Here is a 521878-nt window from a genome sequence, read left to right as displayed (position 1 = left end):
TGGATGACCAGTTACCCTGAAGTGCATGGAGCCACTCGCCATGTGAGGGGAAGGGTGGTGGTGGGCGGGGCTGGGGACTGTTGAGTGGCGGTGGTGGTGGTGGGCTGCTTCGTGGGGCGACAGCAAGCTTAGCAGAGCAGTCACGGGTGGCAGCGAGTTTCGCAGAGTAGTTGGGTGGTGGAGTTTCGCAGAGCAGTCACAGTGAGTGGGGAGCTACATGGACCAGTCACCTGGCGGCAGTGAGTTTCATGGAGCAGTCGTGGGTTGGGGGGGGAGTTTCGCAAAGCAGTCGCGGGGTGTGGGGAGCCTCACAGAGCAGTGGTGGGGTGGGGGGATTTTCGCAGAGCATCCAGCAGCGAGCTTTGTGGGGTGGCAGCAAGCTTTACGGAGCAGTCAAGGGGCAGGGGGAGCCTCATGGAGCAGTCGCAGGGTGGGGGGAATTTTGCAAAGCAGTCGAGGGGCAGGGGGAGCATCGCGGAGCAGTTGCGGGGTGGGTGGAGTTTCACAGAGCAGTCGGGCGGGGGGATCCTTGCGGAACAGTGGCAGGGTGGGGGGTTTCGCGGAGCAGTCGTGGGGCAGGAGGAGTTTTGTAGAGCAGTGGCGGGGTGGGGGAGCCTCACAGAGCAGTTGAGGGGCCGTGAGCATCGTGGAGCGTCCTGGGGGGAGCTTCATGTAGTGTTGCAGGGTGGCAGAGGCCAGCGACAGAGGCCAGGCTAGGCCTAGGGACCTTAACCATGCACGATTTCATGCACGCTGGGCCTCTAGTAATAATAAAAGGGTAATATGCTAATTAAACCAGAAGTCTTCCAGATGCTCTTGGGCGGCCTGAGGGAAGCCAGCCCAGGTCCCAGGTGCCTGTGGGCAGCTGGAAGGAAGCAGCCTGGGTCCCAGGTGCCTGCAGGCGGCTGGAGGAGGGAAGTAGCCCGGGTCCCGGGTGCTGGAGGGAAGCCAGTGCCGGCAGCTGGGGGAAGGAAGGCCTACTCTTGAATGAATTTTCATGCATCAGGCCTCTAGTCCTTACATAAAAAATGAGGACAAGTATCATATCAATAACTTAAGTTCTTACCTTACAAAACTAGAACATCAAGCCAAAGGAATCTATCATAATAATAAAAGGCTAATATGCAAATGGTTGTCACACCGTGACGCCATAACGACCGATCAGCAGGGACCTGAGGCTGCATGGTGCCTGGCGGGGATGGGGGACCTCAGGCCACACTCCCCGCCCTGTGGGGCTTGACGGGAGACCTCAGGCCGCACTCCCTGCTCTGTGGGGCTTGACGGGTGATCTCAGGCCGCACCCCCCGCCCAGTGGGGCTTGACGGGGACCTCAGGCTGCACCCCCCGCCCTGTGGGGCTTGACGGGGGATCTCAGGCCACGCCCCCCCGCCCAGAGGGGCTTGACGGGACCTCAGGCTGCACCCCCTGCCCAGCGGGGCTTGACGGGGGTGGGGCCGGCTGGGTCTGGGTCTCGCCCAATGGGGGTGGGGCCAGCTGGGTCTGGGTCTCTTGCGATTTCGAGGTGTGCACAGGTGGGCAGGGACTTGACTCTGGGTCCCGCGGCATGCCCCAGACTCTGACAGGAGGGAGATTTTCATGTACATTTTACTAATTTTCTTTCATCTCTGACACTTCTATTATAGAGAAAGGGCAAATAGCAATATTAAAATATTTCCTCCAATTCCCTTTTAATGTGCATGAATTCTGTGTACCGGTGGGGGTCCCTCGGCTTTGCCAGCACCCTCTTGCAATCTGGGAGCCCTCGGGATGTTTTGGCCCAATCCCCACAGTTTTGGACTGCCAGTTTTGGCCCAATCCCCGCAGGCCAGGTCGAGAGACCCCCACTGGTGCACAAATCCGTGCACCGGGCCTCTAGTGTGTGTGTGTGTGTGTATATATTAGAGAAGTATGCTAATTAACTGGGACACCATAATGGGTCGACTGGATAGGAGGAGGTTGCGCATGCAGTGTCGGGTGGGGCGGCAGGGGCCTCCGTGTGTCTGCACTAGGGGAGGGCCTGATCAGCAGCAGCTACGGCTGCTTCTCGGGCTGGAGAGGGAGGCAGGGCTGGACCAGTAGCGGCCATGGCTGCTGTGGGGCCCAGAGAGCGAGGCAGGGCTGGACCGGCGACTCAAGGGTGGGCAGTGGGCTTCTAGTGAAATAATAAAGATAAGAGCATAAAATAATATTGGAAATAGAAAAACAAAAAAAAACAAAAATAAAGGAAACAAGAAACTGGTTCTTCAAAATATCTATAAAATTGATAAACTTCTAGTAAGACTGACAAAAATAGAACACAAATCACCAATATTAGGAATGAAATAGGCGCTATCATTCCAGATACTGCAGACATTAAAAAAAAAAAAGGGGGAGGGAGTGTTGGAGAGTGGGAATTTTTGAGCATGCTTACTACTTCCATTTCAGAGAGGCCGTGGACTATGCCCCATAGAGTTGTCAGTGCTGACACCAGGCCAGGCCTTGAGATACGGTCTCATGGCCCCTTCCCAGTACGTAGGCCTTCTTTCACAGAACACTGTCAGCTTTCTGAAGAACAGGATGACCCTGTAAATAACATGGTCGTCAATGGCATGATCCTGACGTTGCTTAGGAAAAACTGTTTTGTCTTGGGTTACTTGCTCTGCAAGAACAGGATGTGGATAATGTGCTTAAAAGTGGTCCTGCACAAAGGGTCGGGGCTGCTCTCTGGACTCCCTGCGTGGAGAAAGGCAGAGCAGTTGCTGGCTGGCCGGCCAGCCGGCCGGCTAATAAAGGCTCCCTAAATTTTAATTTGGTCTGGACTCCAGTGGTCATTCACTCGTGTTCGCTCCACAACAGGAGTGCTACTACAAATAACTTTATGCAGATAAATATTACAACTTAGAAGAAAGAGAACAATTCCTTAAGTACCAGAAACTGCCAAATTTTAACTAAATTAGATAATCTGAATAGTCCTATAATCATTAAGGGAATGGAATTTTTAATTGAAAAACTCTCCAAAATGAAATTTCAAGGCCCATATAATCTCACTAGAGAGATCTAGCAACTCTCTAAAGGGTAATTAACACTAACTTGACATAATCTGTTCCATACAATAGAAGAGGAAGAAATACTTCCCAACTCATTCAGGAAGCCAGCACAGAGCCAAAGACATTACAAGAAAACAAAACTATAAACATCCCTCCTGAACTTAGATGCAAAAATCCTTAACAGAATACTACCAATATTTTAATATATAAAAATAATTATACACCAAAAATAAGTAGGATTTATTTCAGGTATGCCAGGCTAGTCCTCAGAATAGTCAAAACAATCTTGAAAAATTAAATTGGAGGACTCATACCTTCCAATTTTAAAAATGTACTATAGAGCTACAGTACTTAAGATAGTGTGGTACTGACATAAAAATAGACATATTGATCAATGGAACAGAGTTAAGACTCCAGAAATAAGTCCTTATATTTATGGTAAATAGATTTTTGACAAAGGTGTTTACATTTCAATGAGGGAAAGATATTTTTTTTCACAAATGATGCTGAGTCATTTTATCCATATGCAAAAAGATGGATTTAGACCCTTCCTACCATTTATAAACAATTTAAAATGGATAATAGGTCTAAATGTAAGAGCTAAAACTATAAAACGTGTAGAGAAAAGCATGTCCTTGGATTAGGTAGAGTTACCAATAGCATTATCTTTAAGAGAAAAAAAATTATAAATTGGACTTCATAAAAATGCAAACCTTTTGCACTTCAAAAGGCACCATTAAGGAAATGAAAACACCATTAAGGAAATTATGAAATACTTATAACCAGAATATATAAGAAAATCTTACAACTCAATAAGACAACTCAATTTTTAAAAATAGACAAGATTTGAATAGAGATGTCACCAAAGTAAACAAAGATGACTAATAAGAACATGAAAAAATGCCTTTTATCATATCATTAGTTATTAGAAAAATACAAATTAAAATCACAATAAGATATCACTTTACACCGGCTAGAAATGAAAATAAAAGAGACAAAAAATAATAACTGATAGCATAGATGCGGATAAATGAGAATCCTCATAATTGTTGATGAAAATGTAAAAATGATGTAGCCACTTTGAAAAGCCTTTCGGCAATTAAAAACAAACACCCACATTAAACATAAATTTACCATATGACATAGGAATTTTACTCCCTTGTTACCTACCCAAGAAGAATAATATATGCACATAAAAGATTTGTACATGAATGTTCATAGTAGCCTTATCCTATCTAATAAAAGAGTAATATGCTAATTGATGGTACCTCTGCTACGTCCACAGCCAATCAGGGGTACTATGCAAATTAACCCAGCAAAGATGGCGGGTAAATTTGCATACGCAGGCAGCAGGGTGGCAGCGCCTGATGCCGCAGCCGCCAGCCGGGTCCAAGCCATGATCGCACTGCCTGCCTGGGTCCAAGCCGCGATGGGGAACTGGGCAAGCAGCGTGGGGCAGTGCCCGATGCAGCCGGCAGGATCCAAGCCGAGATGGGGGGCCAGGCAGGCGGTGGGGGGCAGCGCCCAATGCCGCCGGCTGGATCCAAGATTGCGGACCGGGGCAGGTGGCGTGGGGCAGCGCCTGATGCCGCCGGGCTAGATCCAAGCTGCGATGGGGGACCAGGCAGGCTGCGGGGGGCAGCGCCCTATGCCACCAGCTGGATCCAAGCCGCGATCGTGGACCTGGACAGGTGGCGTGGGGCAGCACCCAATGCCGCTGGCCAGATCCAAGCCAAGATGGGGGACCGGGCAAGCAGTGGGGGGCAGCGCCATATGCCGCTGGCTGGATCCAAGCCACGATGGGGGACCAGGCAGGTGGCAGGGGGGTGGGGGGAGGTGGGCAGCTCCCTACGCTGCCAGCTGGATCCAAGCTGCGGTTGCAGACCCGGGCAGGCGGCATGGGGCAGCGCCCCACACTGCCAGCAGGGTCCAAGCTGCGGGGACCTGGGCAGCCCCTGCCAAGGCCCGCCTGTGGGGTCAAGCAGAGGGAGAAAGCTGGTGGCTTAGAGGGCATTGCTCCCTCTGGAGCCCCAGCTTCCTCATCCCAGCTGTGGAAACTGACAACAGGTAGGAGGAAGTCCCACCCCCACAGAATCAGCCAGAATCAGCCGTTGGTCACACAGCTCAAAGGCCTGACAGTCAAGACTCTCATTCACCTGTATCTCAGACCGTGGCAGTAGAGAGGTGGGACTATGTCCAAAGAAAAACTGTTGATACAACGTAGCTCTGCAGCAGAAACATGCCAACGTTATCAACAGAAAATGTCTGAAGAGCAATGTGCATCTGATCTTGAAAGAAGGCGACGCCTGTGACAGAATGTATCTGAAGAGCAGCTATTGGAAAAACGTCGCTCTGAAACCGAAAAACACCGGCATCATCGGCAGAAAATGTCTAAAGACCAACGTGCCTTTGAAGTTGAAAGAAGGCGGTGGCGAAGACAGAATATGTCTAGAGAACAGTCATCAACAAGTACTAGCAATACTGGTAGGAACTGTCTGCTCATCGAAAATGGAGTACATGAGGATGCAATTCTCGAACATAGTTGTGGTGGAATGACTGTTAGATATGAATTTTGCCTATCACTAAATTTCTCTGATGAAAAACCATCCGATGGAAAATTTACTCGATGTTGTAGCAAAGGGAAAGTCTGTCCAAATGATACACATTTTCCAGATTACCCGTCATATTTTAAAAGATTAATGACAAAGATTCTGACAGTAAAAATTTCATGGAAAATATTTGTTCCATAAATAGTTGTTTTGCTTTTGCTTCCATGGGTGCAAATATTGCATTGCCAGCAGGGTATGGGCCATACTGTTTTAGAATACACGGACAAGTTTATCACCGTACTGGAACTTTACATCCTTCAGATGGTGTTTCTCGGAAGTTTGCTCAACTCTATATTTTAGATACGGCTGAAGCAACGAGTAAAAGATTAGCAATGCCAGAAAACCAGGGCTGCTCAGAAAGACTCATGATCTACATCAACAACCTCATGCATGAAATAAATGAATTAACAAAATTGTACAAGATGCTACATGAGGCAGAAAAGGAAGCCCAATCTGAAGCAGCAGCAGCAAAAGGTATAGCTCCCACAGAAGTAACTATGGCAATTAAATATGATCATCACAGTGACCCAGGGAGATATAATTCTCCCCGTGTAACCAAGGTTGCTGTCATATTCAGATATGAAGATGGAGATCCTCCTTTTGAAAGGGACTTGTTCATTCATTGTAAACCAGATCCCAATAATCCAAGTGCCACTAAAATGAAACAAATCAGTATCCTGTTTCCTACATTAGATGCAATGACGTATCCTATTCTTTTTCCACATGGTGAAAAAGGTTGGGGAACAGATATTGCATTAAGACTCAGAGACAACAGTGTACTCAACAATAATACTAGACAAAATGTAAGGACACTAGTCACACAAATGCAGTATTATGGATTTCATCTCTCTGTGAGGGACACGTTCAATCCTATTTTAAATGCAGGAAAATTAACTCAACAGTTTATTGTGGATTCATATTCAAAAATGGAGGCCAATCGGATAAATTTCATTAAGGCAAACCAATCTAAGTTGAGAGTTGAAAAATATCGTGGTTTGATGGATTATCTCAAATCTAGATCTGAAAATGACAATGTACCGATTGGTAAAATGATAATACTTCCAACATCTTTTGAGGCTAGTCCCAGAAATATGCAGCAGCGATATCAGGATGCTATGGCAATTGTAACGAAGTATGGCAAGCCCGATTTATTTATAACCATGACATGCAACCCCAAAGGGGCAGATATTACAAACAATTTACAACACTGGCAAAATGACTTGGTAGCCAGAGTTTTTAATATTAAGCTGAACGCTCTTTTAAATGATGTATGTAAATTCCATTTATTTGGCAAAGTAATAGCTAAGATTCATGTCATTGAATTTCAGAAACGCGGACTGCCTCACGCTCACATATTATTGATATTAGATAGTGAGTCCAAATTACATTCAGAAGATGACATTGACGGTATAGTTAAGGCAGAAATTCCAGATGAGGACCAGTGTCCTCAACTTTTTCAAACTGTAAAATCAAATATGGTACATGGACCATGTGGAATACAAAATCCAAATAGTCCATGTATGGAAAATGGAAAATGTTCAAAGGGACATCCAAAAGAATTTCAAAATGTGACCATTGGAAATATTGATGGATATCCCAAATACAAACGAAGATCTGGTAGTACCATTTCTATTGGAAATAAAATTGTTGATAATACTTGGATTGTCCCTTATAACCCGTATTTGTGTTTCAAATATAAGTGTCATATAAATGTTGAAGTCTGTGCATCAATTAGAAGTGTCAAATATATATTTAAATACATCTATAAAGGTCATGATTGTGCAAATACTCAAATTTCTGAAAAAAATATTATCATGACGAAGTACAGGACTTCATTGACTCCAGGTATGTGAGTGCTCCTGAGGCTATTTGGAGACTTTTTGGAATGCGAATGCATGACCAATCTCATGCAATCATAATATTAGCTATTCATTTGCCAAATGATCAAAATTTGTATTTTCATGCCGATGATTTTGCTGAAGTTTTAGATAGGGCTAAAAGACATAACTCAACTTTGATGGCTTGGTTCTTATTGAATAGAGAAGACTCTGATGCATGTAATTATTATTATTGGGAGATTCCACAGCATTTTGTGTTTAATAATTCTTTGTGGACAAAACGCCGAAAGGGTGGGAATAAAATATTAGGTAGACTGTTCACTGTGAGCTTTAGAGAACCAGAACGATATTACCTTAGACTTTTGCTTCTGCATGTAAAAGGTGCGATAAGTTTTGAGGATCTGCGAACTGTAGGAGGTGTAACTTATGATACATTTCATGAAGTTGCTAAACACAGAGGATTATTACTTGACAACACTATCTGGAAAGATACGATTGACGATGCAATCATCCTTAATATGCCCAAACAACTACGGAAACTTCTTGCATACATATGTGTGTTTGGATGTCTTTCTGCTGCAGACACATTATGGGATGAGAATAAATCTCATTTTATTGAAGATTTCTGTTGGAAATTGCACCGAAGAGAAGGTGCCTGTGTGAACTGTGAAATGCATGCCCTTAACGAAATTCAGGAGGTATTCACATTGCATGGAATGAAATGTTCACATTTCAAACTCCAGACTATCCTTTATTAATGAATGCAAATACATGTGATGAATTGTATGAGCAACAACAGGCAGAGGTTTTGATCAATTCTCTGAATGATGAACAGTTGGCAGCCTTTCAGACTATAACTTCAGCCATCGAAGTCAAACTGTATACCCCAAATGCTTTTTCTTGGATGGTCCAGGTGGTAGTGGAAAAACATATCTGTATAAAGTTTTAATACATTATATTAGAGGTCGTGGTGGTACTGTTTTACCCACAGCATCTACAGGAATTGCTGCAAATTTACTTCTTGGTAGAAGAACCTTTCATTCCCAATATAAATTACCAATTCCATTAAAAGAAACTTCAATTTCTAGACTCGATATAAAGAGTGAAGTTGCTAAAACCATTAAAAAGGCCCAACTTCTTATTATTGATGAATGCACCATGGCATCCAGTCATGCTATAAACGCCATAGACAGATTACTAAGAGAAATTATGAATTTGAATGTTGCATTTGGTGGAAAAGTTCTCCTTCTCGGAGGGGATTTTCGACAATGTCTCAGTATTGTGCCACATGCTATGTGATAGGCCATAGTACAAACGAGTTTAAAGTACTGTGATGTTTGGGGATGTTTCAGAAAGTTGTCTCTTAAAACAAATATGAGATCAGAGGATTCTGATTATAGCAAATGGTTAGTAAAACTTGGAGATGGCAAACTTGATAGCAGTTTTCATTTAGGAATGGATATTATTGAAATTACCCATGAAATGATTTGTAATGGATCTATTATTGAAGCCACCTTTGGAAATAGTGTATCTATAGATAATATTAAAAATATATCTAAATGTGCAATTCTTTGTCCAAAAAAATGAGCATGTTCAAAAATTAAAGAAATTTTGGATATACTTGATGGAGATTTTCACACCTATTTGAATGATGATTCCATTGACTCAACAGATGATGCTGAAAAGGAAAATTTTCCCATTGAATTTCTTAATAGTATTACTCCTTCAGGAATGCCGTGTCATATATTAAAATTGAAAGTGGGTGCAATCATCATGCTATTGAGAAATCTTAATAGTAAATGGGGTCTTTGTAATGGTACCAGATTTATTATCAAAAGACCACAACCTAACATTATCAAAGCTGAAGTATTAACAGGATCTGCAGAGGGAGAGGTTGTTCTGATTCCAAGATTTGATTTGTCCCCATCTGACACTGGCCTCCCATTTAAATTAATTTGACAACAGTTTCCCGTGATGCCAGCATTTGCAATGACTATTAATAAATTACAAGGACAAACTCTAGACAGAGTAGAAATATTTCTACCTGAACCCGTTTTCACACATGGTCAGTTATATGTTGCTTTCTCTCAAGTTCAAAGAGCATGTGACGTTAAAGTTAAAGTTGTAAAACTTTATCCCAAGGGAAATTAGTCAAGCACTCTGAAAGTGTTTTCACTCTTAATGTGGTATACAGGGAGATATTAGAATAAGTTTAATCACTTTATCAGTCATTATTTGCATCAATGTTGTTTTTATATCATGAGTTTGTTATTGTTATATCATTGTTATTGTTTATTAATAAAATTATGTATTATTTTCATATACATTATACTCATTTCCTTTTATCTCTTACACTTTTATTATAGAGAAAGGGCAAATAGCAATATTAAAATATTTCCTCTACTTAATTCCCTTTCAATGTGCATGAATTTTGTGCACCGGGCCACTAGTTTATAATAACTTTAAAAAATAGGGAAGAAATCTCAATTTCCATCAATTGGTGAATGGATGAACAAAATGTGATATATCTATAATAGAAAAGAACAAATAACTGATACATGCTACATGTGGATGAACTTCAAGAACATTATGCAAAGTGAAAGAAGCCAGATGTAAAAGACCACATATTGTGTGATTCTATTTATATGAAATGTCCAGAAAAGACAAATCTATAGAGACAGTAGATTAGTGGTGGCCTTGGACTGGGGCAGGAAGAAATTAATTGCAAATGGGTAAGAGGTGATGGACATTTTCTAAAATTGAATATGACGATTATCGCACAACTTTGTAAATTTACTAAAAATCATTAAGTTGTAAATTTATGGGTGTAATCTATGATACATCTATACCTCAATAAAAATCTAAAGTATACCAGCTGAACATCATCTCCAAGTGTATTTTGTGCATACATATATAATGAGTGATTGAAATCCTTTCAAAATGTGTTCAAATGAATCCTAGTTTTAATTAAAATGCCTTTTTCTACTTGACTTTAACATGAGAAAGGAAATTAAAATGAAAGTAAAGGTTTTGTTAAACTTCAAATCTTTCATTTCAAGAGATTTTGTCTTATAAAAGAGCCCTCCCAGATTATCAAAAAAGACAAAGAAGCTGGAGTTACTGTGTTTTAAAACCCCAGGTTTCAAATGGACTTCCTGGAGAGAGAGAGCGAGAGGAGAAAGTGTTAGAAACTCTCATATTTCCTCCAATCTCTCTGCTTCTTACCTCCCACCTCAGTCTTGTTGTCAAAGTAAACAAATTTCTCAGTATATTTATTTTAGAAAACCTGAAAAAGGTATTTTTTATTCAAGATTATTTTCCAACATTTAAAGAAGGGATACAAAGACTTCTGATAGTCATCTTAAAAATCAAAAGCTGTTCTCGTCTTTTATACTTCTGTAGAGTAAAATGTGCTTTTCTTGGGGTAGAGTTCATGGAGAATAGAGTTTCATGGAAGATAGTGTTTATAGAGTTCATTTTAAGTTCAGCTACATCAAGATGCGAACTAGCCAGGCCTTGGACTTCCTTTCATTATCTCAAACGTATTTCACAATTTTTGACAAACAAAAAGATTTACATTTCAGGTAAGTCATTAGACTGACAGCACAAGTTTTAATTTCTTTACCTTGAATAGCAGGAAACTATAGCAAAGAAATTGTAGGTAAGATAGAACGTAGATGAGTTTTGTATTACTGGAGACCTCATCTGAACCTGAATTAGTAAATACAAACTTTAGTCACTCTGATCAAGAATATACTGTACTCTCTAGATTTTATTATCAGAAAAAAAAATGATTTTCAGAATAGTGTCCAAATAAAAAAGGACTTTTAGGACCCGTTACTAATTTTGTTCAGTTTCTTTTTAAGTTAAAGTTGGTGCCCTTATTAAAGAGAGGCTCAAATTTCAGTTTACATATTTTATTCTTTATAGATGAGATATATTATTCTGTTTCTGTGTACATAAGTATTAGTTTTATCAAACTTTCTATTTATAAGGTGCTTTATAATCACATTCTCATACTTAGTATTGGTTTATATCTAACGCAACCTATTCATTCCCAAGTTCTTTATTTTTATTCATCACTTCATTATCACAAAGCTTTTGCAATAAGTTCTCATAAAGGCAATCTTCCTTGAGTTTGTTTATGTTTATGAAAGCTGTCAGTGGCCCTAAAATTTTGCCCACATTTTGGTATAATTTTTGTTCCATTATCTTTCAGTATTAAATGTTACTGTGGAAAAGACTGAATACAATCTGTGGGGATTTTCTTTCTTCACTTCTCTATAGATCAGTGGTTCTTAAAGTATAGTCCCTGCATCAGCAGCATCAGTATCACCTGGGAATTTGTTATGATGCAAATTCTTAGGCCCCATTTTACAGCTACTAAGTTAGAAATGTTGGGTATAGAATCCAGTAATACTTTAACAAGTCAACTCAGAGTTTCTCATGCACACTGAAGTTCAATAACTGGTTAAATATTTAAATATTCTTTTATTCTGCCTGAATACTTGAAGATTTCTTACTTTGAAATTCAGTGACCTGGTCAAGAGCCAATAAAGTAGTGTAGGTAAACATGGCACTCACTGCCTCCTACAACCACATCAAAATTACAACTAAAGCCCAGCCAGTGTGGCTCAGTGGTTGAATATTGACCTATGAACCAGAAGGTCATGGTTCAATTCCCAGTCAGGGCATATGCCTGGATTGTAGGCTTGATTCCCAATCAGGGTTGTGCAGGAGGCAGCCCGTGAATGATTCTCTCTCATCATTAATGTTTCTATCTCTCCTTCCTTCCTCTCTGAAATCAATAAAAATTTATTTTTTTAAATACATATACAACTAAAATACAGAACAACCATCAACCAGGACCACCTGAAATATGGCTGAATGGAAGCATTACAACTAGAGAATTAAAGAAGAAAGCACATTAAGACTGGTAGGAGGGATGGAGGCATAGAATGGACTGGTTCGACACCCACATGTGGTGTGTTCTTAATCAGGAGAGATATCTAGGATACAGAGGCCTCCCATGAGGAGCAAGGAGTCTCAACCCAAACCAGACCCCTAAGCCCAGGTTTCCAGTGCTGGGAAGAGAAGCCCCCGTAACTTTGGGCTGTAAAAACCAGTGGGATTATGGCTTAATGACACAGTTCTTAGAAACTCTAGCAGTTCCTCTTAAAGGGCCAACACATGGACTTCCTTGGACTAGCTTCCTCTGAACTCCAGTGCTGGGGCAGTGACTTGGGGAGATCCAGGGACATATGGGGAGGAACTGGATTGACTGGCATCAGAGCAAGAACTCAGGGGTGGCTTTCTCCAGAAAAAGGGTGCTTGCAGAGGTCATTGTTCCTAGGCTGAGACCTCCCTCATCATCACAGAGCTCACTGGAAGGTGCCATATCTGAGTCTCCATCAACCTGACTCACACTGTTTGCACTGCCTGGGTGATTCCCTGAGACCCCACCCATCTAATTTGCAGCCCCACCCAAGCTGTTTGCAGTGTCTTTTCCATATGAATGGCATGTCCTGGTCAAGGCTTTAGACTTTCCTAAAATCAAACAAGCAGCAGCTGGCATCAGCATGCCCAATACCACTTAACAAGAGGCCCCAGGCTCAGCACTAGCAGCAGCCTGCCTTGCTTCACAGCTTGGCCTCTCCTGAGCACTTCCAAGCCCAACACAAGTAGCAGCCATCTGCAGATCACTCTGTAGCTCCTGATGGGTGGCCCTAAGCAAGGCACAGGTAGGGAAAGACTTGCACCCCCAGGGGGGCCCAGAGCCAGTGCATCTGGTAGACAGCTTCAGACCATGCCAGATTACAACTCTACACATCCACAAGTGACACAACTGAAGGGACAGATTCAGTGAGCACCAAAGCCCCACTGAAGCAAGTCTTGCTCCATAGGGGTGTCTCCTGCATAGCAGCTCTTCCACTGTAGTCACAACTGGTCCTCAGAGCCAATTGGCCTGGGGGATCAATTCCTCCCAGTGATGCCAACAGCAATCACAGATCAATTACAAGATAGCGCACACAGCCGAAACTGGTTTGGCTCAGTGGATAAGAGCGTCGGCCTGCGGACTGAAGGGTCCTGGGTTCGATTCCGGTCAAGGGCATGTACCTTGGTTGTGGGCACATCCCCAGTGGGAGGTGTGCAGGAGGCAGCTGATTGATGTTTCTCTCTCATCGATGTTTCTAGCTCTCTATCCCTCTCCCTTCCTCTCTGTAAAAAATCATTAAAATATATTTAAAAAAAAAAAAAAAAAGCACACACAGCCCACACAGGGGTGCACATGAGGCCCAGCTCAGGTGACTGGGGAGGCTGAGCCACTGGGCCCTACAGGACACCTACTACACAAGGCCACTCTACCAATTCCAGGAGACATAGCAATTCTACCTAATACGTAGAAACAAACACAGGGAAATGCCAAAATGTGCAAAGAAATGTCACAAATGAAAGAATAGAAGAAATTCTCCAGAAAAAGAACTAAATGAAATGGAAGCAAGCAAACTACTATGTACAGAGTTCAAAACAATGGTTATAAGAATGCTCAAGGATCTTAATGAGAGCTTCAAGGGAATTAGTGAGAATTTCAAGGGAATTAGTGAGAACATAAAAGACATGAAAAAGGAGCAATCAGAAATGAAGGATACACTAACTGAAATAAAGAATAATTTACAGGGAATCAATCAACAGTAGACTGGAGGGAGCCAAGAATCTCAATGATTTGGAATATGAGAAAGCAAAAAAACAACCAGAAGAGCAAAAAGAAAAAAAATCAAAATATATGAAGATAGCGTAAGAAGCCTCTGGGACAACTTCAAGTGTACCTACATTTCCATCATGATAGTGCCTTAGCACTGCTGTGGAGGCAGGAGAGGTTCCTGCCACTGCTGCTGTGCTCTCCAGCTATGAGTTGGCTTCTGGCTGAGTGGCGCTCCTGCTGTGAGAGCGCATTGACCACCAGGGGGCAGCTTCTACGTTGAGCGTCTGCCCCCTGGTGGTCAGTGCATGTCATGGTGACTGGTTGTTCTGCCAGTGATTCTGTCGTTTGGTCGATTTGCATATTAGGGTTTTATATAGATAGTGCAGCTTCGAGCTACAAGTGTGACAGGGAAAAGGAAGTGGAGGGTCTACAGTCCGGCTTTCAGGAGCTCTAAGTCCAATAACAAGGTAGCTAATCATCTATGATGTTACAAATAGCTCAGCCTGTTCCTGGGACCAGAAAAAGGTCAGCATTCCTGAGGCAAACTCTTGGGGGGAAGGGAGGTGTCAGCATCCTGGCATAGCAACCAAATCAAAGCGTGTCCTGTCCTTGGTCAGTTCTCAAAATGCATTTCTTTTCTGAGTAATGGACCCATAGAGGCATCTTATCTTTTTACAGCCTTGTTTCATCCTCCAGTTTCCCAGGGTCTGTTAGAAAACTTATTATCTATAGTTAGTGAGGTGAATACTTATTAAACAATTGTGTCTCTATTCTTTTTTTTTTTTTAATATATTTTATTGATATTTCACAGAGAGGAAGGGAGAGGGATAGAGAGTTAGAAACATCGATGAGAGAGAAACATCGATCAGCTGCCTCCTGCACACCTCCTACTGGGGATGTGCCCGCAACCAAGGTACATGCCCTTGACCGGAATCGAACCCAGGACCCTTCAGTCCGCAGGCCGACGCTCTATCCACTGAGCCAAACCGGTTTTGGCTGTGTCTCTATTCTTATTACATGCCCTTCCCCACTATCATTATGACAAGCATGTCCTTGGGGCAGGGATGGCTCAGTAGGTAATACATAACAAATCCACTGTGACATTCTCATCTCCCTAAATCTTTCTGTTCCTTCCTCTGCAAGTAAGAGGGTCATTATGTTTATCTGGATAAAGAAAACTTTCTGTGAAGCAAAGGCCCTTCGGTGAGCATTTACATAGGACACAAATATTCTGACACTATGAGTTCATGCTGAGAGATCCCTTCACATAACTCTTTGTCCAGAACAACCTGTTACCAATCCTCATCTTATCCCTTTCACGTCCCTGACTGTCCTGCCAAATCATTAGCCCAGATCTATGTCTTATAATAGAGCTGCTCCACAGGCATCTCAACTCAGCATAGGCCAGAAGTGAATCCAATTTTCAGTCTACTAACAACAAAAAGAGAAAATAAGTAGAACTCTACCAACTGCATGTGATAGCACATTGAGTCCAGAATCTCTGTTAAGTGCACCTACACAATAATAAACTGACGTTTATTTTCTTCCATCTCCGGTCTAGTACACTCATAATTCAGTTCCATGTATATTCCTCAGGTTCTTGCTGATAAACATTAGTGCAATTTTGTAATTCTTGCCATGCAGCCCTCTTGCTCCCCAATTAGACTTGGCAATTGGCCCCATGGATGTTTTAGGATTTGTCTACAGTTATAGATATGGAGGCAATGAAGGAGAGTGGAGCAGGGCATGAGGAGAATTGGTACTCACTTGCCAGGAAAGCACCTCAAATGGCATCAATACAGGGTCTTTCAGCAAGGCAGGATCATGCTCAGTCACGGAGGGTAAAAGGCTTCTTTTGCTGTAACAGAGGCTCTGTGGTGTTTGAGTTAGCAGATACTTGGAGTCATCTGAATCCTTCCAGGGTGCCCATCCCAATTCTTGAGTCTCATTCTTTCCCATTTGATATCCTGTCCCCTTATCTTCCTCACTTTTCCCTGAATGTCTGTCCTCTTGTCTGTTTTTGTCTCTTTCTATTGCTCTTTTTTTTTTTTTGTCTTTCTTTTAAGCAGTTCCGCTTTTCTCTCTGTATATGCTTATCTGTCTTTTCTGCTGACCACCTTGTGTTACAGGATTCTAATTTTGATCCATCATGGTAGTGCCTTAGCACTGCTGTGGAGGCAGGAGAGGTTCCTGCCACTGCTGCTGTGCTCTCCAGCTTATACAAAGTTGCCATGATGCCAACACCCCTACCCCCAACAACCTACACACCTTTCAGTTAAAGTACCCTAACTCTCTGAACCTTTGTCTCAATTCTAAATTCTTGAGGGACTCTGATGGACCCACTTTGCCAAAGTCCACCCTTGGTCCAAACTCTAAGGATGACAGGATTACTTAGTAACTAGGACTTCCCCTTTTCTGGGTTGGGGCTGGAGATTTTCTCTAAGAGAAGGATTTGAGTAGGGAGGATCCAGTCCTATCATAGTGTGCTTCTTGCTCTTCCTCAATATGCCATTACTTCTTCACGGCCTTTGCACTCTCTACAGTCTTGACAGTCAGGCAAGGTAAGTGAGGTAAGTTTGCACACAGGTAAGGTAGATTATTCATCTTTGTTTTTCCAGTACCTAACTTAGTAAATGGCATATAGTAGAACTCAAACGTGCATTTGGATAAACAACAGCTCTCTTAAAAAAACTGGAGATGTTAGCCAACCACATGGTTAGAATATAAGCCTTCATTGTGATGTAGTTGCCCCAAACATCTAATGTTACCTGTATTAACAGATGTGTATTGTTTGGAGAAAGGCTGATCCTAGTTCTTCTGGTCAGACCACTTCTGGAATGTTGTATTTGGCTCTAGATAACACATATGAAGAGGGATTCTGATCTACTGGTGCATTTCAGACAAAAGGTATTTTTCAGAAGAGGAAACACAGGGTAGTGCAAGGAGAGACTGCGGCCTGTGAGGAGCCGCTGAAGAAACTGAGAATCTTTAGCCTGATGAATACTTACTTGATGACTGAGGAGGAGAGGTGAAAGCTCTCCACAAATAGCAAACAGTCTGCAACATGAAAGAGGGGGTTACACTTATTCTTGTTAGCTAGAAAGAAAACCAAGGTGGTAGGAGGTTTCAGAGAAGAAGCTATAGTTGGGTACACATAGGAATTCCCTAAACTAGTGTTCTGCAGAACACTACACCATGTTAGGCTATACAAAGTGTTTTTGCTGCAGGATTTCTCAGAATCTTTAATATACAAATGTTAAGAAAAAGATATAATGTGCCCCTTTCCCCAAATATATTTGTCCATACAACCTTTTATTCACCGAGCACTGTTAACATCTCTTCAAACAATATTTCATTGACCAGATTGAGTTAAAGCTGCTCTGGTTCACATCAAGATACAGCATCTGGGGAAACTGGATGGTGCTGCTGTCACTTCAGCACTTCTGAAACCTTGGTCACTAAAACTAAAGTATATGACGTTTGGGAAACTGGAGCAACTTCTCTTGTTATGTTTACAGTGTGAGATGCAACATAGTTCTAAATGAGAATAATGGAGCAAAACCAACAAAAATAAGGCTCTCTCGTACAGTGGTTCTGAACTTTTTTCCTAGCAATATATTGTAATGACATTCCCATTTCTGTCCAAGGATTCGTTTATTGTGTGCAAGGTAGTATTTCTCACCTTTTCATTAGCACAGAAACAAACAAACAAAAAACCCTCATGTTCTACACTCCTGCCTTCCCCAACCTCCCCGTCAGATTGTGCTAGGATCCTCATGTGGAACCATTCCCCTCCATTGAGCATCACCGTTTTAGAAGCTCGAACCTATAGTATTAATATAACTTTTTAATAAGAAAGAAATTCCCAGGCCTAAGCGAAAAAATGATATTTAAAAATTGTGAGGAAAGTAAGACAAGAAAAATTATCAAAATGAAACCACTTATTTGAGGCTGAAGGGAATAAAATAAAAAAGGAAGATGAATTCATAAAAATATTGCTGTTATTAAATATTTGTTGCAATAAGCAAGACATGATGTAATAATGAGAAAAAGCTGACCCAACAACATGGAAAGGACAGGGTTTCAAAATTATAATTAGTGTCTATACAACTGTCCACAGGACATAAGCCAGAGCTGAAGCATTGTAGTCACTAAGAAGAATGTGCACTGCAGAAGAGGGATTCATCAGGATTTCCACAATTTATACCCATTCAATATATCCAAATTATTCCCAGAACCAGATTTACCAATGTGTACTATCTTTAATTTGATTTCCAAAGATCTATCAGTGCTGAGAAAGAGATGTTTGGGTTGGTAGATAAAATAGTGTAATTATAAGAAAGATGTATCTTCTCCTGTGTTAATAAAATGTCAGTCTGTTATTCTGTACTGAAAATTTACTAAGGTTTTATCAAACTTGGATAGTTGATAAGCCGGACCCTAGAGCAGATTACACCAGATATACCAATTCTTGAGGTCCTTGTGAATAATTCAATTGCATTGCTTATGAAGAAACTTGAAATACCATCTCTCTCTTATTCTGCAATTTTGTCCCTAAATCAGCACCTCACAAAGTGGGGTCTTCCGTTCTAAACAGCAGGTAAAGGAATTCCCACATAATTGTGCGTACTCACAGAGACTAATCTCAATTATACATTTGTGTTTTCTTGGCCATTTGGAGACACCAGGCTAGCTTCACCAACACAACACACAGTTTACTGAGTTCACTGATAGATGGGAAGACATGGAGTCTCAGGGGCCTCGCTCTTTAATGGACTGGAAAATACAGAACTGCCTCTATCATAGGAGAAAAGTGGAAGAGACCAGCTCATATGTGATGCCACCTCACTCCCCTAACCAAATGAGAGAAAAAAATGCTTGAAGTTCAGTGATGACCAAGACCAGAGTCAGGAATCTGGAACTGGGCAGAGTCCCAGGAGTCATTAGAGCTTTGTGTTCTTGGTCTCCAGGTTTATTGTGTTCTCTTGGATATGGGGAATCTTCTTAGCTGCTGGCTCCTGAATATCCTCTGACTTTAGAGGAACATAGTAGTAGCCCATGACGGAGAAGATCAGGCAGACCAGCAGCAGGAGACAGGAAAACAAAGTGAATTCGACCCACTGCAGGAAGAAATAGATATAAGAAAAAAAATATGGGGAAAAACCTAAAACTAAAGGGATCTTCAAAGGGCGAGAACTGAGGAGCAGATTGACCCAGGCTCGCCATTTAGACAGAGGTTTGCTAGAAGAAGACTGGGCTCACTGACCTTTCCTCACATGGGTATGTGGTGGATATTACTGATATTTACATATGTCTATTTTTCTAGCAAAGTCTGTGTGCATCCAACTCATCTATCATGGGGAAGGTGGAAGACAGAGGGGTGGATGGAGGAGGAGGAAAAAAAGGAATTTGAAGGGGAAAACTTGGATAGGTACAAGCTCCTCTTTCTCTTGGATCCATACCTGTACCAGGTCGCTGAACTGTGCCACAGTAAGCACAATGAAATTGCCAACTCCAATTGTCAACAACCAGGCTGCCTGGAGTACAGATTTCATGCTAGAGGGAGCCTAGAGAGGATACAAATTTGTCAGTAAACGAAATCCCTACACCGCCTTCATGCCCCATGCATCTATCCAGAAAACTTCTTCCACAAAAGTTTCCAGATTCAACTCTTCCCACTGAGTTCATCTATCACATTGATTCAAGGGGTATTAATTATGTTAATAGTAATAACAGAATGGAGCTCTTATTAATCAAATATTTTAACTCATATTATATAATCTTCATTACAACCCTAAGAGGTAAGTTCTATTAATATTCTTATTTTATACATAAAAAATAACACTAGAGAAATGATTATTCACTTGCTCAAGATTATACAAAGGGTTGTGCGGCCAAAATTTGAACATAAGCAGTTTGATTCCACATCCCTTATTCTTAATTTTTAAGTATCTTTTCCTAGATATCAAATACCATAGACTACTATGCTGCACTTCCATGATCTTGGGAATCAAGGTAACTCTCTGTTTAGGATCATGTATAAGGAATCTAAAGCCAAAATATATGAAGGTCTTGGCCAAGTCACATACCTACTTAAGGTAGTGCCAGGAAAATAATGCACCATCTTCTAAGCCCTGTCTCCACCTCCATTTCCCACTTGCAAAAACCTACCTGAGAATAAGAAAATTCAAGTCCTGTGACAGAGAACATGACCTCCCCAGCCGTCACCAGCACATATTGTGGTAGCTGCCATGCAATGGATATTTTGTTGGCTGGAATGTCTTCTGTCTTCCAAGCGTGGGGACCCTGATGGGTACTCTTAGTGAGGGAAAGAAGAAATTGGTTTGTCAGTAGTCTCAAGTAAATATTCCTTATCTACAGCATTCTATGATCTTATATGCATCCCATCTTCATATTTTCATCCTTTTGCTACCTTCAAGAGATTGAGCAATTTCTACAGTTTCAGGGTTTTTTTTGAAATTTCTTTTGGTAACACTGTACTCACTTGCCTGACTTCGGATACCGACATTAATATAGTCCTTAAATGGCAAAATATTTTGTTATTGTATGTCAAAATGACAAATAATCTTTGTTTTCTTAGGGCCATAATGAGACTGAAGGAGACCATGTCACCACATAGCAATGACTCAAGATAAATTAGTTCTTCCATTTTCCCAGACCCTGTGCCTGCTGCCAATGCTATCTCTTTTTATGTCCCATATGGAGACCTCAGTCATAAAGTCACTTGAATCTATCATCTTACATTAGAAATAAGTATGTTATCCTATCTTGCTACAAAATCTTCTTCTTTGGATTCCAGGATAGACACAGACATAGATACAGCTCCATGGTAGGAGAGTACAGGGGTAGCCATGAGCTACTTACATTAGTAATAACAAACAGATAAGCTGCACCGAAATTTAGTAGACCCAAATTCAGCGAAAAGTCATCATCTTCTGTTTTACAATGCACCGCAGGGTATCTGGAACAGGAGGAGTTTAGGTTAGAATAAACATCACAGCTTAGAAAAGCACCCCATTATCACAGGAAAGAGTGATCTCATCTCTTTATTGATAGTGAATCGAGCAGCGAAACCACCCATTTCTCTTAAAGGGAGAATTCTCAAGGAGTAAATTATTTTCATGCCAGATTTTTCTACCCCTGGTCTGAGCCCCTTATTGTCTGTCTGGTATCTTTTTTTAACTTAAACCTGAAAAAAGAAGGCACAAATCATCTTCTTTCGTGGACACCAGGCTCTTAAGTCTTATTAATTTTTCTCAGCATAAAATGGTGAACCCAAAAGGATAAGCCTGAAATACTGATGTGCCAATAGGCAATACCAAAGAATAGAAGTGGGAGTCCATAATAAACTTTGCAAACCTCCCAGAGATGGGCCTTATTAACTCTACAGTATGACCTTCATAGCAATCATGATCTCAATATACCTGTGTAGAGAAAGGTGAGACTAAGGGAAGGAGGCAAGGGTCAAAAAAAGAGCTGGAGTCTGTGTATACTCAAGATTAGCCAAGATATACCTACTATCTTGATATACCGCCACCTATATGCAAAGAACGCATTTTAAAATTTGTTGATAAAAGTAAAATGTCCCAAGGGTAATGAATGTACTTACTCTCCTATCTGTACAGTTCTGTAAGCAGACACACCATAGTCTTCACTAACATTAAGTGAGATATCTGTACCCAGGTTGATGTTGACCTCTTTATGCAAAGTGTTAAGGAACCTAAGGGTAGAGACATGGTTACAGATCAGACAAACCTTCCCAAGTAACAACACGTGATAAAAGGGTAGGGGCCTTTTCTTTTGTTTGCCATTATATCCCAGTGCCTGATACATAAAGGGTACATCATGTGTATTGTTAACTGAATGAATGAATCAACTCAAATGTAAAAAGTATCAGTAGTCTTAGCTGTCTGTAATGTTCTCATTCCTAAGGGAATAGCTTTCTATCTGCCATTCCCTCACCTGATCTCTAGCTGGATGGACACTATCATGATCACCCATGGCAGTCTGAGTTTCCTCACTAATCCAGCTTAGGTGCATCCAATATCTTTCCCTCTTATAATGGTGGGATTCACCAACTGATACTCCATTAAGAAAAATGATTATGTACATATAAATATATACCAGTATGCTCAAACCTCAGCGGGAAGGTAGGGGAGGGTGGGGGTAAGGAGGAGAGTTCAACCAAAGGACTTGTATGCATGCATATAAGCATAACCAATGGACACAGACACCAGGAGAGTGGGGGGGGGGGGGGGGTGGCAATGCGGGGATAAGGACACATATGTAATACCTTAATCAATAAAGGAAAAAAAAACCTGATTCTTTGTCTTCTTATAAACGATTTGACTTATGCAAACTCAGACTCCCAGCCCATAATAGGTCATTATTGTTTTGGAGTCTTCAGACAATCCTGGACTCTTCTAGAATGATCTTTTTAGTCATCTGAACCTAGGTTTCTAAGTATGGGTTTTAGATACATTTCTATTTTGATAGCTTGTGCTTTTGTCTTTGGCCCATGGGATAAAAAGATAAATTCTCTCTAGAATCCTTAATGTTGACTCCTGGACTTTTTAAATAATCCTGCACTAATCTAGAAATTTCCCCTTCCATCCCTTCTGAAAGTTCCTGTGGCTCTCCAACCCAGGAAAGTCCTATCAACTCTTAACAGCAACCGCCTAATGTTAATGGCCATAGGCATGTGCATCTGTCCATTTCATGTCAGATTCCTGCCACAGAAAGCAGGTGACCTCTTCAGTGCCCCACCTCTCTAACTGTCCCAAGCTGTCTGACAAGACCTTCAGACTTTTCTGAATTCACAACCAAGTCTTTTTGACTCCAAATGTATCACCTTTAATTATACCAAGATGCCTCTATAAGTTTAAAATAAAAACTATACTTTCCTTTAAAAACACAGTAAAAAGAGATGCTCAACTACCAACAATGAAGCATTATTTGCTTACATCTAAATTTCTCTCTGGTCATCAGAAAGAGGAAAGTACTGAGTTACTTTCCTGAGAACAAGGTAAGTGGATAAAATTCAGTATAGGAAATGTGTGCATCAGAGCACAGGAGACATACACAGATACACAGTCATCTTTGAATGCCACATGGGAAAGCAAGCCTATCTGTTCTGTGTCCTGGAAAATGCCTTCTGACACCTATGCCCCTGACATTCCAGGAGAGAATCCCTGCGCAAGACAAGTAGAATGTTAGGACTCGTTATCTGAAGCCCCTCAGATCAGAAGAGGCCCAAGATTCATGAGAACAGAGTGGCCTGGGATTTCCTTGACTTCCAAACCTCACGGCTGTCATCCCATTGGTTATGTTTTCCGCATCCTTCACCTTAAATAGAGGAAAGTAAAAATCAGTTACAGGTGACAACAGGGGACCAATAATCAGAAAATTTTATCATTAGGCATATCCTTGGTAAGCTATTGATGAGCCAATCATCACACTCTAAGATAACAATTTGGAACCAAGACCACTCCTCAACTTACCATCATGCTGGAAACACTTTCCCCATCTTCTCGAATGATCAGACTGTACCATTTCTTCTCCTCCACGGAATGCTCAGTGTAGACAGACAAATTGTGATATTTCAAGTGGAAGTGAAAATCCTGGCTTTTTGTCTTCAGGTGAAGTTTGGAATAGTGTGGCATTTTCTGTAGAATGAAAAACCTGTCACACTCACCTTCTACCCCATTTTGGACATCATAACCTCATAGCTTCCCATGTGGGACCTCAACATTATCTGTTAAGCTAGTAATTCCATTTTTAGGAATATACCATAGGACTAATTAGAGGGATGTATAAATATTCATGAGTAAGGATATTAATCATAGGATTTACATATTATAATACTTATCATTACAATAACTTCTGATTTTAAAATTGTTGCCATTTCACAGATGCTTAAACTGAAGTTTAGAGATACAATAACTTGTTCAGGGTCTTGTAACTAGGGAGTGACAGAACTGGAATTGGACGGGGGCTGTTTGACTCCACAAATGCATGCTCCACAAATGCATAATATAGTTAACCACTATATTATGCTGCTGCTTTGGTGCATAATCAGAATGTGTTTCTAATTCTTTCAAGTCCATATCTCACCTGAAAAGATTTGATGGACTCTGGCAACAAAGAATTTTTGTCATCTCCTACCACTGTCACTTTCACCTCATCATCGGCCAGATTCAAGACTTGTAGGAAAATCTCTCGGGGACCTGGCTGGGGTGGAGCCATTTCCTTAGGACAGAGAACACATGTCAGAATCACTAACAAACAACCCTGTGGATACAAAGAGAACAGACATTTCAGTCCTATCTCTGATAGCCTAGTCCACTGGTTGGCAAACTCATTAGTCAACAGAGCCAAATATCAACAGTACAACGATTGAAATTTCTTTTGAGAGCCAAATTTTTTAAACTTAAACTTCTTCTAACTCCACTTCTTCAAAATAGACTTGCCCAGGCTATGGTATTTTGTGGAAGAGCCACACTCAAGGGGCCAAAGAGCCACATGTGGCTCGCAAGCCGCAGTTTGCCGACCACTGGCCTAGTCCATCTAAGTCAGGATAACATAGTTTTCTCCCACTAAAGACCATTTGGCTTAGGAAACTCTGAAGTCAGTTTGGAGGGGGAAACACCAGCTCAATGCAGCAAGCACAGATGTCAGGTAACAAACTTCATACTTTCTGACTTAGCTGTGGCCTCATACATCATTTCCCAATAGTGGCCATTCAATCTGCCAAAGGGTATTTGTGTAAGTATCTGGTAAGGTATCAGATAAACTAGTGTTTCCAAAGAGATGGTTGGATACCTTGATATAAGTGTTTGGAAATTCCTTGACAATATATTCTGAATCACTCAGGTGGGAGCTGAGCCTCCTTTTCATTGCTGCTCTACCTCTGTACCTACTCATTTATCACAAATACTAGAGGCCCGGTGCACAAACTTCATGCATGGGGCGGGGGAGAAGAGAGCTGTCCTTCAATCCGGCCTGCACCCTCTCCAATCTGGGACCCCTTGGGGGATATCTGACTGCTGGTTTAGGCCCGATCGCTGTGGGATTGGGCCTAAACTGGCAATCGGACATCCCTCTCACAATCCAGGACTGCTGGCTCTTAACCGCTCGCCTGCTTGCCTGCCTGATTACCCCTAACCGTTTCTGCCTGCCAGCCTGATCGCCCCCTAATCGCTCCCCTGCCAGCCTGATTGACACCTAACTGCTCCCCTGCTGGCCTGATCATCCCCAACTGCCCTCCCCTGCCAGACTGATTGCCCACAACTGCCCTCCCCTGCCACAACCCGCCTCCTCTACCAGGACCCGCCTCCTCTGCGTGAGGTGGCGGAGATGCCGGGACCGGCCTCCGCCATGCCCTGCAGAGCTTCGGGACCCCCAGGCCTCATCGTGCAGAGCAGCCACCGGGCCCGCCTCAGCTGTGCGCACGACCATCTTTTGGTGGCCATCTTGTGATGACGTCGTGTGAGGGCATGACCCTACCTAGGCTTTTATTATATAGGATGAGTTATGCACCTTCTTTCAAACAGGTACTATGCTAGGTCTTGGGGAATCAGAAGAGTGAACAAGATAGATAAGGTCCTGTACTCATGGAGCTTAAGATTTATTGAACTCACATTAATTTTTGTCTCTACAACTGCCACAACTGCAAATGCCAGGCATGCTAGGATCATACCAACAGCCATTTTCCTAAGCGATCTGCAGAAGAGAGGGAGAGACATTTATATCTAAACTTTAGAGTTTAAAGTATAAAATTCAACCCCCCTAGGCCTACCATTAAAGACCTTTCCTGATTTGGCCCCAATTACTTTCCAAAGTATTTCCTAGAACTCCCCTTCACACATCTTTTCTTCTCCCTTTACTTGAGTCGCACTGAATGGTTCTTTGTAATGCACCACATTCCCCACATCTATCTTTCTTCATGTTTTTTCTATCCATCATGTCATAATAACAAAAACAATAGTATGCAGTAAGATTAATTGAACATTCACCATATGCCAGGCACTATATATTATTACTTCATTTTCCTCTTGTTCAGAAGTTTTTCTTGACCCCGGCAGCAGACTTCTCTAACACTTCCCTGGCACTTTGCTCCATTATTAGGGCACCTAACATATTTTACCTCATGTAATAATTATATGGCACACATTCCACCTCCTTATTAAACAGTAAACCTCTTGAGGGCAAGATTTGTGCTTTTACATTTGCATGGCTTGGTGCTGAACCCACTTCAATGAATGAGTAAATGATAAAAGGCCATTTGAATATGGTAAAGTGGTCATTAAATGGAAATTGCTATTAAATCGGGAATTAGAAGAGGCTTAAAACACTCCTCTGTCAAACTGAACAACGAATAATAAACACTTCTATGGGAGAAAGCAGTAAACAGGGACCATTCTATGCCCACTCTTAACCAGGTCCCCTTACTTGTTTTATAGGGACAATGGGAGATTTAAAGGGATTCATTGTCATCAAAGGCTTTAAACTTCTTTGAAGAGGCAACATTCAAGAACAAAGCAAAATGTTGGTTTAGGAGACCACTCTCATATACACTTTAGTTTCCATGAAACTTACACATACCCCTTCAACATTGCACAGTTCAGTCGGCAGTAATGGCTTAGACTCCCTACAATAAGAATTAATTCGTTCTAATTCCCATCCTCTGGTATTAATGGTGTGTAGTTTAAAGTGGGTAAATAGAACCAGAAAAAAATATAAACCAAAACAAGTCATCACTAAGTAGAAAACTACTGACATTGAATCTTTATCAAATGGGGCAAAGATTGAGTCAGTCTGGAGGAATACAGGCATAATGAGCACTTACGAGAAGTTAATTCCACACTTGGAGATCAGAGGATAAATGACAAGGTCAAACAATGGGATGAAGATAAGAACCAGAAGGGGATTTAGTACCTGTAATACCATGGTAAAAAAAGATTAGTTACAAGTGTTCTCCTATCGTAAGTGTGAGCATGTGCTCTTACTTGCTTTTGTGCATCCTTTCTCACATCCAAAGACACTTTTCTCATACAAAGTACAAAATGATTCCATATCTATTAGTCTCTCTACACCTAAGACTCTATTTCCCTTGCATAGCACCTTAGTTTCCAGATATCCCAAGGAACCAGTTTCACTCTGAACCTGTTTTTCTGTCCATCAATTGGGTGTTCCCATTTTCATTTGTCATCTCCATTTCCACAGCCCAAAGGAAAATGTCATGGCCAGAAGAAACAGAAGGAACAATTGGGGATTATTGAACAAAGGGTTAAAAAAAAGAACTAAGAGTTACCAAAGAACAGAGATTCTGACTTTGTTGCTCATACGACAAAGTCTTCTACTTTCTTTGACAACATTTCCATTATACTGTGCCAGGAAAAAAAGTCCAATGCTTATACTTTTCCTGTGGGCTCAAAACTTACTCTCCCTGGAGTTGAGCAGAAGCTGCTTACTTAACAGAAGATGTAAAAGAGAAGTGTGGAGCTTAAGGAGAATATTTTCACCCCTGTGCTTAGCACTCTTCAGCATACAAGGAAAAATAACATCAAATTATGGTTGGCAATCCTAACACTACAGGTAGAGGTATAAATGAGGAAAGAAGTAAGTTCCCATGACTACAAAGAAGTGTCCTACCTGCATCTGGTCCGGCTGAAGCACAATAAAACCCTGAAATATTATAATAAATTAAATTTAGAGGTGGCTAAAGATAAGAAAAGCCTAAATCTTGGTAATTAACAGGCAATAAACATACTAGTAAGTTAAAATTCACCAGGTCTTTCGTTCAGCCACTATCATGCTTGTAAGGATATGTGGGCTGAACAGAGTGTTAATGGATTCAGGTTATTTACTAGTACATTCTATGTACTATACTTTCCTTAACCTAGGAGAGAATAGTCAGTGTGTTTTTATTCATCTCAGTAACTGCAGTTGTGGGTAGTAATTATGTGAAGGACAAGCTATCTGGTTTAGGGTAAAGATTTCCATTGATACACAGAGTTCTCCAGGGGGTCAACAGGAGGGCAATCATGGTAAATCCTGGACAACCAGAGGAAGGAAAAGGTAAAATTATATTTGACAGGCTGCAAAGAGGCTGGCTAATAAGACCCTACCCTCTTCACAACTGTGATGGCAGAAAAATAAGACAATAATCTAGAAAGTGGAATAATTGAGAGCAGGGATGGAACTTTATATGAGTTTGCCAAATAATGGAGGTTGGAAAAAGAGATAAAATGCTTACAACTTTTCCAATTTTTCCATATCCATGTACAAAATATTCCATATGCAGGTCCCCTGCTGTGAATCTTGACTGTGATGGGGCCAGTCGTGTACTAGCACCATAAAATCTGCCTCTGCTGTGCGGGACAGGCTTAGATGGAAGAAAACCATCACTATCCCAGGTCTGTATCCCTTTGCTATCCTCTCCATACTTCCTTGTACACATTTAAACCTTTCCCAGCCGTCTGTTCCTGATTTCTAAAGGTAAGATTCTGGTTTTTATTTCTAGACTAGATTTCTTTATTTTGCCTACTCAGAGTTTGCATGCTAAAGGCACCTGTCTTAGGACCTTAAGTCCATATTCAGGCAAAACCACAAAGAAATTAATTTTTCCCAAATATGGACTATAAAGAAAATAACAGACTTCTCTGGAAAATCTCTTCAACTCACCAAATTCCTGTTCATCCTGGTGGCTTGCAAGGTCCATCGTGAACCCTGGGGCAGACGGATGCCGTTAGGAGAAATCCCTTTTCTGTGAGAGGGTAGGGGCTGGGAGAGGGGGGGCTTTCAAAAAAAGTATTCTTACCTGCTGTTCCAAAAGGGCCCAGAACATGGGCAATGGGATATAGAGGAATAGTATCCTGGTCAGTGCCTTCACATCCATAATGAGCTGCTTCTGCAACACAAGGGAAAGGAGGAACAGGCTAACTTGGTAGACATGGTTTTCATGCTTGGAGCAGAGGTAGTCCAGAACAGTAAGAGAAGAAGTTAAATGCCACAGGAGGGAATCAGTTTGATATCGGGAGAGATGTTACAGAGGTATTTATAAGATACTTCTGAAACTCCAACTTACTGGGTATTTCTCAGCTGCCCAGTCCAGCCAGTGCTGTCGCTTTGGAATGTCCCCAGAACGGTTCTTGAAACGGTTGGAAATAGCAAACTAGGGCAGAGCATAGACCTCAGAGGAGAGACAAAAAGAAACCATCCCCTACCTTTTTCAATTCATCATCCCTTCTCTGAAACAAACATACTTCAAGTGACGTATTCCAATGCTTTGATTTAATCAGACATTGAATTTCAAAATATTTCAGATATAATTTTATTTATTCTTATGTCTTTTAAAAATTTAATTTCCATCATCATTTATTCTCCCTATACCCTTTTCCACCTCCACCCTCCTCCACCCCACAGCCACCACACTGTTGTTCGTGTCAATGAGTTCTTTCTCTCATTTTCTCTTTTTTGCTCAATCTCTCCACCCCACCCCCACTCTCCCCTACTGCCAACAGCTATCATCCTGCTCTGATTGCTATTTCACTTAGCATAACGTTCTCCAGGTCCATCCATACTGTCACAAAGGGTAACATTTTCTTCTTTTTTACGGCTGAGAAGTGTTACATTTTGTAAATGTACCATTGCTATTTTATCCACTCATCTACTGATGGACACTTATAACTACATTTCAGAAGATTTTTTTCCAAATTAAAAAATGATTACATTTTTTTTTTTTACTTAGTAGTTAAGGGGGCATAGAGGAAGACTGAGTAATCTTAGTTTTCCAAAACGCACAGATGTAGAACAGAGGTCATTGAAAAAAATGTATGTCTATGTTTGAAGGTATCTGTGCTCAGCATAGCATCTCTTTGTCTTTGATTGAAAAAGGCAGGTAGGAGAAACCAAGATGGCGGCATAGGTGAACACCTAAACTGCTGCCTCGCACAACAATTTCAAAACTACAGCTAAAAGACAGAACGGACAGCATCCAGAACCACAGGAAAGTTGGCTGAATGGAAATTCTACAACTAGAAGGAAAGAGGGGGCACACGGAGACTCAGAGGAGCTGTAAAAGGCTGAGGTATGGAGACACGCGCGTGGAGAGGACGGGCGGCTGAGTGCCTGGCTAGCTTTCTCTAGCGGGAGAGAGACGACAGCTCCCGACTGCACTGAACCCCAGTTCCGACTGCACTGAACCCCAGTTCCGGGTAAAACCCTGGGGTCCCAGACTCATACAAGGGAAGTCTGGACTGTCGGGAGAAAAGAGGAGCGCACGGAAACTCAGGGGAGAGGCGAAAGGCAGAGGTCTGGAGGTGCGCGCACAAGTGCGCACAGAGAGGACTGACTGCTGAGTGTGCCACTGGCTTTCTCTAGCGGGAGGAAGGCGGAAGCTCCCGACTGTGCTGAACTCCAGTTCCAGGAGAGAATCTGGGAATCCAGATTCATTGGGGGAGAAACTGGACTGTCTGGCAGTGGGCGAAACTCGAGAGCGGCTTTCTCTCAGAGGTGCTTGTGGTGATTACCGAGGGACACTGAGACCCAGGGGCCTCATAGGGCAGGGCTGACAGGAAGCCAAGGCTGTCTGTTCAGCCCTGAGACTCCGCCGCATCCAAGCTGAGTACAGAGGCTTTTGCAATTTTGCAAGTCTTGTCTCATAAGGCTCTCTCCAGCACAGAAGTTCTCCTGGTGCAGACACAGCTGATTCTCACAGCCAATTGGCTGGAGGTCAATTCCTCCCAGTGATACCAACAACAATCAAGACTTACCTACAACAAGGCTGTACACACAGTCCACAAAGGGGTGCACCAAGAGTGTCTACCTCAGGTAACTGGGGAGGCTGAGCCACTAGGCCATACAGGACACCTAGCACACAAAGCTACTCTACCAACTCAGGGAAGCAGTGAAAATGCAGAGACAAAGAAATAGATCACAAACCAAAGAAATGGAGGAACGCAAACGACTGGATATAGAGTTCAAAACCACGGTTATAAGGTTTTTCAAGAATTTCCTAGAAAAGGCCAATAAATTTAGTGAGACCCTTGAGGATATGAAAAAGGACCAACTAGAAATTAAATATACACTGACTGAAATAAAAAATATTATACAGAGACCTAACAGCAGACTAGAGGAACGCAAGAATCAAGTCAAAGATTTGAAATACAAAGAAGCAAAAAACACCCAACCGGAAAAGCAAAAAGAAAAAAGAATCCAAAAATATGAAGATAGTGTAAGGAGCCTCTGGGACAACTTCAAGCGTACCAACATCAGAATTATGGGGGTGCCAGAAGAAGAGAGAGAGCAAGATACTGAAAACCTATTTGAAGAAATGATGACTGAAAACTTACCCCACCTGGTGAAAGAAATAGACTTACAAGTCCAGGAAGTGCACAGAACCCCAAACAAGAGGAATCCAAAGAGGACCACACCAAGACACATCATAATTAAAATGCCAAGAGCAAAAGACAAAGAGAGAATATTAAAAGCAGTAAGAGAAAAACAGTTAATTACCTACAAGGGAGCACCCATACGATTGTCAGCTGATTTCTCAACAGAAACTATGCAGGCCAGATTGGAGTGGCAAGAAATATTCAAAGTGATGAATAGCAAGAACCTACAACCAAGATTACACTACCCAGCAAAACTATCATTCAGAATTGAAGGGCAGATAAAGAGCTTCACAGATAAGAAAAAGCTGAAGGAGTTCATCAACACAAAACCAGTATTATATGAAAGGCTGAAAGGTACTCTTTAAGAAGAGGAAGAAGAAGAAAAAGGTAAAGATAAAAAATTATGAACAACAAATACATATCAATCAACAAGTGAATCTAAAAATCAAGTGAATAAAAAATCTGATGAACAGAATAAACTGGTGAATATAATAGAATCAGGAGCATAGAAAGAGAGTGGACTGATAATTCTCAGGGGGAAAGGGGTGTGGGGGGTACAGGAAGAGACTGGACAAAAATCGTACACCTATGGATGAGGACAGCAGGGGGGCAGTAAGGGCAGAGGGTGGGGTGGGAACTGGGTAGAGGGCAGCTATGGGGGTAAAAAAGAGGAACAATTGTAATAATCTGAACAATAAAGATTTATTAAATTTAAAAATAAAATAAAATAAAAAGAAAAAGGCAGGTAAACAATTCATGGACTTACCCAGATACATTTGATAACTTGAGTCACTATGTTTCCTTCTGGAGGTGTTTTTTTGTACATTTTGCTTCCCATTGCAAACACAACTGCAGTTGATACACAAACAAGGTTCTTAGCTTCTCATTCAGCACATTCAGTACCCAAGGCTAAGGACAGACTGCTGATGTGTAGGAGTGACTGGCAGATCATCTCATCAAGGGAGGAACCTCACTTAATACTTCCTGACTTGAGAGTTATAAAAGTTACACAAAGAATTAAATGGTCAATTGTTAAAAGAGATATCTGTTGAGACTTTTCTGTAATCACAGAAATGGAGGTCATCTTTGAGTTCCACTTTTCTTTCTCCATCTCCACAAAAATCTGATATGTTACCAGCTTTCATTGATCCTCTTGCTTCAGTCGGCCGCCTCTTTTCCATTGCTACAACTCTTATTTGACCTCACAGCTTCTACTCTGGGTTATTAAAATGGCCATCATCTAGTTCCTCAGTCCCTGGTCTATTCTTCCCTTATCTGATGCCAAATTAAAACTTTCTTTTCAGGGCCTACCTAATAAACCCAAGCCTCTGGCATGAAATATCATCCCAAATTAATTATTGTCTTGATGGTTATTATTATTGCTAACTATCTATTGAAGGTTTATTCTTATATGTAAAGTATTAAGCATTTTACATATATAAACTGATATAAGCTGGCAAAATATGTACTACTCTCTCCACTTTACACATAAAGAAATAGAAGATTAAAGAAATTAAGCACCAGGTACAAGGTTACAAAGCTAGAAGTTGCTAGAAACTGCAATTTAGACCTGAGGCCTGTCTGATTCAAAAATCCATGCTCTTAAACATCAGAAAGCTTCTCATTCACTCATTCTTGTATTAAACCTTGTGCTAGATCAGCTGTGGGCAAACTACGGCCCACTGGCCGGATCCAGCCCGTTCGACTGTTCTATCTGGCCCGCGGAGCCAAAAGAGCAGAGGGTTCTCTTGCTCTCCCCTCCGCTCCTTCACCAGCAGCAGTGTTAACATGGCAACTTCGGGAAACACGGCTGTAGCTCCTTCTTCTGAGTGGGCGGATTTATATCCGCCCATTCAGTAGAAGGAACAACCTCTCAATCTTCCAGAGGCTCCTTGTAATGCTCGTGGACGCGTCCCCTGACATCACCCTGGGAATGCGTAGACACGTTATCGTGGTGATGTAGGGAGACACGCCCCTGGAGAGCACAGTATCAGAGCATTAGCTAAAAAGGAGACCAACAACACTGTTCCCACTGAAGTTGATGTTTTAAAGACCAAAAACCTTTCAACCCAGTCTACATTGCCATCTACATCTACGTCCCGGGCATAATTTGGAAGTTGCACTAAAGAAAATGTTTAATTTACTGTTTACACATTTTGTTCTTTTCTATTTGTTTTAGTTTTAAATTATTTTATTATATTTAAGTTTAATTTGAAAGGCTTTTGTACCTTTCCTTTGTTAGGCAATTTTATTTTGCCTTTGCCATCTTCAATATAAGGTATGTTATTGTGCTATGATTCCTCCATTTTTTGAAGTTTCAAATTATAATAATGAGTGTTTACATTCTTCTTGTTAAAATGTTTGAAATGAATAAAACTATTGAAATTAAAAAAAAAAAAAGACCGTACCCTTTTATGTAATGATGTTTACTTTGAATTTATATTAGTTCACACAAACACTCCATCCATGCTTTTGTTCCGGCCCTCCGGTCCAGTTTAAGAACCCATTGTGGCCCTCGAGTCAAAAAGTTTGCCCACCCCTGTGCTAGATACTACTAGAAATAAAGTTAAAAAAAAAAGACGTGGCCTCTGTCCACAATGTAGCTCACCTCAGCTTACCATTTCCCACTTTATGTTTCATTACAGAGAGTAATGCTCTAACTGCTATTCATCATTCCTACAAAAAATTCTCTTCTGTACTATTTCTGTTCTTAAGCTTATTCTTTTCCCTTAATCTACATTTTTATTCTTTAGGCACATCTCCTCAGCTAATTGTAGACACATTTTATTATCATACTTTTACTTATACTTTTCAAATAATCAGCGATGAGCTGATAATACTTTTATAATTACAAAGTGCTTTTGATTCAAGTTTATTAAATTTAGCTAAAATCAGTGGGGAGACTGCAGCTTAGATGTACTTTCCTCCTCAAGGGATTTTCTGCTCCAGCAAGATGCCCCTCTAGCTGATCATTTACCAAAGATGCCTTGTCAGTAGCATTTTCCAATATCCTTACACACGAGAATGCCTAAATCACCTTAATTTTACTGACCTTAACTTTTTGATTTCTCCATTCCTCTCTGTCAGATTCACGCTACTACCTTTTCTTTATTCAGCCTCCGTTTCCCCCATGCTCCTCCAAATAGCACTCTTTACCAACTATAACCTTCTTATTGTTGATAGGAAAAAAAACGGTTCGGGAAAAGAATGCTAATTCTGGGAGACAAATGGGCAAATAAAGAGGAAGATTTGGGATAGGGAATAAACTGCCCCTGAGGCTGAGAATGATCCTAGAAAGAGGCTGGGAATCTCAGGAATTCTGATCTCAATAGTGACATTGGAATGATGAAAGGAAGGCCAGGTAATCAACTCAAAAAGGTCACATTTAAATTTCAAGGCTACTTCTAAAGAAGATGAGTAGGGACCTTGAGTTTCTAGTATCTTCTCCTTGTGGATGTAAGAAATGTGCAAATCTGTAGGGAATGGTATAAGTTCATTTGAGCCAAACTGATGACAATGCCAGGAAGCAAGATTTCAAATGCTCTGGAGAATGACAGTCATGTAGTTTCTTATATCCATTTGGAATTAAGAAGGGGACATAAAGAATCTTACATAAAGATGGAGAAAGCAAGGCGGGGATTGGATTACAAGATAGTTAGCAAGATTATGTGCTCCTCCGAGGGGTCTGGGAAAGAGGCATTTCAAAGTTGTGTTAACCCAGATGCACAAAAACAATGGACAGGGCTTGTGGAAGGCAAAGATAACATTTTTACTAAAGCAGTTATATGCCTGGCCAGTTAGGAATTTATGACCAGATAATTCTGGGAGGTTACTTTCAGTCACTGAACATGTCAGATTTATTATCGAACCCCTTTTCATCATATCCCTCTTATGTCTTGAAAATGGAAGTTCCCCCATCTTCCTGCCATCAAACCTATTAATTCCTGTATCCACACTCATCTTCTCCTTCCTCCAGTTACGTGAAAGTCATGTTCTTCCTCCTGTACAAAGGTAATTCTGTCATGTGTGCTTTCATACTCATTTTATTATCTTCAACCTCTTTCTCTAATGGAGTCTTCCCAATAATATTCAAGCATGCTTCATACCCTCTCTTGACTCCATGTCACCTTTCAGCTATAAATACTGTTTTCCCTTTCCTACTTAAAATTTAGTATATATATATATATATATATATATATATATATATATATATTTCAGAGAGGAATGGAGGAGGAGAGAGAGAGATAGAAACATCAATGATGAGAAAAAAATCATTGATCAGCTGTCTCCTGCATGCCCCCCACTGGGGATCCAGCCTGCAACCCAGGCATGTGCCCTGGCTAGGAATTGAACCATGACCTCCTGGTTCATAGGTCAATGCTCAACCACTGATCCATGCCAGCCAGGCCTCCCTTTCCTACTTCTTATTCACTTCCCAATCTTTTCCAATTAATTTAAAATCTCCACCAATATACCATAACTGATGTCATCAAATCAATGACCTTGTTGCTATATTTAATGGACATTTTTTACCTTAACTCAATGTCTCACTCAGTGACATTTGTCACAGAATGATTTCCTTTCTTCTTAAAATCTCCTTGGTATCCAAGAGAGCACTGCTGCCACTTTGGCCATTCCTTTTGTCTCATTTGTGAGCCTTTCCATCTTTTAAATGCTGGTGTTCCTCGGGGTTTTATCCTAGCCTTCTTTTTGCCTTATTCTTATTATCTCTTAGTTATTTTCATTATTTTCATGGCTTAATCGCTATCCTTTTACTCATAGCTCCAGATATTTCTCTACAACCCAACATTTATTCTGAGCTCTAAACCTGTACTTACAAATAACTGCTTGGAACTCTATATGTTCCAAGATCTAAAATGTAACATATTCAAAACTAAATTCATTGGTATTGCCCCAAACCTGTTCTCCCTCATTATTATCTTAGTTAATAACCCCACTCTCTACCCAGCTGCTCAAAGTCAGAACCTTCACTTCACATATTGAATCAATTCAAGTTTTATCAATTCTACCAAGTGAGACAAGGTGAGCTGGCCAGTTAGGAATTTATGACCAGATAATTCTGGGAGGTTACTTTCAGTCACTGAACATGTCAGATTTATTATCGAACCCCTTTTCATCATATCCCTCTAGTAGATGAGGCATTCACCTTGAGCACAAAATTTAATGAAGTGCCAAAACTTCAGTAATCAAGATAAACAGTATTCTTCACTCACCTTTAACCCACCCTTTGCCCACATTATAGTTACTGAGAAATAATAATCTAACAATCATTCCCTTGCTCAAAATCTTTTTGTAGCTCTCCACTTTTCTCTCCTGACAAAGTTCTAATTCTTTCATTGCTTAAAGGCCTCTCATTAACTGATTTCTATTTCTCTTCTTTATTTTTTTCTCATTTATGCTCCAGGCTATCTGAATTCTTTTAATATCTTTGAATATGTCATACTAACTCTCACTTCCTTGTCTTACAGATACCATGTCCTATTTCTGTTTCACTTCCAATCTCTTCTTTGATTATTTGCTGTTAATTCTTTAGTTCTCCCCTTAGATGTCATTTCTTTAGGAAAACTTTTTTTGACCCTCAAAGTCTTAGTCAGACATCCTTCTTCTGTGTTCCTATAGCTTTTTATATACTTCCCCAGTTGTGACACTGACCATACTATTTTGTCTGCTTGTTTGTTCTTCTTCCTGCTAGACTATATAAGTTTTTTGAAAGCCTGAACTGCAGTTGTCTCATGCACCAATGTGACCCCAGTATCTAGCACAGAATCTGACACATAATAGGTGCATTAAAGAAATGTTTGTTGAATGGATAAATTTTCAAAAATTGATTAATTAAATTATAGTGAAAGGCTAGAGGATTAAGTTATTTATTAGTACCAAGAAAAGTGAAGCAGCTGACTAATAATGATAGCTATACTTGTTTAGCATTTCATAATTTATTTTTAAAATTTCCCTTGCAGCATCTCTTTTGGTCTCATAATTACTGTATGTAAATATCATTATTATATAATAATCCAGAGAAGGAGACATAGTCCTAATCACTGGAAAACCAGGAAACTATTTGGGAAAATGTTTGGCTTCAAAAGGAGAAGGAAACAGTATTATCATAGCTCTCCTGAAGAACACATGCATTTCGTTGGAATTGGAATTGGAATCTGAGTGTTACTATTAGCCACCTCCTGATAGAAAACAATCACACTGAACATTGTGAGTCTCTGGGCTCTTTTCCCTCTATTGAGTTCTTTATGTGTTTTGACTGGTCATCTTCCAAGGGGGTGTTACCCAAAGGCTCAGAGTGAGAACAGGTTTCCAGGTCAGTGATTAGAAACAATCATGTCCAAAATTCTCACTAGATTGCATAAACTAAGCAACCCCTTTCCTCTTCCATTACTGGGTTCTTGATGGTAAAGAGAATGTCACTTGATCTAAGTTGCATGAGTCACCACCTACTTATCCAACTCCTCTTATTCTCTTTGCTCCTCATAGTCTCAGTGCTCCTTGGGAGAACTGCAGAGCAGGGCAGAAACAGCTAAACCTAGAAGTGACTTTGTAAGTCCCAAAGAATTAAATGTATCTTTCAATTACCAGATGAAATAAACTAGTTTGAGACAAAGGGTTATCTTCCTTGCTTCCCCACATATTGTAGTGTAGAGACGACAGATAAGAATTACCTAGAGCCCTGACCGGTTTGGCTCAGTGGATAGAGCATCGGCCTGCAGACTGAGGGGTCCCGGGTTCGATTCCGGTCAAGGGCATGTACCTTGGTTGCGGGCACATCCCCAGTAGGGGGCGTGCAGGAGGCAGCTGATCGATGTTTCTCTCTCATCAATGTTTCTAACTCTCTATCCCTCTCCCTTCCTCTCTGTAAAAAATCAATAAAATATATTTAAAAAAAAAAAAAGAATTACCTAGATATTTTAAAAAGTATAGATGCGCCGAAGCCGGTTTGGCTCAGTGGATGGAGCGTCAGCCTGCGGACTGGGGGGTCCCGGGTTCGATTCCGGTCAGGGGCATGTGCCTGGGTTGCGGGCACATCCCCAGTGGGGGGTGTGCAGGAGGCAGCTGATCGATGTTTCTCTCTCATCGATGTTTCTAGCTCTCTATCCCTCTCCCTTCCTCTCTGTAGAATATCAATAAAATATGTTTAAAAAAAAAAAAGTATAGATGCTCAGGCCCTATTCCACAGAGAAACTAATTTAACTGGACCTATATCAAGCCCATGGCTCAGTTATTTTTTTTTTTTAAAGCTCTCTAGGAATCTTCTTATTAGTTGTGCAACCTTGAGCACTTTTTTACTTCAGTGAATTTATCTCCAATGTTTAGGGGAAACCCCTATAATAACACCTACCTAAAAGAGTTAGTCTGAGGAATGGGTAAAATCATTTGTGTAAAGTGCTTACCCGATGCCTTACATTGGCAGGCATCAGTGGTTATTAGTTTCCTCAGCCCCACTGGACTTACCAAGAGCTATCAGCATAAGCAATCCTGGAACTCCAAAAGCCAGTGCATAGCAGTCTTCCCCGAAACACTGCACATCTCCTAAAGAAAGAAGTAATCCTGAATCTTGAGTCCTTCAGGTTCTGCAAGCTCAAGTTTTTCAGGTTGTAGATGTAGACAGCCACAATCTTTTTTGGGGGTCAGACAAATCAAGATTGAAAGAGATTATCTCAGGTTTTCAAGCCCTTATAAAAGGATGAACAACAAGAAGTCTTGGACAGATTTTTGTCTGGCCGAGTAAAGCTTTATCGAGGGCCCCTCTGAAAAGATTCTAACCTCTTAGCATGGGTGTGACAAATGTAGAAATCAAGCTCCCTGCATTGATGGAGAGGTAGAAGACTGAGAAGTATCTAGTCCGTTCCTCTTCCTGAAACAAATAGGAAACATTATCAGTTCAATGTAACTCTTAGCTGCACTCTACCCAATGTTCATATTCAGCTGGAGGTACATATACTTAGACTTGAGGCCTGTCTGACCATATACAAACATTTACCCATCTTTCAAACATATACCTGGCTCACCACATACAAACATTTACCCATCTTTCAAACATATACCTGGCTCACCACATACAAACATTTACCCATCTTTCAAACCCTAGTTTAAACACTCATCTTTAACATTCTTTTACCCCTTTACCAGACCAAAAATAATCATCTTGTACACTATGCCACTACTGTGATCTATATACTAGATATATAATAGTATACCTATTATAATATTATTTTTTATTAAATGTCTGTTTCTTTCAGTAGGTGGTGAGTTCCTTTAGGACAGAAATGTGTTACTCATTTCTGTAATCCCCACTGTCTTCCATAATACCTGCATATATTACAGACTAAATAGATATTTATTGACCAAATTAAGCAAATGATTGATTGAGTTAAAGAAAATATTTTGTGGAATGTGTGGCAGGACTAGCATTAGAACATAGGACAGCGAAGTAAACTGCTGATCAAGTAATTTACCTAGTGCTTATGGAAAGTCTGCCAGAGAGTATAAAAGGAAGCCCATGGCTGATGAAAACTTGGAGATGGGTTTATCCTATGATTAAATATCTTTGTGGAACAGTTACCAAATGAAGCAATTTTCAAATAAAGTTGCTAATGCTTTATTCATTGCGTACTGCTCTGCTTCATTTTGGCACCCCACATCTTTTTCTGACACAGAACAATCTGTCCTTCCCATTTTCTATTTTACAGTGTATTTCACTTCTTCTTCTGCTCCCTACTTAAACCTCATTTCACACACATATTTGTATAGTTCATAATGTACAGAATCCCACTTGCCAAAGTTTTGTTATTTCTCCAAATTCAGTAAGCAATTATGAACTCTGGACCCCCAGACATATAAAGAATACCAAATGATGGCTAAAATGGTCTGAAGGATAGAAGACTATTTGAGTGAAGACCACAGGAAGACAAGACACAGAGAGACAACAGAGAGAGAAAAACTAGAAGCATGATAAATAGCTATAGAAGAGGGAATATATACATGAAGACAGACCAAAAAAGAAAACTGAGAGCAAAAAACAAAGCCAGAAAATTCGGCTGACCTAAGAATAGACAGTTCCCCTTGCTTAGTTCTCACTACTTCCTTATACAAGCTCAATTTTACTTCTTTTATACTGTTTCCCCCCCATTGACAATGTAAAGTATTTAGGAAAAGAGAGAATGATCATCCATACCAGTGATTTTCAAACTTTTTCATCTCATGGGACACATAAACTGCTAAAATTACTAAAATTCTGCAGCATACCAAAAAATGTATTTTTTACCAATCTGACACACACACATAAAATAAATATAATTTTGATTCATTGATACCAGATGACTATTGTTGTGTTGGCTGTTGTCATTTTTTTATTTGACAGTCTAAAGGAAAGAGGTCAGTACTCCTGACTAAATAGTCAGGTATTGCATGTTTATAAAATTATTGTGGCACACTGGTTGAAAATCCCTGATCTAGACAAGTTTATCTAAAGAAACTCATTCTGCTTGGTCATTTTGCCCTTTCATAGAATCTCAAAGTTAGAGATACTTAAATCATCTTTATACTATGCATCCCCTCCCATTCCCAAAGTGCTTACGACATTTTTTCCTAAATACTTCAAGTGAGAGTAAATTCACTACTTCAAACTCTATTTGAAGTTTTTCTTTCTTTCAAGCAAAAAGCTAGTTTCCTATAGCTTTCACTCATTGGTCTCAGGCTTAATTCCTGACATCTGTCCAAAATCTGTAGAAAGCTATAATATTTTTCATTCTTATTGAGGCTAAATATCTCCATTTCCCTCAACTTTACTTCATAAGATGTGTCTTTTTTAGTACATCTACCACCCTGGTCACTTTCTTTTGAACATTTTTCAATTTTTCTCTCTATTAATGACCCATGCCCAGAATGGAACATAACTCCTCAGATATCATCTCACCAATGTTGGCAAATGGCTACCTGCCAGGTATCTCTTTTAACATCTGCTCTGCGTTCTTGGAAATACAGGATTAACAGGATTCTTACATGTGTTTCTTCAAACTGGTCTCCACCAAAAGCTGCCACACAGGGTTTGATACCTCCTGTTCCCAAAGCTATTAGACTCAGGCCGACCAATGAAAGGACTCTGAAATGGAGAGGTGAGGACACTAACCATATTGATATTAAACACAACAGTAGAAACTGAATATAGAGCTACAGGAGGAAAAAAGAAAGTATACAAGGATAAAGATCCCTTTACATTTCTAACCTGTGAGCACTTTCCATCTGTCTTCACTCCTAGGAAAGACTTGGGGGTACTTAAGACTTTGTGAACCTTGAGCCTCTGCCGGGAAGTATTTATTGCATGGGAGGATTTTGTCCCTGACATTTCCATTTATCCCTTGTGTACAACAAATAAAAGTAGATACTGAAGCAACTTCAGAATTAAAGCTCTGGTTATCAATTTTGTCTTAGTCAAAGAGACACTTCAATAGAAAGACCTTATGAACCCTTATCCCACATACCATTACTGAATACAAAACAAAATGTTAAAATTCATGATAATTATTAGAAGTGTCATTGATTTTTGATGGGACACCAATAAGGAGGTATCTAATATTTATTAAATTTCAAACAAAATTCTTAACTCACTAGATGAATACATGTGTAGGCACATTATAAACATGAACACATGTGACCTGGTTCTTCAACAACTGTAATCCTCTTTGTTGACTGAACCAACAGACATCAAAAGCTATCAAATATTTCTTGCCCCATAAACATCAGTAGCTTTAGTAAAAATGGCTAGAGCAACTGCGATATATGCAACTACATACAAATGGGAAATATCCAAGCTTGAATATGACTTCTACAATGAATTATAAGGAAATGTTACAGAAAATTTTTTTACCCCTGATAAAGTACAGATGCATGAATGGATGTATAGGTGAGGGAATATGGAGGACATAACGGTTTTAATGATTGCTTTCAAGCATACGATGAGTTTTTATGAAGAGGATACCAGCTAGGCATTCAAAAAGTCCCCAAATATTTAATAAAAACAAATGAATTCAGATAAAGTATGAAAGAGTTCAACTGGTAAATAACTTTTTCTTAATGAATTTGGTAATAAAACAACAGTAGGCTGTAAAATAAAGGGATATCTCTGGTAAGAAAATATAAAATAATCTGTAATAAAAGCATAAGAGGTTTACCTAATGGAAGAAAAATGGATCAGTTTATCCCATGATTTTACTCACGTGTGTACCATGTGTCCCCCCAGTATTGGTAAGGCTCCCAAGGACTTGATCACATGGCCAAGTACATACACCAAGGATAGATACATAATTGTCCTGTTGAGAGAGTTAAATTAGTCATTCCAAACAGAATTCAGAGACTTAAGTAATTCAGACTCAGAGTTCATACTATTCTCAGTGCCAGAATAAATAAAGTGAAAAGAGAAAGGGGTGGAGGAGGAAAAAGTTTCCTGAGAAATGCAAATAGAAATAATGGTAAATGAAATAAATAGACTAGAAAAAGAGAGAGGAACTCTTTGCCTTGAGTGTTAGAGGTAATGGACATTCCCTTCAAGCTCCTTTCTCGTATATTACCTCTCTTTCCCCCCTTACTCTACTCACACACAGAGCATTCCTGCTCTGGTACAGATATGTCGAGGCCAGAATAAATTCGTAGTGAGTGATGATGTTTTAAAGTCAGAGAACCAGAAGAAGAGGATAATTTGAGATGTTTATCTCAAGGAATATCTTTGGATCCAGAAATAGACAAGGGTCAAGGAAAAACTCCAATTAAACAGAAAAAAGGAATGGCTAATACAAACTTTCTCTAAACCAACCATTAAGATATAGAGAGAGGTAAAGGGCTCTCAGGTTCAGCTTAGTCACTTGAACACTTGGTTTAATTGTAATATCTGCCACAGTTGCTTCATGGGCAATTTAACCAAGACTGAAAAAAAGGAGCCACGGACTCTGAATAGACTTGCCAGTGATAAAGATCATGCAGCTGGTAAGAACCGCCTGTTGTGTTGTTTCCCCTAGAAATCTGAATGGCAATTAGAAAGTAGAAGAGTGAGGAGTTCTGGTAAGAACATATGTAGAACTATAAACATTGAAATAAGGCAGACAGCCACATATATAATACACTTCTTAGGTATATCGCCATACTAGCAATCTCTTTATACATAAGTAGAATGTAAGTTCTAGAAGGAACCTTGGAAATTATATACTAGTAGTTTACATCTGTGATTTTAAAGTATTACATGCTAATGTGGAATATAAAGAATGGAATGAAGGTATCAGAGAGAGGCTGAAGTTACCAGAAACTTAGGATGTGGATTTCTTATTTTAAATATCTAATCTTCCTAGATTGGCTTTCCAGGGAAGGAATCTTAGAAGGTTTATAATGGCAAGTAGGGGATAAAAAGTTGGGTGACTAATTAATATCAGAAGAAGGGGCCAGGGTTTCGCAAAACATTTTGTAGGGCCTTCTAGAGAAAAGTTCTCTTTGTTGGAATAAAAGGAAAAAATAGAAAAAATTGGAATGAAAAAGGACTGAAAAAAGGCCAGCTCTCATGAGCCCAAAAGAGATGATCTATGTTAGATCATCAGACAGAAAAATCAAAAGGAGTCTGAGCTGGAGTAATAGTGTCTGAGTAGGGAGATCAGAGCAATATCAAATTATTGGACTAAATAAATAAGAGAAGTGTAAGTGGTGTAGAAGGAAAATAGGCAACTTTCTAGGTAAAAGACTCAGGGAATTAGTCTAGGATATGAAGAACATAAGAGAGGACTCTAATGGCAGGAAATTAACAGAAGGAGAAAGAAGTCAAGAGACACATGGAAAGCCCACATTTGAAATGAGATCACTGGAATCATTGTAATTCAAACCATATAACACAGAACTGTTTTAAATAGACTTGACCTAGCTTCCATTTGCAAATGAGGAAAATGAAATCCAGAGAGATCAAAGGGCAGTCCTAAAGTGATATTCCAATTAGTATTTGCATTAGGTCTAGAACTTCTACTTTCTAACTTATAGTCCAGTGTTCCTTCAGGTTTATCGTGAACAGGTTAATGTGGAAAAAGAAAAGGAAATAGAAGATCTTTTAAATTTTATTTTACCACCAGAAGTAATTTTAATTAGAGCTTAGGAATTGAGGGGTATGTGTAATGATGGCAAAGGAAGAGACCTAGTGTGAAGAGAGTAATTTCTGACCAGACAAAAAAGATAGGAGAGGGGAGGAAATGCTATAGACCCACTAAGGAGAAAGAGATAGGAGAGTGTAGAGAGGACATCCAAAAGCATATTTGACAATAAACACATTTAAGAGAGTGGTTGTTATTGCCAAGGTTGAGCCCAGACTGATAGGCAGGGGCACAGGGTATAAAAAACCAATACTAGGGATAAAAGTCATCTTCATTCTTGCCCACAACTATCCTCAGTCTTGTGCCTACATTTGAGTATCTGAGGATGAATAAATTTATTAGTTGAAACATTTATCAGGCACTCTTCTAGGTGCTGTGGATAAAAATATATATGAGACTTTATTTTCTCTTCAGAAGAAAATATTAGACTTATACACAAATAATTGTAATAAGATAGAATTTTATAAATGTCATATGAGGGTAAAAATTAAAGTTCAGAGAAGATTAGGTTACTTCTGACTAGTAGTAAGAGTGAGGGGCAGAGAATAATCCATAACATAGGTGGCCTTTGAAATGAGCCTTACAGGATTTGGACAAAGGAGGATGGGGAGGAAGGAAATTCCATGAAGTAGAAACAGTGCAAACAGACATCAAAAAGATATGCACTGACTATTGTTAGGGGAACATTAGTAGTATTCAGTTTTTCTTTAGTAAACAGTCTTGAAAGGGAGTGTGACAATAAGAACAGGAAGGTCAGTGGGGATGAGATTCGTAAACAATGAGTGAGTCAGCAGAAATTTCTGAGCAGAGTAGCAATGTGAACAGAAATTTCTTTCAGGAAGATTAATTTGGCAGTCATGTATAGACTCAATTGTAAGGAAAGGATATGGAAGGCAGTGATGACATTGTAGGTGTCCAGTTCAATAGCCCAATTTAGAGATAATGAAGACCAAAACTCGAGTTGTGGCAATTAATGGCAGTGTGATTCACTGCTGAAGAGGGATAAATGTGAGAGATATTATAGAAATAGAATTGGTAGAATTTGATAACTGATTGAATTTGAGCGTATAGGTTTGGGAAGTGAGGATAAGTTGGAACATCCAGGAGATGAATGGCACTATGCAGTTGTAAGATTATAGAGTTGGAGGAGCTATCTGCATATTGCTAATATTGACACCATAGGATCTGCTAAAAGAGAATTTGGGGAAATAGAACACAGTAAAAAATATACCCTGGGGAATAGCCTACATTCAGGAAAGAGTGAAGTAAACAAAAGGCAAAAAAAGTCAAATAAGGAAAAATCCAAAAAAGTATGAGGAAAAAAAATCAGAAAATGCAGTGTTAGAGAAGCCCAGGAAGTTTCAAGAATATAGGAGTAATAAACAGACTGAAATGTTAAAATAAGTTCAAAGTGAATAAGAATCTAGAAAAGACTGCTGGAATTTGTCAACAAAAAGATCACTATCACCCTAGCTGGTTTTGCTCAGTGGTTAGAGCATTGGCTCGAGGACCAAAGGGTCTTGGGTTCGATTTCCAGTCAAGAGTACGTATCTTGCAGGAGCCAACCAATCAGTATGTCCCTCTCACATCAATGTTTCTCTCTCTCTCCCTCCCTTCCACTCTCTCTAAATATCAATGAAAAAATATCTTCTGGTGAGGATTTTAAAAAAAGAGAGTGATCACTATCAATGACCTTAGAGAGAGGAATTTCAATAGGATAAAGAGATGATTTATGCTATATTTTATTGTACTTACCACAATCCGCTGCTCTTCATTAATGGCAGTTGAATATGAACAGTATGAAACAGGTATTTGTGTCTTACTCATCTCCTTACTCCCCATGCTTATTTGAACAAATAGACGTTTGATAAACATTTATTGGATTAAATTCTATCAGATTAAATTGAATTGATTTGAATTCTATTGCATTACATCATATTACTCTGCCCTCAGGAGTGATAATGAAGAGTGATAAAGGAAGGCAACAAATATAAATGATTCTTTTTAAAATTTGGAGATAATGGTAATAAGACAAAGAAGACAGTTTGAAAGGAGGGTTAACAATAGTCTTGTTTGTTTAAAGGTCTCAGAGATTTGAACAGGCTTCTAGGTACAGGAAAAGACTATCTCTATAGGAGAATTTGAAGGCGAGAGAGAGGAACATTGAGAGTACAAAAACTCTAGGGAAAGTAAGCTAGGTAATGGTGACAAATATATGAAAATTCATCAAGGTTTACACTAAGACTTTTGGATTTTTGTACTTTATTTTAATTATACCTCAATAAAAATAATTAAAAAAATAAAGAATACTTCAAAAATGTTTGATATTGAGGCCTAAGTAGAGGTATTATATTTCCTCTGAAATAGACAGGAAGCTATTGTTCACCATATCCCAGAAGTATACTTCAACTTTAAAGGAAGTCATTTTAAAAAATCAATGGAAGTACTGGTTATGTATGTGAGTCTTTTATTCTATAACTGACTAGAGACCATGGCTTTTTATTCTGCACATAGTGCCAACCCCTTATTTGGATGGATTGGTAACTAAAACTATAGAAGGAGCAAATATAGTGGATCTCAGCTACCTACGTACCGTCCCCCTCTCAAGTAAAAAAACAACAACAACTGTTTAGTAAGTTACAAATAGGTTGTAGCTATTATAAAGCACTTATTAAATACTTTAAAACAATGAATACATAGAGGCCAAAGTGAGATATAAACCAGTGTTTCCTAAGAGAATTCCTTGAACACTAGGCCCACAAGATACCCTGAAAAAAATATCCTTTGGTCAAACAAGTTTGGGAAACACTATGTGCCATAACCTTCTCTTTGAGATTTTCCAGTGCATATTAGCATGTTAAAGGCTATAAGAAGTAATGCAGTAAAGAAACATTTTAAGCTAAGTTCAGCCTAGCATTTTTCAAACTTATTTCGCCATGAGATCTTTATCTTCCTATATAACATTCATTATTATCCTATACAGCAGTTTTTCAACAGAATGTACTTTGAGAAATGCTAATTCAGATAAACCCATAGATGACAAGTGCACAGAAAATAACTGGGTGATGGATATCTAAGCTCCATCTCCAGCCTATGAGGATAATGTTACAGAGGACAATGATAGCATTATCCTATAAATGTCTCTTGGTGCTATTTTCAGGAACTTAAAAGATACTGAACTGAACAGACCATTAGTCTAACTCATAAAAATGTTTAAACTCTTAAGAAGAAAACTACAGAAAGAGGTTAGAGAAGAGAATAAGAGTTGGTATAAGAACTGAAAAAAGGGACTCATGGATACTAAAGGAATTGGGATGATTCAATATGGAGAAGAGATGGCAAGTATATCAAATAACTACACTGACATCTCTAAAATTACAAATTTTCTGGTGGTTAGCAATCTTTATTTCACCTTAGATCAGAATAAGAATTAGTCTTAGACTACAGGATAGAAGATTAAAATTAGATTTAAGAAAAACAACAACTCCTGATTGAAAAGGATGTAAAAATATTGGAAAAACTGATAATGAAGAGAAATAGCCTTTCTATGTGTCTGTCTTAGAGAGATTCTATTTGTCATGGATGACATGGCTTGGGAAAGAGGCTCTAAGTGGTAACTTCTGCACAATTAATCTGTGAACTTCTGGGGGTGTGATCTTCCATCTTCCTTACTTGAATTTTCCCAACCAGGCGTCAGCAATGGCGGCTCCCAGAATGGGAGTGAAATAACAGAGGCTGCTGAAGGCATGGTATACAGATGTGGAGGTGTCTTCATTCCAGTGCAGGAAATACAGGAAATACAGGGTCAGCACAGCTGAGGTGAAAAAAAAAATGGAGGCAAAATAAGATAGGTACATTAAAGTTACTTATGGAAGAGAAGTACATTAGATCTATGGTCTTTGAAGGTGATCTTAACCTTCAACACTCCTAGCAGTGAAGTGACGGAGGAGTGACTACCAGGCAGTAGAAGCAGTGCCCATGGGAGTTGTGAATGGGATGATGCTTAGTGTACAAATGCAATACTCCTCCCTTCAGTCTATGTTCACACAGAGCATCATTTAGGCCAATCATAAAGATAATATGATGCTTCTAATATACCTTCCATCTCCTTTTCAGCAACGATACATTCATAAAACCGAGGAACAGATACGAGGACTGGAACTCAGATGGTGAGTGTTTTCCCATTTATATTCTCACAGATTGTTATTAGGCCTTTCTATGCTTGGCCTGTATCCGTTACTAGGTGGAATCCCATGAGGCATTTATTGGAAGTCCTGGCCAAAGGAAAGGACCAATTTGGATGAAGACAGAAAGAGTGCATAAGGGAAATAAATGCATACAAGAAAACCAGACATTACAAACATGGAGTGAGGGTGCATGGAGAAGACTAAGACTTTGGGACACAAAATTACCTTTCATTCCATAATAGGAAAAGCGCTCACAGAATTCATTCACCACAATGAAGACAATGCTCAGTGGATAGTTGGAGCCACAGATTTTCTATGAAGCAGAAAGACAACGGTTCAAACATGAGCTTCTCACCCACCCCTATTTAAATCTCTAGACTGTTCCACAGCAGAAAAATGCTTCTTTTAAGTCACCATGATAGGTAATGTGAAGCAATGATGCCTACTCTTCAAGAAACAGCTATTATCTACTAAAAGTGCTTGCACTGATTGCTGGTTTAGGAGTGATAGAAGCTACTATGAACATTATTTGTTCTTCATTCATTTAATATGGAACTACTCAGACATTCCTTGATCCAAGACCCAGGATCTGGTTATCTTCCCATCACTACTAACTGAAAAGCCTGGGACTATGGGCAGAATACTTGTATCTAGGAACATAATGAAGAGGTGGCTATGGATAGATAAAAACAACCCTCTTAAATATTAATATACTAGAGGCCCAGTGCACAAATTCATGCATCAATGGGGTTCCTTGGCCTGGCCTGACGGATCAGGCTGAAACCAGCTCTCCAACATCCCCTGAGGGATCCTGGATTGCGAGAGGGTGTAGGCTGAGGGACCTGCTGGTGCATGATCGGGCTGGGAAGGGATGCTGGAGGTTGGCCAGCCAGGAAGGGATCGCAGGAGGGCTCCAGGGCATGCCTGGCCTGTCTTGCTCCATCCCAATCAGCCAGACCCCAGCAGCAAGCTAACCTGCTGGTCGGAGCATCTGTCCCCTGGTGGTCAGTGCGCATATCATAGTGAGTGGTTGAGTGGCCTTAGCATATCATTAGCATATTATGCTTTGATTGGTTGAATGGCTGACTGGACGACCAGACACTTAGCATATTAGGCTTTTACTATATAGGACTAGAGGCCCCCTACATGAAATTTGTGTCCGGGGGGGAGGGAGGGGGTTGTCCCTCAGCCCGACCTGCACCCTCTCCAATCTGGGACCCCTCTCACAATCTGGAACCTCTGGCTTCTAACTGCTCATCTGCCTGCCTGCCTGATCACCTCTAACCGCCTCTGCCTGCTGGCCTGATTGCTCCCTAACCGCACCCCTGCCAGCCTGATCACCCTCAACTGCCCTCCCCTGCCAGCCTGATCGCCTGCAGCTGCCCTCCCCTGCCAGCCTGATCACCCCCAACTGCCCTCCGCTGCCAGCCTGATCGCCTCCTAACTGCTTGCTCCCCTGCCAGCCTGATCACCCCTAACTGCTTGTTCCCCTACCGGCCTGATTGCCCCAACCGCCTCTGCCTCGGCCCCCACCACCATGGCTTTGTCAGGAAGGAAGCCGGACGTCCGGAAGATATCCAGTCAACTCGGTCTAATAGCATATTACCCTCTTATTAGTATAGATGTTAATGTATGATAATAACTTGCTTGAAAGACACAATGAATTGACTTATTACCTTATCAGCTCACAGCTTGAGAATTCTGCAAGCTGAAGTTTTGTTAATACACTTTCACTAGCTATGTAACATTGTCACTGGCTAGGGGAATGTATTGACCCTGGCCATGTCACTACACCTGTCTTTATGCTTCAGGCCTGTTATTTCAATGAAATGAGAATATTACCACCTCTTGGCCCATATTAAGAACTTAGTAAATATTGTCCATTATTACTGTATCCTCTTCATTATAGGATTTTGATGTGAGAATTGAATGAGATAATGAATATGGAAGTGTTTTAATAAGTATATAATGCAAAATACCATTACTTCTTTGTTTTCCTATTCTGCCTCCTACTGTAAACTGGAACACATCGTAAGATACTGAATCTATTCTCAAACTTCTCTTGGTGTCCAGCTTAAGACTCTGGACACGGGGAACTAAGGGCTACATTTTTATATTGGTAAAGAAAGAACAATCACACACAGTTCTCTAGGACAGGAGTGCTTGCCAAGTTTCCCTGGACTTCCCCATTCTTTTTCTTTTCTTCACCCCAGAGAAATTCAGAACATACATACAATGAAACACAGCAAAGTCCTGGGTCTCAAATGAAAAATTTTGACTATCTCTTCCTACTGCTTCCCTCCCAAGTAAAAGAAACCTGTTTAGGTTTTCATGTTAATTCTAACCCCAAGAAAGAGGGTTTTTAATCCCTAATACATCTCAGCCTGAAGCTCCAAGAAGCCAAGGAAGAGAACCAAAAGAGCAAGCTTGTTCCTGTCAAAGGCAGAAATGAATCTGGGGACTCACCGGAGGTGGCTTCTTTGGAAGGCTTGGAGGTGGAGGTGGTACCTCTTCAGTGGAGACAGGTGAAAAAAAAGTTTCCTTGGAATCATTTTTCTGGAAGGGATTCATAGCTGGCTCCTTACTCTCTCTCTCTCTTCAAGCATTTGGCTTCGGTAAGCACTTGGGACAGCTGCCAGCCTACTGTGAAAAGTGGGACTGATTGGGAGGGGAAAGAGGGTGGCTTCAGCAACTAGGTTTAACCCTGTAGGTGTTGGCTTCAGCAACTGCCTGACCCAGAGCAAAGCATAAATCTATAGGAAAAGAAAGTGTTGGTTGGGTCTTAGGGATTGGTTCAAAAAATAATTATGTAAAAGGAGAATTGTGAACAATACATCATAAGATGGGAAAGACAATGCTGGAGAATTGCAAAATAATGCATAATGGTTAAGATTACAATCCTTCAAACATAGATTTAAGGATTGATTTACAGATAACACCAGTTGCCACTTACTGAACACCTATTATAAACAAGGTTAATATACATATAATTACACTAGAAGTCCAGTGCATGAAATTCGTGCATGGGGGGGATGTCGCTCAGCCCAGCCTGCACCCTCTCCAATCTAGGACCCCTCAAGGGATGTCTGACTGCCAGTTTAGGCCCAATCTCTCTCACAATCCAGGATTGCTGGCTCCCAACTGCTCACCTGCTTGCCTTCCTGATTGCCCCTTACTGCTTCTGCCTGCCAGCTTGATCACCCCCTAACCACTCCCCTGCCAGCCTGATTGATGCCTAACTGCTCCCCTGACAGCCTGTTTGCTCCTAACTGCCTTCCCCTGCAGGCCTGGTCACCCCTAACTGCCCTCCCCTGCAGGCCTGGTACCCCCCAACTGCTCTCCCCTGCAGGCCTGGGTCCCCCCAACTGCTCTTCCCTGCAGACCCAGTCTCCCCCAACTTCCCTCCTCTGCCAGCCAGGTCACCCCTAACTGCCCTCCCCAGCAGGCTTGATCGCCCCCAACTGCCCTCCCTTGCGGGACTGGTCCCTCCCAACTGCCCTCCCCTGCTGGCCTGATAGCCCACAACTGCCCTCCCTTGCAGGCCTGGTTCCTCCCAACTGCCCTCCCCTGCTGGCCATCTTGTGGCAGCCATTTTGTGTCCACATTGGGGCAGGATCTTTGACCACATGGGGGCAGCCATCTTGTGTGTTGGAGTGATGGTCAATCTGCATATTACTCTTTTATTAGATAGGATAGAGGCCTGGTGCATGGGTGGGGACCAGCTGGTTTGCCCTGAAGGGTGTCCCGGATCAGGGTGGGGGTTCCCTTGGGGTGTGGGGCGGCCTGGGCGAGGGGCCTGTGGTGGATTGCAGGCCGGCCACACCCTCCAGCGACCCAAGCGGAGGCCCTGGGATCTGGGATTTATTTATCTTCTACAATTGAAACTTTGTAGCCTTGAGTGGAGTCCTGGGCCAGCAAGGGCAGGCGGAAAGCTTGGCTTCCTCCATTGCCAGGGAAACCCAAGCCTCCCTCCTGCTCTCTGTGGCTGCAGCCATCTTGGTTGGGTTTATTTGCATATTCCCTCCTGATTGGCTGGTGGGTGTGGCTGGTGGGCGTGGCTGGTGGGCGTAGCAGAGGTATGGTCAATTTGCATATTACTCTTTTATTATATAGGATATAGGTATGGCAAAAGTAGGTTTACAGTTGTTTGTATGGAAAATAATATACTAATCCTATATAATAAAAACCTAATATACAAATTGTTTTATCGGGAGTTTGACCACTTGTTATGATGTGCGCTGACCACCATGGGGCAGCGCGGAACATGGTGGGCATCAGCGATGTGGTGCTGACAGTTAGCTACAGTGGAGGCACTGCTGGCCTGATGGACCTGGACAAGAGCAGGACTGCGGCGGGATGGTGGAGCAGGTGAGCAGGCAGCGCCAGGCCATAGTGGGTGCGAGTGGGGGCCTGATCACCCCACAGATGGCAACCAGTGGCTGGCAGGCCCTGATCACCTGATCGGGGCCAGGCCCCAGGCTGGGATAGAGAACTGGGGGTGGGTGGTGGTGACCAACCTCCTACTGCGCCCGGGTGGGGGACTGTGACCTCTCACCAGCTACCTGGGGGCAGGGATGACAGGGACAGAGATGTGGTGAGAATGCTAGGTGTCCGCCGAGCTTGCTCTCACTCCCCCTGATACCCTCCTCCAGGATGCCAGGGCTCGTGCGCCAGGTGCTGGGTGCCTGTGAGGAGCCCACCCTGCACCTACGTGGCCTCTTCTGGGTGAGCCAGGCCATAGCCGCCAGGACTGCAGGGGCCAGTTGGGCTCCCCGTGGGTTCACACAGGAGCCAGTCTGCAAGGCCAGCCGGGAGAGAGTATGCTGCCCACACAACTTCCATGCGGCACCACTGGGTGGCCCAGAGGCTCATGCTGTGCTTTGTCCCATGGTGTCTGGCCGCACTCACCACATCTCTGTGTGTGGGACTCGGGCGCCTCGACTCGTGGAGGTGGGCGCATGGGGGCCCGGGGGCCCAGGTGCTGCCCAGGGCCCAGAGGTCAACTGGGACCTGCCCTTCCACGCCAGATGCTCGTGCTTCTATCACTGGCCAGGCCTAGGGACCACACCTGTGCAGGAATTTTGTGCACCGGGCCTCTAGTCCTATATAATAAAAGGCTAATATGCAAATTGTCCCCTTGGGAGTTCGATCGACCAGGAGTTCAACCATTCACTATGATATGCACTGACCGCCAGGGTGCAGCACGGAACAAAGAAAGGCCCTGGCCAGCAGCCGGCAGTTGGGGGAAGGAAGGCCCTGGTCAGCAGTTGAAAGGCCCCTATTGGCCCTGATCACCAGCCAGGCCTAGAGACCCTACCTGTGCAGGAATTTTGTGCACCAGGCCTCTAGTAAATAATGATACAAAAATAAACAACATTTCATGTACTCACAACTGTAAAGCTACTTCTGCCCCACCCTGTATATATTATCTATCTACTATTCTGGAATTCTAGAACTGGAATTTCACCATGACAAAAAAAGATTGGTTTTAGTAAATCGAAATTCATTTAAGAGGGGGAGTCAATACAAAATTGAATGTAGAGAGGTAGAAAAGATGTTAATTGTTAGTTTTCAACATAATAAAGTTCAAATAGAAATATCCTATAAGCAATTAAAGGGGTGGGGCTAAAGAAAATGAGAGAAAAGGGTGGTGATGTACATTTGGAAATCACTCTTCTCCTTTGCTAAATTCATCCCCTGTGCTTTCATCACTTCAAGATGAGTACATCATTTCATGAATAAATATTTAATTTGAGCAAAAGTTATGAACCAGTTACTTTCTAGGTACTATTGAAAATATCATTTTCATTATATTTTAGTGGATGAACTCCCAAATACTCCAGAATATATTTAGTCTTTATCAGAAGAGGAATAAGAACAGGGATGGTGATAATAGATGAATTTTATACATACTGTATTATTTTCACTAATTCAAAGAAGTAAAAAAAGAACAAAAGGAGTAGGGTGCCCTTCTAATTTTCAGTTAAAAGAAAAAGGAAAAGAATGGTCAGAAAGCAACAAGAAAATCAGGAAACCAACAAGAAGGTCGGGAAACAGGAGAATGAATTATTTTATCTGAGACTATGAGAGAGAACCTATGACTCTATCCCTTGCAAAATTCTTACATTACCTATTTGAGTAATTTATTGACAAAACCAGGAAAAGTCTGGCCTTTCTTCCATAAACAACTTCAGACTTCGACCGTGTCCTCCCAACTTTTTTACACGCATCCCCCCTCTGTCCCACAAACCTTTACCTAAAGAGTCCAGCTCCATTTCTGAATGTAGCATTAATAATTAAGCTGTAGTTATTCTTTCAGGAAATATTTCTCTTTCTGGGTTGGTTAATGACCCTACATGTAAAACAAATGAAATTACTAGTCAAGTTAACCACTAGAGGCATAGATGCCTTGAAGGGCTAATTATGTCAATGGCAGCCCTGTTCTAGCCTTATACTTCTAGAACAGCATTTGACCTAGCAGAGCAGATGAAATAGTACTTGTATGCAATGCACCATTTCATTTGTGCTTATAGGTACCCCAAATACCAAACTTTATTGCATTGGTTCTCTGATGCTCCTTTGTAGATAAAATTCTTCTTTTGATTATGGCAATATAATGCTAGTATTCATAGAATCAAATAATATCAGAGATGGAAGAAATCTTAATCTTGTCCTATGTCAAATAAACTTCCCTGATGATCATCATTTATGTTAACTTATATATGTACTAGAACAGGGGTGGGCAAACTTTTTGACTTGAGGGCCACAATGGGTTCTTAAACTGGACCGGAGGGCCAGAACAAAAGCATGGATGGAGTGTTTGTGTGAACTAATATAAATTCAAAGTAAAGGAGCGGAGGGGAGAGCAAGAGAACCGGATAGAACAGCCGGATCCGGCCCGAGGGCCGTAGTTTGCCCAAGGCTGTACTAGAGGCTCAGTGCACGAATTTGTGCATGGGTGGGGTCCGGCAGCCTGGCACCAATTGGGGCAGATTGGGGCCAGGCCTGTTGGGAGAAGGAGATGGTGGGAGGTTGTCCAGCCGGCCCACCCTGATCAGGGCCCAATCAGGGCCAAGCCGGCTGGGGGGAGGGGCCGCGGGCAGTTGGCCAGTGGGCTCCGCCCCTAATTGGGGTAAGGGGGGCTGATTGGGGGCAGGGCAGGCCGTGGGGAGGGACTGTGGGTGGTGGTCTGGCCGGCCCCACCCCCAATTGGTGTGTGTGTGTGGACGATTGGGGCCAGAGCTGGCTGGGGGGTTGGGGCCACGGGCCAATTGGTGTGGTGGGGACCCATCAGGGGCAGGGCTGGCCAGGGAGAGGGGCCGCAGGTGGTTGGCTGGCTGGCCCTACCCCTGATCGGGGTAGGGGGACTGATCTGGGGTGGGGCTGGGTTGGGGGAGGGGCTGCTGGAGGTTGGCTGGCCAGCCCTGGCCCCTAGTGGGCTAGGGGGGTGATGAGGGGCAGGGCCAGCCTGGGGGAGGGGCTGTGGGCCTATCAGGGTGGTTGGCGCCCATCAAGGGCGGGGTCAGCCCAGGGGGAGGGGCTGCAGGCGATCGGGGTGGGGCGGGCAATCGGGAGTGGGGACAGCCAGGGGAGGGGCCGCAAAAGGTTGGCTGGCCCCACCCCCCAATCGGCCAGTTCACTGGCTGCAGTGGGCATCATAGCGACTGGTCATTCTGGCCATTATGGCTTTCTAGTTGCTGGCTTTTTATATATATATAGAATAGAGGCCTGGTGCACAAATTCGTGCATGGGTGGGGTCCAGCTGGCCGCCCCCAATTGGGGTTGGGGGGCCAATCAGGGGTGGGGCCAGCAAGGGGAAGAGGCCACAGGTAGTTGACTAGCTGGCCCCACACCCTGGTCAAACTCCTGGTTGAGGGGACAATTTGCATATTAGCCTTTTATTATATAGGACTAGAGGCCCAGTGCATGAAATTCATGCATGGGTAGGGTCCCCTAGGCCTGGCAAGCAATCAGGGCCGATAGGGGCCTTCTGGCTGCCAGCCGGGGCCTTCCTTCGTTTCGTTCCGCCCCTTGGTGGTCAGCACACGTCATAGCGAGGAATCAAACTCCTGGTCTCCCAGTCAAACTCTTGAGGGGACACTTTGTATATTAGCCTTTTATATATATAGATTTCTATACACATACACAAACAAAAATATACAGGTCTTACCCTTGAAAATTTATCTAAGAATCTGTTTTTTTTAATTAAATTTATCAAGTTAACATCCTATATAATAAAAGGGTAATATGCAAATAGACCGAACAGCAGAACAACCAACCAACCAATCAAAGTATAATATGCTAATGATATGCTAAGGCTGCTCAACCACTCGCTATGACATGCACTGATCACTAGGGGGCAGACAGTCAACTGGTCGACCAGTCGCTATGTCATGCACTGACCACCAGGAGGCAGATGCTCCAACCAGTAGGTTAGCTTGCTGCTGGGGTCCAGCCAATTGGGACTGAGCGAGATGGGCCGGACATGCCCTGGAACCCTTCCACATTCCCTCCCCGGCCTGATCATGCACCAGCGGGGTCCCTCAGCCTACCCTGCACCCTCTCGCAATCTGGGACCCCTCGGGGGATGTCGAGGAGCTGATTTCAGTCTGATCCCACAGGCCACTCCCCTTGGGACAGCACCAGACGCAGGGCTCACGGCTGGCGAGTGCTGCTATGGCAGAGCAAGCCTCTCCCGATCAGGACTGATTGGGCGTGAGCCCGTGAAAGGCACAGTGGGGCCGGGATGGGCGGGAGCTGCAGGTAAGAGCTGCAGGCAGTGTTGGACTGCGGGTCTCGGCCCAATCCCTGCAGGCCACCCAGAGGGACCCCACCCGTGCATGAATTCGTGCACTGGCCTCTAGTTGGTTAATGACATTATATAAATTTAAGATGTAAATTTTGTAATATAATATCTGTATAACCTATTGTGTTTTCACCATCAGAAGTCTAGTCTCCTGTCACCTTATATTTGACCTCCCCAGTCCCCTTCTCCCTCTGGCAACCACAATTCTGTTGTCTATACTTATGATTTTTTTGTTTTGTTTTGCTGATTCATTTATTGCTTTTTGTTTTATATCCCACATATTAGTGAAATCATACAGTTCTTTTCTGCTTTTTTCATTTAACATAATAATCTCAAGATCCATCCATGTTTTCACAAATGGCAATATTTCATCTTTTACATGACAGTGTAGTATACCATTGTCTATATGTAATCTTCTGTATCCAATCATCCACCTAAGGACACTTAGGTTGTCTCCACATTTTGGCTATTATAAATAACGCTGCAATGAATATTGGGGACATATATCTTTATGAGTGTTTTCAATTTTTTTCAGGCAGATACCCAGAAGTGGGATTTGTGGGTTGTATAGTAGCTCTATTCTTAATTTTTTGAGGGACATCCATTCTGTTTTCCATAGTGGCTTCACCGATTTACATTCTCACCAGCAGTGTACTAGGGTTCCATTTTTTCCTCTCCAACACTTGTTATTTTTTGACTTATTGATAATGGTCATTCTAACAAGTGTGAGTTCATATCTCAGTGTGGTTTTGATTTTCATTTCCCTGATATAATTGGTGACATTGAACATTTTTTCATATATATGCTGGCCATCTGTATGTCTTCTTGAGAAAAATGTCTATTCAGGTTCTCTGCCCATTTTTGTAATTTTTTTCCTATATGTGGTTATTGAGTTGTATGAGTTCTTTATATATTTTGGATATTAGCCCCTTATTGGAAGTATCATTAGCAAATATCTTCTCCCATTAGGTTGGCTGCCTTTTTATTTGGTTGATGGTTTCTTTTTCTGTGCAAAAGCTCTTTAGTTTGATGTAGTCCCATTCACTTATTTTTTGCTTTTACTTCCCTTGCCTTTAGGGTCAATATCACAAAAAACCCTTTAAGACCAAAGTCCGTAAGTTTAGTGCCGATGTTTTCGTCTATGCATTTTATTGTTTCAGGTGTCATATTCAATTCTTTAATTCACTTTGAGTTAATTTTTGTGTATGGTGTCAGATGGCAGTCTAGTTTCATTCTTTTGCAAGTAGCTTACCAGTTTTCCCATTTATTGAAGAGACTTTCATTTCTCCCTTGTATATTCTTGGCCCCTTTGTTGAAAATTAGTTGTCATATATGTGTGAGTTTATTTCTGAGGTCTCAGTTCTATTCCATTACTCTGTATACCTGTTTTTCTGCCAATACCATACTGTTTTGATTACTATAGATTTGGAGAATAGTTTGAAGTCAGGGAGTGTGATACCTTCGGCTTTGAGAACCCATGTTTTTTAACAAGCTCCTTTAATGATTTTTATGACAGGGATTTAGAGAACCTGGTTTGAAATCCCTCTCCTAGTCTAACTTGAAGAATGTTATAGAAGAGCTCAGAAGGGACAGAGCAACGATCAAAACTCCAGCCTTCCAAGGCCTATTCTAGAGCCCTATCAGATCAATATGACTCTAATATCCTATCATTTTTGCTAAGCTGAAAACAGATTTAAGGACAAAAGGAAATAGATCTGAGCACAAACTCTTCAGAGACAAGAAAAAAGATAATAAAAATGGAAAATTCTAAAATATCTGTGATAATGCCGAAACCGGTTTGGCTCAGTGGATAGAGCGTCGGCCTGCGGACTGAAGGGTCCCGGGTTCGATTCCGGTCAAGGGCATGTACCTTGGTTGCGGGCACATCCCCAGTGGGAGGTGTGCAGGAGGCAGCCGATCGATGTTTCTCTCTCATCGATGTTTCTAGCTCTCTATCCCTCTCCCTTCCTCTCTGTAAAAATATCAATAAAATATATTTTAAAAATAAAATATCTGTGATAAGAGTAAAAACATTTATGTCCTCATTGCTTGACATCAGAGTGATATTTTATAGTCATCTATAGAAAGGAGACTGGTGCTCTAAAATGATAGATACTAATATATTCAGAGAGAAAAGGCAAATATTGAAATAAAAGAAAACATGTTTAGCAGGCATATAAATATAAAATCAGCACACAAAAATAAATTGTATTTAAATTCAGCAAAAGCAAATAGAAAGGGGGATTTAAAAAAATAATATCAGCATAAAAAAGATACCTGAAGGAAATCTAACAAAAGATGTTCAAGACCTCGAAAATCACATGATCTTACTTACATGTGGAATCTAATGAACAAAATAACAAACAAAACAGGTCCAGAGACATGGAACCATGGAAGAGACCAACAGATCTCAGAGGGAAGGGGAGAGGGGCACAGAAAGAGATTAACCAAAGAAGTTATATGCACACTAGAGGCCTGGTGCATAAATTTGTGCATGGGTGGGGTCCCTTGGGGTGGCCTGCAGGAATCAGGCTCCAGCTTGCGCCCCCAGCCTTGCAGCCCCACAGCCACGCCTGACACCTTGCCTTGGCCTGGTGCTGCCCGCTCACCTGCTCCACCATCCCGCTGCAATCTGGCTCATTGAGGCCTATCGGGGCCGGCAGTACCTCCCCTGTCACCCGCTGCCAGCGCAGCATCGCTGACACCTGCCATGTTCCGCGCCACCCCCTGGTGGTCAGCGCATGTCACTGTGAACGGTTGAACTCCCAGTCAAACGACCGCCCGAGGAGGCTATTTGCCTATTAGGCTTTTATTATATAGGACTAGAGGCCTCGGCAGGGGAGTTGGGGGGGAGTTCCCTTAGTCCAGCTTGTGCCCTCTCGCAGTCTGGGAGCCCAGTGATCAATTGCCCTGCAGAGGGAGGCCCCGCCCACCCACCACAGTGCCGCCACTGGGGTGATCTATCGAAGGGCTCCACAATGGATCACCCCAAAGAGGGAGGACCTGCCCACCTGGCCAGGGCTCCGCCCACCTGCCACAGCCTGCCTGGGCCTCCCTCTTTGGGGCAATTGCAGAGCCCCACCCCCAATTGATTGCCCCACTGGCTGGTGGCCTGGGCTGCCCTCTACGGGGCGATCATGGGGCGATGGCAGGGGCCCCAAGCCAATCGCATCACACTTGCCTTGGAGGGCCTGGCGCCAGTGGGTGTCATAGCGTGGTCGTCTGGATGGTCCTTCCGCTCTTCGGCTGTTCAGTCGATTTGCATATTACGCTTTTATTATTATAGATATACATAGTCCATGGATACAGACAATAGTGTGGTGAAGGCCTGGGGTAGGGTGGGAACCAGGTGGAGGGGTACAGAGGGGAGGAAGTGGGGGACATCTGTAAAACTCTCAACAATGAAAATAAATTTTAAAAAGAACTTGCTACTAGTCAGTGGCTTTCAACTATAAACTAATATTTATTTTTTCATCCAAATAAAAAAATGTTAGAGATGTAAATATTAATTATATCATTACTTAACAGTTTATTTTTCTCTCAAAAGCAAAATAAGAAAATGATGAAAAATATTGAGATGTTATTTCATTAAAATAATTATTTATCTTGACCTTACCCTAAATTATAATTTTGTCAAGGATTAATAGATTTTCAACAAAAATTTAAGGAATACGAGATAGAAAAGGCTCAGAGATATAATTAAAATCATAGAATTTATTATAAATCCATAGTTTTGACATTTCACAATTGGAGACAGCAATCTGGTTAAACAGAGCACTGAACTTGAACACTACAACAACTGATCTGCCACTTGTTAACTAATAATATGTGGGCAAGTTACTAACCTCTGAGTCTTTTTTTCTCATCTTTAAAACTTCAAAAAAGTGCCCAGCCGGGTGTGGCTCAGCGGTTGAGCATTGATCTAGGAACCAAGAGGTCACCGGTTTGATTCCCGGTCAGGGCATATGCCCGGGTTGCAGGCTCAATCCCCAGTGTGGGTGTGCAGGAGGCAGCCAATCAATGATTCTCTCTCATCATTGATGTTTCTATCTCTCTCTCCCTCTCCCTTCCTCTCTGAAATCAATAAAAATATATATATATATATTTTTTTTTAAAAAAGAGCAACTGGACTTAAAAGAAAATTCTTTAAAAAAAACTTCAAAAAAGTTTTAAGATTACATGAAAACACATGGAAATGCTGGTTCTCATAAAAGGTTAAAAAATATAACATCAACTGAAAATTCTGAATCAAATTTAATTTCCTTTATCATTTAAAGTTAAAATACATTTTCCTCAGTCTTAGGAATTTTTTTTTCTTAGTATAAAATACATTATCACATATCTTGTAAATTTTATATTTATAGCTGAATGTTTCTTCAGTCATCAGTATCACTTCCTGAATCACTCAGCTGCAAATCATTTCCTAAAATAAAAAAATAGCAAAACTGTAGTAATGAAATATTTATATTTAAATATTTAATATATTTATTTTTTTATAACAAATATTATACAAAAAGTAATCCAAGTGGTCCTATTTAGGCAACATTTTGTCATTAATAATCAGATTGTTGATCCTACAATTTAGTCATATCATTACTAATTTAAATAATTAATACTATCTGTAAAGAAAAAATACACCATCAATCTTCAGCATAGTTTTAGTATCATCTGGCTTCTATATTAGTCTTCTTTCACATACCAACATCACACTTCTTTTTATATCACTGATTTAATTACATCAGGAAATTAGAGAAAATACAGTTTAGAAGATCAGACTATATCATTTGGAAGAGTGAAAAAATTATATAATTTTTTACTCAAAATGTCAAAATATTTACATAGTGTTTGTTAAGGGTAACTCATCATTGATTCCTTTTGTAATTCATCCATGTGGTTATAGTCATGAAACTTACATTCCAGTGGAGGAAACAGTAAAAAATATAAACAAATATCTACACTAATAAAAGAGAAAGATGCAAATTGACCGTACCTTCACAATGCCCACCAGCCAATCAGGAGTGTGTATGCAAATTAACCCAACAAAAATAGTGGGTTAATTTGCATATGCAGGTGCCCAGCAGCCAGGGGCGTTCCACACCACCCCAGCAGCTCTGGGACTTTGGGCAGTGTGGGAAGGCAGAAAGGCAGCTCCAGGCTGGAGCGAAGGCGGTGCCAGCAGCCAGAGGAAGGAAGGCCCATTCTTGCACGAATCTTCATACATCAGGCCTCTAGTATAATATAATGCCAGGTAGGTATAAATACTATGAAAATATAAATATGGGTATGGAGCCTGGCCAGCATGGCTCAGTGGTTGAGTGTCGACCTATGAACCAGGAGGTCATGGTTGGATTCCTGGTCAGGGCATATGCCTGGGTTGCCAACTCTATCCCCAGTGTGGGGAATGCAGGAAGCAGCCAATCAATGATCCTCTCTCATCATTGGTATTTCTATCTCTCTCTCCCTCTCCCTTCCTCTCTGAAATATATATATAATAAATAAAGATGAGTATGGAGAGAGAGATGAGAGGTGCTACTTTATATAGGGTAGTTGGGGAAGCCTCCTTGAAGAATGATATTTGAATGGAGATCAAAATTTAAAAATAAAGTCAGGAAAATATGGAGATGGGTAACTGCCCAGGCTCAGGGAACAGCATATACAAATGCCCCAAGGCAGAAGCATGCGTGTTGTGTTCTCTGACTATGAAAAGGCCACTGTGGCTGGAGTGAAATGAACGAGGAGAATGATAAGAAATGAGGCCAAAAAGATATCAGTTGTTTTTTAGGTAATGGTAAAAACTTTGAATTTTGTTTAAAATGGGAATTCATTGGAATAAAGATCTGGGAGTCACTGATTGCAGGGGTTTATCTGAAATTGTGGGATTGGACAAAATCATTTGGGTAGTAAGTTAAAATGGTTAAAAATATTCTCATATTTTTAACTCCTGCACAATCAACAAAAGCTGGCATATTTTGAAGTTAATACACAGTTTAAGAGTAGATTTTATGAGGAGATTAAAAATGGAGGCAGAGTAGGAGGATGCTGCACGGACATGCTCCCAAGAAAAAGCTGGAATTACAACTGAAATATGGAAAGGCTTCCTGAATAATCAATGGAAAACTCACAGGAGAGAAACTGATACCCAAGGACCAAAGGTGGAGACGGCATAGAGACTGGGAGGAGAGGCAGAAGTGCGAAAGGGCTGACCAGGCACCCACAGATAGCAACTGAAGTCCCGGAGAGATATCTCAGCTGTGTGTGTGTGTGTGTGTCGGGTCGGGGGGGTGGGGGGGGGAGGTTGGGCCACTGAGAACTCTGGGATCTAATCCCAAAGCTGGGCTCCCCAGCAGAGAGCACCAAACTGAGGAGGGTATCCACATAAACATCTAGCTGTGAAAAGCAATGGGGTGCTGTCTGCCAGGGAGTGGCAGCTGAAAGTTCAGGCACCCTCTTAAAGGGCCAATGCAAAAATTCCCTGTGGAGCCACCCACCTTGTGCTCTGGCAGAGGGAGGGTGAAGTGGAATGGAGCTGTGAGAGCAGAACCTAGGACTAGGGACTCGGGGGATAGAGCTCAGAAGGCAGACACTGCAAGTTTCCTGGGCTGAGTCATTCCCTCACACAGCGGAGGACATCCTTCCCACATAGACATCTGCCTTGCCTGGGGGGAAGACACAGTATTGGAAAACACCTTGCCCTGAGGCCACTTAGGAGATTAAAAGTAACAATTAGCCGAAACCGGTTTGGCTCAGTGGATAGAGCGTCGGCCTGCGGACTGAAGGGTCCCGGGTTCGATTCCGGTCAAGGGCATGTACCTTGGTTGCGGGCACATCCCCAGTGGGAGGTGTGCAGGAGGCAGCTGATCGATGTTTCTCTCTCATCGATGTTTCTGGCTCTCTATCCCTCTCCCTTCCTCTCTCTGTAAAATATCAATAAAATATATTAAAAAAAAAAAAAAGTAACAATTAGCCTCCAGGCAGAAGCAACTGCCCCACACTGTTGAAAAAACTTTCACCTCACCTGAGGATGATTGCCTAGGGCTATTCATGTTGGAATCCTATTAGTATGTAGACAGAGAAGGTTTCTGGAGGCTTTGAGTCTTTGCCTGACCTAACTAGTCAGAAACAGCCTTTAACACTGTCCTGCACTAGAGATTGAGAGGTATAGAGGATCTACCTAAAACATAGTCACAAACCCAAACAGACAACCAAAATGAGGAAACAAAGTAACAACCCTCAAATGAAAGAACTAGGGAATTCTCCAGAAGAAGATATGAAGCAGAGATAAGAAATTTATCTGAAACAGAGTTCAGAGTAATGATGGTAATAATGCTCAACAGTATGAAAAAAAAAAAACATAGGAACTATGAAAAAAGAACAGTCTGAGATAAAGAATTTACATAACACAAATAAAGAACACATTGGAAGGAATACATAGCAGATTAGGGGAAGCTGAGGACTGAATCAGTGAATTAGAAGACAGAGTTGAAAATATCATTCAATTAGGGAACCAAAAAGAAAAAACAATTACAAAACAGGAGGACATTTTAAGAGAGCTGTGAGACAATGTGAAAGGCAACAATATTAGAATAGCAGGTGTGCCAGAAGAGGCAGAAAGGAATAGAGAAGGTGTCTGAAGAAATAATGGTAGAAAACTTCCCTAACCTGGTAAAGGAAAAAGTCACACAAGTTCAGGAGGCACAGAGAACCCCAAAGAAGAAGAACCCAAACAGACCCACGCCCTGACACATCATAATGAATCTTAAAGGCAGCAAGAGAAAAGAACTGTTACCTACAAAGGAGTTCCCATAAGGCTGACCCCTGATTTCTCATCAGAAACTCTACAGGCCAGAAGGAAATGGCATGAAGTACTCAAGGTAATGGAAAGCAAGGATCTGAGACCAAGATTACTATATCCAGCAAGGCTATCATTCAATATAGACGGTCAAATAAAGAGCTTCCCAGACAAAAAAAAAAAAAAGCCTAAAGGACTTAATCACCACCAAGCCAGCATTACAAGAAATGCTAAAGGCCGAAATCGGTTTGGCTCAGTGGATAGAGCGTCGGCCTGCGGACTGAAGGGTCCCGGGTTCGAGTCCGGTCAAGGGCATGTACCTTGGTTGCGGGCACATCCCCAGTGGGGGGTGTGCAGGAGGCAGCTGATCGATGTTTCTCTCTCATTGATGTTTCTAACTCTCTATCCCTCTCCCTTCCTCTCTGTAAAAAATCAATAAAATATATTTAAAAAAAAAAAAAAAAGAAATGCTAAAGGGATAGCTATAAGGGATTGCTGAGAAGAAGAAACAGAGAAACCTAGCCATAAAGAATTAAAATGGCTATAAATAAGTACCTCTCAATAATAACCCTAAATGTAAATGGATTAAATGTTCCAATTAAAAGGTGTAGAGTAGCTGAATGGATACAAAAACATGACCCAACTATATGCTATCTACAAGAGACCCACCTCAAAAGAAAAGACACACACAGGATGAAAGTGAAGCGATGGAAAAAAATTTTCCATGCAAATTGAAAAGAAAAAAAAGCTGGAGTAACAATACTCATATCTGACAAAATAGACTTTAAAAGCATCATACTAAGCAAAATAAGCAAGTCGAAGAAAGATAATTATCATATGACCTCACTCATTTGTGGAATATAATGAACAACATCAACTGATGAACAAAAATAGAAACGGGGGGGGGGAGGATATTCTAGAATATCATAGAAGTAATCCTATTATTTGCAGATTTTTAATATTTCCTACAACTTTTGTGATATCATACTATGTTAGTACTGTTTTGGTAATATTATTTTACTTAAAATCCTTTTATTCTTGAAATATTAATGTTTATTGCATGTAACATTATTATAGGTAAGATCATTTTCTTGAATAATTGGTGTTTATGGCATGTAACATTATCATATTTAAAATAGTTTTTCTTGAGATATTAATGTTTATTGCATGTAACATTATTATATTTAAAATCATTTTTCTTGAAATAAAAAAACAACTGAAAAAAAGAGTAGTTTTTATGCAATATACAAGTTGTTGTAAGGCATCTCAGTCCATTACCTGAACTCCAGAACTGATTACATCATTTGATAAAGAAATCTGCTAAAGCTTTTTTGTGTATCTGGTTCCCATGACCATTTTCTTATTTTCATTACTTAAACTTCCACTTATTGCCTTAGCTAGTTTGGCTCAGTGGATAGAGCATCAGCCCATGGACCAAGGATCCTGGGTTTGATTCTGGTCAAGGGCATGTACCTCAGTTGCATGCTCAATCCCAAGCCCTGGTCAGAGCAAGTGGGGGAGGCAACCAATCGATGTGTCTCTCTCACCTCGATGTTTCTCTCTCTGTCTCTCCCTCTCCCTTCCACTCTCTCTAAAAAGCAGTGGAAAAATATCATCGGGTGAGGATTAGCAACAACAAAAAATTTTTCCACTAATTACACAACTATTGAATGGCATAAGAATGTTAAACTTGATATGATACCTGTAATAGGAGTTTCTCAAGTGACACAAACCCAAACATCCCGAATTCTACTTTTCTTACTAAACTTTATGCCATAGATGTTATATTACCTACCATGCTGTAAAAATGGTCAGACAGTTTTGAAGATATGAGATTAGCCTTTGAATATGGGATGTTTAGTACAGGCAATATTTTTAATCAAAATGGTAATTATGACTTGGGGAAAAAATAGTTTCCCATAGCAAATGCATTCAGACACCTAAACCAATGCTTTTTAATGAAACCAATACTGCCCCCTAGGAGATGTTACAGAAATTTGCATGAGGGGTTGCTTATGCAGGTGATTTGCAAATTGCTAGTAGCATTCAGTGGGAGAATAATTTAGGGATGTTAAATGTTTTGCAATGCTGGGGCCAGTCTTGTACAATAAAGATCTCTTCCACATTATGTAACACTTGTAAGTCCAGTGGGATATTCATGTACTAGGAAGAAATGTTTATAATTTTAAGGCCATAACCAAATTACATTTTTATAAACTAAAAGTATTCTTTTACACAGATTTAAAATTCACTTACAAGGATGTAGCTATCATGTAAACTGAAAGAACACTTTACTTTTGTTTTTCTTAGAAGCATACAAAGATTTTTTTTTAATAATTTGGGAAAACACATAAGTGATCTCAATGCTGCCCATTGTATTTGGGTCAGCAATACAGCACCTCAATAGAAAAAAAATCTATAATAATAAAAGCATAATATGCAAATCGACTGAACAACCGAACAGCAGACTGTCCGGACAACCAGCCAAGGTGGGTGCGATGCGATTGGTCTGGGGGCCCCACCATCGCCCCACGATCACCCCACAGGGGTAGGTCCAGGCCACCAGCTGGCGGGGCGATCAATCTGGGGGGGACTCTGCGATCGCCCCAGGAGGCCCAGGCTACCTTCTGTGCGATTGCACAGCCCCGGCTGGGTGGGCGGGGCCTCCCTCTGCTGGGCAATTGATCTGGGGACCCCGCGATCGATTGCCCCAAAGAGGGAAGCCCAGGCTACCTGGCTGGTGGCGCTGTGGTGGGTGGGCAGGGCCTCCCTCTGTAGGACCATTGATCTGGGGGTCCCATGATCTGGGGCCAGCGACACTGTGGCGGGTGTGCAGGGCCAGCCAGAGATCGTCCCCCAGAGGGAGGCCCAGGCTAGCCAAGCAATCGCACCCCACGCCTGTCGCCTGCAGAGGGAGGGCGGGGGAGGGAGGGGGCAGAACCACACAGATGGCAAGCAGTGGCAGCAGTGGGGGTGGGGCCAGCTGCCGGCAGCCGGGGAAGGAAAGCCCCGATAGGCCCTTATCACCGGCCAGACCTAGGGACCCTACCCAAGGGATCCCAAATTGCAAGAGGGTGCAGGCCGGGCTGAGGAACATCCCCCTCCCCGCCACTGCCATGTACAAATTTCATGCACTGGGCCTCTAGTTACATATATATATATATATATATATATATATATATATATATATATATATATTTTTTTTATTTGTAAATAATTCTTTATTGTTTAAAGTATTACATATGTCCATCCCTTTTTTCCCCCCAGTGACTCTCTCCAGCCTACCCCTGCACCTCCCCAGGTTCTCACCACCCCATTGTCTGTGTCCATGGACCATGCATATATGCATACAAGATCGTTGGTTGATTACCTCCCACCCACCCAGCCTCCCCCACCTTCCCTCCAAGATTCCGCACTCTGTTCCATGCTTCTGTGTCTCGGGACCCACTCCGTTCCTCAGTTTATTTTGTTACTTAGATTCCACATATGAGTGAGATCATATTATACTTGTCTTTCTCTGATTGACTTATTTCACTTGGCATGATACTCTCCAGGTCCCTCCATGCTGTCTCAAAAGGTAAGAGATTCTTCTTTTTTACTGCTACATAGTATTCCATAGTGTAAATGTACCACAGCTTTTTTGAGTGGATATATATTAATTTATATAAATTATTTTCATTTTGTTTTAATATTATATTAAATTAATAATTTTAAGACAGTAAGGGGGATTAAAAAACATCTGTTATAAAAGAGTGTACTGGGTTTGATAAGGTTGAAAAATGAGATGATTGCAGTAACAGTAGAGAGAGCTTATTTTCTCTTATTAGGAAACCTCCAGTTTGAATAAAATATATTGAGAAAAGAAATCCCAAGTGGTTACTACTGATATAACAAATCACCACTGACTTTTGCATGTAATTTTTGTATTCACAATCTTTCCAATTCTTTTATTATTTCTATAGTTTGCTGATTCTCTTGGATTTTCTATGTAGAAAATTATACTGTCTATAAATAAGGAGAATTTTATTTCTTATTTCCAATTCTTATAACTCATTTCATTTTTTTATTGCATTTGCTAGAACTTTCAGTACAATGTTGAACAGAAATCATAATATTAGTCCTCCTTGTCTTCTCCTGACTTTAGTGAACGAGAATGCTTCTAGTTTTTATTACCATAACTAAAGGCCCAGTGCATGAAAATTCGTGCGGGGGGGGGGGGGGGGATCCCTCAGCCCGGCCTGCCCCCTCTCACAGTCTGGGAGCCCTCAGGGGATGTCCTACTGATGGCTTAGGCATGCTCCCCGCAGGGAGCGGGCCTAAGCCACAGTCTGGCCTTCCTCTGCGGGAGTCAACCGGGCCAATCAGGGGAAGGCGGTGCCCCCATCACCACGCCGCCGCTGCTGCTGCCACCGGCCACAGTGGCTGCCTGCCCTCGGCCCTCGCAGCTACCATGGCTGCCTGCCCTCAGCCCTCACAGCTGTTGCGGGTTTGTCCGGAAGGACGCCGGAAGGATGTTCAGCTATCCGGTCTAATTAGCATATTATGCTTTTACTAGAGGCCCAGTGCATGAAATTCGTGCATGGGAGTGGTCCCTCAGCCCGGCCTGCACCCTCTCCAATCCAGGACCCCTCGGGAGATGTCCGACTGCTGGCAGTCGGACATCCCTCTCGCAATCCAGGACCGCTGGCTCCTAACCACTCTGTCTGCCTGCCTGATTGCTTCTAACCCCTCTGCTGCCTGATCGCCCCTAACCACTCTCCCCTGCCAGCCTGATCACTCCGAAACACTCTGCCTGCCTGCCTGATTGCCCCTAACTGCCTCTGCCTCAGCCCCCACCACTATGGCTTTGTCCAGAAGGACATCTGGAAGGACTTCTGGAAGACGTCGGTCTATCTAGTCTAATTAGCATATTACCCTTTTATTAGTATAGAATATTATAGATGTGTAGTAGGGTTTTTTTAAATAGTTCATTTTTTATGAAGTTAAAGAAATTCCTTTATATTCAACATTTGGTAAAAGTTTTTAAATTTATAAATATTGAATTTTGTTAAATTCATATTTGCTGAAATGAGCATATGGCTTTACTCCTATAACCTCTTAATGTGGTGAATTATATTGATACTATTTCAGATACTGAACACTTCTTACATTTCTGTGATAATCTTCATTTGGTCATGATTTAGCTTCGCTTGTTTTAAGTACAACGGTCATTCAATTTGCTAATATCTTATTTAGTAATTTTGCATCCATGTTATTAAGCGAAAGTGATCCACATTGCTTTTTGTTTGTACAGTTTTGATATTGAAATTATTCTAGAATTATAAAAGAATTGGATCACTTTCCCTACTTTTCCATACTCTGAAACAGTTTGTAAAAGAATTATTTGTGAAACTATCTTTAGTTTTCCAGTATCTTGGGGATTTGGAAATAAGCTGGAAGATAAAGACACATTAGTTTCTTCAGGCTTTCCATTTCTCTTTGAGTCAGATTTGGTAAATTATACTTTTTCTAGAAAATAATCTACTTCTATGCCAAATTTACTGGGATATATTTTTTACATAATTCTCATAACTCAAAATAAAAGCATAGTATAGCTATAATTTTAACCACTTTTTCATTACTAATATTGTTTATTTTGTGCCTTTCTCTTTTTCTTCATAAGCCCTTGTTAGAGGTTGGTCTTTTTTATTAGTTTTCAAATAAATTACTTCTGGTTTTGTTTATCCTCTGTTGCTTTTTTTTCCATTATACTACTTTAAAATCTAATCTACATTACTTCCTTCTGCTTTCTTTAAGATGTTATAATTTTTCTAGTTCCTCAAAGTGAAACTTTTACTCATTTATTTCCAATTAAAAAAATTTTGTGAGGCTATACAACATTTCCTTGTAAGTACCATGTTGGCTGCATTCCAAAATTGCTGAGATATACTATTTTTGATTCTGCTTAATTATAAATATTTTATAATTTCATGTAGGTTCCATTTAACATGTAAGTTATTAGGCATGTGCTTTGAAGTTTCTAAGCATGTATTTAAAATTAATTTTTATTATTTATGTTTATTGTAGTATAATCATATAAAATAATCAATAAAATATGAGTTCTTCAAAATGTGTTATTTCCTTAAATCTAGTAGGAATTAGTTTCTATAAATGTTTTACATATATCTAAAACAAATCCCACTTCACAGTTTTGGATTGTAGGATTCTATATTTACTATTAGAATAGGTATGGTAATTATGTTGTTGAAAGATTTTGTATGTCTTCACTAAATTTTGTCTGCTTGATTACAGATGCATTAATATTCTACTATGATAAAGACTTATCTATTTCTCTTACTTATGTCAATTTTTGTTTTATATATGTATATATATATATACATATATATATATACACACACACATATATAACTACATATTTTAATATATATGAACATATGTGGTAAAGATGTATTATTATGGGTATACCAATTAATAATTGTTTATCCTCCTAGTGAATTAAACCCTTGTCATTATTTGACCATTCAAGAAATCAGATGCTCCAATTTACCTCTCAAGTTAGGAGTAATAGCTTTAAAGACATAAATAACTGGAAGTTCAAAAGACCTTTCCTGGTCCCTAATTAACGCATAGTCTTACTCTCTCCGCCACCCAGTTTGGCTCTTTTCTTGTTTAATGCTGTTATTAGGCTAGAGCTAGTCAGTTTTTCCTAGATACTTACTTTATCATTATTAATTTACACAATGAGAGTAGTTTTAAACATAAAGTCCCATTCTCCCCCAGAGAGTATCAACCTGCATGCCTCTCCCGGGCATCTACTATGTATCAGGTACTGTGCTAGGTGCTAGCATTCAATGATAAGCAAAAATAAAGAAGATTGCTGTCCTCCTGGAGCTTATACTTTGGAATAGAGAAAATCACATAAATAAATATAAATTGATAAATGTGAAATCTGACATGAAAAAGATATTACTCTGAAGGTCTATTAAAAGAGGGATCTGACCTTATCAGGAAGGTCAAGGAAGGCTTTCTTGATAAAGAAAACTTTGAATTTTAACCCAGAGGAGAAAAAGTTAACTACATGAAAAGCAAGAAATATTTCTGGATGAATGGACAGCATTTAAAGGGTCCTGATGTGGTCAAAGGGTTTAAGTATAATGACAAAAGAAGGCAAATGTTGCTATAACACAAAGAGAAAGATCATTATGTTAAAGTGTTTTGTTGCTATCCTAAAAGAATTACAAGCTATTAAAAAGTTTAAAGCAGAAGAGGTGATAAATCATAGTTTAATTATGAAAAGTCAATATAGCTGCAATGTCACTGCATAGTTAAAGCAGGAAACGATGGTATATTTAACTAAAGTGATAGTGGTGGTGTAAGGACAAAAAGAGGTCTCTCCTTTTATTTGCTGCAGCCTTTCCTAATTTATGAGAAGCACCTAGTAATTAAACCCCTAGATTGGTGGCTCCTTTGATTCAAACAGCTCCTCTGTTCAAGCTGAGGGTCAAGATAAGCTACTCTCAAGGCTTCATTCTTGCATCCCCCTCTCCTCCCTGCTGTTTTCATAACTCAGGGATAATTCGAATCAAGGAGTCTCTAGTTAGTAGAAAGTGCCTTTCCTCCTCCCTTTCAAACCCAAGCTTCCCCCTTTCGAACTTTTTGTAAATTTTGCTCTAAGCATGTTTTACAGGCTTGGTAAAAATATTGATAAGACTCCTTAGAACATTTACCAGACTGTCTCCTGGAAAGCAAACAAACTACAACTTTTCAAGACAACCCCTGGTATCTGCTTAACTTCAACCCAAACCCTCTTCCTTCCTATGTTGGATCACTATGTTGGACACCATTTAAGATTAGCAACAGCCACTGCTTAAAAGAGCAAGCCACCCTTTCTTCCCTGCCTGTACTGACTAGCAATACTTGGCCTCTCTTGGAAAGTAAAATAAACTTCCTCTCTGCATCTCTTCTTTTAGTTGTGAATTTTTTCACAGCCCGTGTCACCAGCCAAACCCTAACAGGTAAAGATGCAGAGAAGTAAATGAATTGGAGAAATATTAAGGAGGTAAAATAAACAGGACTTGGTGAAGGACTGACTACACTGCAAAGAAAGAGAACAATCAATTCCGGTCAAGGGCACATGCCCAGGTTGCAGGCTCGATCCCCAGTAGGGGATGTGCAGGAGGCAGCCAATCAATGATTCTCTCTACTCATTGATGTTTCTAGCTCTCTCTCCCTTTCCCTTCCTTTCTGAAATCAATAAAAATATATAGAAATAATAATAAAGTAAAATTGTTTTTAAGAAAAAAGAGAGGAAATCAAGCCTTGAATACAATCAGGCTTCTGGTATGCATAATTGGAGGAATCCTGTCTTTTATTTGGCTGAGCTTGTTTAGGAAACTAGCTCAGCTAAATATTGTAAGTTGGTTTTGGACAAAGTGATGTTGGATTTATGCATCTAGAGCTCAGAGGTCTGGGTCAGAGATGCAAATTTAGAAGTTATCCACTGACTGCAACACAAATATAGAGATTATGCAGGGAAAGAGTATAGAAAAAGGAAGAAGGACCTAGGATTAAGTCTTGAACTCTAGCTCTAATGACTGAGTAGAAGATTATAAACCAGCAAAGGAGAGAGAGAAAAGTATCTAGAAAGGTAGGAGAAAAGCCAATAAGACATTATGTCACAGAGTCAAAAGAAAATGAGTAATTCAGTAAGAAGGTAATGATTAATAGCATCAACTGAATAAAATAGGAGTCTTTCTCCTTATACAAATTTTACATCATAATTGGTATGGCTTCACTGTGAATTTTTACTTTTCTAATTACTCATGCTTATGTATACTTACTTAAAGTATTCATCAGAAGGCCACTGTTGTTATGATATCTATTATGACCGGCATCTGTATCAGGAATCCTGCATTGTGGCATAGCAGACCTGGCAGGATCTCCAGAGATATAATTCCCTGGATCAGATGGAGAGGATCTGTCCTCTTCATCTTCTGAGTCACTGGAACTACTCTCACTGCTTGAAGATGATGAACTTTTAGAATCTGATGAACTATCACAACTACTCATCTGGTCCATCAGACTAGCTTCTGCCTTCAGTTCTGAAAATGTAACAGAAGTTAATAGACAGGTTAAGTAAATAATATTAAATATAAATATTAAATACACATAATAAATTTTGAATCAATTAGTTTCTAAGAAAGTGTTAACAAGAAATAAGACTAAACATACATTTACAGCTTTTTACTTTAAAGGCTTCTTTACTAATACAAAATGAAAAGTAACATCCTTCTCCTAACCTTCTTTAAGTTCCTTTAAGCCTACTCCCCTACCAGGAAAAATCACTTTCTTGTGACCATATATGTTTTTAAATTCTGCTTGGAAACTGGTATTTTAGATTTTGACACCCAACTCACATATTGTTAGAGCCTGAGTTTACTCTTTGTCACTACCCAAATAAGAGTTAAAAAAGAAAAAGAAAGGAGCAATTCAAATTTTCCTGTAAAAGCTGCATCCGTGGACCCAAACTTTTCCTTTCCTGCTCTTCTCTGTAGTACCTCTTTCTCTCATTTCTGGACAACATATATTTCTGGACAACATACATACAGAGTTCAAAAAATTCCCCAATTAAAAAAAATCTTCTCTATCATCAAGCCAAGCCTTACTTCAATGTTGAAATTACAAAAATTAGAAGACATAGGCAGTGTCTAAATCTAAAAACTACATTTATTTATACTATTATACTGAAATATACATGTAATTCAAATAAAGTATATTAAAAATGTGAAAGATTAAAACTATAAAAATTAAAACTTATTTAGGCAGCAACCATCCTCCAATTCTTTTTCTTATTTCCCCAATACATATAATACAATGCAATACATACAGATGAATTCCTTTTTTTGGTCAGCTCTATAGAGGTATAATTGACAAAATTAAAGTGTACAACCAGTTAGTTTTTGTCATGAAAGTATATTACATTTTTGTCAAATGCTTTTTTACATCTATTGAGATGATCAAAAGTTTTAGTCTTCATTCTGTTAACATGGTGTATTGTGTTTATTGATTTACATACATAAACATTCTTGCATCCCAGGCAAAAAAACCCCACACACATTTAATCATGGTATATAATTCTTTTAATGGGCTAGTTGTTTTTTTTTTGTTGAGAATTTTTCCTATGTTCAATAGATATTGGCTTGTAATTTGCTTTTCTAATAGTGTCCTTGTCTGGCTCTCGTATGAGGGTAATGCTGGCCTCATAAAATGAATTTTAAAGTGTTCCCTTATCTTCAATTTTCTGAAATAGTTTGAGAATAATTGGCATTAATTCTTCTTTAAGAAGACATTTAGTAGAATTCATCAGTAAAGCTGAAAAAAAATTTTTTTAATTAAGAATGATAGTTGAGCCCTAGCTGGTTTGGTTCAGTGGACAGAGTGTTGGCCTGCAGACGGAAGGGTCCCGGGTTTGATTCCGATCAAGGGCACATGCCCAGATTTCTGGGCTCAATCCCCAGTAGGGGGCATGCAGGAGGCAGCCGATCAATGATTTTCTCTCAACATTGATGTTTCTATTTCTATCTCCCTCTCCCTTCCTCTCTGAAAGCATGTTTAGCAGCATCCCTAGCTTCTATCCACTAGATGAAAAAAATAAAAATATATTTTTTAAAAAAAGAATGATAGTTGAAGTCACAGGGATGTAAAGGACAGCACAGGGAATATAGTCAATAATATTGTAATAACTACATATGGTGTTAGATGATTACTAGACTTATCAGAGTCATCACTTCAGAAGTTATATATAAATACCTAAATACTATGTTGGACACCAGAAACTAATATAATATTGCATGTTGACTGTAATTGAAAAAAATATTTAAAAAAAGAATGAATTGAAATGTGTCAAATGTTCTTTCTACTGGTTTTTTTTTCTTTCTTTTTTAAAATTTGTTTTTTTATTGATTTCAGAGAGAGGAAGAGAGAGGAATAGAAACATCAATGATGAGAGAGAGAATCATTGATCAGCTGCCTCCTTCACACCCCACACTGGGGATTGATGTGCCCTGATTGGAATGGAACCATGATCTCCTAGTTCAGGAGTCAAAACTCAATCACTGAGCCACACCCACTGGGCTTTTTCTACTGTTTGTTTTTGAGATGGCTTTTGTTTTTTATTTTTATTTATTTATTTTTTTTATATATTTTTTATTGATTTTTTACAGAGAGGAAGGAAGAGTGATAGATAGTCAGAAACATCGATGAGAGAGAAACATCGATCAGCTGCCTCTTGCACACCTCCTACTGGGGATGTGCCCGCAACCAAGTTACATGCCCTTGACCGGAATTGAACCTGGGACCTTTCAGTCCGCAGGCTGACGCTCTATCCACTGAGCCAAACCGGTTTTGGCTGTTTTTTATTTTTAAATCTGATGAATATTGATTGACTTTCGAAAATGTGTATTCCTGGGAAAACTCCACTTAGTCATGATGTACTGTCCTTTTAATATATTAGCATTTCTCCACCTCAGCAATATTGGCATTTGGGGTTATATAATTCTTTGTTGCTGTTCTGTGCACTGCAGCATGTTTAGCAACATCCCTAGCTTCTATCCACTAGATGCCAGTAGCACTACTGCTCACCAGCTGTGACAACCAAAAATGTCTGCACACATTGCCAGATGTCCCCCTAGGGGACAAAAATCATACCTAGTTGAAAACCATTGTCATATAATTGTTAAATTCAATTTGCTAAAATTTTGTTTAAAAATTTTGCATCTATATTCATAAGATATCGGTTTGTAGTTTGTTTGTTTTTTCCTTGTACTGTCTTTGTTGGGTTTTGGCAGTAATAATTCCGATCTTGAGGAATGAGTTATAAAGTATTCCCTCCTTATTTAATGATTTATTTTAGACTAGAGGCCCGGTGCACAAAATTCATGCATGGGTGGTGGGTGTCCCTCAGCCTAGCCTTCACCCTCTCCAATCTGGGACCCATCAAGGGATGTCTGACTGCCTGTTTAGGCCGAATCCCACCGGGCAGTCAGACATCCCTCTTACAATCCAGGACTGCTAGCTCCCAACTGCTCGCCTGCCTGCCTTCCTGATTGCCCCTAACCACTTATGCCTACCAGCCTGATCACCCCTAAACACTCCCCTGCCAGCCTGATTGACACCTAACTGCCCTCCCCTGCCAGCCTGCTTTCCCCTAACTGCCCTCCCCTGCCAGCCTGTTTTCCCCTAACTGCCCTTCCCTGCAGGCCTGGTCCCCCCGCAACTGCTCTCCCCTGCAGGCCTGGGTCCCCCCCAACTGCCCTCCCCTGCAGGCCTGGTCACCCCTAACTGCCCTCCCCTGCAGGCCTGGGTCCCTCCCAACTGCCTTTCCCTGCAGGCCTGGTCATCCCTAACTTCCCTCCTCTGCTGGCTTGGTCACCCCTAACTGCCCTCCCCTGCAGGCTTGATCACCCCCAACTGCCCTCCCTTGCAGGCCTGGTCCCTCCCAACTGCCCTCCCCTGCTGGCCATCTTGTGTCCACATGGGGGCAGGATCTTTGACCACATGGGGACAGCCATCTTGTGTGTTGGAGTGATGGTCAATCTGCATATTACTCATTTATTAGATAGGATAGAGGCCTGGTGCATGGGTGGGGGCCAGCTGGTTTGCCCTGAAGGGTGTCCCGGATCAGGGTGGGGGTTTCCTTGGGGCATGGGGCGGCCTGGAAAAGGGGCCTGTGGTGGTTTGCAGGCCGGCCACGCCCCCTGGCGACGCAAGTGGAGGCCCTGGTATCTGGGGTTTATTTATCTTCTATAATTGAAACTTTGTAGCCTGGAGCGGAGCCAAGCCTTCTGCTTGCTCCGTGGCAGCAGCCATTTTTTTTTTTGGATTTATGTATTTTCTATAATTGAAACTTTGTAGCCTTAAACAGAGGCCTGGGCCGGCCAGGGTGTGCGGAAAGCTTGGCTTCCTCCATCGCCAGGGGAAACCCTAGCCTCCTGTTCTTTCCAGCTCCTGGCTGCCGCCATTTCAGTTTGGGTTTATGTATCTTCTATCATTGAAACTTTGTAGCCTTGAGTGGAGGCCTAGGCAAGGGCAGGCGGAAAGCTTGGCTTCCTCCATTGCTGGGGAAACCCAAGCCTCCCTCCTGCTCTCTGTGGCTGTAGCCATCTTGGTTGGGTTTATTTGCATATTTGCTCCTGATTGGCTGGTGGGCATGGCTGGTGGGTGTAGCAGAGTGATGGTTAATTTGCATATTACTCTTTTATTATATAGGATTTATTTATCTTTATTGTTGAGGGTATTACAAATGTCCCCCCTTTCTCCCCTATTGCTCCTCTCCACCCAATTCCTGCCCCACCCCAGGTCTTTACCACGCTATTGTCTGTGTCCATGGATTATGCATATGTACATGTAAGTTCTTTGGTTATTCCTCGCTGGTCCCCATCTCCCCTTAACTCTGAGATCCATCAGTCTGTGCCATGCTTCCATGCCTCTGGGCTTATTTTATTTGTTGATTTATTTTGTTCACTAGATTCCACATATAAGTGAGGACATGTGATACTTGTTTTTCTCTGACTGGCTTATTTCACTTAGCATAATACAGGGTTTGTATCAAATTGATATTATTTCTTCCTTAAATGACTAGTAAAATTCTCCAGTGAAGCCACCTGTGGCTGGAAATTTGTGTGTTTATGGGGGTAGTGTTTTATTTTATTGTTTTTTTTTAATTGTTTAAAGTACTACATGTAGTATTACATACATTTCCTTTTTCCCCCATTGACCTCGCCCCACCCCCTGGCATATGCCTTCACCCCCCTAGTGTCTGTGTCCATTGTTTATGCTTATATGCATGTATACAAGTCCTTTGCTTGATCTCTTACTCCCCCCACCCTCAGGGGTAGGGTTTTAAATACAACTCAATATTTTTAGAGGATTTAGGAATATTCACGTTATCTGTTTCTTCTTGAGTCAATTTTGTACCCTTTAAGGAACTGGTCCATTTCATCAAATTTATGGGCACACACAGAGAGAATAAGAGTTTAAGTAACTTTCCCTAGGCCACACAACTGGTACATGATACAGCTGAGATTTAAGTGCAAGTAGTCTGACTCCAAAGATGACATTCTTAGTTACCACATATACTATCTCTAACAGAGACCAGAAGCTGGTTTTTGAAGATCGAAATATATCAAATTCTAGCAATATTGATCAAGAAAATGAGAAAGACATGGCACAAATAATCAGTGTTAGGAATATAAAGGGCCATAACTATGAATATTGTAGGGCTTTGTATGGATAAATTAAGCTAACTGTTTGAAAATGTGAATTAAACTGACAAGTTTCAAGACAAAATTAAATAAAGAATAAAAAAAAATGAGTAAATCTAAAGTCAGTAAAGAAATTTACCCACACTATCAATCAGAAAAACCTATTATATACAAACTGTTTCAATGAATATAAAAGTATCTTGTATATAAATCCTTTAGAGTACATTCAGACATGTGCACAGATAGACAGGAAAAGGAGAAGAATGTGTTGGAAAGTAAAGACACGTATAATTTTTTTAAAAAAACCTAAAGCCAAAGTGGCAAAATGTTAAATCTAAGTTATAGATGTATGATTTGTTATATTATTACCTGTATTTTCTGTATGTTTGAAATATTCATTAAGAAAAGTTTTAAAGGTTAGTTGAAATCATGTATGGGAAGACTTGGCACATAGTATTTACCTACAAAAACATAACGTAAAAATTTTACAGTATGGATAGAAATTGACAGTTGCATTATGGTGGTGAGATTGAGTGATTTTTATATTAACATTATTCTTCAACATTATATTATCTTCCAAATAAATAATAATTGTCTAAAAATAACAAGTTCATTATAAAAATTCAAATAATTTGCACATAAAAAATGAAAGGTTCCTATAATCCAAACTCCTAAAGATAATGCTTACATTTTAGTATTATCTAAATGTAAGTTCCAAGTTCTTCTATGCATCTACAAACTTATACAAATTTTGTTTTAAAAAATTATTCATACAACACATATATTACATGTAAAATTTTCTTTTTTGCTTAATAAAATATCTGGATATCCTTCTTTGTTACTAAAAATGTGGTCTCCTTTAAAAAAATTGATGTGCAGTATTTGATGAGCACTTGGGATTTTTCCATTTTTTCCCTAATATGAAAAATGCTGCATGGGACATTCTTATGTGACTGATATAGATATATCTATGTATATATCTAATATATCTATCTGCACAAGTTTTGCTTTAAGAGAAATTTCTAGATAAGGGATATGCACTTTTTATTTTAATAGTTATTAGCAAATAAGGATGATGATAATAACAAATCCTCATATAGTACTTACTATGTACTAGACACTGTTCCAAGTGCTTTGCAGAAAAAAATTGCTCTACAAAAATTAATATGTGCCAATTTATAATTTCTTTAAAAATGTATGAACTACTTGTTTCCCTTTATGTTCTTTCCACTACTGAATGTTGAAAAATGTTTTAGCTACTTCCAATCTCATAAATGAAAAACTATCTGTTAATCTTAAAATTTGCATTTTAAAAGCATTAGTGAGTTTCACCAATCTATCTATATAAAAGCCTTAGCAACCATTAGGACAGAATGACTGGAACAACTGGTCAACCAGTCGCTATGATGCGCATTGATCACCAGGGGGCCGGCGCTCAACGCAGGAGCTGCTCCCTGGTGCTTAGTGTGCTCCCACAGAGGGAGCGCCACTCAGCCAGAAGCTGGGCTCACGGCTGGTGAGCACAGCTGTAGCAACGGGCGTCTCTCAGGAATCCACAGCAGCACTACTGAATGGGGAGCGACAGCAGCAGGCACAGTGGGCTGGGATGAGCATGAGTGGCGTGGTGCTGGCCCTGGTTCAGGCCCCTCCCTGGCCGCCTGCTGCTTGGTGCACTGCTACATCCCTCAGCAGTTGGACATCCCCCAAGGGGTCCTGGATTGCGAGTGACTATGTCATAGCTTATAAACTGCTACATCCCACACACAGTTAAACAAGGAAGATGGCTTCTGTAGTATTTGAAAAAGAGATCTGTGGCTGCTTAATTCTAATTCATCAGAAGACTCTCCAAACTATCCACATCCTGTTTATTCTACATGGGGATGAACATGCATTCCTCTGTATTGGGAACAGTCTCTGAGATTTAAAAATTAAAACCTGGCAAGACTACTCTAACACTGAAAAAACAGGATGATGCAGCAATGACATGCATGGACTCTGGCTTGCACGTTTTGCAGTCAGCCCTGATTCTGACACTTATAACTGTGTGACAAAGCCAATTACTTAACTTCTCTCTGCTTCAGTTTTTCCACCCGTAAGATGGGGAGAATGGTACTACTGCCTCAGAAGGATCATGTTATGTACTACTTTTTATAATCAGGGCAAAAAAATGTAGCTGCCCATACACAGCAAGATGCCTTTCACCTGTATGAAAAGTATGGTTACTGGTGCATGCAGCGTCTTGGATTGCAAAAGGGATTTCCGACTAAGCTGGCCTAAGCTGGCAGGCAGACATCCCCTGAGGGGTTCCAGACTGCAAGAGGGCGCAGGCTGAGCTGAAGGACACCCCCCCCCCCGCAACCAGGGATGTCGTGCACTGGGCCTCTAGTTAATAAATAATATTGACCACCACTAAACTCTGTTTTACATACAAATGTAAACCTACTTTTGCCCCACCCAGTATTTATTTAGCTAATGTATATTTTATGTTGTGAGACAGATCTAAGCCCATACAAAAATTCTGCATGTGATAAAAATGGCTCTTCATATCAGCAAAAGAAATGATGGCTTATTCAATAAATGGATATTGATATATAATACTGTTTATCAATACAATATGTTGATTATCAATACTATTTATTGATACTGTTGGGGCAGAGGAAAATTTGGATTCTTATTACTTAAACTAAAATTCCAGATAGCTCAAAGATATAAATGTAAACATTAAACCATAGAAACACTAATACAAGTGCCAGGCATCTAGATATAAATCTGAAAACATGATTCAACTATTGCAGGAGGCACTGGCAGAGTAGGGTCAAGAAAATATTTAAAAGAAGGCTGTCTGCCCTAGCTGGTTTGGCTCAGTGGATAGAGTGTCGGTCTGTGGACTGAAGGGTCCCAGGTTCAATTCGGGTCAAGGGCACATGCCCAGGTTGCGGGCTCAATCCCCAGAAGGGGGTGTTCAGGAGGCAGCCAAACAATGATTCTCTTTCATCATTGATGTTTCTAGCTCTCTCTCCCTCTCCCTTCCTCTCTGAAATCAACAAAAATGTGTTTAAAAAAAAAAAAGACTTAGGAACAGGCTATCCTACTATATACATCTCAACGTAAATTCTTATACAAAGTTAGATCTTATGCTTGGATCATGTTGACTTACTCTCTACTATACAACGCTTCAATACAATGCTTTTATTAAGGTCTCTGCTACAAAAACTGATACAGAGAGGAACTTCTTGTATTGTAAAATTATCATTGACGATACTATATCATTTAATACTCCCTAGAATGGGTTCCATATGATGAACTTCTTTTAGAATTTAGTAACAGGGAAGTCTAATTCTTTAGAACCTGTCTCTTAGATAATCCAAAATATGCTATTGCGGTCTTTATTTTTGTTTTAGTGTCTAAGAAGCTCAGATCTAAATTTAATGTTTTATTTATTAACAAATTTGCTTCCTCTTCCCCTTTAATACCATGATTTTCTTTTCCAGTATTTTTCTTTATATATGTAGATTGATGACATCATGATTCGAATCCATTTTGGAAGCAGATATGATATAATAATAAAATTCAAAACCCCTTTTACCAAAAAGGGCTCTGAGCTTGTATCTTCTTTATTGTTAGTAAAGGGGCCACTAATATATTAGGGGACTAATACTATACTGGGCCTAGAAGAGGGCAAGTGGAATTGGATTGCTACCTGTAAGTTACATAGGAAAAGTGCAGAGGCAAATATACTTTGGTGACTAGGGTCTTAGTACTACCACAATTACTATAACACTAACACCGAAACTGCAGCTAGAAAAAAATGGAGATTTAAATGTTCTTACTTTCAAAAGGACTGTGCCTCCCTAGAAACACTTTCTGCTCAGAAGTGAGCAGCAATTCAGGGGAACTTGCCTGCTGCTTCCGCTTACTATATCTCCTCACTTCACTATTGTTTTGGTGACATCTTAGACATCTATAGTCTGGCTATGCATAAAGAACTTCGACAGGAAGATGCTGTGAAGAACTGAATTTGAATCATCACAACTGTCAAAAAGAAGAAAACTCCAGTTACATATATCTAAACACTTTCCCCCCTGAATAATAAAAAAGATACATAATTATAGATACCCTAAATACCTTATATAGATACATAATTACAGAATACCCTAAATCTATACTCTTCCTCCCCAAAATCCATAATAAAAAAATATTATGCTCTCAATAAAACTTTAGTTAATTCTCTTGTTAATTAAAATGAAAAATTTCACTTATTCCTAATAATTTCTTGTAAAGGAACATTATATATGCTTAGATTTTACCTCTTTCAATATCATCCATTGGAGATGTTGGGGACATCTTGTCTTCGGATGGAGAATCTTTTACAAGGTTGGGAGTCCTAGTTAAATTCCACATTTGCTGCTGCTGATGCTCTACACGAGACTGGATTTTACTGCTTCCTTCAACTCTGCAATTACAAATATCAAAGGTCAAAAAAGATATGATGGCAATATAACAACAATTTCAATTTACAAAGTTACTAACACTGACCACTGATTCTTTTCCCTAGACATCTGTAAATGGTACTCAAGAATTAAAACATTAATTTAATTCATTATTTAACAAATATTTCTGGATCCCTGCTATATATGCAGGGCATATATACAGTTCCATTGAGGGATACAAGTGTGAATATAAACAAAACCACTGCTCAAAATTGAAGAGTTAAGATATACACAAATGCCTAAAATAAAATATACCTAAGTGTATATTGGTACTATATATTCCCTATATTCTAAAATTATTATTTCTGTTAAAATTAAGTCACTTCCACATTTTAACAGAGGCATGCTACTAAAGCAGAGTCATTTCCTTTATTTCCTTTCAATACTTTTAAGAAGAGTTTATAACACAATTATATTTGACTTTTCTGCCTCTCCTTTTTCCAGTCACCAAATTCTGTCAGTTCTTCCTTGTATGCATTTTCCTGTTTCCCACATAGTTTCACTTTACTCAGTTTGTTTGGTGTATTAATGTTTCAAAACAAAACTATTTTTAATTAAAAATTTAATCCTTAGTTTAAAAAATTTAATACATAATCACTGCCAATGGAGCCGTTAAGACGTCCTAATTTCATAGTTAATATTGAAGGTATTAGCTTCAACCTACCTTTATGACCTTACTTTTAATCCACTATCAACCTCACTCCTCACTTTCCAATACTTATTTATATGTAGGCACAGAGACAAATCTTTGCCTTATTCAAACAGGTCTTATTCATTGGCCCCAAATAAGTCAGATATATTCCTGCCTTCAAAAATCCTCATGTTCTCTCTGATCAATTAAATCAGTCATTTTCAAACTTTCCTACCAATAAAAAATCACCTGGGAACTCATATATTTAATAAGCATGAAAGGTAATTCTTATCACCAAGTATGTTTGGGGTGGAAAAAGCCCTAAATCTTAACCTCCTCTCAAATTACATCAGTAAGGACTCCCTGAATGCCCAAGCAACCATAATCTTTCTCTTCCTTTAATTCCTAAAGCAATTTTTATCTATACTATTTGCATAGCTTTGAGAACAAATCCCTTATATTATACTAGACGCCCAGTGCACACAATTCAAACACAGAGGGAGGGTCCCTCAGCCTGGCCTGCACCCTCTCACAATCTGGGACCCCCTGGGGGGATGTCTTACTGCAGGATTAGGCCCTATTCCCCTCAGGTCTAAACCTGCAGTCGGACATCCCTTGGGCCTAAACCTGCAGTCGGACATCCCTCAGGCCTAAACCTGCACTCGGACATCCCTTGGGCCTAAACTTGCAGTCGGACATCCCTTGGGCCTACACCTGCAGTTGGAAACCCCTCGGGCCTAAACCTATAGTCGGACATCCCTCTCACAATCTGGGACTGCTGGCTCCTAACCACTTGCCTGCCTGCCTGATCACCCCTAATCACTCTGCCTGCCTGCCTCATTGCCCCTAACCACTCTGCCTGCCTGCCTGATGCCCCTAATTGCTCCCTGCCTGTCTGATCACCCATAACTGCTCACCTGCCTGCCTGATCACCCCTAACCACCTCTGCCTCCCTGCCTGATAGCCTCTAACTGCTCACCTGCTTACCTAATCACCCCTAACTGCTTGCCTGCCTGCCTGATCACCCCTAACCACCTTTGCCTTCACGGCTTCATCCAGAAGGATGTCCAGAAGGTCGTTCGGCTGTCCGGTCTAATTAGCCTATTATGCTTTTATTATTATAGATAGCAATTAATGCACCTGCCTAATTCCAAAAAAAGATATGAGATGGCTATATTCTCTTATTGACTTTCCTAATAGAATTATATGTTAACCCAATTAAAATGCAGAAATTTCGAGGTTAGTACTTATATAGAAAACTTTCCTTCTCCAAGTGCCTTACATATTCTAGGTGTTCAAGACACTTTTACTAATGAAGATGAAATCATGTTGAAGAGTACATAATGGCTCCTTTCAGTCTAGTTCTATATAGAAGAAATTATATCTATACATGTAGAAAATATTCAGAAACAAAACAAGTTTTTATGTATCACAGAGAGAAATAGTACAAGCTTGTGGCTAAGGCTCTCGACAAAATTTAAACTTGAAAAAAGGTTAAAACATTTTTGTATCACACAGAAATAACCCTTATATAATAATGTGGCTTAATCAAATAATTTTTTTCACTGACATTTCCTAAGCAATTATGTGCTGATAAAGGAATTTATTTTGTTAACCACATACCTTGTTTTTTTTACAGTGATGTTGCTGCAGAGTTTTTCTAGTCGACATTCTCCAGTATCATGGTTAATTATCAAAATGCATTCTTTTAAGTAAGGTTTCTTTGAACCTTTAAAAACAGTTACTGGTGAAGTTGATCCCTGTTTAAAAAGTTAATTATCAGTACTTGAAATTTATCATATAAATTCAGTTGGGAGGGACTTTGAGATCTTCTGTTTCTCAATCTATACTTCAAGTCACCTACCTAAGTTTAGTAAAAGTCAAAGATGAAGAGAGGCTGAGATCTTAAAGTTGCTATCCTTGAGGAAAGGGAATAGAGAAAGTACTTTCTCCGAGTCAGTAAAGATTTGTTTAATTCGCCTACAACAGGTAATTGGGATTCAATTCTTATACAACCAATATATTTTACAGATAAGGGAGCAGAAGCCCTGAATCATATTTTCTATCCCCTTTCTTCCTTTATAAGTTTAGTTTTACAAATCTTGTATTTTCTTCAAATGGTGCTTCCCTATGCAGATTAAGAAAAATTAATGTATCAAGAAACACCTGTTTGAGTAAACCCACGGATTAAATTTACCATTATGAAAGGTGGGACAACCAAACATTATATACTTCATGATGTGATATAAAAGAAAGTATGCAGCATCATCCAAAAACAAACAAAACAAAAAACCCACAAATAATCTAACTCTCAACAAGTCTTTAAATACTATAACTACCAGTTTACAGGAAATATGAAGAATAAAGGAACAAGTTAATATCAGACAGAAGTAATTTGAAACCCAGAACAAGGGTATATTCTCTAAGACAAATAACCTGGTTTCTCTAACAAACTAATTGTATAAAGGGGAAGGGACATTTACAAAATAAAAGATACTTAAAAAACATAGTCAAAATATTATAGAAACTCTAATTTGAATTCCTAGGGGGAAAACTGTAAAAAGACATTTCTGAGAGCATCAAGAAAATGTGACTATGGATCCAGTATTATAATTAATTCTGCTACATGTAACAACAGCATGTTACTTAGGTAAAAAAAGAAAAATCCTTGTCAGTTAGAGATGCATACATAAGCATTTATGAAATGGCATAATATCTAGGATTGCTTTAAAATATACCAGGAAAAAAAAGTGGTAGGAGAATATATTAAAAAAATTAGCAAAATGCTGATAATTATCATTTTTTGAAGCTCAGTGATGAGTACATGGGGGTTCATTATACTCTACTATCTTCCATAATAAAAAGTTAAAGAAACCTAGATCATTGCTCACAACCTATGTGTTCTCACGACCTATGTGTTCCTCCTCCCTCCTTTATGTGCATCCCTCAGTCTTTAAGAAATTTTGTTTATCATCTTTTAACTTTATTCCATACATATGTATCCTTAAACAATGAAGTGTTATATTTGCTTGTTTTTTACTTTATAAAAATGCATTAAAATGTTAAAGCATTCATTATAATAATTTTGTCAAACAGACAGTAATATTAGATCAGGTTAGAAAAGGGTGACTTCTAAAAAGACTGAACCCCAGTTCTGACTGCACTGAACCCCAGTTCCGGGCGAAAGCCCATGGACCCAGGCTCATACAGGGGGAGTCTGAACTGTCAGGTAGAGAGAAAGGCACCCGGAGACTCGGAGACCTGGGGGAGACCCAGGGGAGCCCCAGCGGGCAGGGGTCTGGAGGCGCGCACACCAGTGCGCACAAAGGCTGCGGAGGTTGCCACAGGCTTTCCCTAGCAGAAGGGAGTCGGAAGCTCCTGACTGCACTGAACCCCAGTTCTGACTGCACTGAACCCCAGTTCCAGGCGAGCCCCTGGGGACCCACACTCCTGTGGGGGGAATCTGGACACTCAGGCGGAGTCTCGGGAGCCGGGGAAGGCAGAGGTCTGGAGGTGCACGTGCGCAAGGGCAAGGTAGATGGGAAGCCAAGACTGTCTGCTCCGCCCTGAGACTCCACCCCATCTAAGCTGAGCACAGAGGCTTTTGCAATTTGGAAAGTCTAATCCTATAAGGCTGTCTCCAGCACCGAACTTCTCCCAGTGTAGACACAGCTGATCCTTACAGCCAACTGGCCTGGAGGTCAATTCCTCCCAGTGATACCAACAACAATCAAGACTTAACTACAACAAGGCTGTACACACAGTCCACAAAGGGGTGCACCAAGAGTGTCCACCTCAGGTTAACTGGGGAGGCCGACCCACTGGGCCATATAGGAAACCTAGCACACAAATCTACCCCACCAACTCAAGGAATCAGTGAAAATGCGGCGTCAAAGAAACAGATCACAAACGAAAGAAATGGAGGAAAACAAACGACTGGATATAGAATTCAAAACCACGGTTATAAGCTTTTCAAGAATATCCTAGAAAAGGCCGATAAATAAAACGAGACCCTCGAAGATATGAAAAAGGACCAACTAGAAATTAAACATACACTGACTGAAATAAAAAATATTATACAGAGACCCAACAACAGACTAGAGGAACACAAGAATCAAGTCAAAGAATTGAAATACAAAGAAGCAAAAAACACTCAACCGAAAAAGCAAAAAGAAAAAAATATATAAAAAGTTGAAGATAGTGTAAGAAGACTCTGGGACAACTTCAAGCGTACCAACATCAGAATTATGGGGGTGCCAGAAGAAGAGAGAAAGCAAGATACTGAAAACCAATTTGAAGAAATAATGACCGAAAACTTCCCCCACTCGGTGAAAGAAATAGACTTACAAGTCCAGGAAGTGCACAGAACCCCAAACAAAAGGAATCCAAAAAGGACCACACCAAGACACATCATAATTAAAATGAGCAAAAGACAAAGAGAGAATATTAAAAGCAGCAAGAGAAAAACAATTAGTTACCTACAAGGGAGCACCCATACGACTGTCAGCGGATTTCTCAACATAAATTATGCAGACCAGATGGGAGTGGCAAGAAATATTCAAAGTGATGAATAGCAAGAACCTACAACCAAGATTACTCTACCCAGCAAAGCTATCATTCAGAATTGAAGGGCAGATAAAGAGCTTCACAGATAAGAAAAAGCTAAAGGAGTTCATCACCACCAAACCAGTATTATATGAAATGCTGAAAGGTATTCTTAAAGAAGAGGAAGAAGAAAAAAGTAAAGATAAAAATTATGAACAACAAATACATATCTATCAACAAGTGAACCTAAAAATCAAGTGAATTAAAAACCTGAGGAACGGAATAATCTGGTGAATATAATAGAATCAGGGGCATAGAAAGGGAGTGGACTGATAATTCTCAGGGGGAAAGGGGTATGGGGGGTTCAGGAAGAGACTGGACAAAAATCATACACCTATGGATGAGGACAGTGTGGGGGAGGTAAGGGGAGAAGGTGGGGTGGGAACTGGGTGGAGGGGAGCTATGGGGGGAAAAAGGAGAAACAATTGTAATAATCTGAATAAAGATTTATTAAATAAATAAATAAATAAAAAGAAAAAGGCTAAAGGGTATATCATATTTTAAAAGTTAACAATCATTCGAGATTTAACATGTAACACAAGAAGTAATATGAGATAAATTTGGTAATTAAAGATACCATAAATGGGAGTTAGATTAGAGACTTCTGAAAGGTAGGGAGAGAAAATGATGAAACCAAAAGAAAAGAACAGGTTTTTCACCTCACATCTAAGACTTAAAAAAATCTATAGGAAATGAAGCATACAAGGTACACAGACAAGAATGCCTGGAGTGGCCTTAGAAGAGTGAGATGTGGAGCACTTAGGTGAAGCACAGGTAATGTGAAGAGCCAGAAACATGATCATGACAAAACAAATCAGGCTACTTGGCTGGTAAGTATATTTTTCAAATGTCCTGGCTGAAAACAAGTAACTATGATACCCTAAAATAGCAAGGACTCCAAATTACAGTTGATAGAGATTCATGCAATATATTCTTATTAAAGATATTTGTATTATTACCTAAAATAGAACACATCTTAAAATTATAATACATTATTGTACTCCTGAGTTACCAAGGAATAAGGATTAGATCATAAATTTTTGAATTGCTCCTAGCAACTAAACTACCAAGCCCTTCACAGATACTTAATGAATGTCTTTGATACCAACAAAATGAACATTTTTACTGTAATTAACAAGTTAAATAAGACTTTCATAGTCTCTATACCTGTCTTTCACACTTTGAACAAGTTTTAAAAAATTAAACTTTTGTCCTCATGAAATTGAGCACCATTATTATTTTATTTATATTTTTGTAAGTCATTGATATATTTCATTATCTTGGGAAAATTAAAAAAGGGACAAAATACAGGTGACTACATTTTGGTGGTGATTAAGATATAATTTTCATCTTACTATTTTTTATTGAATTTATTGGTACAATATTAATAAAATTGTATGTTTCAGGTATACAATTCTATAATACAACATCTGTATATTGTATTGTGCATTTACCATCCCAAGTCAAGTCTCCTTCCAGCACCATTTATCCCTCCTTTACCCTGTTCTATCTCTACCCATCCCCACTTCCCTCTGGTAATCACCATACTATTATTATGTGTCCATGAGTCTTTCTTTTTTTTTTTTTTTCCTTTGCTAATCCTTTCATACTTTTCACCTAGCCCCCAACCCTTCTCCTCTGACAGCTGTCAGTCTGTTCCCTGTATCCAAAGTCTATCTCTACTTTGTTCCTTTATTTTGTTCATTGATTCCATGCTGAAGGCTAATTCCAGCATGTCATAATAAATACAATAAGTCCTCAAAAGGTTGATGGGCTTCTATATTCAGCAGGGCTGAATACATGTTATTGCCTACTGGAATGGCTGAAAGCATTTCCCCAAACTTGAAGATCTGCATATATTATTGCCTCTTACCAGACAGCAAAGGGCATTTCAATTTACATGTTATTGCCTCCTGCCTGGCCAAACAGTTGAACAGCCAAGAGCATTTCCCCCAACCTGACAATGCCTACTGTATACTAAACCTTACCTTTGATATGTATATCTGCTTTGCTATAGGGAAAAATGTGGGAATAAAAATAGCCCTGGGTCCGGAGACTCAGAGAACTTAGCTATTACAGCTAAGCTTCCTCTGGCTCCCCAATGGATTACAAATTTATATTATATTTCTAGTCTCTTTATTAATTTACACGCAGCCTTTCTCCAGATTCCTGAACCCTTCTAGATGCTGGATATCACCCCGGCATTAATTCCACATATAACTGAAATAGTATGGTACTTGTCTTTCTCTGACTGGCTTATTTCACTTAGCATAACACTCTCCAACTCCCTCCATGCTGTTGCAAAAGGTAAGATTTCCTTCTTTTTTATGACTCAGTAGTATTCCATTGCATAAATGTACCACAGCTTTTTTATCCACTCATCTACTGATGGGCACTTGGCCTACTTCCAAATGTTGGCTATTGTAAATAAAGCTACAATAAACATAGAGGTGTTTATTTTGAATTAGTGTTTGGAGTTTCTTTGGATATATTCCCAGAAGTGAAATTGCTGGGTCATAAGGTAGTTCCATTTCTAATTTTTTTGAGGTAATTCCATACTGCTTCCTGCATTTCCACAAACAGTGCACGAGGATTCTCCTTTCTCCACATCCTCACCAAAACTTCCTGTTTGTCGATTTATAGATAGCCATTCTGACAGGTGTGAGGTGATCTCATTGTGGTTTTAATCTGCTTTTCTCTGATGATTAGTGACATTAAGCATCCTTTCATATGTCTATTGGTATTTATTTATTTATTTATTATTGAATTTACTGGGGTGACATAGGTTCACAAAACCATACAGGTTTCAAGTGTAACAACCCTTATTTTAAACTTTAATTATTCCCAGTATCTTATACCATACCCCAAGAAAGGGGTATTAAAGTACCAAGAGACTCCTAAGCATATGAACCATCCTTGCCTCTAAATAATGTGTGTTTTTTAAATTGATCTGAGAGAGAGAGAGAGATCGGTTGCCTCCCATACGTGTCTCGACTGGGGATAGAACAGGCAGCCTGGTTATATGCCCTTACTGGGAATCAAACCTGCCACCTCTTGGTGTGTGGGATGATGCTCCAACCAAATAACCAACTGAGGCACACCGGCCACGCAGGTTGCCTCTAAATAACTATTGAATACATCCTATCATCTCCTGCTGTTTACGGCTGTTACCCAACTCAGAACATTTTGGTGGTGTTTAAGATATAATTTTCATTGTACTATTTTTTATTTAATTTATTGGTACAATATTGATTAAAAAATTACTAAGTTTCAAGTATACAATCATCATCTCACCTAGATTACTGTTATTTTCCTCCATACTCTCCTTCCAGTTTTGTTTCTTATCTGCTGACAGGCAAATTGATCATGCCCGATTATGAATACCAGAAAAGGAAAGTAATCAGTAATGAAATGGAAATAAATGTACAATAGTATTCCTAAAGTAACATGGGGGTGGGGGGGAGAGAGGGAAGGGAGAAAAAGAAAGAAGAGATTCCTGAAACTAAGAACAAAAATGAGGAACTAAATTAAAATAACTAATAAAGATACAAAATGATAATAAACATACAAAATAAAAATACAAAATGATAGAAGTAAAAATTAAGTATGTCAACTTTGAATTAAATGTGGATATAATTCTCTTAGTAAAAACAGAATGTGTCAAACTGGGTTTAAAAATGAAACAATATTCTGTTAACAAAAGATATACTTAAAACAAAATGTCAGCTAAATAAAAGGAAAAGAACTAAGATTTCATGAATATGCAAACAGAAAGCAAAGGTGGCAATATTAATATCAGATAAGGTAGCATTTAAGCTTAAAAATCACCAAAAGAGGATAAAAAGGGTTGATTATGTAATGACAAAAGATACAATTAATTTAAAAATATAACTACAACAAGCTGTTAAAATAGGACTCTGGTATGAAATTAGGCTGAAGTCTCCAGAATGTGGTGGGCTATTTTCCCATGTGAGCTAAGTAAACTTAATGAAAGGAATCAGACTGGGTTCATTATATAGAATGGCATAATAGTCCACCAGACATACTAGTATAGAACTCTCACAAGTCCAAGGTTTGAGGGATAAAGTCATAAGCAACCAGTAAAGATGTATTTCCTACATAACAGGAATGTAGTTGGAAGTTTCCAGTGGGCTATTTCATTGAGGCCTACGAAAGTACCCCATAAGATAGTCAGCACTAAAAATATGCCAAACTTGGACTGCACCAATGACAAATTATAAGTCTTTTCCTTTCAAAATTCAACATTTTGAAATTTTATAGCAGTCAATCATATAGAACTGTTTATAAAGAAAAGAGATTTGCAATGCCCAATATTAACCAACTAAATTGTCTTTATTTTTTATTAGTTTCTTCTATTTGATATTATCAAAACACCTAGAGAAATGAGAATTAGAAAATCTACCTTATTGAAGAACCATCAGAGCCTTCTTAAAAGTATCTATAATAATAAAAGCGTAATATGGTAATTAGACCGGACATCCTTCCAGACGAAGCTGGGGCTGCAAAGGCTAAGCCCCTTGCACGAATTTCATGCATCGGGCCTTTAGTAGTATAATAAAAGTTCTATTTTATGGGATGACTCCAAGCTTCTAGGTATTTTTACCAGAAATGAATTCTTAAAGAAAATAGGAGAATCTAAATGCCTCAAACTAATAATCATTACAGTTCCATAAAATACCTACAAAATTAAGAACTCTGAAGAGTAAACCTACTTGTTTTTAAGAAGTTCTTTAATTAAGAAGGAAAAATTCACAAAGTTCAGTTGAAATTGTAATTTCTATTCTTTTATTTTATTTTTTTTTATTAAGGTATTATATGTGTACATATCTTACCATTGCCCCCCCCACCCCACTCCCATACATGCCCTCACCCCCCAATGTTTTGCATCCATTGGTTACTCTTATATGCATGCATATAAGTCCTTCAGTTGATTTCTATTCTTATTCATAATTATTTAAGGACTGCAAGCAGAAAAAATATTTGCTCTTCACAGGTGGTAATTTTAACAATTCTCTTTCATTCTAGCTGTCTAAAAGAGTTACAGGATAAGTTCAAACACTTATGCATTACACAAAAGTCCTTTACTACCTGATTATTAAATACCTTTCCAACTCTCAGTATGTCCCCAAATGCACCCCTTCTCACCTAGCCAAAGTAGCTTATATATAATTCTTCAAATGTAACAGACTCTTCAGTTGCTTTGTCTTAGCCCATTATCTTTTGCTTTTCTTCACCTAGGCAACTTCAAAATAGTATATCCTCTTGTCTCATTTTCCTCTCCTGGCTGAGTTACCTCACTTTTGTACTCCCATAATACTCTGTATATACCCTTATGATAGTCCTTATAATTATTAATTATTATAATCCATTATTTCCTGTCTTCCTCATTAAATAACACTTTTTAGGACACTGACCGTGTCTAATATATCTCTGTATTACCAATAGCTACCTAATGCATGAATTGTGTAATTATTTCATTTAAATTCAGTGGAAATCTTACAAAAATATCCCTTTAGTCTAAATAAATAGAAATTGGTCAGCTGGTATGGCTCAGTGGATTGAGCGTCGTCCCCTGAACTACAAGGTTGCTGGTTGGATTCCTGGTCAAGCATATGCCTGGGTTGTGGCTTCGATCCCCAGTAGGGGGCATGCAGGAGGCAGCCCATTGATGTTTCTCTATCATGGATGTTTCTATCTTCTCTCCCTCTCTCTTCCCCTCTCTCTAAAAAAATCAGTAAAATAAAAAAAATAAGTAAAATAAATACATATATAGAAACTAGAGGCCTGATGGACAAAATTCGTGCAAGGCACTCGGCCCTCGCAGCTCCAGCAGCCCATACAGCCCCTCACAGCCTCAGCTGGCCCTTGCACCCTGGCTTCGTCCAGAAGGTTGTCCAGAAGGATGTCCAGAAGGCCCTTCGGCTGTTCTGTCTAATTAGCATATTAGCTCATTATTATATAGGATACTGCCTGGCCAGCATGGCTCAGTGGTTGAGTGTTGATCTATGAACCAGGAGGTCACGATTCGATTCCCGGTCAGGGCACATGGCAAATGCCCGGATTGCAGGCTCAATCCCCAGTGTGGGCCATGAAGGAGGCAGCTGATCAATGATTCTCTCACCATTGATGTTTCTGTCTCTCTCCCTCTCCCTTCCTCTCTGAAATCAATAAAAATATATTTTAAATAAATATATATATACTCACTTCTATATTTGGCAGAGTTATTGTCACCTGTTCACCTTTGCCAACCTCAAGTTCTCCTTCACAAGAAGTGTCAACAGAAGCAGGTTTGAAGTCATCTAAAAATAGATACGGATACAGATTTTTATAAGATGAAACAATACCCTATTACTTAGATATGAGCATGTGTCAGAGTGATAAAACATTTTTCAACAACCAATAATTAAAATGGTTTAAAGGAGTTTTTATGTTACAAATAAATAAACAAAATACAGTCCAGTTTAATTCTGTATGTATAATAAGGAACCACAAAATTCAGCTAGAATAAAAAGATGAAAGGTTGGCCAACAACCTCTGACATCAGTTTCACTGATACCAACATCAGTGGGGAGAGAAGACAACGATATCTTCTTTTATAATATCTTTTCAGAGACATCTCCTTCCATTCTTGCCTCATTCAAACTAGCTTCCAATCAACAAAAGGCTAAACTATCAACGTACCTAGAGCTTGCCCTTCCTCTTTTCTCTGTGCTTTTGCTCTCTTAGAATTTGAATCCTATTTCAAAGTTCCCTCTTCTATGAAGGGGTCTCTGTGTTTAGCCCTTTCCCTACTCTCCAAAATCTCAACTCTTATCCATTTCTGTAGCATTTAACATTCTATATAATCCTATATAATAAAGAAGTAATATGCAAATTGACCATCACTCCAACACAGAAGATGGCCACCCCCAGGTGGACACAAGATGGCCGCCACAAGATGGCCGGCAGGGGAGGGCAGTTGTGGGCAATCAGGCCAGCAGGGGAGGGCAGTTGGGAAGGACCAGGCCTGCAAGGGAGGGCAGTTGGGGGCAATCAGGCCTGCAGGGGAGGGCAGTTAGGGGTGACCAGGCCGGCAGGGGCGGGCAGTTAGGGGCAATCGGGATGGCAGGCAGGCAAGCGGTTGGGAGCCAGCAGTCCTGGATTGTGAGAGGGATCCCAGATTGGAGAGGGTGCAGGCTGGGCTGAGGGACACCCCGCCCCTGTGCACAAATTTCGTGCACCAGGCCTCTAGTATCACTTGTGAAAATCTAACATATATTACCTAAAATTATTTAACTCTTTGTGTCCTATTGGACTGTAATATTTATTTAGTTATTTTTAATTTATTGGGTGACACTGTTAATAAAATTATACAGGTTTTAAGTGCACAATTCTATAACACATCATCTGTACACTGTATTATGTGGTCACCACCTCAAATCAAGTCTCCATAACATTTATTTATTTATTTTTATTATTATTTTTTTAATCCTCACCCGAGGATATTTTTCCTTGATTTTTAGAGAGAGTGGAAGAGAGAGGGAAAGATAGAGAGAAATATCGATGTAAGAGAAACACATCAATTGGTTGCCTCCTGCTCTTGACTGGAATCCAAACTGTTTTTAAAAAATAATTTTTTATTGTTGAAAGTATTACATATGTCCCCTTTTTACCCTCACTGATCCCCCTCCAGCCTGCCCCTGTCCCCCCAAGTCTCCATAACTTTTAAAGCACAATGCCTCATACTTGAATTCCTCCAGAACTGTGGCTCCTAGAACAATGTCTTTAATATATTGGGTTCCTAAGAGATCTTCATAACTGACTCCAATTCATATTCCTTCTCTGAACCACCTCCAAACTTATTTAAAAAAAATATTTTTATTAAATTTTAGAGAGAGAAGAAGAGAGAGGGGGGAATAGAAACATCAATGTGAGAACAAAACATCGATCAGCTGCCTCCTGTATGCCCCCTATTGGGGGATCCAGTCCAGAACTCTTTTGATACATGAGTTGATGCCCAACCAACGGAACCACACCAAACATTTTTATTGTGTTCAGACAGGAAGGGAGAGGGAGAGAGAGATAGAAACATCAATGATGAGAGAGAATCATTAATGGGCTGCCTCCTGCACACCCCCTACAGGGGATGGAGCCTGTAACCCATGTGCCCTTGACCAGATTTGAACCTGGGACCCTTCAGTCCTCAGGCCTATACCCTATCCACTGAGCCAAACCAGCTAGGGCACCAAATTTATTTTTAATTACCAGCTTATCTTAAAAAAAATAAAATCAGAAGATAACCTGGCAATACCTAGCCCATATTCCTTTTGGCAGTGGTTGGCTGGACCCGAGTTGTAATTGTCCTCTTGAGATTGGGCTTAGTCATTCTCTGGGTCACTAGGGTTCCCACCGGTCAGGCAGGCAGATGCAGTTAGGGGCGATCAGGCCAGCAGGGGAGACCAGTTAGGGGAGAGATCAGGTCTGCAGGGGAAGGCTGTTGGGGGCGAGATCAGGCCAGCAGGGGACGGCTGTTGGGGGTGAGATCAGGCCAGCAGGGGACGGCAGTTAGGGGTGATCAGGCAGGCAGAGGCAGTTTGGGGCAAGATCAGGGCGGCAGCGGAGAGCAGCTGGGGACGAGATTGGGCAGGCAGGGGAGGGCCATTGGGGGCGAGATCAGCCTGCAGGGGAGGGCAGTTGGGGGCGAGATCAGGCCAGCAGGGGAGGGCAGTTAGGGGTGATCAGGCCCGCAGGAGAGGTCCGTTGGGGGCGAGATTAGGCCAGCAGGGGAGGGCAGTTGGGAGCGATCAAGCAGGCAGGCAGAGAGGTTAGGGGCGATCAGGCAGGCAGGCAGAGGGGTTAGGGGCAATCAGACAGGCAGGCAGAGGCATTTAGGGGCGATCAGGCTGGCAGGCAGGTGAGTGGTTAGGAGCCAGCAGTCCCAGATTGCATGAGAGATGTCCGACTGCCGGTTTAGGCCTGATCCCACAGGGTGTCCCTCAGCCCAGCCTGCACCCTCTCCAATCTGGTACCGCTCTCACAATCAGGGACTGTTGGCTCCTAACCACTCGCCTGTCTGCCTGCCTGATTGCCCCTAACCACTCTGCCTGCCAGCCTAATAGCCCCCTAACCGCTCCCCTGGTGGCCTGATTGAAGCTTAACTGCTTCCCTGCTGGCATGATCGTCCCCAACTGCCCTCCCCTGCAGGCCCGATTGCCTCCAAGTGCCTTCCCCTGCCGGCCCAATCGCCTACAACTGCCCTCCCCTGCCTGCCCGATCACTCCCAACTGCCTTCCCCTGAGGGGCTGAGGGAACTGGGGGACTGAGGCTGGATGCTGCGGGGACTGGGTGAGGCGGGGCTGAGGGAACTGGGGGACTCCGGCTGGATGAGGCGTGGTTGAGGGGACTGGGAGCCGCCATCTTGTGAGGGTGTGATGGTCAATTAGCATATTCCCTCTTTATTAGATAGGATAATAAAAGCCTAATATGCTAAGTGTCCGGTCATCCAGTCGTCAGTTCAACCAATCAAAGCATAATATGCTAATGATATGCTAAGGCTGCTCAACTGCTCGCTATGATGTGCACTGACCACCAGGGGGAAGACGCTCTGATCAGTAAGTTAGCTTGCTGCTGGGGTCCAGCCAATTGGGACTGAGCAAGACAGGTTGGACACACCCTCCCACGTCCCTCCCTGGCCCCGATCGTGCACTGGTGTGGTCTCTCAGCCTGGCCTGAACCCTCTCACAGTCTAGGACCCCTCAGTGGATGTCGGAGAGCCGGTTTCAGCCTGATCCCACTCAACGCAGGAGCTGCCCCCTGGTGGTGAATGCACTCCCACAGGGGTAGCACCACTCAGTCAGAAGCCAGGCTCACAGCTGGCAAGCGCAGTGGCAGTGGCGGGAGCCTCTTCTGCCTCCGCAGCAGCGTTAAGGATGTCCGACTAATGGCTGGGAGTGGGCCTAGGCCGTCAGTCGGACATCCCTCAAGGGCTCGCAGACTGCAAGAGGGTGCAGGCCGGACTGAGGGACCCCTCCCCCCCAGTGCACAAATTTTGTGCACGGGGTCTCTAGTTTACAAATAAAATAAAATAAATAAGTCTATCAAAACTATTCTGAACCTATTTGCATTTCTATTATTCTATTAAGATAAATAAATTTCACTTTTTATTATGTTATTTAAGTAATGTCTTTTATTTACCTTCAAACAAAAAGGTTTTTTGAAAAATGTTTGGTTTTTATTTATCTTAGAGAGAGAGGGGAAGAGAGAGAGAGGAAGGGAGAGGGAGAGAGAGAGAAAAGCATCCAAGAGAAAAATGGATCAGCTGCCTCCTCCTGCATGCCCCCTACTGGGGATGGAGTCAGCAACCAGGGTATATGCCCTGACCAAGGAATCCAACCTGTGACCTTTTGGTGTATGGGACTAAGCTCAACCAACTGAGCCACACTGGCCAAGGCAAAACAAGTTTTTTAAAAAGTAGACAACTTTTCAGTTTCAAGGGTTAAATATATAGCTCTAGAATTTTAGAATTTGTTGAATAATCTAATCTTCATGCTTTCCATATGCTTCCAAATGTCAAATGCATTCTCTTGTAAATTGCTGATTCCAAACTAAATAGTTTATTTCTTTTGATTCTCCTTGGTTTGGAAATTTCACCACCAATTTTACCGTTATTTCTTCCATCTGGATTTCCTCCATCTATGTTATTTTCTTCAGCTTTACAATACAATTACTTATCCTATATAAATAAAAGGCTAATATGTAAATCGACCAAACAGCGGAAGGACCAGTTGCTATGATGAGCACTGACAACCAGGGTGCAGATGCTCCACACAGGAGCTTCCCCTTCGTGGTCAGTGCATTCCCACAGGAGGAGTGCCTCTCAGCCAGAAGCCAGGCTCACGCTGGCGAGCGCAGCCGCAGTGGCAGGAGCCTCTCCCGCCTCCGCGGCAGCACTAAGGACTCCTCAGGGAATGTCCACCTGCTGGTTTAGGCCTGCTCCCCGAGAGGGCACAGGCCAGCCTGAGGGACCCCACCCCCAGTGCACAAATGTTGTGCACCAGGCCTCTAATATTACATAAAGAATAGAAAAACATATCCTACTTTGTACTTAATACTTTTCTGTTAATGTTAATCACTTTTCTGACTATTTTGCCTGTAACATCACATAATCTCAATATCTTCATAAAAGATTCCACAATTACTATTATAAATTTACTTTCTTGGATTTGAACTAATTCAACTAACTCCAAAACCCACACTCTTGCCAATATACCGCATTGATCAGCGAACATATAATTATAATTTTAATCTTTTTCATTACTGTACTTTCTAATAGTTTCTCACATAAAAGTTTAATAATTACTTCATTGGGAGTGGCTCCACTTGACACCTCAGACAATCTCCCTGTAGTCAATGCGCATGAGCTCTTCATTTTGTGACAACAAAAAGTGGTATCATTTACACACTTAGAAATTTCAATGATTATTCCCTTATCTGAATATATATTGTAAAACTAGTACTATTCCATATCCAAAATGTATTCTAGTGAGTCCTATTACTTAAACTCTTCTACCCAGTGAAACATCTGCTGCTTAGCATTTAGCTTATCATTTGTAGAACATCCCATGTCTGCCCTACCACATGCCAGACTATCTTTTTGATAGTTTTATTGCCAAGCCCTGATAAATGCTTTTGAAAGTCTAAGTAAATTACATTCATTGACATTCCTCATACACATAAATGTAACCCTTCAAGAAAAATGGTGACTACTATTTATTCTTTACCATGCACCAAATATTGTGCTAAGTTGTTTCTGCTATCTTATTATTCTTTAAAAACGCTATAATTTAGATATTATTACTGCCATTTTGCATAACATATATGTGCTGGAGGCCAAAATTCACATATAGATTTTCCAAAGCCTCAGCATATTGGACAGGCATAATTACTCCTTTACATAAAGAAAGTATGTTACTTTCTCCCAGACTACATTGACTTGAGTGTTTGTTATAAGTTAGGTTCACCTGCTCTGTATGAAAATCAGACCTATTCAGTAGTTTCCTTCCTTCACTATGAGTCCTTAGGAGTGAGGATCATAAGGAAAATGAATCTATCCTCAAGAATAATGATTGGTTTTCCTGTGGTTCAGTTGGTTGTCCATTCAAACAATCAAAGCATAATATGCTAATGATATGCTAAGGCACTCAACAGCTCACTATGACGTGCACTGACCACCAGGGGGCAGACAGTTGACTGGTCGACCAGTCACTATGACATGCACTGACCAACAGGGGGCAGATGCTCAATGCAGGAGCTGCCCCCTGGTGGTCAGTATGCTTCCACAGGGGGAGCACTACTCAGCCAGAAGTCAGGCTCACGATGACAAATTAGTGCTAAGGATGTCCGACTGACGGCTTAGACCCCCCCCTCCCCCACTGCATGAATTTCGTGCACCTAGTATTTAAATAAATATAGAAATATTCTGCCTCCTTCAACAACAAGAATAAAACCAAAGGGCTGAAACCCTTTCTAATGTCTTCCACAGGACAAAGAGTGTATTCACACATCAGGGTTTATTGTGGTTGTTTGTTAGTTTATTTTCATTCTTGTAGGTGGATCATCTAACTCTCAGACTCTTAAGACACAATTTCAGCATTTTGAGAACTTTTACAAATGAAAGGCTTTGAAACCCCTGCAAAGTACTTTTCAAAGGCTATTTTTATTCATTTAATTTGGGGTTCACACCCTTAAAAAGAGAATATACACCCAAGTTATATGAAAATATATTCTTGAGCAAATTTTTATTATCGTAAATTCTGTAATTTGGAGAAATTAAACTGTATAACTGAGAAAGAAGAGAGGCAGTATTAGTTGAGAGAAAGTCATGGGGAAACAAGATAATAACTACAATACACTTTTGTAAAATGGGACTGAAGAAGGCAAGAAACTTGACAGCCAGCACTTACTGTCTCACTGTGGGGAGCTTAGACAACAGAGTATGGAGAAGAACTCAAGGGACATTGTTTAAGATCTTCTGTTTACAGGAGAAACCAAGATGGCGGCATAGGTAAGCACCTAAACTGCTGCCTCACACAACAATTTCAAAACTACAACTAAAACACAGAACGGACACCATCCAGAACCACAGGAAAGCTGGCTGAGTGAAAATTCTACAACTAGAAGGAAAGAGAAAAGCTCACAGAGAATTGGAGGTACGGCAAAGGGTCTTTGTGCGCGCATAGAGGAAGGGCGGCTGAGAGCCTGGCTGACTTTCTCTGGCGGAAGGGGGAAGGAAGCCCCCGACCGCACTAAACCCCAGTTCTGACTGCACTGACACCCAGTTCCGGGCGAGCCCCTGGGGACCCACACTCTTACGGGGGGAGTCTGGACTCTCGGGCGGAGACTCGGGAGCCGGAGAAGGCAGAGGTCTGAAGGCGCGCGCATGCCAGTGCGCACAAAGGCTGCGGAGGTTGCCACAGGCTTTCCCTAGTGGAAGGGAGTCGGAGGCTCCTGACTGCACTGAGCCCCAGTTCTAACTGCACTGGACCCCAGTTCCAGGCGAGCCCCTGGGGACCCACGCTCTTGTGGGGGGAATCTGGACTCTCGGGGGGAGACTCGGGAGCCAGGGAAGGCGGAGGTCTGAAGGCGCGCGAGCCAGTGCGCGCAAAGGCTGCGGAGGTTGCCACAGGCTTTCCCTAGTGGAAGGGAGTCGGAGGCTCCTGACTGCACTGGCCCCAGTTCTGACTGCACTGAACCCCGGTTCCAGGCGAGCCCCTGGAGACCCACGCTCTTGTGGGGGGAATCTGGACTCTCGGGGGGAGAATCGGGAGCCGGGGAAGGCAGAGGTCTGAAGGCGCGTGCGTGTGCGCAAGGGCAAGGCCGATGGGAAGCCAAGACTGTCTGCTCCGCCCTGAGACTCCACCCCATCCAAGCTGAGCACACAGGCTATTGCAATTTGGCAAGTCTAATCCTATAAGGCTGTCTCCAGCACCGAACTTCTCCCAGCATAGATGCAGATGATCCTTACAGCCAACTGGCCTGGAGGTCAATTCCTCCCAGTGATACCAACAACAATCAAGACTTAATTACAACAAGGCTGTACACACAGTCCACAAAGGGGTGCACCAAGAGTATCTACCTCAGGTTAACTGGGGAGGCCGACCCACTGGGCCATATAGGAAACCTAGCACACAAATCTACCTTACCAACTCAGGGAAGCAGTGAAAATTCGGCGTCAAAGAAACAGATCACAAACGAAAGAAATGGAGGAAAACAAACGACTGGATATAGAATTCAAAACCACGGTTATAAGGCTTTTCAAGAATATCCTAGAAAAGGCCGATAAATATAAAGAGACCCTCGAAGATATGAAAAAGGACCAACTAAAAATTAAATATACACTGACTGAAATAAAAAATATTATACAGAGACCCCAAAACAGACTAGAGGAACACAAGAATCAAGTCAAAGAATTGAAATACAAAGAAGCAAAAAACACTCAACCAAAAAAGCAAAAAGCAAAAAAAAAAATCCAAAAAGTTGAAGATAGTGTAAGAAGCCTCTGGGACAACTTCAAGCATACCAACATCAGAATTATGGGGGTGGCGGGCTTGGACGCGGAGTCGCCGCCTTCTGGAACCGGAAAGTGGAGCTTATCGGAAGCCTGAGAATCCACAACTGCGGCACCCACGAAACAGCTGCGAGCCCCAGAACAACGCTCCCCAATTGGCGCAAACACACGGGTTCAGAGGAGCTCTACACTCCACCACGGAAAGGTCAGATTTCGCCTAGGATAAGGTGAGGTCTCTGGTCCCAGCGCAAGAGAGGAACGCGCGTTTTGCGGGAGCTGGAGGACCAGGGAAGTCTGTGCCTAGAAAAATCGGTGGCTGCTGGGGCTGGCGTGATCTGTGAATGTGGAAGGGGGTCCTCAGAGCTGCTAACAGAAGGGCTCTCTAAAAAGCAACCCATTTTGATGTGAAGTGCAGGGACACCCTAAGAATTTCAGGGGTGTGCTAGACTTACGCGCAGCCACGGAGTGCGCACACTTGGGCTTTTTCCTCTTGAAATTCTTGCTTCTGATTACTAAGCCCAATTCATAGGTTCACCCAGTTGGGGACACCCTGGGAGACTGCAGGGGAAAGTTGTTTTTCTGGAACCTGGGGATCGGAGCGGGGAGTGACCATCGGAGAGCCAGCTCTGAGGCAGCCCACTCCCACAAACCGGTAGTGAGTGCCACAGGGAAAGAAGGCTCTAACACTCCCTAGAGAGGCCATAGATAAACCCGGAAGTCAATCCAGAAACACTGCCACCCAGGGGCTGAATCACAAATTGACTCTTGTGTAATCAAAAATAAAGGAATACGAATTAAGACACACCGCCTGCTTAAAATCAGGACTGGCTTACATCACTGAAGAGCAGTGGAACGCAGGGAACTGCAATACTGTCCGGACTGAAAAACAGGCGTGCCAAACAGAACAACAGAGGAAGTGAATGACCTTCACTACTCCACATTTTATTTTTATTTTTTATTTTTTTATTTTTTTATTTTCATTTTTTGCATCTTTTACTCAAGAAACTAATTTTTTTCTTTTTTCCTCACTTGATTTTACCTTTTTAATTATTACATTTTTATTTTCAATCCGTATTACTACTACTGCTATTTTATCTTTTTTTTTTTTTTTAAGTGTCATTTTATTTTCTCTTCATTTTGTTTTGGGATTAATGTTCTACATTCTATTTTTATCTTTCCTTTAGCATCATTTTACTCTATCTCAAATCTACCTTTATGCCATCACTCTCTTCCTCACTTTTCCCTTTTCAGTGTCCTGTTTATCTTACCCCTTTCCTGCTTTAGATTTTCCCTATTCTTTCTGTTTACACCTGTTAAAATTTCACCCTACTTATATATCTAATCTCCAACCCCCTGCTCCAAGTCCATACACACCTCTCTCTTCGCTGTCTTAACTATCCAAAAAATTGTTTTTCTCTCTGTCCTTTTGTTGTTGTTCGTTTGAATGTAGATTATATCGAATTTTTATGCTTTTTGTGTGAGATTGTTTTGCTTATTCTTCTTTTGTTTATTTTTTTGTTTGTTTAGTGCCTCTGTTTTCCCTTGCCTCACTCAATATTAGTTGGTGTTGTAGTTTGTATTAATCCCCAGGTACTTGTTGCTGGCATTTGCTGGGATAAGTGATTGTTCTATTGGAGTTTTATCCCCAATATATATAGTCTGTTTCCCTTTCTCTCTTAGTCTCTTTCTTGTCTCTCTTACTTTTTTTCTTCTTTTTTTTTCCCTTTTCCCAATTTCATTTTGACACCCCTTTTTTTTTTCTCTTCTTCTTTCTTTATTTTTCCTCTTCTTCTTTCTCTACTATCCCCTAATTTGCCTTTCTCTGGTGGTCACCTTTATTGGAGGTTATTAATATCGTGAATACATTTCTGTTCAGTGCCTTGTGTGTTGTACCTGGTAGTGCTGTATTTTGTGCCTTTAAATCGACGCAGGAGAGAGAGAACTACATAACCAGACACCCAGAGAAGAGAGACCATGGGGAGACAAAGAAACAGCCCGCATATGAAAGAAAAGCAGGCATCACCAGAAAAGGAAGTAAACGAAATGGAAGCAAGCAACCTTCCAGAAAAAGAATTCAGAGAAATGGTCATAAGGTGGCTGAAAAGAATGGAAGACAAATTCGACAATATGAGCAAGAACCAAGAGGAAATGAAGAAGAACCAAGAAGAAATGAAAAATGACCTCGCTGCTGTAAAGAACTCAATAGAAAGCATCAAAAGTAGACTAGAAGAAGCAGAGGACCGCATCAGTGAGCTAGAAGACAAGATGGGAAAAAATACCCAAGTAGAGCAACTTCTAGAAAAAAAAATTAAAAGGCAGGAGGAGAGCCTAAGGGAACTTTGGGACAACACGAAACAAAACAACATCCGCATAATAGGGGTTCCAGAAGGAAAGGAAACTGAGCAAGGAATAGAAAACCTGTTTGAAGAAATAATGACAGAAAACTTCCCTGATATAGAGAAGAAAAAACCCACACAAATCCAAGAAGCTCACAGAGTCCCAAGCAAAATGAACCCCAAAAGACCGACGCCAAGGCACATTATAATTAAATTGGCAAACACCAACGACAAAGTAAGAATCTTAAAAGCGGCCAGAGAGAGACAGAAAGTTACATACAAAGGAACCCCCATCAGACTAGCAACTGATTTCTCAACAGAAACTCATCAGGCCATAAGGGAATGGAATGAAATATACAAAGTCATGCAAAGGAAGGGTCTGAATCCAAGAATACTGTACCCAGCAAGGCTATCAATCAAAATTGAAGGTGAAATCAGGAGCTTCACAGACAAAAAAGGACTAAGGGAATTTATTACCACCAAACCAGCAATGCAAGAAATGCTAAAGGGTCTGCTGTAAAAAAAAAAAAGAAATAGGAAGCGAAGAAGGAACACAGGTGTAAAGAATAGGAATGGCGACAAATAAGTACCTATCAATAATAACTGTAAATGTAAACGGATTTAAATGGCCCAATCAAAAGACATAGGGTAATGGATTGGATAAGAAAACATGACCATATATCTGCTGTCTACAAGAAACCAACCTCAGAAAAAAAGACGCACACAGACTGAGGGTGAAGGGATGGAAAAAGGTTTTCCAGGCAAATGGAACTGAAAAAAAAGCTGGGGTAGCAATACTTATATCTGACAAATTAGATCTCAAACTGAAGGACATAACAAGAGATAAGGAAGGCCACTTCATAATACTAAAGGGAGAAATCCAACAAGAAGAAATAACTCTGGTAAACATATATGCACCCAATACAGGAGCACCCAAATACATAAAAAAACTCCTGGAGGATATCAAGGGAGAGATTGACAGCAATACAATCATAGTAGGAGACTTTAATACCCCACTATCACCATTGGACAAATCCTCTAAACAAAAAATCAGCAAAGAAACATCAATCCTAAATGACTCACTAGACCAGATGGAATTAATTGACATCTTCAGAACATTTCACCCCAAAGCCACAGAATATACATTCTTCTCAAGTGCACATGGGTCATTTTCAAAGATAGACCATATGTTGGGACATAGGCAAAGTCTCTTCAAATTCAAGAAGATAGAAATCATATCAAGCATCTTCTCAGACCACAGTGGAATAAAACTGGAAATCAACTACAATAAAAACAACCCAAAGAAATCAAACACATGGAGACTAAACAGCGTGCTATTAAACCATGACTGGGTTACCAGAGAGATCAAAGAAGAAATAAAAAACATCATGACAACAAATGACAATGAAAACACTACAATCCAAAATCTATGGGACACAGCGAAAGCAGTCTTGAGAGGGAAGTTCATAGCTCTACAAGCCTACTGCAAAAAACAAGAAACAGGGGTAATAAATTACCTAACCCAACAACTCAAAGAGTTAGAAAAAGAGCAACAAGAAAAGCCCAGTGTAAGCAGAAGGAAGGAAATAATAAAGATCAGAGCACAGATAAACGACATAGAGACCAAAGAAACAATACAAAAGATCAACAAAACCAAGAGCTGGTTCTTTGAAAGGATAAACAAGATTGATGAACCTCTAGCCAGGCTCACCAAGAAGCAAAGAGAGAGGACCCAAATAAACAAAATCAGAAATGAAAGAGGTGAAATAACAACAGATCCCGCCGAAATACAAAGGATTGTTAAAAAATACTACGAACAACTCTATTCCAACAAACTGGACAACCTGGAGGAAATGGACATATTCCTAGAAAAATATAACCTTCCAAAACTCAATCAGGAAGAATCTAAACAGCTCAATATGCCAGTAACTATGGAAGAAATTGAAGCAGTCATCAAAGAGCTTCCGGCAAACAAAAGCCCGGGGCCAGACGGCTTCACAGGAGAGTTTTACCAAACATTCAAGGAAGAACTAAAACCTATCCTCCTCAGACTATTCCAAAAAATTCAAGAGGAAGGAACACTTCCAAGCTCCTTCTATGATGCCAGCATCACCCTAATACCAAAACCAGATAAAGACAACACAATGAAAGAGAATTACAGGCCAATATCCCTCATGAATGTAGATGCCAAAATCCTCAACAAAATTCTAGCAAATCAGATCCAGCAGTACATCAGAAAGATCATACACCATGACCAAGTAGGGTTTATCCCAGGAATGCAAGGATGGTTCAATATCCGCAAATCAATAAATGTGATACATCACATAAACAAATTGAGAGATAAAAATCACATAGTCATATCAATTGATGCAGAAAAAGCATTTGACAAAATCCAACACCCTTTCTTGATAAAAACTCTCAACAAGGTGGGAATAGAAGAATCATACCTCAACATAATAAAAGCTATATATGATAAACCCACAGCTAACATCATACTCAATGGGCAAAAACTAAAACCATTTCCCCTAAGAACAGGAACAAGACAAGGATGCCCACTCTCACCACTCCTGTTTGACATAGTACTGGAAGTATTAGCCATTGCAATTAGACAAGAAGAAGAAATAAAAGGCATCCAAATTGGAAAAGAAGAAGTAAAGCTGTCCTTATTTGCAGATGACATGATATTGTACATAAAAAACCCAAAAGACTCTATCAAAAAACTAACAGACTTAATAAATGAATTCGGCAAGGTAGCAGGATACAAAATTAACGCCAAGAAATCTATGGCATTTCTATACACCAACAGTGAACTTACAGAAAGAGAGACTAAAAAAGCAATCCCATTTTCCATCGCACCAAAAAAATTAAGATACTTAGGAATAAACCTAACCAAGGAGGTAAAAGACCTATACGCGGAAAACTACAGGACACTGAAAAAAGAGATAGAGGAAGATGTAAACAGATGGAAGAACATACCATGTTCATGGATTGGTAGAATCAACATCATCAAAATGTCCATACTACCCAAAGCAATCTATAGGTTCAACGCACTCCCCATTAAAATACCAACAGCATATTTCACAGACCTAGAAAGAACTCTCCAAAAATTCATCTGGAATAAAAAAAGACCCCGAATAGCCACAGCAATCCTGAAAAGAAGAATAAAGTAGGTGGGATCTCAATACCAGATTTCAAGCTGTATTACAAAGCCACTGTCCTCAAAACAGCCTGGTACTGGCACAAGAACAGACATATAGATCAATGGAATAGAATAGAGAATCCAGATATCGACCCAAACCAATATGTGCAATTAATATTTGACAAAGGAGGCATGAGCATACAATGGAGTCAAGACAGTCTCTTCAATAAATGGTGTTGGGAAAATTGGACAGATACATGCAAAAAAATGAAACTAGATCACCAACTTACACCATACACAAAAATAAACTCAAAATGGATACAGGACTTAAATATAAGACGGGAAACCATAAAAATACTAGAGGAATCCACAGGCAGCAAAATCTCAGACATATGCCAAAAGAACTTTTTCAATGATACTGCCCCTAGGGCAATGGAAGCCAAAGAGAAAATAAACAAATGGGACTACATCAAAATAAAAAGCTTTTGCACAGCAAAAGAAACCATCAACAAAACAACAAGAAACCCCACTGTATGGGAGAACATATTTGCAAATGGTATCACTGATAAAGGTTTAATTTCCAACATCTACAGGCAGCTTATACAACTTAATAAAAGGAAGATAAATGATCCAATAAAAAAATGGGCAACGGACCTAAATAGAATCTTTTCGAAAGAAGACAGAAGGAAGGCCAAGAGACACATGAAAACATGCTCAAAGTCACTTATTATCCGAGAGATGCAAATCAAAACGACAATGCGATACCATCTCACACCTGTCAGAATGGCTATCATCAACAAATCAACAAACGACAAGTGTTGGCGAGGATGCGGAGAAAAAGGAACCCTCGTGCACTGCTGGTGGGAATGCAGACTGGTGCAGCCACTGTGGAGAACAGTATGGAGTTTCCTCAAAAAACTGAAAATGGAACTCCCATTTGACCCAGTAATCCCACTCCTAGGAATATATCCTAAGAAACCAGAAACACCAATCAGAAAGGATATATGCACCCCTATGTTCATAGCAGCACAATTTACAATAGCTAAGATTTGGAAACAGCCTAGGTGCCCGTCAGCAGATGACTGGATCAGAAAACTATGGTACATCTACACAATGGAATACTATGCTGCCATAAAAAAGAAGGAATTACTACCATTTGTAGACACCTGGATGGAATTAGAGAACATTATGCTAAGTGAAATAAGCCAGTCAATGAAAGAAAAATACCACATGATCTCACTCATTTAGGGATAATGAAAAACATTATAAACTGATGAACCAAAAGATAGTTACAGAGGCAGTAAAGCATCAAACAGAGTGTCTAATTACAGTGGTAAGGTTAGGGAGAGGTGGGGGAAATAAGAGATCAACTGAAGGACTTGTATGCATGCTTATAAGAGTAACTAACGGATGCAAAACATTGGGGGGTGAGGGCAGGTATGGGAGTGGGGTGGGGGGGGCAATGGTAAGATATGTACACATATAATACCTTAATAAAAATTTGAAAAAAAAAAAAAAAGAATTATGGGGGTGCCAGAAGAAGAGAGAGAGCAAGATACTGAAAACCTATTTGAAGAAATAATGACCGAAAACTTCCCCCACCTGGTGAAAGAAATAGACTTACAAGTCCAGGAAGCGCACAGAACCCCAAACAAAAGGAATCCAAAGAGGACCACACCAAGACACATCATAATTAAAATGCCAAGAGCAAAAGACAAAGAGAGAATATTAAAAGCAGCAAGAGAAAAACAGTTAATTATCTACAAGGGAGCACCCATACAATTGTCAGCTGATTTCTCAACAGAAACTATGCAGGTCAGACGGGAGTGGCAAGAAATTTTCAATGTGATGAATAGCAAGAACCTACAACCAAGATTACTCTACCCAGCAAAGCTATCATTCAGAATTGAAGGGAAGATAAAAAGCTTCACAGATAAGAAAAAGCTAAAGGAGTTCATCACCACCAAACCAGTATTATATGAAATGCTGAAAGGTATTCTTAAAGAAGAGGAAGAAGAAAAAAGTAAAGAGAAAAATTATGAACAACAAATACATATCCATCAACAAGTGAACCTAAAAATCAAGTGAATTAAAAACCTGAGGAACAGAATAATCTGGTGAATATAATAGAATCAGGGGCATAGAAAGGGAGTGGACTGATAATTCTCAGGGTGAAAGGGGTATGGGGGGTTCATGAAGAGACTGGACAAAAATCATACACCTATGGATGAGGACAGTGGGGGGGAGGTAAGGGCAGAAGGTGGGGTGGGAACTGGGTGGAGGGGAGCTATGGGGGGAAAAAGGAGAAACAATTGTAATAATCTGAATAAAGATTTATTTAAAAAAAATACAAAAAGAAAGAAAAAAAAAGATCCTCTGTTTACAAATATCTCCCCCATTTATTCCATCAATTGGATATTGATTTTCTTAACAAAACCCTTTATAAAATGTAAGTATATGCTTGGAAAATTAGAAGCCTATTGGTTCTTCATATCTTTACTATGAGTCAATATAATTAGATTGTCTAAAACTTACTAAACATTTGGGGAATGTAAGTTTTAATTCGGTGTTTTGGTTGAAGCCTGGGTCACCTCAGAGTAAAAATCATAAAGACCTCTGGATGGTCTAGGACAGCTGTGGGCAAACTACGGCCCGCGGGCCGGATCCAGCCCATTCGGCTGTTCTATCCGGCCCGCGGAGCCGAAAGAGCAGAGGGTTCTCTTGCTCTCCCCTCTGCTCCTTCACCAGCAGCAGTGTTAACATGCCAACTTCGGGAAACACGGCTGCAGCTCCTTCTTCTGAGTGGGTGGATTTATATCCACCCATTCAGTAGAAGGAACAACCTCTCAGTCTTCCAGAGGCTCCTTGTAATGCCCGCGGACGCGTCCCCTGACATCACCCTGGGAATGCATAGACACGTTATCGTGGTGATGTAGGGAGACACGCCCCTGGAGAGCACAGTATCAGAGCATTAGCTAAAAAGGAGACCAACAACACTGTTCCCGCTGAAGTTGATGTTTTAAAGACCAAAAACCTTTCAACCCAGTCTACATTGCCATCTACATCTACGTCCTGGGCATAATTTGGAAGTTGCACTAAAGAAAATGTTTAATTCATTATGCTAAGTGAAATAAGCCAGTCAATGAAAGAAAAATACCACATGATCTCACTCATTTGGGGATAATGAAAAACATTATAAACTGATGAAGAAAAAGATAGATACAGAGGCAGTAAAGCATCAAACAGACTGTCAAATTACAGCAGTAAGTTTAGGGAGAGGTGGGGGAAATAAGAGATCAACTGAAGGACTTATATGCATGTATATAAGAGTAACCAACGGATGCAAAACATTGGGGGGTGAGGCTTGTATGGGAGTGGGGTGGGGGGGGGCAATGGTAAGATATGTACACATATAATACCTTAATAAAAAAAAAAAAGAAAATGTTTAATTTACTGTTTACATATTTTGTTCTTTTCTATTTGTTTTAGTTTTAAATTATTTTATTGTATTTAAGTTTAATTTGAAAGGCTTTTGTACCTTTCCTTTGTTAGGCAATTTTATTTTGCCTTTGCCATCTTCAATATAAGGTATGTTATTGTGCTATGATTCCTCCATTTTTTGAAGTTTCCAATTATAATAATTAGTGTTTACATTCTTCTTGTTAAAATGTTTGAAATGAATAAAACTATTGAAATTAAAAAAAAAAGACTGTACCCTTTTATGTAATGATGTTTACTTTGAATTTATATTAGTTCACACAAACACTCCATCCATGCTTTTGTTCCGGCCCTCCAGTCCAGTTTAAGAACCCATTGTGGCCCTCGAGTCAAAAAGTTTGCCCACCCCTGGTCTAGGAGCAGGAAGACTGAGAAAAATGTAAAACTGAGACGCTAGACACCAAGGAAGGGCAGAGCTGGGGAAAGGAAGTGAAAAAATACCTACTTGACAATTTTGGCACAGAAAAATAAGAGGTTATGACTCAATGATCTCAAAGTTTCCTTTCCGCTCTATAATTTTATGAGGGCTATTATGCAAAGAATGAATGTTTTACATACCAAATCATAATATGCTATATTTCCCTTTCTGTAATCTATATCATCCAACTATTAAAGCAAAAGAGCTCCCTTTTCTACCTCAACATAAAAAAGGATAATTTATGAAAACTAGTTCCAGAAGACAACCAAAAGGAAATCAAAAGGAGACATCACAGGGAGGTAAATATCTTTCCAATAAAGAATAACACACCCTCCAATACTTTGATGATCAGTATTTGATAATCAGGAATCCAAAAGAGATGCAGATTATTAGAATGGTTCAGAATCTCTCCCCAGGAACACACTAAATAAGAACCCTAATTAGCCAAACAGAAAAAGTGAAGAAAAAAAAAGGATTATTTGTCCACCAGCCTCAAGGCATTCCCTTCCCTCTGTCTAAATTGGATCCTTTGCTCCCTTCCATTTGTCACCTTACTGTTTTCCTTTCCACCTTTGTGTCATCCAGCAGTCATGTCCGTCTCCAGTCACTCCTGCAGACCCTCTTCACAAAGTTTCCCTTTCGCCTGTTGGTTTTACTAAAATCTCTCTGTCCAGGCTTTATCCACACCTGCTGAACTCTGGCCCCTTCCACCGACCCCCTCTAGGACTCCTGACAGGGCGGTGGATCGCGCAGGGCACCCCGTTCTCCAGCAAAATAAGGGAGTCTGTGGGAACACAACTCGGAGACGTTTGTGCCTCCAAACTCCCGTCCCCAGAGCGCCCCCCTTTTCCCAGGATTGTCCTCACTCACAGCGCACAGTGTGAAAGGCGCATCGCGGCTGCTTCTCAAAACTATCGCCCAACTTGAGAATCCGCTCGCGACTGTCGATGTACCAGGGTCCATTCATTATTCTCCTTCGGCTCCGACTTCGCCTTTGCCACGGACGCGCCTCTAAACCATCTGCCACCTCAGCCTGAAGAGCAGCATCTGCTGCCGCAGGAGCAGCCAACCCAGATTCCGCCCCGCGCTCAACGCGCGCGCCTCCTGGGAGCATCTCGAGTGCTGATTGGCTGCCTGGAGAAAGGCACCCCGCCCCTTGGCTCCAGAATCCCGGTCCCGCCTCCAGGCCTTTTCCCGCGTTGCGACGCACGCCGCTCCGGGAACGCCGTGCCACGGAGGTGCGCGGTAGGAGTGGGGTCTTTGGTGGAGGAACGCGAAGCGGCATGAGGTAACGGGCCTGAGGTGGTGGCTGGGGAAGGAGCGGGCCCCGAGGTACCAAGAGGCTGGGGCTCCAGACTTCTGGAGCTAGTGACCCGGAATGTAGGAGCTCTTAACGGGAAAATGGGCCTGCTGCTCGCCCTTTCTGTGGGACTTAGCATGGAAACTGAGGCCCGGGGAGGGGCGGACTCGGGGCCCAAGGCCTGGTGGCGCCAAAGTGGGATCTAGAATCAGGGGAAAAAGAGCCCGAGGCCTCAGAGCCTCGGTCCTGGGACCTGACTGGAAGGCGACGCCGTTACCTAGGCAATCATTTTCTGACCTGTTCCAGAGGAAGTTCTCCACACGTACGATTAGGACTCACAGGGTCAAGTCGCGTGAAGCGAGGGGGGGAAAAGATTCGGAGTTCGAAACTGCAGATGTTTAGGATCATTTGCAACTACATTGCACTGGGTTGTCTTATTTATTTCCTTACCAATGATCCGTGGAGGCAGTAACTGCACAGCCAAGAAGACCAGATTCCTGAAAGATCAAGGCCAGAGCTTGTGCTCTGGCAACAGGGTAATAGCATTTATAATAGAAAATCTTTTTTCTTACTGTCAAAAAGTTCATGAGTTTAGTAGTGATAAAGATGAGAGAAGTGTTGTATTAGAGGAGAAGCACTTGCAAAAAGGTTAATAATCTAATGAAACTCTACTCCCTTACTTAACTAATACCTTAGCCAGACTTGTCAATTTATTGTTCCAGGCAGGTAGATTAATGCCTCCCATAATCTATCTGCTTATCTAAATGCGACTCTTTTAAGGTGTACTGAGACTTTGTTGTGTGGTGAAGTCAAGCCCAGAATCTTTGGGTTTGAACTTCATACTTGACAGTGTGACTTTGTGCAAACAGAAGTTAAGTGTGCTCATTGTAAAAATTGGGGGAGAAAATAATAGTTCTTACACCTTAGAGTTGTTGAGGGAATTAAATGAGTTAATACATGAAAGCATTTAAAACTCAACATAATAAAAGCTCTCCAAGTGGTTATTATTATCGAGACTTTACTGTCATGCAACATTTTAGGGCCATCCTTGGTGACTGCCTTCTCTTCTAAACCTTGAATTATTCTAGGAAGTGGGAATTGCTGCTTTGGTTATTTTACAAATAAAAAAACTGGTTCAGAGAAGCCCAGTCCTTTGACTCTATGATCTGTATTATCTTCTGTGTCATCTTTTTGGCACTTAACATTTTATATAATTATTTTTATTTTACATATATGAATTTGTGTGTGTATGTGTATGTATACTTTTCCTTCCCAATCAGCACATTGGGAGGGAATATGTCCTAAATAAAATCTTTGTGACCCTTGCATCTAATATAGTGTCCCCCCACATGTTGGGTGATAATAATAATGTTTCAGTGATGTTTTATTATGTTAGCCAGAGAGCAAGAACAGTGTTTTAAGCCTATTTTACTTAAAAAAGGCTTCCAACCAGAAATCTGAGGTTTCCAATTTGTAACAAGGAGAAAAGCATAGGGTCAAGAAATTGAGTTTTAGAATGCCCAAAGTTGGTGCCTTTATTTGTTCTCTCAAGATATATTCATTAAGTTTCTACCATATGCCAAGCTTTAGTCTAGCCAGCCGTGGGCAAACTACGGCCCGCGGGCCGGATCCGGCTGTTCTATCCGGTTCTCTTGCTCTCCCCTCCGCTCCTTTACTTTGAATTTATATTAGTTCACACAAACACTCCATCCATGCTTTTGTTCTGGCCCTCCGGTCCAGTTTAAGAACCCATTGTGGCCCTCGAGTCAAAAAGTTTGCCCACCCCTGGTAGCCTCTTGGGTATATAGCAATGTACCAGAGAGAAGCAGGCAGCTATCAAGGGTGGTCTGAGTTTTGCCCTCATAAAGCTTACATTGTAGTGTGAATTTTCTCCAAATTATGTTGTACTAGCCTAGGAATGAGCAAATAGATTAATGAACTACATAGAATCCAAAAATATGCTCAAGTGGAATTTCAGATCGCTTCTGTTTTATCTGTCCATGACTAATTATCTCAGGAATTTGACAGCCATGTGCTTTTATTCTTATTTCACCAATCAGTAACCTCATCTAACTTTAAAAATGTAGTTAGATACCCATTTACACCATTCAGAAAAATAATTTACATATGTACTAGAGATATAAATAAATATTTAAGTTAAATGAAAATAAAATACAACAAAACCACAAAAACACTAGAAAAAAAGGAGAATAGATATTTAGCTCTTAGGATAGGGAGCATGACACCAATGGCAGGAGCCATAGAGGAAAAAATTATTATACTTGACTACATAAAAATTGTAAAACTGATAAATCCAACTTCAAGGAAAATTCATCTTACAAAGTACCAGATGAGTGCATAAAGACATGTACATTGGTATTCATTACTGCGTTACTTATTGTAGCATAACTCTGAATGACTTCCAATAGAGGAGATCTATAATAATAAAAGGGTAATATGGTAATTAGACCAGACGTCATTCCGGATGCCCTTCTTGACCGAGCTGGGGCCGGAAGGAAGCCAGTCCGGGTCCGGGGTGCCTGTGGGTGGAGGGAAGCTGGTGCCGACAGCCAAGGGAAGGAAGGCCTACACTTATACAAATTTTCATGCATCGGGCCTCTAGTGTTTAAATATACAGCCCCCTTCTCACCCTCAATGGATGCCTATAACCACAGGTGCACCAAACCATACATATACTATATATTTTTTCTATGTACACATACTAATGATGAAGTTTATAAATTAGGCACAGTAAGAGATTACTAACAATAACTAATCATAATATAGAACAATTATAACATTAAACTATTAAAAGTTATGTGTATGTGGTCTCTCAAAATATTTTATTATACTGTAATCACCTTTTTACTTAAAGGAAACACTTTACAGCTCTCTTTGACATATCCATATTGGCCAGCATTACTACTCTTGGCGCTTTGGGGCCATTATTTAGTAAAATAAAGGTTACTTGAATACAAGCACTGCAATACCAGAACAGTCCTATATCATCACCAAGAAGGCTACTAAGTGACTAATTGGCAGAAAGAGTGTGGAGACACTGGACAAAGGGATGATTCACATCTAAGGCAGAAGGGAGTGAGATGGTACAAGATTTCATCATACTACTCAGAATGGTCTGCAACTTAAAAATAATGACTTATTTCTGGAATTTTCCATTTAATATTTCTGGGCCTCTGTTACCACGGGTAATTGAAACTAGAAAGCAAAACCATGGATAAAGGGGGGACTGCTGTATTTTGATTCACTCTGATAGAGGAAGCATAGCTTAATGTTGCCATTGGAAAGAATGAGGTATCTATACCCACATTCTTGGAAAGTTGTATGACTGCTATGTGCTGGAAGTTGTGCTGGACTTTCTTTAAAATAGTTCCTGAAAATTTGTTTTTTTAAATGATTCATATTTTACCTAATAAGGAATGATTTGGGATGCATGTATTATGGCCAACTCTTAAATATAAAGGATGGACAAGTATGGTGAAGAATAGCTAAAAAAGTGAGTTAGAATAGATGATTACATGTTTTGTGTTTTTTACTGTTTTATATGGGAAGGAATATTATAAACATTATAATTAAAACCATAGACTTTGGAGTCAGACTGATTTGTATTTGAATGCATGCTGGTGGAACCATGACAAGTTTTTTAAGTTCTTCAAGCTTTATTTTTCTTATCTGTAAAATGGAGATGATTATGGCTTATAGTCTTGTTATGAAGATTAAATAGGGTATGAATATAGTGATATCTTTGAGATTTGAATGCTTTAAATTAAATTATTTTTATAAAGAAAAGTTTTAGCAACAAATTGAATTGGGATGTGGATTTAAAAAATGTTTAAGATAATTGATTTTATTCAGTCTGTTTTTATAAACAAGCTTTGGTTATTTTATAATTACACAGCATTTCTGAGTTGTGTGTTGGGGATCCCCAAGACTAACCCCAGGTTCAGTGATTTGCTAGGAGGGCACATAGTTCTCAGGATATTGCCATATTCATGACTGTGATTTATTTATTTATAATATATTTTTATTGATGTCAGAGAGGAAGGGAGAGGGAGGGACAGATAGAAACATCAATGATGAGAGAGAATCATCAATTGGCTGCCTCCTGCACGCCCCCTACTGGGTATCGAGCCTGCAACCCGGGCATGTGCCCTGACCAGGAATCCAACTGTGAACTCCTGGTTCATAGGTCAACGCTCAACCACTGAGCCATGATGGCTGGGCTGTGATTTATTACAGTGATGAAAAGATACAAAACAAAATCAGCAAAAGGAAAAGTCCCATGGGGCAAAATCTAGAGGAAAACAAGTACAAATTTCCAAAATTCCTCTTCCAGTAGAGTAACATAGGACATTCTTAATTTCTCCTGCAATGAGTTGTGACAACATATTGAAGTGTTGTCTATCAGGGAAGCTCACTAGAGATTCAGTGACCAGAGTCTTTATTGGAGGATGGTTGTGTAGACATTCTCTGTTGCCATGAATCAGATTCCAAACTTCAGGAAAGAAAGTAGGCATTCAGCATAAATCACATGGTTTAGGCACAGTAAGCCATTCTTATTAGGAATGGTATAAACCTCCTGAAATCCAAGTTCCTAGACACCAGCCAAGGACTAGCCTTATAAAGAGACCTTTGAAAAAATAGCAGTCTTGCCCTGGCCGGTTTGGCTCAGTGGATAGAGCGTCGGCCTGCGGACTGAAGGGTCCCAGGTTCGATTCCGGTCGGGGGCATGTACCTTGATTGCAGGCACATTCCCCAGAGTGATGTGTGCAGGAGGCAGCTGATTGATGTTTCTCTCTCATCAATGTTTCTAACTCTCTATCCTCCTCCCTTCCTCTCTGTAAAAAATTAATAAAATATATTTAAAAAAAAGAAAAAATAGCAGTTTTAGGATAATATTAGCTCTTTTATACATATGCGATTTTTCTTTTATGATAAAAGAAAATTCCTATCCTAGGATTTTTGTTTAGATTAGAAAAAGTGAATGTGAAGCCCCAGTCACAGTTCCTGACTGTTAGTGAGTACACAATAAATAATACCTACTGTAGCTGTTACAGTAAAGTATAGGGGTCTCTAGCTCTTTTAGAGGTACACTAGTTAGAAAAAGCAGTTTTCTATAAGGGAGAAATGAAAAACAAAACCTACCTTTCACTTCTTTAACAAAGCAAGCAGCGTTAAGTTTTCATTTACATTGATACTATATTTTAAAATTTTAGGGAGTAAATATTTTAGGGTATTTGACCTTTCTTTTCCTGATTCTGTTAAAATACAGGTGATATGAGAAATGAAGCCAACAGGTACAGACCCAAGGATTTTATCTCTAGCTGCTGAAGTTGCAAAAAGTCCTGAGCAGAATGTCCCTGTTATACTGTTGAAGTTAAAAGGTAAGAAAATCTTTTTGTGATTGGCTAACACTGTTTAAGGAATAAAACAATTTTATCATGGGTACAATTTTAGCATTTGTTTCTACAGTAAAATCTCGCTATAATGGACTAATTCCAGCAAGGGGGAATCTGTTAAAGCCGAAAGTCTATTATATAATAAAGTAGGTTTTCCGAATGCATATGTTAAAAAATTGACAAATTGGTTTACCTGTTTTACTTATGTAGACACCTTTGTGTAATTAAGCATATATGAAAAGTTTAATTTAATAGAAAAGTTTTCTGTATGTATTACTATAATTTTAAATTTATACTGAGTAGGTCTAGTAAATGTTTGCGTTCACCAGTCACCAGTAAATGTTTGCATTCACCAGTCACCACAAGTAAACAAAATGCACACGGCTGGGGTGTAGCTTAGCGCACATTGGAACATTGGCTGGCATCCCTTAAAACTGCTGCAGAAAGTCACTCCATGCAACAACAGAACCAGTTACCACTAGCGATGGGGTGTGATCACATGCTAATTATTCGAGGAACATTGTTTATGAGCGGTGGATCTTGGATTTAAATATGTAGACTATAGTTGTAATATTTATTTATGTTGGCAAAATTACTAGTATTTATTCAATATATGGCCTATTTGCTAAAATTTATTAAAAATAACTGAATTCATAACAAAAAATAACTTGTTAATTTAATTATAAGCAAATATTGGTTAAAGCCATTTTAAAATTAACAGGTGTTAATTTTCACATATGACATAAGGACTGGAAATTTTGTCCATTAAATCCTAAGCCTGGCCTTACCCGGTCTGGCTCAGTGGATAGCATGTCGGCCTGCAGACTGAAGGGTCCCGGGTTTGATCCCAGTCAAGGGCATGAACCTCAATTGCAGGCTTGATCCCGAGCTCTGGTCGGGGCTCGTGGGGGAGGCAACCAGTTGATGGGTCTCTCTCACACTGATGTTTCTCTGTGTCTCTCCCCCTCCCTTCTACTCTCTCTAAAAATCAATGGAAAAATGTCCTCGGGTGAGGATTAACAAAAAACAAACAAAAAATCCCAAGTCCCTTAAATGGAGATCCTCAAAATAAAGGGTTCACTGTAATTTTTTCAGAGAAACCTTAACATCATGATAAAGCAGTGCTTTTTCTTTTATTTTTTTTTTAATTTCTTTATTGATTAAGGTGTAACATATGTGTCCTTATTCCCCTATTACCCCCCTATCCCCCCCACTCATGCAGTGCTTTTTCTTTTAAATTATTTTTAGTTACTAGTCAACCTATAAAAAATAGTTTTTGAATTTATTAAGTAAAAGTAAGTATATCTTATTTTCTTTTGCCTTAGAAATAATAAACAACACACCTTTAGGAAGCTCAGAGTTGAAGAAAATCAAACAGGATATATATTGTTATGACCTCATTCGATATTGCCTCTTGGTGCTCAGTCAAGATTGTTCTCGAATCCAGGGTGGTTGGACTACAATTTCCCAGCTTACACAGATATTAAGGTAAAATGAAGCAATAAGTCAGTGTGTTCTTGGGAGATATGTTGGTAGATTCTTTTTTTCAGCTTTTGCTCCTTTTTATTCATTTGCCTAACAAGCATTGACAACCTCCTGTCGTAGGTATGGTTGTACTTTTCTTTCACACTATGTGTTGTTTTTCATCATCATAAATATATATATGTGAATATTTCAGTGTCTACAATTTTGCTCCATAAGGTCTATGAAGATGGTGATCATGTCTTTTGCTCACCATTGAATTCCAAGTGCCAGTAGACTCTTTATTGACTAAGAATCATAGGAAGAAATGAAAATAATAAGGCACTGGCTCTACACTGGAAAAACTTACCATAGAGATGGGGTCACAGTCATGTGAATTTATTGTACAAGGCAGAATGAAACAGGTGCTGAAATGAAAGGCATAAGCAAAGGTAGTATAGGAGAACAGAAACTGTTCATTTCACTTTGTGTTGATTTAGCTATCTCAACTGTATATTTCATGAGGTCACTCTAATCCTGTCAATAAAATTTAGAAGCAGTATTTACTGATCTACTGCCATACTAGAAATTTAGAGAAAAGAGATCACAATCTTTTATTTTGCAAGAGTTGATAAAATAAACCAGATGTTCTCAGTGTCTAAGTCACCTCCAAATTAACTAACAAAGTGTGCATTACTAAGTGGATTTTAGCTTTTGCACCTGCTTACTCCTACTTTGTTATTAGGTGAGAGACAGATTCAAGGTATACTTTTAGGAAAAAAAAACAGTTAGCAGTGTACTTAGTACTTTTTTTATACTTTGATTTTCAAGATTGTTTACTTAAGTAAATAAAGCTTTATGTCTTTGTTTTGAGTAGATGTGTAATCTCATGAAAATATTGGTTGATCTGGGCCAGTGATTGGCTTTGGCCCCTTGAGTGTGGCTCTTCCACAAAATACCACAGCCTGGGCGAGTCTATTTTGAAGTGGCGTTAGAAGAAGTTTAAGTTTAAAAAATTGGGCTCTCAAAAGAAATTTCAATCGTGTACTGTTTGTTGACTAATGAATTTGCCGACCACTGATCTGGGCTCTCTTGAGTGGAATCCAATGTTTGTGAATATATAAAAAACATAATTTTATTTGTTAATGTTCTCAGTAAAAATAGGTACTCTTAAATAAGTAATTTTAGGAGCCAAACAGAAACTGATACATATGAGCATTAGTCCATTAACTTTAGGACTTGATTTGCAATCCAAAAACAAAACAGATACATTGAGCTAGCCAGTTAAGTTTTTAGCATACTCTGCATATCGTCTCTATTGCTCATCAGTGTCTGCACATTTTGTGGAAAAGCCTCAGATAGCAGTACTTACTCATGAGACGTATAGAGACCATGCTTGAGTTTCCCCTTCTAATGTAAGGAATATGCAGTCAGATATTTTGCAGCTTTTAGGAAATTAGATCTTTTAGAAAGTTGAATTGATATAAAATTAGAGTGTTTGATATTCTGATCTGTCCCTTGCAGACTAATCTCACCCTGGGTATTTTTTCAGCTCTTTGATGTCTAAAATGTATCCGTTAACACAAATGATATTAACGAATTAGACTATCAAGGTATCCTATTACTTTTAGAGCGTTTATGGCCCATTCCCTGAAAACTCACCTCATTTCTCTTTATTGTGAGTCAAGTGTATTTTGTTTCCTGAAGAGTTGACAAATAGGTTTTTAGGACACATGAGTCCTGGCTCTTAGTATAGGCAAAGTCCGCATGACTTTTCTAGAAAGTTGTTAAATAATTTTCCAGAAAAAGTTCATTATTGGCTTGAGAAGTAAAGGAAGATACTAAAAATTCTTATTAAGGCACAGTGTCTATAGAAGCTTTAGCATTCAATTAAAATTTATAATTAACCCAACCTGAGTCACAAACTTGTGCTCTTATTTCAGCCATTGCTGTGTGGGCTTAGAGCCAGGAGAAGATGCAGAGGAATTTTACAATGAATTACTTCCATCAGCTGCAGAAAATTTTCTGATTTTGGGGAGGCAATTGCAAACATGTTTCATCAATGCAGCTAAGGTATATGTGTTTATTTAGTGCTTTGTGTTTTATAGCCAAAACAGTTTAATTCTTGAGAAGATGTTCCACGTTATTTTTCAAATGTACAATATTTGGCTGAAAGTACAATTAGAATAGTCAATTCAAATATTTTTAAAGTAACAACCAAAAAAAATGTCTACATTAAAAATTTTTTAAATGCTGGCTGAAGCATACTGTTTGACTTTTTGAAGGATCTGCCTTGCTATGCAACTTTGAACAGCACCTGTAGACATTTATTTCCATAGCATTTTCCTAAAACATACCTTCTACTTAAATTAACAGTAGAGGAAAGTGTTGTTCTCTAGCCCCAAGGCTTTTCTCAATAACTCCAATGGTGAAGCAAAATAAAAGTGAACCTTCTATTAGATCTTTCAAATCTTCTCTAGTCAAAATATTTCAACCTCAACATAGGGTCAGATCAATCCAACAAGTATTTCTTGGGTGTATTGTACTAGATGCTATGTGTACTTTTTTTCTGACCTATGGAATTAAGAATTTGGAATTAAGCCCTGGCTCATGTGGCCCAGTTGGTTGGAGCGTTTTTCAGTACACCAAAAGGTCTTGGGTTCGATCCCCAGTCGGGGTACATGCGGGAGGCTACTGTTCGATGATTCTCACATCAATGTTTCTGTCTCTCTCTAAAATCAATTAAAAAAAAAAAAAGATATCCTTGGGCAAGGATTACAATAATAATAAAAGAATTTAGAATTAATTTTAATAAATTTAGAAGTATATTGCTTAATTTCCAGATATTTGAGGATTTTCTTAATGTTTTATAACTGTTATCCATTTCTTAATTCTGACATGGTCAAATAACATACACTGTACCTTTAAATCCTTTGAAATATTTTCAGACTTGTTTTATGGCCTCCATATGTTTTTATGGTGAATATTCCTTTAAAAGCAGTCCTTACTTTGCACATTGCTATCTCAACTGAAACGCACATATCAGAGCCATGTAAAAGTTTAAATATATACAAGTTTCATTTAACATGATACCATGCAAGAGCAAGCACTCCCTGCATACTTGAATATGAGTTCTGCAGTTGTTTGTGTAATGTTTCAATGTCAATTAGATCAATTTGGTTGTAGAATATATAAGGAATCATAGGTGTGTAACGCTGTAACTCCTTTATGGTGGAAGAGTTCTTCGTTATATGGACATTTGAGCCTACTGCTACATTAGAGATTGAGCAGATTCACAACTTTTGTGAATTATGAAGATAAATAAGTCATCATGAGATACTAAGTTTTATTTGAGATGCTTTGAGAATATAAGGAATTAGATATTGTCTTGCACTTGAAAAAAACTCTCAGGCTAGTAAAATAGTCAAGCTTTTTAGCTATTTCTTGTAGAAAACCTAAGACAAATATATTATTAATTTAAAAACAAGAAATAAAAAGTTATATAAGTGAAATTAAATGATATGGACAACATATTGTGGTTTGAGTGTAAGACTCATTGTTGGCATAGAATTTAACTTAGTAGTGGAGTATATGCTTTCTATGTAATAGGTTACAAATTCCACTTGTAGAATTTCCACTGCCATTTTTGAGGGATGCTAGCACTAAATCAGTATTTGCAAATTTGCTAGATTTCATTTTATTCAGGTCAATTAAAGTGGCATGAACTGTGGAAATTTTGTTGGACTTGATTTCTTTTTCTGGCTATGCCACAGACTAATTCTGGGTTTTTATCACTTGATTTCACTGTACTTCAGTTTCTCCTTTGTAAAATGATTTCTATCTCATGACTAACTCAGACTATTATGAAACTTTGTCTTCTTCAAAGCACTTTAATATTCACCCTTTAAGGGCAGTAATAATTATAGTCTTTCATATATATAGTCCATTAATACTTTTCATTATACTTGCATATAATTTGTTATGGTATTTGTATAGAGATAAAAAAAATCCTAAACACTATTAGCTAAAGGACTTACAGATATTAATTAAAAACAAACAAACCACCCTATCTGGTTTGGTTCAGTGGATAGAGCATCGGCCTGCGGACTAAAAGATCCCGGGTTCGATTCTAGTCAAGGGCACATGCCCGGGTTGCAGGCTCAATCTCCAATAGGAGGCGTTCAGGAAGCAGCCAATCAATGATTTTCTCTCATCATTGATGTTTCTATCTCCCTTTCCCTTCCTCTCTGAAATCAATGAAAATATATTAAAAAAAAAAAAAAAAACCACCTACAAAATCACTAGAGTTCAAATAGAAAACATCAATGGGATGGATGATGTTTTGCTGGAACTAAATTGCTGATATTGGATTTTAAAAAAAAAGTATTTGCATGTTTTATGCTAAAAATGAAGCCTGACAGATGTTGACATGTGCAGTTTTTCTGTGCACTCTATAAGCACATTTATATATTTCAGAATAATTGTCTCAAGTGGTCCTATTTTTAATGGTGGGAGAAGAATGGTGTATCTGAAGCTTATTTTAATACTAAAGTATTGGATTTTTTTTAAATAAAAAAACACATGATATTGTATGAGAGAAAAATTTATTTAGCACATACATCAAAGGGAGTAAATCAGCTACAGAAAAAGAGGATGATTTGACCACGGGGCAAAATTAAGAAGGAGGATTAAGCCCTAACCGGTTTGGCTCAGTGGATAGAGCGTCGGCCTGCAGACTCAAGGGTCCCAGGTTCGATTCCGGTCAAGGACATGAGAGATTTAGTTGGGGACCCATCCCCAATAGGGGTGTGCAGGAGGCAGCTGATTGATGTTTCTCTCTCATGGATGTTTCTCTCTCTCCCTTTCCCTTCCTCTCTAAAAAAATCAATAAAATATATATTTTTTTTTTAAAAAAAGGAGGATTAAAGGAAGTAATAAGAAAACAATTTTATTTATTAGTGCTATCTACCTAGGTTTTTCCTAATCAGGTAAAGGTTACATGGCACGATATACACAGGAAATTCTTTGTATATATAAGAATATAAATAAGTATATGATATATACGAGTAGAAAACACCTATGGGAGAATTTTGAAGTGATTTAAGGGTAAATTGTGTTAACCAGTTTCAGAAGCCATAAATTTATGGGTGACATTATTTAATGGGTTTTTAAAGAAAATAGGAAGTCTAGGAGCCCAGCACTATCATTTGTGATTGACAACAGTAAGGATTACCTGCTGTGTGTTTAGTGAAACTAACAAAGGCAGTTTATTAGACTAAAGAAATTTTTGATCTAATGTAGCATTTCTTTTTTAAATCTAATATTTAAGTTAGTGCATGTCTATTTAAGCACCTATCTAATTCTGTGCTAGAATAACAGGAAGAAAATACTTTCATTATTATGAAGAATAAACATAGCAGTCATAATGTTTTTGCTGTTGTCATCATTACTTTAGTGCTGCAGTACAAACATTCATGACATGGCCAGTAAGTGACAGAATTGTGAATGGAACTTATGTCTTATTTCCCATAGTGACACATACTCTAATCTAGAATAATTTTCACCCTATATTCCAGAAAAGAAGCTAGGAAAATTGTCATTTATCTATTGAATAAATGTTGATTGAACATTTGCTAATTGTAAGAATTGTTTTTAGATATTGAGTGTATAGTGGAGAGCTAAATAACATGGTCTCTACCCTCATGGAGTCAAAGAATAGACGCTGCAACTGAAATACACTATTAATGCTTTACATGCTGATACCTACATTTGCATATTGTGATTTTCAGTGTTGGGTGTATAACCAAGTGATCCACCTAACTTTGTAAAAATACAATGTCCAGACTTTACCTTTGGAAATTCAGAATCACTATGTTTGCACTAATGCCTGCCTGTGCATGGTATATTTAAAAAGCTCCAGAGGTGTTGAGAAATCCTAGTGTGACCACTTCCAGTTTTTATACTACTTTCATTGTCTTATTTAATCTTGGGGTAACAACCATTTCTAGTAAGTAGAGTAGCCTATAAGCTACTCTTTTTTATAAATTAAAAAAGTAAAGGCTTCAAGATCACATATCTCATAAATACCTATTAGATCCAGACACCAGGTCCCCTAACTCCTCAGAAGTCAATTTTCTCTCTCTCTCTCTCTTTCTCTCTCTTTCTCTCTCTCTCTAATAAAGCTATTACAGAAAAGTAACTTGGTTTTTTTTGGTGTGTGTGTGTGTATTAAGGGTGAAGAAAAAGATGAATTACTACACTTTTTCCAAATTGTGACTGATTCTCTCTTCTGGCTTGTGGGAGGCCATGTTCAACTTATCCAAAATGGTAAGAGAAAAGATATTTAATGTAACTGATAGTCATTATAAAGTCATATGCTAACAGTTTGATCTTTTTTTTCTAAAAATACATGTCTCATTAACTATAAGCATAACCATGATTAAAGGAAACCATGTTGAAATAACCCCACATATAAGAAAATAAAGGTCCATTTGAACATTCCAGCCTTAAAGAGCCAACATTGACAATGTGAATATTTTATTAAGGGGAAAATTGCTAAAATATAACTTTCTCCTTAGCTTTCTCTATTTAGCAAATCCAAGATAAGAATTAATAATAATTTTAATAATTTAGTCTAGAAAGGAAACTTTTTTAAGTTTCAATGATTACAGTTGTATTTGAGATTTAGTATGAGAGAAATCCCTAGGTACATAAATAGATTATTTATGTAAGGGTAAGCTTTTATGTAATGACATTTTATTGAACTTGGAAGTTATTTTATAGACTATTTCTACACTTACATTGAGAAATATAAATATATGTTAGTGTTATATTATGTTTTCTTATGACTGAGAAAGTAATCCTTAATTATAATTATGGGATCATTTCTATTTTGAAAGATAAATGGAACAATATAAGAACATTGATTTATTGTAGAAATTAAAATTTGAATGAATTTTTATTTTTTCTCTTAGAATTATTAGCATATAATTTAAGGAGTCAAATAGTTTTATAAGGATTGTTAAACAAAAAATACCATCCTGGTTCTCATGCTTCACTCCATGTCTCATTTTCCCAAGGCAGCTACGTTCAGTTTATATAACTAACTAGAGGCCTGGTGCATGAAATTCATGCACGGAGTGGGGGTGGGGGGTCCCTTAGCCCGGCCTGTGCCCTCTTGCAATACGGGACCCATTCGGGTGGAGTCCCTATGGCCTATGGGGTCTTTCCTTCCCCTGGCTGCCAGCAGCTGGTCCCACTCTTGCCGCTGCCACTGCTTGCCATCTGTGAGGCGCTGCCCCCCTCTCCCCTGCCACCGATTGCCTCCCTCTGCGGTCGACAGGCATGGGGTGCGATCACTTGGCTGGCCTGGGCCTCCCTTTGCAGGGCGATTGCTGGCCGGCCCCACACACCCGCTGCAGTGCTGCCAGCTGGGTGGCCTGGGTCTCCCTCTGTGGGGCGATCGTGGGGCAATGGCGGGGCCCCTGACCAATTAAATCACACCTGCCTTGGCTGACAGCATGGTTGTCCGGAAGGTCGTTTGGACGGTTCTGCTGTTTGGTCATTCGGTTGATTTGCATATTATGCTTTTATTATTATAGATATTCTTGGTAGTTATATTTCTATAAACCTAAGGAATATGCTTAGATACTTCCTTTTAAAAAAACAAAACACATTATTCATTTCCCATTATGGAACAAATACTATTATAAAGTTCCCAATTTAAAGAACTATTTTACAAAAAATATAAAGTACTTAGTTTCATTATAGTGGGATATAAAATACCTCATAAAAAGAGAGACAAGACAGCAAGAGAGAAAATACTTGCATAATTTAAAACATATGCCATATTTCCTTTAAAAATAATAACTATAACAAAAATGACAATATTCTTCAGATCATCTGTAAATTTAATATATCAATAGAGTAGATATTAAAACTAAATTAAGCAATTGTGAAATCTATATGTAAAAAACAAGTGGGTTCAAAATTGGAGTCTCCAATAACCTTTTCTCTCTAAAAAGAATCAGCTGCTTCGAGAAATGGCTGACTACAGGTCCAAAATAGAAAATATGCAAAGTAAACCTGAAATATCTGGAATACCAGATAGGAAAGATGCAATCAAAATGTATTTGGGATTCTGTGAAAAGGACTCAGGAGCCAACATAAGGAGGCTTATATTAGTCAAAAATAGTAAATTTGAATGGTAATCTGAATAACTACAGTAGATTGAAACAGCAAATACTATGAGACTATTTTTAAAAATTACCATTACAGTCCATTAGGAAACCAGTTTGCTTTGGTAAATGGAGACTCCAGCATTTATCCTGCCTTTTCTCACATATTGATGAGAAATTTCTCTCTGTAAAAGTATTCTCACCAATAAGTGAAAAAGAAATAATAGAATAGCTCTATTTTGCAACCCTTGGTGGATTAATAGATTTAGAAATTAATCATCCATCACTGTCAACATCTTAAAAGGAGAGATATACTGAGTGCCTCCTAATGGCTCATTATAACCTCTCATATGAAATATATATGCCAAAAATTCAAACCTGTATCCTTTTGATCCTCTAGCTCCAACTGCTAATTTATAGATGGTCAGAGAAACATTAAATTATACCCCAGGAATGCAGTTAGCAAAAATAGACTGCGGAAAGCTCATAGGACAATTGACATAGTTTCATAAACAAAAACATTTCAAGGGAAATAAAAGGAGAAATCCATAGATTAAAAGAAATTGAAATATCAGTTGTGGATCTTATTTAGATCTTAATTCAAACAAACTTAAAAATTCACAAAACAATTTTAAATTGGACCTCTAAATGGATTTTGATGAAATTAAGAAATCATACCCTGGCCAGGTAGCTCAGTTGGTTAGAGAATCCTCCAGATACGCCAAGGTTGCTGGTTTGATCCCGGTCAGGGCAAATATAAGAATCAACAAATGAATGCATAACATAAATAAGAACAACAAGTCGATGTTTCTCTTTCCCGCCCTCCCTATTTTCCTCCTTCCTTCCCTCTTTCCTTTCCTCCCCCTTCCCTTCTCTCCCTTCTTCTCTCTCTCTAAAATTAATTTTTTAAAAGATCACTTAAAAATATCATGAATGCTTAGGTTAGACAGTTGTGTTTTATTGTGTACTAATTCATATCTTTTGTGAATATATATTGAAATATTTGTAGATAAAATGAATCAATGTCTTGGATTTAATTAAAAATAAAATAGGATGTAGGAAGTGGATGGTAGGTGAAGCAAGTTTGGCCAATGAAACAAGATCATTGTTAAAATGGAATGACTGTACATGTAAGACCATTATACTGTTTTTTCGACTCTTATGTATGTTTGAAACTTTCATTATAAAATTTTTAATTAAGTAGCCCTGGCTCGTCTGGCTCAGTTTGTTGGAGCATCATCCTGTGCATCAAAAGGTGACAGGTTCCATTCGCAGTCAGGGCACATACTCAGGTTTCGGGTTCAATGCCCAGGTGAGGGGCATATAAGAGGCAACCAATCAGTGTTTTGTTCTCTCTCTCTCTCCCTCTCTCCTTTCATTAAAAAGAAAAAAGCAATAAAATATTTTTTTAAGTTTAATTAAAATAAAGAAATAGGCAAAAGTACTAGTTTTTGTTTGGGGGACTAAATAGTTACCATGAAAAATAGAATAGGGGCTTCATAGTAATATAAGATAATCTAAAAAATAAAATGGGCCCTGGCCAGGTCCAGTTGTTTGAAGCGTCATCTGGACATCAGAAGGTTTCGGGTTCTATCCTGGTCAGGACATATTCCTGGGTTGTAGGTTCAATCTCTGGTCGGTCTGGGCGCATGCTGCAGACTGATCTCTCTCCTTTCTCTGTCTGTCTCTCTCTCTGTGTTCCCCGTCCCCCCTCTCCCTCCCTCCTTCCCGTTCTTCCTTTCTAAAATCAGTAATCATATCCTTGGGTGAGAATGAAAATCAATCAATCAATCAATCAATCCTATATAACAAAAGTGTAATACACAATTCAACCAAACGGCCAAACAGTGGAACGACCATCTGGACAACCACCCGGGACCACGCTATGACACTCACTGACGCCAGGTCAGCCAAGATAGGTGTGACATGATTGGTCAGGGGCCTGGCCATTGCCCTATGATCACCCTCCAGAGGGAGGCCCAGGCCACCGACCGGGGGAATTTGGCGGGTGGGCAGGGCCTCCCTCTGCGAAGGAAGCCTGGGTCCTGAGTGCCAGCGGATGGAGGGAAGCCTGAGTGCTGGAGGGAAGCTAGTGCTGGCAGCTGGGGGAAGGAAGGCCTACTCTTGCACAAATTTCGTGCATCTGGCCTCTAGTAAATAAGTAAATAAATAAATAAAATGGAATGACTAATTACTTTAGCATAATTTTTTCCAATATAGAAAAAAGATAAACTAATACACAAATATATACTACATGATTTTAATGAATTCAAAGTTAATTAAAAAGTTAATAAAACATCTTTACGTAGGTAAAAATGGAATGTTATACTTATCCCAGCTACTTAGAAAAATATTTTTACTATGAAAGTAATGGAATATAAGAAGTCATAGAAATATTTTATAGTAGTGGACCTGTTTTTTGAAGTTGTTAAACATTTTAAAAATTGCTGTGTAGTGAAATACTGAAATATTAAACTATATAAATAGACATGAAGAACAGTAGTCAGCATGTGAAAGAAATCAAATATGTTCCTTCAGGAAATGGAGAAAAGGAGTAAGTTGTTTTGTAGAAACTAGGGGAGTGTTCACAGAACTTACTTGCCATATACCTGATCCCACTTAAGTTACAATTCTGATTGTAACATTTACTCGGAAACCACCCTGTTCTCCAACATTCTACAGCAGCCTCTGAGACAACTGTTATTTCTGGTTTTATAGGTGAAGAAATGAATGTTCCAAGAGGTTAAACAATTTGCAGTAAGCATCCACTGCCAAGTCTCCATAACTGGCTGCTGAGAGCCTAAAAATTATCTATACTAATAAAAGGCTAATTTGCTAATTAGACCGGACATCTTCCGGACATCCTTCCAGACAAAGCCACGGTGGCAGGGGCCAAGGCAGAGGCAGTTAGGGGCGATCAGGCTGGCAGGCAGGCGAGTGGTTAGGAGCCAGTGGTTCCGGATTGCGAGAGGGATGTCCGACTCGGGATTGGGCCTAAACCAGCAGTTGGACATCCCCCGAGGGGTCCCAGATTGGAGAGGGTGCAGGCCGGGCTGAGGGACACCCCCCACCTGTGCACCAATTTTGTGCACCAGGCCTCAATCAATAAAAGCAAATATTGTTTTGTAGTTAATGATATTTATTATTTAAAACAAAATGTTAGCAAATTTGAAACATTTTATAACAGAATTAAATTTTTTAAGGATGTGATTATAGTTGTCTGTGCCATTTCCATGTTCTCCCTTCATAAGAAATTTGATTTTATTTGCTGAAATTCACTATTAGAAAAGAGATTCAAATTTAGGATATATTTTATTTTTCATTTAAGGGGAGCTAAGAGATTCTTAGGTTGGTATTGATGGATGCCCTCTGACTCTTTATAATTACTGTCCATAAAAATTGAATGACTTATTTATGGTTATTAAAGCTGCCTATGTTAAAATCTTTATTTTTAGGTATTCATAGACAGGAAGTTTGATTTGGTTTTGAAAGGACCAAATTGTATCATCATAGAATCTTTGTTTTAATTTTTCTTTTTTCCCTCTTACTTTAGTACTACAAAGTGATCATTTCTTGCACTTACTGCAAACTGATAATGTTCAAATAGGATCTACAGTCATGAATATGGTACAGAACATACTACAGATCAACAGGTGACTTGGTTTTACAAAATACTTATAATTTTTTATTTTTAATTAGCAGCAATACCAATTTTATTCCAATTTTACTGAAATCAATTGCAAATGGAGTGTACATGTCACTTATTACCATTGTCTTCCAGAAAAAAAAAGAATATAAAATACCTTAAGATACTGGATATTTATTATTGAACTGATATCTGAGATCTTAAGATTTTATACCAAATCTCACACTTAGTGAAGAAAAATTACTGTCATTTCTGAAGAAAAGTTTTGATATTATAAAAATGCTTAATCATAGATTTGTTTAGCAAACTGCAAGCTCAGTATTGTGCCAGGTGCTATAGAAGGGCATAAAAGGAATAAGCCAGTCATAGAAAGACAAATACCATATGATCTCACTTATACAGAAGCTAATGAACCAAATAGAAACAGAGGCATGGATATATAGATCAGACTGACAGCTGTCACAGGGAGAGGGGTTTGGGAGTAGATGAAAGGAGGTGAAGGGATTAGCAAAAAAAAAAAAAGAAAAGAAAAAAACCCCATACACACACACACACACACACACACACACACACACACATATATATATATGACATATAAACACAGACAACAGTGTGGTGATAGCCAGAAGGAAAGGGGAGGGGGCTGAGTGGAGGTGGACAAAGTTAGGGGAAAATGGTGATGGAAAAGACTTTGCTTGGGACATTGGGCACAGGATGCATTGTGCAGATGATAATTTATTGAAACCTGTATTTAAAAAAAGTAATAGATAGTTTCTCCAAGTTAAAATGGAAAAGCAGAATATACATAGTTGAAATAATTTATTTTTTAAGTTCAATATGGATTTATTAAGCATCTACTATGTGCCCAGTATGTGTCTGTTGTTGGGTTTACAGAATTGATAAATATATAAACCTTGTCTTCAAATAGCTTACAATATAGTGGAAGAGAACAATACATGAACATAATTATATTATAGTGTATTAAGTTACTATGTTAAAGGTGTATACCAGTGTTAGAGGAGATCCTAACCCAAACTGAGGGAGGATGCTTTCTGGAGAAGGTAACACCTGAGATGAAACATTAAGAAGGAGAAATTAGGGAGGAAGAAGAGAAAACAGTATTTTTAGGCAGAGGTAACAACATAAGCAAATGCACAACATGCTGAGGGTGAAGAGTAGGTACAGTTCATTGTTGCCGGCATTTAAAGTTTGGTATGTGGAGGCTAGCAAGTTCTGCAGAGACTTAAGTCATGAAGACCTTATATGCTATGTTAAGGAAACTTAATGTTATTCTGTAGGAAATGGAAACCATTGACTGATTTTTAAAGTGTGTAAAATAATTGGATTACATTTCACTTATGTCACCCTGGTGGTCACTGTGGAGGAAAACTTTAAGGGTGAATAAAACTCTAGACAAAGACACAATAAGAGGAAGAAACCATAGTAATCTAAGTGAAAGTAATAAAATTTTGGCTTTGGGCACTGGTACCATGGGAATGGATTTTAAAAACTAATGAATAAAAATCATGAGGACTTCACTTCCACTTGGGATCAAGATGGAATAATAAAAATGGATTTACCCTACCACCTAAAAAAAGCAAAAACAAAACACCAGGCAAAATAAGAAACAACAGTTTTCAAGAAACTGGACTTCAGTCAATGAAAGGAAGTGAGCCCTGAGAAAAAGGAATGAACAAAGTGAACAATGTTCCTAACTTACAGCTATGATGCACAGATGTATCCCAGTCAGGCTGAGTTGCAGAGATAGAGCTGAGAGTCTGGGGAAAACAAAACTGCTAGAGTTCATAAGAGAGAGCCACATAGAGACAATCCTAGACATCTGCAGAGAGTTCCCTTCAGATATTCAGTAGAGTACTGATCAGCACATATGTGCTAGGAAACTACCTAATGTCAGGGAAAACAGTAATCCAAAAGGATTAAAAGGAGCGTTATCAGAAGGTCACACAGAGCCAAAATATTGCTTGATTCTAACAGCCAAACTGAAAAATGGAGCATTGTGTAGAATACTCAGGAAGTTTTCACCTCATTAATGGGGGATAATTCGTACTAGGCTGAGCACTATTCTGGATCATTCAAACAAAATAAAAGCAGAACCCAACGGATCAAATTATTTTCAAGAAATTTAACTGCATCTGGTTATTGAAATTGCCTACTTCTTAAAAATCTTTATTGTGAAGTACACAAAGGGCAGGAAATTTAGCAGAAATGGTTATGCTTTGATTTGACTTTGAAAATAAGAAAGTCCCACTTGTGCCATCATAGAATCTTTGCTTTGACCTTTTTTCTCTTCCTTTAGTAATACAAAGTGATCAATTCTTGCAGTCACTACAAACTGATGATGTATAAATAGAATCTGCAGTTATAACTATGCTATAAAAACAGTACAGATCAGCAAGTGACTTGGTCTTATGAAATGTTACTAATTTTTTTTTTCGTCAGAAGCATTAGCAATTTTGCTAAATGATTTGTTGCGTATGATTTTTTACATGGCTCTTGAAAATCTCTTAACCAAAAGAAAACATGAAAATATTTTTAGGAATACAAAAATATCTAGCACCCAACAAGGTAAAATTTATACAAGTACCAGGCATGCAAACAAACAGGAAAATAGAACCCATAATGAGGAGAATCAGCTGTTATAATTAATAGACAAGGACACCAGACCATTTATATTATATTATAGCTATGTTCCATACGTTCAAGATGTTAGAGATATATATGACCCAAACTTCACTTCTAGACATGAAAACTACAATGTCTGAGATGAAAATACACTGGATTGGATTAGTAGCAGATTAACACTGCAAACAGTTTTATATGGTACTAGAGCAGTGGTGGGCAAACTTTTTGACTCGAGGGCCACAATGGGTTCTTAAACTGGACCGGAGGGCCGTAACAAAAGCATGGATGGAGTGTTTGTGTGAACTAATATAAATTCAAAGTAAAGGAGCGGAGGGGAGAGCAAAAGAACCCTCCGCTCTTTCGGCTCCGTGGGCCGGATAGAACAGCCAAACGGGCCGGATCCGGCCCGCGGGCCGTAGTTTGCCCACGGCTGTACTAGAGGCACAGTGCACAAAATTCGTGCATGTGAGGTGGGGGCTCAGCCAAGCCTGCGCCATTTCGCAGATCAGGGGATGGCCAACTACATTTTAAAAAAATCATCCTGTTCTTAATTTTCTTACTAACTCCTTTTAAACTCAGCTCACTCTCACATTCTGTTTCTTCTTTTTATTTAACTATTTTTCTGGCCACACCTCATTTTAGCATCCTTCTCTTTCCTGCTTTCTTTCCCTCCCTCCCTTTGAACCTCCCACAGCCTCTCTCCCTAATTCTCTCCTCCCTTCTCTCCCTTCATTCCCCACGTCTGTCTCCTTCTTACTCCTCCCCCCTCCCCCCCATTCACCTTTCCCTTGTGAGCCTGAACCCTGCCTCCCTTCCTCCTTCCCTATTATTACTGCCCCCGCACCATGTTCACTGGTTTCTCTTTTAAACCTTCCCCTTTCCTTTCTGGGACCTGCTTCCAGCCCCGCCTGAGCGCACTTTGATATTAAAGCTTCCATTTGGGGGGCATTAACCCACAGCCCAGGGCCTAGCCCTGGTCAGGCCTTTGCCACCCCCCCTTCCCCAGCCTCCCCACCGCCATCCTCCTCCCATTCCCTGCCCAGGATGCCCCAACTTCTACTCAACAAAGTACACTTAACGCACCACCAACCTAACCCTGGCCAGTGTCTTTGGGATCCAGCCCTCGGGGACGAAAGCGGTACCCTCCTTAGTGTCCGACTCCACCCCAGCTAAGCTGTGCCTCCCCTCCCAGCACGGGGCACCTAACCCAGCAAGGGTGGCTGAGGCCTGCACGGCCTGGGCGCTGCTACCGTGGAGCAGGAGCACTTCCGCCTGGAAGGCCTCTGACTGTCCACCCAACGGCCCACACCAGGGGCCACCGCCCTTCTCCCATGTCTGGGCGGGGCTCCCCACTCTGCGCCGCCTGTGCCCCGCCCCTCGCCAGGCGCAGCTGCTCCACCCCTCACGGTCGCCACCCCCCTCCCCTGTGCAGCCCCGCATTTCCTTCCCTTTTCCATTCCTGCATCTTTTTCTTGTTCCCTTTCTGTATTTCTGTTTCTCCTCTCAACCTATCTGCATGCAGGCCTGCCTTCCTCTCCCTCTCCTTTCTTATCCCCTCCTATCGTATCCTATCCTACCTACCCCAGGTCTCGCAGCTGCCTGAGCAGGGGGTGGGGACGCAGCCTCCTGAACGAACAGTCATTGTGTGATGGCATCCCGGACAATTTGCATATTCCTCTGTTATTAGTATAGATAATTAGAATACCTAAAGGAGGTAGTAGAATCAGAAGAAATAGTTGCTGAAAATTTTCCAAATTTGATGAAAACCCTCCTCTTGCAGACTGAAAAATCTCATCAAACCCCAAGGACAAATAAATATGAAGAAAAACACCAAGGCACATTGTAACCAAAGTGCTTAAACCAGTGATAAAGAGAAAATATTAAAAGTAGCCAGAGGGAATAACTATCATATAGGAATGAAGATGAGGATGACAGCAACTTTCTTATCAGAAACAATGCAAGCAAAAAGATAGCAACATTTTCATATCTTTTAAAAAAAAATTTTATTATGGTTGTGCAATATCATTAATTTCAGGTGTACAACATAGTGATTGGACACATGTACCTTCCGATGTGGTCACCATGATCAGTCTAGTAACCATCTGTCATTGTGCAAAGTTAGTATATCAACATATTCCCTGTATTGTACACTACATCCCTATGGCTTATTATAACTGAAAGTTTGTAGAACAACATTTTTAAAATACTGAAAGAAAACAGTGTTGCCCCAGCCAGTTTGGCTCAGTGGATAGAGTTCCGGCCTCCCAGGTTCGATTCCGGTTATAGGCACATAACTCAGTTGCAGGTCCCATCCCAGGCCCTACTCATGTGTGAGAGGCAACCAATCAATGTGTCTCTCTCACATCGATGTTTCTCTCTATCTCTGACCCTCCCTTCTACTCTCTCTGAAAAATAAATTAATGGAAAAAATATCCTCAGGTGAGTATTAACAACAAAAAAGAAGACAGTGTCAAACTAAAATTTTATACTCAGTGAAAATATGTTTTAAATAAAAGGCAAAATATTTCTTCAGAAATCTCCAGCAGATCCACACTCTGAGAAGTGTTTAAGGAAGTCCTTCAGCCAGAAGGAAAACAGATTTACACAAAATGAAGAATATAAAAAATGTTAATTATAGTAACTGGTTAAAAATATTTTTCTTATGATAACATAATATAACATTTTTGCTCATAAAAGATAACAGTATATTTGGGGAGTTATAACAATTATTAGTAAAATGTATACAACAATAGCATAAATGCTGGGAAGAGAGGAATAGAAGCATATAGTTGATTGTATACTTAAAAGTAAAAGGATGAAAAAAGATATACTATGCTGACATTAGTCAAAAGACAGCTGAATGCTTACATTAATATCAGAAAAGGTAAGTTTAAGAGTAAAGAATATAAGTGATAACGTTATTTCATAATAAGTCAGTTTATCAAAAAAAAACACTTATTGATCTAATAGCAGAGCTTGACAATACACAGAACAAATTGATAGAACTGCAAGGAGAAATATGCAATTAAAAGGAAAGATGTCAGATACCCCTTTTGATAGTTAGTAGAATAAATAGATAAAAAATTACTATGACTACAGAAGATTTGAACAATATTGATTAACTTGACCTGATTGACACTTTTTAATCCTCACCTAAGGATATGTTTTTATTGATTTTTACAGAGAAAGGAAGAAAGAGAGAGAGAAACATTGATGTGAGAAAGAAACATTGATTGCCTCTGGTATGCCCTCTGACCAGAGATTGAACCTGTAAGCTAAGTATGTGTCCTGACCAGGAATCGAGCTCCCAACCTTTTAGTATATAGGAGGATGCTCCCAAGCCACCTGGCAAGGCTGATTGACATTTTTATAAACTACCAAAGAACAGCAAAATGCCCATTCTTTTTAAATAGAAGTAAACATTTACAAAGATAGACAATTTTAGAGGCCATGAAACAAGTCTCAATAAACATAAAAGGATTTACTAGTAATTCCTACAAAGTATGTCCTCTGCCCTAATTAGAATTAAATTGGAAATTAATATGAAAAATATCTTTGTGCCCTGACCGGTTTTGCTCAGTGGATAGAGCGTCGGCCTGCGGACTGAAGGGTCCCGGGTTCAATTCCGGACAAGGGCATGTACCTGGGTTGCAGGCACATCCCCAGTGGGAGTTGTGCAGGAGGCAGCTGATCGATGTTTCTCTCTCATTGATGTTTCTAACTATCCTCTCCCTTTCCTCTCTGTAAGAAATCAATAAAATATATTTAAAAGAAAAAAGAACATCTTTGAAAAAAGTACTGGAATAGTATGTGGGAAATAATGCAAATAACCCAAAGGACAAAGAAGGAAAAAATTAAGTCAGAAATTATTTTTAAATGAAAATACACCCAAATTTGGGCGATGCATTTAAATTAAAGGAGTACTTTATTCCAGGAATTTAATGCTACTGTGATTGTCTGAAGTCAGTGGGAAGATTTGAATCACTAAATGCTTCTGTTGGAAAAGAAGAAAGTCTCAAATCATTGACCTCAGCTTTTACTTAAGTAAACTAAGAAAAGAGGGAGTTAAACTCAAAGTAAGCAGAAGAAAGAAAGTTATAAAAATCAAGGCAGAAACAAAATGGTAAACAAAAACAATGGAAAAAAATCAATGGAACCATAAGGTGGTTCTTTGAGAGGATCTATGAAATTAATAAACCTGTAACAAGACTGATCAGGGGGTAAAAAAGAGAATACAAATTGCCAATAGGAATTAGAGAAAAGACAAGACAATAGAGTCTATAGATATTAAAAGTATAAGGGAATAATGTGAATAACTTTATGGGTGACTATATAAAATGGACAAGTTATTTGAAAACACAAACTACCAAAACTTAAGCAATAGATAACCTGAATGTCCCTATAACTGTAAAAAAAAATTGAATTTGTACCTGAAATACTTCCAACAAAGAAAACTCCAGGACTAACCAGTTTCTTCATTGATAAATTATACTAGACATTTAAGGAAGAAATAATCTTAAACTCTTCAAGAAAATTGAAGAAGAGGAAATACTTCCTAACATATATAAAGTCAGCACTCCCTTGATACCAAAACCAGGCAAAGAAATAAGAAAACTACTCATCAATATATTCATGAACAGAGATGCAAAAAATTCTAAACAAAAATTTAACAGGTTGACTCCAACAATATTTTTAAAAATTAGTACATCTTGAATAAGTTGCGTTCATCCCAGAAATTCAGGCTAGTGTAATATTCTAAAGTAAATCAATATAATTCATATTAGCAAACAAAAAAGACATATCATATTACTAGATGCAGGAAAAATTTGATAAAATGCAACATCTATTGCTGTTTTTTTTTTTTAAAGGAAAACTTTGTAGAACCAGCTCTTGGTTTCATTGATCTTTTGTATTGTTTTTTTTAGACTCTATTTTATTTATTTCTGCTCTTATTTTTATTTCCTTTTTTTCTACTAACTTGGGGATTTGTTTGTTGTTCTTTATCCAGTTCCTTTGAGTGTAAAGTTAGATTGTTTATTTGAGATTTTTCTTTTTTCTTGAGATAGGCCTGTAATGCTATGAATTTCCCTCCTAGGACTATTTTCATTATGTCCTGTTGATTTTTGGTTGTTGTGTTCTCATTTTCATTGGTTTCACGGTATCTTGATTGCTTCCTTAATCTCATTGTTAATCCATACATTGTATAGTAAGATGCTATTTAGCCTCCACTTGTGCATTTCCCAGAGGTTTTTAATGTGTGATTGATTTCTAGTTTCATACCATTATAATCAGAGAAGATGCTTATTATGATTTCAACGTTCTTCAATTTACTGAGATTTGTTTGGTTCTCTGATATGTGGCCTATCCTAGAAAATGCTCTACGTGCACTTGAAAAGAATGTACAGTATCTTCTGCTGCTTTGGAGATACCAATTAAATCCATCTAATCTAGTGTGTCATTTAAGACCTCTGTTTCCGTGTTGATTTTCTATCTGGAACGTTTATCCATTGAGGTCGGTGGGGTGTTAAAATTCCCTACTATAGCCCTGGCTGGTATTGTTCAGTGGTTAGAGAATCAGCCTGCTCACTAAAGAGTTATGGGTTCAATTCCCCTGTCAAGGGCATATACCTGGGTTGCAGGTTCCATCCCTAGACCCAGTTGGGACACGGGCGGGAGAAAATCAATCCACGTGGTCTTTCTCACATTGATGTTTCTCCCTCCCTCTTTTCCACTCTCTAAAAATCAGTAGGAAAAATATCCTTGGATGAGTATTAACAAAAATTCCATACTATGACTGTATTACTGTCAAAGATTGGCAAACCTCTCACCAGACTCATTAAAAAAAAAAAGTAAAAGGAAGGACCCAAATAAAAAAATCAGAAATGAAAGAGCAGAAGTAACAACTGATATCCAAGAAATACAAAGGATTGTAAGAAAATATGAACAACTATATGCCAACAAATTGGACAATCTGGACGAAATGGATACATTCTTAGAAACATACAATCTTCCAAAACTGGATTAGGAGGAATTAGAAAATCTGAATTGACAGTTTACAACTAATGAAATTGAAGCAGTAGTAAAAAAAAAAAAAAAAAAAAAAAAAAAAACTCTCAACAAACAAAAGTCTTGGACCAGATGGCTTCACAGGTGAATTTTACCAAACATTCAAAGAAAACTAACACCTATGCTTCTCAAAATATTCCAAGCAATTCAAGAGGAGGGAAGACTCGCAAGCTCATTTTATAAGGTCAGCATTATCCTAATTCCAAAACCAGATAAAGGCACTACAGAGAAAGAAAACTATAGGCCAATATCCCTCATAAATGCTAAAGTCCTCAACAAAATATTAGCAACCTGGATCCAGCAATACATTAAAAAGATCATATACCATGATCAAGTGGGATTTATTCCAGAGATGCAAAATTGGTACAATATCCACAAATCAATCAATGTGAAACACCGCATAAACAAAATGAAGGATAAAAAAATATACAAATATGTCATTGGAACAGTGGAACCGAGAAATGGAATCATTTGATTTTCAAAAGAAGTATGTATAGAGGTCATTCATTGGGGAAAGCACAGTCTTTTTAAGGGTGATGGAACAATTTGCTATCAGTATGTAAAGAAAAGAATTTTGATCTATACCTCTTGTCATATACAAAAATTAGTTCAAAATGGATAATAGGGATGTGAGGGCAATCTGGCTGCAACATCTATCACCCCATTGATTGCCAGGGTTGATTCAGCTGATCGGGCTGGCTAGGCTGGTGTCCCCACTTCCCTCACCAGTCCATGTGTGTCCCTCCCAAAGCTCGGTCAAAGACGATGACCTGCCCCCCAGAGGAGAGGACTGGTCTTTGGTCAATGGTATATGAATAGCTGCACTCCCCTGCTAGAACCTCCAAACAAGCTCTCTAGTTTTACACAGAAGTTTTATAGTTTAAGGTTTATATTTAGTTCTATTACCTTAAACTATAAAACTTCTTGTGTAAAACTAGTAGAAAATTATTATGACCTTGGGTTGCACAAAATTTCTTTTTATACCAAAAGTAAAATTTATAAAAGAAGAAATTGATAAATTAGACTTCAAAATCTTAAGTATGCTCTTCAACAGACATTGCTTAACAAAATGAAAAAGACAAGAAGACTGGCAGAAAATAATTGCAAACCTTCTATCGTAAGTACTTGTATCCAGAATATATAAAGAATTCTCAAAATTAATTGTAAAAATAGTTTGAAAATGGGCAAAAGATTGAACAGATACTTCATCGAAGAAGATATACCAGTATATGTATGAATGTATATGGCAAATGAGCATGTGAAAAGATGGTTAGCAACATTTGTAATTAGGAAGATGCCACTACACACTTGTTAAGTGACTAAAATTTAAAACATTGACTTATCCAAGTGTTAAAGATATGGAAGAACTCATTCACTGTTGGTCGGAGTGGTAAAATATGCATTCACTTTGGAAAATGGTATGGCAGTTTTTTTTAACAAACGTACACATCCATATTATCTATTCACTGTCTAAGAAAAATGAAGCATATGTCATACAAAGACTTGCACACAAATGTTCATAGCAGCTTTATCTGTAATAGCCAAAGACTAGAAACATCCGAAATGTCCACTACAGGTGAATAAACGTGTATCCATACAATTGATTACTATTCAGCAATAAACAAATGAACTTTTCATGCATGTGGTAACACAGATGAATATCAAAATAATTGTGCTCAGCGAAAAAAAAAACAGGCCAAAATACATTCTGTATGTTTTCATTTGTATAAAATTCTAGAAAATGTAAACTAATTTTTAGTGACAAAATACATCAGTGATTGCACACCCCTAGAAAATCACATACTCCTGAATGAGGTGAGTATAAAGACACACAGTAATCCCCTTTTTGACTATTGCTAAGTTGCAGATAATTTTCATGACATCTGTAAGATAAGGTTGTTAGTGTAATGAAGGAAATACCAAAGGATAGATAAAGTTCCTTTTGTATTAAGTATGTGATAATTGAATTCCTATAGCATTTTTGTCTTTATGTCCAGGGAGGGTAAAGAGAGAAGGACTACAGTGGAACATAGGGAAACTTTGGGGGGAGAGTTGATAATGTTCATTAGATAGATTGATAGATTGATTTTTTTTTTAATCCTCATTAGAGGATTTTTTTTTCCCATTGATTTTAGAAAGAGTGGAAGGAAGAGGGGAGGGTGAGAGAGGAGAGAGAGAGCTACATTGATTGGTTGCCTCTGGCATATGCCTCAACCAGGGTGGGGAACCTGCTACCCAGGTATGTGCCCTTGACCAAAATCGGACCCACAACCTTTTGATTCGCAGGCTGATGCTTTAACCACTGAGCCATGCCATCCAGGGCCATGTTCATTATCTTTATTATGATGGTGAAACAAGTCAAAATTTATCAAATTATACACTTTAAATATTTGCAGTTTGTTGTATATCAATTAAACTTTACTGAAGCTGTTAAATCACCAGGATTTGGTGACGTTTTGATATGGGACACAATAAAAGATGCATTCAGGCATGACACCAAAGTTTTGATGTCATACTGGGTAATTAGACAGTGGTATAACCTAAACAAAGAATATAAGGAGTTGGTGTGGGGAGACTGATGACAGATTCAGTATGGGTTATGTTAAACACAAGATAGATGTATTCATCAGGCAGTGAAATGAGAGTCCATGTAAAGACTTGTACACAAAGTGTGTTTTTTTTTATTTTCAAGATGTTTATTTTCTGTTAATTTTTTATTTGAATAAAGAATTTCCATTTATTCCTCAAGTTTATAAAAGTCAGAGAAAAATACTACATACTAATAAAACCATGTCTTTCTTTTAGCTATCATTGTATTTAAATATTGTATTCTAAGTACAAGATTCCAATATCATATTATAATAACTAGCATAGACTCAATTATTCTTAACTCATTCAGATTTCTTTTCCATTTAGTGGCGTTTCACGTAGTCAGGGTGGCAAACTTGTTTTTCAGGGTTGTTTTTTCAATTACACTTTACATTCAATATTATTCTGTATTAGTTTCAGATGTATAGCATAGTGGTTCAGGGGTGGGCAAACTTTTTGACTCGAGGGCCACAATGGGTTCTTAAACTGGACCGGAGGGCCGGAACAAAAGCATGGATGGAGTGTTTGTGTGAACTAATATAAATTCAAAGTAAAGGAGCGGAGGGGAGAGCAAGAGAACCCTCCGCTCTTTCGGCTCTGCGGGCCGGATAGAACAGCCGAACGGGCTGGATCTGGCCCGCAGGCCGTAGTTTGCCCACGGCTGGTTAGATAATAATGTACTTTACAGAGTGGTCTACCCAATATTTCAAATACTTACCAGGCTCCATAGTTATTATGATATTATTATTATTTTTTAATATATTTTATTGATTTTTTTACAGAGAGGAAGGGAGAGGGATAGAGAGTTAGAAACATCAATGAGAGAGAAGCATTGATCAGCTGCCTCCTGCACACCCCCTACTGGGGATGTGCCCGCAACCAAGGTACGTGCCCTTGACCGGAATCAAACCCGGGACCCTTCAGTCCTCAGGCTGACACTCTATCCACTGAGCCAAACCAGTTAGGGCTATTATGATATTATTGACTATATTTCCTATGTTGTACTTTACATCTCTGTGACTGTTTTGTAACTGCCAATTTGTACTTCTTAATCCCTTCACCTTTTTCTCCCAGTCCCCCATCAACCATCAGTCTGTTCTCTGTATCTATGAGTCTGTTTCAATTTTGTTTATTATTTTGTTCTTTAGAGTCCACATATAAGCAAAATCATATGATATTTGTCTTTATCTGGCTTGTTTCACTTAGCATAATACCTTCTGGTTTCATCCATGCTCTCGTAAAAGGTAGGATTTCATTCTTTTTTATGGCCAAGTAGTATTCCATTGTGTACCCAAATGTTTATAGCAGCTTTATTTGTAATGGCCAAAAACAAGATGACTCAAATGTCCATTGACAGGTAAATAGATAAGCTGTGACCTCTGGAAGAGATCTGGTACATTTATGAGTAATCAACCTACAAATGACGTTAAAAGCATGAGAGAAGATAAATAAGCTCAGTGGGAATATGAATAGAGTGAGAAAGGAAATTGGCTGAAAAAAAAAGTCCTGGGGAATAACCTTTATACTGGGGAAGGAGGTCCAATAAAGAAAACTGAGAAAGAATGATCAGAAATCTCTGGATGGAGCATGGATGGGAACCAGAAGAAAATTGTATCACAGAAGTTGAACCAGTAGAGAGTACCAGGTACAACCTTCACTTTTTCTACTACACAGAAGTCATTTATGGTGTTGTTGAATAAGAATCTTTTGCTCTCAGGTAAGCAAAAGATTTGTCCATTATTTTCTACAAAGCAACTTCTACTTTTAAGAATTACAAAATATCCTAATCAATAGTGCGTAGATAGCCAAACAAAGGTGCACATCCCTAGAAAATAATATACTCCTTAGTGAGGTGAGTAAAAGGATCCCCAGTAATCCCTTTAGACTATTTCTAAGTTTCAGATAATTTTTCATGACATCAGTACTGCAAGATTAAGTTGTTAGTGTAATGAAATTCCAAAAGAACAATAAAGTTATTTCTATAGAAAGTGATAATTGAATTCATATAGCATTTTTGTCTTCATGCATCACTAAGCTGCTTTCTCCTATTGTAGCCTTGAAGCTTTTGAATCATCTGTTTAATATATCGCACATTTATCTTCACTACACAAGTTGATTGTATGTTTTTCTGAGGAGGGGTCTTTGGCTACTTTGTATTACCTATTTTTACATAGCATGGTGCCTTATACACAGTATGAATTCAATAAATATTAATTGATTTGTTGTGCTGCATTCTTGGGACTAAGGTACACATTTTTTTTATATACATTTTTTTTAAAATGGTTACCTTCTGCTCCACCAGCATGGCTCAGTGGTTGAGCATCAACCTATGAACCAAGAGGTCACGGTTCATTTCCCGGTCAGGGCACATGCCTGGGCTGTGGGCTCAGTCCCCAGTGGGGGCATGCAGGAGTCAGCAGATCAGTGATTCTCTCTCATCGATGTTTCTGTCTCTCTCTCTCCCTCTCTCTTTTTCTCTGAAATCAATAAAAATATATGTATTTTTTAAATGGTTACTTTCTTGGATCAGGCCACAGCCAGGCATCAAGTTGCTGAACATTTTATGTTTAATTTGTTGTGATATCTATGTATCAATTAGTAATGGTACATTTCTATTTTTCATTTGTTCTGTTAGCGGTGATTTACTCAGAATAGAAGCAAAAACCCTGCATTCAATTTTAGATGAAGTTATTTTCAAGCTTTTATCAACTCCTAGTCCAGTCCTAAGAAGTACTGCTACAAAGCTCCTACTGTTGATGGCAGAATCCCATCAGGAAATTTTGATTTTACTAAGACTAAGTGCCTGCTACAAAGGTAGTACATATGTTCTTTCTTTTCTTGAGTTTTGAAAAATAACATTGATGGTTTATGGAAAACAATTCCTGTGTTTTGAAAAAGTCTGTAACTGAAATATGCAGATAAAACCCTATCACAACAGGTAAGCAGTTCAGGAAAAAGTCTTTATATAATCAAGCTATCTTCATGTCTTAACAGACAGCATATGGTACATTGTTGATGAGTTTACAATGAATATTTATTCCCTTCTGACAAAAAGGTTGTGTATACAATATACCATATAGTGATAAAAAATTATGCCCAAAAAGATGGGTGACCTTTTACTAACTTTACTGGAGAAAGTAAATCTATGCCTGAGAGATTGACAGCCCTTTTGATATTTATGTCAATTAATAATTACACTTCAACTCCCTCACTGTCTTTCCTCAAAAACAAAACATCTCCCTCTCTTTTAATCAAACGTATATATGAATCAAAAGTCAGAAAAATTAAGGCGGAAAGGGCTCAGTATATTACCCTTCCCAGATAGTAGCTTTCACTTAATTGAACTTTATTATGTGTCAGATACTATTCTACATTATATACTTTAAAATATGTAATCCTCATAACAGCCCTATGAGATATTTACTCTTATCCTTATTTTATAGCAATGGGAATACAGACATGGAAAAATTAGGTAATTTATTTAAGATCACACAGTTGTTTTTTTCAATTGCCAAATGAAGTTATATGTTAGTTATTGTTTATTTCTTTGCTAGCCAGAGCCATTAATTTATTACAATATATTTTTCTTATTTAACATAGTATGGAAATGGGTTCTAGTTTACTAAATATACCTGTTTATACAGGGTTATATTATGTGGAAATTTAAAAATATTAGAATACAATGTGATGGATTTAATACCAAAACTAATACAATGGCCTTTTATAATTCTTGATGGCACTTTAGTAACTTGTCTTGCACCAGTCATTACTGTGAACATTGTAATTATTTTGTGTTAAAGGGACAGAGAGGGAAAGAAATTGCCAGTAATAAAACCTTCTAGTTGATATTGTGCTAGGTGTATGTACATTTTTAAAATCTGTAATTAGATTTCTTCTGTAGAAATGTGACTGTTACAACAGTTTATTATAAAGGAATTTCACCTTAACAATCCTCCTCTCTTTCTTTTCTCAGTAGTAGAACTTATCCAGTTTCTTCAAAATATTTTACAATTATTAATATTGCTGAGAATATCACTCTTAAAGAGAATATAAATCATGAAAAGATCCATATAGTGGCTTCCCCAATTTTGCACTCCAAAGCCATTGTAGCTTAGTTACTTATTTTGAATTCATACGTTATAATACATCATCTCAACATGCCTTGGAAATTATACTTCCTTTTACCTCATACTACTACTCTGTTTTATTTTGGATGGAAATGCAGTATTATACTGTTATAGTACTTCTATAATATTTTCTCAGGAAGCTACTGATTTGCCCCAAGTTATTTGTATTACTGTATACTGTATTACTTAGTAATAACTTTAATAATGACAAATAGGTCAGCCAGCATGGCTCAGTGATTGAGTGTAGACCCATGAACCACGAGGTCATGGTTCGATTCCTGGTCAGGGCACTTGCCCGGTTGCAGGCTCAATCCCCAGTGGGGGCGGGGGCATGCAGGAGGCAGCCAATCAATGATTCTCTCTCATCATTGATGTTTCTATCTGTCTCTCCCTCTCCTTTCCTCTCTGAAATTAATAAAAATATATATACAGATATGTATTTTTAAATAGGTAAAAAATAATAATGACAAATAGCCTGCTTAAGTGTTTCCACTGGGTAGGCATTACAAAGTATGTATTCATTATCTTTTAAAAAATGTTTTAGTCTAAGGTATTTATGTTAAAACAAAATAAATTGTCTATCACTACTCTTTGACTTACCACAATGATTCCAGTCCCCCTTTTTGATTAAAGAAATTGACTAGACAGATTTTGGATCAGATTGGACAAGAACTCTTAGGACACAGAGCACATAACTCTTAGGACAGAGGAGTATCCTAAATATCTCAATCTAGAAATCTTTGAGAGAAGAAAAAGGAAAAATCATGTGATTAATCTTGTGTTCATTTGTTTCTAAATTAACCTTTTTAACCTTAAATTAATGCTGATTAGATAACAAAATCATGGATTATTAATAGTTGTATCTTTGTTATTCCATTTCAGGACTAAGAAGTCTACTAAATAAACAAAAGCCTGGGACAGATTTTCGTCATGAATTTAGACAGCTCATTAGCCTTTTAAGCCCGAAGGTCTATCAGGAAGTAGAAGAGCAGGTATTAAATTATAAAAAATGTGCAATTATAAAAATTATTTGCTAACATTTTAATAAACACTTTAGTTTCAAAATATTGGAGTGATAGCCTCTTAAATCTTTGCTCTCTCTCCCCCTTTTTAAAGTTATTTCCCTTTAAGATCCAGAGCAGCCATAGTTTGATGGGAAAAGGGGTTATTTATGGGTTGATTTTAGTACCTTGAATCTTTGAATAAGTTGTCAAGCAAAGAGGTTAAAGCGGTTAAATAAGCAGAACTATGAAATACTTGAAGCTCATCAGACTATATCTTGAATACATTCTAGATATTGCCTGTGTGAGCCTAACATACCTCCTTTGGGAGCTGAGGTTTAATATTCTTAGGTCTTCCCTGCATGGGCCTATGAAAATGTTGCCTCCTGCCCAACTTATTAGAGATGGGATTAATACTTCCCCAGGCCTGATAATTCTCTAAAAGAGTCTTTTTTAGAGATGTCTCTAAATTAATTCTGGCATTTAATTTCAGAAACTACATCAAGCAGCATGCTTGATTCAAGCTTATTGGAAGGGTTTCCAAACTAGAAAGAGATTAAAGAAGCTTCCGTCTGCTGTGATTACTTTGCAGAGGAATTTCAGGTAAAAATTTTTGGTGAGAGGAATGGTGACCTGAGAAGGCTACATATATCTTATTAGAGTACAGCTGAGTGAAAACAGGAATTTTGGGTTTTGGGCTTTTCTTCAATTTCCTAATCTGTTTCTTTTATTCTTACTTTTCATTGTTATGTAAATTTATGAGTTACAGCACTCCAGTAACCAGATGTGCTTTCAAAGCAAAGGGCATAAAGTAAGACAAGAATATAATGTAATAGATACACAGTCTTACTTACTTAAGAAGTGTTTTGGGGCCAGGTTTACAGAAGGAGCCAGTGATAGTCATTTACCTTTTCAAACCCTTAAAACCAAAAATTGCTGTAATTGTTTATATGTAATTATGATTAAAACATGTATGTGTATTTTAAGTATGTTAACCTGATCTTCCTAAGTAAAGAGGGCATAGATAGACATGATTATTGCGATATGACATCGTCTGTCATTTATCTCTATTTCAAGTGGACTAAAAATGTAATACTGAAGACATAGCCCAGTTTTTCATGTGACTAACCCATCCAGATTCTTAGAGGCAACGAAAAGAGCACAAACACACAAATTACTTAGCTCCCAGGTCATTTATGATACAGTCAAGCCTTCTCAGAGTGATTTCTCAGGCAGCCTAACTTAAAGCTGAATTTTAGTTTACTAAAGTGAAACTTGCATGTTCCAGAAATCAATGTATTTTAAAAAAAAAACAAAAAACAAAAAAAAACCTGAAACTATTCTTTGAATAACTGCAGCTGCATTTCTCAGTTTTAAAAATATTTTAAAACAGTGATCTAAAATTTAGCTTTAAGTTAGACTGCATGACAAACGCATTCTTTATCATAACTTTTTCATAAGATGATCTAAGGCTAATGTGTGCACAAGTGTGCACACTTTTCATTTCCTGTAACAATCTGGATAACTTAGTGGCAGGTATTGAAGCTCTTGTGGCTAACTGTATCCTTTAGTAGACATTCTTTTTATTGATGAAAGTTTCCTTCAAAGAAAAGTTAAAGATAGGATATTAATATTGGGCATGAGTTTTGTTGGCAGCAAAAAAAAAAAAAAAAAAAAAAGCATTCTTTAAAACATATTTAAATTGCCACATATATGCCAGAGGCTGTACTAGATACTGGAGAGCTAACCAGACTTGAGTTTGAATCTCACCTCAGCAATTTATGGGCTGAAGACCTTAGACAAATTGCCTCACTTCTCTCAGCCTGAAATTTCCCATCTATAAAATGGGGATAATTATCTGTGTACTTCACATGATTAATATAAAGTGGGTTTTTTTAGTATAGTACCTGACATTTAGAAAATGGTAGGGATAATACATATGGCACATTTTTTTGCCCTTGAAGATTTGCAAATCTAGTTAATTAAATAGTCCTCATGAAAGGCAAGTATAATCCATTCCAGCATTGCTCAAAGTTTATTGTCTATCCTAAAAGCTCCTTTCGAATTTTTAAAAAGGATTTCTTTGCTCATATAAATTAGGGAAATGATGAATGCTTCAAGAGACACTGTGTATATATTCTTCTGTTCAGGAGCTGAGATTTCTTAGTATAGCCTTCCTCCTGTAGTATATTCATTACTTACGGATTCTACCTGCTATTAACCTCAGCTATTATCCCCTTACATTTAAAGGTACTCTAGCCCTGGCTGGTTTGGCTCAGTGGATAGAGCGTCAGCCTGCGGACTGAAGGGTCGCAGGTTCGATTCCGGTCAAGGGCACATGCCTGGGTTGCGGGCTCAGTCCAACATGCAGGAGGCAGCCAATCAATGATTCCTTCTCATCATTGATATTTCTATCTCTCTCTTCCTCTCCCTTCCTCTCTGAAATCAGTAAAAATATATTAAAAATAAATAAATAAAGGTACTCTATACATGGATTCAGATATTTAATGTTTACTCTCATAGTAGTTGCCAAATATGCCAGATTACTTTCTCTTACATTATTAAAGAACAGAAGTATGTCTATGGAATCTAATTCATAATACATTATTTTAAAATAGAAATTCTATTGCTTTATGTTACCAAACCAGATTGGTTATAAATATTTTCATTAAAAGAATTTAGCTTTTAAACCAAAATTATTTAAATCTCACATTATAATGAATTTGTTTCCAGTATTTTGGATTTGAAGTTTTAGGATGGACTGCAGTATAGTTTTAACCTTTAGGTTCTATTTAATTTTTTATTTTTTTATTTTATTTTTTTTAATATATTTTATTGATTTTTTACAGAGAGGAAGGGAGAGGGATAGAGAGTTAGAAACATTGATGAGAGAGAAACATCATCGATCAGCTGCCTCCTGCACACTCGCCACTGGGGATGTGCTCGCAACCAAGGTACATGCCCTTGACCGGAATCGAACCTGGGACCCTTCAGTCCCCAGGCCAACGCTCTATCCCAGGGGTGGGCAAACTTTTTGACTCGAGGGCCACAATGGGTTCTTAAACTGGACCGGAGGGCTGGAACAAAAGCATGGATGGAGTGTTTGTGTGAACTAATATAAATTCAAAGTAAACATCATTACATAAAAGGGTACGGTCTTTTTTTTTTTTTTATTTCAATAGTTTTATTCATTTCAAACATTTTAACGAGAAGAATGTAAACACTAATTATTATAATTGGAAACTTCAAAAAATGGAGGAGTCATAGCACAATAACATACCTTATATTGAAGATGGCAAAGGCAAAATAAAATTGCCTAATAAAGGAAAGGTACAAAAGCCTTTCAAATTAAACTTAAATATAATAAAATAATTTAAAACTAAAACAAATAGAAAAGAACAAAATGTGTAAACAGTAAATTAAACATTTTCTGTAGTGCAACTTCCAAATTATGCCCGGGACGTAGATGTAGATGGCAATGTAGACTGGGTTGAAAGGTTTTTGGTCTTTAAAACATCAACTTCAGTGGGAACAGTGTTGTTGGTCTCCTTTTTAGCTAATGCTCTGATACTGTGCTCTCCAGGGGCGTGTCTCCCTCCATCACCATGATAAGGTGTCTACGCATTCCCAGGGTGATGTCGGGGGATGCGTCCGCGGGCGGGCATTACAAGGAGCCTCTGGAAGACTGAGAGGTTGTTCCTTCTACTGAATGAGCGGATATAAATCCGCCTACTCAGAAGAAGGAGATGCAGCCGTGTTTCCTGACGTTGCCATGTTAACACTGCTGCTGGTGAAGGAGCGGAGGGGAGAGCAAGAGAACCCTCCGCTCTTTTCGGCTCAGCCAAATGGGCTGGATCCGACCCGGGGGCCGTAGTTTGCCCACGGCTGCTCTACCCACTGAGCCAAACCGGTTAGGGCTCTATTTAATTTTTTAATTTCAAGTTTGCTTCAGGCTTCAGCAGCTTTCCTCCTCTTTCAGTTGTAACAGTTTATGCAAACTTCTCTTGCTTCCTTTATATCTGGGCTTTCTACAAAGGTTATTTCTGTCTCTTTGTGGTTAGGTCATTATCTCATATTCATTTCCCGCTTTCATGTTTTTTTGGGGGGAGGGATTGTCCACCACTCACAGTTACGGAATTATGGGCCCTGATGCATCAGAGCTCTCTAGATTCAGCAGAAGGCACTTTTTGTTAGTCACCCTTGCTAAAGCACTTTCTTGGAGGATTTTTTGTTGTTGTTTTTACTTAATGATTTTTGAAAGAGAGAGAGAGAAACATTGATTTGTTGTTCCACTTATTTATGCATTCATTGGTTGATTCTTGTATGTGCTCTAACTGGGGATCAAATCCACAGCCGTGGCATATTAGGCAGATGCTCTAACCAACTGAACTACCCAGCCAGGGCTATTTGTTTTATTTAATCATTTTTCATGGTCAGAAACTTCATTTTCTGTTAAGTACTCTTTTCCTCAGCATTGTTTTCTGTAGCAGCTAATAGCTGCTCCAGTTAACTTCATGAAACTTCACAATTTACCTACTTCTATTATGGAGTTGCTGATATTTATGTGTTTTAATTATATATCTTTGACTTTGTAGGAAAAGAAAACAATTTTTTCCTCTATCCATCTTAGGTTCATTGGCTGGGGCCCTGAAAATTAGACTAACAGAAAAAAACAAAGCACATTAACAGGAGAAAAGAGTTTATTTACTTGTGCAGTGCATATCACACAGAAGAAACCTCACATGATAAATAACTCAAAGAATTGGTTAGAACTTGGGCTAATATACATTCTAACAAAGATTAGTAAATTTTAAGAGAAATGGTGGGTGCAAAGAAAGATATAGGCTTCTAAGGGCAGCAAACTCTCGGAAGGTAAACATATTGGAGAAATGAATGGAAGATAGGGGTTATTTGTGCAGGTCCATCTTATTCATGGCCATAAAACTTATTTGGGATAGAGGGATTTGTGGCACTCTTCATTTCTCAGACCTTTTTGCTTTTAGTTGGATAAGGAAAGCTCTGGGAAGTCTTTTTTGCATTTGTTGATTCTCATTTGCTTCCAACTCAATCTTCATACCAAAGTGGCATATTCTGCTACCTTTTTTTTTTTTTTATTGTTGACACTATTACAAATGTTCCCCATTTCCTCCCTCCTTTGTCCACCTCCACCCAGCTACCCCCTCTCCCCACCTCCCCTGGCCTTCATTACACTCTTGTCTATGTCCATGGGCTATGCATATATGTTCTTTGGCTAATCTCTTCACCTTCTTTTATCCAGCATCTCCCACTCCACTGCCCGCTAACATATGCTGCTACCTTTTAACTAACCCTTGAAACTGAGCTCCTTAAGGGAATAATTGTTTCTCTTCTCTGTTAGGATAGTAGTACCAAGCAGGTAGCAATTACTCAGAAAAAAATGTTTGTTGAGTAAAGGAAGAGGGCCCATCAACTGCTTTGCCCATTAATTCATATGGTACTCCTCAGGTTCATACTATTTCACAACAAAGGAATTCCTAGAGAATTTCTGATGTCTTGTCAGCAGGTAGTTTGGTTAATTCCCTTTTTTTTTTTTTTAAATATATTTTATTGATATTTAAAGAGAGGAAAGGAGAGGGATAGAAAGCTAGAAACATCGATGAGAGAGAAACATCGATCAGCTGCCTCCTGCACACCTCCCACTGGGGTTGTGCCCGCAACCAAGGTACATGCCCTTGACCGGAATCGAACCCGGGACCCTTCAGTCCGCAGGCCAACGCTCTATCCACTGAGCCAAACCGGTTTCGGCGGTTAATTCCCTTTTCATGGTAAAGATTCATGTTCATTAAATATATATCATGGAATGCATTTACATAAATTAGTTAGAGAATATGATATCTAATCAGTCATTTCATTTTCAGAAGTGCTATACAAATGCCAGATGGTCATATGCCTACTAAACCAGTTAGTAATGTTTTAATATTTGAGTGATAAGTGATTATAGACACTCTTACCCACTAAAATGTTACTAAGGGGGGAAACATTCAAAATCTTAATAAATATTTTTAAACATGAAATTAAAGGATATGAATCCAGAAACACATATTTACAATCTGTATTCATTATTTCAACCACTGAACCTCACTTTTCTACTGTCTTTCTGGTTTATATTTTACTTTCACTTGCATGCTTCATAGTCTTCCAGGTTTGCCATATTTCATAGCCTGTATGCCTAAGCTCTTTATCAAACTCAGTTTTTTTGACATATCAAATGTCCTAGTGATGCAGTTTTAATGATTACTATGTTTAGTATATTAAAGATAATAGTAATGCATACCAGGTGTTTATAATCAGTTCAGTTAGAAACAAGTGGTTTTTTGTTTTGTTCATCAATTTGAAAGGAGATGCTGTATAGAGCCTGTTCTCTTTTATCCTCTATAAGCAGGTAAGGGGGAAACACCCTTATCTACATGTACAAGGCACACCTTTTGGAGGGGGGGTCCATAGGAGAGGCATGCTTCCATCAGCTAGTGGGAAGGAAAGGGAAAGGTTTTTACTTGATCTGAGTATCAGGAGGAGCAAAAGATATGTACTTAGAACTATTCAATTCACCCTACAACCTCTCTAGAACACCTTCTCTTTTGGCACACATGTACTTGAGGTCTTTTCTACCTTTGATAATAAGGATAAGAAAGACTTTATGTTTTGTTTCTTAATTTTTTAAAAAACTGTTTATTGTTGAAAGTATTACATATGTCTCATTTCCCCCCATGTACCTCTCCCAGCCCTCTCCCGCCTCCCAGCACAGGTCCTCACCCCTCTACTGTCTGAGTCCATTGGTTATGCTTATATGCATACAAGTCTTTTGGTTGATCTCTTACCCTCTCCCACCCTTCCTTGCCTTCCCTCATGAATTTATTGGAGTGATAATAGTTAATAAGATTATATAGGTTTCAAGTGTACAATTCTATAATACATCAACTGTGTATTGTATTGTGTGTTCACCACCCAAACTCAAATCTTCTTTTATCACCATTTATTCCCTCTTTACCCTCTTTTATCTCCCTTCACCCCCCTTTCCCTCTGGTTACACAGTACTGTTGTCTGTGTCTGCGAGTTTTTGTTTCCTTTTATTTTGTTTATTTTTCTTAATTATTTTACCTTTTTCACCCAGCTCCCCTCTGACAGCTGTTTGTTTTCTGTATCTATGAGTCTCTTTCTATATTGTTAGTTTATTTTGCTCATTTGATTCCACATATAAGTGAAATCATATGGTATTTGTCTTTCTCTGACTGGCTTACTTCACCAAGCATATACTCTCCAGGCCCATCCATGCTGTAGCAAAAGGTAAAATTTTATTCTTTTTTTATAGCCTAGTAGTAGTCCATTGTGTAAGTGTACCACAGTTTTTTTATTCACTCATCTACTAATGGGGACTTCGGCTGCTTCCAAATCTTGGCTATTGTAAATGAACATAGGAGTGTATATATTCTTTCAAATTAGTGTTTTGTGTTTCTTTGGATATATTCCCAGAAGTGGAATTGCTGAGTCATTAAGCAGTTCTATTTTTAATTTTTTTTAATTACTGCCACAGTGCATTCCACAGTGGCTGCACCAATCTGCATTCCCACCAACAATTAAATCTATCTGGTCTAGTGTGTCATTTAAGCTACTGTTCTTGTTTTTTTGTCTGGAATATCTATTCATTGATGTCAGTGAGGTGTTAAAATCCCCTACTATGATTGTGTTTTTGTCAGTCTCTTTATGTCCATCAAGATTTGCTTTATATATTTAGGCGCTTCTATATTGGGTGCATATATGTTTACAAGTGTTACATTCTCTTATTGAATGGATCTCTTTAATATTTAATGTCCTCTTTGTCTCTTGTTATATCCTTTGTTTTGAAGTCTGTTTTGTCTGATATAAGTATTGCTACCCCAGCTTTTCTTTTGTTTCCATTTGCATGAAATATCTATTTCCATCTTTTTACTTTCAGTCTGTGAGTTTGAGGTACCATACTCTTCAGGGGGGACTTTTGCAACTAAGATATTCTGAACCACTGCACATGGGCATGGGGGCCAGCCCTTTTCCATGTCTCTGCTCATCTTACTGGTTTCTACATGACTTCTGTAAATCCTTGGTTATAATACTTATGTTCAGCTAATCTTCAGTTGGATATTCAGATCGATTGTTCTAAAATTTAGCTGTAAATCTGGTTTGGTGTAGGGAGGATGTGATTGTAGCTTCCAACTACTCTGCAGGAATCTTGGAATTATAAGAAAGACATTTTGAAACAAACTCTCAACTTTGGCCTAAGTGTAAAACCAAAGAGAACAAATTGTAATAAGTAGCAGTTAACCCTTTGTACACCATAAGCGTCTATAGACGCAGTGGGGATGGTTTTCGTTTTTAGACTCGTGGAAGTTAACTGGTTAAGAAGAAACTGATCAGTGATTCTCTCTCATCATTGATGTTTCTTTCTCTCTGCCCCTCTCCCTTCTTCTCTGAAATCAATAAAAATATATATTAAAAAAGAAATAAATGGAAAGAAAACAAAACAACATGTTGCATGAAATGTTATCAAAATTATTTCCTGAGTTTTTCTTGTCTACTTTAAAATACTTTCTTTTAAAGTTGTCTTACACTTATTTGTTTTTCAGAAGAAATTGAGTTAAAAATCATTATAACTGTCTCTACAGCATTATGAATCTGCCTTTTAATACTACTGAGCTATGGCCAAGTTGACTACATTTGTTGGCAATTTAATTATAAGAATACTAGAGGCCTGGTGCATGAATTTGTGCACAGGTGGGGTCCAGCCAGCCTGCCCCGATCAGGGCTGATAGAGCCAGATCAAGCCGGGCTGGCCAGGAGGAATGGGGAGAGGGGATGCGGGAGGTTGACCGGCCGGCCCTATGGGCGATTGGGAGGCCAGCCCCGCCCCCTGGTTGAACTCCTGGTCAGTCGAATTTCCGCCTGAGGGGACAATTTGTATATTAGCCTTTTATTATATAGGATAAGAGAAAGCAAATGCTCTTGAATGAGATACATGCAAATTAAGTCTATAGAGATAAAATAAATAATGAATTCTGCTTCTCTTTTTTTACCTTTGGTTTCTTTATCATTATCTGAAGGAATTTTGAGTATAGTATATTTACTAGAGACTGACACATGTGATCTCCTTACATAGTAATTTAGGAAGCATTCAAAACTGGCTAGAAATGACTAAGGAGAAATTTTGTTGAGTAAAAGCAAATAATACAAAAATCCTAATTAAATAAATTTTTGTGGCCACATATTATAAAAATAATATTAATAATTGAGAAATATGTAAACATCTAAAGAAAATTAAAGTCATCCATAATCACACCATGAATGTGTTGAAAGTTTTGTTTTTAATCATTTGTTTTTCTATATAAGTAAATACACACACATCCTATCTAATACAAAGGGACTATGCTAATTGACCCTCACGCCATCACAAAGATGGCGTCCACAGCCAATAAGGAGGGAATATGCTAATTGCCCCGCCCTCAAAGATGGTGGCGCCCAGTCCCCTCAGCCCTGCTGGGGCGACAAGCGGGCCTGGCCACTCCGCGCGCCTGCCTCCGGAGTCCCCCAGTCCCCTCAGCCCCCCAGATGCCCAGAGCCAGCTCAAGTAGGTAACCAGGGCCGGCTGAGGCTTGCACTGCTGGCAGTGGCAGCAGCAGAGGTGTGATGGGGTCCCCTCCCGCCCCTGAGAGCTCCCGGACTGTGAGAGGGGGCAGGCCAGGCTGAGGGACCCCCCCCCCTCTCCAGTGCATGAATTTTCATGCACCAGGTCTCTAGTATATATATATTTTTAAACAATTTGGATCTCTTCTCTATCCTGATTTTATTTTCACTTGACTTAGATTGTTGGTGTCTTCCCATGTTACTGAATATTCTTAGAAAAAAAATTTTCTTATAGTACCCATCCATTGAATGAACCAGTATTTATTTATCCAACTCACTATTGTGAGCATATTTTTGTTTTAAACTTGTTACTGTTGTAATGCTATGGAGAATAATATATAACACATTTTTCCTTAAGAAAATTGTTAGAAATGTAATGAATTGGTTAACATTTTTTAAGGCTTTTGATATATATTTTTTTCTTTTTACTGATTTTAGAGAAAAGAAGGGGGAGAGAGAGACACACACGTTGACTGTTGTTCCATTTACTTATTCATTTGTTGGTTGTTTCTTGTATGTGCACTAACCAGAGACCTTGGCACACTGGGATGATGCTCCAAGCAACTGAGCTACCCAGCCAGGGCGATATGTATTTTAAATATTTCTCCAGAAGGTTGTATAGCAGCAGCACATGAAAATTTATTTCATCATTCTCTAACACTAGGAATTATGTTTAAAATTTTTTAACAATATTTATATGATTACTAATGAGTTTAAGCATTTTTTCATATACTTCTGAGTGGACATACGATTTATGAAAATTGTACGTATGGTATTTAATGTTTCCATCACAGATCCAAACGAGCAAAGATATTACTAAAACTAAAAAGGCAGAAGGAAGAAGAGGACAACAGATTACAACTGCAACTTGAAAGGCAGAGAGCCATGAGACTTTCCCGAGAAATACGGCTGAATATGCTTGAAATTGTTCATCCAGGTGGGTGGCAGTATCAATTTTATAAATGTAAGAATGTTTAGGATATCATTTAATAAGCCAGATTTCCTAGCTACCTGATGACTTCTTTTTTAAAATTTGTACCTTTTCTTTGTTGCTCCATTTTCAGATAACTCTTATTAAATCTCTTGACTTGAAAGAAAAGTTACTATTTTTCTGATTAAGGCCTCTTAGTTAATGATGAGCTATCTCTCCACTAATTTTTTTTATTCTTATTGTTCAGATAAATTAGTGAAATAGGTAAACATATTCTTAAAGATAGTTGTCAGTGAATTGAAGTAAGGAGTTAGAATATGACCATTCTACCACCAGAACTTTACTCATGCCTCAATACAAATTTTCTGACACCTTCTTGCCACCTTTGACACACTAGCCTGAAATTTTTTTAATTTAATTTTTCCCATCACTATTTATCCCCTCTATGCCCTCTTCCACTCCCCTCCCTCCTATCCCCCAAAAATCTACACACTGTCATCCATGTCCATGAGTTCTCTCTTTTTTTTTCTTTTTTGCTCAATCATTCCACCCTTCAACGACCACCACACTCCTCCACCAGAGCTATCTGCCTGCTCTCTATCTATGAGTCTGTTTCTGTTTTGCTTGGCAGTTCAGTTTATTCATTAAATTCTACACTTGAGTGAAATCATATGGTATTTATCCTTTCCTGACTGGCTTATTTCACTTAGCATAATGTTCTCCAGGTCCATCCATGCTGTTGCAAAGGGTAAAATTTTCTTCCTTTTTACTGCAGAGTAGTATTCCATTGTGTAAAATGTAACACAGTTTTTTTATCCCCTTCCCTGCTGATGGACACTCGGGCTGCTTCCAAATCTTGACTATCCTCTATAATAAAAGCCTAATATGCTAAGTGTTCGGTTGTCCGTTCAACCAATCAAAGCGTAACATGCTAATGATATTGCTAAGGCTGCTCAACCGCTCACTATGATGTGGGCAGACAGTCGACTGGTGGACCAGTTGCTATGACGTGCACTGACCACCAGGGGGCAGACACTCCAGCCTGTAGGTTAGCTTGCTGCTGGGGTCCGGCCGATCGAGACTGATGTGAGCCGGACATGCCCTGGAGCCCTCCCGCAGTCCCTCCCCGGCTGGCGAACCTCCCGCGACTCTCCCCAGCCCCGATCGTGCACAGTGGGGTCCCTCAGCCTGGCCTGTGCCCTCTCACAATCCGGGATCTCTCGGGGATGTCAGAGAGCTGGTTTTAGAATCATGATAAAATAATAGAATTGGGAAAATAAGTAAATAGTATTAAAAAAACAAAACTGCAGGATTTTTGTTACTATCATTGTCCTGGTTCCAGAATTTGAGAAAGCATAGAAATGAGTAGGTTGTAATCATGTCTGTCCTCCTTTTAGGTCAGGTGGAAAAACATAATCGGGAAATAGAAGAGAAATCAGCATTGATTATCCAGAAACATTGGAGAGGGTACAGGGAAAGGAAAAATTTTCACCAACAGAAGCCATCTCTCGTGGAGTATAAAGCAGCTGTCACACTTCAGAGAGCAGTGAGTCTGATGTAGTAAAAGGAGTACTAGATTAGAAGCCAAAAACATGGGTTCAAATGTGACTTTGCTATTTACCTGCTGTAAATCTTGGTCTAATCATTTAGCTCTCCTGAGCCTTAGTATTCTCTTCTATAAAATAAGAACCTTCTTACAACTTACCAACTAATTCAGTCCTTAGTACTTTCTTAGATCGTTAGACACATTTACCATAAAACAGTGTTTATTTGTTAAATTTTTTCTTTCTTACTTGAGTTATGAACTTCTCAAGGATAAGGACCTAAGTGTTAATTTATTGTTGTCAGCTCTCAGCACATGTCTGATGTTTAAAAGGATGTCTACCCTACCATTTTCATTGAGGTTTTATTTGAGTCAGATGACCTAATTTATGGGAAAGTGTTTTGTAAAACTCAAAGTTCTATGCAAGTGCAGTATATCATATTTGATGTTTTTAATGCACAGATAATCTATTAAATATAATTTGATCATTATAATTTTTGAGTTACAGAAAGGTGTTCTTAAATTATTTTCCTGTGGTTTATCTGGAACATAGTAATATATATATATATTACTTCCCAGAGAAAGGCTAGAACTGTTGTTTACTTCCTGTTTTTCCCTTACCTGGCAAAAGCAGAGTCATTGTTTATTAGGTAGCTAAAAATTGAGAAAGTCCTATGTAAAGTTGATTATATATATATATATATATATATATATATATATATATATATATATGCATGCCTTGGGAAAATACCGCACAAAAGTATTTATTTCATTTAATTACCAGTTTTCCTAATACCTGGTTAACTTTTATACTAGTATTAGTACTAGAGGCCCGTTGCACAAAATTCGTGCAAGGGGGACGTTGGGGGGGTCCCTCAGCCCGGCCTGCACCCTCTCCAATCCGGAATCCCTCTCATAATTTGGGACCACTGGCTCTTAACTGCTCTCCTGCCTGATTCCCCTAACTGCTCTCCCCTGACGACCTGATCCCCCTAACTGCTCTCCCCTGCCGGCCTGATCCCCCTAACTGCTCTCCCCTGCTGGCCTGATATCCCTAACTGCTCTCCCCTGCTGGCTTGATCGCCCCTAACTGCCTCTGCCTTGGCCCCGCCACTGTGGCTTTGTCTGGAAGGATGTCCGGAAGATGTCTGATCTAATTAGCATATTACCCTTTTTATTAGTATAGATTTCAGGTCCTATAGCATTTTACAATCCCTTATTGTTGAATGTTAGGTCAATTTGTTTTTTCACAGTGATAGGTTTTGAAAAATCTGCTGAATTCTCTGATTAACCTTTTACAAAGATTTTTTTTTTTTAAAACCATTAAAAAAATAATAGAGTAAGTGCTGGGGAAATTGGAAGAGGTCTCTGCCATCTCCTTCCTCAGGCTCTTAATCTTAGGCTGTATCTGCATTAAATAGTCCTGCACCACCACTGGATCACATCCACACCTGATAGCTCTGCTAAATAAGATCATTAAGGATTAACGCACAGATGTCAGTGCTGGAGACATTTTCTTTAGAGGAACCCTGGGTCCTTTCTAATACTTTTACCTCCTGGCAACCTCCTTGTTAAAACTCTTTCCTGTCAAAGAATCAACTGGGCCCTGACCGGTTTGGCTCAGTGGATAGAGCGTCAGCCTGAGGACTGAAGGGTCCTAGGTTCGATTCCAGTCAAGGGCATGTACCTTGGTTGCGGGCACATCCCCAGTGGGGAGTGTGCAGGAGGCAGCTGATCGATGTTTCTAACTCTCTATCCTTCTCCCTTCCTCTCTGTAAAAAAGTCAATAAAAAAATATATTTAAAAAAAAAAAAAAAAAGAATCAACTGGGTCTTTATTAAGTTGATTCGCTACCTTACCTGGAGATACGCCCAATACATTGTAAAAGGGTCCTCTACCCTAAAGTGAGATACCCCCAATTTGTCCACCATTCCTTTGACAGAAAAGCAGGGGTCATTATAGGAGAATATCTGAGGAAAATGAAGGCAGAGTTATTTGGTTTTTACACTTTCTTTTGGCATAAGAGATCTGCCTTATATCTTAACCACCCCAAAAGAGGAATATTGGTTCCACTGAAGTAAGATCAAAAGGGATTTTTTATGAAAAAAATCATTTTTATAGTCTTTGCAGGTCACTACTAAACATAACAGTTAAGCTCTGGCTGGTGTGGCTCAGTTGGTTGGAGTGTTGCCCCATACATCAAAAGGTGGCGGGTTTAATTCTGGGTAAGGGCACATACCCAGGTTGTGTGTTCAGTCCCTTTTTGGGTCTTGTGCAGGAGGCAATCAGTTGATGTTTCTCTCTCACAGCAATGTTTCTTTCTCTTTCTCTTCCTCTCTTTAAAAAAACAAAATAAAATAACAGTGAAGCCAAAGAAAAGCTAGTCAAATATAGAAAAGTAAAGAAGAGGATTACTTTCAAAGAGGGAAAGAAAGAAAAATGGAGGTATAGACAGGGAAGAAAAAGAAAAGTAGTAGAGAAAAATCAGAACAGGCAATGGTTAGTAAAAGATATACTTGCCACATCTTTGAAGCATCCATTTCTAAGACATACACTTAATTGGACTTGTATTGCTCAATATAGTAGCCACTAACCACATGTGGCTATTGAGTACTTACATGTAGTTAGTCTAAGTTGAAACGTGTTGTAAGTGTAAAATACCCACCAGATTTTGAAGACTTACTATGGAATAAAAAAGAGTAAAATATCTCATTAATAATTTTTATATTGATTTTATGTTGAAATGCTAATATTTTACATGTATGTGCAAAATGTTAACTTTACATGTTTCTTTTTACTTTTTTAATATATCTACTAGATAATTTAAAATTGCATGTGTAACTTGCATTATACAGGGTGAATCAAAAGTGGGTTTACAGTTCAAATGGAAAAATAATACAATAATTAATAAATAATAATACAAGAGTAAACTGTGTTTCGTGTACTCACAACTGTAAACCTACCTTTGCCCCACCCTGTATTTCTGTTGCCACTCTAGTTGACCTTGGTAAGAAAGAAAACAATCATTCATCAGTTTCACACGTAAATGTAGGGTTTATCATTTCATTGAATTCATCCCTCAGGAAACTGTTTATTAGTGTCCTTCACAGAGAAAGGCTAGAACTGTTGTTTACTTTCTGTTCCTCCCTTACCTGGCAAAAGCAGAGTCATTGTTTTGTAGGTAGCTAAAAATTGAGAAAGTCCTATGTAAAGTTGATCATTTCAAATTATACATCCTTACTTGCATAGATAAGTTGGAATTTTCTGTAGTGGTGTAGTGTTGGAATTCAATTTGGTTTTTTGATATTTTTTTTAATTGATTTTGAGAGAGAGGAAAGGAGAGAGAGAAAAAAAAACATCAATCTGAGAGAGAAACATTGATTGCCTCCCCTTCCCAAGCCCCAACCAGGATTAAACCCACCACCTTTTAGTGTATGGGATGATGCTCCAACCAACCGAGCTACACCGGCCAGGTTGGAATTCAGCTTGAAGTTAGCTACATTTTTCTTTTGATGCTGCAGAACTTTTTTTTTTTTTTTTTTGCCTTCTCGTCTCTTAGGAAGTTTAGAAGGAAGGGTGATGGTTGCTGTTCCTTGATTCTAGAACCAGAATGATGGCTAATTCTTGCTACTTGATTATAGCAGAAAAATACTATAGTGCCATTACAGATATCCATCACAGACCATCCACAAAAGCACTTAGTGAAACAAACCATTGGAAGTTGATAAAATAAATAAAAATTGGTGAGTAAATACAATTTCAGAAAGTCCTGAAATGACATAGAATGAGGAAAAGAGACAGAAAAGTCAAGGTGGGTCCGTAGCCGGTTTAGCTCAGTGGATAGAGCATCGGCCTGCACACTGAAAGGTCCCAGGTTCGATTTCCGTCAAGGGCACATGCCCAGGTTGTGGGCTCGATTTCCAGTAGGGGGTGTGCAGGAGGCAGCCGATCAGTGGTTTTCTCTCATCATTGATGTTTCTATCTCTCTCTCCATCTCCCTTCTTCTCCAAAATCAATAAAGAAAATAAAAAATAAAAAGGTAAGGTGGGCTTTTTCTTATCTAAGGGCAGATTTTCCTGTTTTGGAACATTTACTTTGAAGTTCCCAGCATAGCATCATAAGCCTAGGGTGGTACTGAAAGCCAGAGGTGGAGGAAATATAGGAGAAGCAAGGAAGAAAAAAAATCAAGAAAAGGGAAGAATAGAAGGAAAGGAGAGGATCTCTCAAAAGGAGGGTGCAAGTACAGTTTAAGGCTTGGTTTCTATACTAAAAACACAGGAGTATTAGGGAAATTATATATACTGAATGTGAAGACCGCCAGTCCTTTTCCTCATCTCAGCTCTCAGGGTGCTATCAGCCAGATTTATATCCTACACACAGTAGATTGAATGTGTTTCTTTGGGAAATCTGATTTGCCCAAGGGAAAATTCATAAGTATACACACAATGAGGTAACCCAATGAAACCACCCAGTTCAGTAGCCCTATATTGAAGTATATAGTAGATACACCCTACCCACCTACTGCTCAGAATTTCTAAACAACTCATAAATTATCAGCTGAAAGTATCACAGGACATCTGAAGAAAACTAAAGTTGAATAAAACTACTTGGTAAAAATAGAGATATTACAGGGTAAGAAAACTTTTTAAAAATCTATTATTTCCTCAGACAGTAAAATAAAATAATACATGAAACAAAACCAGGATACTTATAAGGAGAAAAAATAGATTAAAATTTAATAGGAAAAGAAAAGACATAATAAAAGTGCTAGGAAAACAGGTTTGGGAAATCTAGAAAGCAGGGCAAAAAGAAAAGATAACCAGTTCAGGAAGTCAAACACCACAACATTTGAATCAAACAACAAGCAAAAAAACCTGAGGAGTGGAAATCAAATAATTTAAGATTTCCTAGAACTAAATGTCATGAGTTTTAGATTAAGAGCTCTGACTCGTGTAATATAATGACAGAAACACCTACATTTATTTCACATTACTGTGAAATACACTGGGAACAAAACTACTTCTCAACAGCATCATTAGAAGCAAAAAGGTATTGGAGAAAGACTGTGACATGCCTAAGCAAAAATTATTTCCAACTAGAATTCTATACCCATCTAAACCATCTGTTGAAGGTAAACATAGACTAAAGACATTTTTATGCATCACAAAGTCTCTAAAAGTAATAACCCAAGAAAGAAAACAACATAGAATCCAGCAAACACAAAGGAAAGATGAAAAGAGTCCCCAGGATAATAGTGAATGAGAGCTCAGGATGATAGCTATGCATCAGTCACAGAGAACAATCAATCCAAATTGGAGCATGTGAGAACACTCCAGAAAACGTGTATCCAACAAAATGAATTTGATAAAATGCCTGATGTGTTTTAATGTATTGAAAATTAGGGCAGAATTTCTGATATATAATCAGTGATAAGTACATAGAAAACTAAGCACAAGAAAACAAAATTATTAATTCTAATGAAAATAAAAGATATACAAGGAAGGAAAAGTAACCATATGGTTCAAAAATTATGTAGTAACTAGAAGCCCAGCGTGCAAAATCGTGTGGCCCTGCCCATCCGCGCAGCCTTGTCGTGCTCGCAGCCCCGCCCACCTGTGCACGCTGCAGCTAGCAGCCCCATACACCCGCACCGGTCTTTGGTCCGTATGGCGTTAGAGCCACAGGCCTTTTGTAATAAAGATAATGATGTAAACATGAACATTGACTTAACTGAAATTATGATATATTTTTTTCATTTTATTTATCATTTACACAATAGACTATCGCTATAATTTTATTTTTCAATTGCAGTTTACATTCTATTATTTTTTATTAGTTTCAGGTATACAGCATTTAGGCAGTCATATGCTTTACAAAGTGATCCCCCAATATTTCTAATACCAACCAGGCATCATACATAGTTATTACAAGATCTTCCCTATGCTGTACTTTACATCACCGTAACTATTTTGTAATTAATACTTGGTGTTTGGTGATATGGAAAGTATGTGGGACTACAAGCAGTGAAAGAGCTAAATCACTACCTTCCATGCAAGAAAGTAAATGGATAATACCTATATCTGAAAAATCACAGAGAAGTAGATGGAGATAAGAAAAACGTAGAAGAGTTAAAGTTGTCTTTGTGGGGCAGGAACATGGTAAACCAGCAGAGAAAGAGGTTTTTTTTGTTAATAACTCTTGTAAAAATGACACTTTAAAAAATAGGATTACATAAACTTTTTCTGGGTAACATCAAACAGTAAAATATTTTAGGCTTTGCAGGCCATGAAGTCTGTTGCAACTATTCAGTTCTATAATTGGAAGCTAAAGACAATACATAAACGAGTGTGACTGCGTTTCAGTAAAACTTTATAGACACTGAATTGTGAATTTCATGTCACAAAATATTTTTTTTAAACTTTGTAACTAGATAAAAGGTTAAAAAAAACCTACTCTTAACTCGAAAACTATTCAAAAATAGGCAGCAAGCTAGACTTGGCCTGTGGGCCATAATTTGCCAGCCTTTGCCTTAAACCAGCGATTTTCAACCAGTGTGCCATCACACACTGCTGTGCTGCAGGAATTTTAAAACATGCAGTATCTGACTATTTAGACAGGGGCACTGACCTCTTTTCCCTTAGATCGTCAAATAAAAAAATGACAACAGCCAGCACAATAGCTATCTGGTGTAAATGGATGAAAATTATACCTATTTTTTTGTCAGATCGGCAAAATATTTATTTTTTTGGTGTGCCACAGAATTTTAGCAATTTGTTTATGTGTGTCATGAGATGAAAATCATTGCCTTACCAGGGGTCCTCAAACTTTTTAAACAGGGGTCCAGTTCACTGTCCCTCAGACCATTGGAGGCCCGGACTATAGTTTAAAAAAAAAAACTATGGCCGAAACCGGTTTGGCTCAGTGGATAGAGCATCGGCCTGCGGACTCAAGGGTCCCAGGTTCGATTCCGGTCAAGGGCATGTACCTGGGTTGCGGGCACATCCCCAGTAGGGGGCGTGCAGGAGGCAGCTGATCGATGTCTCTCTCTCATCGATGTTTCTAACTCTCTATCCCTCTCTCTTCCTCTCTGTAAAAAAATCAATAAAATATATTAAAAAAAAAAAAAAAAAAACTATGAACAAATTCCTATGCGCACTGCGGGCCCTGGACGAGTCGCTGCTAAGCAGGACAGGCAGCGACACCCGGCGGGCCAGATAAATGTCCTCAGCGGGCCGCATGTGGCCCGCAGGCCATAGTTTGAAGACCCCTGCGGCTTAAACAATGTGAACTTCAATGGAAAAAAAAGAAAACTGCAAAGAAGGGAGACGAGTGAAAAAAAATTGGGCAGAATAATTTCGAATTTGTCTCCAAATCTTGCATTTTAACAAGATTTTCTGTTTTACCAGAATTCCATTCTAAAGTAAATGAGGAAGAACATTAATTTACAAGGCTTTTACTTATAGATTGTCTCTTTGATCTTTGCAATCCTGTAGGCTAAGTAGAATTAGGGTCACTGTTTCTGTCCTATAGAGATAAGGCACTAGAATGGAAACTAGAACTCAGTGCTTATTTCCTGTTTTTCCTCTTTATTGCTTATGCACAAATAATACATGAATATATCCTTGTAAAATATTAAAATACTACAGAATAATGTAATTAAAAAGTAATTATTGCCCTAGCCAGTTTGGCTCAGTGGATAGAGCGTCGGCCTGCAGACTGAAGGGTCCCGGGTTCGATTCCGGTCAAGGGCATGTACCTTGGTTGCAGGCACATCCCCAGTGGGGAGTGTGCAGGAGGCAGCTGATTGATGCTTCTCTCTCGTCGATGTTTCTATCTCTCTATCCCTCTCCCTTCCTCTCTGTAAAAAATCAATAAAATATATATATTTTTAAAAAGTAATTATTTTCTCCCGTGCCTGTCACAGCCCCATCCCTCTCCTCATACACACTCAGAGTTAACAGCTATTGCAGGATTGTTGCTTACATATTTTGTTGTAGGAAGAAATTAGTTCTATTAGGGAAGAAAAATCATAAATCTTTTTTTTTTTTCCAGACTCTTAAATTCCTAGCAAAGTGCCGTATGAAAAAGAAACTATTTGCTCCTTGGCAAGGACTCAGAGAACTCACTGATGCACAGAGAGTTGAACTGAAGCAGCGTGTTGATGACTATGTTAGAAGACATCCAGTATGTAGCCTTCTATGCTATATCAGTGTTTCATTATTTTAGTACATGATATTTGCCAACAAAGCGGTGTCTCAGACGGATATGTACATATATTGATGGTATAAGGCAAAGCAGTTACTTTACCATATAGTTAATTTGGAGTCTTCTGTATAATTTTATGGACCAGAGATGTATAGTCAGTAGTGCAGGAGGAGACTTTGCTTCCAGTCAGTTATTTTCCATACTGCATTAGCAAGACTGTCTCCACATTCACACCAACATTTGTTATTTTTACATCCTAATGGGTGAAGTGGTATTGTAATTTGGATTTGCATTTCCCTAATGATTAGTGATTTTAAGCATCTTTTCATGTTTTTATTGGCCATTTTTTTATCTTTTTGGAGAAATGTCTATTTATGTTCTTTGTCTATGTTATAATTAGGTTGTTTTGTTGTTGAGTTTTAGGAGTTCTATATTTTGGATATTAATCCCTTATCAGAAATGATTTGCAAATACTTTCTCCCATTCATTGGTCTTCCTTTTTAATCTATTGATAGTATAAAACTTTGCACAAAAGTTTTAATTTTGGTGAAGACTAGTTTGTCTATTTTTTCTTTTGTAGTCTGTGCCTTCAGTTTCATATCTAAGAAATCATTGCAAAATCCAATTTCATGAAGTTTTCCCTCCATTTTTTCCTAAGACTTTAATAGTTTTAGTTCTCACGTTTAGATCTTTAATGTCCTTTTTTTTTTTTTAATGTACTATGTGTGATTCTGATGCATACACCTGTTTAAAAAATAAGCCCTAGCTTGTTCGGCTCAGTGGATAGAGCATTGCCCTAGGGACTGAAGGGTCCCAGGTTCAATTCTGGGCAAGGGCACATGCCTTGATTTTGGGCTTGATCCCCAGTGGGGGATATGCGGGAGGCAGCTGATCATTGATTCTCTCTCATCATTGATGTTTCTATCTCTCCCTTTCCCTTCCTCCCTGAAATCAATAAAATTATTTTTTTTGATGTTCTGCTTTAGCCACATTGTAGTGCACCTGTTTAAAATTCCACAGATGGTCCTAACCGGTTTGGCTCGGTTGATAGAGCATCGGCCTGCGGACTGAGGGGTCCCGGGTTCGATTTCACTCAAGGGCGTGTACCTTGGATGCGGGCACATCCCCAGTGGGGGGTGTGCAGGGGGCGGCTGATCGATGTGTCTCTCTCATCGATGTTTCTGACTCTCTATCCCTCTTCCTCTCCCTTCCGCTCTGTAAAAAAAATCAAAAAATATATTAAAAAAAAAATAAAATTCCATGGATGAAAAGTGAGATGTTAACTGGAACAGAGCTCTATCCAAGATCCAGGAATTGGAATTTTTGTGGTGTTGGAAGCTTTATCAGCTTTAAAGTTAAATTTCATTCTTCTCCAAATTAATTAGTTAAGTTCCCTTTAAAGTAGCTGACTAGCCGAAACCGGTTTGGCTCAGTGGATAGAGCGTCAGCCTGCGGACTGAAAGGTCCCAGGTTCGATTCCGGTCAAGGGCATGTACCTGGGTTGCGGGCACATCCCCAGTAGGGGGTATGCAGGAGGCAGCTGATCGATGTTTCTCTCCCATCGATGTTTCTAACTCTCTATCCCTCTTCCTTCCTCTCTGTAAAAATATCAATAAAATATATTAAAAAAATTAAAAAATAAAAAATAAATAAAGTAGCTGACTAGCCAAAAGAACATGATCCTTTAGCTGATTTTGTCCCTTGTTCTATGAAATCAGAAGCAGTTATAACATGGCTTAGATAAGTTTGGGAATTGTAATATAACTAAGATAGTCTTATCAGGTGGGTCTAGAACGGAAGGGTTGGCCTTGTTACTTCTCTTCCAGGCCATGTCTTCACCAAACCATTTATAATTTTCACTATAATTTCTGGGTCTTCTCTATTCTCCCAGAATGCCACACTCTGTGAGGAAGTGAGGCGTAGGAGCATACCAAAAAGAAACTTCCCCACCTGTATTTTCATCTAAAGCTGCTTTTAAGAGTCTATTTAAATGCTTCCCCAGCTGTAGGCAGCTGTCTAGGTTGCCTTATACCTAGGCAAGTGTTACACTGCTGGAAGAACAGCAGCCCATAGCTGGTTGGCATTCTGGGCCTGGTTCATGCCAACTCGGTTGTTAACTATACCAGGATGCCAGCATATGTGAAAAAAAAAAATGCTTGTACAAGAGTAGAAGGTAGACATCAGTCATAACAATCTATAATAATAAAAGCGTAATATGCTCGAAGCCGGGGCCAAAGGGAAGCCTGTGTCCCGGGTGCCAGAAGGAAGCCGGTGCCAGCAGCCGGGGGAAGGAAGGCCTACTTTTGCACGAATTTCGTGTATTGGGCCTCTAGTCAATTGATAAGATGAGAGACAATTAAGCATTTTGGAACCTCTGCTAAGTGGTTGAGTAAAACATACTTTGGTATATATGTCCTTCCTGTGACAATTTTTTATGTCCTCTGTTTCAAGAGCTCTCAGATGTCAGATGTGGCCAGCAGAGAGCTCCATTCCCAAGCACAAGAACGACTACAACACTACTTCATGGGCAGAGCCCTAGAAGATAGAGCCGAACAGCACAGAGAGGCTCTGAAGGCGCAGATCAGTACCAACATCGAGCAGTTAATGAGTATGTGCTCATTCCATTTTTATTTTCTAAAAGGAACCTTTACAAGATTTTGTGACATTCAAGATCTTCAGAAGGAAAACACCATTTAGTGGTCTTTTAGTCCATCTCCTATCCTTAGAAATTTCTACTTCTAGGTCATACCAACACCCAATGTTTCCAAATGATGCAGATCCCATAACCTCCCTCTTGACTACTTCCTCCAGCCTTTCTATCATTCATGTGCATCAACTCAGACAAAGTTATTCATTTTAAAGATACTAAGACCAGCTGAAGCTGGTTTGACTCAGTAGATAAAGCATCGGCCTGTGGACTGAAGGGTCCCAGGTTTGATTGCGGCCAGGGCACGTGTCCAGGTTGCAGGCTTGATCCTTGATCCCCAGGAAGGGCGGGGGGGGGGGGCTGAACGGAGGCAGCCAATTAATGAATCTCTCTCATCGATGTTTCTCTCCCTCTCCCTTCTTTGAAATCAATTTAAAAAAAAAAAGATACCAAAGACCTACTAGCCAGATTCTATTACGTAGTCTCAAAAGCTCTTGATCATATTTTAGAAGTAGATGACACCAGTGGTTACAGTGCCATTTTATAATTTTTAATGAAAGGCTTTCACAAAGTTGAATTCATCTAGTCATCACTGGTGCATTTAATGAGATATCCCATCCATGAAGCCATAGTGTTTCAGTCAGCCTCTAAAACACTTGAAGTATATGTGGAGCAGAGGGGCTGGGGTCCTCTATTTAATGACATTACTTGAAAATGTTGTATTTTTGAATGGATAGAGGGCTATAACAGGCTCTCATCTGTAGGATAGAGTTCTGCTATTATTTTAAATATTCCTGCTTATAAATAAATCTGCATCTTATTTTATTCTTTTAAACATAGAATGGAGTGGGTGCAGTTCCTGCCAGCCACAGTTACAACTTGTGAATAGTTACATGCCATCTAGACCTAGCAATGATGATAGATTCAGAGTTGGAACCCTGTCCCTGCCTGCTATTGCAGAAGTCTGACTCTGTATTTTCCAAATTCCTACTTGTTTGTACAGAACTCTTCCACTTACCTGTTTATTTTCTGTTTACTACAGAGGCACCAAGTCTGAAGGAGGCAGAAGGGAAAGAACCTGAGCTCTTCCTAAGTAGATCCAGACCTGTAGCGGCCAAGGCCAAGCAGGCCCACCTCACCACTCTGAAGCATATACAAGCGCCCTGGTGGAAAAAGCTCGGGGAAGAAGCAGAAGATGAGATTGATGTCCCAAAGGATGAGCTTAGTATAGAATTAGGAACTTTATTCATTGGTGGAACCAAACCCCCTTAAGGAGTTACCCTGAGAAATGATATAAATTCTACATTTTAGGAGATTATATTGGTCTGCCTCTGGCATGCTTTGACAAAACTTATGGTTTTTCAGAGGTTCTAAGTAAAGAGTTACCTTCTACCTCTATCTCAATTCTGTTTGTTTGTTGTTTTTTTTCCACTCCTCCACCCTGGCCACACACACAAATTGGTGTGGCTTTTATTGTGGAATTAAACTCAGCATGTCATTCTACTGCTTTTATAAAATGTGATATTTCTCTTTTTGTTTCTGCTGTTTTCCAACTAAAGGTGTTTTCAAAATAAATGTCTTCAACAGTTCTGAAAAACTTGTCAGGATTACTTCAACTTTTCACATTTATTACTAAAATTCCTATTCTATTAATATAGGAAGTGTACTCTTGGCCTTTATTGAGGTAAGGGAAAGGCCAACTGATAGACATTTAATTATTTTCTACAAAATATTGTTTGAACACAATTTCTATCTTGTTATTTCTAGAAGGAACTACATTTAAAAAATCCTAGGATTCAGTGCAAGAAAAAATGTCTCCATATAAACACTTCATTCTTTCTATAAGAAATATAAAGCCCTTGCCGAAACCGGTTTGGCTCAGTGGATAGAGCGTCGGCTTGTGGACTGAAGGGTCCCGGGTTCGATTCCGGTCAAGGGCATGTACCTTGGTTGCGGGCACATCCCCAGTGGGAGGTGTGTAGGAAGCAGCTGATCGATGTTTCTCTCTCATCGATGTTTCTAGCTCTCTATCCCTCTCCCTTCCTCTCTGTAAAATATCAATAAAATATATTTTAAAAAAAAAAAAGAAATATAAAGCCCACCATTTCCTTATTTGTCTCATCTCCTAGGAAGCTCAGAGCTAAATAAAATGCTTAGTTTCTGTTATGTTCCTAGGTACCTATATGATTATTTTGTTCCAACCTAATAATTTCTGATAATCCATATTTATCTTTGTGTTTTAATAGCAGAAGCCACCACTATTTATGTTTGTTAACAATATGGAATTTAAGTTAAAATCAATTAGCAAATCATGGACTCCATATAAGGAACATGGAGAGTGTGTTTTGTATAAATGAGTGGTAATACCAGTATTTCTGGATGGGCAGACCAAATAGGATAATGTCCATTCCCAAAGTTGAGTTTAGTAAAATTCTAGTCAAAATCCTAAAATAATTTTTATTAATAATTGGAAAATAAATGTATAAAAATTCATCTGTGAATAAGCAAATGGTTTCACTTAGAATGTAGAAAGCTACATGAGAATGTTGTTCCTACCTTAAAAGAAATGCCAGGTAATCTACAAAAATAACTTTCTTTTAGCCTATCAGTTAGTAAAGCCTCAAGAAAACTAAGTAAATTGAGATAGGGCTCAGTATCTGTAAAATGAACTATTTCATAGTAGAGCATTGGAGACAAAGGTGACAGAATAAGAAATTACAGTAACTAAAATTCTAGCAAATTCTTAAAGGCCAAGTATGGGGTAGCACAGTGGTTGGCAAACTCATTAGTCAACAGAGCCAAATATCAACAGTACAACGATTGGAATTTCTTTTGAGAGCCAAATTTTTTAAACTTCTAACACCACTTCTTCAAAATAGACTTGCCCAGGCTGTGGTATTTGTGGAAGAGCCACACTCAAGGGGCCAAAGAGCCGCATGTGGCTTGTGAGCCACAGTTTGCTGACCACGGGGGTAGCATGTCATTTAGAATATCAGGAGTTTCAGACAGAAGGGGAATTTGGACCTCTACTAAATACAAAAAAACTTTGGGAGCAGGTAGGAGGCCTGAAGAGATGCCCTTAGTGGTGCAGGCAAACATGAAGTAACTAGTGGCCTAGTGCACGAAATTCGTGCACATTAAAAGGGGATTAATTAGAGGAAATAATTTAATATTGCTATTTGCCCTTTCTCTATAATAGAAGTGTCAGAGATGAAAGAAAATTAGTAAAATGTATATGAAAACCTTCCTCCTATCAGAGTCTGGGCCGCACCACGGGACCCAGAGTCAAGTCCCCGCCCACCCACATGCCCCTCAAAATCGCGTGAGATCCATACCCGACCACCCACCCCCCCGTTGGACTAGATCCAGATCCGGCCAGTCCCATCCTTGTTAAGCCCCGCTGGGCAGGGGACGTAGCCTCAGGTCCCCTGGCCCGGCACCAGGACAGGGGATGTGGCCTGAGCTCCCCCATCAAGCCTGCCAGGCGGGGTGGGGGGTGAAGCCTCAGGTCCCCTGTCAAGGCCCACCAGCAGGGGGGTGCAGCCTCAGTCCCCCGTCAAGCCCCGCTGGGTGGAGAGCACAGCCTGAGGTCCCCTGTCAAGCCCCACCAGGCAGGAGGGCACAGCCTCAGGTCCCCTGGCCCGGTGCTGGAGCGGGGTGTGTGGCCTGAGGTCCCCCAGCCTGGCGCCAAGGCAGGAGGCGCACCCTGAGGTCCCCTGTCAAGTCCTGCCAGGCAGGGGGTGCAGTCTGAGGTCCCCTGGCCTGGCGCTGGGGCTGGGGGAGCAGCCTGAGGTCCCCGTCAAGCCCGACCAGGTGGGGGGCATGGCCTGAGGTCCCCCAGCCTGGTGCCAAGGTGGGAGGCGTGGCCTGAGGTCCCCTGTCAAGTCCTGCTAGGTGGGGGCTGTGGTCTGAGGTCCCCCAGCCTGGTGCTGGGGCCAGGGGAGCAGCCTGAGGTCCCTTAGCTCAGCACAAGGACAGAAAGTGTACCTTGAGGTCCCCTGTGAAGCCCTGCTGAGTTGGGGACACAGCCTGAGGTCATAGCCTCAGGTCCCTGCTGGTTGCTTGTTAAGGCTCCTTATGGGAACTTGGCCTCGGCTGTGGGTGCAGCCATCTTTGTGATGGAGTGATGGTTAATTAGCATATTCCCTCTTTATTAGATAGGATAGGCTGCTACTTCCTGGTTGATTGACATGCCCAAAGCATCACCCACTTTCCCAAACCCTTGCCTTAAAGCTGCAATTGCAGGGGCAGCAAGCCCTCTAACCTCCAAGGCTCAGACAAAATTCCATTGCACGTAGGGAAGGACTAGAAATAAAATCTGTCTCTGGGGGCGGGATAGGAAACACTAGACCCAGACACAAGTAGAAATCCAGGGATAGAAACAAAACCCTCCTGGGAGGGGCAGGAAATCATCTTGGACTCAGAAATCCTACACCAATAGAAACCAGAGGTCTGCTAATACTGGGGAGGAAACTTTCCTACTAAAGACCAGCCACAGCAATTTGCCATGGGGTAGAATGGTAGGAACCCTGAGGAATCCCCACCCCAACCCCAGGAAGAAGAGACCCGGCCTAAAATTTAGGCTGGATCAGGACAACAGACCACCCATGTCTCAAAGATTAGCCTAGCACCAAGTAATAAGCAATAGTTTACTGCGAGGATAGGGAAAAGGTACATGGAGAGAGATCCCCTCTTTGGCAAAAACATACAAGGATGACTAAAAGTAGAGGGTGGAGCAGAAACACTGAGAACAGCTTTCAAGACCCTACTCTAAGCACAAGGTAACAGCAGCTAAAAAATAAAACAACTTGAAGCTGGTGCATTGAAGTTAAAACCAAACCCAGCTAAACTGACTAGTTTAACTCAAACGCCCCCTGCAATACTGAAATACAATCTTTACTTTTAATTTTGACAATGCTGTCATACTTTCTGACTGATAATGGTATTATGTTTACTACTAGAGGCCCGGTGCATGAAATTCGTTGCCGGAGGAGGGGGTTGTCTCTCAACCCAGCCTGCACCCTCTCCAATCTGGGACCTTTCAAGGGATGTCCGACTGCCCGTTTAGGCCCGATCCTACAGCAGGATCGGGCCTAAACGGGCAGTCGGACATCCCTTTCACAATCCAGGACTGCTGGCTCCCAACTGCTCGCCTGCATGCCTTCCTGATTGCCCCTAACCGCTTCTGCCTGCCAGCCTGATCACCCCCTAACCACTCCCCTGCCAGCCTGATTGATACCTAACTGCTCCCCTGCCAGCCTGATTGCCCCTAACTGCCCTCCCCTGCAGGCCTGGTCACCCCTAACTGCCCTCCCCTGCAGGCCTGGTTCCCCCCAACTGCTCTCCCCTACAGGCCTGGGTCCCCCAACTGCCCTTCCCTGCAGGCCCGGTCACCCCCAACTTCTTTCCTATGCTGGCCTGCTCAGCCCTAACTGCCCTCCCCTGCAGGCTTGATTGCCCCCAACTGCCCTCCCTTGCAGGCCTGGTCCCTCCATACTGCCCTCCCCTGCTGGCTTGATCCCTCCATACTGCCCTCCCCTGCTGGCCATCTTGTGGTGGCCATCTTGTGTCCACATGGAGACAGCCATCTTTGACCACATGGGGGCAGCCATCTTGTGTGTTGGAGTGATGGTCAATTTGCATATTACTCTTTTATTAGCTAGGATAGAGGCCTGGTACATGGGTGAGGGCCAGCTGGTTTGCCCTGAAGGGTGTCCTGGATCAGGGTGGGGGTTCCCTTGGGGCATGGGGCAGCCTGGGCAAGGGGCCTGTGGTGGTTTGCAGGCCGGCCATGCCCTCTGGCGACCCAAGCGGAGGCCCTGGTATCTGGGATTTTTTTATGTTCTATAATTGAGACTTTGTAGCCTTGAGCGGAGGCCTGGGCCGGCCAGGGTGTGCAGGAAGCTTGGCTTCCTCCATTGCCAGGGAAACCCAAGCCTCCTGCTGCTCCATGGCTGCAGCCATCTTGGTTGGGTTAATTTGCATACTTGCTCCTGATTGGCTGGTGGGCGTGGCTTGTGGGCATATCGGCGGTATGGTCAATTTGCATATTACTCTTTTATTATATAGGATATTAAGTAACAAAATAATTCTGCATTACTCAGATAAGAGTGAAAAAATCTAAGACACATGAAAAAGTGATTTTATCAATAATTCTTTAATCAACAATTAGAATTTAATTTTGTTGGATTACTTGCTCACATCAGAACTCACTATATAGAAGAAAGTGCATTTATATGTACTTTTAAATACAAATAATATATGAAACATACATATAAGTATGAAAAATACAAATTCTAAACATTTTTAAATACATTTTAGAGAGGAAGGAAGAGGGAGAGAGACAGAGAGAAACATCCATTGGCTGCCTCCTGCACTCCCCATGCTGGGAATCAAGCCTTCAACCCGGGCATGTGTCCTGACCAGGAATTGAACCAGCACCCTCTCTGTACATGGGATCCTGCTCAACTGAGTCACACCGGCCAGTGCTTTTCTCTCTTTCTTTTTTTTAAACATTTAGGAACCTATAGAGTACCTAAAAATAGAAGTAGAAAATTCTGTAGTTAATACAAATTCTGTAGAAAAGCCACTCTGCACCATGTTCTTCATTTCAGTAATATCCATATCTATTGAGGTCAATTTCATATCATGACAAAAGGGAATCCAAATGCATGATTGCTGAACTGAACTTTAAAGATTAAATTTTGAAGACCCACCCCAGATTTACTGAGGTATAATTGATAAAATTGTATATATTTAAAGTAATATGATTGTTTCATATATATATGCACTGTGAAATGATTAGTACAATTTGGTTAATACATCTGTCATATAGTTACCTCTTTTGTGTGTGTGGTGAGAATGCGTAGGATCTATTCTTACCAAATTTCAAATATATAATGTGGTATTATTAACTGTTTTCACCATGTTGTATACTGTATTAAATCCCCAGGACTTAATCTTATAACTGAAAGTTTGTACTCTTTAACCAGTATCACCTGATTTCCTCCACCTCCCAGCCCCTGGTAACCACCATCACCATTCTACTCCCTGTTTCTATGAATTTGACTTTTTTTTTTTTTAGATTCCACATATGAGTGAGATCATACAGTGGTTTTCTGTCTAGCTTATTTCACTTAGCATGATGTCCTCCAGGTTCATCCACATTGTCACAAATGGCAGAATTTCCTTCTTTCTTGTGGCTGAATAATATTCTATTATATATTTCATGTTCTTCAGATATATACCCAGAAGGAGAAATTGCTGGGTCATATGGTAATTTGATTTTTAATTTTTTGAGGAGCTCCATACTGTTTTCCATAATGGCTGTGTCAATTTACATTCTCACCAACAGTGTACAAGGGTCCCCTTTTCTCCACCTCCTCATCAACACTTGCTTTCTCTTGTCTTTTTTATAAAAGTTTAAGAACTGCTGATCAAAGATGATATTTTCAGCATTAGTCTTTAACAGTTGGTTCCTTACCTAGTCTAGTTGAGAATTTAAGGAAATGGTATTTATAGACCCTTCATCAAATCATCCCACCTTACTCCAGGAACCTAATGATACTTCCTACTACTACTACTGCTACTAAGTAATAGTTAACATTTATTGTGTGATAAGTGCTGGTCTCTGCTAATTATTTTATGGTCCTTATTTTACTTAATCCTTAAAACAACCCTATAGGATAGGAACATTTATAATTTGTATTTTGCAAATGTGAAAACAACATAGGAGACATTGACTAACTTGTCCAAGTTTAAATTCAGGTCTATATAACTCAAAAATGAACCACTTACTCATTTCAGTTAACCTTTCCCTCACTCTCTTCATACTTGGGATTTATGTAGGTATTTAATTGGTTGCATGAAAATGGCCCATTCGCCTTATGGAAGCCCTCATGAGCACTGGGATGGTGCATTATATACACTTAATAATTGCTAAATGACTTAGTTATCAATATTTGACCAAGTGTCTATAATGTAAAAGATATTGTGCTAGATGTAGAAGACTGTTCTGCTAATGGAGCTAACATTCCAGTAAAAGAGATAAATATTAACAAGAGGAAGATTTACAGTGTTGCTACTGTTATTTTTCAGGGAGTGATGTGGACATGAGAGTCACTAACTTAGTCTGGGAGTTGGACAGAAGAAGCCTCTCAAGGAAGTGAACTTAAGTATAAACTGACCAGTGGAGGGAGAAGGAGGAGTGTTCTAGGCAGAGGGAATGAAAATATATCTATTCAACCAATTTATCATGAAGAGGTACTTAGTAACTATTTGTTGAGTGTGGATTCGTCTAGCACACATGGAAAAGTGGGCTTGCCCTACTATTAAGAGATCCAAGCAATTTTAGTGCTCTGTATTTTCATGTAATGGTCACAAGAATAATAAGCAGCATAGAAAGATTAATAAAAATAAAATGAATATGGATTGACTTCATGGAGTTCCCATAAGATATAGAGAAGACAAGGGAGATAAGGCAAAGTCCTAAAATGGCCTTCTCTAGAATGTGCAGCCCTTAGCATTACATAGGCTTAAAAAGGAAGTCATAGCTTAATAGAAAAGACTATGCCAGGGAGTAGACTCAACACCTGTGTCTGTACAGAACTCCTATAAGGTATTTTATTACTGGGTTATAAATTATGCAGCTAAATCATTCATATTAATTAGTCTGTATTTCTTGTGCCTGTCAGCCTAATTAAAATGTGTGCAAGAAAAGCGAATGAGAAGGTTGATAATCTTGAGGGCTGAGAAGAATAAGTCAGGAGACAAAAGGTAGGATTGCATTTACTTCAAGAATCAGAAGGAAGGCTGCTAACTGATTCTGGTTATACAAAATCCATAAATAACTTGGTTTTGTCTCTAGGTTAAACACACCTTCCTAAATAGCATGCTTAGTACTCAAGTTATAAATGAAGAAGATATGTTAAAATTTTCTGATAAAAATCAAAGGGAGTTTATTGAGCAGGACACACCTAGGACAATTTAAGACAATTAGGAAGTCCATAGACTTTCACACAGTATGTGCTTTATATGCAAATATTCAAATTTATTAGTTATATCAGCAATGGTTGGGTGACGTTGTTAATCTTGGTGATGCTTTTTTTTTGCTAGGAATATTAATAAGGGTAGGCTTTAGTGATATAGTGCTTGAAAGTTCCTATGAAGTATATCAGAGATGTCAGTTTGATGTATAACTTGAGTTCTAGTGTTCTCATTGTGTTAGTATATTAACATATTAAATATGGCTGTATCCTGAGGAACATTTATAGTACTTGGGAGTTCTCCAAAAGAGGGGCCTGCCACATCTCCTAAGGTACATAAGAACATTCTTCAATTTGATGGGCTAGATAAGTCCCCATCACAAAGCTTACTTAGAGGCCTGGGATTTGTTCTTAGCTCCTAAACAAAAAATTAGCCACACCAGAGCTTGGCACAGTCTGTGCTTATAAGTATTTGTGAATAAGAGCTTTTAAGTTTTCTTCTGTTTGGTTTCAGATTCTTCATGCCCTTGCCTTTGGGTGCCTTAGAAGAAGAAAGTCACAATTGCTCCCCATATAACTTCCTCATGCTAATATATAAAGAGCCAGGATCCGTAATGTCCAAAATGACAGAACAGACGACTGAACATCAGGCTGCGCATGCAGCAGGCTTGGGTGGGTGGGTACTGGCAAGCAGGCTGAACTGCTGACCTCTCAGTCCCTCCTGGGTTGCCGCGGCGACCCAGCACTACCGCCAAGGTGGGTGTGATGCGATTGGTTGGGGGGGGGCCGCCATTGCCCCACGATCACCCTGCAGAGGAAGGCCCAGGCCACCAGTTGTGGGGGGCCCAAGATTGCCCTAAAGAGGGAGGCCCAGGCTACCTGGCTGGTGGCAGTGGGTGGGGCCTCCCTCTGTGGGGTGATCAATCACGGGGCTCCCAGACTGCGAGGGGGTGCAGGCCAAGCTGAAGGACCCCCCCCCCCCAAGTGCATCAATTTCGTGCACCAGGCCTCTAGTCTATAATAATAAAAGCGTGGATATGCTAATTAAACCAGATGACCTTCCGGAAGAAGCCAGGACTGTGAGGGAAGCCCAGGTTCCGGGTGCCAGAGGGAAGCTGGTGCTGGCAGCCAGGGAAGGAAGGCCTACTCTTGCACGAATTTCGTGCATCGGGCCTCTAGTACACTATAAATGCTCAATAATGATTCATATAGAAGTAGTACCTGAGTTATTGTGGCATGATTGCTGCTTCTCTACAAAACGCTATGGCTTCATCCCCTATGGAGAACAACCCACTTGTTGAGCTATTCCCCACCCTTTGCTTACAATGGCTTCCAAGGTTTTCTGCCTGACTCCACATGCTCCATGTAGTACCCAGAGCCTGATGATTCTGTGGGAAAGACTTGAAGTTAAAAGAGGCCTCAATCAATTTTGGAGAATAGCCTATTCCAGGCCTTTGAGTCAAACAACTCTAACATTTCTAGCCTCAGAAGATACGTTGCAAGTTTTAACAGTGATCTATGGCTGGGAGACAACCCTTGTCATCCCTTAGGCAAGGATACCTAGCTTCTATAGCTCTCCTATGTGCCAGGGTTCCTGCTTAGCCCTTTCCACCTTTGTGCAAACTGCTGCTGCTTGAGGATGCTTAGCCAGAACTGAAAGACAGGCAATAGGTTCTTAATATCAAAGTAGGAGAAAACAGCAAGCTTCTGCATCCCTCAGGCATCTCTGATGCCTCTGAGAAGAATGAAACAAGGACATATGCTCATTCTACACAGCCCTCCTAAGATCCAACCTAACACCTACCCTCCCCATCCCAAAGCTTATCCCAGCAGAAGGCAAGCTGATAACTGCAGACAGAATAGATCCCTGAATTTCAATTTCTTCCATCCTCAAAGAGACTATATACAGAGACCTGTGGAGACCAGAAGCCTGGAGCTGGGCACGAAAATTCACATCAAGGGCTGCTGTACATTGTAAGTTTTAAGGAGTATAAGAGGATGAAACAAAGTCGTCAGGCCTGGTCTTAGTTATCCTAAAGCCAGTCAGTCTCTTCATGGGTCTAATGCCTAATCAGGAGTGCCAACATTCCTAAGAGGGAAATCAGGAGAACAGAAGTCCCAATTCCTATAGGAGGCTTCCTCTGACATCTGTTTCTAGGAGTCAATTGGTATGAAGGATGACTATCAACTGCTACATGGAGACAAATAGTCTGAAATCTATCCCATGTCATATTGGCCTCCTAGGGACACCAGAACAGAGCCCAAACAATTTAGAGCAGCAATCCCTCTGTACTCTGCATAGGTGTGACACAAGTTCCCATCTGCTACAACAGTATTCTGCAGGCAGGCCCTAGTCAAGAAATGAGCACCAAAATATGAACAAGTATCTCTGCAATTCCAGAGAAAATACCCATGACTCATTACCTATGAGCGCTAGGGATTTCAGAAGAAGCATATTTCCTTAGGCTTTGAGTATGGGGTGTTTGGTACATTCTGGATTCTTCTGGGATTTTTGTTGATGTAGGGGAATATAACCAATTAAGAAGTCAGAGCTCTGTAGGACACGTATGTAGATGTTTTCATACAAAATCCAAATCTCATAGACTTTTCTTCACCCCTAGAGGAACCCTGATTAATGAGGATTATATTTAATGACTATTTAAATATAACACTGAGAGACTAGCACATGAGATGTATATACATCGTCAGGGAGCAGTTTCAGCTGTTGATGCAGTCAGCTGGATGTCTCAGCCCTAAACAGCTGCAGTTCATATTCAGCAACATTCCTTTGTTTACTGTCCTCAACTAGAAGCTCTTGGAGAGCCTACAGAAGACCTTCCAAGCCTTGGCTCATGTCAGGCTCTGGAAGGGCAGCCCTGTACACTCCAAGTTTTGAGTACAAGAGGATGAAACAGAAGTTACTGGGCTGCTCTGTTTTTCTAAAATTGCAGTTCCCTGGAAAAAAAAAATTGCAGTCCCCTGCATGCACTATACCCCTTCTCTGCTTATTTTTCCCCCTAAGCCTTTTGCCATCTACCATATTATTTACTTATCTTCATTTTCTCTCTCCTCACTAAACTGAGTTCCCGAAAAGCAGGAATTTTTGCCTCTTGATCACAGCTATATCTCCAACAATATACAGTATACAGTAAATGCAGGGGACTGCAATTTCAGATGGGTTGCCAGTAAAGACCTTACTGAGCATTAGGGTGAAGATGCATTTAGTGGACTAGCTCAGTGCCTGGCACACAGTAGCCTCACTAAATTCAAATTAATACTCACTGTCAAGAGAGTGCCTTAGGGGCTAAAGGAGATCATGCATGATTTCGGTGCCTTTATACTGGAGCTCCTCACTGACTCCCATTCCAGGACCTGAATCCTCAAATTTCACCTTTGGCCCAGTTTAAGCGCCGCTTCCTATGAGGCACTTAACTAGTATTCACTATTCTCTCACTCATGTCCTTAAGAGACATCTCTGATCTTTTATATAGACGCCAGGTTTTAGTCCAGGTTCTGTTACTAAGTCGCTATTTGTCTGTGGGCGAGTCACTTTAATCTGGTTCTCATTTTTCACCAGTAAAATGAAAAGGTCATGTTAGACGACTTTCTTTCCGGCTCTAATACTTTATTACTTTAAAAGCAAAACCCACATTCCCCACTCTTTTCTCAGAGGTCATACAACCACCCTGATGGCAGTGGAAGCCTGGGTCAGTCGAGGCCAATGCCGCGGAGTAATTGGAGGAATCCGACCGACACAACAGAGGCAGAAAACACCTGATGTTTCCCCGAACGCCCGCCCTCCCGATATTTCCGGTTCGAACCCAGATCTTCTTCCGGAACACTAGCTCGCGCTAGACTCCGCCCCTCCACGAATCTTTAGAGTCCATTGGTTGTTCCTTTGAGGAAGCGGAGCATTTCCTGACGTTGATTGGTTTCTGTCATTGTTGATGGGTTAGTTAGAAACAAGGCGTGCCTGGTCTCCCTGGTAACGCTGTGCCGATAGCCCTGATTGGTCTATGTCATAATCCCATCTTCCGTCCCAACAGCGAGTGGTAGAGTCCCCTGGCGGGGCGCGGCGGTGGTAGGTGTTGCCAGTCGGGATTCCCGAGTTGACGTGGCTTAAATTTGGGAGGGGGGCAGCTGGAGCCACTGGCGGCAGCCTCTTTCAGGTGAGTGGGGGACGCTCCTCAACTCCTCCTCTCCGTGAGTCTTTTAACGGTAACCCACCCCCGCCGCAGGCCCGCAGAGCTGCCGAAGCAGCCACACTGTGGTCCCCTCCCCGCCCGTCCTCTCCCTGATTCAGTCTGAGATCCGGCCCTTCACTCGCCTCCCTTCACCTACCAGGCCTAGCTCTAGTCGCCCACACGCATGCTGGCCTCACGGGAGGGCTTCCGGTCGTCTTTATGCAGCCGTGGGCACTTATGCGCGGTCTGCCCCCTCCCCAGGACGGTTCTCCGCCCGGAGCAACTGAGAAAGGCTTTTGGGTCAGTCCTGCCTGGTGCCTTGCTCCCTGAGCCGCCAGCCTGGGCCTGCCTGGGTACACAGCTGCTGACGTCGGAGAGAACCTGCTCTGCTCAGGCCCTAAACAAACTTAGTGTCCGGAAGGGGAGGCAGGACCCAAATAAATCAAAGGTCTTGAGGGCGGAGATCACAAAAATGTTGGAGAGATAAACGCATACGAGGGTCTTTGGAATGATCCTGATAAAGAGTTATTGGAGAGATTAGGAGAGAGGGATGATTCTTGCAATCCCAGCAACACTAAAATCCCAGTAATCAGAGGTGGGCAGACTGTTAGAGGAAAGGGATTCCTGAAGAGAGTACTGGAGGGAAAAGAAATTGGTTTGGTGTGGAGGATGTTTATTCTGCATAACTCGAGTGGTGTGTAGGAGTGTGAAGGGAAGGATGAGCCCTTGACAAATGAGGAATATATTTGTCTGACTTATTTAAAGAGTTCCAGTTCGTCTATGGGGAGAGGACATTTTAAGAGTGGGACAGATATTTAAAATCACTGGATAAGGCCTTTCACTTTTGGAAATAGTTGGAAACTCTCTGAGCTTTTAAAGATTCCTACAGCTCTGCAAGATGACAGTGCAGAACTCTGTACAGAGAGGCTGGAGGCTTTTTCTGAAGCACGAAGTAATTAAATTTGGATGGTCCGATGATTGTGAATGGTCAACACCAGGAAATATTCTTTTGGAAAAAGGCAGGATTTGGTCATGGACTAGATACAGGGAAAAGTTGATAATTGTGGCTAATGGATAAATAGCACTTTAAGTATATCATAAAATTTGCAAAAGCATATTTTCTAACGGATGAAAAACAAATCTTGCCCACTCCCTGGGATGCTCTCAGACTAATTTGGAGTTCATATAAAGGTGTTCATTTTTTTTCAAGAAGGCTGTTTGCATTTCTGAGGACTTCCAGACTGAGGGGATCTCCTTTTTAAAAATTTTTTAAGGGCCTGCATTCTTCTGGATTCAGATTCTCCTAAAAATAATCATCTATAGGAGACAATTTTTTTTCTTCTGCTTGACTCTTAAAAGCCTCCCCCCCTTTCCATTAATGAATTAATTAGAAGAATGTTGGTTTTACTCTTGTTTATAAGAAATAAATCATTAATGAACTTCTTTAGGTTAACCACTGTTAGGAATAGCATAGTTGGGAAATGTCTCACCATTGATCATTACATACCACTCTATTTAAGAACTGCTATATAAGTGGAGCTTAGGCTGTATAATACTCTATTTTTAATAAAATATCAACAATATTTGTGTTTGGTAAAATGACATTTAATGCAAAAGAATATATTAAAAAAAAATCTCTCTACTGATCCTTTTTCCCATTCCCCACCTTCCAGAAGTAGCATTGTAAGTAACTTGTTTTTTCCTAAGAAACTTTTCTGATCATATTCAAGCACATATATATTTCCCCCTCCTTTTCCTCTCCCACAAGTGGAATCATAAAACACATGCTATTTTACAACTTTCTTTTGCCACTAAGTATTAAATATTAGGTATTTTTTTCCATATCTATAAGTATAAAGCCACCTCATTTTTTTTAAAGGCTACATAGCATTCCCTTGTAGAAATATGAAAGTGTATTTAGCCTGCCCTCTCTTGATGGACATTTAGATTGTTTCCAGTTATTGGCCATCACAAACACTGCTATAGTGAACTTCCATGTACATATATCCTAAGCCCTTGTGTAAGCCTGTCTGTGATGTAAACTATGGAATTCTTTGGGACTATACTATTCTGAATCATTTCGTTTTAGTCTATGTAGTCCTCAAAAAAAAGTGCTTATGGAACTATAAGTATATGATTATTTTCATGCCTCCCAGCCTTATTTTCAGCACCAGTGACAAATGGTGGGTGATGAGATTACTCGGAAAATAGATTCTTTTCTGTTTCCCCACCGGACAAGAAGCTTTGTTGAGCTATGTGACTAAGCATATTATTTAACCTTGCTATATTTTTGTTTACTCATCTTAAAACTTAGGGTATTGATATACCTCCTCTTTGAGGTTGTTTTAATAATAAAGTGAGTAAAATAATTATGGTATATAAATTATATGTAAAGCAATTAGAGCAGTACTTAGTACATAGTACTGTGTATATAATTATAGCTAACATTTACTCTAAATTTATTTAATGAAAATTGTAGTTTTTTTGTATCATGAAAAATAGTTTTTATTTTCTAATTATAAAATTATAATATTGCATATGCTTTTTCCAGCTATATGGCAATATTTCCTATCAGCTCCTCAAACTGGTTGAGAATCACTTTGAGAATTAAGGAAAACTACTGAGGCTCAAACAAATATACATTAAATAAGTTTGAGGAGGGACCTGGAAATCTCACCATTTTCTGTTGTTGTTTCTATGGGAAAATATGATTTAAATTCCAAAGCAAATGGATGTACATAGGCATGTGCTATCTTTAGTTATTTTCTTGATTTTCTTGTACTAAGTTCTCTGTGTTTAGGAACATGCATTATATTTCTTTTTATATTTCTTGTGACTCCTGGCATTATGCTCTACACCAAGTAGGTATTTTGAAAATAATTATAGCAGTGGAGACTTAGAGAATGTGAGACTTAATGAATTTTAAGTGCCACCTCAACACACAGGTGTTGAGATCCTGTACAGGGTGTGTGGAAGGTGTGGCCAGCACTGACATGGAGGGATTGTTTTATTTGCCTAAGTGTTTTTATTGAAGCCTGACCTCGGCATGTTGCTCTTTATTTTTTTCTCTTTTCAAGTTGCTACTCATCATTCTGGTGCTTTATAAAACAGTAGTAAGAAAATTGTTAGTCCACTGGCCACACATACTCCCTACATGAATTTATCATTATGAACATAAATATTTTCCCCTTTACTAATTTTTATATATGCATTTGCCCATTTCTGTCCTATAGTTAATCTAACAGAGAGGGAGGTCCAGCTTTCTTCATTTAGCTTAATCATTCTACTTAGTGGTTCTCTTACCCTCAAATTCCCAACCTTTAAGCTACCTAAAGCACTTAACTGTGTCTGAGATGCCCTTTCAACTTCCATTTCCATATTATTCCTTTAATATCAACAGCTATAGAAATCATCTTGAATCACAGAGTCATAATACTGGACATTAGAATACACCCTGTCCGTCTTCATTTTAAGATGAGGAAACTGTAATGTGAATTACTCAGAACAATACAACTGAAAAGTCAGTTCCTGACTCCCAATTTGGTGCTCTTTCCATTATGCCATCTCTTTTTCATAGCTCTCTGAGATTACTGAATCACTCTACGAGCAACCCTTTTTACTTCTGCCTGAAATGGTACATCCCTGATACCGATCTCTCCTTTCTTCAATTATACATGTTTTTAAATGGTTATGTGGAAAAGTAACCTATTTTCCATTTAAAGAGCATCCTATCTAATAAAAGAGTAATGTGCAAATCAACCATCACTCCGCTACACCCACAAGCAATGCCCACAAGCCACGCCCACCAGCCAATCAGGAGCAAATATGCAAATAAACCCAACCAAGATGGCTACGGCCACAGAGAGCAGGAGGGAGGCTTGGGTTTCCCCAGCAATGGAGGAAGCCAAGCTTTCCGCCTGCCCTTGCTGGCCTAGGCTTCCACTGAAGGCTACGAAGTTTCAATGATAGAAGATACATAAATCCAAACAGAAATGGCGGCAGCCATGGAGCTGGAAAGAGCAGGAGGCTAGGGTTGCCCCTGGCGATGGAGGAAGCCAAGCTTTCCACACACCCTGGCGGGCCCAGGCCTCCACTTAAGGCTACAAAGTTTCAATTATAGAAGATACATAAATCCCAAAAGAAATGGCTGCTGCCACAGAGCAAGCAGAAGGCTTGGCTCTGCTCCAGGCACAAAGTTTCAATAGTAGAAGATAAATAAACCCCAGATACCAGGGCCTCCACTTGGGTCACCGGGGGGGGGGGGAGGGGGGGACCGTGGCCAGCCTGCAAACCACCACAGGCCCCTCGCCCAGGCCACCCCACGCCCCAAGGGAACCCCCACCCTGAACCCCGGACACCCTTCAGGGCAAACCAGCTGGCCCCCACCTGTGCAGCAGGCCTCTATCCTATCTAATAAAAGAGTAATATGCAGATTGACCATCACTCCAACACAGAAGATGGCTGCCCCCATGTGGTCAAAGATCTTGCCCCCATGTGGACACAAGATGGCCAGCAGGGGAGGACAGTTGGGAGGGACCAGGCCTGCAAGGGAGGGCAGTTGGGGGCAATCAAGCCTGCAGGGGAGGGCAGTGAGAGGTGACCAAGCTGGCAGAGGAGGGAAGTTGGGGTGACCAGAACTGCAGGGAAAGGCAGTTGAGAGGGACCCAGGCCTGCAGGGGAGGGCAGTTAGGGGTGACCAGGCCTGCAGGGGAGGGCAGTTAGGGGTGACCAGGCCTGCAGGTGAGGGCAGTTAGGGGTGACCAGGCCTGCAGGGGAGGGCAGCTAGGGGTGACCAGGCCTGCAGGGGAGGACAGTTAGGGGTGACCAGGCCTGCAGGGGAGGGCAGTTAGGGGTGACCAGGCCTGCAGGGGAGGGCAGTTAGGGGAAAACAGGCTGGCAAGGGAGTGGTTAGGGGGTGATCAGGCTGGCAGGCAGAAGCAGTTAGGGGCAGTCAGGAAGGCTGGCAGGCTAGCAGTTGGGAGCCAGCAGTCCTGGATTGTGAGAGGGATGTCTGGCTGCCCGTTTAGGCCCGATCCTACTGTAGGATCGGGCCTAAACGGGCAGCCAGACATCCCTCGAGGGGTCCCAGATTGGAGAGGGTGCAGGCTGGGCTGAGGGACAACCCCCCCAATGCACAAATTTTGTGCACCAGGCCTCTAGTACCTAATAATAAACAAACATGTAAATTGACTGTACCTCCGCTACGCCCACCAGCCAATCAGGAGTGACATGCAAATTAACCCAACAAAGATGGCGGTTAATTTGCATACACAGGTGCTGAGCGGCCATGGCAACAACGCAGGTGTTCTGCCCCACCCCTGGTCTCTCTGGGCAGCGTGGGAAAGCGGGACCCCAGGGAAAGGAAGGCCCATTCCATTACGAATCTTCATGCATCGGGCTTCTATATAATAAAAGCCCAGCAACCAAATGGTGGAAGGATCAGAACGACCGGTCGACCAGTTGCTATGATGTGCACTGACCACCAGGGGGCAGATGCTCAACACAGGAACTTCCCCCTGGTGGTCAGTGCACTTCCACAGTGGGAGCGCTGTTTGGCTGACCCGGATGAGTGGTGATCCCACAGCAGGCCAATCCCCACAGGCCACGCCCTCCATCAGTGCACAAATCCCGTGCACTGGGCCTCTAGTTGTAAATAATGATAGGGGTGCATATAATCTTTCTAATTAGTGTTTTGAGTTTTTTCAGATATATTCCCAGAAGTGGAATCACTGGGTCTTAAGGCAATTCCATCTTTAATTTTTTGAGATAACTCTATACTGCTTTCCACAGTGGCTTTGCCAATCTGCATTCCCACCAACAGTGCAAGAGAGTTCCTTTTTCTCCACATCCTCTCCTCCACTTTGTTGATTTGTTGATGATAGCCATTCTGACAGGTGTGAGGTGATATTTCATTGTAGTTTTAATTTGCATTTCTTTGATGATTAGTGATGTTGAGAGCATCTTTTCATATGTCTATTGGCTACCTATCTGTATGTCCTCTTTGGAGAAGTGTCTGTTCAGATCTTTTGCCTGTTTACTAATTTGATTGTTTATTTTTGGTAAGTGCTTTATAAACTTTAGATACTAACTCCTTATTAGATGTATCATTGGTGAATATGTTCTTCCATTAGGTGGGTTGTCTCTTCATTTGTTGATGGTTTTCTTTGCTGTGCAAAAACATTTTGGTTTGATGTAGTCCCTTTGTTTATTTTTTTCTTGTTCCCCTTACCCATGGCAATATAGCAGAAAAAATACTGCTACGAGTTATGTCCGAGATTTTACTGCCTATATTTTCTTCTAGGATTTTTATGGTTTTGAGTCTTACACTTAAGTTTTTCATCCATTTTGAGTTTATTCTTGTATATGTGTAAGAAGGTGGTCTAGTTTCATTTTATTGCACATATCTGTTCATTTTTCCCCAGCACCATTTATTGAATAGATTGTGTTTACCCCATTTGTATGTTCTTGCCTCTTTTGCCAAATATTAATTGACCATGAAGGCTTGGTCTTATTTCTGGGTTCTCTATTTTGTTTTATTGATCTATATGTCTGTTTTTATGCCAGTACAACCAATCCTTATAATGATGGGTTTTGGTCATTTTGGTTGTCTCAGCTTTCTAATAGAGCCTTAGTGATGTTGAGCATTTTTTAATTTGAATGTCTTCTTTTGAAAAATGTATATCCAAGAGCATCAGCCCAAGGACTGAAGGGTCCCGGGTTCGATTCTGATTAAGGGCATGTATCTCAGTTGCAGGCTCAATCCCTGGCCCTGGTCAGGGCATGTGTGGGAGGCAACCAATGGATGTTTCTCTCTCACATCACTGTTTCTCCTTCTCTGCCTCTCCCCCTCCCTTCCAGTCTCTCTAAAAATCAATAGTAAAATATCCCTGGGTGAGGATTAACAAAAAAACAAAAACAAAGATGTCTATCCACATTCTTTGTCCATTTTTTTAAAGGCATCTTCTCTTGTTTGCTTGATTGCTTGCTTGCTTGCTTTTAGAGAGAGAGGAAGGGAGAGAAAGAGAGAGAAACATCAAAGTGAGAAACATTGATTGACTGCTTCCCACATGTGCTCCAACCGGGAATAGAACCCACAACCTGGGTATGTGTCCTGACCAGAAATCAAACCCACGACGCTCTGGTGCACAGGACAATGCTCCAACCAACTGAGCCACACTGGCCAGGGATCTTTGTTCATTAAAAATTAAAAAAAAAAATGTTTTTACTGATTTTTTAGAGAGAGAGAAAGGGAGAGGGATAGAGAGATAAAAACATCAATGAGAGAGAAACATCATTGATTGGCTGCCTCCTGCCTGTCCACTATTGGAAATCCAGCCTGCAACCCGGGCATGTGCCCTGAATCAAACCCTGACCTCCTGGTTCAAAGGTCGACACCCTCAACCACTGAGTGACACTGGCTGGGCACTTTTTATGTCTGTTTTGATGACATTGTGATACTGTTGTTTTTTAATCCTCACCGGAGGATATTTTTTTTGTTTTTTTTAAGAGAGAGAGAGAAAGAAATAAAGGGAGGACAAACATTTATCTGTTGCCCTCCAGTATGCACCCAAACTGGGGACTGAACCCATAACCTATACTTTGAAATCATATAGTGCAATGCCTCCAGTTTTATTCGTGCTCAAGGTTGCTTTGGCCATTTGGAATCTTTTGTGGCCCTATATGATTTTAGGATTTTTTTTTATTTCTGTGAAAAAAGGTATTGGAATTTTGATACAGGTGCACTAAATTTGTAGATTGCTTTGAGAGGTATGTATGTTGTAATAATATTAGTTCTTCCAATCCATGAACATGGGATACCGCTTGTGTCTTCTTCAATTTTTTTAATCAGTGTTTTCTATTTTTCAGTGTACAGATCTTTTACCTTCTTGGTTAAATTTAATCCTAGGTATTTTATTTTTTGATGCTATTATGAGATTGTTTTCTTAATTGTTTAATTATTTTGTTAATATATAGAAATAGTAATTTTTGTATATTGATTTTGTACTCTGCAACTTTACTGAATTTATTAGTACTAACAGTTTTTGGTGGAGAGTTTTCAGTATGTAAGATTATGTCACTGGCAGGCAAAGGCAATTTTATTTTTTCCTTTCTGATTTGGATGCCTTTTATTTATTTTCCTTGCCTAATTGCTCTGGTGAGGATATCCAGTACTATATATTGAATAGAAATGGCAAGAACTGTGAGCTTAGAGGAAAATCTTTCAGCTGTTCACTATTGAGTATGATGTTAATTGTGGGCTTGTATATGACCATTTTTATGTTGAGGTACTTTCCTTCTGAAGCTATTTTTTTTTAGTTTTTATCATGAAAGGATGTCCATTGCCTTTTCTGCATCTATTGAGATGATTACATGATATTTATCCTTCATTCTGTTAATATGATGTATCACATTGATTGATGTTGAACTGTCCTTGCATTCCAAGAGTAAATCCTACTTGATTGTGGTGTATGATCCTTGCAGGCGTCCTCAAATTATGGCCCGCCGAGGACATTTATACAGCCCGCCGGGTGCCGCTGCCTGTCCTGCTTAGCAGCCGACTTGTCCCGGGCCCGCAGTGTGCATAGGAATTTGTTCATAGTTTTTTTTTTTTAAACTATAGTCTGGCCCTCCAACGGTCTGAGGGACAGTGAACTGGCCCCCTGTTTAAAAAGTTTGAGGACCCCTGTTGAGTGAGTTTAATGTCTTGTTAAATTTGGTTTGCTAGTATATTGTTGAGGAATTTTGCATCTGTGTTCATCTGGGATATTGGCTTATAATTTTCTTTTCCTTTAGAGTTCTTGCCTGGATTTTGTATCAGGGTAATGCTGGCCTTATAAAACAAATTGGAAAGCATTCCCTCCTCTTTAGTTTTTTGGAAGATTTTGAGAAGGATTAAATTAAAGGATTTTCTTTAAATGTTTGCTAGCATTTACCAGTGAAGCCATCAGGTTCTGGGCATTTTTTTTTTTTTTTGAGAGTTTTTTGATTCGTGATTTAATCTCCTTGTCATTGGTTATATTTTCGAGTACTTTATAATTCAGTCTTGGTAAGTTGTGTGTTTTTAGGGATTCATCTGTTCCTTCCAGGTTATAATTTGTTGGCATATAATTGTTCATCATACTCTCTTATGGTTCTTTGGGTTTCTGTGGTATCAGTTGTAATGTCTCCTCTTTCACTTAAAATTTATTTGAATCTCTTTTTTCCTTAATCTAGCTAAAGGCTTGTCAATTTTATCTTTTCAAAAAATCTTTTTCATTGAAAGACAGTTTTGATCATTTCTGTTGTTTTTATAGTCTTTGTTTATTTCTATTTTGAACTTGGTTATTTCCTTCCTTCTGCTGACTTTCAGCTTTATTGTTCTTTTTTTAGTCTTTGAGGTATAAAGTTAGGTTGTTTATTTGAATTGCTTCTTTTTTCTTAATGTGGTAGTTTATTGCGGTAGTTCCCTCTTAGAACTGCTTTTGCTATATCCCATAGGTCTTAGTATGTTATGTTTCCATTTTCATTTGTCACAAGATAATTTTTGCTTTCTCTTTTGATTTTTTTTTTCTTTGACCCATTGGTTGGTCAGAAGTGTGTTGTTTAATTTCTACATATATTTGAATTTTTCAGTTTTCCACTTGTTATTGATTTTTTCCATATAATAAAGCCAAGTATATTTAATGAAAAATTTGAATTAATAAAAATTAGCAAATACACAAACACACAAATAAACACACACCAGCAGCACTATTATTGACTCAAAAAGGGGAAAAAGCAAGACCACTCAATATGGCTTTTCAGTTGTTAAAGGAAAAACCACCCCATGCCCTTCCACACACTCACACATGCATGCATACTCATGCAAAAACAAAACAAGACCCCAGTATTTTTCAATAGTATGCTTAATCTACAACAAACACAAATTCAGAATTATTTATAATGCTTCCTTTCTTACATATATATGTATATATATATATATCAGTGGTTTACTGTTGACTTATTTTTAAATATGTTAGTACATGTGACTGTTTCCTGTATTTAACAGCCTTATCTTTTATTTACCTTTATGTCACTACCTTCCACTTAACCAAAAGTTTCAGATTGGCAGGCAGAAGGGTTCCTCTTCTCTGTGAAATTGAATGCAATGGTTTTAAACACTGTCCAGAAAATGTTTGAGGGCCATTTCAACACATGGAAATAGTTACATTGATGCCTAAATTACCACTTTCTGCAAAAAAACTGCAATGCCAGTGTCAAAGATTAGACAGTCACTATTTATAATGACTTTTGCATTTCCCTTATGTATAGATTGAGGAGTGGCTTGCCAAGTCAATTCTGCCAACGACCATTTAGCTCAAGTCATAGCAAAATTTTCAGCTTGCTTGTATGTTCCTATGAGCTGTATAATTGCAAAGAACTGGTGGTGCCCATCATACTACTGTTTCTCCAAGACTAACATGAAGTGACAGCCGAAACAGGACTATATCATCACCCAGTCCACAGCACCCGGAAGGTTGATGTTTGTAGCAAGAAACACTATATCTTCTCCTTGCGGGGTTGTAATGGACTTGTGTTGATGCATCAGATGAGGCATGACAGCATCCAAAGGGCCTGATCACTTACATGAAGCATTGGGGCACTGGCAGGAATAAGGCTGAAACTTAGAGTTCTTTGTGGTCTGCTTTATCTGTGTGTAGAAGTTATTTCACATCTAAAAGAGGCATATTCACAAGGGAACTGAATTGGCCACTTTCTCCATAGCCAAGTTGCAAATGGATTCCAAGAGGCCAGCAGGTTGGACAACATATGAGCTGCTTTGGGTGACAGTTTTGTAGACAAGATGGCCACTGTAATACTCAAGAATAGGTAGTAACCCATAGTCAAAGCAGACCAGACACTCAGAAAGACTGGCCAAGTCATTGTTGGACACTGGTGACCGTCATGGCGGGCACCCTCTGGGAGGGTGTGCACTTGGAGGTCACAGTGGTAATTGTTGCAGTCTCGTGGCTCATTTGGGTGGGTGAAGAGTGCTTCGGACCCAGCCCCAACTCTCATGTACTCTGTCACTGCTGCCAATCCTGCCATAGTGGGCAGTGTCACCACCTCCTCCCAGTGCTGGCACTGAAGGACACCTTGGGCCTGGCTGCTGCCTCTCCATAGTGCACCACTGGGCTAATGCTCTACATTTTGAACAAGGATTATATTTAAATTTAAGCAAAACCACATTGTTTATCTGGAAAACTTCCTGAAAGAATGGGGTTCATGGGCACATAAAAAGAAAATATTTGCCAGGCCATTGTGGCTCAGTGGTTGAACCAGGAGGTCACAGTTTGATTCCCCTTCAGGGCACATGCCCAGGTTGGGGCTCGATCCCCAGGAGGGGGCATGCAGGAGGTAGCTGATGGATGATTCTCTCTCTCATAATTGATGTTTCTATCTCTCGTTCCTTCTCACTTCCTCTCTGAAATCAATAAAAAAATATTTTTAATAAAGAAAAAATTTGCTGAATCACGGGGTTTATTTGACAGAATAGGAGAGAACAACAGTCTGGGAGGGGCAGGAATCGTTAGAAGTTCATGTTTGTAAGTTAAGTTCTGATGAAAGAAATGGCATTGACGATAATCTGTAAGGTGCATTATTTCCCACTAAACAATTACGTATTATTTAAAAAATATTAGTGATGGTGATTAAAATCTCTGCAATTGTCATTGAAAAGAAAGGTGAGTGACTGCACTATACATACTCAAATGCCTTTTTAATTTATTTTTTTAATCCTCACCAAAGTATATGTTTTTATTGATTAAATTTTTAAAATTTTTTTAGAGAGAGGAAGGGAGAGAGAGAGAGAGGAAAAAAAAAACAAAACCCATCAATGTCAGAGAGAAACATCAATTGGTTGACTCCTGTATGCGCCCTGACTGGTGATCAAACCTGCAGCCTAAGTATGTGCCCTGATTAGGAATCGAACCCGCAACCTTTTGGTGTATGGGAAATGCCTTTTTAAATGATACCATCATGCTTCAGTCTATTTCTAATATATATCACCTACACAGATTTTTTTTTTATTTCACTTAGAGATGATATTGTTACCAATATAGGAAAAGACTATATTCTATGTTTTATTGATTCTTATGTTTTCTTTTCCTGTAGAAATGCTGAGTCGTTTGTCAGGATTAGCAAATGTTGTTTTACATGAATTATCAGGAGATGACACTGATCCAAATATGAGGGCTTCCTTAGATCCTGTAAGTAGCTCTGTTCTGAATTAAACAGATGAGGCATGTGTTCCATGTTCTTCTGAGGAAAATAATTTAAGAGTGTGAACAGTCTCCCTTGTGCCAGGTAGAGGATTAAGAAAAATATTGGGACTTTATAGATGGTCCATCTACTGTAGTTTGTAGCCTAAGAGCCACAGAGATAGGAATCAAGTCCTGGATGAGATTCTTAAGATCTTTTTCATCCCCCCATCCCAAGATTTGTTTAGCATTAGATTGTTTTAACTCCTATTTGGATATATATTCCTTTTCCATAGGAAAGATTTGAGTGACAAATGGTAGAATTGGAACACCTTTCTGGTTTGAGAATATCTGTTTGCTATCGTTAATTTATCCATCACTTCTCTTAGGGTTTGCATTGTATTTTCTGAGGTCCACATAAGAACAAAAGAAGTCCTTTAGTTTTCTGGAAAGACAAGAAGTATTGTCTAGTGGTTAAGAGAATTTTATTCAACTACTCTCTTAATTTAAAATTTTGAGCTCCCCCATTTAATGGTTTGTGATATTTGCTTCCCTTTATTTTTCTCTTTGGTAAAATTAGAATAATAAGACTGTAAGTGAGATAATGTTTGTAAAATGCTTAACGTTTACAAAATACTCAACATATTATAATGGCTGTGGTAATAATTATTATTGGATTAGAGTTGGAAAGATTTCCTAAATAAGAATATGAGTTGTGATAAGATTAAGTTGGAATGAAGGAACTCATGTTTAAAAACTGATACCTTTTCCTTGGTGTATTGGCAACTTTTTGTCTAAATACTAGGAATTACCACAAGAATTGGACATGGAATTTAATGATAAAACCCAAGAGGATGTTCTGGAACGCCTGGCTTACACAGAGCAGTTGGTGGTGGAGCTAAAAGAACTCATTAGACAGAAGGATACTGAACTGCAGCAGAAGGATGAAGTTCTGCAGGTACCATTGTTTTGGCTCTTTCTTGCTGACTATATACTAAAAGATTCTTATTGAATCTGATTCTTATTTCCCACCATCAACAAAAGATGCCTACTTTTGTAATGTCTAGATAAGTGATGAAGTGATGAGTAAACATTTATGTATTTATCATCATTGTTCTCTGACAGGAAGAAAGAAAAGCTGCTGATAACAAAATAAAAAAACTGAAACTTCATGCTAAGGCCAAATTAACTTCTTTGAATAAACACATAGAAGAATTGAAGGCACAAGGAGGGATTGATTTGCCAACAGGATCTCAGTCAGAGGAGCAACTCTCCAAGGTATGGTGCCTGGATATAACACATATTTTCTAAGTGAAAAAAGCCTTCTTAATATAGCAGATTTTCACTAATCACAAATATTTATGAAGCTAAAGTAATACAGCTCTAAATGCTATCCTTATTGAACTTGCAATCTAGCTGGGCTATGGGCCACACACAGTGCAAACAAAAGGTCAGCAGAAAACATGGAAATGAAATGCCAGTTGTGACTTAGACTTTCAGAAAATTAAAAAGGCTATTATTATGCTAAGTGAAATAAGCCAGTCAGAGAATGACCAATATCACATGATCTCACTTATCTGTGGAATCTAATGAACAAAATAAATTGACCAACAAAGTAACTCCCAAGGCATGGAACAGAGTGACATATTGGGGTGGGATGGGGACAAGAAGAGAAAAACCAAAGAACGTATATACTTATATGCATAGCCCATGGACATAGACAATAGTGTGGTGAAGGTTTAAGGTGGGGAGTAGGGGCTGGGCAGAAGGGAGAGAAATGGGAAACATTTGTAATATTGTCAACAATAAAAATATATATTTTTTAAAAATCTCATAATCCAAAAAAAAAAAAAAAAGGCTAATGAGAAGAAGTAAATACTGAAGTGAAGTTTTTAGGTAGGAGACACATTGCTTTTGGAGAAGTTTCATTATTGGTTAGAACAGTGGTCGGCAAACTCATTAGTCAACAGACCCAAATATCAACAGTACAATGATTGAAATTTCTTTTGAGAGCCAAATTTTTAAAACTTAAACTTCTTCTAACTCCACTTCTTCAAAATAGACTCGCCCAGGCCGTGGTATTTTGTGGAAGAGCCACACTCAAGGGGCCAAAGAGCCGCATGTGGCTTACGAGCCGCAGTTTGCCGACCACTGGGTTAGAAGATAAGCTAGATGGTCTGTAGGTTTCTTCTACATCTGAAATTCTTTAATTCAGTAAGTTGATATAGAATCCTCCTATATAATAAAGAGGTAATATGCAAATTGACCCTCACACCCTCACACAAGATGGCTGCCCCCATGTGGTCAAAGATGGCCACCACGAGATGGCTGGCAGGGGAGGGTAGTTGTGGGCGATCAGGCCAGCAGGAGAGGGCAGTTAGAGGCGACCAGGCCTGCAGGGGACGGTAGTTGGGGGCGACCAGGCCTGTAAGGGAGGGAAGTTGGGAGCGATCGAGCCTGCAGAGGAGGGCAGTTGGGGGTGACCGGGCCGGCAGGGAAGGGTAGTTGGGGGTTACCGGGCCAGCAGGGGAGGCAGTTGGGGGTTACTGGGCCAGCAGGGGAGGGCAGTTGGGGGCAATTGGGCTGGCAGGGGAGCAGTTAGGTGTCAATCAGGTTGGCAGGGGAGTTGTTAGGGGGTGATCAGGCTGGCAGGCAGGTGAGTGGTTGGGAGCCAGCAGTCCTGAGTCCACAGGGATCTGGCCTAAACCAGCAGTCGGACATCCCCCAAGGGGTCCCATATTGGAGAGGGTGCAGGCTGGGCTGAGAGACACCCCCCACAGTGCACGAATTTCGTGCACCAGGCCTCTAGTATTTTATTCCCTTATATGGCCCTATAAGGGTTAAAGTTTCATTCATTGTAGGCTCAGTTAGTTTGCCTTGGCCTCCCTATAAGTCATGTTCTCTAGACTGATAGCCACAACCGATAAAACAGTTTGAGGTTGGAGATAGAAGAATAAAGAAAGTGGTGCCTTTTGAGGAATAGAGCATTGTTTAAAAACTTGTCTTTGTTACCTTTCTGAGTTTGGTATAGAATATGTGGAGGCTAATATATCACATGTGCATATCATAGTTGGCCTAGACTTCACTCTGCATAAGAAGTCTTTTGATTTTCTTAATTTCATCCTGTCTCACCCTTTGACCCACTAGTGTTCTTATTTTCAATACTTTTAGTTCTTGGGAAATTTAATTGATTCTCTAGGCACAAACCTTGGGGTAATTAGTTAGCTTCCTAGTTAGTCTTTCTTTTTGGGTCTAATGCTCTGAAGACATTACTTCTCCTGCATTGATTTCCTTATTTAACTTCTCAAAAGCTTGTTTTAGAAGCTGTTGTCTTTCTTCTCATATAATTTCTTCAACTCGTTTCTTCTTCTCTTCCTTCTTGGTTTCTCCTCTGGTAATTCTTTCTTCCCCTAGCTACAGTAGTAGCAACTTTGCCCATGTGGCTTTGTTTCTTCTAACTTTCCTTTCCTCTGCTATGTTGTTAGATTTTTAAATTATCCATTTCAGGAGACTGAAAAATTATCCATTTTATAATCTGTCTTTTTTAAAAGTTCTGAGACCTTACCAGGCGTCCTCAAACTACGGCCCGTGGGCCACATGCGGCCCGCCGAGGACATTTATCCGGCCCGTTGGGTGCCGCTGTCTGTCCTGCTTAGCAGCCGACTCATCCCGGGCCTGCAGTGCGCATAGGAATTTGTTCATAGTTTTTTTTTTTAAACTATAGTCCGGCCCTCCAACGGTCTGAGGGACAGTGAACTGGCCCCCTGTTTAAAAAGTTTGAGGACCCCTGCGTGAAATCAACATTTTATAGCATCAGTTACTTCCTCTGTTAAATAAAAGGGCTGGATTAAATGATTTCTAAGTTCCAGCAGCCCTTTAATTGTTGTATACCTATTAAAGAGCTAGATATTCTGTGGAAAGTAGTTGAAGAAGTGATAGTAATCTTCAGATGCTTGAACAACTAATATGTGGAAGAAAGTATAAAATTATTCTGTGTAACTCCAATAAGGAGACTAGGTTCATTTGGGGGAGGGGGTGTGTAGTCAATAGCGAGGCATAATCTGGTTGAGTTTAAGGAGCTTTTGGGGAGGGAAATATACTATTGAAAGATTTTGATTTCCTTTCACCGGTTCTTTTATGATCTTTTGCCCCTTAGGAGTTTTGGCCTCTGGCTCTTCAAGGTAGGGAAACTGAGTTTTCTGTTGAGTCATGCCCTCAAACTAAAAACCATAAACATGGGAAACTCGGTGCCATTTTTCCCAACTATCAACATCCTTCCAGTAGATTTTTGGTTGCTCTCCTCATTTTCAGATAGCTGCTTTTATTTCTTATCCAGATTTATAGCTGTTACCTGAGGGAGAATGGGTCTAGTACAGCCGTGGGCAAACTACGGCTGGCGGGCCAGATCCGGCCCATTCGGCTGTTCTATCTGGCCCGCGGAGCCGAAAGAGCGGAGGGTTCTCTTGCTCTCCCCTCCACTCCTTCACCAGCAGCAGTGTTAACATGGCAACGTCGGGAAACACGGCCGCAGCTCCTTCTGAGTAGGCGGATTTATATCCGCCCATTCAGTAGAAGGAACAACCTCTCAATCTTCCAGAGGCTCCTTGTAATGCCCGCGGACGCGTCCCCCGACATCACCCTGGGAATGCGTAGACACGTAGACACATTATCGTGGTGATGTAGGGAGACACGCCCCTGGAGAGCACAGTATCAGAGCATTAGCTAAAAAGGAGACCAACAGCACTGTTCCCACTGAAGTTGATGTTTTAAAGACCAAAAACCTTTCAACCCAGTCTACATTGCCATCTACATCTACGTCCTGGGCATAATTTGGAAGTTGCACTAAAGAAAATGTTTAATTTACTGTTTACACATTTTGTTCTTTTCTATTTGTTTTAGTTTTAAATTATTTTATTATATTTAAGTTTAATTTGAAAGGCTTTTATACCTTTCCTTTGTTAGGCAATTTTATTTTGCCTTTGCCATCTTCAATATAAGGTATGTTATTGTGCTATGATTCCTCCATTTTTTGAAGTTTCAAATTATAATAATTAGTGTTTACATTCTTCTTGTTAAAATGTTTGAAATGAATAAAACTATTGAAATAAAAAAAAAAGACCGTACCCTTTTATGTAATGATGTTTACTTTGAATTTATATTAGTTCACACAAACACTCCATCCATGCTTTTGTTCTGGCCCTCCGGTCCAGTTTAAGAACCCATTGTGGCCCTCGAGTCAAAAAGTTTGCCCACCCCTGGTCTAGTAGGAGCTACTTGGTGCTACTAAAACTGGAAAATTCTAAAGTTTCTTACTGGTTCAGGCGGGTGTTATTATTTCTTGCTCCCATCAGTTTGATAAAATGAATGAAATGGTTTTATAGGGAAAATGAGAGCAAAAGATCAAATATATATTAATTGTAATATTTTTAAATAAATGACTTTGTCTCCTGCATTTTCAGCATGACAAGAGTTCTGCGGAGGAGGAGATGGAAGTAGAAAAGATAAAGTGTAAACTCCAGGAGAAGGAGGCACTAATTAGCAGTTTGCAAGCCCAGCTGACACAGGCACAGGCAGAGCAAGCTGCACAGGTATGTAGTTCGCCACTTCATGTCATTAAGCTAACAATTCACCAAAGCCCATGGATTATTATATGACAAATATTTTTAGGTGCCCAGTGGATATTTATCCATGTTATCTATCAATTTCCTTCCTTCTTCTTGCCTTTCTTTCCTTCCCTTCCTTCTTTCCTAAGTATGATAATTTTATTAGACTATACACTAGTATTTGTCATTTTTGGTTGATATTTATAGATACCAAGTATGCTTTTTGATATATAGTTTCACATTTTTATTTCAGAAGACTTTTCTTGAATTATATAGCTTATTGTATTTGGTCTGTTTTCTTCATTAGGAACTTCTTTTAGCTATATGTTTCATCTTTTGATTTATCTTTAATATTTATTAGTCACTTTGTCTAATTTTCTTTTTATCTCTTTTTTTCATTTTATGTTTCTTCTTTCACTTAAGGCATTCTATTTTGTTGTTGTTAATCCTCACCTGAGGATATTTTTTCCAGTTATTTTTAGAGAGTGGAAGGGAGAGGGGGAGAGAGAGAAACTTCAGTGTGAGAGAGACACATCAATTGATTGCCTCCCACATGAACCCCAACCAAGCCTGCAACCAAGGTACATGCCCTTGACTGGAATTGAACCCGCGAACCTTCAGTCCAAGAGCTGACGCTCTAACCACTGAACAAACTGGCCAGAGCTGTCTTTATTTACTTTTGTGTTCCTTCTTGTTTTGTCTTCTTTTTCTGAAATTATTATTTTCTTTTATTTTTATTTTTTTAAAGATGTCTTCTTTTTTTTTTTTTAATATATCTTATTGATTTTTTACAGAGAGGAAGGGAGAGGGATAGAGAGTTAGAAACATCGATCAGCTGCCTCCTGCACACCCCCTGCTGGGGATGTGCCCGCAACCCAGGTACATGCCCTTGACCAGAATCGAACCTGGGACCTTTCAGTTCGCAGGGGGATGCTCTATCCACTGAGCCAAACCAGTCAGGGCTGGTTATTTTCTTTTATATCAAGCTCTTCTTGAGTTCTGTCACCTTATTTCTGAGTTTTTCAATTCTGATTTATGTTGTTCTTTCGTGTCTCGTATAATTTTCATAATTTTTAACATCTTTTGAAAGACTGTAATTTTGATTTTTTTAACATAACAAATTCTGTTATGTTTTTATAACCTGTAAATATATTATTCTGCTCCTTAGTTATTTTTTATTTTTATATTTTTTATTAAATTTATTGGGGTGACATTGGTCAACATGAAAATATAGGTTTCGGGTGTGGGTTTCTATGTTACAAGATCTGTGTATTGCACCATGTGCTCACCACCCAAAGTCAAATTTTCTCCTGTCACCATATATTAGGATCCTTTCTCCCCACACGCTGGCAGCCAACACACTGCTGTTTGTGTTCACAAATTTCAGTTTTATATCCCACACTAGAGGCCTAGTGCATCCGTGCACCAGTGGGGTCCCTTGGCCTGGCCGCGAGGATCGGGCAGAAACCAGCTCTCCGACATCCCCCGAGGGGACCTGGATTGCGAGAGGACGGTTCTCGGGTGACGCACCCCGGAATCGGGGTTCCCTTCTCTCTGGTTCCAGGTGTATCACCTGAGAACTGCAGCTGCCAAGTTACCACAGCTCGGCAACTCCTGCTTTGAGTGTCTTCCCCCTGGTGGTCATTGCACGTCATAGCTACTGGTCGGATGGTCAAATGGTTAGACAATTGCTTAGGCTTTTATATATATATAGATAGATATGAGTGAAATCATATGGTCCTTAGTTTTTTCTGACTGACTTATTTCACTTAGCATAATGTTCTCAAAGTCCTCCCATGTTGTTGCAAATGGTGCTGTTTCATTCTTTCTTATGGCTGAGTAGTATTCCATTGTGTATATGTACCACATCTTTATCAAGTCCTCTATCGCAGGACATTTTGGTTGTTTCCATGTCTGGGCCAACCTGAATAATGAACATAGGAGTGCATATATCTTTGCAAATACGTTATTTTGAAGTTTTCAGGTATGTTCCAAAGAGAGGAATTGTTGGGTCGTATGGTAGCTCTATTCTCAATTTTTTGAGGAATCACCAAACTGCTTTCCATAGTGGTTGTACCAGTCTACATTCCCACCAGCAGTGGATGAGTGTTCCCTTTTTCCACAACCTCTCCAACACTTGCTATTGCTTGTCTTGTTGATAATGGCCACTCTAACAGGTGTGAGGTGGTATCTCATTGTAGTTTTGATTTGCATTTCCCTAATTGCCAGTGAAGTTGAACATCTTTTCATATATCTATTGGCTGTTCGTATGTCTTCTTGGGAGAAGTGTATTTTTGGGTCCTCTGCTCACTTTTTTTTAAAATATATTTTATTGATTTTTTACAGAGAGGAAGGGAGAGGGATAGAGAGTTAGAAACATCGATGAGAGAGAAACATCGATCAGCTGCCTCCTGCACACCCCCTACTGGGGACGTGCCCGCAACCAAGGTACATGCCTTTGACCGGAATCGAACCTGGGACCTTTCAGTTCGCAGGCTGACGCTCTATCCATTGAGCCAAACCGGTTTTGGCCTCTGCCCACTTTTTGATTGAGTTGTTTGTTTGGTGTTGAGTTTTATGAGTTCTTTATCTGTTTTGGAAATTAAACCTTTGTCAGAGCAACTGTTTTCAAATATCATCTCCCATCTGGTTGGCTGCCTCTTTGTTTTGTTGTCAATTTCTTTTGCTGTGTAGAAGCATTTTAGTTTGATATAGTCCCATTCATATATTTTTGCTTTGGGGTCAAGTTCATAAAATGTTCTTGACTAATATCCATAAGTTTGGTACCTATATATTTTTCTATGTAACTTATTGTTTTGGGTCTTATATTTATGTCTTGATCCATTTTGAATTAATTTTTGCACATGGGGACAAACTGTAATCCAATTTCATTTGTTTGCATGTGGCTTTCCAGTTTTCCCAGCACGATTTATTAAAGAGACTATCCTTACTCTATTGTGTGTTTCTGGCTTCTTTGTCGAAATTTATCAGTCCATACACATGTGGTTTTATAGCTGGGCTCTCCATTCTGTTGCACTGATCTGTATGTCTGTTTCTCTGCCAATACCATGCTGTTTTGATTATGATAGTTCTGTAGTATAATTTGAAGTCAGGTATTGTGATACTTGCAGCTTTGTTCTTTTTTCTCAGGATTGCTTTGGCTATTTGGGGTCTTTTGAGGGTCCAGACAAATCTGATGATTTCTTATTCTATTTCTTTAAAAAATGGCATTGGGATTTTGATGGGGGTTGCATTAAATTTGTATATTGCTTTGGATAATATGGCCATTTTAACTATGTTGATTCTTCCAATTCATGAACACGGGTTATTTTTTAATTTTGTTTTGTCTTTTTCAATCTTTTTTAATAATGCTTTGTAATTTTCTATATATTGGTCTTTCACGTTCTTTGTTAAGTTATTTCTATGTGTTTTATTCTTTTGGTTGCAATTGCAAAAGGAATTGTTTTTGGGTGTTTTTTTTCTCTCATTTCTTTTCTGAAGTTTTATTGTTAGTATACAGGAAGGCATTGGATTTTTGCACATTGGTTTTGTATCCTGCAACTTGACTGTATTAGTTTATTGTTTCTAATAATTTTATGGTGGAGTCTTTAGGGTTTTCTGTATACAGAACCATGTCATCCGCAAAAAGTGATAGTTTTAATTCTTCCTTCCCTATTTGGATGCCTTTTATTTATTTCTCTTTCCTCATTGCTCTGGCTAGGACTTCCAGCACTATGTTGAATAAGAGTGTTGAGAGTGAACATCTTTGCCTTGTTCCTGATCTTAGAGGAAAAGCTTTCAGTTTTTTACCACTGAGTATGATATTAGCTGAGGGTTTATCATATATGGCCTTTATTATGTTGAGGTACTTTCCTTCTATTCCTATTTTATTGAGTGTTTTAATCATGAATGGATGCTGTATCTTATCAGATGCTCTTTTTGCATCTATTGATAAGGTCATATGATTTTTATCCTTTCTTTTGTTAATGTGGTGTCTTAAATGGACTGATTTGCGTATGTTGAAACATCCTGTGCCCCTTGAATGAACCCCATTTGATGGTGATGTATTATTTTTTGGATGTATTGCTGTATTTGATTTGCTAGTATTTGTTTAGGATTTTTGCATCTGTATCCATCAAAGATATTGGTCTGTAGTTTTCTTCCTTTGTGTTATCTTTGCCAGGTTTGGTCTCAGGGTTATATTGGCCTCATAGAATGTGTTAGGAAGTATTGCCTCTTCTTCAATTTTTTTAAAGAATTTGAAAAGGATAGGTTTTAAATCTTTGAACATTTGCTAGAGTTCAGTGGTGAAGTCATCTGTTCCTGGACTTTTACTTTTGGGAGTTTTTTTATTTTATTTATTTATTTTTTAATAAGGGCCAGGCCATTCATATGCAAAAGCCTCTGTGCACAGCTTTTTTTGGGAGGTTTTTGATGGTTGTTTTAATTTCCTCACTACTGATCGGTATATTTAGGTTTCCCAATTTTTTATTTAGACTAGGCAGGTTACATAATTCTAGGAACTTACCCATTCCTTCTAGGTTATTGAATTTGGTGGCATATAGTCCTTCATAATATTCTAGTATGATCCTTTGTATATCTATGATGTCCGTGGTGACTTCTTTCTCATTTCTGATTTTGTTTATATGGGTCTTTTCCCTTTTTTCCTTGGTGAGTCTAGCCAGGGGTTTGTCAGTGTTGTTAATCTTGTCAAAGAACCAGCTCTTTGTTTTATTAATTTTTTGTAGTCTTTTCTCTATTTAATTCAATTCTGCTCTAAATTTTATTCCTTTCTTCTGCTGACTTTGGATTGCTTTTGTTCTTCTTTCTCTAGTTCTTAAGATGATATTGGGTTGTTTACTTAAGATTTCTCATTTCTTGAGATAGACCTGTAATGATTTAAACTTCCCTCTTATTACTGATTTCACTGCATCCCAGAAGTTTTTATGTGTTGTATTGTCATTTTTATTTACCTCTATATATCTTTTGATCTCATCTTTTATTTATTCTTTGACCCAGTCATTTTTAGTAGTATGTTGTTTAATTTCCATGTATTTGTGGTTTCTTTATTTCCTTTTTACAGTTCTAATTTCAAGGCATCTTGGTCCAAGAATATGCTTGGTATAATTTCAGTCTTCTTGAATTTATTGATGCTAGTTCTGGGACCCCAACATATGGTCTGTCCTTGAGAATGTTCCATGTGCACTGGAGAAGAATATATAATCTAGTATTCTGGGATGAAAGGTTCTGTAAATGTTAGTTATACTCACTTGGTCTAGTGTTTCATTTAAGGCTGATATTTATTGATTTTCTGTTTGGTTTATCTGTATAGAGCTGTCAATGGAGCACTAAGGTCCCCAAGTATGATTGTGTTTTGATCTTTTTCTCTCTTTAATTCTGTGTGTAGCTATTTTATATTTTTCAGTGCTCCTTGGCTGGGTGCATATATATTAAGAAGTGTAGGTCCCCTTTATCATTATAAAGTGTCCTTCTTTGTCTCTTGTTATTTTGAAATCTATTTTGTCAGATATAATTATGGCTATCCCTGCTTTTCTGTGGATGTTATTTGCTTGGAGAATAATTTTCCACCCTTTTACTTTGAGTCTGCCTTTGTCCTTGCAGCTTAGATGTGCCTCTTTTAGAAAGCATATGGTTGGGTTTTGTTTTTTGATCCATTTTGCAATCCTGTGCCTCTTTATTGGTGAATTCAGACCATTTGCATATAGAGTAATTATTGATGTATGAGAATGTCCTAGCCATTTTGTCTTTTGTTTTCTGGTAGCTCTATGCCTCTATTGGTTCTTTTCCTTTGTGTTTCTGTCTGTTGTTTTTGTTTGCTGGTATTCCATATTTTCTTCCTCTGTTTCCTCTTTTTTTAAGCTACGTGTCCTGATTTGTGGGTTTTTATGTGTTGTTACCATTAGGTTTATAAAAAATAAACTTGCATATATACCAAAGCTTTTTTCTTTTGAATGCATCTGATCTTCAACTCCTTTGCCAGTTCAGACCTTTACCCCCTCTCCTTTTATGATTTTTGTTGTCACAAATTAACCCTGTAATTTGTTTATGCTGTAACTTTTTTTGGCGATCTTACTTATAGTGCTATGACCTTATTTTCTTTGTTTCAGGTAAAATAACTCCCTTGAGTATTTCCTGCAATTGAGGTTTCCTGGTGATAAATCCCTCAGCTTCTGTATGTCTGTGAACGTCTTTATTTCCCCTTTGTATTTAAAGGATAATATTGCGGGATGTTATTCGTCGCTGGTAATTTTTCTCTTTCAGATGTTTGAATATTTGGTTCTACTCTCTTTTGGTTTATAAAGTTTCTGCTGAGAAGTCGGATGAAATTCTGAGGGGTTTTCCTTCTTTTCCCTGGCTACTTTGAGAATTTTTTCTTTGTCATTAATTTTTGACAGTGCCTTGGAGAGGGCCTCTGTGGATTAAGGTAACTAGGTGTTCTGTTTGTTTCTTGGATTTGAGGATCTAGTTCTTTTCATAGGTTTGGGAAGTTCTCAAACTTCCACTATTTGTTTGAATAGACTCTGTTCTATGCTCCCTCTACTCCTCCTCTGGAATGCCTATAATTCTAAACTTGCTTTTTCTGATGGAGTCAGATAATTCTCATGGAGCTCTTTAATTTTTCTTTATGCTCAAGTCTCTTTCCCCTCTGTCATTTCTATTTTTTTTAATATTTTATTTTTTAAAATTTTTTTATTAAGGTATTATATGTGTACATATCTTACCATTGCCCCCCCCCCACCCCACTCCCATACATGCCCTCACCCCCCAATGTTTTGCATCTGTTGGTTATTCTTATATGCATGCATATAAATCCTTAAGTTGATCTCTTATTTCCCCCACATCTCCATAACCTTCCCGCTGTAATTTGACAGTCTGTTTGATGCTTTACTGCTTCTGTATCTATCTTTTAGTTCATCAGTTTATAATGTTTTTATTATCCACAAATGAGTGAGATCATGTGGTATTTTTCTTTCATTGCCTGGCTTATTTCACTTAGCATAATGTTCTCCAATTCCATCCAGGTTGCTATAAATGGTAAGAATTCCTTCTTTTTTATGTCAGCATAGTATCCCATTATGTAGATGTACCATAGTTTTCTGATCCAGTCATCTGCTGACGGGCACCTAGGCTGTTTCCAAATCTTAGCTGTGGTGAATTGTGCTTCTATGAACATAGGGGTGCATATATCCTTTCTGATTGGTGTTTCTAGTTTCTTGGGATATATTCCTAGAAGTGGGATCACTGGGTCAAATGGGAGTTCCATTTTCAGTTTTTTGAGGAAACTCCATACTGTTCTCCACAGCGGCTGCACCAGTCTGCATTCCCACCAGCAGTGCATGAGGGTTCCTTTTTCTCCGCATCCTCTCCAGCACTTGTCGTTTGTTGATTTGTTGATGATAGCCATTCTGACATGTGTGAGATGGTATCGCATTGTCGTTTTGATTTGCATCTCTCAGATAATTAGTGACTTTGAGCATGTTTTCATGTGTCTCTTGGCCTTCCTTCTGTCTTCTTTCGAAAAGATTCTATTTAGGTCCGTTGCCCATTTTTTTATTGGATCATTTATCTTCCTTTTATTAAGTTGTATAAGCTGCCTGTAGATGTTGGAGATTAAACCTTTATCAGTGATAACATTAGCAAATATGTTCTCCCATACAGTGGGCTTTCTGGTTGTTTTGTTGATGGTTTCTTTTGCTGTAAAAAAGCTTTTTATTTTGATGTAGTCCCATTTGTTTATTTTCTTTATGGCTTCCATTGCCCTAGGGGTAGTATCAGTGAAGAAGTTCTTTCGGCATATCTGAGATTTTGCTGCCTGTGGATTCCTCTAGTATTTTTATGGTTTCCTGTCTTATGTTTAAGTCCTTGATCCATTTTGAGTTTATTTTTGTGTATGGTGTAAGTTGGTGATCTAGTTTCATTTTTTTGCATGTATCTGTCCAATTTTCCCAACACCATTTATTGAAGAGACTGTCTTGACTCCATTGTATGCTCATGCCTCCTTTGTCAAATATTAATTGCGCATAGTGGTTTGGGTCGATATCTGGATTCTCTATTCTATTCCATAGATCGATATGTCTGTTCTTGTGCCAGTACCAGGCTGTTTTAAGAACAGTGGCTTTGTAATACAGCTTGAAATCTGGTATTGAGATCCCACCTACTTTGTTCTTCTTGCTCAGGATTGCTGTGGCTATTCGGGATCTTTTTTTATTCCAGATGAATTTTTGAAGAGTTCTTTCTAGGTATGTGAAATATGCCGTTGGTATTTTAATGGGGAGTGCATTGAACCTATAGATTGCTTTGGGTACTATGGACATTTTAATGATGTTGATTCTACCAATCTATGAACATGGTTTGTTCTTCCATCTGTTTACGTCTTCCTCTATCTCTTTTTTTAGTGTCCTGTAGTTTTCTGTGTATAGGTCTTTTACCTCCTTGGTTAAGTTTATTCCTAGGTATCTTAATTTTTTTGGTGTGATGGTAAATGGGATTGCTTTTTTAGTCTCTCTTTCTGTAAGTTTACTGTTGGTGTATAGAAATGCCATAGATTTCTTGGCGTTAATTTTGTATCCTGCTACATTGCCGAATTCACTTATTAAGTGTGTTAGTTTTTTGATGGAGTCTTTCAGTTTTTTTTATGTACAATATCATGTCATCTGCAAATAGGACAGCTTTACTACTTCTATTCCAATTTGGATGCCTTTTATTTCCTTTTCTTGTCTAATTGCAATGGCTAATACTTCCAGTACTATGTCAAACAGGAGTGGTGAGAGTGGGCATCCCTGTCTTGTTCCTGTTCTTAGGGGAAATGGTTTTAGTTTTTGTACATTGAGTATGATGTTAGCTGTGGCTTTATCATATATAGCTTTTATTATGTTGAGGTATGATCCTTCTATTCCCACCTTGTTGAGAGTTTTTATCAAGAAAGGGTGTTGGATTTTGTCAAATTCTTTTTCTGCATCAATTGATTTGACTATGTGATTTTTATCTCTCAACTTGTTTTTGCGATGTATCACGTTTATTGATTTGCAGATATTGTACCATCCTTGCATTTCTGGGATAAATCCTACTTGGTCATGGTGTAAGATCTTTCTGATGTAGTGCTGGATCTGATTTGCTAGAATTTTGTTGAGGATTTTGGCATCTACGTTCATGAGGGATATTGGCCCGTAATTCTCTTTCATTGTGTTGTCTTTATCTGGTTTTGGTATTAGTGTGATGCTGGCTTCATGGAAGGAGGTTGGAAGTGTTCCTTCCTCTTGAATTTTTTGGAATAGTCTGAGGAGGATAGGTTTTAGTTCTTCCTTGAATGTTTGGTAAAACTCTCCTGTGAAGCTGTCTGGCCACGGGCTTTTGTTTGCCGGAAGCTTTTTGATGACTGCTTCAGTTTCTTCCATAGTTACTGGCATATTGAGCTGTTTAGATTCTTCTTTTTTTGTTTTTAAATATATTTTATTGATATTTTACGGAGAGGAAGGGAGAGGGATAGAGAGCTAGAAACATAGATGAGAGAGAAACATCGATCAGCTGCCTCCTACACACCTCCCACTGGGGATGTGCCTGCAACTACGGTACATGCCCTTGACCGGAATCGAACCCGGGACCCCTCAGTCCGCAGGCCGATGCTCTAACCACTGAGCCAAACCGGTTTTGGCTGTTTAGATTCTCTTGATTGAGTTTTGGAAGGTTATATTTTTCTAGGAATGTGTCCATTTCCTCTAGGTTGTCCAGTTTGTTGGAATAGAGTTGTTCGTAGTATTTTTTTAAAAAAATATATTTTATTGCTTTTTTACAGAGAGGAAGGGAGAGGGATAGAGAGTTAGAAACATCGATGGGAGAGAAACATCGATCAGCTGCCTCTTGCACACCTCCTACTGGGGATGTGCCCGCAACCAAGGTACATGCCCTTGACCGGAATCGAACCTGGGACCCTTCAGTCCGCAAGCCGACGCTCTATCCACTGAGCCAAACCGATCAGGGCTGTTCGTAGTATTTTTTAACAATCCTTTGTATTTCTTCAGGATCTGTTCTTATTTCACCTCTTTCATTTCTGATTTTGTTTATTTGGGTCCTCTCTCTTTGCCTCTTGGTGAGCCTGGCTAGAGGTTCATCAATCTTGTTTATCCTTTCAAAGAACCAGCTCTTGGTTTTGTTGATCTTTTGTATTGTTTCTTTGGTCTCTATGTCGTTTATCTCCACTCTGAACTTTATTATTTCCTTCCTTCTGCTTACACTGGACTTTACTTGTTGATGTCTTTCTAACTCTTTGAGTTGTAGGGTTAGTTAATTTATTACCATTGTTTCTTGTTTTTTGCAGTATGCTTGTAGAGCTATGAACTTTCCTCTCAAGACTGCTTTTGCTGTGTCCCATAGATTTTGGATTGTTGTGTTTTCATTGTCATTTCTTGCCATGATGTTTTTTATTTCTTCTTTGATCTCTCTGGTAACCCAGTCATTGTTTAATAGCATGCTGTTTAGTCTCCATGTGTTTGATTTCTTTGGATTGTTTTTATTGTAGTTGATTTCCAGTTTTATGCCACTGTGGTCTAAGAAGATGCTTGATATGATTTCTATCTTCTTGAATTTGAAGAGACTTTACCTATGTCCCAACATATGGTCTATCTTTGAAAATGACCCATGTGCACTTGAGAAGAATGTATATTCTGTGGCTTTGGGGTGAAATGTTCTGAAGATGTCAATTAATTCCATCTGGTCTAGTGAGTCATTTAGGATTGATGTTTCTTTGCTGATATTTTGTTTAGAGGATTTGTCCATTGGTGATAGTGGGGTATTAAAGTCTCCTACTATGATTGTATTGCTGTCAATCTTTCCCTTGATATCCTCCAGGAGATTATTTATGTATTTGTGTGCTCCTGTATTGGGTGTGTATATGTTTACCAGAGTTATTTCTTCTTGTTGGATCGCTCCCTTTAGTATTATGAAGTGGCCTTCCTTATCTCTTGTTATGTCCTTCACTTTGAGGTCTAATTTGTCAGATATAAGTATTGCTACCCCAGCTTTTTTTTCCATTTTCAATCACCTGGAAAACCTTTTTTCCATCCCTTCACCCTCAGTATGTGTGCGTGTTTTTTTCTGAGGTCGGTTTCTTGTAGACAATAGATATATGGGTCTTGTTTTCTTATCCAATCCGTTACCCTATGTCTTTTGACTGGGGCATTTAATCCATTTACATTTAAAGTTATTATTGATAGGTACTTATTTGTCGCCATTTTTATTCTTTACCCCTGTGTTCCTTCTTCGCTTCCTATTTCTTTTTTTTTTTTTACAGCAGACCCTTTAGCATTTCTTGCATTGCTGGTTTGGTGGTAATACATTCCCTTAGTCCTTTTTTGTCTGTGAAGCTCCTGATTTCACCTTCAATTTTGATTGATAGCCTTGCTGGGTACAGTATTCTTGGATTCAGACCCTTCCTTTGCATGACTTTGTACATTTCATTCCATTTCCTTCTGGCCTGATGAGTTTCTGTTGAGAAATCAGTTGCTAGTCTGATGGGGGTTCCTTTGTATGTAACTTTCTGTCTCTCTCTGGCCGCTTTTAAGATTCTTACTTTGTCGTTGGTGTTTGCCAATTTAATTATAATGTGCCTTGGCATTGGTCTTTTGGGGTTCATTTTGCTTGTGACTCTGTGAGCTTCTTGGATTTGTGTGGGTTTTTTCTTCCCTATATCAGGGAAGTTTTCTGTCATTATTTCTTCAAACAGGTTTTCTATTCCTTGCTCAGTTTCCTCTCCTTCTGGCACCCTTATTATGCGGATGTTGTTTTGTTTCGTGTTGTCCCAAAGTTCCCTTAGGCTCTCCTCCTGCTTTTTAATTTTTTTTTCTAGAAGCTGCTCTACTTGGGTATTTTTTCCTACCTTGTCTTCTAGCTCACTGATGCGGTCCTCTGCTTCTTCTAGTCTACTCTTGATGCTTTCTATTGAGTTCTTTACAGCAGCGATGTAATTTTTCATTTCTTCTTGGTTCTTCATTTCCTCTTGGTTCTTACTCATATTGTCGAATTTGTCTTCCATTCTTTTCAGCCACCTTATGACCATTTCCCTGAATTCTTTCTCTGGAATGTTGCTTGCCTCCATTTTGTTTACTTCCTTTTCTGGTGATACCTGCCTTTCTTTTTTTTTTTTTAATTTTATTTAATTTTATTTTTTTTTCAAATTTTTATTAAGGTATTATATGTGTACATATCTTACCATTGCCCCCCACCCCCACCCCACTCCCATACATGCCCTCACCCCCCAATGTTTTGCATCCGTTGGTTACTCTTATATACATGCATATAAGTCCTTCAGTTGATCTCTTATTTCCCCCACCTCTCCCTAACCTTACCACTGTAATTTGACAGTCTGTTTGATGCTTTCCTGCCTCTGTAACTATCTTTTTGTTCATCAGTTTATAATGTTTTTCATTATCCCCAAATGAGTGGGATCATGTGGTATTTTTCTTTCATTGACTGGCTTATTTCACTTAGCATAATGTTCTCTAATTCCATCCAAGTGCCTACAAATGGTAGTAATTCCTTCTTTTTTACGGCAGCATAGTATTCCATTGTGTAGATGTACCATAGTTTTCTGATCCAGTCATCTGCTGATGGGCACCTAGGCTGTTTCCAAATCTTAGCTATTGTAAATTGTGCTGCTATGAACATAGGGGTGCATATATCCTTTCTGATTGGTGTTTCTTGGTTTCTTAGGATATATTCCTAGGAGTGGGATTACTGGGTCAAATGGGAGTTCCATTTTCAGTTTTTTGAGGAAACTCCATACTGTTCTCCACAGTGGCTGCACCAGTCTGCATTCCCACCAGCAGTGCATGAGGGTTCCTTTTTCTCCGCATCCTCGCCAACACTTGTCGTTTGTTGATTTGTTGATGATAGCCATTCTGACAGGTGTGAGATGGTATCGCATTGTTGTTTTGATTTGCATCTCTCGGATAATTAGTGACTTTGAGCATGTTTTCATGTGTCTCTTGGCCTTCCTTCTGTCTTCTTTCGAAAAGCTTCTATTTAGGTCCATTGCCCATTTTTTTATTGGGTCATTTATCTTCCTTTTATTAAGTTGTATAAGCTGCCTGTAGATGTTGGAAATTAAACCTTTATCAGTGATACCATTTGCAAATATGTTCTCCCATACAGTGGGGTTTCTTGTTGTTTTGTTGATGGTTTCTTTTGCTGTGCAAAAGCTTTTTATTTTGATGTAGTCCCATTTGTTTATTTTCTGTTTGGCTTCCATTGCCCTAGGGGCAGTATCACTGAAAAAGTTCTTTTGGCATATGTCTGAGATTTTGCTGCCTGTGGATGCCTCTAGTATTTTTATGGTTTCCCGTCTTATATTTAAGTCCTGTACCCATTTTGAGTTTATTTTTGTGTATGGTGTAAGTTGGTGATCTAGTTTCATTTTTTTGCATGTATCTGTCCAATTTTCCCAACACCATTTATTAAAGAGACTGTCTTGACTCCATTGTATGCTCATGCCTCCTTTGTCAAATATTAAATGCGCATATTGGTTTGGGTCGATATCTGGATTCTCTATTCTGTTCCATTGATCTATATGTCTGTTCTTGTGCCAGTACCAGGCTGTTTTGATGACAGTGGCTTTGTAATACAGCTTGAAATCTGGTATTGAGATCCCTCCTACTTTATTTTTCTTTCTCAGGATTGCTGTGGCTATTCGGGGTCTTTTTTTATTCCAGATGAATTTTTGGAGAGTTCTTTCTAGGTCTGTGAAATACGCCGTTGGTATTTTAATGGGGAGTGCATTGAATCTATAGATTGCTTTGGGTAGTATGGACATTTTGATGATGTTGATTCTACCAATCCATGAACATGGTATGTTCTTCCATCTGTTTACATCTTCCTCTATCTCTTTTTTCAGTGTCCTGTAGTTTTCCGCATATAGGTCTTTTACCTCCTTGGTTAGGTTTATTCCTAAGTATCTTAATTTTTTTGGTGCGATGGAAAATGGGATTGCTTTTTTAGTCTCTCTTTCTGTAAGTTCATTGTTGGTGTATAGAAATGCCATAGATTTCTTGGTGTTAATTTTGTATCCTGCTACATTGCCGAATTCATTTATTAAGTCTGTTAGTTTTTTGATGGAGTCTTTCGGGTTTTTTATGTACAATATCATGTCATCTGCAAATAAGGACAGCTTTACTTCTTCTTTTCCAATTTGGATGCCTTTTATTTCTTCTTCTTGTCTAATTGCAGTGGCTAATACTTCCAGTACTATGTCAAACAGGAGTGGTGAGAGTGGGCATCCCTGTCTTGTTCCTGTTCTTAGGGGAAATGGTTTTAGTTTTTGCCCATTGAGTATGATGTTAGCTGTGGGTTTATCATATATAGCTTTTATGATGTTGAGGTATGATCCTTCTATTCCCACCTTGTTGAGAGTTTTTATCAAGAAAGGGTGTTGGATTTTGTCAAATGCTTTTTCTGCATCAATTGATATGACTATGTGATTTTTATCTCTCAATTTGTTTATGTGATGTATCACATTTATTGATTTGCGGATATTGAACCATCCTTGCATTCCTGGGATAAACCCTACTTGGTCATGGTGTATGATCTTTCTGATGTACTGCTGGATCCTATTTGCTAAAATTTTGTTGAGGATTTTGGCATCTACATTCATGAGGGATATTGGCCTGTAATTCTCTTTCATTGTGTTGTCTTTATCTGGTTTTGGTATTAGGGTGATGCTGGCTTCATAGAAGGAGCTTGGAAGTGTTCCTTCCTCTTGAATTTTTTGGAATAGTCTGAGGAGGATAGGTTTTAGTTCTTCCTTGAATGTTTGGTAGAACTCTCCTGTGAAGCCGTCTGGCCCCGGGCTTTTGTTTGCCGGAAGCTCTTTGATGACTGCTTCAATTTCTTCCATAGTTACTGGCATGTTGAGCTGTTTAGATTCTTCCTGATTGAGTTTTGGAAGGTTATATTTTTCTAGGAATATGTCCATTTCCTCCAGGTTGTCCAGTTTGTTGGAATAGAGTTGTTCGTAGTATTTTTTAACAATCCTTTGTATTTCAGCGGGATCTGTTGTTATTTCACCTCTTTCATTTCTGATCTTGTTTATTTGGGTCCTCTCCCTTTGCTTCTTGGTGAGCCTGGCTAGAGGTTCATCAATCTTGTTTATCCTTTCAAAGAACCAGCTCTTGGTTTTGTTGATCTTTTGTATTGTTTCTTTGGTCTCTATGTCGTTTATCTGTGCTCTGATCTTTATTATTTCCTTCCTTCTGCTTACACTGGGCTTTTCTTGTTGCTCTTTTTCTAACTCTTTGAGTTGTTGGGTTAGGTAATTTATTATCCCTGTTTCTTGTTTTTTGCAGTAGGCTTGTAGAGCTATGAACTTCCCTCTCAAGACTGCTTTCGCTGTGTCCCATAGATTTTGGATTGTAGTGTTTTCATTGTCATTTGTTGTCATGATGTTTTTTATTTCTTCTTTGATCTCTCTGGTAACCCAGTCATGGTTTAATAGCATGCTGTTTAGTCTCCATGTGTTTGATTTCTTTGGGTTGTTTTTATTGTAGTTGATTTCCAGTTTTATGCCACTGTGGTCTGAGAAGATGCTTGATATGATTTCTATCTTCTTGAATTTGAAGAGACTTTGCCTATGTCCCAACATATGGTCTATCTTTGAAAATGACCCATGTGCGCTTGAGAAGAATGTATATTCTGTGGCTTTGGGGTGAAATGTTCTGAAGATGTCAATTAATTCCATCTGGTCTAGTGAGTCATTTAGGATTGATGTTTCTTTGCTGATGTTTTGTTTAGAGGATTTGTCCAATGGTGATAGTGGGGTATTAAAGTCTCCTACTATGATTGTATTGCTGTCAATGTCTCCCTTGATATCTTCCAGGAGTTTTTTTATGTATTTGGGTGCTCCTGTATTGGGTGCATATATGTTTACCAGAGTTATTTCTTCTTGTTGGATTGCTCCCTTTAGTATTATGAAATGGCCTTCCTTATCTCTTGTTATGTCCTTCAGTTTGAGATCTAATTTGTCAGAAATAAGTATTGCTACCCCAGCTTTTTTTTCAGTTCCATTTGCCTGGAAAACCTTTTTCCATCCCTTCACCCTCAGTCTGTGTGCGTCTTTTTTTCTGAGGTGGGTTTCTTGTAGACAGCAGATATATGGGTCGTGTTTTCTTATCCAATCTGTTACCCTATGTCTTTTGATTGGGGCATTTAATCCATTTACATTTAAAGTTATTATTGATAGGTACTTATTTGTCGCCATTCCTATTCTTTACCCCTGTGTTACTTCTTCGCTTCCTGTTTCTTTCTTTCTTTCTTTCTTTCTTTCTTTCTTTTTTTTTTTTTTACAGTAGACCCTTTAGCATTTCTTGCATTGCTGGTTTGGTGGTAATAAATTCCCTTAGTCCTTTTTTGTCTGTGAAGCTCCTGATTTCACCTTCAATTTTGATTGACAGCCTTGCTGGGTACAGTATTCTTGGATTCAGCCCCTTCCTTTGCATGACTTTGTATATTTCATTCCATTCCCTTCTGGCCTGATGAGTTTCTGTTGAGAAATCAGTTGCTAGTCTGATGGGGGTTCCTTTGTATGTAACTTTCTGTCTCTCTCTTGCCGCTTTTAAGATTCTTACTTTGTCGTTGGTGTTTGCCAATTTAATTATAATGTGCCTTGGCGTCGGTCTTTTGGGGTTCATTTTGCTTGTGACTCTGTGAGCTTCTTGGATTTGTGTGGGTTTTTTCTTCCCTATATCAGGGAAATTTTCTGTCATTATTTCTTCAAAGAGGTTTTCTATTCCTTGCTCAGCTTCCTTTCCTTCTGGAACCCCTATTATGCGGATGTTGTTTTGTTTCGTGTTGTCCCAAAGTTCCCTTAGACTCTCCTCCTGCCTTTTAATTTTTTTTTCTAGAAGTTGCTTTTCTTGGGTATTTTTTTCCATCTTGTCTTCTAGCTCACTGATGCGGTCCTCTGCTTCTTCTAGTCTACTCTTGATGCTTTCTATTGAGTTCTTTACAGCAGCGATGTCATTTTTCATTTCTTCTTGGTTCTTCTTCATTTCCTCTTGGTTCTTGCTCATATTGTCGAATTTGTCTTCCATTCTTTTCAGCCACCTTGTGACCATTTCTCTGAATTCTTTTTCTGGAAGGTTGCTTGCCTCCATTTCGTTTACTTCCTTTTCTGGTGATGCCTGCTTTTCTTTCATATGCGGGCTGCTTCTTTGTCTCCCCATGGTCTCTCTTCTCTGGGTGTCTGGTTATGTAGTTCTCTCTCTCCTGGGTTGATTTAAAGGCACAAAATACAGCACTACCAGGTACAACTCACAAGGCACTGAACAGGAATGTATTCACGATATTAATAACCTCCAATAAAGGTGACCACCAGAGAAAGGCAAATTAGGTGATAGAAGAGAAAGAAGAAGAGGAAAAAAGAAAGAAAGAAAGAAAGAAAGAAAAAAGGAGTGTGAAAATGAAATTGGGAAAAGGGAAAGTAAAGAGAAAAAAAAAAAGTAAGAGAGACAAGAAATTGACTAAGAGAGAAAGGGGAACAGACTATATATATTGGGGATAAAACTCCAATAGAACAATCACTAATCCCAGCAAATGCCAGCAACAAGTGCCTGGGGATTAGTACAAACTACAACACCAACTAATATGGAGTGAGGCAAGGGAAAGCTGGAGCACAAAACAAACAAAAAAATAAATAAAAGAAGAATAAGCAAAACAATCTCACAAAAAAAGCATAAAAATTGGATATAATCTACATTCAAGCAAACAACAACAAAAGGACAGAGATAAGGACAAGTTTATGGATAACTCAGACAGCGAAGGGAAAGGTGTATGTGGACTTGGAGCAGGGGATTGGAGATTAGATATGTAAGTAGGGTGAAATTTTAACAAGGGGTAAACAGAAAGAATAGGGAAAATCTAAAGCAGTAAAAGGGTAAGACAAACAGGACACTGAAAAGGGGGAGGTTAGGAAGAGAGTGATGGCCTAAAGGTAGAGTTGAGATAGAGTAAAACGATGCTAAAGGAAAGATAAAAAATAGAATGTAGAACCCTAATCCCAAAATAAAATGAAGAGAAAATAAAATGACACTTTAAAAAAAAAAAAAAAAAGATAAAATAGCAGTAGTAATAATACGGATTGAAAATAAAAATGTAATCATTAAAAAGGTAAAATCAAGTGATGAAAAAAGAAAAAAAAGTTTCTTGATTAAAAGATGCAAAAAATGAAAATTTTAAAAAAATAAAAAAATAAAAAAAAATAAAAGGTAAAAATAAAATGTGGAGTAGTGAAGGTCATTCACTTCCTCTGTTTTTCTGTTTGGCACGCCTGTTTCTCAGTCCAGACAGTATTGCAGTTCCCTGCGTTCCACTGCTCTTCGGTGTTGTAAGCCAGTCCTGATTTTAAGCAGGCGGTGTGTCTTAATTTCTCGTATTCCTTTATTTTTGATTACACAAGAGTCAATTTGTGATTCAGCCCCTGGGTGGCAGTGTTTCTGGATTGACTTCCGGGTCTATCTATGGCCTCTCTAGGCAGTGTTAGAGCCTTCTTTCCCTGTGGCACTCGCCACGGGCCTGTGGGAGTGGGCTGCCTCAGAGCTGGCTCTCTGATGGTCACTCCCCGCTCCGATCCCCAGGTTCCAGAAAAACAACCTTCCCCTGCAGTCTCCCAGGGTGTCCCCAACTGGGTGATCCTATGTATTGGGCTTAGTAATCAGATGCAAGGATTTGAGGAGGAAAAAGCCCAAGTGTGCGAATTCCGGGACTGCGAGTAAGCCCAGGCACCCAGGGAGCGCACGGGCTGCGCGTAAGTCTGGACTGCCTGAAATTCTTAGGGTGTCCCTGCACTTCAGATCAAAATGGGTTGCTTTTTAGAGTGCCCTTCTCTTAGCAGCTCTGAGGACCCCTTTCCACAGTCACAGATCACGCCAGCCCCTACAGCCACGGATTTTTCTAGGCACAGACTTCCCTGGTCCTCCAGCTCCCGCAAAACGCGCGTTCCTCTCTCCCGCCGGGACCAGAGACCTCACCTTATCCCAGGCGAAATCTGACCTTTCCGTGGTGTTGTGTAGAGCTTCTCTGAACCCGTGTGCTTGCGCCAGTTGGGGATCGTTGTTCTGGGGCTCGCAGCTGTTCCTGGGGTGCCGCAGTTGTGGATTCTCAGGCTTCAGATAAGCTCCACTTTCCGGATCAAGATGGCGCAGACTCCGCGTCCCTGATGCCTGCCTTTCTTTCACATGCGGGCTGTTTCTTTTTCATCCCCATGGTCTCTCTTCTCTGGATGTCTGGTTACGTAGTTCTCTCTCTCCTTATCCCAGGCAAAATCTGATCTTTCCTTGGTGGAGTGTAGGGCTCCTCTGAATCCGCATGTTTGCGACAATTGGGGACCAGTGTTCTGGGGCTCTTAGCTGTTTGGTGGGTGCCGCAGTTCCCTCTGTCATTTCTAGATTGTAATCTTTAATATCACTTAATCTTTACTCTATTTGGTTGGCTCTGTTTTCTGTTCTCAGTAGTTCCCTCTTAATCTCCTTAATTGCATGTCTCATTTCCAGGATTTTTGATTGGTTCTTTTTTAAAGTTCCAATTTCTTTGGTAAAGTATACGTCTTAGTCATTGATTTGTTTTCTGAGTGCATTGAATTGCCTGTCTGTATTTTCTCACATCTCATTGAATATTTTCAGAACTTCAATCTTGAAATTTCTGTCATTTATATCACATATTTCCATGTGTTCCAGCTTGCTTTCTGGAGATTTTTCATTTTCTTTCTGGTCATCCTCATTACTGTGGTTATTCTTAGTATATGCTGTCCTTTGCCTATACATTTATCTCTAAAGTGATAATTCTATTTTCCAGTAGATAGTTCTGAATTGCAAGATTTTTTTTTTTTTTTACCTCTGTGATTTCCCAGTCTTGAACCTCAACAGGTTCCATAAGACAGTACAGTCATGCTGCTTGGGGGTGAAGTTTGTTTTGCCCTCGCCATAATGGCGGCCCCTGACCTCTATGGGGTTCTGCCCCAAGTCCCTTTCCTGGGTATGTCACAGAGGGAAACAGCAGTTCTACTGCAATAGCTCTTGGTTTACAGATAATATTCTCCTGGACCCAACTCCAAGGGCAGTGGGAGGCGAGTTTTGGAGTCCAAGAGACAGCAGGACTCTGTGGTTCCATTTCTTTGTCTGAAACACCACTGCTGGCTCAACAGTCCACATGATAGAACCCCATGCTTTGTCAGGCATCTGCTGACTCAGACAGTGTTTCCTCTTTTGCTGCTAGCCTTGCTGGGCTGTCTGCTCCCCCACCACCCACTATCCCCCCAATAGCTCTCTGTTCTGGCCAAAGGAAGCGCCTGCTACTGGTGGCTTTCTTGCCTCTCCTGGCAGGCCATATGTGCTTTCTTCACTTTCTTCACCTATTTATTCCTGGTTGTCCACCTTTAGATGTTTCAATGTGTGGATCTCTCAGTTATGTGTCTGTGTTGAGAAGGAATTTCTTTGTTGAATTATAGTTGGTTAACTTGTTGAAATTTCAGGGGTAGAGGATAAGAGGCTATCTCATGCCGCCATTCCTCTAATGTCACTTCCTTAGTTGTTTTGTAATTGTGACTTAGTGGCGTTGACCTTGATCCTTTCTGCTCCTTATTTTTTTGTGTGAAATCAACTTTCCTCAATGTTTGAAAGGAATCTTAGTTCAGGAAAGCTTTTTTGACTTGTCTCTTCCGTTGTTTTTTGTGTTGTGTTCAAAGATATGACTGTTGGATTTCTAAGATTTTCTTGGTTGTACCAAAACATAGTTGTGTTTAGTGGAAAATTATATTCAGTTTGTAAATTAAAATTAAATAATGTTAGTAATGAAATTCCTTATTCATATTAGGCATATTTCAAGCCCTTTGTAGCCATATATGGCTAGTTGAGAATGAATTATGTAGCACATGTATAGACCTTTTTCTTCTATTTTGGTTATCACTACTCTGCTTAATTTTCATTTCATTTCTAGACATTCTTAGTATAGGTCTGTGCATTGTAAGGCAGCCCTACTAAGTCAGTTTTGAGAGTTCAGAGGAACTAGGTTGTTCTAGCCTGTTAGTCCTTCTTACCATTGACCCCTTGCATTTACCCAATATTAGAAAATGGGCAAGTCCTGCCAATTTAAGCTGCTGTTAAGATTGGACAACTGTGTTTTCCAGTAAGTGCTTATTGGCTCTTTGGGGGTTTTCCTGTTCTCAAGGCCATCAGATGTTGCTCTATCGCTTCCTCTCGTAGACTCTAACACCAGGTCTTGTGCCTTTTGGTGGATTGTCCCTAATTGCTTATATTTTGGAGTTTGTGGGACTATCTTCCTAGTTTTATTATAAATATTATCTGAGGGTTTGGTTTTGCTATCTAGTTGTACTGTCCCTTTCTATGTGACAGACATTTTCATTTATTCATTTATGTTTTTGTGAGAGACATTTTAAAAATGCTATTATTGCTTTTATCTTCCTGAAAAATAGTTTGATAATCATTCTTTAAAAGCTGCAATATATGCAGTTCCTTTTTTGTGTTAAGAGGAAGTTGGATATTGGTAGGTATTTAGGTTGAATAAAAAAGGGAGGTGAAAGAATTAAGAGTGCTAGTTTGATTAAATAATCTTTTTTCCTTCTGTGTCTTCAGTTTGATAAAAGTTCAACAGAGATGGAAGAATTTTCAGTAATGAAGCAACAGCTCCAAGAGAAGGAGGAACTCATTAGCACTTTGCAAGGCCAACTCAGCCAGACACAGGCAGAGCAAGCTGCTCAGGTAGGGTGGAAGGTACCTCATAATCATTAGAATAAAGAATCACAAAAATCTAATGGGTTATTACATGACAAGTCAACTCAGACACCCACTTGTAAAACTGTAGTAGATGAAAGTATAAAGCTAGAGTGTTACACTAGAAATTAGAAGGTTGTGGTAGAAGAAGAATTAGAAGTGTTACTTACCTTGATGAATTTGCCATAACCTAATTGATATCTGTTTCTTAGTTTTACAGGCCCAGATATTTGATTTTAATAGCACCCAGAGATTCAGTCTCTTAGGAATTGGTTCATGTTAAGTTCAAAAGAGACTGATAGATAAACTAAAAGAAATACAAATGATAAGGTCCATTCTTTCCTTTTAATAAAATCTTAGTGGGAAGTTAAATTATAATCTATAATCAGAAGATTACTTAGTGAGTATTTAATGAGAAAGTGGTATAGTTTATGTGGTTTAATATTAAATGGAACTCTAGTATCCAGTGACATTCTTCATATTTTTTTCTTCTACCAGGACCAGAATGTTTGGACTGGTGTCCTCAACTCTTTCTCTCTGATTATTGTTCTATATTTCCAGTTTTACCACTTACCCCTATATTTTTTATTTGGGAATGCTTTTGACTCATGACACATTTCTTTTTTTCCTGAAGTGCCTTTCAGCAGATATTTACTTTATTGATAACTTGCAGTATTAGTGGTGCCTTCTCTCTGTAGATGGTCTACTGCTGTATATAGAGTTAAAACTGCATGTTCTGAAATCCTTACTTTTACCTATTAGCTTTTATTGTGTCCTTTTCATATATAAGCACTATATGCCATTTAGGATGAAAAATACAAAATATAAATTTACCAACAAGTGGCTTAAAACATGGAAAGCCAAGATATATAAACATATTAACAGATCCATCATAATGCAAGTCATTCCAAATAAGTGCATAACAACAGCAACACAGACTGAAAGTATTTTGGAGAGGTGAAAGTATTTTGGAAGGTGAGTGTGACAAGAGTTCAACAGAAACTTAGGCAAAATTGTGATGGATAGATAATGTAATATTCTTGACAAGGTAGAGGAAGGTATTCCATTTGTAGAGAATGGTATGAGTAAAGTCTCAGAGAGGAAACAGACTTTGGTACATTTATGGGAAAGGATGTGTATATGTGTTTGGCTAATGAGGGGACTTCAGTGCCTATACACTTGAAACATAGGATTCCAAGTTCATAGTGATGTCAGAATTCAGATAATCACAAAAATTTTGAAGATCTTTTCTTACCTGAAAGGAAAGCCAAGGTCAAGTCAAGGTGTCACGAATTGAGAAATCAGCAATAGTTAAGGACCAATGCAAAATGGATGCCTAAAAGCTGGTGGGCATGCTCAACCAGAGATTTTAATGAAATGAATAAGCAGGCACACACACGTGTGTGTGCAAACACATGCGTGCACACACACACAAAACCTCAAAACAGCACTGATACTGAGCAGCTCACAGTCAGTCAATATATTTTTATTTCATTGTATTAAGAACCAGTTACAAGTGAGGATGATCTAGAACTCTTCAAATAATGACAACTAAAAAGAGCTATTTGGGGAGGTGGTGTGGGTTTGGAAATACACAAAGTTCTTTGGTAGAAGCAATTCTTTGAAAATAAGTCTAGAAAGAAAGATTCAAATTTTCTGTTGCAGAGAACCCTGAATAAAATATCCATTAGTTTGAAGTTTGACTTATGAGAATTTCATTGAAACTTTTCGAGCATGAATATAACATTGAAAGAAGTATCTAGGGCTTAACAGAAATCTAACTTCACTTTGTATGTTTAATATTCTAACCTCCTTGAAACTTTAAAAAATATATAACTATTGAATACTTAAACATTTCTAGCAACCATGCAAATATAATTTTCTATCAGAATTTATATTTAGGGTGACTTCTGACTTTGATAATAGGCTTTCTGTCACATTTGGAAGTTACTGTCAGGCCTGCCTCTCTTCCAACATTATCAACTTTGACATTCAAACTTTAATTAGAAGAACCTATTGTTTATCAGTTCTCAGTGTCAATCTTTGGAGAATAGTGTGTGAGTTTTGTTTGTGATATTTGGGGAGTGTAACTTGTATAGTTTCTCTGGTGTGTGTCTTTAGTTGAGTTCCATGCAGCAGGTGGTCCGAGAGAAAGATGCCCGCTTTGAAACACAAGTTCGTCTTCATGAAGATGAGCTTCTTCAGTTAGTAACCCAGGCAGATGTGGAAACAGAGATGCAACAGGTGTGTTGCTAAAACTTAGTAGAATGACTGTCATTTTGGTTAACATTTAATTAAATTGTCACAGCCATTTTTCACCATTACCCACTGCTCTTCACATGATCTTAGCGTGCTCCTTAATTGGCTTCTTTTTGGTGTCCTTGTCTTCTGTTGCATATTGATTATTTTTTTCTTATCCTTACCTTTAACCAGGTTGTTGGTACTCAAAAGCTGAGTTTAATTGGCAAATGTATGTGGTAGTCAGAAATTGGTTTCCCTTCGGTTTGCTGAACATAAGCTATTACCTATGTGCATTAAAAACCTGATCCAAAGCTTCAAATCAATGAAGCCAGTTTTAAATGTTCAAAAATTAAATTCAAATAGGATTGATTTTGAAACCATGAAGTCTTTCATCAAGTCAGTATTTTTAAAAAATTTTATTTAATCTCTTTTGAGAATTGGCTTCATTGATTTTGAGCTTTTCAACTACTAACTCAAAGGTATTTGTTTCTGTTTAGTGTGTAGTGCAGTGTGGTACCTAAAGGGACTCCAGTGGCCTTTCATGATTGATCCATTTAATTATTTTGAGTGAAAACTTTTTCCAAGTTCTAAGCAGTCCTTCAGAATACACCAGGTTTCAGAAATCGACACTTTTTAAAGTAGAATATTAATGTATACAAGTATCATAGATTTATTCATTCAGCAAATGTTTATTGAGTGCATGTCCCGTGCATGACACTAGAAGAAAAATGGTTCTTGCCTGCAGAGAATGTTTTCTTTGTTGAGTGAGATATATATGTACCTGTATTACTTAGGTACAGGACATTGACTATATATAATTTTAAACAGTGGATGTGTATCATTTTCTTTAATTATTAGAAAGGCTCCCTAATTCAGGTACTTGCTTGCGTCTCAGTTTGTTGGTTGTCAGTGCTCTGGAAGAGACCTTTTTCGAGATTCTTTCTTGCTGCTGGTTGGGGAGCATGGCATGCTGGTGTCCCACTCTTTAATCTGTCATCCTCAATGTCCAAAAATCTTAAGTGCACAAATATTCATGACATTTTGAAAGGTAAGCAGATAATAGTGCTCATGTGTTAGCACATTATGTCTAAAATGTTTTCTTCTCAGAAACTGCGGGTACTACAGAGGAAGCTTGAAGAGCATGAAGAAGCCTTGTTGGGCCGTGCTCAGGTTGTGGACCTGCTGCAACAGGAGCTGACTGCTGCCGAACAGAGAAACCAGGTACTGCCTTCTGATCTCTACTGCCTGCCTCGGCACTACTACACATTTCTACTTTAGTTTGCCAGGCAGCAGGTATAAGGTTTTGTTACAAGTTTTCAGAGAATTGATGGCATTTATTCATTCTTTCAACAAATTCCCTGTGGTGGTGATTCATAGTAAGCAAAACAGATACAGTACAGTTTTTTCCCTCGTGAAGCTTACATTTAACGTATTTTTAAATTTAATATTTCCTGTAATTTGTTTCTTTTTTTACTTTATTTTTATTGTTGACAGATATGCCCATTTACTCCCCACCTTTGCCCACCTCCAGCCAGCTCCCTCCTCCCTCTTCTCTTTGCCCATCACTACACTGTTGTCTGTGAGCTATGTATATGTGTTCTTTGGCTAATCCCTTCACCTTCTTTCATCCAGTCCCCTCCTCCCCTCTGCCCTATGAACTTACATTTCATATGTTTCTTTGCTGTTCTTTTCCTTTGTGATTTTAGACCTAGGGTCTTATTTTCTCTAGAATGTCATATGTTCCTCTGGTGATTCTTTTCTATCAGTGTACCTCTTCTCTGCCTTGAATGATTCTTGTGCTTTATGTACTGTCCCTTCTTTGTTTTTGCTGGTTGACTTTCTGTTGGATTGAATTAATCCCACCATTTTGTAATATTCCCTTGAATCTAAAGGTGATAAAGGATGCTGATGTTCTAAGATCTTAAACTCAAGTATTCCATTCCATGACTGTAACCCACCTTATTGTTCTCTTTCTTAGACTTTCCTAACCTTTCTTCTCATTGAGGTTCCTTGATCCTTTCAGTTTGTTTCCTTAATATTAGTTCTTTTTGGCCTCTATTTTTTGCCTGTCCAGTATAGACCCATGTTCAACTATTTTGGCTATTCTTCTACCAGCCCTTGGATTCCTTGTGTCTCTGCCCTATCACATTTAAAAAGCCACATTGTAATGTAGAATTGGTGTCACAGTTCACATTCTCTGCTTGTTCACCTGAGTGCAGACGCTGCTGGAGAAAGTCAGGCATCTCCTTTTTTCTTAATTTTCAACTCTTTTTAAGAAGGACTTTCTTGCATAGAAACATGTTCCCTTATCTCCAATCCTAACAAAAGCCATACCCTGACACTGAGGCCCCTCTCTGGCTGTCATCAGATAATCAGGTTCAAATCCCAGTTATGTCACTTACTAGATTGGTACTCTATAGATGATTGCATATATGTGACTTTTGGTAAATTTCCCTCCTTCTCTGCTCCTTTTAATACCTTTTAAGTATCTCTTTCGTGGTGTCTATAATTTTGCATTATAATGATCTAAGTGTGACTCTCCCACTGAACTCTGAGTTCCTTGAAGGCTGGGACTGGATTCATTCATTCATTCATTCATTCATTTTTTTTTAAAATATATTTTATTGATATTTTACAGAGAGGAAGAGAGAGGGATAGAGAGTTAGAAACATCGATGAGAGAGAAACATCGATCAGCTGCCTCCTGCACACCTCCCACTGGGGATGTGCCCGCAACCAAGGTACATGCCCTTGACCGGAATCGAACCCGGGACCCTTCAGTCCGCAGGCCGACGCTCTATCCACTGAGCCAAACCGGTTTTGGCTCATTCATTTATTCATTGTTTTTTTGAGTACCATGTACTCAAAATACCATATACTGTGCTATGTGCTAGAGAGCAATGTTGATAAAACAGATACAGTCTCTTTCTCTTATTGATTTTATTTTGTATTGGGAGAGACAGAAATTAAAAGATAATGACTCAAATAAATATATACAGTTAATGGCACAAATAAATACAAACTGTCAAAAGTATCAAGAAGCAAACATTGAGGGTCTTACACAGTTGTAGGTTTGGTGCTGAGTGTCTAGCCCATGCTTCACCTAGAAGAGGCACTTCCCTTTGCTTATTGAGATGAAAGAATGAATTTATGGTTCAGGAGACTTTGTCTTTTTTTCTTAGGTTCTCTCTCAGCAGTTACAGCAGATAGAAGCTGAGCATAATACTTTAAGAAACACTGTGGAAACAGAAAGACAGGAGTCCAAGATTCTGATGGAAAAGATGGACCTTGAAGTGGCAGAGAGAAAATTATCCTTTCATAACCTGCAGGAAGAAATGCGTCATCTACTGGAACAGCTTGAGCAAGCAGGTCAAGCGCAGGCTGAACTTCAGTCCCGGTACAGTGCTTTGGAGCAGAAGCACAAAACAGAAATGGAAGAGAAGACCTCTCACATTTTGAGTCTTCAGAAGATTGAGCAAGAACTACACTCTGCCTGTGATGCTCTAAAGGATGAAAATTCAAAGCTTCTCCAAGAGAAGAGTGAGCAGGCACTTCATTCAGCCCAGGCCATTCAGCAGCTGGAAGGTCAGTGTTTGATTGCTTTTGAAGCTCACTTGTCCAGAACTTGAGTGCTCCTACTTCAGAATTTTAGGGTTAATGGCATCATTTACTCAAACCAATTGAATCAGTAGAATAATTTTCTCCTGTCTCTGAGGAAAATTATAATCTTGCTTAATACTATAATTATCATTACAGTACTAAAAACTACTGATAATGATATGTCAGATATTTAAAGAAATGCTATGTGAAATATGACTGGGGTCTGAAGGATTCAGTGACTGAATTGAGTAGGATTTGAATTAATTTGTGGATAACTTAGGCCAGATCTAGGTGCATAGATAAGGGGACATGGATCTGAATGCTTTTCTTATAATTGAAAATTTCTTTTTAAAGAAAACTTTTATCCTTTATGAAGGTTTAAGAAAACATTTTTTGAAAAAAATGTTGTTATAATAAGAGACGCCTCCAATTTAGTTTAATTCTAATAGATTGGCACATTCGTAAAGAAAAGAATTAAGTTGAAGGTCTGTATTGAAGAACTGAACATTAACTAAAAAGCCTTGAGGCGCATAACATGGGAACGGTGTGTTACAAGCACACTGCCCTCTTAAGTGAACCACGTTCATGTTTAAAACTGCTATAAAATCTCCATGGGCTTTATAACACTTCAGTGAAGAGTAAAGAAATAAAACAAAAAATGCCATGTAGGCCTGTTTTATTTTACCTTTGAAGCAAGGGCCTTACTGGGGATGCCTTTTGGTCCTTGAGATCATTTAAACAGTTTAAAAAAATGTTGTCATTGGTGGCATAATTGTAATTAAGAAAACTAAACAGCATATAATGTATCCCTAGAAAATAATAACTCACTAAGTTTCAGACTTGAGGCAGAGATTATTTCTATTTATTTTCTTTTCCTTAGATCAACTCGAGCAAAAATCCAAGGAAATTAGCCAATTTCTAAATAAACCAACTTTGCAGAATGATGAAACGGCAACTCAGACTTCTTTCCCAGATATTTATAATGAAGGTGCACAGGTAATTAAATGTACATTTTTTATGAATATGGTCTATTTGTGGTTGGGTGTTCTAATGAGAATTTATTCCAGAAGGCAGTATAATAAACCTTCTGTCCTTTAGGCCTGATAAAATGCTTTTTTGGAAGGAATCAGGAAAGACATTAATTTAGTGTCTCAGCAACAAATAATGAGAAAAAAGTAGATAACAAGCACCATGATCTCAGGAGCCCTTCTGATTCTAAGATCTTAAAAGTCTCTATTGGAGAGTAATCATTTCTTTTTTAATCTATAATCAGTTTTCTCAGTTGAGAAGGCAATTTCATTTTTGGTAGGTTGAGATTTGATCAGGTTTAATGCATGCATTTTAGCCTAACCAAATTTATTAGTGTATTATAGAAATCATAATGTTCTCATTAATTAACAGTAAAACATTTAATTACCAAGTGGCTGTTGATTGGCCAGTATTTTCTTTCTACCTTCTATAAAAATTTTTTGTGGGAAATTAGCTTATAATCACAAGAAGGCTGCTAATTGAGCATGAATATTAGAACAAAGGGAGTTAGCTTGATGATCTTAATTAGCTAGTGTCAAACTAGGATACTTGGATTCATTCATCTCCATGTATAAAGATAAGAATATATCTTTCCAAACTGACAGACATATTGTCTAGCAGATTCCCATGTTCCCTGGGCAGTACTGTGCACTGCTTAAAACTTTTGCTTCCTGGTTTCTAGCATCTAGGCTTTTCAATCTCTTCTATTCTTTTATTCTCAACTTTTTCCTCCAATGTTTTGTTAAGACATTTTAAACAATTCAAAAAAATTGAAAGGACATGAGTATACCCAACATCAAGATTCTGTCACTAACATCTTACTGTATTTGCTTTACCAAATTTCCATTTATCAATCCAGTGATTCATCTTATTTTTTTACACATTTTATGGTAAGTTCTGTATACTTTTCTCTAAATATCTCAGCATGCATATCATTGACTAGATTTTAATATTTGTTTATAGTTCTTTTGAGGATTTATAAAACATGAAATGTAAAAATATTAAGTATACCATTCATTGAGTTTTGGTAAATGCATAACATGTGTTATCCAAATCCTTAACAAGATATATTATTACGATAGTATCCTCATACCCTTTTTTTTTTAATTGGGGTTACATTGGTTAATAAAATTAAATAGGTTTCAACTCATATCATTTTGCAGTCAATCCTACCCTTCCTCTCCAGAGACAATGAGTGTTCAGTTTTTCATATAGAATGATTATGCCTGTTTTACAACATCATATTAATGTAACCATATATATGTGCTTTTTTGTGTAAAGCTTCTTTCTTTCACTTAGCATATTTTGAGATTCATCCATATTGTTCCATTTGTTATAATTTATTCTTTTATATTGCTGAAAAGTATTCCATTTTATGAATATACTGTATTTTCCTTTTGCATGATTGGACTATAATTTCCTTGATAATTTGATGTTTTTTGCATTTTATTTTCATTTATCTATTGATTTTCCTTTTAAACAGCTTGAATAGAGGTGTAATTTACATACAGTAATATGCACACTTTTAAAGTATACAATTTGATAAATTTTGGCATATGCATTAAACCATCACCACTATAAACAGCATGAACATACTCATTACCAGGTCCCCCTGTTAATTTCTTCTTCACATCTCTCCCTACCCAGGCAACCTCTGATCTTCTTTCTGTCATATAGCTTAGTTTGTGTTTTTTAGGATTTTACATAAATTGTATATTCTTTTTACTTTTTTCTGGTTCCTTTTGTTCAGCATACTTATTTTTTTAAAAAATATATTTTATTGATTTTTTACAGAGAGAAAGGGAGAGGGAGAGAGAGTTAGAAATATCGATGAGAGAGAAACATTGATCAGCTGCCTCCTGCACACCCCCTACTGGGGATATGCCTGCAACCAAGGTACATGCCCTTGACTGGAATCGAACCTGGGACTCTTGAGTCCGCAGGCTGACGCTCTATCCACTGAGCCAAACCAGTCAGGGCGTTCAGCATACTTATTTTGAGACTCATCCTATTATGTGTGTAGCAATAATTCATTCCTTTGTATAATTGAGGATATTATACATACATACCACAATTTATCCATTTATTGTTGGACAAATTTGGATGGTTGACAGCTTTTGACAATTATGAATAAAGCTTCTGTGTATGTTCTTTTGTAAATCTTTGTTTGAACCTATGCTTGCTTTATTCTTGGTAAATAACTAGAAGTGGAATGCCTAGATCAATGGGAAATATTTGGAAGGTTTTAAGACACTGTCAGACTGTTTTCCAAAGTGGTTGTACCATTTTACATTCCCACCAGCAGTGAGTGAGAGTTGCAAGATAAACTTCACTTTGTAATAATACATTATCCTTCTATTTTGTTGGATTCAATTTACTAAAACTTTGTTTTAAAATTTTGCATTTATGTTCATGAGGAATATTAGGGTTTTGTTGTGTGTTTTTTTTCTTTAATCTTGTTGAAAGTACTCCTCTTTCCCCCCCCCCCATAGAATCCCTCCAGCCCTTCCCTATCCCCCGCCCCAGCTCTTCACTACCCTAGTGTCCGTGTCCATGGGCTATGCATATATGCATACAAGTTCTTTGGATGATTACCCCACCCCACACCTTCCCTCTGAGATTCCACACTCTGTTCCATGCTTCCATGTCTCTGGATCCACTCTGTTCATCAGTTTATTTTGTTAATAAGATTCCACATATGAGTGAGATCATGTGATACTTGTCTTTCTCTGACTGACTTATTTCACTTAGCATAATACTCTCCAGGTCCCTCCATGCTGTCTCAAAGGATAAGAGATTCTGCTGCATAGTATTCCATGGTATAAATGTACCACAGCTACTTTTTTTAAAATATATTTTTATTGATTTCAGAGAGGGAGAGAGAGAAACATCAATGGTGAGAGAGAATCATTGATTGATTGCCTCCTGCACACCCCCCACTTGGGATCAGCCCGCAACCCAGGCACATGCCCTTGACCAGAATTGAACCCAGGACTCGTCATTCCGCAGGCCCATGCTCCATCCACTGAGCCAAACCAACCAGGGCTGTACCACAGCTTTTTTATCCACTCGTCTAGTGATGGGCAATTGGGCTGTTTCCAGATCTTAGCTATTGCACATTATGCTGCTATGAACATAGGGATGCATACATTCTTTCTGATTGGTGTTTTTGGTTTCTTAGGACATAAGGAATATTAGTTTGCCTATAGTTTTCTTAATATCTTTTTCTGGTGTTGCTGAATGAGTAATGCTGGCCTTTTGGAATGAATTGGGAAGTTGTCCTTTCTCTTTCGTTTTTTTTAAAGTTTTGTGAATAGTTAGTATTATTTCTTTCTTAAATTTTTGGTGAAAATTCACCAGTGAAACCAACTAGTCCTGAAGTTTTCTTTGCAGGAGCATATTTCTGTACAAATTATATTTGTTCTATATCTTGTAGAAAAATTGTTCATTTTATCTAAAATCTCATTTATTAGGCATAAAGTTATTCAGATAGTTCCTAATTATCCTTTTGATGTCAGTAGAATCTGTAGTGATGTCGGCTCTCCCATTCTTGATATTGGTAATTTGTGTTTTCTTTCTTATTACAGGTTAGACTGCTCAGAGGTTTAACTACTTTACTGATCTAAAAAACAGCTTTGGCTTTATTGATTCTCTGTTTTTTCTATTTTTATTTTATTGGTTTATACTTTGATCTTTGTTATTTCCTTCTTCTGTTTACTTTGGATTTGTTTTCTTCTTAGCTTCTTAAGGTGTTATCTGAGACCATTAGTTTGAGGCCTTTCTTATTTCTAATACTAGAGGCCTGGTGCCTGAATTCATGCACCAATGGGGTCCCTTGGCCTGGCCTGCAGGATCAGGACAAAACCAGCTCTCTTGACATCCCCTGAGGGGTCCCAGATTGCGAGAGGGTGCAGGCCAGGCCAAGGGACCCCACTGTTGCACGATCAGGGCTGGGGAGGGACGTGGGAGGTTGGCCAGCCAGGGAGGGACCGCGGGAGGGCTCCAGGGTATGTCCAGCCCATCTCGCTCAGTCCCAATTGGCCGGACCCCAGCAGCAAGCTCACCTACCGGTTGGAGCATCTTCCCCCTGGTGGTTAGTACACGTCATAGCGAGCAGTTGAGCAACCTTAGCATATCATTAGCATATTACGCTTTGATTGGTTAAACGGCCGACTAGACACTTAGCATATTAGGCTTTTATTATATAGGACTAGAGGCCCAGTGCACAAAATTCGTGCACGGGGAGGGGGGGTCCCTCAGCCCAGCCTGTACCCTCTTGCAGTCCAGGACTGCTGGCTCCTAACCGCTTGCCTGCCTGCCTGATTGCCTGATCGCCCCTAACCACCTCTGCCTGCTGGCCTGATGACCCCCTAACCTCCTCTGCCTGCCAGCCTGATGACCCCTGACTGTTCCCCTGCCAGCCTGATCACCCCCAACTGCTCCCCTACCGGCCTGATCGCCCCCTAACTGCTCCCCAGCCGGCCTGATCGCCCCTAACTGCTCTCCCCTGCTGGCCTGATTGCCCCCTAACTGCTCTCCCCTAACCGCCTCTCTCTCGGCCCCCGCCACCGTGGCTTTGTCCGGAAGGATGCCCAGAAGATGTCCAGTCTAATTAGCATATTACCCTTTTATTAATATAGATAGCATTTTGTACTATCAGTGTCCCCCTGAACTCTGCTTTAGCAGCATCCCTCAAATTTATTTTCACTCAGTTTGCAATACAAATATACCTTTTTATTTCTTTTTTGCCCTCTGGGTTATTAAGTTTTCAAATATTTGTAGGTGATATGTTTAGAGGTCTTTCTGATTTTTAATTTAATTCCAGAGTACCTATTTTATATGACTTGAATCTTTTAGAATTGTTTGAGACTTGTCTCATGGTCCTGAATATTGTCTATTTTAAATGTCCCAGGTATACTTGAAAATAATGTATAGGCTTGTTGGCTGAGTGTTCTATAAATCTCAGTCATGTTGGTTGATAGTGTTGTTCAAGTGTACTATATCCTTGTTGCTTTTTTGCCTACTTGTTCTCTCAATTATTAAGATGATTATTGAAATCTCAGACTATAGTTGTGGATTTATCTATGTCTCCTTTATAGTTCTATCAGTTTTGTATTATGTATTTTCAATCTGTGTTATTAGGGATATAAACATTTAGGATTTTTATGTCTGTGTGTGTGTGTGTGTGTGTGTGTGTGTGTGTTTTAATTACAGTTGACATTCAATGTTTTCTTGGTTTCAGATGTGCAGCATAGTGGTTAGACATTTGTATAAGTTGCGAACTGACAACAATCTCCCCATGCACAACCCTCCCCCTACCCTTTAAGTCTAGCACTTACCTGGCACCATACATAGTTATTACAGTATTATTAACTATATTCCCTATGCTGTACTTTATATCTCTGTGACTATATTGTAACTGCCAATTTGTACTTCTTAATCTCTTCATATTTTCCACCCAGCTCCCCAAGCTCCCCTCCATCTATTTGTTCTCTGTATCTATTATTTTTATGTCTTTTTTATTGTGACCCATTTATCGTTATGAAATTACCTTCTTTATCTCTGGTGACATTCTTTGCTATGAGATGTACTTTTGTCTGATATTAATTTAGCTACTCTATTTTTCCTTTGATTACTGTTAATGTGATGCATCTTTTTAACAATATACATCCTTAACCATTCAGTCTTCTTAGAGTTAATACTGTTCCACTCCCCTTAAAATGTAGAAATCTTAGCCGAAACCGGTTTGGCTCAATGGATAGAGCGTCAGCCTGCGGACTGAAAGGTCCCAGGTTCGATTCCGGTCAAGGGCACGTACCTTGGTTGCGGGCACATCCCCAGTAGGAGGTGTGCAGGAGGCAGCTGATCGATGTTTCTCTTTCATCGATGTTTCTAACTCTCTATCCCTCTCCCTTCCTCTCTGTAAAATATCAATAAAATATATTTTAAAAAAAATGTAGAAATCTTATAATCATAAACCCTTGTGCTATTTTTTTTCTTTATTGATTAAGATATTACATGTGTCCTTATCCCCTTGTGCTATTCTTTATGCTATAGGTGCTGTATGTATTATATTAACAAAAGTTAGAAATCCCAGATCATAATTTCAACATTAAGACTTTTCTTTCTGCCCTAACCGGTTTCGCTGAATGGATAGAGCGTTGGCCTGTGAACTGAAGGGATCCTAGGTTCAATTCCAGTCAAGGGCATGTACCTTGGTTGCGGGCACAGCTGATTGATGTTTCTTTCTCATCGATGTTTCTAACTCTCTATCCTTCTCCCTTCCTCTCTGTAAAAAAATCAATAAAATATGTATTTTTTTAAAAAAGGACTTTTCTTTCTATCCTTGTTTCATGTACTTAGTCATGGTTTTCTTTGTAATTTTATTCCCCAGCTTTTATTAAGTTTCTTACATGTATAAATTTATGTTTGGGGACATTTTGGCCATTATTTTTTCCAATAATTTTCGTGCCCATTTTGCCCTTTGTCTTTCTATGGAAATCTTTACTAAGACTTCTGATTTTTTCATTCATTATAATGATATCTTTCTTTATGTCCTGAGATACTTATAATCATAGATCTTTAAAAATCATTGTCTGCTAATTCCAAAATCTGTATCATTTTGTACTTGGTCTCTGTTGATTATATTTGTTTGCTTGTTCTGAGAATTGGTCACATTTCCCATTTCTTTGTTTGATAAGTGATTTTGTATTGAATATTATGAGTGCTTTTTTCACAAGACTCTCCTGTTATTTCTAAAATCTGAGGAGTTTTGATTACTTTTTATCAGCCAGTAATTTGGACTCAAACCACAAACTCTGGCCTATGGTAGGCAGCCACTCAAAACTTGATTGTATTATTTTTGTCTTAGCTGTTTCAAGTCAGCCCTGCAAATGCGCAGGTCATTGTTCATACTTGATATATAGAATTTAGGGCTCCCATAAATTTGTCCCAAAGTCTGTTGCCTCATTCCTCAAGCCAGAAACACCTATGGCTTTTCTGTGTTTCACCTGCCCTATATAAAGCAAATTGGGAACTTCCCTCAGGATAAAAGCCATAAAATCCTTACACTCATCTCTTGTCATTTCTTTAAGCATGAAATGAAGGTTTAGGGCTAAGTGAGCTATAAAGACACTCAAGGCTCAAAAATTCTACAATTTTCTGAACAATATATAGAATAATCCCCTTGGAGAAGAAAAATATATAAAAAGACATAAAACTAAAGGTGTGGCATAATTTGATATTTGTCTGTCATTAGAAAAAGCAAACAATGCATATGCATAAATGAAACACTAGCGAAAAACAATTGTGGCTCTTCTTCCTTTCCTAAGGGGTACATATTACTTTGCCGATGTTCTTCCTTGAGAGCTTCTCTTTATGTTCAGTCTCCTGGAGAGTGACCTTGTTATCAGGTGGCATTAGTCTAATTTTGTGATGTTATGTATTTGTGGGCCTGAAAATGTTCTTTTCTATGCAATAGACTTGGGATTTCTGTCTTTGTAATCCAGGCTTCAGTTTTACATTCAAAAACCAATGAACTAGAAGCTTGTGTGAAATATTTTTCTCCCTAGAAAAAATATTCTTTAATAATTACTTAAGCAATAAGTAGATGCTCTTTTTTTTAAATGTATTTTTTTTTTTTTTATTGATTTCAGAGAGGAAGGGAGAGGAAGAGAGAGATAGAAACATCAATGATGAGAGAGAATCATTGATCGGCTGCCTCCTACATGCCCTCTACTGGGGATTGAGCCCACAATCCGGGCATGTGCTGTGACAGGGAATCGAACCATGACCTTCTAGTAAGTTCATAGCTTTATGTTCAACCACTGAGCCATGCCGTCTGGGCAGTAATGCTACTTTTAACATGTTTTCATGGCTGAAGAACTTTTAGAAGACAAAAATGCTTGAGGCTATCTGGCACTAGTATGAGAGTTTTTCACTGGAGATAAATTTGTTGTTTTTCTACAATTTAGGTGATCACTGAGGAGAATATTGCCTTTTTGCAGAAGAGAGTGGCAGAACTAGAGAAGGAAAAGGGAGCCTTGCTCCTTAGTTCCATAGAACTGGAGGAACTGAAAGCTGAGAATGGTATGTATAAATGAAAACCATAATTCTATCTTCTTAACCCACAAGTGCTTCTACTTTTACCATGATATGTATATAATATATAGATTCTCTGATTATTCGATAATAAAGATCTTACTTAGATATCTGAGCAGGTGGTTATTGAAGATAGGATTAACATACATTTAAATAATTTAAACACAAAGCCAATGTTTACTATAACTTCTTTTTTACGATTTCCTTTTTTTATAATTTTTTTATTGTTTAAAGTATTACATGTAATAGTACATATATCTCCTTTTTTTCCCCATTGACCTTCCCCTAGCCTCCCCTCCCTACTGTCGCATGCCCTCATCCCACCCCCCCAAGTATCTTGTGTCCATTTGTTGTGCTTATATGCATGCATACAAGTCCTTTGGTTGATCTCTTTCCCCCCCTCCCCAGCACTCCTCTGCTTTCCCACTGTAAATTGACAGTCTGTTTGGTGCTTTACTGCCTCTGTATCTATCCTTTTGTTCATCAGGTTATAATCTTTATTTTCCATAAATGAGTGAGATCGTTTGGTATTTTTCTTTCATTGCCTGGCTTATTTCAGTTAACATAATGCTCCCCAGGTCCATCCATGCTGCTGCAAATGGTAAGAATTCCTTCTTTTTTATAGCAGCGTAGTATTCCATTGTGTAGATGTACCATAGTTTTCTAATCCACTCAGCTGCTGATGAGCATTTGGGCTGTTTCCAAATCTTAGCTGTGGTGAATTGTGCTGCTATGAACATAGGGGTGCATATGTGCTTTCTAACTGGTGTTTCTAGTTTCTTGGGATATATTCCTAGAAGTGGGATCACTGGGTCAAATGGGAGTTCCATTTTTAGTTTTTTGAGGAAACTCCGTACTGTTCTCCACAGCGGCTGCACCAGTCTGCATTCCCACCAGCAGTGCACGAGGGTTCCTTTTTCTCCGCATCCTCGCCAGTACTTGTCGTTTGTTGATTTGTTGATGGTTGCCATTCTCACAGGTGTAAGATGGTACCGCATTGTTGTTTTGATTTGCATCTCTCGGATGATTAGTGACTTTGAGCATGTTTTCATATGTCTCCTGGCCTTCCTTCTGTCTTCTTTCGAAAAGATTCTATTTAGGTCCGTTGCCCATTTTTTTTATTGGATCATTTATCTTCCTTTTATTAAGTTGTATAAGTTCCCTGTAGATGTTGGAGATTAAACCTTTATCAGTGATAACATTAGCGAATATGTTCTGCCATACAGTGGGCTTTCTTGTTGTTTTGTTGATTGTTTCTTTTGCTGTGCAAAAGCTTTTTATTTTGATGTAGTCCCATTTGTTTATTTTCTCTTTAGCTTCCATTGCCCTAGGAGCAGTATCAGTGAAGAAATTGCTTCGGCATATGTCTGAGATTTCACTGCCTGTGGATTCCTCTAGTATTTTTATGGTTTCCTGTCTTATGTTTAAGTCCTTGATCCATTTTGAGTTTATTTTTGTGTATGGTGTAAGTTGGTGGTCTAGTTTCATTTTTTTGCATGTATCTGTCCAATTTTCCCAATACCATTTATTGAAGACACTGTCTTGACTCCATTGTATGTTAATGCCTCCTTTGTCAAATATTAATTGGGAATAGTGGTTTAGGTCGATATTTGGATTCTCTATTCTATTCCATTGGTCTATATGTCTGTTCTTGTGTCAGTATTAGGCTGTTTTGAGAACAGTGGCTTTGTAATACAGCTTGAAATCTGGTATTGAGATCCCACCTACTTTGTTCTTCTCTCTCAGGATTGCTGCAGCGATTTGGGGTCTTTTTTTATTCCAGATGAATTTTTGGAGAGTTCTTTCTAGGTCTGTGAAATATGCTGTTGGTATTTTAATGGGGAGTGCATTGAATCTATAGATTGCTTTGGGTAGTATAGACATTTTAATGATGTTGATTCTCCCAATCCATGAACATGGTACGTTCTTCCATCTGTTAACGTCTTCCTCTATCTCTTTTTTCAGTGTCCTGCAGTTTTCTGCGTATAGGTCTTTCACCTCCTTGGTTAAGTTTATTCCTAGGTATCTTAATTTTTTTGGTGCGATAGTAAATGGGATTGCTTTTTTAGTCTCTCTTTCTGTAAGTTCACTATTGGTGTATAGAGATGCCATAGATTTCTTGGCGTTAATTTTGTATCCTACATTGCCGAATTCATATATTAAGTCTGTTTATTGTACATATAAAAAAACGAAAGACTCCATCAAAAAACTAACAGACTTAATAAATGGAGTTTTTTGATGGAGTCTTTCGTTTTTTTTTTTATGTACAATATCATGTCATCTGCAAATAAGGACAGCTTTACTTCTTCTTTTCCAATTTGGATGCCTTTTATTTCTTCTTCTTGTCTGATAGCAATGGTTAATACTTACAGTACTATGTCGTACAGGAGTGGTGTGAGTGGGCATCCCTGTCTTGTTCCTGTTCTTAGGGGAAATGGTTTTAGTTATTGCCCATTGAATATGATGTTAGCTGTTGGTTTATCATATATGGCTTTTATTATGTTGAGGTATGATCCTTCTATTCCCACCTTGTTGAGAGTTTTTATCAAGAAAGGGTGTTGGATTTTGTCAAATGCTTTTTCTGCATCAATTGATATGACTATGTTATTTTTATCTCTCAATTTGTTTATGTGATGTATCACGTTTATTGATTTGCAGATATTGTACCATCCTTGCATCCCTGGAATAAATCCTACTTGGTCATGGGGTATGATCTTTCTGATGTACTGCTGGATCCGATTTGCTAGAATTTTGTTGAGGATTTTGGCATCTACATATGTGAGGGATATTGGCCCGTAATTCTCTTTCATTGTGTTGTCTTTATCTGGTTTTGGTATTAGTGTGATGCTGGCTTCATAGAAGGAGGTTGGGAGTGTTCCTTCCTCTTGAATTTTTTGGAATAGTCTGAGGAGGATAGGTTTTAGTTCTTCCTTGAATGTTTGGTACAACTCCCCTGTGAAGCCATCTGGCCCCGGTCTTTTGTTTGCTGGAAGCTTTTTGATGACTGCTTCAATTTCTTCCATAGTTGTTGGCCTCTTGAAATGTTTAGATTCTTTCTGATTGAGTTTTGGAAGGTTGTATTTTTCTAGGAATATGTCCATTTCCTCCAGGTTGTCCAGTTTGTTGGAAGAGAGTTGTTCATAGTATTTTTTAACAATTCTTTGTATTTCTCTGGGGTCTGTTGTTATTTCTCCTCTTTCATTTCTGATTTTCTTTATTTGGGTCCTCTCTCTTTGCTTCTTGGTGAGCCTGGCTAGAGGTTCATCAATCTTGTTTATCCTTTCAAAGAACCAGCTCTTGGTTTTGTTGATCTTTTGCAATTTTTTTTTTTTTTTTGGCCTCTATGTCGTTTATCTCCACTCTGATCTTTCTTATTTCCTTCCTTCTGCTTACACTGGGCTTTTCTTGTTGCCCTCTTTCTAACTCTTTGAGTTGTAGAGTTTGGTAATTTATTACCATTGTTTCTTTTTATTTATTTATTTTTTTTGCAGTAGGCTTGTAGAGCTATGAACTTCCCTCTCAAGATTGCTTTCGCTGTGTCCCATAGATTTTGGATTGTTGTGTTTTCATTGTCATTGGTTGCCATGATGCTTTTTTATTTCTTCCTTTATCTTTCTGGTAACCCAGTCATTGTTTAATAGCATGCTGTTTAGTCTCCATGTGTTTGATTTCTTTGGATTGTTTTTATTGTAGTTGATTTCCAGTTTTATGCCACTGTGGTCTGAGAAGATGCTTGATATGATTTCTGTCTTCTTGAATTTGAAGAGACTTTGCCTGTGACCCAATATATGGTCTATCTTTGAAAATGACCCATGTGCACTTGAGAAGAATGTATATTCTGTGGCTTTGGGGTGAAATGTTCTGAAGATGTCAATTAATTCCATCTGGTCTAGTGAGTCATTTAGGATTGATGTTTCTTTGCTGATATTTTGTTTAGAGGATTTGTCCAATGGTGATAGTGGGGTGTTAAAGTCTCCTACTATGATTGTATTGCTGTCAATCTCTCCCTTGATATCCTCCAGGAGTTTTTTTTATGTATTTGGGTGCTCCTGTATTGGGTGTGTATATGTTTACCAGAGTTATTTCTTCTTGTTGGATTGCTCCCTTTAGTATTATGAAGTGGCCTTCCTTATCTCTTGTTATGTCCTTCACTTTGAGGTCTAATTTGTCAGATATAAATATTGGTACCCAGCTTTTTATTCATTTCCATTCGCCTGAAATACCTTTTCCCATCCCTTCACCCTCAGTCTGTGTGCGTCTTTTTTTTCTGAGGTGGGTTTCTTGTAGACAGCAGATATATGGGTCTTGTTTTCTTATCCAATCCGTTACCCTATGTCTTCTGATTGGGGCATTTAATCCATTTACAATTAAAGTTATTATTGATAGGTACTTATTTGTCACCATTTTTATTCTTTACCCCTGTGTTCCTTCGTCACTTCCTATTTCTTTTTTTTTTTTTTTTAACCTCAGACCCTTTAGCATTTCTTGAATTGCTAGTTTGGGGGTAATAAACTTCCTTAGTCCTTTGTTGTCTGTGAAGCTCCTGATTTCACCTTCAATTTTGATTGATAGCCTTGCTGGGTACAGTATTCTTGGATTCAGACCATTCCTTTGCATGACTTTGTATATATCATTCCATTTCCTTCTGGCCTGATGAGTTTCTGTTGAGAAATCAGTTGCTAGTCTGATGGGAGTTCCTTTGTAGGTAACTTTCTGTCTCTGGCCGCTTTTAGGATTCTTACTTTGTCATTGGTGTTTGCCAATTTAATTATAATGTGCCTTGGCGTTGGTCTTTTGGGGTTCATTTTGCTTGTGACTCTGTGAGCTTCTTGGATTTGTGTGGGTTTTTTCTTCCCTATATCAGGGAAGTTTTCTGTCATTATTTCTTCAAACAGGTTTTCTATTCCTTGCTCAGTTTCCTCTCCTTCTGGCACCCTTATTATGCGGATGTTGTTTTGTTTCGTGTTGTCCCAAAGTTCCCTTAGGCTCTCCTCCTGCTTTTTAATTTTTTTTTTTCTAGAAGCTGCTCTACTTGGGTATTTTTTCCTACCTTGTCTTCTAGCTCACTGATGCGGTCCTCTGCTTCTCCTTGTGTACTCTTGATGCTTTCTATTGAGTTCTTTATAGCAGCGATGTAATTTTTCATTTCTTCTTGGTTCTTCATTTCCTCTTGGTTCTTACTCATATTGTCGAATTTGTCTTCCATTCTTTTCAGCCACTTTATGACCATTTCCCTGAATTCTTTCTCTGGAATGTTGCTTGCCTCCATTTTGTTTACTTCCTTTTCTGGTGATGCCTGCTTTTCTTTCGTATGCAGGCTGTTTCTTTTTCATCCCCATGGTTTCTCTTCTCTGGTTGTCTGGTTATGTAGTTCTCTCTCTCCTTTCCGTGGTGTGGTGTAGAGCACCTCTGAATCCACGTGCTTGCGCCAATTGGGGACCGGTGTTCTCAGGTTCACAGCTCTTCGGTGGGTGTCGTATTTGTAGATTCCCCAGGCTTTGCAGGTGTCCGATAACATCCACTTTTCCTTCAAGATCGCACTTTCTCCGTATCCGAGCCGGTCGCTCCAGGAGGGAACCCAGCAGCAGTGGGGGCTGTGCAGTCAGGGGATCCCTGTCCAGCAGTCCCCCACAGTCTCCTGGAGTATAGCTGTCCCTCAACTCACCAACAAACACTCCCCGTGCGACCACACACTCTCCCTTTGTTTTCTCACTCACACACTATCTTGCAGTCTGCCTTCCCATCAGCAGCCATCTTCTGTTCTCTGTTTGCTCTTATTTTTTGCAGCATAGGTTATAAATGCTGCAGGATGTCTGTATTATATTCATTTTGCAGTACTCAAGGACTGTTAGAGGGAGAATGGCCTAAATAGGACTTTAATAAAACGATGAATTTTTAAATAGGAAAAATGAAAAAAAAACACACAGAAATGCCTGGTAATAAATTTGTGAGATGAGGTAATAGAGATCAGTATAAATAAAGGTTCAAATGTAGAAACCATTTTGGGTTTTATTCATCCTATACTCAACTGAGAACCCTATACTTTTTTTTTTAATATATTTTATTAATTTTTTACAGAGAGGAAGGGAGAAGGGTAGAGAGTTAGAAACATCGATGAGAGAGAAGCATTGATCAGCTGCCTCCTGCACACTCCCTACTGGGTATGTGCCCGCAACCAAGGTACATGCCCTTGACTGGAATCGAACCTGGGATCCTTGAGTCCACAGGTCAACGCTCTATCCACTGATCCAAACTGGTTAGGGCAGAACTCTATACTTATCTTTAAGACCTCAGCTAGTGTGTTATCTTTTTCAGGTAGTCGACTTTGATCCCCCAAAGTTGGATTAAATGCATTTTTGTGCTTTTGTAACATCCTTGCATTCCTTTAACATTATATTAAAATAATATGTTTATATTTTACACTATTTGCTCTTCAGAGATGAAGTTAAGCTATTTCAGGACAGGAGCCATTTTTGTTGTTCTTTGCTTTACCTTTTATCAACAACTAGAATAGTATCGGTCAATTAGTAGCTGCCGAATAAAGTTTTGTTGGATTGAACTAAATTTAGTATTTTATTCTTTGGGAATGTGTGTGAATAGTTATTAAGGATGTAGACATACCTTCTCCCATTTATCACCCGCTTCCCAAGGACTTCCTTATTTTAGTAGCATTTAATTAATGCTTTACTGATCTGTTTTATACTGGATTAACTAATATGCCATGTCTTGAGTGAAAATGAATACCAAGTAAAGTTTGTCTCATTTCTTAAATGCTAAAGCCAGTATTTCCACCTTAATCATGTTACAGTTCCACTTAGCTCTAAACGGGGAGTTATTCCTTTATTAGACTACTCAGGGCCTGGTGCACGACATTTGTGCATGGGGGTGGGGAGTCCCCTCAGCCCGGCCTTCACCCTCTTGCAGTCCGGGACCCTTCGGGGGATGTGCACCTGCCACCTGTCTGCGGGAAGCGGGCCTAAGCCAGCAGTTGGACATCCCCTGAGGGGTGCTTAGCACTGCCATGGAGGCAGGAGAGGTTCCCGCCACCACTGTTGTGCTTGCCAGCTGTGAGCCAGACTTCTGGCTGAGTGGCGCTCCCCTTGGGAGCGCACTGACCACCAGGGGACAGTTCCAGTGTTGAGCGTCTGCCCTCTGGTGGTCAGTGTGCATCATAGCAACCAGTCCTTCTGCTGTTCAGTCAATTTGCATATTAGGGTTTTCTTATATAGGATTCCCACTATTGTTCCCACCACAAATTCAGCTCATTGTTCAACCCACTCAAAGCACTTTATTCATCCTATCCATGATGCTTATTTTGCAGTTTTACAAACAATACCTATCATTGTCATGCAGCTCATTATGATTTAGAGGTGTTACATGCATTCTATTCTCCTTGCTCTTTCCTGCAGAGACCACTAATACAAAAAAGAAAAAAAAAAGGATTTTTTGTATTAGTTTTCCCATCTGGTCTTATAGGTTACTTTTGCTTTATGCATCATGTTCCGCTCATCTCACCCTTTGCACTCTTCTCAAATAATCTTGTGAAGTGTCTGAATATATTGTATGACTTAAATTTATTTGTTTCATGAATGTTCATTCATTCAGCAAATTTTTATGTGTCAGGCACTAATCTAGTTGCTAGGGATGCTCTGAACATATTAGAAGGGAAGACAGGCCATAAGTATGTATGTAAATAAGAACATTTCAGAGAGTGATAAATCTCTCTCTCTCTCTCTCTCTCTCTCTCTATATATATATATATATATATATAGATATATATATATATAGGACCCCACCTGTGCACGAATTTGTGCACCAGGCCTCTAGTTGCATTATAATAGAACAGGGCTCCTCAAACTTTTTAAACAGGGGGCCAGTTCACTGTCCCTCAGACCGTTGGAGGGCCGGACTATAGTTTAAAAAAAAAAACTATGAACAAATTCCTATGCGCACTGCGGGCCCGGGACAAGTCGGCTGCTAAGCAGGACAGGCAGCGGCACCCGGCGGGCTGGATAAATGTCCTTGGCGGGCCGCATGTGGCCTGCGGGCCGTAGTTTGAGGATGCCTGTAATAGAACATGGGATAGAACTCAGAAGACTGGATTCTGATTTCAGCTCTCTATGAACCTGCTGTATATAGGTCATGACATTTCTTTGTTTCCTCATACGGTCATTGAAGAGATTTGGACAGCTCCCTTCTAGTGCTAAAATTTGATGTCTTTATGAACACATGTAAAAGAACATTGAGGACATTATAAGTGCTATATTAATACAAGATGTTTATGAATACAGTAGGGTTATGGAGAAATTAAGGCAAATTTATTGCCCTAGAAGTCCCAACTTATTTTACAGAAATTGCTGCGTCTTGTCACATGTCCGAATGTCCTTTTACTTTAAAGCCTCCACTTTCTATAATAATAAAAGCATAATATGCTAATTAGACTGGACGACCTTCTGGACTAAGCCGTGGGGGCCGAGGCAGAGGCAGCCACCACAGCGGTGAGGGCCGAGCCCCTTGCATGAATTTCGTGCATTAGGCCTCTAGTTTATTATATTTCACCTAGTAGTAGATGATAATAGCTGCTATTTTCTTGCCATTTCTATCTTATACCTGCTCTTTTCTTGCCATTTCTTTTTAGTAAGCCTTTTCTCTCCCAAACTACTTTTATCTGTTTCTTTCCTCTTGTTTATTTCATGCATCTCACATAGCCTCACACATAAAATCATGCCTCTGGGTTTCTAAACACTTTACCTATATCTTCTAAGGATATTTATTTTGTGACTTTCAGAAAAACTATCTTCTCTGATTACTCTCCTGGATGCTCAGAATAGAACTGGAGAGGCAGATAGAGAAGTCAGTGAGGTAAGTGATGCATTCTTAAAATAACCAGAATGTGAACTAGATCAAAAGGATTAGTTTTAAACCTAAACATTTCTGCAATTTTCTAGTGTTGACAGAGCATTACATTACCTAGAAAGTTAGATCTGTTTAAGAAATTCAGTGGTTATTATTTCCCATATACTCTCATTTGTTTGTGAATATTTGGATTTTTTAATTTGTTCTGAACAAATAAAAACAGATTTGATAACCCATTTCTCATAATGGGTTATCATTTATCTCAACTTCTTTGCCCATCTCAAAACAGTTTCTCAGTAAGTGCTCAGATAAACTCTCTAGTTCATCCCGCTCCCCCCCCACACCCCAATCAGTCGGCACAGTTTCACTTAGGATTATATTAAAAAGGTATTTTTGGATGATGTTGCTTTTTATAATCTGAAAATTACTATAATAAATGTGTGATTCCTTAATATTCTGTTGATATAAGTTTATTGTTAGCAGGTGTTTCATTAGCTATGTTTTTCCAATCAATAAGTCAATGATAGAGTCGTAAAAGGCCTTGAGAAATAATGTAACTTCTTAACAGAAGTGTCTGCTTGCTTATTGTATTAGAGTTCTCCAGAGAAATAGAACTAATAGGAAGTGTATATATATGTGTGTATGTGTGTATATATATATATATATATATATATATATATATATATAGAGAGAGAGAGAGAGAGAGAGAGAGAGAGAGAGAGAGAGATTTATTTTAAGGAATTAACGCATGCAGTTGTGGAGGATGGAAAATTCAGAATATACAGGTTAGGACAGCAGGCTGGAGACCCAGAGAAAAGTTGCAGTTCAAATCCAAAGGCAATCTGCTGACAGAATTCCCACCTTGGAGGAGAACAAACTTTTTTTTTTTTTTTGAGGGGGTGGGTTTTAAGGCCTTTAACAGATTGGGTGAGACCCACCCACATTATAGAGGATAGTATGCTTTAATCAAAGTCTACTGATTTAAATGTTAATCTCACCCAAAAATACCTTCACAGAAACATCTAGAGTAATATTTGACCAAGTGTGACCTAGCCAAGATGGCAATAAAATTAACCACCACAATTATAGTCAATGCCTTTTCATGGGACCAGTGGTGCTCTGTTCACAAAACTGTCAAAAGGAATTAAATTTTGAAAATTGTAGCATTATATGAATACTGACAGAGTAAAAATAGATTTTGTTTGGCCAGGGTATGCTTAATGTTTTAAGATGTTTAGTAGTGGTAGTGAGAACAAGATAATTTAGCTCAAAAAAGAACAGATAAGAAAGATGGGAATCTGTTAAGAAGAAAAAGAAAAACAAAACAACCCGAATGGAGAACAAATAGGGAACAACAGAAAAGAAAGATAAAATGGCACACAGAAATTGCAAAAGAAAGGGTGAATAAGATAATCCCTTGGGATAAGAGAGGATGAGTAGGAAAGTGTAAGCTTGGGTGAAAGAGGCAGACTAGTATTATGAGAAAAAGTGAGAGTGGCTAGAAACAGTTAAATTCTCTGGTTCTCTGCCCTCTCCATATGGGATGACACTGATTTTTTGCTGGAGCCAAAAAGTTAATTAAACTGTAGATATAGGGAGCAGCAGATAACATGACAGATAGATCGAAAAGAGGAAATAAGAATACTTAGGGTAAGAGAGAGAACAAAAAAGGAGTTTGTTTTATTAAAGTTTTTTGGCAGGCGTGATGCCTTGACCATATCAGATCTTTAATGTATATATGGATGGAAAAATAGGAATGTGACATGAAGAAATTATAAAGGAACATTTTTCCTGTCCCAAATACTGCTTCTGGTTTGGGTCTCTAGAAATGTGACTGTGAATAATACAGAAAGTGAAGAGTTTTAAATGATTAAAAATAATGCTTATGAAAACTGATGAGATAACTTTTCTTAGAATAATAAATAATTCTAAAATAATGAATTTTTTTCTTAGTGGCTGAGAATGATACCAAGATAATAGCTAATATTCACTGAATACTTGCTATGTGCCAGTTTCTGCTAGTAGGTGGCAGAACTAAGATATGAACTTGGACAGTCAGGCTGCAGAGCTTGTACTCTTGACTTCTTCATTGTTTGACAATTTTCTATCAAATTGGAATTTTTTGCTGGAAGGAAAAGGAGTTATTGACAAAGGTGGAGCTTTTATTATACACTAGAGGTCTGGTGCACAAAATTTGTTCACTCGAGGTGGGGGGGTGTCCCTCAGTCGGGCCTGTGCCCTCTCGCAGTCTGGGAGCCCTCAGGAGCTGTCCAACTGATGGCTTAGGCCCGCTCCCTGCAGGGAGCGGGCCTAAGCCAGCAGTTGGACATTCTTAGCGCTACTGTGGAGGCGGGAGAGGCTCCCACCACTGCTGCTGTGCTCACCAGCTGTGAGCCTGGCTTCTTCCTGCAGTGAGCATCTACCCCCTGGTGGTCAATGCACGTCATAGCGATTGGTCGTTCTGCCTCCAGGCTGAAACTGGCTCTCTTGACATCCCTCGAGGGGTCCTGGATTGCAAGAGGGCACAGGCCAGGCCAAGGGACCCCACCGGTGCACAGTCGGGGTTGGGGAGGGACGCGGGAGGTTGGCCAGCCATTGAGGGACCGTGGGAGGGCTCCAGGGCGTGTCTGGCCCATCTCGCTCAGTCCCGATCAACTGGACCCCAGCAGCAAGCTAACCTACCGGTCAGAGCATCTGCCCCCTGGTGATCAGTGCACGTCATAGCGACTGGTCAACCGGTCAACTGTCTGCCCCCTGGTGGTCAGTGCACATCATAGTGACTGGTCGACCAGTCTACTGTCTGCCCCCTGGTGGTCAGTGCATGTCAGAGTGAGCGGTTGAGTGGCCTTAGCATATCATTAGCATATTATGCTTTGATTGGTTGAACGGACAACCGGACACTTAGCATATTAGGCTTTTATTATATAGGATACTGTCCCCAAACTCACTTAATAAAAATACTAATTAAATTTACTATGAGATTTCACTGATTTTGTTTTCCTAAAAAACAATTATATGGATTGAGCAGTTTAACACAATAATCTATATATATAAAAGCCTAAGCAACTGGCCAACCAGCCGACTGGCTGGTAGCTATGACGCGCAATGACCACCAGGGGGCAGATGCTCTGAACTATAGCTGTGATGCACACTGACCACCAGGGGGCACACGCTCCATGCAGGAGCTGCCAAGCTGCGGTGACTTGGCAGCTGCGGTTCTTGGGTGACACACCCGGAACCAGAGATGAGGGAGCCTGATTCCAGGGTGTGTCACCCGAGAACCACCATCTCGCAATCTGGGACCCCTTGGGGGATGCTAGAGAGCTGTTTTCGGCCTGATCGCCGCAGGCCAGGCTGAGGGACTCTAGTCTTTATAATAATAATGATCCCTATTTTGCCAAACAAGTCCATAATTTCATAGGTAAGTTCCAGCAAGACTCATTTTTGATTAATTGATCCTGATTATTTATCTCAATCTATAGCAAGCCCTCAAATAATGTCATTTCATTCAAAGTTGCTTCATTATAATGTTGATAAGATGCCACAGGAACTTAACTCTTATTTATATCAATTAATCTATGGTAAAATTGGTTTCATTATACATAGTTTTGCCACAGTTCCAAGAATCTATCACTATCACGAGGACTTACTGTACTTGGTTGAAAATACACCTGTCTATTAATAGCTCATTTCAAGTTTAGAAAATGAATTCCATAACTTCCTCCTTGGTATAGGATGAAACAAAAATTTTATATAGTTCCTGCTTCCCTTTTAATGTTTAAGCACTTCTTGGGGGAAACAAGTAGGTATTTTAATTTGAACAAATAGTTTCCCAAGTAAGAAATATCTAGAAAATAAGTTCCAGCTTTTCTTAGGCCTTATGAATATTGCTTCACCTCAGTGAAGAAATGAGAGGGTGCCTCAGAGGTCCAACTTGGAAAATAAATACTGATTTCAAAAGTATTTAGCAGTTTAATGATAGGAAGAAGGTTTGGACTAAAAGGTTTCAGGTTTTGGAAAATGCACAAAATGCCATTTATTAATTAAACTATTTCTTATAAACCATTTGATTGAAGCTTTTTCTCTCTCTCTTTTTTTTTTTTTTTTTTTTTTTTTTTTTGTATTTTAAAAACAGGTCAGCATGGCTGATATTACCAGGCTCAACAAGAGCAACTCTTCTGCTGAGGAAAGTGGACAAGATGTCCTAGAGAACACATTTTTTCAGAAACATAAAGAACTGTCAGTTTTACTGTTGGAAATGAAAGAAGCTCAAGAGGAGATTGCATTTCTTAAGTTGCAGCTCCAGGGCAAAAGGGCTGAGGGGGACCCTGAGGTCCTTGACCAGAAAGAATTGAAACAGATAGAAAGTGAAGGAAAGCCTTCAGTTGCAATGAAAATATTACTTGAAGATACAGGGCAACATTTTCCCCCAATGTCAAATGAAGAGAGCACTCTTCCAGCAATTGGAAAAGAGGAGATGAGCTCTGAACATCAAAATAGAATATCTGAGGAAATATCTTTAAATGACACTGGAATAGAATTGAAATCAACAAAAAAGTATGATGTTGATAATTCCCCTTGTGCTGTACCAGGCATTTGTCAGTGTCACCAGGATGAATTGGAAACACTAAAAAGTCAAATTTTGGAACTCAATATTAGCTTTCATAAAGCAGAAGAAACATATGGGAAAAATTTAGATGAGAAAGCTAAGGAAATAAGCAATTTAACTCAGTTGGTTGAGGAGTTTAAGAAAAATGCTGAAGACTCCAACAGTGCACTCACTGCTTTGTCTGAAGAAAGAGACCAGCTTCTCTCTCAGGTGAAGGAACTGAGTGTAGTAACAGAGCTGAGGGCTCAGGTAAAACAACTGGAAGTGAACCTTGCAGAAGCAGAAAGGCAAAGAAGACTTGACTATGAAAGTCTAACTCATCACAACTTGCTTACTGAACAGATCCACAGTCTCAGCATAGAAGCCAAATCTAAAGATGTGAAAATTGAAGTTTTACAGAGTGAACTGGATGGTGTACAGCTTCAGTTTTCTGAGCAGAGTACACTGATAAAAAGCCTACAGAGCCAGCTACAGAAGAAGGAATGTGAGGTGCTTGAGGGGGCAGAACGTCTGAGGGATATCACAAATAAGATGGAAGAACTTTCACAAGCTCTTTCACAGAAGGAACTTGAAATAGCAAAAATGGATCAACTCTTACTGGAGAAAAAGAGAGATGTGGAAACCCTCCAACAAACCATTGAAGAGAAGGACCAGCAAGTGACAGAAATCAGCTTTAGTATGACTGAGAAAATGGTTCAGCTTAACGAAGAGAAATTTTCTCTTGGGGTTGAAATTAAGACTCTTAAAGAACAGCTGAATTTATTATCTAGAGCTGAAGAGTCAAAAAAAGAGCAGGTAGAAGAAGATAAAGAAGTTGTTTCTGGTCTTAAGCAGACTTTTGATGAGTTGAGCCCAGCAGGGCTAATAAGTAAAGAAGAACTTCAGCATGAGTTAGACTTTGTAAAGAAAGAAAGTGAGCAGAGAAAGAGAAAGCTCCAAGCAGCTCTTATTAACAGAAAGGAACTTCTACAAAGAGTCAGTAGATTAGAAGAGGAATTGGCCAAAGTGAAAGATGAATCTAGGAAAGAGGTCCCATTCAGTGAGGAGAGGAAAGAAATAGAGAAAGATAAAGAAAATAAAGAAGACTCAGAAAAATGTGTTACTTCTAAGTGCCAAGAAATAGAAGTTTCTTTAAAACAGACAATATCTGATAAAGAATTAGAACTAGAGCATTTAAGGAAGGATTTGGAAGAAAAGGCAGCAGTTGAAGAAGAGTTACAGGCTCTGATCAAACAGATGAATCAGAACTTGCAAGATAAGGTAAACCAAATAGATTTGCTCCAAGCAGAAATCATTGAAAACCAAGCAATTATCCAAAAGTTAACCACAGGTAACAAGGATGCAGGTGATGGAGGCTCAGCAGAACCTGTAAAAGAAACAGTTGTGAGCAGTCCACCTGGTGCAGGTGGTGGAGAACACTGGAAACCAGAACTGGAAGAAAAGATATTGGACCTTGAAAAAGAAAAGGAACAACTTCAAAAGAAGCTACAGGAAGTGTTAACCTCTCGCAAGGTGATTCTTAAAAAGGCACAGGAGAAAGAAAGACATCTTAGGGAGGAGCTAAAGCAACAGAAAGATGACTATAATTGCTTGCAAGAACAGTTTGATGAGCAAAGTAAAGAAAATGAGAACATTGGAGACCAGCTAAAGCAACTCCAGATTCAAATAAGGGAATCTGTAGACAGAAAACTCCCAGGCACTGACCAGCAGGAACCAGGCTCTCCCGCTCAAGGTTTAGAAGAACATTTATCCAAAGCTATTGAGCAGCAACCTGCTGAACCTATTTTAAAATCTGACTTGTGCCCAGACTGGCCTCATTCCGGAGATGCAAATGCTCTGCAGGACAATACTTCTGTTGCCCAGATTAAGACCCAGCTCAAAGAAATAGAGGCTGAGAAAGAGGAGTTAGAATTGAGAGTTAGTTCTACAACAAGTGAACTTAGTAAAAAATCAGAAGAGGTATTTCAATTACAAGAGCAGATAAATAAACAGAGTTTTGAAATCCAAAGTCTGAAAGCAGCATCCCATGAAGCTGAAGCCCAAACCGAAAGCCTGAAGCAGAAATTAGAAAGCAGTCAACTAGAAATTGCTGGATTAGAACATTTAAGAGAATTACAGCCTCAACTAGATGAATTGCAAGAACTCATAAGCAAAAAGGAAGAAGAAGTTAGATACCTTTCTGGACAGCTTAATGAGAAAGAAGCAGCTCTAACTAAAGTACAGAAAGAGATAATAGAACAAGAGGATTTAATTAAGGCTCTGCATACACAGCTGGAAATGCAAGCCAAAGAACATGATGAAAAGATAAAGCATTTACACATGGAACTTTGTGAAATGAAGCAAAAACCAGAAGAGACTGGAGAAGAAAGTAAAGCAAAACAACAAATACATAGGAAACTGCAAGCTGCCCTCATTTCCCGAAAAGAAGCACTAAAAGAAAACAAAGGTCTCCAAGAGGAGTTGTCTTTGGCCAAAGATACCATTGAACATCTCACTAAGTCTCTGGCAGATTTGGAAAACCAAGTTTCTGCTCAAAACCAAGAAAAAGATACATTCTTAGGGAAGTTAGCTCTTCTTCAGGAAGAAAGAGACAAACTTATTACTGAAATGGACAGATCTTTAATGGAAAATCAAAGTCTCAATGGTTCTTGTGAAAGTCTAAAATTAGCTTTGGAGGGTCTTTCTGAAGACAAAGAAAACCTAATGAAGGAAATTGAATCTTTGAAATGTTCTAAGATTGCAGAAAGCACTGAGTGGCAAGAGAAACACAAAGAGTTACAAAAAGAATATGAAATTCTTCTGCAGTCCTATGAGAATGTTAGTAATGAGGCAGAAAGGATTCAGCATGTGGTAGAAACTGTGAGGCAAGAGAAACAAGAACTATATGGCAGGCTAAGAAGCACAGAAACAAACAAGAAAGAGCTGGAAAAGCAGTTGCAGGAAGCTCAACAAGAAATGGAAGAAATGAAAGAAAAGATGAGAAAGTTTGCTAAATCTAAACAGCAAAAGATCCTAGAGTTGGAAGAAGAGAATGACCGACTTCGAGCAGAGGCACACCCTGCAGGAGGTACATCTAAAGATTGTATGGAAGCACTTCTTTCTTCCAATTCCAACATGAAAGAGGAACTAGAAAGGGTCAAAACAGACTATAAAACCCTTTCCAAGGAGTTTGAGGCTTTAATGACTGAGAAAGACTCTCTAAATGAAGAGATTCAAGATTTAAAGCACAAGATAGAAGATAATGTATCCAAACAAGTTATTCTAGAGGCCCCTGAGAAACCTGATAACCAGATGCCTATCATTGAAGAGGCAAGCCAGTCTGTCCCAGGTGAGGCTAATGAGGAAAACTCTTCAAGTAGGAGTACAAGGCCTGAATATTCAGAATCCGTTCTACCAGACACCAGTGCCAATCCTGGTACAAGTGAGAATGTTAGCTCACATGATGAAATTAATAACTACCTACAGCAGATTGATCAGCTCAAAGAAAGAATTGCTGAATTGGAGGAGGAACAAAAAGAAAAGGAATTTAACCAGACTTTAGAAAATGAGAGAAATGCTTTACTGAGTCAAATATCAGCAAAGGATGGTGAACTAAAAGTGCTTCAGGAAGAAGTAACCAAAATAAACCTTTTAAATCAGCAAATTCAAGAACAACTTGCCAGAGTTACCAAGCTCAAAGAGATAGCAGAAGAAGAGAAAGATGATTTAGAAGAGAGGCTTATGAATCAATTAGCAGAACTTAATGGAAGCATTGGGAATTATTATCAGGATGTTACAGATGCCCAAATGAAAAATGAGCAACTAGAATCTGAAATGCAGAACCTTAAAAAGTGTGTGAGTGAATTGGAAGAAGAAAAGCAGCAGTTAGTCAAGGAGAAAACTCAGGTGGAATCAGAAATCCGAAAAGAATATTTGGAGAAAATACAAGGTGCTCAGAAAGGACCTAGCAATAAAAGCCATGCAAAGGAACTTCAGGAACTGTTAAAAGAAAAACAACAAGAAGTAAAGCAGCTGCAGAAGGACTGCATTAGGTACCAGGAGAAAATTAGTGCTCTGGAGCGAACTGTTAAGGCCCTAGAATTTGTTCAAACTGAGTCCCAAAAAGATTTGGAAATAACCAAAGAAAATTTGGCTCAAGCCAAGGAACACCGCAAGAAGGCAGAAACAGAATTAGCTAGCTTCAGAGTACTGCTAGATGACACTCAAAGTGAAGCAGCAAGGGTCCTAGCAGACAATCTCAAGTTGAAAAAGGAACTTCAGTCAAATAAAGAATCACTTAAAAGCCAAATGAAACAAAAGGATGAAGATCTTGAGAGAAGACTGGAACAGGTAGAAGAGAAACATCTGAAAGAGAAGAAGAATATGCAAGAGAAACTGGATGCTTTGAGTAGAGAAAAGGGCCACTTGGAAGAGACATTTGGAGAGATTCAGATTACTTTGAACAAGAAAGACAAGGAAGTAAAACAACTTCAGGAAAACTTGGATAGTACTGTGGCCCAACTTGCAGCTTTCACTAAGAGCATGTCTTCCCTCCAGGATGATCGTGACAGGGTAATAGATGAAGCTAAGAAATGGGAGATGAGGTTTAGTGATGCTATTCAAACTAAAGAAGAAGAAATTAGACTCAAAGAGGAGAATTGCAGTGTTCTAAAGGATCAACTTAGGCAGATGTCCATCCATATGGAGGAATTGAAGATCAACATTTCCAGGTAAATTATTATTTTTTCTCTTCCAAAGGTAATTAAAGGCTAAAAAAGTGTATTTAATATGGGACTGATTTTGGCTTAAATTCCTCTCTCTCTCTCTCTCTCTCTCTTTCTTGAAAATGCTTTTGTGCTACAGCTGAATTAATATGAAAAATTCATATCTGTCTGCTTCTCTTCCCATCTTTTTATTGAGAGATCCCCTATATATCTCCCTTTCATTCATATCCATTTCCACTACTCTGGATTTATACCACAGTACTCCCAAATCATTGCCTTAGCCTCCCAATCATATGATACTCTCTTTTCTCTTCCTCATATTCCACATCAGTTCATACTGCATATGCTTGTTACAGTCATTTTCTTCAAACTGATTTTATATCACCTTTCAAATTCAAGAACTAACAATATCCCCCACTCTTTATACTCCTCCACTTTTAATAGTATCCTTCTTTTGTCTCTCACACAAAGAGTATTTTTTAAGGGGCCAGCCATTAGCTTTTCTAGAGCAAAGTAAACCAAAATAGTAGAAAGTATTACTTTCTAGAGTGTCTAAAACAATGTCACTAAATAAGCAACATACTTTGGAGTTTATAATTTAAATGTATTGATTTCAGAGAGGAAGGGAAAGGGAGAGAGAGAAACATCAATGATGAGAGAGAATCATTGATTGGCTGCCTCCTGCATGCCCCCCACTGGGGATTGAACCCATAACCTGGGCATGTGCCCTGACTGGGAATCAGACTTTGACCTGCTTTGTAGGTCAATGCTCAACCATTGAATCATGCCAGCCAGGCTGGAGTTTATCATTTAAACTAGAGACCCGATGCATGAAGATTCGTGCAAGAATGGGCCTTCCTTCTCCTGGCTGCTGGCACCGCCTTTGCTCCGGCTCAGAGCCACCTTTCTGCCTTTGCTCCAGCCCAGAGCTGCCTTTCCGCTTTCCCATGCTGCCCAGAGGCCCGGAGTGGCTGGGGTGGTGCAGAATGCCTGTGTCCCTCCCTGCCCCAGGCCACTCGGTGCCTATGTATAAAAATTAACCCGCCATCTTTATTGGGTTAATTTGCATACTCACTCCTGATTGGCTGTTGGGCGTTGTGAAGGTATGGTCAATTTGCATCTTTCTCTTTTATTAGTGTAGATACCTGAATCATGCGGTACAATATACCTTTAATACAGTAATACAGAACACTTGGTAGAACTAATATCTCTTCATTAAAATGATGAACACCTTCAATTATGAATACTCATTTATAGATCTGAGTATATGTTGTCATATGTGTTTTTTAGTCATTAAGTAGTTCCTCCTTTAAATCTTTAATTTATGACCTTTTCTCTTTTTCTTCTAGACTTGAACATGACAGGCAGATTTGGGAGTCCAAGGCCCAGACAGAGATTCAACTTCAACAGAAGGTCCGGGACACTCTGCAGGGGGAAAACAAAGAACTTCTGTCCCAGTTGGAAGAGACTCGGCATCTATACCACAATTCTCAGAATGAATTAGCTAAATTAGAATCAGAACTTAAGATTCTCAGAGACCAGTGGACTGATTTAAATAATACTTTAGAAAACTGTAAGGAAAATAAAGAAAATTTGGAAGGGATCATAAAGCAGCAAGAGGCTGATATCCAAAATTTTAAGTTCAGTTATGAACAGCTAGGGACTGATCTTCAGGCCTCCAGACAACTGACCAGTAGGCTGCATGAAGAAATAAACATGAAAGAGCAGAAGATTATAAGCCTGCTTTCTGCCAAGGAACAGGCAATCCAAGAAGCTGTTGCTGAACTGCATCAGCAGTATGATAAAGAAATTAAAGAATTGGAAAAGCTGCTGACCCAGGAGGAAGAGGAGAATATTGTCTTAGAAGAAGAAAACCAAAAAGCTGTTGTCAAAACCAATCAGCTGATTGAAACACTGAAGACTATCAGGAAGGAAAACACACAGCGGAAGGCTCAGTTGAATTCCTTCGTTAAATCTATGTCTTCTCTCCAGGACGACCGAGACCGCATAGTATGTGACTACCAAAAGCTGGAAGAGCGACATCTCTCTGTAATCTTAGAAAAAGACCAGCTCATCCAAGAGGCTGCTGCTGAGAATAATAAGCTTAAGGAAGAAATGCGATGCTTGAGAAGTCATATGGATGATCTTAATTCTGAAAATGCCAAGCTAGATGCAGAACTGATCCAATACAGAGAAGACCTGAACCAAGTGATATCAAGAAAGGACTACCAGCAAAAGCAACTCATTGAAGCTCAAGTTCAGCAGAATAAGGAGCTGAAAAATGAGTATGCTAAATTAGAAGAAAAACTGAAGGAGTCTGAGAAAGCAAAGGAGGAACTGCAGAGGTCCTCTGTTGCCCTACAGGAGGAGAAACAAGGTTTATCTAAAGAGGTTGAGAGCTTGAAAGTATCTATAGCCCAACTAAATAGAGAATTGACAGGCTTGCAAGAAGAAGGCACTTTAGGACTATTTCAGGCCCAATTAAAAGTAAAAGAAGAAGAGGTACAGAGGTTAAGTACTACTCTTTCCTCCTGTCAAAATAGAATTACAGAACTGGAAGAGGAATTGGTTCATGTTCAGATGGAAGCTGCCAAGAAAGTAGGTGAAATTGAAGATAAAATGAAGAAGAAATTAAAGCATCTTCATCATGATGCAGGAATAATGCGGAATGAGACGGAAACAGCAGAAGAGAGGGTGGCAGAGCTAGCAAGAGATCTGGTGGAGATGGAACAGAAATTACTCATGGTCACCAAAGAAAATAAAGATCTCACAGCACAAATCCAGTCTTTTGGAAGGTCTATGAGTTCCCTACAAAATAGTAGAGACCATGCCAATGAAGAGCTTGATGAACTGAAAAGGAAATATGATGCCAGTCTGAAGGAATTGGAACAGATGAAAGAACAGGGACACTTAAGCAGAGAGAGAGATGTACTTGTTTCTAAAGCTGCCTTTCCAGTGAATTCCACTGAGGATGACAACTTGCCTCACCTTGAGAAACTTAACCAACAGCTTCTATCCAAAGATGAGCAACTGCTTCACTTGTCCTCACAACTAGAAGTTTCTTACAACCAAGTGCAGTCCTTTTCCAAGGCTGTAGTCAGTCTACAGAATGAGAGAGATCACTTGTTGAATGAATTGGAAAAATTCCGCAAGACAGAGGAAGGGAAGCAGAGGTCTGCAGCCCAGTCTGCAACCAGCCCAGCTGAAGTGCAGAGCTTAAAAAAGGCTATGTCATCACTCCAGAATGACAGAGACCGACTAGTGAGTGTACAGTTTTCTCTTTCTGATCCTTGAGATTTTTGAATCTTTCTTTAAATTTAAATTTCTAAAGAAAAAAATACAATTATTTTACATATTTGGGCACTGAGGGGCAGTATTATATATCCCACAGGTTTTGTTTGGTCTTACTTAGAGAAACACAGAAACATTATTTAAATTAGTTTAAATCTGTCATTACCATTTTTTTTAAATTACAAATTTCCTTTGCATAAAACTCTCCATGGTTTATAAAAAGTCTAAGAAATGGAGAGCTATTTTATATCTTTTATACACACAACACACATGTAAATGTTTCTAGAATTTGTCATAGTATGTTTAAATGACTGTTTAGTAAAGTTTTATTTACTCACTTTCCTGTCATACCTAACCTTTTTCAATCAGAGTGAAAGTAAGGAGGATTTCTAATCCTAAATTCTGCTGCTGTTATTAAAAGCCAGTAGTTATTCTATTATTCTGAAAAATTACAGGTTATCAAGATTCAGAGGCAAAACTGGAACTGTATGAGCCAAGCCAGGTTGTCCAGGGGATTTTACTTCGTGGCATTACTATCTTCACTTTCTTGACCGTTTCTTAACTCTGTCAAGCCCATGTACTTAGGCCAAATAGGAAGTAAAAGCTTCAAAAAAGGCTAGATATTTCCATTTTAAAAAGTGACCCATGACAGAATCTGAAAATTCTAGTTTTTAAGATTAGCCTTAGTGAAAAGATCATCCTCTTAACTGTAAAGTCTTATACAAAGTTTTCTTTTTCTTTGTAGGCAACATGTTCATTCATATTGCACTTAAGATCCAGTATTTATAGACAGTTTTTTGCTTTTTGTTCTCTGAACAAAGCCTCCCACCCTTCAGCAGTGGCTTTGACATCAACACAATTTATGTATATTTGTTTATATTTTTAAAATAGTTTGAGTTCAGCTGACTTTATCCTAAGAGCTTTATCTTTTAGGATAAGCAGGCGTGGTACCCCCCAACTGCTCTCCTTTTATTAGATAGGATGTTGATGGTGGAAAGGAAAAAGAAAAATTTAAGTAATATCCTATCTAATAAAAGAGTAATATGCAAATTGACCGTACCTCTGCTACACCCACCAGCCACACCCACCAGCCACGCCCACCAGCCATTCAGGAGGGAATATGCAAATAAACCCAACCAAGATAGCTGCGGCCACAGAGAGTAGGAGGGAGGCTTGGGTTTCCCTGGCAATGGAGGAAGGCAAGCTTTTCACCTGCCCTGTCCGGCCCAGGCCTCCACTCAATCCTACAAAGTTTCAATTATAGAAGATAAATAAATCTCAACAGAAATGGCGGCAGCCATGGAGCTGGAGAGAGCAGGAGGCTAGGGTTGCCCGCGGCGATGGAGGAAGCCAAGCTTCTGCAGCCCTGGCCTGCCTTGACCTCCACTTAAGGCTACAAAGTTTCAATTATAGAAGATACATAAATCACAAAAGAAATGGCTGCTGCCATGGAGCGAGCAGAAGGCTTGGCTCCACTCCAGGCTACAAAGTTTCAATTGTAGAAGATAAATAAATCTCAGATCCCAGGGCCTCCGCTTGGGTCGCTGGGGGGCATGGCCAGCCTGCAAACTACCACAGGCCCCTCGCCCAGGCTGCCCCATGCCCCAAAGGAACCCCCACCCTGATCCGGGACACCCTTCAGGGCAAACCAGCTGGCCCCCACCAGGCCTCTATTCTATCTAATGAAAGAGTAATATGCAGATTGACCATCACTCCAACACACAAGATGGTTCCGCCCATGTGGTCAAAGATCCTGCCCCTATGTGGACACAAGATGGCCACCACAAGATGGCCAGCAGGGGAGGGCAGTTGGGAGGAACCAGGCCTGCAAGGGAGGGCAGTTGTGGGCTATCAGGCCAGCAGGTGAGGGCAGTTGGGAAGGACCAGGCCTGCAAGGGAGGGCAGTTGGGGGCAATCAAGCCTGCTGGGGAGGGCAGTTAGGGGTGACCCGGCCGGCAGAGGAGGGAAGTTGGGGGTGACTGGGTCTGCAGGGAAGGGCAGTTGGGGGGGACCCAGGCCTGCAGGGGAGAGCAGTTGGGGGGTACCAGGCCTGCAGGGGAGGGCAGTTAGGGGTGACCAGGCCTGCAGGGGAGGGCAGTTAGGGGTGACCAGGCCTGCAGGGGAAGGCAGTTAGGGGCAAACAGGCTGGCAGGGGAGTGGTTAGGGGTGATCAGGCTGGCATGCAGAAGCAGTTTGGGGCAATCAGGAAGGCAAGCAGGCGAGCAGTTGGGAGGCAGCAGTCCTGGATTGTGAGAGGGATGTCCGACTGCCCGTTTAGGCCCGATCCCACTGGGATCAAGCCTATACGGGCAGTCGAACATCCCTCTAGGGGTCCCAGATTGGAGAGGGTGCAGGCTGGGCTGAGGGACACCACCCCCCCCCCCCCTGCACAGATTTCGTGCACCAGGCCTCTAGTGTTAGGATAAGTCCTTAACACCTTATCCTTAAACTGTTGTAACATTGCTGCTCCAAATTTTTCACCTCTTGAGTATATTGTATATATACCATTGCTGACGAAATATTTCTGAAACTACTTTGTTGTTACTGCCCTACTCAAAAACCTGTAAAAGTTGTGCTCTTTCTAGATGAGGTTTATAATTCAAATCTCTTAGTCTGACACTTACGACCCTATAGTTTGTCCTTTGCTTTCTTTCAGTCTTCCCTTTTATTGTTTCCCTACGTATATTTATCATTCCAGCCAAACTGATGTACTCATTATGCAGTAATCATATCTAGTACTTCCTACTTACCTATATTACCATTCTTTCAACTAAAATGTTCTCTCCATTTTCTTTATTTGGGAAAATATTACCCATTCTTTAAAAGTCACCCCATAGCTCAAATCCTCTTTGGTTACATTTCCAGATCATTTGATTGTTTATTACCTTCTGTTTTTACTTCCATAGCACTTTTCTTTTCATTTGTCCCATAATGCCTTGATTGTGTGTGTTGTGTGTCTATGTGTGTTTAATGTCTGCACACTTATTTTTTATTTCCCTGATTAGATTGCAACCTCCTAGTGATAAGTGTCACATCTAAACTTGTTTATATATCCCATGGCCTTTAGCATAGGGGTAATTAATTAATTATATGATAGATAATCAGCAGTTGGTGATCATTCCCTATATTTGTGGTTGTTCCTATAAACACTGTTTTCTCCATTTTGTAAAACTATCATGTTAGGGGAGTTATGGGAGCTTTTGAGACTGAGACTTACATCTGCCATGAAAGAATCATAAAGCCTAGGCAGGTTATAAATCAAATGACAGTGTGACTCAGTGGGTAACAGTACATACGTGGTTCACTGACTTGCTGAGGCCCTTCTGCATATTTTGTGAATATATTATATGCCCCATCAACTCTTCCTTTCCACATATCTTATTCTCATTCTGTTTCAGGGGCATTGAAGTTTCTAGTTTCTCAATTATTTGGCTGCATGTGTGATAAATATGGGAGATAACATATTTCAACCCCTGTCCGTTGAAACTTTCAGTCTAAGCCAGCATTTTATCACCTCTGCTCACCCTGTTCTCCCTTCCCCTCAGGACCAACCCAGAAATGACTTAGGTCTGAAAGGGACTTCGACTACTTTAGTTCTCTTCTTTACTTAGTCAAGAGGAAGTTTCCGCCCTGGCTGGTTTGCTCAGTGGATAGAGCGTCAGCCTGCGGACTGAAAGGTCCCAGGTTCGATTCCGGTCAAGGGCATGTACCTTGGTTGCGGCACATCCCCAGTAGGGGGTGTGCAGGAGGCAGCTGATCGATGTTTCCTTCATCGATGTTTCTAACTCTGTCCCTCTCCCTTCCTCTCTGTAAAACATAAAAAATCAATAAAATATATCTTAAAAAAAGAAAAAAAAAAACAAGAGGAAGTTTCCCAAAATAAAGTCTGAGAGTCCAAGTGGCAAGAATTAGCCCACGGGATTCTACTAGGACATAACAAACAACTCTGAAAACATTCTGAAGTTTTTATATCTGTCTAAACTTCCTTAGGACTTTTCCCTAAGCAAACAAAGCACTTACACAATTCCTGCCTAAATAGTAGAGAGCATATCTCTAGAGGTACCTATATATTTATCTATACTCACTTCATTCTAAAAATGACTTGAGGTAGCATATAAAGATATGAACAGTGATTCAAGATAATGTAATACAATAACTGGGAAGGAAGAAAATGAGGGTAGAAGGAAAAAGATTAAACCAGGAGTAAGTATAGTCCTCCAAGGAGATGTCACACTGTCCCATACTCTTTCTTAGAACTATGGGCCACTAATTGCTCTGAGCTTTCTGGACTACTTGTTCAAGATAAGAATAAGAATATTTATTCTTTAAGTATTGAGGCGTGTAAAAAATGTCTTATCTGTTTCCAGAGAAAGGACATTGAACTTTTGAAGTATTTTTTACTTCTCTACAGTAAATATAGTAATGTGTTCTACTGTGAAAAATGTTTTATATTTTCTGATGATCTGGTCTATTCCAAGGATAACATTTAGAGTATCTGGATCACAGGAGTGAGTGGATTGCAATAAAGAATATATTTTCCCTTTAAAATAAAACAAAAACATGTTTTTATTTTAGTCTTTGGGTTAAAAAAGTTATATACACATATTTAATAAGTCACTGAATTCTACAGTTTGATCAGATAAACCAACAGTAGCACTCCTGTTTCTCTTTCTTCCAAGGCAATTTGCTGTTAGCTAATTATTTTGTGTTTCCTCGGTATCTAAATATGCTTATAATGTATCTTGGCTTTTTATCCTTAGATTAGGTATCAACTTTTTTTAGTTCTCTTTACTCCCTCTGCTTCCACTATACATACACTTTAAATATATAAGTCCTACCCCATTCTCCTGATGTAATTTAATTTTAAGTTTGGTTAAATCAACATTCACAATATATATTTTTATGATTATAAATGGTGTTAGAGCTGAGATATGTTTTTCCTAGAGTTAATAACTGTTTTGTTAACTTACTTTTCCTTATACTTATCAGTGTAATTTAAACCAAGACTTACTGCTACTTATTCACATTTTTTCTCAAGATGTTTATTACTATCAATTTAATCTTCATGAGAAAATTCTCCAAGAGTCTCTGACTTGCTCTTATATTAACTGGTTGCCTTGTACTCCTAGGACACAGTTTTCATCCTAAAATATCTCCTTTCACCTTTCTCCTCTATTAGATCTTCTGTTTCTTGCATTACATGTCTCTCTTGTCTTGATTTTGTGCCATTATTTTGATGTAATAAATCATCCTGTAGCTCCCTAAAAAAAGATATGTATTGAAAATGTCTTTTGGTCTCTCATTCATGATTGATAGTTTGGCTGTGTATAGAAATCTAGGCTAAAAATAATTTCCCTTCAAAATTGTAAAGACATTGGTCTAATTCCTTTTAGCTTATATTGTATTCAGAAGTCTAAAGCTATTGATTTCTGATCCTTTGTATGTGAGCTGTCTCTCACTCTCTCTCTCTCATACACAAACATCTCATCTCTCATCTCCCTCTCTGGAAATATATAGAATCTTTTAGTCTATGTTCTGAAATACCATGGTAATGTACTTGGTTTTAGTCTGTTTTAATTCATCATTCTGTCTAGTCTAATTCATACTTAACAAATTACCAAATTTGGGAAATCTTTTGATTTATGTCTTACCAACACCTCTCCCCCCAATCCTTTTTATTGGTTATCTTTTCCCCCCTGAAAATCCAGTTATTTAGATGTAGGACCTTCTAGATTAGCTCTATAATTTTCTTACTTTTTAAATTCTTTTTGCTCTATTTTGGGAAGATTTTCTCACCATCATCTTTTGAACCCTATAATGAGATTTTCATTTTTGCTATCATGTTTCTAATTTCTAAGGATTTCTTTTTTCCCCCTTGTCTCAGGGATATATGTATGTCCATTCCTCTCCAAGAATAGTGGTGGTAGTTTTGTTTTGTGATGTTTCTCAGACTGCGTTTTTCTTTATTATTTTTATTTCTTTTTTCTTTTAGAAGTGAAAATTTATTTTTTTCCCAAGGAAAATACTTTTAAATATAAAAATGTTACATGCAATAGATATTAATATTTCAAGAAAAAAAGGATTTTAGGTATAATATCAAAACAGTACTAACATAGTACGATATCACAAATGTTGTAGGTAAAATTAAAAATCTGCAAATAACAGGATTACTTCTATTATTTACCCCCCCACTGGCTCTATTTTTGTTCATCAGTTTATGTTGTTTATTCTATTCCACAAATGAATGAGATCATGTGATATTTATCTTTCTCCAACTGGCTTATTTCACTTAGCATGATGCTCTCCAGTTCCATCCATGCTGTTGCAAATGGTAAGAGTTCCTTCTTTTTTATAGCAGCGTAGTATTCCATTGTGTAGCTGTACCACAGTTTTTTAATCCACTAATCAGCTGATGTGCACTTAGGCTGTTTACAAATCTTAGCTATTGTAAATACTGCTGCTATGAACATAGGGATGCATATATTCTTTCTGATTGGTGTTTCTGATTTCTTGGGATATATTCCTAGAAATGGGATTACTGGGTCAAATGGGAGTTCCATTTTTAATTTTTTGAGGAAAGTCCATACTGTTCTTCACAGTGGCTGCACCAGTATGCATTCCCACCAGTGGTGCATGAGGGTTCCTTTTTCTCTGCATCCACTCCAGCACTTGTGGTTTGTTGATTTGTTGATGATAGCCATTCTGACAGGTGTGAGGTAGTACTTCTTTGACATTTTGATTTGCATCTCTTGGGTGATTAGTGACTTGAGCATGTTTTCATATATCTCTTGGTCTTCTTTATGTCCTCTTTAGAAAAGTGCCTATTTAGGTCCGCTGCCCATTTTTTTTTTATTGGATTGTTTACCTTTCTTTTGTTAAGTTTTATGAGTTCCTGTAGATGTTGGATATTAGACCCTTATCGAAGATAATATTGACAAATACGTTCTCCCATGCAGTGGGCTTTCTTGCTGTTTTGTTGATGGTTTCTTTCGCTGTGCAAAAGCTTTTTATTTTGATGTAGTCCCATTTGTTTATTTTCTCTTTAGTTTCCATTGTCCTAGGAGCTGTATCAGTAAAGATATTGCTACGACATATGTCTGATATTTTGGATCCTTCTAAGATTTTTATGAATTCCCATCTTATGTTTGAGTCTTTTATCCATTTTGAGTTTATTTTTGTGTATGGTGTAAGTTGGTGATCTAGTTTCATGTTTTTTGCATGTGTCTGTCCAATTTTTCCAACATCATTTATTGAAGAGATTATGTTGACTCCATTGTATGCTCTTGCCTCCTTTGTCAAATATTAATTGAGCATAATGGTTTGGGTCGATTTCTGGGTTCTCTGTTCTATTCCACTGGTCTATATGTCTGTTCTTGTGCCAATACCAGGCAGTTTTGAGAACAGTGGCTTTGTAATATAGCTTGATATCTGGTACTGTGATCCCTCCAACTTTGTTCTTTCTCAGGATTGCTGCAGCTATTTGGGGTCTTCTTTTATTCCAGATGAATTTTTGGAAAGTTTGTTGTAGGTCTGTGAAATATTCTGTTGATATCTTAATGGGGATTGCATTGAATTTGTAGATTGCTTTGAGTAGTGTGGACATTTTAATGATGTTGATTCTACCAATCCATGAACACGGTATATTCTTCCATTTGTTTATGTCTTCCTCTATCTCTTTTTTCAACGTGCTTTAGTTTTCCGAGTCGAGTATAGGTCTTTTACCTCCTTAGTTAAGTTTATTCGTAGGTATCTTAATTTTTTTGTTGTAATGTAAGTGGGATTTTTTTTTTTAGTTTCTCTTTCTGTGAGTTCGTTATTCATGTATAAAAAAGCCATAGATTTCTGGGTGTAAATTTTGTATCCTACTATCTTTCTGAATTCATTTATTAAATCTGTTAGTTTTTTGATGGAGTCTTTGGGGTTTTCTATGTACAATATCATGTCATCTACAAATAATGACAGTTTGACTTCTTATTTTCCAATTTGGATGCCTTTTATTTCTTCTTATTGTCTAATTGCCATGGCTTGCACTTCTAGTACTATGTCAAACAGGTGTGGAGAAAGTGGGCATCCCTCTTGTTCCTATTCTTAAGAGAAATGGTTTTAATTTTTTCCCACTGAATATGATGTTGGCTGTAGGTTTGTCATATATGGCCTTTATCATGGTGAGATATGCTCCCTCTATTCCAACGTTGCTGAGAGTTTTTATAAAAAATGGGTGTTGGATTTTGTCAAATGCTTTTTCTGCATCTATTGATATAATCATGTGATTTTTGTCTTTCAATTTATGTAATGTATCACATTTATTTTTTAAATTTCTTTATTGATTACGGTGTTACATATGTGTCCTTATTCCCCCATTACCCCCTACACCCCCCCCTCATTCCCTCACCCCCCTGTTGTCTGTGTCCATTGGTTAGGCTTATATGCATGCATACACGTACTTTGGTTGCTCTCTCGCTCTTATCCCAACCCTCCCCTACCTTCCCTCTGAGGTTTAATGGTATGATCGATGTTTCTCTGTCTCTGGATCTATTTTTGTTCATCAGTTTATGTTGTTCATTATACTCCATAAATGAGTGAGATCATGTGATATTTATCTTTCTCTGCCTGGGTTATTTCACTTAGCATAATGCTCTCCAGTTCCATCCATGCTTTGCAAATGGTAAGAACTCCTTTTTTACCGCAGAATAGTATTCCATTGTGTAGATGTACCACAGTTTTTTAATCCACTCATCTGCTGATGGGCACTTAGGCTGTTTCCAAATCTTAGCTATTGTAAACTGTGCTGCTATGAACATAGGGGTGCATATGTGCTTTCTAACTGGTGTTTCTAGTTTCTTGGGATATATTCCTAGAAGTGGGATTACTGGGTCAAATGGGAGTTTCATTTTAGTTTTTTGAGGAAACTCCATACTGTTCTCCACAGTGGCTGCACCAGTCTGCATTCCCACCAGCAGTGCACAAAGGTTCCTTTTTCTCCACATCCTCGCCAATACTTGTCATTTGTTGATTTGTTGATGATAGCCATTCTGACAGGTGTGAGATGGTACCGCATTGTTGTTTTGATTTGCATCTCTCGGATGATTAGTGACTTTGAGCATGTTTTCATATGTCTCCTGGCCTTCCTTCTGTCTTCTTTCGAAAAGATTCTATTTAGGTCCGTTGCCCATTTTTTTTATTGGATCATTTATCTTCCTTTTATTAAGTTGTATAAGTTCCCTGTAGATGTTGGAGATTAAACCTTTATCAGTGATAACATTAGCGAATATGTTCTCCCATGTAGTGGACTTTCTTATTGTTTTGTTGATGGTTTCTTTTGCTGTGCAAAAGCTTTTTATTTTGATGTAGTCCCATTTGTTTATTTTCTCTTTAGTTTCCACTGCCCTAGGAGCAGTATCAGTGAAGAAATTGCTTTGGCATATATCTGAGATTTTGCTGCCTATGGATTCCACTAGTATTTTTATGGTTTCCTGTCTTATGTTTAAGTCCTTGATCCATTTTGAGTTTATTTTTGTGTATGGTGTAAGTTGGTGGTCTAGTTGCATTTTTTTTTTTGCACGTATCTGTCCAATTTTCCCAACACCATTTATTGAAGAGACTGTCTTGACTCCATTGTATGTTAATGCCTCCTTTGTCGAATATTAACTGAGCATAGTGGCTTGGGTCGATTTCTGTGTTCTCTATTCTATTCCATTGATCTATATGTCTGTTCTTGTGCCAGTACCAGGCAGTTTTGAGAACAGTGGCTTTGTAATATAGCTTTATATCTGGTATTGAGATCCCCCCTACTTTGTTCTTCTTTCTCAGGATTGCTGTGGCTATTCGGGGTCTTTTTTTATTCCAGATGAATTTTTGGAGAGTTCTTTCTAGGTCTGCGAAATATGCCATTGGTGTTTTAATGGGGAGTGCATTGAATCTATAGATTACTTTGGGTAGTATGGACATTTTAATGATGTTGATTCTCCCAATCCATGAACATGGTTTGTTCTTCCATCTGTTTATATCTTTCTCTATCTCTTTTTTCAGTGTCCTATAGTTTTCTGTGTATAGGTCTTTTACCGCCTTAGTTAAGTTCATTCCTAGGTATCTTAATTTTTTTGGTGCAATGGTAAATGGGATTGCTTTTTTAGACTCTCTTTCTGTAAGTTCATTATTGGTGTATAGAAATGCCATAGATTTCTTGGCTATCACGTTTATTAATTTGTGAATATTGTTCCAGTCTTGCATCCCTGGAATAAATCCCACTTGGTCATGGTGTATGACCTTTTTAATATATTGCTGGGTGCGATTTGCTAATATTTTGTTGAGGATTTTAGCACCTGTGTTCATCAGGCATATTGGCATGTAATTCACTTTCTTTGTAGTGTCTTTATGTGGTTTTGGAATTAGGATAATGCTGGCATCATAAAAAGAGTTTGGAAGTGTTCTTTCCTCTTGGACTTTTCTGAAATAGCTTGAGGAGTGTAGGTTTTAGTTCTTTTTTGAATGCTAGGAAAAACTCCCCTGTGAAGCTGTCCAGACCTGGGCTTTTGTTTGGTGGGTGTTTTTGGTTACCGCTTCTATTTCATTGGTTGTTATTGGCCTATTCAGGTTTTTTTATTCTTCCTGAGTCAGTTTTGGTTGATTGTGTTTTTCTAGGAATTTGCCTATTTCAGTGGTCGCCAATCTTTTGGACCTCACGGACCACCAGTGGTCTGCAGACCACCAATTGGTGACAGCTGGTCTATTTCATTCACATTGTCCAGCTTGTTGGCATATAGTTGTTCATAGTATTTTCTTACAACCCTTTGTATTTCTGAGGTGTTTGTGGTTACTTCTCCACTTTTGTTTCTTATTTTATTTATTTGCGCCTCTCTCTTTGTTTCTTGATGAGTCTGGCTAATGGTTTATCAATTTTGTTTATCCTTTCAAACAACCAACTCTTGGTTTCATTGATTTTTTGTACTTTTTTTTTTTAGTCTCTATGTTATTTATTTCTGCGCTAATCTTTTTTATTTTCTTCCTTCTACTTACTTTGGGCTTTTCTTGTTGTTCTCTTTCTAGTTCTTTAAGTTGTAGGGTTAAATAATTCATTGCTGATTTTTCTTATTTTTTGAGGTATGCCTGTAGTGCTATGAACTTTCCTCTGAGGACTGCTTTTGCTGTGTCCCATAGATTTTGGGTTGTTCTGTGTTCATTTTCATTTATTTCCATGATTTTTAAAATTTCTTTCTTGATCTTGTTGGTAACCCATTCATTTATACATATAAAAGCCCAACAACCGGAACAGCAGAAGGACCAGAACGACTGGAACAACCCGTGGCTATGACATGCACTATGGCAGCCAACCAGCCTGATCTGGCCCCGATCAGCGCCAACACCCTGATCAGGGGTGGGGTTGGCCCACCAACGGCTCGTGGTCCCTTCAGCAATGGGTCCCCATCGGGGCAGTCCACCAGACCCCACCTGTGCACGAATTCATGCAATGGGCCTCTAGTTGTTTAATAACATGCTATTTAGCCATGTGTTTAAATACTTTTGGGTGTTTTTACTATGGTTGATTTCCAATTTTTTACACTGTGGTCTAAGAAGGTGCTTGATATGATTTGAATCTTCTTGAACTTATAGAGACTTGTTTTGTGTCCTATCATGTGGTCTATCTTTGTGAATGAATCCATGTACACTTGAGAAGAATGTATATTTTGCTGCGTTGAGGTGAGGTGTTCTATAAATGTCTATTAGATCCATCTTATCCATTGTCCTTTAGAGTCTCTGTTTCTTTGTTAAGTTTTTGTCTGGAAGATCTGTCCAGTGAAGTCAGAGGGGTGTTAAAAGTCCCTTACTATGACTGTATTGTTGTCAGTCTCTCCATTAAAGTCCTCTAGAAGTTTTTGTATATATTTAGGTGCACCTATATTGGGTGTATATATGTTTACTAGGGTATATCCTCTTGTTGGATCAATCCCTTTAGGATTATGTAGTGACCTTTGTGTCTCTTGTGATGGCCTTCATTTTAAAGTCTATTTTGTCGGATATGAGTATTGCTACTCTAGCTTTTTTTTTTTTTTCGTTTCCATTTGCATGGAAATTTTTTTCCCATCCCTTCACTTTCATCATGTGTTGTGTCTTTTTTTTTGAGCTGGGTCTCTGGTAGACAGCATATAGTTGGGTCATGTTTTTGTATCCATTCAATTACCCTTCGCCTTTTGATTGGAGCATTTAATACATTTACAATTAGGGTTATTATTGAGAGGAAATTATTCATAGCCATTTTAATTCTGTATGGCTAGGTTTCTCTCTGTGTTTCCTCTTCTTGGCAGTCCCTTACAGCTATCCCTTTAGCATTTCTTGTAATGCCGGTTTGGTTGGTGGTGATGAACTCCTTTAGGCTTTTTTTGTCTGGGAAGCTCTTTGTTTGATCGTCTATTTTGAATGATAGCGTTGCTAAATATAGTAATCTTGGTCTCAGATCCTTGCTTTCCATTACCTTGAGTACTTCATGCCATTCCCTTCTGGCCTGTAGAGTTTCTGATGAGAAATCAGGGGTCAGCCTTATGGGAACTCCTTTGTAGGTAACAGTTTTCTTTTCTCTTGCTGTCTTTAAGATTCTCTCTTTGTCTTTAAGTTTTGACATTTTAATTATGATATGTCTGAGCGTGGGTCTGTTTGGGTTGTTCTTGTTTGGAGTTCCCTGTGCCTCCTGAACTTGGGACTTTTTCCTTTACCAGGTTAGGGAAGTTTTCTGCCATTATTTCTTCAAACACCTTCTCTATTCTTTTCTCCCTTTCTGCCTCTTCTGGCACACCTGCTATTCTAATATGTTGTGTTTCACGTTGTCCCACAGCTTCTTTAAGCTTTGCTCCTTTTTTTAATTGCTTTTTCTTTTTGGTTCTCTGATTGAGTGATATTTTCAACTCTGTCTTCTAATTCACTGATTCGATCCTCAGCTTCCCCTAATCTGCTGTGTATTCCTTCCAATGTGTCCTTTATTTGTGTTATGTCATTCTTTATCTCAGACTGTTCCTTTTTCATAGTTCCTATATCTTTTTTCATACTGTTGAGCATTTTACCATTATTACTCTGAACTCTGTTTCAGATAAATTTCTTATCTCTGCTTCATTTACCTCTTCTTCTAGAGAATTCTCTAGTTCTTTCATTTGGGGGTTTATTTCTTTGTCTCCTCATTTTGGTTGTCTGTTTGGTTTTGTGACTATGTTTTAGGTAGATCCTCTACACCAGGGGTCCTCAAACTTTTTAAACAGGGGGCCAGTTCACTATCCCTCAGACCATTGGAGGGCTGGACGATAGTTTAAAAAAAAAACAAAACTATGAACAAATTCCTATGCGCACTGCGGGCCCGGGACGAGTTGGCTGCTAAGCAGGACAGGCAGTGGCACCCGGCAGGCCGGATAAATGTCCTTGGCGGGCCGCATGTGGCCCGCGGGCTGTAGTTTGAAGACCCCTGCTCTACACCTTTCAATCTCTAGTGCAGGACATTGTTAAAGGCTGTTTTTGACTAATTGGATCAGGCAAAGACTCAAAGCCTCCAGAGACTGCCTCTGTCTACAGACTAATAGGATTCTGACTTGAATAGCCCCTGGCAATCGTCCTCAGGTGTGGTGAGAGTTTTTTCAACTTTGTGGGGCAGTTGTTTCTGCCTGGAGGCTAATTGTTACTTTTAACTGCTTAAGTGGCCTTAGGACAAGGTGTTTTCCAATAGTGTGTGTCTGACCATCGTCCCCCCAGGCAAGGCATATGTCTATGTGGGAAAGATGTCCTCCACTGTGTGAGGGAATGACTCAGCCCAGGAAACTTGTAGTGTCTGCCTTCTGAGCTCTAGCCCCAGTCCTGAGTTTTGCTCTCTCAGCTCCAGTCCATTTCACCCTCCCTCTGCCAGAGCAAAAGGTGGGTAGCTCCACAGGGAGTTTTTATGTCTTGGCCCTTCAAGAGGGTGTCCGAACTTCCAGCTGCCACTCCCTGGCAGACAGTACCCCATTTCTTTTCAAGCTAGATGGGTTGTGTGGGTACCCTCCTCAGATTTGGTGCTCTCTCCTGGGGAGCCCAGCTTTGGGATTAGATCTCAGAGTTCCCAGTGGCACCTTTCCTCCCCAATCCCCCAGCTGAGGTATCTCTTCCGGACTTCAGTTCCTGTCTGTGGGCACCCGGCCAGCCCTTTTGCACCTCCACCCCTCCTACCAGTTTCTATAAAGTCTCCATCTTCGGTCTTTGGGTATCAGTTTCTCTCCTGTGAGTTTTCCATTGATTATTCAGGAAACCTTTCTGTATTTCAGTTGTAATTCCAGCTTGTTCCTGGGAGCATGTCCGTGCAGCATCCTCCTACTCTGCCACCATTTTGAATCCCCATTTTTTATTTCTGCTCTAATGTTTCTAATTTCTATATTCTCTCTTAAATCTCTGAGTATATAACATTTCCCCCTGATAATCTCCTTCAATTACTCTTCTAGTTTCTTTTCATCTTTATCTTAATATTAGCCATTCTTCAGGTGAGGGTTAATCCTTGTTTTACTCTTTATGTTTAAGGGCAGAGTCGCAAAAGCTTATGAGAGGGGCTTACCAATTCCAAGTTTCATTGCAGGGCAATCATGCTGAGCTTTTTGTGGGTAGTCCCTATTTTGGTGTCTTTAGTTCCTCTTGGGACAGTCATATTTTCTAGAGAAGAACTTATCATTTTCTGCATGGAAGGTAAAGGCCTATATGCCAGCACTCTCCAAGCTGAGTAGGGGAAAGGCTTCATGCATTCAGAAAGAATACATTCGCCCTGGCCGGTGTCGCTCAGTTTATTGATGATGTCCCATTTAAGGAGAGGTCCTTAGTTTGATTCCTGGTCTGGGCACATTCCCGGGTTTCGGGCTTAATCCCTGGTAGGTGATGTGCAGGAGGCAGCTGATCGATGTTCCATACCTGCATTGATGATTTTCTCTCTCTCTCCCTCTTACTTCCTCTATCTCTAAAAAATCAACTTTAATTTTTTTTAAAGAAAGAATATATTCACTTGATCACCGTTGCTTTAGAGCAGTATCCTTACCTTTAGCTGTGCCTGATATTTCATAGTCCAGACACTTCTTTTCAGAGAATAAGACTCTAGTTATCTGTCATTGTGGAGCTGAGGAGAGTACTTAGGGATGCAATTGTTTCTTAAGCAGCTTTCATCTAATCCTCCTTATTTCAGCCACCTCCTCCCTATTCCTGTCACCATCTTTTCCAGAGGTACCTGGTGCTGTTAATTCCTGAGCCTTTTGAAGATTCTGCAGAGTAAGTTCTATTGGTTCTTGGCTTTCCCTACTGCTAGCTTAAGATATGGCTTTTCCAGATCTGTTAAGTCATTTACCACTTATGCATCTGCTTTTCAGCTTCCAAAATTAATTCTGTTGCTGCTGACCTCTCTCTTGTTCTTTCTGTTCTTGCGTTTTCTGCTTTAAAAAATAATGCCTTTATTGTAGCATTAGTGATTTTCCGAAGTGGGTGAAACAGATGTGTGTTCAAGACTCCCCCTTTGCCCAGATGTCCTGACATTTTTTCTTACTATCAAGCTTTTAATGAGTTGGGGATAAAGAGTTTAAAGATATATCTGGAATGTAGATAGGCAGTTCCGTTAATTAGAGTCAAGTCCATCATTACTGTATCATCATCATCATCACCACTAACTGTGTAACACATTAATTTTTTTGTTTCTCATAATCTTATGAGAGGTACTGTAATTATCTTCATTTTATAGGTGATGGAAATTAAGGCTTTAGAGGATGTGAGGAACATGTGTGTACAGGATAACTGATTCCAAAGCCTAACCACTGGGCATGGGCATCACTGCCTTCTTCATATCATAGTCATCAGCTAAGCTAGAGGAAAGGTTGACATCCATAACCCAGGCACATGGATAAATAAAAAAGTAGTCTGTGTTTATACTTTTTATTCTAGGGAGTTACCATTCACAAAGAAGCTATCGGTCCCTTATGTCTATCCCACATCAGAGTTGTAGATCGAGTCAACTTAGGACCTTGGGAGCCGGGGGGAAGGGATAGAAGTTGCAGGAATACTCAGGCCCTGCAGCCTTGATGGCAGCTTCATGGGGTGATTCCCACAAGCTTGGCCACATGTATTTCACCATTTTAGGGATTCATGCTGCAGTGATATGTCAATGAACTGTTAGGTGCTGATAGTCTGTGTGGTGTCTGACTGACTTAGTAGGGACCTGCTGATGACTTATAGCTGGGTGAATGAGATGTGATGAATCACCCTTTACTTTCCTTTTGGTTAAAGCTGAAGGAATTGAAGAATCTGCAGCAGCAATACTTACAGATTAACCAGGAGATCACTGAGTTACGTCCAGTGAAGGCTCAACTTCAGGAGTATCAAGATAAGACAAAATCATTTCAGATTATGCAAGAAGAGCTCAGGCAGGAGAACCTCTCCTGGCAGCATGAACTGCATCAGCTCAGGTATGATAATCTCTGCGTTTATACCCTTTTAGTTTTCTTATTTTTTTAAACTTTTTATTATAAATAATTATAGATGTATATAGGAAGTTACAAAAATAGCACAGAGAATTCTCATGTACCCTCCACGCAGTTTCCTCTAACGGTCACATCTTAACTCTAATATAATATCAACACCAGTAAATTGGCATTGATATGATTCAAAGACCTTATTCATATTTCACCAATTTTACATTCATTGGAGTATATGTATGTGTATAGTTCTGTGCAGTTTTACCATATGTGTAGATTCATGTAACTACCACCACAACCCACATATATAACTATTCCATCAACAAAATTTGTCCCCTGTGCCACTAGTTTATAGTTACATTCTTCCCTCTCCCTGCTTCCCACCCTCTCATCCCTAATCTCTGGTCACCAGTAATCTGTTCTCCATCTCTATAATTTTGTTATTCTGAGATTGTTTTACAAGTGGAATTATACAGTATGTAACCTTTTGAAATTAGCTTTTTTCATGCATCATAATGCCCTTGAGCTCCATCAACTTTGTTGAGTGTATCAATAGTTTATTCTTTTACCAACAAATTGTATTTCATGGTATGAATGTATTGCTTTTAGCCATTTACCCGTTGAAGGACATGAGTGTTGTTTCTAAATTTTAGCTATTGTAAACAAAGTATGTAGATTTTTATGTGGACAATAAGTTTTCATTTCTCTGAGATAATTGCCCAGGAGTGCAAATGCTAGATTGTATGGTAAATGTAATGTTTAGTGTTTTAAAAAGCTACAAAACTATATTCCAGAATGACTGTACAATTTTATATTCCTACCAGCAATACAAGAGTGATCCAGCTTCAATATTAAATGCTGCATCCTTGTCAGCATTTGATATTAACAGATATGTAATGTTATTTTAATTTGCATAATAGCTAATAATGCTGAACATCTTATTATGTGCTTATTTGACAGTCATTTGTCTATTTTGATGAAATGTATATTCATGTATTTTGTCTATTTTTCTATTTAAGTTGTTGATTTTTTACTGTGTAGTTTTGAGAGTTCTTTATATATTCTAGATACAAGTTCTTTGTCAGACATGTGGTTTGCAAATATTGTTCCCAGTCTACAGCTTCCCTTTCATCCTTCTCAATAAGGTCTTTTTAATTTGGATTAATATAATTCATTGATTATTTTTCTCTTTATTCAGATTCAGCAATTTCTATTGTTCTTAATTTCACTGATATCTTTCATCCATCACCTCTATTCTGCTATTGAGTCCTTTGAGTTTGCTTTTTATTTTGCATATGGTATTTTTCAGCTCTAAAATTCGGTTCTTCTTTATATGTTCTATTTCTTTGCTGATGCTTCCTTTATTTTTATTTGTTTCCAGTGTATTAGTAATTGCTTGTTGAAATATTTCTATAATGACTGCTTTAAAATCCTTGTCACATAATTCCAACACTGTCATCTCACTATTGTAATCTGATGATTTTTTTTTTTTTGTCAATCAAGTTGGGATTTCCCTGCTTCTTACAATGTGACATCCTTGATTCTTTTTTTTTTTTTTAAGGAAACTGATGGATTTAAAAATATATATATTTCTTTATTGATTTCAGAGAGGAAGGGAGAAAGAGAGATAGAAACATCAATGATGAGAGAGAATCATTGATCGGCTGCCTCCTGCATGCCCCCCACTGGGGATCGAGCCCGCAACCCAGGCATGTGCCCTTGGCCGGAATCAAACCCGGGACTCTTCAGTCTGCAGGCTGACGCTTTATCCACTGAGCCAAGCCGACTAGGGCGACATCCTTAATTCTTTTTATGATAAGTTCAATTTTGGAAATTATGATTTGAAGTCTTATTTAAGTCTGCTTCAGTGGACTTCCACTGATACCACACCAGCAGGGGAAGGGGAACATTGCCACTTGACTGCCAGATGGAGGGTGAAGGCCAGTGGGCTCCCCACTCAGCCTCTATTGATAGCTCTAGAGAGAAGGGGTGCCCTGATATTGCCAGGAAGAGGTGGAAGTCTCATCTCCCTACTTGTACTCCACTGACAGCACAATTAGTTGGAAGGGTTGCCTCATTACTGTTAGGTGAGAGTAGGAATCCGGGCTCCACACAAGGCCTCCATTGATATCACTATGGGGTGTGGAGAAGGTCACTTTCATTACTGGGCAGTTTCGAAAGTCCAGGTTCCTCACTCAGTCTCCCCTGACACTGCAGAAAGCGGATTGGGGGAGTGGCACACTGTTACCATTGGGTAGTGCCCGAAGTCCAAACTTTCCTCTTGGCCTCTTCTGATACTGCCTCTGCAGGGACAGGGAGGAGCACTTCATTACCTTTTCATGGGAGGAGATGGATGTCCAGTTCTCACTTGTTTTTTCCACTGACACTGCAGTATGAGTGAGGTCAGTCAGAGAGAGGCACCTCTTTACCACTAGGTGATGGTGATAGTTCAGGGTACATATGGAATTATCTTTCTCTCACAGGTATATTTTTGCTGTGATTATTTCATGTTTTTCTAGGATGGAAAAGAATTCCTGGGAAACTCATGAGAGGAGAATGAAAGAACAGTACCTTATGGCTATTTCAGATAAAGATCAGCAGATCAGTCATCTGCAAAATCTTATGAGGGAATTGAGATCTGCCTCCCAGACTGAGACCCTCAAAGTACAGTACCAAAGTCAGGTGAGTAATTCCAATGCAGATTGCAACTCAGAGGTAACCATTACCCAGGAAGCCTCAGCTTCATGCAAGCTAAGTGCCTGCTGGTCTGTATTTGGCAAGCTATTTCATGACTTCCTCTGGGGTGGACAGGGTTTCTGGAGGGAAGGAATTGTGAACAAGCTTCATCACTGTTTGCATCCTGGCAGGCATCCCCAGAGACATCAGCTTCCCTAGATGGGCCACAAAACCTAGTTTATGAGACAGAACTTCTTAGGACTCAGCTCAATGACAGCTTAAAGGAAATTCACCAGAAGGAATTAAGAATTCAGCAACTGAACAGCAGGGTAAGTCTTTCCTGCTAGACTGGAATTCAGTTTCTTATTTCCATGACTGGAAGTAATAAGGTAAGTAGGTGATGATTAAACCTAGGCTCCAGGTATAGCATACCCTAGGGTACAGAAGTTTTACTTTTCTCAGAGTAACTTGCATAAGGTGTTAGGATGAGGTTGGTCTGAGATAAATATAATGTACATAGAAAAGCAAGGTGCCTGCCTTATGTAGAAGGTACTTTTAAAATATTGTTAAATTCAACTAATTGACATGGAAGAGACTGATAATACTAATTACTTTGGCATAGAAATATACATTTAAAAAATACTTTTGTTGAGCCCTAGCTGGTTTGGCTCAGTGGATAGAACATTGCCTCATGGACTGAAGGGTCCTGGGTTCAATTCCAGTGAAGGGCACGTACATCCATTGCAGGCTCTATCCTGGCCCAGGGCCTTGGGGAAGGCAACCAATCTGTGTGTCTTTCTCACATTGGTATTTATCTCTCTGTGTCTCTTCTCTCCCTTCCACTCTCTCTACAAATCAATGGGAAAATATCCTCAGGTGAGGATTAACAAAACAAAAAAAAACTTTTGTTGATCCAAATGAATTGGTAAAATTGCAGACCCTTTGTTGGAATTGTCTCGGAGTTTTTAGAGTGGCTCCAGAGAAGCTCCTACCCAGTTCCCCTACCAGTTAGTTATTTCCAGAAAGTTCTGACCTTCATAGCTCTGTAACACTTTTTTCCCCCATAAACTAGACCCCGCCTCAACCCTGTTGTATTTGCTCTCCTGAACATTAGACTGTGACTCTCTCTCTGGGCATTTACCTTTCTAGGACAATATTTTAAACTGCGGGGCTTGATGGGGGACCTGAGGCTGTGCCCCCCGCCCGGCGCCGGGCCAGGGGACCAGAGGCTGCACCCCCGACCCTGCGGGGCTTGGGTGGGGGCAGCCAGGTCTGGGTATCACGCGATTTCGAGGCATGTGCGGGTGGATGGGGACTTGACTTTGGGTCCCACGGCGCACCCCAGACTCTGACAGGAGGGAGATTTCATATACATTTTACTAATTTTCTTTCATCTCTGACACTTCTATTATAGAGAAAGGGCAAATAGCAATATTAAAATATTCCCTCTAATTAATCCCCTTTTAATGTGCATGAATTTCATGCACTGGGCCACTTATAAATAATTAGACTTCTTCAGTTAGGGGGTTTGTACTCTTCTAGATATGTCAAAGAAAAGAGTTTTAGGATTTTTTTCAACGCTGAGGGATTTTGTTTGTTTCTGTTTTGAAGTTTTTTGTTTTATTTTGTTTTGGTATGGTTTGTCTCTTGTGTTACGAGAAAGTTACTCCTTGCCTCAGAACCCTGTAGTTGTCATTATACCAAGCTATTTCTGTCTTCAAATTAGTTTGTACTTTCCTGTACTAACTGTCCCTTCTCCTAAGAAAAACCCATAACTTGTTTAACTTCCTTGCTGAACTCTCAGTTGGGGCACCATCAGGTAGCAGATAAAGCTCTAGACTTGGAATCAAGAACATACTTCAGTCCTGGTCTGCCATCTACCAGCCACATGATGTTAGGCAAGTCACCGCTCATCTCTTTGTTTGTCATTTGTAAATGTCTCTCTCAAATAAGAGAATACTTTTCAAAGTGCTTTGTAAACTGAACATTGCTCTTCAAAGGTAAGGTTATTATGTTTTTCACTAGTGACCCGGTGCACGAAATTTGTGCACATTAAAAGGGGATTAATTAGAGGAAATAATTTAATATTGCTATTTGTCCTTTCTCTATAATAGAAGTGTCAGAGATGAAAGAAAATTAGTAAAATGTATATGAAAACCTTCCTCCTGTCAGAGTCTGGGACCCAGAGTCAAGTCCCCGCCCACCCACATGCACCTCAAAATCGAGTGAGACCCAGACCCGGCCCACCTCCCCAACATTGGGCTAGATCCAGACCTGGCCAGTCCCACCCTTGTCAAGCCCTGCCGGGCAGGGGGCATAGCCTCAGGTCCCCTGGCCTGGCGCCAGGATGGGGGGCGTGGCCTGAGGTCCCCCAGCCCAGACTGGGGTGGGGGGGCATGCCTTGAGGTCCTCCATCAAGCCCCGCCAGGTGGGGGACACGGCCTGAGATCCCCTGTCAAGCCCCGCTGGGTGGGGGGCATGGCCTGAGGTCCCCAATCAAGCCCCGCCAGGTGGGGAGGCACAGCCTCAGGTCCCCCGTCCCAGCACCAGGTGCGGGGCGCAGCCTCAGGTTCCCCGTCAAGCACCGCTGGGCAGGGGTGCAGCCTGAGTTCCCCCAACCCAGCACTGGGGGTACACCTTGAGGTCCCCTGTCAAGCCCCACTGGGTGGGAGGCACGGCTTGAGGTCCCCTGTCAAGCCCAGCCCGGCAGGGGGGCGCAGCCTCGGGTCCCCTGGCCCGGTGCTGGGGCGGGGGGGCGTGGCCTGAGGTCCCCTGTCAAGTCCCACGGTGGAGGGGGAGGACGTAGCCTCAGGTCCCTGCTGATTGCTCATTAAGGCTCCTTATGGGAACTTGGCCTCAACTGTGGGTGCCGCCATCTTTGTGACGGAGTGATGGTCAATTAGCATATTCCCTCTTTATTAGATAGGATTCTGGCTATGCAGATGTTTTTATTATGCCATGTGGATTTGTTCTAATTTTCCATATGCATCAAAAGTCCTTACCAGTCATCATGGTATCTCTAGAAAAGTATTATATTCTTTTCTCTGAACATTGATTCAACTATTTTACTTAAACATTAACCCAGAATACTTACAAAAAGAAATACTCAGGAAGAGATTGAACACAAAGCTAGGCACACCAGTCTCCTTTCATGTGGTAGACAGTCCTACAGTGGGTACTTCGGAGAGACATCTCTGTGGTTATTAATGTATCTGGATGATAATTATTACTAAACTTAAAACTTGACACCTACAAGTGAGGACTTAGAATTAGAGTTCCAGGAGACCAAATTCAAATCAATAGGTAGAAGCTTCAAAGAGAAGATTTTTTACTCAATATCCTATATAATAAAAGGCTATTATGCAAATCAACCAAATGGCAGAACCACCGGTCACTATGATGTGCACTGACCAGCAGGGGGCAGACACTCAACACAGGAGCTGCCCTCTGGTAGTCAGTGCACTTCCACAGGGGGAGCGCTGCTCAGCCAGAAGCCAGGCTAATGGCTGGCAAGTGCAGCAGTGGTGGCAGGATCCTCTCCCACCTCCACAGCAGCGCTAAGGATGTCCAACTGACCGAGTTGGCCTGCTCCCGCGGGGCCAAAGCCATCAGTCGGACATCCCCCGAGGGCTCCCAGACTGTGAGAGGGTGCAGGCCGGGCTGAGCACCCCCCCCCCCGAGTGCACGAATTTCATGCACCGGGCCTCTAGTTAAAAATAATTTTCTGTATTTGACATAGTGGAAAAGGGATTGGGCTGCTTTGTCAGGTAGTGAGTGCCCCTGATACTGGATGTGTTCAAGGAAAGACTGAATAATTACCTGTCACTCATGTAGCAGAGAAGAGTCCTGCTTTGAGTGACTGAAATTTTTATATCTGTGAGAGTCTGTATTCCCAGTATAGTTTCTTACATGTATATCAGCATATTAAGATCTATTCTGTTTCCCCCTCCTACCACATATTGTAATTTTTTATTCTATGTTCTTGGTAACTTGGAACTTTCTACAGCATTGAAAAATCTACCCAGAAAGATTATTGTATGAGTTTTTTAATGACAGCTGTATCTCTAGCCATATAGAACTCTAGGGGTTATAGTCATTTGTTAGTAACTTCATCTTGGACCCAAGCTACTGCCCTTCTCTTATATACCTGGGATAGCCTCTCTTATTAGGTTGCTTGTAGTTTCTGCTTTCTGGTTCTTCAGTTAATGTACTGGGCACCATAAATAAAGTTTCTTGCTACTTCCTGCAACTTGTTTTCCTTTCTCAGTAAAAAAATTATGAGTTTTCTCACTCTGAAGGAACACACAGTGCTATTGTTGCTGCTATTATTGAAATAAAGGCCTTGCACTTAAAAAAAATTAAATCCTTTAAACTCAGGACAGCTAGCCTGAGTACTGTTTATAGTGAAACAGCCCTGTGGGATGGTGCTTATCCTGTCCTTTGTTTCAGTTTTCTCAACTACTTGAAGAGAAGAATACCCTTTCGATTCAGCTGTGCAATACCAGTCAGAGTCTTCGTGAGAACCAGCAGCACTACAGTGACCTTTTCAATCACTGCGCGGTCTTGGAGAAGCAGGTCCAAGAGCTGCAGGCGGTGAGTAAGGAGCAGTTGAGAGGCTGGGAAAAGTGTTATGAAACAGTGTCAATGAGAAAGTAAATGGGCAGCATTAACGAGGCTGCTGCGTGCAGGATGAAGGTTAATTAGGTGTGATGGGAGAAAAAAGAAGGGAATTATTAAATGGGAATAAGTTGTAGGAAAAAATTAAAGAAGGGATTAAAAGAAAAAAGATGAGTGAGGTGGTGGGAGATAAATCAAAAAGGCGAGCAGAAAACAGTGATGATTGAGGCTTTTATAATTCTGAAACTAGGAAAGTTTTTATTTTGCTTCAAGAAATAAGAAAGCTGTAGGGAGATTTGGACCTGAGGAGCAAAATAGGCAGAGCTGCCGGCCAGAGTGGCTCAGTGGTTGAGCGTTGACCTGTGAACCAGAAGGTCACGGTTCGATTCCTGGTCAGGGCACATGCCCGGGTAACAGGTTTGATCCCAGTATGGGGTGGGCAGGAGGCAGCTGATCAATGATTCTCTTTCATCATTGATGTTTCTATCTCTCTCTTCCTTTCCCTTCCTCTCTGAAATCAATACAAATATATGTTTTTAAAAAATAGGCAGAGCTGTTGGGGGCAGTGGACAGCAGTTCATTATTGAAGTTGGAGGAGATTGAAAATAAATAGGGCATGGCAGGAGGAGAACAGGTTTGGGAGGGATTGTTGAGCAAGGGAAGGATCAGAGTAGCTTCTGGAAAATCCGTGAGCCTCCACTGGAAGAAAGCAGATTCAGTGTTAAACCTTTAAAGGTTGAAGAGGAGAGATTCAAGAATGGGAATCTGGAATAAAATTAATGAGAGTTTATGTAGGAGATTAATGTATTAGAGTTGAAGATTCTCACTTCTAAATCTGTACTTGAAGAGAATTATAAACAGAGGTATTCCTCTCCAACATTTCTTATTCTCTTTGATGTCAAGTGAGTTCTCCTTTTGCCCAACTACAGTTTCTTAAGCACTTTCATCACTGAATTGCTAAACTTATTCTTCTTCTAGGGGCCATCGAGTTTGGATGTTGCTCCAGGAGCTCCCCAGGAAAAGAATGGGGCTCACAGGAAGAGTGATCCTGAAGAACTGAGGCAGCCACAGCTAAGGTAGGGAGGCAGCTCTCACCCCTGCAGCATGTATTACATACACAGAAATTGGACAGCCGTCTAGATTGAACTGGAGTCCATTGTATGGATCTGATATATCGTCCTATCTTATTGGCCTCACAGAATTGATGTGAGGATTAAATAATAATAATTCTTTTTTTTTTCAGCGTGTGCAATTTTCATGCTTTTATTTATTTATTTATTTATTTTTATGTTTTTATTATATAGGATTTTTATTTATTTATTTTTTTATTAAGGTATTATATGTGTACATATCTTACCGTTGCCCCCGCCACCCCACTCCCATACATGCCCTCACCCCCCAATGTCCTGCATCCATTGGTTATTCTTATATGCATGCCTGCAAGTCCTTTGGTAGATCTCTTATTTCCCCCACCTCTCCCTAACCTTCCTGCTGTAATTTGACAGTCTGTTTGATGCTTTACTGCCTCTGTATCTATATTTTTGTTCATCAGTTTATAATGTTTTTTATTAGCCACAAATGAGTGAGATCATGTGGTATTTTTCATTGACTGACTTATTCACTTAGCATAATGTTCTCTAATTCCATCCAGGTGCTTACAAATGGTAATAATTCCTTCTTTTTTATGGCAGCATAGTATTCCATTGTGTAGATGTACCATAGTTTTCTGATCCAGTCATCTGCTGACGGGCACCTAGGCTGTTTCCAAATCTTAGCCATTGTAAATTGTGCTGCTATGAACATACGGGTGCATATATCCTTTCTGACTGGTGTTTCTAGTTTCTTAGGATATATTCCTAGGAGTGGGATCACTGGGTCAAATGGGAGTTCCATTTTCAGTTTTTTGAGGAAACTCCATACTGTTCTTCACAGTGGCTGCACCAGTCTGCATTCCCACCAGCAGTGCACGAGGGTTCCTTTTTCTCCACATCCTCGCCAACACTTGTCGTTTGTTGATTTGTTGATGATAGCCATTCTGACAGGTGTGAGATGGTATCGCATTGTCGTTTTGATTTGCATCTCTCGGATAATTAGTGACTTTGAGCATGTTTTCATGTGTCTCTTGGCCTTCCTTCTGTCTTCTTTCGAAAAGATTCTATTTAGGTCCGTTGCCCATTTTTTTATTGGATCTTTATCTTCCTTTTATTAAGTTGTATAAGTTGCCTATAGATGTTGGAGATTAAACCTTTATCAGTAATAACATTTGCAAATATGTTCTCCCATACAGTGGGCTTTCTGGTTGTTTTGTTGATGGTTTCTTTTGCTGTGCAAAAGCTTTTTATTTTGATGTAGTCCCATTTGTTTATTTTCTCTTTGGCTTCCATTGCCCTAGGGGCAGTATCAGTGATGAAGTTCTTTCGGCATATGTCTGAGATTTTGCTGCCTGTGGATTCCTCTAGTATTTTTATGGTTTACCGTTTTATGTTTAAGTCCTGTATACATTTAGAGTTTATTTTTTGTGTATGGTGTAAGTTGGTGATCTAGTTTCATTTTTTTGCATGTATCTGTCCAATTTTCCCAACACCATTTATTGAAGAGACTGTCTTGACTCCATTGTATGTTCATGCCTCCTTTGTCAAATATTAATTGAGCGTAGTGGTTTGGGTCGATATCTGGATTCTCTATTCTATTCCATTGGTCTATATGTCTGTTCTTGAGCCAGTACCAGGCTGTTTTGAGAACAGTGGCTTTGTAATACAGCTTGAAATCTGGTATTGAGATCCCTCCTACTTTATTCTTCTTTCTCAGGATTGCTGTGGCTATTCGGGGTCTTTTTTTATTCCAGATGAATTTTTGGAGAGTTCTTTCTAGATCTGTGAAATATGCCGTTGGTATTTTAATGGGGAATGCATTGAATCTATAGATTGCTTTGGATAGTATGGACATTTTAATGATGTTGATTCTCCCAATCCATGAACATGGTACGTTCTTCCATCTGTTTACGTCTTCCTCTATCTCTTTTTTCAGTGTCCTGTAGTTTTCCGCGTATAGGTCTTTTACCTCCTTGGTTAAGTTTATTCCTAGGTATCTTAATTTTTTTGGTGCGATGGTAAATGGGATTGCTTTTTTAGTCTCTCTTTCTGTAAGTTCACTGTTGGTGTATAGAAATGCCATAGATTTCTTGGCGTTAATTTTGTATCCTGCTACATTGCCGAATTCATTTATTAAGTCTGTTAGTTTTTTGATGGAGTCTTTTGGGTTTTTTATGTACAATATCATGTCATCTGCAAATAAGGACAGCTTTACTTCTTTTTATTTTTTTTCAAATTTTTATTAAGGTATAGGTGTACATATCTTACCATTGCCCCCCCCACCCCACTCCCATACATGCCCTCACCCCCCAATGTTTTGCATCCGTTGGTTACTCTTATATGCATGCATACAAGTCCTTCAGTTGATCTCTTATTTCCCCCACCTCTCCCTAACCTTACCACTGTAATTAGACAGTCTGTTTGATGCTTTACTGCCTCTGTAACTATCTTTTGAATCATCAGTTTATAATGTTTTTTATTATCCACAAATGAGTGAGATCATGTGGTATTTTTCTTTCATTGACTGGCTTATTTCACTTAGCATAATGTTCTCTAATTCCGTCCAGGTGCTTACAAATGGTAGTAATTCCTTCTTTTTATGGCAGCATAGTATTCCATTGTGTAGATGTACCATAGTTTTCTGATCCAGTCATCTGCTGACGGGCACCTAGACTGTTTCCAAATCTTAGCCATTGTAAATTGTGCTGCTATGAATATAGGGGTGCATATGTCCTTTCTGATTGGTGTTTCAGGTTTCTTAGGATATATTCCTAGGAGTGGGATTACTGGGTCAAATGGGAGTTCCATTTTCAGTTTTTTGAGGAAACTCCATACTGTTTCCACAGTGGATGCACCAGTCTGCATTCCCACCAGCAGTGCATGAGGGTTCCTTTTTCTCCGCATCCTCGCCAACACTTGTCGTTTGTTGATTTGTTGATGATAGCCATTCTGATAGGTGTGAGATGGTATCGCATTGTCGTTTTGATTTGCATCTCTCGGATAATTAGTGACTTTGAGCATGTTTTCATGTGTCTCTTGGCCTTCCTTCTGTCTTCTTTCGAAAAGATTCTATTTAGGTCCTTTGCCCATTTTTTTATTGGATCATTTATCTTCCTTTTATTAAGTGGTATAAGCTGCCTGTAGATGTTGGAAATTAAACCTTTATCAGTGATACCATTTGCAAATATGTTCTCCCATACAGTGGGGTTTCTTGTTGTTTTGTTGATGGTTTCTTTTGCTGTGCAAAAGCTTTTTATTTTGATGTAGTCCCATTTGTTTATTTTCTCTTTAGCTTCCATTGCCCTAGGGGCAGTATCGCTGAAAAAGTTCTTTTGGCATATGTCTGAGATTTTGCTGCCTGTGGATTCCTCTAGTATTTTTATGGTTTCCCGTCTTATATTTAAGTCCTGTATACATTTTGAGTTTATTTTTGTGTATGGTATAAGTTGGTGATCTAGTTTCATTTTTTTGCATGTATCTGTCCAATTTTCCCAACACCATTTATTGAAGAGACTGTCTTGACTCCATTGTATGCTCATGCCTCCTTTGTCAAATATTAATTGCGCATAGTGGTTTGGGTCGATATCTGGATTCTCTATTCTATTCCATTGATCTATATGTCTGTTCTTGTGCCAGTACCAGGCTGTTTTGAGGACAGTGGCTTTGTAATACAGCTTGAAATCTGGTATTGAGATCCCTCCTACTTTATTCTTCTTTCTCAGGATTGCTGTGGCTATTCGGGGTCTTTTTTTATTCCAGATGAATTTTTGGAGAGTTCTTTCTAGGTCTGTGAAATATGCTGTTGGTATTTTAATGGGGAGTGCATTGAATCTATAGATTGCTTTGGGTAGTATGGACATTTTGATGATGTTGATTCTACCAATCCATGAACATGGTATGTTCTTCCATCTGTTTACATCTTCCTCTATCTCTTTTTTCAGTGTCCTGTAGTTTTCCGCGTATAGGTCTTTTACCTCCTTGGTTAGGTTTATTCCTAAGTATCTTAATTTTTTTGGTGCGATGGTAAATGGGATTGCTTTTTTAGTCTCTCTTTCTGTAAGTTCACTGTTGGTGTATAGAAATGCCATAGATTTCTTGGCATTAATTTTGTATCCTGCTACATTGCTGAATTCATTTATTAAGTCTGTTAGTTTTTTGATGGAGTCTTTTGGGTTTTTTATGTACAATATCATGTCATCTGCAAATAAGGACAGCTTTACTTCTTCTTTTCCAATTTGGATGCCTTTTATTTCTTCTTCTTGTCTAATTGTAATGGCTAATACTTCCAGTACTATGTCAAACAGGAGTGGTGAGAGTGGGCATCCTTGTCTTGTTTCTGTTCTTAGGGGAAATGGTTTTAGTTTTTGCCCATTGAGTATGATGTTAGCTGTGGGTTTATCATATATAGCTTTTATTATGTTGAGGTATGATCCTTCTATTCCCACCTTGTTGAGAGTTTTTATCAAGAAAGGGTGTTGGATTTTGTCAAATGCTTTTTCTGCATCAATTAATATGACTATGTGATTTTTATCTTTCAATTTGTTTATGTGATGTATCACATTTATTGATTTTCGGATATTGTACCATCCTTGCATTCCTGGGATAAACCCTACTTGGTCATGGTGTATGATCTTTCTGATGTACTGCTGGATCCGATTTGCTAAAATTTTGTTGAGGATTTTGGCATCTACATTCATGAGGGATATTGGCCTGTAATTCTCCTTCACTGTGTTGTCTTTATCTGGTTTTGCTATTAGGGTGATGCTGCCTTCATAGAAGGAGCTTGGAAGTGTTCCTTCCTCTTGAATTTTTTGGAATAGTCTGAGGAGGATAGGTTTTAGTTCTTCCTTGAATGTTTGGTAAAACTCTCCTGTGAAGCCGTCTGGCCCCGGGCTTTTGTTTGCCGGAAGCTTTTTGATGACTGCTTCAAATTCTTCCATAGTTACTGGCATATTGAGCTGTTTAGATTCTTCCTGATTGAGTTTTGGAAGGTTATATTTTTCTAGGAATATGTCCATTTCCTCCAGGTTGTCCAGTTAGTTGGAATAGAGTTGTTCGTAGTATTTTTTAACAATTCCTTGTATTTCGGCGAGATCTGTTGTTATTTCACTTATTTCATTTTTGATTTTCTTTATTTGGGTCCTCTCTCTTTGCTTCTTGGTGAGCCTGGCTAGAGGTTCATCAATCTTGTTATTTCTTTCAAAGTACAAGCTCTTGGTTTTGTTGATCTTTTGTATTGTTTCTTTGGTCTCTATGTTGTTTATCTCTGCTCTGATCTTTCTTATTTCCTTCCTTCTGCTTACACTGGGCTTTTCTTGTTGCTCCTTTTCTAACTCTTTGAGTTGTCGGGTTAGGTAATTTATTACCATTTTTTCTTGTTTTTTGCAGTATGCTTGTAGAGCTATGAACTTCCCTCTCAGGACTGCTTTTGCTGTGTCCCATAGATTTTGGATTGTTGTGTTTTCATTGTCATTGGTTGCCATGATGTTTTTTATTTCTTCCTTGATCTCTCTGGTAACCCAGTCATTGTTTAATAGCATGCTGTTTAGTCTCCATGTGTTTGATTTCTTTGGATTGTTTTTATTGTAGTTGATTTCCAGTTTTATGCCACTGTGGTCTGAGAAGATGCTTGATATTATTTCTAGCTTCTTGAATTTGAAGAGACTTTGCCTGTGACCCAATATGTGGTTTGTCTTTGAAAATGACCCATGTGCACTTGAGAAGAATGTATATTCTGTGGCTTTGGGGTGAAATGTTCTGAAGATGTCAATTAATTCCATCTGGTCTAGTGAGTCATTTAGGATTGATGTTTCTTTGCTGATTTTTTGTTTAGAGGATTTGTCCAATGGTGATAGTGGGGTATTAAAGTTTCCTACTATGATTGTATTGCTGTCAATCTCTCCCTTGATATCCTCCAGGAGATTTTTTATGTATTTGGGTGCTCCTGCATTGGGTGCATATATGTTTACCAGAGTTATTTCTTCTTGTTGGATTGCTCCCTTTAGTATTATGAAGTGGCCTTCCTTATCTCTTGTTATGTCCTTCACTTTGAGATCTAATTTGTCAGATATATGTATTGCTACCCCAGCTTTTTTTTCATTTCCATTCGCCTGGAAGACCTTTTTCCATCCCTTCACCCTCAGTGTGTGTGTATCTCTTTTTCTGAGGTGGGTTTCTTGTAGACAGCAGATATATGGGTCTTGTTTTCTTATCCAATCTGTTACCCTATGTCTTTTGATTGGGGCATTTAATCCATTTACATTTAAAGTTATTATTGATAGGTACTTATTTGTCACCATTTTTATTCTTTACCCCTGTGTTCCTTCGTCGCTTCCTATTTTTTTTTTTTTTACAGCAGACCCTTTAGCATTTCTTGCATTGCTGGTTTGGTGGTAATAAATTCCCTTAGTCCTTTTTTGTCTGTGAAGCTCCTGATTTCACCTTCAATTTTGATTGACAGCCTTGCTGGGTACAGTATTCTTGGATTCAGACCCTTCCTTTGCATGACTTTGTATATTTCATTCCATTTCCTTCTTGCCTGATGATTTTCTGTTGAGAAATCAGTTGCTAGTCTGATGGGCGTTCCTTTGTATGTAATTTTCTGTCTCTCTCTTGCCGCTTTTAAGATTCTTACTTTGTCGTTGGTGTTTGCCAATTTAATTATAATGTGCCTTGGCGTCGGTCTTTTGGGGTTCATTTTGCTTGGGACTCTGTGAGCTTCTTGGATTTGTGTGGGTTTTTTCTTCCCTATATCAGGGAAGTTTTCTGTCATTATTTCTTCAAACAGGTTTTCTATTCCTTGCTCAGTTTCCTCTCCTTCTGGAACCCCTATTATGCGGATATTGTTTCATTTCGTGTTGTCCCAAAGTTCCCTTAGGCTCTCCTGCTTTTTAATTTTTTTTTTCTAGAAGCTGCTCTACTTGGGTATTTTTTTCCATCTTGTATTCTAGTTCACTGATGCGGTCCTCTGCTTCTTCTAGTCTACTCTTGATGCTTTCTATTGAGTTCTTTACAGCAGCAATGTCATTTTTCTTTTCTTCTTGGTTCTTCTTCATTTCCTCTTGGTTCTTACTCATATTGTCGAATTTGTCTTCCATTCTTTTCTGCCACCTAATGACCATTTCTCTGAATTCTTTCTCTGGAAGGTTGCTTGCCTCCATTTCGTTTACTTCCTTTTATGGTGATGCCTGCTTTTCTTTCATATGCGGGCTGTGTCTTTGTCTCCCCATGGCCTCTCTTCTCGGGATGTCTGGTTATGTAGTTCTCTGTCTCCTGCGTTGATTTAAAGGCACAAAATACAACACAACCATGTACAACACCCAAGGCACTGAACAGGAATGTATTCACGATATTAATAACCTCCAATAAAGTTGACCACTAGAGAAAGGCAAATTAGGGGATAGGAGAGAAAGAAGAAGAGGAAAAAGAAAGAAAGAAAAAAAAAGGAGTGTTAAAATGAAATTGGGAAAAGGAAAAAAAAAGTAAGAGAGACAAGAAAGAGACTAAGAGAGAAAGGGGAACAAACTATATATATGGGGAGAAAACTCCAGTAGAACAACCACTAATCCCAGCAAATGCCAGCAACAAGTACCTGGGGATTAAAACAAACTATAACACCAACTGATATCAAGCGAGGCAAGGGAAAACAGAAGCAAAAAACAAACAAAAACAAAGCAAACAAAAAAACAACCAACCAAAAAAAGAATAAGCACAACAATCTCACAAAAAAGCATAAAAATTCGATATATTCAACATTCAAGCAAACAACAACAAAAGGACAGAGAGAAAGACAATTTTTTGGATAGTTAAGACAGCGAAGAGAGAAGTGTGTATGGACTTGGAGCAGGGGATTGTAGATTAGATATATAAGTAAGGTGAAATTATATCAGGAGGTAAACAGAAAGAATAGGGAAAATCTAAAGCAGGAAAGGGGTAAGATAAACAGGACACCAAAAGGGGAAAGGTTAGGAAGAGAGTGATGGCATAAAGGTAGAGTTGAGATAGAGTAAAATGATGCTAAAGGAAAGATGAAACTAGAATGTAAAACACTAATCCCAAAGTAAAATAAAGTGAAAATAAAATGATACTTAAAAAAAAAAAAAGATAAAATAGCAGTAGTAATGATACTGATTCCAAATAAAAATGTAATAATTAAAAGGGTAAAATCAAGTGCGGAAAAAAGAAAAAAATTAGTTTCTTGAGTAAAAGATGCAAAAAATGAAAATAAAAAATAAAAAAAATAAAATGTGCAGTAGTGAAGGTCATTCACTTCCTCTATTGTTCTGTTTGGCACGCCTGTTTCTCAGTCCAGACAGTATTGCAGTTCCCTGTGTTCCACTGCTCCTCAGTGTTGTAAGCCAGTCCTGATTTTTAAGCAGGCAGTGTGTCTTAATTTCTCGTATTCCTTTATTTTTGATTACACAAGAGTCAATTTGTGATTCAGCCCCTGGGTGGCAGTGTTTCTGGATTCACTTCCGGATCTCTTTGGCCTCTCTAGCCTGTATTTACATCTTCTTTCCCTGTGGCACTAAATACAGGTTTGTGGAAGTGGGCTCAGAGCTGGCTCTCCGATGGTCACTCCCCGCTCCGATCCCCAGGTTCCAGAAAAACACTTTCCCCTGCAGTCTCCCAGGGTGTCCCCAACTGGGTGATCCTATGTATTGGGCTTAGTAATCAGAAGCAAGAATTTGAAGGGGAAAAAGCCCAAGTGTGCAAACAATGGGTGTGCGTGCGTCTAAGCAGCCGGCACACCTTTGAAATTCTTAGGGTGTCCCTGCACGTCAGATCAAAATGGGTTACTTTTTAGAGAGCCCTTCTGTTAGCAGCTCTTAGGACCCCCTTCCACATTCACAGATCACACCAGCCCCAACAGCCGCGGATTTTTCTAGGCTCAGACTTCCCCGGTCCTCCAGCTCTCGCAAAACACGCGTTCCTCTCCGCCCCCCCCCCCCCCCGCCCCCCCGGACCAGAGACCTCACCTTATCCCAGGCAAAATCTGACCTTTCCGTGGTGAGAGTAGAGCTCCTCTGAATCTGTGTGTTTGCGCCAACTGGGGACAGGTGTTCTGGGGCTCGCAGCTGTTCCGTGGGTGCCGCAGTTGTGGATTCTCAGGCTTCCGATAAGCTCCACTTTCCCTTTCCAGATGGCGCCGACTCTGCATCCGAGCCGTAGCTCTGGGAGGGGACCCGGCCACAGTGGGGGCTGCCGGGCCAGGGGAACCCCGTCTAGCAGTCCCCCACCTTCTTCTGGAGTTTAGCTGTCCCTTAACTTGCCAACAAACACTCCTCGTGGGACCCTCAGCTGTTCTTTCTTTCTGCTCCGGGACAAGGCTCGGAACACATCTGTCTATTCTGCCGCCATTTTTTCCCCCTCAAATAATAATTCTAACTAGCAAATTAAGTATGAAAAGTTTGTAAAGCAAAAACAGCACCATCACATACACACACACCCCACTAATTCTGTGATATTCAAATGAAAGCTATTCAGTCAATCCCTAAAATCTCTTAAGTTATTATCTGCATCTTTATTTAATCGCTCTACATGTATGCTTTTAATGTCTTATTTGTGTTTGAACAAGCTTCTATAAATTTTTCTGCTTTAAAACCGTATGAAAACTTGGAATCCCTTGCATCAGCAAATGGGTTCTGCATCTAGTGATGCTGCTTGTTTTCCTTTTGTCCTGAAGTTTTTTGGAAGCCCAAAAGCAGCTGAGCAGCACTAAACAGGAGGTGAACGAATTGAGGAAGCTGCTGGAAGAAGAACGAGACCAAAAAGTGGCTGCTGAGACTGCCCTCTCCATGGCCGAGGAGCAGATCAGACGGTAAAGGGCTGAGGGAGATACCTCTTTTCACCTCTGGTCCTTTCTGATCACACTCGTGCACATTCCAGCGGCTGGACTTGGGAATAATTAGGATATAATCCTCATCTCGAGGCGGGTGCTCAGGGACTTTAGGGTCATTGTAGTCATGTGAGAAGACTACTTTTGGAATCTAGGAGGCCTGCACTTTCCAAAGCATTTGTTCTTAGAGAATAAAAATAATATCATCTACCATTTATTGACAGCTTATTTTGTGTGGGGTGAAATAAGGTATCCTTTTATCCTAACAATAACTAGATGAGGTAGGTCTAGGATTCTTTAGAGAGCCAGTGAAATGGCAACCCCATTCCCTATCTGAGATCTGAATCAATTGAATTTTTTTTACAAAGGTTAAAACATATGGGAAATTAAGAGATCACTTTATAAAGCTGAAATAAAAGAATCTAGCTTTTGTTTGTTAGCAAATGCACTTCCTAACCATGAACTTCCCCTCCCAGTCCCAGGCAGTGACAGGCTGGGTAGACTTTCCTTGCAGAAGAAGAACCCACCCTTGTAGAAGTAGAACATTACAGCACGCCATGTTTCTTGTGGGAAGTTTGCGCCAAGTGATTTGCAAGGACAGCTGTGTATTCCCAGTTCCTTATTCCCAACTCACCAGTCAAGAGAATCACTATGCATGAGAGAGTAGAGTGGCTGCGCTTATTTTGAGTGTCCCTTTCCACGGAAAGAAACATTAAAAGCAGACACTTTATTATAAATAGGGGGTTAGGGGGAGCCACCTACATATATCGCCTCTTCCCTCAGAGAGTGGCATTTGTGATATTAATGGCTTGCAAAGTTTAGGTGGCAGAGGTGGCAGCCCCAGTGAGCAGGTCTTATTTGAGATACCTTTCTTTCCTATCCAGCATATTCACAGTTTTTTAATTTTCAAAACTCATTTGGGCATTGGTGTGCAACCTTGAGGGTGGGCTCTTGAGGGATACCACACAGCCATACTGTCTCTGCAGGGCATTTTCAGGCCTGTGTTCCCATGGCTGTTTCTCTGCCACTTGTTATGGACTTCCTAAGATCTGTGAAACAGCCCTTTGGGGGAAATCGCTTCCTCATGTGTAATGAACCGGTTCCAAGCCAACTTGAAATTGCATTGATCAGGGTGACTCTCAAGTCTGTGGACAAGCCACATTAATCCAAACTTAGCCCCTCCACAATTTCCTCTTTGGCCCTGATGTAGAATGGAAATAGGTAGCCAATCAAGTACTTCTGTCTAAGCCTGGTACTGTCAGTTTAATCTTAAAACTTCACATGCGTCTGTATTTGTGCGGAACTCAATGGACTTGCAATTTAAAAGCAGCCAGTACTACCCTAACCGGTTTGGCTCAGTGGATAGAGCGTAGGCCTGCGGACTCAAGGGTCCCTGGTTTGATTCCGGTCAAGGGCATGTACCTTGGTTGCGGGCACATACCAAGTAGGGAGTGTGCAGGAGGCAGCTGATCGATGTTTCTCTCTCATCGATGTTTCTAACTCTCTATCCCTCTCCCTTCCTGTCTGTAAAAAATAAAAAAAATCTTTTAAAAAAATAAAATAAAAGCAGCCATTACTGCCCTAGCTGGTTTGGCTCAGTGGATAGAGCATTGGCCTGCAGACTGAAGGGTCCCAGGTTCGATTCCAGTCAAGGGCACATGTCTGGGTTGTGGGCTTGATCCCCAGTGCGGGGGCGTGCAGGAGGCAGCCTATCAGTGATTCTCTCTCATCATTGATGTTTCTATTTCTCCCTCTCTCTTCTCTCTAAAATCAATAAAAAATATTTAAAAAAAAATAATAATAAAAGCAGCCAGTACTCTTTGGCTCACCAGTACCTACATGTCATCCTTCCTCAGCCTTGCCTATAGAAGTTGACAGACTGACTACATAGTAACATAGACCATGCTGTTCCAGATCAAGCCTGCCCCCAAAAGTTTATCACATGGGGGAACAGACACTCAGTTTGGCTCTCAAGAGGAACAAGGCAGAATGGAGCAAGGCTGGGCTCTCTAGTTTTTCTTTCCAGACTAAAAAATCAGATTAAAGTATTCCTTGTCTCATGGAGGAAAGTGTGTGGCCTGCAAAGTGAAGCCAGGAGTAGTAGGCTACTGGATATCCCTTCATATGGAGGAAAATCAAGAGTAAAGTGTTCCATTCTCCCCACCACAATTAAAACGTGTATCCCTATGGGCAAATGCTTGATCAGATGTGCTGTTACCTGCAGCCCCTTTGATACAACTCTTGTTTTTGTGAAGAAACCATTGAGTGGGTAAAGGCAGCTTCATTACATAGAGAAATTCCAGTATTAAATAAATAAGCAAATTAGAAAAAAAACAAACAGAAAGCAATAAAGGCTGCCAATTCAGTTCAGTTATTGGCCACTTTTGCTTATTAGCCTTTAATAAATGAGAAAAAATTAGTGAGTTTCTCTGAGTCAAGTGTGATGTAGTGGGGGGAAAAAAGAGCATGTTGTGATGAGGAAAAGGAGACATTTTTGGGGGGCTAGCAATCTGAATCTGTGCCAGTAACCTAATGCACGTTCTTGTTAGCCTGTAGTCTAGTCACTGCCCCTTCTTTAATTATCTGGTCCTGCAAGACCTGTTTAAGTACTACCCCATCTTAGAGAGGCCATAAACCATGAACAATACACAACCCCCAGACAGAGTTATCAGCACTGGCGCCAGGCCAGGCCTTTAGGTGTGGTCTCACGGCCCCCATCCCAACACATGGGGCTTTTTGCAAAGCCCACAAAAGGTCCGGAAGTCCCATCCCATATTTGGGAGACAAAGAAACCAAAGGGTATAAAGGGAAAGCTTCCTCCATATTGGCTTGCTCAGGATTTGGAAAGAAACAGTCTCCCCTGAGTCCTGTACTAGTACATGTGAAACATCTGAAAATAAATGGGTTTTTCCTGTGCCTCCGGTACTCCTGCGTATTTTTCGGTCGCCTGGTAAATTCTGTAACAGTTGTTTAGAGATGTGTGTTTTGAATTCTGCTCTACCTCTCACTGGCTGTGCCACCATGGGCAAGTAATTTTACCTCTTCAAGCCTTTCTTTGAAGGAAGTAACACCAGCCTCAAAACCTGAAGATTAAATGGCTATAAAGCACCCAATCCAACATCTGATAAGCAGTAGACAGTCAATTTCTGGTAGTTTTTCACCTTTACTGTCTGCCTGGACATCCTTGCATGGGGACAGGGGTGTGAAAGCAGCCTTTGCTGCAAGTCCCTTGTGCTACATCATGTGGCAAGATGACTGGGACGACTTCTGATCACCTCACTTGCTATGAACCAATGCCATGCTTCTTTTTTCTCCAACACAGGCTGGAGCACAGTGAATGGGACTCTTCCCGGACTCCTATCATCGGCTCCTGTGGCACGCAGGAGCAGGCAGTGTTAATAGACCTCCCAGGCAACAGCTGTCGAAGGGTAAGAAGGGAAGAAGGATAAAGAGGGAGTACTGTCCCATACTACAGGGCCGCTGTGTTGAGGCAGGGGATCAAGGAGAAGGAATGTGCAATTCCAGGCACTGAACAGCTGATGGGGCTAAGACTGGAAGGATAGGGAAGGTTGGAGGAATCTGGTGGAATTTGCCCATTTGTTAACCTTCAGGAGACTTTCTCTCAGAATATCTCTTTTTTGCAGGGGTTGGAGAAGGAAAAGGGACATATCTCTATAGGGTAAAACTCTCTGACTTTCTAATTTTTCTTTCAGTCACGGAGTGGTGCTGGATGGAAGCGGGTCCTACGTTCGCTCTTTTATTCCCGGACCCGTGTGCCTCTGCTGGCTGCCATCTACTTTTTGATGGTTCATGTCCTACTCATTTTATGTTTCACGGGCCATTTATAAACTTAGTTCTCACCTTTTGGAACACTACTCTTGGAATTTGGAATTCCCTCACCTCTAACATCAAAACCATCAATTCCAGTGGAATAGTCATCTTCCCACTTATTACAGGTCCTCTCCCCAAGTCTCCACAGAAAGTGCCTGCAAAAACAGAAGTGGATGGAGCACAGGTCAGAGCTGCAAGGACCATCGAGTCTGCCTTTTTCTACTGCCCACGGCCAGAACATTTTTGCATATCTGAGGAGGCCCCACATTTGGTTGCTGGGCTTAACATTTTTTCAGATTCTGTCAGGCCTTGATCTCTTGTGAAAGATGCTGAGGAATGTTTTCCAGCCAGGAGGGTGGCTCCAATAAACCTAATAATCTGAAGTCCAGTATCATTCATTTCTCCTGCTTCAGGGGGAAGGTGGATTCGCCCTAACAAAGTTCTGGGGAACATTACCCCAGTAATATCTGACTAAGTCAGGTCTCCTGGATGGAAGCTGATGGGTTTTAGCTGTTGGATCACAGGGAAGGACATCTTCCCTGGCTGTGCAGACATCATTGGAGTAAGACTTGTGGTCTTGAACTATAACGATAGGATCCCATTGCTGATGCCCTCTATCACATGTGTACCAAGGTACTGAGTGGCCCGTGCCTTTCCTTTCATTGAAGGCAGGAAGAACTGATTATAGACAGCGGGGTTCAGATGCTTCTCATTCTGTGTTACCTGGATATGCCTCGAATGTGGGCCCTATGACAGTACACTAGGAGCCAGTCCTAGGTGAGGCACAGGCTCTCAACCAGGGAGAGCTGGCTGCTCTGGAGACCACTCCTACTTTGCTGTTGGTAACAGTTATTCTACTTTTTCAACTTCATATTCATCTGCCCTCTGTGGTAACAGAGCTAAGGAAAATGGAGGGAGAATATGGAGAAGACCAAATATTTAAATCTAGGCCTGAGAATGACAGCAGGATCAAATTTCCTTTGTGCCTCCTCCCCAACCCCTCAACACCTATCTGTTGATTATTTTCTCATTGTACACATGATGTCTTCCTGACTTGCTCTCACCACCCAAAGAATAGAAAAAACTGGTGAACTGACTGATCTGTTCTAATCATCTATTCTGTAGTGACCATATCTTGGTCACCCCATCCAGGAACTTTCCTGAATAAATGTAAAATAATAAAATTATTTTCAGAATGAAAAACTGGTGGTGGTGTGTACATGTGTTTGCATATTAAGGGGAAGAGATGTAGGAGGGGGTAGGCAGGAATGGATACAGGGGTAGAAAGCTCTACATATTTCAGGTTTTCTTCTCACTGACTAACATCAGTAATGGCTACATGTGTCCTTCCAGCTTAACCACTAGACTGCAGTCAGGGTAATGAAGTAGAGTGAGGAAATTTCATCCAAATACTGAACCAAACAAGCTGGGCCTTAAGGCATGAGATTCATGCAGGTTTACACCTGGGCCTGGGAGAACTCTTACCTGTTGCATATAGAAAACATGAGGCCCCTAAGGGGTCCCTCTGGGTGGGAGTGGGAGAAGGAAAGTCTAAGGCAGGGGTCCTCAAACTTTTTCAACAGGGGGGCAGTTCACTGTCCCTCAGACCGTTGGAGGGCCGGACTATAGTTTAAAAAAAAAACTATGAACAAATTCCTATGCACACTGCGGGCCCGGGACGAGTCGGCTGCTAAGCAGGACAGGCAGCAGCACCTGGCGGGCCAGATAAATGTCCTCGGTGGGCCGCATGTGGCCCGTGGGCCGTAGTTTGAGGACCCCTGCTGGTCTAAGGCATAGCGGGATAGGCATTATTAGGTTTTTAAGCTGCTGCTTGAGAAAAGCTAACACTTTCTTAAGGTACAATCATTGAATCAAGTCAATCTGTCTTCAAAGCCCATGCTGTTTCTATGTGCAACAACTCACTGCCTCTCATTGGGAGTGGATTTGGGACATTTGCTAAGTAGAGATGAGAATTCTTGGTGTCATCTCTAGTTAAATTTTATAGTTTCTCCAAAAAAGTACCTGGATGGTGTATCACAGCATCTGGTTGGATCATTCATATTTTCAATGCTGAACTATGATTCAGAATATCTACAACTTGACTGTTCCTTAAAATAATTTCAGTGCTGCCACAATAAGTAGGTCATGAAGTAAGAGAGTTCAATAAATAAAGCTCCCTCCAGGCATAGAATCCTTAGATTTGGAAGTGACTAAAGTCTTAACTTATTCCTAGTACAGAAATCCCCTCCTCTGTATCGTAGACTAGTTTCATCCAGTCTCTGCTTGAAGCCAGTGGAGAGCTCATGACTGAACAAATCAGGTCACAACTCCACCTCGGTCAAGATTAAGAGAGGCTTGCCTGGCCGGTGTGCTCAGTTGGTTAAGCATCGTCCCATGAACCAGGAGGATATGGTTCCATTCCTGTTCAGGGCACATTCCCAGGATACCCAGGTTGTGGGCATGATCCCCAAAGGGGGGCATGTGGATGCTGCCAATCAATGTTTCTCTCTCATTGATGTTTCTATCTCTCCCTCTCTCTAAAATCAATAATAATAAAAAATACATTTAAAAGAAAAGATTAAGAGAGGCTAGGTCAGATACAATGACAAAACCCCCTAATTTTCAGTAGCTAAATCAACAAAGGATTATTTTCTAGTGAAAGACTCCAAGTCCCTCACACAATAGATTGAGTGTTGTCATTCTCAGGTGGGGACCCTCTCACTACCCCACCGAGAATGGACCCACTCTGGAGGATTTGCCGGTGCTGGGCACTGGGCAAAAGGATGACAAAGCTTACTCTGGTCTTAAAGTCTCCACCAGAAAGTGATGTATTTCGTTACGTTTCACTGGCCAAAACAAGTCACCTGAGCAAGTCTGATTTCCAGAAGGAAGGGAAGGCCCAGCCGGCGTGGCTCAGAGGTTGAGCGTCGACCTATGAACCAGGAGGTCACGGTTTGATTCCCGGTCAGGGTATATGCCTGGGTTGCAGGCTTGATCCCCAGTGTGGGACAGGCAGGAAGCAATCAATAAATGACTCTCTTTCTCCTCATTGATGTTTCTATCTCTCTATCCCTCCCCCTTCCTCTCTGAAATTAATAAAAATATATATTTTAAACAAAGGGAGGGGCAGCCAATCTTGATGAACAGTAGTATAGAATGCCACAGATCTCCCATCATCTGGTACCACCTACTTCTTTCAGACTTCTTCCTACTGTGTGGAACCAAATCTCCCTACCGGTTAGCTCAGACTCCTCACTGTACCCTAAACAATCTGAATTTTTCTCCATGTATTTATTAACTTTCCCCTGTGACTTATTTCCTTCCATTATTCAGTTTATCACTATTTATTTGAACACCTGCTACATGCAATGTGGGTAATGTGCTGTGGGTAATGTAAAATTGAGTTTCTGTTTAAACCTTACCCTGCAAGATCCTTTTTCCCATTAAGCCTTTCTTGACTACTTCAGCCAATACCAAATGGTTTACATTCCTTTACCATAACACATGCAACTGCCCACCTATTTAAGACACAAATGCTGTTCTATACAGTGTTCTGTTATGTGTTTTCTGGTTGAATGTTTTGCTTCCCTGACCTGACTGGACATAAATTCAAGAGTAAGAGCATTTTTTTTTAAACTTCCCCATGACTCCAAAACCTTGCAAAAGACTAGGCATAGAAGCATTTAGTCCTTTTTTGTTTAAGTGCCTAAGCAGAAGTAAGTGACTCAAACTTCAGGAAGTAGCTGCGAGGACACGGTGGCAGGAAATGACAGAAAACCTGAACACGGAACTGAAGCAGCAGCTCATTTTCTTGCTCTGAAGAGGCAACAACCAGAGAGGGAGCCAAGTGTGGACGTGAGGAGCTGGGAGCCCCGAGCAGTGCTCACACTGTTGAAGGTGGGTACTCTGAGCAGTGGGAAAGTAAGGGAGCACGGGGCGAGGGCTGCGGTAAGAGGACCCTACCTGGCTCTTGGGTCCTTCTGAGAGAAAGTCACTGCCAGTAAGCTTTTCACCTTTTATGGCCAGAAGGCCTGGGTGGGAGTGGTTGTGGATAATGAGCATCTGGGGAAAGAAACAAGTGGGGTCCTGGAAACCAGGGAACATGATTCAAAACCATCATTCCAAGACCCCTGGTTTCTGTGGACAGTCTACAGCCCTCTCAAAGCCGGTTGCTCTGAGGCACTGAGTGGGAGGAGGACCACAGGAGGTGAAGACAAAGACTTTGCTCTCGGACAGCCTATGATTTAGCAGGGAGCCACAATCCACATAGAGGACATTGTAACAGGTCAGGAAGTAGATGCTCATGTACACCAGTGCTGAGAACCAGGTGCTGATGGAGGCAAATGGCATGATGGTGCAAGTAGGGCTAGTTTCTGTGAGTGCAGGATCACAGAATGCCAGAGATGGAGGGGACTTTATAGATTAGCTAGGTCAGTGGTTGGCAAACTGCGACTTGTGAGCCACATGCAGCTTTTTGGCCCCTTGAGTGTGGCTCTTCCACAAAATATCTGTGCGATTGAAATGTACAGTGCGATTGAAACTTCGTGGCCCATGCACAGAAGTCGGTTTTCGGCTCTCAAAAGAAATTTCAATCATTGTACTGTTGCTATTTGGCTCTGTTGACTAATGAGTTTGCCGACCACTGACTAGGCTAACCTCTTTGTTTATTTTTTCATTAGGGAAAACTGAGTATCTGAGACATTCAATGATTTACGAAATTGTTGAAGTTAATATTTGTAAATTCCTACCCTGGTACCTGGTGAATAAGTACATACTCTGTCTATGTTGATTCCCTTGCCCATGTTCCCACAGGGGCTTAGTAACAGAGCTGGGTGATCTTCTGACTCCCTGTCCATCTACTTTACTGATGCTAAAAGGCAGCCTATGATGAGGCCATAGATGGAACTTGAAGTTCTGAGCACCATGTCTCACCAAGTTACTCTCCGGTTTCCCACCTCTAGATAATACGTCTGGGTGTCCCCATTTCTGGCCAGTAACTCAAAGATATTTAGTTGTCTCTGTATCAGAAACTTTATTTTAAAAATACACGAGGAAGGGAGATTTAGGGGAGAGTCAGGCCGAGGCCTCAGAGGAAGAGCAGGAAAGAACAGGACCATCAGTTTTCATCGCTTCCTTATTGCTCACAAATATTTCAGAAATGTCTCCTTTCCAGTTTTTTGTGCGAAGTTCTTTTGTTGCAGAGCAGCCCGGGAGCTAGGACCTAGGTCTGGTGTCCCTGCCCCACCCCCATCCATAACTGTTGCCCCACAGGGGACGGTGGAGAAGCTGGTCTCAACAATGACTCATCCCACATATGCTGACTTAGTCAATACTTCTCCAGTGTCTTCTTTGCATCTCTAACCAATCTGCACCACAAACTTTCCTTGGGCTGGTTGCCGAGGCATTTTTCAAAGATCAGGAGTTTTCAAGGGGAAAGGAAAACCAGAGAGTCTGAGAGCCTGGGTAAAGGCACTGCAGAGTCCTAGGAGTGTTGTAAGAGGGACTCCTTTAAGAAACAGTGAAGAGCATGGGGAAAGACACCAGTGGGATGAGGAGTCTGATCAGGGAAGGATGGGCAGGGGAGTCACCAGCCAGCAAGTGGTATCAGGGTTAAGAGTCTCAGCAGCCATCAGAGCAGGTGAGCATTGCCTGTTTCCTCTTTCCACCAAGATCCAGAGCAACTGTGCAGCTCCTCTTCATGCACAATGGGCAGGGCCAGTGGAAACACAGGGGATGCCCAGCAGAATAACAATTTGGCACCCTTTCAAACTGGTGTTCTCTAAATAGTTCTTTATCATTTACTTAGTTAATGAAAATCTAATAACATCTAATGTTCAAATGAGGAATTTATCACATGCAATTTCAAGTCAGTTATCTTCTTTTGAAATGTAATTGAATTGTTTTTTTAAAATGGAAGAATAAGTGACTTATTCCCAACAAATAATACTTCCCGTGCATTAACCAGTGTAGGAATTTCAACCCTACTGACCTCATGCTGCTGTTCAGTGGCTGGTCTGAGTAGAGATGGAACAGCACTTGCACTGGGGGTTGGAAAATTGTTTAATAGAGTTAAACAGGTTGTAGAGTAGAGTGCGTAGATGTTCACTTATCAAGAAATGGACCAGTATATGTTTTGATAGCTATAAAAGGAGTATATGTGGAAACCTGAGTGAAATGGTGCAATAATTCTACCAATGCTCTAGCACCCCTTAATTGATTACCACTTCAAGCCACTGCCTGGCTGGTCTCTTGGCAAATGAATGATCCCAGCAGTTTTGACACCCAGGTTATTTAGTGTTACCTACACCCATAATGACTTCTCTCCAGACTCAGGGGTTCCCAGGCCATGTTAGTTTATCTCAAAAATAAATAAATAAATAAATAAATAAATAAATAAATAAATAAACACCGAGAAGTATTTTTCTAAAACTCTTATCCCTATTGCCTCAGCTTCTATTATCTTTTAACAAAAAATGGCAAGAAACATTGAGTTGCTATATCACTGACTTCAGCATTCTTGTTTTCCCACCTCTTAATTTTTCCCCTAATTATTGCCATCTTCTGTCACCCTCAGATGTGGAAGTCTATAGTAGGGCATGATGTATCTGTTTCCGTGGAGACTCAAGGTGATGACTGGGACACAGACCCTGACTTTGTGGTGAGTTTGGAAATAGCTTTGCTTGGATAATGAAAAGTAGAGGGGAGGCATTTGGGCCATTCTGTAACCTTTCAGGGGGCTTAGAAGAAGGACAGTCTGGGGCTGAGATAGACCCCACGGTGGAACTGACTAGTAGGGCAGTTGGCTGTAATGAGTGGAGCATGCATAATATCTGATGTTGAGAATGGAAGAAGACAGGTGAGGAGAGAGGAGTTTGACTTTGTGATTGATGGGTTATGACAGGCTATGCTAAGGGAGCAGGTTAACCTGGGTCTCCTTTGGCCTATGAGCCAGGATTTGGGCTGGACATTTGTAATTTGGGGGATTGAGAAGTCATAGGAGACCTGAAGGGGTAAGTGTGAGGGATGCAGTAGGAAAGGGGTTTCAGAGCTCACCAGTTTAATTTAATATGGGGCCTAGGGTGTGTACACAGAGAAGCATCTGACTGAAGGAGGCAGCAGATGCAGGGGACATAGAGGTCATGTGTGTCAGCTGCATGGCCTCTCTCACTGTGGCACATCTCTTGCCATCTCTTATTGCTGAGTGCTGTCTTTTGCAGAATGACATCTCTGAGAAGGAGCAACGGTGGGGAGCCAAGACCATCGAGGGCTCTGGACGCACAGAACATATCAAGTAGGTGCCAAATGGATTAGGGAGTGGAAAGGGGATGTGGGAAGAGCCCAAGGGAAACTCACAGTCTCAGGATGAAAGAAAAGAGAGAAGGTAGTTTGTGTCCGTGAGTCCTTGTGTTTTTTTCTTGAATCTGTCCTTGTGTTCCTATGTGTGTGTCATTTTATAATTTTATTTCATGTCTTTCCTCTTATTCTCCCCCCAACCCTATTATTTCTCTTTTATTTCTAACAACTAGCTGATTCCCCAAGTGGATCTATTATACAGGGTTCAGAGAGGAAGTGGCTCAATTGTTGAAGTTTTGTCACACTTTATCATCTATCTATCTATCTATCTATCTATCTATCTATCTATCATCTATCTATACAAATATAAGTGGGTATAGGGTGATTTCAGATGAGCCAAGGTGGATTCAGTAAGATATCAAGGTAAAAAACTCAGAATAAATATTGTAAACATAGGACATCAGGTTGCACATCTAGTCTGAATGATTTTTTAAATAAAAATTTGTATTTGGTTACTTGATAGAAGTTGGAAGCTATGAAAGGTGATATGAAAAAATGTGGCCCTTGGAAAACCTGTTGAGTAAAACTATTTTAGTGATGGTGTTTAGGAGTCCTAAAGATTATGACCCAATATTTTACAAAAACAAAACAAAACAAAATAAAACAAACACACACACAATTCTGATACCATAGGAGAGAAGTTATTTACTGACATAACTAAGGGTTTCTGTGAGATGTATTTTATATTCGGATTGAGAAATTCCCTCTTCTCTTCCCTGGATTATTCAGGGTTATCTAACCAGGGCTGTCTGCTTTGGAGAATATCAGAATGTCAAATATTAGGAGCAAAATAAGAAGTAAAAATTGACAACTACATACAAAGCGGCAAAAGGAATACAGCTCTAAGCTCCATTTTAACTCCCTCCCCCAACTGTAACAACAGTGTTTTTACTTCTTTTCCCCCTAAATTTAAAAAATGTCAGGGGATAGCCACACTACGAAAACTTGGCACATCTATACTAATAAAAGGGTAATATGCTAATTAGACCAGACATCTTCTGGACGTCCTTCCAGACAAAGCCATGGTGGCGGGGGCCAAGGCAGAGGCAGTTAGGGGTGATCAAGCCAGCAGGGGAGGGAAGTTAGGGGCAATCAGGCTGGCAGGGGAGCAGTTAGGGGAGATCAGGCCGGCAGGGGAGCAGGTAGGGGCATCGGGCCGGCAGGCAGAGGCAGTTAGGGGCAATCAGGCAGGCAGGCAGGCAAGTGATTAGGAGCCAGCAGTCCCGGATTGCGAGAGGGATGTCTGACTGCCTGATCCCTCGGGCCTAAACTGGCAATCAGACATCCCCTGAGGGGTCCTAGATTGGAGAGGGTGCAGGCTGGGCTGAGAGACACCCCTGTCCCCCAGTACACAAATTTCATGCACCAGGCTTCTAGTTTTTTATATAATTTGATAATATTGAATTCTATGCATTGTTGTTTAATCATACATAAATGGTTTATCTTAAGTAATTATAATAAATATTATTCTTAAACCAAGCAATTCTGGCAGCAGTCGAAGAGATGTAAAAAAGTGGATCAGAGTCATGCAGAAAGCTTCTTTATGCCCTCTGTAGGCTCAACAGTCCCCCTGTCCCTTCCCACCCCCCAAAGTACCCCTTTTCTTTTCTGGGTAAAGGCCACTCAGCCCTGGTGTCCTGAGAACTGTTAAGATTAGGATACAAACTCTCCTTGTACCTTTTCCTCCCAGTGCCTGTCCCATGCGTAATAGGAGCAGAACATTTTAAGGAAGACTTCTAATCCCTGATCTTATGGAAAGAGCTTGAGTTTGGATTCCCAGCTCTGCCATTACCAGCAATGTGAATTTAGACATATAACCTCTCTGAATCTCAGCTTATTTGTTTATCAGATGGGGATAATAATAGCTACTCTGCAGAATTCAATGGATTAACATATATCTATGTCTAGAGCAGTACTTAGCACCTCTTAGCAGCTCAATAATGTTATTTCTCTTTTCTGTTAATATAGAATGGTTTAATCAGACTTTCTTTCTAGAAACCTAACATAAACATGTAAACAGATGGCAGTCTTCCTTCCTCCTAAGTGGTGTTTATGTAGACTATTGTGTTGCACAATCCAGCACATACATTATGCTGACTGGAGACCCTTGCAATTGTAAAATTTGGTGACCCTACATGTTCCCTTATTAACTTTACTGGATCTGCATAAGATAGAATAAATAGTGGCGACATTTATACAAAACCTACTCCCCTCCAATTTACCCAAGCTACCAAGGTGTAAAAGCCCAGTCTCTGCTAGGGACTAGGCAAGTGACCTTGGACAAGTCACTTCTCAGATTCTTGGTTTTCCCATTGGGATAAAAAAGTCCTCTAGAGGACCTCTCAGTAATAAATCCTTTAAGATTCTCTATGGCTAGTGTGGGCTAAGCCAATCTTTAAGATCAGATGGGAATCAATAAGGTTCTTGGGAAAGAGGGGGAAGTTGGAGAGAAGAACAGTAGCTACAGAACTGAGATGACTCAAAGCAGGAAAAGGAAGTGATTGTGGTTCAGACTAATCTTACTACCTCCCCCCACACCATGATCTTTCTTTTTTTAGGTCTGCCTAAAATAAATTTAGCTTGGGGAGTGTTTGGTAATTTGGTGAATAGGTCAAGTAACCATCCATCCCTCCTCTATTGTATAACAAGTCCTGAGCCAGGCAGCTCCAAACAGCCCAATGTTTCCTAGGAGTTGCCTGGTTTTCAAGGGCTGTTGTCCCTTTTCTCCATCTTCTTCTTGCCATTCTTGCCCACTCATACTTGTGTGCCTATTTATAGTCAATACACCTCATACTCTCTCCTGGTAAACACTGATCTGCTTCTTATCACTACAGATCAGTTTTGCCCATCTTAGAATTTCATGTAATGGGAATAATATAGATCAATGTTGGTGGACATTTAGGTTGTTGACAGTTTAGGGCTATGACAAATAAAGCTGTCATGAACATTTGGGTTCAGATCTTTTTTTTTTTTTTTTAAATATATTTTATTGATATTTTACAGAGAGGAAAGGAGAGGGATAGAAAGCTAGAAACATCGATGAGAGAGAAACATCGATCAGCTGCCTCCTGCACACCTCCCACTGGGGATGTGCCCGCAACCAAGGTACATGCCCTTGACCGGAATCGAACCCGGGACCCTTCAGTCCGCAGGCCGACGCTCTATCCACTGAGCCAAACCGGTTTCGGCTGGGTTCAGATCTTTTTGTTGACATATATTTTTATTTCTCTTGAGCAATACCTACCAGCAGAATTGCTGATTCATATATTAAGTATGTGTTTAAATTTTAAAGAAACTAACAAATTATTTTCTGATAGGAATTTGCAATTTTTCATTCCTACCAATACTGCATGGTTTTTAAGAGCTTCACATTCTTATCTACACTCATGTGCCTATGTGATAATTTTAATTTGTATTTTTCTGATAATTTTATTGGGCTTCTTTTCATGTGCCATTCATGTATCTTCATATCTTCCTTTTGGTGTCTGTTCAAATCTTTTCCTCACTTTCAAAGTGGGTTGTTTTTATTCTTATTGAGTTTTAAGAGTTATTTATATATTCTGGATACAAGTATTTTGTGAGATATGTGTTGTGCAAATATTTAACCCAGAGTGTAACTCACTTTTTCATTTTATTAATGGCATCTTTTGAAGATCAGAAGTTATTCTAGTAAAGTCTAAATCATAAATTTGTATGGTTAATCCTCTATGTGCCTAAGACATTTTTGCATATCTCAAAGTTGTGAAAATTTTCTTCTAAAATATTTATAATTTTAGCTTTTATATTTAAGTCTATGATCAAATTAGTTTTTGTATACAGTGTGAGGCAAAGATTAAGGTTTATTTTTTGCATATGGATAGTTCATTATTCCAATACCATTAAAAGACTATTCTTTCCTCATTGACTTACCTGGCATCTTTGGCCATATGCATGGGGGTCTATTTCTAGATTATATATATATATATATGCCTTCCATGACCCATACGATACTGATTATTGTATTGACAAGTCCTAAAATTAAATAGTCCTCCAATTTTTCTCTCCTTTATAATAATAAAACTTTTACTATTCCAGGATTTTACATTTCCACATACATTTTAGAGTAAGCTTGTCAATTCTTACAAATATGCCTGTTGGTATTTTGATTGAGATTGCATTGAACCTGTAGATCATTTTGGAAAGAAATGACATATTGAGTTTTCCAATTCATGAATGTGGGATATCTCTCCATTTATTTAAGTCTTTAATTTTTTTAGAAATGTTTTTATGTGTTCAGGTCTTGTATATGTTTTATTAAATTTATGCTAAAATGTTTTATGTTATTTCATGTGATGGTAAGTTGCATTTATTTTTAACTTTTAATTTCCAATGTCTGTGGCTAGTATGTCTAAGTAAAATTGATTTTGATAGTGACCTTGTATCCTGTGACCTTGCCAAATGGACTTAATGGTTCTAGTAGCACCTTTTTTCAGTAGATTCTTTAGGACTTTCTACATCTATGATTATATTGTTTGTGAATATAATTTTATAGTCTGAGTTACTCATCTTTGTGCTTTTACTTTGTAATAAAAGCAAGATCTGTTCCTTTTCTTAGCTCATTTTTGAGGCCCTCAATTTCATTGGTTCCCATAAATTGCATTGCTTTATCAATTCCAAGGTATTTTAAAACTTAAAATAGGCATCTGAGAGTTAATGTGTCAAAAGTTTCATAAGTATGCCACTGAGCACATTGAATTGTAATTTTTTATTTTCTTCTCTACTACTTCCACCTGACCACAATCTCCATACATTAATCATCTTGGTGTCTTCAGGGCCTAACAGTGTCTCACACTCAAAATTTTAATTAGTATTTAACTAATATTTATTAAATGAAGGAATGATATAACTAAGACCTACTTAAAGTGGCTTCAGCTATATTCTAAAGAATTTGATAATCTGGTCTTCTTTGACCCTATCATTTTCATTTAAATTATATTGTCTATTGGCATGATCCTCTGAGTAGCCTTGCTGTCATCCATTAGGTGATATACATGAATCTCATTTTTTAATTCCTTTTAAAAACTTTTTTCAACCATAATATCATTATGACCCATGTAGCAATCATTGGACTCATTAAAACATTGCAGACTTTTCCCATTTAAAAGTAATGTTTAGCTCCATTTTCTTTGTTCTTCATCTGAGTACTTTGGTTGGGAATTATCAGTCATTTACGTGTTCTTGGAACCAATATTTTCTTTGACACAGACAGTTCTAAAGTGTTGGTGTTGTTGAGCTAGCAACACAGGATCTCTGCCTTCGCTGCTGCCAGAGGGTTTAGGGCAGGCACGGGAACAGAGGGTTCTTCCAGCACTTAGTTTAATTTCATCTGGTTCAAAGCCAGCTTTCTAAAATTAACTGTGACTAAAGCTGAGCAGGCTTTTAAAAAAGACCTTTGATGGCCTTATACTACAAGGCCACCAGATGGATCTATTCTTCCACGAAAGAGGAGAATTTCTGCTGTGAAATGGCCATTCTATCGGTAACCAATGCAATTTGGTTTTCCTGAGTGAGTGAAGCTCCAGTGACATCACTATCTCAATTCCCTAAATGTTCATTTCTTGCTATAGGAAGTCAGTTATTTTATTTAGGGTTCTCTTGCCTAAATGTTTCTAAGAATCCCCAGGGGCCTTTATATGTGTCCAAGTATCAGTCCTGATTGTCATGTATTGGTGCTAGTGCTGAGCTACTACCTCATATCCTCAGACCAAACAGATATGCAGAGTTGCTCTCTACCCTTATGGTAAAGGTGGAAGTGAAGTAAGGAGAATGCCTCCTTTTAGTGTTACATTCTCTTAGTGATAGATGTGTCCCAAATCAATGTTATTTGAGCCTCAGTGTTGCAACAATTAGTGATAACAGTGAATTTTACTAGTTTTTATTAGGTTTTTTTTTCTCTTAGGAATTATCAGATTTAGGAATGAGGGTGAAGGACATTTGTTTTTTTACAAGAAAATACAAAAAATGCTTAATATGTAGATAAATTTCCCAATGCTACATTTTTTATAACCATCATTTTAAGTGGCTTCCTAGTATGCTATTGAAAGATAATAATGCAATTTACTTAACTATTCTTCAGTTATTGCCATATAATTTGTTTGTGGGTTCTTGCTTTGCTACATACAATGTTTCAGTGAATATCATGAGACATTAAACATTTCCATATTTAAAATTATTTCCTTAAGGTAGACTCCCAAGACTAGATTGTATGGTTAAAAGCGTACATGAATATTTTTGTGCTTCTTGAGATAGAGTACCTAATTGCTAGAAAGTGAATTAATTCAGAGAGGAAAATAATTCCCCAGTTACTAGAATATAGGTATCGATTCCTGGTCAAGGGCACGTACTTGGATTGCAGGTTTGATGCCCGGTCCCAGTCGGGGCATATGTAGAAGGCAACCAATCGATGTGTCTCTCTCACATCAATGTTTCTCTCTCTCTCTGCCTTCCCCCCTCCCTTTCACTCTCTCTTAAAATCAATGGAAAAAATATCCTGGGGTAAGGTTTAACAACAACAACAAAAATTGGACTAAATATCAGCAGGTTATTTAGTGGGCAAAATTATAAACAGAAAAAACTGTTGGCTTATGGAAAGCTTAAATCAGGCTATGGTATGCAAGCCACACTAATCTCTTACTCCCAGACCCAACTCTGGTATACACTGGGGACAGGTTATTGATAAAAATAAACAGGTCACACCTGAAGATTTCCATTTTTCAGGGAGGAGGGTTTGTTGGCTTCCCTGTACGATACAAGTCTCTGTCATGTGGTTACTTCCAGCATCCACCAGCTGAGGAACAAAGTGTCGGAGGAGCATGATACTCTCAAGAAGAAGGAGCTGGAATCAGGGCCCAAAGCATCCCATGGCTATGGAGGTCGGTTTGGTGTAGAAAGAGACCGAATGGACAAGGTGAGCTGAAAGGGAGATATTTACTTCATTTTTTTTAAAAAAAGATTTATTCATTATGTTGTTTCACTTGTTATTTGTATTATTTTTCCCTATATCAACACATCTACACTAATAAAAGAGAAAAATGCTAATTGACCGTACCTCCACTACGCCCACAGCCACTGAGGAGTGATATGTAAATTAAGCCAACAAAGATGGAGGGTAAATTTGCATATTTAGTAATGGCAGGCTGCACCTGACACCACCTGCGGGGTCCAGGCCAGCATTGAGGACCAGGCAGGCCAGGTGGGCTGCACCTGATGCTCCCGCTGGGTCAAGGCCGTGGGTAACCCGGCAGGCGGGGTGGGGGAAAGCAGCGCCTGACACTGCCCGCAGGGTCCAGGCAGCCATCAGGGTCCGGCAGGCCGGGTGGGCTGCGCCTGACGCCACCCGCGGGGTCCAGGCCGCCACTGGTAAACAGGCAGGCCTGGCGGGCAGCGCCTGATGCCAACTGCACCATCTGGGACCGGGCAGGCCAAGCGGTCTGCGCCTGAAGCTGCCTATGGGGTCCAGGCAGCCATTGGGGGTCGGGCAGGCCTGGCGGGCAGCGCCTGACACCACCTGCGGGGTCCAGACTGCCATCTGGGACCTGGCAGGCCAGGCGGGCTGCGCCTGACGCCGCCCATGGGGTCCAGGCAGCCATCGGTGTCGGGCAGGCCTGGCGGGCATCACCTGACGCTGCCCGCGGGGTCCAGGCCGCCATCAGGGACCTGGGTAGGTGGGGTTGGCCAGGGTCTCTGGGATCACTGACTGCCCCCAGGCCGCCTGTGGACACCAGTGGAGCAGGCCGGGGTTGAACATTTTAATGAAAATGGGATGCCTGTGCCCCGGCCCACCGCGCCCCAGCCCTGGAGAGGAGAGGGCAGTGGGCAGTTAGCAGGCACCAGGGCTTGGAAGGGACTGGGAGCAACCTGCAGGCATGCTACCAGGAAGAGGTGCTGAACCATGATGACGCAGAGGGCTGGCTTGATGGAGGTGCGCAAAGGTGCAGATGAGTCGGCTCTCGCTGGCGCTGAGCTTGAAAAGCGCATCAACAGCCTGATGGACTAAATCGCCTTTCTGAAGAAGGTGCATGAAAAGGAGATTGCCGAGCTGCAGGAGCAGATCCAGTACGCTCAGATCTCCGTGGAGATGGACATGTTCTCCAAGTCCGACCTCTCTGCCGTGCTCAAGGACATCCGCACCCAGTACGGGAAGCTGGTTGCCAAGAACATGCAGAATGCAGAAGAATGGTACAAGAGCTGCTTCACCATGCTGACCGAGAACAATGCCAAGAACACCTACAGGGTGTGGGCCACCAAAGAGGAGGGGTCTGAAAGCCACTGCCTGCTCAAGGCCAAGACCCTGGAGATCAAAGCAAGCCTGAGCATGAACTAAGCTCTGGGAAAGCAGCTGCGAGAGCTGGAGGATAAGCAGAACTCCAATGTTAGTGCCATGCAGGACACAATCAACAAATTAGAAAATGAGTTGAGAACTACAAAGAGTGAAATGGCGTGATATTTAAAAGAATACCAGGACCTCCTCAATGTGGCTTTCGACATTGACATTGCAGCTTACAGGAAACTCTTGGAAGGTGAGGACACCCAGCTCAGTTTCACCAGCGTGGGAAGCATAGCCAGTGGCTACTCGCAGAGTTCCCAGGTCTTTGGTCAATCTGCCTACGGTGGTTTACAGACCAGCTTCTACTTGATGTCCGCTCACTCCTTCCCTTCTTAATACACCAGCCACGTCCAAGAGGAGCAGATCGAGGTGGAGGAGACCATTGAGGCTGCAAAAGCCGAGGAAGCTAAGGATGAACCCCCCTCTGAAGGAGAAGCTGAAGAGGAGGAGGAGAAGGAAGTGGCTGAGGAAGAGGAAGGAGAGGAGGAAGAAGAAGGTGCCAAGGAAGAATTTGAGGATGCAAAGGAGGAAGAAGAAGGAGGTGAAGGTGAAGGAGAAGATGCCCAAGAAGCTGAGGATGAGAAGAAAGATGAAGGTGCTGGGGAGGAGCAAGCAACCAAGAAAAGATTGAGCCCTTCTTTCCTTAATTATTTCAGGAATAATCCTCCTGAAATCAGGTCAACTCCATCACCAACCAAGCAGTTGAGTTCCTCTTACTATATGAATTAAGAAGTCAATATATATAACATTCTGAAGTGACTCAGGTTGGACATTAAATGTTGTGCTATGACTTTCTCCTTATGCAGAGTATCTGTTTGCTTGCAGAGTGGCTTCCTGGCTTGCTGCCAGCCTGTGCATGGTCCGTGCTTATGAGTTTAGGATCTATGACAATGTGAATAATTCAGATGTTTACAATAAAAACACATGAATACATGAATTCACTGATGTTAATGTTAAACTTCATGGAAAAAATAGTCCTTTGAATCTTTGGTGGTTAGATTAAAGACCTCAACTCATGTGCAATAAAGAGTAAATAAAGTTACACTGAATGACAAAAAAAAAAAAAAAAAATACGTTAGGGGCCAGGAAACGTTCAAAGAACTGGGGAACCATTCCCAAATCAGGAAGGGAAGTCACAGGGTGTATATTATTGCTATGAATACAGTATTTCCTACTACTTACAACATATACAATGTAATGTATTAGATGCCTTCCTATCGCATGAAGTATGTAGTCTCATAGAGTAATACTGGTACATATGTTATAGTTATGGCAGTATGTCATATCCTATCTATATTAATAAAAGGGTAATATGCTAATTAGACCATGAGACCTTCCAGAAGTCCTTCCAGACAAAGCCATGGTGGCAGGGCCAAGGCAGAGGCGGTTAGGGGTGACCAGGCCAGGAGGGGAAGGCAGTTGGGGGTGATCAGGCCAGGAGGGGAAGGCAGTTGGGGGTGATCAGGCCAGGAGGGGAGGGGGGCAGTTGGGGCGAGCAGGCCAGCAGGCAAAGTGGTTAGGGGTGATCAAGCAGGCAGGCAGGTGAGCAGTTAGGAGCCAGCAGTCCCGGATTGTGAGGGTGTTGTCCGACTGCCAGTTTAGGCCTGATCCCACAGGGGTCTCAGATTGGAGAGGATGCAGGCTGGGCTGAGAGACACCCCCCCACCCCCGCCTGTGCATGAATTTCGTGCACCGGGCCACTAGTAAATTATAGACAGCAAAAAATGGAAGCAAAGAATTGAGAAGGGCTGGCCATAGTAGGCCCAGCTACACTGTAACTCCTAGATTGAGGGGACAGGGAACACAAGTAGAGCAGTGAAAAATATGTTTTAAAATAAAGTACTACTTTTAAATGTTTGTGTTTTATATCTATATTACAACTTCTCTTATTATTTTCTTTACTGTATATTTAGTGTTGTTATGTATATATTATATGTTATATGATATGCACATAGGTGTGAAAATATTGATGTGAATTTATCCATGAGAAGCCCTCAAATATGAATAGTTTTTATTTTATCAATTAGATGCTATAAATTTGTGATAAAAGGATGCTTGTATATTGAATCATATTGCCATTGATTTTCCAAACCTCAAAGATAGAGATATATATCTATAAGAAACATGGTTTACTTTTGAGGAGAAAAAAAATCCAATGAAAGCCTTTAGTTCACCTTTAAGAGGTGTTTTGTTTTGTCATTGTGTGAAGTGCAGCATAGGCATTGTATTCTCCCATGAAATTCCTAACAAAAAAGCAGTCATTTATTCTTAAATTCAACAAGCAAAATTGACCTACACAGACCCCAAAATATTGCAAAACCAGTTCCCAGGAGCTTATATAGGACACTTCTTCATGGTAGTCTCTGTACCGATGTTGCTTATCCCAGCATGGGATTGGAAATATAGGGAGAAAGCGAAGAAATTTCTAATTAGAAATTTCTAATTTCTTCTTAGTTGAGATTCTGCAACGCCTCAATATTTGGTTTGAAGTATTACTCAGTTTCCAAATTATTAAAGCATCCTATATAATAAAAGCTTAATATGCTAAGTGTCTGGTTGTCTGGTTGTCTGTTCAACCAATCAAAGTGTAATATGCTAATGATATGCTAAGGCTGCTCAACCACTCACTATGACATGCACTGACCACCAGGGGACAGACAGTTGACCAGTAGGTTAGCTTGCTGCTGGGGTCCAGTAGATCAGGACTGAGTGAGATGGGCCGGACATGCCCTGGAGCCCTCCTGTGGTCCTTCCCCAGCTGGCCAACTTCTCACATCCCTCCCTGGCCCCATGCAGGAGCTGCCCCCTGGTGGTCAGTGCACTCCCATAGTGGGAGTGGTGCTTAGCCAGAAGCTGGACTCATGGCTGGCAAGCACAGCGGTGGTGTCAGGAGCCTCTCCCACCTTGGCTGCAGGTGAGAGGTAAGGAGCGAGGGGTCCCGGACTTTGAGAGCCCTGGACCGCAAGAGGGATATCTGACTGCCATCTTATGCCCAATCCCTCCCCACCCCCCAGGGAACATCCCCTGAGGGGTCCCGGACTGTGAGAGGGCGCAGGCCGGGCTGAGCAACATCCCCCCGCAGGGCACAATTTTCGTGCACCACACCTCTAGTCCATATATAAATATTAGAAGATACCTAACTTTTAGGACCAAGTAGAAAATAAAACATTAAATGGAGTAAAAAGTGGAAGGGATAGAAAAGATTTAAGTGACATGCAATCTTGGACTAATCCCAGTATTGTCTATCAACCTCCTTTGGTAAAGAGTCAGTCACTGCTAAATATTAGGGCTCAGGTGACATTTTTAAATTTGATGCTCATACAGGAGAAAAGATTCAAAACAAAAGCACCTGGCTGTTTATGTGAATATTCAATCCTGACTGAGGCATCCAGTCAGTCTCTTTTGGTCTCTCCCCAGTAACCACCCTCATTTCTGTTTTGATTTACAAAGCCTTTGTTTTAGCTCTCTTTTTGTTTCCGGTTTAACCACAGCTCTGTCTTCCTAGTCTCTATCCTGGTTCCCAGCCTGTTCTACGGGAGTTTCCTGAATGATGGGATCTTGATGGTGTTAGAGAAGAATCAGGATGTAAAAGGCTCCAGAAGTCACCTTGCTCTCCCATCCTTGTCATCCTTGGTGCCACTGGCAGAGGCTACAAGTCTGACCCAGAATGGAATTTCCTGTATTCTTACATCCCAGCCCATCTCTGTGTCATTTTATTTCTTTAGGGTCATTTTTATCTTGTCACTCATTTTGTCCTTGATTTTTCTCAGAGTGCTGTGGGCCATGAGTATGTTGCTGAGGTGGAGAAGCACTCTTCTCAGACTGATGCTGCCAGAGGTTTTGGGGGCAAATACGGAGTTGAGAAGGACAGGGCAGACAAGGTAAGTAACTGTTCTCTCCACACACCACCCAACTCAGATCCTGTGGGACTTACCAACACTCCCCCTTGAACGTGGGTCTATGGGTCTTCTGTGAGAAACAGGGCAGTGGACTCGAGGAGGGTCCAGCACGAGGACAGCTCCTGTGACCTCCCTCAGCAAGTTACTTGGTGCCCTGTTGGAGGCCACATGCTGAGGTGAAAGGTAGTAATTTAAATGAGATAAGGACTCTCAAACTTTGTTTGAATAAGGAATCCCTCAAACCATTGATTTTTGTATACCTTGTATACATGAAGAGAGAAGAGGGACGTTCCAAAGCTCCTCTTTTGGTCAAACATAAACACCTTATAAATATAGGGTGTCCCCCAAAAATGTATACACACTTTAACAACTGATAACTCACTTAATTTTGAAACTGAACTGTATGTTAGTAAACAGTGACTGTATAATCATTCGAAATGTGTATACATTTTTGGGAGACACCCTGTATATCTATGCCTTTCAGGAAAATAGAGATGTCAGCTTAAATGTTATTACCATGGCAGCAAATAATGAATTAAAAAAATAAACAAGTAAAACAATTAATTAGGGTTACAATGTTTTTAGAAGGTAAAGGTTACTTTTAACAAGACTTAGCACCAAATCACTGAAATCCAGGTGTTTATAGATTCCTTTGTACAAAACAAACCAAGAAAAAAAAAAGTAGTTTTAAAGAGAGAAAAAAAGGACAGTATGATTACAGATGACAGAGTGGTCACAAGAGTGCAATTCATAACTCATTAATGTTGTCAGTTTCACTCCTTAGCAGATCAGATTCTTTGGTCTTGCATTGTGGTGGGTGCAGAATAGTATGTTTCCCCTTCAGCTACACCAAGAAGACATCTCCTCATAGCTAGCTGAGATTCCCTTTTAACCGTCAGTTGTTTATTCGGTGGGCCTGAATCCTTAAAGCTAAGTGTTAGATGTTATTTTACTGTAGGTGGGAAAAACACCAGAAAGTTAAAAACATACTATAAAGGAAAGGAAATATGCAGAGGGCAATTTTTTAAGGCAGTAATGGAATATGGAGCATGTATGGTCTCCTCTAATCAGGTTGGAATTTTTCTTCCATCTTGGCCTCTTCCTAACATTTCATTGTTCTTTCTTTCATCTTGTGCCTCACAGCCACACATTGAATCACCTAAACAATCAGTGTGTCATGTAAATCAAGTAATAATACATACTACTAGCTTTAAGATGCAAAATCTAGACTCACTTAGAGATCCATAGTTACTGAACCAGTTGGTGATGTTAGGTGTTGGTCAATACTTATTTACTTACTAGAGGCCCAATGCACAAAATTGATGCAAGGGTAGGCCTTCCTTCCCCCAGCTGCTGGCAGCTGGCCCCGCCCCCTGCCCACACCTGTCTTGGCCTGGTGCTGCCTGCCCAAGTCCGCTGCCACCCCTGCTTCCTTCTCCATTGATCACCCCACTGGCTGGTGGCCTGGGCCTCCCTCTGCAGGGCAATCATGAGGCAATGCCTCTCCCCCACCCCCCCCGCCCGCCAACCAATCACATTGCACCCGCCTTGGTGGCCTGGCACCAGTATGCATCATAGTGTGGTCATCCTGATGGTTGTTCTGCTGTTTGGTCATTCGGTCAATTTGCATATTACACTTTTATTATTATAGATATCCAGTCCCAGGAGCAGCTAGGATCTAGACGCTCCTGATTGCCTCTCATCTCACCAAAATCCATATCTCTGTGTAAGGAAAGAAAAGAGGCACAGCATAATTAATTAGGAATAGGATGCTATCTCTTACAAGTCTATAGTGCTTTATAGTTTTTAAGGCACTATTATCTCATTTTACTGTCATGAGAGTTAGGAAGAAAAGCACTAATTTACTGAGTAACCCTATGAAAACACTTTACATACCTTGCCCCATTTAGTTCTCACAATATCCCAAATGAAGAGGGATCATTTCTTCCATTTTACAATTGATGTTAATGAAACAGGTATATCTATTTTCATTTTATATTTGAAGAGACTGAGGCTCAAATATTAAAGGACATGTGTAAAGTTAAACAACTCTAAATAGGGGAGGTGGGATTTGAATCTAGAACTGTCTGTGTCCAGAGTCCATGTTCACTGATTTGTAGCACGCTGCCTCTACACCAGCCTGTCAGTACTATATCTACATTAAACCCTCATACACAGGCCTGAGCCCCTATAAATGAACCTCTGGGCTGAGCTGGGAGCAAGGATAAGAGAGAGAGGGGAAGCATTGTCAGCTCTGACTCTAACCAATTCTCTCTCCTTTTCTTTGTAGTCAGCAGTTGGCTTTGATTACAAAGGAGAAGTGGAGAAACACACATCTCAGAAAGGCAAGGACCCTGCTATTCTGCTCAGACTTCAAATAGCCACAGCTGTCAACTCCTTTTTCGTTCCATAACCCAATTCCTCACTATTTCGTTTATTTTAAAATCCAACTATGTACTTGCTTCTTCCCTTCTCCTTTACCACTTTCTATGAGATTGATCAAGTTTTATTTAGTCCCCCTTTTTTTCCCTAATGGGCTAAAAATAAGGTATTCTACTCCTTTATTTTAGGAGGTTAACCTTAAGTTGTAACATGTATCTCTGACTTAAATTTAAACATTATATCTTCCTGTATAATATAAGATATATAGAATATTTTAATCACATCCTTTTTACATTCTACATTCTTTGTACCAGCTGGACAATTATCATTACCTGTGACATTGGTTCTATGTGTTGATAAACCCCATAAAATTGAATCATGATTATTACCTAGTAAATTCTTATTTAAATTGACCCACATATTTACCAACTCCCACCTCATCATTGTTTGCTGTATTTCATTGTTTCCTTCTGGCTTCTTCTATTTTCTTCTTGCTAAAGTATACCCTTAGATAATTCTTTCAGTGAGTCTATGAAGGAACTCTCAGGCTTTCTCTAAAAAAATCTTTTATTTTCTTCCACTCTTCATTATTATTTTCCATTCATCACTTTGCAGATATTACTTCATTATCTCTAGAATCTCTCGTGTCATCATCATTTCTTTGTAGATAATATGTCTTATCTCTGTTTCCTTAAATTTTATTTTATGAAAGGTGTTTTTTTTTGTCTCTGATACTCTGAAATGTTATCAGGAATATGTCTAGGTGTTGGATCTATTTTTATTATTCTACATGAGACATCAGTCCTCTTCAACCTATAAAGTACTCATTATGGAAAGTCCCCAGGCTTTTTTTTTTTTTTTTATAATGCTTTTTCTCTCTTCTTTTTTATTCTTCTGCAACTCATATTAGATGTGTATTTGAACTTTCATTATCTTCTTGATCTCTCTCTTTCCCTTTTTTATTGATTTCAGGGAGGAAGGGAGAGGAAGAGAGAGATAGAAACATCAATGATGAGAAAGAAGCATTGATAGGCTGCCTCCTGCATGCCCCCTACTGGGGATTGAGCCCCCAACCCAGACATATGCCCTGACCGGGGACCGAACTGTGACCTCCTGGTTCAACCACTGAGCCAGGCCCACCAGGCTGATATCTCTTTTTTTTTTTTTTAAGGAAGTTTAGATTTAAAACAAAATTGAGAGGAAAGTACAGAGATATACCATACACCCATTTTTTTTTTTTTTACCAAGGATGAATCTACATTGATACATCATAATTATCCCAAGTCTATATTCACTCTTTTATCTATTTTTAATTTTTTTCAATTACAGTTTACATTCAATATTACTTTGTATTAGTTTCAGGTGTACAACATACTGGTTAGACAATCATATGCTTCACAAAGTGGTCCACCTGATATTCCAAGTACCAACCGGGCATCATACAGTTATTACAATATTATTGACTATATTCCCTATGCTGTACTTAACATTCCCATGACTATTTTGTACTACCAATTTATACTACTCAAACCTTCACCTTTTTCATCAGTCCCCCAACCCTCTACCATTCTGACAACCATCAGTTTTTACTTGGTATCTATGAGTCTGTTTCTATTTTGTTTGTTTGTTTGTTTGTTTTGCTCTTTAGATTCCACATATAAGTGAAATCATATAATATTTGTCTTTCTCTGTCTTACCAGACTGTGCAAGTGGTAAGATTGTTATGGCTGAGTAATATTCCATTGTATATCTGTACCACCACTTTTTTATCTACTCGTCTGTTGATGGGCACTTGGGTTGTTTCCATATCTTGGCAATGAGCATAAGGGTGCATATATTCTTTTGAGTTAATGTTTTGGGTTTCTTCAGATATATACCCTGAAGTGGAATCACTGAGTCATAAGGCAGTTCCATTTGAGGAACCTCTATACTGTGTTCCATAGTTGCTGCACCAATCTACATTCCCATCAACTGTGCACGAGGGTTCCATTTCTTCACATTCTTGCCAACATTTGTTGTTTGTTGGTTTGTTGATAACAGCACTCTGACAGGTATGGGGTGACATTTGATGGTGGTTTTAATTTGCATTTTCTGATGATTAGTGACATTGAACATTTTTTCATATGTTCTATTCAGGTTCTCTGCCCATTTTTTTCATTGGATTGTTTGTTTTGTTGGTGTTGAGTTATATGAGTTCTTTATAAATTTTTTATAGTAACCCCTTATTGAATTTATCATTGGCAAATATTTTTTCTTTCAGTAGGTTATCTTTTTGTTTTGTTGATGGTATGTTTAGATTTGTAAGAAATTACCAAACTGTTTTCCAAAGTATCATTTTTCATTCCTACCAGCAATGTATAAGAGTTCTTGTTGCTCCACATCCTCACCAGCATTTGGTATTGTGAGTGTTATGGATTTGGGCCATTGAAATAGGCATATACTTAGTGTCTCATTTTAATTTGCATTTCCCTGATGACATATGATATAGAGCATCTTTTCATATGCATATTTTTCATCTGCATATCTTTTTTGGTAAGATGTTTGTTACGATTTTTGGCACATTTTTAAAATTGTTTTATAATTGTTGAGTTTTAAGAGTTCTTTGTGTATTTTGGATAACCATTCTTTATCAGTGTGTCTTTTGCAAATATTTTCTCCCAGTCTATGGCTTGTCTTCTCATTTCCTTGACATTGTCTTTCACGAAGCAGAAGTTTTTTAATTTTAATTATGTCCAGGCTTATCAATTATTTCTTTCATGGATTGTATCTAAAAAGATTGCCATACCTAAGGTCATCTAGGTTTTTGCCTACATTATCTTATAGGATATATATATCCTCACCCAGTTATATGTTTTTCTTCATTTTTTTAAAGAGAGAGTGGAAGGGAGGGAGAAGGAGTGAAGAGAGAGAGAGAGAAATATTGATGTGAGAGAAATATATCAACTGGTTGCCTTCTGCATGCACCCTGACTGGCGCCAGGGGTTGAACCCATGACCCTTTGGTCTAACCACTGAGCAAAACCAACCAGGGCAAGGAGTCTTATAGTTTTGCATTTTACATTTTAGTCTATGATCTATTTTGAGTTAATTTTTGTAAAAGGTATAACGTCTATATCTTAGATTTGTTTTTGTTTTGCATATGGGTGTCCAGTTGTTCCAGTACTATTTGTTGAAAAGTCTATCTTCTCTCCATTATATTGCCTTTGCTCCTTTGTCAAGGATTAGTTGACTATATTTATGGGGTCTATTTCTGGGTTCTCTATTCTGTTTCATTGATCTATTTGTCCATTCTTTCACTACATTGTCTTAATTACTGTAACTTTATAGTAAGTCTTAAAATCAAGTAGCATCAGTCTTCCAGCTTTATGTTGGCTACTTTTTCAGTATTTTGTTGGCTTAGGGTCTTTTGCCTCTCCATGTAAACTTTAGAATCAAGTGTCGATATCCAAAAAAATTACTTGCTGGGATTTTGACTTTGATTGCATTCCATCTATGGATCAATCTGGGAATAACTGACATCATGACAATATTGAGTCTTTCTATCCATGAGTGGATAATATATCTCCATTTACTTAGTTCTTCTGTGGTTTACTTAATCAGGATTTTCCTTATATAGATCTTGTGTATTTTTAAAAGTTATACCTGAATATTTCTTTGTTGGAGTTGCTTATTTCACTTAGCATAATGCTCTCCAGTTCCAATTGTATTTTAATTGCAAATTTTAGTTGTTCATGGTTGGTATATAGGAAAGCAATAGACTATTTTGTATATAATCTTATATTCTGCAACCTTACTATAATCACTTAATAGTTTCAAGAATATGCATATCAATTCTTTTGGATTTTCTGCACAGACCTGTAAACAAAGACAATTTTATGTCATCTGTAAACAAAGACAATTTTATATGTTCCTGTCTAGTTTGTGTACCTTTTATTTCCTTTTCTTGCCTTATGGCATTAGCAAGGACTTTCTGTGCAATGTTGGAAAGAAAGATGAGAGGAGCCATCCTTACCTTGTACCTGATCATAGTGGGAAAGATTCAAGTTTCTCACCATTAGGTATGATGTTAGCTGTAGGGCTTTGGTAAATTATCTTTATCAAGTTTAGAATGTTCCCCTCTATTTTTGGTTTACTAAGTTTTTTTGTTTTCTTTTTTTTAAAATCAGGAATAGGTATTGGATTTGGTCAAATGCTTTTTTTTCTGTATCTATTGAAAAGATCCTGTAGTTTTATTTTTTTTAGTCTGTTGATGGATTACATTAATTGATTTTCAAATGTTGAACCAGCCTTTCATACTTTGGATAAATCCTACTTGGTCGTGGTGTATAATTCTTTTCATACATTGTTGGATTCAATTTGCTAATATTTAGTTGAGGATTTTTGAAACTATGTTTTTGAGAGATATTGGTCTATAGTTTTCTTTCTTGTAATAACTTTGTCTGGTTTTGGTATTAGAGTAATGCTGGCCTCTTAGAATGAGTTAGAAATTATTCCCTGTGATTTTATTCTCTGAAAGAGATTGTAGAGAATTGATACATATATTTTCCCTTAAATGTTTCATAGAATTCGCCAATGAACCCATTGGGGTCTGATGTTTTCTGTTTTGGAAGATTATTAATTATTGATTCAATTTCTTTAATAAATATAGACCTACTCATATCATATGTTTCTTCTTGTGTGAGTTTTGGAAGATTGTGTCTTTCCAAGAATTGTTCTATTTCATCTAGATTTTCAAATTTGTGGGCATAGAGTTGTTCATAGTATTCTTTTATTATCCTTTTAATTTCCATGAGATCTGTAGAGATGTCCCCTCTTTCGTTTGTGATCTTATTAATTTGTATCCCCTCTTTTTTTATTAGCTTGGCTAGAGGCTTATTGACTTATTGACCTTTTTAAAGAACCAACTTTTGTTTTATTGATTTTCTCTATTAATTTGCTGTTTTCAATTTTATTTATTTTTTCTCTAATGATTTTTTTTTCTTCAGCTTACTTTGAATTTAATTTGCTCTTCTTTTCTAGTTTCCTAAGGTGGAAACTTAGGTTATTGAATCTCAAGTTGTGTTCTTGATGTCTCTTAATTTCTCTTCTCTATTTCCATTTATTTATCTCCTGATGCTGCATTCTGAGTAACTCCTTTGGATTTATATTAAGTTCACTAATTCTCCCTTCAGCTTGCTTTAGTAATTATTTACACTAACTATTAGGTACTTAACTTTCTTTCAGATATTTTCATTTTTGGAAGTTTCCCTTGGTTCTATTTTAAATCTCCTGATTCTTTTTCCATAATGTCCTGTTGCTTTAATTTTTTAAAATTTATTTTTTTTGACTTGAGAGAGAGAAGCATTGATTTGTAGTTTCACTTATTTATGCATTCATTGATTGTTTCTTGTATGTGCCCTGACAAAAGAGCAAACCTGCAACCTTGGCATTATCAGGATGACACTCTAACCAACTGAGCCACCTGGCTATGGCCTGTTGCTTTTATTGTGTCTCCCCCAACCCGCCACTTCTTTAAGCTCTTTAATTATTTTTAAAAAATATTTATTTTATAGTTTATTTTATATTGTTATATTATTTGCAGTTCTTGGGGGTGACAATTCTTCTATTTGATTATTCTATTTTCCTCATGATTGTTTATTTTGTTGAGCGTTGTGATTTTTGTTGTGAATTTATTTCAGTGGGGGAGAGATATTTGTTTTATGAGAGTTTCATGGGCCGTGGTTTGATTAAGTTTCCCATATAGAGAAATCTTGCCTTTACGTCTGGCTGAATTTTAGAAGTCTTACTACTAGTAATAATGGACCATTTAAAATATTTTTTCACTATAAATTCAATTTAAATAGATGTAGATCTATTTAGTCTTTCTTTTCTATCTTTTTTTTTAGTCAGTTATGATATACTAGAGGCCTGATGCACGAAATTTGTGCAAGGAGCTCGGCCCTCGCAGCTCCGGCCTCAGCCCTGGCTTCATCTGGGTCATCCAGACAGTTGTTCTGCTGTCCAGTCTAATTAGCGTATTAGCTCTTTATTATAAAGGATGGTGTTTTCAAGGAAGTTTTACAATTATCTATGTTATCAAATTTATTGACATACATTTATTTATATTCTTTCTAACCTCTGAAATATCTGTAGTAGTGTGCTCACTTTCATTTCATATTATTAATCTGCTTTTTTCTCTTTTTAATTGATTATTCTTGCCATAAGTTTATCAGTTTCTTTTCTTTTCAAAGAACTAACTTTTCAAAATATATTTTTATTAAATTATTGGTGTGACATTAGTTAATAAGATTATGTAGGTTCCAAGTGTATATTTCTATGATTCATGATCTGTATATTACATTGTGTGCCCATCACCCAAAGGCAAATCATCTTCCATCACCATATATTTGACCCCCTTACTACTCCTACCCCCTTTCCCTCTGTTGTCTGTGTCTATGAGTTTTTGTTTGTTTGCAAAAAACTAACATTTTACTTTTCTCATTTTCTTTATTGTTTACTTGTCTTTAAAATTGCATTGATTTCTGCTTTTATCTTTATTTTTTCTTCATTTTAAAGTGAGTTTAGTTTGTTCTTTTTCCAGCTTCTAAAGGAATAGACTCAGGTAATTGATTTTTAAGCCTTTATTTCCTGTACTAGAGGCCTGATGCACGAAATTTGTGCAAGGGGCTCAGCCCTCACAGCCCCTCGCAGCTTTGGCCAGCCCTTGCAGCCCTGGCTTTGTCTGGAAGGTTGTCCAGACGGTCGTACTGCTGTTCAGTCTAATTAGCATATTAGCTCTTTATTACATAGGATGTGCACTTGAAACCATATATTTCTCTCCAAATACTGATTTTCCTGCATTTCACAATGTCATGTGTGTTTAAATTTTCATTCATTTTCTTTATGATTTCTTCTTTGACCCAAGAGTTATTTAGAAGTGTGTTATTCATATTCCAAGTATTGGGGGGAATTTTCTAATAATTTTATTATTAACGTCTAATTTAATTCTATTGTGATCAGAGAATATGGCATCTACTATTTCAATCTTTTGATTGTATTAAAAACTTATGGATCAGCATATGATCTAGGTGAATGTACCAATGTACATTAAAAAATGTATATTTTGCAGTTTGGGTCTATAGTGTTCTGTAATTGTCAATTGGGTCTTGTTAGTTGATAATGTAATTTAGACCTATAATTTTAAATTCTTTTGTCTGAATTTCTGTCAATTCATGAGAGAAAGGTGTTAAAATTTTCAACTATGATAATGAATTTGTCTCTTTTTCTTCCTGCTTCTGTCAGTTTTTGCTTCATGAATTTTGATTCTGTTAATAAGATTATGCCAGCATTCATATTCCTGATGAATTGTTCTTATTATTGTACTAGAGGCCTGGTGCACAGATTCATGCACCGGTGGGGTCCCTTGGCCTGGCCTGTGGGGATTGGGCCAAAACTGGCTCTCCAACATCCCCCAAGGGGTCCTGGATTGCGAGAGGGTGCAGGCCAGGCCAAGGGACCTCACTGGTGCATGACTGGGGCCAGGGAGGGACTGTGGGAGGGCTCTAGGGTGTGTCCGGCCCTTCTTGCCCAGTCCCGATCTGCTGGACCCCAGCAGCAAGGTAACCTATGGGTCGGAGCATCTGCCCCCTGGTGGTCAGTGCGCATCATAGTGACTGGTCGAACGGTCGGACAAACGGTCAGACACTTAGCGTATTAGGCTTTTATTATATAGGATTATCTCTCATATCTCTTATAATGCATTTTGTCTTGAGGTCGACTTTGCCTCATATTCGTAACATCTTTCTGTGGTATATATTTTCTTAGATAGGTATTGAAATTAATTTCTCAGCTTAGAATTCACATATAAGTAGCATACAATTGGATATTTGTGTTCCATACATTCAGGTGTGAGACTATAGTTTCCAAGTCTCTTAGGTAAATTTCCCCCCTCTAGTTTGTTGCCGAACAAACTACAAGGCCCCTCACCATTTCCCTGGACAAGTGAATAGAATTTTTCTAAAACCCTTTTTTATAGCAGTGGGCAGAGACTCATTTCTTGCTCTTCAGTCCTCTGTTTATTTATAGAAATCAGACCCTCAGATCCTAGATTCTAAACCTAAGCAATAAGTTTGGGACTTAAAACACCCTTGAGTTTTCTGTGCCATCAGCTCATAAGTACCCTCATATCTACTGCTTTGAATTATCTATTTGTTTTTGTAGCCAGGATTTTTTTTTTTTGAGCTTCACTATTAACAACAACAACAAAAATTGTTATATTTTAGCTGACATTTCTAAATTTTTTTATGGGAATAGGAAAAGGCAGACATTTCATGTAGATATGCCTTCCTCCTTTCCCCCTTCCAGAAGCTTCTCCTTATACTCTTTATACTTTCCCCTTCCTTGAAGAGGGGAGAAAATTGAAATGATCTTCTCATCTTGGCATGGAAGTAAGAGAGAGAAGATAAAAAGAGTGAACAATGTTAAAGCTTGCAAAAGATGGTTTAGAACACCGTTTCTCTTTAATTCACCTATATTTGAGCTCTGCTCTCTTCCCAGACCCCAGTCACCCATTCTTCTTGACTTCTCTCTTCAATGGCTCTTTCCTGTGGCTGAGAGTGGGCTCTTATGACTGCTCCTTCCATCGCAGATTACTCTCATGGCTTTGGTGGCCGTTATGGAGTAGAAAAGGATAAAAGGGACAAGGCAGCTCTGGGATATGACTACAAAGGAGAAACCGAGAAACACGAATCCCAGAGAGGTAAGTTGGAACTGGAGAGGAGGGAGGTCACAGAACACCATAGAGCCTTAGCCCTTCCTTTCTGTTCTTATTTATTTTTAAATGTTTTTATTGGTTTTTAGAGAGAGAGAAAGGGGGAGAGGGAAAGAAATAGAAACATCTATGAGATAGAAACATCAACATTGATCGGCTGCCTCCTGCACACCCCTACTGGAGATCAAACCTGGAACCCGGGCATGTGCCCTGACTGAGAATTGAACTGGTGACCTCTTGGTGCATGAGTTGATGTCCAACCACTGAGCAACACCTGCTGGACCATCTTTCCTTTCTGGAAGCTGACACAGAGGACCCAGAATATAGAGGGGCAGATGTGCAGTGGAGGTGGTGGGTGAAAAATAATTATATGTGTGTGAGGGTCAGTGGAGGTAAACCAAAAGTGGTGGAGAGCAAAAGCATAAGATTAGGGACAGGACAGAAAAGGGAGGCTTAGGAGAAGGGGCCACTGAGAAAAAGATGAAGACAGACAGGATGGTGATGACAGGAGTGTGATTTGGCTATGATTCTTACCAGCCCCTCTGCCTCACAGAGGATAGAGAGGTCTCCTTCCTCGCTGAGATGCATAGGGGATGGCTAGAGGGCTGTCCTTATTTTCTTCTGTTTCTTCCTTATCATCCCCCCCTTTTCTGTCACTTTGTTCTTTTTATGTTTTCCAATTCTCAGCTTTCTCTCCTCCATTCTCTCCCAAGTTTCTTCTTCTTCTTCCAATCCTCTTACCTCTCTTCCCATCTTTGCCTCTCTCTATCCTCTGATACTTCCTCATCCACCTCTCTGTCTTCTGGTCTTTCTTCCCCCTGCTCCCTCTTCGCACCCATTTCCAGCATTTTAACTCCTGTATGACTCTTAGACCTTTCTGTCCTGCAGATTATGCCAAGGGCTTTGGCGGTCAGTATGGAATCCAGAAGGACCGAGTGGATAAGGTAAAGTACCAGAGTACCAATGTCTTGAGAATAGTTTCCCAAACTGCCCTGGATGTGCATGGAGAAGAGAAACAAAGCTGGAGAAAAGGTAGAAAAAGCTAGGTGTACTGGGCTGTCCTAGTGTCCTGCACTCTCCATGGACTGCCCTCAGCACCTAATGAGCATGTCTTCTGAAGCCTGAGCTTTAACTGAGGAGAGGGAAGGGTGCCAGAGAGAGACAAAGAGACAGATAAAGATGATGTTTAAAATGTCATTGATTGCTTAGCATTCTTTAACCCAGTCTGCAGTCTTTTCCCACTCCATGTCACTGTCCTCCCCTGCACTAGTTCCTCTTCATGCATCACCCAGGGCCTTGCTGCATTCCATGCAACTGGATTTGGAGATGTGAGATTCTAGGTATACTGCACATTAAAAAAGGGAGCTGAGCCCACCAGTTTAGAACTTCTTTTCCCTTTTCTCTGCCACAAAACAACAGTATTAGAATACCCTGTCCAACTGTTGAGGATCAAATGGTTAGGATACCTCCTACAGTGGCCTCAGTACCTAATATTGCTTTCTGAGTAGCTACCACTTCCTTACCACCACCACCACCCTCATCCCGCCCACACACCTACTGTTCTTCTGCAGAGTGCTGTTGGCTTCAATGAAATGGAGGCTCCAACCACAGCTTATAAAAAGACGACACCCATAGAGGCTGGTGAGTCTTAATTCCTTTTCTCTATGCTCCTCAACTGCTTCTCCTTTCTCACTCTTTCTTCCCCCCAGACTACCTCCTCCATGCGTTAAACTTCCCAGATTAGCTGAGGTACACTTGACCCTTCTCCTCATATTCCCAGGTTCTTTCTCCTAGAAAAATTAGGGTAAGTGGATAAAGAGACAGAGTGACACTGGGGAAGGAACTGTGAGCAGAGGACCAAGGGATGGGGGAGCCATTTGGGAAGAATACATAGAGATAAGTGCTTGGGATGGGAGGTGGGGGTGGCTGGTGGTCAGAATTATGCAGATTTAAAGAATGTGGACAGGTAAGGATACAGGTTAGAGGACCAAGGCTTATGGTTTAGAAAGGAAAAGGGTCTGAGATTACACAGCCTGGCTTTATGAAAATCTAGGATTTAAGGCTTCACCAACCTCCTGTAACTCCCTTGTTCCTCCATCAATACCTCTTTACCTTCCCTTCTATAAGTCCCCTCTCCATTTGATCTCCTCAACTGCTTCTTCTTTCTAATTCTTCCTTCTCCCCAGATTACCTCCTCCATACCTTTACCTACCTAGATTAGCTGAGGGACACTTGGCCCTTATCCTCATATTCCAAAATTCTTTCTCCTAGAAAAATTAGGTTAAGAGGGTAAAGAGACAGATGTCTCTTTTTCCTTAAAGTGCTACACTTCCACCCCCTCCCTGACCCAAAAGAATCCTAATTCTTCTTGCCTATGTCTATAGCTTCTAGTGGTGCCCGTGGACTGAAGGCAAAATTTGAGTCCATGGCTGAGGAGAAGAAGAAGAGGGAAGAAGAAGAAAAAGCACAGCAGATGGCCAAGAAGCAACAGGAGAGAAAGGCCCTGGTAAAGATAAGCCACGAGGCTCAGCCACCAGCAACCACTGTGGAAGAGCCAGTGGTGCCAGCCCCATTGCCTAAGAAAATCTCCTCGCAGGTGAGTGCTTGGTGCTCTGGGATCCATATCCAGGACTCCTGCCCAAACAGGAGCCTAAAGGTTCCAAATCTTTGGTAGAAAATAAGGCACAGGCTTCCCCTGTGTTAAGCAAATTCTATATAAGTGCTCTCCCTGCCTTCAGGAAAATTTCATTCTGTGTCATTGGGCCTCATATAAACAAGAATGTTAGAATGGGCAAGATTTACACTGTATAACAGAAGCCTGGCCGGCATAGCTCAGTGGTTGAGCATCGACCTATGAACTGGGAGGTCACAGGTTTGATTCCAAGTTCTGGCACATGCCTGGGTTGCAGAAAGACAGGTCACCAGCCGTATAGCCAATCATTGCTGCAGGAACTGAGAGGAAAGAGCCATCACTACAGACTGGAGCCCATCTTGATGGATGAGTTGGATTTGGATTGGCAGAGGTAGGAGCGGGTGTTGCAAGTCAGTATAAGAGAGAAAATGGAGGCTTGCTTGCTTACCGGAGAGATGCGTCATTCTCCATAGGTCTGGCCTCCAGCAGGGAGTTGCTCTTCGCCAGAGCCTGAGCCTGTGAGAACCAGCAGGGGACATCCATTGCCTTCCTTGCCCTCAAGACAAGAACCCCCAGAGGTAAGCCCCAACGATTCTCTGTCCCTTCCCCATCTCCTCATGTCCTAGGAAGATGGGCCATAGAGTATGACTAACCATCCTGGTTTGTCTGGGACTGTCCTGATCTCAATACTGATAGTCCTGCCCAGCTGGTGTGGCTCTGTGGTTGAGTGTCGACCTATGAACCAGGAGGTCACGGTTCAATTCCTAGTCAGGGCACATGCCTTGTTTGCAGGCTCTATCTCCAGTAGGGGGCATGCAGGAGGCAGCCAATCTATGATTCTCTCTCATTATTGATGTTTCTATCTCTCACTCCCTCTTCTTTTTCTCTGAAATCAATATATATATATATATATATATATATATATATATATATATATATTAAAGAGTCACTTCTTTTAAGAAGAAAAAAAAAATTATAGTCCTGCATTCTGGGACACCACCCAGTTCTGGGAAGACTAGGAGAGCTGGTCATCCTAGCTGTGGTATTCCCAATAATATGCTTTTGCTTCAACATTTTCTTGGTCTTCCAAGGAATCTGCTTCCAACTTCCCTTTCTTCACACCTTTTACATTCCCCTCCTATCATATGTTTTGAGTGAGTAGGTAGATGTGGAGGTTGAGGAATGAAGAATAGATGAATGACTGTGTATCCTAGGAGAGGCTGTTAAATGGAAGCAAGGGTAGAAGTGGTAGGATGGTGTTGGGTGTGGTCTTAGCAGTCCTCCATTGGAAGGTTTTGGAGCGGCAACTCATGGCAAATTCAAATTACCCTGCTCCACACTGTCTCTCCTCAGGAAGATGAGGAGCCCCCAGCTTTGCCCCCCAGGACTCTGGAAGGCCTCCAGGTGGAGAAAGAGCCAGTATATGAAGCAGAGCCTATATATGAAGCAGAGCCTGAGCCTGAGCCTGAGCCTGCGCCTGAGCTGGAGCCAGAGCCAGAGCCTGAGAATGACTATGAGGATGTTGCGCATATGGACAGAAATGAGCACGATGATGAACTAGAAGGGGACTATGAGGATGTGCTGGAACCTGAAGATGCCTCATTTCCCTCCTCTGTGGCTGGTGCGTGGTAGATGGGAGAATCAGCTCCTGAATTTGGTCAGGTCTTGGGGAGGGTAAAAGGAAGCATTGCCCCATTACCCAGAAGAACCTATTTGTTTTGCATGTTGGTGAGACCATGTTTATGTTTTTGATAATGCAGGATCATCAGGCCGTCCTGCTGGGGCTGGGATCTCAGCTATAGCCCTGTATGATTACCAAGGAGGTAAGTTGGGAGTGACCTGAGGGGTCTGGTGTCTGAAGGTCCTTGAAACAAGAGAGGGGGATGAATTCTGAGGGTCACAGAAGTGTCCAGACTTGGCATCAAGAAGACCAGGGCTATTTCTCTTCCTGAGGTTTAGAGTGGGTATAGGGATAAAGAGATTCCTGTCTGACCATCCTAATATCCTGTCAATTTCCTCTCCAGAGGGAAGTGATGAGATTTCCTTTGATCCAGATGACATCATCACTGACATTGAGATGGTGGACGAGGGCTGGTGGCGGGGACGTTGCCACGATCACTTTGGACTCTTCCCTGCAAATTATGTCAACCTTCTCCAGTAAATGGCCCACATTGTATTCTGCACTGTGACTTCCCATGATCCAAGTGGCTCTGCCTCCACTTCCTCCCATCCTGCTGCAAGTGTCTAATAGGATGTCATGAGTTGCCTGAGGTTCTAGATAGATTTCCCTCTCCTTCTCCTTTAGGGTTTGGGGCAGAGATAACATGAGGATGAAGCTCTCCTTTGGTGTCCTCTCTATCCTGTGTGAGCTCATAGACATTTATCTTGTTGCCCCACCTCCTTCCCCATGAGTGTTCCTTCGAACACCTCAAGCTCTGCCTTCTGCTTTTGTGAGCTCTGAGCTTCCTGGTTTGCTTACTGAGGAAGGTATGTCTAGATTGCCTGGTTTACCTGGTTGTGCTGTTTGCTTACTTTCCTTCCCTGCAGAGATACGTTTTCTCTGCTCAGTCTTAAAATTGGAAATAAAGTGGGACTATGATTCACCTCTAGGCTGAAGTACATAATGCTTTATATGCATCTTTCAGTGGCCTTGACTCTCATGGCTCCCAATTCTCCTTCCCTCTTTCAGGCATATCCAGAAGAGTCCCTCCTACCAATGCCCATCCTTCTGTGCCCTGGATGTCTAGCCTTTTCCTTTAGCTATGTTTAAACCCAGTCCTAACAGATCAGTCTGGGGAATGGTGGTAAGGTGGGGAACAGGAGGCCAGTTAGAACTTCTACTGGCTTCCGTAGTTGTGAGAGGCCAGCCACCTTCTGCCTGGGAGTAATGATTACACTCTTCTAGGATATGAAGATTCTTGAGGAAGAAGCACAAATTAGAGATTAGGAAGGAGGAAAAGGGATATTTGGCAACAGCAACAAAAAAAGACAAAAGCTAAAGGAACACAGGCTTCGATGAACTGGTAAGAGGATTTAGTCAGAGACGGTGTCCTCTACTCAAGAAAGTCCCAACTTCTTTGTAGCTGGATGACTGAAATTGATGGCCAAGTAAGTGGGTAGATGGGAAAAGCTCATGAAGCTTCTGTGTGGTTCAGGGATGAATATGATATGAAAAACAGTGAAAACATTTAGACAGCCAGTGATGGGCACAAACAAATCACTATCAAAGTGTGGGGATGAGGAGAATGAGGACAGGGCATGGTGGGTTTATCCTAGCCCAGGCCATTGCGCTCTATAAGGCCAGAGATAGGAGATGTGAGGCAAAATCAGAACAAAATCTAAATCAAAGCCAGAGATTTGGTTGGTGTAGGGAATCTTGTTAGTAAGACATAGAAGTCTGTGCTGTAACCAGTATCAGAAGTTGGGCCCAACTTTCAAAGATGAAGAAGAGAGTGGCAGCTAGGATTAGTGACCGAGATCCACAGATGCTCCAGGACTTCCTAAAGCTGTGAGCTGCCCATGTACCTGGAGCACTGTGTCCCTCAGGCTTATTCCCTGGCTCTTCTTTAAGACACACACTCCTTTGTTTTCACAATGACTTCTATGCCAGTGAATCACAAATCTGTCTCTAGACCTACCTTACAAGATTCACCCAGTTAGCCTTTCAGAGTGCAAAGCAGTTTTTATTGCTCTTATATAGACGTTGGGATTTCCGGTACACAAAGGTAAGCCATCATAGATATACACAATCCCCTTCTTCACTTCAGTTTTATTTGACAACACACACAGATCAGAATTTTACAGTGGTTTTCTGGTTACATCTCCAAGTCTCTCCTTGCTTTTTTCACTTTTTTCTTTATTTTAAGACAGAAACTTCTTTTCTAGACCCCTATGCTATTTTAGCAACAGTTCTACAGAACTGCCTCAGTTCTCCAGACCTCTCCCTCTACTGTGGCTGATTTCTACTCTGAACCGATTATCTTGGTGGTGATACTCATCAAGGGCTCTGCTGATAGATGTCTCTCCAGCCAGGCTCCTATTCCTGGGTACAATGTCCCTTTCAATCCCCTCAGTGCTTCTTAGTCTGAAGCCATGTCTAACTGTCTTGCCTGTGTCAGATAATGCTTGCCGCCCATGCTACTTACTACAGCCTTATCTCACTAAACAAACCACCTTCTGCCTAATTCAGTCTCATAAAAAGTTTTCCTTTTGCTCCAACTGCCCTCTCACCGTAAAATGTGCTTGTTTGTGTAGACCAGTGCATATACTGCGGTATCCTGCTTTTCTGCAAGATATACAGTTAGATACCTTACAAAATGTGATGATGCTGATCGATTCAATATCACTCTGAAGGCAACAACAAGGAAAGGAAAGTGTGATGACAGAAACTGTGCAGCCCACAGAGCAGTGTGGCACTGTCCCAATTGCTCCCTGAGCCCTGCCTGCCCCCACCCACCCAGATCGCAAAGGGAAAGCCCTCTGCTCTCTTCCTTTCTCTATACTTCTCACCCATCTAACAGCAGCCCCTAATTTGTATCTCCCTTGGCTCCCCTTTCTTTCTTTTCTTCTAGTAAAATGAAAGACCCAGAATGGACTTTAGGAGCTTTCTTTTTTCATATAGGAAGGACTAGAGCCAAAATACATGGAACCGATACCTGAAGAAATCTCCCTTCTCCTTCCCCTCCCACTTTAGTGTTTAGTTGTTTCTAGTTACTCATCTTCACTGAATAAAATCTTAGCTCACACTCTATTTATGTTTTTAGAAAATGATGCCTTATATACAAATGTGCAATATAAACCAAACAATAAGAATGAGGAAAAATAGTTACATAACCGAATAGTACCAAGTGGCATATTCTAATGAAAGATGAGCATACTTCTGTTCTGGGACTTGCTCAAATGCTTCTTGACTCTTCTCAGAGGTGCCACCTACTTCATCTACACCAGCTTCAGACCATGTTCAGAGAGAGATCCAGGCAACAACAAGCATCCAGGTCAACTAGCCTCATTTTTGTTGTTGTTGCTGGCTAAATTCTTTGTTCTCTACTTGCCCACAGTGTCTGTCCTCCTTTCCCTTCTTTCTCACTTGTTTGAGGACTGCTAGGACTGAGAAAACGGCACCAATTAAAGTGAGAGGGATGTAAACACAAGATAAATAGCTTAACTTTCCTGGCTTCAGCTACACTGGGAGAGAGCTGAAGGAATGTGCTTTTGAACATGACCCCAGGGCATAAAGGCACACCAAACAAACCAGCTCCACTTGATTTGATTCACAATATCTCCATGTGTCTAACTACAAAGCTGATGAAGTCATCACCATTGTAGATAACTATGTGTGAGAGAAGATTTTGCTGTACTAACTTACTGCCACTGGTATGTCATCTTTTAGGGCAGTGGTTCTCAACCAGGAGTGACTCAGAGGATATTTAACAATGTCTGGAGACAGTTTTGGTTGTTACAGCCGTGGGCATACTATGACTAGAGGCTAAGGATGCTACAAGATATCCTATGACACACAGGACAGCCCCTCATGACAAAGATTTATTCAGTGCACAATGTCAGCAGTTCCCAGAAACCCTGCTTTAGGGGAGGTCAGTTTCAATTGTGTATTTTTCTTTTACTTTTGTTCTCATGGGTATCACTGTTACCCAAAACTAGCAGTGTCACCCATTTTTGACACCTGAAGATGACCAATAATATGTAGGAACAATTACAGGGAACCACTATTGTCCCGTGACTTCCTTCCCAAGATCCCCATGGGTTGCTCAGGTGGTGTCCAGGACCTGGTGACTGGTGCCACAGGACCTGCAGTGGGTGCTGATGCTGGGCTATGCAATGTTCTTCATAATCCGGACCTATCGTTTTCAGAAGAAAAGAACCTTGACTCTTAAATCATTATTAAAATGTTTAAATGTAGGCTTGAGGCTTTTTGCCCTAATTTTCTCCATGAATATAGTGTGTCTTATGGACTCTTCATTTTTCAAGGTTTTCTTATATGTTGCCAAGATTCTGCACAACAAACTCTCTGACCTAATTCCTGCCTTTTATCATTTGGTTTGTGGTGTCTTCAAGGCTGCTGTGCTCAGCCAAGGTCTCTATTCTGTAGGGCTGTGTTCGGACTGTCTTGGCTTAGGGGCAGTGGGGCAACTAACAACAGCCCTGGACTTGAATGTCAAGACAACCCCAGCCCCAGAAACTTCAAACTGTGAGCCCTTTACCATGGAGGACTGGCACCTTAGTCCACATCCCTGTATTGCTTGCCTCACACATTTGAACGTGCTTATAAACTGACCTCCTCCCCCACAATAAAAGCACAGGACTATACTGGTTATGAAATTCATTGCTCTCTCATTTCTAAGAAATTGGGCTTATCTTCTTCAATGACCTCGTTACCTACTTTCTCTTCAGCCTGATTTATCTTAGAAATAAAAAAGGAAAGGAAGTAAGTCATCAATATGGTACTATAGCAATTGTACAAAGCAGGGCTTAGGAAATTCTTAGACCTAGAAGGACAATGCATGTTCTAATACCCCCGGATAAGCATATATGCGGTTTACAGAGGGAAGTTCCCCAAGCCACGCTCTGTCCTACTTTCAGTAATTCCGAGGAGAAATTCAAGAAGGGTGGTATCTGAATCTTTAGTTGGTTTGTCTTCCTTGTGGTCTGGCTCTAAAGGTGGTGACCAAGCTCTCTCGGGCCTGCTCCTGGGGCTGACACATGCTGGTCAAAAGAATTGGGTCAGTCTTGTGCTCTACAACATTGAAAGGACACGTCTTCAGGTGCTCGGACATGGAGGTGACTTCATTAAATTCCCAGCTGTTGATTTTAGAGAAGAGGCTGCTGAATTGCCAGATCTGTTGGGAAAGAGAAGCTCAAAAGTGAACATTGGGGCAATACCCTCAGGCTAGCTTTATTTGAATGATATTAGGAAATACCTTCCTGTTTTTCCTGGTCTCAGCTTCCAGGGGATGGTTAGTGGCTGCTGCAGACACTTAGTTCCTTCTCTAGCACCCAATTCCTAGTTCCCCCTTCCAACTGATAATCTTCCTAGCCAGTCATGCAGTTGTGTAGGAATGACTAATATTAATCTGCATATTGACCCCCCATTACCACTACCACACACACACACACACACACACACACACACACACACACACACACACACACACACACACCAGTTCCAGATAGACAGGTAATTCAAATCAGTACAATTAGTTTCAATGAGACTCAACTCCAGAACTTTTTTTTTTTTTTTTTTTTTTTTTTTTAGATATTAAGCAGATTGTTTTTTTCGCCTCTGCACTTGAACTGGGAAACAGCAGTTTTAGGAGTTGCTAGCAGCCACCAGGAGCCACCAAGGGAACCCTATGTCTTAGAATAGAGCCATTATTAAGAAAGTAGAGATTTAAAAAGGAAAGAAAAACATCAATTGGGGGCATTTTCTTGAGCTGCTAGATCAAGCTTTACCTGAAGGTATTCCCTTTGGACTTTTTAGTTATTTGGGGGCCAATGAAGTCTCTTTATTGTTTATGTCACTTTAAGTTGGTATTCTAGTGTTTGAAACTAAAAATATTATAACATATAAGAAAGCTTAGAACAGAAATCTTAGTAGAAATCTAGGTGTCTGGTACTCAAACATCCTCTGGGCTTTCTACCTAGGATGTGGTGGCAAATCCCCTGGTTTTAAAATCTGGCTATGTGAGTAGGCATAACCTGGTACCATTTCAATCTGACCACTTCACCCTCAGTTTATTGCCATTCTTCCTATGTAAGAAAAGTGCTTTCTAGAATCTTAGAACAATTTCCCTTTTACTTTAAAGAGCCATTTTAACTCCAGAAAGAGAATTTAGTTGGAGTTAAAGGATGCTCCAACTAAATTCTCTTTTTTTCTTTCTGCAAGGAAATTATCCCAAATGATATCCAAGAATGGGCAGTAATCACTTAATTGAGAACAAACATGGGCCAAAAAATAATGGAATTTCTAGTAAGTAAATGAAATTATTTGCATCTGATTTTAAAGAGGAAGATATTAGGCAATTCTAGAGAATACAATTCCCAAAGGACAGGGCTTTAGTCTCATTCGTGCTTATTTCTAGCACATGGTTGGGTGGCAGTCAGTGTTTATTTAACACATGGATGTAGGCATGGGTATATAGGAAGAAAGAATCTCAATGATTTTTTGAAGAAGACTTTTCAGGGAATAAATAATAGTAAATATACACAATGTTTTAGACATAATTAATAAATATAGATGTAAACAACTCTAACTTCCCAATGCCAGTTTGCACACACCCACATATTGGGAAGAAACTCAACTGTGAAATTATGAAATTATTGACCTCAATAGGCACATAAATTTGTGGTTCATATTACCAACATATTTACCGTGAGAAAGTATGCTAAGGGCACTTTGGATACGATGAACTAGGAGTTTCACTTCTGGATGGTACAAGAAGTGAAAGTAAGGTGATAGAAGTTATAATACAGTTAAGCAAGCATAAACTGACTGGGGGGAAAGGAACACATTTGATATATACAGCAGATTTTTTTTTTTTTTTTGAAAACTTCAATAGGCATTTGAACTAGGGGAAATCATGGAGCAAATTATTTAATAAATTATTTATTTTCAAAGTGCCTTAACAAAGGCAAAAATTGTTTAAAATATGGTTGACATGGGACTGAGGGGAATTTGTTGGCTACTGTATCCATCAGAGTCCAGGCAGGAAAAAGATGGCACATTCAGTTGGGGTCATTTGAAAAGTATTTTTTAGAGGAATGATATACAAATTGTGGACATGGTTTAGGAAAGCCACAAGAAACAGTGCAGTACCCAGACTTGAAAGGGAAGAAGGAAGGGAGATCATTAGACCAGAATGAGTCATTATGTGGAAAGAGCCATCTGACATAACCACCTGCAGTGGAGGGACATTTCCACTGCCAAGTGTCAGGGAGGGAGAATGCATGCAGGGAGGAAGCCAGAAGAATAGAAATGTCAACCTCACTCTTCTCCCTCCCTCCTGCCCGTCTCCTGCTGATACACTCCCATTACGTTAACCTAACTGGAAGCTGAAATGCAAGGGAACCAGTTGAGGCAATCTGTAGAGATAAGCCTCCTGGGGGTATGGGGAGGTAGATCCTGGTGGAGAAGGTTGGAGAATGGATAATGTGAGCACACAGAAGATATACCCAAGACACATACATAGAGATAAACAGGCACTACCATTTGTATTGCCATTAATATGTTTATCAGTCTGTCTTCCCTAGTGAACTGACCTTGAGCTCAGGAATTTTCTTATTCCCAGTAACTTAGTAGAATTCCAGTGTCTAGTACAGTGTTTGTCACACAAAAGGCTCTTAAATATTTGTTGAATGAATGAATGAGTGTTTACTTGCCTCTCTGTGGACTCTCCAGGAGGTGCCTCCATGGGAATACTTCTTCTTCTTCCATTGCAGGAGGACCATCCCTCTCTCTTGTAACAAAGTGGCACAGATATTCCTCATCAGCACAGATACCTGGGAGAGCTGGGATAGGCTGATGCTGTCCAAGAACCCTGCAATGTACTGCAAAATCTCCAAGGGCAGGCTGGTTAGAGAATTCTGGCCTTTTCCTCCAGGGCCTGAGAGATGGTTGTTCTTCCTCCCCTCATTCAGCTCTGAAGCAACCTCCGGCTTGATGGCAAAGGTCTTAAGCTCTTGACTATAGATCAATTTTGCCTTTTGCCCTGGGGGACGGAAATGGTTTTGAATAAATGTACATCCCAAGTAGGCGAGGGGACACCTATGCTGGAACCAGCCATCGAGACATGACTGAATGTCTGTGTGGACATTCTTGAAATGCAGGGGGAATTCATCCCTCCTGAAGAATTTGTTGCAGGTGAAAGTGAAGGCAGAGCTGCTCTTGTTGTGTCTCCTGGTCACACACTCACTGTGGAGTTCCACATGGAGCCCCTCTGGGTTGGCAGTGGTTAGGAGGTCAGCCAGCACTGTTCCAGAGGAAAACTGTTCTGGCTCAAAATTGTATGTCTGGGTAGCAAAATCTATGAATAGCCCGTCAATGCTCCTGGATTCAGAGATGACATGACCTTTGAGTTCTCTTTCCAAAGCACACAGGAGGGTGGTCTTGATGAGATCTGATTTGGGCAGGTCCTCCACAGTGATCCCTAAATCTGAAGTGTCTACTGCCTTGTGTTCACTTGGCTTACAACTCAACATGGCATCTCCAACACGAGCCCGCTTCCCACAGTAGCTCACAGGAACTTTGAAGGTATACACAGTCTTCACTTCCTGAGCCTCCAGGTTGCCATAAACAAAGTCTTTCTCCTTAGGCGTACAAGCAGGCATCTGACCAAAGTGGATAAGCATCCTCCCATTGTGCACCAGATACATATTATAGTCCTTTGCATCCACAGCTGATTTCAGTCTCTCCAGAACACCATCCTGCCAAGGGGCAAGCCCTGTTGTTTCCATAGCTGCATGATAGTCCTGCTGTCTCTGGTTTTCCTGTGATTCTTTCTCTTCGGCACTGGCCTCTCCTATCATGTCATTGCTGACAGAAATCTGTTCTTTCCCTGGGCCATTACTGCTCTTGTTCTCACAGCTCACTGATGAGTTTATTAAAGCAGAGGCTGCATGCTCTTTGCTGAAAATATTTTCCCACTTGCTAAACTTGTGCAGGTCCATCCCTTCTTTGGTTTTGGCCAACATCTGGCGTTCTTCTTGACTCAGTTCTGCCATCTCTTCTTTAGTGGCCGACAGGGAGCTATGTGGCACTAAACCAGCATTTGCTCCACCCACCGCTCCTGCCATTTCTTCCCAACTGGCTTCACCATTCATAGTAGGTTCCTCCTCAGTGGGCTCTCTAGTTTCTGGGAAAAGTTCTACCATTTTCAAAGATCTGAAAAGGACCTTCTGGTCCTGGAGGGCCAGGGCTGTGTCCAAACACTCCTCACTGGGGGTCTCTTTCATGATGTTCTTATGAAGGATGGTTTCGGAGTCCACATTTGGCCAGCGGTTCCACTCCATGGAACAGCAGACCACGCTGGCGGGACACACCTGCAGGTGCTTGGCCAGCTTGTGGCGGGACATGGAAAGGGGGCAGCCATATTCAGAGTTGAGGCATGGAACCTGCTCTAAAGGGCAGAGGAGCTCATGCTCTGCCTCTTTGCACATGTGGAAGGTGGCACCACAGGACAGGTGGCAGTTTATCACCATGCAGGAGACATTGGGCTCCACGGGAATGTGGCAGTGACGGTTGAAGCATCTCTCACAATGACTGTGCTGTCCCGGTGGAGGCCTGCGTGCCCTGCCCTGGAGACACCAAAGGCCAAGAGGAAGAGAAAACAAATGACTGCTGGGAGAGAAGCTCTATGTGTGACTGTGACTGTGTTTTTAATGGACTTATTTCCTGTTTATATGTGCTTGTTATAGGGACCTTGGAAAATATAGAACATCATAGAGAAAAAAGCAAAAAATCACTCATAATCCCACAATCCAGAATAATAACTATAACGCTCTTTTCTGTATGTTCATTTTATGTATATAATAGAGGTGTTTAGAATAGGAAAAAAACAACAGTGCTAAATGCAATGACGTTCAATGTTGACAATTATTATTTTTAAGTTGTGGATTATGGGCGATTTATATTACACAGTTAATACTGTGAATGCAATTTTGCATCCTGCTTTTTAATTTGCTATTATAACATAAGATTAGGCTGTTTTATTAATTATGCTCTACAAATTTTCTTCATAATGGCAGTGTAAATTCCAGAATGAGAGTGCTGTCATTCATTTAACCAACTACCACCAGGTAACATGCTGGGAGGACAGGGCCATGTCTGGTTTTGTCTACATCTGCTTCCCTAGCACCTGTCACTGGGCCTGGACCATTGTAGGTACTCAATAATACACTGAATGAAGAAATTGTTAGTCACTTACATTATTGCTGCATTTTTTTGCTTTTTTATTTTTAAAGGTTTACTAAAAATTTTTGCTCACAAATATTTCATAGCTCTCTGCTTTTCTCCTACTCCATGTCCATTTCTTCTAGGTTCTGCTCTAGCAGCCCTGGTTTGGCAAAAAGCCAATAAAGATCATCAAACCATAAGGACAAGAATGCCAGCTGCTTAGGCTACAGGCTAAACAAAGCCTGACCTGGACCCCTAATATGTAAAGATCCAAGAAGGACTTAGTACTTACCATAGTTTCTGAATTTCTTCTTGCTTTGTAACTCTAGGGGAAAATATAAAAATACAAATATGAATGATTAGTAAGAATTTTGGTTATCTGTATTAACAGGGGCCAAAGAGACTTCACATACTCTCTCTAATTTAATTCCTCCCACCACCCTAAAGGTGTCATTGCCCCACTTTATAGTCAAGGAAATGGAAGCCAGAGAAGTTAAATAGCTTATCCAAGGTTATATAGCAACTAAGAGATGGAATCAGGTCCCAACCCAGGCCACCCTAATCTATGCTCTTTTCTCTGACCCACACTGCCCTCTGATGGGGCATTCTTGCCAACCATGCCGTGTGTAACTTAGGCTTCTTGTAACTCTTCCACTATCTACCAACAGTTATCCTGACATTCCACTCTGCCACCATCCAAACCTGCTGCACATACATACATCTGGTCCAAGTTACCCTTGTAACTAGCCTTCTCTCCCACTGGGGCTTCATGTCCACTTAGAGGATTGCCTGACATCTGGCTTAGTCTGGGCAGTGCACGGGTGAAATATCTGTCACGTGTCCCTCACTGGTGTATTCAGCTGTGCTGTGGCTAGAGCAGAGCCAAACCCCGAAGGCCCCAGAAGCAGTGGGGACTGTGGCAAATAGAAGAGAAGTTACCCTGCCTTCAGGGGAATGTAGCTTTTGGGCTCTTGTCAGTTGGTCCCAGGTGGGAATGTGTTTCCAGATCTTCTGATTTTCCTAGAGAAGTGAGGGGTGCAGATTTTTGAGTGGTGGCATAGTGTAGTGGTTACGAGGCAGATAGCATGGGATTCCACCCTGGCACTAGAAGTCATAGCTGTGAGACTTTGGGAAAGTTACTTAACCTCTTTGTTCATCAGTTTCCCCATCTGTAAAGGGAGGAAAATAATAGTACCTACCTATTGTGAGGAACAAATGAATTAAATACAGTACCTGAAACTCTTAGAATAGTACATGTCCCTTAGGAAGTTACCTATATATGTTGGCTATTGTAAATAATTTATATTTCATTATGTTACAAAAAATTTGTTACATAATTTTTCAAGATAAAAGTTCTTGAAATTTTAAATATTGGCAACTAATTCTTTTAAAACCTTTATTTGGGCCAAGGAAAAACATGTACGCGGCCTATATAGATCTGTGGTTGCCTGTTTGCATGTTTGCAACACCTGGCCTAGAGAATTAGTAGCATAATTTCAGTACTGTGTTAGTCTGGGAAGGGGTTAGCACCCGAAAGTCATGTTACTGGTGAGACGAGGAGACCTCAGTTCTTGTCTTCTTGAAGGAAAGATTTCAATCAAGAGACAAAATGTAGAAAAGCAAGCAAGAATTTATTGACCTCAGCAAAAACACACTTAGGACAGTGTAACTAGGAAGGGCATAGAAGAAGTAGCAAGAGAGCTCAGGCTGGGCTACTTTAGCTCACTGGGAAGTCAAAGAAAAAAGAGCCTTTGAGACAGGTTCAGGGGGTTAGACCAGGATGAGCTGCTGCTGCCTATTGCTCCCCTGGTTTCAAGTCTCATGGGGTTCTTTAGAGGTTAAGGGATATGTGCCTATGGGGGAAGGTGAGGGGAAAGGGAATGGCCCAGGCTTGCTCCCTGGAGGGAGAGTGCCCTGGGACCTCCATTTTCAGGGCTTTTAAAGGCTGGGCTTTTAGGAGAAGTCTTAGGGGCAGATCAATAGAAAATTCATCAGCTTTATGCTGATTGGCCAGAATGAGATTTATTCTCTTAATTTATCTGTCCTTGGGTGTGGTTGGCAAATGGCACTTAATTGAATTTCTGTTTTCTGTCTCCCTGAGTAGGGTGATTTAAGCTATTTACCCTCTAATTGCGGATGAGAAGTAGAAACCACTTACTCTTAAGTGTCCTTGGTTTAGGGAAGATAGGATTTACCTGGTGGCTGCAAACTGCTATTTAACTATTTGTCTTAGTTTCCCTATTCCACTTGTCTTGGAATTTTCCTAGCTTCTTACTGTGCTATAACAGCCAGAAGATATGCAGTATTTAAAATTTTTATTTTATTTTTTTAGGATTTGCCAATTCATTGTGGGTGAATTTTCCTTCAACTTTAAAGTTGTTTTTCAAATATACAGAAAGAATATGTACAATAAACACCCAAATATACTCCACCTAGATTCAATAATTGTTAACATTTGCCATGTTTGCTTCTTCTCTTTCTCTCCATACATACACAATCACACATTTTTGGCCAAAACTCTTGAAAATAAGTTGCTGATATCATTTCACTTCATCCCTAAGTATCTCAGCATATATTTTCTAAGAATAAAGACATTTTCCTTTGTAATTGGAATAACATAATTTTACCTAAGAAAACAAAATAATTTTTAACATCATGTAACATGTTTCTCCAGATATCCCCAAAATGTCATATATATATTTATAAAATGTTTGGACCAGGATCCCTTTAAGGTCAATTTATTACATTTTGTTAATGTTTTTAGCCTCTTTAATCTGGGAAAGCCCCCCTCAACTTTTTTAGAAGAGACAGATTTAAATTTCAAGGCAATTATATTCTGATTCTTTTAGGTATTCATTTGTTCATCCATTTATTCAACAAGCATTTGTTGATTACCTACTCTGTGCCAGTAAGTGAGCATAAGGGTCACCTGGACTGCTTATTAAAGTGGTTGTTAAACACTGTTGCTCATTAGAATCAGTGTTTGTTAAATTATAGATCCGCATTGTTCAATATGGTAGCCACTAGCCACATGTGGCTATTTAAATTTAAATTGATAAAAATTAAATAAAATTAATAATTTAGTGCCTCAGGAATACTAGCTACAGTTCAAGTGCTCAATAGCCACATATGGTTAGTAGCTACTCTATTGGACAACACAGAATAGAACATTTCCATTTTCATAGAAAGTTCTATTGAACAACACTGCTATAGCTACTGCCTACAACCCTGACCTGAGTGAGAGGTGTGTTCTGGAATTTACATTCCTAACACATTCCCCATCTGATTCTTGGGCACTGGGAGGGCTGAGTGTGAAGGAGGGATCATGCCAGAGTGCTCTATACCCCTAATAGTCAGTCTGGATCAGGAGGCAGATCAGAAGCTGAAAGCCAGAACATCAACCGGGTTCAAGGCCCAGTAGATGATACATCAAGGTGTTAAATCCAGAGAGGGGGTTAGAAGAGTGAAAGGCCGTGATGTTTGTACTGAGATGGAGCAGAGTAAGATCGGGCAGAGGATATCTTTTGGATTCGAGTTCAGCTACTGGATCTTTTAACATACAATTTAACGTTCAGTAGGCTCCTGCTATATTCCAAAATCACTCTTGGGGGGAAATGTCCATTGTGGATTTATTGTGGAAATTCATAAATATTAAGCTAAAGCATTTGTAATTGTTCGGTACTTAATAAGGAGTCACTTAAGACTGTAATTGGTATGTCAACTCATAGTGAGGGATGAAGTGGGAGGACCTAGAGTTAGAAACTGCTACGTAGAGGATGTGAAGAAAGCTTGGATGGGGAAGACTGATGACAGTAGAAATAGGTAAGATGAAACAGATAGGAGACATTACAAGGGAAAATTAACTAACTTTTTTTTTCTGGCTGGAGATGAGGAAAGAAGAGGAATCAAAGTTGATTCCGAGATTTAGAACCAAGAAGAGAGAATATTGGCTTTTATTCTGAGAAAAACAGAATTCTGAAGTGGAAATTGTTTTGGGAAGAAAGATGAATCCAGCAAGTTTTTTAAAAAATATTTTATATGTTTTTATTGATTTTGGAGAGAGGATGGGAGAGGGAGAAATATCAATGATGAGAGAGAATCATCAATCGGCTGCTTCCTGCATGCCCCCTACTGGGAATAGAGCCCACAACCTGGGCATGTGCTCTGACCAGGAACTGTGACCTCTTGGTTTAGAGGTCAATGCTCAATCACTGAGCCACAATAGCCGGATGGGTCCAGCAGGTTTAACTCAAGTTGCTTCAGGTGCTGACAGATCTCATGAATGGGAAGATGAGGTGTTAGAATGTAGAGATGCAGATTTGAGAATTATCCACTTAAAAATGAGAGAGGCCCTGGCCAGTATGGCTCAGTTGGTTGGAACACCATCCCTTACAACAAAGGTGGCAGGTTCGATTCCCAGTCAGGCACACATCCAGGTTGCAAGTTCAATCCGCAGTCGGGGCATGTATAAAAGGCAACCAATGATGTTTCTCTCTCATCTCTCTCTCTCTCTCTCTCTCTCTCTCTCTCTCTCTCTCTCTCTCTCTCTCTCTCTTTCTCTCTCTGTTAAAAAAAAACACAAAACCACAAGGAAATAGAATTTAAAAAAAAGAGAGAGAGAGAGAGAGAAAGCCGTAAATGGGGAAGTAACATAAAATAGAAATCTGAGCTTTGAAGTACATAGCTAAGTATGACACTTTGGGGACATTAGGAGGAAGTAGAGCCAGAGAAGGAGAGACCAGAGAGTTAAGAGTCAGCAGTACGTGGCCCAGATATAAAAGAAAGGGTGAACCATAGTCTCAAATGCTGCCAGGAGGTTAGGAATAATGATGACAATGCAGAGCTCTTGCCAGAGCAAATGTGGCATTTCAGCTGTGCTGTGGGACCCTTGACCATTCAAAATATGGTGTTTGCTGGGAAGGGAGGGGAAAGCCATTAAGCATACACTCCAGTGTTGGCAAGTCCCGTGCCCTGGCTGGGAGAATGTGACCATCTGCTTTCTATTCATAAAATATATGAATTAATAAGGATGGAGTCTGAATGAGTCAGTGTCCCCTGCTGGTTTTTAGGTGGCAAAGAAGAGGCATATCACAAATGGAATAAGGCTATATGAAAAAAACTACAAGGAATGTCCAATCTCATATCTGTTTGCCTGGTTCTACCACAAAGTTGAGCCCAGTTTCTGGGAAGGGAAAATAGTTCAAAGATCTACACAGAACTACACAGTTCTATGCTGTGTGTGTGTAGTGAGCACTCTGTCCCACTAGCAGGGATGTGTCTGGCTGGCAGGACAGTGGTGATGAACTCAAAGCCAACTCGTTTCTTATCCCTCAGCATGATTCTTTATAAAGCATGATTCTTAGGAACAGTGCTATTGAAGCAGGAAATATTTGTGGTTGGAGCCTGTTGCTCTCCATCTATTTGAAGTTATTTGAAAATATCCCTTTAAAAGGAAAGAAAAACAATTGCATGTAGACAACAAAGATGCTACTATTTTTTAAAATATATTTTATTGATATTTCACAGAGAGGAAGGGAGAGGGATAGAGAGCTAGAAACATCGATGAGAGAGAAACATCGATCAGCTGCCTCCTGCACACCTCCCACTGGGGATGTGCCTGCAACCAAGGTACATGCCCTTGACCGGAATCGAACCCGGGATTCTTCAGTCCGCAGGCCGACGCTCTATCCACTGAGCCAAACCAGTTTCGGCGATGCTACTATTTTTTTCTCGTGTGTGTGTGTGTGTGTGTGTGTGTGTGTGTGTGTGTGTGTGTATGTTTTAATGCTGCTATTTAAAGATCTTCCACAGGTTCTGGAGCTACACCAGATAAGTGACTTTGAGAGAGGTCATGTGCTGAGCACAAAGACACAGTGAGTAGAGATGACTCTGGAGAAGCTTGGCAGGTAAATATAGAAAGGTGAATACTGTCTAAGCATACAGAATCACATCTGAATCTTTTGTTGTATATCTGGGGAAAATTTTTCTCACTGAGATAAAGGACAGTCTAAAATTCCTGACAGTCAAATTATTGCTGGGTAAGCTGAGTGACCAATGGCCCTGGTTTGCCTGGGACTCTCCTGGTTTTATCACTAAAAGTCCCAAGTCCTAGGATGCCTCTTAGTCCCAGGCAAACTTGGGCAGCCAATTGATCACCTGATTTGGAGCCAATTGTTGTTGCCCCAAGTTGATCACATTAGATATACCATTGGTTGTGCTGGGAGATAAGATGCCCTGCTCTCCTAGCCTCTATGCCAGTGCAATGACTGGATCCTTATCCTCCAGGGTGTTTGTCTGACTTCTTAGATTGAGTAATTTCTCTGCATTTTGGATGTCATGGAGAAAGAGAAACAAGATTCTAGCACCTAACATGTACTTTTACATAACCGCTCGCGTAATCCTCACAATGACCCTGTGAGATGGGTATTACCATTTCCAGTTTACAGACAAGGATTCTGAGGCACAAAAATCCCTGTTTATCTGGCTTCAAATTCTGTCCTGTTTGCTAGATCACACTGTGTCTTTCCCTTGGAGATCCACAGAGACATGTTGTGGTCCATCCCATGATTTGGAAGAAAGCAAACCCAAGAGTAGAGCCTATCAGGGGGAGGGCCTCTCCTCCTCCAGTTAGGACACAGAAAGGTACCTACAGATATAATCTTCCCAAATCGTAGAGGAGCCGATGCTCTTCATTAAGAAGCACCTTCATCCCCATGAGGACTTTTTTTTTGTCCTTCTCTGGACCATGCTCATCCTGTGCCCCTTCTGAATAGAGGAAATAAGAAGCCTATCTGGGTCCCATGGATTTGCATTGCAGGGACTACAAATATAAAAGTAAAATTTTTAGGGTTAAAATATGTACTACAATATGGATTCTGAGTTTTAAAATGAAACACCTACTAAATCAAATCACATAGATCAGTGGTTGGCAAACAGCGGCTCGCGAGCCACATGCGGCTCGAGCAGCAGTTTGCCACTCTGTTGACTAATGAGTTTGCTGACCACTGACATAGACCATTGAAACTCTTCATTGTGAAAAAGTTGACAAAATTCTATGCCTGAAACAACCTAAGGTTATCCAGGTGCCATTTCCTCAAGTTTCTGTGCCCCTCTGCTCACCTTTAAATTCTTGCTTCCTCTCGGAAAAGTCAGTGCATTCCCTCCTCTTGAAAATGAATTTCAATCAAGTCTATGGCCCAAACACTGCCCCCAAAATATGTTTGAAAATTCTCCTGTCTAGAGGAAACAGTAGTCAATATAACTTAGACTTAAATAGTTCAAGTATCTACAAAGAATTAGATTTTGCTGGTTGTATTGGATTCAGTTTAAGTGGAATCTGAGTAGTTGAAAGGACCTGGTACATAAGTCTGAGGGATGGATATTTCTTTAAAGGAATAGGGAAGTATTTAGAACCTGGCAGGGGAGCAGAAACTTTATTTAATGCAGGCTGTGGTGCTGTATGGACCATTCAGAAAGGAGTAACTTAATAAGAAAGGGTAGGTCAGCTAGAATAGTGGTCCTTAAAGTGTGTACTCAGATCAACAACATCAGCATTACCTGAGAACTGGTTAGAAATGTAAATTCCTGGGCCCTACAAATCAGACCTACGGAATTAGACCTACTGAATCCAGCTGATTCTGTTGAAAGCTCAATTAGAGAACCACTGAGCTATTGAAAATGCTTGATACTTTGTACCTAATCACAAAGGAACTGTTGCCCAATTAGGTAGGAAGGCCTTGGAGAAAGATCTGAAAAGGCAGTAAGCAATTCTTTCTTTCTTTCTTTCTTTCTTTCTTTCTTTCTTTCTTTCTTTCTTTCTTTCTTTCTTTCTTTCTCCCTTCCCTTCCCTTCCCTTCCCTTCCCTTCCCTTCCCTTCCCTTCCCTTCCCCTCCCCTCCCTTCTCTTCCCTTCCCTTCCCTTCCCTTCCCTTCCCTTCCCTTCCCTTCCCTTCCCTTCCCTTCCCTTCCCTTCCCTTCCCTTCCCTTCCCTTCTCTTTTCTTTCTTTCTTTCTTTCTTTCTTTCTTTCTTTCTTTCTTTCTTTCTTTCTTTCTTTCTTTCTTTCTTTCTTTCTTTCTTTCTTTCCCTCATTTCTACCACCACTGCCTGGTCTAAGCACCATCATCTCTTATCTAGTCTGGTGCAATAACCTGATAATCAGTTTCACTCCTCCCATCTTGTGCCCCAGAATCTATATTCACCAGCAGAAAGAGTGATTTTAAGACTAGGTCATTACTGCCACTTAAAATCTCCAGTGGATCCCCATCACAAGGAATAAACTCTTAAGTCCTTACCTTGGCCCACAAAATGTAGTGTGCCCTGCTCACCTCTTTTATCTTTTTCTCTTTCTTTGGAGCACATAGCTCAAGCCTATTGCTTAATTCCAGGTAGGGCCTTTCTACTTGGTCTTTCTGCCAAAATTCTCCCCTTGCTTTTTATTTCTATAACTAGTGACCCGGTGCATGAAATTTGTGCACATTAAAAGGGGATTAATTAGAGGAAATAATTTAATATTGCTATTTGCCCTTTCTCTATAATAGAAGTGTCAGAGATGAAAGAAAATTAGTAAAATGTATATAAAAACCTTCCCCCTGTCAGAGTCTGGGGCGCACCAGGGGACCCAGAGTCAAGTCCCTGCCCACCCACATGCACCTCAAAATCGCGTGAGACCCAGACCTGGCCGCCCCCCCCCCCCCCCCCCCGCCTCATTGGGATAGATCCAGACCTGGCTAGTCCCACCCTTGTCAAGCCCCGCTGGGCAGGGAACGTAGCCTCAGGTCCCCTGGCCTGGCGCCAGGACGGGGGGCATGGCCTGAGGTCCCCCAGCCCAGAATGGAGTGGGGGGGCGTGCCTTGAAGTCCCCCGTCAAGCCCCGCCAGGTGTGGGACATGGCCTGAGATCCCCTGTCAAGCCCCACCAGGCAGGGGGTGGGGGGCCGAGCAGCCTCAGATCCCCTGGCCTGGCACCAGGAGGGGGGTGCAGCCTCAGGTCCCCCCTGGGCGGGGGACACGGCCTGAGTTCCCCGACCCAGCACTGGGGGTGCACCTTGAGGTCCCCTGTCAAGCCCCACCAGGCAGGGGGGTGCAGCCTCAGGTCCCCTGGCTCGGTGCTGGGGCGGGGAGTGCAGCCTGAGGTCCCCCAGCCTGGTGCCAGGGTGGGGGGCACGGCCTGAAGTCCTCTGTCAAGCCCCACCTGGTGGGGGCGTGGCCTGAGGTCCCCTGGCCTGGCACTGGGGCCGGGGAAGCAGCCTGAGATCCCTTAGCCCAGCACCAGGACAGTAAGTGCACCTTGAGGTCCCCCGTCAAGCCCTGCTGGGTGGGGGGTGTGGTCTGAGGTCCCCTGTTAAGTCTCGCCAGGCAGGGGGGCTCAGCCTCAGGTCCCCTGGCCCAGCACTAGGAGGGGGGCACAGCCTCAGGTCCCCCGTCAAGCCTGGCTGGGCTGGGGACTCGGCCTGAGTTCCCCCAACCCAGCACTGGGGGTGCACCTTGAGGTCCCCCATCAAGCCCCGCTGGGTGGGGAGCATGGCCTGATGTCCCCTGTCAAGCCCTTCCAGGCAGGGGGGCACAGCCTCAGGTCCCCTGGCCTGGTGCTGGGGCGGGGGGTGTGGTCTGAGGTCCCCCAGCCTAGTGCCGGGGTGGGGGGCCGGGCCTGAAGTCCCCTGTCAAGCCCCACCTGGTGGGGGGGCATGGCCTGAGGTCCCCTGTCAAGCCCCACCTGGTGAGGGACACGGCCTGAGGTCCCCCAGCCTGGCGCTGGGGCAGGGGGAGCAATCTGAGGTCCCCTAGCCCAGCACCAGGACAGGAAGCCCACCTTGAGGTCCCCCGTCAAGCCTCAGGTCCCCTGGCCTGGTGCCGGGGTGGGGGATGCAGCCTGAAGTCCCCTGTCAAGCCCTACAGGGGTGGGGGATGGCGTAGCCTCAGGTCCCTGCTGATTGCTTGTTAAGGCTCCTTATGGAAACTTGGTTTCAGCTGTGGGTGCACTCCATCTGTGATGGAGTGATGGTTAATTAGCATATTCCCTCTTTATTAGATAGGATGGGCTCCTTCTTGCCATTTAAATTTCACCTTACGTGTTATCTCCACAAAGAGGCTTTATCTGAAACCCCCAAATAAAATAAACTCTCATGTATTAGCTAAGTAATTTTTGACAAGTTATTTAATCTCCCTAAAACTTATTCATCCATAAAATGGGGCTCATAATCACCCATTGGATTGTATGAGGATCAAATGAGATAAAGTAGGGAAAGTGTCTAATATAAGGCTCACTCAGTTGTTAGTCATTCCTCTACAGGAAGGTCATCTTCCTTGTCCAGGCCTTTATTTCTTCCCATTGCATCACTCCCACAGCTCTTGGTTGGCCTTGCCACTTCCAGCTCTCCCTCACTCAGATGTATCTTACATACCACTGCCAGCTTAATAATCTTAAAAAAAAAAATCTTACCTTACTCCTTTAAGAATGTGAGTTCCCCCAAACTCCTTCCCCGCTTTGGTCTCTGGTCATCACCACAAAGCATTTATTCCTTAAGCACTTTAAGAATTCACATAGTACACATCCAGGAGCGCCTTTTAGATGCCACAAAGGCAAGTTGAGGGCATCTTTTTTCCTAGTTTGAAGTTTGTAATTTAATTGTTTGCCACATTATGCTGCTCATTCAGTAAAAAAAAAAAAGAAGGTGTCAACTGAGACTCCATTTCTTTCTCACGATTGGTTGTGGGAGTCAGTACAACCCGAGAGCAGTGTTGCTGTGATGGTGTGAGTGGGGAGACAGCCTGACGAAGGCCAGAGATGGAGCTGAAGTGCTCTGAGCAGGAGAACATTTTCCTGCAGCAAAAGGAGCTCTGACTGGAATATCAACAGAACGTGGCGAGCAAATGGAATGACCTCAAAGAATGTGTAAACTGGTTTCTGAGGGACAGAGAGAGTATAGCTAACACTGCTCCTAACACTCCGTTACCATTTACTGAATAGGATTGAATAGAATGCCAAAGACAGCCGCACTGTGAAAGAGCTACCTCTTTCAAAGGTAGCAGTTTTTTTTAAATCCTCATCCGAGGATAAGCTTCTACTGATTTTAGAGAGGAAGGGAGAGAGAGAGAAATATCAATGTGACTGATTGGTTGCCTCTCAGGCCCTGACCAGGAATCGAACCCACAACCCTTCGTTGCACAGGATGATTCTCCAACCCACTCAGTCAAAACAGCGAGGGCTCAAAGGTAACAATTTGTAACAAACTTAGGAGGCACCTGTAATGATGTCAGATGTAGGTGCCTTTTTTTTTTAGAGTAAGAAAAAGAAATATTTTCAACTTGATTAGATTAATGTAGCCTTAACTGAATAGAAGAGACGTCAGAGGACTCAGTTACCACAGACATTGAAATGATGCGGAATTGTTGTCAGGAGCTATGGTACCTGTTCTAAACCCTGCAGACATAAATCAGAAAACCGAATCAGGCAGGTAATCAGAAAGCCTCTATGTGCATTGGCATCACCTGAGCAGTCTTTTTAAAATGCAGATTATGATCTGGTAGGACTGGGGTGGGGCCCGAGAGTCTTCCCATATAATAAGTTCCAGACAATGCTGATGGTCCAAAAACCACTTTGAAAGAAAAGGGTCTAATTTAACCTCTTTATTTCCTACAAGAGCAACTGAGGCCCAGGAAAGTCAAGTGTCTTGCCCACCCTCCCCACACTGAGTTTTACTGAGAGATTCTGTGGAAACCGCACTGCCACACCGAGCTTCCCATGTGGTGGTGGCCAAGGGCATGTGAGCAACTTAGATTGTACCAAGGACAAAATGGGACAGAGCGTGGAAGAATGAGGAAGAGGTGGTGTCTGAGTGCTGTTGGCCAAGAAAGTCATGAGAAGGCATTTGGCAGGTATATTTAAATCACTGACTCAAGGGAAAGAGAATGGGATTAACAGATAGTAGTTTTAACATTCTTTACTATAATTTTAAAGTTAGTAGGTAAACAGGTTTGATGTCAGGGAGATATTTTTAGGCAAGGGGCCCTCTCTGCACCCCTCACATGTCAGTGACTATTTTGCCTCCACATATGGTAATAATTATTTATTCCTGAGCTTTAACTCCTGTGGAAGTGGCAAGGCCGAAGGTTAAAGGTCAGAGATATTCTTTAATTCTGAACCTATTAACCAGTCAATTCATTAATTACTTTAATTATACATTGTGAACCTGTTTCTCCACTATGGAGATACTTAATTCTAGGGAAAGAAAATGTATAAAGTTAAAATAAAGTAATCCCTTTCCTCTTGAGATTTTTAACATCTAACCAGTTCCCTGAAGATAATTTCCATATCTGGTTCCATATTCCTGGGCTTCGGGCTATGATTCCAACAGTTTTACTGTACCCCTAAAACATGACCATCCTCTTCCAAATCTATTAAACCTCACCGTCTGCAGTTCACCTGTGCTACGAATCTCTCTACCTGTAAACTTTCTAGTTATTTAAATAGCTAACTAATTCTCATATTTGGCGCTTGTATTATTAGCATCAGTATTTTAAATGGCCTTTTTTTTTTCTTTTGTATTGGCTAAGGGTGGATTACCTAGGGCCGTGGTCGGCAAACTGTGGCTCACAAGCCACACGCGGCTCTTTGGCCCCTTGTGTGTGGCTCTTCCACAAAATACCACGGCCTGGGCGAGTCTATTTTGAAGAATTGGCGTTAGAAGAAGTTTAAGTTTAAAAAATTTGGCTCTCAAAAGAAATTTCAATTGTTGTACTGTTGATATTTGGCTCTGTTGACTAATGAGTTTGCCGACCACTGAGTCCTAGGGGTAGCTATAAGTCAGCCTGTTTTCTTGGTTACTCCTAAGCCAATACTCTCCAGTCTTCCTAGGAGAGACCCCAGCATATACCTTGAAGACCTTGGTGTCATGGAGAACCTGACAAGATTAAATGCAGTTATACACAGTGCATTTAACTGTGCACAGCAAACAGGCATAATTATAACCGAGACCCTGAGAGCAGAGTTCTGAGCTGCACCTGGAGGTTACAGAGGCAGGCAAGCTGGAACCAGGAGTTAGAGTGTCTGGGTAGCTCTCCCTTTACTTGACATTGGTGGCTTTAGCTTGTGTTCTTCAGAGCGTACAGAATCACATTTGCTGCATAGGCCACTTCCCAGAGTGTCCTTAGCTGAACTCTAAACTACATAACACCAAAGCAAGACTCAGAGAAAAAACATGAAAGTAAGCACTGCTCCCTTCTCCCTGCCAGTTCTGTGCAGTTATTCCAAAAGGCAGAAATAATCTAGCTACATTTTAAATCTTGCAATACCTCAATTATCATTAATCATTTTACATTTGCCCCTCTGTATGTGCAAGTTACATGTCTGTAATAATTTATAGTTTGTGTGCAAAAGTCTGTATAAATTTTCCAACTCGTAAAATACTTTCTTCACTTCTATTCCGGGGATGCATTTTGGATTCAAGAGCTGTGGGCTGGAGAGAGCCATATCTAGGGAGTATTGTTAGGAAAAAATAGGTTTTAAACTCTGAATTTAAATAATACATGTAGTAAATACAATTGTGCTACATTAACTGGTAGGGAGACACAGGGGATAGAATTTAAACCACATGAGAATGACTTGCACTGAACATAGCAAATGCTGATTGGTGAAAAGATCACAGCATTTGGACTTTAGAAAATCCTAGAGTTTGGCCTTCCATCTATTTCCTCACCACTTCCTGCCCTCAACACTGTGATCCCTCATCGGCACTGTGTAACTTCAGAGATATTGCATAACCACTCTGGTTGATTGCAGAAGGAAGAACCTAAGCTGTCAGAAAGCAGATAATCTCTTCTTGCTCTAAGATTTTAGATTTCAAAACAGGAGTTTACACATGACTGGGTCTCAGTCTCAGCACCAACGCCCCCACCTCCCACCTCCAAAGGCCCATATGTCAGTAACTGGCTGGACAACACTCTTGCTCAGAGCAAAAAGGTGATGTGCAGCTCAGCCTCAGTCTCCGTGCTCACCACTTCAAATGTCTCCTGGGTGCTCCAGGTCACGCCTGAAGAGCTTACCTGCACAGTGTGGGCTGCGTCAGCATCTGCTGCACCTGTGTCCCCTGGTTGCGAGCAGGCAGGTCCTGGGAGGCAGAGGAAGCTGCATCAGCTGCACAGAGCAGAGTTCTGTCGAGGAGGCTGGGAAAGGAGAGAAAAGTTCAACAGAAATAGTTCAAGTATTTCGAGGTTAAAAATAAAACTATATCACAAGGAGCAATGTGACCAAGCTCAGCTTACTGATTTTTTCTTTCCCCTGTATTTATCAACACTCGATCTCTACTGGAGTGGTATTTAGCAGGGGAAGCCGGAAGGGAAGTGAGGTTTTATATCAATGGGTTTTCTTTCCCTTGAGGAAGGAAGAAAATCCTTTTCAGGATCATTTTCCAGGCCAGAGCAGCTGCCCGGAGTCCTGTGCGTGCAGTCGGCAGATCCAGCTGTGCTCCTGAGGGCTGGTGGAGCCCTCAGGCTGCTGCTCTAATTATAACCATGCTTTTCACCTAAATCCACAACTCGCTGACACAGCAACTTGTGCAAGTGACATGCGGTCTTGTTTTGGTTTCTCCTATTTCTTGTCATGACAAGTAGTGGCTGTCCTCTTCTGGCCCTCTTCTTTCCCGGGTGGTTGGAAAAGGGAGCGTTTGTAACTCATAAATCAGGCATGAGTAAGACCAGTGTGAGAGAATTAGAAGTGGTAGGAGGCTTAGCTTGGGCTTAATCCAACTCCCTCTTTTTACAGATGAGAAGACTGAGAGTTAGAGAAGGTAAAATTGTCCAAGGTCACACAACTTACTCTAGTGTAGGAGCCAAAAGAAAGAATCAGTTATTCTGACTCCCAGTCTGGTGCTCTTCTTCTTCTTTTTTAAAAAAATATTTTTTATTGATTACAGAGAGGAAGGGAGAGGGAGAGACAGAGAGAGAGATAGAAACATCAATGTTGAGAGAATCACTGATCGGCTGCCTCCTGCATGCCCCCTACTGGAGATGAGGCCTGCAATCCAGGTAAGCACCCTTGACAGGAATCGAACACAGGGACCCTTCAGTCCGCAGGCCAATGCTCTATCCATTGAGCCAAACCAGCTAGGGCTGGTGCTCTTCTTTATCTCATCCTCCTCAAAAGAACTCAATTCAGCTATCTTCTGAGGAAAGAAAATACATGAACCTGGCTTTGCAAATTTCTAGGTACAAAATTCTCATCTGTGATTTCTCTTTCTGTGGTTTCCATTACCTTCAGTCAGATGTGGTCTGAAATATTAAATGGAAAATTCCTTAAATAAATAACTTATAAGTTGTAAATTGCCACTGTTCTGAGTAGCATGTTGAAATCTTGTGCTGTCCAGATCCATCCAATCTGGGATGTGAATAATCCCTTTGTCCAGGGATTATTGGACATTGCAAACACTACTGCCCATTAATCACTTAGTAGCTATCTTTAATATCAGCTTGACTGTCGCAATATCACAGTGCTTATGTTCATGACTTAGTAATGGCCCCAAAGTGCAAGAGCAGTGATGCTGGCAATTAGAATATGCCAAAAAGAAGCTATAAAGTGCTTCCTTTAAGTGAAAAGGTGAGTACAGTGCAATAAGATATTTTGAGAGAGAGACCACATTCACATAACTTTATTATAGCTATAATAGAGACCCAATGCACGAAACTCGTGCAAGAGTAGGCCCTCACAGCCCTGGCTGCCTCACGCCCCACAGCCCCACCCTCCGCCCACTGGTCGGTCCGGAAGGTTGTTCTGGTCTAATTAGCATATTAACTCTTTATTATATAGGATCATTATAATTGTTCTATTTTATTAGTAGTGATCATTGTTAATCTCTTACTGTGTCTAATATATAAATAAAACTTTATCATAGGTATGTATAATACACATAGTATATAGTATATATTGGTACTATCTGCTGCTTCAGACATCTACTGGGGATGTGGGGTGTCTTAGGACATATTTCCTGAGGATAAGGGAGGATTACTGTATGTGATTTTGACCAAGTTACTTAACCATTCTCTACCTCAGTTTTCCCAATTGTGAGATGGGGCTGATAATATTTAGTGTGACTATGTGTTGATAAACTAAAGCATTAATATATTTATACATATAAAGCACATAAATGATGTCTAGCACATACCGAGTGTTATTTGAATGTGTGGGTTAAAAATAGATGTGCTAATTTCTGCTGTAATTAACAAAAACTGATTTCCCTTCCTGGATTCTTCCATGCATATACAGAGGTGGGCAGAAGTAAATTTATAGTTGTAATACAATTATTATAAATAATAATACAAGAATAAACTGTTTAGCATATGCACAACTGTAAACCTACTTTTGCCTACCCCTGTATGTCCATGTAGGCACTTTTGGGGGGTGAGCAGCTAACAGTTGAAAACTATAAAAATTTTGTGTATGGATCTTGTATTCTGTAACTTTGCTGAACTTGTTTATTAGTTCTAATAGTTTTCTTATAGATTCCTTATGATTTCCTATATATAAAATCATGCCATCTGTGAATAGAGATATTTTTACTTTTTTATTTTGGATGTCATTTTATTACCTTTTCTGGGCCTTATTTGCTTTACTGCCTAGAACTTCCAGTGCTGTGTTGAACAAGAGTGGTGAGAGTGGCCATCCCTAATTTGTATTCCCAATCCAAAGGAAAAAGCATTCAGTCTTTTGCTTGATTTTTTGTAGATGGCTTTTATTAAGTTGAAGGAGTTTGATAGTTTATTCTAGCTTGTTGAGTGCCGTTATTATGAAAGGATGTGGACTTTTGTCAAAAGCTTTTTCTGTGCCTATTGAGATGATTGTGTGTTTTGTTTTAATCCTCACCCAAGAATATGTTCGACTGATTTTAGAGAGGGAAAGGCAAAGAGAGAGAGAAAGAGAAATATCAATGATCAGCAGAAGCATCTATCAGCTGCCTCCTGGATGTACCCCCACTGAGAATCAGACCCGCAACCTACACAGGTGCCCCATCCAGGAAATGAACCAACTTTTCAGTGCTCCAACCAACTGAGCTATACCGGCCAGGGCAGCTAATGTGTGTTTTCCCCTTTATTCTATTAATATGGCATCTCACTGATTAATGTTTGTGTGTTGAACCAACCCTGAATTCCTGGATAAACCCCATTTAGCCTGGTATATAATCCTTTTCCTATGTTGCTGGATTCAGTATTCTAGTATTGTGTTGAGGATTTTTGCATCTCTATTCATAAGAGATATTAGTCTGAAATTTTCTTGATGCCTTTCTCAGTTTTGGTATCAGGGTAACACTGGTCATATAGAATGACTCAGGAAATATTCTCTTTTTTTTTTTTCTTTAAAAGTTTGTGAGCAATTGGTGTTAATTCTTTTTTTTTTTTAAGATATATTTTTTATTGATTTCAGAGAGGAAGGGAGAGGGAGAGAGAGCGATAGAAACATCAATGATGAAGGGAATCATTGATTGGCTGCCTCTTGCACGTCCCCTACTAGAAATCAAGCCCGAGACCTGGGCATGTACCCTTGACCGGAATTGAATCTGGGACCCTTCAGTCCCCAGGCCAATGTTCTATCCACTGAGCCAAAGTGGCTAAGGCAATTCTTTAAACATTTGGTAAATTTAGCATTAAGCCATGTGGGCCTGGGCTTTTCTTTATAGGAAGTTTTATTTTTTATTACTAACTCAATCTCTTTAATTGTTAAAGCTCTATTCATGGCATTTCTATTTCTTGTTGAGTAATATTTGGTGTTTTGAGTCTTCCTAGAATTTTGCCAATTTTATCCAAGTTATCTAATTTGTAATACAAATTACTAGTATAAAAGTTATGTAATTGTTCATAGTGTTCCTTTAAAATGCTTTTTATTTCTGTAAGGTTTGTAGTTATGTCCTTATCTTTCATCTCTTTTTTTAAATTATAAAGATTTTTTATTTTATTTTATTGATTTTCAAGAGAGAGGACGGGAGAGAGGGAGAGAGAGACAGAGACAAAGAGACAGAGAAACATCGACTTGTTCCACTTATTTATGCATTCATTGGTTGATTTTTATATATGTCCTAACTAGGAGTCAAACACGATACCTTGGTGTATTGGGATGACACTCTAATCAATTAAGTTACCCAGTCAGGGCCCATTTTTCGTTTCTTATTTTAGTAACCTAAGTCTTTGTTGTTGTTGTTAATCTATAGCCAAGGTTTGTCCTTTTTTTGATCTTTTCAAAAACTAGCTTTTGGTTTCATTGATATTCCTTGTTTTTCCTTTCTTTTAAAAAAAATCTTTATTGTTGAGAATAATATTACAGATGTCCCTCCCTTTTCCCCCATTGCTCCCCTCCACCTGGTTCCTGCCCCACCCCAGGCCTTCATCACCCTATTGTCTGTGTCCATGAGCAATGCATATGTGCATATAAATTCCTTGGTTAATCTCTTCCTTCCCCCTTCCCTCTTCCCTCTGAGATTCCTCAGTCTGTTCCGTGTTTCCATTCCTCTATTTCCTTTCTATTCTCTATTTCATTAATTTCTGTTCTAGTCTTTATTTCCTTCCTTCTGCTTGCTTTGGACTTAATTTGATCTTCTTTCTCTAGTTTCTTAAGGTGAAAAGTTACTGATTTAAAGGTGAAAGGTTATTGATTTGAAAGCAAATGTATGGAAACAGTGAAAGGATCAGTAGTTACCTACAGGGAGGGATAAATTGGTGGAGCACAGAGGATTTTTAGGGCCATGAAACTATCCTGTATGGTACTACAATAGTGGATACATGTCATAAAATGAAAATTCATATAATGTACAACATCAAGAGTGAACCTAAATGTAAACTATAAACTTTAGTTAGGATGAGCCCTAGCTGGTTTTGCTCAGTGGATAGAGAATTGGCCTGTAGTTCTGGGTTCGATTCTGGTCAAGGGCATGTACCTCAGTTGCAGGCTCCTCCCCAGCCCTGGCCCTGGTCAGGGCGTGTGCAGGAGGCAACCAATCGTTGTGTTTCTCTCACATCAATGTTTCCCTCTGTCTTTCCCTCTCTCTTCCACTCTCTAAAATCAATGAAAAAATGTCCTCGGGTGAGGATTAAAAACAAATAAACAAGCATGGTAGAATGATATATCAATGTAGGCTAAAATGTAACAAATATACCACTCTGGTTGGCTTTTTGCTAGTTGGGGAGGCTGTGTGCATGTGGGAGTGGGTATATGAGAAATCTCTGTACCTTCTGCTCAGTTTTGCTGGGAACCTAAAACTGCTCTAAAAAACACACAACACAACAAAACTATTAAAATAACCTATCCCCAGTAGGGGACATGTAGGAGGCAACAGATTGATGTTTCTCTTTCACATTGATGTTTCTCTCTCTCACTCTCCCTTCCTCTCTCTCAAAAAAAAAAAAAAAAAAAAAACCAACAAAAAAACAAAACAAAAAACAAACAAAACAAAAAACCCCCACAATAAACCTCACAGCCTAAGGCCCAATGTCTGTCTCCTAGGTTTGTAGTCTTGCCCTGCAGAATCCCGCTGTGATGACCCAGAATGTGATGGATACCAGGGACCTGCAAACCTGCCTCTGCTACTCTCTCCATTACTAAACTGCTACTGCCAGGAAATGCTGATTCAGTTATTACTATTCTTCACATTGTAATTTCTTTCACGATTGATTAATTAATTAAAATATACCTTTAAATTTCTCAGTGGAGGGAAAAGTTAGTTTCTTCTAATTAAATTTCCTTATGATCAAAGAATGCCGTTTGTATGTTATTGATTTGAGTTTGTTAAGATCTGCTTGGAAGTTATGTGCTTGAAAGGAATGTGTATTTTCTACCAGTTGTATGCAGAAATCTGCATATTTCTTTAGATCAAGCTTATTAACTGTGTAGTTAAAATCTTTTCTAGCCATATTTAATTTTTACCCATTTGATCTATCAATTATTGGGTGTTAGATTAAAATCTTTCATTATGTATTTGTTGTTCTCCCAAGAACTTTGTTATTTTTACTTTATATGTTTTGGAATATGCTGTTGAATGTATACAGATTCAGGATTATTATAACTTTCAGGTTAATTGTTGTCCTTGTCTAATATACTTTTACTTCCAAAATAGTGTCTTGCCTTAAGGTTTAATTTGACAGGTATTAATATAACTATGCCAGCTTCTTTTCTGTTTAAAAAAGGATTATTGATTTGAGATATTTTATTTTTGAAATATAGGCTTTTTCAGCTATAATTTTTCTTCTTAGCATTGATTTAGCCTAATTCCATAAGTTTTGATATGTTGTATTTTTGTTTCCATTCATATCTGAGTATTTCCTAATTTTCCTGATTTCTTCTTTACCCATAGTTTATTTAGGAGTGTGCTTTTTAAATATCCATATATTTGTGAATTTCATGAATTTTCTTCTGATATTTCTAATTTCACTCCGTTATGTGTGTAGAACATATTATATACCAGAGGCCCAGTGTACGAAATTTGTGCACTGGTAGGGTCCCTAGTGGCTGCCGGCCGGGGCCTCCCTCCCTTCCCCCGGCGGGCCCTGCCTCCTGGTCGAACTCCCAGACACCTCCCTGTCCAGGGGACAATTTGCATACTATGCTTTCATTATATAGAATAATTTCTTTTAAAAAATATATATTTTTATTGATTTCAAAGAGGAAGGGAGCGGGAGAGATAGAAACATCAATGATGAGAGAGAATCATTGTTTGGCTGCCTCCTGCACAACCCACAATGGGGTTTGAGCCTGCAAACAGGGCATGTGCCCTGACTGGGAATTCAATCGTGACCTCCTGAGTTCATAGGTCAATGCTCATCCACTGAGCCATGCCGGCTGGGCTATATATAATTTCAGCCCTTTTAAGTTTACTATTGTATAACCTCAAATGCCTTTTATTCAAAACATTTCTGTGTCCTTTATTCAAGTTTTGAAGTTTTCTCCACAGAGGTCTTACTTTTCATAGTTAATTCTAGATGCTTTATATTTTTAATGGTGAGATACTTATTTTATTGTGTTTCTTTATGACTGGTTTTGAGAAGAAATGCTATTATTTTTGTAGGTTGATCATGTAGCTGGAAATTTGCTTAGTTGTTAGTCTAAAAGTTTGACTGCTGATTTTCAGTGTTCCTAGGTGATAATCTCATCTTCAAAAATCTGTTTTAGCTCTTCCTATGCCAGTTTTTACATTTCTTACTACATATGGACTCATACTTTATTAAAACTAATGGTGATGGTTATTTGCCTTTAAATTTTGGCTAGAACTACCCTTTAGATTAGAAAATACTATGCATAAAGATTGGAAGTAAAACATGAGCTTATAACCTGCTCCCATAAAAAGGCTGCTGATTCTATTTATTTATTTATTTATTTATTTATTTATTTATTTATTTGCTGCTGACTCTCTTTTAAAAGTCCAAGATAGTTTTGGGAAGAGGGGTGTTTAGGGTCTAATTGGCCATCTAAGGGACTAGGAAAGCCTCTTCCAAGGCAGAGTTGCGGAGTTGATTGTGTAGTACTGAACTATACTGTACTTGGAAAAACTAGTTTTTAAAAAATATATATTTTTATTGATACCTAGAGCAGAAGGAAGGGAGAGGGAGAGAGAAACATCAATGTAAGAGTGGAACATCAACTGGCTGCCTCCTGCACCCCCAGCCTCTCAGGGATCTAACCACAAGCTGGGCTAGGAATTAAACCGGCGACCTCTTGGTGGCATGAGACAACACTCAACCAACTGAGCCTTGCTGACCAGAATGAAAAAACTCATTTTTTAAAAATTTAAATTCTTTACTGTTGAAATTATTACATATGTTTCCCTTTTCCCCCCATTGTCCTCTACCCGGCTGCTCCCACCCCTCAGCACATGCCCTCACCCCCTACTGTCTGTGTCCATTGGTTATGCTTATATGCATGCATACAGTCCTTTGGTTGCTCTCTTACCCACCCTGTCCTACCTTCCCTCTGAGATTTGATGGTCTGTTTGATGTTTCTGTGTCTCTGGATCTATTTTTGTTCATCAGTTTATGTTGTTTATTATATTCCACAAATGAGTGAGATCATGGAATATTTATTCTTCTCTGACTGACTTATTTCGCTTAGCATACTGATCTCCAGGTCCATCCATGCTGTTACAGATGGTAGGAGTTCTTTATTTTTTTTTACAGCATTGTAGTATTCCATTGTGTAGATGTACCACTGTTTTTTAATCCACTCACCTGCTGGTGGGCACTTAGGCTGTTTCCACATCTTAGCTATGGTGAATTGTGTTGCTGTGAACATAGGGTTGCATATATCCTTTCTGATTGGTGTTTCTGTTTTCTTGGGATATATTCCTAGAAGTGGGATCACTGGGTCAAATGGAAGTTCCATTTTTAGTTTTTTGAGGAAACTCCATACTGTTCTCCACAGTAGCTGCACCAGTCTGCATTCCCACCAGCAGGGCATGAGGGTTGCTTTTTCTCCACATCCTCGCCAGCACTTGTCGTTTGTTGATTTGTTGATGATAGTCATTCCGACAAGTGTGAGATTGTACCTCATTGTCGTTTTGATTTGCATCTCTCGGATAATTAGTGACTTTGAGCATGGTTTCATATGTCTCTTGGCCATCTGTATGTCCACTTTTGAAAAGTGTCTATGTAGGTCCTTTGCCCATTTTTTTATTGGAATGTTTATCTTCTTTTTGTTAAGTTGTATGAGTTCCCTATAAATTTTAGAGATTAAACCCTTATTAGATGTCACATTGGCAAATATGTTCTTCCATGCAGTGGGCTTTCTTGTTATTTTGTTGATGGTTTCTTTTGCTGTGCAGAAGCTTTTTATTTTGATGTAGTCCCTTTTGTTTATTTCCTCCTTAGTTTCCATTGTCCTAGGTCTAGGAGATGTGTCGGTAAACATATTGCTACGAGGCATGTAGTATTGGAAGTGCTAGCGAAGAAGAAGAAATAAAAGGTATCCAGATTGGAAAAGAAGTAAAACTGTCATTATTCACAGATGAAATATTGTACATAAAAAACCCTAAAGACTCCATCAAAAAACTATTAGATTTAATAAATAAATTCGGCAACATAGCAGGATATAAAATTAACACCCAGAAATCTACAGCATTTTTATACACTGATAATGAACTCACAGAAAGATAAACTGATAGAACAATCCCATTTACTATTGCAACAAAAAAATTAATATACCTAGGAATAAACTTAACTAAGGAGATAAAATACCTGTATTCAGAAAACTACAGGACATTGAAAAAAGAGATAGAGGAAGATATAAACAAGTGGAAGAATATGCCGTGTTCATGGATTGGTAGAATCAACATCATTAAAATGTCCATACTACCCAAAGCAATCAATAGATTCAATGTAATCACCATTAAAATACCAATGGCATATTTCACAGACCTAGAACAAACTCTCCGAAAATTTATATGGAATAAACAAACAAACAAACCAGAATAGCCACAGCAATCCTGAGAAAGAAGAACAAAGTTGGAGGGATCACTTACAGCTAGGGCTGCAAGTCTTGTAGGGACCCTTAGAAATAAAAAGCTCTTGCCCGGGAAGGGGCATGAGAGTGCTCTAGAGCAAGCTCCTGAGGGCTTTTTATTTATTTATTTTCTATAGGTGAGAATCTTAAGGGAGGGTTCCAGTAGAATATTCATCAACTTTCTAGGTGCATTTTTAATATGCTGATGCATTGAAATGAGTGTATAGAGGAGTTTGGGATTATCCTTTGGTCTGTTTTACGGTTATCTTAGATCTGTCTGGCTTTAATGTTTTTTTTGTAGTTGTTGTTATTTGTTCCCTGACTTCATCTATCCTTGGGTTTAGCTGGCACAAATGCATTAATTGGGTCTTTGTTCTCTATTTTCTCAGGCCAGGTTGATTTAAGCTATGTATTCTCTGGTTAGGGATGGGAGATAGAAACCATTTGCTCTCAAGTGTCTTTGGTTAGGGAAGATAAAGTCTTATAATTCACATGTTGGCTGCAACCTGCCCCAACTGTTTGGCCTTGTTTAATTTTCTTGTCTCAGTTTCTCCATTTCACTTGCCCAGGAACTTTCCTAGCTTCTTACTATCCTGCCACACTATGGGTCAACTATTGCTGGTCTTTGCCACATGCAATTTCCAAGGAAGAAAACTATAGTTTTTTCACGGTCCCCACTCATTCCACTTTACTCATTTATGTTTCTTTTTTGGTTCTTGTAGGCACACAAGTGTTTAAATATAAACAAATTAATGTAAAACCAAATAGCTGTGGTCAACTGAATTATGCCAGAGTTTCCAGCTTTGTTTTTTGTTTTTTGTTTTTTGTTTTTGTTTGTTTGTTTGTTTGTTTTTTACATTTTTTTAAATTGTTTGAAGTATTAAAAATAGTAGTACATATGTCTCTTTTTTTCCCCCATTGACCTCCCCCCACCGTCCCCTTCCCCCCAGTACATGCCTTTACCTGCTTCCCCCCCAGTGTCTTTTATCCATTGGTTATGCTTATATGCATGCGTACAAGTCCTTCGGTTGATCTCTTACAGCCCCCCTCCCCCCCAAAACCTCCTCTGCCTTCCCACTGTAGTTTGACAGTCTGTTCAATGCTTCTTTGCTTCTGTATCTATTTTTCCCCCTTTTCTTTCCTTTAAAAAATCTTGCCTCTGCAGACTAGAAATAAACATATAATAACAAAAAATGTTTGAGTCCCAATTTCAATGTCCAACAGTTCTGATTCCCCGTTTCAATGTCAAACAGGTCCTTATGTGTACATGTCAGCAATGATATCTGGATGATGGGCACACGGTGGCAATGCAGGTCCAACCCTCTCTGGTTTGGTCCTAGGCAAGCTGCTGCATCACACAGCTTCTGACTGCTAGCGTGGCAAGGCGTCGTCAGCATCTCCCATCTCTGGACTGTTTCTCCTCTTGTCTTCGTGGTTGGAGCAGACCTGTCAATTCCTCTCTGTTGCAGGAATCCACATGGTCTTGGAGTTGTTTTCTGAAAATATACAAACATATTTGCGACCAAAAGTTAATAAAGGAATCTTTTCTATATAATTGATTTGGGATCCTTTTTATTTTTGCCCAAACGAGTTTCCTTTGTCTTATTTAGACACCATGTGTGTTTTTCATAGGTGTCTTGCTGTTAGCATTACAAATAAAAATTAATTTTGTAAAGTAAAAATTTTCTAGATGTAATTTACTTATAGGATATTTTTCCTTACATGATATTACCCTACTATCCCCCCTTTTTTCATTAATGGAGGCTTTTGTAAATTTTATAATGCAGTCTTGATAACTTTAAATTTTAATTTTTTGCACAAAAATATGACTGCTTTAGTTTCATTGCATGTTCAGGAATTTTACCATGAGATGAACTACCAATAGAAATTTTAGTTACCACTTTAGGAACAGCTTTTTGTCCAGTACAATTAAATTTTCTTGAATATTCACTTATTTGAATTAGCCTATTTAAATTAATCTGAAAACTTGATTATTATTTTACTGTCAAGTTTAATACTCTAGAGTTTCCAGCTTTTAAAAAAATCATCCCTGACCTCTCTATTTCCCTTGTACTCTACACTGAATCCATAGCAACCTACTTTCAATATACTTGGACAATCTGATAATTTTCACCACTTCCACTGTTACCAGAAAGCCACCAATATTTATGTAATGGAGGATGGCAGTAGTCTTTTTTTTAAATATATTTTTATTGATTTCAGAGAGGAAGGGAGAAGGAGAGAGAGATAGAAACATCAATGATGAGAGAGAATCATTGATTGGCTGTCTCCTGCACGTCCAGGACTGGGGATCAAGCCCACAACCTGGGCATGTGCCCTGACGGGAATCTAACCATGACCTCCTGGTTCATTTAGGTTCTCAACCATTGAGCCATGCAGGCCAGACAGTAGACTTTTTTGTTGCTGCTAATCCTCACCTGAGGATATTTTTCCATTGATTTTTAGAGAGTGGAAGGGAAGAGGAGAGACACAAAGAGAGAAACATCAATGTGAGAAAGACACATGGATTGGTTGCCTCCCACATACGCCCCGACCAAGGCCAGGGATCAATCCTGTAACCAAGATATGCCCTAGACCGGAATCAAAAACCTAGGACTGGGCAGTAGTCTTATAACTCACTTTCTTTGTTCCGCTTGTGCTCCTTTACATTAATTCCCTTCACCTCCCCCAAGACCCAGATGCATCTTTTAACATAAATTGATACATGTCTTTCTCTTCAGTGGTTTTCCAATGTAAAGAATAAAAGCCGAATTGCATGGCTTGTAATGCAGATGATCAGATACTCATGACTTGTTGAACAAAGAGAAACACTCTTGCTTTGCCCTTCTAGGTGAGATGATTTGATATAGGAGAGGAGGATCTCTATGCCCTTGTCCTTCATGGTTGTCATTGACATAACCCAGGAAGCACATGCCACCAAAATGGCCAGTGAAGATGTAACCTTTGTAAATCAATCCCACTTTATAAATACATTTAGACTTCTTTTTTTTAAAAAAAATATATTTTATTGATTTTTTACAGAGAGGAAGGGAGAGGGATAGAGAGTTAGAAACATCGATGAGAGAGAAACATCGATCAGCTGCCTCCTGCACACCTCCTACTGGGGATGTGCCTGCAACCAAGGTACATGCCCTTGACCGGAATCGAACCCGGGACCCTTGAGTCCGCAGGCCGACACTCTATCCACTGAGCCAAACCAGTTAGGGCGCATTTAGACTTCTTAAATGCATTTATTTACCAATGCATATTCAAAAGATTGTCTAATATATAACAAAAATCACACTTAACACCTGTGAGTCACTTTAATGTCCGTTTTATTTAAGGCCTTTTTATTTACATCAAAACTACAGTTAAGCCCTAGCTGGTTTGGCTCAGTGAATAGAGCATCGGCTTGTGGACTGAAGAGTCCTGGGTTCGATTCTGGTCAAGGGCACATGCCTGGGTTGTGGGCTCGAACCCCATTGTGGGAGGCATGCAGGAGGTAGCCGATCAATGATTCTCTCTCACCATTGTTTCTATCTCTCACTCTCCCTTCCTCTCTGAAATCAATAAAAAAACACACACACTACAGTTAAGTGTAAGATTTCCTTTACCATAGTAATAGTTTCCATGGAGGATCTGAGTCTATTAAAAATAAAAGGTTGTAGTTTATTATACATAAGAGTATACTATCTTAAAATGATTAAATGTAAACAGAAAGGGAAGGGGAGGAAAGTGAATAAATCAAAATGAGGAGAGAAAATTAGGGAAAGAGGTGATGGGAAAATGCAAAAAAGAAGACAGGAACACAAATTCATCCCTGACTAGGCCTGCACCTTCGACCCACTACCCAAACAGCTGGCTATAACAAATCCCCAACCCATTTTTCATTTGTTGCTGTCTAAATAAGAAAGGCGTAGGGTTGAGGGTATCAAAGAAAAAAAAAAAAAGTAGCACCTGGAGAAATTCTCTGAATTAATAAGGGTTGATCTGAACACTTTACCTTCAAAGACCCAAATGGAAGCACCGGAGACCCAAATGCTCCGACCCAAACCAAGCAGAAGGTTGTTCCACCAGGGCTCCTTTTGGTAACTTTTCCCCAGGCAGAGTACTCACTCCTTCATTTATTTATTTAAAAAATATTTTTATTGATTTCAGAGAGGAAGGGAGAGGGAGAGAGGGATAGAAACATCAATGATGAAAGAGAATCATTGATCAGCTGTCTCCAGCACGCCCCACACTGGGAATAGAGCCCACAACTGGGCATATGCCCTGACTAACTGTGACCTAGGTTCATAGGTTGATGCTAAATCACTGAGCCACGCCAGCTAGGCTCACTCCTCCATTTAATCTAAGGCTATTTCTAACTCTAAAAATCACATCCTTAGGATTTTCAGGCTTACTGCCTATCTCTCTTCCTCATGTGTCTGCCTGGTGTTTACTACACAAGCAGTCAGCAGTATTACCAGGTGAAAAGTGGGAAAAGAGCCTTTATATAAATTTGGAAGTTACAGGTGTGTGTTCTTACATATTCAATTAGTTTAGTCTCTTTCAGGCGTTCACTGTTTAGTTTTACCACCTTTAAGTTGGCCTTCTGATGTTTTAACTTAGACCTTCAAAGTTATTTCAATTTTGCTTCCATCCCCATCTATAAGTAAGCTATTTCTACTAGTTCTTTGGGTCATTGTGGAGAAATAGGTCCTTTTCAGTGTTCCTTGTTAATTTAAACCTCTTATTAAAATTTTTCTCTGTGAAGCCACCCGAATTCAAGTCTTCCTCATCCCTTAGATTACACCAGTGGTTCTCAATTCCGGCAGCATACTAGGAACACTTGGGAGCTTGTAAGTGCCTAGAATCTATCCTAGACCAATTACCTCAGAATCTCCAGGAGTAGGAAAGCAGTTTTAAAGCTCCCAGGGATTCTAATGTGCAGCCACTGGTCTTGTTTCTGTGGAGCACCACTGAACTTCAAACACAAAGCCCTCCCAACTAGCACCTCCTTTAATCTGAGTAATCTTTAATCTTTAATTAGACCCAGTCAGCACCACTCAAATCCCATATTTCTAGTCTTATATATTTTCCAGCTCTTTGGTTTTTTGCAAATCACTTTCATTTATGTGAGAAGCACAGAATTTATTCAGTCTGGGTAGACGATTCTGTTTTACAAATGTACTTAGTGTACATTTTATTTTCTATATAACCTCTGCAATTTCAATGGAAAAACCATGCTTTACTATTTATAAAACTTACTAAAATAATCAGATGACATCTTTGAATGTACAATTGTTGAGTTTCCTTTGCTACTGTTTTCATCAATATTAGGCTGAGCATGAAACCACTTCTAGCACAGTACACTTTTAATATTCTGGATGTTATATAAAAATATATATCTTAAAAATTCATGACTAAACTGGTAAAATCAGAGGTTTCCTTATAGGACAGAAATATCAAATAATCAAGCAATCTAAAGGAGTAAGTGAAGCATTAGAACCAAAGTTTTCCATAGTGTTGTCTCCTGATCCCTGGTGGTCTAGAATGTGGGTTGTTGTTTTTTTTAATAGTTAATTTTTGTGTTTTTTTAAAAAAACATTTTTTATTGATTTTAGAGAGAGGAAAAGAGAGGGAGAGAGAAACATCGCTGAGAGACATCAGTTGGCTGCCTCCTGCACACCCCCTCCTGGCGATGGAGCCTGAAACTGGGAGAGGTGCCCTGTCTGGAAATTGAACTGGTGATCTCTTATGGCATGGGATGGCTCTCAATCCACTGAGCCACATAGGCCGCCCTGGAGTGTGAGTTTTAATGCATCTTGTACTCTGGGAGATAGCAGTCTAGGGGTCCTATCAGGATGAGAAGATCTAAAATCCTCCAAATCCAAGAAGGGAAACAACCTCTGTTCTGCAAAAATTTCTGTTCTGCAGATTGAGATGGTGAGACTAGAAGCCTGACAAATATGGCTTTGGGTAACTACCATTATTCTACTACTTCTGTATCTTAAAAAAAGGCTGTCCAGCCGGCGTCACTCAGTGGTTGAGCGTTGACCTACAAACCAAGAGGTCACGGTTCGATTCCAGGTCCGGGTACATGCCTAAGTACATGCCTCAATCCCCAGTGAGAGGCTGCTAGTGAGAGGTGTGCAGGAGGCAGCCGATCAGTGATTCTCTCTTGTCATTGATGTTTACATCACTCCCTCTCCTTTCCTCTCCGAAAGCAATAAAAATGTATTTTTTTTAAAAAAAGGTTAACCCATTGTTTCAGAATTGGTATGTCTCCTACGTCACACTGGCAGAAAATATGTGCACAGTTTTTTTGTTTGTTTGTTTGTTTTTCTGGAGGGTTTTAACTCAGGCCTTGAAGAATGACCACAGATAAAATGCCACGGAACACAGACTCAGACACAATTAAAAGACAGATGGGAAAGACTTCTGTATTAGTATTAATTATTACAGTGACTGTTAGCATAAAAATTCTCTAATATTTTTGAGAAGTAGCCTTCTCTATTTTCTAAGAGTTTATAAAATTAGAAATAGATGTTGAATGTTTGAAATACATTGTGATTTATAAAATATTCTCTGGTTTTTTAAAAAATATGTTTTTATTGATTTGAGAGAGAGAGGGAAGGAGAGGGAGAGAAACATCATTGATCAGTTGCCTCCTGCAAGCCCCCTACTGGGGACCGAGCCTGAAACCCAGGCATGTGTTTTGGTGCATGGGAGATGCTCAACCAACTGAGCTACACAGGCTGAGGCTTTCTAGGCTTTTTATAGGATGACATAAACCATTGTTTGCAATTCCTTCCCAATTATTTTCTTCATTTGATCATAGTTCACCTAATAAAAATAGAATAATGTGAGAGATTTCTTTAGTTTATTCTTTTCTCATCAAAATGTTGGATTTATATTGGGAGCAATATTAGAACATTTAAATATCATTTTCTTTGAATAGTACTTATTATGTGATGGTCAGAGTTCTAAGCACTTTACATATATTGACTTATTTAGTGCTCACAATAAGCAAATAGGTTGTTACTATTATGATCCTCATTGTATAGATGAAGAAAAGGAAGCACAAAGGGGCATGTTGCCCAAGATCACACATCTAGGAAGTCTTCAAACCTGGACTGATTGACTCTAGAGTTGCACTGACCCCATACTGTACTGCATCTAAGAAAGTTTTTCCACGATTACAATCTAAATTAGAATCCCTTGATTTCTTTGATTACACTGTTCATTTCTACCTAAACATTAGTACAATTTAAAACAATTAATTAAGCCCTTTCCAGGTAGCTCAGTTGGTTAGAGAGTCTTCCGGATACACCAGGGGTGTGGATTTGATCTTCAATCATGCCACAGACAAGAAACTAATCGCTGCCTTTGCTGGTTTTGCTCAGTGATTAGAGCATTAGCCTGCCGACTGGACGGTCCCTGCTTGGACTCTAGTCAAGGGCAAGTACCTGGGTTGTAGGTTTGATCCCGGATCCCCTCCCCGGTTGGGGTATGGGAGGCAACATATCCATGTATCTCTCTCACATTGATCTTTCTCTTTCTATTTCTCCTTCTCCTTTCCACTCTCTCTAAAAATCAATCGAAAAGAGGGTGAACAAAACAAAGGAAGCAACCACTGAATGTGTAAGTAAGTGGAACAACAAACTAATTTTCTCTCAAAAAAGATTTTTTAAATTATTAAAAAATAAAGAAATTAATTAATTAGTTTAATGCCTATCTCCTTCTCTAGGCTCTTTCTCTTTGAGAGCAGGAGCCATATCACACCATTTCCCTGCCATATACCCAGTGCCCAGGACACAGTAGATGGTCAATAAATAGTTAAGTGAATGAATGTATAAAAGGTAACTGGGGAAAATCTTTACTTTATGGAGTAACATCCCCATCTTGTGGAATTTTAGAATATTGTCATTAAAAAATTATAAAATTTGTTTTAAATTTTTATTTATTGATTTGAGAAAGAAGGGAGAGAGAGAGAGGAAGAGAGGAATACACACACACACACACACACACACACACACACACATATATATATATTTGTTGTTTCACTTATTTATGCGTTCAGTAGTTGCTTCTTGTATGTGCCCTGACCAGAGATGGAATCACAATCTTGTTGTATGGGGACAATGCTGAAATCAACTGAGTACCCGGCTGGGAAAAAAAAAAAAAATAATAAAATAAAATTATTTTAATAGGGTACGTTTTCACAGGAGAATTGACACTCAAGTGGCATTTCCCAGACTTGTATTGAAGCATCCATCTTATATAAAAACTGCTGTTTGAAATTTTAACCCTGCTATTTTGGCTTCTGTAAACGCTTGCTTGCTTACATAATGAGGAAAATAAGACTACTCCCATTCCAGAGAGACCGTGGACTATGCCCCAGACAGAGTTGTCAGTGCTGACACCAGGCCAGCCCTTGAGATATGGTCTCATAGCCCCTTCCCAGCACATAGGCCTTTTTTCCCAGAAGGCCCGGAAGTCTCATTCCAAATTTAGGAGACAAAAGAGCTAGGAACAGTATAAATAGAAAAGGTTTCCTCCATGTGGGGGGGGGGGGGGGCAGAATTTGAAAGGCACATTTTTCTCTGGGCCTGTGCTTAATAAAATGTAACTCCCTTTCTCTAAGTGTGGCTTGGTTTTTTCCGGTCTTCTGTAACAATATTAGAGTCTTATTTGTTGGACTGGCCCTTTTGAGATGTGCTATATTTCGTCTACTAGGTTTGCTTGGTGAAACGGATTTTGCAACTAGGTAATGAGCTGGCAGCAGTTTACATCCAGAGCTCATTTGATTCTACCTTGCCAATATGTGGCAAGGTAGACTCCATTAACAAACTCTTGGATCACAATGAACATAAAGGCACACGCAGGTCCTTTCCTTGTGTTAATGTAAAAAAAAAATGATTGAAACCTGTAAAGAATTTTTGTGAGTTTATTTGAGCCAAACTGTCGACATATGCCGGGAAGCAGAATCTCAACGAATTGAGATACTGCTCCGGAGAATGGTCGGTTACATTTGTATTTATACATTGCAATCAAAGGAGGGACATAGGTGGGTTACATGAAATTCATAAATTCATTGGTGATAGATTAAGGAAGTGGGATAAAGCAAAGTGGGGGTTGGGGGAGGGAACCTCTGGGATTGGATAAAAAGTAAAATGATGGACACATACTTAGGTGGGTGCAGGAACAATTAACATGATAATTATCATTAAGGAATTTGTGGTATTTGTCCTGACGCCCACCACATTTGGTTGTGCCTCAGGGGCTCCAGAAAAAGGGAAGTTACAAGTTACCCAGACATTTCAGGGTATGTTATCATAGATGCAAGAAGGCAGATAGGCTCAGTTAAGGTAAAGGTTGACCTTGTCAGTGAAGATACTGGCCTAGAATGTAACTGCCCACCATAACTGCGGTTAGTTAAAGTTTAATTTCAGACCATCCTTTGTGGTTCCCTTAGGTCTCTGAGTTTGCAAGACTGCTGTGCAGGCCTCCCCTGAGCTTGTCAGGTCAGCATGTGGCCCCTTTTGTCCACACTTGCAGCGTTCATACAGCCCTCTCAGGGGTTTATCCGCCAACAGTCCTCAACTCCCCATCACGTTGTACCCAGTGTGCGATGGATACAGTGGCATTGTGTGAAGAAATAGCCTCTGCCCTACCATCATAGCTAGGAGAGAGAAGCCGATTCCACTCCATTAGAAATCTTAGGTTTTATTTGTATGCTTTGCACACATAATGTATAATGATTTAAAAATATGTATACCAATGTGTTAAGAGGACTTACTTCCCTTGACCTACCTATTATGGGCAGCTCACTTTATGAAGTTAGTAAACCTTGCTATTCAAACGAAATGGACGAAAACATAATGTTTAGCCAGTCTGATTATAAATGCAGATTACATACGCGAAGTCTTTTCCCCGCCTCTTTTAACCCACACTAGCCAACCACGGAGGCGGGAGGTCTGAGCCACCAGCGAGAGCCGCTCCCTCCCCGCGACTCTATGGTCCTCAGGTTACTCTCATTACTGAGAACTCTATGGTTCCGGGGCGGGCTGGGAGGCTGAGTTTGAAGACCGGGCGGGAAGATGACAGGCACACCTGTCACTGGGCCGGGTTTCTCCCCAAGGGGAGGACGCTGGAACTGTGGCTGCCCCTGAACTGCCGAGAGGAGTTCGCGATGAGTCTTCCGCGCCGGGGTGGGAAACGGCGGCGTTCAACATCGGACTCGGACTCCTTGGGAAGCAGCGCTGACCGCAGTGACAGCCGCCTGCTGCCCTCGGAGCCGGTGCTGAGCCCGCCACCCGGCCTAGGGCGCAGCTGGAAGGACAATGGCCACCCTGTGGCCGCAGCAGCAGGTACTCCCAGGCCTCTGGGACAGGGGCGAGGTGGACAGGTCAGCTGCGCTATGTGTAGGGAGGTGTCCGCCCTGCGAGGAGCTTGCTTGTTTGCGTGATCTACTAGGTTTCTAGTCATCTTCTCAGTTTGTGACTCGGGGCCGGTGTGGCAGGTCACTTTCTGTTCAGACCAGGGCGTGCTTTCAGCTTATCTTTAGCGACCGCGTGGTAGTAACATTTAATTGTTTTCTGGGTCTTTCGACCTTTACAGAAACAGCTTCATGGATGGCCAAATCTCGTCACCTGTAGAGGGCTCGCTCCTAAAAGTGCCCAGTACTCCTTACAGATCCTTACATTGGACGTATTTTATGGCAGGTGTGCTTTATATAGCTTCATCCCAACGCAGGAATTCCAAAGTACAGTGGAGGGCTCACTACTGATGTCTTATGTTAAATTAAATCCAACTATTAGTTAACTTTTTCTTTTTTCCTGAAAGGGGAATGCAAGCAAACAGTTCCTGATGATCAAATAGACAAGCTGCTGTTGGCAAATTGGGGACTTCCTACAGCGGTTCTGGAGAAATATCACAATTTCGGTGTAAAAAAGATGTTTAAATGGCAGGCAGAGTGTCTTTTGCTTGGAGAAGTTCTGGAAGGAAAGAATTTAGTCTATTCAGGTATTTAAATTTGTGCAAATTAATTTCTTTATTTTAAAGACATTATGAAAGTGAAGAATACACTATTGAGGTAGTTATGGTTTTTTTTAAAAAGGTGGTTGAGACAGTGCTTTATAACTAGGGAAAATCTTAAAATATATATGAAAAGTGGAGTCTCATATGCATATTTAAATTATGCAAAATCCATTATATGGCTGGGTTGGGGGAAGGGAAAAAAAAAGACAACTTAAAGAGAGCTATTCTGCTTGCCATTCCTCTCAACAAACTTATGTCCCAGAGAAAATGTGCAATGTGTTCTTCCTCTAGTCTCAGTTGCTTTTCAGTGTATGCACATTATAAGTTATATGTTTATAAATTGACCTGTTTGTACAGGATTGAATACACAAATCCATATGTAATACACCTTATAGAAAATTTATATGGGCTTTCAAGGGCAACTCTGACATGCATATTTTTAACGGGCGAGGTGGACAGGTCAACTGCACTATGTGTAGGGTGGTGTGTAGGCTGAGGAGCTTGCTATACTGACTTTAGAAACTTATTAATTGGTAAGATGTACTTCCTTGGTTCTCTGAAATTGTGAGTCATCAGATTTTTTGTTATGGCTGCAAAGAGTAGATAAAACTTATCAGTAGATATAATTTCAGGCTGTGGAGTCAGACTGGTTGGGTTTGAAAACTGTCTCTACCATGTATTGGCCATGTAACCTTGCAAATCACTAGAGAGAGAGAGAGAGCATGAGAGAGCACTTAGAACAGTTTTTGGCACATAGAAAGTACACAGTAAATGCGAACTTGTGGTAGTGGTTGAATGGCCTGATCATTTCAGTTGCTAAAAACCAAAATTTGGGTGTCTTCATAACTCTGGTCACCAATCCATGTCAATTAATCACTATGTCCAATGTCTATGACCTCCAATAACTTGATTCTGACTACTTTCTGTGCCTAGGTCCATTACCTAGTTTACTATCTTCTATTATCTCTTTTCTAGATTATGCTCACTATTATCTTTCTTCTAGATTATGCAATAGCCTTATAACTAGTTTATTTTTCTCTTTCTGGTCTTGCTCTGCTTCTGCAGTCAAAGTGATCCCCATAGAGTACGAATATGATCTTGTCACTCCTTTTCATAAAACTCATGGTTGCTCTGAATTGCTTTCAGAATAAATTCTAAATTCCTTTTATGATGGGGTTATAAAGCTCTTTTTCGTGTGGCACATTCATATCTCTGTTTTCAGTCTCCCACTTGTTTTATATTTCAGGCTTACTAAATAACTTACTGTCATCTGAATATGCCAGGCTTTCCTCCAGGTGTTTGCACATACTGTTTTTTTCTGCCTGGCATTCCTTGCCTCTTCCCTTCTTCCCTTCCTTCTCATAAGTTGTTTCCTTTCCATAAACTTCCTTACAGCTCCTCTCACTCAAATTATAACATAGTTCCTATCGCAGTATATAAAAGTTGTTCATCTGCTTCCCAAGGAAGGGCTTTTAGCCATTCAGTACTCAAAGGAAAGGATGCTTAAGTACAAACTAGGTACTCAATAATATTTACCATCTATTGTTGATATAAAGAGTTGTTTAATAATTCTCTATTTTATGTGTGAGATTTCAGAGAGCTAGTTTAAAGTCAGGGGCATTTAAGGATATAAAGGTTTCAAATGCTTGTTGGGCCTTAATGGTAGATAGTCTTAAGCTCTGTAGTTAGTGGATATGGTTTAAAACATTTTTCAATGCAGTATATAAAATATTTTTTCTTTTTGTGATAACCTTGTGGAATAACACATTTTAGCCCCTACAAGTGCTGGGAAGACTCTTGTTGCTGAATTACTTATTTTGAAGCGGGTTTTGGAAATGCGGAAGAAAGCTTTGTTTATTCTGCCTTTTGTCTCTGTGGCTAAAGAGAAGAAATACTATCTCCAGGTAATGTTCTTGTACTAAGTTTGGAATTGTGATAACGCCTGTTATTGGCAACCATGGCTTTATTCATTTGAAATGGAATTATAAAAGCAAGTGGAAAATAAAGTTTATTTTATTGCATCCCAATGTAACTTTAAGTATTGGCCATTTATGAAGGGAAACTTACATGAAGGAGAATGGGCCATCAAATTAAGAGTAATTGCTGAACACTGTTAAAATAGATAAACTTTTCCTCAGGAAGTAAATAGAATACTACTAGCATATAAACATGCAAATTAAGAATCAGCATTTTAACTGAATAGTAGGACTAGACTGAAGCATGGAAAGGAAAGAATGTTTAAGGAAGCATATTTCATCCTATCTGAGGGGTCATTTGGGAACATTTAGGGGATGAAGAACAAGATTTATTAGTGCTTAGGTAAAGTTCCAGGCCTGTGATCTGTTCCTTTGTTCTGCAAAAATGAATAACAACATTTTTCATTTGTTTGATGATCATTGATTTTTAAGGGCATTTTTACAAATACAGTGTTTCATTAAATAGAATAAATTATTTTTTTACATTAAATTAATTTTTTTCCATCACCTTTTATCCCTCTATGCCTCTACCACCTCCACCCACCCCCATGACTGTGAAAAAAATATGCTGTTGGAATGGCAAGATTATTGTACTGGTAATCCAAAAAATCTGGGTTCTAGTCCCAGTTTTCCCACTAACTATGTCTTTAGGCCAGGCACATAATTTGTTGGGACTCAGTTTTTTATCATTGGTTAAATAAAGATGTTAATCCTAGTACTGTGGGTTAACTCAAGTAAACACTCAGAAATATTTTACTGAATGAAAAGCTCTAAAGTTCTATGGTTCTATAAATCTTTTTAACAGTTATTTCAGAGGCCAAATAGCCAACAAAGCTGGTCCTACATGGTAGCATCCTCTCAACTTAGACCAAAGTAACAAAATGATGAAAGGATCCTTATTATTGAGAAGGTATGTTAGTTAAAAGTTAAACTAAAAACAAAACAAAACAAAACATGGAAGTCCCACTGCATTTCAATTTTGAAAACTTTTATTCCATTATATAAAAATTAGTGGGATAAATTTGTTTCTTAAAGTGTTACATTAGCATTAAAGAAAGAGCTAGTTTCTTGTTAGTGCGTTAATTAGTTTTTCTCCTATTTTAATTTCTATAAATAGTTCTTAGGACTGCTTTGATTATAAAATGCTGTCATTAAAATGGCATACTTAATTTTATTTGACTCTATTGAGTTTACCAATTCTAAACTTCATTTTTAAAGTATATGATTGTAGAAAGAACTAGTGTGTCCTGTCCAGGAAAAACTAACAGTAATCTGGTAAATACTTAAAGTTAGATACTTATGTCTATGATCTGGAATAGAATCAATTTACAAATCATGAATATAAAATATTTTCACCGGTATTGTTTCTTCTTACTCAATTCAGAGTCTTTTTCAGGAAGTAGGAATAAAAGTAGATGGTTATATGGGCAGTACTTCTCCAAAAGGGCATTTCTCTTCCTTGGATATTGCTGTCTGCACAATTGAGAGAGCCAATGGTCTGATCAATCGCCTCATAGAAGAAAATAAGATGGATCTATTAGGTAAGAAAATTAGGAAATAAGCAAATACTTTATGTTGTTATTTTTTGGTGGAATGGAATGGAGCTGTTGTGATTTCTTTTATGTCCCATGTTTTCTTCTACTGTCTAACATCTGCTTCTGGAGGTGAGTATTGGCATTTGTAATGTTAGCAACATTACAGATGGGGGTGGGGGAAAATGTTTTGTGTTTTGCTGCTGTTATTGACTCCACTTCCTTATATTTTTTCCCGAGGATATTCTTGAGCCCTCAAGTCTTTTCTTATTGCTTCTTTCCTGTCTAAACTTTGCCTGCAATAGAAGGAAGCATGCTGTGGCTGGATCTGCCATCTATGCAATTAGTGTATATGTATATTCATTATATTCTGGTGCTATGGTATCTAGAGTAGGCCTGTACTCAGAGGCTACCTTTTAGCAGAGAAATGGTAGAGAGCTACACAAACTGACATTGTGTTTGAGCTTGTGACTCTAGGAAGATTTTCTACCTTAATGTTTTTTGTTTTTTTTATACCACTTAGGAAAGGCCCCTATGTTGAGGTAGTAACAAGAAGAGAATTATTGTAGCAGCAAGAGAAGCAACAAGAATATCAGCTACTTCTTGAGATTTTGGTGAATTTAAATGATAAAGTTGCATTGGGGTAGAGGTGGGGAGTGAAATCAGAGATTAGTAAGACTTGGGCTCTGTTCTATAAAGTTTGGAAAAAGAAATCACATTTATCAGTTTGTGTCAGAATTGTCATTTCTTGTCACCCCATTGGACTTTAAATATCTTGAGGGATTGCAATAGAATTTTATTAAGTGTTATAGCCAATATGCCTGGCAATATGCCTAGCACAATGCCTGGCACACTAGGTAGCATAAAACCTTTGGATGAATGAATGTATAAATACTGAAATAACTCATCATACAGTATAATTTGGAGATAGCTTACTGATGAGGAAAAGGAGCACCATGTGTCAGGAAATGGTCTGAAATATCTTGATTTTGGTGAGGAGGATTTGTTGGGAGGGGATACCAGTGCGTGTGGAAACTATGATGTTATGAAAACGTTTACCTGAAGAAGGCATTTGTTGATACTAAATTTTCAGTAATTCTTCAGCATTATTTCAAGTGCAAAGACTGGTTTGATTCTCCAAGTAGTAGAGAAAGGGTTTATGACCCTACTTATGTTTTGTAATAGGGTGTCTCATTCATCTACCACAATCAAACAGAAATATCCCCTAAAAATCATTTCTTTCTTGATCTGATTCTGCTTTTCTAAGTCACTTTCTAACATCATTATGATTGCCCTGGTTGTTTTCCCCATAGAAAAGTTAATACACTGACTAACTATCATAGATGTCTTTAATATCTCACTGTACATAAATTTCTACAAGGTTATCAATTAAAAAGTATCTGAGTAATAAGAGGCAGTGTTTCCTGATTTAGCCCTGAGTTTACCTAATCATTGATTTTTTAGATCCAGAATACGTTGTAGTAGGAGCACTTATGATCCCCAAAATGTCTTAGAAAAGAATTATTATTTATTTTTTTTGTGAGTCTTTTTATTTATTTTATTTTTTTATTTTTAATAAATCTTTATTCAGATTATTACAATTGTTTCTCCTTTTTCCCCCCATAGCTCCCCTCCACCCAGTTCCAACCCCACCTTCTGCCCTTACCTCCCCCCCACTGTCCTCATCCATAGGTGTATGATTTTTGTTCAGTCTCTTCCTGAACCCCCCATACCCCTTTCCCCCTGAGAATTACCAGTCCACTCCCTTTCTATGCCCCTGATTCTATTATATTCACCAGATTATTCTGTTCATCAGATTTTTTATTCACTTGATTTTTAGGTTCACTTGTTGATAGATATGTATTTGTTGTTCATAATTTTTATCTTTACTTTTTTCTTTTTCCTCTTCTTTAAGAATACCTTTCAGCATTTCATATAATACTGGTTTGGTGGTGATGAACTCCTTCAGCTTTTTCTTATCTGTGAAGCTCTTTATCTGCCCTTCAATTCTGAATGATAGCTTTGCTGGGTAGAGTAATCTTGGTTGTAGGTTCTTGCTATTCATCACATTGAAAATTTCTTGCCACTCCCGTCTGGCCTGCATAGTTTCTGTTGAGAAATCAGCTGACAGTCGTATGGGTGCTCCCTTGTAGGTAATTAACTGTTTTTCTCTTGCTGCTTTTAATATTCTCTCTTTGTCTTTTGCTCTTGGCATTTTAATTATGATGTGTCTTGGTGTGGTCCTCTTTGGGTTCTTTTTGTTTGGGGTTCTGTGCGCTTCCTGGACTTGTAAGTCTATTTCTTTCACCAGGTGGGGGAAGTTTTCTGTCATTATTTCTTCCAATAGGTTTTCAGTATCTTGCTCTCTCTCTTCTTCTGGCACCCCCATAATTCTGATGTTGGTACGCTTGAAGTTGTCCCAGAGTCTTCTTACATTATCTTCAACTTTTTGGATTTTTATTTTTTGCTTTTTGCTTTTTCGGTTGAGTGTTTTTTGCTTCTTTGTATTTCAATTCTTTGACTTGATTCTTGTGTTCCTCTAGTCTGTTTTGGGGTCTCTGTATAATATTTTTTATTTCAGTCAGTGTATGTTTAATTTCTAGTTGGTCCTTTTTCATATCTTCGAGGGTCTCGTTATATTTATCGGCCTTTTCTAGGATATTCTTGAAAAGTCTTATAACTGTGGTTTTGAATTCTATATCCAGTCGTTTGTTTTCCTCCATTTCTTTTGTTGGTGATCTGTTTTTTTGACGCCGCATTTTCACTGCTTCCCTGAGTTGGTAGGGTAGATTTGTGTGCTAGGTTTCCTATATGGCCCAGTGGGTCGGCCTCCCCAGTTAACCTGAGGTGGACACTCTTGGTGCACCCCTTTGTGGACTGTGTGTACAGCCTTGTTGTAATTAAGTCTTGATTGTTGTTGGTATCACTGGGAGGAATTGACCTCCAGGCCATTTGGCTGTAAGGATCAGCTGTGTCTACGCTGGGAGAAGTTCGGTACTGGAGACAGCCTTATAGGATTAGACTTGCCAAATTGCAATAGCCTCTGTGCTCAGCTTGGATGGGGTGGAGTCTCAGGGCGGAGCAGACAGTCTTGGCTTCCTGTCAGCCTTGCCCTTGTGCGCACGCGTGCGCCTTCAGACCTCTGCCTTCCCCGGCTCCCGAGTCTCCGCCCAAGAGTCCAGATTCCCCCCACAAGAGCGTGGGTCCCCAGGGGCTCGCCTGGAACTGGGGTTCAGTGCAGTCAGAACTGGGGCTCAGTGTAGTCAGGAGCTTCTGACTCCCTTCCACTAGGGAAAGCCTGTGGCAACCTCCGCAGCCTTTGTGCACAATGGCACGTGCGCGCCTTCAGACCTCTGCCTTCCCCGGCTCCCGAGTCTCCGCCCGAGAGTGCAGATTCCCCCCCACAAGAGCGTGGGTCCCCAGGGGCTCGCCTGGAACTGGGGTTCATTGCAGTCAGAACTGGGGCTCAGTGCAGTCAGGAGCTTCTGACTCCCTTCCACTAGGGAAAGCCTGTGGCAACCTCCGCAGCCTTTGTGCGCACTGGCACGTGCACACCTTCAGACCTCTGCCTTCCCCGGCTCCCGAGTCTCCGCCCGAGAGTCCAGATTCCCCCCACAAGAGCGTGGGTCCCCAAGGGCTCACCTGGAACTGGGGTTCAGTGCAGTCAGAACTGGGGTTCCGTGCGGTCGGGGGCTTCCTTCCCCCTTATGCCAGAGAAAGTCAGCCAGGCTCTCAGCCGCCCTTCCTCTCTGCGCGCACAAAGACCCTTTGCCGTACCTCCAATTCTCTTTGAGCTTTTCTCTTTCCTTCTAGTTGTAGAATTTTCACTCAGCCAGCTTTCCTGTGTTTCTGGATGGTGTCTGTTCTGTCTTTTAGTTGTAGTTTTGAAATTGTTGTGCGAGGCAGCAGTTTAGGTGCTTACCTATGCCGCCATCTTGGTTTCTCCTTAGAAAAGAATTATCAAAAAAAAAAAAAAAAAAAAAGAAAAGAATTATCCACCTGGGAGGGAGGGTAAGGGATAGGAAGAGGAGGGTAAAGTGGGGGGGGGGGGAATGGGAGATATCTGTAGTACTATCAACAATAAAAAAAATATATTTTAAAAGAATTATCCATTATGTAGAATCTGATTTTTGTTTTATGATTAGAAATTTGTATGACCAGTAATATATTGAATCATAGCTACTGATATAAGATATTGAGTCTTTAAAATTCTTCTTAGACTTATGGAATTCTGTAAAAGCTAGTATCTGGAAAATCTCTTTAGGAATTGTGGTTGTGGATGAATTGCATATGCTGGGAGACTCTCACCGAGGGTATCTGCTGGAACTTTTGCTGACCAAGATTTGCTATATTACTCAGAAATCAGTATCTCGGTGAGTATCTGAAATAACTACATTCCTGAGATTCTAAACAATGTTGAGAAAGTGTCTGCAAGAGTTCATAATAAGTCCGAGTTACATAAATTAAAGGAGAGTAGTATTTATTTAGTATGAACTCATAGTAGTTCATTTTTGTTCCAAATAACCACTTAAGGATGAGAAATATTTTAGATTATTTTGTAAACATTCTTAATTTCTGACTGATTAGCACTTTTGTGATAGAATAATAATAATAACAATTATTATTATTATTTTCTGTGCCTTGCATGGCTCCGGGATGGGCAGGGCTGCCTGCTCCCCGGGTTGCCAGGGGCTGCTCTACTTCTCTGTTCTGGCCACAGGGAATAGAGTAGTTTGTGGCAGCAAAGCTTGAGGGGAAGCAAGGTGATCCCAGCCCCACCCTGGCCAGCTGGGTGACCTCCCCACTGAAAGGAACCAGAGATGAGAGTTACACTCACCACTGAACTCCATGAGACTAAGAGTATGATAGAATTTTTTAAGTCCAGTTTTTATATTTTTTAGTTACACACACATCTTACTTAAGTAGTCAAGGCTAATTTGTCCTTTTAAAAAATTTGATTTGAGAGACAGAGGAAGGGAGGGAGAGGGGAGAGAGAGAAAAAGAAAGAAACATCATTTTGTTGTTCCACTTATTTATGCATTCATTGGTTGCTTCTTCTATGTGCCCTGATGGAAGATCAAACCTGCAACCTTGGTGTATTGGACGATGTTCTAACCAACTGAGCTATCCTGCCAGGGCCAGCCAAGGCTAATGTTTAAAAGTAACTTTTTTTTCTCCCCCACTTCTCAGAGGCAGCTAGTTTCAATTCTTATAACTTTATACAAATTTTATTTACAGTGGTATCTCTAAATGCAGCTATTTGAGTTTTTAGTTTTAACATTATATGTGGACTTCTTATATGGAAAATGAAGATCTAGCTCTCTTTTTTAATCCTCACCCGAGGATGTGCTTTTATTGATTCTAGAAAGAGAGGAAGAGAGAGGGAGAAAGAGAGAAACGTGGATCCATATTGATCCGTATGCACCCCAGTTTGTCCTGGGTATGTGCCCTAACCTGACTGGGAATCAAGCCCACGATATTTCAGTGTACTGGACGATGCTCCAACTGAGTCATACCAGCGGGGCCATTCCCACAGCTTTTTGCTTGAGTTACAGCCCCCTTTTTTGGGATACCTGGCTTTGTCTCTTGATTTACTTCCTAATTTGGTGGGGACATCTTTCAGGAGGTTTCACTTTATTTCAGAGTAAAAGCTATTGTGGGTCTAAATTTTAAAAAAAATGCGTGTCTGAAAATGCCTTACAGTTATTTCATAGATTGTCCAGGTATGAAAGTCAAGGTTTAAAAGGAGACATGTAATACTTTCAACAATAAAGAATTAAAAAATTTTAAAAGTCAAGGTTTAAAAAAATTAGAGTTTTTAAGACACTATTTTCTCATAATTATTGAGAAATTCAGTGTCATGCTTATCCTTTATCCTTTGTATAAATATTTTCATTTTCTCTGAGTTTTTAGGAACTCCTTTTCTTCCTCAGTGTTGTGAAATTTCATATTGATGTGTCTTGGTGTTGGTTTATTTTCACTCATGTGCTGGATACTCAATAGATTCTTTCCATCTGGGAGCTCTTCTCAGTTTAGAGATATTTTTTTTTCAATTTAATATTTTTATTTTTATTGATTTCAGAGAGAGGAAGAGAGAGGGAGAAACATCCATGATGAGAGAGAATCATCAATTGGCTGACTCTTGCAAGCTCCCCACTTGGGACTGAGCCCACAACCTGGGCATGTGCCCTGACTGAGAATCGAACTGTGACCTCCTGGCTCATGGGTTGATGCTCACCCACTTAGCCACACTGGCTGGGCTAAGGTTTTTATTATTTTATTTCTTTCCTTAGAAAGAGGAAGGGAGAGGCAGAAACATTGATTGGCTGCCTCTCCCATACCCCCACTGGGGATTGAGCCCAAAACTGGGGCATGTGCCCTGATCGGGAATCGAACCAGCAAACTTCTGGTGCATGGGACGATGCCCAGCCAACTGAGCCACACTGGCCAGGGCTCAGTGTAGAGAGATTTTAACATATCTCTTGCAGTACTGTAAATCAGTAGGGATATAACTAATACAATTAGCAAATTTGACTTAATGGATGAATGTAGAACAACCTACAAATAAAAGCATAAACATGTTTTTTTCAGTTACACATGGAACATTTACCAAAAAATTTACCATGTGCTGGTCCTTAAAGCAACATATTTTAAAGGATTTAAGTTATCTATACTAATAAGAGAGAAATATGGTAATTGACTGTCACTCTGAAACACCCACAGCCAATCAGGATGAATATGCAAATTAGTGGGACAAAGATGGTGGCGGCCACGGAGCCAGCCAGAGCGGGCAGGAGGCTTGGGTTGCCCCCAGCAATGGAGGAAGCCAAGCTTCCTGCCCGCCCTGGCCGGCTGACGAAGGAGGGGCCTGTGGGTGGCGGCCATGGAGCGGGCCAGAGCGCATGGGAGGCTTGGGTTGCCCGGTCCAGCCGCCGAGGGAGGGGCCTGCAAACAGCCCTCAGCCCCTCACTCAGGCTGGCCATGCCACCATTGGGGCGAGGGTCCCCGCTTGGGTGGGTGGTTAGCCTGAAAATGGCCCTCAGCCCCTTACCCAGGCTGGCCACGCCCCCATGGGGTGAGGGTCCCTGCTGGGGGGCATTGCCAGCCTGCAAACAGCCATCAGCCCCTCACCCAGGCTGGCCAGGCACCCAAGCAGGGACCCCCATCCTGAAGGGGGAGTGGCTAGCCTGAAAACAGCTCTCAGCCCCTCACCCAGGCTGGCCACGCTCCCCCAGCGGGGACCCTTACCCCATGGGGGCGTGGCTGGCCTGCAAACTGCCCCAGCCCCTTGCCCAGGCCAGCACCATCCCCAAGTGGGGAACCCCACCCCAATGGGGGCGTGGCCGGCCTGTAAACTACCACAGGCCCCTCTCCTAGGCTGCCCCACCCCCCAAGGGAACCCCCACCCTGATCCAGACACCCTTCAAGGCAAACCAGCCGGCCCCCACCCATGCACCAGGTCTCTATCTATACTAATAAAAGGGTAATATGCTAATTAGACTGGGAAACCTTCCAGGAGACCTCCCGGATGTTCTTCTGCACAAAGCCATGTGGCGGGGCCGAGGTAGAGGCGGTTAGGGGCCAAGAGGGGAGGGCAGTTGTGGGTGATCAGGCCGTTGAGGGGGGCTGTTGGGGGTGATCAGGCTGGCGGGGGGACAGTTGGAGGCGAGCAGCCCGGCAGGCAGAGTGGTTAGGGGGCAATCAGGCAGGCAGGCAGGTGAGCGGTTAGGAGCCAGCAGTCCCAGATTGTGAGAGGGATGTCCGACTGCCAGTTTAGGTCCCATCCCACAGGGATCGGGCCTAAACCAGCAGTTGGACATCCCCTGAGGGGTCCCAGATTAGAGAGGGTGCAGGCTGGGCTGAGGGACACCCCCTCTCGGCACTGGGCCACTAGTTTAAATTTATTCTCTTAACTTGGAGTAATGAACACACAGTACAGTGTATAGGTGATGTGTTGTAGAATTGTGCATCTGAAACTTGTATAATTTTGTTAGCCAATGTTACCCCAATAAATTCAATGAAAAGGAAAAAAAAGAAACATTAGTTGTAGCTAGATAATGGAGGAAATTGGAAGAATTGAGAATTTGGTAAGGAATGACAAAATGTGCAAGATGATAGGATCCGGTCCAGTTTAATCTGATTAGTAGTCAAAGGAATGTAAATTACCTCTTCAAAGAGACATTACCATGCACTCTCCAAAATGGCTTTGGTACTGTCTCTTTGGAGAATAGTTGGACATTAAGAAAACTGAAGATCATCTATGACCCAGTAATTTTGCTCCTAGGTATACCCTAAAGAAATGTATGCATATGTGCACCAAGGGACATGACCAAAAATGTTGTTAGCAGCACTATTTGTAATTAATACCATGTATCTTTTGACATCGATTTCATTTTTTTTTCACAGCCAAGCAGATTTAGCCAGTCCTCTGTCTTATGCTGTGCAGATCGTAGGCATGAGTGCTACTCTTCCCAATTTGGAGCTTGTGGCTTCCTGGTTGAATGCTGAACTCTACCACACCGACTTTCGTCCTGTACCACTGGTGGAGTCAGTAAAAATTGGAAATTCCATATATGACTCTTCAATGAAGCTTGTGAGGGAATTTCAACCCATACTACAAGTGAAGGTTAATCAGTATTTTTACTTCACTACCACCAGTACTAAACACTAACGTCAAAAATTAAACTTTCGTTAAGCGGTAGGTTAAATATATAGTAGAGTGGGGAAAAAACATCATTTTTATCTTCGGACAGTCCTTCCTCTGTTACTTAATTGATCTTGATATGGCTGTGATATTAGTTGAATCACAAAAGCTCTCTGAATATAGTGTCTTCATGCGTAAAATGAGATATAATACTTTAGTATTATAAGAATGAAATAGGATTTTTTAAAAATGGTCTAGCATCTAGAAAGTGCTTGATAAATTCCTTTCTACACCTCTAAATACACTTAAAAAGTTTTAATTCACAGTAGTTTTCTAAGCCTGAGTCTTTAAAAAAAATGTTTTTATTGATTTTTAGAGAGAGAGGAAGGGAGAAGGATAGAGAGAGAGAAACATCAATGAGAGAGAAACCTCATCTATCAGGTGCCTCCTGTCCACCTCCTACTGGGCATGTGCCCTGATCAGGAATTGAACTGGTGACCTCTTGGTTCCTGGGTCAGCACTCAACCATGGAGTGACACTGGCCAGGCAAAGCCTGATTCTTCAATCCTGAGGTTAGAGAACTTATTCACCATCTGTGAAATGAGGTATCTTCTATTTTTATGCAGAGCTGTGTCTCTGATAATTGAACCAGCAAAGGGTAAGTTTCGAGCTGGGATCAGGACTAAATTCATGTGTCAGCAGCACTATTTGTAATTAATACTATCTATCTTTTGACATCGATTTCATTAGTAGGTATGCATTTGTAGCCTCTGCATGCCTGGTATGGAATCTTTTTCAGTTGTTTTGCTCTGTATGCTAAATTTCACTTGACTATGCCTTGGTTACCTCAATAATTATATATGTAAACATTCATTTGCTCCTCTGTTAATCTTTTTCCTCTATTACCATGTCTGTGCCTCTATTCTTTTTGAATTACTTTCAACTCTTACTTGAATTATTGAAATAACCTCCTAATTGCTCTCTGCTTCCTTCCACCTGGTCCCCTTCTATCTATGCTTAAACCAGGAGCTAGGGATCTATTTAAAATGAACATCAAATATGAAAGCAGTCTACTAAAAAATTTGTGATGGTTCCCTGTTTCATTTAGAATGAAAGCCAATGTCTTCATAATAGCCTACAAGGCCCACATTATCTGCCCCCACCCTCTTAGTGCTCTAATTTCATCTATATTTCTTCTGACTCCCTCCATAGCCTCATTGCTGTTCAATAATATGCCAAGAATCTCCCACCTCAGGTTCTTTGTCTGGAATGCTTTCCCCACCAGGCAGCAGTATAGTTTACTCTTCACCTTTGGACCTTTACTCAAATGTCATGTTCTGGCCCCCTGGCCACCTTGTCTCAACTACAGTGACCTCCTCTTCCTGGTTCCTATTTTCCCTGTTTTATTTTTTTTCTTAGCACTTTTCAAAATTGAATACAATAGGTCCTGGGGTTACATCGGAGATCCGTTCCTACGACGTAACGCGATTTTCGCCATAAGTTGGAATCCACCTACATAAGCACCTACCTACACAGCAGTAATGAAGTGAAACAGTAAAAAAATTTTAAAAGAAAGATAACAATTCCTGATCCTTACTTGTGGTAAATAAATAATAAAAAGCATAAAGCACATATGTACATACGTCGAAATGGCGGAACTTTTTTTTTCTTTTATAAATAAATGGGAGATGGCGAAGTAACCATGAAAAGATGTACGTCGAGTCCAACGTAACCCGAGGACTGTCTGTATACTAAGTGTTTCACCTGTCTTGTTTTTGTTATTATCTATCTTTTCTTATTGGAGTAGAAACACTCTGAGGGCAGAGCTTTTTTCCCCTGCTTTGTTCTCCAACCCCATTGCGAGAACAGTATCTGGCATATAGTAAAGGTCAAATATTAGTAATATAGTAAATATAGTAAACAAATATTAGTGAGTGAATGGATGGATGAATTAATTCAGTTATACACACTGACCTTCCAGTTTTGAGAACTCACTGAATCACCACTGGGCTTTCACATCTGCTCTTTGTTCTGCCTGAAATGTTTCTCCTGTCCCTCACTTACCTTTGATTACACTAATGCCTCCCTCCTTCACATCTCAGCTCAATCATCATTTTTCTTGGAAACCTTTCTTTTAGATCTTTCTGTCAAATTTATGTCAAGTATGAGGCCTCAAAACACAAAAAAACCTCTTTTATAGTACATTTTATGAGTGTATTTTACATTTATTTGTTTAGTACTTTAATGTTTCCCCAGCAAAACCTAAACCCCTTAAGATAGGACTTTGACTTCCTCTTGCTCACCATTATATCCTCATTGTCTGAGGGTTGGAGGTCAATAACTATTAGTTAAGTGAATAGAAACTATTTCCTTCTCACCTTGAATCATAAGGAGGTTTCTTTCTTTCTTTCTTCTTCTTGTTTTGTTACTGACTTTGTAACTGATTTTTATTATGCCTTTGAGTAGAAAACAATTCCCCATGAAGCAAACAAAATGAGTGACTTTAAATTGATGTGAAAATGTTTTGAAAATACCACTAGAGTGGCTATTTCTTTTTCTTCCTTAGGGAGATGAGGACCATGTTGTTAGTTTATGTTATGAGACCATTCGTGAAAACCATTCAGTATTACTTTTCTGTCCATCAAAGAAATGGTGTGAGAAGCTGGCAGACATCATTGCCCATGAATTTTATAATCTACACCGTCAAGCTGAAGGTAAGTTACTAATTGAATCACCGAGCCATGCTGGCTGTGCTGAAGTGTATAATTTAATCAATGTTAACACATGTACTGTATGTACCTGTTTAACACCACTATAATCAACTTATAGAACATTTTTATCACCCTAAATTTTTTTTTTTTTGCTTTTTTGCTATATCTCTCTATCACCAGCCCCAGGCAACCACTGATCTGCTTCTGTTATTCTACATAGTTGTGCCTTTTGTAAGAATGTCATATAAATGAAGTCATATAGTATATATGTATCTTTTTTGGGTGTGACTTCTTTCACTCAGCAAGGTATTTTAAAGATTCATCTAGATTGTTACATTTATCAGTTTATTCCTTTTTTATTACTGAATGTATTGCTATAACCATTAGTATATATTTTTTATTTTACTACCCTATGGTCCCTTGAGGTCCAAGATATGTGTAAGAATGACAGAGACCAGTTCTAGTCATAGGATATTAGAATATTTTATGACTTCATTACGCCAGTGGCATCATGAGGATGGGTGATAGATATCTCAAGCTAAGTTTCAACGAGTAAACTTCGCCTGAAGTTTATATTGAGTAGGCTCTGGTCCAACATTATATTGTCTTTTCTAGTTCTCTCTTAATTGATACTTTCTGTACTCTGCCAACTTACAATCTACATATATTCTTTATGTTGTACCATGGTAACTTATATTCCTTAATAACCAGAAAAATTATTATATTCTTTGCTTGAGGTTCTTTTATTTTGATTTATAGCAGTGGTTCCCAAATACTAGTGCTTGGACTTGAGCCTTGGACTTGATGAAACCTCAGAAAAGTAAAGACAGGCTGCACATTTTTCATAAAGCTGAAGTTTAAATTCTGAAATTATCCCTAGTAATTTTTTAAAATGTTGTTCAAGTGACTTTTGAAATAAAAATATTGGTCAATGATAATTTTAAAAAATTTTAATTGTCAGCATAATAAAACCTTGGCAACTCTTTGTGGTTCCTCAACATTTAAGAAAAGGTAATCTAAAAGCTTAAAAAATAAGAATATATTTTATGAGAAGTTTTACTACTTCAGAAATCCAAAACTCTGGGAAATTCTGTAAGAAAACAGTTTCTGCAGAAAGTTAAGGTTTTACTAGGGAAAAGTTTACACAGAGGCAACAACAAAAGGTAATGTGATTAGTTATTTCATTGGTGCCAAAGAGGCCAGAAAAATTGTCACATAGAATTAGGCTCCTAAGTGATTCTGACACCGCTGGTTGGTGGGCCGCACTTTGAGCAAGGACTTTGATTTTTAGGCTCTGTGTGGTAGATGTTATCTATAATCCTCTCCTTCCTTCAGCTGGTTCCTTTGGTCCCCTCCTGTGGGCTCGATCCCACTGTAATACAGTGTTTCCTAAATGTTGACGAACTTTAGAATCACCTGGGGAGATTTTAAAATTCCTCATGTCCAGGTTGTACACGATTACATCACAATGTCCAGGGCTGAGAGCCAGTCATCAGTATTTTTAAAAGGTGTCAAGGTAATTATTATATGTAGTAGTTTAAGAACCATTTGCCCCTGTGTTTAGCTCTGTAATGACTTAAGCAGATAGCACTCAAAGAAGTCCAGACAGAGGTGGACAGTGTTGATAATGTTTTTGTGTGACAGGATTGCTGAAATCATCTGAACTTTCACCAGTGATACTGGAACAAAAGGGCCTCCTTGAAGTGATTGATCAGCTAAAACATTTGCCTTCAGGACTGGACTCTATATTACAAAAAACTGTACCATGGGGAGTAGCATTTCATCATGCAGGTATCCATATTTATAATCTGTTAAGAAGCCCCCTTCAAAAATCCTCACAGTTTCTTCATTTTTGTATTAACATGCTTTGATTTCTTATTAACGGCACTTAATACTCTTAGATTTCATTTTAATAAATTGTATGATTAAGATTGAGCAAGAGTAAAACAAATATGTTTAGGTTTACTTATCTGTGTAGTAAACCTTACTTGCAGTAAATGTCTTGGTGTCCCTTGTTTTGGGAATCCCTTGCTAAAGTCTTCATACAGACTGTTTTCTTTCTTTTTTTTTCTTCCCCTTTTTTAAATTTCTTTATTGATTAAGGTATTACATATGTGTCCTTATTCCCCCACAGACTGTTTTCTGATGCAACATGTTGCCCTCAATCAGAGCACATTCTCTGTTCTTGTCTTCCACCTATAAATATAATGCCTTTTCCAGCTTAGCTAAGCACTTACCACACACTCTGTCCTTAACTTTTGCAGTTTGAGATGTGACAGCAAAACTAGCACACGTTGCTTTTTCCTGTAGTTTCTCGGATAGAAGATTCATTCTTACCGTAAATCTTAGCAACTTCAGCATACATTTATGTGCTGCTTAATGACATATTCTGAGAAATGTGTCATTAGATAATTTTGTTGTTGTGCAAACATCATAGAGTGCACTCTATACCTAGGATATATGGTATAGCCTGTTGTTTCTAGACTATAAACCTGTACAACATGTTACTGTACTGAGCATTCTAGGCAGTTGTAATATAGTGCTAAGTATTGGTATCTAAACATATCTAAACATAGAAAAGATACAGTAAAAATATGCTATAAAGATAAAAAATTGTACACTATTACCATGAATGGAGCTTGCAGGACTGGAAGTTGCTCTGGGTGAGTCAGTAAGTGATGAGTGACTGCAAAGGCCTAGGATATTACTAGGCACTTCTAGTTTCACACACTTCTGTAGACTTATAAACACTTTAAACTTGGGCTACACTAAATCTATAAAACAACATGAGATTAAATCAAGCACAAGATAAAATGATGCAATCAAGAGATGCGGTAAACATGAGATTATGAGGCTGCTGTTGGAGTAACTTGGCATACTGTTTAACAGAAAACTATCTATACTAATAAAGCCTAGGTGGCCCTCGCGCGCGAAGATGTCACAAGATGGCCACCACAAGATGGCCGCGTGCACAGAGGGCCCAGCGGCCGCTCTGTGCGATGAGGCCTGGGGGGGTCCCGTGGCTTCGGGGGGCATGGAGGAGGCCAGTCCTGGCGTCTCTGCCACCTTGTGCAGAGGAGGCGAGTCCCAGCGGACGAGGCAGGTCGCAGCAGGGGAGGGCAGTTGGGGGCGATTGGGCCAGCAGGGGAGCGGTTAGGGGGTAATCAGGCTGACAGGCAGAAGCGGTTAGAGGCAGACAGGCAGGCAGGTGAGCGGTTAGGAGCTAGCAGTCCTGGATTGTGAGAGGGATGTCCAACTGCAGGATCGGGCCTAAATCGGCAGTCAGACATCCCCCAAGGGATCCCAGATTGGATAGGGTGCAGGCTGGGCTGAGGGACAACCCTCCCCCAGTGCATGAATTTCATGCACCGGGCCACTAGTTTTTTATAAATAGAAAGCATATCCTATCTAATAAAGAGGGAATATGCTAATTGACCATCACTCCATCACAAAGATGGCTGCACCCAAAGCTGAGGCCAAGTTCCTATAAGGAGCCCTAAAAATCAGCAGGGACCTGTGGCTATGCCCTCCCCCACCCCCGTGGGGCTTGACAGGGGACCTCAGGCTGCACCCCCCACCCGGCAGGGCTTGACAGGGGACCTCAGGCCACGCCCCCCAGCCCCAGTGCCAGGCCAGGGGACCTCAGGCCATGCCTCCCACCCCCCATTGGGATAGATCCAGAACCGGCCAGTCCCACCCTTGTCAAGCCCAGCCAGGCAGAGGGGCACAGCCTCAGGTCCCCTGGCCCAGTGCTGGGGTGGGGGGTGCGGTCTGAGGTCCCCCAGCCTGGTGCCAGGGTGGGGGGTGCGGCCTGAAGTCCCCTGTCAAGCCCCACCTGGTGTGGGAAGTGCATCTTGAGGTCCCCTGCCAAGCCTCGCAGGGCGGGGGGCATGGCCTCAGTATTAGTCCATTTACTACCATAAAAAATAGACACATCTATTGTAAAAAGTTAAAATTTATCAAAACTTAACACACAGAAACACTTTTAGACCATACATGAAACCATTTGCAATGGAGAGAAATGTAAACGTAAAGATAAAATATTAAATCATAACTGTATAAACTTAACTGTAGTACATAGTGTACTAATGTAATAATTTCATCACCACCTCCTATTGCTATTGTGCAAGTGTTGTGAGGAGCACTTAAAATGCCCGTGACACGTCCTAGCCGGTTTGGCTCAGTGGATAGATCCTTGGTCTGCGGACTGAAGGGTCTTGGATTCTATTACGTTCAAGGGCACATGCCCAGGTTGCGGGCTCGATCCCCAGTTGGGGGGCATGCAGGAGGCAGCCAATAAATGATTCTCTCTCATAGATGTTTCATCTCTCTCTCCCTCTCCCTTCCTCTCTGAAATCAATAAAAAAATATATTTTTAAAAATGCCCGTGACACTAATCTTCTTCTTGTGAACAGATTGTCTCTGCAGTAAATTGGATTTTGCAGTAAAAAAATGATCTCATGGCTTTTGCGTATATATTATTTTAAATTTTATGGCAATTCTATATGCCAGTGGTTAACAAATCTCTCCTGTCCCTGCATTTCTGCCTGCCTGGCCTGGGGGAGGTTGTCTTCTTCACCTGTGGCCTCAAGTACAACTTTGAGCAGATCCTCTTCTGGAGACCTGACTCTCTGTTTCTCAATGAGTGGAGCCTCAAGGCTGAGTACAAACGTGGGGGGCAACAGCTAGAGTTGGCCCAGCGCCTCAGCAACCACATCCTGTGGATTGGCATCGCCATCTTCCTGCTGTGCCCCCTCATCCTCATCTGGCAGATCCTCTGTCTATGCTGAGGTGCTGAAGCAGGAGTCTGGGTCCCTGGGAGCACGTTGCTGGTTACTCTATGGCCACTGCTACCTCTGCCACTTCAACGAGCTGGAGCATGAGCTGCAGTCCTGTCTGAACTGTGGCTACAAGCCAGCCTCCAAGTACATGAATTGCTTCTTGTCACCTCTGCTGACACTGCTGGCCAACGATGTGCCTTTGCTGGCTCCATCCTGGCTGTGCTTATTGCCCTCACCATCTACGACGAAGATGTGTTAGCTGTGGAACACGTCCTCACCACTGTCACACTCCTGGGGGTTACTGTGACCGTGTGCAGGTCCTTTATCCCGGACCAGCACATGATGTTCTGCCCTCAGCAGCTGCTCCGCATGATCCTCGCTCACATCCACTACATGCCTGACCACTGGCGGGGTAATACCCACTGTTGCAGACCCAGAACGAGTTTGCCCAGCTCTTCCAGTACAAGGCAGTGTTCATCTTGGAGGAGTTACTGAGCCCCATTATCACACCCCTCACCCTCATCTTCTGCCTGCGTCCACGGGCCCTGGAAATTATAGACTACTTCTGCAATTTCACTGTGGAGGTCGTTGATGTTGGAGATACCTGCTCCTTTGCCCAGATGGATGTTTGCCAGTATGGGCATTCCCAGTGGCTATCTGCTGGTCAGACCGAGGCTGCAGTGTACCAGCAAGCTGAGGGCGGGACAGCAGAGTTGTCACTCATGCACTTTGCCATCACCAACCTGGCTGGCAGCCACCACATGAGAGCATGGCCTTCCTGAGTTTCCTCAAGGAGCAGGTTCAGCAGGATGGAGTAGCTGCTGGCCTTGCCCAAGGTGGTCTACTCCCTGAAAATGCCCTATGTCCATCCAGTCCTTACAGTCTGAGCCATTGAGCCTTATTGCAAATGTGGTAGCTGGCTCATCTTGCTATGGCCCTTCACTTCCCAGAGACCTGCAGGGTTCCAGACACAGGACTGAAGTCGTCTCTGCCTCCTTCTCCCCTCTGCAACCTGGTCAAGTTTCCACGGGCTGGGCTCCCAGTACCATAACAGGCCCAGTATCATGCCAGGACAGCCAGCTCTTGGAGCAGTGTGTGGGAAGGACAGCTGCAGAGCCTGGTGCTGTCAGAATATACATCCACTGAAATGAGCCTGCATGCCCTCTACATGCACCATCTCCACAAGCAGCAGGCCCAGGCCGAGAGGAATGTGTGGCACCACCAGGAGAGTGATGACAGTGGGGTGAGTACTCCTGAAGAGGGAGGAGAGGGTGCCTGGCACCCTCAACCTATCTCCCTCTCTGTCAGCTATCCCTGTGCTGCTGCATCCCGGCCTGGAGCATCTGAGACCACTGCCCTGCAAGGGGGCTTCCAGAGGCATTGTGGGGGCATCACAGATCCTGGCACAGTGCCCCAGGCTCCCTCTCACTTCTCTCGGCTGCCCCTTGGCAAGTGGACTGAAGATGGACAGTCAGCATCAAAGCACCCAGAGCCCGTTCCTGAGGAGGGCTCTGAGGAGAGCTCTGAGGATGAGCTTTCCCCTAAGGTGCACAAGGTCTAGAAAAGGCTGGGGAGGGTCCGTATGCCCCAGGATGGAGGTATCTATTGCCCTGCCATCCCATCCACCTGCCATGGAGGGCTTCTCTGAGTGTTGCCTGGCTCCATGTGTATGGTGTTAATGTGTCCGTGCCTGGCCAAGAGAGGTACGAATACTGGGCTCACCACAGACCCAGGAGAGAAATTGGGGGCCTAGGAACCAGAGCACACAGGACTCTAGCCTCATCCCCAGAACCCACTTGGCTGAGTGTGGTGCTAGAAACTGGTCCCCAGCCCAGCCCCAGTACTGCTACATTTGCATCTACCCTTACGAGTCTCCAGAGAACTGCCTACCATAGTAGCTGCCAACCTGTGCCAACTGTGGAGTGGGGAGGTTGGGCCTGGACCCTCAACCTCTGTGGCCTCCCTCTCTTCACCCTGAACAGATGAGCAGCTCAGGCCGTGGCCCTTACCTCACCCTCAGTTCTCTCTGAGTGCTACAGCCTGCTCACCCCTCCCTTTCCTGCACATCACTGGCATGTTAGCTGCTTGCTATGGTTCTGTTCGCTTGTTTCCCTTCTGTTCAGCTTTTGATTTGCGTTGGCGTAGAGGCCCTAGCTCCCAGCTCCTCTCACCCTATCTTTTGACACTAAGGATGGTTTCTAAATTATAGGAGCAGGATGGACATTTTTTTGCTACCTTGTCCAATTTTTTAGATAGGCCCCTGGGAACATATCAAATTCTTGTGATATTAGACAATGTCCCTGGCCAGCCAGAAACTCATGAGTTCAACACTGAATGGGTTGTTGTGGTCTACTTGCCCCCCAAACACAACGCTTTTAATTCAACCTCCTGATCAGGGGATAGTAAGGATCTATAAGGCTCATTGCACATGGTACTCTGTGGGAAAAAACTGTCAACACTATGGAAGAGAACTCTGCTAGAACATCATGAAAGTCTAGAAGGATCACACCACTGAAGATGCTATTGTTGTTACAGAGAAATTTGTGAAAGCCATCTAACCAGAAAACAATAAATTCCTGCTGGAGAAAACTGTGTCCAGATGTTGTGCAAGACTCCACAAGATTTATGACAGAGCCAATCAAAGAAACCATGAAAGAGATTGTGAATATGGCCAAAAAAGGGTGGGGGGGCGGGGTGTGAAGAGTTTCAAGTATCTTGAAGAAGATAACTTGATGAAGATGAGTGCTTCCGAACCAATGCCAGAGAATGAAGAAGAAGACATAAAAAAGCAGTGCCAGGAAACAAACTGACATTAGACACCTGGCAGAAGGGTTCCAGGTATTAAGACTGCTTTGACTTCTTTTACAGCATGGGCCCTTCTATGGTGTGGGCACTGAAACTAAAGCAGACAGTGGAAGGCTTGGTACCACAGAGACACATATTTAGAGAAATGAAAAGCAAAAAAGTCAGAAACTACAATGTATTTCTGTAAAGTTATTCTGAGTGTGCCTGCCTCTTCTGCCTTCCCTTTCACTTCCTCTACCTCTTCTGCCTCTGCCACCTCTGAGACAGCAAGACCAACCCCTCCTCCGTCTCCTCCTCCTCAGCTTACTCAGTGTGAAGATGATGAGATTGAAAACTTTTATGATGATCCACTTCCACTTAATGAATAATAAATAACCATCATGCCATACATTGAGTGAACTTATCTGTTGTGTATGTGTGTGAGTGTCTTCATGTGAAAATATAATAACTGTGTGACAGGAACTGTATGAGACGTTTTTGGGTCATCTTCATTGCCTAATTATTCATCATGAGCAAGACTTGTATTGAAATGATAGCCTGTCCTTACATAGGCATAAGGTGAATGATATATAATGTAAAATTAATAATGTGTTAGTTTTCTTACTGTTTTATAAATGCTTTAAAATTATATTACTGTACAATATGCTAATGTGTATCAGGCTATTATCATAGGTAATCGGTTTAAAAAAACTGTAACAGTGTTTCTACTGTCTTATGAATATGTCTGTTACTATATGCCATAAAAATTTTATAACAGTTCATTTATTAGTGTGCAGACTAGACTACAGGTGGTCCTTGGGTTACATCAGACTCAACATACGTTGTTTCGTGGTTATGTTGCCATCTCTCATTTATTTATTAAAAAAAATGTTCCGTCATTTCGACGTATGTACATATGTGCTTTATGTTTTTTATTATTTATTTACTACAAGTAAAGGTCAGGAATTGTTAACTTTCTTTTAAAATTTTTTTACTGTTTCACTTCATTACTGCTGTGTATGTGCTCCATGTGAGTGAGGAGGTAGGTGCTTATGTAGGTGGGTTCCGACTTACGGCAAAAATCGCATTTTGTCGCCACCGTAGGAACGGATCTCCGACATAACCCTAGGACCTACTGTATCTAGTATAATCATAGACTGCCATCAAACAAGTGTATTGCTGCTGCTTTATTATCAGAGCATGAATTGTTATATCTGTAAGTAAATGAGTTTCTTTTTCACATATTTCATTAAAAAAATGTTTTTATTGTTTTTTAGAGAGAGAGGAAGGGAGAGGGAGAGGGAGAGATAGAAACATTGATTAGAGAGAAATATTCATCGGCTTGCCTCCTGCTTGCAACCCAGACATGTTACTGGGAATTGAACCAGTAACCTCTTGGTGCATGGTTTGATGCTCAACCACTGAACTATACAGGCCAGGATTACATCTTTCTTTTTAAATATATTTTTATTGATTTCAGAGAGGAAGCGAGAGGGAAAGGGAGATAGAAACAAGAATGATGAGAGAAACATCGATCGGCTTGCCTCCTTCACGCTCCACACTGCAACCCAAGCATGTGCTCCGACTGGGAATCAAACCGTGACCTCCTGGTTCATAGGTTACTCAACCACTGAGCCATGCTGGCTGGGCACATCTTTCATTTTTAATGTCTAGTGTTACTAATACATATACTATCACAGTGTTTTGTATCATATGAGACAATATTGATATAGGTACTGACAGACAATTCATCTTGTAAACATATGATGTAAACTTAGGGTATCAATATAGTATAGTACTATAAAAGTATTTCTCTTCCTTATGATTTTCTTAACATTTTCTTTTTTTAAGCTTACTTTACTGTAATAAAACAGTATAAAAACATATAACATGCAAAATATGTGTTAATTGATTATATTATTAGTAAGAAGACTTCTAGTCAACAATAGGAATTTTGGGGGAGTCAAAAGTTAAACATGGATTTTCTACTGCGTGTGGGGTCTGTGCCTGTAACTCCTGTGTTGTTCAAGGTCCATCTGTGCATGTTATTGTAACTTCCTTTCTTTAGGTCTTACTTTTGAGGAGAGGGATATCATTGAAGGAGCCTTCCGTCAAGGTCAGATTCGAGTCTTGGCAGCAACTTCTACTCTTTCATCTGGGGTGAATTTACCTGCACGTCGTGTAATTATTCGGACTCCTATTTTCAGTGGTCGAACTCTAGATATTCTTACTTATAAGCAGATGGTTGGTCGTGCTGGCAGGAAAGGAGTAGACACAGTAGGTGAGTTTGAATTTAATTTCAATAGCATTGCAGATGGACAGTGTCGTTCTACTTGAAATTTGATTAGTCCCTGGCAACCCAGTTCTCATTATGCTGTGTTTGTTATCCAACACACTAATGTCATCCTTTTGGATTTACTTAATACCAATAATGTAAGTCATTTTTCATATATTGTCAACCATTGATTTTCTACTAAGGTGGAATTAAGATTTTCTTTTGTATTATATATATACTGTGAAATGATTCAGTATTATCTTAATCAAGTGAATTATCACATTAGCTAGAATATGTTTAATTTCCAGTATAGTCTTTTATTTAGTGTTAATGAAGGGAGTAATTTTCTTCCTTTTTTTCTTTAATTTTGATGTCCAATTCTCTATTTTTTTCTTTTTAATATATCTTTAGTGATTTCAGAGAGGAAGGGAGAGGGAGAGATAGAAAGAAACATCAACGATGAGAGAGAATCATTGATTGGCTGCCTCCAGCTTGCCCCACACTAGGGATTGAGCCTGCAACCCTGGTATGTGCCCTGACCATGACCTCCTGGTTCATAGGTTGACACTCAACCACTGAGCTATGCCAACTGGACTCTTTCTTTTTTAAAAATTGATTTTAGAGAGAGAGAAACATCGATATAAGAGAGTAACTTTGATTGGTTGCCTCCCATCGGGGATTGAACCCACAACCTGGGTATGTGCCCTGACCAATAATTGAACCCACCACCTTTTAGTGTACAGGACAGTGCTCCAACCAACTGAGCCATACCGGCCAGGGTGAAAGGAGTAATGTTCATGGATATTTTATTTAAAATAATATGTAATATATATATATTAATTCTAACATCCTACATTATTCTGGGTGTGACTGAATTGTTATGAGTCTTCTAACTTTAAAGAAATTTTGGACGTCTACTTCGGAACATGGTGGAGGTCAGGACTGGAATGAGGGTGAGAGTGTGAACAGGTGAGAGGTACCTGTGTGTGGGTGTTCTGTGGGTGGGAAGGGAGGGGTAGGGGGAGAGATGGGCAGGTTTGGATGCTCCTGGCAGAGGAGTTACTGGCTGCCATGTGCTGCTCGGCCACGTGCTTCTCTCCACATGCTTCTCTCCAAAGGGTCTTCCAGGGAGGAGGCTGTGAGGAGCAGCCCTGCCCCAGTGCTCCTAGGCCACAGACAAATGTTCTTGGCCCTAATGCTGGTACTCAAAGCCCCCTGAACACAGACCAGACATAGCAGCTCAGTGTGCCATGGCGGACCCCCCAGCTGCCTTGACAAGCAGTGCCCGGCCTACCCCCATCATATTGGCGAGTGGCGTGCCCAGCCTTCCTCCTCTGTGAGTGGAGCACCTGGCCTGCCCCCTCCACCAGCAGAGCAGCGCCTGGCCTGCATCCTCCACCAGTGGAGTAGTGCCTAGCCCAGCCAACCTCCTCCACAAATGGGGCATTGCCCGACGTCACTCTTCACCAGTGGAGCAGTGTCCAGTTATCCCCTACACCAGTAGAGCACTCCACCAGCAGCGCCCAGCCTGCCTTGTCACCTTGACACTTGGCCCGCCTGGACATAGGGACCTGCTGCCCTACCCAGCATGCCCAATCCGGTGCCCCTAGAAAATGGCCCCCACCACCTTGATATAGTGTGCCTGGCCCTGCTACCATGACCCAAGGCCCTAAGATGCACGAAACTGCCACATCAACTGCTTGTGCCTGACGCAGCACCCTTGTACAAATGGCCCTGCCACCTGCCACTACCCGGTTGACGTGACCTGATGCCCCTGGGTGCACGGACCTGCCACAGTGACCAGGAGCCTAATCAATTGTCACCAGAAGATTGGACCCACCATTGCAACCAGGTGCAACCAGTCACTTCTGGATGCATGGACCTGCCCCATGACCCTGCCTGCCTCACGCAGCACTCCAGACTACCAGACTGCTAAAATGGAAAGACAAAGAAACAACCACCAAATGAAATAAAAGGAGCAGTCACCAGAAAAGGAACTAAATGAAATGGAGGCAAGCAATTTGTCAGATAAATAATTCAAAGTAATTGTTATAAGGGTGCTCAAACAATTTAGTGAGAACTATAAGTAACTCATTATAAGAAACTTAATGAGAACTATACCAACATGAAAAAAGAGGTTAAAACAATGAATAAGAGTCAAGCAGAAATGAAGAATGACATAGCTGAAATAAAGAATATCCTGGAAGTATTCAACAATAGACTAGAAGAAGCTGAGGACCAAATCAGCGAATTAGAAGACAAGGTAGGAAAAAAATACCTATTCAGAGCAGCAATTGGAAAAAGAAATTAAAAAGCAAGAGGAGACTTTAAGGGATCTTTGGGACACCAAGAGGCATAACAACATCATAATAGGGGTGCTAGACGGAGAAAAAGTTGAGCAAGGACTAGAAAACCTGTTTGAAGAAATAATGACAGAAAACTTCCCTGACCTAGTGAAGGAAAAAGTCACACAAGCCCAGGAAACACAGAGATCCCAAAGAAGATGAACCCAAAAAGACCCACACCAAAACACATCATAATTACAATGGCAAACATTAAAGACATCTGTAATACTTTCAATAATAAGGATAAATAAATAAAAATTTGGAGGAACATTCTCTGTTACTTTATCTTTCTTTTGTAGGAGGTAGTTTATTGACTTCAACATTATACCAAATTTCAAATACATAGGCAAACAGTTCTGTGGCTATTGAAGTGAAATTTGCATATCCAGGAGAAAGGGGACAATCTTAATGGGAAAACAGGTGGGGTATTCTGGGCACAAAAAGCTGGGCAGTATACCGAGGAAGTGACTTTTAGAATAACTTGATTTGCCATATGAGGTCCCTAAATACAGTCGATCCTCATATTTGGTGGATCTCATATTTATGAATTTGCTTACTTACTCAAATTTATTCATAACCCCCAAATCAACACTTGTTGGGCTTTCATGGATATGTGCAGAGCCATGAAGAATTTGAGTCTCTGGAAGCACACATGGCTCTGTACCTCTTGCTTTGGCTCTCACACTGTAAACAAGCATCCTTTTCATGGTCTGTTTAGTGCCACAGTCTTACATTTTTGGGCTTTTTGGCGACTTAACTGTTTAACGTGACCCCTAAGCATAGTGCTGAAATACAGTTATTATCTAGTGTTCCTAAGTGCAAGAAGGCTGTGATGTGCTGTATAGTGGAAATAAGTGTATTAGATAAGCTTTGTTCAGCCATGAGATATAGTACTGTTGACTGGAAGTTTAATATTAATAAATCAATAGCACATCTACACTAATAAAAGAGAAGTATGCAAATTTACTGTCACTCCACAATGCCCACCAGCCAATCAGGAGTGAGTATGCAAATTAATCCCAACAAAGATGACGGTGGTCCTGCCGCCCAGCTGCTCCTGGTCTCTGAGCAGCCAGGCCGGGCGGGACGCCTGCTATGAGGGAGAGGGCGGGGGGCAGAGGGAGCTACAGAAGTGGCGCTCCAGCTGGAGCGAAGACTGAAGGTCCAGCCAGAGCAAAGAAGGAAGGCGGCGGCCAGAGCAAAGGCCTGGGTCCCGGGTGCCGGAGGAAAACTGGTGCTGGCAGCCAGGGGAAGGAAGGCTTATTGCATGAATCTTCGTGCAATGGGCCTCTAGTATTAAATAAGGTCTGTTTAGACAGAAACATACTTAAGACAAGATTTTATTGCAAATGTTGAGTTAGAGGCTTGCAGGAAGCTAGCCCTGTATCTCCCCTAGGAGCAATGGTTCAATATTCCCTAATTCAGTTTGTGGTGGCTACAGAACATAACTACCACAAATAATAAAAATTGGCTATAACTTATTAGTGACTGAATTAGTTAGAATATAAGTTTGCTGCTGTAACAAAAGCCAACGTAACAAGTGTTTAAACGAGGTAGAAGTTAGTTTCTTTTCATATACCAGTACAGTCTGGGACTGATATTGTGACGCCAGTGTCAGGGACCAAGTTTTCTAGTTTGTTTTTCCATGTTCAGCAATGTGGTTTCTATCCTATGGTGCAAGATAACTACTCTAGTCTCTGTCAGCACATCTGCATTTTAGACTTCCAGAAGGGGAGATGAGGAAGTAAAGAACATGTTCTGCCCTTTTAAGAAGATGGACACCAATTTGGCTCTGGATAGTGTTGGCCTGTGGACTTAAGGGTCCCAGATTCGATTCTGGTCAAGGGCACATGCCTGCATTGTAGGCTCAATCCCCAGTAGGGGGCATGCAGGAGGCAGATGATCAGTGATTCTCATTATTGATGTGTCTATCTCTCTCCCTCTCCCTTCTCTGAAATCAGTAAAAAAATATATATTTATTTTTTTAAAAGATATACATAGTATTTTTCTTCACATACAATTAGTTACATGGTTACTTTTATCAATTTCAATGGAAGCTGGGGAATATAAAATCTTTAGCTGACTGGCCATGTACCCAACTGACCCTTAGGGGTTTTATTTTATTTTTAAAATTATTATTATTTTAACCCTCACCTGAGAATATTTTTCCCATTGCTTTTAAATAGAGTGGAAGGACAGGGGGAGGAAGGGAGAGAGAGAGAGAGAGAAGAGAGAGAGAGAGAGAGAGAGAGAGAGAGAGAGAGAGAGAGAGAGAGAGAGAAAGAGAAAGAAAGAAAAACATTGATGTGAGAGGGAAACATTGATGGGTTGCCTCCTGCATGTGCCTCAAGTGGGGCTGGGGATTGAGCCTGCAACCATGATGGGAAATGAAACCTGAGACCCTTGGGTGCATGGGCTGAGTCTCTAACCACTGAGAAAACCAGCCAGGGCCATTTTTTAATATATATATATATATATATATTTTTAAACTAGAGGCCCATGCATGAAATTCATGCACGGGAGGGGGTTGTCCCTCAGTCCAACCTGAACCATCTCCAGTCTGGGATTCCTCTCACAATCCAAGAGCTGGCTCCCAAGCACTCACCTGCCTGCCTGCCTGATTGCCCCTAATTGCTTCTGTCTGCCAGCCTGATCACCCCCTAACCCAGGGGTGGGCAAACTTTTTGACTCGAGGGCCACAATGAGTTCTTAAACTGGACTGGAGGGCCGGAACAAAAGCATGGATGGAGGGTTTGTGTGAACTAATATAAATTCAAAGTAAAGGAGCGGAGGGGAGAGCAAGAGAACCAGATAGAACAGCCGGATCCGGCCCGCAGGCCATAGTTTGCCCAAGGCTGCCCTAACCACTCCCCTGCCAGCCAGATCTATGCCTAACTGCTCCCTGCAGGCCTGGTTGCCCCCAAATGCCCTCCCCTGCTGGCCTGGTCACTCCTAACTCCCCTCCCCTGCAGGCCTGGTCTCCCCTAACTGTACTCCCCTGCAGGCCTGGTCACCCCCAACTGCCCTCCCCTGCTGACCCGGTCACCCCTAACTTCCCTCCCTTGCCAGTCCGGTTGCCCCTAACTGCCCTCCCTTGCTGGCCCCATTTCCCCTAACTGCCCTCCCCTGCAGGCCTGGTCACCCCTAACTGCCCTCCCCTGCAGGCCTGGTTCCCCCCCCCCCAACTGCCCTCCCCTGCAGGCCTGATCACCCCCAACTGCCCTTCCCTGCTGGCCATCTTGTGGCAGCCATCTTGTGTGTTGGAGTGATGGTCAATTTGCATATTAGGCTTTTATTATATAGGATATATTTTATTGATTTTTTTACAGAGAGGAAGGGAGAGGGTAGAGAGTTAGAAACATCGATGAGAGAGAAACATCGATCAGCTGCCTCCTGCACACCTCCTACTGGGGACGTGCCCGCAACCAAGGTACATGCCCTTGACCGGAATCGAACCCGGGACCCTTCAGTCTGCAGGCCGACACTATCCACTGAGCCAAACAGGTCAGGGCTAATAAAATATTTTTATTGATTTCAGAGAGGAAGGGATAGGGAAAGAGAGATAGAAACATCAATGATGATAATCATTGATTGGCTGCCTCCTGCACGCCCCCTACTGGGGATTGAGCCTGAAACCCGAGCACATGCCCTTGACTGGAATGGAACCTTGGACCCTTCAGTCCACAGGCCAAGGCTTTATCCACTGAGTCAAACCAGCTAGGGCCAGGGCTATTTTATTTTTAAGTTTAAAAAAAATATTTTTCAATTACCTTTGATATCCAATATTATTTTTATTAGTTTCATGTGCACAGCATAGTGGTTAAACAATTACATAATTTTCAAAGTGATAAAAAATATATGTCTTGCTTCTAAGCTAATGGAAAAAAGGCAAAGTGCTTTTTTCTGTGTTTGCTACTTTCCAATTGCCTTCAGGTCAAATTAATCCTTAATATGAAGAAAGTGGCATATTTTAGTGTGGCATATATATTCTGATCCCCTACAATCCAAAGTTCAGAAAATAAAACATTAGCAATAATTTTTTGACCATGACAGTCACTATCATCTATTATTTCCTTTAAAACAAGTAAGCCAATTAAATTCTTTTTAGCCAGTATCTTATGGAAATGTGTTGAGATTTTGCAAACGTATGATTTTTTTGGTTATAGGTGAGAGTATCTTAATTTGTAAGAACTCTGAGAAATCAAAAGGCATAGCTTTACTTCAGGGATCTCTAAAACCTGTTCGGAGCTGTCTGCGAAAAAGAGAAGGAGAAGAAGTAACTCCGAGCATGATAAGAGCTATTCTGGAGGTAAGACTGTTCGCTAAATTACCACTTGCTCTTTTGTACCTATACTTCAATGGTAGAACTTTATATGTGAAAAATTTTAGCTTGTGTTTCTTTATGAGGTTATTTAGAGCCTTCCCAAGTCTGAATCTCTTCTATTTTATATAGTTACTAGAGGCCCGGTGCACAGATTCGTGCACCAGTGGGGCGCTCCATGTGACCTGCGGAGATTGGGCCAAAACTGGCAGTCCAACATCCCCCAAGGGATATAGTAGTGTGTGAAGTGGTAGGCAGCCAGGGAGGAGCCGGATCCCGAGCTCGGGCCTGGTGCCATGCCTCTCCTGCTCATCCTGGCCCCGCTGTGCCTGCTGCTGCTGCCGCTCAGAAGGCTCGCTGCCGCTCTGCTGTGGCCTCCACACGCCTGTCCTAGGGCAATACTGGTGCGCCCATGACTGAGAAATGGCCACGGGCTCACGCCCAGTCAGTCCCAATGCTGGTCCCAATCCGATCCCGGTCCACAGGGGGAGTGTCTGCGGGAGAGGCTTGTGCCACTGCAGCGGCGCTCGCCAGCCGTGAGCCCAGTGTCTGGCGCCTGTCGGTCAGCTGAGCGGCACTCCTGCACTGACCACTAGGGCAGCTCCTGCATTAAGCATCTGCCCCCTGGTGGTCAGTGTGCGTCATAGTGACTGGTCTAATGGTTGAATGGCCGCTTAGGCTTTTATACATAGATTAGAGGCCAGGTGTACAAAATTCGTGCATGAGGGAGGGTGTCCCTCAGCCCAGCCTGCACCCTCTCCAATCTGGGACATCCCTCTCACAATCTAGGACTGCTGGCTCTCAACTGCTCATCTGTCTGCCTGCCTGATTGCCCCTAACCACTTCTGCCTGCCAGCCTGATCACCCCCTAACCACTCCCCTGCCAGCCTGATCGACGCCTAACTGCTCCCCTGCCAGCCTGGTCACTCCCAACTGCCTTGCCAGTCCGGTTCCCCCTAACTGCCCTCCTCTGCAGGCCTGATCGCCTCCAACTGCCCTTCCTTGCATGCCTGGTTCCTCCCAACTGCTCTCCCCTGCAGGCCTGGTCACTCTCAACTGCCCTCCCCTGCAGGCCTGGTTGCCCCCAACTGTCCTCCCCTGCAGGCCTGATCACCCCCAACTGTCCTCTACTGCTGGCCATCTTGTGGTGGCCATCTTGTGTGTTGGAGTGATGGTCAATTTGCATATTATTTATTATGTAGAATTTTCTGGAATTTCATACAGCTAGTGCTATATCAATCCATTTCAAAACTGCATTAAAATCCATATACCAGATGGTTCTTTTTATTTTTTATATATGGTTTTATTTATTTTCTGAATAAAGGTGGACCCTAGTTTCTCCATCTAGATCAGGGGTGGGCAAACTTTTTGACTCGAGGGCCACAATGGGTTCTTAAACTTGACTGGAGGGCCGGAACAAAAGCATGGATGGAGTGTTTGTGTGAACTAATATAAATTCAAAGTAAAGGAGCGGAGGGGAGAGCAAGAGAACCCTCCGCTCTTTCGGCTCCGTGGGCCAGATAGAACAGCCGAACGGGCCGGATCCGGCCCATGGGCCATAGTTTGCCCACGGCTGATCTAGATAATACCTGTTAACATTAAAATAATACCAAATTACAAATACACTGATTAGAAGTTTCAAACAGTATGGAAAGATTTAAAGTGAAAAATAAAACTCTCTGCTTATATTCCTTAAAGGTAACCCCCTTCAAATGTTTCATTAATTTATCCAGAAAAGTGTTCTATTCATATATCAGCATGCATGTCTTGCTATTGACTTTAGTAGTGGTGCTGGGGTACTTATGCCTTTACTCAGACTCTACTTTATTTCTCAATTAAAAAAAAAAAGAAAGAAAAGAATTGTTAACATGGTATTGGTAAGGATGACAAAAGTAGGCACTCTCATATACTGCTATAACTCTTTTGGAGGACAACTTGTTCATACCTAGTAAGATTTAAAAAAATGCACATAGCCATTTATCCAGCAGATTTACATCTAGGAATTTAACCTAGGAATTTATTTGTGAAATTACATCAAATTAAATGTACAAGAATGCTTATTATTACACTGTTGGTAATAAGAAAAAACTGGAAACAACCAAAATAGCATTAATACTAAATAAATCGCCGAAACCGGTTTGGCTCAGTGGATAGAGCATCAGCCTGCGGACTGAAAGGTCCCAGGTTCGATTCCGGTCAAGGGCATGTACCTTGGTTGCGGGCATGTCCCCAGTAGGGGGTGTGCAGGAGGCAGCTGATTGATGTTTCTCTCTCATCGATGTTTCTAACTCTCTATCCCTCTCCCTTTCTCTCTGTAAAAAATCAATAAAATATATTTAAAAAATAAATAAATAAATCTTGGAAAAACTGAGATAACTCTGTTTAGGATGATTTGTTATGCTTCCAATATGTGTTAAGTTAAAGAAGGCAAGGGGCAAATCAGTATATGTAATAGAATAGTTGTAGGAAAATGATACCCGCAAGATGCACTGACTTCATCATTTTGTTTTGTTTTAATATATTTTTATTGATTTCAGAGAGGAAGGGAGAGAGAGAAACATCAATGATGAGAGAGAATTACTGATTGGCTGAACCTTGCACACCCCCCAATGGGATTGAGCCCACAACCTGGGCATGTGCCCTGGACGGGAATCAAACCCGGGACCCTTCAGTTCAAAGGCTGATGCTCTATCCATTGAGCCAAACCAGCTACAGCTGACTTCATCTTTTTCTACACCTATTCCCAACCCTTTTTCTGGTTAGGAAATATTCAATACTAGCATTTCTCTATGCCCACATACTTCAGAAAGAAGAATGAGAAGAATTATTTTGATTGTTGGCCATGAGCCATCACAACATCCTGTATATAGGTTGTTAGTTTCCACATTTCAGTAGATAATGATTCACTTATTTTCATTGATGAGAAAATGTGTCTACTTTTCTGGAAAACTTTTCTTGTTGTCATTAGATGTTGTCTACATTTATAATGAATGATGATAGAGGAGTTAGTAAAAAGTCTACATTAAGATGCTGATAACATTTTAAGAGAACAAAAATCACTTCATTTATTTTATATCACGAGGGCCTGCATATCTTATTAAAAAGTTACAGAAAACTTCAAACCTCTTGTATCAGATAATAGTTGGCGGAGTGGCAAGTACATCACAAGATATGCAGACTTATGCTTCTTGCACATTTTTGGCTGCAAGTATGAGAGAAGGGAAGCGGGGAATTCAGAAAAATCAAGATCCTGTTCAACTTGGAGCAATTGAGGCCTGTGTAATGTGGCTACTAGAAAATGAATTCATCCAGACTACTGAAGCTAGTGATGGAACAGAAGGTAACTATGAATTCTTAGTTTCCGTTTACTCACTTTTTCATCTTTAGTGAATTAGATGTGTGTGACTGATTAATAAAAGGAAATTGACTTTTCAAGCAGTTTAAAAGGAAATTAATTTTTCAAGGAGTGTGTCAACTCATTTTCAGTAAGTCAGTGTTGTGTTCAGCAACATCAGACAATTCGAATAGAGCCCGCTCATAAAGAATCCATGCATTGGGCAAGATTCTGTTTGTAAAATTTATCAGAGCCTAGAAGGTTAATTACAGAATACAAAAACTGTGTTGTTTTATTTTCAACATCTGATCTTTTATTTTCCCCAACTCCAAACTAGGAAAAGTGTATCATCCAACACATCTTGGGTCAGCAACTCTTTCTTCCTCGCTTTCTCCAGCTGATACTTTAGATATTTTTGCTGATCTCCAAAGAGCGATGAAAGGTTTTGTTTTAGAGAATGATCTGCATATTGTCTACCTGGTAAGTTCTGTTTTCTTTACTTTCATATTGGTGAAAATGGGGAGAAAAAATATGTAGAATCTTGAACATCAAAGATACCCTAAGAAAACATCTTGTATTGATAAGAAAGCAATGGTAAATCTAATGAACAGACTCAACACTCAAATGGAAAGGCCTTGACCCCAGCCCAAAATATTGGCAAATTAATATACATTTATGTTTTAAGTTAAATGAAAAATTTATATTTTGCATGTATTATTTGAATATTTAAGACTTTTATGTGATTCAAAAGTAAGAACTATTATCAAAAGGAATACTCAGTGAAGTCTGATATCCATATCTACCCCTTGCATGCCATTTCCATCCCCCTTATTATATAACTACTAGAGGTCCTGTGCATGAAATTCATGCATGGGTGCGGTCCCTAGGCCTGGCACGTGATCGAAACGTGAGCGTCTGGTGTGGAAGGGCAGGTCCCAGCTGACCTCTGGGCCCTGGGCAGCACCTGGGCCCCTGAGCCCCCATCTGCCCCCCTCTGCCTGAGTCACGGTGCCTGAGTCCCCACATGGAGATGCGGTGAGAGCAGCCATGGGCCGGGGTGCAGCGTGGGCTTCTGGGCCGCTCAGTGGCACCGTGCGGAAGCTGGGTGGGCAGAGCGCTCCTACACGAACCCACGGGCAGCCCGACTGGCCACTGTAGTCTCAGCGGCTGCAAAGGCCACACAGGTGCAGGGCGGGCTCTTCGTGGGCACTGGGCACCTGAGTGCGGGGGGGGGCTTCCCCAGCGTGCAAGCCCTGGTGTCCCAGGGAATGGTAGCAGGGGGAGTGAGAGCGAGCTTGGCGGACACCCCATATTCTCACCACACCTCTGTCCCCATCACCCTCAGTCCCAGGTAGCCAGCGAGAGGTCGCAGTGCATCGCCGACATCCACCATGTTCCGCGCCACTCCCTGGTGGTCAGCTAATGTCATAGTGAGCAGTCAAACTCCCGGTCTCCCTGCCGAACTCCCAGTGGAACAACCGCCTGAGGGGACGATTTGCATATTAGGCTTTTATTATATAGGACTAGAGGCCAGTGCATGAATTCATGCATGGTTGGGGTACAGCCGTCCGCCCCAATGGGGGCCAATGGAGGCCGGGCCGGTGGGGGGAGGGGATGTGGGACGTTGGCCAGCTGGCCCCACCCACAATCGGGGTGGGGGGACCAATTGGGGACTGGGCCAGCAGGGGGGAGGGGCCGCGGATGGCTGGCTAGCCGCCCCAACCTTGATCGTGGTGGGGGGTACCAATTGGGGCCCCAATCAGCCCTGTTGGCTGCCGCAGTGCATGTCATAGCAACCAGTTGTTCTGGTCGTTCCAATTGCTTGGCTTTTATACAGTATATATAGACTAGAGGCCTGATGCATGAAAATTCATGCAAGAGTAGGCCTTCCTTCCCCTGCTGCCGGCACCGGCTTCCCTCCAGCACCTGGGACCCGGGCTTTGCTCCAGCTGCTGCCACTGCCAGGTACCCGGGACCTGGGCTGCTTCCCTCTGGCCACCTCCACCAGGCACCCGGGACCCGGCCTTCACTCCAGCTCAGCTTTGTCTGGAAGGACGTCCGGAATGACACCTGGATGTTCAGTCTAATTAGCATATTACCCTTTTATTATTATAGATTAGAGGCCCGGTGCACAGATTCATGCACCGGTGGGGTCCCTTGACTTGGCCTGCGGACATCCCCCAAGGGGTCCCAGATTGCGAGAGGGCTCAGGTCAGGCCAAGGGACCTCACTGGTGCACAATTAGGGCTGAGGAGGGACCATGAGAGGGCTCCAGGGCATGTCCAGCTCATCTCACCCAGTCCTGATTGGCCGGACCACAGTAGTAAGCTAACCTACTGGTTGGAGCATCTGCCCCCTAGTGGTCAGTGCACGTCATAGCGACTGGTCGAACAGTCGAATGGTCAGACACTTAGCATATTAGGCTTTTATTATATAGAATTTTCACTAGTTTTTGGTGTATCTCTTTTTTTTTTTTCACTTTATAAATATTAGCAATCACTTATATATAGTTACTTTGTTTTCTTATACAAGGGATAATATATACTGTACATTATTTTATATTTTTTTCCTTAACAATATATCTTGCAAATCACTTCATGGAGATTTTTTAAAAACACTTTGTGTGTTTTATTTTATTAAGTTTATTGGGGTGACATTGGTCAATAGGATTATATAGCTTTCTGTGATACATGATCTCTATATTGCATTATGTACCAATCACCCAAGGTCAAACCATCTTCCATCACCATATATTTGGCCCCAATTACTTCCCCCACCTCCACCACCTTTCCTCTGTTAACCACCATACTGGTGTCTGTGTCAGTGAGTTTCAGTTATATATTCCACATATGAGTGAAATCATATAGTTCTTAGCTTTTACTGACTGACTTATTTTGCTAAGCATAATATTCTCAAGGTCCATCCATGTTTCTTATGGCTGAGTAGTTTTCCATAGTATACAGTATATGCACCATGTCTTCTTTATCCAATCCTCTATTGAAGGACACTTTGGTTGTCTCTATATCTTGGCCACCATGAATAATGCTGCAATGAACATATATTTGGAGTGCATGTATCTTTGCAAATAAATGTTTTCAAGTTTACATGGGAAGGGATTAGATACCCAAGAGAGAGATTTCTGGGTCATATGATAATTCTGGCCTTAATTTTTTGAGGAACCGCTAGAGATTTTTTTTATTCTTTTTTTAAAAATAAGTTTTTATTGATTTTTAGAGAAAGGAAGGGAGAGGAATAGAGAGATAAAAACATCAATGAGAGAGAAATATCATTGATTGGCTGCCTTCTGCATATCCCTTACTGGGGATTGAGCCCTCAACCTAGGCATGTGCCCTGGGACGGGGAATTGAACCAGTGACCTCTTATTTCCTGGCTCCATACTCAATCACTAAGCCATGCCGGCTGGGCTCTTTATTTCTATCTGTTTAACTCCATTTTGTGTGTGAGGATATACCAATGCTTTGTTTCCAATATTTTATTATGGTAAATGATGCTGCAGTTAAAAAAACTTTGATGTACACATAGTTTAGTTTTAATAGAGGTGTACCTTTAGGAAAGACTCCCGGAGTGCAATTGCTGGGCAAAGTGTCAAGGCAGATGTGATTTTGGTTTTGTCAAATTTCCTTCTATAGAGTTTGTATCATTTCCCAATTTTACCAGTGCTATATGAGAGTGGTTATTTTTTATAACCTCATAAATAGAATATATTATATTGTCAAGCTTTTGTATTTTGAGTGGATTTAATTTATATTTTTTATTATGAATAAATTGAACATTGAACATTTTTTCTATATTTGAGGACAATACACTTTTTCCCCCCCATGAATTATCTATGACTTTTTCTCACTTTCTATTGTGTTTTTGGTCTTTTTCTTAAATTTTAAAAGTTCTTTTATATTTTAGGGAGAGTAATACTTTGTAAAATAAATTAAAAGTATTTTTCACCTAGTTTTTCACTTGGCTTTTGACTTTGTTTATTGTGTATTTTGTGTAGAATTTTTAAAAAATGTAGTTGAATTTATGAACTTTATTCAGAAATGTTTTTCTTACTCTTTTATCTTTTTTTTCATAATGTCTATCTGTAGTTACAGCTTCATTTATTAAAAGATTCATTTATACACAATGACAAATGTTTTCTACAGCTTTTATCTTTTAACTTTTTCCTTCAAATTTTAACTTATATACTAATTTGCTTTTGTATCTAAATATCTCTCTAATTTCCATTTGTTGTTGGGTATGTTTTTGTTTCATTTGTTGATCTGACAACAGACCAATTTTACCAATTTGTACACTAGTAAATTTTTAACTAAAATTTAATTAAAAGCATTTATTGTATGTTTTATCTAGTAGAGCTAGTTTTCTTCATTGCTGTCCTTTTTCATAGGTATTCTTGCTTGCTTACCTTTTAATATAATACCACTTAAAATTGGTGTTTTCATTGGTATTATTAAATTTATGTATTAACATGGAGAAAAACTAACATCATATTTTTAAAAAGTTGATTGGTCTCAATAAAAATGGATGTTTCTCCATATCTTTAAGTCTGTGTTTGGACTTTTAAGAGTGTTCTGAAATTTTTCTCAGAGAATTTGATAATTAATAAAAAATAGCTTTGTTGCACTGCAATTCACATAGCATGCCACTTAAAGTGTACAAGTCAATGATTTTTAGTATATTTAGAGTTTTGTAATCATTACCAATATCTAATTTCAGAATATTTTCATCACCCCAGAAAGAAACCTGTACCTATGAGTAATCACTCCCCATTTTCCTCTAACCTCCTCAGTCTCCTCTAGTCCTGAGAAAGCACTAATACACTAATGTGCTTTCTGTTTCTATATACTTTCCTGTTCTGAAAATTTCATATAAATGGAATCATATCATATGTAATTTTTGTAACTGGTTTCTTTCACTTAGCATAATGTTTCACAGTTCATTCATGTTATAGTATGTATCAATTCTAAGTCCTTTATATTGCAGAATAATATTCTATTGTGTGGATATACTAAATCTTTATCCACTCATCAATTGATGGACATTTGGAATGTTTTCACTGGAGAAAATATTTCCAAATCATTAAGAGACTTGTACCCAGAATATATATAAAGAACTCAATAATAAAAAAATAACTAATTTAAAAATGGACAAAGGATCTGAATAGATATTTTTCTAAAGATGATATCCAAATGGTCAATCCTCCTATATAATAAAGAGCTAATATGCTAATTAGACAAAATAGCTGAACGACCTTCCAGATGGAGCGGGGCTGTGAGGGCTGGTTGAGGCTGCAAGGGACTGTGAGGGCTGAGCCCCTTGCACGAATTTCATGCATCAGGCCTCTAGTAAATACATAAAAAGATGCTCAACATCATTAGGCATTGGGGAAATAAATGCAAACCCAAACTATAATGAGGCAGTCTTTGCACCCATGAGGATATATTTTAAAAGACAGATTAAAACAAGTATTGGAGATGAGAAACCAAGATGGCGGCATAGGTAAGCACCTAAACTGCTGCCTCGCACAACAATTTCAAAACTACAACTAAAAGACAGAACGGACACCATCCAGAAACACAGGAAAGCTGGCTGAGTGAAAATTCTACAACTAGAAGGAAAGAGAAAAGCTCACAGAGAATTGGAGGTACAGCAAAGGGTCTTTGTGTGCGCAGAGAGGAAGGGCGGCTGAGAGCCTGGCTGACTTTCTCTGGCGGAAGGGGGAAGGAAGCCCCCTACCGCACGGAACCCCAGTTCTGACTGCACTGAACCCCAGTTCCAGGCAAGCCCCTGGGGACCCACGCTCTTAGGGGGGGAATCTGGACTCTCGGGCGGAGACTCGGGAGCCGGGGAAGGCAGAGGTCTGAAGGCGCGCGCGTGCCAGTGCGCACAAAGGCTGCGGAGGTTGCCACAGGCTTTCCCTAGTGGAAGGGAGTCACAAGCTCCTGACTGCACTGAGCCCCAGTTCTGACTGCACTGAACCCCAGTTCCAGGTGAGCCCCTGGGGACCCACGCTCTTGTGGGGGGAATCTGGACTCTCGGGCGGAGACTCGGGAGCCGGGGAAGGCAGAGGTCTGAAGGCGTGCAAGGGCAAGGCTGACAGGAAGCCAAGACTGTCTGCTCCGCCCTGAGACTCCACCCCATCCAAGCTGAGCACAGAGGCTATTGCAATTTGGCAAGTCTAATCCTATAAGGCTGTCTCCAGCACTGAACTTCTCCCAGCGTAGACACAGCTGATCCTTACAGCCAAATGGCCTGGAGGTCAATTCCTCCCAGTGATACCAATAACACTCAAGACTTAACTACAACAAGGCTGTACATACAGTCCACAAAGGGGTGCACCAACAGTGTCCACCTCAGGTTAACTGGGGAGGCCGATCCACTGGGCCATATAGGAAACCTAGCACACAAATCTACCCTACCAACTCAGGGAAGCAGTGAACATGCGGCGTCAAAGAAACAGATCACAAACAAAAGAAATGGAGGAAAACAAACGACTGGATATAGAATTCAAAACCACGGTTATAAGACTTTTCAAGAATATCCTAGAAAAGGCCGATAAATATAACGAGACCCTCGAAGATATGAAAAAGGACCAACTAGAAATTAAACATACACTGACTGAAATAAAAAATATTATACAGAGACCCAACAACAGACTAGAGGAACACAAGAATCAAGTCAAAGAATTGAAATACAAAGAAGCAAAAAACACTCAACCGAAAAAGCAAAAAGCAAAAAAAAAAAAATCCAAAAAGTTGAAGATAGTGTAAGAAGACTCTGGGACAACTTCAAGCGTACCAACATCAGAATTATGGGGGTGCCAGAAGAAGAGAGAGAGCAAGATACTGAAAACCTATTTGAAGAAATAATGACCGAAAACTTCCCCCACCCGGTGAAAGAAATAGACTTACAAGTCCAGGAAGAGCACAGAACCCCAAACAAAGGAACCCAAAGAGGACCACACCAAGACACATCATAATTAAAATGCCAAGAGCAAAAGACAAAGAGAGAATATTAAAAGCAGCAAGAGAAAAACAGTTAGTTACCTACAAGGGAGCACCCATATGACTGTCAGCTGATTTCTCAACAGAAACTATGCAGGCCAGATGGGAGTGGCAAGAAATGTTCAATGTGATGAATAGCAAGAACCTACAACCAAGATTACTCTACCCAGCAAAGCTATCATTCAGAATTGAAGGGCAGATAAAGAGCTTCACAGATAAGAAAAAGCTAAAGGAGTTCATCACCACCAAACCAGTATTATATGAAATGCTGAAAGGTATTCTTAAAGAAGAGGAAGAAGAAAAAAGTAAAGATAAAAATTATGAACAACAAATACATATCTATCAACAAGTGAACCTAAAAATCAAATGAATTAAAAACCTGAGGAACAGAATAATCTGGTGAATATAATAGAATCAGGGGCATAGAAAGGGAGTGGACTGATAATTCTCAGGGGGAAAGGGGTATGGGGGGTTCAGGAAGAGACTGGACAAAAATCATACACCTATGGATGAGGACAGTGGGGGGAAGGTAAGGGCGGAAGGTGGGGTGGGAACCGGGTGGAGGGGAGCTATGGGGGGGGGGGGGGGAAAGGAGAAACAATTGTAATAATCTGAATAAAGATTTATTAAAAAAAATAAAACAAGTATTGGAGAGAATGTGCAGAAATAGGAGTCCTTGTACTTTGCTGATAGAAATGTAAAATTATGCAGCTGCTTTTAAGGAGTTTGGAAACTCCTTAAAATGTTAAAAATGAAGTTACCATATGGTCCAGCAATTCTACTCACACAGAAATACCCAAAAGAGTGCAAACATATGTCCATACAAAAACTTGTACATGATTGTTCACAGCAGCAATATCACAATAGCCAAAAACAGTGAAAACCTTGTAGGATTTCAATACACATTTATTGAAGCTTATTTTGTTGCCTAGCATATGGTCTATCCTGGAGAATGTTCAATGTGAGCTTGAGAAGAATATGCATTCTGCTGTTGTTAGATGGAGTTCTACAGTTGTCTCTTAGGTGTAGTTGATGTAGAGTATTGTTTTAGTCTTCTATTTCCTGTTGATCTTCTGCTTAGTTCTATCTGTTGTTGAAAGTGGTGGTACTTAAGTCTTAAACTATTATTTTTTAATTGTTTCTTTCTCTCTTTATTTCTGTCAAGTTTTGTTCATGTATTCCAGGGCCCTGGATATATTTACAGTTGTTATGTCTACTTGATGGGTTGAATCTTTTAGCATTATAAAATGTTCCTCTTATTTCTGTTAACATTTCTTTTATATATATAATTGATTTTTTACAGAGAGGAGGGGAGAGGGATAGAGAGTTAGAAACATCGATGAGAGAGAAACATCAATCAGTTTTGCCCGCAACCAAGGTACATGCCCTTGACTGGAATCAAACCTGGGATCCTTCAGTCCACAGGCCGACGCTCTATCCACTGAGCCAAACCGGTTAGGGCTGTTAACATTTCTTAAGTCTGTTTTCTCTGATATTAGTATAGCCACTCCAGCTTTGTTATGGTTTCCATGATATTTTTTTTCCTTTTACGTTTTACCTATTTATATTTTTTAATCTGTAAAGTGTCTCCTTTAGACACTGTGTAGTTGGATTCTGTTGTTTTTTAATCTAGTCTGTGAATTTCAGCCTCTAATAGATTATTTAACCCATTCAATTTTAATGTTATTATTTATATAGTTGGATTTACACCTTACATATTTTATTTGTCTTTTTATTTTTTATATATCTCATGTCTTTTCCCTCCTATACTTTTTATGGATTTATTTTGTATGAATATTTTCTAGTATAACATTTTGATTTGTTTAATTTTTCTCTATATATTTTGGAGTTACTTTACCAGTATTTACTCTAGGGGTTACCATACACAGCATAAAATTACTCTGACTTAATTCCAGTGAGATATAGAAACATTATTCTTGTAAATCTCTATTCCTTTGTTTGTGTTATTACTATTATACATGTTACATCTGTATGTATTACAAAATCAACAGTCCACTGTTATAATTATTATTTTATATAATTTTATGTTTTTAAAGAAGCTGAGAGATGAAAAGAAAGCAAGTATATATGTACAGAGTTTATTGCATTAATATTCCTAAGATTTGTGTTTTTCTTTATTTGTTTCTATGGATTTTAGTTACTATCTCTTGTCATTTCCAGTACAGTTTTGCTCCCATTTGCCTTCGTAGGGCTTGTATTTTGTTTTAAAAAATACCATTGCTTTTTAAATCAGTTGAGAGAAGAAAGGAGGGGCAATATGTACTAATATCGTCTTTATAAGTACCCACAAAATTACCTTTATTGGCACTCTTTGTTTTTTATGTGGAATTAAAATATTGTTTGGGTCATTTTGTTTCACCCCAAAGAGCTTTCTTTAGTATTTCTTATAAGGTAAATCTGCTAGCAACAGATTTTCTTAGTTTTTCTTTATCTGGGAATGTCTTTATTATGCCTTTATTTTAGTAGGATAATTTTCCTTTATATAAGACTAGAGGCCCAGTGCATGAAAATTCATGCACTGGAGGGGGGGTCCCTCGGCCCGGCCTCCCTCCTCTCACAGTCTGGGAGCCCTCAGGGGCAGGAGGCAACCTGGCATTCAGGGGAAGGCGACGCCCCTATCACACCTCTGCTGCTGCCACTGCCGGCAGTGCAAGCCTTGGCCGGCCCTGGTTACCTGAGCCTCAGGCAGCCCTAGGCGGCTGGGTAGCCGCCATCCGAGGCTTGCCTGTGCCTTGGGCCGGCCCCAGGCGGCTGGGCAGCCACCATCCGAGGCTTGCCTACACCTTGGGCATCGGCTGGGCAGCCACCATCCGAGGCTTGCCTGCACCTTGGGCCGGCCCTGGGCGGCTGGGGGGCTGAGGGGACTGGAGGACTTCAGAGGCAGGTGCACAGCAAGGCCCCGACGGGACTGAGGGGACTGGGCGCTACCATCTTGTGGCTTTGAGTGCCGCCATCTTTGAGGATGGGGCAGTTAATTAGCATGTTCCCTCCTTATTGGCTGTGGGCACTGCCATCTTTGAGGGCGGGGCAGCTAATTAGCATAGTCCCTCCTTATTGGCTGTGGGCACTCCATCTTTGAGCGAGGGGCAGTCAATTAGCATTATCTTCTCCTTATTGGCTGTGGGCGCCACTATCTTTGTGATGGCATGAGGGTCAATTAGCATATTCCCTCTTTATTAGATAGGATTCTTGGTTGACAGTTGTTTTTTTTCTTTCAGCAGTTGAATATGTTATTTCACTGCATTCTGGCCCCATTGTTTTTGATGAGAAGTCAGTTCTTTTATTGGATTTCCTTTGTATATAATGAGTTGTTTTTCTTTTGTTGCTTTCAAGATTTTCTCTTTGTGGTTTCTTACATTTTGACTATGATGCATCTGGGTGTGGATCTTTTTGTGTTTACCCTACTTGGAGTTCACTTAATCTCTAAGATATGGAATTAACATCAAGTTTGGGAAATTTTTAGCCGTATTTTCTTCAGACTTTTTTTGGTTCCTTTCTATTTTCTTCTGGTACTTTCATTATGCATGTGTCACTGCGCTTAATGCTTCCCACATTTCTCTTAGGCTTTGTTCATTTTTCCTCCCTTTTTCTTTCCTTTCAGATTGCATAATCTCTATTGATCTATTTTCGTATTTGCTAATTTTGACAGCTTTCATCTGTTGTTGAGCTTCATAGTAAATTATTTGTACTTTTCAACTCCAGAATTTCTATTTATTTCTTTTTTAAAATCATATATTTCTCTTTACTTATATTCTCTACTTAATAAGATATTGCCATTAGACCTTCCTTTATTTCACTGAGCCTCGTTTTATTTGTTCTTTGACCAAAATTATAATGTCTGCTTTGAAGTCTTTGTTTGATATTTCCAACATCAGGGACCTCTCAAAAGTGTTTCTTTTGCCTGCTTTTTCCCTGTGTTTGGTACATACTTTTCTGTTTCTTTGCATGTCGTGTAGGTTTTCTTTTATTGTTGAATCCAGGACATTTCAGATAATACTAGTATATTGTCGCAAGTGTGGTTATTGATTCCTCCTTCCCTTCACTCCTCTTTTTTATTTTCCCGACTCATTCTTAGACATCATATAAAATACTGAAGGTACTTAACTTTTAGAATAGTGAGATTAAAAGTACCCGTGATTAAAGTTCTTGGATTCTGTAAAATCTAGTTTGTGTGCTTGGTGGTCTCTTCCTTTTCTCTTGGCTGTGAGTTGTTTATGAATAAATGAGGTATTATCACATTTATAGTTTTTATCTTCAAACTAGAGGCCTGGTGCATGAAATTCGTGTACGGGAGTGGGGGTCCCCTCAACCCAGCCTGCACTCTCTCCAATCTGGGACCCCTTGGGGGATGTCCAAGGATTGGGCCTAAACCGGCAGTCGGACATCCCTCTCACAATCTGGGACCTCTGGCTCCTAACTGCTCACCTGCCTGCCTGCCTGATCGTCCCTAACTGCCCCCACTGCCAGCCTGATCACCTCTAACCACCTCTGCCTTCCGGCCTGATCGCCCCTAACTGCCGCCCCCTCTGGCCTGGTCGCCCCTTACTGCCCCCCCCCGCCAGCCTAGTTGCCCCCAACTTCCCCCCCGCTGGCCTTATTGCCCCCAACAGCACCCCTCTGCTGACCAGGTCGGCCCTAACTCCCCCCCTGCTGGCCTGGTTGCCCCTTACTACCTGCCCTGCTGGCCTGTTTGCTCCCAACTGCTCCGCCCGCCAGCCTGGTCACCCCCAATTGCCCCCCCCCCCCCCCGCTGGCCTGGTCACCCATTACTGCCCCCCCTGCAGCCTGGTCACCCTCAAATGCCTCCCTCTGCCAGCCTAGTCATCCCTAACTGCCCCCCCCCTGCTGGCCTTATTGCCCCCAACAGCACCCCTCTGCCGGCCAGGTCGGCCCTAACTGCGCCCCCCCGCTGGCCTGGTTGCCCCTTACCCCCCCTGCCAGCCTGGTCGCTCCCAACTGCCCTCCCGCCAGCCTGGTCACCCCCAACTGCCTCCCCCCGTTGGCCTGGTCGCCCATTACTGCCCCCCCTGCGGCCTGGTCACCCTTTTTTTTTTTTTTTTAAAACATATTTTATTGATATTTTACAGAGAGGAAGGGAGAGGGATAGAGAGTTAGAAACATCGATGAGAGAGAAACATCGATCAGCTGCCTCCTGCACACCTCCCACTGGGGATGTGCCCGCAACCAAGGTACATGCCCTTGACCGGAATCGAACCCGGGACCCTCCAGTCCGCAGGCCGACGCTCTATCCACTGAGCCAAACCGCTTTCGGCTTTGGTCACCCTTAAATGCCCCCCTCTGCCAGCCTGGTTGCCACTAGCTGCCCCCCCGATGACCTGGTTGCCCCCAACTGCCCCCCTGCTAGCCTGGTTGCCTCCAACTGCCCCCTCTGCTGGCCTGGTTGCCCCACACAGCCTGCTGTTCAGTCGTTTGGTTGTCCCTCACTAACCCCCCTGCCAGCCTTGTCGCCCCACGCAGCCTGCCAGCCTGCTGTTTGGTCGTTACTGTTACTGTGATGGCGTCCTGGACAATTTGCATATTCCTCTATTATTAGTATAGATACTCCTTTGATTTTAATATGACATTTATATTTACTTGTTCCTTTTGTAATCAATAGTTTTAGCTAATGATGATGCTTTTTTCCTTCAGGTTACACCTATGTTTGAGGATTGGACTACTATTGATTGGTACCGATTTCTCTGTTTATGGGAGAAGTTGCCAACTTCTATGAAACGGGTGGCAGAGCTAGTGGGAGTTGAAGAAGGGTTCTTGGCTCGCTGTGTGAAGGGAAAAATAGTAGCCAGGACTGAGAGACAACACCGGCAAATGGCCATCCATAAAAGGTAAGTATCAAGGAGCCTGCACTTCCTAGTATTTAATACAGTATTACATATGCAGTAGATGTTCAGTTTATTATAGTCACTTTCATTGTCATTAAAATCAAATTTTTGGCTCCATATAGAAATTTTTTAAAATTTACTGTACTAAATTTTTAATATATTAGTTTCTTCCTTGCTACTTATAGTTTAGAAGCCATTATATATGAATACTTCTTATAATAGAACATTTAATTAATTCCTCCTCTTAAAGAAAATGTGAATCAGGATGCATTAGGAAAGGATGCTCCTGACAGCCATAGAAGTGATTCATTACTACTACAGAAGAGCCAATTAAAGATTCAGCTGAAAAAAAATAAAAGATTCAGTTGGGAAATTGTATAGGCTTTTAGCTTTTTTGAAATATACTACAATTATTTTTTTCTTAAGGCATTAGTCTCTAGTATATTATTTACAACATAGTCAAGTGTAATTTTTGTAAGGATTCATATACCTAGATTGTGGCACTATTGCTTTTCAAATAAAAAATTTTTTTATACTCAAATTCTTTCACTTTATTGAAATACTAGAGGCCTGGTGCATGAAATTCATGCACGGGGGGGTGTCCCCTCAGCCCGGCCTGTGCCCTCTCACAGTTGGGAGCCCTCGGGGGATGTCTGACTGCTGCAGAGGCAGGGAGAGGGTCCCGCCATCACCGCTGCACTGGCCTGCTGACAGCCTGGCTCAGGGCTTTTGGCTGAGTGGCGGTCCCCATGTGGGAGCACACTGAGCAGCAGGGGGCAGCTCCTGCATTGAGCATCTTCCCCTTGGTGGTCAGTGCGCATCATAGCGGCCGGTCATTCCAGAGTTTGGTCAATTTGCATATTACCCTTTTATTATATAGGATGATTATACTAGAGGCCCAATGCAGGAAAATTCATGCACTGGAGAGGGGGTCAATCAGCCCAGCCTGCCCCCTCTCACAGCCCAGGAGCCCTCAGGGGCGGGAGGTGACTGGTGACCGGGGAAGGCAATGCTCCATCACACTTCTGCTGCTGCCACTGCCAGCAGCGCAAGTCTTGGCCGGCCCTGGTTACCTGAGCCTTGGGCGGCCCTGGGCAGCTGGGCAGCTGCTATCCGAGGCTTGCCTTTGACTCAGGCCAGCCCTGGGTGGCTGGGGGGCTGAGGGGACTGGGTGCCGCCATCTTGTGGCTGTGGGCGCTGCCATCTTTGAGGGCGGGGCAGTCAATTAACATATTCCCTCCTTATTGGCTGTGGGTGCTGCCATCTTTGCAATGGTGTGAGGGTCAATTAGCATATTCCCTCTTTATTAGATAGGATAACCATATAACTGTGTATCAAATGTTGTTTTAAATTTTTGTGCCATCACATTTCTTGAAACAAGTCTTATTTTTTGAAATTAGTCAACAGTATTGAACCATAGATGAAATCTTTTTGTTGTGCAGATATTAAATTCTATGCTATAGTACTAATATATGTCAGAACTTACTTTATAAACATTGAGCTCAGTCTTTGCCTGCTAATCCTATATCTTATTAGGAATCTTCTCAGAGTGTAAACCTCTCTTGCCTTTTTGGTTCTTACTTACTTATACCTTTATAGTAGATAAAAGTGATCTCTTATCATATTTCGGTGATTTATTTTCCAGGTTTTTTACCAGTCTTGTGTTATTAGATTTAATCAGTGAAGTTCCCTTAAAAGAAATTGATCGGAAATATGGATGCAATCGTGGGCAGGTTCAATCTTTACAACAGTCAGCTGCTGTTTATGCAGGTCAGTTAAACAAGGACTTCCACATTTATTTAAGACTGAGGTTTGAGGTTAAATTAAGATTACTTCTCACTCCCCCATCCCTCAATTCCATTTTATTGTCAGCTTCTCTAAAAGTGAGGGGATTGTGTCAAGCCATAATTTTGTATAATCCCTAACATCATCAGGACACCTTTGTTTTCTGTTTTTTTTATTTTTTATTTTTCCTGTTACCTGCTAGAAGAAGAAACAGACACAAAGTTTTCAGTGATCTCCCTTTTCTAAGCTAGTTACTGATTAATACTTGCTATTGAGGAGGATGGCAAATGGAAAGGGATTTCTGCACTTCTGACTGTTCTAAATTATTATTTCTTGTCTAAGGAAACAGTAGTCTTATTTAATAAAATTAAACCCACATTCTATAAGCCAGTCAAACAGGAAAGTTAGGGGTCTGATTTTACCAAGTCCTTGGAAAGGAAACCCTGGGCTGCTGGAGAGTGTGCATATTGTGAAGGTATGTGCATATATGAAAGAATACTGAGGGAAAGATGGGGTGGGAGGTAGTAAGGAAGGAGAGACTCACCCTTCAACTTACTGGCAGCAAATGTCTCAGGGTGCCTCTAGGTTTAGTGTTCTCATAGAGAAGTGATTTTTTTAATGACTTGGCACTTGGCTGCTCTGGCCTCTTTATTTCAAAAGTGTCTAGCTATTGAATTGGGCAACCTTTCTTTGAAGAAAATATCAATGGGAGATTCACTTTTTAAAGTGCTCGCAGCTCTTGAATATTTAAATCAGCTTTCTTATTTTCCTCTAGGTGGAAAGAGTCCCTTACCTATTTTTAAGGGTTCTCTCTTCCTTAAAAAAAGAAAGGAAAAAAAAGAGAGATTGAAAGAGAGGAATGAACTAGGGTGAGGGCTTTTTGTTTTGTGGTTATGTGCTCTGCCTTAGTTTTTTCAAATGTCAAGTAAATGACTAAGAATAAATGAGCGCAGCCACTATGGAAAACAGTATGGAGTTTCCTCAAAAAATTAAAAATGGAACACCCATTTGACCCAGTAATCTCACTTCTAGGAATATATGCCAAAAAATCAGAAACACCAGTCAGAAAGGATATATGCACCCATATGTTCATAGCAGCACAATTTACAATAGCTAAGATTTGGAAACAACCTAAGTGCCCATCAGCAAATGAGTAGATTAAAAAACTTTGGTACATAAACACAATGGAATACTACACTGCTGTAAAAAAGAAAGAACTCTTACCATTCACAATAGCATGGGTGGACATGGAGAGCATTATGCTAAGCAAAATAAGCCAGTCGGAGAAAGATAAATGTCACATGATCTCACTCATTTGTGGACTATAATGAACAACATAAACTGATGAACAAAAATAGATCCAGAGATCCAGAGACAGAGAAGCATCGAACAGACCATCAAACCTCAGAGGGAAGGCAGGGTAGGGTGTGGGGTGGGGTGGGGGGGCAGTAAGAGATAAACCAAAGGACTTGTATGCATGCATATAAGTATAACCAATGGACATAGAGACAATATGTAATACTTTAAACAGTTAAGAATAATAATAATGAAAAAGAATAAATGAGCCTGCCCTGGCCGGTGTTGCTCAGTTGGTTAAAGTATCATCGCATACACCGAAATGTGGTGGGTTCAGTTCCTGGTCAGGGCACATACCTGGATTGTGGGTTTGATCCCTGGTCCAATCTGGGCACCTATGGAAGGCAACCAATCAATGTTTCTTTCTCTCTCTCTCCCCCCTTTTCTATGAAATCAGTTTTTTAAAAAAAGAATAAGTAAGATGACATTTAATGTGTTTAGCACATTTGTTGGCTAATTAGCTAGGCCCTTAACATATATCTCCTCTCCTGTTAATTTACACCAGGGGCCTGTTAAACTTTACAGTTCTCCAGGAAAAAAGGAAACAGTGAAACAGAAGTACATCTAAAGAAATAGAAAATTGATCTATAAAGAATTTTTTAATAAATATTCTATGCATATTCTAGGGATGATTACAGTGTTTTCCAACCGCCTGGGCTGGCACAACATGGAACTACTACTTTCCCAATTTCAGAAGCGTCTTACATTTGGAATCCAGAGGGAGTTGTGTGATCTTATCCGGGTGTCCTTACTTAATGCCCAGCGAGCCAGATTCCTCTATGCTTCTGGCTTTCTTACTGTGGCAGATCTTGCCAGAGCAAATATTGCTGAGGTGGAGACTGTTTTGAAAAATGCTGTGCCTTTTAAAAGGTAAGAGAGTCCCCCTATCTGCAGAGGATTATTAAATGAAAAATCATGTCAATTTGTAAATAATAGTTTCTGTATTAAAATATTTTTCTCTTTGATAATATCATGACATAGTTGGTGTAAGTGGGAGGAAACATGGCTACTTTTTCCCCCTTTAGGGTTACTTTTCATTTTTTATACTTTTAAAATATTTCATGACTTAAAAGACATTTCTGAAAGTATCATAATTCTCCCCTAGAAAAATTGAGTAAAGGTAAGGTACCAATGCTTTGATGGATTTAGATTTTCAATATATATTTAGGGCTCACATTAGACTTTCTTTAGGCAAGAGCACTTTAAAATGTACTCCTCTTGCCCGGCCACGTGGTTCAGTGGTTGAGCTTCAACCTATGAACCAAGGAGATCACTGTTTGATTCTCTGTCAGGGCACATGCCCGTGTTGTCGGCTCAGTCCCCAGTAGAGGGCGTGCAGGAGGCAGCTGATCAATGATTCTCTCTTATCATTGATGTTTTTATCTATCTCTTTTCCTTCCTCTCTGAGATCAATAAAAATATATATATTTTAAAAAATGTACTCCTCCTGAATGTTCTTTGGAACACTAGTTCCCTCAAAATAATTGTGAGAGTAGGATTCCTTGATTATTGTGTACATGTGGGTAACCAAGTTATTGATGGTCTGGACTCAGCATATATATAATCAAGGAATAGCTTAAGTAATTTCTCAACCACTGTTCTTTGAACTCACTCTTGTATAAAACCTCAGCCAGATCCTATTGATATTTAGGCACTTATAGGTTTAAGAGTTTTATTTTCAGGTATTAAAAATTTGTTCAAAATTTGTAAAAGCAATCAGTCTCATTTCCAATTCAATATTTCTTTCCTCACACTCCATTTAGGCCTGATACAGGCTCTGAAACTTGTAATATGTATGAGAAGGGATAGGGCATATTCAAAGGAGCAGCCTTGCTGACCCCCAGTGCCACCTCACATTGTTACTCTGCTCTCTGCCTTCCACCGCCACCCCCAGGTATGACTAGGTGCCCCATGCGCTGCACCCAGCATGGCTGTAGGGGCATAGCTACCTCTACCTAGATTTCGAGGATGGAATTGTCTGGAGTTTTAGACCATAACCCTGGGAAGCACACAACCCAGGGCACTGTAGAGTCCCCACTAGGGCAGAACTCAGTGGAACTATGGGGCTGGGGCCATCCTGTGACCCCAGACCACAAGAGCAACTGATGTGTGATTTTGTCACTTTGGGGTATGTCTCTGGCCAGAGTCTAATTGGAGTATGGTTTAAAACCTTCTTGTAAAAGTGTTGTTCTCCTCTGGAGACTCTGATTTTTAAAGAATCTTTGGATATATACATACTTGTTTAGGAGTATGTACTGTTAGTTCCTGAGGTAAAAAAGTTTAGATGTGGGAATGTCTCTGTGGTAACCATATGCCATACATCATACATGACCCTTCCTAGGGGTCATCTGAAGGCAGCACACATTTAAAAAAATTAACTGGAAAATATTGTTTAACACATTTTACAATCATTTTTTTAATTATTTTATTTTTAAATATATTTTTATTGATTTCAGAGAGGAAGGGAGAGGGAGAGAGAGAGATAGAAACATCGATGAGAGAGAAACATTGATCAGCTGCCTCCTGCATGCCCCTACAGGGGATCGAGCCCACAACCCAGGCATATGCCCTGACAGGGAATCAAATGATGACTTCCTTAGTTCATGGGTTGATGCTCAACCACTAAGCCACACAGGCCAGGCAGAATAATTTCTTATTATCCTAAGGCTGTTATTGTCATGGGTTTGCATCTTCTGAAAGCCCCGAACTTTATTGATAAAAATTAGTGACACATCAAGATCATGTGCCTTTTCATGTGACACACTGAGAAAGACATTGCTCCTGAAGTGTTCTTTATCAAAAATGTCTAACAAGAATTTAATCAAAAGCAAACATCAGACAAGCCTGAATTGAGAGACATTCTACAAAATTATTAACTAGTACTTTTCAAAAATATCAAGGTCATGAAAAAGAAACACGGAAGAGCTGTTTGTAATTAGAGGATAAAAAAGACTTGGCGCCCTGGCTGGTTTGGCTCAATGGATAGAGCGTCAGCCTGCAGACTGAAGGGTCCCGGGTTTCATTCTGATCAAGGGCACATGCCCAGGTTGCGGGCTCTATCCCCAGTAGGGGGCGTGCAGGAGGCAGCCGATCAATGTTTCTCTCTGATCGATGTTTCTCTCTCTCTCCCTCCCTCTCCCTCTCTGAAATCAATTATATATATATATATATATATATATATATATATATATATATATGTTTTTAAATATATTTTTATTGATTTCAGAGAGGAAGGGAGAGATAGAAACATCAATGAGGGCAGAGTATCATATCTTTTCATGTTTTAGGATCATTTAAAAATATCTTTATAGGTTATGTGGTTATATCTTTTTCTTATATTTCTTATGGATTTGGGTCTTTTTTCTCTCCTTTTTAAAGAATGTTTTAAAAATTGATTATGGCTCTTAACCCTTTATTTGATATGAATATTGCAAGTATTTTCTCAAAATTTATCAGTTGTCTTTTGACTTTTGTTACATCGTTATAACCATAGAGTTTTATTATTTTTCTATTGATTTATTTATTTTTATCTATTTTTTTCTTTTTTGATTCTGAATGTCATAGTTGGAAAGCTTTCCTGTACAGTGAGATTAAAGAGGAATTCACACATTTTCTTGTATTTTAAATTTGCATTTAGATTCCTGATACATTTAGAATTTAATTTTGTATGTAATGTGGTCAGGATTTATCTATTTCCCATTTATAAAAAAAGTTTGTCTTAGTCCCAGTGATTTGAAATGCCACCTTCATCATATATTAAATATCTATATGTAATTAGGTCTATTTCTGGATTTTTTTTTTAAATTTACTATCTTTTTGTCAATTCATGAACAATACTGTGCTCTTTTTTTTTTTTTTTTTTAATCCTCACCCGAGGATATTTTTCCATTGATTTTAGAGAGAGTAGGAGAGGGAAAGACAGAGAAACATTGATGTGAGAGAAACATTTAAAAGTATCTTTGTAGATTATCTGGTTATATCTTTTTCTTATATTTCCTATGGATTTGGGACTTTTTGCCTCCCGCATGCTCCTAACCAGGCCTGGGAGCCTGCAATGAGGTACATGCCCTTGCCCGGAATCAAACCCGGGATGCTCTATCTACTGAGCCAAAGCGGCTAGGGCAGCAATACCATGCTCTTAATAAAAAGCCTTTCTAGTATGTTTTAATGTCTGGTAGGGCAACCTCCCTCTCATAGTTTTTCAATATTTTCCTATCTACTTTTGCATGTTTGCGCATGTGAAATTTGAAGTATCTGTTGATATTTTATTGGGGTTCGATTGAAATTTAACTTACAACTGACCCCTTTATAATGTTGAGTCATCCTATCCACAGGTAGGTAATTTCTTTGCATTTGATATCGTTGTGATATTGAGGATTTAAAAAAAAGATTTCCACAGACAGCTTTTCAGGAGTTTTCAACTCTTCCTCGTAAAGGTTTTGTACATTTCTTGTTAAATTTATTTTCATTTAATCTTTATTGTTTTAATTGGTTTGTGTCTGTGATCTCTTCTATATGGTTATTATTTGAGTATATGGAGGCTGTTGATTCTTGTATATTGTTATCCTGTTATTTTCTGAATTCTTTTGTTATTTGCGTTACTTCTATCATTATTTTTAGGTATACAGTCATATCATCTACAAATGGAGATATTTTACTTCTTCCTTAACAATTTTTATACTTCTAATTGATTTCTGTTATCTAATTGAATCAAATCTCCAGGTTTTTATCCAAGTTACTTTCATGGTCCTGACTGAAGCCTGCCTTCAGGGGAAAAGGGTGACAATTTAACCACTGCCATTTGTTTCTTCTAGTCTCAACTCTTTTCTGGTTTCTACTTTCTTTGGTCACTCCACAGTCCCTTTAACATTTTGTCCAGAGTTTGTATTAAGTAGGAGGATTTGTTTTCAATGCAAGTTTTATGATGCTCACTTTTTTAAGTTTTTTTTTTTTATTTATTTAAAGGATCTGTCTTAGTGATGCCTTCCCTGGTTATGCTATTTAAAAATTGCAGTATCACCCATCCCACCCTGGTGTTTCATTTTTGTACACAACTCTTATTATCAGTTGACATAGACTATATTTTAACATTTGTTTGTTTTCTGATTTCCCCAACTAGAATGTGAGCTCTATGAGAGCAGATATATTTCCCTGTTGTTCAGTGCTATTTCTTTTTTTTATATATATATATTCTTATTGATTTCAGAGAGGAAGGGAGAGGGAGAGAGAGCTAGAAACATCAATGATGAGAGAGAGTTATTTACCAGCTGCTTCTGTATGCCTCCTGCTGGGGATTGAGCCCACAATTTGGGCATGTGCCCTGACTGGGAATTGAACTGTGACCTTGTGGTTCATAACTTGACACTCAACTACTGAGTCACACCAGCTGGGCAGTGCTGTTTTTTCCATTCGTAGGACAGCTGATGCTTAATAAATATTTGTTGTATGAATGAATCAATGCATTAATTTATTTCTCTTCCTATTCCCTTCCTAGCACCCGAAAGGCAGTGGATGAGGAAGAGGAAGCCGTTGAAGAACGTCGGAATATGCGAACTATTTGGGTGACTGGTAAAAAAGGCTTAACTGAAAGGGAAGCAGCAGCTCTTATCGTGGAAGAAGCCAAAATGATTCTGCAGCAGGACTTAATTGAAATGGGAGTGCAATGGAATCCACATTCCCCTTTAAATTCTGATACATGCTCATTGACCAGCAGTGAGTCAGAAGAAAAGGAGCATAAATTTATACTCCAAACGAAGAGGTCTTGTGAAAGATTAACATCAAAGAAAAAAAGTAACACAGTATTTGTTGATTCTTCTGTTAAGAAATCACCAAATACAGCGCCAGATTTAGATAAAGGTAGAGAACATAAAAATTCCTTTTATTATCAGTTTCAGAATGGGAAGCAAGAATGTCGGGTACATTCAATTTCCAGAGGAAGAAAACGGGCTTATTTGAATATAAGTAAAGAGAAGCTAGAAACTTCTTTGAATGAGGGAGAAACAAGCACTAAGAAAGTCATTCTGACTGTCTCATCTGAGAAAACAAAAAAAGAAGCTTTGAATTTCAGTCTAGAAAAGATGAACGCAACCTTTCAATCTTGGAAACATTGTAAGCATCTCAAACGATCCAGAGACAGTAGCCCTGTGAAAGACACTGGGATGTGTAAAATTGATTTTCAAAAACAACCTAATCTTGTTCATTGTGAAGATTCATTTACCTCAGATGAGAAGAATGTGGAATTTAGGAGTCCAGGGCCACTTGCTAAAAATGCATTTTTATGTGCTGAGGGAAAACATAACAAAGAATTGTTCCCATCACAAACAGAACAAAATTGTTCAGGGAACAAAACAATAACTAATGATATTCTTGTGGAACATTTTATCACAGGATCCCAGAGTAAAAAGGACACTTGTCAAGCCACTATTATGGTTAGTGAAAATAGAAGAGGATTAGCTCCTGTTGAGTCAGAAAAAATAGACAAAGTGATAATACAGAGTGATTCGAAAAACCAAAATGTTTGTGTTAAACACCATGATACCAATCCAATTAATCAGTCCCTGGAGAAGCAGTCTGATAAACAGACAAACATTTATACCAAACAGAAAAGAATACTAGAGAAGCAAATAGCTTGTGATACAATCAGTAATTATATGAATAGAGACTCAAATGCTGTTATCAAATGTGAACGTATAAATTTTAATGCTGAGGAAAAGAAATCAAGTAATCTTCAGGTATCCGGAGATAATATAAGCAGCACTGAGATACCCAGTGGAGTATATCTACCAACTGGAGCATTTGGTACATCTGGAGGCCAGCAGGAGAATTTTCTAAATACCTCTAGAATACAAGAAGAAACAGATGCTTATGCAGCAAAAGAAACGAAAAATAATTGTGTTTCTGACTTAGGATTAGTTCCTTGTGATTTTGAAGATAGTTTCTACCTGGATACTCAGTCAGAGAAAATTATACAACAGATGGCAACTGAAAATGCCAAACAAGGAGCAAAGGACACCAACCTGGCAACAGACATAATGCAGAAGAGCCTAAACAAACGGAATTCAAGCTCTATTCAGAATGAGATTCACATTGCCTTCTCTGGTGAACAACATTCTCCAGGAGTTATAAATATAGACCATTTGGAACCTAAGACTGTAGATACTATAAAACAAAGCGCTGGTTCACATGGGGTTAATATCCTGACTCCAGAAAGCCCACTTTTTCATTCACCAATATTACTGAAGGAAAATGGCCCTTGTTTGAAAGCAAATGAACTTTCTGTTACTGATTCCCAATTAAATAGTTTTCTTGAAAGTTATCAAACACAAGAAGCTATGAAACCAGTTATACCTCAAAAGAGAACTTCCACTGGTATAGAAGTAGAATGTCTGCCAGTTCCCGAAACAAGTTTGAATTTGAGTGATAGTTTACTCTTTGACAGTTTCAGTGAAGACTACCTAATAAAAGAGCAACCCCCTGACGTAAGAGTGAAGGAACCCCTGCCTTCTGAAGTAATGTCAGACCATTTCAGTGATTCTCTGCGTCTACAACCAGAGGACCCAATGAAATCAAATATGGATGAGAAACAAGATAATCAGCAGCAGTTGACTTGTTTCAGCGATGAGTCTATTATATTTTCAGAAATGGATTCTGCTCAGATGGTGGAAGCTTTGGACAATGTAGATATATTTCCTGTCCAAGATAAACATAATGCTGCAGTATCTTTGGGGGCATTAGAATTAAGTGATCCAGTTGGTAATGATCATCCCCAAAGAGAAGTAACTGAAGGAGATAAAGATGAAACGTCTCAAAAATCCAAATTAACTGAAATAAGGCAAAATAATTCATTCATATGGTCAGGAGCATCGTTTGATTTAAGTCCAGGACTGCAAAGGATTTTAGATAAAGTATACAGTCCTCTAGAAAATGAAAAGCTAAAACTAACCACTATAAACTCATCTAGTTTAAAAGGAAAAAATACAGAGTTAAGTGACAAACAAGAAGTGGTTTTAAATTTGGAGCCAAATCAAGTGCAGGGAATTTCATTCTTCCCTAATATTGAAGTAAAAAGCAAGATTGAGATACTAGAGAACAATGCTGTTCATGGTGACATCCCATCGCTCTTGCCTTGTAAAGAAATCGGTATAGTTGATGATAATGGACTCATTCCTCCTACACCCATTCCAGCATCTGCTGCTAAGTTGTCATTTCCAGGTATTCTTGGAACATCTTCTGTAAAACTTCAGAAAAATAGTAGTGTTTTAGAACTTGGTGAACATTATTTACTTGGCTCACCTTCAGATATTAACCATGATTTAAGTCCAGAGAGTAGAAATGATGTAAAAGATGACAGTCCCATTAGAGACACAAGTTTTTCACTGCAGTTATCACAGGATGGATTGCAGTTAACTTCAACCTCATGCAGTGCAGAAAGCTTGGCCATAATTGATGTAGCAAGTGACCAAACTCTCTTTCAAACATTCATTAAGGAATGGCAGTGCAAAAAGCGATTTTCCATCTCACTGGCTTGTGAAAAGATCAGTAATTTGACATCTACAAGTGCAACTATTGGTGGTAGGTTTAAGCAAGGTAAGAATTAAATTTTTTTTTCACCTTTATATGTAAAATAGGCTGAGATGGGATTGAGATTTTTCAGTATTGGATATTAAATGTAATAAATTTATTCAAAGTTTAATAAGTTTCTCTTATGTGGGTTTACACCAGGGGTGGAGAATGTCTGGCCTGTGGGCCATATAAGGCTTGCGAAATCATTTTATCTGGCCCTGCCAAGGCATTAGGGTGAGTTAATTAAATGTTTGACCAAATATAGCAGGCTAATTTTTACGTTGATAATTTTGTATGGCCCTTGAATGATGTTACAAATATTCAAAAGGCTGTTGGCACAAAAAAGGTTCCCCACCCCTGGTTTACACATAGAACAGCCTTATTGTTCAGCACAAGAGGTGGTTGACCCCAGGACACGTAGGTGGGAGAGCTGAACACTGAAACCAAGAGCTCAAGCTGGGAGACTGAAAAAATGTAGGCCACCAAGGCACTTTGCATTCCTCTGGCTCCGATCCACTGTTGTACCTGGATAATTAGGTCTGTGTCTATCTCTTCCAAAGTAGGCCAGAGATCTAATCTAAACAGCCTTCTTACAGCAGCTCCCAACCCTAGGTCGCCTGTCAGGAGTTCCAGATCAGTGTTGTCTCCTGGGACATTGACCCAGTTGTCAATCTTACTTCTTCAGGGGCCACCACAATTGGTGTGGCTGGTTCAGGAGCGTGTATTAGAACCATGTTTGGTAGCTTGATCATTGGGGATGTCCATCTCTCAAACATCAGCTCTTCTATGCCGTTTGGCCCGTGACCTTTCTGAGGCTATGCGCTCTCTTTGATGGTTGCCTTCCTCATCGTCTTTACTTTGTGAGGCTTCATGGAGGTCCCTGCTACTTCAACTCCAGGCCATGCCTTGTGCTAGTGTGTTCTAAGCTTTACCATTAAACACAAAATTTTCTTTAAAAAATTGCATGTATATATATGTATAATACATAATATATGTTACATGTTATTATCCTATATAATAAAAGCCTAATATGCTAAGTGTCTAGTTGTCCGGTTGGCTGTTCAACCAAAGCATAATATGCTAATGTATGCTAAGGCCTCTCAACCACTTGCTGTGATGTGCACTGACCACCAGGGGGCAGACGCTTCTACTGGTAGGTTAGCTTGCTGCTGGGGTCCAGCCCATCAGGACTGAGCGAGATGGGCCGGACATGCCCTGGAGCCCTCCCGCAGTCCTCCCCTGGCTGGCCAACCTTCTGTGTCCCTCCCCGGCCCCGACCATGCACTGGTAGGGTCCGTCGGCCTGGCTTGCACCTTCTCGCAATTTGGAACCCCTCGGGGGATGTCGGAGAGCCGGTTTCAGCCCGATCCTTTCAGGCCAGGCCATGGGACCCCACTGGTGCATGGATTTATTCACCACACCTCTAGTATAATATATAGAAATATTAGAATATAAGATTGTAAAAGTTAAGATATATATTTTGAATATGGTCACTTTTATCATATCTTAATTGTATATATAACATGGTTTTTAGTTATCAGTGCTCATGAATTATTTTCTATTAAACCATAATGTCCTTATTCATTTATATAATCACAAAAATACCTAGCAGATAGACACTATATTTTTCACAATGTACATTAGCTACATTTTCCAATACTTATCTCAAGTAGAACTTGTACCTCCATTGATAATCATGATCCCAAAGCCTCCTGGAGCTCTTCCCAGTTTTGAGAGTATTGAACTTTATGGTCAAATAATGCCCTGTATATTCCTGTCTTACTTCATGAAAGCAAGGGTTCTGTATCATGGGGAATAGCTGTATTCAGCTTGACAACCTATTGTGGAACTCAAAATTTTATCAGATTTCTTAAATTTCTGTATTTATGAATGAATTTGTTCATAAAAGTTTGATTTGAGTACTTGTCTGATCTTCCGTTCATGGAACACATGTGTTAATGTCAAGTTTTATGTACTTTCAGTATTGACTAGCAGATAAAATTGCGCACATTTTCTGTGCTAGAGGTTAGAGGGATAAAAATGTTTTCATTTAACAGATAAAATTGAGCACATTTTCTGTGCTAGGGTGATAAAAATGTTTACTTAATTTAACAAATGTGCACCAGTTATTTTCCGGGTATTGGGGATAAAATAGTCAATAAAATAGATTGGTTTTTGACCTATGTCTTTGTAAAATTGGATATGCATTATTTTTTTTTTAAAGTGTTGACTCCCAACATGAAATCAGACCTAATTTTTCACTAGGAAGTAAGAACCTTGATTTTTCTGGAGTTTCCTTTCTTTTCTTTTTTTAAAATATTTTTATTGATTTCAGAGAGAGAGGGAGAGGGGGATAGAAACATCAATGATGAGAGAGAATTATTGATTGGCTGCCTCCTGCACGCCCCCTACTGGGTGTTGAGCCTGCCACCCAGGCATGTGCCCATGACCATAATCGAACCTGGGACCCTTGGATACACAGGCCAACGCTCTATCCACCGAGCCAAACCAGCTAGGGCTCTGGAGTTCCTTAGTGTTAAGAATTGCTGAGTTCACTACAGAATTTCTGTAGTGTGCAAGTGTTCTTTATTTCTGTATGAGTTATAGACATTAAAAATTCAAGAGCTTTTAAAAATTTACTCATTTTAGTCATTATTATAGATCTATTTTACAAAATCTTTGGTAGATTTTTCTTAGTGACAGTTATCTTAATAATAACTTAATAACTTGATAGTAAGCCTACAAAGATTTTACATATACCTAAAATGACTATTCAAAAATGCTTTAGGAATCTGGAAATTTTGCCTGTCAAATATATTTATTTTTATTATCATTGTTTTAATGTTCAGTTTAATGGTTTTATTTTTAGAGGTTTTTAACTATTTCACTTTTGATTTACTTAGTTAGCTCCCCTCAGGAAACTCCTATTAGATTTGATGGATTTCCTGTTAAAGGTTGTGATGACATCTTGGTTATTGGACTGGCAGTATGCTGGGGTGGAAGAGATGCCTATTATATTTCCTTGCAGAAGGAACAAAAGCATTTTGGTAAGTAATCATTAGTTGGCAAAGTTACCATATAATTTTAATGTAGCCTCTATCATGTAGTGACTTGTTTGTTGAGAATAATTTCCTGATATTTACCTAGAATTTATTTTTAGGATTAAAAAAATATTTTTGGATGGTGGCTAGTGTGTACATTATTTTATATATTAATAAGAATGAATGTTTTTAGAAACACCACCCTAAGTCCCCTCTGCTTGTCACATGGGATGATTAATACTTGGGGATAGTGGAGCATCAGGGACTCCCTCAACACCTTAGGGTTTGCTTTTGATGATTGGATCATAGCAGTTTCTTTTCAGACTTCTTTCAGCCTTTTGACTGGGTCTGGAGTGCATCTCGAGGCAGTGATGAGCAAGACATCTACAGTAGTTGAATCGAACAGCCTTAGAGAAGTCTTTGGAATTGAAAAGATATGTTCTGGATTATGGTTGTGATTATCATTGATGGACTGGTAAAAATTAATGAGGGAACATTTTAAAGGATGCCATATAATGTTTGTTCCTGAGTAAGCATGAAATATTTTCAGCTGTTTTGCAGGAAAATATGTTAGAATGAGTAGTTACTCAAGCTACAATTTTTAAAAAGTTAATCTTGATATTTAGAATTTTCTCCCACTTAAATAAATAGAGCATTATAAATCACCTAGTCTAAACCATAATATTTATTTGTTTATTTATTTATTTATTTTTAATCCTCACCCAAGGACATGCTAGAGAGAAGAAAAGAGAGAGGGAGGGAGCGAGGGAAGGAGGGAAAGAGACAGAAAACAGAGAGAAAGAGAGAGAGAGAGAGAGAGAGAGAGAGAGAGAGAGAGAGAGAGAGAGAAACATCGATGTGAGAAACATCTATCCGTTGGCTTCTGCTCTCACCTGGACCGGGTATCAAACCCACAACCCAAATATGTGCCCTGACTGGGAATCAAACTGGCAGCCCTTCAGTGCACAGGACAATGCTCAACCAACTGAGCCACTCCGGCCAGGCTATACTGTAATTTTTTAGATTATGAAGCACTTCATCTACATAGCCAACATGACCTTTATAAGGTGATACTGAATTATTGGTTACATGGAACTAGACTTCGAGTCTTTTTCAGCCTTTGCATTATAGAATGCTGTTTCATGTGAATGCATGTGGTTTTCTCCTTAAGACTTTTTTTTTCCTTTTAAGAAATTAGTGCCAGTTTGGCCCCACCACCTCTGGATCCAAACCTGACTGTGAAAGACAGAATGTGCCACCTTAAATCCTGCTTTCCAAAGGAATCAGATAAAGAACGTTCTGTTATCATCTATGACTTCATCCAGACCTATAAAATTCTTCTTTTGTCTTGTGGAATCTCCCTGGAACAAAGTTATGAAGATCCTAAGGTTCTATGTCTTAATTTTTACATCCTTAATTTTTTTAAGTTTAGTGTTAATTTTTAAATGACTTGGTGTTTATTTACCTCTAACTGTGCACTTGAGTTTTATAGAGTTGTCACTCCTTTATCCAGTAACCTCGTTCACCTTGAACAGAATATTATGTACCAAATGCCTCAGTGTAGATAAAAACAGAGATGTCACAAATTCCAAGCACTGAAGTTCATATCTTTCCTCAATGATATGTTAAAATTTTATTTTGGTAGTATGTTCTAAGTTTTCTGTCTATAGTAAATTAGAAATGAAAGGAGACCTGTCAGATTTTAGATATATGATAGCAGAATGTTTCAAATATCCATGAGAATAGAGGCAGGAAATAGAAGTGTGTAAGATATCCACGAGGAGAGTAGTTAGGGATCATTGAGCATAGGGACAAATCACCTTACTAGCCCCTTGAGAACTTTCCTACATAATAGCAAAGTATGGTATACTCTTCATAGTGATGACTGAGTTTTTAAGAAAAGGGTAACTTATGTTATTGTAATAAACACTTATCACTATGGTGCATTTTTGGAAGACATTTATTTACAATATCATAGCCCTTAAATCCTGCTTTCCAAAGGAATCAGATATCTTTTCCCACAGTGGGTAGCGAATACCTGAGGCTTGTGGAATATTAATTTTGAGTTGAGATATGATACTGCAGCATGTCCTCAAATGACAGTTATCATTCAACATTGCAGGAACTTACCTGTGGTTTATATTGATTAGCCTGTGGTGAAATTTTTTTTTTATGTGTTGTTTTGCTTTAAGTTACATAACCTATGGACAATGTTAAGTGAGGACTTACTGTGCTTGGTTGTAATTATCAATATAATTAATAATACAATAATTTTTAGTTTCTTAAGCTTCTTTGGCAAAGGCAGTTGCTGGAGGCTAAGTACAGTAGTTAGCATAAATAAATGCGAGAAGTTTATCAGAAGGCTGATGGACACCTTCAGCAGGGCTGAAGATCTGCATATTGCCTGCTGCCAGACAGCTGAGGGCAGTTCCCTCAACCTCATGGTCCTTTATTGTTTACCAGACCTTACTTTGATATGTATATCTGCTTTGCTAAAGGGCAAAATCTATATATATAAAAAGCCAGTGACCGGAATGCCTGAATGACTGGTCACTATGACGCCCACTGGGGCCAGCTAACCGGTCCGATTGCGGGATGGGGCCAGCCGGCCAAACTCCTGCAGCCCCTCCCCTCAGCAGGCCCAGCCCCTCATGGGCCTGCCCCACCCCAATAAAGGGTGGGGCTGGCTGGCCAGCCTCCCACAGCCCCTCCCACCTGGCCAGCCCCACCCCAGATGGACCCCCACTACCCTGATCAGCCCCCCTTACCCCAATAGGGGGCAGAGTCGGCCAGCCAACCTCCTGTAGCCCCTCCCCCCAGCCGGCCCTGCCCCAGATGGGCCCCCACCATCCCATTGGCCACAGCCCCTTGCCCCAGCCAGCTCCATCCCCGATCAAACCCCCCTACACCAATCTGGTATGGGGCTGGCCGGTCAACCTCCCATGGCCCCCTCCCCCGGCCCCATTCGGGGGGTGGGGCCAGCTGGCCCACTGCCCACAGCCTTTCCCCATGGCCAGCCCTGCCCCCAATTGGCTGCCCCCCATCGCAGCCAATTACCTGCAGCCCCTCCCCCCAGCTGGCCTGGCCCTGATCGGGGCCCCAATCGGGGAAGGCCCACCGGCCAACCTCCTGCCATCTCCTCCTCCCTACAGGCCTGGCCCCGATCTGCTGATTGGGGCCAGGCCGGACCCCACCCATGCACGAATTTGTGACTGGGCCTCTAGTGTGGTAATAAAAAGCCGTGGGTCCAGAGATTCGGAGAGCCCACTTCACTAGAAAGTGGAGCCTCCCCTAGCTTCCCTATGCCTCCCAAATTTATATTTCTTGTCTAGTCTCTCAATTCATTTATGCACAGCCCCTTCTCCAGATTCCTGAACCCTAGCTGTGAAAAGACTGCGGCAGGCAGTATTATATAAACTAAAGATACTATCCTTTTCTATACTTCAAGCCAGGCTTGGTTTACATGTGATAAATGCCATGTAGTTTCTTTTTTTTTTTTCCTATTGAATTTATTAGGGTGACATTGGTGAATAAAATTATAAAGGTTTCAGGTGTACAATTCTATTTGACATCATCTGGATATTGTATTGTGTATTCATCACCCTGAGTCAAGTCTCCTCTTGTTACCATATACCCCTGCCCCTTTTACTGTTTTCCACCTCCCTCCACTCCCATCCCCCCAAATGCCATTTAGTTTCTAAACTGACCTCTACTGGATATAAAAGATTGTCACATAATTTTGATGTTCTAGAATCCAAAATGAGAATATGGGTAATATGAGCTTATTAAAACTACAGTAGCATCACAGATTTATGTAGCACCTTTTGCATAAACTACTTGATATAATTGGTTTTATAGATCAAAACACTTTTTATGTAAGAACTAGAGGCCTGGTGCACGAAATTCATGCACGGGGGAGGGAGGTGTCCCTCAGCCCAGCCTGCACCCTGTCCAATCTGGGACCCCTCGAGGGATGTCCGACTGCCTGTTTAAGCCCGATCCTGGTGAGATTGGGCCTAAACGGGCAGCCGGACATCCCTCTCACAATCCAGGACTGCTGGCTCCCAACTGCTCACCTGCCTGACTTCCTGATTGCCCCTAACTGCTTCTGCCTGCCAGCCTGATCACCCCCTAATCACTCCCCTGCCATCCTGATTGATGCCTAACTGCTCCCCTGCCAGCCTGTTTGCCCCTAACTGCCCTCCCCTGCAGGCCTGGTCCCCCCAACTGCTCTCCCCTGCAGGCCTGGTCCCCCCGCTAACTGCTCTCCCCTGCAGGCCTGGGTCCCTCCCAACTGCCTTTCCCTGCAGGCCTGGTCACCCCCAACTTCCCTCCTCTGCCAGCTTGGTCACCCCTAACTGCCCTCCCCTTCAGGCTTGATCGCCCCCAACTGCCCTCCCTTGCAGGCCTGGTCCCTCCCAACTGCCCTCCCCTGCTGGCCTGATCACCCACAACTGCCCTCCCTTGCAGGCCTGGTCCCTCCTAACTGCCCTCCCCTGCTGGCCATCTTGTGGTGGCCATCTTGTGTGCACATGGGGGCAGGATCTTTGACCACATGGGGGCAGCCATCTTGTGTGTTGGAGTGATGGTCAATCTGCATATTACTCTTTTATTAGATAGGAGAGAGGCCTGGTGCACAGGTGGGGGCCAGCTGGTTTGCCCTGAATGGTGTCCTGGATCAGGGTGGGGGTTCCCTTGGGGCATGGGGCGGCCTGGGCGAGGGTCCTGTGGTGGTTTGCAGGCCGGCCATGCCCCCTGGCAACCCAAGCGGAGGCCCTGGTATCTGGGGTTTATTTATCTTCTACAATTGAAACTTTGTAGCCTGGAGCGGAGCCAAGCCTTCTGCTTGCTCCGTGGCAGCAGCCATTTCTATTGGGATTTATGTATCTTCTATAATTGAAACTCTGTAGCCTTAAGCGGAGGCCTGGGCCGGCCAGGGTGTGCGGAAAGCTTGGCTTCCTCCATCGCTGGGGGCAACCCAAGCCTCCTGCTCTTCCCAGCTCCGTGGCTGCCACCATTTCTGTTCGGATTTATGTATCTTCTATCATTGAAACTTTGTAGCCTTGAGTGGAGGCCTAGGCCGGCAAGGGCAGGTGGAAAGCTTGGCTTCCTCCATTGCCAGGGAAACCCAAGCCTCTCTCCTGCTCTCTGTGGCTGTAGTCATCTTGGTTGGGTTTATTTGCATATTCGCTCCTGAATGACTGGTGGGCGTGGCTTGTGGGCGTGGCTTGTGGGTGTAGCGGAGTGATGGTTAATTTGCATATTACTCTTTTATTATATAGGATATAAACTATTAACTTATGAAATCTCACTTTTATAAGAAACATTTGCCAACTTTTACAATAGATTATCTTATTTAGTACCTCCTAAAAGGGTTCTGATCACAAATTTCTAAAGTGGTGGGGGAAGGTTTCTCCATACCTCTAACAATTCTTTGGATACCAGCTGAGTGTCCAATTCCACTGAATTCTGACACTAGTGTCAGATTGTCTGTCCCACAAAATGCCCTGCCACCCCTTCAGACTCCAGCCACAGTCCCAGGTTGTTTACCTATGCTTCTGACCAACCATCTATAAATAGGAGGTTCTCACTACCCCTTCCTTTGGTTTAATTAATTTGCTAGAGCAGCCCACAGAACTCAGGAAACCAGTTTACTCACTAGATGACCAGTTTATTACAAAGGATATTGAAGGATACAAATCAACAACCAGATGAAGAGATATGTGGGTGTGGTATGTAAGCAGGGGCCTGGAGCTGCCATTCTGTTCATTCACCAACCTGGAAGCTCTCCACACCCTCTCCTTTTGTGTTTTTAAAGGAGGATTCATTACTTAGGCATGTTTGATTAAATCATTGCCCCTTGGTGATCAGTTCAGTCTCCAGCCCCTACCAATCTCCATCGTTAGGTGAATTAGGAGCATTCCAAAAGTCACCTTATTGACCTAACAAAAGACACCTTTATTAGTACATTTCTTACCACTTTGGAAATTCCAAGGTTACTGGAAGCTTTGTGCTAGATATGGAGACTGGGGACAAAGATGGCATTTATATATTTTTTTATAATTCACAATATCTCAAACCGCGCCCCCCCCTTAAAACTACATTCTTAACCTACAAAAGAAGTAATTGAGCCATATAATAATTGTTAGAATTATGAACAGGGCCTAGATCTCCTTTTTCTAAATCCAGTTTTGATCTGCTAGATCTAGAGTTAGCAACTACAGGTCTTCTAGTCTCATTGGGAAACTGAAAATAGCAATCAAATGACCAATTGGATGGTCATGGTAACAGGCCTTCATCCTGAGGGGAAAGCCAAAGGCCTTCTAAAACAATGGATTTGGACTTCTAGTGATAAAACATTTATGTCTCACTTCTTCTGATGTTAAGAGAGAATGAAATAAACCTGAAACTTTATAGGCCCATCTTTATTATAGTAGCTTAGCCAACATCAGCCTTCGTGGAGAAAAGTCCATCTGCTTTTTCAGAAACATTGTTTCAGCTAGCTGAGAGGCACTGGGCTTAAGCCTACTTAAGAACTAGGTCACCAGGAACATTGCAGTAATGGAAAAAGTATGTTTTCCTTTTTTGAAGATCACTGCTCTTATTGGTACCAAAAATGAGTCCTGGTACTATTATTCTTTTTTTCTCCTTTCCTGGGAAGACCTCTGAATAAGTGTTAAGTGAAAATGAGCTTTCTTTTTTCCCCTTTTAACTTAAGTGTGCAGAAATGTCTTTGAAAAAAATCAATCAAGAAAACATTCTGATTGCTATTCTTTCAGGTGGCGTGCTGGTTACTAGATCCGGATTCTAAGGAGCCGACTCTTCACAGCATAGTTTCCAGTTTTCTTCCTCATGAGCTTCCACTCCTGGACGGGATAGAGACTGGCCCAGGAGTTCAAAGCCTGGGACTGAACATCGGCACTGAGCATTCGGGGCGATACAGAGCATGTGTAGAGTCCATTCTCATCTTCAACTCTATGAACCAACTCAATTCTTTGTTGAAGAAAGAAAACCTTCACGGTAAAGCAAAGTTCCTCGCATATTTATGCTGTTACAAATTGGTGATAATTATATATTTAGCCACTTTTTATTATAGAAAAGTAAATTACACTTTTTACACAAACCCTATTGTTGGATTGTCTAGTACAGGAGTCCACAAACTTTTCTGCTGAAGGCCAGATGGTAAGTATTTTTGGCTCTGCAGGCCAGATAGTCTCAATCACAAATATTCAACTCTGCCATCATAGCTCCAAAGCAGCCATAGAGATGAAAACGAGTGTTACAATAAAACTTTATTTATAAAAACAGGCATCTGCCCCTAGTTTGGCCATAATTTACCAGTCTCACGCTCTACTGTAATGAAGAGAATTAGTGATGTTTTATTCATTTACTAGAGGCCCGGTGCACGAATGTGTGCATGGGTGTGGTCCCTCAGCCTGGCCGGCGTTTGAGGCCTATTGGGGGGCTGGCCAGGGGAAGGGGCTGCAGGAGGTTGGCCGGCCGTGGGAGGTTGGCTGTGGGAGTGCACTGACCACCAGGGGACGGCTCCTGCATTGAATGTCTGTCCCCTGGTGATCAGTGCGCGTCATAGCGACTGGTTAACCAGTTGTTCCAGCCGTTCGGTTGTAACAGTCGCTTAGGCTTTTATATATATAGACTAGAGGCCTGGTGCATGAAATTTGTGCACAGGGGGTGTCCCTCAGCTCGGCCTGCACCCTCTCCGATCTGGGATTCCTCTCACAATCTGGGACTGCTGGCTCCTAACCGCTCGCCTGCCTGCCTGATTGCCCCCTAACCCTCCCCTGCCAGCCTGATTGACACCTAATTGCTCCCCTGCCAGTCTGATCGCCCCCAACTACCCTCCCCTGCCGACCCTATGGCCCCCAACTGCCCTCCCCTGCCAGCCATCTTGTGGTGGCCATCTGGTGGCAGCCATCTTGTGAAAACGGGGTGGCCATCTTGTGATTATGTGGGGGCGGCCATCTTGTGACGATGTGAGGGCATCGTGTGAGGGCCACCTAGGCTTTTATTAGTATAGATTGCTTTTATATTTGAACTTTATCAAATGATTTTTATTCACATTTAGAATATATCTTTCATGGAATTAAAATGTGAACTGTTTCTTTTTATAGTTATTAACAGTTATTTTTTCAGCAAAGGATACTCATCTGAATCTTTTTTCTCTCAAAAAAAATAGCATGGACTTATTATGCATTCTGCTGGTCCACACTGAGCATCTCAACTTCACAGAGCATAATATATGCTTATGGCAGAAATGATGAAGTAGAATAAAGTTGACTTCATTGTGAGAAGATATAAAACATGAATTTATTGCCTGATTAATAAATACTAGAAAGAGCAGACTGATGAATTCACACAGACCAGGGTTTGATTCTGGGCTATGTCACTTACAAGTGAGGGGCCTTGGGCAAGATACTGAAACTCTCTAAGTCTGGTTCTTATAAAGGGTTATGAGTATTAAATGAGAGGGAACTAAGTGCAGTGTCTGCTGCAGAATAGGCATTCATTTTTGTCTTAGTTGATTATTGTTTTTTTTCTGCTAACATAAGCCCTTTGTGCTGATAGTAATGTTCTCCCTACTATCATTGAGTAGAATAATACAAAGACCAGACTGACTTGCTTACATGATATTAGCAGCTCTTGAATAGGCACTGAAATGTTTCAAACTTAGCTTCTCTAAGCCAATGTAGGCAGGCCAAGGAGTGGGAGTATGTGTGACACATGCCACTGGACTGTTTCCACACTCATGGACAATAATGCTGAATGAACTCAGCTCTTTCCCTCTGTCTGCTGGTGTACTCCTAGGTCAGCTGTCCTGGATACTCTGTGTAGTTCCCAGATATTGACATTTGATGGTGGTGATATGGATTAGTTTGTAACTTTTTTTTTTTAATCCTCACCTGAGGATATTTTTCCCATTGCTTTTCAGAGAGAGTGGAAGGGAGGGAGGGGGAGAAAAACATAGACATGAGAGAGAAACATTGATTGGTTGTCTCTCACTTGTGATTGACAGAGGGCTGGGGATCAAACCCTCAAATGAGGTACGTGCCCTTGACCAGGAATTGAACCCTTGACCCTTCAGTCCACAGGCTGATTCTCTAACCACTAAGCCAAACGGGCCAAGGCTGTAACTTTTTTTTTTTTTATATGTTTTTATTGATTTTTTAGAGAGAGTAGAAGGGAGAGGTATAGAGAGATAGAAACACCGATCAGAGAGAAGTATCAATATCGACCGGCTGCCTCCTGCAAGTCCCCCACTGGGGATCAAGCCTGCAGCCCAGGCATGTGCCCCAAACAGGAATTAAACCAGGGACTTCTTGGTTCATGATGCTCAACCACTGAGCAACACTGGCCAAGCCTGATTGGTTATTTTTTAATTTTTTAATTTTCATTGTGTCTTGATAGCTTTTTTTTTCCTGTAAATTTTCAAAAGTTGGTGACTAGGTGTTAAATGCATTCTTGTACAGTGTTAAGTCGTTTTCTTATTCAAAGACTAGAGGCCCTGTGCATGAAATTTGTGCATGGGTGTGGTTCCTAGGCCTGGCCAGTGATTGAAGCACGAGTGTCTGGCGTGGAAGGGCAGGTCCCAGCTGACCTCTGGGCCCTGGGCAGCACCTGAACCCCCAGGTCCCCGCACGGCCCCCTTTGCCTGAGTCACGGTGCCCGAATCCCCATGTGGAGATGCGGAGAGTGCAGCTAGACACTGTGGTCTGGGGCACAGCATGGGCCTCTGGGCCACCCAGCAGCGCCACCTGGAAGTTGGTGGTGGGGTAGGGGGGCAGTGCACTCTCTCCTGGCCTGTCTCGCAGACTGGCTACTGTAGAACCCATGGGGAGCCCAACTGGCTCCTTTTGTCCTGGTGGCTGTGACCTGGCTCACACCGAAGAGGCTGTGCAGGTGTGGGGCGGGCTGCTTGTGGGCGCCCAGTACCTGAGCGCAGGGGCTTCCCCAGCACACGAGCCCTGGTGTCCCGGGGGAGGGTAGCAGCGGGAGTGAGAGTAAGCTCAGCGGACACCTGGCATTCTCACTGCACCTCCGTCCCTGTCACCCCCGCCCCCAGGTAGCCGGTGAGAGGTCACAGTCCCCCGCCTGGGCACCGTGGGAGATTGGTCGCCGCCACCCACCCCCAGCTCCCTGTTCTAGCCCCAATTGGGCAATCAGTGCCTGCCAGCTGCTCATCGCCATTTGCGGGGTGATCGATCTGGGCCGGGCCCTCCACCTGGCTCCCTCAGCACCTGGGAGCTGGGCGGCAGCCCTGCCCCTCACCGCCGCCACTGGTCACCACCTGTGGGGCGATCGGGCCCCCTGCTCACACCTGCCTTGGCCTGGCACCTCCTGCTCCACCATCCCGCCGTGGTTCTGCTCTCATCAGGGCCCATCAGGGCTGGCAGCACGTCCACTGCCGCCTCCTGCCAGCTCCAAGTTGCCAATGCCCACCATGTTCCACGCTGCCCCTGTTGGTCAGCGCAAATCATAGCTAGCGGTTGAACTTCCGGTTGAACTCCCAGTTGAACAACTTGCATATTAGGCTTTTATTATATATAGGATTCCAGATAATTGAAGTAGATTAAGATAAGGGGAGTTTTGCCCTAGCTGGTTTGGCTCAGTGGATAGAGCATCAGTCTGAGTACTGAAGGGTCCCAGGTTTGATTCCAGTTAAGGGTATATGCCCAGGTTGTGGGCTCCATCCCCAGTGCGGGGCGTACAGGAGGCAGCTGATCAATGATTCTCTCTCATCATTGATGTTTCTATCTCTCTCTCCTCACTTCCTCTCTGAAATCAATAAAAATATATTTTTAAAAAAAGAAGGGAAGTTTTGGAGGGAATGTGGATAGCTGTGAAATTTTGTTTGGAAATAATTATTTTAGGATATGCTTGTTATTTTAATGGACCTCCAGAATCTTCATTTATTTTATTTTCTCATCTCTCGCCTGATAGGTGGGTGTGTTCTGACAGCTGATTTTCTCCCAGTAGAGCTGATTTTTGTTAAAGTTTGAATAAATGTGTCCCAGGACAGAGTATCTTGTTCTTTTCCTATTATGTATGTTTATATAATACTAGAGGCCCGGTGCACAAAATTCGTGCACTGGGGGGAGTGTCCCTCAGCCCAGCCTGCATCCTCTCCAATCTGGGACCCCTCAGGGGATGTCCGACTGCCAGTTTGGGTCCAAACTGGCAGTCGGACATCCCTCTCACAATCTGGGATTGCTGGCTCCTAATTGCTCGCCTGCCTGCCTGATCACCCCCTAACCACTTCTGACTGCTGACTCCTAACTGCTTCTGCCTGCCAGCCTGATCACCCCTTAACCACTCCCCTGCTAGTCTGATTAACACATAACTGCTCCCCTGCTGGCCTGATAGCCCCCAACTGCCCTCCCCTGCTGGCCTGATCTTGCCCCCAAGTGCCCTCCACTGCCAGCCTGATCTCACTGCCAGCCTGATCTCACTGCCAATTGCCCTCCCCTGTTGGCCTGATGGCCCCCAACTGTCCTCCCCTGCCGGCCTGGTCACCCCCAACTGCCCACCCCTGCTGGCCTGGTTGACCCCAACTGCCCTTCCCTGCTGGCCTGGTTGCCCCCAACTGCCCTTCCCTGCTGACCTGATCGCCCCTAACTGCCTCTGCCTGCCTGATCACCCCTAACTTCCCTCCCCTGCCGGCTTGATCTCGACCCCAAGTGCCCTCATCTGCTGGCCAATTTGGTTCTGATTGGTCAGTTTCTGTGCCAGTTAGCGTCAAAATTTCCGCCTCCTGGGCAGCCATTGACTCCTCACAGTTGATCCAGATTTGGTTCTGTTTGGTCGGTTTCTATGCCAGTCAGCGTCTCTGGGCCTATCAATGGGGCCTGATCAGAAAGGCGGGGCTGATCAGCAGCCCCGGTGGAGGCCTGGAGAGAAATGGAGGCGTGGCTGCTGACCAGGCTCAGAGCTAAAGAGAGAGGCAAGTGCTGATCAAACGATCAGACCCTGCTTCTCTCTTCAGGCCTCTCTCTGGGCCTAATTCCCAGCCCCCTCAGCAGTCAGTGCTGGGTCACCATGCCTGCAGCCATAGCAGTCAGCGCTGGGTCTCCACTGCAACCCAGCGCTGACTGCAGGACTGACTTCCGGTTGGTCGAGCCTCCTGATTGTTGCCTACCCAGGGTTTTTATATATTAGGATAATCAATAACTATTAACTCACATTATTAATAATTCAGAGACATGTCTACTATGTGTTCCTCCTTTTATGCTCATCCCAAGTTTTATGTTTATCATTCCCTTATTTATTATTTAAATTTTATTGTTTAATTAAAAATTTTTAGCATATATATTTAAGTGTTTTTGAACTTTATAAAAATATTTGTCACAGTGGGCTTGCTTTTCTTTCTCAGTATCATGTTAATAAGGTTCATGCATCGTATTACAAGTTTCTATAGTTAATTCATTTTCACTGCTGAGTATTACATCACTGTGTGTGTCAAAATTTATCCATTTTCATATAGATGAATGCTTGGGTTTTTCTAAGTTTTTTTTTTTTTTTTTTTTGTCTTGCTACAACAAGTAGTTCTGTGTACATATTCTAACACATATAGATGTCGCCTGGAACATGTGGGCAAGAATTTCTTCTGTTTGTAGAATTGCTCTGTCATGGGAATGGGAATAGTCAACTTTATAAGATTAAGCTAAATTGTTTTCCAGACTGGTTGTTAAGGTTTACTCTCTAAACAGCAATGTGAAAGAAACCTTGCTAATTAATATTTGCTCAACTTTGCCTATTCAGTGGTTGTAAAATGACTATAATTTTCCTTTCTTGTACTTTGTTTTTGGTAATAAAGTTATTCTAGTTTCATGGAAAGAGTTGATGAATGTAACCTCCTTTTATTTTGGAGGAGTTCATGTTTCATAGAAATGATGTGTTCCTCAAATTTTTGGTAGAATTTGCCTGTAAATTGTTTCTTTGTGGAAATATTTTTTTACTACTACTTTGATGTCTCTAATAACTGTAAGATTATTCAGTTATATCTTTTAGATTATGTTTTGGTAAGCTATATTTTTAAAGAATTTATCTCTTTCATCTAAATTTTCAAATTTTTTATCATAAAGCTATTGTTTCTTTTTTCTCTTTTTATTAATTTTTTAATTTTTACATTTCAGGTATATCTGTTATGTCCTCTTTCTCTTTTATAATATTAACTAGGGGCCCAGTGCATGAATTCATGCACCTTGAAAGGAACTGTGGGCCATGAGGCTGCGGTGGGCACAGGGGCGGGCTCAGCCCATCCTCCGCACCCCCACCCAGCCCCTCCCACTGTGGTCCTGGTCCCCTGTCTGCCCGCAGCCCTGCTCCCGCCACTGCTGCTCCCATGCACTGACGGAGCCGGCTCCGCTTACACCCGCTGATAGCATGTAGTGATTGGGGCTGGCGCCAGCAGCAGGTGCAAGTGGAGCCGGTGCCATTAGCAGGTGCAAGTGGCGGCTGCTACCCTGATTGCACCTCAGGAGCAGGGGGAGGTGGAGAAGCCCTGAGGGGTGATCAGGGCCGGCAGCCGCCGCTCGCACCCACTGATGGCGCCAAGCGATCGGTCGGGGCTGGTGCCTGGCACTGGCAGCGGGTGTGAGTGGCGACTCCGGCACCACCAGCGGTGTGAACGGGGCCGGCGCTGGCAGCAGGTGCAAGCGTTGGGTGGGACCGCGGTGCGTGGTAGCAAAGAATTTTCAGTAACTACCAGATGCTCACCCTGATGACATCGATCGGCATCCCGCCTTGGTCTGGCGCTCCCCACTCACCTGGTCCACCATCCTGCTGCTGCCGATGCCCACCATGTTCCACACTCTGCTGCCTGCTGCCGACGGCCACCGTGTTCCGCGCATGACCCCTCGTGGTCAGCGCACATCATAGCAACTGGTTGTTTGGTTGTCCACCGTTTGGTTTATTTGCATATTAGCCTTTTATTATATAGGATTGTTTAACTTCACTAGATGTTTATCCAGTTTTTCAGACTTCTCAAAGAACAAGTTTTGCCTTTGATCTTTCTATTGTTTTTGTTTTCTATTTCCCTGAATTCTGCCAACATTTATCTCTTTTCTTCTAGTTTACTACTTTATCTTGCAGTCCTTTTTCTAAATTCATAAGTTTGATACTTAACTCATTACTTTTCAAGTCATTTTTTTGTTTACTTATTTAAGTACTTAAGGCTATAAATTTCCCTTAAAGCTTTACTTTCATTTTATCTCACAAGTTTTGATATGTAATGTTTTCATCATTTTATTCTAAACTAGAGGCCCGGTGCATGAAATTCGTGCACAGGTAGGATCCCTAGGCCTGGCCAGCTATCGGGGCAGATCAGGGCCTTCCTTTGCTGGCTGCCCGCCGGGCCCTTCCTTCATTCTGTGGTCATCACACGTCATAGCAAGTGGTCAAATTTCCAGTCTCCCGGTCGAACTCCTGAGGGGACACTTTGCATATTAGCCTTTTATATATATAGTTATTTAATAATTTCTGTTATAACATGTTTTGACTCATAGATTATTTAAAAGATTGGTTTTTAATTCCTGAATACTTGGAAACTTTTTATTTTGTATTTTTACTTTTACCTTCAAACTTAACTGTATTGTGGTTAAAGAATATAGTTGTATAATACCCATTCTTTGAAATTTTTTGAGTTGCTTTGTGACCTAAGACTGGAACTGTGGTGTAAATGTTCTGTGCCTATCTAAGAAGAATGTGTATCCTAACTCTGGATGCAGACATTTATAAATGTCTCTTAGTCAGGGTTGTTGTTTAAAATTTCTATCTCTAATTTTATATGTCGTTCAGTAAATTTTAACTATCTATTGACACCATTTAATCAGATGCGTACATATTTAAAATTGATTTATCTTCCTGGTGAATTAAAACATATCTTTATGTTATGACCAGCTCTACCACTAATATATTTTTTTTCCGGAATGAATATTGCAGTATCAACTTTCTCTTGATTAATATTTGCTTCATATATCTTTTTTCTGTTCCTTTTAAATCTGAAGGTCCTATGCTTTATTTTATTTATTTATTTATTTATTTATTTATTTATTTTGGTCCTATGCTTTCATGTGTCTTATAAACAGAATATAGCTTATTAATTTATTTTTCAAACTTACCAATTTTTTTAAATTTACCAATTTATTGTGATTATTGATATATTCACATTCTGTTTCCCTAATGTCTTACTTTTTTTTATTTTTTTATTGTTAAAATATTACATATAATAGTACATATATCTGCTTTTTATTTCCCCATTGACCTTCCCCCAGCCTTCCCTACCCCTGTCGCATGCCTTCATCCCCTCCCCACAGTGTCTTGTGTCCATTGGTTGTGCTTATATGCATGCATACAAGTCCTTTGGTTGATCTCTTTTCCTCCCCAACACTCCCCAGCCTTCCCACTGTAATTTGACAGTCTGTTCGGTGCTTCACTGCCTCTGTATCTATCTTTTTGTTCATCAAGTTATAATGTTCTTTATTTTCCATAAATGAGTGAGATCATGTGGTATTTTTATTGCATTACCTAGCTTATTTCACTTAACATAATGCTCTCCAGGTCCATCCATGCTGCTGCAAATGGTAAGAATTCCTTCTTTTTTATAGCAGTGTAGTATTCCATTGTGTAGATGTACCATAGTTTTCTAATCCACTCATCTGCTGATGGGCATTTAGGCTGTTTCCAAATCTTAGCTATGGTGAATTGTGCTGTTATGAACATAGGGGTGCATATATTCTTTCTGATTGGTGTTTCTAGTTTCTTGGGATATATTCCTAGAAGTGGGATTACTGGGTCAAATGGGAGTTCCATTTTTAGTTTTTTGAGGAAACTCCATACTGTTCTCCACAGTGATTGCAACCAGTCTGCATTCCCACCAGCAGAAAAAGGAACGAGGGTTCCTTTTTCTCCACATCCTCACCAGCACTTGTTGTTTGTTTATTTGTTGATGGTTGCCATTCTGAGAGGTGTGAAATGGTACTGCATTGTTGTTTTGATTTGCATCTCTCGGATAATTAGTGACTTTGAGCATGTTTTCATGTGTCTCTTGGCCTTCCTTCTGTCTTCTTTCGAAAACATTCTATTTAGGTCCGTTGCCCATTTTTTTATTGGATCATTTATCTTCCTTTTATTAAGTTGTATCACTTCCCTGTAGATGTTGGAGATTAAACCTTTATCAGTGATAACATTTGCAAATATGTTCTCCCATACAGTGGGGTTTCTTGTTGTTTTGTTGATTGTTTCTTTTGCTGTACAAAAGCTTTTTATTTTGATGTAGTCCCATTTGTTTATTTTCTCTTTAGCTTCCATTGCCCTAGGAGCGGTATCAATGAAGAAATTGCTTCGGCATATGTCTGAGATTTCTCTGCCTGTGGATTCCTCTAGTATTTTTATGGTTTCCTGTCTAATGTTTAAGTCCTTGATCCATTTTGAGTTTATTTTTGTGTATGGTGTAAACTGGTGGTCTAGTTTCATTTTTTTGCATGTATCTGTCCAATTTTCCCAACACCATTTATTGAAGAGACTGTCTTGACTCCATTGTATGTTCATGCCTCCTTTGTCAAATATTAATTGAGCATAGTGGTTTCGGTCGATATCTGGGTTCTCTATTCTATTCCATTGGTCTATATGCCTGTTCTTGTGCCAGTACCAGGCAGTTTTGAGAACAGTGGCCTTGTAATACAGCTTGAAATCTGGTATTGAGATCCCACCTACTTTATTCTTCTTTCTCAGGATTGCTGTGGCTATTCGGGGTCTTTTTTTATTCCAGATGAATTTTTGGAGAGTTCTTTCTAGGTCTGTGAAATATGCCGTTGGTATTTTAATGGGGAATGCATTGAATCTATAGATTGCTTTGGGTAGTATGGACACCTTAATAATGTTGATTTTACCAATCCATGAACATGGTATGTTCTTCCATCTGTTTACGTCTTCCTCTGTCTCTTTTTTCAGTGTCCTGTAGTTTTCCGCATATAGGTCTTTTACCTCCTTAGTCAAGTTTATTCTTAGGTATCTTAATTTTTTTGGTGCGATGGTAAATGGGATTGCTTTTTTAGTCTCTCTTTCTGTAAGTTCACTATTGGTGTATAGAAATGCCATAGATTTCTTGGCGTTAATTTTGTATCCTGCTACATTGCTGAATTCATTTATTATATCTAATAGTTTTTTGATGGAGTCTTTTGGGTTTTTTATGTACAATATCATGTCATCTGCAAATAAGGACAGCTTTACTTCTTCTTTTCTAATTTGGATGCCTTTTATGTGTTCTTGTCTAATTGCAATGGCTAATACTTCCAGTACTATGTCGAACAAGAGTGGTGAGAGTGTGCATCCCTGTCTTGTTCCTGTTCTTAGGGGAAATGATTTTAGTTTTTGCCCATTGAGTATGATGTTGGCTGTGGGTTTGTCATATATGGCTTTTATTATGTTGAGGTATGATCCTTCCATTCCCACCTTGCTTAGAGTTTTTTATCAAGAAAGGGTGTGGATTTTGTCAAATGCTTTTTCTGCACCAATTGATATAACTATGTGATTTTTATCTCTCAATTGGTTTATGTGATGTATCACGTTTATTGATTTGTGGATATTGTACCATCATTGCATCCCTGGGATAAATCCTACTTGGTCATGGTGTATGATCTTTCTGATGTAGTGCTGGATCCGATTTGCTAGAATTTTGTTGAGGATTTTGGCATCTATCTTCATGAGGGATATTGGCCTGTAATTCTCGTTCATTGTGTTGTCTTGATCTGGTTTTGGTATTAGGGTGATGCTGGCTTTATAGAAGGAGCTTGGAAGTGTTCCTTCCTCTTGAATTTTTTGGAATAGTCTGAGGAGGTAGGGTTTTATTTTTTCTTTGAATGTTTGGTAAAACTCTCCTGTGAAGCTGTCTGGCCCCGGGTTTTGTTTGCTGGAAGCTTTTTGATGACTGCTTCAATTTCTTCCATAGTTATTGGCCTATTGAGATGCTTAGATTCTTCCTGATTGAGTTTTGGAAGTTTGTATTTTTCTAGGAATATGTCCATTTCCTCCAGGTTGTCCAGTTTGTTTGAATAGAGTTGTTCATAGTATTTTTTAGCAATCCTTTGTATTTCTGTGGAGTCTGTTGTTATTTCTCCTCTTTCATTTCTGATTTTGTTTATTTGGGTCCTCTCTCTTTGCTTCTTGGTGAGCCTGGCTAGAGGTTCATCAACTCTTTTATCCTTTCAAAGAACCAGCTCTTGGATTTGTTGTTCTTTTGTATAGTTTTTTTGGTCTCTATGTTGTTTATCTCCACTCTGATCTTTATTATTTCCTTCCTTCTACTTACACTGGGCTTTTCTTGTTGCTCTCTTTCTAACTCTTTGAGGTTTAGGGTTAGGTAATTTATTACCATTGTTTCTTGTTTTTTGCAGTAGGCTTGTAGAGCTATGAACTTCCCTCTCAGGACTGCTTTCGCTGTGTCCCATAGATTTTGGATTGTTGTGTTTTCATTGTCATTTGTTGCCATGATGTTTTTTATTTCTTCTTTGATCTCTCTGGTAACCCAGTCATTGTTTAATAGCATGCTGTTTAGTCTCCATGTGTTTGATTTTTTTTGGATTGATTTTATTGTAGTTGATTCCCAGTTTTATGCCACTGTGATCTGAGAAGATGCTTGATATTATTTCTAGCTTCTTGAATTTGAAGAGACTTTGCCTGTGACCCAATATGTGGTCTGTCTTTGAAAATGACCCATGTGCACTTGAGAAAAATGTATATTCTGTGGCTTTGTGGTAAAATATTCTGAAGATGTCAATTAATTTCATCTGGTCTAGTGAGTCATTTAGGATTGATGTTTCTTTGCTCATTTTTGTTTAGAAGATTTGTCCAATGGTGATAGTGGGGTATTAAAGTCTCCTACTATGATTGTATTGCTGTCAATCTCTCCCTTGATATCCTCCAGGAGTTTATGTATTTGGGTGCTCCTGTATTGGGTGCATATATGTTTACCAGAGTTATTTCTTCCTGCTGGATTTCTCCCTTTAGTATTATGAAGTGGCCTTCCTTATCTCTTTTTATATCCTTCACTTTGAGATCTAATTTGTCAGATATAAGTATTGCTACCCCCGCTTTTTTTTTTTTTTAATTTCCATTCGTCTGAAAAACCTTTTTCCATCCCTTCACCCTCAGTCTGTGTGCATCTTTTTTTCTGAGGTGGGTTTCTTATAGACAGCAGATATATGGGTCATGTTTTCTTATCCATTCCGTTACCCTATGTCTTTTGATTGGGGCATTTAATCCATTTACATTTGAAGTTATTATTGATATGTATTGTTTGTCGCCATTTTTATTCTTTACCCCTGTGTTCCTTCTTCGCTTCCTATTTCTATTTTTTACAGCAGAACCTTTAGCATTTCTTGCATTGCTGGTTTGGTGGTAATAAACTCCCTTAGTCCTTTTTGGTCTGTGAAGCTCCTGATTTCACCCTCAATTTTGATTGATAGCCTTGCTGGGTACAGTATTCTTGGATTCAGACCTTTCCTCTGCATGACTTTGTATATTTCATTCCATTCCCTTCTGGCCTGATGTGTTTCTGTTGAGAAATCAGTCACTAGTCTGATGGGGGATCCTTTGTAGGTAACTTTCTGTCTCTCTCTGGCCGCTTTTAAGATTCTTACTTTGTCGTTGTTGTTTGCCAATTTAATTATAATGTGCCTTGGCGTCGGTCTTTTGGGGTTCCTTTTTCTTGGGACTCTGTGAGCTTCTTGGATTTGTGTGGGTTTTTTCTTCCCTATATCAGGGAAGTTTTCTGTCATTATTTCTTCAAACAGGTTTTCTATTCTTGCTCAGTTTCCTTTCTTTCTGGCACCCCTATTATGCAGATGCTGTTTTGTTTCATGTTGTCCCAAAGTTCCCTTAGGCTCTCATCCTGCTTTTTAATTTTTTTTTCTAGAAGCTGCTCTACTTGGGTATTTTTTCCTACCTTGTTTTCTAGCTCATTGATGCGGTCCTCTGCTTCTTCTAGTTTACTCTTGATACTTTCTATTGAGTTCTTTACCGCAGCGATGTCATTTTTCATTTCTTCTTGGTTCTTCTTCATTTCCTCTTGGTTCTTACTCATATTGTCGAATTTGTCTTCCATTCTTTTCATCTACCTTATGTTCATTTCTTTAAAATTCTTTCTCTTACAGGTTGCTTGCCTCTATTTCATTTACTTCCTTTTCTGGTGATGCCTGCTTTTCTTTCATATGCAGGCTGTTTCTTTGTCTCCCCATGATCTCTCTTCTCTGGGTGTCTGGTTATGTAGTTCTCTCTCTCCTGTGTTGATTTAAAGGCACAAAATACAACACAACAAGGTACAACGCACAAGGCACCGAACACAAATGTATTCCCAATATTAATAACCCCAAATAAAGGTGACCCCCAGAGAAATGCGAATTAGAGGATAGTAAGAAAGAAGACGAGAAAAAAAAAAAAAAAGGAGTGCAAAAATGAAATTGGGAAAAGGAAAAAAAAAGTAAGAGAGAAAAGAGAGAGAATAAGAAAGAAGAGGGGGGAAAAGTATATATGTGGGGAGAAAACTCCAATAGAACAGCCACTAATCCCAACACATGCCAGCAACAAGTACCTGGAGATGAATGCAAACTACAAACAACTAATACCAAGTGAGGCAAGGGAAAACAGAAGCAAAAACAAAAAGAAAAAGCAAAACAATCTCACAAACAAGCACAAAAAATGGATATAATCATTGATCAAGCAAACAATAACAAAAGGACAGAGAGAAAAAAATAAAGATAAATTTAAAAAATTTTGGATAGTGATGAAAGAGAAGAGGGAGGTGTGTATGAACTCGGAGCAGGGGATTGGAAATTAGATATATAAGTAGGGTGAAATTTTAACGGGGTAAAAAGAAGGAATAGGGAAAATCTAAAGCAGGAATAGGGTAAGAGAAACAGGATAACAAAAGGGGAAAAGTGAGGAAGGGAGTCATGGCATAAAGGTAAACTTGAGATAGAGTAAAATGGTGCTAATGGAAAGATGAAAATAGAATGTAGAACACTAATCCCAAAGTAAAATAAAGAGAAAATAAAATGACACTTTAAAAAAAAAAAAAGGTAAAATAGTAGTAGTAATAATACTGATTGAAAATAAAAATGTAATAATTAAAAAGGTAAAATCAAGTGATGAAAAAAGAAAAAAAATTAGTTTCTTAAGTAAAAGATTAAAAAAATAAAAATGTGCAGTAGTGAAGGTCATTCACTTCCTCTACTGTTCTGTTTGGCATGCCTGTTTCCTAGTCAGGACAGTATTGAAGTTCCCTGCGTTCCACTGCTCCTCAGTGTTGTAAGCCAGTCCTGATTTTTAAGCAGGCAGTGTGTGTTTATGTTTACAGAAGTCAATTTGTGATTCAACCCCTGGGTGACAGTGTTTCTGGATTGACCTCTGGGTCTATAGGTCCTCTCTAGCTAGTGTTTAGGTTTTGTTTTCCCTGTGGCACCCAAGTCTGTGCAGTCTTTTTTCCCCTTGGGTCTAAGCAGCCGGCACACTTAAAATTTTTAGGCTGTCCTTTTGTGCCCAGATCAAAATGGATTGCTTTTTAGAGTTCCCTTCTGTTAGCAGCTCTGTGGACCCCCTTCCACATTCACGGATCATGCAAGCCCCAACAGCCATGGATTTTTCTAGGCGCAGACTTCCCTGGTCCTCCAGCTCCCGCCTGCGCGTTTCTCTCTCCTGTTGGGAACACAGACCTCACCCTATCCCAGGCGAAATCTGACCTTTTTGTGAGGGAGTGTAGAGCTCCTCTGAATCCATGTGCTTGTGGCACTTGGAGACTGGTGTTCTCGGGTTCACAGCTGTTCAGTGGGTGCCGTAGTTGTAGATTCCACGGGATTCTCAGGTGTCCGATAACATCCACTTTCCCCTTCATGCTCCCTAATGTCTTACTTTGTATTTGTCTCTTTTTTATTTGGTAAACAGTTCAATCATAACTGTGCCCTATGCATTAACCATTTCATAGCTGCAGTTCTTGAAATCTCAATCTTCTATTTGTTGCTTCTGCTGAATTCCATTAATATTTCTTTGCTCTTGTAGTTTTTATACTTTTTGTGAATTCGTACAAGATTTGAACAGTGGAGCCCTGCTGGCCTAACTTGAGGAAGTTTTCCCTCTACAAAGGTTTTTTTTCCACTTGTTCCTACTGTTGTCAAACAACACTGTGTCCATGGACCACATTAGCTGCCTTGAGAGTTTTGGTTCAGAACAGGAGTCTGAGAATTAGCTTCTCCTGTTGGTATTCTAAAGATATGCATCCCCTCAACCTTTTGGCTATAGGACTTTATTCCCATGACAACCCCACTCCTTCGTGCTGCCTAAGGTTCCGTTTGAGCTCCCTGTCACTCTGACTGTGCTGTTCTGACTGATCTTATTCTGACCCTAGTTCCTTATTTTTCTAGTCCCACTAGTCCCATGAATTTCTGCTTTGAGTTCAGGACTCAAAAGTGGACTGACTGCCTAATAATTCCTCCTCTTAGGGGCCAGTAGTTCTCACTTGTTTTAGTGGTGGTTGTGGGCGTCCCCAGAGATTTCTCTCCTGCTGATTGAGACGAGCAGTGCCTCAGAGGCCAGGGTTTCTTAGAGTCCTAGTGACCCATAGTACTGGAAAGTGAGGTGTTTGGTATGGATTTTTTTCTTAATGATTTGGGACAGTATTTCTCAGTGCATTCTAAAGACACTATTCAGGATGTTAGTAAGTATTATAAAACAGACTATTATGGTTGAATAATTCCAGACTTTTGGTTAATACAAAATTAAATAATTGTCTTTGCTTCTGGTCTTCTCAGAGACTTTTGTATATTAACAGGATTCTTGAATATCCAAGAGCAGTATATAAGTGCTGAACTCAAAGTATACAGTGTCTCTCAACCCCACCCTTATAGCGTATCTTTGGGACTAAAATTCCTATGAACATACTTGGAAAAATGATTTAGAATGGCAACTCTGTTGAGAAATGTCAGCAGATAGAAAAATAGTCTGATTCTTATGTAAGGAATTTTCTTTACTCTTTGGTAAGTGCAACAAAAAGTGTAAAACCTCCATATTTAGTTCTTTGTGCAAGCATGCATGCCATGGGACCAGGAATACTGGAAACAATTTTAGGGAATTAACACTTTGTATTCAGCATAGCAAATAAAATTAACTATTTTGTTCTTGCTAAGAGTAGAAGCAGAAACATTATTTTGGGAGAAAAGCAGTCTCTTGTAATCCAGACTGTTCACAATATTGCCAATTCTTCTATCCTCTGGATGGCCAAGGCTAATAGTCTAGTGCTTAAGTGGAAAAGTGGGAAGTACTTTTATGACTTTCATTGTTGGTGTGAGAACGCTGCTCAGGCGACTGGATTGTGAGGAGAGCTTGGGTATCACCTTCACTCTTTGCTAGAAGAATTCTATGCACGTGGTTAGATAATGATGCTGATCTAGTCAGTTGGCTGGTAAATTAATGTTTTAGTTTTTCTTTTGTCTTCCAGATGTTTTATGTAAAGTGGAAATGCCTTGTCAGTACTGCTTGGCCTTGCTAGAACTGAATGGAATCGGCTTTAGTACTGCAGAATGTGAAAGTCAGAAACACATAATGCAAGCCAAGCTGGATGCAATTGAGACTCAGGCATATCAACTAGCCGGCCACAGTTTTTCCTTCACCAGTACAGATGACATCGCTGAGGTTGTATCATGGGAATAGGGAATTTAGAAAAGTAATTTTTAGAGTTAAAAATGGTGTGTGTGTGTGTGTGTGTGTGTGTGTGTGTGTGTGTGTGTGTGCATTTCCTAAATGTGTTTATCTAAACATCAAGGATCAGTAAAAAAACCAGTTCATTTCAGCAGAATACTTTGGAGATAGAGTATTCTAGCATATAATTTATGTTATATCTTATATTTATGAAGTAGGAAGGTGATAAAGAAGGCTCCTAGACCACAGGCTCTATGAGAAGAAAATTTTCCTGGATCAGAGGAGGCACTTAACAAATATTTGTTGAACAAGAGACAGTTGCATAACAGTGAAGCTGTTGTTCCACAAAGTTAGTCACTTCGTGGGCTCTCACCCCTTCCTCACCTCTAAATCCTTTTTTAGAATACAGAACTAGGTATTTTTTTCAGTTGTTAATGAAAAATTGATTTTTGTGATTGTTTGCTTTTTAAACCTAATTAAGATTTTTATCACCTAACATACATTTTGACATGGTTTATTCTTGTTTTTTTTATTTTTTATTTTGAAAGATTGGTGTTCTCTTCTCCTACAAACGTAGGTTAGGTGCTAATTAATAGCATTGTAGTTATGGTGTCTTCCAGATGTGATTCAATAATATAACATATTGGTGAAGATAGGCTTTAGAGACAGATTTCTTGGGTTTGTATCCTACCTCCTTTATTTATTCACTAACTCTAGTACTTACCTGAAAGCACATAAAATTACATAAGGAATTTATAAAAAATGTAGAGTATCTGGATTTCAGCATGACTAGGCTTTGAAGAAAGGCAGGAACCTGTGCCCTTGTGACTCAGGTGGGTACTAATGTATTAGGACCATAGACCTAGACCAAACTCTGAGCTGGAATAAAAGGCCTTTGGTGTTATTAGCTTGTTCTTAGGTCTTCCATGTTAAAATAGAAGCTATATTTAAGGTAATCTAACAGTTTTACACAGAGTATTTAATCCTTACTGATTTTAAGTTGAATCTTTGAACTGGGCAGGATAACTATACTAATACAGGAGCCACTGGCCACTGTGGCTGTTTAAATTTAAATTAATTAAAATTAAATAAGATATATCAAAGTAGCTCCTTATTTGTGGTAACCACATTTCAAATGTTTAGTAGCCATGTTGTGGCTAGTGGCTACCATATTGAATAGTATACAGAACATTCCCATTATTGCAAAATAATCTTTCAGATGGCACTGGTCTGGAGCAGGGATCAGCAAACTATAGCTTGCAGGCCAGATCTGTGGAACACAGCCACACCTGCTCACTTACTTATCATCTGTGGCTGCTTTCATTCCATAATCACACCATTGAGAAGTTGACAGACAGTAAACCCTGCAAAGCTGAAAATATCTGTTATGTGGCCCTTGGGAAAAGTTTGCTGACCCCTGGTCTGGAGGGAAGCATGGGTTAGTGAAAATAAAAAAGGACTTTTATAGTTATAAGACTCTGGGTTCTAATTCTTAATTCTACTACTTTCTGGCCATGTAATATTGAACATGTTTTTCAGGTTTGTAGCAGAATTGTCATAAAGTTACATGTGATGACACATGTTAAAGCACCTAGCATAATGGCTGGCATATAGCAGATGTTCAGTAAATAATAGTGCTTCTTGCCCCATCTTGTTCAACCCCCTCATTTCATAGATGTGTTCATTGAAGCCTGGAGAAATAATTTATGTACAAGATCCCCTCTCTGCCCCAGAGCCTGGATCCCTGCCCTGTGTAGGCCTTGTTTCTTCAGTGAGTGCTTTGGCCACTCCAGCTTTCATTATGGCGGTAGAATTAGATGACTTTTTGGACCCCTTCCTACTTACTGTTGTCTGATTTTTGTCATCAAAATAGTCATGAAGGCTCCCATATTAGCTCTATGGGGCTTAAATGATTGAGCAGCCAAATTGTTTACCACATCAAGTGGTATTTAGGAGTGTTCACAATCCTCAGAGTAACCTAAAGTCTCAACGTCAATAGCTTATTTGTCAGTTGTTCAGCACAGAGTACACATTCCTGTGTTCTTGACTGTTTAAAAGCCTGTGTTAGTATTAATCTGTCAGTGCCTAAGTGGTATGGATAGCCTACTGACATATAAATTTTATTACCATTATTTATTAAATGTGATAATTCAAAATTCTCCTAAAAACCCCAAACCATTCTTCCAACCCATGTTGAGCTATATCAGTGGTTGGCAAACTTATTAGTCAACAGAGTGGCAAACCGCAGCTCGCGAGCCACATGTGGTTTGCCGACCACTGAGCTATATGATTGTTTTCTCAAATAACTTTTTAAAATGTTTTCTTTTTTTTCAGTTCTATATTGTTTAAAGTATTACATGTCTCCTTTTTCCCCCTTAATGACAATAATTGAGATTTGATTCTTGACTAAAGAAGCTTTAATTTCTTACAGGTTTTATTTTTGGAATTAAAGTTGCCACCAAATGGAGAGATAAATAACCAAGGCAGCAAGAAAACGTTGGGTGCTACCAGAAGAGGGAATGACAATGGGCGCAAGCTAAAGCTGGGAAAACGGTTCAGCACTAGTAAGGTGCTCTTTGGGGCAGTCACGGGGCAGCACTGAACTACTTTTAGCATGTGGTGTCTTCAAAGAATGTTGATGAAATCAAGATCCAACATAGTGCACCATTTGAACTTTTCCACGTAAAAACAAATTGGTTTGTGGTTTGGCTGCCCACAATAAATGTAGAGATGTTTCAGCATGGAAAATCTAGACCATAATCTGAGTTAGCGGTTGTGTCCTTCCTATCATTAAAACAATGTAAAGGTTTGTAAACTCAGACCTGTAGACATCATTTAATTATTGACATCCACTATTCTTAGACTTCCAGTATAATATCCTATCTAATAAAGAGGGAATATGCTAATTAACCATTACTCTGTCACAAAGATGGCTGCACCCACAGCTGAGGCCAAGTTCCCATAAGGAGCCTTAACAAGCAATCAGCAGGGACCTGAGGCTATGCCCTCCCCCACCCCCATGGGGCTTGACAGGGGACCTCAGGCTGGCAGGGCTTGACAGGGGATCTCAGGCTGTGCCTCCCACCTGGCACGGTTTGACAGGGGACCTCAAGGTGCGTTTCCTGTCCTGGTGCTGGGCTAGGGGACCTTAGGCTGCTCCCCCGGCCCTAGCGCCAGGCCAGGGGACCTCAGGCCACGCCCCGAAGCAGGTGAGGCTTGACAGGGGACTTCAGGCCATGTCCCACACTTGGTGGGGCTTAACGGGGGACCTCAAGGCATTCCCCCCCACCCCGGTCTGGGCTGGGGGACCACAGGCCATGCCCCCCCATCCTGGTGCCGGGCCAGGGGACCTGAAGCTACGTTCCCTGCCTGGCAGGGCTTGACAAGGGTGGGACTAGCCAGGTCTGGATCTATCCCAATGAGGGGGTGGGGGGCGGGTCTGGGTCTCACGTGATTTTGAGGCACATGTGGGTGGGCGGGGACTTGACTCTGGGTCCTGTGGTGTGCCCCAGACTCCGACAGGAGGAAGGTTTTCATATACATTTTACTGATTTTCTTTCATCTCTGACACTTCTATTATAGATAAAGGGCAAATAGCAATATTAAATTATTTCCTCTAATTAATCCCCTTTTAATGTGCACGAATTTCGTGCACCGGGCCACTAGTAATTTATATAGTTATAGGAACACTAGAGGCCTGATGCACAAAATTTGTGCAAGAGTAGGCCTTCACAGCCGCGGCTGCCTGGATCCCTCCCTCACAGCTGCGGGCGGCTACCTCGATCCCACTGCTACAACCCCGGCTTCATCCCAGAAGGACGTCTGGAAGAATGTCCAGTCTAATTAGCATATTATGCTTTTATTATTATAGATGAACAAAGATATGGGAATTTTTTTTTAAAAAAGAAAAAAAATCCAAGCCAATAGAAATAAAATTCTTTTTTTTTTCAATTCCAGGGCAAAATAATACGTTTTACATGAGTTTCTTTTAAGAATCTAACCTGCTGATTTCAAAGTATAATTGCTAGTTATAATCCATAGAAAGTGTATGCATGGGAGAGAAGAAAGGGCTTATTTTACATTTTTGCTGTAGAATGTTGACCCTAATATCATTAACTATGTCTTGCCTTATCTGGGGAAGTTTCCACAGCTTTATTCTGTAGCAAAACTTTTTATTTGAGCTCACACGTTTCTATTCTTTAACATTCATTGAAAGTCTTTAGCATGGAAAATTCAAAGTGTTAAAGATAAATGTCTTCAAATTTTCTTGATATAGAAACCATGAAAATATTAGAGCAAAAAGGGGGAAAAGGGGAAATTTCCAATTATTTGAGGAATGGAGGAGAAAAATATAGCGATAAAAAGAGATGATGTAAACTCTTGGGTGGAGTGTGGGTAGATCTAAATTGATGTTGCTCAACATTAACATGTTTGCTTTTAATAATCTATGGTTATCATGGTTTTAGCATTATGGTGATTTCTATAAAACCCAAACAGTAATTTTGAGTTATAGATACAAAAGTTAGCAAATTTAATTTTGAGAGTATATTATTTACCTAAAAGAGATTCTATTTGCTATGGAATTTGCAAAAGAATCGGATCTTACCTTATGTTTCTTTGGCAGGATGTTTTAAATAAATTGAAGGCATTACATCCTTTACCAAACTTGATATTAGAGTGGAGAAGAATCACTAATGCTATTACCAAAGTGGTCTTTCCCCTGCAGCGGGAAAGGCGTCTGAATCCTTTCCTTGGAATGGAAAGAATCTATCCTATATCACAGTCACACACTGCTACAGGTAATGAGGAATTTTAAATGTGGACAATATCCAATTTTGAAAAAAAAATGTTTCATATATATTTTCTTAGGATCACCCAGGAATTCAAGCATTGATCATTGGGTTAAACGAAGTTTCGTAAACATTTATAAAACACATACTACATCCAAAGCATAGGTGGATACCACCTAGATATAGAGATGAAAGTTAGGTATAGCTTCTGCTTTCAAGTATTGTGTAGAGAAACTAGGTGTCCGAGACTGATTTATATCCAGGATTAAATATTTGAGTCAGTGATCTTATCTAATTTCAGTCCTAGCCCCTCCCAAACACCTTAAGATTCTCTCCAACTTGAATCTAAGTAGGTGTATGGGGCTTTTGTATAATGAGTGAGCATCTTATTTTACTCAATTAGAAAAGAGAGTGGTGGAGTCCTTTGGGTGTCTCATGGCCCTCTTGGCATAGATGTAAGTATAATAGGGTACGGAAAAAAAGTGTTCTTTCTCTAGGCAGTGCAGAACTTTATTTTCATTTTTTCCCTGAATTATTTTTTTAAAATCTTTTAAAAAAATATATTTTTATTGATTTCAGAGAGGAAGGGAGAGGGAGAGATAGAAACCTTCTGAACCCTCCCCCCCACCCCCACCCATGCTGGGGATGGAGTCCACAACCTGGACATGTGCCCTGACACGGAATTGAACCGGGACCTCCTGGTTCATAGGTCGACGCTCAACCACTGAGCCACGCCCACCAGGCCAGAACATTAAATATTAGCTAAATGCACTGTGCAGTAGAAATAAGGGCAGTGTTAACTCCTTCATAGGGAAGTTTAGATGGATGGTATAGAATATGGGTTTTGATACCAGATTTTTATAAGGTTTGAATCCTGGTGCTGTTAATCTCTAGACAAAGTGCTTAACCTCTCAGTGCCCAAGTTTTCTCTTGATAAAAAAAGTGTAATAATAGTCCTATCTCACCGATCATCCTGAAGATTTAATGGGATATTACATGTCAAATGAATAGAATAGTGCATGGCATTTAGTGTGTGGCTCATCACCAGCTGTTGCTGTTATTAAGGATGGACGCACCATGAGCAGCTGCTTTTTTCTCTGCTTGCTTATTCCTTGTTCTCAACAACTTCTCTTTTCCTTCTTCTCTATTTAACTAACCTCTTAGTTCTTCCTAGCCATTCCTTGTCCTCTTAGTATTTCAGTTTCATTGGTGTAAACACATATAAAATAAATCCTTGTTGGTGAAAAAAATAAAATCAACCTAGAATTTCAAAGCTGTTGCACAATTCTAGGTTGATTTTATTTGTTGTTTATAAAGCAGAAAGTAATCAATTCCATGTATCTACATTTAAAGAATATTTTAGAAATAGAAGTTTCCTTAAGTATAGCAAAGCCATTTCATTCTTAGACTTCACCTCCATAATGCTACATTCATATTTTGTCATTTTTATCATCTTGTTTGTCTGCCAGTGTTACCTTATTAATTCAAACATTAAACCTGACAATTAAGTAGTATTACAGAAAGGAAGACAGTGTCCTGAGGCACAAAGATGGATTCTTCATCTGCTATTTGTTAGCTTTGTAACACTGAATAGGCCATTTAATGACAATAATGATATTCATATCTACCATTAATTGTGGACTAATTTTTGCTAAAAGCTAAATAACGGAAGCATAATATCATGGGTTTATTCCGAAAAACAGTAGTCTACGTACTTAAAATGTCTGATTCATTAAAAGAAGATGAAATTACATATAGTAGCTAGTAGAGAGCCTATTACAATGGTGTATCATAAAATGTCACTATACATGTATTATAAAAACTGCAAAAAACAAAATCAGGTACCTGAACTCTTTTGTTAAGACACTTAAAAAAAATACTCATTTGAGGCTATGTTCTTACTGATTTTTAGAGAGAGAAAGAGAGACATTGGTTGCCTCCCATACGCACCCTAACCAGTGATCGACCCGCAGACCTGGGTATGTGCCCTGACTGCAATCAAACCCTCGACCTTTCACTGTACAGGATGCTGCTCCAACCAGCTGAACAGTACCAGTCAGGGAAACTTCTTTTGAACAATGCTTATGTGTTCTAGAAACATTCAACCAAGAAGTAAACAAATAAAATGTAAACTATTTGGGGGAAAATAAAGGCTATAAACATTTAAACAAATAGCTTTCTGTTGCCTAAGAAAACTCATTAACTACCTGATTCTAGTCTTTAGCTGTGTCCATGTTAGTGTTGATCCTTTTGATGAGTGACGAGGAGGAGGAAAATCAGCCAGGTGAGGTCTAGAAAGGGACGTTCTACCTCTCACTGCTACTCTATTTCCCACATAAGCTAACGCCTCTGGCCCAGTTGTCTCTCTTCAGCACTCAGGTTGCTCTTCAGCTCCAAATCCTCTTCTCTGTTCTTGTGCATTCCTGGCTTTTAAAGGCGTCGACAGTCCTTTAGCCTAGAATCCATTTGATTAGTCTTCACTCATTAATATAACTGCTAACATTTTATAGTGCTGACATCTGATACTCAGTTTAGCATAGGAATAGTTCAATTTATCAATTTACTTCTTATCATAGGCTTGTTTGCTAGAGAGCTAGGTTAATGTAAAACATTGTATTATAGCTGATTCATATATTCACGTATGTTGGAATTTACCTTGTACTTATTATTGTTAGGCACATAAACATAATGAAAAACATTTTATTTAAATATAAATTTATTTTATTTTAGCAATAATAGAGCATAAGTTTTTAAGATAATTCAGAAATGCAATTACAATTAAGATAAATGTTAGATCCGCCACTAATTTTACATCTTTATTCTATTTGATTTTAGGACGAGTAACATTTACAGAACCAAATATTCAGAGTGTGCCAAGAGATTTTAAGATCCAAATGCCAACACTAGTAGGAGAAAGCCCCCCCGCCCTAGGCAAAGGCCTACTTCCCATGAGCAGGTAGACATTATGTTTTTTGTTTTTGCGTTAATATAATTTTGTGAGCATGAATAGCCTAGTGGACAAAATAATGAAAATAGTTGAAATTTCTGTTTTAGCTATATACATTTCTATTCTACTATCCATTTCAAACCCTGATTCTGTCTATAAAGAAGCTGGTTGAGGGGACTCTTTCTTGCTCCCCACATGGGAGTCTGTGCTGTGATTCTTTCCCCTCCCCACGTGGGAGTCTGTACTTGTTCTTCAATAAATTTCCACCTTTGCTAGAAGAAGAAGGAGGAGGAGGAGGAGGAGGAGGAGGAGGAGGAGGAGGAGGAGGAGGAGGGAGTTGAGGAGGGGGAGGAGGGGGAGGGGGAGGAAGAAGAAAAAGAAGCAGTTAGTTGATGGTGAAATGTTGAAAACCTGTACCACTAATTAAATCAACCAGGATATGTTTATTTAATTCAAATACTAAAAGCAAGAGTTTAGCAAAGTCAGGAATATCCCCTCTTGCCTTCCTCACTTACACACAAAGGGAAGAAAAAGCATAGATAATGTATGTTAGATCTGGTCAAAGAGAGTTGCTGAGGTGAGCTAAATGTCAATGAATTATCTCAGAAGTAGTTTGTGGGAAAGGCTTTTACAGAAATATTTTACTTCCCACTTAAATTGAATGTTTGCTAAAAAAAAAGTCTATAATCTTTGTTAAGCTTTAAAGTAAGTTTCAAATAGTAAGGTTTTTTAATTTCTTACATGGATACATTAACTTTACTGAAAAATCAGGCCTTTTCACATATTTGAGTCTACTTCATGTTCAGCTGATGATGTTGTTTGCATGACAGAAGAGGAACTAAGAAGGGCTGTGGTCTGAACTCTGCGCACCAGGCCCAGCTGGAGGAGAGAAGCTCAGACAGAGGAATGCCATTTTCGGTCAGCATGCGGCACGCCTTTGTGCCTTTCCCAGGTAGGATGCTGATGGTTTTTGAGCTTCTCGTTACTGTAGGAATATTTTTTCAAAACACTGATAAAGCCTGCATTATGAATAGGACTGAGAAGTATGCATTCATACCTCCATCTTTCCTCTGAATAGCCTGTTTTTCCCCTTAGTGTTGCCAGGTGTATAACAATCAGTTATCATTGTCTTCATGATCTGCTCTGTGGGAAACGTTGGGGTATATGGTCATTGGCAGCAGCCTGCTGAAACCATGTTTTCCAAGGTCATTGTAATCCTTTTTGGAAAATCCAATGGATATTTTAGTCCTCATCCTCTTTGACTTCTGTACACATTGTTGCTGTTAATCAACCCTCACTTTCCTCAGTCTCTCTCCTCCCTTGACCACTAAGGCACACTTTTGTTGTCTCTCTCTGACTTGCTTTGCAATTTGTTTCTTCTCCTTTTCTCCAGACTGCTGCTTCCTCTTACATGGGTTAACACCAAGGCTGTCCTCCTGCCTGACCTCTCCTCAGTACTCTAGCCATAAACCTTTTGGCATTAAAACATTTGGAAGTCGTGATCTAACTCCCAGATAATCCCTACTGTTGGTATATACATTTGCTCTTTCATGTTTTGCAGGTTGGCAGGTCTGGGTCAGTGTGAATTTATTTGAATTCTATCAGAAACATATATTCTAAGAGTGAATTCAGTTCTATGATAGCATAACCTGCTTGGCAAATTTCAGTTTTGCTTTTTAAATATGAATTAATACCATTTTACTACTGTAACCATCTTTTTTTTAATATACCTTTATTGATTTCAGAAAGGAAGGGAGAAGGGAGAGAGAGATAGAAACATCAATGATGAGAGAGAATCACTGATTGGCTGCCTCCTGCATGTCCCCCACTGGGGATCAAGCCCACAACCCGGGCATGTGCCCCTGACCAGAATCGAACCTGGGACCCTTCAGTCTGCAGGCCGACGCTCTATCCACTGATCCAAACTGGACAGGACTACTATAACCATTTTTAAGTAATATTCAGTTCTGTGGCATTACGTATATTTGCCTTGTGTAATCATTACCACACCCATCTCTAGAACTTTTTCATCATTCCCAACTGGAATTCTGTGCCCATTAAACACTAACTCTCCCTCTCCTGCTCCCCAGCCCTTGGTAATCACAATTCTACTTTCTGTCTATATGAATTTGACTACACTAGTACCTCATGTAAGCAGAGTCATACTGTATTTGTTCTTGTGTACCTGGCTTATTTCACTCCACATGATGTCTTCAAGGTTCATCTATGTTGTAGCAAGTGTTAGAATTTCCCTTCTTTATAAGGCTGAATAATATTCCATTGTATGTGTATACTTCATTTTATTTATCTGTTCATCCATCAATTTAGTCTTACCTAAATAATAAAATTGTTTAATGCAACTATTTTATACTGCTTCTGCTTTAATATTTTTAATTAATTTAAAAATATATGAATTCAGTCTGGAAATTTCTGTCACTTAAATGTGGTATTTGTTCATTTACATCTAAAGTAATTATTGATACAGGGGTCCTCAGACTTTTTAAACAGGGGGCCAGTTCACTGTCCCTCAGACCGTTGGAGGGCCGGACTATAGTTTAAAAAAACAAACTATGAACAAATTCCTATGCGCACTGCGGGCCCGGGACGAGTCGGCTGCTAAGCAGGACAGGCAGCGGCACCCGGCAGGCCGGGTAAATGTCCTTGGCGGGCTGCATGTGGCCCGCGGGCCGTAGTTTGAGGACTCCTGGATCTTGCTATTTGCATTTTATTTGTTCTGTTTTTTATTCTTTTTTAAAAATTTCAATGACTATTTTTATTCTGTTTTATTTTCTCTAAGTTTATTAATTACATGTCCTAGATATTTTAGAGTTTATAACATGCCTCACATCACAAACTATCTTTAAATAATTTTATACCACATCATCCATAATGTAAGGAATTTTTTTCATTTCCCTTTCCTTGTAATTGATTTAATCATTATGGCTATTATCAATTCTGCTACATAGCTGTTTTTGCTTTAAGCAGTTTCTGCTTCCTCAGCTCAGATAGACCATAGTGTTCTGTTTCATCTCTCCTTCCCTGCATTGCATTCTGGAAACCTGAGACAGTTGTATAACTCACCCCATCTCCCCTATCCTCCCCGCCTCTCAGGGACTGTAGTCTGAATTGCCTGTTGTCCAACACCTGGAAATAGTTATTTCACATATTTTGTCCAGGTATATCATGTTTATGGCTCTATCCACTGAGCAAACTGGCTAGGGCAAAACTTGTTTAGTTTTTGTTTTTTGTTTTTTTTTTAATTGTTTGAAGTATTACAAATAGTAGTACATATGTCTCTTTTTTTTTTCCCCATTGACCTCCCCCCGGCCTCCCCTTCCCCCTAGTACATGCCTTTACCTGCCCCCCCCACCCGCCCAGTGTCTTGTATCCATTGGTTATGCTTATATGCATGTGTACAAGTCTTTCGGTTGATCTCTTACAGCGCCCCCCTCCCCGCAACCTCCCCTGCCTTCCCGCTGTAGTTTGACAGTCTGTTCAATGCTTCTTTGCGTCTGTATCTATTTTTTCCCCATTTCTTTCCTTTAAAAATATCTTGCTGACATGAACACATAAGGAACTGTTTGACATTGAAACGGGGACTCAGAACTGTTGGACACTGAAATTGGGACTCAAACATTTTTTGTTATTTTATGTTTATTTCTAGTCTGCAGAGGCAAGATTTTTTAAAGGAAAAAACTTGTTTAGTTTTGATAGGTACTGTCCAATTGCCATCTGATGTAATGGAAGTAAGTTACCATTTACTTCCTAATAACAATCTATGAGTATTTTTTTTTCTCAGCCTTACCACAGTGTGCTCTCCAACTTCTGGACTTTTGCAGTATACGTAGAGGAAAATTGTTTCTTGCTATAGACTTAAATATGCATTTCTGTTAGTGTGAATGAAGTTGAGCTTCCTTTAACATGTTTAAGTTTCTTTTATTCTTATTATTTTCATGAATTTCTTGTTTATGTTTTGTCCTGTTCTTCATTTGTAGCACCTTTTTTTGTATGGCAATGAGTTCTTTTTAATATTAGTCAAACATTTTTCCTACTTTTTCTTTGAACCTGCTTTTATTTTTTCATTTTGGTTTTGCCATGCATATTTAATCCACTCATTTCTAATCCACAGGTAAATTGTCTGAATAATTTAAAAAACTTTTCTTCACATATCAACCACTTGATTTTTTTTCAATTGCATGTCTTTGTTTTTTGTTTTATTTTGTTTTTAATCCTCCCCTGAGGATATTTTTTCCATTGCTTCCTAGAGAGAGTAGAAGAAGGGAGGGGGAGAGAGAAAGAGAGAGAGAGAAACATCAATGTGAGAGAGATACATCAACTGGTTGCCTCCTGCATGGGCCCTGACTGGGAACAGGAAACAAACCTGCAACCCAGTACATGCCCTTAACTGGGAATTGAGCCCGAGACCCTTCAGTGTGAGGGCTGATAACCACTGAGAAACACTGGCCAAGGCTGAATGTCTTTTTTATTATCCAAGTGGAGCACACATTTCTCTCCAGCCCACTTGAAATGTGCACACATTGGAAAACAGTTTATTTGTTCGTTTGTTCATTCATTCACTCATTCATTCAACAATTGTTTAAAAGTCTATTATGTGCCAGGAACTGTGCAAAGTTTTCTATATTATGCAAAGGAAAATTAAGTCTCCTATCCCTAAAGGTCAGTGCTAATGGGTGAGGCATGAAAGAACCATTTTAGATTATGCGTCAGGTGCTGTGGGAACACTGAGGGAAGCACTGCCACCGTGGTTAAGGAGCAGAGGTCAGGGGTAGCTTTATGCATGTTATGTATACTTGAAAGCTAAATGAAAAAAATGATCTAAGTTACAGAACTGATTTGCATCATATTAAGAGCAAGTTTTTAATTTTTGGATACAAAATTTATGTTAGAACTAAATTTCTGTCAACCTTCTCAATTATATAAAAATTGGATTTGCCTTTGTTCCAGCTTTTCTAAAATTATTTCTACTCCAGGTGGTGTAATATTAGCTGCTGATTATTCTCAACTTGAACTGAGGGTCTTGGCTCATTTATCCCATGATAATTGTCTCATTCAAGTATTAAACACTGGAGCTGATGTTTTTAGGAGTATTGCAGCAGAATGGAAGATGACGGAGCCAGAGTCTGTAGGGGAAGATCTGAGGCAGCAAGCAAAGCAGGTAATCTTAGTGAATATGCTTAACATCAGTGTGAATTTTAATGATTCAAAAAATTATCTCCATCATTTGCACTTGACTGATTTCTTCTTTGCATCTTTCAAACTACATTTATCTGAGCCTCTCTCATGGTATTCATTGTACTTGCTTCGTAGAGTCAATAAAAAAAACACAGACTTACTCTGAGGCAATTTAGTGTCAGAATAGCCATTTGCATTAGTGGTAGTTGTTGTTGTGTGTGTATGTATTTAAAAAATCTCTTTGTAGTCTGCAGTCATCCATATTTTCATCTATTTTCACATATCATTGAGCCACTGTGCTTTTTATAAAAAGACTAGTGGCCTGGTGCGCAAAATTCATGCATGGGGGGTGTGTGTCCCTCAGCCTCGCCTGCACCCTCTCCAATCAGGGACCCCTTGGGGGATGTCAGACTGCCGGTTTAAGACTGATCTCACAAATTGGGACTGCTGGCTCCTGACCGCTCACCTGCCTGCCTGCCTGATTGCCCCTAACTGCCTCTGCCTGCCTGCCTGATTGCCCCTAACCCCTCTGCATGCCTGCCTGATCACCCCTAACCTCTCTGCCTGTCTGCCTGATCGCCCCTAACTGCCTATGCCTGCCTGCCTGATTGCCTCTAACCACTCTGCCTGCTGGCCTGCTCGCCCCCAACTGCCCCCCCTGCCAGCCTGCTCCCCCCAACTGCCCGACCCTCCTGGTCTGATCGCCCCTAACTACCTCTGCCTTGGCCCCGCCACCATAGCTTTGTCTGGAAGGACGTCCGGAAGGTCTCCCAGAAGGTGTCCTGGTCTAATTAGCATATTACCCTTTTATTAGTATAGATGCTCTCTAAATGTTTGTTAAAAAATAAGTATTGCTGTGCTGTGGATTATAATCAATAACTGATAGCTTTTTAGTTTTTTGAGACCATTGGTTAGCTAATCCACCTGTGAACTTCATACTCCCTTGGACCTTTCAAGTGGGCCCACATGAGTTTCTACTCCTGAATGATGTCAGGCACAAAGACCATCAAAGGCCACATTTATACCCTTGCCTGGCCTGGGTTAACACCAATACTTCCTTAGCACATGACCTGTGGGAAATCTGATGCCATTTTCAAGAAAATAGGGTTGATGGCTGAGGTAAAGGCACGCCACTCCCACCTCTAAGATCCTGCTTTACTAGTTTTACATTTACTAGGATACTCACAGCTGTAATTCTGACTGGCTCATTGGGCATGAAGCACTTCCTCTCACCACTGTCTGTTTAGCACCAACACTGTTTTTCCCATGACTTAGAAAGCCAGATTTGTCTTCTCTATTTAATCTCCTTTGGGGTCCTGCATTTAGCAAGAATCAAACTCCAGGTAAAATAAGTAATATTCTAATATTTAATCCTCATAATAAACCCGTGAAATAGGTATTATTATTATCTTCATTTTATATAGGGGGAAACCGAAGCACAGAAAGTTAGTAATTTGCTTAAGGTCTTTTTTTTTTTTTTTAAATATATTTTATTGATTTTTTACAGAGAGGAAGGGAGAGGGATAGAGAGCTAGAAACATCCATGAGAGAGAAACATCCATCAGGTGCCTCCTGCACGCCCCCTAGTGGGGATGTGCCCACAACCAAGGTACATGCCCTTGACTGGAATCGAACCTGGGACCCTTCAGTCTGCAGGCCGACGCTCTATCCACTGAGCCAAACCGGTTAGGGCTGCTTAAGGTCTTATAGCTATAAATGGTAGAGCCAGGATAAGTTCCAAATGTTTAGGTTCTGACTGTAACCTAAACATTTTTCCCCTGATGATAGCGGCCTCCATTTAATAAGTTCTTGCATGATTTAATAGTGTTTATGCTATACCAATTTTCCTAAATTACTATGCACTGAACCACCTAATTCTTGAGGTTGTTTTGTTTTGTTTTGTTAGATCTCTCAGATCTCAGCACTAAGTAATATCTGAGTTTAAAAAGGGGGAAAAAATCGGCATCTCAACAAAATACAGCATAGGAAGATCAAAAAGGAAAACAAAAAAGGAAGAAATTTGTCTCAATGTATTCAAAAAAAGGAAAAAGCAAAATACTGCTAGCTATCTTATCACATTAAAAGTATTTTGGAAGTCTTTTTTTAATAATATATTTTTATTGTTTTCAAAGAGATGAAGGAAGAAGGAGAGATAAAAACATCAATGATGAGAGACAATCATTGATTGGCTGCCTCTTGCACACCCCAGCTGGTGACCAACCCTGCAACCCTGTCATGTGCCCTGATCAGAATCGAACTGTGACCTCCTGGTTCATATGTTGACGCTTAACCACTGCACCACACTGGCCAGGCTGGCATTCTAATATTTTTTACAAGTTACCTTTTTTAATTTTTTGCAAGTTACTTTTTAAATCAAGTTCTATATACATGTTTATTTAACGTGTATATAGTACATGTTTATTTAACATGTATATAGAACTTGCTTTATGGCATGCGGTTTTCTAAACACTTAAAACTGATTTAATCCTAACAGTCCCATGATATAGGTATTACTACTGTCTTCATTTTATGAATGAAGAAATCAAGATGCTAAAGGTTTCTGTAGCTTGTGCAAGATAATATATCTTGTAAATGCTGGAACTGGGATTTGGACCCATGCAATACTTATTACAAATCAGTTTATTTATTGACCTATTTAGATCATTTTCCTTCCTAATGCCCAAAATTCCATTACTTTTTGTTTAACTCAAATGAATTCTGCAGTTGTGGGATTTCAGGTGGCTGTGAGGTGAAAAGCATATTTATTTCCAATAAGTCTTCCTATTAGCAAACTCTTTTAGTGCTATCTAAAGGTGAGGATAGGAGTGTTTGTATGCTTTTATTTCCTACTCATAGGCACTTCTTTAAGCAGAAGTTAATGAGGTTTTGAGGAGTTATAAGGAGTAGAAAGCTGCTCTGAAGACTGGATAAATGACAAAGAATCAGAAATAAATCTTCCCTTTTAAATCATAGCATTAGCCCTGGCCAATGTGACTCGGTTGGAGCATCATCTTGTACACCAGAAGGTCACAGGTTCAATTCCCAGCCAAGACACACGCTCAGGTTGCAGGTTCAATCCCCAATTGGGGATCGTGCAGGAGACAACTAATCTCTCTCTCTCTCTCTCTCTCTCTCTCTCTCTCTCTCTCTCTCTCTCTCTCTCTCTCTCTCTCTCATATTCTTTCTCTCTCTCTGTCTCTCAAATCAATAAAAATGAATAAATCACTAGGATTACTTTCTTAAAACACACAACATTCATGTTCAATCCCACCCTTTCTTTCCGTCTCTAAGAAAAAACCAGTACTGCTAAAAGGCAGAAAAGATGTTCAGCTTTTTATGGATCTAACCCACCAAAAACAGATCTAAACATTTCTCTGACTCACTATGAAATAAAACGCTTATCAAATTTTAATCTTAATGAACTTTTTATATTTGCATTTTACATATTTATGACCTTTCATTTACTTACTGAGTGTGATTCCCTCCTTTCAGATTTGCTATGGAATCATTTATGGAATGGGAGCTAAGTCTTTGGGAGAGCAGATGGGCATTAAAGAAAATGATGCTGCTTGCTACATTGACTCCTTCAAATCCAGATACACCGGTAAAGAAGCCTCAAGTGTTATCTTCTAGATGCTATTCTTTTCAACTGTCTTTCCATATTATATTAATTTTAAAATTTTGCATTACAGAATTTTTTATTAACATTTATATGAATTGGAAGTTGTCATCAGACATGTTAATGAAATAACCTTATTATAATTACTTACTAAGATGTGCTTTTTTTTTTTTTTTTTTTTTTTCATAAAAGTAGGGATGGAGCCCTAGCTGGTTTGGCTCAGTGGGTAGAGCATCAGCCTGTGGACTGAAGGGTCCCAGGTTCGATTCCGGCCAAGGGCACATGCCTGGGTTGCAGGCTCGATCCCCAGTGGGGGGTGTGCGGAAGGCAGCCTATCAATGATTCTCTCTCATCATTGATGTTTCTATCTCTCTCTCCCTCTCCCTTTCTCTCTGAAATCAATAAAAAAAAAAAGTAGGGATGGAAATGGAATAGTAGAATGAAGCAAATGTATATGCTACCGTGTCATTGTGAATATCTCATAAAGTCTTGGACTTATCCTGTGCTTTAGGTTTAGATGGCTTTAACATGAAACAGTAAGCCATTGGTAAATGTGCCACAACCTGTGAGAGAACAATTGCTGTTATAGAGAAATTTGAGTATCACTATTTTAAATTATCTTTTCTTTTGGCAGTTTATTGAGGTATAATTTACATAGAATAAAATTCACCTTTTTAGGTGTATAGTTCTGTAAATTTTGACAAACACACACAGTCATATACCACAACCAAGATATAGAACCATCACCCTAGAAAGTTCTTTTATGCTTCTTTGTAATCAACTTTGTCCCCAGTCCTCCAAAAGAAAACTTTATTTACACATGACATGATCTTGTACATCAAAAATCATATGAATTTTACAAAAACAACTACTAAAAGAAATAACTAAATTTAGCAAACTCCCACCATACAAAGTCAAGTTCTAAAAATCAGTTATATTTCTACTAGTAATAAACAATTAGTATATGAATAAAAAATAAAAACCATATATATAAAAGCCTATCGATCGTTAAGACGGAACCACCAGTTGACCAGTTGCTATGATGCGTGCTGACCACCAGGGGACAGATGCTCAACGCAGGAGCTTCCCCCTGGTGGTCAGTGTACTCCCACACCTAACCACCCTCGGCTGGCCAACCTCCCATGGTCCTTCTAACCTGCCAGCAGGCCCCAATTGGCCTGCCACCTGCCTGCCACGGTGGCGGCGTGGCGGTGAGGGAAGGAGGAGGGGGGAGGCGGGGAACTGTATGGTGGTGGGGCACTGATGTTGGCGTCCAGCGTCTGTTCCTTCTGCACCGGGCCCAGCAACCATCAGCCAGGTCTAGGGACCCTATCCATGCACGAATTTGTGCACCAGGCCTCTAGGATATATATAAAAGGCTAAGTGTCTGTCCAACCGATAGCTCTGATGCACAATGACCACCAGGGGGCAGATGCTCAATGCAGGAACTGCCATGACACACACTGGCTGGCACCATGGACCTGACGCTGTCAAACCAACACTCGGCTTCCCCCAACTGGGACACAGGCCCCGCCACCACCCCAGAGCAACACCCCACCAAGTCACAGCCAATGCTGCCAAGACCCCATGGTGCAAAATGCAGCCCACAGCCCAGCCCAGCTCAAAACGGTCGCTGTGGGCATCCTGGTAATGGCGTTACGTAGCAACATCTGGCTTCCTCTCCCTAGTGACTAGCCTCTTTGGAGTTTCTTCAGCCCAGGAACTCAACTTGCTTTATAGCCAGGTGCAAACATTTCACACTTTAACCAAATGTCTGTGAAGCGTTTTTCCATGCCTCATCTCATTTGATCCTCACAGAAGTTCTGGAGTAGGTAGATAGTAGACTTGGTAGAATCCTATTTTCTTTTCATTAGCCGGAAAATGGAGATTTAGAAAGTTTAGAAACTTGACCCGACTGAAAAAAAGTAAGAAAGGTGGAACTTGAAAATGACTTCAGGTTTTCTCACTGTATAGAATATAGTCAAACACTACTAGAGTTAAATATTTTACCCTTTCTTCTCCCTGCATGATCTACAATAATAATCGGCTTTGTGTTGATATTTACTGCTGTGTCACTGACAATTACCTGAAAGAGAAGTTGGGGTGCTTCACTGGGCTGGAAAAAGTTTAGCTACATCAGAAGGCAGGTCTAATTAAGTAAGTTTATTCTATATATATAAAAGGCTAAGTTGACTCGCGCATGCACAATACATATAAAGCTCTCACTGGCACCAATCGCATGTGTGTGTTTCGATCTGTCATTGTCGATCATGAATTTGGTTGACATTTCTATTATAGAGAAAGGGCGAATAGTGATATTAACATATTTCTTCTAATTAATTTCCTTTCAGTGTGCACAAATCCATGTACCAGGTCACTAGTTTATAATAACATCAGAACACATGAAATACTTAGGCTACATTTAATAATTTCAATATTTTATTGAAAATTTCAAAGCAATCCTGAGAGAAACTGAAGAATACTTAATAAATAAATGGGTGGTTTACCATGTGAGTTTATTAGAAGGCAAAATATTGTTACGATGACAATTCAGTGGAATGCCAATGAAAATTTTATTAGACTCTTGTACAGAATTAGATAAGCTGTCTCTAAATTTATATGGAAATTCAAAGGGACTTGAATAACATTTTTTGGAGAAGTACAATGTTGAGTGATTTCGAAATTTATTATAAAATTACAATAATTAAGGTAGGCATAAGAGTAGACATAGAGAACAGTGTGTCACAATACAGAGCCCAGAAATAGACCTATTACATATGTGGCAAGTTGATTTTCAACTAAGTTAACATGGTAATTCATTGGAGGAAAAATGGTCTTGTCAACAATTGGTGTTAGAACAACTAGATACCAGTATAGAGAAAAAAGTGAACTTTAACTTTTTTTCACATTATATTAAAAAATTAACTTGATATGGAGCATAGACTTAAAAGTAAAGGCTAAAACTATAAATCTTCCAGAAGAAACAGGGGAAAAAAAGATATGTGACATTGAGGTAGGCAAAGATGTATCAGGTGATAATAACACTGAATCATAAAAGATAAATACTGATAGCCCAGCTGGTGTAGCTCAGTGGTTGAGCATTGACCTATGAACCAGGGGGTCATGGTTTGAGTCCCAGTCGGGGCACATGCCCCAGTTGCGGGCTTGATCCCCAGTGTGGGGTGTGCAGGAGGCAGCCAATCAATTATTCTCTCTCATCATTGATGTTTCTATCTGTCTTTCCCTCTCCTTTACTCTCTGAAATCAATAAAAATATATTTAAAAAAAGATAAACATTGATAAAAGACACCATTAAGGAAATGTAAAGGCAAACCATAGACTGAGAGAAAATATTTACAGCTTCTATTATCTGACAAAGGACTTGCATCCAGAATATATAAAGAATTCTTATAACACAACTGGTGGCCCAGTACATGAATTAGTGCACGGGTGGGGTCCATCTGCCCCGATCTGATGGGAGCCGATCGGGGGTGGGGCCGGCAGGGGGTCTAATGCTGGAAGCTATAGCTTTCCCACAGTTGGATCTAATTATACTTTAAGGATGGCCAAAAGAAAACCCATAACAGAACTGTTTTGCATTTCACATGCCATGAGATAAAGTTGTTTATGTGTTGTTTTCAAACGTATATCAAGATAAATGATGGCCCTTTAATGATTTTTGCATTCTTCCTGGGGCTCTATCCTCAGTTTCCCAATATGATCTTCATGACTGTTTATTTAAAAGGTTTTCGGTTTTTTAATGTGCTTACCCTTCACTGTTGCTCCTGGCAGCCTGCAGATCCTCTTTTATGCCCCATTTAAAGAGAGATTGAAAGCTCACCTAATCTGCAAGGCACTGCAATTTCACAAAATCCCCACCCAGCCTCTCTACATTCCTCAGCAAAGGGCTGCCATCCCGTTAATACTTAGGTCACCCTTTTGGCTAACTGGGAAGTTCTCCTGGGGCTGCCTTCCCTGGAGGGAGAATTCCACACCTTGGCTGCAGTATCAGCAGAGCCCTCTGGAGACTCTGGTTGGGGACAGAAGGGACTGATAATTATTTTCTTGTGCTTACACTAAATGTACATGCACCAGGGAGCCAGGCAGTGATTTAGGGTGTTGGGGGCCGATCCGGGTGGGGGCCACCTAGGGGGAGGGGCCATGGGCAGTTGGCAGCTGGCCTCGCCCCCGATCGGGGTGTTGGGGGCCAATCGGGGGCCAGGATGGCCAGGTGGGGTGGGGTGGGGGAGACACTCGTGGCCCAGATCAGGCTGGTTGGCTTCCGCAGTGCGTGTCATAGCCACCGGTTGGTCTGGTCATTCTGGTTGCTCTGCCATAACAGTCGCTGGGCTTTTGTATATATACTAGTGACCCGGTGCATGAAATTCGTGCACATTAAAAGGGGATTAATTAGAGGAAATAATTTAATATTGCTATTTGCCCTTTCTCTATAATAGAAGTGTCAGAGATGAAAGAAAATTAGTAAAATGTATATGAAAATCTTCCTCCTGTCAGAGTCTGGGGCACACCATGGGACTCAGAGTCAAGTTCCCGCCCACCCACATGCACCTCAAAATCACTTGAGACCCAGACCCGGCTGCCCGCCCTCCCCCCCCCCCACATTGGGCTAGATCCAGACCTGGCCAGTCCCACCCTTGTCAAGCCCTGCCAGGCAGGGGGCATAGCCTCAGGTCTCCTGGCCCAGCGCCAGGACGGGGGGCATGGCCTGAGGTCCCCCAGCCCAGATCAGGGCAGGGGGCATGCCTTGAGGTCCTCCATCAAGCCCCGCCAGGTAGGGGACATGGCCTGAGATCCGCTATCAAGCCCCACTGGGAGGGGGGCATGGCCTGAGGTCCCCATCAAGCCCCTCCAGGCAGGGGTGTGTGGCCTCAGTTCCCCCGGGCCAGCACCGGGAGGGGCCTGAGTTCCCCCGACCCAGCACTGGGGGTGCACCTTGAGGTCCCCCATCAAGCCCTGCTGGGTGGGGGGCACGGCCTGAGGTCCCCTGTCAAGCCCAGCCAGGCAGGGGGTGCAGCTTCAGGTTCCCTGGCCCGGTGTTGGGGTGGGGGGTGCGGCCTGAGGTCCCCTGTCAAGCTCTGCCAGGCAGGGGGGTGCGTTCTGATGTCCCCCGGCCTGGTGCCATGGTGGGGGGAGCAGCCTGAGGTCCCCCAGCCTAGCACCAGGACAGGAAGTGCACCTTGAGGTCCCCCGTCAAGCCCTGCAGGGTGGGGGGTGTGGCCTCAGGTCCCCTGGCCTGGCACTGGGGCGGGGGGCCTGGCCTGAGGTCCCCTGTCAAGCCCTGCCAGGTGGGGGGCACGGTCTGAGGTCCCCTGTCAAGCCCCATGGGGGCAGGGGAGGGCGTAGCCTCAGGTCCCTGCTGATTGCTCGTTAAGGCTCCTTATGGGAACTTGGCCTCAGCTGTGGGTGCAGCCATCTTTGTGATGGAGTGATGGTCAATTAGCATATTCCCTCTTTATTAGATAGGATAGATGCTAAGAAGGCAAATAATCCAATAAAATAAAGGTCAAAGATTTGAACAGACACTTCACAAAAGAAGATAGATGAATGACCACATCAAATGTTATCATTTGTTAGTCATCAGGGAAAAGAAAATTAAAACCACAAAGAGATACTATTACAAAAACAACAAGAGCCCTGGCTGGTTTGGCTCAGTGGATTGAGCATAGGCCTAGGGACTGAAGGGTCCCAGGTTCAATTCTGGTGGAGAGCACATGCCCCAGTTGCAGGCTCTCTCTCCAGTGGGTGGGCGTGCAGGAGGCAGCTGATCAATGATTCTCTCTCATTATTGATGTTTCTATCTCTCCCTCTCCCTTCCTTTCTGAAATCAATAAAAATATTTTTTTAAAAACACAAGAAAAATGACTAAAATTAGAAATATTATATCTCTTTAACATTGCTGTTAGAATTGTGAAATGGTATTACCACTTTGGAAATTAGTATGGTCCGTTCATACAAAGTTAAACATAAACTAAGCCATTTGATCCTGCAATTCCACTATTGGGTATTTGCCCAAGAAAAATGAAAACATATGTCCAAAGACTTGTTAATGTAAAAACATTCAAACCGGTAAAGAATTTTTGTGAATTTATTTGAGCCAAACTGTCGACAATTGTCAGGAAGCAGTATCTCAATGGATTGGGATAATGCTCCAGAGAATGGCGGTTTTTCATCCGTTTTTATACATTGCAATCAAAGGACGTGATGTAGGTAGGTTACATGAAATCCATTGGTGATAGATTAGAGAGGCGGGAGAAAGAAAAGGCGGGGGCAGGAGGGGGACCTCTGGGATTGGATAAAATGTAAAATGATAGGTACATACTTAGGTGGGTGCACAATAGTTAACAGTCAATAATTAACCTGATAACAATACAATAAAGGAATTTGTGGTATCTGTCCTGGTGCTCAGACACATTTGGTTGTGCCCCAAGGGGGTCTGGAAAAAGGGAAGTTACAAGTTACCCAGAGATTTTAAGGATTTGTTATCATAGATGCAAAAAGACAGATAGGCTCAGTTAAGTAAAGGTTGACCTTGTCAGGGAAGATACCAGCCTAGGACGTAACTGCCCACCATAACTGCTTTTAGTTAAAGTTTAATTTCATACCATCCTTTGTGGTTACGTTAGGTCTCTGAGTTTGCAAGACTGCCATGCAGGTCTCCCCTGAGCTTGTCAGGTTAGCATGTGTCCCCTTTCGTCCACAGACTTGAACATGAATGTTGTAGTAGTTTTATTCATAACAGCCCAAGATTGGGAACAGTCCAAATGCCTATCAACATGACTATGAATAAACAGATTTTGGTATATCTCTGCGATGTAATAATACTTAGCAAAAGAAGGCAGACACAATGAAAACATACAGTATAATTCAATCTTTTATGAATTTCAAGAACATAAAAACTATAATATCCTATATTATAAAAGCCTAATATGCTAAGTGTCCAGTCGTCTTGTCAGCCGTTCAACCAATCAAAGCGTGATATGCTAATGATATGCTAAGGCCGCTCAACCGCTTGCTATGATGTGCACTGACCACCAGGGGACAGACAGTCGATCAGTTGACCAGTCGCTATGACCTGCACTGACCACCAGGAGGCAGACGCTCCAACCAGTAGGTTAGCTTGCTGCTGGGGTCTGGCCGATCGGGACTGAGCGGGACACGTCAGATACACTCTGGAGCCCGCTTGCGGTTCCTCCCCGGCTGGCAACCTCCCGCGTTTCTCCCCAACCCCGATTGTGCACTGGTGGGGTTTCTCTGCCTGGCCTGCGCCCTCTTACAATCCGGGCTGAGGGACCCCCTCCCCTGAGTGCATGAATTTTGTGCACTGGGCCTCTAGTAGTGTCATAAAGCACATCAGTGAGTTAGTGAGGCTGATAATGGGGATCTGACTAGAAGGTGATTAAATGTTTTGTTTTTAGTGTTTGTTAAAGGAGTATATACATTTGTTAATATACATCAACTAGAGACCCCATACATGAAATTCGTGCATGGGGGGGAGGGTCCCTCAGCCTGGCCTGCACCCTTTCCCAATCCTGGGATCGGGCCTAAACCGGCAGTCGGACATCCCTCTTGCAATCCAGGACCGCCGACTCCTAACTGCTCGCCTGCCTGCCTGATTGCCCCTAACTGCTTGCCTGCCTGCCTGATCACCCCTAACTGCCTCTGCCTCAGCCCTCGCCTCTATGTCTTCATCCAGAAGGATGTCCGGAATGACGTCTGGAAGGTTGTTTAGCTGTCTGGTCTAATTAGCATATTATGCTTTTATTATTATAGATCATTCACCTGAAATGGGTGCCGTTTACTGTATGTAGATTATATCTCAGAATTCATTGTTGTTGTTTTTATTTATTTATTTTTTAAAATATATTTTTATTGATTTCAGAGAGGAAGGAAGAGGGAGAGAGAAATAGGAACATCAAGGATGAGAGAGAATCATTGATCGGCTGCCTCTTGCATGCCCCACACTGGGAATCCAGCTGCAACCCAGGCATGTGCCCTGACCCAAATTGAACTGTGACCTCCTGGTTCATAGGTTGATGCTCAGCCACTGAGCCATGCCCAGACAGGCTCATTGATTTTTGTTTGTTTGTTTTCATTGTTGTTGTTTTTTAAGTAGTTCTTTCAGTCTCTGAATATTAGAAGGCCTCCTCAGAGTCAGGTAAGAGAAATTGTAGAGCTTTCTTAAATCTCATCCTCTAATTTCTCTTCACTCAACAAAATCACAGCAATTCCTAAGGAGAAAGGCTAAGAGCATGATTGCTTTCTGAACTTTCATACTAGTGGTCACATATCACAACAGCTGTACTTGGCAGGGCAGGGTTTTCTCTTCTTCCTATCACTCACTTTCCTCAAATGTTTCTCCTGTGTCAGTTACACAACAGAAATCCTCAAACGAGGAGTTTCAATTGGGAAACATTAGTATTTATTACTCAGGATGAGCAGAGCTATGAGAAAGCAGAGATTGCATATATGAATAAAGTTAGATAAGCATAGTCTCTATACTTTTGGTATATTTCTCTGTATTGAAACTATTGAATGAAATTAAGAATGACTTCAGTTGTACTCATTTTTTTTTCTTTGTAGGGATTAATCATTTCATGAAAGAGACAGTGAAGAATTGTAAAAGAGATGGGTTTGTTCAGACCATTTTGGGAAGGCGTAGGTATTTACCAGGAATCAAAGACAACAACCCTTATCATAAAGCTCACGTATGTTGAAATTCTCTGGATTTTTAACTTAAAATTTCAATGACATATACTTTTGGTTTTAATTTATCTTTGTTGTTGAAGGTATTACAGATGTCCCCCTTGACCCCTCAATCACTCCCTCCACCACGCCCCCCGCCAGGCCTTCACCACACTATTATCTGTGTTCATGGGTTGTGCATATATGCATATAAGTTCTTTGGTTAATCTCTCCCCACCTACCCACCCGCACCTTCCCCCTGATCGACATATACTTTTCAACAAAGACAACTGCTGCTAATGTAGGATCACTAGTATATTAATTGGGTCTTGTGTTTCATTAAGGATTTCTGAAGTGACGGCACCTGCCAGTCTTTGGGAGGCTACTGTAAATGTCGGCTCACGTTTATAATACTTCATTTAAAGATGTTTTAGTAAGCTACTTATTTATTAGCTTTGGTAATAAGTTATAAATAAACTTAATTCTTATATTTACTATTTGTTCTGTGTTACCTACTGTATGCATATCACACCAGATTGCCAATGCCTTCAGAGATTAACATCAGTCATTAACATCAGTACAAATATTTATTGATAATATTTGTTCAAATTATGAATAAAATCTCTTCCTGAAGTCATTAGGATTCATAAAAGCATTCTATGTATCTGAGCATTTAAGCTTCTATTTTAGTCCAGATCTTTCTATTTTATCAGTCTTTTATATTATTGTAGTGCTTTCCTTGATCTGTTGAAGAAAGCTTTCTCTACCCCAACATCAAGAAAATATTCTCTAGAAATTTTTGTTTTGCCTTTTACATTTATATCTACAATCAATCAGGAATTGATTTTCATGTTGTTAGAGATTGAGGGTCAGGGTCCCACTGCTCTGTGGTGCCACTTCTGCTACAAATCAAATAATATGGATGTTTCTGTTTCTGTACACATTATTTTGGTCTGTTGTATTTGCTTATCCTTTAGACAGTGCCACACTGCCTTAGATATGCTGCTTTGTAAGATGTCTTGATATATGGCAAAGTTTTCTTACCTTGTTTTTTTCTTCCTCAAATATTTGCCTATTCTTGGTTCTTTGCATTTCCATATAAATTGTAGAAGCAGGTTGTAAATTTCCACATAAATACAGAATCCTGTTGGAATTTTTTTTTTTTTTGCGACTGTCTTGATTCATAGATGAAGATAGGATTAATGGACATGGACATATTTATAAATTTGAGTTTTCAATCCATGAATGTGATCTATTTGTTCATTTATTTATGTCTTTAAGTCTTGTTAAATTCTCTCAATAACATTGTGTAGTTTTGGGGAAGAGGTTGTGTATGTTTCTTATTAGATTTACAGCTAGGTATTTGAAAAGTCTTATTGCTGTTGCAAAGGCATCTTTTTGTTTTTATTATTCTTTTCCTTCCGTTTTACATTTTCTAACGTGGCTGCTCACACATAGAAATATAATTGTTTTTATTGTTGCTCTTTTGTCTAGAAACCTTGCAAATATTACATATTAGTTCTAATAATTTACCTATAGATAGTTTTAAATATTCTATCTACACAGTTATTATCTGAAAAAAAAAAAACCCCAAAACACACACACATAATTTCAGCTTTTCCAGTTTTTATCAGTCAGGTGGTTGGTTCTAATGACCTGTTCTCCCATGATCAGAAACCTGTATTTTTTATGTACTGGTATATGAAAAGCCCTGGTCATACAGGGACTTGGAATATGGGATACAAAGCTAAGATTGCCAAGTTTTCTTATTTTGGAAGAGAATCAAGGAAGTACAATACCATGAGAATGAAGTATATGTTTTAGTCATAGTTTTTCACAACCCCAAAATTTCAGTGGCTTATATAATAAACAGTTTTATTTTAAATTCACGTTATAGTTTGGCTCTGGGTTGACTGTGGTTCTGCTCCATATGTTCTTCACTCTGGAATCCAGAACAAAGATAATGCTATATATTATATAGCGGAAGAATCCGCTCTCGGGGACAGGCCTCTCTGTGACAGTGTTGGATAGTTTTTAAACCTTACATACGCTGCACGTCAGTTTTACTCACAGTTCATTGGCCAAAACAAGTCAAGGCCATCCTTTTAGGGTGAAGAACACTTTAAATTACATGGCAATAGGCGGGTCTGTGTAACTTCAGGGAGAAAAGCAGCAAGTAGTAACAATAACACAGCAGACTCACCGAAGTTTCAACCGGGAAGGAGTCACTAGGACGCTGAAATTCAGTCACGATTTAAACAGTGACTACTGATTGAGTTTAGAGTGGATTCATCAACATTTGGCAAAAGAAGAGTAAATTTTTTAAAAAGTCTATCTCTTTAGAAGGTATTTAATGCACTAGGACAGTGGTTGGCAAACGGCGGCTCGTGAGCCACATGCGGCTCTTTGGCCCCTTGAGTGTGGCTCTTCCACAAAATACCACGTGCGGGTGCACACGTACAGTGCAATTGAAACTTCGTGGCCCATGCGCAGAAGTCGGTTTTCGGCCTGGGTGGGTCTATTTTGAATAAGTGGCGTTAGAACACTCAAGTGGCCAAAGAGCCGCATGTGGCTTGCGAGCCGCGGTTTGCCGTCCACTGCACTAGGAGTTAAGTGTACCCAGGAGACAGGGAACTAGAGAACACCTCTCAAGTTACATAGATCCCTCCTGCAAGGAGACTCTCTCCATTTTCTGAGAACTTTTGGGACAACAGGAACGATATTCATGGATAGGTTATACTTTGGATATTAACCCAGACCTCATCCCTACTGCCCCAGGATGATCACTTTTAGCTGTTATGGCTGCCTGCCAAGAAGCTCATGGCAGCAATAGTTTCAGAGGCATTCTAACTTAACACCTAGGGAGCTACGATCTGCATTTTCACTAACACCTAAGGATTAGTCCTAGCAGCCCATAAAAAGCTCTGTTTCATACCCAAGGGCTGCAGACCTGCTGGGGGCAAACTACATGCAACCAAGAGGCCACAGATATGGGGGATGTACTTGAAACATTCTAACTCACATCACAAAGAATGACATTCTACTATGTCTATTTAGGATTAATATGAGTTATTTTGAAGTATAGATTCTTTAGAGTAAAATTTAGAACAGCTGTAAGATTGATGATATATGTTTATAAAATAAAATAAATTTGAGCTATTAAGTATATTTTAAGTGTGGTACAGTTTTGGGTTCCTGACTGTTGAATATTTCTAAACAGAAGCAATCTGACCTTCTGTTTATCATGAGGATGACAGCCCCAAGTCTAGAGCCCTGATCATTGCAGTTATTGTTCTTAGATGCTGCTTAATTGTTGATTTCCTGGGTTACATCTTGGTCCAGATTTACAGTCTGGTTGCAGATGTAAGCACTGATCTGGGTGCTAAAAGCAGGTATGAAACCATGTTGTGTATCTGACAGAGAGCCTGTTATTATTTTTTATAGGCTGAGCGTCAGGCTATCAATACAACAGTCCAAGGTTCGGCAGCTGATATTGTGAAAATAGCCACAGTTAACATTCAGAAGCAATTAGAGACCTTCCAGTCAATCTTCAAATCCCATGGTCATCGGGAGGTTATGCTCCAAGGTGACAGAACAGGTTTGTTCATAAGTGAGGCCCTGCTATAGCATGGTGAGATTAATTGCATCAGGAATGAAAAGGAGATGTATTTTATATATTACTAGAGGCCTGGTGCATGAAATTTGTGCAGGGGGGTGTGTGTCCCTCAGCCCAGCCTGCACCCTCTCCAATCTGGGACCCCTGGAGGGATGTCTGACTGGAATCGGGCCTAAACAGGCAGTCGGACATCCCTCTCACAATCCAGGACTGCTGGCTCCCAACCACTCGCCTGCCTGCCTGCCTGATTGCCCTAACTGCTTCTGCCTGACAGCCTGATCGACGCCTAACTGCTCCTTTGCTGGCCCGATTGCCCCTAACTGCCCTCCCCTGCCAGCCTGGTCACCCCTAACTGCCCTCCCCTGCTGGCCTGGTCACCCCTAACTGTCCTCCCCTGCAGGCCCGGTCACCCCTAACTGCCCTCCCCTGCAGGCCTGGTCCCCCCAACTGCCCTCCCCTGCAGGCCTGGTCTCCCCCAACTGCCCTCCTCTGCCGGCCTGGTCACCCCCAATTGCCCTCCTCTGCCAACCCGGTTCCTCCCACTGCCCTCCCCTGCAGGCCATCTTGTGGTGGCCATCTTGTGTCCACATAGGGGCAACCATCTTTGATTACATGGGGGCAGCCATCTTGTGTGTTGGAGTGATGGTCAATTTGAATATTACTCTTTTATTAGATAGGATTTCTCAGCAGTTCTTCAACATTTTGGTCTCAATTTGTCTTTATACCCTTAGAATTATTAAGAATCCAAAGACCCTTTATTTATGTGGGCTATATCTACTAAATTGCATTTCTAAATTTCTTTAAAAGATAATGCTATATATTATATTATATATGTTGATTATTTCATAATCCAGTATTACTTAAAGCTCAATGAATAATAAAAAAAATTATGAGGAAAAAAAAGAGATCAACGTAATAAACTACATCCAAGTTTCCTGTTGGTGAATTTACTTGGTGTAAAAGCAAACTACTGAGACTTCAGATAAAAATGTATATTTAGTCATTTCCATATTAAATGGTAAGCACTGTAAAAAAAAAAAAGAAAAGAAAAGAAAGAAAAGAACCTCTGTATGTTGTTAAGAAAATACTTTGACTTTGCAGATGCTTTGAAAGGGTCTCAGCGATCCACTGTGGTCCTCAGAGCACAACAGAAGAGCATGTTGATTTTACCTACTCATGACCGTTCTTGTTCTCTAAAGTCTGGGAATATACACTAAACTGACCTCCTTATCACATATATTTCTTTGCCAATATTGTCATCTTTTCTTACTGTTGTTCTCAAAATATTTTCCTTAAGTTCTCTCCTTATTGCTTGGATAGATTATTTTTTGTTTTAACAAGTACATAGAACTTTCCCTTCTCTCTTTGTCTCATGTCCATCCTTCTGCTTTAAATACCATTTCACGGTCACTGAGATTGTCAAACTATGATTGCAGCCATGTTTAAATTTTCCTGGAAAGAAGTTAAGAAGGTTTCAGGCATAAAGGGGAAGAATAAAGTGCTTGAGATAGGGCAGAAAAGGTATAGATCAGTTCTTGACGATGAATTTGCTACTTCTAGAAGAGATATATAAATATATTATAGAGAATAATACAGCCAGTTACATAAAAAGATGTTCACTTATACATAAAAATACATAGATATAAAAAAACTATTTGCCCATCAAATTAGGATTTTTAATTTAATTGTCTTTAATGCCCCCCAAAATATGTAAGGCTGATCATTCAACGTTTTGTGTGTGGGAGTATGTATGTTGGCAAACACACACACACACACACAGAGAAAATATTTGGGTAATAACACTGTACTACGTGCTTTGAAGGGTTTAGAAATAAAAGTTATCAACCTATGTTAAAATTTAAGGAAAGGAAGAGAAGATAGGACTCTTGACTGAAATGTTTGCACAACTCTCCACAGCAGAGTGATGCAGTGTCAAAGTGAGGATGTAGACATTAACAACCTTTAGAATGAGTGGAAGGCAAAGTAGATATGTCACTGAGCATGACTTCATGGTGTCGTGCTGGGTGAACAGTAGTAGTAGGTCAGGGGGATCAAAGGGAGCCGAACCTGAGGAAACAGACCACACAGGGAACAGGAGGATCATGCATTCTGGGTCAGAAGCCAAGTACCCAAGGGAAATGAAGAGGACAGAGGTGTGGTGATCAGAAAGCAGAAAAGCTAAAGCTTCCGGACAGCCAATGCTGTGAGATAAGTGGGGCCCAGTGGGGCGCATCAGATGTCAGCCAAACTGGCAAACAGATGCACAGCCTTTGCAGCCTGGTGTGAAGCAGCCTGCCATGGCCTCATCTGCATTTGTTCTCCTACCTTTGAGAGCCACCTCTGGGGAAAGGTGGGCTGCAGATAGTGACAGCTAATGAATGCGGAGGGAAGCACCGGGTATTGAAGGAGATGGTATGCTGCTTGTGCTGTCTGGAAGGGTAAATAGGAAATTGAATGGTAGAAAGGAAGGACTGCTGTGAGATAAGGGCAAACAAAGGCAGTTGCTCTAAAGGTATTAATGTTGAACCTTATTTTAGTGATCAGAGGAGCATAATCTATACCACCAGGCCAAGCTGGTTAGGAAATAGTAACTAAGTCTAGTATAAGTGATTTATAACCATTTTTGGAGTTATGGGTTTTATAGATCATCTCCCCAGAAAAATGTAGACATAGACTCTAACATCCAATGTCAAGGAATTCACACACACTTTGAAGTCCTCATTTGGACCCGAGATTTAGAGTTACTTGTCTAGAGTATGGGGTCCAATTGGGGAGGCACCAGTTCTACCATAGTGACACTTCTGGCCATAAAACGACAGCAGGAAGTGTCCTTCTTAGAAAACACTGCCTAATGACACTGCCTAATACCAGTTCACATTGCTGGAGCAGGTATCAGGCCCCATACTGCTCTGGTGTTTTTACTCAGAGAAGCTGTAGTGGGGACTCCATGGAAGGAGAAGATGTACATGAGAAATAAATTAAACCCGAGTTTGGAACAGATTTCTTCAAACTTCATTTACTGGCTTCTTTGTTAGACTCCTCCTTTCTGGGAGGAAGTTGATGGGGATTTAGTTTACCTGATAGTTGGGCTAGGTAGCAGCCAGTAAGTATTTAGTTTCCATAGTTCTAAATCTTATGTGTTTTAATCTCTTCATTAAAATTTCCCTAAGTTTCTCAAGATCTCTAAAAAAAAAAAAAATTATCCTGTGGCAAAATGACATACTTATCAGTTTGCTACTTTTTTTCATGGGGTAGGATTGTTACCAAAGAGAAAACTGCAAGGGATGTTCCGTCCAATCAGAGGAGGCTTCTTCATCCTTCAACTCCATGATGAACTCTTATATGAAGTGGCAGAAGAGGATGTGGTTCAGGTATTTTTACAGTGTTTTCCATTTTCCATTCTATAGAACGTTCGGGCACTGTATGGGTCAGGCTAAGATGCATGAGGTTTCTGGAACCCTTCCCCAGCCCTAGGTGGCTCCATAAATGTTGGGTCCTTAAGGGTAGAGAAAGAACTAAGAGTGCACAGTGTGATACTATTGTTAAAGAAATTCCTGGTGCAGGGATGTTTTTGTCTGGGAGAAGTGAGGTGAGAATCTGGATCCTTGTCCTGAGGGTTTCAAAGCTCTGAGCATTCTAGCTGAAACTGGCAGAGCTCCTGCTGGTCAGTGCAGACTTGGGATGCCTGGCTCTTCCGAAGTCACTTCCCAGCAGCAGTGAAGAGCTCCAGTCTGGCCTGTTGCCTCAGTGGGTAGGGTGGGAAACATTCTTTGATTAGGCAGAGAGTTTGTTAACCTCTTTTTTATCCCCCCACCCCCACCCCTAGGTTGCTCAGATTGTCAAGAATGAAATGGAAAATGCCTTAAAACTTTCTGTGAAACTGAAAGTGAAAGTGAAAATAGGTGCCAGCTGGGGAGAGCTGAAGGACTTTGATGTGTGAACATACAGCTGGTTAAGGCCTCCGGAGAGGGAAGCCTGCGCAGGTACCATTACCTGGAAGGAGCAGAGATTACCCTTTCACCTACTTCATGAAAACAGAAACCCTCAAGTCCTGATGGACTCGGGACGGTAATTTTATATGGGAGTTTCAAAATGTGTATGAGAGTTTATTCTCTGTAGTTCAGTGACGATATTCACTCTCAAAGAGTATCTGTGAAATTGCCTTTTATAATTTACTGTGGCTCTAAACAGGTTCGGCACACAAGCTCAAAATATGCACTTAGCACTTTGGGTCCTCACCTGTCTGGATGAGCCTGAGAAAGATGGAACCGCTGCCTCAGGGGTATTTCCAGCCCTTCCAGGACTCAGACAATTGTGATACAGACAGGAGCCCCAGGCACATAAGGATCTGATTTCACATATGACACCAGGGTTAGGCCTTGTGTGTGACTTTTCTCCAATATCAATTTAAGACTACTGAAGTAGTATTTTTAAATAGCATTGGCTAATAACGAATTTTATAAAGTGGTAAGACTTGATATGGATGCAGTCAAGGAACTGGATTTTCATAAAATGCTATTTTTTCTTCCTTTCTTTTCCTCCGTTCATGCAATGAATGTGTTTGCAGCACTTAGGTATAAAACAAGCTCCACCTCTTGAAGAGATATCCTGTCCTGTCAGAGCAGATGTCTGTATTGCAGGTTAATATAATATGGCCAGGCAGGAAAAACCCTCTTGTCAGCTTCTTAGTATGTGTCTGCGTTTGTGGCATTGTTAGAATCCCCACCCTGTAAGATTGTACTTTAATAATCCCAGTCAGAGGTGTATAACTGACCATTTTATGTTAAAATAAAATGTATTTATGAGAAACTTCTTATCAGCAATTCAGTTTTTAAATTGTGTTTGGTCTAAGAGTATCAGGAACCAGTATCCCATATTTACTTATTCTGTAGTTTACTAAACTCTATAAACATAGGAAATGTGAATTATATCCTCAATCAGTTATCAAAAGAGCTTTTTTATGTTTATTAATCAGAAATTTTTAAAAAGACAGTTGCTTTATAAACAAAGTGTGATACACTGTCAGTAATTGGATATTAGTGCACAAGAGCCTCAGACATGTATTTTTTGGGGGAAGCGGGACTGGGCAGAAGATGGCAGAGGTAAGAGGGAAGTTCTGTCATTTTTTCTTAAGGTTTCCATATTCACCTATACCCGTGGTCGGCAAACTGCGGCTCGCGAGCCACATGCGGCTCTTTGGCTTCTTGAGTGTGGCTCTTCCACAAAATACCACGGCCTGGGCGAGTCTATTTTGAAGAAGTGGCATTAGAAGAAGTTTAAGTTTAAAAAATTTGGCTCTCAAAAGAAATTTCCGTTGTTGTACTGTTGATATTTGGCTCTGTTGACTAATGAGTTTGCCGACCACTGACCTATACCATGTTTTTTCAGAGAGACAAGCTATAGTGCTGTCAGTATTCTGGTGGCCTTGAGATCCAGCCCAAGAGAAAGGTCAATCTATTTGCCTATGAGTGTTCTTCAAATATGGGTGCAGACATATAGGTCACTTCCACCTCGTGTTCTACAGCCATGGCCCTGCATGTGCATGTGTAGTCACATGCATCTTCTTTATTTTTGGTTAATCCTCACCTGAGGATATTTTTCCATTGATTTTTTTTAGAGAGAATGGAAGGGAAGGAGAGAGACAGAGAGAGAGAGAAACATCAGTGTGAGAGAGATATGTCAATTGTTTGCCTCCTGCATGCACCCTGACCTGGGCCAGGGATCGAGCCTGCAACAGAGGTATGTGCCCTTGACTGGAATTGAACCTGAGACCTTTCAGTCCGTGGGCCAATGCTCTCTCCACCGAGCTAAACCAGCTAGGGCAATCACATGCATCTTCTCATCCTTTTTGAACTATTAGCTGGACTTAAAACAGGTAGTTCTTGCTTTGCATCATTCAGTTATACACAAATTCCAGTAATCATGGTTTATTTAAATAACACTAGTGCCCCTACAACACATTTCAAATTTTGGTTACCAAGTTATAGTAACTGAATAATTGCCTGAAGTTCAAACTTCATTGGTAGCTCTTCGGGACACAAATCACTGTGTCAATAATAGATGTCCACATTCTAATTCCTAAGACCTGTGAACATGGTATATTACATGGCAAAATGACATTCTGATGTGATTTAGTAGAGAGATCTTGAGATGGGGAGATTATCTGGGTGGTTCCAATACAAACACAAGGAACCTTGCCCAGCCAGCGTGGCGCAGTGGTTGAGCGTCAACCTATGAACCAGGAGGTCACAGTTCGATTCTGGTCAGGGCACATGCCTGGGTTGTGGGCTCAATCCCTAGTTGGGGGTGTGCAGGAGGCAGCCGATCAATGATTCTCTCTCATCATTGATGTTTCTATTTCTCTTCATTCCTCTCTGAAATTAATAAAAATATTTTAAAAATACTAAAAAACACACACAAGGGGCCTTAGGAGGCAGATTGTCAGAGTCAGAGGAGGAGAGGTGACTATAGAAACAGAGTCAGATTAAGATTTGAAGATGCCGCACTGCTGACTTCAAAGGTGGAAGAAGGGGCCATGAGGCCAGGAATCCAGGCAGCCTCTACAAGCTGGAAAAGACAGTGGAATGAAATGGGGTCTCCCCCAGGGTCCTCCAGAAGGGCAGAGCCCTGACCACCTCTTAAGTTTAGCCCAATAAGACCATATTGGATTGCTGACCTCCAGAGTGGTAAGGTAATTTGTGTTGTTTGCTTTCAAGTTTTAATGAGATATAATTGACATACAACACTGGATAAATTTGTTCTACAGCATGATGGCTTGATTCTACAGCATGATGGTGAAATAATTACCACAGTAAGTTTAGTTAACATTCATCATCTCATATAGATATGAAAAAGAAGGAAAAACTTTTTTTCCTTGTAATGAGAAGTTTTAGGACTTGCTTATCTTAGCAACTTTTGAATATACAATCCAGTATGTTTATTAGTGTGATCATTTTGTATATTACATCCCTAATACTTATTTATCTTATAGCAGGAAGTTGTACCTTTTGACCAACTTCCTTCAATTCTCCCATGCTCCACTCCCCACCCCCAGCCTTTGGTAACCACAAATCTGATCTATTATTGTTGTTGTTTTTATTCCTCACCTGAGGATATATTTTCCCTTTGTTTTATCAGAGAGAGTGGAAGGAAGGGAGGGAGGGAGAGGCAAGGAGAGAGTGAGAGAGAGAGGGAGAAGAGAGAAAGAGAGAGACATTAATGTGAGAGACACATCGACTGTCATTATCTGGGTGGTTCCAATACAAACACAAGGAACCTTGCCCAGCCAGTGTGTACATCCATGTTGTAGCAAGTGGCAGGATTTCCTCCATTTTTATGGCTGTAAATATTCTATTGTATATATGTTCCAAAATTTCTTTATGCATTTTTACCCACTGATAGACACCTGGGATGTTAACATGTCTTGGTTATTGTCAATAAGGCTGCTATGAACGTGGGAATGCAGTTATCTCTTGGATAAGTGTTTTCCTTTCTTTCAGATATTTACCCAGAAGTGGAAATGCTGGATCATATGGTAGTTCAATTTTCAATTTTTTGAGGAATCTCCATACTGTTTACTATAGTGACTGCACCAATTTACATCCCCATTCAATAGTGCACAAGGATTCGTTTTTCTCCACATCCTTACCTATGCTTGTTATTTATTTATTTATTTATTTTTTGGTCTTTTTGACAATAGCCATTCTAACAAATGTGAAGTGATATCTTGTTGTGATTTTGATTTGCATTTCCATAATGATTAGTGATGTAGAGTACCTTTTCATGTGCCTGTTGGCCAGTTGTATATCTTTGGAAACATGTCTATCCAGATCCTCTGCCCATTTTTAAAATTTGTTTTGGGAGTTGTGCTATTGAGATATAGGAGTTCTTTTTACATTTTGGATATTAACCCTTGTCAGATATAAGGATTGCAAAAATTTCTTTCCCATTTCATAGGTTATCTTTTCATTTTGTTGATTGTTTATTTTGCTGTGCAGAAGCTTTTCAGTTTGATATATTCCCACTTATTTTTTATTTTGCTGCTTGTGTTTTAGATGTCATATATAAAATATCATTACCAAGACCAATGTCAAGGAGCTTTTTCCCTGTTTTCTTCTAAGAGTGTTACAGATTTGGGCGTGATTTTTAAGTCTTTAATCTATTTTGGATTAACTTTTGTGACTGGTGTAAGAAAGGGGTATAGTTTTATTCTGTTGCATGTGAATTTCAAAGTTTCCCAGAACCATTTATTGAAAAGACTGTCTCTTCTCCATTGAATATTCTTGGCTCCTTTGTCAAATATTAATTGACTATGTATGTGTGAGTTTATTTCTGGGCTCTTGATTCTGTTTCATTGGTCTGTACATCTGTTCTTCTGATAGTATCATGCTGTTTTGACTACTATCCCATTTAATAATGAAGGAATATGCTAATTGACCCCCACGCCATTGCAAAGATGGTGGTGCCCACAGCCAATAAGGAGGGAGTATGCTAATTGACTGCCCCACCCTCAAAGATGGTGGCGCCCACAGCCAATAAGGAGAAAGTATGCTAATTGACTGCCCCACCCTCAAAGATGGCGGTGCCCACAGCCAATAAGGAGTGAATATGCTAATTGTCTGCCCTGCCCTCAAAGATGGTGGTGCCCACAGACAACAAGAAGGGAATATGCTAATTGACCACCCCACCCTCAAAGATGGCGGCGCCCACAGCCAATAAGGAGTGAATATGCTAATTGACTGCCCTGCCCGCAAAGATGGAAGTGCCCACAGCCAATAAGGAGGGAATATGCTAATTGACAGCCACACCCTCAAAGATGGTGGCGCCCACAGCCACAAGATGGCGGCACCCAGTCCACTCAGCCCCGCCTACCTCCAGAGTCCCCCAGTCCACTCAGCCCCTCAGATGTTGGCTTCCCAGTCACCCAGGGCCAGCCCGGGACACAGGCAAGCCGCCAATGGTAACCAGGTCCAGCCGAGGCTTGCGCTGCTGGCAGTGGCAGCAGCAGAGGTGTGATGGGGCATTGCCTTCCCCTAATTGCCGGGTTGCCTCCACCCCTGAGGGCTCCCAGACTGTGAGAGAGGGCAGGCCGGACTGAGGGACCCCCCCTCCAGTGCATGAATTTTCATGCATGGGGTCTCTAGTAGCTTTATAAGATAGTTTGAAGTCAGAAAGTGTAATGCCTCCTGCTTTGTTCTTTTTAGGATTGCTTTGGCTATTTGGGGTCTTTTGTAGTTCCATATAAATTATAGAATTGTTTTTTCTACTTCTGAAAAAATGCCACTGGATAGGATTGCATTGAGTCTATAGATGACTCTAGGTAGTACGGACATTTTAACAGTATTCATTCTTCAAATCCATGAGCACAGGTTGCCTTTCTGTGTGTGTGTGTGTGTGTGTGTGTGTGTGTGTGTGTGTGTGTGTGTGTATGTGTTTTCTTTTATTTCTTTCATAAGTTTTTTGCAGTTTTCAGTGTAGAGAACTTTCCCCTCCTTGCTTAAATTTATTCCCAAGTTGTTTTTTTGATGCTATTGTATAAGGGAGCATTTTCTTTATTAGATAATTTATTGTTGGTATATAGAAATACTACTGATTCTTGTTTGTTAATTTTGTATTCTGCAGCTTCACTGAATTTGTGGATTAGTTCTAACAATTTTTTGGTGGATTCTAGGATTTCCTAAACATAAAATTATGTCATCTGCAAATAGATACAATTTTACTTATTCCTTTCCAATTTGGATGCTTTTTATTTCATTTTCTTACCTGATTGCTCTGGCTAGGACTCCTAATACTATGTTGAATAGCAGTGGTGAGAGTGGGCACCTTTTCTTGTTCCTGAGTTTAGAGCAGCCGTGGGCAAACTACGGCCCGCAGGCCGGATCCGGCCCGTTCAGCTGTTCTATCCGGCCCGTGGAGCTGAAAGAGCGGAGGGTTCTCTTGCTCTCCCCTCCGCTCCTTTACTTTGAATTTATATTAGTTCACACAAACACTCCATCCATGCTTTTGTTCCGGCCCTCTAGTCCAGTTTAAGAACCCATTGTGGCCCTCGAGTCAAAAAGTTTGCCCACCCCTGGTTTAGAGGAAAAGCTTTCAACCTTTCACCATTGATTGTGATATTAGCTGTGGACTTATAATATGTGGTATGGATTATGTTGTGGTACGTTCTTTCTATGCCTAATTTGTTGAGAATTTTTATCATTAACAGATGTTGAATTTTGTCAAATGCTTTTTCTGTATCTGTTCAGACGATACAACCTTTTATCTTTTAAAAAATATTTTTATTGATTTCAGAGAAGAAGATACCAGGAGAGAGAGATTAAAACATCAATGATGAGAGAATCATTGATTGGCTGCCTCCAGCATGCCCCCTATTAGAAATCGAGGCCGAAACCCAAAACCCGGACATGTGCCCTGATCCTGATCAGAAATCGAACTGTGACATCCTGGTTTATAGGTCAACACTCAACCACTGAGACACACCAACCGGGCATGATTTTTAATCTTTCAATCTGTTAATGTGATGTATCACATTTATTGATTTACGTATGTTAAATCATTCTTGCTTTCCAGGGATAAATCCCACTTGATTGTGGTGAATGATCCTTTTAATGTGCAGCTAAATTTGGTTTGCTTGTATTTTATTGATGTTTTTACATCTATATTAATCAGGATATTGGCCTATAATTGTTGTTTTTTCTTGTACTGTCCTTTCCGGCTTTGGTATCAGTGTAATGCTGGCCTCATAAAATGAGCTTGGGAGTATGCCCTCCTATTAGGTTTTTTGGGAAGAGTTTAAAATGACTGGTGTTAATTATTCTGTAAATGTTTGGTAAAATTCACCAGTGAAGCCTTCTGGTCCGGGGCTTTTGTTTTTAGGGAGGTTTTTGATTATGGCTTCAATCTCCTTACTAGTAATTGCTCTGTTCAAATTTTCTATTTCTTCTTGATTTAGTCTTGGTAAGTTGTATGTTTCTAATAATTTTTCCGTTTCTACTAGGTTGTCCAGTTTGTTGGAGTATAGTTGGTTGTTCCCTTGATAGTACATAGTAGCCTCTTACGACCCTTTGTATTTCTGTGGTATCAGTTGTAATGTTTCTTCTTTTCATTTACAATTTTGTTGATTTGGGTACTCTTTTTTTCATTGGTTAGTGTAGCTAAAGATTTGTCAATTTTGTTCATCTTTTCAAAGAACAATTCTTAGTTTTGCTTATCTTTTCTATTGTTTTCCTGTTCTCTATTTCACTTCTTCTCTAATTTTTTGTTATTTCCTTTGTTCTGCTAACTTTGGGGTTATTTTTCCATTTTCTTGAGCCATGGAATTAAGTTGATAATTTGAGATCTTTCTTGTTTCTTAATGTGGGTATCTATTGCTATGAACTTCCCTCCTAGCACTGCTTTCACGGTATCCTATAAGTTTTGATATGTGGTGTTTTTATTTTTGTTTGTCTCAAGATACTCTTTTACTTCCCCTTTAATTTCTTCATTGGATGTTCAAGAAAGTGTGATTTAATTTCCATGTATTTGTGAATTTTCCAGCTTTTCTCCTGTTATTGATTTCTAGTTTATGGTTAGAGTAGATACTTAATATGATTTCAGTCTTTTTGAATTTGCTAAGGCTTGTTTGTGGCCTAACCTATGGTCTGTCCTAGAAAATGTTCCTCTTGTGCTTTAGAAGAATGTGTATTCTGCTGTTGGATAGAATGTTCTCTATATGTCTGGTCCATTTTTTCTATAGCATTGTTCAAATCTGTTGTTTCCATATTGATTCTCTGTCTGAATAATCTATCCATTGTGGAGAGTGGGGTATTAAAGTCTCTAACTATTATTTTGTTTGCTGTTTATTTATCCTTTCCATTCTGTTAGTTTTTGTGTTATATATATAGATGCTTCACTGTTGAGTATATAAATATTTACAATTGTTATATCCTCTTGATGGACTGAGCTTTTTTTTATCATTCTTTGTCTCTTTTTACCATTTTTACTTTGAAGTATACTTTGCCTGATATAAGTATAGCTACCCCTTCTTTTTATTGGTTACAATTTGCTTGAAATATTTTTACTCTCAGCCTATGCATGTCTCTTTAAGGCTAAAGTGAGAATCTTCTTGTAGGCAGCATATAATTGAATCTTCTTTTTTAATCCATTCAGCCATTCTATGTTTTTGATGGGAGAATTAAAACCATTTACATTAAAGTAATTTTTGATAGGTAAGAGCTTATTATTGTCATTGTTAATTGTTTTCTGGTTGTTTTGTAGATCACTGTTCCTTAGTTCTTATCCTGCTGTATTTTTTGTATGTTGATATATTTTGAGTGTAGTATGCTTTGACTTCTTTATCATGTTTTGTGTAATTATTACAGGTTTTCCCCTTATGGTTACCATGAGACTTACATAAAATATCTCAAAATGATCATACCCAGTTTTAAACTGATAACAACTTACTAGTAACTGCTGTAACATTCTTAAACTTTACACTTTTACTGCTCCTTTCCCTCAGATTTTAGGTTATTGATGTTATAGTTTACATATTTTTTATATTATACATCCATTAACAAATTATTGTAGTTATGGTTTCTACATTTATTATGTTAATTTTTAAAAAATATATTTTATTGATTTTTTACAGAGATGAAAGGAGAGGGACAGAGAGCTAGAAACATCGATGAGAGAGAAACATTGATTCAGCTGCCTCCTGCACACTCCCTACTGGGGATGTGCCCACAACCAAGGTACATGCCCTTGACCAGAATCAAACCTGGGACCCTTCAGTCCGCAGGCCGACGCTCTATCCACTGAGCCAAACTGGTCAGGGCTATTATATTAATTTTTAAACTAGAGTTGTAAGTGGATTACCTCCATTACCATATTAGAATATCTAGGTATATATATTTACCATTTCCATTGACTTTTATGCTACCTTCTTATATTTTTATGACATTAATTGGCATCCTTTTACTTCCACTCGAAGAACTCCCAATTAGCATCTTTTGTAAGGCAGGTCTGGTGGTGATGCATTCCCTCAAGCTTTTGTTTGTTTAGGAAAGTTTTTATCTCTTTTTTATTTCTGAAGGACAGCTTTACCAGATATAGACTTCTTGGTTGACAGGTCCCCCCGCCGCCCCAATATTTTGAATATATCATTCCATTTTTTCCTGGCCTGAAAAGTTTCCATTGAGAAATCCATCCATGGTCTCATGGGGGCTTCTTTGTATGTAACTTGTCTATTCTCTTGCTACTTTCAAAATCTTTCTTCATTGTTGACTTATGACCATTTAATTATAATGTGTCTCAATGTAGCCCATTTCAGGTTAACCTATTTGGGGTTCTTTGGATGTGGATGTTCATTTCTCTTTCCAGGTTTGGAAAGGTTTCAGTCATATTGCTTTAAATATATACTTTCTGTCCCTTTCTCTTCTCTTGGGATTCCCATAATGTTTATATTGTGGGGGGTTTTGTTGTGGTTGTTTTTTTATTGTGTCCCTTCAGTCCCATAGGCTTTCTTTACACTTTTTTCCTTTTGCTCCTCTAACTAGATAATTTCAAATGCCCTGTCTTCCAGGTAACTGATTCTTTCTTTTGCATGGTTGAGTCTGTTGTTGGAGCTCCCTGTTGAATTCTTCAGTACAGTCATTGTATTTGTCAGCTCTAGAATTTGTTTGTAGTTCTGTGGGGTTTTTTAATGTTTCTATTTCTTTGTTAAACTCATTTTGTTCATGCATTGTTTTCCTAATTTTGTTCAGTTTTCTATGTGTTCTTATAGTTTAAACTTCTTAGAGAGGATTATTCTGAATTCTTTATGTGTTCTTCATTTCTTTAGGGTCAGTTATTGGAGCTTTATTAGTTTCCTTTGGTAGTGTTCTATTTACCTGATTTTTTTTTGTGATCCTTGGTTTCTCTGCATTTGAGTAAGCAATTCCCTTTTCCAGACTTTACATGTTTACTTTGGTACAGATAGTTCTTTACCAGTCTGCTTGGCTTGGTGTTCTGGACGAGTCAGCTGGTAATGTCACTGGGCTTGTGGGGTTTGCTATCAGGGTCTATTTTGGGGAAAGGCCACTGATTTTGAAGGGAGAGGGGTGCTGCTGGCTGAGAACAGTTGGCTAGAACGTCTGGCTTGGTTCCCTGCCCCAGCAAGGCTCTAGAATGGGTTCCGTGGTTGCCTGGGTCCCCTGGTCCCTCTTTCTAGATGATTGGGACTGGGAACTGTACTCAGCAGTAGGCGTGATTATGAATTAGCTTCCCTGTTCTGGGGCCAGCAGAGGAGCCCTAAGATCTGCACTGCTCATCCTTTGAGGACTGTGCACTCAATTTTCTGGCCAGATGAGGCCACCAGTTTTACTTTGAAGATGGAGATAGCCCCAGGCTATGTTGTCTTTTCAAGTGCCACTTTAAGCAGGGTTGTAGGATGTGCTGTGCAGTTTTTCATGTCACTGGTTGGGGTGGGGCTGGTTGGAGTGTGTGAAGGCTATTATAGCAGGGGGCTAGGTATTAATTTACCTGCCTGAGTAGTGCCCCAAACAGGCCCCAAGGCTGGGAAAGCTCTTGTTTGGGAATCAAATCAGGCAACCCTGCATGGACCAGGACCGACTGGGCCACTGTTAGCATTGCAAACGCAGAGCCACCGTCAGGCTCTTCACTCAAGTGCTGCTGTAATTAGGGCTGCAGGGTGAGATTCCCAGGAGCTCTGGTTAGGTTTCCTGGTTAGCAGGGTTGGAGGCGGTGTTCAGCAGTGCACAGGGTTATGGGTTAGTTTTCCCTGGGGGGCTTGCAGGACAGTTGCCATGGCTGACAAGTCTCTTGTTTGGGGAGCTAATTGAACATATCTGTGCACCAGACTCTGGCTAGAGTTGCCAATTTGTCTCTGCTAGATGGGCTGAAAGTGTTGGCTGGGCTCTCTGCTTAAATGCTGCTGGGCCAAACCATCTCCCAGGTGCTCAGGCCAGGCTTCCAGGTCGTGTGGGGCTGGAAGCACCCGCAGCAGTGGGTGAAGCTATGCATTAGCTCCCCTGCCCAGGTGGAATGGCAGAGCTGACTCCATGGCTGCTAGGACTCTTTGTTTGGGGTCTTCACTCACACAGAACTGCACTCCTAGTTCTCTGGGCTACATAGCTTTCCAGGTATTAAGGCCAGACTTCCTGTCAGGCAGGGCTGGGAGCCATGCTTAGCAGTGGGCAGGCTATGCATTAGCTCCCAGGCGGAGCAACAGAGCTGGCTCCAAGCAGCATCCCAGGTGTTCCAGTAAGGCCTTCTGGTAGGGCAGGTAGGGCAGAACCAGGAGCCATACTCATCAGTGGTTTGGGGCTATGAATCAGCTCCCCTGCCTGAGCATAATGGGGCACCCGGCCCAAGGCCTGCAAGGTTCTTTGTGGTCCTGATTCAAGCTGACCTGTGTCCTTAGTTACCTGGCAGAACTGTGCCACTGCCTTTGCTCTGCAGACCATGAGGTCTGCCTGCTCCAGTGCTGCTAGGCTACACAGTGTCCAGGTGTTCTGACCAGCCTTTCTGGCTGGGTGGGGCCTGGATATACACTGAGCAGTGGGATGACTCAGCTCCCCTGCCCAGACTGGGTGGGGGAAAGTCGGGGGGGGTCGGGGGGGGCAGGGCACCAGGCTGCAGGGGCAGAAAGGCTCTTTATTTGAGGTCCCGAATGAGGCAGACCTGTACCTCACTAAGTTCCCTGGTCAAACTACACCACTCTCTTGGCTATGCAGATTAGCGAAACCTCTGGTTGAGACTGCTACTTGGGCTTTGTAGGTAGGACTTGGTCTGCCAAGAGCTGATCAATGGTTGTTCCGAGCCCCAACCCACTTCTGTCACAATCTGATTCCCAGTGGACAAGCCTGGCAGGTTCCCATGTGCAGATTCCAGAGAGATCATAGTGATGCAAGACCATAATGGTTCTCCCAAGAAGGGACCCACATGCTCAATGTGCACCCTGGGCTCTCTTGTCTTCCTGGAGGAACCTCAGGCTCAGGAGAGACCTCTCAGTGTGGTGTGGTGCAGGCCTGGGGAAGCCACAGTATGGTTAGCAGTAGCTGCCCCTCTTACCCTTCAGCCGCACCCCTATCTTCTAGGATTTTTTCAGTGGTGTCTTGTTCATGAGCAGTTTGTTAGTTCTTCTTGTGACAAGGAGTGAAGTTAGGAATGACCTATGTCACCATCTTAGTGACCATCTCAATTATTATTGTTTTAAGCCAGTAAGTTTGTAGTAATTTGTTTGCATTAGTAGAAAACTAGTACATGCATCAATTACCAGTTACCTCACTTATTTCAAAGTCTATCCATGATTAGTCACCGCACACTCCTCATTCACTTTGCACACAGACAGTAAAGCATGCAGCAGTATTGTCTCATGTCTCCCAGTGTCAAATCTGTGGCATTTTACAAAAAATGTGTAATCAAAAGAAAAAACTGGCTAAATAAGATGCAAGTACATCAGAAAAGTGGAAAATGGTACCTCTGTAAGAGAAATTCAAATCGAACAGAGTTTTAGAAGAAATAGCTATCTGTGGAAATATTGATACTGATGCCATCTGAAATACTCTAGACATGCAACTTGAAAAACTTTGTGAAGGCAAAATTATCAACATAAAGGAAAATGGTTGTGAAAAAGGAATTAAGATATCCTAAAGGAAGTGATGCCAGAAAAAAAATCATTATTTATTAACCTACAAATTTACTATAATTTCAAAGTTTCAACAGGGATTTTTTAAAAGATCAATAACATCCTAAAATGCACCTAGAGAAAAAAAAATCAATACCTATCAAACTTGAAAAAGATCAAAGATATCTATCACATATTAGGACATATTGTAAAGCTATAATTAGCAGTTTGATAAGAACACAGAAATAGGGGATTGGAAGATGGCAACTGGCAAGAAGGCAGTGAGGGAGAATGTGTGAGGGAGCGATAGAGGAGTTTGTAGACGTGTGGTGTGTGTGTGTGTGTGTGAGAGAGAGAGAGAGAGAGAGAGAGAGGGAGCTAGGGACAGTTAGATCCTGCAGGTCTTCCAGGGGGCTGCCAGACTGGGCAGTCTTGAACTGCGAAACCCTGCTGCCACCACAGACACTGGGGCAGCCAGCACGGGTGCAGAGACTATGCCATCTTGAAGAACAGGACTGCTTGCGACTAGGATCCTAGCCTCACCACCACCCAATCTGGTCTCAGACTCAAGCCAGGACCCTACAACTGCTTGGGACAAAGACCTGCAGACCCACAGACACCAAGATTCCAGACATCCTAGCTTCAGATTACTGTGAGTCACGGAGCCTATCCCCCTACCTGCTGGCCACTGCAGCAGCATAGGGCCTGCCAGACCCGCTCAGCGTGAGTAGGCTTCCTGCCGACACAGGGCAGCTGTGCGATTTAACTTTGACTCTGGGCATGCAGACACAGGGAGTCTGTTTCCCGGGGCACAGGAATGGGCCTCCTGCTGACACAGGGTGGCTGTGCAACCCGGCCCCCCAACCAGACCGCAGACCCTGATTCTCCACGTGAGAGGCAGCACTGAGCACCAGTGACTTGACTCTTGGTGCACACATGTGGGGACTCTGTTTCTCATCATGTGCGCACGGGATCCCTGATTCTCAGTGCATGCACACTTAGCACCTGTGACTTCAGTTCTTGGTGCACGCCCATACAGGGACCCTAATTCACGGTGTGAGGCCACACCAAGCAACAGACTTGGATACTTGATTATCGGCGCATGCACATGGGGTCTCTGACTCCTGGTGCGAGCTAGGGGACTATGATTTTCAACGTACGTCCACAGGGAATTTTTTTTTCAGCATGGCGCATGCGGGGTCCCTGATTCTAGGTGCACGCACGAGGCCACACTGAGTGCTCGTGACTCTGATTCTCGGCGTGTGTGGCTCCCACCGACCCACATCAGCCACACATCTCGGTGTCGGAGCTCTTCAGTGACACTTGGGTGGTGTGACGCTCCCACTGCACAAGGTTCAGGCCCCTGTAACTCGGCATTTGGACCTTCTGGTGATAGTTAGAATGGGGAGACAACGAAACAATCCCCAGAGGAAAGAAAAAGAGGCATCACCAAGAAAGGAAATAAATGAAACTGAGGCATGCAATATGACAGAAAAAGAATTCAATAATGGTCATATGTTCATAAACTCGATGGACAAGAAAATTAACAACCTATGCAAAAATCAGGAAGAAATCAAAAGTGATATAGCTACAATCAAAAACTCTATGGAAGGTTTCAACAGTAGACTAGAAGAAGCAGAGGACCGAATTAGTGAGGTAGAAGATAAGGTAGAGAAACAAGTCCAATCTGAACACCAACTGGAGAAAAAAATTAAAAAGCAGGAGGAGAGCCAAAGGGAGCTGTGGGACTATATGAAACAAACTAACATACATATAATAGGGATGCCAGAAAGACAAGAAGAGCAGCAAGGATTAGAGAATATATTTGAAGAAATAATGACAGAAAACTTCCCTGATATGGGGAAGAAAAAAGTCACACAAGTACAGAGAGTTCCAAGCAAGATGAATCCCAAAACCCACACCAAGACATATCATAATTATAATGGCAAATATTAATGACAAAGAGAGGATCTTAAAGGCTGCAAGAGAGAGACAGAGAGTTACCTACAAAAGATCCCCCATCACATTATCAAATTATTTCTCAACAGAAACACACCAAGCTAGAAGGGAATGGAATGAAATATACAAAGTGATGCAAAGCAAAGGACTGAATCCAAGAATACTCTATCCAGCAAGACTTCAATCAAAATTGAAGGAGAAATCAGGAGCTTTGCCAGACAAAAAAATGCTAAGGGAGTTTATCACTACCAGCAATGTAAGAAATGCTAAAGGGAACGCTGTAAAAAGAAGAAATAGAAAGGGAGGAAGGAACACAGGCATAAAGCACAGAAATGGCTACAAACAAGTACCTATCACTAATAACAATAACTCCAATAATGTTATCTCCAATAAGGGTTTAATCTCCAACATTTACAGGGAACTCATACAACTTAACAAAAGGAAGATAAACAATCTAATAAAAAAATGGGCAAAGGACCTAATTAGACACTTTTCAAAAGAGGACATACAGAAAGCCAAGAGACATATGAAAACATGCTCAAAGTCTCTAATCATCCGAGAGATGCAAATCAAAACAACAATGAGGTACCATCTCACACCTGTCAGAATGGCTATCATCAACAAATCAACACAAGACAAGTGCTGGCGAGGATGTGGAGAAAAAGGAACCCTCCTTCACTGCTGGTGGGAATGCAGACTGGTGTAGCCACTGTGGAAAACAGTATGGAGTTTCCTCAAAAAACTGAAAATGGAACTGCCGTTTGACCCAGTGATCCCACTTCTAGGATTATATCCCAAGTAACTAGAAACACCTGTCAGAAAAGATATATGCATCCCTATGTTCATAGCAGCACAATTCACAATAGCTAAGATTTGGAAACAGCCTAAATGCCCATCAGCAGATGAGTGGATTAGAAAACTGTGGTACATCTACATAATAGAATACTATGCTGCTGTAAAAAAGAAGGAATTCTTACCATTTACAGTAGCATAGATGGAACTGGAGAGCATTGTGCTAAGTGAAATAAGCCAGTCAGTGAAAGAAAAATATCACATGATCTCACTCATTTGTGGAATAAAAAGAACATTATAAACTGATCAACAAAAATAGATATAGAGGCAAAAAAGTATCAAACAGACTGTCAAACTACAGTGGGAAGGCTGGGGAGGGTTCAGGTGGGGGGTAAGAGATCAACCGAAGGACTTGTATGCATGCATATAAGCATAACCAATGGACGCAAGACACGGATGGGGGGATGGGTGTTTAAGGCATGTGCTAGGGGGAGGGGAGTTGGGGAGGCCAGGGGAAGGTCAATAGGGAATAAAAGGAGACATATGTACTATTTGTAATACTATAAACAAAATAAAATAAAATAAAATAAAGAACACAGAAATAGACAAATTGATTACTTGAGAATTTAGGAAACAGACATATGTATGTCTGAAAATGTCATTTCAAATTAGTGGTGAAAAGGTGAGTCATTCAAAAATAGAGGTGTAGTGATATGTTATCCATTTGTCAAAAGATCACATTAGATCCCTAGCCCAAAATTCCAGATGTATTAAAAGACTGATATAAAAATAAATCTATAAAAGTGAAGAAGATGTAAGAAAATGTTTATTATTGTGTAGATGGAAAGGCCTTTAAAACAAAGTTCAAAATTCAAAGATAAAAGGTTATAAAAAGGACTCATATTAAAAGAAAAAAATTCTCATGAAAAAGTGATGACATCAAGATGCTGAACATTTTGACTCAGGGGCCAGGGCATGATAGAGAACCCCAAGGAGGCCCCTGTCTGGGTGAGGCTGAGTTAGCAAGTGAGGACCACAGGGCCCAACCCCAACTATTGAATGCAGATATGTGGAGAGTGAGGTAAATGGATCCTTTCAGAAAATGATTGAAGGGAAACTTGGGCATTTGGATTTTATTGAATCTGTCTTTGTATTTTTAATCGAAAAACATTTTTTAGCCTAGGGTTAGTTTCTTTTTTTTTTTTTTTCTTTTTAATATGGAACAAAAAGTAGGAGGGAAATTGTGCTGATGGGAAAATTTTCCTGAAATAATCAGCTTTTGGAGGAGTATAATGGGCTGGTTAATGCCACAGTAGGTAACAGTATAAAGAAAGTACCTGAAGAGGCATTGACTGCAGATGAAAGCCGGAGGAGCAGGAGTGTGCACTCTCTGGGGGACTTTTGGAGGTGCTGGGTTATGAATGGTCATTATAACCACTAGGTGGTGGTATAAGCTCACAATAGCTTATTTTTAAAGTGAGCTCTAAAGGAAGTGAGGGAGTAAGGTGTAAATGCCCTAAGTACATCTCATTCAGCCTCAGTTTATTCCCTGCACTCCCACCAAGCTAAGGTTTAACTTGGAGTTCACCGAAGGTGAAAACAGTCAACATCCTCAAAAACTATCTGCAAAATCTTCATATTTGATGATAATTTTGAATGGCTATTTCTATCCTTTTTATGTTTAGGGAATTTGTATTTTGTTTTATTCCTTTGTTGTTTTTTTTAGTTCAAATATATATGATGTACATTGCTCCCCACCCATCTCCCTGCCTTTTAAAAATAATTATACTTTGAAAAACTATGGCTCATGGTGTTGCAAATGAGGGTCAGAATGGCTATCATCAACAAATCAACACAAGACAAGTGCTGGTGAGGATGCGGAGAAAAAGGAACACTCATGCACTGCTGGTGGGAATGCAGACTGGTGCAGCCACTATGGAAAACAGTATGGTGTTTCCTCAAAAAACTAAAAATGGAACTCCCATTTGACCCAGTGATCCCACTTCTAGGAATATATCCCAAGAAACTAGGAACACCATTCAGAAAGGATATATGCACCCCTATGTTCATAGCAGCACAATTCACCATAGCTAAGATTTGGTAACAGCCTAAGTGCCCATCAGCAGATGAGTGGATTAGAAAACTGTGGTACATCTACACAATGGAATACTATGCTACGGTAAAAAAGAAGGAATTCCTACCATTTGCAACAACGTGGATGGAGCTGGAGAGCATTATGCTAAGTGAAATAAGCCAGGCAGAGAAAGATAAATATCACATGATCTCACTCATTTATGGAATATAATGAACAACATAAACTGATGAACAAAAACAGATCCAGAGACAGAGAAACATCGATCAGAATGTCAAACCTCAGGGAAGGTAGGGGAGGGTGGGGTAAGGGGGAGAGATCAACCAAAGGACTTATATGCATGCATATAAGCCTAATCAATGGACAAAGACAACAGGAGGTTGGGGGCATGAATGGGGGGGTGGGGAGTAATGGGGGAATAAGGACACATATGTAATACCTTAATCAATAAAGAAATTTAAAAAAAGTTACATATTTTCCAATTTGATGATAATTTTGAATCGCTATTTCTATCCTTTTTGAGTTTAGGGAATTTGTATTTTGTTTTATTCCTTTGTTTTTTTTAGTTCAAATATATATGATGTACATTGCTCCCCCACCCATCTCCCTGCCTTTTAAAAATAATTATAATCTGTAAAACTATGGTTTATGGTGTTGCAAATGAGGGTCTTACCCACTGTCCATATTTAATCTTGACAAAAATCATTAGTAGTTCATCACATCATAACATAAGAGAGCATCTATGTACAAACATATACAATTTTATTGATAGCTCTACAGACTACAAGAATTTTAAGTATAGTCACAATTGCTGAGTGAAACAGAAAAATAGTATTTTGTCATTTTCTGAAAAGATGCAAAAATTCTGAAGATGAAAGAAAGATACATCAGTGATATCATCTGTTTCTTATTTCCTAGAATAAAACATCACATAATTAAGTACTAAAAATTATAGGTTATTAGAGATTTTGATCCTGTGTACACTTGTCCATACCACCACCTAGTTTATTTTCTGACTTTGCAGTTGAGAAGGGTGGGCCAGTTCTCAGGGGAGCAGTATGAGAGGAGAGAAGTCTTGTGAGTTTCTCACTGAGTATTATTGCCTTGGATAGGCGGACTCTCCCTTTTTGGAGGTGAAAGCACTCTTTCATGGCACTGGAGGCCAGATTGTGAGTTATAGGCCTTCTTCTCCCTTTAAATGCATGTCCAGTTATTAAGAAAATGAATCCAAGTGGCCCTCGGAGCTAACAATAAAAAAGGAAGAGTTGTTCTCCCTTCTTGCTAAGACCAAGTCCAATAAAATACACCTATAGCAGTACAGGTACCTGGTACCCATATCTCTTCCAAATGATGAATGAGTAATAAATTTGGACCTGATTTAGTAAGATTGTTTTGAGTATTTCCACTATGAAACTACTGAGAATTAGTTTTCCACATAGCTTTACATGCTGTTGATTTTCTCATATTTCTGATGTTTTGTGATGCCACATGTATAAGATAATCAAAACCTAGATGTTTGAATTGGAATAATTACTGGCCAAGTTGCATAGGAGAAAATCACAAAGAGCTAAGAGTCAATGGGGCACTGGCTGGTCAGAAATTTGCACAAAACATTTGTTTTGGGTTGTGACACAAAATGAATATGAATCCAGCTAACACCGTATCTAATACATCTGGCCTTTCCTGGCCCCTTGGAAGTGGGGCTTGGACACCAACCAAGGTAGACAAATATGTCTTCCTTAATTGGCCACGAAGCAGTGGTCATCAATCTTAGCTGGACATTGAAACCACCTGGGGGCTTTAAAAAATACTGATGTTTGGTTCCCACTCTGAGAGATTTCAATATAATTGGGAATTTTAAAGGCTCCTTAGGTGATTCTTATGTACAGCCAACGTTGAGAATCACTCCCTACACTCTGGCTTCCATGTCCCTCCCACTCTACCCCAACTGGCACTTCCTCTTCTTTTCCCAAGTCAGACCTTACCTATTCTGCCTTTCATCTTTACAGGGTTATGTTGTCTGCAAATATATACACTAAACCTGTTATGTGACACCCAAGCTCCCAGGGACGGTGGCACCCAAATACACAACTTACTGGCAAGTATTTCTAGCACTTGGGCCAGTGTGAGTGTGAGATAGTATCTAGTCAAAAATGAGGCTGAGGCTATAAAGGACAGAGGTGAGGAAGCTGTGAAGGCTTCTCATGTTCCTCTCCGGATGCAAAGAGCCAGATGGGAATGTCTGACTACTCTGGCATTGCCCTTTCTGAACAAAAGTGGTCAAGTTACCATGTCTTCCCACAGGGGCAGCTGTAACCACACAGGTTTGCTCCTGGTTGTCCCAATGATCCTAAACCAAGGAGAACATTTTTAGTTTACTTTTCTAGACCCTCTTCCTTTTCCCTCTGCCAAACATTTTATAACCAAGTATCTCAAAGAGCTAATCTTAATTTTCTTCATATATATATTTTTTCCTTTTTCAAAGTCAAGGTCCTCCTTTATTCAGATAGCAGATAGATGGTACCTTTAAAACTCGTCACATGGGTCACATAAAAGGACCTCAGCAGCAAACTTGTTCCCTTCTAATCAACCCCTTAAGATCTTTGAGGACTAGAGACCTGGATCCTGATTTATTAGCTATATCATTCAAAGGCTATAGAAAAGATTTGAAAAAATGTCTGTGACTGAATTACTGGAAAACAACTCATTCAGTTCTGCCACTGTCCTGCCAAAGTTAGTCAGACAACGACCCTGCTGGTGACTGGGACACTAAATCTGGGTCTCAGAGACGTGCAGGAAGCAAAATCAGTAGTCCTGCTTTTGTGGAGGATTAAAATAAATGATAAATCAGTCATCCTTCCCTCCAAACTCCAAGACAAATGGATAATTTTATGATAAGAGTTATTGCTTATGAGAACCAGAAAAACAAACACATCTAGGTTCCCAATGATGAAGGGAGTGCAAAGGCCCATTTTCTCCTGGGATAACAAGAAGGGAGTCAGAGGGACAGGAGGGTAACTTGGAGAGGCTGTGGTTTGCAAGCCTTATTTTCCAATGCCACCTTAGCAGATAGAATATAATTTTGATGACAACTAAGGCTCAGAGTCATTTTCTCTATCATTGTCCAAGTTATTTTTCTTATGTTCTAAGACAGAGGCAAGACATTTACACAGTTATGAGAGATGTAAAGAATTACATGGATCAATAGTACCCATTTGCCAGAAATAACGATGCTGATGCTGACGCTATGTGTGTGTATGTTTGTGTGTGCATGTGTGTATGTGTGCGCGTGCATGTGTGCATGCACATATGTGTGCTAAGGTGAGTGCAACAGAAATGTTCAAAGAGAAAATCACATCCACATTAAATTCTTGTTATTGCTATCTCTTTGCATTATAAAAATTATTTTGATACAGTAAAACCTCATTAATTTGTATTCCATTAATCAGGAGTTTGTGGGATAAAGTTACCCTTACATTATGTAAGGGCTTATAGAAACAATATTGAAAGATTAATTTAAAAAGAACCTGTTCTTTTCAAGCATTTCAGAAGCACCTGTTTACTTCCAATTGTGCTAATTATAGACTTTTTATCTATTCATTAAAGCCAGAGTTTTAAGCACTTCTGTAAAATGCTATGCTGTCCTTTTTTGGTATTTTCTCTGTAGGCTTTAAAATATTCTGTAACTGTCATTTTTCACTGATTCATATAAGCTTTCTTCAAAATAGGATTTTATTGCATATGAACCACACATGTAATTTTGGGTATAATAATTTTTCTTGTTAAGACACTGTGCACTTATGATGTTTAATTTTATACTAGACATATATTACATATTCACACTTAACCTGTCCTTAAATGATATAGAACAGTGGCTCTCAATTGGGAGCTATTTTGGCAATGGCTGGAGACATTTTTGATTGTCATTACTCAGGGGTTGCTACTGGCATCTGGTAGGCAGAGACCAGGGATGCTGCTGAACATCCTAAGGTGCAAAGGACAGTCCCCACAATGAAGAGTTGGTGGACAGTGCGATGGCTGAGACACCCCAACGTAGACCAAGTTAAATCAGATCTTATTGGGGACTTCAGAGATATTGTACTTAATGCCACTTTGGGCTGAATTTCATTGTTCCTAAGATAAACTAATATTGTAGTTTTTTTAAATATAGAAATGATAAAATATCTGTTCAGAAAACTGGGTCCTTGAAAGAGATGGTACAAGTAGTGCCAATGTTTCCCAAATCCTGGTCTCAAGTTTCTTTAACATTTTTACTCTATAATTTTATGTATCGGGTTGCATTTTGAAGTCAGGTTTCATTACCCTAACTGTTCACAGGAGTCTGGAGAGCTTCATGGAGAGGCTTTTATGAGACATTGGGCGAATTCAAGGAGTCTGAGAAACGCTATCCTGGCATACATTAGCTGACTCTTTCAATCATCTTGGCTCTTCTCAAAATGACTAAGAACATTTAAAGGAAGTACCACTTCAAATTCACTAAAGAGTTTTAAAAATATTTTTTAAAAAACCCAAGAAATACTATTTTTGGCTATTAAAAGAACCTGACTTCAGGAAAATGCTGAATTCTTAAAACACAAATGTATATCTCGTAAGATCTTGATTAATCAAAATTAAATAAGCCAAACCCATTGACTTTTTTTAGAATCTGCACATACTCACTTCTGGGACTTGCCTGCCAGACTCATGTTAAATGATGGCAGCAGGTGTGCTTGGTTTGTTTTGCCTCCAGCTGTCATCTGTTGAGTTATGATAGATTCCTTTTGTCATGTGAAGGATAGTCTTTATTTCATGTTGAAGACATTTTAAAATAAGGAATAGAAATTTGGTATCTATTGACAATAACCCTCTACTTTATATTACTTAGTCTAATGAATGACAGAATTATTGGTTTTGTATCATTAAACTCTCTATGTATTTCTGTTGTGCATAATGGTGACTAAGGTAGCAAAAACACCACTATATTTTATAAAGATTTTCAATAATAAGTATTGAACCAAAATTATTTTCTAATGAAAGCCCTTGTTAATCAGAAATGTAATAAATCAGAATTCCTTTCCCAAAACATTAACTGAGGTTTTACTGAATCATGTTGAAGAGAATGACCAGTTTGGTCTCTGAGTGTCCT

At 40.3% G+C, this 521878-nt stretch overlaps 8 protein-coding genes and 2 pseudogenes across 20 annotated transcripts in view; 5 read left to right on the top strand and 5 right to left on the bottom strand.

Annotated features, from left to right (window-relative positions):
* Positions 1-16239: 16239 nt before the first annotated feature.
* SLC15A2 (solute carrier family 15 member 2) lies at positions 16240-51570 on the bottom strand. Of its 2 annotated transcripts, XM_080657381.1 has the most exons (22): positions 51395-51570; positions 49154-49241; positions 48414-48555; positions 42840-42932; positions 41626-41725; positions 39388-39478; positions 39076-39153; positions 32360-32442; positions 29286-29372; positions 29019-29108; positions 28883-28927; positions 27851-27883; positions 27045-27133; positions 25837-25918; positions 24311-24445; positions 23698-23862; positions 23499-23542; positions 21807-21917; positions 21062-21158; positions 20348-20494; positions 19639-19743; positions 16240-19296 (listed from the first exon to the last, which is right to left on the bottom strand). In XM_080657381.1, the coding sequence occupies exons 1-22, from the start codon at positions 51497-51499 to the stop codon at positions 19120-19122; spliced, it is 2187 nt and encodes a 728-aa protein (XP_080513507.1). In that variant the 5' UTR covers positions 51500-51570; the 3' UTR covers positions 16240-19119. The 2 variants fall into 2 exon arrangements, with proteins under 2 accessions (XP_080513507.1, XP_080513508.1); XM_080657382.1 differs by lacking the exon at positions 42840-42932 and having other exon boundaries at positions 51395-51552.
* Positions 51571-61989: 10419 nt separating this feature from the next.
* Positions 61990-114546, bottom strand: EAF2 (ELL associated factor 2). Of its 2 annotated transcripts, XM_080654405.1 has the most exons (6): positions 114338-114539; positions 95736-95830; positions 86529-86665; positions 84092-84237; positions 74364-74624; positions 61990-62157 (listed from the first exon to the last, which is right to left on the bottom strand). In XM_080654405.1, the coding sequence occupies exons 1-6, from the start codon at positions 114432-114434 to the stop codon at positions 62111-62113; spliced, it is 783 nt and encodes a 260-aa protein (XP_080510531.1). In that variant the 5' UTR covers positions 114435-114539; the 3' UTR covers positions 61990-62110. The 2 variants fall into 2 exon arrangements, with proteins under 2 accessions (XP_080510531.1, XP_080510532.1); XM_080654406.1 differs by lacking the exon at positions 86529-86665 and having other exon boundaries at positions 114338-114546.
* Positions 114547-114651: 105 nt separating this feature from the next.
* Positions 114652-174983, top strand: IQCB1 (IQ motif containing B1). Of its 4 annotated transcripts, none has more exons than XM_080655482.1 (14): positions 114652-114755; positions 120058-120169; positions 121510-121672; positions 123589-123718; positions 127879-127972; positions 133376-133475; positions 147402-147580; positions 149776-149885; positions 150388-150497; positions 160379-160521; positions 161913-162061; positions 170111-170242; positions 172715-172871; positions 173953-174983. In XM_080655482.1, the coding sequence occupies exons 2-14, from the start codon at positions 120070-120072 to the stop codon at positions 174180-174182; spliced, it is 1797 nt and encodes a 598-aa protein (XP_080511608.1). In that variant the 5' UTR covers positions 114652-114755; positions 120058-120069; the 3' UTR covers positions 174183-174983. The 4 variants fall into 4 exon arrangements, with proteins under 4 accessions (XP_080511608.1, XP_080511610.1, XP_080511611.1 ...); XM_080655483.1 differs by having other exon boundaries at positions 114660-114712; positions 173953-174963; XM_080655484.1 differs by lacking the exon at positions 170111-170242 and having other exon boundaries at positions 173953-174963.
* Positions 174984-185923: 10940 nt separating this feature from the next.
* Positions 185924-301814, top strand: GOLGB1 (golgin B1). Of its 6 annotated transcripts, none has more exons than XM_080654148.1 (22): positions 185924-186063; positions 198211-198305; positions 199102-199254; positions 199422-199574; positions 203756-203884; positions 225550-225675; positions 227809-227931; positions 229036-229149; positions 231110-231512; positions 232408-232523; positions 240530-240644; positions 249445-249518; positions 253648-258830; positions 260174-262085; positions 278376-278554; positions 281083-281245; positions 281431-281568; positions 285689-285832; positions 286835-286932; positions 296633-296767; positions 300108-300213; positions 300499-301814. In XM_080654148.1, the coding sequence occupies exons 2-22, from the start codon at positions 198213-198215 to the stop codon at positions 300631-300633; spliced, it is 9792 nt and encodes a 3263-aa protein (XP_080510274.1). In that variant the 5' UTR covers positions 185924-186063; positions 198211-198212; the 3' UTR covers positions 300634-301814. The 6 variants fall into 6 exon arrangements, with proteins under 6 accessions (XP_080510274.1, XP_080510275.1, XP_080510276.1 ...); XM_080654149.1 differs by having other exon boundaries at positions 185936-186063; positions 227824-227931; XM_080654150.1 differs by having other exon boundaries at positions 185949-186063; positions 227827-227931.
* On the bottom strand, positions 196245-197072 carry LOC308241703 (E3 ubiquitin-protein ligase SIAH1-like; annotated as a pseudogene). The gene has a single exon. The product of its transcript is annotated as an E3 ubiquitin-protein ligase SIAH1-like (transcript).
* A 2359-nt stretch (positions 301815-304173) lies between the features above and the next one.
* On the top strand, positions 304174-340328 carry HCLS1 (hematopoietic cell-specific Lyn substrate 1). The gene is made up of 14 exons (XM_080658450.1): positions 304174-304513; positions 307191-307274; positions 307834-307907; positions 314786-314915; positions 320105-320215; positions 322524-322578; positions 331241-331351; positions 332252-332307; positions 332935-333004; positions 333748-333959; positions 334469-334573; positions 335349-335616; positions 335756-335818; positions 336020-340328. Exons 2-14 carry the CDS (start codon positions 307191-307193, stop codon positions 336154-336156), a joined length of 1476 nt encoding a protein of 491 aa, XP_080514576.1. The 5' UTR covers positions 304174-304513; the 3' UTR covers positions 336157-340328.
* On the bottom strand, positions 337661-360364 carry FBXO40 (F-box protein 40). Its single transcript, XM_080658449.1, has 5 exons — positions 360159-360364; positions 359940-360059; positions 346193-346225; positions 343389-345302; positions 337661-340849 (listed from the first exon to the last, which is right to left on the bottom strand). The coding sequence occupies exons 3-5, from the start codon at positions 346193-346195 to the stop codon at positions 340634-340636; spliced, it is 2133 nt and encodes a 710-aa protein (XP_080514575.1). The 5' UTR covers positions 346196-346225; positions 359940-360059; positions 360159-360364; the 3' UTR covers positions 337661-340633.
* Positions 360365-379418: 19054 nt separating this feature from the next.
* POLQ (DNA polymerase theta) lies at positions 379419-500098 on the top strand. Its single transcript, XM_080658448.1, has 30 exons — positions 379419-379718; positions 380194-380373; positions 382162-382292; positions 383749-383905; positions 388161-388269; positions 392303-392522; positions 395107-395254; positions 396896-397042; positions 404885-405097; positions 411603-411745; positions 414893-415097; positions 415429-415571; positions 427781-427974; positions 429617-429741; positions 431739-431982; positions 436607-439698; positions 442578-442721; positions 443907-444103; positions 449495-449735; positions 466219-466412; positions 468850-468987; positions 471043-471217; positions 474044-474164; positions 474986-475107; positions 479147-479331; positions 482841-482952; positions 491569-491693; positions 495115-495268; positions 498542-498657; positions 499113-500098. The coding sequence occupies exons 1-30, from the start codon at positions 379541-379543 to the stop codon at positions 499224-499226; spliced, it is 7767 nt and encodes a 2588-aa protein (XP_080514574.1). The 5' UTR covers positions 379419-379540; the 3' UTR covers positions 499227-500098.
* LOC308242626 (autophagy-related protein 9A-like) lies at positions 399757-401593 on the top strand (annotated as a pseudogene). Its single transcript has one exon. The product of its transcript is annotated as an autophagy-related protein 9A-like (transcript).
* A 19114-nt stretch (positions 500099-519212) lies between the features above and the next one.
* STXBP5L (syntaxin binding protein 5L) overlaps positions 519213-521878 on the bottom strand; it is a 228629-nt gene continuing 225963 nt past the window's right edge. The window contains 1 exon segment of the mRNA XM_080656813.1: positions 519213-521878. This exon segment is cut by the window's right edge and continues 1038 nt beyond it. The gene's annotated coding sequence lies outside the window, so the exon portion shown is untranslated.

The sequence above is a fragment of the Plecotus auritus genome (assembly GCF_963455305.1).
Source record: "Plecotus auritus genome assembly, chromosome: 2".
NCBI lineage: Eukaryota > Metazoa > Chordata > Mammalia > Chiroptera > Vespertilionidae > Plecotus > Plecotus auritus.
The sequence above is the reverse complement of the archived record's forward strand: the minus strand, read 5'-3'. Positions and strand labels throughout refer to the sequence as shown.

Excerpts from the sequence above, each read along its gene's own strand:
- SLC15A2 (XM_080657381.1), bottom strand. The coding sequence starts at position 51,499 with ATGAATCCCTTCCAGAAAAATGATTCCAAGGAAACTTTTTTTTCACCT. Across the intron at positions 32,443-39,075 it reads GCTTATGCTGATAGCTCTTG|TTGTGTTTGCAATGGGAAGC; the intron begins GTAAGTCCAGTG and ends TATCAACTGCAG. Across the intron at positions 23,543-23,697 it reads AAAGTGTTTCCAGCATGATG|GTGAAGGATGCGGAAAACAT; the intron begins GTAAGTTGAGGA and ends CCTCTATTTAAG.
- EAF2 (XM_080654405.1), bottom strand. The coding sequence starts at position 114,434 with ATGAATGGACCCTGGTACATCGACAGTCGCGAGCGGATTCTCAAGTTG. Across the intron at positions 95,831-114,337 it reads CGCCTTTCACACTGTGCGCT|ATGACTTCAAACCTGCTTCT; the intron begins GTGAGTGAGGAC and ends ATCTATTTTTAG. Across the intron at positions 74,625-84,091 it reads AATGGATGATATTGAAAGAG|AACTGAAGGCAGAAGCTAGT; the intron begins GTAAAATCTAAG and ends TTACATTTTCAG.
- IQCB1 (XM_080655482.1), top strand. The coding sequence starts at position 120,070 with ATGAAGCCAACAGGTACAGACCCAAGGATTTTATCTCTAGCTGCTGAA. Across the intron at positions 120,170-121,509 it reads TATACTGTTGAAGTTAAAAG|AAATAATAAACAACACACCT; the intron begins GTAAGAAAATCT and ends CTTTTGCCTTAG. Across the intron at positions 162,062-170,110 it reads CTGTCACACTTCAGAGAGCA|ACTCTTAAATTCCTAGCAAA; the intron begins GTGAGTCTGATG and ends TTTTTTTTCCAG.
- GOLGB1 (XM_080654148.1), top strand. The coding sequence starts at position 198,213 with ATGCTGAGTCGTTTGTCAGGATTAGCAAATGTTGTTTTACATGAATTA. Across the intron at positions 240,645-249,444 it reads GGAACTGAAAGCTGAGAATG|AAAAACTATCTTCTCTGATT; the intron begins GTATGTATAAAT and ends TGTGACTTTCAG. Across the intron at positions 300,214-300,498 it reads CAGGCAACAGCTGTCGAAGG|TCACGGAGTGGTGCTGGATG; the intron begins GTAAGAAGGGAA and ends TTTTTCTTTCAG.
- HCLS1 (XM_080658450.1), top strand. The coding sequence starts at position 307,191 with ATGTGGAAGTCTATAGTAGGGCATGATGTATCTGTTTCCGTGGAGACT. Across the intron at positions 322,579-331,240 it reads GAAACACACATCTCAGAAAG|ATTACTCTCATGGCTTTGGT; the intron begins GCAAGGACCCTG and ends CTTCCATCGCAG. Across the intron at positions 333,005-333,747 it reads GACGACACCCATAGAGGCTG|CTTCTAGTGGTGCCCGTGGA; the intron begins GTGAGTCTTAAT and ends CTATGTCTATAG.
- FBXO40 (XM_080658449.1), bottom strand. Across the intron at positions 340,850-343,388 it reads CCTGGAGAGTCCACAGAGAG|ATCTGGCAATTCAGCAGCCT; the intron begins GCAAGTAAACAC and ends CTTTCCCAACAG.
- POLQ (XM_080658448.1), top strand. The coding sequence starts at position 379,541 with ATGAGTCTTCCGCGCCGGGGTGGGAAACGGCGGCGTTCAACATCGGAC. Across the intron at positions 411,746-414,892 it reads TGATAAGAGCTATTCTGGAG|ATAATAGTTGGCGGAGTGGC; the intron begins GTAAGACTGTTC and ends CTCTTGTATCAG. Across the intron at positions 415,098-415,428 it reads AGCTAGTGATGGAACAGAAG|GAAAAGTGTATCATCCAACA; the intron begins GTAACTATGAAT and ends ACTCCAAACTAG.